At 43.9% G+C, this 507500-nt stretch overlaps 3 protein-coding genes across 12 annotated transcripts; 1 reads left to right on the top strand and 2 right to left on the bottom strand.

The window, feature by feature from the left end:
* Window positions 1-43181: 43181 nt before the first annotated feature.
* Window positions 43182-369557, bottom strand: LOC125448188 (sodium channel protein type 8 subunit alpha-like). 10 transcript variants are annotated; one of them, XM_059643399.1, is made up of 29 exons: window positions 369469-369557; window positions 365476-365571; window positions 264074-264261; window positions 262170-262503; window positions 223585-223704; window positions 212122-212210; window positions 207264-207392; window positions 194395-194486; window positions 174342-174569; window positions 163882-163945; window positions 158283-158424; window positions 151959-152165; window positions 139894-140175; window positions 130417-130800; window positions 115656-115788; window positions 111573-111811; window positions 108361-108534; window positions 106101-106457; window positions 104145-104615; window positions 100657-100777; window positions 95892-96046; window positions 93399-93572; window positions 83201-83323; window positions 67950-68234; window positions 63160-63213; window positions 54179-54316; window positions 52664-52768; window positions 51708-51978; window positions 43183-46607 (listed from the first exon to the last, which is right to left on the bottom strand). In XM_059643399.1, the coding sequence occupies exons 4-29, from the start codon at window positions 262443-262445 to the stop codon at window positions 45448-45450; spliced, it is 5973 nt and encodes a 1990-aa protein (XP_059499382.1). In that variant the 5' UTR covers window positions 262446-262503; window positions 264074-264261; window positions 365476-365571; window positions 369469-369557; the 3' UTR covers window positions 43183-45447. The 10 variants fall into 10 exon arrangements, with proteins under 10 accessions (XP_059499385.1, XP_059499382.1, XP_059499381.1 ...); XM_059643398.1 differs by lacking the exons at window positions 365476-365571; window positions 369469-369557 and adding an exon at window positions 278198-278540; XM_059643400.1 differs by lacking the exons at window positions 365476-365571; window positions 369469-369557 and adding an exon at window positions 277915-278037 and having other exon boundaries at window positions 130450-130800.
* On the top strand, window positions 368844-383966 carry LOC125448369 (N6-adenosine-methyltransferase TMT1A-like). The gene is made up of 2 exons (XM_048523653.2): window positions 368844-369618; window positions 382982-383966. Exons 1-2 carry the CDS (start codon window positions 369124-369126, stop codon window positions 383213-383215), a joined length of 729 nt encoding a protein of 242 aa, XP_048379610.1. The 5' UTR covers window positions 368844-369123; the 3' UTR covers window positions 383216-383966.
* A 37806-nt stretch (window positions 383967-421772) lies between these two features.
* LOC125448208 (fidgetin-like) lies at window positions 421773-423775 on the bottom strand. Its single transcript, XM_059643451.1, is given in 3 exon segments — window positions 421773-422300; window positions 422302-422486; window positions 422641-423775. Coding segments are annotated over 3 exon segments (1845 nt in total). The 5' UTR covers window positions 423773-423775.
* Between the last annotated feature and the right edge of the window lie 83725 nt (window positions 423776-507500).

Genomic DNA, 507500 nt, shown 5'->3' on the forward strand with positions numbered 1-507500 from the left:
TTCTATCTATCTCAATTCACTGCACTTTAATTTTACACATTAATCACTTCATGGGACTTTGTCAAATAAATCACATCCACTGATTCCCCTGATCAACTCTCCTCAATAAATCCTTAAAGAATTCCAGTAGATTTGTCAAGCCTTTTGTAAGTCTATGCTGACTATGTATGATTGTGCTAATGTTTGCTCAGCTATAAAATCCTGGAAAATGGCCTCTTGCATCTTCTATCATACTGACGTCAGACCCACTTGCCTATAATTCCTTGTTTCCTCCCTAGCTCTCTGTTTAAATAGTGAGATTGCATCGGCTGCTCTCCAAGCTGTAGGAAGCGTTCCAAGAATCTTGAAAGGTAGCCAACAATGTCTCCACTGCTCCGAGGGCCACTTGCTCAATTTAACAAGCTCATTGGTTCATTGCCTCTGGTGGGTGGGTAGCAACATAGTCTCCCCACCCTGATGAAGCGCCCCTCAGAGCAATCCATGGCAGCAAACCGGTATTGCAGCAGGCAATGGAAAATGGGCACTTCTGCCTCTATTGGAGGGGATGGTTTCTGACTCAGAAATGATCAGAGACTGACTCAAGTTGCTTTCAGAGGAAGGTTTGATCACTTGATCCAATGTTTGAGCCCAATTCTCACGGGACACTAAGATTGCAAAAGCTGTGTCAATGGAGTAGATGCCTCTTTGGGGGCAAAACCTAAATCAGACCAAATAAAGAAAAAGAAAGCAATGCAGCCCTTTAAGGGTGCTGTAACTCAAATCAGAATTCCAAAAGGAAATTTGGGAATGTAAAGTCAAATGACATTAATGGGGATAAAAATGCATTCCAGCCACTCTAGTGCCACTGGCCATGAAAGTGTGCCAGCAGATACCACGTGCCTGCTCTGCAACGATAGCTGGATGTGGGCAGAACCACAGAACACAGTTGGGTCGAAAGACCCCCTACAGGATCCACTGCCATTAGAGGGAACCCTACACACATGCTCAAATTGTGATTCAATCAGATGGTATTACATGGAGAAATATTAAGGCATGTAATGCAAGAAGTAGCTTCCACCCACTAGGTGCTGGTCTAATGAAAGGAAAAGCAGTCAATACCCTTGTTGGACTCCGCATTGTGAATTATTCAATGTAGAAGGCACACCGGCTCCTGATTGCTATCTGTCCTGTTTTGAATGCTGCCATCTCGTGGCATCTGCTACCTCTGCCAGTACGTGGCACAGGGTAAGCATGCTTAAGATAGCTCACCGATTTTTCTTTGTCTATACCTTGTCTACAGCCTTTATAATTATCAGTGGTAAAGGATAGACCACTGAACAGAAGAGGCACTTGTCTTATTGACAAGATCGTCTATTGCATGACAACAATGCATACAGATTACATTGCGAGTTAGGTAAGTTTACAAAGGACCCTCAGAGGCTGTACAGTGTACATCTGCTTCCCATGAAGACAAGTGTAGAACTGCCAACTCCACCCAAAGAGTGTGTGACATAATCAGATCGGCTGGAGCTCAAGATAGCTCAACACTAACTCTTTCAAACAAGGAGTAGAGCTGGATGAACACAGCAGGCCAAGCAGCGTCAGAGGAGCAGGAAGGCTGATGTTTCGGGCCTAGACCCTTCTTCAGCGATTTCTGAATTTTAGAGATCCCCATTATTTTACCAACTTTAATATTCACTAGAAGCCCCATTACATAAAGGATGTTAAAGCCTTGGAGAGCAATGTTGGCATCACTGGAAAGCCGTTTAATGCCTGTCCCTTGAGAAGGTGGTGGTGAGCTGCCCTGTGCTGTGGGTTGACCCACAATGCCATTAGGGAGGGAATTCCAGGATTGTGATCCAGCAACAGTGAAGGAACGGCGATATATTTCCAAGTCAGGACGGTGAGGGGCTTGGAGGGGAACTTGCAGGGGGTGGTGTTCCCATGTATCTGCTGTTTTAGTCCTCTTGGGTGCTAGAGTTCTCGGGTTTGAACACTGCTGTCAATGGAATCTTGATGCAGTGCATCTTGTAGATAGTACTCACTGTTGCTACTGAGTGGTGGTGTGGAGCCTGAGACAAATGAATGGTAAGGTGATGGAAGTGGTGCCAATTAAGCAGGGACTGCTTTATCCTGGATGCTGTTGAGCTTCTTGTGTGGTGTTAGAGCTGCCCCCATCCAGGCAAGTAGGGAGTATTCCATCACACTCCTGACTTTTGGCTTATGGATGATGGGGCAGGCTTTGGGGAGTCAGGAGGTGAGTTACTCACTGCAGGATTCCTAACCTCTGACCTGCTCTTATATGATGTTTATATGGTGAGTCCAGTTCAGTTTCTGGTTAATGGTAACCCCACGGATATCGGTAGTGGGGGATTCAACAATGTTAATGCCATTGAATATCAAACAGTTAGATTCTCTCTTACTGGAGATGATCGTTGCCTGGAACTTGTGTAGGACAAATGTTACTTGCCACTTGTCAGCAGCTGACCTCAATTGTGCTAAGGTTGCTTGATGTCCCAAGCTGCCTTGAGCCCAGGGATGGGGAAATGATGGTCATGAAGAGAGATTAATTGGTAGCTCTAGCAAATACGCGATCATACCCGTGCTACTTATTCAGCATTTGGAACAAGGCCAAATTTGTCACATGACCAGCAATCGCTTCCTTTTATGAAAGCCAAGCACTTGTGATATATCTGTACAGTTGGCTCTTTACTATGTTTTTAGAAAAGAAAGTGATGAGTTGCAAGAATATCGAACAATTCATTGAGGGGGGCAGATGGAAAAATGGCCCCACCTGTTCCCACACAATTAAGGCCCAACTAAGCTACATTCTTCTTTTCTCGCTATAACAACACTGCCAATAAATATTTGCTGTCGTTACAGCTCCTTATGAGCTAGATTTTGCAAACGAACACTGTCACCACAGATTTCAAAACTTCTGCATTCTCTTGGGATGATTTTTTTCTGACAGATCTCAGAATCCAACAGCACATATGAGGGTGTTTATGGTGTGGTAGTAGTGTCTGGGGAAAAGAGGGACAAATCATACCTCCTTTGGGACTGTATTACAGCATGTCTGAACAGGTTGATTAATATGACTATAAGGAGGCTATTAGACCCATCGTGTTCATACCAACTCTTTGAAAGAACGATCCAATTTGTTCTTTCCCCAAGCTCCTGTGTGAGTTTTCTCTTTGAGTACTTATTGAATTAGCTTTTCAATGTTCCTACTGACTCTGCTCCCACCAAATTTTCACATTTGGGACTACAAGGTGAAATGTCTCACTATCCTTTGTCCAGAGGTTTACTTTTGGAATACACTGACCACCAGTACTGTCCCTTCAACAGAAATTAACACTGCACAGGACGCCCAGGGGTTCTTTGAGATGCTTGAAAGTAGACATTTCCCTTTTGCTGAGGACTCCCAGAAGAGTAGGAGCGTTCTCCCTGGTGGCACAATCTTATTTATCCCTCAACCAACACCTAGATTACCCAGTCATTCTTACACTGCTGTGGTGTGGGAGATTCCTGTGCAGAAATTGGTACTGGCTCTATTACAACAGTGGCTATATTTGCTGGAAATCGTCAGGTTATCCAAGGTGCTATATAAACGCAAATTTTGTCATTTCCTAATTAAGGTCTTTCAGGGATGTGTAGATATCAAATCTTGTCTCGAAAACTAGACTGGATTGATGACAGATACAAAAAACTGGTTGATTTGAAATATAGAAAATATAGTGTGGACTGTATTTCAAGAGTCATGGTACCATTTTGCTTTATTCATGCATTGGGATATGGATGTTGTTGACGATACCAGCATTTATTACCCACCCCTCACTGCCACTTCAGAAGATGGTGGTGAGTTATTTTCTTGATCTGCTGCAGTCCACGAGCTGTAAGTAGACCCATGGCTAGGGATTCTGACCCAATGACACTGAAGAAATGGCAGAATTTTTCGAAGTCAGAATGGTGTGTAGCTTGGATGGGAACTTGCAACAGTACATTTCAGCATCTGGATCCAAAATAACAATTATACAAACAAAAAAAGACCTTCATGTGATCATGTTTCCAAACAGTAAACATGTCAGCGAAGGACATTTTTTATTTGATGAAAAAAGCATGGCTTCATAAACGTTCTGGGGAGGAGAACAATGAACTCCAATTAAAAATCAGGCACAGATTTTGAACTCAGAGCAAATCCCTGCAGCTGCTGGAATCTGGGCTTAAACAAAACATGCTGGAGACCACAGTGGGTTGGAGCTGACATGAAGTGTGAAGGGGGCAGCACATATGCAGTAGCTAAGGTGGGGGAGAGTTGGAGTGCTGGGGGAGAAAAGATGCTGATGGTTGATATGAAGTGATGGGAATGTGAGAATGGCAGGACAATGGTGTGTCTAACTGCCAGAGCAGGAAGGACAGACTGTCCCATTGGGGTGTGGGGAGGGGAGAGAAGGTGACAGAGAATAGAACAAAGTGATGCTAAAAGAAAGGGAAGGAATGGGTTCACAATGTGAAGGTGTTGCACTCAATATTGAGCCGAGAGGGTTGTAAGGTGCTGAGCCTGAAGATGAGATATTGTTCCTCCAGTTTGTGCTGTGATTCACTGGAGCCGATTCAGACAAATGGGTGCGTGAGCAGGACACTGTGTTAAAATGAATGGCAGTGGGAAGGTCAGGGGTCCTGCTCAAGCACGGACCAGAGGTGTTCTGCAAAGCGTTCACCCAGTCTGCGTTTGGTCTCTCTGATGTAGAGTAGGCCCCATTGGGTGCAGTGTGTACAGTACACAGGGTTGGAGGATGGACAGGCGAAATGCTGCTTCACCTGGAAAGACTGTTTAGGCGGTTGGATGGTCAGCGGGGGCGGAGGGGGGGTGAAGGGGCAGGTGTTGCACCTTCTGCTGTTACATAGGAAGGGGGGGTGGTGTTGGTGTTTGTGAAATGGGCGAGGATATCCCAGAAGCAACGATCCCTGTGAAATGCAGGCAGTGGGAGTGTGGGAGGTGGCGTTCTGCTGGAACTGTCTGAAATGGCAGAGAGTGATCCTTTGAATGTGGATGAAAGGTGAGGACGGGGGGGGCGGGGGCACTGATCATGCTGTTGTGAGTGATGGGAAAGGGGCAAGGACAGAAACACAGGTGAGACGTTGGATGTGGTTGAGGGCCTGGTCAATCACAGTGGGTGAGAAACCATGGATACAGGAGAAGGAAGGCATGTCAGCAACGCTGTTTTGAAACGTGGCATCATCCAAGCAGATACAATGTAGGCGAAGGAAGTGGGGGAATGGGATGGAGTTCTTACTGGATGTTGGGTGTGACAAGCCGCAGTGAAGGAAGCTGTGAGGTTCATAGAATCCCTACAGTGTGGAAATAGGCCATTTGGCCCAACAAGCCCAACCTGTCCTTCCAAATAGCATCGCACCCAGACTCACTGTAGTGGCTGTAGGGGTCAGTGTAAGACCATAAGACATAGGAGTGGAAGTAAGGCCATTCGGCCCATCGAGTTCACTCTGCCATTTAAATCATGGCTGGTGGGCATTTCAACTCCACTTCCCTGCACACTCCCCATAGCCTTTGATTCCTTGTGAGATCAAGAATTTGTCGATCTCTGCCTTGAAGGCATCCAACGTCCCGGCTTCCACTGCACTCCGTGGCAATGAATTCCACAAGCCTACCACTCTCTGGCTGAAGAAATGTCGTCTCATTTCTGTTTTAAATTTACCCCCTCTAATTCTAAGGCTGTGCCCACGGGTCCTAGTCTCCCCATCTAATGGAAACAACTTCCCAGCGTCCACCCCTTCTAAGCCATATATTATCTTGTAATTTCTATTAGATCTCCCCTCAGCCTTCTAAACTCTAATGAGTACAATCCCAGGATCCTTAGCCGTTCATCATACGTTAAACCTCCCATTCCAGGGATGATCCGTGTGAATCTCCGCTGGACACGCTCCAGGGCTAGTATGTCCTTCCTGAGGTGTGGGGCCCAAAATTGGACACAGTATTCTAAATGGGGCCTAACTAGAGCTTTATAAAGCCTCAGAAGCACTTCGCTGCTTTTATATTCCAACCCTCTTGAGATAAACGACAACATTACATTTGCTTTCTTAATTACGGACTCTACCTGCAAGTTAACTTTTAGAGAATCCTGGACCAACACTCCCAGATCCCTTTGTACTTCTGCTTTACAAATTTTCTCACTATTTAGAAAATAGTCCATGCCTGTATTCTTTTTTCTAAAGTGCAAAACCTCACATTTACTCACATTGAATTTCATCAGCCATTTCCTGGACCACTCTCCTAAACTGTCTAAATCTTTCTGCAGCTTCCCCACATCCTCAGTACTACCTGCCTGTCCACCTATCTTCATATCATCGGCAAACTTCGCCAGAATGCCCCCAATCCCTTCTCCAAATCATTAATGTATAAGGTGAACAGCTGCGGCCCCAACACTGATCCCTGCGGGACATCACTCGTCACTGGTTGCCATTCTGACAAAGAGCCTTTTATCCCAACTCTCTGCGTTCTGTTAGACAGCCAATCCTCAATCCAAGCCAGTAGCTCACCTCGAACCCCATGGGACCACACCTTGCTCAGCAGCCTCCCGTGAGGCACCGTATCAAAGGCCTTTTGGAAGTCTAGATAGATAACATCCACTGGGTTTCCCTGGTCTAACATACTTGTTACCTCTTCAAAGAATTCTAACAGGTTTGTCAGGCATGACCTCCCCTTCCTAAATCCATGCTGACTTGTTCTAATCTGACCCTGCACTTCCAGGAATTTAGAAATCTCATCCTTGACAATGGATTCTAGAATTTTACCAACTACTGAGGTTAGGCTAATCGGCCTATAATTTTCCATCTTTTGCCTTGATCCTTTCTTAAACAGGGGTTACAACAGCAATTTTCCAATCATCTGGGACATTCCCTGACTCCAGTGACTTTTGAAAGATCACGACCAAAGCTTCCGCTATTTCCTCAGCCACCTCCCTCAGAGCTCTAGGATGTAGCCCATCGGGGCCAGGAGATTTATCAATTTTTAGACCTTTTAGCTTTTCTAGCACTTTCTCTTTTGTAATGCCTACCATACTCAACTCTGCCCCCTGGCTCTCCCTAATTATTGACATACTGTTTCATGTCTTCCACTGTGAAGACTGACGCAAAGTACTTATTAATTTCTTCAGCTATTTCCTTATCTCCCATCACTAGCCTTCCAGCATCAATTTGGAGCGGCCCAATATCTACTTTTGCCTCTCATTTGTTTCTTATGTATTGAAAGAAGCTTTTACTATCATTTCTAATATTACTCGCTAGCCTACCTTCATATTTGATCCTCTCCTTCCTTATTGCTCTCCTTGTTATCCTCTGTTTGTTTTTGTAGCCTTCCCAATCTTCTGATTTCCCAGTGCTCTTGGCCACTTTATAGGCTGTCTCTTTTTCTTTGATATATTTCCTGACTTCCTTTGTCAGCCATGGCTGTCTAATCCCACCCCGGATAATCTTTCTTTTCTTTGGGATGAACCTCTGTACTGTGTCCTCAATTACACCCAGAAACTCCTGCCATTGTTGCTCTACCGTCTTCCCCGCTCGGCTCTACTTCCAGTTGATTTTCGTCAATTCCTCTCTCATGCCCCTACAATTACCTTTATTTAACTGTAACACCATTACATCCGATTTTGCCTTCTCTCTTTCAAACTGCAGACTGAACTCTACCATATTATGGTTGCTGCCTCCGAAGTGTTCCCTTACTTTAACATCTTTTGGAAAGATGTGGAAGGTAGCTGTGGGGGTGAGTGTAGGGACGGTGGCTGTGGGGGTGAGTGTAGGGACGGTGGCTGTGGGGGTAAGTGTAGGGACGGTGGCTGTGGGGGCGAGTGTAGGGACGGTGGCTGTGGGGGTGAGTGTATGGACAGTGGCTGTGGGGGTGAGTGTCGGGACGGTGGCTGTGGGGATGAGTGTAGGGACGGTGGCTGTGGGGGTGAGTGTCGGGACGGTGGCTGTGGGGGTGAGTGTAGGGACGGTGGCTGTGGGGGTGAGTGTATGGACGGTAGCTGTGGGGGTGAGTGTAGGGACGGTGGCTGTGGGGGTGAGTGTAGGGACGGTAGCTGTGGGGGTGAGTGTAGGGACGGTAGCTGTGGGGGTGAGTGTTGGGACGGTGGCTGTGGGGGTGAGTGTAGGGACGGTAGCTGTGGGGGTGAGTGTAGGGACGGTAGCTGTCGGGGTGAGTGTAGGGACGGTGGCTGTGGGGGTGAGTGTAGGGACGGTGGCTGTGGGGGTGAGTGTCGGGACGGTGGCTGTGGGGGTGAGTGTAGGGACGGTGGCTGTGGGGGTGAGTGTCGGGACGGTGGCTGTGGGGGTGAGTGTCGGGACGGTGGCTGTGAGGGTGAGTGTAGGGACGGTGGCTGTGGGGGTGAGTGTAGGGACGGTAGCTGTGGGGGTGAGTGTAGGGACGGTGGCTGTGGGGGTGAGTGTAGGGACGGTGGCTGTGTGGGTGAGTGTAGGGACGGTAGCTGTGGGGGTGAGTGTAGCGACGGTGGCTGTGGGGGTGAGTGTAGGGACGGTAGCTGTGGGGGTGAGTGTAGGGACGGTGGCTGTGGGGGTGAGTGTAGGGACGGTAGCTGTGGGGGTGAGTGTAGGGACGGTGGCTGTGGGGGTGAGTGTATGGACGGTGGCTGTGGGGGTGAGTGTAGGGACGGTGGCTGTGTGGGTGAGTGTAGGGACGGTAGCTGTGGGGGTGAGTGTAGGGACGGTGGCTGTGAGGGTGAGTGTAGGGACGGTGGCTGTGGGGGTGAGTGTCGGGACGGTGGCTGTCGGGGTGAGTGTAGGGACGGTGGCTGTGGGGGTGAGTGTAGGGACGGTAGCTGTGGGGGTGAGTTAAGGGACGGTAGCTGTGGGGGTGAGTGTAGGGACGGTGGCTGTGGGGGTGAGTGTAGGGACGGTGGCTGTGGGGGTGAGTGTATGGACGGTGGCTGTGGGGGTGAGTGTAGGGACGGTAGCTGTGGGGGTGAGTGTAGGGACGGTGGCTGTGGGGGTGAGTGTAGGGACGGTGGCTGTGGGGGTGAGTGTAGGGACGGTAGCTGTGGGGGTGAGTGTAGGGACGGTAGCTGTGGGGGTGAGTTAAGGGACGGTAGCTGTGGGGGTGAGTGTAGGGACGGTGGCTGTGGGGGTGAGTGTTGGGACGGTGGCTGTGGGGGTGAGTGTAGGGACGGTGGCTGTCGGGGTGAGTGTAGGGACGGTGGCTGTGGGGGTGAGTGTCGGGACGGTGGCTGTGGGGGTGAGTGTCGGGACGGTGGCTGTGGGGGCGAGTGTAGGGACGGTGGCTGTGGGGGTGAGGGTCGGGACGGTGGCTGTGGGGGTGAGTGTAGGGACGGTGGCTGTGGGGGTGAGTTAAGGGACGGTAGCTGTGGGGGTGAGTGTAGGGACGGTGGCTGTGGGGGTGAGTGTAGGGACGGTGGCTGTCGGGGTGAGTGTAGGGACGGTGGCTGTGGGGGTGAGTGTCGGGACGGTGGCTGTGGGGGCGAGTGTAGAAAGCGGGACATAACACGAGCGCTTCACCGGAGGCTCACTGATGATGTTGTGAATGGTGACGAAACGTCTGAAAACGAACCTTCCAGCTCAGCGAGCAAACTCACATCCAGAACCTCAACCTGAGCTACAAATCTTCTCAAAACGCGCTAGTGGAAATTGTTGTCAAACTGAACAAATTTTTCATGGCCCAGGCTTGAGCTGAGTCGTTGAATGCACAGAAATTGCAAATGTGCAGAAGATATTTGGCCTGTTCCATTCCTAACTTTGTATTTTGACACTAGCCACGTCACACTTTTTCTCCCAGGGATCAATCACTGTACTTCAGTGACAGCACCCATTTTCTGTCCCAAAATTCCTGGGGCCAATCCATATCAGACAATGTACAGTGCAGATTCAGAGCTTATAGGTTTCCTCTCTCTCCCGTGCTGCAAATCGGGAAGGATCTCAAAACAGTTTCGAGGAGGTTCACCCTACTGATACCTGCAATGGGGATAGGTCAGGCAGACTCACATGAGGAAAGGCTGGGCCTGTACCTATTGGAGTTCAGAAGAATGAGGTGTGATCTTATTGAGGCATACAAGATCCTTTGAGGACTTGACATGGTACATGACACTCTTTGGTCTGCCCACAACTTTCTGGTCTTCCAGCTGAAAGAACTGACCCTGACCGAGTGTTGCAGACTGGCGCACTCCAAGGCCCAGGGCTACATGCTAAGGGACGCGCTAAAGCTTGGGGCAGCCACTGCCAAGGCGCGGTGGGGAAAGACCACCGTATGAAACCCCTCGGCCGCAATGTAACAGGGGCCCTATTTGGTGACTGGGCCCAGCTGGTGCTTTCCCCACCTGGGGCTCAGGGAGCCAACGGGGACTGTGCTGGGAGACGACCGCCGGGATTTTTTCTTCTGATTTTGTTTTTTTTCCTTTTAGTTGGTGTACATACCCTGGCTAGCGTGACCGGGTAGGTATGTAAATATGTTTTTTTTGTATATTCTGCGAATAAAGTATAATTTTTAAAATAAAAAAAAGACGACAGGGTAGATGCTGAAAGAATTTTTCCTCCTCTGGAAGAGACTCGAACTAGGGAACACCATTTAAAAACAAGGGCGCTCCCATATAAGACAGATGAGGAGCACATTTTTTCTGAAACAAGTCTTTGGATTTCTCTTTCCCAGAGGACAGTGGAACTGGGTCATTGAATATTTTTAAGGCAGTGGAAGATGGATTCTTGACTAGGACAACTGTCATTATGTCAACGGTCCTTACTGCATGTGTTATTTTCTCATGGGGGCTTCTGTGTCCTTTTGCCAAATGAAAGGCAGCTGAATCAGATAGCCCTTTCAGGAATGCACTCCTGAGTGTCAGACCTGAACTGGGATCACTTGGAATTGTGACTGCACTGCAATACAGGCACCATTTCCTACTAGCCATGGCTCATAGCTACAGACACAGGCATTACCCTGTTTTACATGGAAACACAGGAGCCCTTTCAGCCTGCTGTCCGATTCAATTTGATCATACTTGATCATCCAACTCTGTAACTTGTTCCCACTTTCTCCCCAGATCCTTTTGATCCCTTTCACCCTAAGAATTGTATCAACATCTTTCTTGGGAGTCTATAATGTTTTGGCCTGAACTGCTTTCTGCAACAGAGAATGCCACAGGATCCCCACTCTCTGGGTGAAGACATTTCTCCTCATCTCAGTTCTAAACGGCCCACCCCAAATCCTTAGACTGTGACCCCTTGGTTATCGGGAACATCCTTCCTCCGTTTATCCTGTCCAGTCCTGTTAGAATTTTACAAGTTTCTATGAGATTCCCCCTCATTCTTCTAAACTCCAGTGAATACAGTCCTAACTGATTCAGTCTCTCTTCATACACCAGCCTTGCCATCCCAGGAATCAGTCTGATAAACCTTCGCTGCACTCCCTCCATCACCAGAACATCCTTCCTCAGGTAAGGAGACCCAAACTGCCCACAATACTCCAGGTGTGGTCTCGCTAAGACCCTGTACAATTGCAGCAAGACATCCCTGCTCCTGGACTCGAACCCGCTCGCTATGAAGGCCAACAGAGCATTTACCTTCTTCACTGCCTGCTGCACCTGTAATGCTGACTTTCAGTGACTGGTGTACAAGGACACCCAGGTCTCACTGCGCCTCCCCCCCTTCCCAATATTTCACTGTCAGACAATAAGCTGCTTTCCCAAAGTGGATAATCTCACATTTACCCACATTATACTGCATCTGCCATGCATGCGCCCACTCACTGAACTTGTCCAAGTCACACTGAAACATCTCCACCTCCTCACAGTTCCCCCTCCCACCCAGGTTTATACCGTCTGCAAACTTGGAGATATGACATTTAATTCCCTCATCTAAATCATGAGTCTATATTGTGAATAGCTGGGGTCCAAGCATTAACTCCTGTGGTGCCCAACTGGCCGCTGCCTGCTGCTTAGAAAATGACCTGATCATTCCTACTCTTTGCTACCCGTCTTCCAACCAGCTGTCAGTACACTAGCCCCTAACCCATACACTCTAATTTTACACACCAATCTCTTGGGAGACCATATCAAAAGCCTTCTGAAAATCCAAGTAAACCACATCCACTGGCTCCCCCTGTCAACTCCACTAGTTCCATCCCTGAAGAATTCCAGTCGAGCACAAATTCCCCTTTGTATATCCATGCTGATTAAGTCCAATCCTCTCACAATCTTCCAAGTGATCAGTTCTTACAGCTTTTATGATGGACTCTAGCATTTTCACACGACTGATGTGAGGCTAACTGGCCTGTAATTTGTGGTTTTCTCTCAACCTCCTTTTATAAATAGTGGGGTTACACTAGCTACTCTCCAACCAATAGAAATTGCTCCAGAGTTGAGATAATCTTGAAAGAAGACCGCTCATGCATCTGCTACTTCAAGGGCCACACCTTAAGTACTCCGGGATATAAATGATCGAAGTGCCTTCGATGACGTTTGATTGCATTTGAAGAAAATACACAGAGCCACAATCAGCCCGGCAATGACAGAATCTTTATCAGCAGCATCTTCATTTTATTCCAGAATCTTCTTCAGCTTGTTACCAATGATGGATAATAATCACTAAAAAGTACAGTACTTGGGTATTGCTAAAAAATGAGTGACATAATGTCACAGCCATGCATTCTCACATCTGTTGTGGTCGGCACAAGATGACAAGCTTTGATTCTTTTCAGCAATATTTGGATTTTTATTTAATTTAAAATTAGGATCTCTTCATACTGGCAACTTGAGATGTATACAAATGAATGGAAACACCATGTAAACTTTAAAGATCTGGATTTTACTTATCTATCTTCCCACAGCATGCAGAAGATTCATGGGGCTCCCACTGGCTTGTGCCCTGACATATTCTCCAGTGGGCAGGACCAGCAACAGATGAAGTACCCACCCTTCACCTTCACAGCGCTAGTCCTGACTGTCATTTCCTGTAGTTCTGAAATACAATCAGGGCACCACACACAAGAGAGCCAAACCATTTGAATTGGGCATCAAGAGCAGCAGTAGGTATCCCGGGAGTCACGGAAAGAACACAGAAGTATGATATTTAAACCATTTCTTAAACTTTCTTTGTCTCCCTGGCTGGGACTTGCAATTCTCCTGTCCCCTGGCACCACTGGCTTTTCCCCAATGGAGATGTCTTCTTTTGCCACATCCAAGGGAACTGGAGAATGGAACCAGGATGCCAGGCTAGTCAGGTCACCCAAATGATGCTCTGTGTCATCCTGCCATTACCTATACACACTTGTATCCTCAGATACCTTGTTGCAGAGGAAGTGGCAGCATTAACTAAAATAGCCCAGAACGCACTAGATTCTGGGATTGGAAAACTGCTAATGTGACCCCCTGTTCAAGAAGAGAAGGATGCAGAAAGTAGGAAACTATAGGCTAGTTAGTTTAGCATCTATCATTGGGAAAATGTTTGAGCCCCATTATAAAGGAAGAAAAAGCAGGACATTTAAAAAAAAAGCTTCACACAATCAGTCAACATGGTTTTGTGAAAGAAGAATCATTTTTGACAAATTTGTGAGAGATTTTGAGGATGTATTGAGTAGAATTGACAAAGGAAAACATGGTAGATGTAGTGCATTCGGATTTCCAAAAGGCTGTCAATAAGTTACCTTGTAAAGGGTTATTATACAAGAATGCCCTTGACATCAAGGCTGCATTCATTGGAGTGTGGCATCAAAGAGCCCTAACAAAATTGGAATCAATGTCTGTCTGGGGGAAAACTCTCCATTGGTTGGAGTCATATCTGACATACATGAAGATGGTCATGGTTGTTGGAGGTCAGCCAGCTCAGCTCCAGGACATCTCTGCAGCAGTTCCTCAGGGTAGTGTTCTCAGACAAACCATCTTCAGCTGCTTCATCAATGACCTTCCCTCCATCATCAGGTCAGAAGTCGGGATGTTTTCTGATGATTGCACAATGTTCAGCACCATTCACGACTCCTCAGATACTGAAGCAGTCCGTGTTCAAATGCAACAAGATCTGGGCAATATCCAGGGTTTGGTTGACAATTGGCAAGTAACATTTGTGCCACACAAATACCAGACAATGACCATCACCAGTAAGAGACAACTTAACCACTCCCACTTGACATTCAGTGGTGTTACTATCACTGAAACCCTCACTATCAACAACCTTGAAGTTACCATTGACCAGAAACTCAACTGGACTAGCCACATAAACACAGGGACTACAAGAGCAGGTCAGAGGCCAGGAATACTGTGGTGTCCCCCAAAGGCCTGCCCACCATCTACAAGGCACAGGTCAGGAGTGTGATGGAATACTCCCCACTTGCCTGGATGGGGGCAGCCCCAACAACACGCAAGAAATTTGACATCATCCAGGACAAAGCAGTCGCTTGACTGGTACCACATCCACAAGCATCCACTCCCTCCACCACCGACGCTCAGCAGCAGCAGTGTGTACCATCTACAAGATGCACTGCAGAAATTCACCAAAGATCCTCAGACAGCACCTTCCTAACCCCACGGCCACTTCTGTCGAGAAAAACAAGGGCAGCAGATACATGGGAACACCACCCCCTGCAAGTTCCCCTCCACTCACCAGCCTGACTTGGAAATATATCGCTGTTCCTTCACCATTACTGGATCAGAATCCTGGAATTCCCTCCCTAAGGGCATTGTGGGTCAACCCAGAGCAGGAGGACTGCAGCAGTTCAAGAAGGCAGTTCACCACCACCTTCTCAAGGGGGCAACTAGGAGCGGGCAAGAAATGCTGGCCGAGCCAGCGATGCCCACATCCCATAAATGAATAAAAATACAGATAGGAGTTCATTTACTAGGGGAAATGTATTACCGCAGATCGAGGAGCAGATCACACACAGAAGACAGAGAGCCGGGTCTCAGTCAGGCTGGATATATGTAACGAGTAGCATGCCACAAGGATCAGTCCTAGGGCCTCAAATATTCACAATCTACATTAGTGACTTGGAGCAGGGGGCAGAGTGTGATGTATTTGCTGATTATACAAAAATAGATGGGCGGCCGTGGTGTGATGATCTTATAAGAAGTCTGCAAGGGGATACAGGAAGGTTGAGTGAGGGGCAATAAACTTGGCAGATAGAGTTTAACAAAAACAAACTTTGCTGGAAAAGCCCAGCGGGTCTGGCAGTATCTATGGAGAGAAATCAGAGTTAGCGTTTTGTGGCTGGCGACCCTTTCTCAGAACTGATGTTAGCTAGGGAAATGTCAGTTTATATGCAGAAAGTAGGGTGAGGGGAGTGGGCAAGAAGTAAATGAGAGGTGGGGATGCAGCCCAAAGAGAGAGAGAAGAGTAGTTGGATAGGCAAAGGAGTTGACAACGATCTGGCTAGGAGGGTGAATAGCTGTAATGGGGGATGTTAGTGTCTAACAATAGGCAGTGTGCAAGGGCAGATTATGTGGTAACAAGGCCTGGTGTGTGGGGTGGGGGGCTGGGATATGGGAGAGTTCAGGCCCTAAAATTATTGAACTCGATATTTAGTTCGGAGGGCTGCAAGCTCCCTAAGCGGAAAGTGAGGTGTCGTTCTTCCAGCTTGTGCTGAGCTTCACTGGAACACTGTAGCAAGCCGGAGACAGAGAAGTTTGGCCAGAGAATAGGGTGGTGTGTTAAAGTGAAAGGCAACTAGAAGGTCAGGATCTTTTTTGCAGGCAGAATGTAGATGTTCTGCGAAGCAATCACTAAGTCTTCACTTTGTTCTCCCAATGTAGAGGAGACCACATTGTGAGCAGCGAATGCAGTAGACTGGATTGTGGGATGTGCAGGTGAAGTGTTGCTTCACCTGGGAGGTATGTTTGGGCTCTTGGATACTGGGGAGGGAGGAGATAAATGGGCAGGTGTTGCACCTTCGGTGGCTACAGGGGAAGGTGCCGCAGGGCTGTGGGGAGGTGTTGGGAGTGAAGGAATATGGACCAGGGTGTCCCAGAGGGAACGGTCCCTGTGGAAGGCGGACAAGGGAGGGGAGGAGAATATGTGTCTGGTGGTGGCATCTTGCTGGAGGTGGCAGAAATGGCATCTGATGATCTTCTGGATGTGGATGCTGGTGGGATGATAGGTGAGGATAAGGGGAACCCTATCGCTGTGGCGGGAGTGAAGAGAGGGGGTGTGGGAGATGGGTCGGACCTGGTTGACGGCCCTGTCGACAATGGAGCTGGGGAATCCTCAATTGAGGAAGAAGGCAGACAATTCAGAGGCTCCCTCGTCAAAGTTGGCCTCATCGGAATATGTGCGACTAAGATGGAGGTACTGGGAGAATGGGGTGGAGTCTTTACAGAAAGCAGGGTGTGAGATGTATGGTCCAGGTAGCTGTGGGAATTACATTTACTTAAAACTTTAGCAGCAGACAATATCACTTCTCTTTATTCTTTCATGACGGCTAGTGTCTGTTTCACATCTGTGATGTAAGCCATCTCTAACCATGTAAGTGTCAGTCACATCAATTATTTACAGGATGTGGGCATGACAGACTGGGCTAGCATTAGTTTCCCAGAGGTCAGTTAAGAGGCAACTACATTGCTGTTGATCTGGAGTCACATGTAGGCCAAAAGCGTTCCTTCCTTAAAGGACATTGGTGAACAAGGTGGCGTTGCTTGCACCAAATGGTGAGACTGGCTTTATGTTCCAGATTTCTAGATTGAATTTAAATCCCATCAGCTTCAGTGTGGAATCTGAGCCCACAGCCCGGGAGCATTAGGCCAGGTCTCTGGATTACCAGCCCAGTGACATTATCACTGTACCACTATCACTCATTTACTTGTTTACTCTAAACAGCAAATTGAAAAATCCACTGATCAATTGTAGTCTCCTAGTCCTACAGCTACAGATCATGGAAACAGACCCTTCAGTCCAACCAGTCCATGCTGAACATAATCCCAAACTAAACTAGTCCCACCTGCCTGCTTCTGGCCCATATCCCTCCAAACCTTTCCTATTCATGTACTTATCCAAATGTCTTTTAAACGTTGTAATTGTACCCACATCCACCACTTCCTCTGGAATTTCATTCCACACATGAACCACCCTCTGTGTGTAAAACATTTGCTCCTCGTGTCTTTTTTAAATCTCTCTCCTCCCACCTTAAAATATCCCTGTCATCTTGTATTCACCCACCCTAGGGAAAAGGTTACCATTAACTCTATCTATACCCCTCATGATTTTATTAATCTCTATAAGGTCGCCTCTCACCGTTCTCCAGAAGAGACTTCACCAACATCCTGTACAACCTCAGCATGACGTCCCAACTCCTGTACTCAAACGACTGAGCAATGAAGGCGTGTGCCAAATGTCTTTTTAACCACCCTGTCTATATGTGACGCAAACTTCACAGAATTATGTACCTGAACCCTAGGTCCTTCTGATCTACACTACCTACCATTAATTATACAAATCCTGCCCCTGTTTGTTGTACCAAAATGCAACACCTCGCATTTATCCAGATTGAACTGCATCTGCTATTTTTCAACCCATTGACATATTTGATCAAGATCCCTTTGCAATCGTAGAAAACCTCCTTCACTGTCCACTATGCCATCGATTTTGGTGTCGTCTGCAAACTTTCTAACCCTGCCTTCTATATTCTCATCCAAATCATTTATGTAAAATGGCTTTTAACAGAAACAGCAAGAGGAAAACTCATTGGGCATTGAATATTCTTTGTTTTGACCTGATATTAGGACAATAAATATATGTTATTATGTGCAAATAATATTAAAGATTTTTTGGCGGGTGAGTTATCTAGTACGATCAGTCTCAATGATCTGGCAAGTATTAGCATCCATTGTCAAGCAAGATTAGGATTGAGCACAGCTCTGACACCAACCAGCTGGCACTGCCCAGGAAAAAAGTACAATCCAATCAAACTGCATTTATCTAGCATCATTTATGTACTTAGAATAGAATCATAGAATGTCTACAGTGTGGGAGCAGGCTATGCAGCCCATTGAATCCATTGAGTCCATATTGACTTTCTGAAGAGAAGCCCACCACTCCACCCCCCACCCTATGCCTGTAATTCTGCATTTCCCATGGCTAATCCAATTAGCTGGCACATCCCTGAACACTATTTGCAATTTAGTGTGGCCAATCCACCCTCACCTACACGTCTTTGGTCTCTGGAATACCCAGAGAAAACCCACGCAGACACGGGGAGAATATGCAAACACCACACAGACAGTTGCCTGAGGGTGGAATCAAACCCAGGTCCCTGGTGCAGTGAAGCAGCAGTGTTAACCACTGAGCCACCGTGCCCATCAACCACACCTCCGCTAGGGGCATTCCAAATGCCTTCACAGGCAATGAGGTAGTTACATAGGGTTACACAGAACATTACAGCACAGTACAGGCCCTTCGGCCCTCGATGTTGTGCCGACCTGTCATACCAATCTGAAGCCCATCTAACCTACACTATTCCATGTACGTCCATATGCTTGTCCAATGACGACTTAAATGTACCTAAAGTTGGCGAATCTACTACCATTGCAGGCAAAGCGTTCCATTCCCTTACTACTCTCTGAGTAAAGAAACTACCTCTGACATCTGTCCTATATCTTTCACCGCTCGATTTAAAGCTATGCCGCCTCGTGCTCGCCGTCACCATCCTAGGAAAAAGGCTCTCCCTATCCACCCTATCTAACCCTCTGTTTATTTTATATGTCTCAATTAAGTCACCTCTCAACCTTCTTCTCTCTAATGAAAACAGCCTCAAGTCCCTCAGCCTTTCCTCGTAAGACCTTCCCTCCATACCAGGCAACATCCTAGTAAATCTCCTCTGCACCCTTTCCAAAACTTCCACATCCTTCTTATAATGCGGTGACCAGAACTGTACACAATACTCCAAGTGTGGCCGCACCAGAGTTTTGTACAGCTGCAGCATAACCTCTTGGTTCCGCAACTCGATCCCTCTATTAATAAAACTAAAACACTGTATGCCTTCTTAACAGCCCTGTCAACCTGGGTGGCAACTTTCAAGGATCTGTGTACATGGACACCGAGATCTCTCTGCTCATCTACACTACCAAGAATCTTACCATTAGCCCTGTACTTTGCCTTCTGGTTACTCCTACCAAAGTGCAGCACCTCACACTTGTCTGCATTAAACTCCATTTGCCACCTCTCAGCCCAGCTCTGCAGTTTATCTATGTCTCTCTGCAACCTACAGCATCCTTCGTCACTATCCACAACTCCACCGACCTTAGGTAGTCTAGTGGTAATGTTACCAAGCTAATCATGCAAAGGTCTGGACTAGTAACTTAGATCATAGCTGTTAAAGAATTTGAATTCAGATTTTTTATTGTACATACAAAGGACTGATTCCTGTAAAAATAATTGTTAGTTAGGACAGAGAATGGGGTTGGAGGAAAATAAATGCTGGCTAGGATACAGGAAAAGGTTTGAATGGTACAATAAAATTGTTGACATGCACCTGGAATCTTGATTGAACACCATATCTGAAAGATGGCCCACCCGGCAGTGCTGCACCATATCAACATTTCCCCTCATAGCAGAGTCTCAGACGAGCGGGTATAATTTCAGAATAAGGGGGCGCCCATTTAAGACAGATATGAGGAGAAATTTCTTCTTTTAGAGGGTAGTAAATATGTGGAATTCTTTACTGCAGAGGGCTTTTGAGGTTGGGTCATTAAGTATATTCAAAGTTGAGAGAGAGGGACAGATTTTTAATCAGGGAGGGAATCAAGGGTTATGGGGAAAAGGCAGGAAACTGGAGATGAGGGTAATCAGATCAGCTGTGATTTCATTGAACGGTGGAGCAGACTTGATGGGCTGAATGGCCTGCTTCTGTTGTTATGTCTTATGGTCTTAACACCTCATCTAAAAGATGGCACCTCCAGCAGCTCTACACCATATCAGCTGGAGGAGGAGATGCAATGAGTCAAACATTAAGATTGACAAGTCGCCAGGCCCGGACCAGATTTGTCCTCGGCTGCTTTGGGAAGCGAGAAATGCAATTGCTTCACCACTTGTGAAGATCTTTGCATCCTCACTCTCCACTGGAGTCGTACCTGAGGACTGGAGAGAGGCAAATGTAACTCCTCTCTTCAAGAAAGGAAATAGGGAAATCCCCGGCAATTATAGACCAGTAAGTCTCACGTCTGTCGTCTGCAAGGTGTTAGAAAGGATTCTGAGGGATAGGATTTATGACCATCTGGAAGAGCATGGCTTGATCAAATACAGTCAACACGGCTTTGTGAGGGGCAGGTCATGCCTCGCAAACCTTATCGAGTTCTTTGAGGATGTGACTAGAAAAGTTGATGAGGGTCGAGCTGTGGATGTGGTGTATATGGACTTCAGTAAGGCATTTGATAAGGTTCCCCATGGTAGGCTCATTCAGAAGGTCAGGAGGAATGGGATACAGGGGAACTTAGCTGCTTGGATACAGAATTGGCTGGCCAACAGAAGACAGCGAGTGGTAGTAGAAGGAAAATATTCTGCCTGGAAGTCAGTGGTGAGTGGGGTTCCACAGGGCTCTGTCCTTGGGCCTCTACTGTTTGTAATTTTTATTAGTGACTTGGATGAGGGGATTGAAGGATGGGTCAGCAAGTTTGCAGACGACACAAAGGTTGGAGGTGTCGTTGACAGTGTAGAGGGCTGTTGTAGGCTGCAGTGGGACATTGACAGGATGCAGAGATGGGCTGAGAGGTGGCAGATGGAGTTCAACCTGGATAAATGCGAGGTGATGCATTTTGGAAGGTCGAATTTGAAAGCTGAGTACAGGATTAAGGATAGGATTCTTGGCAGCGTGGAGGAACAGAGGGATCTTGGTGTGCAGATACATAGATCCCTTAAAATGGTCACCCAAGTGGACAGGGTTGTTAAGAAAGCATATGGTGTTTTTGGCTTTCATTAACAGGGGGATTGAGTTTAAGAGTCGTGAGATCTTGTTGCAGCTCTATAAAACTTTGGTTAGACCGCACTTGGAATACTGCATCCAGTTCTGGTCGCCCTATTATAGGAAAGATGTGGATGCTTTGGAGAGGGTTCAGAGGAGGTTTACCAGGATGCTGCCTGGACTTGAGGGCTTATCTTATGAAGAGAGGTTGACTGAGCTCGGACTCTTTTCATTGGAGAAAAGGGGACCTAATTGAGGTATACAAGATAATGAGAGGCATAGATAGAGTTGATAGCCAGAGACTATTTCCCAGGGCAGAAATGGCTAGCACGAGGGGTCATAGTTTTAAGCTGGTTGGTGGAAAGTATAGAGGGGATGTCAGAGGCAGGTTCTTTACGCAGAGAGTTGTGAGAGCATGGAATGCGTTGCCAGCAGCAGTTGTGGAAGCAAGGTCATTGGGGTCATTTAAGAGACTGCTGGACATGTATATGGTCACAGAAATTTGAGGGTGCATACATGAGGATCAATGGTCGGCACAACATTGTGGGCTGAAGGGCCTGTTCTGTGCTGTACTGTTCTATGCTCTCTGTTCTATGAGTCAGTACTGGAGTCGGGAGGCAGGCCACTGCAACGGACCATGAAGCAGGAGGATAAAACATGAATGTCCTAAACATCACAGAGTGCCAAAGCACTCCTCTCGGGGTTGGGCCTCTATGTTGACATCATCTCTGCACTGTAGTCACCTGAGCTCTTGTCTTCTGCTACTAAGTGCAACTTCTCCTCTCCAGACATGGCACTCGAGTTTGCAATGCAGTGCTTGCCTTCTCTCACACGTTTGATTCACAGCTGTAGCCCAGACTGCTGACTTAATTGTTCAGTTGCTCAGCTTTATACTGACTTTTGACCTGCTTTGATGACTGATTGCTTTCCTTGTGCAGTGAGCTGAATAAGCTTTTTGCATCATGCAGTTACACACACATCATTCTTAATTTTTCCCCGAATGCATGCCTTTTTTCAAAAAATTCTGTTCATTTCCCTTCCCTTTTTCAAAACTGCATTTCTTCCCTAATGCTCCCCCTTCCCAACTCTGAAAAAAATAAAAACAAACAATAAAACGGAGAATGTGCCTTCGAATGATCCTCCTGCCCTTATTGTGCTGAGTCAGCCACTTCCTCTGCATCAGTATATCTGCAGTGCAGTGTTTCCTCCGTAAGATTGTGAACCAACACCCAAGCTCCATCGGCTCAATCAGAGCCACGAAGCTAAGTAGGTACACACCTTGTGAGAAATTAGAGATCACGGCTGTGATTTTTTTATAAAAAGAAAGAATTACCGGAGACGTTTATCCCCCTTCTTGCTTTATGATATTGATTTTGGGCACAAGCTTCAGAATTGGAATTGCAGCGACTGTGATTTTGTATTACAGAGAATTCTCTCCGCAGAGAAATAACTGCATGCTGCTGTTGCTTTCTTAGCATCCCCCCAACGCCAGTTATTTACCTCTTGTCACTGCATTCTGTTGGCATCTTTGTACTTTTAAAATTCTTTCATGAGCTGTAGGCATCACCTGGATCAGCCAGCAATTTGTTGCCAATCCCTAATTACCCCGGGAGAAGATGTTGAACTGCCTTCATGAACTGTTGCAGTCTGTGTGGTGTAAGGTTACCCACAGTGCTGCCACGAAGTTGACCAGACACTGAAACAAGCCCAGAGAATTTTGGAGAAACTCAGCAGGTCTGGTAGCTTCTGTGGAGACGGAAACAGTGCTAATGTTTCTGAAGAAGAGTCATACTGGACTCGAAACATTTATTCTGTTTTTCTCTCTCCACAGATGCTGCCAGGCCTGCTGAGTTTCTCCAGCACTCTCTGCATTTGTTGCAGATTTCAAAGCAGAATTTTGCTTTTGACCAGAAACTGAACTGGACAAGCCTCAATACAGTGACCTCAAGACAGGACAGAGGCTAGGAATACTGATAGTAACTACAAGTAACTCACCTCCTGACTCCCCAAAGCCTGACCACCAAGGCACAAGTCAGGAGTGTGAGGGAATATTCCCCACTTGCCTAGATGGGTGCAGCCCCAATAATACTCAAGAAGTTCAACACTATCCAGGACAAAGCAGCCCATTTTATTGTTAACACATCCAACACCTTCAACATTCACTTCCCTCACCACTGATGCTCAGTAGCAGCAATGCGTACCGTCTACAAATTACACTGCAGAATTTCACCAAAGATCCTCAGGCAGCACCTGCTAAATCCATGACCTCCATCATTGAGAAGGACAAGGGCAGCAAATACATGGGAACACCACCCCCTGCAAGTTCCCCTCTAAGCTACCCATCATCCTGACTTGGAAATATATCCCCGTTCCTTCACTGTTGCTGGGTCAAAATCCTGGAATTCCCTCCCTAACAGCATTGTGGGTCAATGCACAGCACAGGGACTGCAGCGGTTGAAGAAAGCAGCTCACCACCACCTTCTGAAGGGGGCAACTAGGGACGGGGCAGTAAATACTGGGCCCAACCAGTCACATCTGCATCCTATGAATGAATACAAAATGAAGTTCCAGAAATTTGACCCAGCGACGCTGAAGGAACAGCAATATATTTCCAAGTCAGGACGGTGAGTGGAGGGGAACTCGCAGGGAGTGGTGTTCCCATGTATCTGCTGCCCTTGTCCTTCTAGATCGAAGTGGTCCTGGGTTTGGAAGGTGCTGTTTGAGGATCTTTGGTGAATTTCTGCAGAGCATCTTGTAGATAGTGCACATCCTGTAGAAAGTGAGACATGAACCAATTAAACATAAAACCATATAGTTCCTTCACTACATCTTCTAATGACAGTTAACTGTCAGCTTTAAGAAAGAAATCCGACTGTATTACTCTGGTGTTTATAGGTTTAATCAGCTCTGTTATTTCAACCCCATAAAGTCTGAATCAACAACAACTTACATTCACACAACACCTTTAACATACTAATGTGTCCCAAAAGGCACTTCTACACTGAGCCACATACTAATTCAGTAAAAATCTGGAAACCCTTTAGGGAGCAAATATGTGAACAGAGACCCACAGCAATGTGACTGACTGTAAACTGCTCTCAGTTTGAGGGCAATCAAACATAGGGAACAAATACTGGCCTTGACAGCAATGACTCTTAAATGCCTTCTGAAATTGCCCAGTAAGCCCCTCAGTTGAAGGGCAATTAGGGGTGAACAACAAATACTAGATCTTGACAGTAATGCCCACAATCCATGAAGGATTAAAGAAAATAATTGCAGTTTGTAGGATGTTGTTGTATAGAAAATTGGTTGCCACATTTTGTCCATTACCACAGTGACTTGGTTTTGACAGTGTCTCATGAGCTATAAATTGCTTCAAAAAATCTGATGGTTAGGAAAAGCATGAAGCAAATACAAGTCTTTCTTTCACAACGTTACTTGAGGAACGGTGTTTCGTACATCAATGTGCTGGAAATATCAGCCATGAATCAACACACAAATAGTTAATCATCAAATAGTTAAAATGCTCCACTCACTCACTCACTCACACACACACACACACACACACACACACACGGAGACACACGCACACACACAGACACACACACACACACACACAGACACACGCACACACACACACACACACACACAGAGACACACGCACACACACAGACACACACACACACAGAGACACACGCACACACAGACACAGACACACACACACACACACACACACACACACACACACACACACACACACACACACACCATAATGCAGGCCACACAAAGGTGATGAGTGCTAGAGTTTGAGCACAGGCTGCTTTATTTTGGGAAATTGTAGAGCTGGTTAGTGAAATACTGAAGTGATACAATAGTTCACAAAGCAATAAAAATAGCAAAGAAGTGATGGAATTAAAGCCCAGGATCAGAGGTTCGTAAAGCAAAGACTGCAAGAGAAATACTGATAATGAGGTAAACTTTGTATCTTATGTAAACCTCCTGTCTGTACATTCCATCCTCTATCTCAATCAAAATGGACTAATATGAGAAGCATTTCGGCTGTCTCACTGTGTTGTGTCCGGTTGCCATGGCAGCTTATTTTTAGCAACCATATGATGCAATGATGTCCAAAAAACAAATGGCACACGAGCAGCTTAATAAAAGTGGTGTTGATTGTACAGTGCTTTCCTATTTCATTGCTAAGATACTTCCACTTTCGAGGGGTGTGTTATCAAAGATAATGAATACAATATTAAGGCCTTAATCCAATCGAAGGGCTTCAAAATGTATCACAAGGTTTCAGTTTATGCGCGCCATTTGAATCTGAAAATCAGAATTTCTTTGATTTGGAATCACGGATTGCTACACAGCAGGAGGAAGCTACTCTGCCTATCATCCTCTCGAGCAACTCGGCCAGCTCTACCCCTCCTGGCCTTTCTCCATAACCTTGCGAATGCTTCTCCTGCAAGTACTTAACCCACTTGCTCTTGAAAGTTACAATGGAATTTGCATCCAATAACTATTTGTACTTATGTTTACCTGTTTTGTATTCTCACATGTGCCTTAGAATTAAAAGCTTCTAAAGTCACTTGAACGTAAGAAAATCAGAAGTACCACTGCATAAAGCAACTTCTTGTAGTCTCTGATTCTTCCACCTTAAGGAGGCCTCCTCCAGTGGTCCCCAGCATTACAGATACCAGGCTTCAGTCAACACGATTCACTCCATGTGATATCAAGAAACAGTTGGAGACACTGGCTACTGCAAAGGCTACGGGCCCTGACAATATTCCACAATAGTACTGAAGATTTGTGCTCCTGAACTTGCCGCTCCCCTAGCCAAGCTGTTCCAGTGCAGCTATAACAGTTTGGGTTCCACCAGGGCCACTCAGCTCCTGACCTCATTACAGCCTTGATTCAAACATGGACAAAAGAGCTGAATTCCAGAGGTGAGGTGAGAGTGACAGCCCTTGGCATCAAGGCAGCACTCGACCAAGTGTGGCATCAAGAAGCCCGAGTAAAACCGGAATCAGTGGGTATTGGGCACAAACTCTCTGTTGGTTGGAGTCATACCTGGCAATAGGAATATGGTCATGGTTGTTGGAGGTCAGTCATGTCTGTAGGAATTCCTCAGGGTAGTGTCCTTGGCCCAACCATCTTCAGCTGCTTCATCAATGACCTTCCCTCCATCGTAATGTCAGAAGTGGAGATGTTTGCTTTTGACTGCACAATGTTCGGCACTATTTGCAACTCCTCAGAAGTGGTCCACGTTCAAATGCAATAAGATATGGTCAAGGCGGACTGCAGCAGTTCAAGAAGGCAGCTCACTACCACCTTTTCAAGGACAAGTAGGGAAGGGCAATAAATGCCGGGCCCAGCCAGTGACGCCCACAACCCACAAATAATTAAAAAAGAAGAAAAATGTGTGTGTGTCCCTGGTTACCAATACCTCTGCCACTGGAAACAGTTTCTCCTTATTTACTTGCTCAAAACCCCTCAAGAAGCCCCTAGGACAATCCAAGCTTCTTCAGTCTCTCCACAGCTTGGATGCCATCCTAGTAAATCTCCTCGACATCCTGCCAAGGCTTTGCTACACGCCCAACAGCCTGGTGCCTAGTTCTCTACAACTGGAGCCGAGCCATTGGTTTATAAATGTTTAGCACGACTTCCCTAATTGCAGATGGAATGTATTGTGGGGAAATATGAGGTTATGCTCTTTGGCAGGAACAGAGGAGTTAAATATTATTTAAATGGAAAAAGACTGCAGAAAAGAACAGGGAAGCATCAGCAGTCCTTACTATCTCCCAGGGGATTTGAGAGGCCTTGTCCACAAATTACAAAAAGCTGGTTTCCAAGTTCAGCGAGTCATAGGGAAGGCAAATGGAATGTTGGTCTTTATTTCAAAGAGAATGAAATATAAAATTGGGGAGGTTTTGCTGAACCTAAACGAGGCCCTTGTCAGACCACAGCTGGAATATTGTGAACCGCTTTGGGCCCCTTATCTAAAGAAAGATATCCTGGTATTGGAGGCAGTCCAGAGAAAGTTCATGTGGCTGATTCCAGGTATGGAGGCACTGTCTTATGAGGAGAAGTGGAGTCAGTTGGACCTGCATTCATTGGAGTTTAGGAGAATGAGAGGCTGCTTTATTAAAACATATATTATTCTTAGGAATATAAAACGAAGAACTGCAGATAGACAATAGACAATAGGTGCAGGAGGAGGCCATTCGGCCTTTCGAACCAGCACCACCATTCATTGTGATCATGGCTGATCATCCACAATCAGATGCTGAAATTCTGAAACAAGAACAGAGAACATGAGAGAAACTCAGTAGGTCTGGCAGCATCTGTGGAAAGAGAGAGATACAAAATAAACATTTCAGGTCTAGTGACCCTTCTTCAGAAGAATAACTCTGCTTTCCCTCCAAAGATGATGCCAGGCATGCTGATTTTCTCCAGCAATTTCTGTTCGGAGTCATAGGGGACTTGACAGGCGAGATGGGGAGAGGTTGTTTCCCCTTCTGGAAGAGTCTAGGACCAGAGGGTGTCATCTCAGAATAAGGGGGTCGCCCATTTATGGCAGAGGTGAGGAATTACTTCTCTTCGAGGATTATAAATCTGTGGAATTCTTTACCGCAGAGGGCTGACAAGGCTGATTATGAAGTATATTCAAGGTTTAGACATAGATTTTTAGTCAGGAAGGGAAGCAAGGGTTATGGGCAAAAGGCAGGAAAGTGGAGCTGAGGATTATCTGACCAACTGTGATCTCATTAAATGGCAGAGCAGACTCAATGGGCTGAAAGACCTGCTTTTGCACCTATGTCTACGCTGTTTTTTGCACTTTGGCTGACCTGCTTTGAATTCTCACACGTGCCTGTGAATTAAAAGCTTACAGTGTCATTTTAATACAAGAAAATAAGCATGTGGATTTCAACTGAAAATTTGAGGTAAATGACCAGAATTATAGCATGGGGTATATCAAAGGTTGTAAAGAATGGAAGAAAAGACTAAATAAAAGAAAACTATTGGTTACTTCATATCAAGTTGGGGTTCCAAACAAGCAATTACTTTGTCATGACACTGAATTATGCCAATGCAAGATTAATCAAGAAATTGAGCACTTCCCACACGTGATGCTCAGGTTCCTTGTGGACAAGGGTCAGCATTGGAAGCCAAGGAGTAGAAAAGCTCTTCTTAAGGGTCTGCAAACAATGGGAGGAATGAAAGACAGGGCGACAAAATGAATGACACCATTGCAGTTCCATAAAAGATCCTATTACTATATATTCCAAATGGTGCAGTGAGATTTGATTTCAAACGAATGGAGGAACAAGTATTCTGGCGAAACAAGAAAACTTTCAAAGGAGTGGAGGACGATGGCAGAAATATATGGGGAATGCTATTGAATAGTTTTCAACAACTGGATTTGCGTTACAATGGGTAACACGGGTTAGAAAGCTAATCCAATCATGTGGTTTCACTCTGGGAGGTAAGAGGGAAGGGAATTTTGCAATATTGGATGGAGTTGGACTTGATTGGAGTTGACCCCAGAATCTCAGCAGAGGTAGTCACTGGGGCACTGAAATTCCTCGGCAGGTGATTAGAAGCCCCACCTTTATTCTCTGGGACATCTTCCCAGTTGTTTTAGAAACAGTTAGTTCCTCTCTCACCCACCACTCTGCCGCCTCCCCCCTCACCTCAGACTCCTCACACTCTCAGTGCAGTGGCGCCTCTCCCCATCTAGCCATGGCCTCTCAGCCTCCTTGCCAATTCAATACCAATTCCCAGCACCCCATCACACATCCTCAAAAGCGAACAGGAGTGGGAGCTGGGACTAATCTCCCCATGTTCTACACCAATTACAATAGCCATTCTCCCTGGTTATCCTGAGTGTCTGAGTTAAGAGCAAAACAGAATCAAACATGTGGTCCAGTGGTCTAAGGTGCTGGTTTAAGTCTCCAGTCTCAATGGCATCATGGACTCCACACATGCTGGTAGTGGATCAAGCCAAATTTTAGGGTGGCACGGTGGTTCAGTGGCTAATACTTGTTGCCTCAGAGCGCAAAGGACCCAAGTTTGATTCCACCCTCAGGCGACCATCTGTCTAGGTTTGCACATTTCCCCTGTGTCTGCGTGGGTTTCCTCTGGGTGCTCCACTTTCCTCCCACAGCCCAAAGACGTGGATTGGCCGTGGGAAATGCAGGGTTACAGGGATAAGGTAGGGGGTGAATCTGGGTGCAATGCTCTTTGGAGGATTGGTGTGTGCTGAATGGCCTACTAACACACTGCGGGGATTTTGTGTATTCTTTACCTGTGTGGCTTCAATGCCTAGCTCCTGATTCACTATTACCCTTTCTGCATTGCTGCCATTACCCAATTTCACCCTGAATGACTTGCCTGGACTAGTGTCAGACTGCAAGGATTCTTTCATGTCCTTTGACAGTTCCACTTTTTGATTCACACAATGTGGATGGTAAAACTTACAAAGATAATGAGTTTCTGGGCCTAATATCCCAATGAGAAACCGATGATAAAAAATGTTTGCACACCGATACCTGACAATTCTAGGATACTATTCCGAAATCATTTGCATCTGAAACATATTATTACACCTGACAGTAGTAACTATCAGGCTCCACCAACATTCTGGATTTATAGATCTCAGTAAAACAGTGACCAGGTATACTTCAGCTCCTCAATGATTGCGATTCCCCTTATCCCCATAAAAGCCTACTTAGCTTTGACTCCTTAAATCAGGAGCATTGTCATAAAACTACGCTTTAAGATGGCTGAACATTTCCATGACCATGTGTTACAAATTCCAAAGTTATTAAAACGGAGTCAACCTGCCATCAAAGATCATCTCCTGAGAGGAAAATGAATGAACCACATTCACACCTGGACAGCACTTGGGTGTGGGCTATGCAGTAAATGTAGTCATCGCAGGCAATGAACTCTGGTTGAGAAACAAATTCACCCAGCTTTAACCCAATTGGTTTAAAATCATTTTCCTTGAATCCGCTCACCATGACCATAGTTGGATCACTGGTCATTTGGAAAGAGTGGATCATGTGACAAGCTAGATAGGTCTCTTTTGTGTTTCTCCAGAACACAAGACAGAAGCAGAAGAGGTGATGAACAGGATCCCTGCTCCATAAGAACACATAAATCATCCCTTCACATACTTGAATTGTCTCAAACCCAAATCCAGAGAAACTACTGAGTTCAGCCTAAAATCCCTCCATGTTTTAAATCTGCAAGACCTTCATCCATGTATCTTTAACTGTTATTGGACTCTAACAAAATATTGTTTCATCTGTCCTCCCACTCTGCAACTTATGCGTGTGTGTGTGTGTGCATGCGTGTGCATATGTGTGTGTGTGTGTTGTGTGCATGCGTGCGCGTGTGTGTGTGTGTGTGTGTGTGTGTGTGTGTGTGTGTGTGTGTGTGTGTGTGTGTGCGTGCGCCTGTGTGTGTGTAAGTGAGTGGAGCATTTTAACAATTTTATTTAACTTGGCTAAGTACAATAAATATTACTCTCTTCTCAGAAAAACTTGCAAAGAAGACTTGCCTGTGTTTGTCCTTTAGGATCAGAGCACATGAACAGTTGAACACTTCCTGAATTATCCAGCATTTCTTTCTGAAAACCTTGTTGCGGGCAAACAAGGAGTGGGGAAAAACGAGGAACCAATAAATCAGTGAAATAACTGTGCAGAGACCAGTATCCTGTCACCAGGTCACCCTTTGCTCACAACTACAGAGTACATGGACTCTGACCAGCCAGCTCAGAGCCAGTTCCTTGTAAGGAGACTCTCTGAATCTCCTGTTTATGTCTGTCAGACAGGGCTCCCCAATTGACCCAGGTTATCAACCCCAGTCATGGAACTCATACTCGATGAGGTCCACCTGGCACTCGTGCCGATGACTGCATCCCTCCTCCCAGTTCCGGGGATATAGGCCTTTTCTTTATCTTGTAGCTCCTCCTGCAATGTTTTTGTCTCAGGTCTGGTTCCTCTGACGTGGACATGGGCAGCGTATACCAGCTTCTTGCACCGGGAACATCTGAGGAGAAATTCCTCCTCTTCAGTGGCAACAGTATCATGACCGCATCTATCCTGGACGCTTGAGGTTTCCTCTATGCTAGATGGAGGGGGAGAACCCTTGGTTTCTGACAGGCCTTCTGGCTGTTCTGTTTTGCTCCTGCCCTATTTGCAAGGTAACAGCTTTCACGCGATCCACATGTTTGTTCAGGACTGACTCACTTACCTAAACTTTGTATGTCACTGGACCTAACCTCATGTTGACCTCGCCTCATACCCCTGAAAGATCATTTCCGTGGTTTTAACACCAAGCTTTGTTCCCCTGAAGTAAATTAGAGGTGTCTTGTGCCCAGCAATGGTGTTCCTGTTATCGCTTCACCCTCTCCCACCACCAGTTCCACGAATATCAAGTTTAATCTGATGCAAGCCTTGTCCCCATCAGCAATTCTGCGGAAGCTATCCCTGTAATTGCATGACAGGTGGTCCCATAAACAAACAAGAACTGGACAATTCAGTATCAAGTGAAGCTGGAGGCTGTTTACTTAAGACTGTCTCCAACATTTGGACTGCTCTTTCTGCCAGACTATTGGACAATGGATGGATGTTATGGCACTGTCCCAACATGTCGATTGTCATTCGACTTTAGAAAATACTTGAAATTCCCTGCTGGTAAATGACGGCCCATTGCCCATGACCACAGCTTCTGGGAGTCCCTGTATCGTAAACGATGCTCGCTGCTTTTCAACCATCATCCCTGAGTCTGACAAATGAACTCTATGCATGTCCAACCACTTTGAGTGGCCGTCCGCAATGACCAAGAACATTGAGCCCATGAAAAATTGACATGTAACCGAATCCAGGGTTTACCTGGACATTCCCACAAATGTTGGGGAGCTGATAGCGGTAACTTTTGTCCTTGTTGGCACAATGGCAAGGACCCACCGGTGGAGTATCTGCCAGCGGGAGGTGGCTCAAGGCATCCGCACTAGCCACTTGTCCCCCGGATAATGTTCTAACTTATATTTGCACACGCTGAGAATAAAGGCGCTGTGCTGAATTCGACCTGAAGCTTTGGGCAGCACAGCCCTGTCTTCTTTAAGTAGACCCAGCAGGGCTTTGTGCTCCGTTACTATGGAACGAGCTGCCAGAGGAAGTGGTGGAGGCTGGCACAATTACAACATTTAAAAAGCATCTGGATGGGTATATGAATAGGAAGGGTTTAGAGGGATATGGGCCACATACTGGCAAATGGGGCTAGATTTATTTAGGATATCTGGTCGGAGTGGATGAGTTAGACCAAAGGTCTGTTTCCATGCTGTACATCTCTAAGACTATACTATTACAAATTTATGTCTGTAAAGGAACTTTCTCACACCAAAGATGACCGCCAAACCTTCCTTCTCTATTTGGGTGTATTTGCTTTTGGCATCGGCCAAAGTCTGAGAAGCATATGCTATTGGGCATTCCTCTCTGTTGGGGGCCACCAGTGAGCCAACACTATCCCATTACCATATGGGGAGCCATCGCATGTCAGCACCACCTCTGTTGTGAACAGATTTTCTTCAGCAGCGCACTGTTTTCTCTCTCACCATGGAAGTCAATGCACAGAGGCCGGTATTCCGTCACCAAGACACGCTTTATTTACACATGGAGAATCCTTGGCACTGATCCAGCTCCCTCAGAGCCCGCTCTCAGAGTGAAGAGAACTTCTGACCCTCCTATTTATATCTGTCAGCCAGGGCTCCCCGAGTGGACCAGGTTAACAGCCCCAATTAGGGAACTCATACTCAACATGATTCACCTGGCCAACCTTGTTCCAGTTGCTACAAGCAAAAAATATGTTTCTTTACAAGTCACGCTGATTTGAAGATTTTCTTCACAATTCTGTAAAGAAACTGCACTGAGTGAAACCACGTCCATTAATGGACAGGAATGGAGCTTCAACTGCTTTAGACCTTATTTGTGTAAAAGATAAAATTTTAGAAGCTGAACAGAACACCCAAGCATGGCACTGGAGGAACAGGGGAGAGAAGGAAGGAAATTAAAACAGAATAGCAAGCAGATTCAGATGGAGTAAAAAGCTGTGGCAAGAAATATGGTGAAACAAAACGTGAATACTGCTTAAGAGATAGACGTATGGTTGTGTTTTCATGATTGGGCAACACATGAAGAATAATACAGAGTGTGTTAATAGCTGCACCATCAATCAGTCAAGCTCATAATGTAGCTCAATTATGTTTGCTAGAAGTGACACACATTCAGACAAAGAAACCTGTTTTCTGCAAATAAAAGGGATACATTCAAACGTTGCATCATTTCCCAATCACCCGGGAGCTTGGACCATTGCTTGCCCATTGCTTTCTCCATGGCAACATCTCAGCCAATCACAGCTAATTTGCCAACTGATCCACATCCATTTTTTTCTGTGGCATAAACAGTTGTGACTGTTTGAAAATTGGCATTCTTGCATTGATCCTGACAGATGCAAGAAGCTTTCGCAGCATGCTACTCTTTCTAGCAAGGAGAAAAAGTCTTAGGGTGTTCAAGAAAAATGTGCAGCTGCTTAAAAGACAAATCAACCCAGACTGGAACCATCAACAGATAAAGAATTCTTCGCACTTAAAAACACAAATGGTATATTGGCCTTTGGTGCAAGAGGATTTGAGTTCAGAAGTTGGGATGTCTCACTGTGTCTACCCCAGGTCACTATTTATCTGAATGATGTCCTAATAACAGGGAAGACTAATAAGGAGCACTTAAAGAGCTTGCACACAGTTCTTAGACATTTCTCCCAGGTGGGTATATGCCTTAGAAGGGAAGGATGTGTGTTCCAGGCGCCCCAAGTGACCTACCTGGGCCAGAGAGTTGACAAGACTGGGTTAAACCCATTTGAAGATAGGCTGGGGGTGATCAAGTGTGCTCTGTCTCCCATGTCCGTACCGGAGTTTAGGTCTTTCCTTGGGCTGGTGAATTATTACCGAAAATTTATACGTAACCTAACCTCCGTCCTGGCACTTTTGCATCAACTCCTACAAAAGGGTCAGCCTTGGAAATAGTTGCTTGGCCATGCCATAGCTTTCAGTGAAGTGAAGAAACAGCTATCATCCTCTAAAGCATTAGTACACTATGGTCCCAAGCAAGATCTGATATCGGCATGCGATTCCTCCCTGTACAGCATCTGGGTAGTATTACCTCATAGGTGGCCTAATGGAGCCGAATGTCCAACAGCGCATGGATCTGGGACTTTGGCTAATGCAGAGCAGAAATACTCTCAGACAGAGAAGTAAGGTTTGGCAGTCATTTTTGGAGGTAGCAAGTTCCATCAATACCATGACGGCCGTAAACTTGTGAATTATTGGACCACAAACCTCTGCTGGTCAACTTAAACAGGACAAGCAGTACAGCCGAATTCAACGCCGGGCTCTAATACTAGGTGCGTAGAATTACAAGTTGGAACACCGACTGGGAGGCCAAGTAATGAGTGCAGATGCACTGACCTGCCTCCTGCTGGCAGATACACCACCAGTGGAAGAGTCAATAATGGCTTTAAATTTTCTGGGCACACTTCCAGTCACAGCTAATAATATCAGACTTTGAACGCAGTCCTGGCAAAACTGAAACAGTTGGTGATGATGGGGGAAACAAAAGGGCCATCACAACCAGAACCGAAACTTTTTTGGACCCAGAGAGGCCAAATCGTAGTAGAGGATGGCATATTATTATGGGGAGCAAGAGAGATTGTCCTGAGCAAAGATCACACCAAGATACTGGCTGAACTCCACCAGGGTCATCCAGGGGTTTCCTAAATGAAGATGGTGGCAAGAGCTGGACGCAGACATGGTCACGTTGGTGGGGCAGTGCCCAGAGTGCCAAGAAGGACAATAATTACCGGCAACAGCTCCCCAACATTCCTGGGAATGGCTGGGTAAACCTGGACTCGGCTACATGTCAACTATGCAGCTCCTTTCATGGGCTCAATGTTCTTAGTCATTGCGGATGGCCACTCAAAGTGGCTGAGCGTTCACAGAGTTCATTCATCAAAGACAGGGGTGATAATCAAGAAACTGCATGCATCTTTTGCCACACACGGACTCCCAGAAGTGTCGGTCACACTCAACAGGCTATCATCTACCAGCAGGGAATTTGAGTATTTCCTAAAGTCGAATAGCATTTGTCACATAAGGACAGCTCCACACCATCCAATGGTCTGGCAGAAAGAGCAGTCCAAAATTTGATGGCAGGCTTAAAGAAACAACCTACAGGGTCACTACATACCAAACTGTCCCAGTTCCTTTTTGATTGTCGGACCACCCCTCTTGAAACTATAGGGATCGTTCCAGCAGAGTTGCTACTGGGGAGACGACTCCGCACCAGGTTAAATCTGATGCTTCCAGACCTGATGGTGGTGGTGTGTTGGTGAAACAGCATCAGGAACAGCAAGGCCACACACAGAACACTGCTAAGTGCGAGAGATTTACTTCAGGGTATGAAATTTGGTATAGGAACCATGGGAATGGCCCTGCATGGGTTAGAGGCATGGTCAGCGCGCGGTCTGGTCCAGTGACATATAAAGTTTGAGTACGTGCGGCAGTCCTGCACAAACATGTGTGGACCTATGAAAGCTGCAAGCTTGCAAATGTGACAGGAGCAACATGTGCCCAGCTCCTCAGAACAATCAAAAAGGCTGGCAAAAACCAAGGGTTCTCCCCCTCCTTCAGGCGTTGAAGGTACCTCAGAATCTGAGATGGACATGGTGGATGTCTCCGTCTCGATGCCTTTGCTGCCTGAAGAACAGTGAATTTCTTCCGAGATGCTCCGGGCGCAAGAGGCGACCTACTGCACGTTGCACGCCGTGTCTACCACAGGCAGAGTCAGAGGAACCTGACCCGGTGCTTAAACGCTGTAGGAGGAGCTACAAGAAAAATAACTGGCCTATGTCCTCAGCCTCAGAGTGGGAGAGATGTAGTGATTGTAACAAGGTCAGCCAGGTAGACCTCATAGAATATGAGTTCCCTGATTGGGGCTGTTAGTCTGGTCCAATCAGGGAGCCCTGACTGACGGATATAAACAGGAGGGTCAGAGGGTATGTTCACTGAGAGCTGGCTCTGAGGAAGGTGGATCAGTGTCAGGGGCTCTCCATGTGTAAATGCTGAGTGCTTGGTGAAGGGATGCCAGCCTCTATGGAGTTATTTCAGTTCCATGTGGCCCTTTCAACTTGATCCTTGGAAACGGAGGTTTCTCAGTGAGAAGCCCTTCTTCTTTATCTTCCCTGCCCAAAGCAGCCCTTACTGGCAAACACTAAGGAAAACCGCAGAGGCTTGAACATAGTATAGACATAGCCACTCACAGCTTTAGGTGTAACTATTCCAAAGTCTTGAGTAAATGGAGAAGGAGGAAGTCAGGCCTTTTTGGGAGAACCCATATCTGGATTACCTCTTCAGTGCAACACTAGCTTGGCAACTTGTCCATCGGAGTCACCAAACCAAGTTTAACCTTGATTGGATCCTAGTGGAGACAGACATTGAGATAAGTGCAAGCCTTGTTGGTTATATCAGTTATCAAGATTCGCTTTCCTAAAAGTAACTAGCAATACCATGGCACTGATGTTATATTTCTGAAAGATTTGCACAGAGCAAGTGGGTGGAAAACACGGAAAGCTGCTTTTCTTGAAATTTGAAAAAATCTCAGGTTCAAATATAGATCGATATATTTGTTCAAAACGTATGGGGGGGGGGGTGCAGTGCTGCAGAAGAGAATGAGAGAGAGAGACAGACGCAGATGGAGAGACCCAGAGAAAGAGAGAAACACAGGAGATAGACAAAAGGAGAGGGAGGAACATAGAAAGAGACAGATCCAGGCAGGGAGAAAGACACACGCAAGGTGGGATTTACACAGGGAGTGAGATAGAGAGAGAGAGAGAAGGGGACACAGAGCAAGGCAGGCAGACAAACAGAGGGAGAAAGACAGATAGACACAAACAGGGAGATGGAGAGATGGTGCAAAGAAATTGAGAGAGAGAGAGGTATACAGACTCAGGGAAAGATAGAGAGAAACAAGCTCGAATAAAAGTTGATAAATCCACCAAGGGACCCCTTCTTTTTCTGATGACTGGCATTTGAGAATCAAAAACCAGTGGAAATAAGCCTATATCACTATAGGTTCAGCATATTTGAAAACGAGGAAGCAATTGGAGAAAATGTCTTTGCTTGCCTTTGACAGATCATTTCAACCTCATCCACTCAAGAGTATTGGAAGAGAGGTGCCCCTGATTCCTGAGCTGCAGCTAAATGGTACAACTCCAGAACATGATTCTTTCTCCAATTTCTGAACTATTTGAGATCATTGTAGCCCATACTTCCTTCCAAAAGGATCTAACTGTATCCTTTTCCTTTGGGGTAATCTGCTGTAACAATAAACAGGTTTCTGGGAGACATACAAGATCCCACTTACCTTGCAAAAAAGCTTCGTCAGACTATCAAAAATGTGCTGAAGTAATGTTGTCTCTCCACTGATGCCCAGAAGCACAAATCTGCCTCATTCTCTGGGTCTCTCATTGAACCTCCTTGAATTGGAAGGTACCATTTTGGCATACAATGAGGAAAGATGTTGCTGCCATTCAAAAGGAAATTTTCTCCAGATTACAAATGGAAAAAAATGATCTTGTCCATTTGGTCAAATTTAGCTGTGAACCACAGTTTGCTACCCGTTGCAAATACTTAGGTTAATCCTCTCCACTCCCATAACCCTGACAGTTACTTATAGTTTATTAATGTAATAGCACAGAGGAATGTTATCACAAAGCTCACCTGTTGTGTTGGTGGACAACAAAAACCAAAAAGGAGGTGGGTGTTCATCAAAAGATGCCCATGTGCCTTGGACAATGATCTTCATACCTAAGCAACTCGTTGTTGAATGCCAATCCTTTTTGTTAATTGAAGGAGACTGCATGTAACCAATTCAGAAAGACTTGTATTTACCGTGCACCTCATTGTGTTTCATGTACGGCTAAATACAGGGACTCTCCCAGACTGCTGCAAACGGATGTTTTCCAAATAGCAAATATGCGCACTGCCATTTCCACGCTCTGTCACTTTGAACACTTGGGAGATGACCTCAACTAACGAGACAGTGAGATTTTTGTAAGATAAGCATCCTTCTGTACATCTCTTTGGCACATCTTTTTATTTCCATTCGAGAGCTGCTGACACCTTACTATCTATCATGCAATACATTATCACACAAAGTCAAGATTAAATCTGTTCTGTCTGCTGCATTGTTCAGATTTAGGAGGCTGCTGTCTCCAGCTCCTTGACTTTCTCCTGCATTGGTGCTAACCAGCAACCTATGCTGAAAACCTCACTTTGTGGAAACGTATTTCTCCTGGAAGGCTTAGAAATATCAGGGAGGAGACTTTCAGCTCGCTGCCTGGACTGGATTCAGATTCAGAAAATTCAACAAGCATGTTTGAAACCTACTAAAACTCTTCTCCCACCCTCTTCCCAAATTAACTGGTTTCAAAACACCTCTGATCTCACATTGTGATTTATCCTGGCCTGACGCCAAATAGCTGTCAGAGGGGAAAATATTAGCTTGTCTTTTTCAAAAAAAGGATATGGAAAATGACGCATTTATAGTCTTACCATTTCTTGCCCCACACAGATTTAAAGTCATTGGTACTGAGCATCTATGAGAGGGAATAGTTCATTTGCTCTATACCAGTATTGTTTCTTTGCATTGATATCATCAGAGTGTTAAGACAAGGAGAGTACCATTTTTTTGCAACATTGCCCAAACGTCATCCTCTCCTGAGCAAGCGCGCACAAACTTCATTCCTCTCCAGTTGTTCCATTAAATTATTTTATGTTTCATGTCTTAAATTGGAATTGTGATTCACACTGCTTCCTATATTTGAGAGGCAGGCAAGCCAATTACCAGAAGGAAAATGCCACCTCCAAAAACTCAGACAGATGGTTAAGTGGTCCTGAAAATCGATGACGTGCCTATTGATCATCCTCAACGTGATCGGTCCAATCCCAAGATGGCTAGATCCATAGCTCAGAGAAGAAAGGCGATAGAACAGAAGAAACTTCATCTTTCCATCTCCTTCTATATCAAAGGTTTAAATTATCTCAGCTTATTGTTTAATGAATGACAAGTACCTTCTACTACTCACAGCAAATTGTCAAGCTTCAAGTTTCGGTTTAGTGAGTGCTACCGAGCTTTTTGACTGCAGCAGCATCACCGTAAACAAGTTCTATCTCGGTGTCACTCGGTTTCCACAGAAGTGCACTTTATGGAAGGAATTATTAGATGATAATTAGCAGTTGGAAGCAGAGGAGTCATTCCCTTCCCTTTCCTGAGTGTGCTGAAGCCAATGTTGGTGCAACTATGAATGGCCAGCTGAGATAAAGTGACTGAACACAAGCTGATTAAACCCAGACACCCTACCCAGTCTGTATGACACAGAGCCATTGCAGACAATGTGTTCACTAATGTAGGGGAAGATTATAAGACAGAATAATTAAAGAGAAATAAAAATTAAAAACAAAAGTGGAGTGATAACAGAGTAAATCATAATTAAAACCCAACATTCACTGATAGGTTATGACAATAGGCTTGCACTATAATTGATTGGCAAACTCAATCATCAGTACCATTAAATTTATCATCAAAGCATGAAAATGTATCATCAGCAAGTTCCTTTAAGAATTGCATGCCATGATACCAAGCACTAATCTTCCACGTCAAAGGATTTGCAATGCTGCAGAAAAGAGGGAATTTAAATGCACCTGTCACAACTCCCAGATGTCTCAAACCAGTTTCGGTGCAACAACCATTGGTCTGCAGGCAGGTGCAGCTGCCACTTTGCGCACAGCAGGATTCCACAAATAGCAAAGCAGTGACAGTTTAAGGGATCGAAAGAGACAGCCAAGCTCATTGCCTCCTCTGAAAGGTAGGATTAGGAGCACACCGTGTTCCCTCAATATTCCACAAGGAAGGCTGGCCTGAGATCTGGAGTGGGATTTGAAAAACCTCCTGTTTCATAGACAGGAGCATTGCCAAGTATCAAAATGACATTTTTCAAAAACAATATGGGCCACACTGCTAAGTTTAACACTTGGTGAGTTAATCATCGTCAAAATATCAGTTTAAATAGATGCTGACTGTTAGCCTTATAAGTGTGGATTCTGGCCATGTTTCAGAAACTGTAGCAAATGCAATGTCACATGAAGTATATATTTTGGGATAGGAAAAAGAAATTGCATTAATATTGAACCTTATCACACCTCTTGGAAATCTCTTAAAGTGCTTCAAAGGCAATGAGTTACTTGGAACCTAATGCTGCGTTTAGAACATAGAACATTACAGCACAGTACAGGCCCTTCGGCCCTCAATGTTGCACCAACCTGTGAAACCAATCTGAAGCCCATTGAACCTACACTATTCCATTATCATCCATATCTTTATCCCGTGACCATTTAAATGCCCTTGAAGTTGGCGAGTCTACTACTGTTGCAGGCAGGGCATTCCACGCCCTTACTACTCTCTGAGTAGTACTCTCTTTGCGCACAGTAGGATCCCACTGCTCGATAAGATAACTCGTTTATCTGTTTTTGGTGTTAATGGGTTGATGGAAGAAAAGCCCTTGAAGGAGAATTCTTTGCTTTTCTGCAAATAGTACCACAGGGGCCTTTAGCGCCCCCCCCCTCCCCCCAGCCATTCGAACAAGCAGAGGAGACCATGACGTACTATCTCATACACATAACAAGAGAAATTGGCCGAGTGTCAGAACATCAGTCTGGAAGGGATGGGGCAAAAGGGACGATGGAAAGCTTGCATTTATATAGCATCTGCTTGCACCTCAACAATGCCATGTGCTACAGGTCACTTTGAATTGCAGTGCCCCTGTTGCTATGCAGGAACACATACCAGCCATTTTTGCGCACAGCAAGATCCCACTAAGGCAGTGATACTCCAGTTGCCTTTCTTAGTCTGATTTGAGGCAGGAGTGTTGAATGGCTGTCTGGGAGAAAGGGAAAAAAAACTCCCTCCTCTTCTTCAAATATTATCACAGGGAATTCACTCCGGCTAAAACGGCAGAAGGGCCCTCAGTTTACAATGCCAGCAATAATTAACACCTCCAGTTACACAGCATTCCTTTCATGCTGGACTGCCAGCCTAGGTACTGAGTACAGGTCTTCGAACAGGGCACCATAGCCTTTTGATTCAAGAGGCAACAGCCCTATCAACTGAACTTCAAGTTTCAGCTTAACTATGTTATACCAATATTACTGTGATGTAGAGCTGAATGTGAGAAAATAAAATTGATCAATTTGAGTTCATTCGTGCCATTCCGTTAAGGGTAGACTTTGAAATCTCTCACACCCAGCTGGGATTCCTGCTTACTGTGTTGAGTTGCAGGCCAAACTCCATCCCATAAACCACAACAGCTTCCTGCTGGAACTGGGAGTTGCAAAGGCACATTTATGTCCAGGAGACAATAGGGATTGTGGATGCTGGAAGCTCGAGTCTACAGGTGTGAGGCTGGAAAAGCACAGCAAGTCAGACAGGATCTGAGGAGCAGGTAAGTCAACGGTTTGGGCCGAAACGCTCCATCAGGGTATTTTTGTCCATTTTCCTTTGCTTTTACTTTCTTTACCTTTGTTGAATTGAAATCCTTTTCTGCATTTTTGCCAACAATTTGAAGTGTGAAGACTTGCAAAACCCATCTTTAATGGAAGTGGGAAAATAGCCAGTTGTGAGCAGTGGAAATGAGTTTTGCCACTTTTGTCACTTGGTGTCAGCATCAAGCATTTTCATATCAAGTTATAGCATAGCCACGGAGCCAGAAGGTCTGGATTCAAGTCCCACCTGCCCCAAAGGTGTCAGAACTATCTAAATTGGTTGATTAAAGCTATCTATAAGCAAAGCAAGATGCCTGGCAAAGTTCCATCTCTTCTGCCTAAATAATGGACCCCATCCTTAGCTCCAAAGCACTTCCATTTGCACCTGCGATTTGCTTCCACTTCAATACCCATGCTCACCCTGATTGGCGACTGATGCCAGGCTTGTGCGATTGGATCAAGTCGATGACTATTTCCCAAACTCATTTCATACAGGACACTTCTAACAGCAGAGGTGAGAGGCTTTCATCTCATTGATCTAAATTGCATTTAAATCCATTCGCAACAATTAAATTAACCTATTGTGACATTAAAGAGTGTTTGTTTTAGCAATACTTTTGAGGTAGAATTCCTCTTTTAAGTTTAACTGTCATCATTTGTAAAGATGGGATCAATATAATGTGTAGGATAACAAAGTGTGGAGCTGGATGATGTTGTGTACTTTGTTTTCTTCACTTTAGATCATGTCAATTTCACAGTGGCACATTTTGTACATTTCTGCCCCCAAAACAGACAGGATAAACAGTAGCAGTCTGATGTGAGATTAAAATTGTTTCAGAGATAGCAGGAACTGCCGATGCTGGAGAATCTGAGATAACAAGGTGTAGAGCTGGATGAACACAGCAGGCCAGGCAGCATCGGAGGAGCAGGAAGGCTGTCATTTCAGGCCCTGAGGGTAAAACAGCACTGGTAGAAAGATATGGTCTGAGTGCTTCCCTATGCATTAGCTCAAGTAACATACACCATCAAGACTGGTTCTTGTTGAGACACAGCTCCAAGTTTATCAACGCTGCTGTGTACATTGATGTGATGTATCAGATTTGTATGTAGTCTGTTTCTGTTTATACTAATGTTACTGTTACATTATATTTATAATTGAGTGCTGCTTACTTAACGAACAGAATAAGATGGAGACCTTTGATACTAAAGCATCACATGTCAAGTCATCTAGCTGTTTTAAAGCAATAGTGCCTTTTGGAGACCTGTAAAATAATGCAAATCAGTTGACTGATGTTTTGAAAAGGGCATATCAAACCTGGGGTCTAACTGTAATCAGTGGTGCGGTATGGGGTTTGGAGGTGCAAAGGGGCACTGTCTTCATTGCAGGAAGGTGAGCAGGGTTAACAGGCACAACAGCACTGCAGCATTTTTGCGACAAGCAGCTCATATTTTCACAGTGCAATTTTGCTTTTCTTTGGGGGAATGAAGGAATTTGCGCTGAGGGAAAAACACGCTTCACTGAAGACAGTACCCCCTTGAAACAAGGCCCCCGAGAAAAAGAACTAAACACAAAAATCCACACCAAGACAGCCTCAACCTGGTAGAGTAAAAAGTGTAATATTTATTCTTTAGACTTGTATTAATAATGTAGCTTTAACCATCATTGTTTGGGTAATAGCATCATCCACCATGCATTTCACTAACACATTACTAGTCAAGTTTACTACTAAGATTTTAAAATTACAGTTCACATCTGTGTAGCAGAAAATGAAAACCAGGATGTGGCTTGGTTCTTTGCTCTTATGACCCCATTCTATTCATTCCATTCAGAGCAGAGTTAGGTAAGACAGGCAATTACTGTGAGCCTATGAGCCCTGGAATTGACGCTGGACAACATCAAGGATCTTGCTGCAAAACAAAAATGAGAACAAAATGCATCCACAATATGCTGCTGCTTTCTAATTGCACTATTTTCTTTTGCCGCCTACTCTTTTGTTTGCCAGTTTTCGGATCTCTGCAAATTAGCGCGAAAAATCTAATTCTGAACAGATTTGGTCTTAAATGGGTTTATTGCACAGAGAACCAGAGAACAGTGGGTTTTTTCAAATTTGTCATCTTTACAATTTGCCATTCTGCTTCTAGAATCGGGATGTTAACAAATGAAAAAGTATCCATGGATCCAAAATAACAATTGTGACAATGGCATCAGCCTGAAGCCATTCGGTTTAATTTTGTAATTTTTTTGTTGTATTTACAAAAAATGCATGCTGATAAAATAAAATGATATATTACAATATTTATAATATTCTCTTAAAAATTCCAACCACACCTTTCAGCATTCGTTTGTGCTGCTTACAATATAGCCTGTACATATATGTATGACTTCTTTTATACATCATATTCTAATTGGGGAGGTTAACGAGGGGAAAAACATGACTCCTCATTTGGTTGTCATCTGTCACCAGATGACAAGAAATGAAATGAAATGAAGCTGCACGGTCTACCACTTGCACTCAGCACTGTGGCCTGTCGTGCGATATAGATTTCTTTCTTTTTTTAATTTTTTTTAAACAAATGTGAGTATTAGAGAAAAAACATTATATGTGACTACAGAAGCAAGAAAACATGCATCAAAGTGCCAACTGCAAACCATCACTGATGAAGGTGTAAATGTTCTTTTTCTTTTTTTTTGAAAGGATATTAGAAATTCAAAAACAGTATCAACTCTGATTAATACACATCTTGGTGCTGCATATACCCTATTATCCAGTACCCAAAAATTGCACCACAGAGATAAATTGCCATGTACACAGCATTCCTTACCTCCGTATAAAATGTCTACTCTGCAATATGAAGGTGATTAATCAATACTGCAAGATACAAATGAACGATTTTTAAAGCCCTAGTTTTGGTTTACATTGAAATTTAAATACAACAAGCCATTCTTGTATTTTAATTTTCCCCTTTAAAGAGGATACAGAGCAGCAATTTATGTGCAACAATGGCTGTATGTTCAGAACATTAGCTATTAAACATACACACAACCCCCTTTTGTTTTACTTCTACTGAGGTTGAATGAATGATTCATTAAAGAGTTTGTAACTACTTGTGAAGGGCATGATATTAGGCTGTCCCCCAATACAGTGTATGTTTTACAGTGAATCGCCTCAGCCATCAGACGAAGCCACTGAGTGGACGAAGTACTTGTGTCTGTGGTCTATGACTCTACATGCATGATTTCTGATCACAGCATGCTATCATGCAAATCATTTCTATGCATTGAACAAGCACATTTTTTTTTGGATTCGGCCTGAGCAAGTCCCCCTCAGTCCGAAACCACCCCCCCAACCCACTTACCTCCCTTTATCCCCAAACAACATGAAGCCCATGTAGAAAAATATGCAGGATATAAGAAAGGAACTGTGACTAAAAATGACATGGGCTACATGTTACAGTTGCTGAACAGATAATGGAAGGAGGCAACCATAATTTTACATGGTCAAACAAACCTTTTTTTTGTCTGAAAGAGTGAAATAAAATGAGAAAATAAAATCTGTCTGTCTGACCCCCTTGGCAATGTACTGATACTAGCAGCCATTTTGTTTGTCCTTTGCCTCAGTGGCTGCTGAAGTACTGTAGATGCAGTTGGAGTCTATTGAATCCCCTTTGCTGTACAGGGTCCTAGTGTCATGACAGGGGAAGGTCACTGCCGTCTAGGCAACAACATTATATTGTAAGCAGATTATGTTTGGTATAGATCTCTAGATGAGAGTTCTTTTTGTTCTAGAAATTGTGTCACTGTTCTGCATTGATATATATATTTATATATATATATATATCTATATACTTTTATTTTAGTCTGTAAACAACATTTGCTTGCAAATGGAATTTGTTTTCACAACTTAGATTCCCTGATGTCTTTTTGGTTGTTTCTGCCTTTATCATTGCCTTTTCGATCCTTCTCTTGTTTTTCAGGCTTAGTTACACTGTCGTACGAAGGCAGTGATGCAGTGGAGGGAGAGCCTTCCTTTTTCTCTTGATTGGTGTTGCCATTCTCATTCGCATGCCCTCCTGACTTAGTACAGGGAACTCTTCCTTTGATGGTGATTTTTCGCCTTGCCAAGTGTGCCCTATACGCTTGCTGAATAATAATGGCACAAACCTCCTCGTGCTTGCGCCGAAGAGTGGTTGTGATTGGCTCGTAGGACACCTTGGAGGGGTTGGATGCCACGAATCGCTCCTCCATCTGCTGCCGGAGGACATCCATTTCACCACCCTCGCCAAGTACACGCTTGGTGAACGCAAACAAGATATCCAAGCAGTGAATCCTATCGCCACTCACCATGGGCAGGTCCATGGCAATGAGTTCAATGTGATTGGGTTTAGGAACTCGAAGAGGAGCTTCCAAGGTATCAGCAAAGTCAGACAACTTGTTGTACTCAATGAACTGCGTGGCATCAGGGTCAAACTTTTCCCAGATCTCATAGAAGGTCTCAAAATCATCCTCACTCAGTGGTTCTGCACTCTCTTCGGTTGCCACGCTGAAGTTCTCCAGAATAATGGCAATGTACATGTTGACTACAATCAAAAATGATATGATGATGTAACTGACAAAGAAAAATATTCCCACGCTGGGATTGCCGCAGTCTCCTTTAACAGCAGTGCCTGGGTTCTCCTTTTCGAGGTCACAATCTGGTGGTCTGTTTAAGATTGGCAAGAGTAAACCATCCCAACCAGCAGATGTAGTGACCTGGAACAAGCAGATCATGCTGTTGCCAAATGTTTCGAAGTTAAACATGTCATCGATACCAGCATCTTTCTTAACGTACGCAAAATTAGACATCCCAAATATGGAAAAGATGAACATGACCAGGAACAAGAGCAGCCCAATGTTGAACAAAGCAGGCAAAGACATCATTAAGGCAAACAATAGCGTTCTGATTCCTTTGGCTCCTTTGATCAGACGCAAGATACGGCCAATTCGGGCCAATCGAATTACTCTGAAAAGGGTCGGTGACACAAAGTATTTCTCAATGATTTCAGCCAGGAACATTCCTAAGGAAGCACAACAGATTTCATTGTTAATGTTTTTGATGTAAAACAATCGTGGAACTGTAACTGTCAAAGAAAACGAGAAGATTAGATTGCACAGAAGTATCTTACAAAAACAGTGTGTAATGTTACATTGTATGAACTGTACAGATAAAACTGTAAACCTCAAAAATGTTACCAGTTTTGAAGTGCCTTTGACACAGGGAGTATTGTATGACAGTTAGTCTTTAACATACAGTCAACATGTTATAATGTTCACTAATCTTTACACAGAGAGTTGTGAGAGCATGGAATGCGTTGCCAGCAGCAGTTGTGGAAGCAAGGTCATTGGGGTCATTTAAGAGACTGCTGGACATGCATATGGTCACAGAAATTTGAGGGTGCATACATGAGGATCAATGGTCGGCACAACATTGTGGGCTGAAGGGCCTGTTCTGTGCTGTACTGTTCTATGTTCTATGTTCTAAGTGTTTAGCCAAAGCAGCACCTATTTCTGGGGCTGAGGACATTTTTGCATGGAAATGAGGAGCATTTTCAGGTTGCATGGTGCTCTTTGTACTTAGACTTTCTTTTTGTATGCAGTCCGATACTTGAGAAAATCCTGAAATCTTTGCTAGACATTTTCTTACTGCCTTTTCAGTTGTCTATACTCTGTAACACATTCTAGTGAGATTAGGAATAAAAAGATAGGGGAAATACATCAATGGTGGAACAGATGGTGCAATGTGCAAGGATTCAGATTTTTGAATCATTGGGATCTCTTCTGGGGCAGAAAAAGGGAGTTTTCACCTGAAGTGGAAAGGTATTAAATATCCATGGTAGGGAGATGTGCTAATTCTATTTCGGGAGCCTTTAGACTTTTGTTGGGGGGGGCGGTCCTCAGTAACAGTGAAAATGGAAAAAATAGATAAGGATGGTTATGAATCAGAAAAGAGCAAGTTAATTAGAAAAGACAGACAAGAGCAAGTCAGAGAACATTGTAACTCTGAAGATTTAAACTGCATTTATTCCATTGCAAGAGGCTTCATTGGTAAAGCTGATGAACTCAGGGCACGTAGGGTAACATGGGACTGGGACTTCATAGCTATTACAGAGACTTGGCTGAGGGAAAGACAAGACTGGCAGCTCAATGTTCCGAGTTGTAGATGTTATAGGAAGGATAGAAAGGGGCGGGGGGGGGGGGGAAGTGGCATTTTTGAAACATTAAGGAAAACATTACTACTGTACTTAAGATATCTTTGAGGGACTGTCCAGTGAAGCTATGGTTCGGTAGAAGTTAGAAATAAGAAAGGGACGATCACCTTGATGGGACTGTGCTATAGCACTCCCAACAGTCAAAGGGAAATTGAGGAGCAAATATGTAGAGAAATCTCAAATATATGAGAATGATAGGGTTGTAATAGTAGGGGATTTTAATTTTCCAAACATTGACTGGGACTGCCATAATGTTAAAGGCTTGTTGGATGGTGATGAATTCGTTAAATATGTTCAAGATAATTTTCTTTATTAATATGTAAATGTCCGTCGTAGAGAAAGAGCAAAATCTGACCTTCTGTTAGGAAATAAGGCAGGGCAAGTGACTGAAGTGCTCGTCATTACAATTCTATTAGTTTTAAAAATTATGGAAAAGGATAGGCCTTCCATAAAAGTTAAAGGAGGTTAAGGCAAATTTTAATAGTATGAGACAGGAACTTTCAACAGGTGATTGGAGTAGATTATTTGTAGGTAAAGGGATGACTGACAAGTAACACTTCAGAAATGTGATAACTGGAGTTCAGAGGCATTACGTTCCGGTTAGAGTGAAAGATAACACTGGTGAGATTAGGGAACAAGAGATAAACAAAGATAGAGTTTCTGGTCACGAATGAGAAAGAGTGATAGATATAGACTACTTGGATCAAACAAATCTCTTGAAGAATATTAAGGGTGTAGGGACATTCTTAAGAGGTAAATCAGGAGGGCAAGAAAGGAAATGAGACAGCCTTGGCATATAAGGTTAAGGATAATCCAAAGAGATTCTACAAGTACATTAAGAGCAACAGAGCAACTAGAAAGAGAATAGGGCTCCTTAAAGATCAACGAGGTCATCTTTGTGTTGAACCTGAGGAGGTGGGAGAGATACCAAATGAATATTTCACATCAGTTTTTACCGTTGACAAATGGAGTTAGAGAACACAGGGAAATAAATACTGATGTTTTGAAAACCGTTCACATTACAGAAGAGGAAGTGCTTCAGGTTTTAGAAAACATGAAGGTAGATAGTCTCTGGGACCTGATCAATTGTATCCCAGGACATTATGGGAAGTTAGGGAAGAAATTGCTGGGCCCTGAACAAAAACATTGTATCATCTATAACCACGGGTGATGTGCCATAGGACTGGAGGGTGGCTACTGTTGTGCCTTCATTTAAGGAGGGATGTAAGGAGAATCCTGGGAACTACAGAACTGTGAGCCTGACATCGGTGGTGGGAAGTTGTTGGATGTGATTGTGAAAGATAGTATTTATATGCATTTGGAGGGGCAAGAACTGATTAAGGATAGTCAGCATGACTTTGTGCAAGGGAAATCATGTCTCAGAAACTTGATTGAGATTTTTTGAAGAAGTAACCAAAAACACTGATGAGGGCAGAGCAGTAGACGATGTTTAAATGGACTTTAGTAAAGCCTTTGACAAAGTTTTGCATCTAATCACAAAATCAGACAACATAGTATTCAGGGAGAACTTGTCAAGTGAATACAAAATTGGCTTGACAGTAGGAGATAGTCAGTGGTGGTGGGAGGTTGTTTTTTGTAATGGAGGCCTATGGCCAGCGGTGTTCCACAGGGATCAGTACTGGGTCCATTTTTGTTTGTCATTTATATGAACAATTTGGATGAGAATTTACAAAGCATGGTTAGTATGTTTGTGGATGACACCAAACTTAGTGGTACAGTGGACAGTGAAGAAGGTTATGTAAGATTACAAAGATATCTTGATCAATTAATTGAATAGGCTGAGGAGTGGCAGATGGGAGTTTAATTTGGATAAATGTGAGATATTGCATTTTGTTAATACAAACAAGGGCAGGACTATACAATTAATGGTAGGGCTCTGGGCAGTGTTGTAGAACAGAGAGACATAGGGATTCTGGTACAAAGTTCTTTGAAATTTGGGTCACATGTAGACAGGGTGGTTTAGAAGGCATTTCGCATGCTTCCCTTCATCGCTCAGACCTTTGAGTATAGAAATTTGGATGTCACGTCGAGGTTGTACTGGACATTAGTGAGGCCTCTTTTGGAGTACTGCATGTAGTTCTGTTCACCCTGTTACAAGAAGGAAGATATTAAACTGAGCGTTCAGAAAAGATTTACCAGGATGTTGCCAGGAATGGAGAGTTTGAGTTATAGAGATATGCTGGGATTTTCTTCGCTGGAGTGGAGGAAGTTGTGGGATGACATTACAAATGTTTATAAAACCATGAGGGGCATAGATAAGATGAATAGCAAGGGTCTTTTCCCTGAGGTGGGAAGTTCAAAACTAGGAGTCATATTTTTAAGGTAAGAGGAGAAAGGTTTAAAAAGGATGTGAGGGGCAACTTTTTTACACAAAGAGTGGTTCGTACGTGGAATGAACTGCCTGAGGAAGTGGCAGATACAGGTACAGTCATGACATTTAAAAGCCATTCGGATAAGTACTTGAATAGGAAAGGTTTGGAGGGAATATGGGCCAAACGCAAGCAAATGGGACAAGTTTGGTTTGGGAACTTGGTTACTGGTGTGGATTAGTTGGACCAAAGGGTATGCTGTATGCCTCTATGACTATAAATGCTGGAATGCACCTGTCTAATCTTCTGGGATCTCAATGATTTGGGTTATATCCTGGAACATAAACTCAAAAGGTCTGATCATATTCACAGTTTTTATTTGATAAGTGAGAAGCCTTGTTGAGAATCACAGACTAGGGTGGGTCCTAAGTTTCTGGTCTGCATTGACTGATATTAAGATCTTAATCCTCGGGTGAGGACAAAGTAAAGTTGGAGTTCCTGATTGTTATCCGATGATACATATGGAAAATGTACTGCATGGATCTCCAGTGAAGAGGGGGATCAGTTTTGCTTCACTGACAACTCTCACAACCAGCTCCTTCTCTATCCACCAACAATAATTGATGAAGGGTTTCAGCCCGAAACATTGACATTCCTGCTCCTCGGATGCTGTCTAACTGGCTGAGCTTTTCCATTTTCACATCTCTTGACTCTGGCTTCCAGCATCTTCAGTCCTTACTGTCTCCTTGTAACTGCTGTATTTGACTAGATTCTGTTGATTAGGGGTGCAGGGCACTGTACTTTTTTGGGGTTTTTTGATGCTATATTGCATGTCGAGTGTAAGTGTTTTAGTCTTTACACTATACAACGAGTGCACTGTTGGTCAAACATAAGCTCTTGTCAAACACAGGAAATAGGAGCGGGAGTCGAACATTTGGCCCACTGCGTGTGTTCCAACATTCGACTGGTTCATAGCTGGTCATCCACCTCAATTCCATTTTCCTGCACTATACTCATCCCTTTTGATATCTTTAATCCCAAGAAATTATTACTCTTTATCTTTAGTATTTTCAATGAGTGAGCCTCCATGGCCCTCTAGGGAAGAGAATCCCAAAGATTGACCCCCCCAAACTCTGAGTGAAAAATATTCTCTTCACCTCATTCTGAGACTGTGCCACCTGATTTGGGAATCCCACAACTATGGGTAAATATCATTTCTGCATCTACCCTGGTGAGTCTGTTAAGTTTTATTAAGGTAATCTCTTATTCTTCTGGCCCCATCTCCTCAATCTCTCTTGTCATCCTCGGCATCATTCTGATGAGCCTCCATTACACTGTCTCTATGGCATGTATATCTTTCCTTGAGTAACGAGGCCAAAACTGCACACAATACTCCAATTGCGGGTTCACTCAGGTTCTACACAATTGAACCTAGACACCTTTACTCCTGCACTCAAATCCTCTTGTGATCAAGACCATCATACCACTTGCCTTCTTCAATGTTTGCTGCACCTACTTGCTATCTCTCAGTGACTTACAAACTGCGACTTATGAAACTTATTTGAACATTATTACTCACCAACAATGGAAAGGATCACAACCACAAAGTCAAATATATTCCACCCAATTGTGAAATAATAATGCCTCAGCGCAAAGAGTTTGAGCAGACATTCACTTGTGAAGAAAATGATGAAGATAAAGTTGATCCAGTACAAAATGGCTTCACTCTCTTTGCTCTGATCGTCTGTTTCCACCATCATTGTGACCATGTTGAGGCAGATGAGAATCATGATGGTAATGTCAAAAACTTGCTGAGTGACAAAGTCATAGACTCCACCTTGGATTGCATTCTGTAATAACGAGAAAACAATAGTGTCTGGCACAAATAATATATTGCATCCCATGTGGTTGAAACACACTTTGCCACCCAAGAGAAACACCTATTGATTTCTTAAGAATGCAAAAATCTGCTTCACACCTTACTGAGGAAAAGGAATTTGCGCTCTTGGACTGCTCCAACATCACCTAAGAGCTGGGTATAGAGAAAAAGATGGGATTCTGTACACCTCAGAATAGAATGCACTTTTCCGGCTTTGCAACGAAGTGAACTTGTTGAAGTGAATTTTGATCTAGACCCCTGAAACAGTGCCATCTTGTGTACAGGCTAAACAATTGCTGTACAGTCTGTACAGAGTCACCCTATTGTAAGATGAAGGAGCGGTAGTGACTGAGCCATCTAGGATAGATATTGGAAATACAACTGAAAGATTACTTTCTCCATACTTATTCAAAGAACAGACAGCATATCATTGCTAAATTTACACACAACTTTCACTACTAAGGTTATAGACAATTCACCTGGAACTTTAGCAATGTTGGATAGTGAGCGTATCTGCAGCATGGTCAAGGCATGTGCTTCCATTACTCACTGTTATGGAAGCAACTTGGGAATTTCTAAGTGAGCTAAGAACAAAAGCTCCTGTGTGTTTTCATTGGTCTGGTGTCTCAGCATTTTTAGTTCTCGTCATTGCTTACCAATGGCCTTGGAATGGGCTTCTGAGGCTTTTTGGATCCCAGCTTCTTCATTGCATTATAATATTTCTTTTGTTCTTCAGTCATAAAGATATCCTGACCTCCAAAGTAAAGAGAACAGAAAGAAACTGGTTACAACCTTAGGAAATTCTATGTGTGCATGTTCATTTGTTTTCTTCTCTCCCCTCATTAAGTTGGTGATTTTTCACTACATCACACAAGTGATTAACGTCTTCTCCAAGTTCCATTGAAAGCTTCAATTTGAAATGGTAGCAGACATTTTGACTGTAGACACAACCATCATTCCCTTCCTGGCCCAGGGCAGCTGACCCAATAAGCGGTTCTTTCTCCTCAGATACTATCCTCTTCCCTTCAAAAACTGCTCTTACTAGCAACTTCCTCAGCAAATTAACCCTTGTTTCTCTAAAATCCTTCAATGTATCGCCACCTCTAAATCCATGCCCATCTTTCCTGCTCCAATTTGAATCTCTCCAGTCAGGATTCAATCCCTGCCGCACCACAGGCAGCTAAACATCATATTCTGTGATTGTGACCATAATACATTATCCTTCCTCATCAGTCTCTACAGCTTCAGACACTATCCACTTACATTCTCCGACTACCTTCCTCTTGCTCAGCTTCGTAGTTGTTCAACCTTAGTTTACTTGCACCACTGATTTCTCTCTCCATCCCCATACTGTGGACCTCTGGAGTTCCTATGAGGCTGTTGCCTTGGAGCAGAGAAGGCCAAGTGGCAACCTGATTGAGATCGACAAAATCATTGGGGGCCACAGATAGGGTCAATAGGAAGAACGTATTCTCATCAGTAGAGAAGTCAGTTAGCAGGGGCATACATTTAAGTTAAGGAGTAGGGGGGTTTAGAGGGGATTTAAAGGAGAAATATTTTTGCCCAGAGGATGGCAAGTATCTGGAACTCACTGCCTAATAAGGTGGGAGATACCTGAACCACCACAACGTTTAAGAAGTACTTAGATTAACAATTTAAACACTATAGCATTCAAGGCTAGGGGCCAAGTCTCAGGAACGGAATTAGAGGAAATGGACGCTTGATGAGCAGTGAGACATGATGGGCCAAAGGGCCTTGTTCTGTGTTGTAAGACCTGATGAGATCTAGCCCCCTCCTCTTCAACTATATGTGGCTCATTAGGAATTTCATTCAGGGATGGTGTAGCAGTCACTGGGAGCATGGGAAATTTATTCAGTGATAGCAGAGAAAGAAAAAGTGAAATCTGTCTTGCACTGATGTTATGTTATCTGATATCACTTGCGTGTATGTTTATAGTGTTCTAAGCATATCATAGTTATGAAGAGTTCTGAAAATATTAAACAAATGATATAATTAACTGATTTGTCTCCTCTCTTCATTTCAAAAATAGTTCTACATTTTGATTATTAAATCCAAAGGGTTCACAAGTCTCAAAACATTTGTTAAAACGGGTAGTGAGAAGCCATTGTCAGAACATTTTCTTTTCCCCATACAAAGAGAAGTAAACTTATCTTTTTCTTTTGCTGATTGAAGTTATCAATGATGACACCAATGAAAAGGTTTAATGTGAAGAAAGATCCAAAGATGATGAAGATTACAAAATAGATGTACATGTAGATGTTGTCCTCATAAAATGGTTGTTCTTCAGCCTAGAATGATAATTATTCATTATTAATACTCTACAGCATAAAACAAATGATAACAGCTTATCAGCTTGTGACTTGGATGAAACAGTTTGAACCCTTCAAACTTTATGGAGGTGCTTTAACAATTTGGGTGATGTGGGAGGTCAGAGGGGGCAATGAGGCTGTGACGGGGTTAGGTTGGCTTTTCACAGGTAACATTTAGGTCAAAGAACTCTGCTCATACACACATATAATTGACTCAATCCATTGAACAGAAAAGGCAAAACAGAGCTTTCCTGTGTTTAGAGGCCATACTATCATTGAGAGACACCAGCCTACCTGGCTTGCTGTAAACACACTATGCCCTCCAGACTAGTTTACTTTGGTAATTGAGAAGGCACATTTCTGAGGTCTGAATAATTTCAGTCTGTGCATAATTCATTTCAAAACTAACAGCATCAGAGAAGCAGAAGAGTTACCAACGTAGAGCAAGGAAGGTCCGCATTTTTGTTTACATTGAGTTGACTGTGATCTTTGGACAAATCAAAAGGAAATAGCTGTGTGAAGATATTCAACCTCCATTCTGGGGAGGAACTGATTTTAAGTCATGATATCCCTCTCCTGAACTTTCTTGCAAGTGTGCCTACAGCATATCGGAATCAAGGGATATCTGAGCCTGCAAGGAGCTCATTTGAAACAGGGGTTAAGGGTTAGCAAGAAGTCTTATCGCAGGTTATAGGTCACCAGCTAACATCGGTGGAGTTTACAACTTGCATGCCTGATTAGGCTAACCAGAAGTTCTTAAAGGAATTGAATTTGAACAACTTTTTAAAAAATAAGTGGTGGAGCCAGACGGAGCCTGTATGTTGTTCCTGGTTCCACCCTCTATTTTGATTTGTCCCTTGGCACCACATGAACAGCAGCATGCTAAGAAGCTATCATAGGGTCAGCCAGAATTATTCAGGCTCCAGCTTCTGACCAACACTGAGATATCCAGCCAACGGCTACAACTTGGCTGCTTAATTTAAATGAAGCCATCACCCAGTTGGGAGTGAGTAGCATAGGGGACTCGGGCAAGACAGTGATGTAGTGGCAATGCCACTGGACTAGTAACCCAGGTTAATAGGAACATGGGATCAAAATCCTAGCATAATATTTAAGGAAATTTCAATTCCATTAATTAATAAATTGAGGATAACAACGCTCATCTATGTATATACTGTTGTCTCACAGGGACAGGCTACAACTGCTATCATTAATAATGATTACAACACTGCCAAATTGTTTCACAAATGTCCTTCCCTAAATCTGCTATCCTTACCTAGTTGGTTGAAATCAAGAATAACAAACCAGATGGATTTTTATGACAATCAATTGTTGTTTCACGCTCACCATTACTGAGATTAGCTTTCGATTCCAGAGATTATGCTGGATCATGAGTGCAATGACATTACACTACACCACCAAATAGAATATACCATGGAAAGCAATCAGAGTTGAATCTCACCCCTGCATATGGGAGTTGGCAGGTTGTTATTCATAGTACAGAATTGTGCAGGGCTGTGAATAAATTAATATTGTGGATAAACTTTTGAGTTAATTACAGGCTCCAAATTCATTTATGTGGTATCTCTGCTTTTGAGAGATTCAAAGGGTGGAGTGAGAACGCAGGGTGCATAATTAGTCACATAGTTATGTGTCACTGCTAAGGGGGTCAGGTTATTGAAAATGCAGAGATCTGAAAGACTGTAACCTTTGGATCTCAGAGGATACAAGGCCAGCCCCCATCTTACGCAAAAGGATTTCCTATTATCCAGCCTGGGTATATGTGCAGCACCTACTTGCAGCACTTCCTGTCAGCAGAATACAACTGTATAAAGAGTAGTTTCAAAGTGGAAGGATAGTGTTATCGATAAACAAAATGCCACACTGTGGACCAAACACTTCTACTGGGAACTAGAGAAGAGGTTGTCAGGGTAGAAAGGATGTTGCGAGCTCCAGGAGGGATAATCAGCATGGTTTTGTGAAGGGAAGGTCGTGCCTCACAAACCTTATTGAGTTCTTTGAGAAGGTGACCAAACAGGTAGATGAGAGTAAACCGGTTGATGTGGTGTATATGGATTTCAACAAGGCGTTCGATAAGGTTCCCCACAATAGCCTATTGTACAAAATGCGGAGGAATGGAATTGTGGGAGATATAGCAGTTTGGATCAGAAATTGTATTAGTGATAATGGGAACTGCAGATGCTGGAGAATCCAAGATAATAAAATGTGAGGCTGGATGAACACAGCAGGCCCAGCAGCATCCCAGGAGCACAAAAGCTGACGTTTCGGGCCTAGACCCTTCATCAGTCTCTGATGAAGGGTCTAGGCCCGAAACGTCAGCTTTTGTGCTCCTGGGATGCTGCTGGGCCTGCTGTGTTCATCCAGCCTCACATTTTATTATCTTGGATCGGAAATTGGCTTGCTGAAAGAAGACAGAGGGTGGTAGTTGATGGGAAATGTTCATCCTGGAGACCAGTTACTAGTGGTGTACCGCAAGGGTCGGTGTTGGGTCCACTGCTGTTTGTCATTTTTATAAATGACCTGGATGAGGGCGTAGAAGGATGGGTTAGTAAATTTGTAGACGACACTAAGGTCGGTGCAGTTGTAGATAGTGACGAAGGATGCTGTAGGTTGCAGAGAGACATAGATAAGCTGCAGAGCTGGGCTGAGAGGTGGCAAATGGAGTTTAACGCAGACAAGTGTGAGGTGATGCACTTTGGTAGGAGTAACCGGAAGGCAAAGTACTGGGCTAATGGTAAGATTCTTGGTAGTGTAGATGAGCAGAGAGATCTCGGTGTCCATGTACACAGATCCTTGAAAGGTGCCACCCAGGTTGAAAGGGCTGTTAAGGAGGCATACAGTGTTTTAGTTTTTATTAATAGAGGGATCGAGTTCCGGAACCAAGAGGTTATGGTGAAGCTGGACAAAACTCTGGTGCGGCCGCACTTGGAGTATGGTGTACAGTTCTGGTCACCGCATTATAAGAAGGATGTGGAAGCTTTGGAAAGGGTGCAGAGGAGATTTACTAGGATGTTCCCTGGTATGGAGGGAAGGTCTTACGAGGAAAGGCTGAGGGACTTGAGGCTGTTTTCATTAGAGAGAAGAAGGTTGAGAGGTGACTTAATTGAGACATATAAGATAAACAGAGGGTTAGATAGGGTGGATAGGGAGAGCCTTTTTCCTAGGATGGTGGCAGCGAGCACAAGGGGGCATAGCTTTAAATTGAGGGGTGAAAGATATAGGACAGATGTCAGAGGTAGTTTCTTTACTCAGAGAGTAGTAAGGGAATGGAACACTTTGCCTGCAATGGTAGTAGATTCGCCAACTTTGGGTACATTTAAGTCGTCATTGGATAAGCATATGGACGTACATGGAATACTGTAGGTTAGGTGGGCTTGAGATTGGTATGACAGGTCGGCACAACATCGAGGGCCGAAGGGCCTGTACTGTGCTGTAATGTTCTATGTTCTATGGTAGGCCCAGAGAGTATGAATGTGGTGTTAAAAATTTGCCAGACTTGGAAGATAATCCACAAGATGTCAGACTTGAAGAAATCCACAAATTTAAGTGAAGCCATTAATATTAGTGTGCAATGATATGCGTCTGCTTCAATGGAATTGAAAGGGAGTGAATCTTGGCAGGTTCATCGACTCAAGCAGCTTACGCCTGAAAAAATATATTACCAGAAAGTTAACAAGTGTCATGAGATAAGCATCATTGATCTGAAGAGGACGAATTAGCAAAGGTGCAATCACGAAGATAACTGAAGCAAAACATGGTGCAATCAATGCTTGTAAGCGAATCAAACAAGGGTATTGTAGATTTCCTTTCAACATCAAATATTTCACACAGTTTACATTGCTATGTTACGTTTTCATTGCTCTCTGCATTTTCAATGCATGAATACTATTCCAGTTTCAGAACAAGACAGATCTTATAATGAATACAAACTTTCGTCATCAGAGAGTACAAGGGATTATTCACCAGTTTCACAAAAACATCAGAAATCGTTGGCAAGGTGGAAGACACCAACATTGGGGCATGCCTACATAACCCCGTAACCACAACACGCCAGCCCCGTAACCACAACACGCCAGCCCCGTAACCACAACACGCCAGCCCCGCAACCACAACACGCCAGCTCCGCAACCACAACACGCCAGTCCCGCAACCACAACACGCCAGCTCCGTAACCACAACACGCCAGCTCCGCAACCACAACCACGCCAGCCCCGTAACCACGACACGCCAGCCCCGTAACCACGACACGCCAGTCCCGTAACCACAACCACGCCAGCCCCGTAACCACAACACGCCAGCCCCGTAACCACAACACGCCAGCCCCGCAACCACAACACGCCAGCTCCGCAACCACAACACGCCAGTCCCGTAACCACAACACGCCAGCCGCGTAACCACAACACGCCAGCCCCGTAACCACGACACGCCAGCCCCGTAACCACGACACGCCAGCCCCGTAACCACGACACGCCAGTCCCGTAACCACAACCACGCCAGCCCCGTAACCACGACACGCCAGCCCCGTAACCACAACACGCCAGCCCCGCAACCACAACACGCCAGCTCCGCAACCACAACACGCCAGTCCCGTAACCACAACACGCCAGCCCCGTAACCACAACACGCCAGCCCCGTAACCACAACACGCCAGCCCCGTAACCACAACACGCCAGCCCCGCAACCACAACACGCCAGCCCCGTAACCACAACACGCCAGCCGCGTAACCACAACACGCCAGCCCCGTAACCACAACACGCCAGCCCCGTAACCACAACACGCCAGCTCCGCAACCACAACACGCCAGCCGCGTAACCACAACACGCCAGCCCCGTAACCACAACACGCCAGTCCCGTAACCACAACACGCCAGCCGTGTAACCACAACACGCCAGCCCCGTAACCACAACACGCCAGTCCCGTAACCACAACACGCCAGCCCCGTAACCACAACCACGCCAGCCCCGTAACCACAACACGCCAGCCGCGTAACCACAACACGCCAGCCCCGTAACCACAACACGCCAGCTCCGCAACCACAACACGCCAGCCCCGCAACCACAACACGCCAGTCCCGTAACCACAACACGCCAGCCCCGTAACCACAACACGCCAGCTCCGCAACCACAACACGCCAGCCCCGCAACCACAACACGCCAGTCCCGCAACCACAACACGCCAGCTCCGTAACCACAACACGCCAGCTCCGTAACCACAACACGCCAGCTCCGCAACCACAACACGCCAGCCCCGCAACCACAACACGCCAGCCCCGTAACCACAACACGCCAGCTCCGCAACCACAACACGCCAGTCCCGTAACCACAACACGCCAGCCGCGTAACCACAACACGCCAGCCCCGTAACCACAACACGCCAGCCCCGTAACCACAACACGCCAGCTCCGCAACCACAACACGCCAGTCCCGTAACCACAACACGCCAGCCGCGTAACCACAACACGCCAGCCCCGTAACCACAACACGCCAGCCGCGTAACCACAACACGCCAGCCCCGTAACCACAACACGCCAGTCCCGTAACCACAACACGCCAGCCGTGTAACCACAACACGCCAGCTCCGCAACCACAACACGCCAGCCCCGTAACCACAACACGCCAGCCCCGCAACCACAACACGCCAGCCCCGTAACCACAACACGCCAGCCCCGTAACCACAACATGTCAGCCCCGTAACCACAACACGCCAGCCCCGTAACCACAACATGTCAGGTGGCCTCTCTTAGCAAATTAGGTGGAGTATCTCCTATCTTCATAGTGTGTAATAAACTGTTCTTGTTACTCAAGAATGAGCCTCATCAGCCAAGACATCATATGGTAAGCCTTCACCACTTACTACTAGAAAGTATCCAAAATGAGTACTTACAAGCGGGGTTGGTGGGAGTGTATGTACCCAAAGAGGAACCGTTCGTAATCAGGTGCCACTGTGAGCATCTCTTACAACACCCACCAGCTGTGTCATGGCATGGGTCGTGCCTTCTCTAGGCCAGCAGGCTTGTGGACAATAATAGACCTCCAATTAATCATTTACACTCCACTTCCAACATCATCGCACAGCCCCATGGCACCTAGCGATGCAATCGCAGAAGGTTGCCGTTTACCTCTTCAGTATTCAGGGGCCCAAACACACCTTCCAGGTGAAGCAATGATTTACCGGCACTTCACTCAATCCACTCCACTGCATTCAGTACCCACATTTGGTGTCCTCTACACTGGGCAGACAAAGTGCAGACTGGGTAACCACTTCACTGAACAACTATGTTGTGTCCACAAAAATGATCCTGAGCTTCCAGTTACCTGCCACTTCAACACACCACAACACTTCAATCTTGTGCTTGCTGCAGCGTTCCAATGAAGCTCAGCACAAGGTGGTCGTACAGCATCTTCTTTTCCACTTGGGGACCCTGCAGGCTTCAGGACTCAATATTGAGTTCAATAATTTTAGAGTTTGAGCATCCCTTCCATGTCCTTTACTCACCTCCAACACCCCAGGCCGTGTCATCACATTGGCTGCTTTCAACATAGCCAACCCATTCTCACCCACTCATGGTTCCAATCACCACCGATTGAGCTTCTCTTCTTCCATAGCTTACTAGCAATAATCCTTTTGTCTGCCTGTCCTTTTTGGTTTTTGTCTGGTCTCTGTCTCTATCTATCTGCTCATTGCTTCTTCCTCCACCCCAACTCCTTGTCATTGAGATAAATATCACTTTTTCCCAGATATTACTTGTTCTGAAGAAGTCACATTGGGCTAGAAAAGTTTCTCTCTACACAGATGCTGCTGAGTTCTCCAGCAAGTTCTGTTTTTATTGCAGTTCCAGCACAGATTGTTCCAGAAAACTACCGCAAATCTATTCAACTTATCACTACTTGAGTGAAGGAGCTTCTCTCAGTCATCGCAATAATTAAAATTACCTGTTAAAACCACGCTGTCTTTGTGACGTGTTTTGTTAATCACTGTTTTTATACACCCTGCCTACTTCTTCATTGTTAGCAGGCTATCTGCAGTCTACCTCAGTCAGAGTGTTGCATCCCTTGTTGCTGCTTTACTCCACCGACTGTGATTTCATTGTCTTAACACTGTTACTGAAGCATCTCCTGTCAATGGCTGCTTTATCAATATTGCTACCAATTAGCCTGACCTTTCAATAGATTCCCAAATTTTTATTTATGCTTTCGTCCGGAGACCCTCCCATCCTGCCACCCACTGAGCCAGGTACAGCTGACTGGGCTGCAGGATAGAGAGAGATCAGGGCAGGGTTCAGAAAGACCTCCCAGTCAGTCACATGGCATATCTACTGACCTTACAACAACAACTGAAATTTCCACAGCACCCTCATTGTAATAAAATGTCAAAGCAGTTTCAACATGATACAACATTTGACATAAACTGCACGAGAACATGTTGGGGCAGATGATTAAAAGCTTGCCCAAAGTAGTAGCTTCGAAGAAACCTCTTAACAGGTGAGACAGAGATTTACTGCAGGAGTTCCAGAGCTCTGAACCATGGCAGTTTGAAGGCAAGATCACCAATGATGGAGCCATTCAAATCAGGGAAGCTCTAAAGGCCAGGACAAGAGGAGTGCAGAGATCTGAGAGTTGTGGGACTGGTGGAGAATGCAAAGATAGATCAAGGAGGACTTTGAAAACAGATGATATCAACAAACTTCTTGGATCCTCCAAGTGATTGGGCACTTGGGAATCCCCGACATCAAAGGCTGATAGCTCTTAGTAAGCGGGACCATCATAGTTGGGATTGTAATTCTAGGTGCAAGGTCACCAGAGAGTAAGGTGCGAGATGGACAGTATGGCAGGAGGGCATCAGGTGGTAGTGAGACTGGTTTGAGGTAGTCAGATTGGGACAGGAGGGGTTCTTGAGTTGGCTGATAATCCAGTCGGTTTGGCATTGTAGTCAGGGGGCTGGGGGCAGGGAAGGAGGAGGGAGGAAAGGAGGGATTAATGGGGCAATGCGAGTGTTTGGTTGGCAGGTTCGGGAGGAAGGGAGACAGATGTGTCATTGTCCAGGACTGAGCCAAATGTTTCTCTGTCACTATCCAGGTAAGTACATCAGAACTGTTGAAGGTTTTCCAGTCAAACTCAGGATTTTGAGACTTTTTCAGAAGGTCCCAGGAAACAGAGGAATTGCAACACCAGAAGTTCAAACTTCCAAGGTAATTCCCATGGAGATGAGGCTGCCAAGACTTCTGCAGGGTCCAGATGCACATCTCTGGTCATGCCTGAATTCCTACATTAGGAATTGCCACAATCATGTGAATAGAATGTGCTGTCACCTTTTGCTTCCACCCCAGAAGATGTTGACATGTTGGCAGGGCAGATTTACAAGCGAAGGTCCAACAACCTCTGCCATGGACAGCCAGCAGCATAACTGACCATTGAGCAGTTCCAAAGGTGGCTGTGTACTCTGGTTTTACCTCCTGGACAGCCAACTGCATTTTCCAGCAGGGTACCCAACAGTGAGCAGGATGAGAAATGTTAGCTGATTTTATGCACCTCCTGCCCAGGGCAACCAGGTGGTGTAATATGGCGCCCAGGCTGGCACCTTTCTAACTCAGCACAGACTTAGTATCAAACCTGCCTTGTATAGCCAAGTGACTTTAACCCAAATAACATTGCAAAGGTTCATTTCTGGTTTCCTTTGAGCATCGCAACACTTCTAGAATGGAGGAGAGATGTAAGCTGCTGCATGCCTTATACCGGTCACTTAGGATATCACTGATGCCTCAACACAGTGGAAAACGCACCATCCATTTTGTTGCACTTACCTTTCGCGAATCCACTGCGGCGTACATGATTTCCATCCAGCCTTTGAAGGTGGCCTGAAAATGATCAAATTAACACCCAGTGAATAATGTGCTGCATTCAACTCTTTTGCACGATGATGAATTCAGAATGTAATCTTTTGCCAAAATAGGACATGACTGAATGCTGAGCAGTCCCACAGTGAAACGATAGCTTTTGCAATATGTTCAATGAAATCTCACTTGTTTCATTCAAGAAATGTTATGAGAGATCAAATTGGATCAGTCTTGAACATGTTTTGGAGGAAAAGGTCACAATATTGCAACAATTCTAAAATTAATTTTATAGGACAAGTCACTGAGAGGAGATAATGGGAACTGCAGATGCTGGAGATTCCAAGATAATAAAATGTGAGGCTGGATGAACACAGCAGGCCAGGCAGCATCTCAGGAGCACAAAAGCTGACGTTTCGGGCCTAGACCCTTCATCAGAGAGGGGGCTGGGGGGAGGGAACTGGAATAAATAGGGAGAGAGGGGGAGGCGGACCGAAGATGGAGAGTAAAGAAGATAGGTGGAGAGAGTGTAGGTGGGGAGGTAGGGAGGGGATAGGTCAGTCCAGGGGAGACGGACAGGTCAAGGAGGTGGGATGAGGTTAGTAGGTAGTGGGGGGTGCGGCTAGGGGTGGGAGGAAGGGATGGGTGAGAGGAAGAACCGGTTAGGGAGGCAGAGACAGGTTGGACTGGTTTTGGGATGCAGTGGGTGGGGGGGAAGAGCTGGACTGGTTGTGTGGTGCAGTGGGGGGAGGGGACGAACTGGGCTGGTTGAGGGATGCAGTAGGGGAAGGGGAGATTTTGAAACTGGTGAAGTCCACATTGATACCATATGGCTGCAGGGTTCCCAGGCGGAATATGAGTTGCTGTTCCTGCAACCTTCGGGTGGCATCATTGTGGCAGTGCAGGAGGCCCATGATGGACATGTCATCAAGAGAATGGGAGGGGTTGTGGAAATGGTTTGCGACTGGGAGGTGCAGTTGTTTTTTGCGAACTGAGCGGAGGTGTTCTGCAAAGCGGTCCCGAAGCCTCCGCTTGGTTTCCCCAATGTAGAGGAAGCCGCACCGGGTACAGTGGATGCAGTATACCACATTGGCAGATGTGCAGGTGAACCTCTGCTTGATGTGGAATGTCATCTTGGGGCCTGGGATGGGGGTGAGGGAGGAGGTGTGGGGACAAGTGTAGCATTTCCTGCGGTTGCAGGGGAAGGTGCCGGGTGTGGTGGGGTTGGAGGGCAGTGTGGAGCGAACAAGGGAGTCACGGAGAGAGTGGTCTCTCCGGAAAGCAGACAGGGGAGGGGATGGAAAAATGTCTAGGGTGGTGGGGTCGGATTGTAAATGGCGGAAGTGTCGGAGGATAATGCGTTGTATCCGGAGGTTGGTAGGGTGGTGTGTGAGAACGAGGGGGATCCTCTTGGGGCGGTTGTGGCGGGGGCGGGGTGTGAGGGATGTGTCGCGGGAAATGCGGGAGACGCGGTCAAGGGCGTTCTCGATCACCGTGGGGGGAAAGTTGCGGTCGTTAAAGAACTTGGACATCTGGGATGTGCGGGAGTGGAATGTCTTGTCGTGGGAACAGATGCGGCGGAGGCGGAGGAATTGGGAATAGGGGATGGAATTTTTGCAGGAGGGTGGGTGGGAGGAGGTGTATTCTATTGGACATCTGGGATGTGCGGGAGTGGAATGTCTTGTCGTGGGAGCAGATGCGGCGGAGGCGGAGGAATTGGGAATAGGGGATGGAATTTTTGCAGGAGGGTGGGTGGGAGGAGGTGTATTCTAGGTATAGAATACACCTCCTCCCACCCACCCTCCTGCAAAAATTCCATCCCCTATTCCCAATTCCTCCGCCTCCGCCGCATCTGCTCCCACGACAAGACATTCCACTCCCGCACATCCCAGATGTCCAAGTTCTTTAAGGACCGCAACTTTCCCCCCACGGTGATCAAGAACGCCCTTGACCGCGTCTCCCGCATTTCCCGCGACACATCCCTCACACCCCGCCCCCGCCACAACCGCCCCAAGAGGATCCCCCTCGTTCTCACACACCACCCTACCAACCTCCGGATACAACGCATTATCCTCCGACACTTCCGCCATTTACAATCCGACCCCACCACCCTAGACATTTTTCCATCCCCTCCCCTGTCTGCTTTCCGGAGAGACCACTCTCTCCGTGACTCCCTTGTTCGCTCCACACTGCCCTCCAACCCCACCACACCTGGCACCTTCCCCTGCAACCGCAGGAAATGCTACACTTGTCCCCACACCTCCTCCCTCACCCCCATCCCAGGCCCCAAGATGACATTCCACATCAAGCAGAGGTTCACCTGCACATCTGCCAATGTGGTATACTGCATCCACTGTACCCGGTGCGGCTTCCTCTACATTGGGGAAACCAAGCGGAGGCTTGGGGACCGCTTTGCAGAACACCTCTGCTCAGTTCGCAAAAAACAACTGCACCTCCCAGTCGCAAACCATTTCCACTCCCCCTCCCATTCTCTTGATGACATGTCCATCATGGGCCTCCTGCACTGCCACAATGATGCCACCCGAAGGTTGCAGGAACAGCAACTCATATTCCGCCTGGGAACCCTGCAGCCATATGGTATCAATGTGGACTTCACCAGTTTCAAAATCTCCCCTTCCCCTACTGCATCCCTAAACCAGCCCAGCTCTTCCCCCCCACCCACTGCATCCCAAAACCAGTCCAACCTGTCTCTGCCTCCCTAACCGGTTCTTCCTCTCACCCATCCCTTCCTCCCACCCCTAGCCGCACCCCCCACTACCTACTAACCTCATCCCACCTCCTTGACCTGTCCGTCTCCCCTGGACTGACCTATCCCCTCCCTACCTCCCCACCTACACTCTCTCCACCTATCTTCTTTACTCTCCATCTTCGGTCCGCCTCCCCCTCTCTCCCTATTTATTCCAGTTCCCTCCCCCCATCCCCCTCTCTGATGAAGGGTCTAGGCCCGAAACGTCAGCTTTTGTGCTCCTGAGATGCTGCTTGGCCTGCTGTGTTCATCCAGCCTCACATTTTATTATCACTGAGAGGAGGATGCAGAGATGCTTCAGTGTCATTTGGATAAGCTGAGTGAGTGGGTAAGTGAAGTATAATGTGGATAAATGTGAGGCTATTCACTTTGGTAACAAAAACAGGAAGAGAGATTATTATCTGAATGGTGATAGATTGGGAAAGGGGGAGGCGCAGTGAGACCTGGGTGTCCTTGTACACAAATCACTGAAAGTCAGCATTACAGGTGCAGCAGGCAGTGAAGAAGGTAAATGCTCTGTTGGCCTTCATAGTGAGAGGGTTCGAGTCCAGGAGCAGGGATGTCTTGCTGCAATTGTACAGGGCCTTGGTGAGACCACACCTGGAGTATTGTGGGCAGTTTGAGTCTCCTTACCTGAGGAAGGATGTTCTGGTGATGGAGGGAGTACAGCAAAAGTTTATCAGACTGATTCCTGCGACCTGTGTTACCACACAGCCTGCCATTACACACCCCCTGTTGTTAGTCACTAACAGTCCCCATTAACAACTATTCACCCTCCCAGCCTGATCGTTAGCAACTCCTTTGTCTGGTCACCTGTCTTTCTCTCTCTTTGGGCCCTATCCTATCACTTACTCCCTCCCCTACCCACCTCCCTATTTTCTGCATATAAACTGACGTTTTCCCAGCCACCATCAGGTCTGAGGAAGGGTCACCGGACCCAAAACGTTAACTTTGTTTTTTCCTTCACAGATCCTGCTTGACCTGCTGAGCTTTTCCAGCAACTTTGTCTTTGTTCCTGACTCCTCGGATGGCAGGGCTGATATATGAAAAGGGAATGGATCAGTTAGGGCTGTATTCACTGGAGTTTAGAAGAAGTTGGGTTGGGTGGGGTGGGGCAGGGGGCAGAATCTCATAGAAAGTTACAAAATTGTAACAGGGCTAGACAGAATAGATGCAGGGAGGATGTTCCCGGTGACCGAGGAGTCCAGAAGTAGGGCTCATAGTCTAAGGATACAGGATAGGCCATTTAGGACTGAAATGAGGAGAAATGTCTTCACCCAGAGAGTGGTGAGCCTGTGGAATTCTCTGTCACAGAAAGTGACTGAGGCCAAAACGTTGAATGTTTTCAAGAAGGCTTAAACGGCCGAATGGCCTACTCCTGACTCGATTTTCTGTTTCTTGTGGGGAACAGCAGAACTAGAGGTCATTAACATTACACAGTCACTGAGAAATTCCCACTGGGGATTCAGAAGAAATGTCTTCACCCAGAGGGTGGTGAGAATGTGGAACTCCCTCCCACAGCAAATGGCTGCCGGAAGTAGGATAGATTCATTTCAGGACAAGCAAATGAGGGAGAGGGGAAAGAAAGCTACTCAGGATAATTTTAAGATGAGTAAAGGTAGGAGGGGCTCCATTGGTATGGACTAGTTCGTCTGAATGGCCTATTCCTGCACTGTGTATCCCATTCTCAGATTATAGAAGGAATATTATTGCCAATGCATCCAGAATTTGCAATTAGATTCACGTGAGCCTGAGATGAGTGGTCACAGTGGAAATAGAAACAAAACATACAGATATACAAATAGACACACACGCATGCAGATGTGTGTACCTGGACTGCCTGGGTGCCAGAGTTGGTAAATATTCCATTCCCAGGGCTACCTTCCTTTACCGAGATGGGATGTTAAAGGCACTCCACCAGTGTAATTTAGTGTTGAGCACCAACAAACACACAGAAGTCCATTAGCAGTGCCATAACAGGAACAAAACTTACCACTTGCAGCAAAGCCAGATATCCTGCTCCGACATTGTCAAAGTTAATCTTCACGTTCTTCCATCGAATTTCATCACTGGTCTGGTTTATAAAGGCCTCACAATCTGTCTTGTTGTTTATTTCCGAGGGGAGAAACCTATATTCGGAGGTTTCATTAAAACAGTAATAATACTTTCCAGCAAAAAGGTTCACTCCCATTATGCTGAAAATGAGCCAGAAGATGAGACAGACCAGCAGTACATTCATAATGGAAGGAATGGCACCCACCAAAGCGTTGACGACGACCTGCACCAGGACGCAGAAAGAAAGAAGATGAGTGTGACAAGAAAAGTCTTTGAGACCATACACCAGGAATTTTAGGTCAGGGTTTAAGCTGCTGTTGCTTTATGCATAGTCAAGTACTATACTGTAGGTTATTAGGTTTGACTTTATTAATATTACAAAACTGCTTGTATGATTGATCCAGGAATCCATACAGATATTTCTGATCCTGCTATTTTGATGTTTGAAACGAGTGGTACTATTTTCTTAAACAAGTTATCTCACATCCTCCTGCTGCTCAGCTTAAACCCTGTCATTCCGACTTTTATTTCTGAATAAGCGGGGCCAATGGTAAAGTTAATAGCTGAGCGTGCAGTCTTACAAGCTGTTTGGAAGCAGGCAGTGGTGATTTGAGGTACGCATGCAAGTTACAGAACAGCACCTTTATGTCATTTCCTGCATATACAATGGGTTTTACAAGCTCTTTGCAATGCATATCAAAAGATAGTAAGCAAAAGCACGGCTTGGAGTGGAATCAAGTTTTGAAACAAGTGACAGGAACAGATAGATACTTTCCCATTTATTAGACTGTGATTATTGGTAAATTGTTAAGGATAAAGAGTCAAATGATTGTTGGATAGATTATTTTTCCCGTGTGAATCTCCCAATTTTCTCTCCCTTTGACTCCCTGGGCCATACATCATACTCTGGCTGAGAGGCCTCCATTCCATTGCTGTACCATTACTGGCCACTTGAAGGTGCTCTCAGGCAGCTCGGCAGGGGGGGCGACTGCTTCCAGTTCTCCCCTTGTGCCTTCTCGAGGCTGGCCTGATTTTCTAACTGAACAGCTTTCCAGGAAGACAGGGAACACACAGAGTGGGGGGAAAAAATTCACAGGCATGAACACAAGGTTGACCACTCTCATGCTATGCCATTTTTCAAAATTCAAATTCAGAGAACTCATCATTCAAAAAATTAAAGGTTTTCATTATTTTACCATTTATTTCATTTATAAAATATCTTCCTAATTTTCCAGTACCATGGATCTCTTAGACAACCTTGTACGAGTCATTTTTGCCTTCTTGAGTCGAGTGTCTAATGATTACATCCATGTTCTTCATTTCCTTCTCTGCAAGGGAAGCAGCCTGGTCAAGATGGCAAACTTACAACTAACCCTGAATCTTGCCATTTTGGAATGCCACAACAGCAGTGCTTGAACCTACTATGTCGCCTGAAGTTCAAAACTTATCCAATGAACTTCATCAGATATGCAAAACAAAGATAATGCGCATTGAGAGAGACTGATAATCATTAAGCAGAAATGAAAGTAGTCAGTGCATTCTACTGATGGAGTTGATGTCATAGTTTTTTCAAAAAAAGCTTTTTTCTCCCCCTCTGAATTGATCAGATTATTAAATGCAAAACTGAACATTCTGAAGTGCCGTTCATAAATGTACCTCAAAGAATTTGTATGCTGTGTCATTTGGGAAAAGTGATTCCATTAAGAATCAGGACAGAAACTCGTTGACCATGGCGTGTTACAGAAATGTAAACAGCACTTTACTGTGTCATTACACACAGTGACCAGAGCTAAGCTTCCTCTTCTGTTACAGATGCGTTTGGAGAAGTGCTATTGATATACTGTAATAATGTCTAATCAGGCACACTGTTCAGGTCGGTTAATGTAATTGCTAAGATTAACAGAAACAGATGGTAGGTATGAGTTGTTTTTAAGTACTTATAAATAAGAAGGTCTTTCGTGGTGCAACAGTAGTGTCCCTACCTCTGAACCAGGAAGCCAGGTCTGAGGTCCCACCTGTTCCAGAGGTGTGTAATAACATCTCTGAATGGGTTGGTTAGAAAATATCCATACACACAACATTGTGGGCTGAAGGGCCTGTTCTGTGCTGTACTGTTCTATGTTCTATGTTCTATAAATAAGGAACAACTGCGACACTGCGGTTATTGGGTGAGAGCTATAAGATTGAGTAAGTTGATAAACTCTCTCCACAAAGTAAGGCTACAGGCGATGGTTTCCAACTCACCAACCGGCTTGGATCCTATTAAAACTTAAATCTCCAAATGAACTATCATCCTGTGGCTAGCTGGGGGTGACTGATTTTTTTTAAAAGATTGATCTGAATTGGAAAATTAAGGAATTGTTGTGCCTTTGCCAAGATATGCAAAACACATATGCTTATACACGCCCACAAACGTTTACAAGGCAAAACCATTAACTAATAATTCATCTTCCTGGCTTCCAAAAGCACCTCCACTCTCTTCTGCAACATACAAAAGGGTAACTTAAACAGGAACCTCATTCTGCAGATTCAGATTTGAGGATTCAAATGAACACAATGCAACGTGGAAACTGGTATACCTCTTCAGCTGCTAAATACATCCTAAGCTTGAGCTAGTAACAGTACAAAGCTGTGAAACAGTCCTGGCTCCACGAAAAACCTCTGATGTGTTACACATCCCCTGTGAGACACTCAGCATGGTACAAGGGCAAGTGCGATTGTAACAGAACCGCATATTGGTACCTTCACTTTAAAAAGAAGGCACACTTGGAAGTGTAGAGCAGAGAAAAAATGGGGTTGTAGTGTTCGCTGATCAACCATCTGAAGGAATGTTAGTTAACTATCTGCAGCTGTCAATCATAAAAACCCAGCCCCTCCCCCACCCCAGATCAGAGGGAAGAGTTTGAGCATGTGCTGCACTTGACTGTGGCACAATGATACAACAATATGCATCCAGATGAAAGCCGGTTCCTCATCTATAAAATCACTGGATTTTTTTTGCAAGACTCTATTGTTCATTCTCATTAAGGTTTAGCTGCAACTTCTCTTCTCTGGGAGATTAGTTGCTGTTCTAGCTCACTATTTTCTTGTGATTAGACACAGTCTTTTCTGTTGCTGTGACCTGTTAACTCTGAACTGCCTGAGTCACACCCTCTGTGCTATGGAGTATGTAGCCTGGTGAATCCACAGAGAATGGCTCCAATTCCTGAGTCTCTTCCATTCCTTTAAAAGCACTTTCTACCCTTGGGTCTGATGTTGGTTGACTGCAGTCCCATCTGATTTCATCCCTGTCCGGTTCCTTTATTTTTTTTACATCTCTGATGACTCTTTCTCAATCCTGAGTGAGGCCTTTGGTGTCTTTCCTGTAGAGCTGGACCTCCTTTACACTCCTGAAGTATAGCTTGCTTTTTATATCACTTACCTTTGTTAGTTTCATGAGAAAGGATCAAATAATCTTTGAGCTGGATATTGCGTCCAGTAAATTAACTGCCTGGTGTTTCACTTGCTGCATTGTATTATCCAAGAAGATTGAAGTAAGGAGCTGCATTAAATTTTCACAATTTAGAGAGCTCTCTATCTTTCTGTCTGGCTTGTGAACTGGTGGAGTGACTGCAAACTGTTGCAAGTTCCTCAAATCAAATGGGGGAACCATTTTCTGATAGAAATTCATTTGGAATATGCTGTCACCTTCAGAAGAACTTCTTCACATTTTTTTGAAACCTGTCTTATTCTAAAGGAATCTGAATAGCCAGAACATGAGACAATTCATTTCCTTCAAATAAATGAAAGCTTTAATTTCTCCCAGGGCTTTTCTGCTATTTGCAGTTTGTCTTTGAGCAGTTAGTGTACATTTTCCTTCTGTATCCTTATTCAGCAATGGTTAGTATATCACTTCTCTAAACGTGAAGAGCTCTGGATCCCATTTCGTTCTTGTTTAGAATGGGGATATGTCATTGATGTAGGCACTGTGATGGGGTGACCTATAAACATTTTCACTGTATTTTTCATAAAGAAGTACATATGACACTAAATTTCTATTCTTTTCTAACAGTGTTGGTTTCAAATTTTTGCTTCTGAATATCTGTCAATTGATATCATTCCGTTAATTCTTCCTAGCCAGTGCTGTAAACATGCTCTGCTTAATGCATTAACAATAAGCTCCTGGCTCCTCTTGCAGTCATCCATTTGTATCATTGTTCTATACCACATGCAGTTTAGCCAATGTTTTCTCAATTTCAAGGACCTCATGGAATGTTGTGGAAATTCCTCATCAGCTGCTTAGATTTCAAATGGCACATCCAGTCATTTGTACCCTTGAAACGGTGTGGAGAAAGTAGCAGCAGGTCCAGTTAATCAAAGACAGTATGCCCTGAAAACTCAATCTTCATCATGTCGACTGAATGACTTCAAGTGTCACTGATTAAGAGAATTCCCCACTTACAGAACCTTGGTTAAGTGGCTTTAGTGGTTACACAAACACACTTAATCACTTGATTTCACTATCATTGTTGAATTTTACTGTTCTGAGTATTAGGACAGTATATCTTGATTTGGGACTTTATCATAACTGTTTGCATGAATTGCTTGGTTGTGTCTACCAAATCTGCAAAATCTACCATATCCAGTTGGTAAGATTTGAAACTTGGTTCTGTATGTTTTAAAGAGTGTCTAACACAGCACATCTTTTTCCAACAGTTTAATTTTTAATTTTTTTAAATCAGGAGGAAGGACATTTCTAAAGTTCTCTTCCATTGGATCAATCTCAGGTATTGATTGTTAGGAAAGCAACAACAAGAAAAGCACAGGCAATCTGAAATCTGATTTGCTTGGTGCTTAACAGCAAGTTATCAGATAATTTATTGGGAATATTTAGTGGTTACAGGTTCAATAACTTTATGCAAGAGAATATGATCTTCAAATAAACTACAATTAGCTTGCATCTACTGAAGGTTGTCTTTGTTCTGACCTCTGGGTTTTCAAGACTTGTGCAAGAAATATGTCTTTACATTTCTTGCACATTCTTTATCTTATTGCATTGTAGCATTTAAAAATTTAGTTCAGAGCTATTCAACATTGTTTGGACTTTACATCTGGAATTATTTTCGCATTTTTCATTACAAGATATTGAACTGCTTTCTGGTTCCTCACTTTTTTCAGTGGTTTGGCTGTTGATCCTTGAGCTTTTTGTATTGTCCATATTAAGTTTAGTTCCTGCAAATCTTTGTTTGCAGTACCATTGTCTTGTGTCTCAATAAAGTCTCCACTCTACCTTTCTTCAACCTAAATTGGGGAAAGTAGCTAGAATAGAACCGCTGCTTCAAATGTGCCATTTTCTATCTCAAACCATCAAGTATTCTCAGTATTTCTCTGCACTTCTGGATAACTAGTGCAACAGTCTGACACGTTCTGCTATCAAATGAACTTCTTTTATACATTCTCTCAAGGCTTTTCTTGCTGTGGGCTAGATTAGCTACCATTTCACCATTTGCCTTCAATGGCACATTTGACAAAAGATTCAGAGATTTGTCTGATTGTTGAGCATTTCTGCACACAGTTTTCCACTTGAAGTAACTTGTTAAGTTAAACTTACAAGAAGATGCAATGTAACGAGAGGAAAATGGATCAATTTTGATGAAAAACCATACAGGCTGTAGAAAGTTGCTTTCTGGTCTCAACCTCTTTCTCTGACTTCGAAACAACCCTTTAAAACATTCAAGAATGTTTGTTATGTCTAGGAGGTAATGAGCTGGAAGAGTCCAAAAGGTTCAAAACATGCTAGGCATCATTACATGTTCAAAAAACAACTGGGTTAGAGGGGCCAATGAAGACCTTAGGCAACTGCAGTAAAGATGGAAACATGCATCAATACACATCCATCCATAAGTCTCGGGTTGGCCAGCTTGGTTGATTCAGGATCCTCTCAGATGGAGCACTGTCTTTGTGGTACAAAGCGATTTAACATGTTCCCATGATTATGAATCAAACCATCACTGTAACTGCTTCCATTTTAACTATTTTCTCTGCTCTTCTTTTTCTCAAAGCACCCAAATTCTTCGTGGAGTACAGGATCCAGATGCCCTCAGTACCTTCTCGAACGGCAACTCTTCATGTTTCTTCCATTGGCAGACTATATTGTCACGACATCCTCAATTTTGATCCTGTCCCCATAAATGCAGATTCAAATAGGATCATTATATGGCTAGCAGGGGACAGAACTGTAGCACAGCTACTGGACCACTTACTTGGAGGACTGGGCCAAACATTGAGAGACACAAGTTCAAATTCCACCATATCAGCTGTGAATTTTAAATTCAGGTAGTGGAATAAATCCAAAAGAGAAACCTAGCACTGTAAGTCACTCAGTTGCGTCAAAACCACTACAGAAAGCTGTATGGGCAACCAGCGCTGACCGAGGTTACAGATTCAGACGTACCAGAAGCACACTCAGCTCAGTTAACAATGAGATCTTCCTCAACAATATACAGGGACTTGTGCAAAAAGAAACTGGCACAGCTGGCCTAAAAACTAGCCAAGTGACAGCCTAACACAATCAAACTCGCTGAATCAAAACTGAGCAGTCAGTGAGTCTGACTCTCCTCTCACCCTGCCTGGGTATGTCCTACATCACCAGCAGGACAGGCCCAGCAGAGTTTTCATCTGATCCATTGACTGTGGGATGGTTTAGGTGCCCACAGCATACAGCTTCTAATGTTTACCAATCATGTAGCCCTATGCTGTAATTTGGCACCTTTTTAAAAAATATGCCTGGCACTGCTCCTGGCATGCCCTCATACACTCTTTATTGAACTAATACTGATTCCCTAGCCTGTTGGCAATGGTATAGTAGGGGATATGCCAGGCCATGAGATTACAGATTGTGAAAGAATGCCGTTCTACCTCTATGGGGCACTGCCCTGACACAATAATATAGAGTCGGTGTTTGGGCAGCTCAGAAAGAGGCCCTTCAGCCCCCTGTATCCATGTTGGTCATCAAAGCCCTGTCTACTTAATCCCATTTCCCAGCGCTTGGCCTGGAGTCTTCTATGCTATGGTGTTTCAAATGCCCATTTAAATACTTCTTATATGTCTTGATGGTTTTTGTCTCTACTACCCTTGCAGGGAGAGGGTTCTGGGTGAAAGAAATGTACCTCAAATCACCTCTAAACCTCCTGTTCTTTACCTTAAAATTGTGCCCCATGGTTACTGAGCCCTCTACTAAGGGGAAAGCTTCTCCCTATTTACTCTGTCTAAGCCCCTCAGAGCTTTGCACATCTCAGTCAAATACCCCTCTCAGCCTTTTCTGCTCGAAGGAAAATAAATCCAGCCCATCGAGTCTCTCTTCAGAGCTGAAACATTCCAGCCCAGGCAACACCTCAGTGAATCTCTTGTGCACCCTCTCTAGTGTGACCACATTGTTCATTTAGTGTGGCAACAAGAACTGCACACAGTACTCGCGCTGTGGCCTAACTAACATTATATACAGCTCTTATAATCTCGGCTAATAAAGACAAGTATCCCAGTGTATGTAGAATGTGCGATGATACCGCTGTGTTAAACGGCATAGATTTGGAACAGATTTAGCAGGTCATCAGCAGCAAGAGAACTGCATTCAACCACAATCTGTAACTTCATGGCACATCATACCTCACACTCTACCATTAACATCAAATCAGGAGATCAACCTGGTTCAATGGAGCACATCGGAAGGCTTTGTTCAAACATGAACAAAACAGGTGAGATGAACGTGGCTGCTCTTGACATCAACGCTGCTTTTGACCAAGTGTGGCATCAAGGAGCTCTGGCAAAACTGGAATCATTGGGTATCGCGCGGAGTGGGCGGCGGTGCAAACTCTCTGCTGCCTAGGACATAAGAAGATGGTTGTGGTTGTGGGAGGTCAGTTATCTCAGCTCCAGGATATCTCTGCAGGAGTTCCTCAGGGTAGTGTCCTAGGCCCAACCATCTTCAGCTGCTTCATCAATGCCTCCTGTCCATTATCAGGTCAAAGTGGGGATGTTTGCAAATGATTGCGTAATTTTCATCACCATTCACAACTCCTCAGATATTGAAGCTGTTTGCACCCACAAGCAGCAAGACCTAAGCATCATTCAGGCTTGTGGTAATCTATAATAACCAATATTCAAATCACACAAGTGCCAAGCAATAAAAATCTAACCACTTCCCTGTGATATTCCACAGTATTGCTATTATCAAGTCCCCTACCATCAATGCAGTGGAAATCACCAGTGACCAGAAACTTACCAGGACCAGCCACATAAACACTTCAGCTACATACAACAACAGTTTCACAAGTAACTCACGTTCTCACTCCCCAAAGCAAAGCCTGTCCACCATCTACAAGGCACAAGTCAGGAGTGTGATGGAATACTCCCCACTTGCCTGGATGGGGGCAGCTTCAACAACACTCAAGAAGCTTGACACCATCCAGGACAAAGCAGCCGCTTGACTGGCAGCATATCCATAAGTATCCACTCCTTCCACCACCAACGCTCAGTAGCAGCAGTGTGTACCATCTATGAGATGCACTGCAGAAATTCATCAAATCTCCTTATACTGTATCTTCCAAACCCACGACCACTATGATCTAGAAAGACAAGAGCAGCAGGATACTTGTCTTATCCCATGTATTCCAATGCATGGGAACATCACTAGTTCCTCTCCAAGCCACTCACCATCCTGACTTGGAAATATATCATCATTCTGTCAGTGTTGCTGGATCAGAATCCTGGAATTCCCTTCCTACCAACATTGTAGGGTGAAGCTACACCAAATGGATAGCAGAAGTTTTAGAAAGCATCTTCCCATCACATTTTCAAGGGAAGTTCGTGATTGACTAAAATTACCAGCCAAACCGTGATGCCCACACCCTGCGAATGAAGCTTAAAAATTCATGATTCATACCTCCCAAATTCAGCTGAGGTCAAATGCAACACCCAGCCTTTAATCATCTTGCTGCAGTCCAGATCAGGGATTAAATCTTGGCTGTGCTGATGTACAGCACTGGGGCCTTAATCACATACAAGGCTATTTCAAAGAGGGGGCCTTAATTAAATGGAAGGTTATTCCAAAGAGTGACTGCTTCTCATGTAAAGAACTTCCTGATATTGGGGGTGGCACAGTGGCTTAGTTAGCAATGCTACATTACAACACCAGGGACCTGGGTTCGATTCCATCCTCATGCAATTGTGTGGAGTTTGCGTGTCCTCTCTGTGTCAGCATGGGTTTTCACTGGGTGCTTTGGTTTCCTCCCTCAGTCCAGAGATGTGCAAGTTAGATGGATTGGCCACGCTAAATTGCTCCATAGGATTCAGGATGTGCAAGCTAGGTAAATGCAGCGTTACAGGGATGAGCAGGGAGGTAGAGTCTGGGTGGGATGCTCTTTGAAGGGTCAGTGTAGACACAATGGGCTGAATGGCTACTATCTGCACTATAGAGATTTTATGAGCTCAGTCCTGAAGTTGTCTTGAAGAGTTTGAGCCTGTGAAACCATGCTGTCCTCCTGTAATAGACCAGACCAGATAAGGATGGCAGATTTCCTTCCCTGAAGGACTTTAGTAATCCAGATGGGTTTCTACAGCAATCAATGATAGTTCCATGGTCACCATCACCGAGATTAGCTTTCAACTTCCTGATGTATTCATTGAATTTAAATTCCACCAGTGGCTGTAATGGGATGTGAACCCACATCCCCAGAGCCTTTTTTGGGCCTATGGATTACTAATCCATTAACATTACCATGACCATCTCCCATAAACTGAATACTCCTGGTGATCCTTTGAAAGATGCTTGTCATGAAGTACAGCCAGCGTGGTAGAGTCTTTCAAAGTGGGTTGGCGTTTCACTGAGGAATGGTCCTGAGGCATGGTGTTGTGTTGGGAGCAAGGGCAGAGAAGATGTCTCTCAGTGGGAAACCCTCTTCCCAATGCTGGTTCCCTTGACCATTTGCCTCCTTCCTGACCTCCGGCTCTTTCAGAGCCTCTCCAGGCACCATGGCGGGGTTTGCTATGATTCCTGAAGGGCAAGTTTTCAAGAAGGAATTAGATGACTGAGCTGGAGAAAAATGTCTTCACCCAGAAAGTGGGGGTTGGGTGGTGGTGCGGTGGTCAAGGCTGAAACATTGAAGGAGGAGTTAGATATAATTCTTAGGGTTACAGGGTATTGAGAAAAAGTTGAAACAGTGGACTAAGTTGGGATAAACAGCTATGATCATATTGAATGGCAGAGCAGATACTAAGGGCTGAATGGCCTACTCCTGTTCAATTTTTCTGTCTTTCAAACTCTCTTGTTCACTGTGAGGTAAATATCAGCATTGTTGGGAATTAGGGAAGGAAGGCCATCCACAAGCCTTCCCACCTTGGACTTAACTGGGGCAGAGGCAGGGTGAAAGTGGGATTCTCACTTGGTATTCTTCTACCCGATTAGGTGCCCTCACCCACCAGCAAACACACAAATCAGACAAGGTGACAACTCAGCACAGCCATTTGAAATCAATACTTTGATCAATCAAACCCCATTTCTACTGGTCCAACAACCTTAACCCACAGTATGAGAGTGTGATATGGTGTAGATGTAAATGCTTATGAAGGGCAGATGAGGCCTGTTTAAGTGTTGTGATTTGACTGTTTATCCAACCCAGTAATTTATGACAAATAAACAGGCTGAAGCTGTCAGTTAGTATAAAAAAAAGCCCTTTGCTGGACTGATGATTTGGATAAAAACAGTGTGCCAGGATATGGAGAAAAGGCAGGAGACTGCTACGAGGTAATAGAACAGCTCATGGAGTCATAGAGATGTACAGCACGGAAACAGACCCTTCGGTCCAACTCGCCCATGCTGACCAGATACCCTAAATAAATCTAGTCCCATTTACCAGCATTTGGCCCATATCCCTCTAAACCCTTCCTATTCATACATCCATCCAGATGCCTTTTGAATGTTGTAACTGTACCAGCCCCCACCACTTCCTCTGGCAGCTCATTCCATACATGCACCACCCTCTGTGTGAAAAAGTTGGCCCTCAGGTCCCTTTTAAGTCTTTACCTTCTCACCTTAAACTGATGCCCTCTAGTTTTTGACTGCTCTACCATGGGGTAAAGATTTTGTCTATTTACCCTATCCATGCCCCTCAGGATTTTATAAACCTCTATAAGGTCACCCCTCAGCCTCTGACATTCCAGGGAAAATAGCTCCAGCTTATTCAGCGTCTCCCTGTAGCTCAAACCCTCCCATCCCGGCAACATCCTTGTGAATCTTTTCTGAACCCCTTCAAGTTTCACAACATCTTTCCTACACCAGGGAGACTAGAACTGCATGCAGATTTCCAAAAGTGGCCTCACCAATGTCCTGTATAGCTGTAACATGACCCTCCCAACTCCTGTACTCAATGCACTGACCAATAAAGGCAAGTGTATCAAACACCTTCTTCACAGTCCTGTCTACCTGTGAGTCCACTTTCAAGGAACTATGAACAGGCACCCCAGCTCTCTTTGTTCGGTGACACTCCCCAAGACATTACCATTAAATGTACAAGTACTGCCCTGATTTGCCTTTCCAAAAAGCAGCACCTCACATTTATCTAAAATAAACTCCATCTGCCACTCCTCGGCCCATTGGCCCATCTGATCAAGATCCCGTTGTACTCTGGGGTAACCTTCTTCACTGCCCAGTAACCTCCAATTTCAGTGTAACTTGCAAACTCACTAACCGTACCTCTTATGCTCACATCCAAATCATTGATATAAATGACAAAAAGCAGTGGACCCAGCACTGATCCTTGTGGCACACCGGTGGTTACAGGCCTCCAGTCTGAAAAGCAAACCTCCACCACCACCCTCTTTCTTTTACCTTTGAGTCAGTTCTGCATCCAAATAGCTAGATCTCCCTGAATTCCATGTAATCTAAACTTGCTAACCAGTCTACCATGCTGAACCTTGTTGAACGCCTTACTGAAGTCCATATAGATCACGTCCACCACTCTGCCTTCATTAATCCCATTTATTACTTCTTCAAAAAACTCAATGGCGTTAGTGAGATTTCCCACACACAAAGCCACATTGACCATCCCTAATCAGTCCTTAACTTTCCAAATACATGTAAATCCTGTCCTTCAAGATTCCCTCCAACAACTTACCCACCACCAATGTTTGGCTTATCGGCCTATAGTTCCCTGGCTTTTCCTTACTCTAGCTTTTTCTTAAATAGTGGAACCACATTTGCCAACCTCCAGTCTTCTGGCACCTCACCTGTGGCTCTCAATGATACAAATGTCTCAGCCAGGAACCCAGTAATCACTTCCTTAGCTTCCCACAGAGTTCTAGGGTACACGTGATCAGGTCCTGGAGATTTATCAACTTTTATGCATTTTAAGACATCGAACGCCACTTCTTACGTCAACAACAAGTAAAACAAAGTTGCTGGAAAAACTCAGCAGGTCTGGCAACATCTGTGAAGGAGAAAACAGAGTTAACGTTTCAGGTCTGGTGACCATTCCTCAGAACTGATGGTGGCTGGGAAAACATCAGTTCCCCTGTAATACGGACATTTTTTCAAGCTATCACTTTTTATTTCCCCAAGTTCTATACCTTCCATATCCTTCTCCACAGTAAACACGGATACAAAAGACTCGCTTAGTTTCTCTCCCAGGTCTCGCAGTTCCACGCATAGGGTACCTTGCTGATAGTTAAGAGGACCTATTCTCTCTCTAGTTATCCTTTTGTTCTTAATGTATTTGCAGAATCCTTTTGAGTTCTCTTTAACCCGATTTGCCAAAGCTATCTCATGTCCCCTTTTCGCCCTCCTGATTTCCCTCTTAAGCGCACTCCTGCTGCCTTTCCAGTCTTCTAGGGATTCACTCAATCTCTGCTGTCTGTGCCTGACAAATGCTTCCACCTTTGCAGGGACAATGGACTGAATGGCCTCCTTCCGCACTGTAACAATTCTGAGATTCTGTGAGACTGCTTTGAAGGATAGGCAATCAGATGTCTATTAGCAAAGGGGAGGCACTGGCAGATGGTGAAATTTGAATTCATTAAAATCCTGGGTTAAAAGCTAACCTAATGTTGACCATGTAACTGTTGTGAAATGTAATTGTCTGATTCACTAATGCCCTTTATGGAAGGAAATCTGCCAACGTTCTCCAGTCTGGCCGAAACGTGACTCCAGAGCCACAGCAAAGTAGATGACTTTTAATGGTCCTCTGGAATGACTCTGGCAAACCACTCAGTTCAAGGGGCAATTCAGAATTAGCAATAAAAGCCAGCCCTTCCAGAGACACCCACATCCCAGATAGGAACACAGAGAGAAAAAAATCTATTACCATTTGTTCCTGCAGTATCAATCGAGTTGTTGCTTGGGATTTCCCAAGGGTTGTTCTTGTAGCTGATATGATTCTGAAATCTTGGCTGAGTTTGAAAAATTAAAAGAACATTTCTCTTGACTTGAACACTAGAGGTTGCATTTTGATTGACAGTTTAAAGGTGATATTACTGCGTTAACTGCTTTTGATCTGGTTACCAAATAGAACTTGGATTTTAATACAGATTGGACACTGAGGGGAATTAAAACCTTTGAAATCCTTTCACAAATGGGAGATTTTTGCATTAAAGAAGGTTTAAGTGAGATCTCCATTGAGTTGTTATAAGTTTGTTCGTTTTTTTCCATCTCCAGTTGATGACTGAGCTCTGCCCATTGTAGATGCTGGGTGAGTGGCATGCATTGGCATAGAGAGGGCATGGGGAGTAGGTGTGAGATTGGAGGTATGAGGTCAGGAGAGGCTAAGATCTTTTACAAGAAATGGAAAGTATTCCCAATGAACCCAGGCAGGCCTTTGAAGAAGCCTACCTCAGCACTCGCCTGTTTGTCATCTTGGTAATGAAAATCCGCCCTTTATTCTCTGCAACGTACTTACCTTGGCTTTGCAGCAGGCAATTTTCAAACAGGGTGAGTATAGAAGTGTGTTTAAAATGCACAGCACATACAAAGCATCAAATAAGTGATGGATTTTGAGTTTGTCAGTCTGTACCTTACTCTACAAGTGTGAGGTGATTAGAGATTAAATACATCTTTGGAACACATTCCTTATTTTTGCTGTTGTATTAGTCACCTTACACTGCAATCTTGCCTGTCCTAGGTATTTTTTGGGGGGGGAGGGCAGTGTTTAAACTGGTTTGATTGATCGCATAGTTCCTCTTGACCATACCATATATCTAAACTAGGGATGCTTGCAAGCCACTGAATGCAAGGCCTGGAAAAAAATTGAGTTTTTCCAAGTTTTGCCTGCTTAATGAGCATTGGATGGTCTGTACTGTGTATTTGCTCAGTCAAAATAAAGGTACAGGTACATTATAATTTACACACATCTTCAAAATGTCTTGGTCGATTACACAATATGGATTCCATGCAATCAACAGCAGTGAGTTTCATCCCACATTCTCTAATGTCAAATCTTTCAAACGTTATGATGGCATCAAACTCAGTCAGTGCAATGCTTGATTGTGTTCAGATTTGTTTAAAGTGACACAATAGGAGTACCATAGAGCATGGTATAAAGAAGGGAGGGAGTGGAAGGAAAAGCTGTCAGACAAGGCCACCAGTCTCCAGTGGACTGGATTGAGAACAACCAGGTACAACAAGATGAACACCACGGCTGTGCATATACTTAACAAGCTGAGAAGCACACTGTTACGATCACACATACATTCAGACGTCAAAAACAGTCGACTGCACCTCAGATTTGCACACAAATGATCACAGTTCCCAATCAATGAATTTAATCAAGTTTGGCACTTTGTGGATCAATTTCCAATCACTCGCATTGGCCTGATCCATATTTGTGCATATGCTCCATGCGTACATCTTTGCACCTGGTGATTCTCCATTTAGGTTACAGCAGAAAAACCCTTTTAAACACTAAAGGAAAGCCAGGCCAAATGAGAACGGCTGATGTATGTTCTACGATGGCATGTAGTTTGGGCCAGTCTAAATGTGATGAGGCAGCCTAATGTATCTCCCTTTCAGGAGAGGGTGCAGGTGGGGGAATAACAGGGAGAGGGGATAAGTTCAGCAGCTGTGTCATGGTTAATTTACCCCTTCCCAGAGTTTATTGATCAATTCTAGCATGCTTAAACTTGTTCTCATATGCATGCAGAAGGTCAGCTGCTATTCCATCTTACCCTCATCCCTTCAAATCGTGACAAGGCTCTTAGAGGTCTCAAAGCTCTTAGTGTCCTAAGAGACTTAATGGCACCTAGTTCGGAGTAGCCCAGGGCATTAGCTACGAGGCTGACTAAGGAAACCTATACAGAAACAGAAAAGCAAAGTTCCCAATACTGTTAGCAAAGGCCCTATTGCTGATGAAACAAAATGGACTAATTATAAGATTGCCTCAAGCTTGTTGCGATGAACTGAGGCCAGCTCCCTACTTCCCTTGCCTGAAGTAATTCCTAGTGACCTAGAAGGAAATGCGAAGTTGAGAAGAGGCATAAGACAGAACAAAAGGAAGAAAAGTGAAAAGAAGGGTCACAGACACACAGACAACTAAAGGGGACCTGTTGGAGGAAAACGCCCAATGGATGATAAGAACCTTACCCTTGCCCTTTACTGTGTGAAGATCCGATCGAAGTGAGGGGAGAAAAAGCCCAGAAAATTAAGCCACACAAATAAAAGGTACCTACAAAAAAGAATACAGGTAAATCTGTGCTGCACATCAAATTAACCTCTGATATATCCTTTATATACAGAGGCACTGCATTGGAAATGGGTCATGGGATTGGATGTGGGTGAGTGGCAGAGGGACACAGGGTTCCATCTGCAAACAAACTGATCCTAACAATAGTCAAACCGGCATTTCATGATGTTAAGCTCGAAAATGTTCAATTTAACATTTTGTACTCAAATTCAGATGCACAAAACCAAGTGGGATTCCCAGAAAATTTCAATTGGAAGCTGCACTCCAGCTCACTCTCTTCGGGAAGTTTCTGAAATCTTATTTGCTGTTAAATCAGGTTTGAAAAGATTCAAAGAATTTGAAGCTGGTACCCGGCAGAATACACTGCCTCCAAGCAAAACATGGTCGAAAGTTCGAGCCTTTGCTAATGTGAGAACTTTAAAAACTGGACACTGAAGATGGTCTTCTTCAGTTCTTGACTCAATGTTTGTATGAGGGCACTACGCAGCTGCAAGGCCTGGGGAGCAGAGAAATGCGGCAGTGGAAGAGGAAATTACAGAGTCTGAGGGGCTAGGTTTGACACACTTTAGTATTAATATGTTAAATAAGTGAAATCTGTACCCCTTAGTACCTCCTAGGGAAGACAGAATTTCCCACTCTATCTACAAACGGTTTAAAATTCAAATTCTAAGGGATGCCCATTCAGCATGGCTTGATATTGATGTTTAGGTTGGATCTTATTTTGAACAACTAAATTAATGGCATTTGTGATTGGGTTTACATTGCACTGGTACAGTAATGTAGCTCTTTCACTGTGGTCAAAAAGTCAGATATTATATATTAAGCAGGTTTGATGAATGTGTAGAGTAAATGTACTAGCATCTCCCCGATCCATGCTTTTTAATACCTCTGATTTATTTTAGAGATTATCATGAGTGTAGTTCTTCATATTCAAAAGATACTTGGCCAAGAAGAAACAAAGGAAGGAACAAAAACCCATTCTGTCAACATTTTAACTCGCTTTCTTTTTACACCTTCTGAGCACTGAAGACAATATAATAGAATTAAGCCATCAAATAAAGAACAAATGCAAACATTTGGTTTGTCTGTAATGAATTCTGACTCAGTATTATAGCTGAGCTTATGACTGACACAAATCACTAAACAAACAATAGTAATTTAACAGAGATAATTGGTACTGTATGTTACACTTGTCCCCAGAAATCACAGCAGGGATATGCTGAGTGAGTTAGCCACCGTAAACAAAACAGCAAACCCAAATTTGTCTTCAGTACTCAAACAGGTCAACTGCAGTTGTTCTGCACAACTGGGAAACATCTTAAAATCAATTCATTCTTTGAACTTTTAGAGAACACATACAAGTAGCCTGAAACAATTCATAATCTTCCAAAAGGCTATAAATTTAAAATGTTTACAATGTTGTCAGTATTCACTCTAAACATGACAAGAGGGAGCAATCCATTCTACAAGGAAGGGAGTGAGACAATAAGCTGGTCTACAGGTTATCAACTGCGTTAGTTCACCTTCAGACAAGACGGAATACTAAGCATGCTCACATCCACCTGTTTACAATGGTTATTGTACCCGAAGCCAAAAGGAAAAGTAAAGGTGCTGCTCGTCCAAGACTCTGAAAAGGAAGTTAATGAGATCTGTATGTAACATGCTAATTATTATGTGTTTATCTAATCAATTCAACCAACATGGAAATTTAAATCCATTGGCAAAATACTAACAGAGACCATGCACCACCATTTTGCCATCAGAATGTTTCACATTCATATCACACTAACAAGTTTGAAAACAATCACTGGAAGCATCTTTGGGCTAAAACACAAAGTAATTATAAACTTTCATTATGTACAGTTTTATGTGTTGCTTTAGAATCTCTCACACACACACACACACACACACACACACACACACACACACAAGTGAGTACATGGTGGGTATAAATGGTGACGCGTACAATATGATTCCTCCTGTATTCCTGCCCATGTTCAATTTTACGGTCTTAACCCTGCTACTTCAGCATAAGAAAGCAGACTCCAGCACCCAAATTTGTCAAGTGGGTTTAGCCTGACACTGGTGGTGTACATGAAGATATGTCAGATCCTGGGCTAGCCTACTGGGTGAAGGGGTTACAAATGGTGCTGAACAAAATGAGGGACAGAGGGCCTTGCAAGAACGAAATCGTAAACTTTCTTCGAAGATTAACACTCAGTGGTTCATTCTCTTGGGGAAGCAAAATAGACAATAAAATTGGTACTTTATGAGCTAACAATGACTAATAAGGCAGCAGATACATGGGAACACCATCCCCTGCAAGATCCCCTCTGAGCCACTCACCATCCTGACTTGGGAATATATCAGCCGTTTCTTCACTGTCAGCAAGTCAAAATTCTGGAATTCCCTCCCTCATGACATTGTGGACTAACTACAGCGTGTGGACTGTAGCGGTTCAAAGAGGCAACTCACCACCACCTTCTCAAGGGAACTTAGCCAACAACATCCATATTCCAAGAATGAATGAAAAGAAAATCAATAAACAGTTAAACTTCAAGAAATTATTCAAAGTATCAATGTGCTGCAAAACTTCTTCTAACTTTTCCTTCCTTCTCGTGAACAAGTGGAACAGCCTCTTTTGAAACTCATTCATTTTAGAATGAGGATAGTGTGTATTTAATCTCCAATTATATGTGCTGTCCAACATTTCACCATTTTTTACACTATGTGTGCTATTTTCCATCAGGTTGGAGTTCTATCAGATTTGGTTTTAAAATTTCTTGGTGAAACACCTTGAGGCATTTTATTATATTAAAGGGCTCAATGAATACGAATTGTTACTGGCATTTGTAATGCATTGATTAATGTGCTAACTTCCTTTGTTTTTTTAAAGTAAATGTTTTCGCCAAAAAAATGGCAGATGGATTACAATGTGGGAAAGTGAAAGGTTATGCATTTTGCTAGGAAGAATAGAGGCAGGGACTATTTTCTAAATGGGAAAAGGCTTCAGACACCTGAAGTATAAAGGGACCCGGAAGTCCTAGTTCAGGATTTTCTTAAGATTAACCAGCAGGTTCAGTTGTCAGTTGGAAAGACAAATGCAATGTTAACATTCATTTCAAGAGGGCTAGAACATACGAGCAAGAATGTAGGAGCAAGGCTGTACTGCTGAGACTGTATAAGGCTCTGGTCAGACTGGATTTGAAATACTGAGAGCAGTTTTGAGCCCCATATCTAAGGAAGGATGTGCTGGCCTTAGAGGTGGTCCAGAGGAGGTTCACAAGAATGATCCTGGGGATGAAGGACTTGTCACATGAGGGGTGGTTGAGGACTCTGGGTCTGAACGCAATAGAGTTTAGAAAGAAATGGGGGAAATCTAACTGAAACTGACAGAATACTGGGAGGCCTGGATAGAGTGGACTTGGAGAAGATATTTCCTTGAAGTAGGAGAGAATAGGATCCAAGGGCACAACCTCAAAGTGAAGTGACGACCCTTTGGAACTGAGATGAGGAGAAATTTCTTCAGCCAGAGCGTGGTGGATCTGTGGAACTCATTGCCATAGAGAGTTGTGGAGGCCAAGTCATCCAAAGCCTTTAGGACATAGATAGATGAGTTCTTAATTGGTAAGGGAATCAAGGGTTATGGGGAGAAGGTAGGAGGATGGGGTTCAGAAACACATCAGTCATGATAGAATGGCGGAGCAGACTCAATGGGCTGAATATCTCAACTCTGCTCCTATATCTGATGGTCTTATGGTCAAATGGAATTTCAACCTCTTAATACACAAGTGTATTGACAGATTGGCTAAAAATGACATGGATTAGGTTTTTGACTTGCTTGCCAAGCTGACTTGTTTTCGTTCAGACCTTGTGCCACCATGCTAGGTAACATCATCAGTATGGCCTCCATGAAGTGATGTTATTCTACTCTGCTTGGAATTTATACTGTCTGGTCTGTTATGGTGAGTAGTGTCATTTTCAGTTTTGATCAGTATGGGTTTGTAAATGGAGTTCAATTCTATATGTTCGTTGATTGAAGTACGGGTGGAGAACTATGCCTCTAGGAATTCCCATGTGTGTCTATGTTTGGCGTGGGCTATTATAGTTACCTTGTCCCAGTTAAACTGATGATCTTCATTGTCTGAGTAGATTGATATGACTGTTTGTGGTGCCGTTTTGCTGCTAGCTGATGTTCATGTATTCTGATGACTAGTTTCCTTCCTGTCTGTCCGATGTAATGTTTGTGGCAGTCGTTGCATGGTATTTTGCAAACCATGTTTATTCTGCATGTTAATAAAGTGTGAAGCTGGATGAGCACAGCAGGCCAAGCAGCATCTCAGGAGCACAAAAGCTGACGTTTCGGGCCTAGACCCTTCATTCTCTGATGAAGGGTCTAGGCCCAAAACGTCAGCTTTTGTGCTCCTGAGATGCTGCTTGGCCTGCTGTGTACATCCAGCTTCACACTTTATTATCTTGGATTCTCCAGCATCTGCAGTTCCCATTATCACTCATTCATTCTGCAAGTGGTCGGAATGGGGTCTTTAATCCTTGTAAGTGGATGTCATAGGGTGGCTGTGGGCACGTGGGCCGCCATGATTCCTAGTGGTCTTAGGAGTCTTGTTGACAGTTCTGATATGTTCTTGATGTAGGGCAGTGTGGCCAGTGTGTTAGGGCGTACTGTGTCCTCTTGTTGTTGTCTATTTAGTAGGCACCTGCGGATGACGTTGCGGGAATATCCGTGCATAGCGAATATTTTGTATAGGTACTCTTCCTCTTTCCTGTGTAGTTCTGGCATGTTGCAGTGAGTTGTGGCCCTTTTAAATAGTGTCCTAATGCAGCTATGTTTGTGGATGTTGGGGTGCTTTCTGTGGAAGTTGAGGATTTGATCAGGGTGGGTTGCTTTTCTGTATGCTGAGATTTGAAGCCCCCCCATTGGTCATATATTCAACTCTAACATCCAGAAACGGAAGTTGACTGTTGTTTTCTTCTTCCCTTGTGAATTTAATCCCTGAAAATACACTGCTGATGAGGTGGTGAGTCTCTTCTAATTTGTTGCAAATGTGTCATCTACATACTGGATCCACAGTTTAGGTTGAATGTGGGGGAGGATGGTGTGTCCTAGTCTTTGCATGACTGCTTCTGCAATGAGTCCTGAGATGGGTGACCCCATTAGTGTACCATTGCTCTGTTTATACACTTGACCATTGGAGACGAAGTGAGTGGTGAGGCACAGGTCTAGTAGTTCAAGTATGTTGTCATTGCTGATGGAGCTGTTGGTCTGCATTGCTACTTCCTCCAGTAATGTGGCTAGTGTTTCTTTGGCTAGTGGGATGTCAATTGACGTGGATAATATGGTAATGTCAAAGGATACCATAATCTTGTCATTGTTGATTTTTATGGTCTTGAGAGTATTGAGGAATTCTTGGGTTGAGTGGATGGAATGGGGTGATCCATCGACTAGGGGGTGGTGGGGGGGGGGGGGGTGGTGTTTGTGCGTTCTGGTTTCACTCTCATGTAGCCTGCCCTGCATCCTTTCGTCTCTTCAGTGTCCGGGCGATCCTATTACCTAGCTGTGATGTTGGGTCTATCGCCACCTGTTGATAAGTGGTTATATCTGCGAGCAATGCTTGTGCTTTCTTAATGTAGTCTGGTTTGTTCATAATGACGGTCTGCTGGTAGGATTATAATGTTCTTGTCTTTCTTAAGTTTATATAGTGCTTTTCTCTCTAATGTGTTCAGGTTGTTCCCTTTGTTCCTTCTGTGTAGTGTGGGGATTATAGCTTGTCGGATGGTTTGTTGTGTTTTGTCCGTGAGTCTGCTGTCTTTTAATGTAGTCTCCAGGGCAGCCATGAAGTCTGTTCTGTTCACATCTTTGTGGCTCTTGTTCAGACTTTGTAATAGGACAGCTTTCTCAGTTTCTGTGAGTTGTCTGTTGGATAGGTTTCTTATCCCTGTGTTCGGTTTGTAGTGTTCCTTGTCTTTGTGGTTGATTAGTTTGGTGAGTTTCTCCTGGAGCCTGCGGCTCTTCTTAGATTTGGTTTTGTGTTAATTAATGGTGATGGCCTGTTCCAGGGTTGTAGTCCACTGCTGGTCCACAGTGCTTAGATACTGTGATTTTTGGCGTGCAATTTCTTGTTTGTACCTGCGGAGTCAGTTATGGGCATCATGAATCATTGCTTAAAGTATTCTGCATACATTCCGTTCAGCTAATTTATAGCCTGTGGGTTGTTAACTGGAGGTTTGTATTTCACGCTGCGGTGCAGTACCTGGTTCCTGAGGCATTCGTGGGGAAAGTGAAGTTGTTCGCAGGTAGAGCTCAGTCAGCTGGTGAAGGTGTCCCACTGTCGGGCATTTCCTTAATATCAGCACACTCAGACAATGAAGGCTATCAGTTTAACTGGGACAAGGTAACCATAGTAGCCCAAACCAAACACAGACACACATGGGAATTCCTAGAGGCATAGCTCTCCACCTGTACTTCAATCAACGAACATATAGAATTGGACACCATATATAAACCCATACAGATCAAACCCAGAAATGACAGTACTCACCATAACGGACTGGACAGTGCAAATTCCAAGTGGGGTAGAATAACATCGCTTCATTGGCGGCCACACCGATGATGTTACCTAGCATGGTGATGAAATGTCTGAACGAAAACAAGCCAGCTCAGCGAGCAAGTCAACAACCTCACCCACAACCTGAACTACAAATCTTTGCTACAACTTTAAAATGACATGGGTTTTTAGACTCATTACAAATATGAACTCTGAAGGGTAGAAATTCGTCTGGGCCTGTTGACTGTGATTGAGTTCAATATCAGGAAGCTGCATATAACAGCAGCCAATTCAATATTGTACATTCTACACCACTGCCGGAGACAGCTTTCCACCCTAAAATTAAACATCTTTGTCCAGAGATTATACTGTGTGCATTAGTTTAGCTGCTATTTTAATGGAGGCACTAAACTATTCATTTTAAATAGACTATTAATTTATTACCAGAAATTATAGTTATTATTATTTTTAGTTCCCCTGGGTGGGGAGCTTAGAACCAGGGGTCACAGTCTCAGGGGGGTATGGAGTAGACCATTGAGGACTGAAATGAGGAAACATTTCTTCACTGAGAGGGTGGTCACCCTGAGGAATTCTCTACCACAGATGGCTATGGAGGCCAAGTCACTGAACATACTCAAGAAAGATACATTATTGATACATTTTTAGATTTTACAGGCATCAAGGGGTATGGTGAGAAAGCAGGCACCGAGATAAGATAAATGCACCATTGTCCCAGAAGACCACAGGACTATTCTCTCAGTAGAGAGATGACTGGTGGTGACACCTCAGCCGAGGGGCAAGATTGGGAAGGTGGAACCTTCATGGTGATCTCAGCCACTATGGAGAAACTGAATCTATGCTGATGGCATCACTCTGCATCACAAACCAGCCATCCAAACAACAGAGCTAACAATGCCCCCAAGGCATTGAGAAAGAGGGTCAGCCATGGAGCATGAGGAGGCTCAAAGGGTTGAATGGCTTACTGCTGCTCCTAGTTTATATTAAAATTTAAATCTATTTAACTAGTGAAAGAATTTGATACAAATCCAAAACCTTTGATGAATGGCAACACATTGGCATTCTGAGGCTTACAATGCATAAAAAAATGCCAAGAATACAGTTATTGAAATAATAACTTTTTTATCTACCAGGGAATCCAACATGATGTAACACAAAATGGGGAGGCTGGGGAGAAGGTGGTGCAATATGGGAAGAAGTGTACTTGGGTAGGGTTGCTAAACATGGGTGTTGTATGGGCTGTCTGTCATACATCTGACTTGATAGATTCAAATGAATGGAACTCAATTCTGGGGACGGTACAGAATGGCCAGCCAATTCAATATCAATGATCTATTTTGCCTGCTCACTCCAGGGTAATTTCTATCGCAGTCTATACTACAAGAGTATAACAGGCATTTTGGAGGGTTCTTGTGGCACAGTGGTGGTGTCCCTATTTCTGAGCCAGGAGGCCTGGGTTCAACTCCCATCTGCTCTAGAAGTGTGTCATAATGTCTCTGAGCAGGTTAATTAGAAAATAAAAATATGACATGTTTTGTGCATTATTCTTCAGAGAATGATTATGTATGCTTGGTTTGTAATTACACTGTAATGTCTAGCAGCAATTTCTATGGAGGCAATGGAAATTATTGCAACAGCATTAGGAATTTCAAAGCTCAAGTATAGTAGCATGACAAAAATGTACTTTTCAGTTACACCAAAAAAAAACTGTCAACACTTCAACGTTGCAGCTACTGAAGGAAAGCCTGTAGCAGATTAAAAGGAAACACAGTGGCTCAGTGGTTAGCACGGTCACCTCACAGCACCAGATTGCGTGACATTTACCTATTCTCCCCGTGTCTGCGTGGGCTTCCTCTGGGTGCTCCAGTTTCCTTCCACAGTCCAAAGATGTGCAGTTTAGGTGGATTGACTATGCTAAATTGCTCATATAGTGTCTAGAGTTGGAAATGTAAAGATAGGGTGGGGAGGGGGGTAGGTCTGGGTGGGATGCGCTTTGGAGGGTCAGTGTAGACTCGATGGGCCAAATGTATGGATTCTATGAGCACTGCATTGAGGATGCCCAGTGCAACATTAAGGACAGCATATTGTCCTGTTACATGCCAAACTAAAATCTGCCATTTGAATCACAGGAGAACATTGTTACACATACGCAACTTCATGAAGTCAATGCCTTCCTTGTTTAACAAAACACCCAAATTTGAAATGGCATTCTAATCATTTTGGAAAAGGTCTGCATATTAGTATCAGTGCTATAATAGAACAAACCAGCACAGTCAATAAGATTTGCACAGACAAATGCTTCAAACAGTGAAAGTAAATCACAAGTATATCTTTAGTGGCAGAACATAATATTCCAAGTTATGACAATATCACAGAACAGGCTTTACCATATGTTAACATTCAAAGGGATTAAATGATTGAAGGATGGAGAGGATACCTTTAAAATCTGGACTTCAATTTTTCTTTATACAGGAAATGCACAACAAACCCATACATATATGAATAAAGGACAACATTTGGCTCCAATTTCTGCACAATGAATTAAAAATAAAAGTACTGCATCCCCAACGTCTTACATTCACTATTAATATTTCCACTTCTAAATACACTGAGATTTTGTTTGTACAAATATTATATTTTGAGAAAAGATCAGTTGATGCATCTTTTAACCTCTGAAACAAAAATAAACAATATATTTGTCAGAAAAGAGAATGGTTCAAGCTTTCAAGCTTTGTTAGGTGAAGAGAATCTGAATGGAATGAAGATTGAAGTCTTCTTCAGATTTGCTACTAATCTATTGACAAAAACCCTCTATCACTTAAACCAATTTCTTTATCAGATTAAGTCAGCCAAAAAGCCATTATGGAGAGGTCTCATTGACATAACGTGCTGTTGAATTTTAGATTTATTTATGAGACTAAACCTTCTTGTTCAGCATACTCTGACAAGATTGGCACAACAGTTCATTGCACCTTAAATGCATTATATTGAATTAAACACATTTATACTGCTAGGTGAGAATATAACTAAACATAACTATATCATGCACACCCACTAGCACTTAAAGGTCTCAAAAAGTACACTAAAAGATTGGACACGTACGTCAACAATGAGGAAGTCCAGCCAACACCATGCATTCGTGAAGTACTTTTGGAATCCATAGGCCGTCCATTTCAACAACATCTCAAGGATGAAGATATATGTGAAGATCTTGTCAGCATATTCAAGGATGGTCCGGATTGTCTTCCGCTGTTCAATGTAAATATCTTCAAAAGCCTGAAAAGAAAAACTATTTTAAAAATGTATAGTAATTGATTTTCGAAACAAAAGAAGGTCTCTTCAAAACTGTACCCTCTTGACCAAAGCTTGGCATCTCTCAGCATCGGCTGGCCTGTTTACTTACTTTATGATTGTTAACATTGTATTAAATTGTGTGCATGTGGTGGTGTTATTTGAGACTGCCCCACCTTCTTCTTCCCATGCTGGACAATCTGCTGGAGTGAGCAGAGCTGGTATCCCCTCTCCCCAGCCCTGGAAGACAGTTGTAAGACTCTCACAAATTGCCCTTGCCCACTTCAGACAATGGATGCACAGCCTGGGGATTACACCTGAAACCTGTCTGGCTGTGTAACTCATTTTTACACAAGGTGATGCATGCACCTGAGCCATGGATGTTCAACAATTTATTTGGCAAAGAATCAATTGTCATACTGGTGTTGTAGCTAATACCATCATGCCATGCAATGGTATAATTTTATCTTTACAAATTTGGCTTGATCAACTGAGAGTTTTACTCAATTTCTACCAGGATCAAGGGGCTATACATAAGCATCAGGAAAATCTGAACAGACTTGAGCTCTTTTCTCCAGAAAAGAGACAACTTAAAGCTGATCGACAAAAGGTCTTAAAGATTTTCGATATGGTGAAGTTTCCATTTGTGGGCTAGACCGGAACTAGGGATCTTGAGGAGATAGTCACTGACAAATTCAACCACCAATTCAGGAGAAACCTCCCAATCCAGAAGATGCAAACCCTGTCTCCACATGGAGTAATTGAGGGGAATTCATTGATGTATTCAAGGGGAAGACAGATAAATACATGAGAAAGAAAAGAAATTCTCTCTTTCATGTGAAATTGGCATCACTGGCAAAGCCATTGTTTGTTGCCCTTGAATTTAGTGTCACGTCAGGTGACTTAAGAGGGCACTTCAGAGTCAACCACATTGCTGTGGGTCCAGAGTAACAACTGGGCAAGAATGGCCATTTCCTTCCCTAAATATATTACTGATCCAAATTTTGCCCTGGTTGTTGTATATGGGTCTGACAGGTATAATAACGAGAAACACCTTTGAAAATGATGTCATGTGAAATTATGAGCAGAATGGTCTGGGCTCTACAAAGGAGTGAGACCTAACATAGAAAATAGGAGCAGGCGTAGGCCATTTGGCCCTTTGAGCCTGCTGTACCATTCAATCTGATCATAGCTGATTATCCATCACAGTCCTCTCTTCCTGCTTTCTTCCCCTTCCCTTTAAGCTCTTTAGATCTAAGAATTAGATCTAATACCTTCTGGAAAACATTCAGTGTTTTGGCCTCAACCATTTTCTGTGGCAGAGAATTACACAGACACCCCACTCTCTGGGTGAAGACATTTCTCCTCAGTCCTAAACGGCCCAACTCGTAATCATTAGACTGTGACACCTGCTTCTGGAGACATCCTTCCTGCATTTGCCCTGAGCATCCTTTTAGAATTTTACAGTTCTATGCAATACCCTCTCATTTTTCTAAACTCCAGTGAACATAGTCCTAACCGATCCAGTCTCTCTTCATATGTCAGTCCTGCCATCCCAGGAATCAGTCTGGGTCCTCCTCGCAGTCTCTGTAACAATGTCTATCATATCAATGTAACCCTGTAACAAGTTGCTAACATGTAGTAAACTATGTCTTGTGAACTACATGAGCCTCTTCTAGTTGGACCTGGTTTTCCTCTCCCACTCTAGTCCGAATAGGCCCATAGTTTTCTACAATCAAAGAGGATGGTGGCATCAACCTTCATCTTGAGCAGCAGCTCAGACAGGATAGTGAGCTGAAATACCTGTCCAGCAATGTTCACTGTTGCTTAGATTACCTTTCAATTCCAGATCTATTCACTGAATTTGAATCCATGTCCCCAGAGCAATAGGCTGGTGCTTTGGATTACGAGCCTGGGTACGTTACCAGTGTGCCACCATTTCTCACTAAGAATATACTGATAGGGTCAGATAGAAAGGCAAGCTGCTGGAAAAAGTTTGGATTAGGACAGTGAGGGCTCAGTTACAATGGAAGCCACAGGCTGCTCACATGCACTCATGAAGAATGACCACTAAAAGAATTGAATGACGCCTGGCACTCGTCAGAACTGAATCCCAGAGAGAGTTTGCATTGACAGGAGGTTAAAAAAACTGAAAATACAGGCAGCATTAAACGAAAACAAAAGAAAATGGGCATTCGGCTCAGCTTCAGAATTCAAAGTTCTGGTTTTCTCGTGGCGAACTGACGGAAAATAAATGTGCAGTTGCACCCAAGGCAAATGCTGCCCAACTTCACAAGGACTTACCAGTGCTCCGCTGCTGAGCAGAATCATAAAAACGATGAAGGTTTCAAACCAGTTATGCTCCACAATTAAAAAGCAGGTCTTTCGCAAAGTCCACCATGGTTTGCCCCAGCCTTCTTCAATGCTCACTTGACAGCATTTAAAACGTTGCACACAACCTATGGAAAATACATACATCCAGTTCAAAAAATATCGGGCAGGATTATTTCCCATTTAATTATCTCAATGGCATTCAACAAAGATGGCCAATTTGGTCAAAGACAGAATGCAATTTCTGCATCCACACTTTTAGGCAATTATTATTTCATCCGACAATGAGAAAGGACATTTTGAACAACAGGGCCATTTCTTTTTGATGAATTTTGTTTTTTTCATGCACTGTAGGTGTCACTGGCTGGACTAACGGTTATTGCCCTGTCCCAAGGTGCCCCTTGAGAAGTTGGTGGTGAGCTGCCTTCTTGAACTGCTGCAGTCCATGTGCTGTGGGTTGATCCACAATGCCCTTAGGGAGGGAATTCCTGGATTCTGACCCAGTGGCAGTGAAGGAACAGCGATATATTTCCAAGTCAGGCTGGTGAGTGGAGGGAAACTTGCAGGGGGTGGTGTTCCCATGTATCTGCTGCCCTTCTCCTTCTAGATGGAAGTGGTCGTGGGGTTGGAAGGGGCTGCCTGAGGATCTTTGGTGAATTTCTGCAGTGCATCTTGTAGATAGTACACACTGCTGCTACTGAGTGTCGGTGGGGGAGGGAGTGGATGCTTGTGGATGTGGTGCCAATCAAGCGGCTGCTTTGTCCTGGATGGTGTCAAGCTTCTTGAGTGTTGTTGGGGCTGTCCCCATCCAGGCAAGTGGGGAGTATCCCATCGCACTCTTGACTTGTGCCTTGTAGATGGTGGACAGGCTTTGTGGAGTCAGGAGATGAGTTACTCAGCGCAGTATTCCCAGTTTCCGGCCTGCTTTTGTAGCCAGTGTTTATGTGGTGAGTCCAGTTGAATTTCTGGTCAATGGTAACCCCCAGGATGTTGGTAGTGGGGGATTCAATGATGGTACCACCACTGAATGTCAAGGGACGGTGGTTACCTTGTTTTTTATTGGGGGTAGGCATTGCCTGGCATTTGTGTGGCGCAAATGTCACTTGCCACTTGTCAGCCCAAGCCTGGATAATGCCCAGAACTTGTTGCATTTAAACATGGACTGCTTCAGTGCCTGAGGAGTCGTGAATGGTACTGAACATTGTGCAATTATCGGTGAACATCCCCACCTCTGACCTTATGGTGGGTGGAAGGTTATTGATGAAGCAGCTGAAGATGGTTGGGCTGAGGACACTACCCTGAGGAACTGCTGCAGAGATGTCCTGGAGCTGAGATAACTGACCTCCCACAACCACGACCATCTTCCTATGTGCCAGGTATGTCTCCAGCCACCAGAGAGTTTGCTCCTGATACCCACTGATTCCAGTTTTGCTCGGGCTCCTTGATTGCACACTCGGTCAAATGCAGCCTTGATATCGAGGGCTGTCACACTCACGTCACCTCTGGAATTCAGCTCTTTTGTCCATGTTTGAGACAAGGTTGTAATGAGATCAGGAGCTGAGTGGCCCTGGCAGGACCCAAACTGGGTGTCACTGAGCAGGTTATTGCTGAGCAGGTGCTGCTTGACAGCGCTGTTACTGACACCTTCCATCACTTTACTGATGATCGAGAGTAGAACAATGGGGCGGTAATTGGCCGGGTTGGATTTGTCCTGCTTTTTATGTACAGGACACACCTGGGCAATTTTCCACATTGTCGGGTAGATACCAGTGTTACAGCTGTACTGGAACAGCTTGGCTAGGGGAGCAGCAAGTTCTGGAGCACAAGTCTTCAGTACTATTGTGGAATATTGTCAGGGCCCGTAGCCTTTGCAGTAGCCAGTGTCTCCAACTGTTTCTTGATATCACATGGAGTGAATCGAGTTGACTGAAGCCTGGTATCTGTAATGCTGGGGACCACTGGAGGAGGCCGAGATGGATCATCCACTTGGGACTTCTGGCTGAAGATTGCTGCGAAAGCTTCAGCCTTATCTTTTGCACTGATGTGCTGGACTCTTCCATCAGTGAGGATGGGGTTATTTGTGGAGCCTCCTCCTCCAGTGAGTTGTTTAATTATCCACAACCATTCATGACTGGATATGACAGCACTGCAGAGCTTAGATCTGATCCATTGGTTGCGGGGTCACTTAGCTCTGTCTATCACTTGCTGCTTTTTGTGTTTGGCGTGGCAAATAGTCCTGTTTGGTGCCTTCACCAGGTTAATACCTCATCTTCAGGTATGCCTGGTGCTGCTCCTGGCAGGACCTCCTGCACTCTCCATTGAACCAGGGTTGATCCCCTGGCTTGACGGTAATGGGTGAGTGGTGGATATGCCGGGCCATAAGGTTATAGGCTGTGTTGGAGCACAATTCTGTTGCTGTTGGTGGCCCACAGCATCTCATGGATGCCCAGTCTCGACTTGCTAGATCTGTGTGAAATCTGTCCCATTTAGCACGGTGATAGTGCCACACATCATGATGCAGGTTGTTCTCAATGTAAAGGACATCTCCACAAGGACTGGTCACTCTTACTGATACTGTCATGGGCAAATGCAACTGCAGTTGACAGATTAGTGAGGATGAGGTCAAGTATGTTTTTCCCTCTTGTTGATTCCCTCACCATCTGCCGCAGATCCAGTTTGGCAGCTATGTCCTATTGGGCCCGACCAGCTCGATTGGTAGTACTGCTGCCAAGCCACTCTTGGTGGTGGACACTGAAATCTCCCACCAAGAGTACATTTTGTGCCCTTGTCATAGTCAGTGCTTCCTCTAGGTGTTGTTCAACATGGAGGAGTACTGATTCATCAGCTGAGGGAGGGCGGTATGTGGTAATCAGCAGGAGGTTTCCTTGTCCATGTTTAACCTGAAGTCATGAGACTTCATGGGGTCTGGACTCAATGTTGAGGACTCCCAGAGCAACTCCCTCCTGACTGTATCCCACTGTACTGCCCCCTCTGCTGGGTCTGTCCTGCCAGTGAGACAGGACATATCCAGGGATGGTGATGGTGGTGTCTGGGACATTGTCTGTTGGGTCTGAGTGTTTGAAGATGTGGTGCCAATCTACCTCCTCTCTCTCTCTCTTTCTGTCTCTCCTGTCCAAAACAAGTCATTGGTGACCATGAAACTGCACTGTATTTATGTTGGATTGTGGTAATGCTCAGTAAGACACTGAGGTGATTTGCCATTGCCTTCTACAGGATGGCCAACCAGGAGACACACTCACCCTTACCACGTACCATTAGGAATATCAGTGAGGTTTGTAGGTTATTGATCAATCTGTTATGAATATACCTCCCATGACCATCAAGTCCTAGAGGGGAACTTCAACCTGAAGTTCCTGGCTTAGAAGCAGGGACACTACTGTATATTACTTGCTCATGAAATAATTAAATTCTTGATACCTGGGAACATTTTTTTGTTCCTGAATCAAAGTGCAAGAAATAATGTTGCTCCTGTTATTTAGCAAATGTTACAAAACAATCTAAATATAGTGTACCCAGCACCTTATACAGCAAGGGCCTATCCTGCTTATATATTTAAGTGTAATTAAGCATAGCATTGACAGAGCTATTTTAACACATGCTTCCTTACAAATTAGTTTGCTTTTATCCTCATGAACCACACTTGCTGACTACTGGCCCAGAACATTCTAGAAGTTGTGGCTGAGTTGCCTCCTACTTTAACTCATTGAACTATTTCCTCTTTCAAGGAAATCTAGAGCTCGGCACACAGTTCTCAAATAAAACACATAATTATCCATAATTTTCATCATAACATAATTAATGAAGTCATTTTCCAAATATTGTTGTGAAGTGGGGACACAGGGAGGGGTGGTGTCAGAGGTGAAGACAAAGGGCTGTTTTAAAAGTTCCTTCATCTGTCCTTTCAAATGCCTCTGGATTGGACAGTCAGAGGTTCCCTCAAACTCTGGTTTCTCAACTGGGAATCCAGATACCAATCTCACCTTCTGGGGAAGGGAGGTAATTAGGGAAATGTTAGATACTTTCATATCGACCTGTTCAGAGATATTATGTCACATCCCAGGTGCGACTTGAACTCAGGATTTCTGGCTTAGAGGTGAGGACACTATCATTGTGCCACGGGAGCCCCTTGGGGATTCAGTGAGTTGAGGTCGTTAATTGATTGCTTAAAGCCCTTAATTGGTAGCAGGTCAGGAAAGTTGTCCATGGACATGCTCACCCAAACCTTTATTACAGTTGTACTGAGAAGGGGATGAGCATCTCACTGGGGTCAACTCATCCAAATGTTTTCCCTTCTCACCACCTCCAGGTAAGGGAAAAGTGAACCTAAGGAGCCTTGATTTCAAGGCAGAGATAAGTGGGTATTTATTCTCCCAGGAATGTTGTTATAGTGCTTGGAAATCTTTTGCTCAGTGAGCATTGGGGGCTGGTTCATTGAATTTAGTCAAGGCTAAATTTAGACAAATTTCTGGTTGACAAAGAAGACAAGGGTTATGGGGGACAAAGAGGATAATGGGGTCAAGGTTACAATCATATATTATTATCAAGGGACGAAATGACCTGAAACTGCTTGGATTTCTTAGGCTCTTATCTATTCTAGAAAAAGGGCATGAGGATTGCATCAGTTGTCCATGTCTTGCATCACAATAAGTCACTCTGACCCAATTCATCTCTTGAAATGCTAACTGCAATTTCACAACATAATTTAGTCAGGTACTACCATCAGTAAAACATGCTTCAGGGTCTAAGTACTCTTCAGGTTGCTCTACTGGTGGCCCCTCTTCTCCTTCTGGCTTTATATCTATTGTGCTTCCTTCTGATGAGCTGGTGTCATCCAGTTTCTGCAAATTCACAAGACAAACAAATGATTGGTAACTCCACAATGAAACAATGATGCTGAAAGAATAGATGTCATCATAACAAGAGCAGAAAGGTATACAGTAGGACATGCATTGCTATCTTGTCCTGGCCATCAGTTTTTAAGCACTTTTTTGAAACGTATTTTTGAAAAGACACATTCTGTTGAGATTTGCACTTTTCAGGACAATTGGCAAGAATACTAATTTAAAGGGACATAACCTTTAAAATGTATATGAGGTCAGTGCTGATTGGTAAAGGTTTTGCCATGAAGACTGCTCCAGAGAATGATGACTGGCAGTTAACTGCCACACTTTTGTACACATTTTAAAACAAGAAGGATGTCTCTGACTGCTCAAGGCCAAAGGATCGCCTTGAAGAATAAAAGAAAGAACAGCTGTCTCTTTTTATTTAAAATTGTGATACTTAAAGCAAAAATATATACAAAGAAGGACGTCTTACAGATCGTGGTGTTAAATTTACATAGTGGTTATTCCATACTGCAGAAAATCAAAGGGAAACTCTGGAAAAGATGGAGTCAAGATGGACAGTTCTGGTTGTCATAGGCTCAGTCCATAAGATATTTTGCACTGACAACCCCAATACTAGGCACAATCACCAAACCTCTAGACACTGAAAACTAAGTCCTCAAAGTTCAAAATATACCAAGGTGTCTGGATACATAGTGTACTTCCACTGTGCATATTTTGATTTTGACACAAGCTTTGTTTCGGCGAAACTGGAATAATAAATGCATCTAGACACTTTGGAAGTCCATACAGCTTCTGTTAGAATTGCAAGTCGATCTTTTGTGACAAACTATTTCACAGAGCTGAAAAGACCAGGGGTCCTGTCCTGCACATCTCTGTTGTATACCCATAACTTACTTTATCGCTAGTTTTAAGGAGGCTATTAGCCACTTATGCATTTGTTACTAAGTTTGCATAATGTAATTTTAACTCTCTTGACAGCATGCTAAAGGAAACATGAAAAAGGAAGGCGACATTAAAGATACCTTGTTCATATATTCATCTACTGAGGTTGGTGTAAGTGTGCAATCATAATAGTGCATGATCATTGTTGATGGGGATTCTGAATAGCATGCAGTGCCTAGAAGGTGCTACTCTACTTCATTGTCAGTGCTTACATTGTTCAGGGTATACCTCCCACCCTTACTCTCTTGTCTAAAGTAACACAGCCTGTAACATTTCATTTATGGTGTTGCATTTTTATTCTACATACTGGTTTGGTATTGCCCGGGTTAAAAGTCTTAATGCAATAATGCCACTTTGTTAATAGACAACACAGAGATAAAGGCTTAACCCTCGACAGGTGACCAGCAGAGCGAGTTGAAAACAGACTCACTACTCATGAAATAGAGCCTGGGTTATTTGAACACCGGGCATCATTTAAATCCAGCTGGAAAACTGGTACATAGCTGGTGGAAAACTGGACAAACTTGGGCATCTTCGGAAGGAGGGCAACGGGTGCTAACATTTGGCATTAGGCAGATAGTATAAAAATAGGAAGTCTTGCTAAAACTATACAAGGTACGAAAGAGACCAAAACTTAACATTTACAAGCCCTATTGAAGAAAAGATATACTGATATTGGAGACAATCCAGAGAAGGCTCACTAGGCTGATTCCAGGTATGGACAGGCTGTCTTACGAGGAGAGGTTGAGTAGGTTGCCCCTGAACTAGTTGGAATATAGAAGAATGGGCGGCAAATTTATTGAAATATACAAATTTATTAGAGGACTTGGCAGGGCAGATGCTGAAAGATCATTTCCTGTTGTAAGAGAATCTAGGGCCAGAGGGCATAATCTCAGACTAAGGTGTCACAGGTTGAAAACAGATATGAGAATGATTTCTTTTCTTTCAGGGGGTCATGAATCTATGGAATTCTTTACAGCAGAGGGCATCACTTCACCTGATGAAGGAACAGAGCTCCGAAAGCTTGTGATTTCAGATAAACCCATTGGACTATAACCTTGTGTTGTGACTTCTGACTTAGTCCACCCCAGTCCAACATCAGTACCTCCACATCATCTACAACAACTTATTTCCCTGCCGTGCGCAATTATTCAGGACGCACCGAGTATATAATCAATGAGCTCATTCAATAACAATGGTGAGTGTGACCGAAAAACCCATTCACAAATGTTTCTTGAAAAAAGCCTACTATTCCTACAATCCAATGAGCGTGTCAATCAGAAAGACCATTAATTATCAACAGAGGTTCAAACACTTTAGATCCCTTGACCTTGTCCAAATAAACAAGACACTGACAAAAGAGATCAAAGAATAAACAACATTTTATAACTGCACAGAGTTGTCAATCATACATAGTCAAGATCAACTTTAATTGCTAAAACAAGGCCCTTGCTGAACTCATGCTTATATTAGTCTGGGTTCTCTGCCAAACATGCATCATGAGAACACCCCCTTATATCTGGCTAGCTCAAGTAGGCTCTAGATGTTTCTCCATGCTGCAAACAAAGGCTCAACTAACCTCAACTTCCTCTCCTATGTCATGCCCCTAGCTAGGCATGTACTACCCTTATGTACCTTTTGTTGCACTGGCTGACATGTGCCACAGTGGTTATCCTGAAATTACTATCTATAAATTCCAGGTTCTCAACTTAATAAGTAAGTTCTGGAATCTTTTCAGGACTAGAATCTTATTCATCCCCAATATGATTGGTCTCAACAGTGAGCATGCCCAGAATATTTTGGAGCATTGATAATGGGAACTGCAGATGCTGTAGAATCCAAGATACAAAGTGTGAAGCTGGATGAACACAGCAGGCCAAGCAGCATCTCAGGAGCACAAAAGCTGACTTTTCGGGCCTAGACCCTTCATCAGAGAGGTGATGAAGGGTCTAGGCCGGAAACGTCAGCTTTTGTGCTCCTGAGATGCTGCTTGGCCTGCTGTGTTCATCCAGCTCCACACTTTGATATTTTGGAGCATGGTCACTGGAGCAAACAAAAACTTCAACCTTCAAAAGTCAAATGTAAACAGGGTTAGAAAAGGATCTTTAAAGCATTCATCTGAAATTAATTTCTCTGCTCCATCAGCAGTGAAATTGGCAGGTTTCTAATGGTTAAAGCTTACGCTACAAATCAGATGAAGTGATTTGGACCATCCTGTCAAATGTTTAAATGCTCAATGTAGACTTTTCAAACAGAAAGTGCTTGGGATGGGAAATTGATTGGTCAGCCTGAAAACATTTTGTCACTCTGAAGTCAGCCTGTGGCATATTCAGCTGAATTACTGAATGTTGACTGGTGGTATGACAGCAAAAAAAAGCAATGACCACAGACAAGAATTACAAATATGTCTTCCTACCTCCTTGCTCCCACCAACTTCAGATTCACTGCTGAAGTCTTCAGTATTTAGGTTTTCAAAGTCCGACTCCCCAACTGCTATTGGAACTCTGACAGTAAGATTAGGATTGTGGATAAAGGAATTGTGGTCATCATCAATTATGTATTTTTCCACACTGCTCCCTATGCCACTGGTGGTGCCATTGCCATTCTTTTGGTAGTCCATTTCTCGGTTGATATCAGCACCAGTATGGTTTCCGATGTAATTCACCTTTTTGTCTATGAGCTCGTCCAGTGGTTTGGCCTCATCTGCATCTTTGCTCTTGAAATGTTTTTGAACAAATGCACGCCCATAGGCCTTCACAAAGGCGATTCCCTTCTTGATCCTAATCACAGACAACTGAAGGTTGTTGATCTCACCGTCATCGTCAGTCGCTGCAAGATTATCAGCACTAAAAGAGCTCAGCAACAAGGCCAGGAACAGGTTCAGCACCTACAGTGAAACATAGGAGAATATAACAGAATCAAGGCGGCAGAAGGAAAGCTTTTCCTTCATTATGTAGTGAGAGGGCTCTGCTAATTTATTCAGGAAAAATTTTGGTCATTTGAGACACATCTTTGTTTAAGTATTCTCAGACTGTCTTTAAAATTATACACAACTGACCTGAATTTAACCACTGGAAGTAAACATTTGTCAAAGTGGTATTCAAGGAAATACTAATATTCGGAGACTCTGATTTCAGGGCACACCAGACCTGTTTTCTTTTTATATTCGTATATGGGATGTGGGCATTGTTTATTGCCCATTCCTAGTTTTCCCATGCGAAACTGTAGTGAGCTGCTGCAGGCATGTGATATAGGTAGACACGCAATGCCCTTAGGAAGAGATTTCCAGGATTTTGACCCAGTGACAGTGAAGAAATGGAGATATATTTCCAAGTCAGGATGGTGAGTGGCTTGGAGGGTAACTTGCGGGGGGGGGGTGAGGGTGTGTTCCCATATATCTGCTGCCCTTTTCCTTCTAGATGGAAGGGGCTGAGAGTTTGGAAGGTGTTGTCTGAGGATCTTGGGTGAGTTTCTGCAGTGCATCCTGTAGATAGTACACACCGCTGCTACTGAGCATCAGTAGAGTAGGGCGTGGTTGATGAAAGTGGTGAACAGGGTGCCAATCACTTCAATAATATTGTTAACCAGCAAAGTAATTTTTTTGTTTCTCAACATCTGATAATCCTGAAGACAATTTCAGTTTTAATCTGAATACATGTTGTGAATTCAGAACTGGAAATGGTTCGACACTGACTTTTGGTTGTACAATGGGTTGCTAACTACTCCCTGGCATTCACAATTTCCTGATACATGTCCTTGGCATATGCCAGTCTTGTCAAAGTGGAGATTAACCCCCAAATCACCAGGAACTTCTCAAAGGACCACCACATTCAGGAACTCCCAAATACTTCAAGAAGGGTAGCTCTGCCAATGAGCCAGAAATTTCAGACCAAGTAGTACACATTCACATAACCAGTCAAAATGAAACACAGTACCTTGCTATAAAACAAACACCTGAGACTGTTCTGGGATGTATTTGTACACCCCAATATACTCCTAGAAATTCACGCCTACTCGACTCTAAAATAAATAATTTCATGTTTCTGTTAAACTGATTAATTCCATATTAGAATTACATAGGCAGGTATTATATGCAATAAATGATGGCTGTGTTACAAATTGGGACTCAAGAAATGAAAACTTTTCTTTATAGCTGGCTACTAAAAATTACAATTATTTTTCAATTCTAGGCTTTTTCTTCTAGTTCAGCTGCAAAACACCACATATGCTTCATGCAGTTTTGAGTATTTGTGACAGGGTTACATAGTCTGCAATTGCAAGCAATTCCTTGGAATAAAATTATTCTTATGGTTCTAATATACCACATACTATTTGTGTTTGGTATGTATTCATGGTAAAATTCACTACTTACCACAAGATTGCCGATGACCATGACCATCATGAACACAATGAGGCACATGGTCTGGCCTGCCACTTCCATACAGTCCCACATTGTCTCAATCCATTCACCGCATAGCACACGGAACACGATCAGGAAAGAGTGGAAGAAGTCATTCATGTGCCAACGGGGCAGAATACAATTAGCATGGATCTTACAGACGCAGTCCTTGTAGCTTTTCCCAAAGAGCTGCATGCCTACCACAGCAAAGATGAAGACGATGATTGCCAATACCAGTGTCAAGTTTCCTAAGGCACCAACAGAGTTACCAATAATTTTTATCAACATGTTGAGTGTTGGCCAGGACTTTGCCAGTTTGAAAACTCTCAACTGTAAAACAGAAAGAAAGTTTGATCAACAGAACAGACAGTAATTTCAATCGCGAATCATCAAAGGACACATAATCGTAAGGATTCACACCCTCCTTTGTGTGATTTAACATTTTCTTCAAAAAACAGCTTGGATTTTAAGCTAGTGGCACATGGGTGTTGGTCTATATTTGTGAAGGGGTTTAAACTTAACGAGGGTAGTCTTTCTGGAAACATCACTTGAAACAGAATATGCCTCCTGGAGAGCTCATGGACGTTTGTTTATGTTGTACGACTGGAGAGAAAAGCATTACGTTAGTAGCTTATCAGAATCTGAGGTGAACAGGCTTTTAAAAAATCTTATTCAAAACCTTTTGGGCAGTTTGAAGGAAACCTGACTGAAGTCACTTAAAAGTATAATCTGTCTTATAAAAAGGAGGCTGTTCATAGTAGTTAAGGAAATAGGTTAACTCAGTGAAATAGTGTACGTCGTGAAACTTCCAATTGTTTGGTTAGAACTGTGCAGATTATTCAAAGACTGAGAAAGTCTAAGATTAGTTGCATAAGGATTGAAGGAAAAGGCTTCACAGTATATGGGACCAGAACTCAGAAGAAGTTAAGTCAAACCTACAGATTTTATAAGGAAGGAATTTCTCTGGTTTCTCAACAAAAGTGATGGTGTTAATGATAGTTGGGATTTTGTTTTGTTGTATGTTTGAAATCTTTCAGGTTATTATATTTAGCTGGGTTGGTCTGTTTAATTTTATTTTCATTTACTTTGTGCCATAAACTTCTGCTTTATTGTTAAAACCAAATCTGAAGCCTTGTTTGCTTAAATTTCACCGAAAGACTGCCACACTAAATTAACAAAAAGGCAGAAGATAATCTATCAAGCCAGATTTTATTTCGGAATCTGAGTTGTACAGTAGTAACATCAACTGGGGTCATAATTCTTATTTGCTTTTAGGATGCTCCAAGGTGCTTTTAACAATCAATGAGTTGCTTTTGTAGTCACTGTTAGTTTTACGCAAACACAGCAAATGAGATAAATTCCTCCTTCTGGTTGTGAGCCAGTTGCTTATACTTCTGATACGAGATTACATTAGGTTGATTTTATGCTCAGACTGTGCATGTAACAATCACCCAGTTGCAACAGTCTGCAATAGAAATAACAAATTTATAATATGTAACTACGCTTCATTTAATGAAACTTGCTGGTGAAATTACCTTAATAAATTAAAAGGCATTGCTACAGTTTTCGTCATAACAAGCCATTTGCTGTAGCTGGCACTCTATTTAAATGGACTCTGTAGACTGTGTGCTGTTTAAATAGACTCTGTAGACTGTGTGCTGTTTAAATAGACACTGTAGGCTGTGTGCTGTTTAAATAGGCTCTGTAGACTGTGTGCTGTTTAAATAGACACTGTAGGCTGTGTGCTGTTTAAATAGGCTCTGTAGACTGTGTGCTGTTTAAATAGAGACTGTAGACTACGCGCTGTTTAAATAATCTCTAGAGACTGTGGGTTGCAGTGTAATGTTTAAATACACTCTGCAGATTGTATACTGTTTAAATAGACACTGTAGACTATGCGCTGTTTAAATAATCTCTAGCGACTGTGGGCTGCAGTGTAATGTTTAAATACACTCTGCAGATTGTATACTGTTTAAATATAGTCTGTAGACTGCATGCTGCAGTGTGTCATTTAAATAGACTCTGTCTACTGCAGACATTGTTTGCTGTAAAATAGACAGGCTGTCACAAGTCCTATCACTTGCCCATTTCATTTACAACTTTCTAGTTAACACAATGGTGTCAAAAGATACAACACTCTGATGGAGAACCTGCAATGTTCTCAGGTATCATATCCCAAAAGATGACTATAAGCAACTGTAAACAGAATTATGACATATAACACAAAACGTACCAATCTGAAGGACCTCAGCACAGACAGTCCTTCAACATTTGCCAGACCAAGCTCCATTAAACTGAGGGACACTATAAAGCCATCAAAAATGTTCCACCCTTCCTGAAAATAGTAGTAAGGGTCCATCGCTATCAGCTTCATAAACATTTCTGCTGCGAAGATTGCAGTGAAAACCTAGAAGAGAAGGCAAAACAACATTTCTAGTCATCATTCACAAGTGATCTGATCAGATAACAAATGCCAACAATTACTGCAGTCACAAGGAGAATAGAGGGATTGTGAGACCTCATCTGTGAGTCACAGAAAGCTACTATCCAAGTTCAGCGGATAATAGGGAAGTCAAAAGGAATAGAATTTCAAAGTACGGAGGTTTTGCTAAAACTTGGTAAGGCACTAGTCAGACAACAGCTGGAACACTGAACAGTTTGGGCCCTTTACCTAATGAAAAAGGAACTGACATTGGAAACAGTTCAGAGACATTCAACACTCTGACGGAGGCCCTTGCAAGTCTAGGGCTAAGGTTAGGATTGATACCAAGTATGGAGGGACTGTCTGATGAGAAGCGGATGAGTAGGTTGGGCTTGCACTCATTGGAATTTAGAAAAATGACAGATGACCTTATTGAAACATATTGAAACATAAAATATTCTTAGGGAACTTGACAGGGTTGATATGGAGAGGTTGTTTCACTTTGTGGGAGAGTCTAGGATGACAGGGTATAATCTCAGAATAAGGGGTCATGTATTTAAAACAGAGATGAGGAGGAATTTCTTCTCTCTGATGGGAGTGAATCTGTGGAATTCTTTACCAGAGAGGGCTGTCGAGTCTGGGTCATTAAGTATTTTCGAGGCTGAGAGAGACAGATCTTTAATCAGGAAGGGAATCAAGGATTATGGGGAAAATACAGGAAAGTGGAATTGAGGATGATCAGATCAGCAATGATCTCGTTGAATGGCAGAGCAGACTCGATGGGCTGAATGGCCTGCGTCCTTTGGTCCAAGCGTTTTTCATTTCCCTACTGTAATAAGTCATGTGTGCGCTTGAAAATAATTAAGTAGCTCACTTTATATGTTGGCAGTCTGCTTTCCTTGATTTACCTAAAGTCATGCAGCCATGCATAAACAAAAAAACAGAATATAAACTTAAAACACCAAAAATTGTCAAATTCAAATACAGACACAGTATGCATTACTCTAGATGTCCAATTGAGTGTTAATGCGTGTGTGCCTGTGCTAAATGAGTGGGCTACGGAACTGTAACTCACTATTTCTGTCATGGCTCAGTATCTAACACCAGAAACAGCCATATCGTGCCAGCATTATATAAGAACATATTGTATTTATGACACTTCCCTGCATGAATCACTGTTGACAAACAATGGGAGGGCTCGAGAACAGGAAAAATACAGCTGTCTCCAAGCAGGATGCCTTTTGCATGTGACAAAATCCTCCAATCCTTTTAGGCACAAGGTAATGTTGTTTTTCAGTGTTACCTTCAACCTCAATATTTAGTCACACATCCACACATTTGTGCATCTTTCTCTCCCGATCACAACAGAAGCTGCAACAGTTTGCAACCAATTTTGTTTCCCATTTGTATGCACTTCCTGATTGTCACACATAGTTTTTGTAATATTTGGGTGTCACCAAAAAAAACCTGCACTTTAATAATGATGACATTCTCTTCTCAAAGAAACATGCTCACAGCCTGAAGGCTGAAATACAGTGTGACAAACATCAAAAAATTCCTCTGTAGTCTAACTATTTGAAACTTAAAAACAGACAAAACAATTATCAGGAAACAGGGTAATGGTTGACTGGTTATTAAAGGAAAGGAAATGTTGAATTAAAGTTATGAATCAATCTACGGTTCCTACATAATAGGCACTAAAATGTACGTAGGTTTAATCATTTCAGTCCTTTACTGAGTACCCAAAATAGATATGGAATAGGGCTGCATCTGCACCTTTCTGCCTGAGTCTTACATTTTTCAAACTGCATTCTTCCGTGGAACGTGAGTGTTGCTGGTAAGACCAGCATTTGTTGCCTGTCCTTAACTGCCCTTGAACTGAATGACTTGTTTGGCCATCTCGAGAGGACAGAGTGAACCACATTGCTGTGGGTCTGGAGTCACATGAAGGCCAATCCAGGTGAGGATGGTAGTTTCCTTCCCTAAAGGACATTAGTGAACCAGATGGATTTTTACATCAATTGATGATAGTTGACATTGTCACTGCCACTAAGAACTGCTTTCAAAAACTTTAATTAAAATTCCACAGCTCGCCAATGTGCAAGGAGAGAGGGTGAGATGGTGGAGAGAGAGAGCGATAGGGGGAGGGGGAGGTGACAGAGAGAGAGGGAGTTGGTGGAGATGGTAGAAGAAAGAGATTGAGTACAGTATAGTACAGAGACAGTGTAGAAAGAGATAGAGAACAGACAGTGAGAGGAAGGGGTGAGTGACAGAGAGAGCACTAGAGGGAGGCAGAGGTAGCTAGAGGAGAGAAAGTGTGAGCTGGGACAGTGCGAGTGAGCTAGGAGGGGAGAGAGAGAGAGAGTTAGGAGGCAAGTTAGAGAGCTAGGAGGCGAGAGTGAGCAAAGACAGAGATAACAGATACAATCGAGAGACTGAAACAATTGCTAAAGACAAAACACAGGAAGCTCAATATTTTATTTTAAGCCCAAATTAAAACTCACTTGAAAAGTTGAGAGAACACAGTTTTGCCAAAGCTTGCTAGTCAAGCGCTGACTAAGACCACTGAGAAGTCAGGTAGAAGAGATTGTTTCTGCAGGAAAACTAAAGCACCTCTCAACCAATGATTATAGTTATCAGAAAAACTCAGAAAGCCTGGGGGGCTCTTTCCTTCGGAATAGGAAGTAGAGACCTGATTAAGATCTTTAAGACTATGCAGATATTTTATCAAGTCGATGTAGATATAAAGTCTGTTTCCACATGTGGGTGACTCTAGAAGTAGGGACACAGAATGAGATAGAAATGAAGAATGCAGGAGAAATGGCTTTACTCAGAGTGTGGAACATGTTACCGGGGAAGTGGGTGAGGCGAATAATGTAGCTACAATTGAGGGGATTCGAGATAAGTTCCAGAGGGGAGCATTGTATGGACATAAAACAGCAGAACAGACTGCTGGGTCTGATAATCTGTCTTAACATTTTCCACTGCTGCACTGCAACCAGAAGTTAAACCATGTGCCTTACCAGGTTTCCCACAGCCAAAACATTTTCAAAGGACGGCGTCATTGGGTAGTGCTCCATTGCCATGAAGAGGGTATTCAGTGCAATACAAATGGTAATGGCTAGGTCCACGAATGGATCAAATACAAACAGATGCATGTACTCTTTCAGCTTCAACCAGAGGGGGCAGCATTCCCAGATGAGAAACATATTTGCAAATTTATACCAGCAGGGTGGGCACTTCCTCTGAGACTCTTCGAGCTCTGAAATCACAAAGTCAAAGAGTTTGAAATAAGTTAGCCACAATTACGAACAACAAAGTTGTGTGCAGCACAGTTCAGTGCTTCATGAATTCTGCCAATCCCTTTCTGAAGGTGGTGGGTGTTGCTGTGGCAATGTGCATTTTTAACTGCATGTTGTTATTTGCAGCTGTGGACTGTACTTTCTCCCCATCACATGACTGACCAGGAATCTCTCCAGCTCTTATCGCCTAACATTAGTGTGTGGGAAGGATCTTCCAAAGGGATGGGGTGAAACTGGACTCAGAACAAGGGCACTAAACAAATGGGGACACAGAGATAATGGGAACTGCAGATGCTGGAGAATCCAAGATACAAAGTGTGGAGCTGGATGAACACAGCAGGCCCAGCAGCATCTCAGGAGCACAAGAGCTGACGTTTCGGGCCTAGACCCTTCATCAGAGAGGGGCAGCAAGGGGTAAAATTGGACATGGCCATCAAGTAAGACAGGTCGAATCACACTGAATGCCAATCAAACACTCCACTGAGCATAGTTCCAATGACTGCTGTAGAACCCAAGGTTAAGTGTGGCATAACAGACAAAACAAAATGTGTCCCCATTTAATAAAGTGTGGAGCTGGATGAACACAGCAGGCCAAGCAGCATCTCAGGAGCACAAAAGCTAATGTTTCAGGCCTAGGCCCTTCATCAGAAAGGATGAAGGGTCTAGGCCCGAAACGTCAGCTTTTGTGCTCCTGAGATGCTGCTTGGCCTGCTGTGTTCATCCAGCCTCACATTTTATTATCTCGGATTCTCCAGCATCTGCAGTTCCCATTATCTCTGATCACAATTTTAACCTCACTGCGAAGCCTCTTCCAGGGATGCCAAACCTGAAGAAGTTACCCTCCCCCCTCCGGACCAACCTCAGGGGATCTCTTTCCCACTGCAACTCTCTTGTGGTCTCTTCAGCCTTGAAACTGCTCGACCATGTCCTGAAGCAAACCAGGTACCACAGCCACATCACCTTCCTCAGCACCTGCCTAGGGAACCAGATCATCCCCAATGGACTACAGTCTACATTCAAGCCTTCCCAATTTGGCCCCAACCGTGACCATATCTACATCCAGAACATCGAGACCCTTCAGAAGTGTTTCTTCCGGCGAGTAGCTTCCTGATGAAGGGTCTAGGCCCGAAACGTCAGCTTTTGTGCTCCTAAGATGCTGCTTGGCCTGCTGTGTTCATCCAGCTCCACAATTTGTTATCTCGGATTCTCCAGCATCTGCAGTTCCCATTATCTCTTACCCCTTGCTGTGGGCTGGTTTGAAAGGCACAAGTACCTCCCCCAGGTGGCAACTCTTCATATACCCACCACAGAGGGCCTTATCAGTAAGCTCAGTTCCCTGGATGTCCATCCACATGCATTTTCAGCAGGGATTTCCAGACTATTCAGCTCAGGTAAACACCAGTCACACTGTTTAACCCCAGGCCACTGTAGCACCAGAGCTACTACCCTTGCAAATGAAATCAGCAGGGAGCAAGGAGCCTGGACTGAGCAACATGGCAATGTGCTACACAAATGCCTTGAGTACAGACTGGGCAATATAATGACTGACATTTTTCCATCATTCTTTCATGAGATGTGGATGTTGCTGGCAAGGCCAGAATTCATTGCCCACCCCCTTGAATTGAGTGGCCTATGAGATTTCAGGGGGCAGTTAAGAGTCAACCACATTGCTGAGAGTCTGGTGTCACATGTAGGCCAGACCGGGTGAGGATGACAGATTTCCTTCCCTCAAGTGAACCTGATCGGTTTTTATAACAATTGATGGAAATATTGACCTGGATTTCTAGTATTACTAACCTTGTGACATTACCACTATGCTAACGCCTCTGCTGCTTCATGGGGAACCAAAGCCATGACCAGTGGATATCTCAAAGTGCTTTACAATCAATCAAGCACAACTGAAGTGCAGCCACTGTTGTGATATGTACACAATAAATGTCCACAAACAGCAATAAAGACCAGATAATTTTAAAAACCAGAAGAACTATAGGTGGTATAAATCTGAAACAAAAACATAAAATTGCTGGAAAAGCTCAGCTGGTCTGGCAGCATAGAATCATAGAGTGTGTGGAAACAAGCCCATTCACCCAACAAGTCCACACCGACCCTCAGGGCAGGGCATAACCCACCTAATCTACACATCCCTGGGCACCACAGGTAACTGAGCATGGCCAATCCACCTAGACTACATATCTTCTCTCACATTCGATTTCACTCTCAGTTGACTGTGTGGAGTTTGCACATTCTCCCCATTTCTGTGTGGGTTTCCTCTGGGTGCTCCAGTTTCCTCCCACAGTCCAAAGATGCACAGGTTAGGGTGGATTGGCCAAGCTAAATTTCCTGTAGGGTGATGTATAGATTAGGTGGGTTATAGGGAAACCCACACAGACACAAGGAGAATGTGCAAACTCAACACAGACAGTTGCCTGAGGGTGGAATTGTGAGGCAGCAGTGCTAACCACTGAGCCGCCACATCTGTGAAGAGAAATCAGAGCTAACATTGCGGGTCCGGTGACGCTTCCTCAGAACCAAATAATTTTGTTTTTTTTTCCCTTAAGTTAATCAACAGTTACATTTTGGCCAGGATACTGGGGATAATCGCCCCCTGCTCTGCTCTGGATAGTGCCTTGGCAGCTGTTACACCCCTGAGAGAACAGCCAGGTCCTTAGTTTAATGTCTCATCCAAAGTGGGTGGAACATACTCTGTATTGCATGGGAGAATTTACCTGGAGTGTTACACTCATGCCTTGGAATGGGACTTGAACCCAGAGCTTTGAGACAGATAAACACGCTACCAATTGAGTCATGGCTGACACACATGAGATATGGTTATTTGCATAAAGCCTATAAGCGTAATGATAAGAATGACATAAGCAACAGTGCCAACTGATGCAGAACACTTTGGCAGTACTGTATTTTCCCAGGCACACACAGATCAAAACTCCCATCGGCCCACCACATTAGTTCTCCAGATTCAGTGTTAACAGAGATAATGTGCACTGTATGTTGGTGAAACAGAAACACCACAGAGTGACGAGCAATTATTCATCAGCAGCTTTAATCAAAGATATCAACATGGTGATGGGTTTGCCAAGCTTATCACAACTGAATTAGGTCCCAAAATTCCTTGGGTCACAATTCCTAGTTTAGGATGTTTATCCCTGTTTCTGGCTTTAGCCAGTCCTGACATCTGACCCTCAAAGCATTGCAGGAGCCTTCCAAAGATGGTGCCAAAGGGCCTGTTTCCACACCGATGGCCTGTCATTTCACTGCAGGGTGCTTGAGGATTCTGCCAGTTATGGTGAGGGACCATGAGCAGATTCTCCTGCTGAATTTCCACTTGTCTCGCCTGTCCAACTCGTTTTCTGAATTCAAGAGGATGTCAGTGAATGGATTTCCAGTGATTTTGCCCCTTGAACAGTAAAAAAGCCAGTGAAAACCTTTCACCATGAAGGCATTCCACTGAATGCTAACATTCTACTATTTTATTCAGTTTGACATCGGTTTATTTTGCCTGGTTTTGGAGAAACGGTCATTGGGGAGGTGTAGACAAAGACCTGATCCCAAAACTTACCTGCAGCAGCTCCTGCACAGCAATCAAGTGTGGGAACTTTGGGAGGAGGCTTGTCCCTCCATAGCGTGCTGCATAGCCCTATATAGCGCTCACTACACACTTAAGGAGACCAGAGAACCAATTAATTTAGAGCTTTAAGTATTGTTGGAATCAAAAAATATTACTTGAGCAGCTCATCTGAAACAGAAGGTCACCCATCTTGAAATTTAAAAGGATAACGTTCTACGCACCTTCTAGAGTGTTTGTCAGAACACTTAAAACACTGTTCGCTCTGTCCTTCCTTCCAAAAGATGCATTCAACTGGTCCATCGACACCAGGAGGGAGCCCGAATGTTTCTTCTTGGTCTCGATTTCAGTAGTAGGCTGTAAATGGTTAGATTGTGTGATTAGTATAGTTCCAATCTTACCTTCTTAAGAAACATGGCAGTGTGCGGCTTGCATGCTTCATCCATAGATAAGCAGGTGAGGAAAGGGGAAGGGAGAGGGGATACAAGTGACAATTCAATACAGCAATCAAAACCCATCAAGGATAGCATCCTCCACTGCAACTAGTTTAGCTCAGTGCCTCACCAAGATGATGTCCAGTTTCCACTCTGTACAATCAAATTAAATAACCTGTACATTATATTGTATTTTGTCACATGTAATGCTGTTCGGAACAGTTGAGAGATTTACATTTGGCCAGTACACACTAACTTTGAAAAATGTAAAGGAAGGTAAGAAATTTTTAAGAAATGCAGCAAGTGCAGTTATTCCATCAGTATCTTTTCTGAAAGCTGAACATATTAGTTATGTGTACAATATTGTGACTTCGCAGTCAGATCATTATATAATCTTTAACCCTCTCTACTTAAAGCTCCAATCCCTTGCCCAAACAGTCCTGAATCTCAAATCTCAACATCAACAATACCTTGAGTACTGATTTTCTCAACAGTCTTCCTGGCCTTCACTTTTCATAAGGTCCAGAAATTCAGGATCCCTCAATTTCAGATTCAACCCTCAAGAAGTCCAATACATCCATCATTTCCATGGCTCCTTTGACCCTTGGAGATGGGCTTCAATATTCTTGTCCTCATCCTTAAACTCCTTATGGCTTTATTCCAATTTTTGACGAAAACATCCTTGAAACGTTCCCCTTATCTGCTCTTCACTAACTGTCCTTGCACTTAAATTCAGATTTTGAGTCACTGTGCTCAAGTTCATCAAGAAATTCCTCATTACCTCCTTCTCCATCTTCAAAAGTCTCAGAAATCTCATTAGTTAGTTCACAAAGGAACAGCAATTCTGACAGAACATATAACCTTTCTCTAGCAATTTCACAATCCCATTAGGAAGCAGCATTTATTGAGAATGCTGGTCAGAAATGATGTTACAAAAGCGACCACTTTAACTTCAAATAATTGTACTGTGCTTTCATCGAACATGGAATTGCTGAGCTTATTCCTCCCCGTTTTAAAAGTCTATTCCCAATTCCTGGCCTTCACCCAGCAAACCACTTCTTCTCATCAAATTCAATCATTCCCAAAGTTATGGAAGCATACAATCAAACTCTGCCAGTCATGATGTATGGGACCAATTTTGATGCTGTGAATGTTATTAGAAGCAAGTTAAAATCTCACCCACTATATGAGCAGAACAGTGCACCTTAACAATGCTACAATCCCCCACAATCCGTCTCCAAGGGAGTACTCAAAATCTTCAGAAGCGAAGACCCCTCTTTGTATATTATATCTTGCACTCTGTACTGAACAGCATGCCTTCCACTGGATTTAACACACTCTGCCACACCAATGCATTACAGATAGATTATACACTAAAGCAATTTACCAGACTGACTTTTACTGCAACCCCCTCCCCTGCACATTTTAACAAGGGTGGCCATGTCATTAGACCATCTCAGAGTTACCATCCATCAAAAATTGGACATATGCTGCTATTCCTTTATTATCTGAAGATCCTGGAAGTTCTCTATCAAACAACATTGTGGCTGCATTCACTCAAGAACTGCAGAAGCTCAAGACGAGGTCCACTATCACTATAAGATAACTCATCAGTCCTTTGTCACAGTTACTCAGAACAAATTTATGAACAAAACACTACAAATGCAATCTGTTTTAAGAATGAAGGCAGCATATTGACATTTTGGTTCTTCATGTGGAGACAAATTTTAAATGATCCTCTCAGATCCTTAATCTAAGGGCAGTGTATTGTGGCATCATTCAGTTTCCCATTTTTCTCAACTGTTTGAATTCATGAGGAAATACAAGATAAAAGACATTTTAGCTGATTGAAAGCATAAAGCAGAAAACATTTAAAACATACTGCATGTACGTCAGTATCTGAACTGAGAAAGAGCAAATTAATGCTTCACGTGTATGTGCTAAATGTAATCAAACTTCTCCAATCCTGGCCCTTTGTTGCAACTGCGTACATCACTTGGCCAGTCGTGGAAAATGGGGTGTGCAGGGGGCACTGGGGTCTGTTCTACTGCAGTCTCATCCACTTTATACATGCAGTTTTCAGGATCTGAGGGCATATAGTGAATGCTTCATTTAAATACATTTTTTCATTAGAGGTCTGTCTTACTGGCAGGGCCAGCATTTATGGCTCATCCTGCATTGCACCCTGACTGAATGGCTTGCTTGGCCGTGGTTAAAAGTCAATCCTGTAGTCCTGGAGTCACATGTAGGCCAACCAATAAGGACAGCAGATTTCCTTCCCTAAAGGACACTGGTGAACCTGATGGGTTTTAAATGACAATTGATGGTAGATTCACAGTGAGATTTCCATGAAGCCACCAGTCTAACTTGTGCTATTATAAGATTTCCAACAGGAGGAAACAGGATAGTACAGAACAGCAACTAAGGAAAGCTGATACTTGGAACTTAATGATGAATTGCTATTTTTTAAATCAGAGATTGGATTAGGTTTTGGTCAAATCATTTCTGTTCTATATTTTGATCGTTCTTCGCTTCATGTCCAAGTTTCCCTTGTGAATGGCTCTTCCTTTTCTAGAATGGAGTGAGTTGCTGCAAAATGGCTTCTCTAATTGCAATTCCTCTCTGTATAATTTATTTGCTGGAGCAGGAAACAGAGCAACAGGTGAGTGGAGAGAAGAGCCACATCAGTCAGCATCCTCATTCAGACACCCAGTCCAATCAACACCCAAGGGGTTGAGTCAGGAGATCTGTGTCAGACAGTGTTGCAGAGGGGAATCTGGGAACTGCCACCTTTTTCTGTTCTACAGTTTCAGAGACTTCGACAGTACTGTGCACCAAAAGATCTTCAGTTGAGGGCTGGCATCTCCTCATCCATCACTTATGATTATCCTTCCCTACTTTCAACACTCTCTTCACTGTCTTCCTTGGAAGTTGTGCAGCACTCTGGAGTAGGAACATGTCCTGTGCAGAGATAGTGGGAACTGCAGATGCTGGACAATCCAAGATAACAAAGTGTGGGGCTGGGTGAACACAGTAGGACAAGCAGCATCTCAGGAGCACAAAAGCTGACGTTTCGGGCCTAAACCCATGAAGGGTCTAGGCCTGAAACGTCAGCTTTTGTGCTCCTAAGATGCTGCTTGGCCTGCTGTGTTCATCCAGCCCCACACTTTGTTATCTCACATGTCCTGTGCAGTAGTGATAAACCAATAGCATCACACTGTCTGCCTGAAATATACTTCACAATGGAACTAACATGGAGCTGAGCAAATAACCGGAGATTGATTCAATGCCACTCACTCTACTCCTGGCCTGCATTAATTCTCTGGTCTCCATTTCATACCATTAACTTTTGAAGTGACGCCATTTCCACTGGGGACTGCAAACCTGAGGTTCATGATGGCATGAATGAATTCCTGCTGGGTAAGCTTTTGCTATCAGATGGGTTTTCCAATTCTGTGGAGGGAAATTAATGGGGAAATGTGATATGTTTCCTACAAGCTGCCATTTTTTTCTTGTTCCATTCACGTAAGGGTCTCCTCTAAGCACAGATAGTCTGAAAAGTGGTTTTTTGTGTTGGCTGGGAACAATGTTATTTGTGGTGCACTTTTCACTTGAGGATGCACATCTCCACCTCAGAAGAGTGGGACTTCAGTATAATGGGGGCGTCCTCTTCATACTGAGTTAGTGGATAAACAATTGCTGTTCTTCCTTTTGCAATGGAGCCTTCCTGCAAATTATTTCCTGCAAGGAAACAGAAATCCTGATTACTTTCAGGTTTAAAAATTACCAGAACATTTTCTTTATAGAATCTTGAAACTGAAAATGATCCTGCAAAGGCACATACCCAATGCAAGATTCTCTAGTGCAGCAACATAACTGTGAACGCATCCGTACAGTCCACAGGGTTATAACCTTACATTTTCCCTGAACATTTAAATGCAAAATAAAGATGATGAATGGCAGCTTACCTTTGCTGACCTTGTGCAGTCATGAAACTTGAGACTGGTGTTGGTGTCTTGAGGATAAGGGAGTTGCCACTCACTGGCTGTGCCATTCCTTTCCAAATGATTTTGGATGGCTGCAGACTTCTCATCACCTGCTGTCATTTTTGCATTCATTTCATGTCCAATTTCAATCAGGAGAATAATCAAGTCACTCTCAGAGACAGTTGCTGTTCTCACCTTCCTGCTTCTTGTGGGAGCCACTTTGTGGCACATTGGCCTGAATTAGGGATTGTTCCATTTCACATCCTGCTGCCGCACTCTCAAGAGTCAGTACAGACCAAACTAGTTAACTGCAGCTCATGAAAAAAAATAGAATGTGCTGGAAAAGCTCAGCGGGTCTGGCAGCATCTGTGGAGACAGAAGCAGAGTTAATGTTTCGAATCCAGTGATGCTTTGTCAGAACTGGATTTCATCAACTGCATTTCATGATGACTAGATATCTCAAGTCACTTCAAGCCAACTTATGCAAAGATAGGTCCTGCAGACAACACTGAAACTCAAAAGAGACAGATACTAACTAGTACATTCATAGCTTCCTGCTCTCCTTTTGAATAGTGTCAAGAAATGTGTTCTGAAGAGGAGTCATATCAGACTTGAAGCATCAACTCTGATTCCTTCTCTACAGATTCTGCTGGACCTGCTAAGTCTCTCCAGCATTTTCTATTTTTACTTCAGATCTCCAACATCCGCAGTACTGTGCTTTTATAAGCAAAATAATTTTTCAATGTCCACTTGAGAATTGTATCTGAAGAGAGTAGGACGTCCTCAGTACTGCTCTGAAGCATCAATCTACTGGGGCTCCAGCCCATAACAGCCCCGTGACTTGGTGCAGGTTAAAACAACAAACATCTGAACTTTGTGACCACTTCCATTCAGCTCAAAGCTTTAAGATATGGTTAAAGATGTCACTCTTAGTCTCTTCTTCATGTAATCTGCATGACTGCAATTCTAGGAATTAGAGTGAGGAGGGAATCACAAAGTGCCCACTTAGCAAACAGCATGCTTTATGAAGTTGTACAATTAATTGCCAATGTTGCCAAAAAAATTTTAAAAGGCCAAGTCTAGAATCAAGCTTGCTCTTCCCTCCTCCAAGTGGCATGAGTTTTTTTACCTTTCCTTTCCTGAAAAGACAAGGATGGAGGATCGAACATCCAGAAGGGAAATAGAGTAATTAGAGACCCAAAGAGAGAGTATCGAAAGAGGTTGACAGTACACTCAAAAAGGAATCCAAAAATCTTCTATAAGCATATAAATAGTAAAAGGAGGAGCAAGGTTGATTAGGGAGCAACAAAGCTATTTAAGCATAGAGTCAGAAGGCATAGCTGAGGTACCAAATGAATACTTTGAGCCTTTCACAAGGAAGATGCTGCCAAAACTGAAATTGCAGACAGTTGAGACACTGGAAGAGCTAAAAATTAATAAAAATTGCTAAGCTGCTTAGTCACCAGGGCTGGACAAGATACTGAGGGAAGTGAGATTGGAAATAGTGCAAGCACTGGCCATAATCTTCCAATTCTCCCTCCGGTGCAGAGCTGGTGCCAGTAGACTGGAGAACTGTAAACATGGCTCAAAACTATTTTTGTTCCAAAAAGGTAGAGGATAAATGCAGCAATTATAGAACAGTCACTTGTAGAAATCAGGACAAAATTAACAGTCACTTGGGCAAATGAGAATTAATGAAGGAAAGTCAACATAGATATGTTAACAGCAAATTGTGTTGAAGTGACTGATGCAGATTTTTTTTTAGATGAAGTTGATGAGGGCAATACTATTGATCAGATGTACAAGGCCATCCAAAAGACATTTGATGAAGTGCCACATAACAGGTCAAAAAGGTCAAAGCACACGGAATAAAAAGGGACAGTGACAGCATGAGTATGAAGTCGGCTCAGTGTCAGGAAAAATACAGCACTTTTATTTTACAGTACAGGAAAGTATACAGTCAGGCTCCCCAAGGACCACTGTGCTCCTTGATCTAGATTAATGATGTCAGCTTCAGTGGGCAGAGCACCATTTCAAAATGTGTGAATGACACCAAACTTGGAAGCCTTGTGAATTATGTCGTCAGTAGTGATGTGGCTTCAAGGGGACCACAGACATACTTGGGGAATGGGCAGATGAAATTGAATGTGATGTGCCCTGAAGTGGTATAATTTTACAGGAAGAACGTGGAGAGGCGATATAAAACATAAGGGTGCAATTTAAAAGGTGGCACAGGATCAGAGGGCCTGGGATACAGAATCACAGAAGTGTTAAGGCACATCTGGTCTATCACACCTGAGCTGGCTTGTTAATTGAGCACCATTACCTAGTGACAATCTCCTGCTTTTTTTCCCATCCCCTTGCATATTATTTTTATCCAAATAATCATCCAATGCCCTCCGGAATGCTTGAACTGAACCTGCCTCACCAGTAACTGCACTTCCATTCATTTCCACATACTCAATCCTTCTCTCTGTCTCACTGCAGGAGAAATGGACCCTGCTCTCTGGATTGGTATCTCAATAGCACCCTGATTGACATATTTATAACTGCAGGACTCACTGTGGCTTAAACCCCAGACTGCAAGGACACAGATTCCCAGGCTCTAGGAGGACCTAGCTGGATTGGAATCAGTTGGCCACCTGACTGACCGTAGGATAGCCCATACTGATGGTAGTCCCGCTTCACTTGAGTGATGACTGGTTCCACTGACTTTCAGACATGGTGAAGGCTTGAAGCACATGCAATGTGCTTGCTGTGTAAGCTGTTGGCACATGCTGCAGGTCTGATACTGGTGCAGCATAGTGCCATACAGTGACATGTCCATCCCTCAACTGTTCAGTGCCCTCCACCATCACAAACTGCCTACCTCTCCCTCTGTGCTAAAAAGCAATACACGCCGCATTGTTCTAAGCTAGAACACAGCACTGAAGGCCATGTGTTAAGAAAGCAACATGAGTCATACAGAAACTGGTAGCCCAAAATCAGTGCTGAAGTTTGCCAATGTGCTCTTAGAACGCAATGTGAAGTATATGGAGGCTGGCAGCCTCCAAGTAGATGCAAAGTGAGTGAATGCAAGCTAAGAGCCATAAGATGCTCAGATGCATGTGTCCTTTTTTCTCCTTCTCACAGCATTTTCTCACCTTTCTCACCATTGTTCAACAGAAGGGAAAATTCCACCCAAAATAGGACATAGTTAGTATCCCAGAGGATACATTAGCTCGGATAAGCTGTATGATTTTTAAAAATTGAACTTAGAACACAAACATTCATCTGCTATTCTATTTTTTCATCAAAAAAGGCTAATTCCTTCTCAGAAACTACATCATGTCAAAGTTGATACTATCTCATATAATACATGACAACACCACTTGATGCCATTTACACAGAAAATATACTGTCAGCTTAACATGGAACATTGAGAGCCAAGTCATGTATTTCACTTCTCCCACATGCCTTAGGACAAAATAAGCTAAATGTAGACAAAAGCCTTTGAAGGGAAGGGGGTGATATTAACATAAAAAAAACATGTAAATTTACAAGCCATCTCTCCATTCATAGAACAGATTTTAAGTCAAAGTTATAAATGAAAGCTACTGATTTAGTCTTGAAACAAAAATTGATCTATAATTGCAAAATGCGATTTCAAAATGGTTAAAAATCATGTGAGAGCTCAACGTGTTCAGTTACTGTGAAGACTGGCTCTGATCAGTCTTCCCAGTGCAGTTCCACAATCTCTGCAAATACTGATACTAGTCAAAAGTATCGGTAAAGGAAATCAGCATTGATTGTGGGATACACACAAAACCTTAAAAGACCTTATTCTAACTAGAAAACGGATGAAATATGCAGCATGGCAGCCCAGCTGCCAAACTATTTCAGATTATGCTTGTGTCCAAAGTCATTTTTGCTGCACCACCAACATACAAATCTCTACCATCCCAAATTTAGCCTTTTTGAATGTTCACACCAGTGGAATAATTATTCACTGACATATACTGAGCACAGATTTTTGCACCTGCATTTGAACAGTAAATACAAAATGGCAGGTGGAGAAGATGAAGAAACTCTGTTGTCTTGGAGCTGACACAAATTTGGCAGCCAAGTATACTTTTATGTTTTTCCCCAATTTTCTGTGTTCTTGCCCTGTTGTTTTAGATCTGAGAGTACTGGCTGCCCTTGAGTATTTCTCATTTGTCCCTTTCACCACTGGACCGCCGGGAGTCATTATGCCTTGGGAAGCATCAGGACTAATCTTACCTTTACACAAAACCACTGAACAAATTTGGCAGCAGAATCCAGTGAATAGCAGTTAACAACAGGTATCCTTGCAGATTTTCTTTCCTCTATCTCACTCATAAGGCCACAAAGCCCAGTTTAAAATACTCAGTACTGAGCAGGAATACGACCTTGGATCTTCTAGTTTTAGATAGCAGATGATGCTTCTATCCCTAGTAGGTGCACTTTTGTTAAAATAATATATACATTTTCCCATTATTTAACTTTCCCACCCTTAAGCCCCATTCAGCTCAAGTTAAGGGACTCACACCCAGGCCTCCATCTATATCACTTGAATCAGCCATTATGGAGAAGGCATGCATTTTGGTAGCATATCAAGTTTGTCAGAAACATTTCATAGCATTTCACATACAACTGATTCCTTCGAAGAGCAGCGGCTGTGATGCAGACAAATGTGACAGCCATTTTGCACACAGAAAGATCCCACAAATAGCAATGACATAAGCGATCAATTAATCTGTTTCTCATTACATTTGTCAATGGAAAAGTGGTGGTAAAGACACTTGGACAACTCCCTGACTTGCTTCAGACTGTGCTGGGGGATTTACTCACCTGAGCGGGTGGATGGAGCTTCAAGTTCACATTTTGACTAAAAGACAAACTCTGTGATAATGTAGCACTCCTTTGGTGCTGCACTAATGCTGCTGCCTGGATTGCATTCTTTAGTCTTTGGAGTGGGGTTTGAACAACTCTCTGACTTAGGGGGTCACCAAGTGAACTGAGCTGAAATACTGGGTGCTGAATCAAAAGGTGCTGGCTTATTCTCCTTCCCTCCAAGCCCATGAGGAATGGCAATGCCTCTCACCTGGTGTTTTGGAATTATAAAATTAAATGGATACATTTGATGAGCTTTGTGGGATATACCAATGTGCTGTGTCATTGAATGCAAAGTTTTGTTTACATAATACTCCACCCACTGTGAATTCCTGATCCAGGGCTGGGCCAAGTGTATGGGAAGGGCTTCCTCAGGGGGAAAGAGGAACTCAGATGGACAGTCCCCAAATTGCTGTCATGTGTGCTTTCTCAGAATCTGTTAGAAAGATAGGGCAGTCCTCCTTCCTAGCTGAGAAAATGATTTTTGGGACTAGAAGATTGCAAAGAAGAGAGAAAACGATTGAAATGAGAAATTCAAAACCAATAGAGACAGCCAAGAATTTTACACTGTGCATTCAACAGAACAGATTCATGCAAAGAAGGATTTACAAAATACCATGAATTAGATTACCTTTCTAATTAAAATTATCTAAATACCTTCACTGATACAAGTTAAAACCAAAAATGTTCATTACATTATGTACATGCATATATAATTTATATTCGTATGAGAATAGAAGAATGCAGTGAGCATAATAAAGGGACAGACATAGGGCAGTAACTTGCAACTTGGCAAAAACATTGCACCAATTAGGCCATGTTTGTGGGAATCAAAACCAGGCAGGGATATACTTCATCTCTCAGCCAAATACCCCGTACTCTCCTGGTTGCCTAAATTATTTTCAGCTTAATTGTCATTTCATATTCGTCCTCAAAAGAATTGAATTTCATATAGAATTTCCGTCAAAAGAATGATTCAAGAATTATATGTTGCAGGTTGGATTTTTTGGCCAGGGAATTCCTTGGAGCTGCTTCCACTCAGCTGGTATCCCTTTGCCTCAAGTTGAGTCAGAAATCCTGTTTAAATGCACAAACGGGGCTTCTGTCGCACTCATGGCGGAGCTGTGGCAGCTCCAAGGAATTTCCTGGCCCAGCCTCCATTTGAAGTGGAGTGATGTGGATTCTGCAGAATGAAACACTTTTGGTACTCTGTATCAGTATCAAGCACTCACACGTCAGCTAATAGCAAGGTTACATGGAAAGTAAAGCTCCCTCTGTGCTGTGCCAACAATGTGTTCCCTCACAACCTCGGACGAGCGCCCCCAAACCGCATTAAAGTCTTGCTACCATTCACCATCTCAGCCATCAGGTGGCTTTGGAGTGAACATACCTGTTTAACATGAATTGGGGGCAGCAGACTTGTTTCCAACAGGAACAGAATCTGTACTGCCCACGCTTAGTGGACACATAGATTGCAGGAGAAGGGGGGCAAAGGAAGGAGAAAGGAAGGGTGGAGGAGAAACTAAAAGAGAAAGGTCTTATTCCTGGATTCCACTCCAGGTCTCAGATGCAAAAAGATTTTTGGTTGCACAACCCTGCCTCCAAAGGAATATATTATGATTGCTTAAATTATATTTTGTCGAACATACAGTATGTTCCAATTTGGTGAGAATTGCACATTCAGTTCTGAAAAAAGATTCACCTACATGATGTAATCTGGGCAACAAAGCAATCCTTGATAGTTTGCAATAAGTCATAGTTGGAATCACATAGGCAGGCATTTTTACGTGTGCTGCATCTGCACTTCAAACCACTGGAGAGCAACATCTTTGCACCAGCTCCCTGCGTTAAGATCATTCAATGCAGGTCATGTTTTTCAGCTCAGAGCCATGTTTTTGTTGTTTAAGTGACAAGGGAGCTGGCTTAAGAAATGTAAACATGGGGAGCTGACACACTGATTCTGGTCTCCCATGACCAAACTGCAGAAGCATAGGAGAAGCATCTTCTCGTCTCTGGGACTAAGTTACACCTGCAACAGTGCGGTTTTCAACTGGTTACAGTCCAATTATGTGACACAACATATTCTATGATGACGGGAATCAGTTTCTGCTTTGCAGCAATTGAAACACTGCTCTAAATTCAGTGGGGAAGTTATCGAAAATGAGACCATCTTGAAAGGGAAGGTGAACACATCTCAGAGTTGCACCTTGACTGCAGTAAACTACAAGGTGCGTACAAATACTTGAAAAGGTTCCAGGTGGTCAACTGTATTCTTTTCTTCTAAACTTGAGAATTTTAATTTTGCTGTTTACACTAAAACGGAACAAGCACTTGGGTGCCAGTGGTTGCACACAATGCTTAACTTCCCGTGTACAGAACTGGCAATGTAACTTGGATCTGCAAGATCCTGCATCATTCTGAAGACCAAACCCTGGAGCACAAACATGTACTTCAAGTCGGCAAGAATTCAAAAGAGAATAATTTAGCAAAACTGCACAATGATTAACCATGGCGTCTTTGAGCTCTGGTCTTGAAATTGTGCTCAGAGTACAAATGGATAATACGCTGTTATTAAATTCCTATCTAATAAACATTTCAAATAGATAATTAACATTGTTGCTAATTCAAGAGAGATAGGAGTTTAAGACAAGTGTATTCAGCATTGTACTAGGTTATCCAACAGCACTAATTTCAAAGTCTTTCAAATCTACCAATCGAGGCTGGAATCAGCATAGAATCTTTGTAGCAAAATGAACAAATGTCTTATTTACAACAGTCCTCTTGTAACGGGGCTTTACAATCCTTGTTTGAGTGTGATCTGGTCCACATATAGTGAAAAACCAAAATCCATCAAAACAGTTTAGTCTCATGCATTTCCTAGACATAATTAAAGAGACAGTATCCTTTAACATTTTAATCAGATCAAAAGTTAAATCCTCCTTGTGTATCCAACTAGAGTATAGAATTTACTTGTTTCATGGCAAAACTTTACCATTATTTTGTATTTTCTCTGCCCTTTTCTCTTTTTTTGTTGATAAAATATATTTCTGTTCATACAGTGATCATTGATGACATTATTAGGGGATGGCTGTCTGAAAATAATGCCTGAGCCCAAATGTGAGAGACAGAGCCGCTATCATTAACAAATCACTCAATCTGCTCCAATGAATTAACGATTCTGTTAATTCACCTCTTGCTCAAACATTTGGTTCAGTGATCTCCCTGCACCAGTTCTGTCCTGCCACATACAGCAAACATTTTTGCTGTTTTTGGACTGAACTGTACTGCAAATCAACACAATGTCATCAGAGTGTGCTGATCAAACAAAAATATAATAAAAATGAGAAAGCACAGAGAAACAAGAATGTTAGCAGGAAACATTTTCACTGGACATCATTTTGATAAACCTTTCCCAATTTATTGATGGAAAATATAAAAACAATGCCAGAGTTTCATGAAATCTAGAATTCATCCCCGAACTTCCACCCAATAACACAAAGTTTTGCCGATGCTGTTGTGTCCCACTTTTGAAACATGTAACTCTGTGAGACAATTTGTTTTTATTAAATGTGCACTTGATAGCAAACAACTTTCTGACAAATGTACGACTGCAGCAGCTTCTCAATGCTGCTTAAAAAAGGCTCAGATTCAATTTCATGGAGCGTGATTAATTTCAAAGAGGTTCAAAGTTACCAGTTACATTGGTCAAGTTAAAGGCTGCCTACTAGCTGGGGAGATTGTGTAGCAATAATATCACCAGATGAATAGCTCAGAAACTCCAAACTAATGTTGCAGGGGCAGGGGTTCAAATCCCACTATGACAGGTGGTGAAATCGGACTCCAATTTTAAAGAAGTATTTGGAATAGTGATGATGTATAAACTGTCAATTGTTGTAAAAAACCCATCTGGTTCACCAATGTCCTTTAGGGAAGGAAAATGCCAAGCTTACCTGGTCCGGTTTACATGCAAGCCCAGACACACAGCAATGTCGTTGATTCTTAAAATGCCCTCTGGGTAATCAGCGATGGGCAACAAGTGCTGCCCTGGCCAGTGAAACCCATCTCCCATGAACAAAAATTAGGAACATATTTTAAAACAATTGTACAAAGTACTTAACTGGGGACAGATTAAATGATCAGTGTTAGCACAATCATTTGCTAGAAAAACAATAAAAATTGACACGGCACTCCATTTATAGAGCAAAGAGGTACTGTGAAGTAAATGAGATGTCACATAAATGGTGAGCAATTTCACCTCCCAAAGAATCTCATGGCAAGATTCTACTGTGCTGCAGTATTGCTTGCTATCAGTGCCAACAGTTTCACAGCCTCAGTCAGGATGAACCTTGTCCATCCACCATTCCCAACTTCCCACTTCTGCAACACATAGCAAGGTCTGTGCCAGAAACACAAAGTCACAAAGATGCATTTTAAGAAAAACCTCCTGCTCACAGCTCTCCAATGTAAATGAGGCATTAATCTGGAACATGCAATGGAATTAGTGAAGACCACAATGTTAAAAATTGGCATTTTGAGGCAGATCAGGTCTGTCCTTAAACAGCACAAATGAAAAGGATACTGTCTGTTTAGGACATTCTATTATAACGCAAAACTGTTAGCTTTATCTGGGTACAAGCAATTCTTCATGCTCCATGCATTTGGCATTAAGCTTCAATAAGGCTGTGTTAGCATGCTAGTTCTACAGATATAGACCTGAAGGTACATGAGCTCATTGGATAAGGGGAGGATAGGAAGAGACAGAGAAGTGGGGAGTTAAATGCTGGTTGCAGGATCTCAGAAAATGCCTTAGAATGTAATCAGTATTAAATCCAAACAGATATCCTTTTTCCACCCAAGCATTTGAAATATGATGCTTTAAGACTTGTAGTATCACAAGAAAAAAATGTGTAACAATTACTAATCTCAGTTGGAGTGAAATTGCAGTGTGCAATATTAATATATTTAATAAACTTGTATTCCGAGTGGGGAGCCACACTCAGTGAGAGTACAGAGTCGGGGCTACAACAATGGCATATTGATTTCCTTAACTGTGTTTCATTCGAGAATGGCTCTTCACTGGGAGTACAAAATCATCAGATGTTTCCTTTGGTGAATCCTTTAATGAATGCACTGTACATTAATGTGTTAGATGTCATGAAAATCTCATTTCATGCAAGCAGGCTTTTGTTTTGTCTTCATTTCCAATGTGTTCCTCTGAAGAATACAGCACAAAAACAACTTGGCCCATGTCTTGTTTAGACAATCTACAGAATTCACTAAGGAGAGGGTGGGAGAGTTGGTCCACACTGACAGTCCAAGTCATTTCTAAATTCAGATGGGCCTGTTATGTTGGTTAGTGTCTACAAATATAAAATCAAGCAGTGTATTAGAGATCAGTGAAGGCACTTCCTTTGGGTGGAAAAGGGTTCGGGTGTCTGGAGATCATTCATCCTAAGTCATTTTCAGAAGGGGTTTTGTTTTTGAAACAGGTTCCCAATTGAACACGCTTATTAATAGGTAATAATTTGGACTTGGGAGAAGCGCATGTAGGTTCTATTGCACAAACCAACTTCCATTCCTAAATGGCATCTTCTGTTGGGAAGGGCGGCATACATAAATGCAGAGAGGTTAGACCGCCATGCCTAAACTGATCTACTTATTGACTTCCTTACACTGTCATCAGTAGCTGCCTTATCTATTATCACCTCAGGCAGTAGGCGTCCACCAGGGAGGGTAGCTCCTGGGCCACCGATTAGTGAGACCACACCATTGCAGTCCACTGTGCTGTTCCTTTTCACATTGACTGGAAGGACAGGAAACATTTTTGATGACTTGCTGGGTTGACTGTAGCCGCTGTAGCTATTCCTCCTGTTGGGTTCCCTGTTCGGAACAAACAAAGAATTTTTCCGGTTGCCATCTGTCTCTTCCACTGTGCTGTGCTCATCGTCAGCAAATTCTGTTTCCGAACCCGGTTCTTTCCGATCTCTAATACTGAAAATGCTGCTTTTGCTGTCGAACCGCGTTAGGTTCGGGGACCCCAAGATGCTCAGTTGAGACTGCAACAAAAAGAACAATTACACAATTTAATATTGACTTAACAATTAGTTTTATCTCAAAAATATTGTGCATACTTATTAAGACCTCATAAAAACCTATAAAGTTCTGACAGGACTGGACAAGGTAAATGCGGGAAGGATGTTGATGACAAAACTTGAATATTTTCAAGGAGTTAGATTAAGTTCTAAGGTATAAAGGGATCAAAGGATATGGGGAGAACGTGTGAACGGGTGGAGTTGGATGATCAGCCAATATCAGATTGAATGGTGGAGCAGAGTGGGTTGAATAGCCCACTTCCGTTCTTGTGGCTTGTTCTGTCATGGGCAGATGACATCCCTTAATGATTCTGAGGGAAACATCTATAAAAGAGTATGAAGAAGCTCTGGGATAGCGCTCAGCAAATGTTTTATGTAAGATCTAATTAATACAAGGTTGTGCTAAAATATCAACTTCTATGTGCAGTCACTGTAATGAGGATAGCCTGGTGGACCTCATAGAAGATGAGTTCCCTGATTGGGGCTGTTAATCTGGTCCAGTCAGGGAGCCCTGGCTGACAGATATATACAGGAGGGTCAGAGGGTATGTTCACGCTGACAGCCAGCTCTGAGGGAGCTGGATCAGGGTCAAGGACTCGATACATGTAAATGAACGGTGCCTTGATGATGGGATTCTTGTCTCAGAGAAGTTATTTCAGTGGCAATGACAGTAAAGCACACTCCTGAAGTGATTCACTTGCAACTGTTGTCTTTGAATTAGGGTCAGCATTTCTAGCTGCATGCCAATATTTAGGCTGCTTGACCCATTCGATCCTACCATCGAAAACTGTGGAAAGAATGCAATACTTTTCAAGGCAAATGACATTGGGGCAGATGAAATCCAATGAGTAATTTACCTGACAGCTTGTGGACCTGAGATAACAAGGTGTAGAGCTGGATGAACACAGCAGGCCAAGCAGCATCAGAGGAGCAGGAAGGCTGACGTTTCGGGTCTAGACCCTTCTGTGGATCTGTAGCTGTTTAGGTTATTAGGAGCCTAATCCTGAGGCACCAAATACGAAAAAATTTCAAGAATTGATGGACTTAGATAAGGAATATTATGACCCCAAGCCTCCTCTAACTCTGAGACGCTATTGGTTTTATTTGGCAATTCGAGAACCAGGAAATCCATATCTAGACTTTTCACTATGTTAAGATAACAGGAAGAGGCATAAAACTTTAGTTTAGCCCTCAATGATATGCCAAGAGACCATTTGTTATGTGGGATAAATGATGTAGCCTTGCAAAAGGACCTACTAGATGAAGTCTAAGTGGACTTCAAACAGGCACTACAACTGGTTTATCATTGGAAAACATGGTAAGTGGAGCATGTGAGCTACAGGGTATTCTAATTGAAGTGAACACCCTCGCCATTCCAACTGAGTTTGGGGAATACCATTGAGTGAAAGCAATTACAGAGCCTCAGTCAGGACATATCCTGATTGGAAGGACTCTAGGCCAGCCCACAGCAAAACCCCAAAACAAGGCCAAGCCCTGGCCAAATGGTTAACTTTTGCTTCAGGATCAGAGCTGGCAAGCCATTCTAGTTGCTGCCAGTGTGTGGACTCAAGGCAGTATAAGAGTCCCACTAGGTCGAAACTGAGCAAGAGAACTCATAGACCGGAATTCAGGAGAGTGCACACCCTGGAAAGTCCACCTACATCTGGTTTGGAACAGTTAAATTTCTTGAAAAAGATTTACCTAGACTGGCTTGATATTTTTCGATTAGAGAATGTTTGACTGAGTGAGGTCCTAATTAAATACCTGGACATTTTTCAGGAAGGTCTAGGGAATATCACATGGACCAAGGCCACCTTGCATATTGACCAGGAAGCAATTCCATGATTCTGCAAGGCTCACCCAGTGCCATTTGCCTTATGTGCAAAAGTAAAGGCAGAAATCAGAAGGCTAGAAAGCAAAGGAATCATCAAACCAGTACAGTTTGCAGAATTCGTAGCACTGGTCAAAATGATTGTGAGCCTGATGGGTTGGGTCATCTTTGTGGGGTTTTAAATGAACAGTAAACAGCTTTTCACAGCTGGATAAACACTCAATCCCTCACATAGAGGATTTATATGCAAAGCTGGCAGGGGAGCTGCCCTTTACAAAGCTGGACATGAGCCATGCGTACCTGCAATTGCGATTAAATGAAGATTCCCATTAGTATGCTACAGTTAATAATCATAAGGGCACGTACTAATATATGAGACTGCTATTTGGGGTATCATCAGCTTGTGCCATTTTTCAGCCGATGATGGAGAACATTTCACAAGGTCTACCCCAGGTTGCCATTTATCTGAATGATGTCCTAATAACAGGGAAGACTAATAAGGAGCACTTAAAGAACTTGCACACAGTTCTCAGACATTTCTCCCAGGTGGGTATATGCCTTAGAAGGGAAGGATGTGTGTTCCAGGCGCCCCAAGTGACCTACTTGGGCCAGAGAGTTGACAAGACTGGGTTAAACCCATTTGAAGACAGACTGGGGGTGATCAAGTGTGCTCTGTCTCCCATGTCCGTACCGGAGAAGTAAGGTTTGGCAGTCATTTTTGGAGGTAGCAAGTTCCATCAATACCATGACGGCCGTAAACTTGTGAATTATTGGACCACAAACCTCTGCTGGTCAACTTAAACAGGACAAGCAGTACAGCCGAATTCAACACCGGGCTCTAATACTAGGTGCGTAGAATTACAAGTTGGAACACCGACTGGGAGGCCAAGTAATGAGTGCAGATGCACTGACCTGCCTCCTGCTGGCAGATACACCACCGGTGGTACCACCAGTGGAAGAGTCAATAATGGCTTTAAATTTTCTGGGCACACTTCCAGTCACAGCTAATAATATCAGACTTTGAACGCAGTCCTGGCAAAACTGAAACAGTTGGTGATGATGGGGGAAACAAAAGGGCCATCACAACCAGAACCGAAACTTTTTTGGACCCAGAGAGGCCAAATCGTAGTAGAGGATGGCATATTATTATGGGGAGCAAGAGAGATTGTCCTGAGCAAAGATCACACCAAGATACTGGCTGAACTCCACCAGGGTCATCCAGGGGTTTCCTAAATGAAGATGGTGGCAAGAGCTGGACGCAGACATGGTCACGTTGGTGGGGCAGTGCCCAGAGTGCCAAGAAGGACAATAATTACCGGCAACAGCTCCCCAACATTCCTGGGAATGGCTGGGTAAACCTGGACTCGGCTACATGTCAACTATGCAGCTCCTTTCATGGGCTCAATGTTCTTAGTCATTGCGGATGGCCACTCAAAGTGGCTGAGCGTTCACAGAGTTCATTCATCAAAGACAGGGGTGATAATCAAGAAACTGCATGCATCTTTTGCCACACACGGACTCCCAGAAGTGTCGGTCACACTCAACAGGCTATCATCTACCAGCAGGGAATTTGAGTATTTCCTAAAGTCGAATAGCATTCGTCACATAAGGACAGCTCCACACCATCCAATGGTCTGGCAGAAAGAGCAGTCCAAAATTTGACAGCAGGCTTAAAGAAACAACCTACAGGGTCACTACATACCAAACTGTCCCAGTTCCTTTTTGATTGTCGGACCACCCCTCGTGAAACTATAGGGATCGTTCCAGCAGAGTTGCTACTGGGGAGACGACTCCGCACCAGGTTAAATCTGATGCTTCCAGACCTGATGGTGGTGGTGTGTTGGTGAAACAGCATCAGGAACAGCAAGGCCACACACAGAACACTGCCAAGTGCGAGAGATTTACTTCAGGGTATGAAATTTGGTATAGGAACCATGGGAATGGCCCTGCATGGGTTAGAGGCATGGTCAGCGCGCGGTCTGGTCCAGTGACATATAAAGTTTGAGTACGTGCGGCAGTCCTGCACAAACATGTGTGGACCTATGAAAGCTGCAAGCTTGCAAATGTGACAGGAGCAACATGTGCCCAGCTCCTCAGAACAATCAAAAAGGCTGGCAAAAACCAAGGGTTCTCCCCCTCCTTCAGGCGTTGAAGGTACCTCAGAATCTGAGATGGACACGGTGGATGTCTCCGCCTCGATGCCTTTGCTGCCTGAAGAACAGTGAATATCTTCCGAGATGCTCCGGGCGCAAGAGGCGACCTACTGCACGTTGCACGCCGTGTCTACCACAGGCAGAGTCAGAGGAACCTGACCCGGTGCTTAAACGCTGTAGGAGGAGCTAAAAGAAAAATGACTGGCCTATGTCCTCAGCCTCAGAGTGGGAGAGATGTAGTGATTGTAACAAGGTCAGCCAGGTAGACCTCATAGAATATGAGTTCCCTGATAGGGGCTGTTAGTCTGGTCCAATCAGGGAGCCCTGACTGACGGATATAAACAGGAGGGTCAGAGGGTATGTTCACTGAGAGCTGGCTCTGAGGAAGGTGGATCAGTGTCAGGGGCTCTCCGTTGGTAAATAAAGGGTGATGGGATACCGACCTCTGTGGAGTTATTTCAGTATGGTGTTACTCACAGAGAAAGCAGCTGATGATAATAACATTTAGCAAAGCAATTACATATAGCTTAGAAAATTAAGCTGTGCAATATTTACAAGATGCATTTGCATGGAATTGCTTTCTCCACTGTTTGAAGTATGCTTAAAGCAAACCAATTAACTCCTCTTAAAATAGCTGAATTTCAAACAACAACTTTCAGGCTTTTTTTTGATGACACAAGTTCAATGGATCGAATGACTATCATCTGTGCTTTCTGAGATAATAAAATGTGAGGCTGGATGAACACAGCAGGCCAAGCAGCATCTCAGGAGCACAAAAGCTGACGTTTCGGGCCTAGACCCTTCATCAGAGAGGGGGATGGGGGGAGGGAACTGGAATAAATAGGGAGAGAGGGGGAGGCGGACTGAAGATGGAGAGTAAAGAAGATAGGTGGAGAGAGTGTAGGTGGGGAGGTAGGGAGGGGATAGGTCAGTCCAGGGGAGACGGACAGGTCAAGGAGGTGGGATGAGGTTAGTAGGTAGCTGGGGGTGCGGCTTGGGGTGGGAGGAAGGGATGGGTGAGAGGAAGAACCGGTTAGGGAGGCAGAGACAGGTTGGACTGGTTTTGGGATGCAGTGGGTGGGGGGGAAGAGCTGGGCTGGTTGTGTGGTGCAGTGGGGGGAGGGGATGAACTGGGCTGGTTTAGGGATGCAGTAGGGGAAGGGGAGATTTTGAAACTGGTGAAGTCCACATTGATACCATATGGCTGCAGGGTTCCCAGGCGGAATATGAGTTGCTGTTCCTGCAACCTTCGGGTGACATCATTGTGGCAGTGCAGGAGGCCCATGATGGACATGTCATCAAGAGAATGGGAGGGGGAGTGGAAATGGTTTGCGACTGGGAGGTGCAGTTGTTTGTTGCGAACTGAGCGGAGGTGTTCTGCAAAGCGGTCCCCAAGCCTCCGCTTGGTTTCCCCAATGTAGAGGAAGCCGCACCAGGTACAGTGGATGCAGTATACCACATTGGCAGATGTGCAGGTGAACCTCTGCTTAATGTGAAATGTCATCTTGGGGCCTGGGATGGGGGTGAGGGAGGAGGTGTGGGGACAACTGTGCTTTCTGATTTGGATTGCTTAATTTCAAGTCAATGTTGCCCATTATAATTTAAATTGAGAGCCCTGAAACAGCTTTTGCATTTTATAAAACTCAACATACAGCAGCAAAATAATTTCTCTCGATTTTTAAATGAGGACCTGGAACAACAGTCAGAGGTGTCTTGCCGCATCATGCAATATTTTCTGAACAGAGGTGAGCATGCAGCCTGTCCCCAAGTTTCAGTTAATACCAGTTGTTTCTAATTATGAATGAAGGAGTCGCTGTGTAAATGGCATAACTTGAGCTTCCTGCAACAGTTTAATTGAGATTGGGAAGTCACAGTACAGTGACTTGTTGACAGCAAGCTGAGCCGTCACACTACAAAAATGTACTGCAGCACCAATGTGCTTTGACACCAGCCCTTTCAAGTCTGTTTTTTTTGTTACAATTTGACACTCGTGTGAGGAGCTACCTTCCGCTGACCAATGGGAGAGTAGTACAGTGCTTAAGTTACTTCAAAATGCACTGACTTCTAATAATGCCACAGGTTCCAGCTCCCCAGTCCTAGCTTCCCCAAAGCCTATTTACCATCCACGAGGCACAAGTCAGGAGTGTGATAAATTTGGTGACTGATAACAGCAGATCAGGGGCAAGGAATTCTGCAGCGACTAATTCACCTGCTGACACCCCAAAGCCTGTCCACCATCTACAAGGCACAAGTCAGGAGTGTGATGGAATACTCCCCACTTGCCTGGATGGGGGCAGCTTCAACAACACTCAAGAAGCTTGACACCATCCAGGACAAAGCAGCCGCTTGATTGGCCCCACATCCACAAGTATCCACTCCCTCCACCACCAACACTCAGTAGCAGCAGTGTGTACTATCTACAAGATGCACTGCAGAAATTCACCAAAGATCCTCAGGCAAACCCACTACCACTTCTGTCTAGAAGCAGATACATGGGAACATCACCCCCTGCAAGTTCTCCTCTGAACCACTCACCATCCTGACTTGGAAACAGATCACCGTTACTTCACTGTCACTAGGTCAACATCCTGAAATTCCCTCCATACGGGCATTGTGGGTCAACCCTACAACACATGGGCAACAGAATTCAAAAGACACACTACCACCTTCTTCAAGCTAATTAGGGATCAGCAATAAATCCTGGCCCAGCCAGTGAAGCCCAGCTCCTGTGGATGAATCAAACAAACTGCTGAAGTAGGCTAAAATTGTGATCAGCGATAATAGGAACTGCAGATGCTGGAGAATCCAAGATAACAAAGTGTGGAGCTGGATGAACACAGCAGGCCAAGCAGCATCTCAGGAGATGAGTTGTGGATGTGGGGCCAATCAAGCGGCTGCTTTGTCCTGGATGGTGTCAAGCTTCTTGACACACTTTGTTATGCTGAAGTAGGCTGATGGGTATACGCCAGGAAATACTCATCACATTGGACAACTTGTGGAGCTGGGATGAGTCAAGCTTCAACTTGGCTCCAAGGTTCACACACAGCGTTCAGATCAAAGATAACAAGGTGTAGAGCTGGATGAACACAACAGGCCAAGAAGCATCAGAGGAGCAGGAAAGCTGACGTTTTAGGCCTAGAACCTTCTTCAGAAATGGGGGAGGGGAAGGAGGTTCTGAAATAAATAGGGAGAGAGGGGGAGGCGGATAGAAGATGGATAGAGTAGAAGGAGACAGACCGGTCAAAGAGGCAGGGTTGGAGCCAGTAAAGGTGAGTGTAGGTGGAGAGGTAGGGAAGTCAATCCAGGGAGGACAGACAGGTAAAGGGGGCAGGATGAGGTTAGGAGGTCGGAAATGAGGGTGGAGCTTGAGGTGGGAGGAGGGGATAGGTGGGAGGACAGGTTAGGGAGGTGGGGATAAGCTGGGCTGATTTTGGGATGCGGGAGGGGGCGTTAAAATGGTTCATGACTGGGAGGTGCAGTTGTTTGTTGCGAACCGAGCATAGGCATTCTGCAAAGCGGTCCCCAAGCCTCCAGGGAGGTGAACATCTGCTTGATGTGGCAAGTCTTCTTGGGGCCTGGGATGGGGGTGAGGGAGGAGGTGTGGGGGCAAGTCTAGCACTTCCTGCGATTGCAGGGGAAAGTGCCGGGTACGCTGGGGATGGAGGGGAGTGTGGAGCCGACAAGGGAGTCACGGAGAGAGTGGTCCCTCCGGAAGGCAGGTAAGGGTGGAGAGGGAAAAATGTCTTTGGTGGTGGGGTCAGATTGCAGATGGCAGAAGTGTCAGAGGATGATGCGTTGTATCTGGAGGTTGGTGGGGTGGTATGCGAGGATGAGGGGAATTCTGTTTTGGTTTATTTTATTGCAGGGAGGGGCTGTGAGGGATGAGCTGCGGCAAATGCGGGAGACACGGTCAAGGGCATTCTCAACTACTGAAGGGGTAAGTTGCAGTCCTTAAAAAACAAGGACATCTGAGATGTAAGGGAGTGGAATGCCTCATCCTGGGAGCAGATGCGGCGGAGGTGAAGGAATTGGGAATAGGGGATAGCATTTTTGCAGGAGGGTGGGTGTGAGGAGGTGTATTCTAGGTATTTGTGGGAGTCGGTGAGCTTGAAACGGATATCAGTTTCTAGGTGGTTGCCAGAGACAGAGACAGAGAGGTCCAGGCAGGAGAGAGAGGTATTAGAGATGGTCCAGGTGAACTTAAGATTGGGGTGGAAGGTGTTGGTGAAGTGGATGGACTGTTCAAGGTCCTCATGGGAGCACAAGGCGGCGCCGATACAGTCATCAATGTAACGGAGGAAGAGGTGGGGTTTAGGGCCAGTGTAGGTACGGAAGAGGGACTGTTCCACGTAACCTAATCTGTCCAACATGCAGCCAGTGGTCAGTTCCATTAACACTGCAGTGGTATCTGTGATGGAGCCTCTGCTGATATCTGCTTTCAGTAATTCCATTATTTACCCTTTCTACAGTGATACCCTCTGTTGAAATGGAGAGCAGAAGTGGTGCATCTTCTGTTGCAGGATACCATTTCAAGTTTGCAATTCCTGACAAAACAAGGTGTCAATCTCAAGCAGAACACTATGAGACCTTCCAAATTCAAGCCTAGCATCAGTGCATTTGGGAGAACATACGGCCAGTCACCTCAGGGCACTTATATTCCCCCTAGAGCTTAGCAACATTGGCAGAAATGCTGATTTCCGCACCGTGCTGCAAGGAAAAGTTTTAAGATGGAGATTGTACTTCAGATATTCCCCAATGACCACTGCAATCCGTAGTACACTAGAGCTTAAACATGCAGAAACTTCTGCTGCTGAGCAATGCTGTGATCGCACTCAGAGGTGATGACGAAAAATATATTTCTATAATTAGTTCGCCAAGCCCACTGCTAAATTCATTATTTCATATAAGATTCAACTTTGCTTTGGCAGCAGTGATTTTATGAAGACTGAACAATATATGCCTAATGGCCTATTGCTATGGAATAATAGCATTAGTCAGCTAAGCTGCTTACTCAATATGTCTCCCTTTGTATCACAGACCACAATGGCTAGAACAAATCATGAAACCACATACCTGGTTCATGGGGTACTTCATTCCGTGAGTTAAATGCCTGCCCCGTTTACTGATCCCATTATCAGATTCTGACTTTAAAATCTTTTCATGGTCGCCTTTCTCCTCCCCTTCCGAATGTCCCCTTGTCTGCTTCCGCTTCCTCCGCCTGTTCCTCCTTTCCTTGGCACTTTTTGAGCTGAGTTTCGACAACTCTGACGAACTTTGTGACATTCTTCCTTCCTCATCTTCGTCAAGCGCATCTTCTGAAACAGTACCCGCAGAGGTGGCTGTCGCAGCAGCCAGCTAGACACACAGATTAATAAACACAGAGTTACATCTCAACCGCAGCTTCACTGAAACAATTGCATAGATTGGATAACACAAAGGAATAAAAGTGATCTTGAAGAAATTTGGGTGAAACGATGAGTTGACAAGCTCCAGGGTGAGGATTTGAAACCATTTTGTCGATGACAGCTGAAGTTTTTGAAAATAAACAAATTTTTAGCATCCTCTGTCGAGCTCAAATCACAAAAATATGCACGGCATTACATAAATGACATCAGCTCAAAAGAAATGTGGATCATATTTTACAATACACGAGGTTGAGCACATCTGGGTTAGACTTGTACCAACCAGGGTAGACTTGTACTGAGCTGATTCATTGCACAAAATGATCATGCGCTCACAAATGCTGATTCACGATGAAAATTGGAGGAATGGATGATCCAAATGCAAGAGCAGGGAGGTTATGCTTTAATTATCCCGGGCATTGTTGAGACTGCATCTGCAGAACTGCGTACAGTACTGGTCACTGTACTAACAGAGAGGTGTTATTGCATTGGAAACAGTTCAGAGAAGGTTTACTAGATTAATACCTGGCATGACTAGATTCCCTTATGAGGAAAGGCTGGGCCTGTATCTTCTGAAGTTTGGAAGAGTCGGAGGTGACTTAACTGAAACATATAAAACTGTGAGAGGGCTTGACCTGGTGAATGTGGAAAGGACGTTTCCTCTTGTGGGACAACATAGAATGTGGGGTCATTGTTTAAAAATAAGGGGTGTCCATTTAAGACAGAAATGGGGAATTTTTTTTTCTCTGAGGGTTGCGAGTCTTTGGAATTCCCTTCTTCAAAAGGCAGTGGATGCAGAAACTTTTGATATTTTTAAGGCAGAAGGAGATATATTCTTCAGAGATAATGGGAACTGCAGATGCTGGAGAGTTCGAGATAACAAAGTGTGGATCTGGATGAACACAGCAGGCCAAGCAGCATCTTAGGAGCACAAAAGCTGACGTTTCAGGCCGAGACCCTTCATCAGAAAAGGGGGATGGGGAGAGGGTTCTGAAATAAATAGGGAGAGAGGGGGAGGCGGATCGAAGATGGATGGGGGAGGCGGATCGAAGATGGATAGGGGAGAAGATAGGTGGAGAGGAGACAGGCAAGTTAAAGGGGTGGGGATGGAGCCAGTAGAGGTGAGTACAGGTGGGGAGGTAGGGAGGGGATAGATCAGTCTGGGGAGGACGGACAGGTCAAGGGGGCGGGATGAGGTTAGGAGGTAGGGAATGGAGGTGGAGCTTGAGGTGGGAGGAGGGGATAGGTGAGAGGAAGAACAGGTTAGGGAGGTGGGGATGAGCTGGGCTGGTTTTGGGATGCAGTGGGGGAATGGAGGATTTTGAAGCTTGTGAAATCCACATTGATACCATTGGGCTGCAGGGTTCCCAAGCAGAATATGAGTTGCTGTTCCTGCAACCTTCGGGTGGCATCATTGTGGCACTGCAGGAGGCCCAGGATGGGCATGTCGTCTAAGGAATGGGAGGGGGAGTTGAAATGGTTCGTGACTGAGATGTTGGTTGCAAACTGAGTGTAGGTGTTCTGCAAAGCGGTCCCCAAGCCTCCGCTCAGTTTCCCCAATGTAGAGAAAGCCACACCAAGTACAGTGGATACAGTATACCACATTGGTGGATGTGCAGGTGAACATCTGCTTGATGTGGGAAGTCTTCTTGGGGCCTGGGATGCGGGTGAGGGTGGAGGTACGGGGGCAAGTGTAGCACTTCCTGCGGTTGCAGGGGAAGGTGCCGGCTGTGGTGGGGTTGGATGTGAGTGTGGAGCGGACAAGGGAGTCCCAGAGAGAGTGCTCTTTCCAGAAAGCAGACAAGGGTGGGGATGGGAAATGTCTTCGGTGGTGGGGTCGGATTGTAGATGACGGAAGTGTCAGAGGATGATGCATTGTATCTGGAGGTTGGTGGGGTGGTATGAGAGGATGAGGGGGATTCACGATGATGCCACCCGAAGGTTGCAGGAACAGCAACTCATATTCCACTTGGGAACCCTGCAGCCCAATCGTATCAATGTGGATTTCAAAATCTCCCCTTCCCCCACTGCATCCCAAAACCAGCCCTGCTCATTCCCGCCTCCCTAACCTGTCCTTCCACCTATCCCCTCCTCCCACCTCAAGCTCCACCTCCATTCCCTACCTCCTAACCTCATCACGCCCCCTTGACCTCTCTGTCCTGGCCGGACTGACCTATCCCCTCCCCACCTATAATCACCTCAACAGGCTCCATCCCCGCCCCTTTAACTTGTCTGTCTCCTCTCCACCTATCTTCTCCTCCATCCATCTTCGGTCCACCTCCCCCTCTCTCCCTATTTATTTCAGAACGCTGTTCCCCTCCCTCATTTCTGATGAAGGGTCTAGGCCCGAAACATCAGCTTTTGTTATCATAGGAGATATATTCTTGATTGCCTAGCGAATGGAAGACTATTAGGGGATATGCGGAATGTTGCAGTTAAAATCAGATTGGCCGTGATGTTATTGAACGGCAGAGCAAGCTTGAAGGGCCGAGTTGTCTACTCTTGTTCATATGCACTTTGTATGGTATAATCTGCCTGACAACAATAAATCAAAGAAACAAACAGAAATGAAGGTTGCAAGGTTCAGTGGAGTGATCAAATGCTTAGAAAACGAAATAGCTTTAAGACTATGTTGTACAAATATTTGTGGGGGGAACAGGAAATTAACGTTTGCTTTTTTAACAAAAGCATTAACTGGTTTATTGTTAACTGGTGGAGTTGCATCCAGTAAAGTAGCAAAGGGAATTCAAACATCCACTAATATCAAGGGCTATATTTCTAAGCTCAGTGCTTCCTGAGCTAGGTCCATGCAATCCATGTTCAGAAAAGCAAATGGCCAAATGGAAACTACAGTTTGTTCTGGAGTAATGTGCTGCACAGCCAGTTTGATGACTGCAAACTTTCCCCAGGAGAGGAATGTCAATCTGATCTGATCTGATCTGATGATCAGACAATATTGTCACAGGCTGTGGAGAGACTGGGAGTGATTTGTTTTTTTCCTTATTCCTTATTTTCCCTTGTTCTTTACAAGTTACCTCAGAGGTTGTAAGCATTACCTGCAACAAACCATTTTCACACTCCCTCAATTGAATGCAAATAACTGTGCCTGTTGAAATATGAAGCCTAGGCCCGAAACATCAGCTCTTGTGCTCCTGAGGTGCCGCTTGGCCTGCTGTGTTCATCCAGCTCCACAATTTATTATCTTGGATTCTCCAGCATCTGCAGTTCCCATTATCAGTGACCAAGTTACAGTCCAACAGGTTTATTTGAAATCACAAGCTTTTGGATTGCAGCAGTTCAAGAAGGCAGCTCACCACCACTTTCTCAAGAGCAACAAAACATCAGGCAATAAATGCTAACTAACCAAACGATGCCGACATCCCAAGAGTTTATTTTTTTAAAAAGTACCTGGAGTTATGGCAACATAGGAACAGGACCAAAATGTTGCTTTTGGAATTGGTGAAAGAAGTACCATGTAAAGTGCCAGACAGTGGCCATACAATACGGAGTTCAACTACTGTACTGAGTGCCGGAACAAAAACCTTCAATGCAGACTTTAATGAAGGCACGCAAACTGTAAAATGGGTCACAATCACCTCATATTTGTGTGGTTCCTTTTGGGAAAAGTAAGGCATTAAGGAAGATGGGTTTGGAAGGGTGCTGCTGGCCTGCTTGGCAATCCATCCCTCAACATGGACTTGTTGGGAATGATGCACGGTTCGGGGGGGGGGGGGGCAAGCCCTTCTCAACAGACAGGTTTTTCTTTGCCTTTGCCAGAAGTAGAAATCTTCCTCACCGTGTGTTAACTAGAAGCCAATCTTTACTTAATTCCTCTTCTGCTACATCTTTTTCCTGAGCCAGTGCTACAGAGGGTATCTTTAAGGACAGAATGGCAGAGGTTTGAAGCTAGCTTGAAACTACACCAGCCTTTTAGGCAGAGTTAAGAGTGTGACCTAACTGCAAATAGTCTGAAATTGGGAACAGTGCAAGTGAAGCCAGGTCACATTTCGTCATTTGGTGAGTTCAGTTCTAAGCAAAGGTACATAGGTAACGCTGCTGTAAAGGTGAGCTTATCAACTCAACACTCCAGAAGCTAACACCCAAAGTCAGGGAAAGAGGGAGATTTACTCAATTGTAAGGCTCATGAAACAAGCTCAGGACACGACTCCTTGTAACACACAGACTTGAGCTCTTTGATGGGCTAGTGAATCAAGACTGACAACCTGTCGTAAAAACAGAAAATCGCTGGAAAGGCTCAACAGGTCTGGCAGCATCTGTGGTGAGAAATCAGAGTTAATGTTTCCGGTCAAATGACCGTTCCTCGTAACAGGTAACCTTTCAGCTGTTTAAGAAGGTATTCTCAAAATAATCTTACTAATTATTCATCTCAGGCTCTAGTCACTACTTTGGTTACTTGGCATCCGTCAGTGCAGATTGAGAGATATACATGACTTGCCTGGGAAACCTTTGCTCACTTTGTTAAGTAACTTTCTCCATTCTTGATTTGCCACTCAACTGCTCAGAAATACTGATTGCAATTATGTAAGTATATTAAAAGGTTGTGTGCCAACCTTTAATTTGCAATTTTCACTCCAAGGTATCCCTGTCCCTCTCAAAACCGTCCCGTTCGTTGTGTATTGCTTCATTCTGTGTGTCCTCCTCAAAATGTATAACCTTGCACTTCTCTGGATTGAATTCCACTTACCACTTTTCCACCAACTCAATCCAGTGATCAATATCATCCTGCAGTTCAACAGGCATCTTCACACTCAATTACACAGCCAATTTTTGTGTGATTTGCAAATTTCCCAAACATACCTCCCGAGTTTAAGTCTTAATTATTAGTATACACTATAAACAGCACAGGACCCAACACTGAACCCTGTGGAACAGGGTAAACTGGAAACGGTTTACCACGCACAAAAGCATCATGCAACTGTAACCTCTGTTTCCCTGTCACTGAGCCAATTTGCCACATTCCCTGTATAGAACATAGAACAGTACAGCACAGTACAGGCCCTTCAGCCCATGATGTTGTGCCGAACTTTTACCCTAAACCTAAGGTCTACCTAACCTCCACTCCTACATTATACTATCATCCATATGCCTGTCTAATAGCCGCTTAAATGGCCCTAATGAGGCTGACTCCACTACCCTCTCTGGCAATGCAGTCCACACCCCGACCACTCTCTGAGTAAAAATCTACCTCTGACATCTCCCTGATATCTACCTCCGCTCACTTTAAAACTATGTCCCCTCGTAAAAGCTACCTCCAACCTAGGAATGTGTATCACACAGGCTTTAATTTATCTGACAAGTGTGTATTGTCAAATAAAGTCATAGGGTCAAACAGCACAAAAACAGGCCCTTCAGTCCAACTCATCTATGCTGACCAGATAACCTAAACTGATCTAGACTGTCAACATTTGGCCCATATCCCTCTAAGCCCTTCCTGTTCATGTACCCATTAAGATACCTTTTAAATGTTATAATTGTACCAGCCTCCACCACTTCCTCTGGCAGCCCATTCCATACACGCACCATCCTCTGTGTGAAAACCTTGCCCCTCAGGTCCCTTTTAAATCTTTCCCCTCTCACTTTAAACCTATGCCCCTCTAGTTTTGGACTCCTCTGCTCTGAGATAAAGACCTTGGCTACTCACCCTATCCTTACCATACCTTATTAAAATCCACATAGATAACATGTATTGCAGTACCCTCATCAATCCTCCATGTTACTTGCTCAAAAAATTCAATTAAGTTCATAAGACATGATCTTCTGTAGTGATTGGAACAAGGTCAGCAAGGTGGACCACATGAATTTCCTGATTGGGGCTGTTAATCTTGTCCAAACAAGGAGCCTTGGCTGACAGGTATAAACAGGAGTGTCATCCACGTCTGGGGCAGCTGGATTTGGTTTCTTTTGAACAGAGTAGGCTAAGGGATGACTTAATTGAGGTGTACAAAATATAAGAAGGGCTGAGATATAATGGACAAAAAAGACCTGCGTGCTCTAGTGGAGAGATCAATTAGCATAAAGTACAGATTTAAGCTGATTGGTAGGAGGATGAGAGGGGGTCTGAGGAAAACCCTGTTCATCCAGAGAGTGGTGGGTGCCTGGGATTCATTGCCCAGTTCAGCAGTTGATGTGGAAACCCTCAACTCATTGAAAATGAACTTGGGTCTTCCCTTGAGGCTGGAACCTGCAAGGCTGCAGACCAGGGGCTGGGCAGTGGGATTAGAACGGGCAGCTAGTTGATTCTGCCCTTGCAGAGACAATGGGCAGAGAACGGCCTCTTTCTCTGGTGAAACTTCACTATGGTTTGTAATGGTATGGTGGGCAATAAATAGCATTGAGTGCACAATTTTGTGGTATGGTTTTTGTTTCAATGATTTAACAAGAAAGCACTAATTCAATTTCTCAACAGCTTCAGGGTAAGTTAATTAATCAAGGGCCAGTAAATTAAATACATGACTTAAATAGTTTGATAAACAAAGTCATGCATTATTCATTCTGAGACCTAGCATAAAACCCCAGAAAGCTTCTTAGCAAGGAGTCAAAGAAAGTTATTAAGGATTTATCTGGACCTTTGATGGATATTAAGATATTGGAATTCAATATTTTACAGTAATCTGTTGCTCCATTTAATCTACAAATGTACATTTTGAAAGGACAAGATTTCAAAGTAGAGTTTTGTAAAATATAATGAAATGTAAGACAATATTTTTAGAAATATTATAACAAAATTATCCTTTCACTCCACTTCTTTGGCAGTTTTTTGCATGGAAGAATGATCACAAATATTAAAAGAAAAGACATCTACGATTTTTGACATTTGAAGTTCAAAAAGATTTGTGCTTTTATCCATTATGACATGCAGCTACTCAAAGGTTCTGGAAACTCCATTTTAGATTCTTCACCTATTTTTGAAGAACCTAAAGACAAAATGTCATCGAATTTAGAAGTCTGTAACTTTTACCTCATGACCCCTCTAATTCTTCATTTGTCATCAGAAAGAAGATTTACACACTGCTTTGAAGGCTCAATGCAAACTTTCTCAAGCTATGAGCTGGTTGAACCTCCCCATAGATTGGGGAGGATAGAAAGTGAGCTGAAGGAGATTCCTGTGCAAGCAACAGTCTACAACATGGAAGCATGCGCTCTTTGCATCTACAATTACAATCATTGACATTCACTAGGGCGACATTAATTTCAAATGCCACTATTTTAAAACTTTCTCTTTTTGTTTTATTCATTTATGGGATTTGGGTGCCACTGGTTAGACCAGCATTTGATGCCCAACCATAATTGCCCACAGTGCAATTAAGAGTTAACTACATCATTGTGGTCTGAGGTCACATGTAGGCCAGACCAGATGGTGGATTTCCTTCCCTAAAGAAGGCAGAAAATCAGGACACAAGTAAGCCATTTGTCTCTTTGAGCCTGCACTGCCTGATTCCCCTTCTGTAAACCCATGCTGACTGTGTCTGACCCAGCCACTGTTTTCCAAGAACTCTGTGACAGAATCTTCTTTAAGTATTATATTGTTTTCTCCACTACCGATTTCAGGCTAACCAGTCTATAACTCCTAGTTTTTTTTTTCTCTCTCCTTTTTTAAAAAATGGTAGGGTTATATTAACTACTGTCCAATCTATAGGAACTTATTCAGACCCCACAGAGTCTTGAAAGATGACCACCTATGCCTCCACTATTTCTAGGGCAGTTTCTGATTGGGCTCTGGAATGTAGATTACCAGTCCCTGGAGATTTATCTGCCTTTAGTCCCATCAATTTCTCTAACACCATTTCCCTACTAATGCAGGTTTCATTCTGTTCTTCCCTCTCACGAGACCCTGGTGTTCCCCAACGTTTCTGGCACATTATTTGTGTTCCCCTTTGTGAAGGAAGAACCAGAATATGTAGTTCATTGATCTGCCAGCTCCTGGTGCCCCATTATAACTTCCGCCCTTTCCGACTGCAACGGATCTACATTAACCTTCACGACTTGTTCCTCTTCACTTACCTACCGAAGCTTTTCCAATCAGTTTGTGTGTTCCCTGCAGGCTTTCCCTCATACTCTATTTTCCCATTCTCTTTGTTGGTCCCTTTGCCCTCCTTAGATGAAATCTAAACTGTTCCCATTCCCCAGGTCTGCTGTTCCTTTTTTGGGTCAATTTGAATGGCCCTTCCTTGGATCTAATCCTATCCCTAATTTCACTAATGCACAATCCAAATAAGGAAGATCATGAAATAGATTGATGCAAGACTGAAACTTCAGTAGAGAAAAATAAAGGCCTTTTATGCAATTAAAATTTCAATGGTTCAATTACCCATTCAAGAACAATAACATCTAATTCTCCGACTTGTACAGAATGTTCAAATGACAGTTGTTGTGTCCCAGAGTTATTCCTTGATCCTAAAAGACATTAAAATTCACTTCAGAGAAGATCAAATTATGGTGCAGGACTTTCATTAGTTGTTGCCACAGCAATATTCTGCCAAACTAACTCATTTATCTTGCCAACGCTTCCCTGACAGTACAGAAGCTTCTGAAAGGAAATCTGAATTCTTGCTTTTTCTTTCCACAGTTGCTACCCAAGGTGCTGAGTATTTTCAGTATCTGCAGTCACTTTCATATGACAGACAGGTCAAAGAGGCGGGGTTAGAGCCAGTGAAGCTGAATGTAGGTGGGAGCTAGGGAGGGGATAGGTCAGTCCAGGGAGGGCGGACAGGTCAAGGAGGCGGGATAAGGTTAGTGGGTTGAAGATGGGGGTGGGGCTTGAGGTGGGCGGAAAGGTTAGGGAGGTGGGGACTAGCTGTGTTGGTTTTGGGGTGTGGTCGGGGGAGGGGGCGATTTTGAAGCTTGTGAAGTCCACATTGATACCCTTGGGCTGCAGGGTTCCCAAGTGAAATATGAGAAGCTGTTTCTGCATCTTTCGGGCGGCATCATTGTGGCACTGCAGGAGGCCCAGAATGGACATGTCATCTGAGGAGTGAGGGGTAGTTGAAATGGTTCGCAATTGGGAGGTGCAGTTGTTTATTGCGAACTGAGCGTAGGTGTTCCGCAAAGTGGTCCCCAAGCCTCCGCTTGGTTTCCCCAATGTCAAGGAGGCCACAACAGGAACAACAGATGCAGTATATCGCATTAACAGGTGTGCAGGTGAACATCTGTTTGATGTGAAAAATCTTCTTAGGGCCTGGGATGGGGTGAGGGGGGAGGTATAGGGGCAGGTGTAGCATTTGTGTCGGTGGCAGGAAAAAGTGCCGGGGTTGGTGCGGCTGGAGTGGAGTGAAGAGCGGACAAGGGAGTCACGGAGAGAGTGGTCCCTCCGGAAAGCAGATAAGGGTGGGGAGGGAAAAATGTCTTTGTTGGTGGGGTCAGATTGCAGATGTTGGAGGATGATGCGTTGGATTTGGAGGTTGGTGAGGTGGTACGTGAGGATGAGGGGGATTCTGTTTTTCAACTACCCCCCCCCCCCCCCCCCCGCCCAACTCCTCGGATGACATGTCCATTCTGGGCCTCCTGCATTGCCACAATGACGCCACCTGAAAGATGCAGGAACAGCATCTCATATTTCGCTTGGGAACCCTGGGGCCCAAGGGTATCAATGTGGACTTCACAAGCTTCAAAATCTCCCCTCCCCCGACCACATGCCAAAACCAGCCCACCTAGTCCCCGTCTCCCTTACCATTTCTCCCACCTCAAGCCCCACCCCCATCTCCTACCCACTAACCTCATCCCGCCCACTTGACCTGTCCGCCCTCCCTGGACCGACCGATCCCCTCCCTACCTACATTCACCTTTACTGGCTCTAACCCCGCCCTCTTTGACCTGTCTATCTCCTCTCACCCTATCTTCTCCTTTATCCATCTTTTAACCGCCTCCCCCTTCCCCTCCCCCATTTCTGAAAAAGGGTCTCGACCCGTGACGTCAAACTGTCCTGCTCCTCTGATGCTGCTTGGCCTGCTGTGTTCATCCAGCTCCACACCGTGTTATCTCAGATTTTCCAGCATCGGCAGTTCCTACTATCTCGATAAAGAAGGTGTGTTGATTCAATCAATAAAACAAAAACACCGAAATGACTTGAAGTCCTCAACAGTTAACAGAATTGATCCTAGAAACTTGATTGTTGTTGCAAAATGCTCAAATACTAATACAAGGAGTTTAATACGCAAATAAAAATCATGGGAAATAGAAACACCTTCAGCAGATTCGTAATACCCTGACCTAACAGCTTGAAGCACTGATTTCCAAAACAGTTTGGCAATGTTGTGGAGAAATTGGGTCAATATTAAACTGTTCATATAAAATTTTGACCAGGCATAAGTTTTGGTAAACTTAGTTACAGCTTATTTGTGCCTTTTAACAATGTGATGATTCATTAGTTTTACAATTTCAAATGTTATGAACGGGAAATGAAGAGTGTGTTAGAATGTGAAATGTTAGAACCAACTGCATGCTAATTTGGGTTTTGAAGCAGATGGTCCACAGTCAGGCCTTTAAAGAGTTTTTTTGCCTACTTTCTTGCCATTAATGCACAGTAAGCCAGTCCGGTGATGATCAATTTGTCCAAAAAATTACATTCCCATTGGACTAACTCCAATCCCATTTACCTACCTTTTCTTCATGCAATCTCACACGAAACCTGTTATTATAATTTAACTTGTTAAACCCTGGTATCAGGCTGTTAAATCTGCACCGTCCACCATTCATATTCACCATTTCCTTCCTGAGGTACAATATCCAAAACTGAATGCAGTGCCTCCCATGGAGCATGACTGCAGCTCTGTGCTACTGAAGCCTCTCACTTGCTCCTTTGTATTTCAGCCCACATGAGACACAGCCCTTTTGATCTTTTGTACCTGTACACTAGCTTTCCGGGTTGCGTGCAGGGCCATTGAGATCCCATCCCCTCTCTAGTCCTGACCTGGAAACACTGAGATTTGTCTTTGACACTTCCCCACATTGCAGGCCAACTCCTGGAGTTTTGCTCATCCATTCAGACCATCTGTAGCCCTTTGTGAAAACTTGAGTATGAAGCTGCAAAATCAAGAAGGGCAGCCAGGTTCTTCAGTAAGATTACTGAAAAGGGGAAATTCAACCTTTCCAATAAATATCAGCAGAAGGTGCATTATTGTTTAACAAATGTTTACATAAAAATCTTTGATTCATTGTCTTGAGTTTATAAAAAAGACTTTGAAAAGCAACGTATACTCCCATTCCCTCTTTGTTTTTGCCTTTTTCAATAGACTGGGGCAGAAAACAAAAATCTTCACTGTCAATTGAGTAGTCCCACTGAAACAAAATGGCAGGAGTCAAACCAAAGTTCTTGCAATGTCCGCTATGGCACTAACTAAGCAGACACCTATGTGTCCCACTACGTTCACTATTTCTGATCAAAGATGTGCTCCAGTTCAGAGAGAGGCCATTTTACCCATCTTATACCAGTTATGGATGTTCTGTTGGTAGCAGGTGTGCTGGTTCCTGTCTAAAAATGAGTCAGTAGGAATCTCTCAGTGCAACACAGGCCCTCCATGAAGACAGGGGCAGGGGAGAGAGCATGAGAGTGAGTGAGAGAGAGCAAGGGTGTGCGCGCATGTGTAGAGAAAAAGAAGGCACTGATTAAGGCAAAATTGTAAAGCTAATACCAGCAGAGTGATTAATTCTTCTTTTAAAGTTTAGCCTCAAATACCTTAAGACCATCCCACCCCGATATAAAAGATATAAGATGCAAACCAGAGCATCCTCCTGCTGCTTCTTCAGTTGCTCCAGCATCTGTTTGAACTCCTGCTCTTTCTGCTCAGCTTCCTCCAGGGTAGCCTGGTTCTGCTCCTCATAGGCCATGGCGACAACAGCCAGAATCAAGTTGACCAGGTAAAAAGAACCCACGAAGATGACAAGAACAAAGAAGATCATGTACGTCTTCCCTGCTGCTCTTAATGTCTGCAAAAGACACAATTTATTTTTAAATTCATCATTATAGAACACACAGTTAGGGTCACTGTCAACAGACAAACATGGGTACTGTGATACCCATCTACCAGCTTTGCTCATATAGAATCATGTAATAGTTGGAGCACACAAGGCTAGTCATTCACTCCACAGTCCCTGGCCTTTTAAACTGGGCTTCTACAATTCTATTCTTATTAGATGTTTATTTGGTTCTTTTTTGACAGCTCTGATCAAATCTGCCTCCAAGGCAACCTCAGACAAGGCATTCCAGATCCCAACCACTTCCCCAAGTGAATGGGTTTTACCTCATGTTGGCATTTCCTCTTTTGCCAATCACCTTAAATCAGTGCCCTCTGTTTTTGCCCCTTCAGTCAGTGGGAATCAATTATCTCCATGTACTCTGCCTGGTTCCCTTGAGATTGTCAATCAAATCTCCTTTCTCTTCTCCTATTTCAAATATCAGTTATAAAACCTCTTGCTATTTGTGGTATTTTTATAGAGACCTTATTATATCTCAAAAACAGTTTGAAGCACTTCATAGTCAGTGAATATTTATTCAGGCAAATGTAGCTGCAGCTCTTACAGACGTTTTGACAGTGTTGGTTGAGGAAAGAACCTTGCTAAGATATTAGGAAAGGTTTCTCTACTTATTGCCAAGAGATTCTTCATACCTATGTGAACAGACAGGACATCGGAGCAAATTACTGCAAGTGCTGGAATCTGAACTGAAAACAAAAAAAATGCTATGAGTCACACAGGTTAGGCAGTATCCATGGAGAGAAAGCAAGCTAACATTTAGAGCCTAGATGAATGTAAGCTTGCTTTCTCTCCACGGATGTCGCCTGACCTGCTGTGATCTCCAGCAGTTTTGTTTTCTGAACAGTCAGGATCTTGGCCTAACAACTGATCTGATGGGCAACATCTTAGATGATTCCACCCTCCCTCAGTATTGCACTGCAAAGTCAGCTCAACTGAAGTTCTGGAATTGGTACAATGTGAGTGCGCAAAGCACGTCCCCAGATAGGTTGGAATCAGAGAAGCAGTTTTGCAAATTCATTTTGCTGGAGAGTGAGCAGATCAGAGTCCAGATAGCTCCTCAATGAGTTCCCATCATACGAAACCTGTAGGCTAAGCTGTGAACCCATGATCAATGTGACGTGGTTGTGCAAGTTTATCAAGTTGAATAGGCCACAGTTCTATTGCTGATACTAATTCTCTACCAGTTTCTTGAACGCTTTGGTAAGTGTTATTGAAAACTTGCACTCAATTCTTCAAATTAAATGGTTTACTCCTTCTTTAAAATTGGTACAGGAACTTTATGCTCATGTCTGGAATATTGTGAACAGTTTTGGGCCCATTATATATGGAAAAAATTATTGGCATTGGAGGCAGTCCAGAGAATGCTCACTCAGCTGATACCGGGTATGGAGTGATTGTCTTATGAGGAGAAGTTGGGCTTATATTCTTTGGAGTTTAGGAGAATGACAGGCAACCTTATTGAAACATACAAGATTCTTAGGAGACTTGACAGGCGAGATGGGGAGAGGTTGTTTCCCCTTGTGGAAGAGTCTAGGACAAGACAGCATAATCTCAGAATATGGGGTTTCACATTTATGACAGAAATGAAGATGAAATTCTTCTCTCAGAGAGTAGTGAATCTGTGGAATTCTTTACCATAGACAGCTGTCAAGTCAATAAGTATATTCAAGGCTGAGACAGACAGATTTTCAATCAGTAAGGGAAATCATGTGTTATGGGGAAAAGGCAGGAAAGTGGAGTTGAGGATTACTGATTCAGCCATGATGTCATTGAATGGTGAAGCACACTTGATGGGCTGTATGGCCTATTTCTGTTCTTATGTCTTTTGGTTTCACTTTCTTCAAAAGGGTAGTGGGGCAGATATTTGGGTGGCAACAAATCTGGAGGTTATAAGGGGCATGTAAAGATCAAGACTCTCAAATGCTCCATTCAACTGGAAATCTGTGCTTGGAGTCAGGGTAAGGGTGTCAACTATGAATAGTGGAAGTGTATTGGTAGATGAATATGCAGCATTTTTTCTGAAATATTTTTGGGAATCAGGAAATGGTTAAACAGAACTTTTTCCTCTGAAAATTAAACAGGCCCATGATAATGTACATGTACCTGAGGTAGGATAGGAACAGATTCTTTGGGATAAATGGCATTTTCTTAATCAATTTTGGGAAAAGCTCATGTGTGTCATGTTTCATATGCAACAAAACATCAAGGCTGAGTTGGGCAGATTTTTGATTTACAGTGGAGTTAATAATTCTGGAGAGCAGGAAAGTGGAGCTGAAGTTACAAACAGATCAGCCATAACTATACTGAATTCCAGAAGCGCAATTATATCAGCTATGACTGAATGGTGGAGTAGACTCAATGGGCCGAATGGCCTAATTCTGCTCCTACATCTTATGATCTAAGAGGCTTGAGGGGTCAAAAGGCCTCCTCCTGCTCTTATTTCTATGTTCTTACTTTAGATTTAGATTTATTTATTTGTCACATGTACTAAGTATAGGATTACGTAAGTACAGCAAAAAGTGCATTATGGAAACCCATCTGTCATACATTACACAGTTAATTTCCTTGCACTCTAAGAATCTGCTCTGATATTTGAATCAATATTGCCTTTCAGTTGCTAATTAACCCAGAAGCTCTGTGCCATTGTTGGTCAATCTGACCAATGAATAGGCCATTTACACAGTCTTGCAAATTACGGTTGATTTTTTCTAAGTCTCAATTTTCTCAAATGGATCTGGAAATTGTCTCGCATGCATTTTCATTTCTCTGTAGATCTTCTATGGCTGTTTCCAGTTTTCCAGGTCTGTTTGCGCACAGACTCTGCTGCTGGCCCTGGGCCAGGCAAGGAGAGGAACAGCAGGTTGATATTTTGCTGCAGGAGCAGATTGGAGTCAGGATAACTGCCAGGAACGGAACTGCTATTTTAGACACAGTTAGCCCATGAATGTTACTCATAAGCTGCTCATGCCAAAAAATGAACACTTTTGTTGCATTTTAGAAGGCCAAATCAAGTTAGTATGCAAGATTTATTCCCTCCCCCAACCAACCCTGAAAAGAAGCACCTTCCTTCTCAATTTTCTACCTTTTGCATAATGTCCTGAATGTCTTTTTGTCAGGGTTTCAGTTCCATGAGGGACAATTTAACTCAGTCAGTTATATCACAGAATTGTTATAGTGCAGGAGGAGGCCATTCTGCCCATTGTGCGTGCACCAGCTGGTCAAGTGAGCATCATTCCCAAGTGTCAATCTTCCACATTTCCCCTGTGCCCTTGCAAATCATTTCTATCCCAATAACCATCCAATGCCCCTCTTGAGTGTCCCAATGGAACCTGCCTCCCTGACATTTCTAGGCAGTGCATTCCACACCCTAACTACTCGCTGGGTGAGAATGTTTCTCCTCACATCCCCCTCGCTTCATCACTTTCAATCCACTCCCGTCTCATTCTTGTTCCTTTTACATGTGGGAACAGCTTCTCCCTGTTTACTCTGTCCAGCCCCCACTCATGATGTTGAAAACCTCTAACCTCTCAGCCTTCTTCTCTCCAAGGAGAATAGTCCCAACTTCTTCAATCCGTCCTTATCACTAAACATACTTGAAACCATTCCCGTAAATCGCTTCTGCACTCTCTCCAATGCACTTTCACATCTTTCCCATAATGTGAGGCCCACAGCTGTACACAATCCTCCAGATGAGCTCTAACAAGTGTCTTGTACAAGTTCAGCATCACTTCCCTGATCCTGTACTCTAAATGGCTATAGTGAGAAAAATAACTCCACGGAGGCTGACATCCCCTCATTAAGTCACTCCTGACACTGGTCCAGTATCCTCATGCCAAGTCTCAGAGTGAACAGAGTCTCTGACCATCCTGTTTATAACTGTCAGCCAGGGCTCCCTGATTAGACCAGGTTAACAGCCCCAATCAGGGAACTCAGATTCTATGGATCCATCTGACTGACTTTGTTACAATCACTACTGTGTGGTTCAGAATAATATCAATAACGGGGTCTTGATTTGAAAATTTAAGTTTTGCTGTAATTCTTTGCCTGGGTATATCTAAATCATGTGCCGAACGAGAAGACATGACAAATTCCAATACAGATCTTTGAGCAAAACTTGAACATATTCTACCAATTAGAAAAATAAAATTTACTCCCTGCTATCTACCCCCAGACATCACTCTATCCATGGAGCTATATCTTCTCCTTATAGCCATACACCTCATCTTTATACTGAGTCGCTTACTTGGCACTTGGTCAACTATTTCCTGGAATTTAATATATACACAACAATTGCATTTCTTTTACAAATACACTGTCCAAAATTCAATAAAATTAGCCAAACATGACTTACACCTCCAGCCCTGCCTCTCCAATTTATCTGGCATTTTTCAGCATTCATTGATTCTGTCCCATACCCCACCGGGGATCGAAAAGTTCACATTTGGGACAAGGCTATCTGTAAATCTCATGCATGAACCCTTTCACCTCTTTTGAACACAAGTGAACCATCTGCTCCCTTCCAATTTTTTGGCAGAATTCCTATTTTCAAAGATATTTGGAAAATCATAGATAGTATTTTGTTAATTCTGCAGTTTAAAACAAAAAGGCCCAAGAAAACCATCAAGGCCCAAAAATCCACCAGACCCCAGAAGTCTGATTTTTCACTCTTCATTCTACCATTATACGTTAATGCCATTTTCTTCTGAATATTTACCCTTGATGGGATCGCTTCCGGAATTTTTAAAATCTCTGTGGGAATTCCAATTGTTTCTATGTAACATTGCTGCACAACCTTTAGCTACCTCAGCATTGTGCTCTTGAAATTTCTCCCCTAAATTCCTCCATCACCATACATCTCCCAGTCCTTTTGAAAGATTCTCCTTAAAATGAAACCTCTGACCGCCACTGCTCCTAAAATCTCATTCTTTCTATTTTCTGATAATATCTTTATGAAGAACTTTGGACACTGTTCAAGATTAACAATACTATAAAAATTCAAATTGCTGTTGGATGGAGTAAGCAATTTCCCACATCTCCATAAGGTTTATAAAATGTACCAACATCTCAAACACGTGCTTGTAAAATGAACTCAGCAGCAGTGGCAAACGGCATGTCAGCCCTTACTGCAAGGTAACTAGAGTGCAAGAATAAAGAAGTCTTGCCTCAATTCTAGTGATACCACACCTGGAGTAGTGAAAGCAGTTTTGGTCTGTATTTAAAAGAAGAACACACATGAAATGGAGGTCATACAGTGAAGATTCACAAGACTTGTCCCTGGGATGACAGACTGAGTACATTGGGATGATATTCTTTGGAGTTTAGAAGAATGAAGGGTCTTGACATACTGAGAGATTGTTTCCACCGGACTGAGGAATCCAGAACACGGGGGAGTGCGGCACAATCTCAGGATAAGGGGCTGAAGCCCAGATTCAACTCTCAACTGCAACAAAGGTGTGTGTGTAATAGCAACTCTGAAAAGGTTGGTTCAAAAATATTGATAAAGGAGAGGGTAACATATGCTGACTGTTGGACTGGTACAGTCAATAACCTCTCTGCACCAAAAGGTGGCATGGTGGCTCAATGGTTAGTGCTGCTGCTTCGCAGTGCCAGGAACCCAGGTTTGATTCTAGTCATGGGTGACTGTTCATGTGGAGTTTGCACATTCTCTCTGCATCTGTGTGGGTTTTCTCCAACAGTCCAAAGATGTGCAGGTTGGGTGGATTGGCCATGCTAAATTGCCCGCAGTGTCCAGGGAGGTGTACATTAAGGGGATTAGGCATGGGAAATGCAGGGCTACAGGGATAGAGTTGGGGGGGGGGGGGGTGGGTCTGGGTGAGATGCTCTTTGGAAGGTCAGTATGGGTTCAATGGGCCAAATAGCCTTCTTCTGCGCTGTCAGGTTCTATAACACATGAAAAAGGTTTAGATTGCTTGATCAACCAAGTTAGAATCTGTTGAAAGTGAGTACAACTGTTCACACAACAAGCTTGTATACCGAATCTGCACTAAAATCAGCAAATTAAATATTTGAACATATGAACACATAAGGATAAAATGCCTTATCACTTACTAGCTGGTACAAATTCTCCCAGAAATCCTGTGTCATGAGTCGAAACAAGGCTAGAAAAGCCCAACCAAACGTGTCGAAGCTGGTGTACCCATAGTTAGGATTTCTTCCTGCCTTCATGCACATATACCCTTCAGGACATCGGCTAAAAGAAATGTAACAGATCATGTACAGCATTTAGTTTCCACAAGGGCACATTCTGAAAGTCCGCATTTTGCCTTTGTACCAATTTATTGATATATTTTTGCTAAGTGAGCATTTCTATAACAATTTTTTCAGAATATCAGTTGGATTCTGAGTTCAGATAAAATGGGGTGAATTTTGCTTCACTGCTTTGCACCTTCTTGCATGGCACACCATTTTTCATTTAAGCTGAGTCAGGGAGGGGAAATAACTTTTTCTGGGTTCTTAACCAACTGCAGATGACACAAACATCAGGAGAGCTGTGGATAGTGTAAAAGGTTGTCAAAGGATCCAGTGGGATATCCATCAGTTGCAGACATGGGCGGAGAAATGACAGATGGAGTTTAATCCAGGCAAGTGTGAGGTGTTGTACTTCAGGAGATCAAATGTTAAGGGAAATATACAGATAATGCCTGGATCCTCAATAGTGTTGATGTACAGAGGGATTTTGGGGTCCGAGTCCATAGCTCACTGAAAGTGGCCGCACAAATATATAGGATGGTAAAGAAGGCATATGGCATGCTCACCTTTATTGCTCAGGAAATTGAGTACATAAGTCAGGGTGTCAAGTTGCAACTTTATAGGTTGTTAGTTAGGCTGCACGTGCTCAATTCTGGTCGCCACATTACAGGAAAGGTCTTGTGGCTTTGGAGACGGTTAAGAAGAGGTAACAAAATGCTACAAGGATTTGAGGGTATGAGCTACAAGGGTGGCTGGACAAACTAGAGTTGTTTCCTCTGGAGTGGCTGAGGCTGAAGGGTAACCTGATAGAAGTCTATAAAATTATGACAGGCCTAGATGGGGTTGACAGTCAGAATTGTTTTCCCAGAGTTGAAATGTCTAATGCTAGGAGGCATGCATTTAAGGTAAGAGGGGGAAAGTTCAAAGGAGGAGATGTGTGGGGTAAATTTTTGACGCAGAGAGGGGTGGGAGTGTGGAACAGGCTGCCAGGGGTGGATGGTGGAGGCAGATACAATAGGGGCGTTTAAGAGACTTTTAGATAAGCACATGGATATGCAAGGAATGGAGCAATACGATCATGGGAGAAGGGATTAGTTTAATTTGGCATCATGTTCGACACAACATTGTGGGTTGTAGGGCCTATTTCTATGCTGTACTGTTCCATGTTCAATGCAGTCATCACGTCAAGCACCTGGATCAGTACAGAAGTCCAAGCCTGGGCAGGAAACCTGTTCAACGGTTCACTCCTCCTTCCATAGGGATCCATTGCATGAGTTGAACAATGAAAACTTCTTGTCCAACAAAATTGTGAACACATTCTTTATGAATGAGGATTTGGCTTGATTAAACAACAAATACAAGGGACATTTTCGTCTATCACGAGGGAGAAGGGTAGTTCTCAACTTTAGCCAGGCTCAATTGAGAGTCTCTCTCAGGAATGAGAAAAAGGGCAGATGGGAGATTTGTGTCTTCAGTCTCCTTGATGTATCGTGGTGGCAAGCTACAGGCTGGCATTTTAGATGCGGGATAACTAACCACCCCCTTGCATATGAGATTGTGAATGAGAAGAACCAAATATAGGAAATGAATAAAAATGCAATGTAAATAAAAGGGCAAAGGGTCATCAGCATGTTCTTGCCCCTGTGCTGCTGCAAAGTCAGTCAGAAAATTGAACAGTTGAAACACAAACTGTCAGCAACATTTTTCTTTGAATAGATGCTAAGCTGTCCATCTTCAATGTAACCTGTGGTAAAACAGTTCCCAAATATTTTATAGAGTAAAAGTATTTGCCGTGGATTTCTTGCTGCTTCCCATTCATTTGTTTCTTTCATTTCTCTTCTGACAGGAAGTTATTTAGCATAAAATAGGGAATACCACCAATGTGGTTTTCAAAAGTCAGTTTGGAGGAAAAATATAGATGTCACTTCCACCACGGTTACTGTTCAACATGTCTCACAGAATCTCACCCTGTAAGCACGTAACATGGGACATTCAGAAGGTTTTATTGTTGACAAATCTTCAAGTTACATCTAAATTTCTTGACGAATGTGCAACTTGGCAGGTTGGCTGCTACCAAGAAAATGAGCTCCTTTCTAGAAGATGAGGTGGTTCCCATGGTTCTCAAAGCTTTTCACAATCAGTGAATTAAGCAACAAAGACTGAAAGATTGCAGTGGGTGCAGGTGGAAGACAGTGGCTAAGATCTTGAGAGATTGTTGACCATTCCCTTACTGCATGCCAAAACTATTTATAAGCACAGATCTGCATGAATGGCTTTGGATGTCATGACCCTGGAGACCTATTCTTTCCCCCATGTCTAAAGAGCTAACTCAAGGTGCTCTTCATTGCAACACTGCCATCCAATGAAATCAGCAGACTGTTGGCACAAGGTTATCATTCAGCATGCCATCACTGTGAATCTTCTAAGCTAATGTATCTCAGGCATAAGCACCAGAACAGCCTGGGCTTGATTCCGAGAACTGAAAGCCACTTAAACCTGAGCACACTAGTAACAGTAAAACAATCACACCTGGGTCCTGCATGTCACCAAACCTCTGAGGAGGAACAATAATTAATTGACGAGAATTGCCAAAGAAACCATTCAAACTACTGACGGCGTTCAGCAGGTATAAGATGGTCTTCAATACTGCAGGGCCTTATGCAAATTTCTTTACAAAGCAAACAAAAATGGGACGTTTCACAATCTGACACCCTCTTACAGAAATAGCTTTCCTTCAATCACAGCACCAGGTAAGGATAGTGTGAAAGTACACTTCAAAGTGTCAGTGTACTGAGTAAAGGAAAATTCATCAGTGAATTAATTTGTTATATATAGGTCAGTAGCTGCAACTCTGTTGCACATTTGCCATACCTTGTCATACCATATTGTTGGAAAAGGCTTGGTTCAATAAGAGGCACAAATAAGATGTAATCAATACTCACTCAAATGATGCTCCAGAAAATGGCCACCTCCATGAAGAGACTCAATTTAACCATTGCCTCTTGACATTCAATAGCATTACCACTGAACCCCTCAGTGTCAACATCCTGGGGGCTACCAATGACCAGAAATTCAACTGGACTATCCATACAGACACAGTGGCTTCAAGAGGAGGCCAGAGGCTAGGAATACTATAGTAACTCACCTCCTGACTCCCTAAAGTCTGTCCCACCATCTACAAGGCACAAGTCAGGAGTGTCCAAGATAATAAAATGTGAGGCTGGATGAACACAGCAGGCCAAGCAGCATCTCAGGAGCACAAAAGCTGACGTTTCGAGCCTAGACCCTTCATCAGAGGGTCTGATGAAGGGTCTAGGCCCGAAACGTCAGCTTTTGTGCTCCTGAGATGCTGCTTGGCCTGCTGTGTTCATCCAGCCTCACATTTTATTATCTTGGAATCTCCAGCATCTGCAGTTCCCATTATCTCTGATACTAAGTCAGGAGTGTGATGGGATACTCCCCGCTTGCCTGGATGAGGGCAGCTTCAACAACACTCAAGAAGTTTGACACCACCGAGGACAAAATCAGCCCTCCTGATTGTTACCATTGCCATAAACATCCACTCCATCTGCCACCGATGCTCAGTAGCAGCAGCGTGTACCATCTACAAGATGTACTGCAGAAATTCACCAAGGTTCCTTAGTCAGCACATTCCAAAACCACGATCACTTACGTTTAGAAGGATAAGGGCAGCAGATGCATGGGAACACCACATCCTGCTATTTCCCCTCCAAGCCACTCACCATCCTGACATGGAAATGTATCACCATTTCTTCATTGTCACCAGGTCAAAATCCTGAAATTCCCTCCCTAACAGCAAAGTCTGCCAGGAGAATACACAGGAAGCACAAAGGTGCATGTGATGCTATCACGGGAGCCCATCAGTGAGAGCTACACCCAGCCAGTATTACAGAGGCTCAAGAGGGCTGAGAAAAGCAATTTCAGAAGAACAACATCAGCACAACAATGTAAAAAAAACTACAATAGTCTCAGAGGGCAGAATCTTATGAGCACACGTGGGCTATAGGTGAGATTTGTGGCAGAACTTTGTGACAAATCCAGCAAAATCCATTTCGAATTTGAGGTGATCTCGCAGTATCTTTTATGCTTTCCACAAATAGGTGAGATTCTCACTCGGTAGTGCCAAGTTACCAAATGATGGCGATTTGCACTTGCTAAACATTTAGTTAACAGCCCAACCCGCCTCTCTATTTTACCAAACTCCCCCAATAATCCAGACGTGGGGAATTCTCAATACGGAAGTCAGAGCGAACACCTGGTGGATTCCGCTTACTGCCTGCTCTGAACCATCTTTATGTTGGACACCGGGCACCAACATCACAGGGCACGGTCCATGGGGCACACACACCCCACAGATACTGACTTCCGGCATGTACCACCCTCCAAGAACCCTCATGGCACATTTCCAATCCACTTACAGGACACTTCTGTCCTTCAGTCCTGCCCCTCAGGCTGCCCTGGGAACTCTCACTGTAATGCTGCAGCAAAGGACACTGTATGCTCAGGGACACAGCCCCAGCTCATGGCCTGCACCAGGCTGGATCTCCAGCCTGTTCACTCACTCTCTCAGTGCTCCCTCACTCTGAGCCCACCTGGATACTCACAGCATACTGCCTTGCCTTGTCCCTCAGCGAGAGATAGCAGCTTCACTGGACTGCTGCCCTTCGTTGCCATTTAGTGCAGACACAAAGGCAGGAAGCTTGTCCTGGCTGTTAGAAGGTCTCAGTCACATCAAGGGATGCAGCCTGAGCTGGGGGGTTGGTGGGGGGAGGGGGGGGGTGCTTCCCAGCAGTAAGTCAGAGGCAGCCTCCGATCCCAGTCCAGGAGTTTGGACACGGTCAGTCAGCCACTTGGGACAGTCAGAGTCAGGGCCGTCCCTTTGTAAGGGCTGAGGAGCTGAATGTCAGGCAGCCCAACCCCCATCTTCAAACTTTCTGCCCTGTGGGGGGCCGTTTATGTTGGTGGAATGGGAAAGTTCATTGACCTTCTTCCATCATGTTGGGCTTTCCTCCAGACAGCTGAGACTGTATTGACACTGTTTCTTTTCTCCCCTTCCTGAAGTCATAGCTTCACAGATTTAAGTTGTCAACATTACTTGATCAAAGAGGCTACTCTTTAACCAGAAGACTGAGAGCGTGTGATAACAGGGTTCTGCACTCTCTGCCAAAGAAACTCTAAATAACAAGAAGAGAAAGGGGTCTTGGATGATTTATTCTCCCCGCAGTTTAACATCATTAAAGCAAAATGCAGATCCCCAACAGCTGCCTAGCTGAGATCAGCATAGACAACAGATGAAATTGTGGAACTTTCTGGTCTTTATGATTAAGTCCCACATCAGACAGCCAAATTCAATTGGAAGAATCTTTGACAATTATCATAATTAGAAAACAGGATGGAATTCAACAATTAGAAGACACACACAGAAGATAAAACTTACCCAGCATCTGTGCTATTACCACAAAGCAATGGATCAGTCATTCCTGCCACCCAGTAGAAATTTGCTACAAGGAAACATAATAATGTTTTCATTAAAGTCATTTCTTCACAAAATAGTTCACAATAATTAATCTTTCATTCCACCCCCCCAACACACACACACACACACACACAATATCTAATTAAAGCTCTGAAAACATTATCAGTATTATCTAGTCCCACAATCACAGTTGCTACAGGCAAGAAAATTCGAGATATTCCACAAAAAAGAGCAAACCATTAGCTCCAAGGTTAGGCTGCATTCTCGCAGTCTTCTGAAGTGCACTTTTTTAGTTCCCTCCATTGGTATGGTAATCCCTCCCTTCTTTAAGTCATCCTATTTGGCATGCCATTATCAAATGAAGTGTTGGTCTTTTGTTGCTCCAGAACAGTTCTGGTTGAGATTGCAAAGGGAGGTGCCCAACGGGGATTGGCAAATGTTTATAATCAGTGGGATTACAAAGACAAGTGCAGAGAAAGGTATAGAATACATTTCCAGTGATCACAATTGTGCCATACAGAACAAGGGGAATTAGTCTTGAATATCCAATGCAAGACATACAATCAGATAGGTCATGTGGAGCTGTCTTGAGTAACTTCGGAAGGTGGGATGGAGGTGTTATAGGACAAGAAAAGGTTTGCAAGACATTCCTTTAGAGATGAAATTTGTTGAGTAGAATGCATAATGAAGTAAATACACAACTGCAGAATAAATTAACTGACTTTGCGGGACACATGGCCTTTTCTCATTGCAGGAAATCACTGTTCCCACCAATTCAATTGGCCAGTATTAAAGCTGTATTAAAATCTAAGGCACACAGTCTCATTGAAATAGGGATCTAACTGCTAGCAGACTGCGGTTACCTGCCTAGGTCAGTCAAAACATAGAAGGAGGTGGGTCAAGTTTGGGTTTGAAATTTTAACTTCTTGGTGACCCAATACAATTTTGGGGGTTGAAATAATCCTGAATATGACAGAAGTATAATACACAGCTGAAGGGACTGAATTCAAGCTAATGCTGTTCAGTATTATCCATTTAGGCATAAATGGTTTCCAGTGCTATGTTATAATGTAGCTGGGTATTTTTATCTTGTTGCTTCTGTCTACATCTTTTGCCAAAGTGAAGGAGATGGAGACATTAATATGCAATTGACAGTGGGGCAGCCAAGTGTCCTTGCAAAGCATATGTGTCGAAAGGACTTCCATCAAACAATGATTTTTCTCCCTCTCCACTGTTCAGATGATCTTTGAAAGATATGTAGCACAAAACTGTCCAGAAATTGCTGAGTGTCAGTATGATGTGGAGGTGCTAGTGTTAGACTGGGGTGGACAAAGTCAAGGGCATTCAGCCTCCGATCTTCGGGTAAGCGTCCTTCAAGGCAGACTCCATGATACACAACAACGCAGAATCGCTGAGCAGAGACCGATAGCCAAGTTTCGTACCCATGAAGACGGCGTCAAAAGTGATCTTGCGCTCACGTCGTGCTACAGGTGATCCCACCACATTGTTCTGTATCTGTAAAATCTTCATTACTGTCCAGTTTTGATAGCATCACCTTGATAAATTGTTATGATCTCTGAACCTTAATTAGTTGGTACAGTTTTGAATTACTTATTACACTCTCTTACACACACACACACACACAGAAACACACACACACACAAACAGAAACACACACGCACACAGAAACACACACGCACACAGAAACACAGACACACACACACACACAGACAGAAACACACACACACAGACAGAAACACACACACACACACACACAAGACAGACAGACACACACACATACACTCACACACACACAACACACACACACACACACACACACACACACACACACACACACACACACACACACACACACACACACACACACACACACACAATAGTGGCTCAAGGTTCAACAGTTAGCACTGCTGCCAGGGACCCAGGTCCGATCCCACCCTCAAGCAACTGTCTGTGTGGAGTTTGCACATTCTCCCTGTGTCTGCGTGGGTTTCCTCCGGGTGGTTCGGTTTCCTTCCACAGTCCAAAGATGTGCAGGTTAGGGTGGATTGGCTATGCTAAATTGCCCATAGTGTTCAGGGATGTGTAGATTAAGTGGGTTATTGGGGATAAGTCTGAGTAGGATGCTCTGAGGGTCGGTGTGGACTTGTTGGGCCAAAGGGCCTATTTCCACACTGTAGGGATTCTATGATTCTTCTACACACACACCCCTAAATCTATGGGGCGAATCATTTCATTCCAAGATGTTTGTTTGCTTGCAGATGCATTCTATTTTGTTCAAAAGACATACAATTTGTAGTCACTGTCAGTCGGTGTGGCATCTTATAAATTCCAGCTTTCAGAATAAAACCAGCCCGATTCCAGGTTAAAACTCTGAGACGGATTCTGAACAAAGCCTCACACCTACAATTCAGTGTCTGGCCTGAGATGTCACCTTTTGTATACTCTTATGGCTCTGCCTGGTTGTCATGACAGCACAGCACTGACATTGACTTTATAAACATTTTACTCTCCATCTAACACTCTTGGTCACCTGCACAGACTTATCATCTGATACTCCACTCACACAAGTTGTATGGTCTTTTGATCTTTCTGCCCATAAACTTTGTGTGTGTGTGTCCTGCTCCCTCACTGTACCTGACGAAGGAGCTGCGCTCCAAATGATTGTGTGATTCCAAATAAACCTGTTGGTTGAAAACCTGGTTAACAAAGTGTGGAGCTGGATGAACACAGCAGGCCAAGCAACATCTCAGGAGAACAAAAGCTGACGTTTCGGGCCTAGACCCTTCTTCAGAGAGAAGAAGGGCCTCGGACCGAAACGTCAGCTTTTGTGCTCCTGAGATGCTGCTTGGCCTGCTGTGTTCATCCAGCTCCACACTTTGTTATCTTGGATTCTCCAGCATCTGCAATTCCCATTATCACTGATGAAAACCTGGTGTTGTGTGACGTCTGACTGAGAGTCAGTACCTAAGAAGCATTTTAGATAGGCTGCTTCTCACATAAAACAAATCCAACAGTCATAAGTTTGAGGTTGGCTCAGAATATAAAAAATTATACAAGTGACCACTGTTAAGTACTTATTCTTCGCTGCCCATATTTGAAGAAGGTGATCTGTAAAGGTCACTCTTGTTTTACTCTTTAATATGATGCCAGTTGATATGAGCTCTGCTGTGTAATGCTTGGAGCTTCTTGTTGTATAGAATAAAACCAGTGCCCTGAGCTTTGTTAGCAGGTTCTGCAACTTGTTGCTGATTTGTTTTGAAGATTACATTCTGCTGCAGGACAAAGTCAAACTCTGCCAATTATTAAAAACTGCAAGAATGTCAACATATCAAATTCCCTTGAATAAGAATGCCCATTTCACTCTTTCTTTTAAAATACACAAAATGTGAGCTAGCTTAAAAAAAGCACATGGTTGACAATCCTCTTTTACCCTCTATTCTTTCTCTTTTCCAGATATTATCTTCTACCTGGCAGAACCATGTGTGACCCTTACATTAACATCAACCTTGAGGGCTATATTGTCATAATCTTCAAGTGCCACTCTATAGCCAGTCAATTGGGCAGATGGGAGCAGGAGGAGTTACCACGCCGAATTTGTAAACTCTCTCTTCAGGTAGGTGTCTTGACTCCAGAGGTGCCAGACTTCAAGTTGGCCAAACCCAAGTTTTCCAAATGGTGTACATCTATAAATTACATGGTGCAAATACTGACACCTGTGTAGTGTTCCTTTGTTCACTGTTTTAAGAGAGCTGATAAAGCCATTTATTCACACATAGGACCTTGTTCTTTATAGGCAAAAGGAATTTGTCCATGCACTGTACCTATTTTAAAAAAACGGAGACTGCCAATCCCTCCTGCAATGGCCAACCAACCAAACGTGACCCACCTGGTCCAAGGTTTATCAGCTAAGACTGACAGTTAACAGTTCTGGCTGCATTTCCAAACCAACCATGGTCTATCCTCTTCTCACATAAATTGGTGTTCGCTTTCTAAGTCTTGATGAGGACAAGACAGAAAGTTTTGACTAGGTATATCTTTTTAACAATGTTGAATTTATTCACAGTGAATAGTCCTGTCACCAAAAACTACTAACTTAGATACAGAATTGCTTGGAAATTTTACAAAATCACAACAGTGCAGACAAGGGTCATTTGGCCCATCGAGTTGGCAATGACACTCTGAACAGCATCCCACCCAGAAGTAGCCCATACCCGTAATCCCACGTTTACCAGAGTTAACCCACCTAGCCTGCACATCCCTGAATACTACCAGGCAATTTAGCATGGCCAATGCACCGAGCCTGCACATCTTCGGACTGTGGGAGGAAACCTGCACAGACATGGGGAGAACATACAAACTCCACACAGACAGTCACCAAAATTGGAATCAAACCCAGGTCCCTGGCTGTGTGAGGTGACAGTGTTAACCATTGAGCCACCATGCCACCCATGTCTCAAAGAACAAAGAACAAAGAAAATTACAGCACAGGAACAGGCCCTTTGGCCCTCCAAGCCTGCGCCGATCAAGATCCTCTGTCTATCCTGTCATCTATTTTCTAAGGGTCTGTATCCCTTTGCTCCCTGCCCATCCATGTACCTGTCCAAATATATCTTAAAAGACGCTAACGTGTTTGCGTCTACCACCTCTGCTGGCAAAGCGTTCCAGGCACCCACCACCCTCTGTGTAAAGAACTTTCCACGCATATCTCCCTTAAACTTTCCTCCTCTCACTTTGAACTCATGACCCCGAGTAATTGAGTCCCCCACTCTGGGAAAAAGCTTCTTGCTATCCACCCTGTTTACACGCCTCATGATTTTGTAGACCTCAGTTACTTATCTTCTACACAAATATTCCTCCCAATTGGGTGTGCTTGACCTGTTCCAGTTTTCATTTGTTCCATTTATTCTATTGTGACCTCATCCATCTGAGGTTTTCCTTTTAATGCCTTGTGTAATAGAAACCCCAAATCTCTCCAGTCTTCCACAGCACCCAGTTTTGCCCAAGGCATCACATTCTTCAAAATTAAAATACACCTGTTAACATTTACTGTCATTGGATTCCATTGCCCACCACTGAACTATAGGTCTTGAATCCCAGGCTAAGGCTGTAGGGACACAGATTCAAATTTCACCACAATAGCTGATGGAATTTAGATTGTTAAATCTGGAATTAAGTTTAAGGAAAGCCAGTCTCAGTAATAACTGTATCACAAGGACTGCATTGCTACAAGATGACAATTCACCACCATCTTCAGACCTGGGCTGAAAAATGGCATGTGACATTTGCTACAGGTGAATGTCAGGCAATGACCATCTCTCACAGGAGAGAATTTAACCATCACTTCTTGCATTCAATAGCATGACCATCATTGAATCCTCCACTATCAACATCCTGAGGGCTACCAATCACCAGAAACTGACCTGGACTAGCCATATAAATACAAAAGCTACAAGGGCAGGTCAGAGGCTAGGAATCTTGTGGTGAGTAATCCACCTCCCCAAAGCCTGTCCACTATCTACAAGGCACAAGTCTGGAGTGTGATGGAATACCCCTCACTTACCTGAATGGGTGCAGCCCCAACAACACTCAAGAAGCTTGACACCGTCCAGGGCAAAGCAGCTCACTGGATTGGCACTGCATCAACTAACATCCTCTCCCTCCCATCACCAATGCACAGTAGCAGCAGTGTGTACTGTCTGCAAGATGCATTGCAGAAATTCACCAAAGATCCTTAGGCAGCACCTTCCAAACCCACGATCATTTCCATCATGAAAGACAAGAGCAGCTGATACATGGGAACACTATGACCTGCAAGTTCCCCTCCAAGCCACTCACCACCCTGACTTGCAAGTATATTGCCAATCCTTTAGTGCCACTGAGTCAAAGTCCTGGGATTCCCTCTCTAATGGCATTGTGGTGCAGTAGGTGAATTGCAGCTGTTCAAGAGGGCAGCTCACCACCACCCTCTCAAGGGAGCAACATGGGACAGGCCATAAGTGGTGGGCCCAGCCAGTGACACTCATGTCCCATGAGTGAATTGCAAAACATCTTTGAATGTAATTTGGAATAGGTAACAAATACTGACCTTGCCATTGGCACGTCCCATGAAAGAAACACAGAAACATGGAATAAAGGAGCAAGATTAGATCATTCAGTCCTCCAAACCTGTTCCACAACTTATTATAATCATGGAGGCTGGTACACTCATGCTACCAGGTCAGTGGGGAACCAAGTATGCATTAGTTTTAGAGCTTCATATAGTAGGTTCTCTTTCCATAACCTACTTTTAATTGTGTTGTTTTGGTTGACTTTTCTCTCTTAATATCAATCGGTACCTCCACTACAATGGATCATATTTTTCTGTCGAAGCCCATTGATGGATGACTGGCAGAATCAGGAGAACTAATTTTGCTTCCTCGAGCACAATATTTGGCTTGAAAAGATGCCTTGCACAGTTCAAGCAGCTCTTGAAGGTGGACTTTTTCACCTAGGTTCAACAACAGAAGTTAGATGTTTGACCCTAATTGGTGTGCTGGTTTCAGGGCTAAAATCAGCAAAATTATGCTTTGTTACTTATTGATGTAGAAAAAAAAAGCTCCCTCAGGTTCAGTGCAGCTTGCCAAAATGTACTTGAATGAAGAGTTATGTCCTCGAACCTTTTCTAGCATTCAATGGTATCATGGTTGATCTGTAGCTCAAGTCCATTTACTAATTTTTGATGATAATCCCATAATTCTGCTAAAAATCTATTAGTTTTAATGTTGAAAATTCCAAGCGACCCAACATTGGAGCTTTCTTGAGCAGGTGGAGAAAAAAGAGAAAGAGAGAGAGACAGGCAGAGAGAGAGAGTTGGGATGTTTCTACACCACTTGATATCAATAAATTTATCTTGACATGAGGCTTAGGCTCCAATGTTTAAAAGTTATACCTCATATTTCAAGGTCTAATGGCATAACAGGTCGCACTCTAGACTTTGAGCCAGGAGTTCAGTTTCAAGTCTCATTCCAGGACTTCTTACATTCTGTCTCCATCCTCCTCACCCCGACACCTGTCTTGTTTACATTGCTCTCAGTAGACAGGGCTCATTTCCTCCCTTTACACCAATCTACATCTCTTTGTTTTCCCCCTTTCTCCACCGTTAACAGCTCCTTTATCTTTTGCACTGGGCATCGGTCTCTGTCAAATGCATATAAAAAAATTCTAACAGCTTTCAATTCTGAAGAGTCATACTGGACTCAAAGCGCTAACTCTGTTGCCCTCTCCACATAAGTGGTGATCTGTAACACCACTGCTACCCATCATTCTGAACTTCCACCTCTCTCTTTCACTGTTCCCCACAAAGAGGAAATATGTTCTTGCCACTAACCAGATCACCTTAAACAACTAAAAATGATCACCCCTTAGTCCTCCTTAGTTCTCCACACTCACAGGAAGACAAGCTTAATCTGCGCAACCTGCTGTCAAAACTTAACTTTTTCAGTCCCAGATATCATTCTTATGAATCTTAGCTGCACCCCTTCTCAAACCCAATATATTCATCCTGAGGTCTGATACCCAGAACTGAGCACAGTATTCAAGGTAGGACCGAACAAGAACTCTACAACCGTAGAAAAATGTCTGCCTCTTTGTGTATCACGGTCAAGATAAAGGCTATAAGTCTACGAGCCATTTAAAAGCATGGGAACACCACCGCCTACAAGTTCCCCTCCAAACCACTCTCCATCCTGACTTGGAAATATATTGCCATTCCTTCAGTGTTGCTGGGTCAAAATCCTGAAATTCCCTCCCTAGTGGCATTATAAGTCTGTTTACAGCACACAGACTGCAGTGGTTCAGTCTAGTGATTCAGGAAGTGCTAGAACTTCCTCAGATCCAGAGCAGTGATAGGGAATATGATGAGACTTGAATATATGATCGAACAGACTGCAAACTTCCTCACATTAAATGTCATCTGCCACAGTTTCAACCACTCAGTCTCTCAATACCTCTCTGAAAATTCCCTTGTTCAATACATTGTTTACTTCTGTACCACGCAACTTCATATCATCCAGCAAACTCAAATATATAGCTCTCCATTACTTCAGTATTTTTAATATCCATTCGTGGGTTGGGATGCAACTGACAAGACTAGCATTTATTGTCCATTCTAATGGCCCTCGATAAGGTGGTGGTGAGCTACCTTCTTGAACCTCTGCAGTCCATTTGGTGCAGGTGCACCTACAATGTTGCTTACAGTTATTACCTACAGCAAAAGAAAAACCTAAGGCCCAAGGACATTTTCCTGAGGTCACATGCTGGCAACTACAGCATGTATCATTATCCCTACATTCTGTCTCCTATCATCAACTCAGTTCCAAACCTGTGCCAATTGGTTACTTCCAATTCCATTCACATCAATCTTTGAGAACAGTGTCTTATGTTTAAACTTGTATGAAGTTTTCTGAAACTTCAGATAAATAATATGAATCCACCATATTTGTGACCTCCTGAAAAAATTCAACCATACACAACTGTTTTCTCCCAAATACATGATCACCATTTCAAATTTCAGATTCCAGTATCTTTCAGATACTAGATATCAAACTAATGGGTTTATAACTTGCAGTGTACTCGTTCCTACCCCTACTGAAACCATGGAGTGACAATGACAATTTCCCACGTCAAGGAACAATTCCTGAATCAAGGGTCTTTTGGAAGATTATGACTAAGGCAACTACAATTTCCTTACTTATTTGTTTTATTAAGCTTTGGTCAAAACTCATCACATTCTGGAAATTTGCCAATCTTCAGTGTCATTACTTTCGTTATTACCGTTTTGCTGACTGATATTAAATGTTAAGTGCCTGCCTTCAATTTATTTTTTAGTTTTCCTTTCCTTTTCCTGATGTTAAAACAAAGCATGGCATAATCAAACTGTTTCATTCATTCCCCCAACCCTGAAAGGACTGAGGTATTGTCATCATGTAGATCAAATCAGGGCAACACAAGTCAATGCACGTTCCTCACAAAACAGTCTAATTTCTTGGGTCAGCTAGCTTACCCTGAACCCATGATCAGTGGCTCATTTCAGACACAAGGAGCTTTGCAGCTACACAAAGCATGCAGACCAGCAGTTGGCCACACTCCTACATTCTGGATACAGATAAAAGGAGTAGGAGGCAACCAATCGACCCTTCAGGCCTGCTCCGCCATTCAATATCATCATGGCTGATCATCCAACTCAGTATTCTGGTCACACTTTCTCCCCATACCTTTGATCCCATTAGTTTGATATCTAGTATCTGAAAGATACTGGAATCTGCAATTTGAAATGGTGATCATGTATTTGGGAGAAAACAGTTGTGCATGGTTGAATTTTTTCAGGAGGTCACAAATATGGTGGATTCATATTATTTATCTGAAGTTTCAGAAAACTTCATACAACTTCACAAGAACTATAATGAACTCCTTCTTGAAAACATTCATGGTTTTGGCTTCAACCACTTTCTGTGGCAGAGAATTCCACAGGATTCCCACGCTCTGGGTGAAGAAGTTTCTCCACATGGCAGTCCTAAATAGTCTACCATGTATCCTTAGACTGTGACCTCTAGTTCTGGACTCCCTGGTCATCAGGGAAAATATAAACTCATCCTGAACTCCTCCCAAATGATCTACAAATCACTAATGAATATTTTGAAACTTCATTTAGAGCCAAAAATGACAGGTTAGCTTCTTATATAAGTGAATTCCTTAATTTCAAGACATGATATGGTTACAAATGTCTTGCCTGCCTGCTAATTCAACTGCTTTTTTCTAGTTCTCTTTCTAGTGTCTGGATGAGTCCTTCAGGTTTGTGGCTTTTAGTGGATAAAAGAATTTCACACAAACACTTTATCATACTGTTATTGACATATCCATCTACTAAATCGTTCACTGTTGCGCATAGGATTCAAGCACCTGCTGATACAAATGAGGAAGGAGGAAATTTGCATATGACTTACCAAGCGAAAGAACAACAGAGCTGTAAAATATGGTAGCAAGAAGGGGCATCAAGGCAGAGGGTGAAAAACAAGAACAATGCTCAAAAGACAATCAAATGGTTTCCAGAGTTGAAGAATTCAATGAAAAGATGGGCAAATGAAGCTTATGACAGTCTTGTTGGGTCTAGTGTCTTCTCTGTTTTTAAAAAGGAGGAATACAGCACTATCTAAAATCAAGATTCTCAATGGGAGAAATCAAGACACAAAGGTCAACTCAATGGAACGTACTGCACATTGACATACCAAATGATCATGCCATTACTTTGCCAATAATTTCCTTCTTACATAAGAAGCAATAATTTATGACATCAAACCACTAAAGAACTGGAAAACATTGTTTTCCTTCACATAAGCCAGAAATATGGATTATTCAATGCTTACTGTTGTTCATAATGTAGTCATTAAAATCAAAAATCTTTGTTCCATTTTCATCCATGGCATTTAGATACACTGGATTGGGTGGCCAAATGACACACTTGTGCCTCAAATTGCCCATAAACAACTGGAGTCCAATAAGGGCAAAGACACTCAGGCAGAATACAGTCAAAATCATTACATCAGACAGCTTCTTCACAGACTGGATTAGAGCACCCACAATGGTCTTCAGGCCTGCAGAAATAAACACACACTGTTATAACCGTATTCTGGGTGAACACTCATCTCACAAAAAGAACAGAAACCACATTCCGAAAGAAGTTCATGCAGGAAAGCAAGCAATGTTGAATGCAAACCATGTTGATGGATTTAATAACAATGCTTGAGCTCAAAACCAAAAGGTCTGTTGAAAAAGTTTGTGGTGGAGACAATTTTTAATGGTCACTAACAACTGGTTATTGTTAGTTGACTTACCAGGCACAATTGCAACAATATTAATGGCTAACAGCAGAGAAAATAGTCAGCAATCCTGGGACTAGCTATCCTATGAGCAATAGATTTCACTGTAATTTGCTCAGAAAAGATATGCTGGCTAGTTTGGGACATGAGGAAATGCACATTACTGGAATATGAGTTTCAAAGTGTGAGGTGAAATAGACTGTTGAAGAAACAGCTTTGTTTTACACCAAATCGTGATGGACTGGGCCTGAAATGTTTGATACTAAAATAAGGTAACTGAAATCATAACATTTTCTATACCCATGCACTAACAGATCTCACTGAGAAACAAAATAAAAGTTAATCTAGAAAATGTGAACTTGCATATCTTATCAGGTAGCACTCATCCATTGGTATACATGGAATAAATTCTACTGTTTCCACTTTGAACTTCCATTGTACAGCTACAATATCCTTCCCATACTACAATCCAGTGGTTCCAAAATACCTGTTTGCCACATCAGATAACTGAAAACTCAAATGAACAATTCAAACAAGTTATGACACACCGAAGGTTAATGTACTTTCAAGATGGTTAATGCAATAATTCAAAATATGGAAGCTGAACTGAAATGATTAATTATGTAATTTCAGACTGACTTTAATTCACCCACATTGTTCAATCTTGTTGAGTGAGTTCCATGTTTCACACTAAATGGTGAACAGGGTTTGTATTTCAACTATTTACCGACTTTTCAGAATCTATGTGTTGATCAAGTTGTTCCAGTGCAATGTGGACAAGATACTTGGAGCAACATAACATGGGCTTTTGTCATCATCCCTTTGACTACAGGACTGGCACAGTAGTCCAGCATGAACCTGATGGGCCAAATAGCCTTCCTTCCTGTGCTGCATTGACTTTGTGATTTGAGTAGCCAGTTGCTAACAGTTTGATAGGCATTTACCCTCTCATCTCAAAACCCCCTTTATCCATTGCAAAGTTTTTATCATTATTGTCTTTCTCATTACCATCATAGTAATCACTCCTGCAAGCTTTCTTATTATCCCAAATCCAAATTCTGCTCAACTTTGAATTCACCCACAGTAACAACATAAAAACTGAACTTTACCTCTAGTTCAAAACAAAAAGTTCCTTCACGCTAATGAAGGCAGTTCTCCAGTACTTCACCAAAGCAGACATTCTTCACCTGAGTCTTGGCAGTGAGTGGCAGCAGGCCCTTCGACCACAGACATACCACAGAAAAGCCAAGTTCGATCCTCACCTGACGGCTCCTCACAGGCAATTTTCCTTTAGCAGCCACTGGGCAGTGAAAACTTTGCCTGGTAATTGTTCTCTTCCCTAGTACAGGGGCACTGATACTAAATAAAGTCAGATAACTCATCAGAAATGAGCAACTGAGTTAAGGTTAATGGAATTATTTACTGGCCCACTAAATCTTATTTACTGTGTGACCATTAATGCTTTCACCAGATAGATGCTCCAAACGCAGAGAGCTCAGAATCTGGTACATAAGCCTGACCTATTTGAGAAGTTAATTTTGAATTGCTGATAGTTTTGTAATTTTGCTTAAATTTCCATTCAGCTGCACGTGTTGAATCCAGAGAATGTGAAATGTGAGTGTGACACATTGAGCCTCAATAGCTTTGGGGATGAGTTAACCAGACACTGCTACTGCTTGCCATGATCTTTACAACCCCTTCCATATTTACACTCTTGAGTGACAATCTTCCATAGCAGAAACTGCTCAGTCCATTTCATTCAGAGTATTTTTAAAAAATCAGTCTTAAAGCCTAGTACTGATTAAATATTCTGTTAATGTCATCAGCGGCACTATTTGTTCAAATTACTATATAAGCCTGCTGCTGGTGAATGAGCTAAATTCAATAAGAGGTCCCTGAAAAATAAGTATGGAAAGCATACCAGCAAACAGTAATGAGCACTAAGGCATATATACCTTGTTTTTGCTCGGACTGAACTTATCTCCACTCTTTAGGAGGGATCAAATCAAATTATACTTGGTTATGCTATACGGTAGGAATGTGTATTAGCTCAGGCCCAGTAAACAGATTCGATACCTCCACTAGAACTGTTGACAGGATTATTTGGAACAAAGGTATGCAGTTTTTACAGACTCACAATTAAAACTGTTATCCTAAAAGTAGAAAGTCAGACCTCACTTTAAGTTTGGGAGCAACATAAGTGAAGATTCTCTGCAGCGTAATTATGTACATCCTATCGAAGTATGATTTTGCACTCATATGGAGGATCCAGTCACTTTAAACAGATACAACTATGTATTTTTTTAAATCATTCACAAGATGTTGACATCACTTCTCGCCCAACACCAATTGTCCAGACGGCAAATAAGAATCAACCGCATTGCTGTGGGTCTGGTATCATATGTAGGTCAGACCAGGTACGAGTAGGCAACAATAGATGAAAGTGATTTTGAGAGTCTGGTCAAGAATGAGGAGGAGGCATACGTCAGATATAGACAACTGGGATCAAGTAACTCTCCTGAAGATTGTTAGAGAAGGAGGGGCATTCTTAAGAGGGAAGTCAGGAGGGCAAAAAGGACATATGAAATAGCCCTGACAGATAAGGTTAAGGATAATCCAATGAAATTCTACAAGTACATTATGAGCAAAACAGCAACTAGGAAGAGAATAGTACCCCTCAAAGGGCAACAAAGTTGTCGACGTGTGGAACCACAGGAGATTGGAGAGATACTAAATTAATATTTTGCGTCAGTATTTATTGTGGAGAAAGACATGGATGCTAGGGAACTTAGGGAAGTAAATACTGATGCCTTGAAAACAGACCACATTACAGAAGAGGAGTGAACATATATAGATCATTTCAGCACAGTACAGGCCCTTCGGCCCTTGATGTTGTGCCGACCTGTCATACCGATCTCAAGCCCATCTAACCTACACTATTCCATGTACGTCCATATGCTTGTCCAATGACGACTTAAATGTACCTAAAGTTGGCGAATCTACTACCATTGCAGGCAAAGCATTCCATTCCCTTACTACTCTCTGAGTAAAGAAACTACCTCTGACATCTGTCCTATATCTTTCACCCCTCAATTTAAAGCTATGCCCCCTCGTGCTCGCCGTCAAGTGCTGGAGGTCTTAAAAAACCCAAAGGTAAATAAATCTCCAGGACCTGATCAGGTGTATCCCAGGACGGTATGGGAAGCAAGGGAAGAAACTGCAAGGCCCCTGGCAGAGATATTTGTATCATCAACAGCCATGGTGTGGTGCCAGAGTACCAGAGGGTGGCTAATGTTGTGCCTTTATTTAAGAAAGGTTGTAAGGAGAAACCTGGGAACTATAGGCTAGTGAGTCTGACATCAGTGATGGGTAAGTTTTAGAGGGGATTCTGAGAGACAGGATTTACATGCATTTGGAGAGGTGAGGCCTGATGAGGGATAGTCTGCATGGCTTTGTGCATGGGAAATTGTGTCTTACAAACTTGATTGAGTTTTTTGAGGACATGACCATGAAGATAGATGAGAGAAGAGTGGTAGATGTCGTTTACATGGACATTAGTGAAGCCTTTGACAAGATTTTTCATGGTAGACTGGTTAGCAAAGTTAGAGCATAAGCAATTGAGGGAGACCTTGCCAACTGGATACAAAATTGGCATAATGGTGGGAGTCAGAAGGTGGTGGTGGAGGGCTGTTTTTCGGACTGGAGGTCTGTGACCAGCGGTGTGCTGCAGGAATTGGTGCTGGGTCCACTGTTGTTTGATTTAGATAAGAATATAGGAGGTATAGTTGGTAAGTCTGCAGATGACACCAAAATTGATGGTGTAGTGGACAGTGAAGAAGGTTATCTAAGATTACAAGAGGATCTTTATCAATTGGGCCAATGGGCTGAGGGCTGGCAGATGGAGTCTAATTTGGATAAATGTGAAGTATTGTATTTTGGTAAGACAAACAAGGGCAGGACTTATACAGTTAATGGTAGGGCTCTGGGGAATGTTGTCGAACAGAAAGACCTAGGAGTTCAGGTACATAGTTCTTTGAAAGTTGCAGCACAGCTAAGAAAGGCATTTGGCACACTTGCCTTTATTACTCAGACCACTGAGTGTAGGAGTTGGGATATCTTATCACAGTTGTACAGGACGTTGGTGAGGCCACTTTTGTAGTACTGTGTGTAGTACAGTTCTGGTTGCCCTGCTATAGGAAAGATATTATTAAATTGGAGAGGGTTCAGAAAAGATTTACTGGGATGTTACCCAGGACTGGAGGGTTTGAGTTATAAGGAGAGGCCAGTTAGGCTGGGGCATTTTTGCAAATGGAATGTAAGAAGTTGAAGGTGGCCTTATAAAAGTTTACAAAATAATGAAGGGCATAGATAAGATGAATAACAAACGTCTTCTTGCGAGGGTAGGGGAGTTCAAAAGTAGAGGGCATATATTTAAGGTGAGAGGAAAAAGGTTTAAAGGGAATTTGAGGGGTAACTTTTACCACACAGAGGGTGGTTTGTATGTGAATTGAACTGCCAGAGGAAGTGGTAAATGCTGGCACAGTTAGAATACTTAAAAGACATTTGGATAGATATGTGGATAGGAAAGGTTTAGCAGGATATGGGCCAAATGTAGGCAACTGGGACTAGTTTAGTTTGGGAAACTTGATTGGCATGGATGAGTTCGAGTGAAGGGTCTGTTTCTATGCTGTATGACTCTGTGATGGCAGATTTCCTTCCCTGAAGGACATGAGTGAACCAGAAGACGATCAACACTGGTTTCACGGTCATCATTGGACTCTTAATTTCAGATTTTCAATTGAAATCAAATTCCACCATTTGTCAAGCCCAGGTCCCCAGAACATTACTGATCGAGATTAATTGTCAGAGAAAGCCACTGGGTCATTGCCTCCCCTTAGTGAGGACATGTGACCTAAACCTAACTGAAGGCATGTCTTTGAGAATTTGATATATGCAACAAAAATTCTCAAAATACTCCACTACTTTATATCAATCAACTCCATCACAACTTAAAGAAAGAAGTGGAAGCTAAAGCAACAGCAAAACATCCACAAATTGTAGGAATAGTTTTGACACAGCGTTAAAATCCATCTTCCTCTGCCACATAGCACTCCTGAATATTTAAAATTTGTACAGGTTACATGTAACAACACTGGTGTCACAATTAGAGAAATGCGAACACCATAAAACACTCCAGAAAAGTAGAAGCTTCTGGCCCTTTGAGCTTCCTCAAGGGGGAAATTGAGAATTAAAACAATTGAAACAGTTATAAATCAGCCATTTTTTACAATCTGGTTTGCAGAAGTTGAATTTGTCAATTTGCACCAAGTATGAATGAAGCCACATTTATTCATTTAACCTCAATTAACCATCTCATTGAAAGTATATTATTGTGGAAGCAATTGAACCAGCAACAGATGCTCACACCAGTCTGTGCCTATGATTCAGTGGTGCAAGGCACATGCTGCATTTACACCACAAGCTGACTTTGAGTTAAAGCTTCCAAACAAGGTAGCCCCTCCTTAATACTGTCACACAGCTACTTGTTGAATCTTCATGTCAACAGGCACAATCTGCACATTTGTTCCTTGCGCCATGTGAAGATCTCTGCTCCCAGCCATTAATTCATCAGGGTGCCCAAGGAGACTAGGTCCCTACAGCATGTTTTTCATAAAGTCAGGTTTGACAAACCACTTCATTTATGCTCCATGTCAAATCTAACCAAGACAGAGTTGCAAGTCTTCAAGGGGTTCACCCTCACAATCTGTTCAGGGCCAAAATTGGAAGTTATATTGTCTTTTCTGAATTGTTGTGAAGGAGCTATTAACTCCAGGCGTCAAACTGATGCCTGCCTTTGACAAAGCCTACATTAGGAGACTTCCTTCTGACTTGGAGGACAATTCTGCACCTTAAAAGGTTCCTCATTGCCTCTTCTGGTGTTATACTGTTGTACCAGTGCAACCTCATTCAGGTTCTGTTGCAAACTCTGGAAAGACCCTGCCTGACAGTAGGAATCCTGACATGAGCCAGTCACATATGTGCAATGAGGCCTGATCTTAGGAGCATAGGTCAGGGCTGGGATAGGGGTAGATGTGTAGGGAGAGTAGATTTCCCACCATCCCAAAGCTTAGCTCCAAACAGGAGAATTTTTTTTATCACCACTCCAACCTCTGCATCTCCTGCAGTGACACGAAGCTGTATCTGGCTTACACTGATGCAAAGTAATGGCATAATTTACTGACAGTGCCATGCTGCACATTTTAACAAATCACGCAAAGTTGTCTTAAGCAGTGCATCTCCTAATACTGTGATAATGGGAACTGTAGATGCTGGAGAATCCAAGATAACAAAGTGTGAAGCTGGATGAACACAGCAGGCCAAGCAGCATCTCAGGGGCACAAAAGCTGATGTTTCGGGCCTAGACCCTCCATCAGAGAGGTGATGAAGGGTCTAGGCCAGAAACGTCAGCTTTTGTGCTCCTGAGATGCTGCTTGGCCTGCTGTGTTCATCCAGCTCCACACTTTGTCATCTCCTAATACTTTCAGGTTACACCAGAAACAGCCTCTTTAAGACTGCCTCATAAATCTTTTGTACTTTACTAAATGGCACATTGGTGTAATGGATAACTCGATAAAGTATGAAAATGTAACAAACATTTGGACATTGGAGAAGAGAGTTCTGACTATATTCACTTCTACAGCTAGCACTTCCGATAGGGTTTGCTCGCTTTGCATCAGTCTATGCAAGTGCTGGTTTAAAGCCACTACCTACTGCTGAACCAGACTCTTTACAGGGTCACTGCATTTAATGTATATACTGGTTGCAATTTGCAGACGAATATCGATTATAGTCGAGATTGGGCAAAAGATCAAAAAGTCCAGTCATAGTGCAAATGGGGATTTGGCAAATTATAAATTGTCATTTGAGATGTGACTCTTTGTGGGTGGAAAATAAATTCATTTAAAGTCACCGACAAGGTCCAAAATTACATTCTGAAGATAGCTTGAGAAAACCTCTGCCCAAGCATGCACTGTTATTAAACAGCATCTCTCTTGTTATATCCCTCCAAGCCATCGCAAAGGGCTGTATTAAGAAAAAGCATTGCACATGGGTTGTGGGCACCATTTGTTTCCCATCCCTAAGCGCCCAGAGGGAATTTAAGATCACATTACCGTGGGTCTGGAGTCACATGTAGGCCAGACCAGTAAGGTTGATAGATTTCCTTCCCTAAAGGACATTAATGAATGAGATGGGTTTTTAATGACAATAGACAGTGGTTAAAATGGGCACAATTCAAGCAGCCAACCAGCCTTGTTTGTTAAATTCCAGAACACTAGCAAATTCAAATCCACATCTGACTGGGGTGGGGGGGCAGCGTGGAATTTGAACCTACATGCCCAGAAATTTAGCCTGGTGCTCTGGATTATGAGTCCAGTCCACTATGCCAGCTCTCCCCCCACAACTGGGTCTATGATCAGCAGTGTGCCACAGGGATTGGTGCTGGGTCCACTGTTATTCATCATTTAAATAAATGATTTGGATGAGAATTTAGGAGGTACGGTTAGTGAATCTGCGGATGACACCAAGATTGGTGGTATAGTGGACAGTGAAGGAGGTTATCAGGGAATGCAGCCAGATGTTAATCAACTGGCCCAGTGGACTGAGGAATGGCAGATGGAGTTTAATTTAGATAAATGCAAGGTGTTACACTTTGGCAAGGCAAACCAGTGCAGGACTAACACAGTCATTGGTAGGGCCCTGGAGAGATAAAGAGATCCAGGTTCATTGCTCCTTGAAAAGGGCGTCAAAGGTAGACAGGCTGATGAAGGCGGCTTTCATCATGCCAACTTTCATCAGTCAAAGCATTGAATATAGGAGTTGGGGCATCTTTTTTGTAGCTGTACAAGATTTTGGTGAGGCCACATTTGGAGTGCTGTGTGCTGTTCTGGTCATCCTACAATAGAAAGGATTTTATAAAACTAGAAAGAGTGCAGAAAAGGTTTACTAGGATGTTACCTCGAGTGGAAGGCTTAAGTTATAAAGGGAGTTTGGATCAGCTGGAACTTTTTTCATTGCAGCATAGGAGACTGAGGGGTCACCTTATAGAGGTATATAAAATCATGACAGGTATAGATAAGGTAGATAGCCAACAGCTTCTCCCCATGGTAAGACCGGGGAGATACAAGAGAGTCCAGAGGGGCAAATATTTCATACAGAGGGTAGTGGGTGCCTAGAACGGGCTGCCAGAGGTAGTGGTGGGAGTAAATACAATTTTGTGATTTAAGAAACATTTAGACAGATACATGGATGGGATAGGTATGGACATATATGGATCAAACACAGGCAAATGGGACTAGTTTAAATTGTAAAAACTGGGCAGCATGGACAGCTTGGGCCAAAGGGCCTGTTTCCATGCTGTCGACCACTATGACTCTATAACTTGGTATGTGGGGTGACTTACTGTGTACAAAATGGCTGCTGCATTTTCTAAATCTCACAAATGGCACAGAGGTGAAGAATCAACTAGTGTTTTCTAGTTGTGTTAGCTGAGGGAGGAATGTTGACCAAGACACCAAGGGAACTGCCTGTTTTTTAATACAGTGCAATGGGATCTTCTCAAAATCAACACAACTAATAAATTACTTAACATCTCAGCAAAAGACAGCACTTCCTACAAGACGTGCTCAAAGCCTGACGTCTAAATATTTTCTAATCAACTAATTTAGAGATGTTACAACACACCATTGGAGCAGGTGGGACTTGAAGCCAGATTGCTTGGTTCAAAGATAGAGACTATACCACTGCATCTCAAAAACCCTTGCCAAGCCTGAAGTGTTACAAACAAACACTTAAATTGTGGTCTCACTACACTAACTTTCAATGGGGAGAGTCCCCTAACACCTCTTGCATTTGTAAAGGCAGTGTATTTTATGTTTGTGCTTTTTGAAACCGTCGGCTGAAAGGAGATGTACCTTTTTTTAAACTACAGTTTTAAAGGATTGCTGCACGTTTTGAAAAGAAGTAACCTGATACTCATGGCAAGCACTGTTTACACAGCTGCTTGGATACAAAACAATCATAGTTTGGGTTGCAGTCAAACTGAACCTGAGGGGCTAGGTTAGATGCAACAGTGGTTGGCAACAAGGTGTTGATTCGTCCATGGAGTTGTAACCAGTTATTGATAACAAAGCCCTCTTGCCTGCCAACAACTGTATGATTGGTTCTCAGGTAATAGTTTTAAATTTTATTCATTCAAGGGATGAAGGCATCACTGGCTAGGCCAGCATTTATTGCCCATCCCTAATTTCCCAGAGGGCAGTTTAAGAGTCAACCAAATTGCTGTGTAGTCTGGAGTTACATGTAGGCCAGCCCAGCTGAGGAAGTTTCCTTCCCTAAAGGACATTATTGAACCAGAACGGTTTTTCTGGTAAGCGACATTACAATCTTAATTCTGAATTTTTAAAATTGAATTTAAATTCCATGCTGTACTGTGGTAGGATTCGAACCTAGGTCCCCAGAACATTAGCTGAGTATAGCCCAGCAATAATACCACTCAGCCAGTGCGTTCCCTTATGAAGGATTTGGAGCTGGAAACAAGATTCAGAGAAGTGATTTGAATCTCTACACTAGCTCAGGAGCTATCTTTCTGTTCTCTGCAGTCAAAATCCACTTTAAGCCTGAAGAAAACCAGTTCACCTTTCCTTCAGAGTTACTGCAAACTGTGACTTTTAAATGAAAATAAGAGACCTTTTACAAGTGAAACAGTCACTCTGTGCCTCTTGCAAACCATTGGAAGCAGTCAAAATAGAAAGGCTAAGAAGCAAACCTTCTGATCAGCAAGAAGCAACTCAGCAGATATAGTGAAGAATGTTGACCTGCTTTTCTAGTTTAGCAGACTTGTTTAATTATTTTAAAATCTCACTTTTGTGGTGACTCTGGGAATAGTCAGGGTTGACTTCCAGTGTGCCTCCCAGGGAGTTTTGACAAAATTGGGAGGTCTGACCAGAAATGAATAGAGGCAACAAATATTTGGTAAGGCATGAGAAAGAAACACAGGAGAAGGAAAACATCAGTTTCTGCACTGTATTTAAGACATGGCCCTGGAAACTTCACAGAACTTCCTGCAGGTGCCAGATTTGTCCTTAGCACTCTTAAGCGAACTTTCAAAACCTAATTGATTGACCAAGCAGTTAGACAGAAGGTAGCACTGCCTGGCACATTTCTGAACAGGATAGAAACAAAATGGCATGACAGCTGAAAAGTGACAGCTGCCTCGTGACTAACCTTCAAACTCTATGTCACTACTTTCCCTATCTTATCGGTGCTCCTCAAAATTTCTCTTGTTCTTTGTAAGTTCGTAGTGTACCATCCACAAGCTTTTGAAAAAAAGCAAATAAAAGGAACAGTACGAAGAGGAGCACATACCTCTGCCACATTATGTTATCAATCCATACCATGCTATATTAACTCAACATTATTACGATTATGCGGCTCTTTTTGGTGGCTTTTACATGCCTGATTGTGGCCTTGTAAATTCAAAGCAGAAAAACAAGTTTCTTTAGCAAGAGCTTCCTTCCCATTGCAGAAGCTTCAGGTTAACCTATATCCATCAACCTGCTCTGAAACCTCTGCTCACATTTTGACAAATTGCATTGCCTCAGCTGAGACAATCAACATTATCTAAAAACAAAATCAATTCATCCTATCACCCAATGTCAACAGGTTCTTTAAAAAAAAATCCAGGATCTGGATCTTGATTTGGATTTGTGTTTTCGTCAAAAACAATTTTACTTTGCCTTGGGCCATACCCAATCTGTGCACCAAGTTTCACTGACACCCAATCATTAGATTTTGAGATAGATTGCTTATAAATAAAGACTAACTAGTGTGTAAACACTACCTGTTTCTAATATCAGTGGCAAAGGTGATGACTGATGGTTCTTTTTGAAATCAATCACATCTAAAAAGTCTTTGTGGATGTGAGCATAAATGAAAAGGCTAGCATTTTATTGCTCATCTCTAATTTTCCTCAAGAAGGTGGTGATGAGCCACCTTCTTGAATCACTGTAGTCCGTGATACACAGGGATCCCCACAGTGTCACTAAGAAGGTCTTTCAGGATTTTGACCCAGTGACAGTGAAGGAATGGCAATATATTTCCAAGTCAGGATGGTGAATGGCTTGGAGGGGGACTTGAAGGTGGTGATAATTCCATGTATTTGCTGCCCTTGTCCTTCTAGATAGAAGGGTCATGGGTTTGGAAGGTGCTGTACAAGAAGCCTTGGTGAGTTGCTGCAGTGTATCTTGTAGATGGTGCACACTCCTGCTACTGAACATTGGTAGTGGAGGGAATAAATGTTGAAGGTGGTAAAATGTGGTGCCAATCAAGTGGCTGCTTTGTCCCGGATGCTGTCAAACAATATTATAGCTGCATCCAACTAAGCAAGTGGGGAAAATTCCATCACACTTCTGACTTATGTCTTGGCAATGGTGGTCAGGCTTTGGGGAGTCAGAAGGGATGTTACCCACTGCAGGATTCTTAGACTGTGACCTGCTCTTGTCGCCACTGCATTTATAAGGCTAGTCCAGTTGAGTTTCTGGTCAATGGTAACCCCATAATGTTGATAGTGGATGTTTCAGTGATGCTGTTGCTATTGAATATCAAGGAGCATTGGGTGTATTCTCTGTTTTTGTGATGGTCATTGCTTGGCATTTGTGTGACATGAGTGTTACTTGCGCCTTTTCATCCTCAAACCTTGACACATTTGTATATTGACTACTTCAGTATCTGAGTTGAGAATGGTACTAAACATTGTGTAATTATGTTGGAGGGAAGTCCACTCTGTAACTAGTCCAATATAGCAGCAACAATATGATAACCTTTATAAAATTGATAATAGACTAGCCCAAAGGTGGAACAGGTCATTGATTTCCACCCCCCAACCCCACTTTTGGCAATATATTCCTATGATTTTTGATCATTTCCCCTGTTATAGTCTTATGCCTTTCCCATCTGATAGCTTTTTAATAAGTTCTTTTTTTAAGTTCAAAAGACTCCATTTTATTTCACACTGTCATTTTATTTCAGAAACATTGATTTTTCTTTGATGGTTCAAGTGTGCACAGAATTTCTTGCAAGTTCTCAGCTGAACATTTGAACATGTTGTGTTCAAAGTCAATCCATCATCCTTTTCCAGCAATTATCCTTTGTCCTTCTTTGCCAGAGAGAAGTTTTATTCTAATGACCCTGCCTGCTGCTTGCTCCAACTTTTTGAGTTCCTATTATCTCACATTCTTTCATTTTTTCCCCAGTGCTCCAAACTGTTTACCATTTGTGGAGTTTTAGACAGACAGACCTAACATTAACTGGCAAATAAAAAATACACTACTATCCAACTTTCTGGTTGGGACAACATGGTGACACCAGAACTGTCAAGCATCCCTCTATAAACATTGCTATGCCTTAAAATGAATGCACAAAGTACCCCAGTTTACCCGACTTTTATGGTTCATGGAAAGCATAGACTAGGTTTCAGTACCGACCAAGAACAATTATTTATTACAAGTAATTAGACTCTAGTTACAGGTGAACAATTATTAACTGTTGGTATCTAATACTACAAAGTAAAACTCTAATTCTCTTATAAACTCCTCCTTACTGACACAGAAAGGGGAAATGGATTATGGACAGAGGTAAACTGGCAGGCGGTTCAGTGTTTCTATTCACGTATCATAAGTCATACAGCATGGAAACAGATCCTTTGGTCTCACCAGACCATGCTGACCATTTTCCCAAACTAAACTAGTCCCACCTGCCTGCACGTGACCAATACCCCTCAAAACATTTTTTATTCATGTATTATCTAAATGTCTTTTAATTGTTGTAACTGTACCTGCATCCACCACTTTCTCCGACAGTTCATTCCACACGCAAACCATTCTGCGTAAAAAACTTGTCTCACATCCTTTTTAAATCTCACCTTAAAAATAAGCCCCCTAATTTTGAACTACCCCACCCTAGGGAAAAGACCCTTGTTATTCACCTTATTTGTGCTCCTCATGATTTAATAAACCTCTATAAAGTCACTCCTCAACCTCCTACACTCCAGTAAAAAAAGTATGACCCTTTCTAGTCTATTTTTAGATCTCAAACCTATGCCTATCAATCCTTGCCTCTCCAAATGCATGTAAATCCTATCTTTCAGAATCATCTCCAACAACATACCCACCACTGATGTCAGACTGTCTGGCTATAGTTTCTAGGCTTTACCTTGCAGCCTTTCTTAAATGACACAAAATTAGCCACCCTCCAGTCCTCCAGTACTTCACCCATGCTTGTTGATGATACAACTATTCCGCTAGGGGCCCTGCAATTTCCTCCCTAAATTCCCACAACATCCTGGCATACACTTGATCAGGACCTCCAGCATTTCCTTTTCTGTATTGTGAACCGTTTTCAAAACATCAATATTTATTTTCTTGAGTTCTATAGCCTCCAATTCTTTTCAACAGTAAAAACAAACACAAAATATTCATTTAATCTCTCTCCCATCTCCTAATGTTCAACACAAAGATGACCCCGCTAATCTTTAAGGGGCCCTACTCTCTCTCTAGTTGCTCTCTTGCTTTTACTGTATTTGTAGAATCTTTCTGGACTATCCTTAACCTTGTCTGCCAAGGCTATCTCATATCCCCTCTTTGCCTTCCTAATTTCCTTCTTAAGAATGCCCCTACACCCTTTATACTCTTTATGAGATTCAGTTGATCCCCACTGTTGATGTCTAATATATGACTCTTTTTTATTCTTGTACGGAAACTCAATATTTTTATATATCCATTGTTCCTGATCTTACCAGCCTTGCCTTTCACTCCGACAGGAACATAATGCCTTTGAACTCTCATTATCACGCTTTTGAAAGCCTCCTGTTGTCAGTCATCCCTTTACCTGCAAACAGTCTACTCCAATCAGCGTTTGAAAGTTCTTGTTTTGTACCCTCAAAATTTGCCTTACTCCAACTAAGAACTTTAACTTTTATGGAAGACTTATCCTTTTCCATAATTACTTTAAAACTAATAAATTAGGATCACTCATCCTGAAGTGTTCCCCTACAAATACTTTAGTCACTTGGCCTGCCATATTTCCCACAGAGATTCAAGTTTTGCTCCTTCTCCAGTAGGAACATTTACATAATACAACATTATCGTAAACACCTCTAACAAATTCTTCACCATCCAAACCTTTAACACTATGGAAGTCCTAGTCAATGTTTGGAAAATTAAAATCCCCCACCGTTACAACCTTATTATTCTGACATGTATTTGAGATCTCTCTACGTATTTGCTTCTCAATTACCCTCTGACTATTGGGGGGCACAATCCTATCAAGGTGGTCATCCCTTTCTTGTTTTTAATTTCAACCTATACATTTTCACTAAATGATTCTCAAAAATATCCTCTTCAATTACAGTAGTAATGTTTTCCTTAATCAAAACTGCCACTCCCCTTCCTCTCTTTCTATCCTTCCTATAACATCTACAACTCGGAACATTGAGCTGCCAGTCTTATCTTTCCCTCAGCCAAGTCTCTGTAATAGCTATAAAGTCCCAGTCCCATGTTATCCTACGTGCCCTGAGTTCATCAGCTTTACCTATGAAGCCTCTTGCAATGGAATAAATGCATTTTAAATCTTCAGAGTTACAATGTTCTCTGACTTGCTCTTGTCTGTCTTTTCTAATTAACTTGTTCTTTTCTGTTTCATAACCATCCTCATCTTTTTTTTTTATTTTCACTGTTACTTAGGAAAGCCCCACCCCATCTCTAAAAGTTTACAGGCTCCTGAAATAGAATTAGTAAATCTCCCCGCCTGGATATTAGTGTCTTTCCAGTACTGGTGAAACCAAACTTCATGAAAAGGTCTTTTCTATCCCAGAACAGATCCCAGTGATGCAAGAAACTGAACCCTTACACATCGCACCACCTCTTTAGCCATTGATTTATCTCCCCTATCCTTTTATTCACTCCCTCTAATAGAATGCTACTTTTGATGCCTTTTTTTAACTTTCTATCTAATCTCTTAAATTCTCTCTGCAAAGCCTTAACCCTTCCCTAACTATGTCATTCCTAGTGATATGTACACTAACTTCTGTCTTCTCACTCCCCCCTGTGATAATAAGCTTCAAACATTTTGAGATATCCTTAACCCTGCCACCAGGAATGCAACATACTATCCAAGATTCTTGCTGACTGCTGCAGAATCTCCCCATCTGTGCCCCTGACAGGAGAGTATCCTATGGCGATTACTCTTTTAAACCTTAACAAACTCAGTTTAACGTAAGATTCAGTCTTAGTGACCAAAATCTGATTGCCACTTCTATTCATTTGAGAGTGGGATAGCCTCAGGAGACTTCTGCGTTACCTTATTACCTTTCTGAGTAGTCAACTACCTATCTGACTGATCCTGCTGTGTAATCACTTCTGTAATCACAAGTCATTACACTCAGTGTCTCTTGTATGGCCTCAGCAACCTGAAGCCTAAAAAGAAACTCGCAACAGCACCTTACATAAAAATAAATGACCTTTCCTTACTGACAGATTTATATTAAGCATCCAAAAAGTAGGAAAAGTATGTAAGCATATAAATATTAAAAAGAAATCAAACACTTAGCTGAACAAAACATAAAAACACCTTCTCAAATAATCTAATATTCAACTTTCAATCTCTGGACAAAAAACCTCTCTCCAAAGCCATCTACTTGTAGGCATCTCCATAAGCAACATCTATAAGCAATCTCTCTTTCTTCACTTTTTTTGCATAATCTTTTTTTGTCAAATTTTAAAAAAAGCAAATCACTCTGCGGATCAAAACTCAACAAATAAAAACTCTGCTAAAAGTTGCTCAGATTATGATTCTTACACTGGTCAAACATTGCTTTATAGTTATCTTCCTCTGGATGTTTCAACTAGTTTGCAAGAGACATCAGGTCACTGGTTCACTTATCAAGTAGGAGTCCATCTTACAAAAATTGCTGAAGGAAAGATGAACTGACTTTCTTATGGGCTTTGACTGCAGAGAACAGGGAGAAGCTCATGTGCTGGTGTAGCTCATCCCGGGGTATTTTAGCAGCGGGTCAGGTTCCTCCAACTCTGCATCTGATTGGGGGTGGGGGGGGGAGGTAATGCACAGTAGCTCGCCTCTTGCGCCTGGAATGTCTTGAAAGAAATTCAGTCTCTTCTTCAGGCAGAAAAGGCATCGAGGTGACAACATCCACCATGTCCATCTCGGATTCCGAATTATCTTCATGCTTGATGGAGAGGGTAAGCTCACGGGTTCCAAAACGGGCAGAAAGGCTGTCAAGGAGCTGGGCATGTGTTACTCCCTCACCATTTGCAAGTTTGCAGCTTTCATATGGTCCACAGGCTTGTTCAGGACTGTTGTACCCACCTGAACATTATACATCACTGGACCCAACCTCATATCAACCATGCCTGGTACCCATGCAGGGCTATTCATGTGGTTCCTACACCGAATTTTGTCTCCATACATAAACTGCCTCTCTCGCATAGTATAGTCTTTTGTTCAGCATCGAGGTTCCTGATGCCGTTTCACCATCTCCCCCAGGTCTGGGAAAATCAAATTTAACCTGGTGCGGAGTCCTTTCCCATTCACAACTCTGCTGGAGCTATCCCTGTAGTTGTACAAGGAGTGGTCCTATAAACAATTGGGAACCAGGACAGTCTGGTATCTAGTGAAGCTGTAGGCTGTTTCTCTAAGCCTGCCTTCAAAGTTTTGACTGCTCTTTCTACAAGGCCATTGATGATGGGTGGTATGGAGCTGCCCTAATATGTCGAATGCCGTTAAACTTTAGGAAATACTCAAATTCCCTGCTGGCAAACGATGGTCCAATATCTGTGACCATTTAGCCATTTATTCTAATTCATTCTGATTTGGATGTTGCTAAGCAATTCAACTGTTCCAAATCAGATGCAGGCGGACATTCCAGGGTGTGCACTCTCCTGGATGCATGAGAGTCCACTTACCCAATATAGGTCTCGTGGGATTGTTTTGTCCACATACCAGGCCCTGATCCTGAAGAAAGTTTGAACTGCTTGGCCAAAGGTTGGCTTTGTTTTGGGGTTTTGCTGTGGACTGACCTAAAGTCCCTCTACTCAGGATATGTCCTGAGTGAGGCTTTCAGTCCAGTGGTGTTCCCCAAGCTCATTTGGAATGGCAAGCGTACTCACTTCCATTGGAAACCCTGTAACTCATATGTTCCACTTGATGCATTTTCCAATGATAAAGCCAGTTAGAGTGCCTGTTTGAAGTCAAGTTGGATTTCAGTTAGTAGGTGCTTTTGCATGGCTACATCATTAACGCACTCTTGTCGCCACTGATATAACTCCACAGAGGCCAGTATCCCATCACCAGGTCATCCCTTTATTTACACATGGACAGACCTTGACACTGATCCAGCTCCCTTGGAGCCAGCTCACTGAGTGAACAGAACCTCTGACACGCCTATTCTTTTCTGTCAGCCAGGGCTCCCTGATTGGGGCAAATTAACAGCCCCAATCAGAGAACTCATATTCTATGAGGTCCACCTGGCTGACCTCATTACAATCACGACAGAGGGTGGCTATAGTCCCTTGATCAGGCACTAAATGTCTTTGATAAAGGCTGACCTGCCCAAAACCTACTTCTAATGAAGGCAGGAAGGTGATGTGATTTGGGGATGGTCAGCATCCACTGAACCAGGTATCCATCTCACTGCCTCTCCCCATCCAAGCTCAACATCTCCTGAAGAGGATTCCACCCATAGTTCCATGAATATAGGAGTTTGCTGGTTCAATTGTCAAATTTTCATTTAAAAAAAAGCTTTGCGTCCATAAAATTCCTAATAGCCATGACTGAGAGAGGGTTTGTCAATAATGCAATCACCAAAAGGTCAATACTTCTGTCACAAAAGCTCAGTGTTAAAAATAATATCAAATTGAGATCACTTTCTGTACGATTCGATCATTATTCCCATTGGCAAATTGCAGAAAAATATAACCCAAGTGTGGCAGAGGCAGAATAGAGTTGAGCAAAGTGCAAAGAATCCTTGAAATAAGGGAGCAAAAGTACAAATTGATGGGGAATGACACAAGCAGGTTAGATTAACATCACATGTGCATCTCTTAAATGCCAAGGCTGAATCAATAATATAATTACATGAAAATGTGAAATACTAATTCATATCAAAACGTTTTGGGTCAACAATAATCAAAAATGCAGGTAAAAGTCAAAGTAAGTTTGAGTTATCTTACCAGATTTAAAAATAGAAGCATTAATATTGAAAATCATTATCTGCCAGGCAGGTGAATGTAGTTTCATAAGAAAACAAGAACGGTATCACGTGCAGACTTGTTTAAGATATATTTGAGAATCCATCATCATTGGCAATACAGGAACTTATCAGTTAGTGATCATCAGGCTAATGTTGAGAAGGAACTATCAAGAAAGCACTCACAGTGCAAGGAAATCCTAGGAAAGGTTAGTCTTCACCAGCAACATTTTAATTTTCAGTGCTGATAGAAGGCTGCTTATTGCACTGCAAGCCTTAAATCAACTGTGCAAGTGCCACCTCTGATCATACATAGATGCAAGGTGTTTTAATTTATGTGGAGAGTGAGCAACAACATAATTATTATAGTCTCCTAAGCTCAAATTCTTAGTGCTATAACTAAGATATGGGCTAGAATCCCATCCTCAGATGACCGTGCAATTTCAATGTCCTGCAACGTTCTACCCTCTATTCAAAGGTGCAGCCTGGGTGAAGAAACAGGAGGGCTGTTTGACTGAAAGATAACAACCTCCTCAGCAGGTTTTCTACCTCAGAGCATACTTTCAGCAGATTGCCCAGCACACCGGTGAAAGTAGCTGTGAAGGAGATGCATAACAGTCAACTGTCAAAACTTTCACCAGAGTCCATGATCCAGGAAAACACACAAAGAAAGAAAATGAGAACACAGTGACATTCAAACAGCTGGCTCTTTACAGCAGCAAATCTTTATTTCAAGCAGCTGTGTTTTTCTTTATGTCCTCCCCTCCTCCCCCAAGGCACTGAATCAATGTTGGGATACATTTCCCTTGAGCACCACGTACCCCATGGCACCATGCTCAACTGACTATTTTTTCATATGTAAACCCATACTACAAACCTCAAATCAGCATGAAAAGGAGCTATGTTGGATGGAAGGAGCCAAATTCTAAACTTGCCTAAACAGCAAGGGTATGAGTCCACTGGATAGTGATCAGGATGCTTGAGGCCTAGTTGTTTTATTCTCCCCATTCTCAGCCCAAAGTATTCAAGCCAAATGTAACACTTACATTTTTGGGAATAGCTCAGATCTTTTCTAATGAGCCATTCATGCACATCTCCAGTGAAATCAAACAATGTCTACCAATTGACTGAATTCAAAGCATTGGTCAGAATGCAAACATCTTAACACAACGCAGTGCAAAGCAAGTGAGCTGATGAGTTTCTCATGCAATATCAATATGCTGAAAGATTTTTGTACTGCAAACAAGAAAAGTCAGCCTTCGTGTTTAAACGGGCTCTCACCTGGAATGACTGAGATAGTTTTCAAAGCTCGGAGAACTCTGAATGTTCTCAATGCTGACACATTGCCAAGGTCCACAAACTCTGTCACATATCTGCAATGAGGGAGGTCACACACAAACACAATGACAAGACACAAAACAACTAGAGGTACACAGGGCCTACTCAACACCTAACACCGATCACAGACTTCTTACCTGGGATAACAGAAATAGTTTTCAAAGCTCTCAATACTCTGAAAGTGCGAAGAGCTGAAACATTGCCTAGGTTTACAAATTCTGTTACATACCTGCAGAATTAAATCACAGTTATTTATGGTTATATTTTAACCCTTTGAGGACCATGGCTACATTTTGCACCAAAGCAATGTTCAGCAAATCATTTAAAAAACATTAAAAATTGCGTCTTTCATTGTGTGCATGCTTTGTTCATTCTGTTTTCATGAGTTCACAGGCCTGTGATGACTTATTTATAAGTTTTTTTTAATGATAATGTGCAAATGAATCACTTTGGAGGTGATATGCTTTCTCACCCCACTATGTATTTTAGGAGAACTTCAATCCTTTTTCCACAAAGAAAACAGTTTGGAACCTACACTTTCTTTTGAGGAAAATCCTGACTGCAGGCTAGTCTTTAACCAGAACTCCTAGATCCCTTTTGAGCAATATCCTTGCAGTCCGTAATATGAGTAACGCTTTGGACCCAGACAGGAGCAGTCATTTTCTTGCTGTCACAGTCTCAAAGCTTGCATATCAATAGTACTTCTGAGTTTTTCAGCTCAAAAAACTTGCCTAAACTTGGATAAAGATTACTAGTATCCATGATTCTAAGGAGTTAACTAATATCTTCCTTCTTTCCCCTGGATTGAGAATGAATCCAGGCTCAGGAACACAATGTAAGTCCTTGTATCATCTTTGTTCTTCATCCTTGTACCATTTCCAATTTCCGTGTGTATTTTTATCTGCACGGGGCAAGAAATTACCTGCAGCAATAACAGACATATGCTTTACATAGCAGACAAAGGAACATCATATCTGGCAATATAGTAAAAGAGACCAAAACTGAATGCAATATATTGAATGTGGTCTCAATGCCCTACACAGTGGGTATGTGCTTATCCACAGACTGTCCAAATTGCTAGCACACAACATGACAATGATGTCAGTGGTTGTTTCAAATATCAAGTACAAGTTTTCCTTCCGATTTTTAATACTATTCTCTTGATGATAAAAATAGCCTTATTACTTTTAAATACAAATGGGAATTATCAGTGAACTTCACCGTATTCAATGACATTTATTTCTATCCTCAATATCGCTGTAAATGTCTTTCTCATGAAGGGCTCATTGCCTTCCCACATTTTAGTCTGATCGACAAACATATATATTCTACTTACAATTAATTCATCAGATTGATAAAAGCTCAAGTTCCAACATCAGCCCTTGGAAGACTCCAGTGGACATTTCAACCACTGCTACCCATCTTGGGAACCATCATCAATTTCCATGAGCCATTGCAATGACAGATTTTCATTTTAGCCATCAAATGCCCATTATGTAGGACATTTAAAGTTCTTTCCCGCAATAAGACATATGAAATTGAGTACATTGTCCTTATTTGCAGTTTGTAGTTCCTTACCAAATGCAGTAAATTCATTCAGCCTGTCCCTATAGACTCAACTGTTCTATACAACAAACTCAATATCAGCCTCCTGTCTATACCACATTGGTTAATTGCTTTTAAGTCCAGCTAAGAGGATGACAGAAGATATCCTTGATCATACATTTTCGCATTTAGGATTCAACTACCAAAGGCCTAAAAGCCAACATTTGATTTCAACATTCAAGCCAGATTTTAACTCGGTCAATTAGGTGACAGTAAGGAATGCAGATGCTGGAAGCCAGAGTCAATAAATATGGAGCTGGAAAAGCACAGCAGGTCAGACAGCATCTAGGAAGCAGGAAAGTTAAACCCTATTCTCGTCAAGTTAAATCAGGTCTTTGCACACAGTGATCAAGTCGATTTTAGTTTCTGGCGTTGTTACATCTCGAGTTTGGGTAAATTAGATTTTCATTGGGATCTCTGACAGTTTCCAAGGCTTGTGTAATTATGCCAACTGCTGAAAATGCAGCCAGGAGCACAAGTAGGTCATTCAGCCCCTCGAGCCCATTCCACCATTTCATACAGTCGTGGTTGATCTCATCTCAGCCTCAATGCCACTTTCCTGCCCGCTCACCATAACCCTCGAACCCACCTATTAATTAAAAATCTGTTTATCTCCTCCTTAAGATTTACCTCACTGTCCCAGCATCCACTGCACTCTGGAGTAGGGAATTCCAAAAATTCACAACACTTTGAGAGAAGTAATTTCTCCTCATTTCTAGTTTAAATCTACTATACCTTATCCTAAAACTATTACCTCGCGTTCTAGACTGTCCTCCATGATGAAACATCCTCATTAAATCTACTTTGTCAATCCCCTTTAGCATCTTATATGCTTCCATTAGATCTCCTCTCAATCTTCTAAACTCCAGAAAGTATAGGTCTAAACTGTTCAACCTCTCTTTATAAAAGAAAACCTTAGCTCTGGAATCAACTTAACGAACCTTCTCTAAATTGTCTCCAATTCAATTACATCCTTCCTCAAGTGAGGTGACCAAAACTGTCCACAATACTCCAATGTCTTGACATTTCTCGTTGTTGATCACAAATGTTTTCTTTTTACAGCCAAAGCTCGTACCATTCGCCCAAAAGTGTTGCGTAAACATCAAGCAGCTCCTGTCAAGACACTCAATTTCAAAACACTGGCCGTTATCAATCTTCAATTCGTGAATGAGTTCAGAGACTTAGACTTTGTACTAATCCAAAACCTGGTCAACTTTCTGTACATGCTGCTCCTGTTCCAGCTTGAGCATACTACTAGCACATCACCACTATGCCAACTATCGATCTGGGGAATCATAACCATTGCTGTCCAAGGTGGATCAGCAGCTGCTGAGAACAAGAAAGCATTTTCACAATTTCCCTCGAACAGAATGCTGGCAAAACCAAACCCAATATCATGGTTCTGGGAGAAACTCGTGAAAATGGTGATCATACAAGAGCAAGCTTGACGAAAGAAGTATCTTCCACTGCTGCTACTGAGCAAGAAAATGCAATTATTGCCTTGTCCACTAATACATGTCTTGGATTTTACAGCCAAGCATTATTCCTCACTGGTCCAATGCTCATGAGACACGTTATATAAGTTACATTATTTTAAAGGCCTATGTTGCATGTCCTTTATCTTAAGCAATCCCCTTTCACAATCCTAAGAAATCGTAGCTCATATTTCATCATTCCAATCATGTGACTTGATGCAATTCACTAGCTGAACTTTTTTTTTCATTCACTCATGGGATGTGGGCATCACTGACTGGGCCAGCATTTATTGCCCATCCCTAGTTGGCCTTGAGAAGGTGGTGGTGAACTGCCTTCTTGGATCACTGTAATCCATGTGCTGTAGATGGACCCCTAATGCCATTAGGGAATTCCAGAATTTTGACTCAGCGACATTGAAGGAATAGCGGTATATTTCCAAGTCAGGATGGTGAGTGGCTTGGAGGGGAACTTGCAGGGGGTAGCATTCCCATGTATCTGCTGCCCTTATTCTTCTAGATGGAAGTGGCCGTGAGTTTGACAAGATGTTGCACAGGAGGCTGCTGAGTAAAGTAAGGGCCCATGGTGTTCGAGGCAAGGTACTAGCATGAATTGAAGATCGGCTGTCTGACAGAAAGCAGAGAGTGGGGATAAAAGGGTCCTTCTCGGGATGGCAGTTGGTGATTGGTGATGGTCCACAAGGGTCAGTGTTGGGACCACACCTTTTCATTTCATACATTAATGATTTGGATGAAGGAACTGAGGGCAGTTTGCAAATGATACAACGATAGATGGAGGGACAGGCAGTATCGAGGAGGTGGAGAGGCTGCAGAAGGACTTACACGGGTCAGGAGAGTGGGCAAAGAAGTGGCAGATAGAATACAACGTGGGAAAGTGTGAGGTCATGGACATTTTCTAAATGGGGAGAAAATTCAGAAATCTGAAGTGCAAAGGGACTTTAGGAGTCCTAGTCCAGGATTCTCTTAAGGTTAACTTGCAGGTTGAGGCAGTAGTTAGGAAGGCAAATACAATATTGACATTTATTTAGAGAGGACTCGAATATAAAAGCAGGGATGTACTTCAGATGTTTTATAAGGCTCTGGTCAGACCACATTTCGAGAAGTGTGAGCAATTTTGGGCTCCATACCTCATGAAGGATGTACTGGCCCTGCAGCAGGCCCAGAGGAGGTTCACGAGAATAATCCCACAAATGAAAAGTTTAAAATATAATGAACATTTGAAGACTCTGGGTCTATACTTGGAGGAAGTTAGAAGGATGAGGAGGGATCTAATTGAAACTTACAGGATAATGAATGGCCTGGACATGTGGATATTGGAAATCTGTTTCCATTAGCAGGAGAGACTAGGACCCAAGGACACATCTTTAGAGTCACATGAAGGCCCTTTAGAACAGATATGAGGAGAAACTTCTTCAGCAGAGAGTGGTGAATCTTTGGAATTCACTGCCACAGAAGGCTGTGGAGGCCAGGTCATTCAGTACATTTAAAGCGGAGGTAGACAGGTTCTGGATTGTGAAGAGGATCAACAGTCATGGGGAAAAAGCAGGAGAATGGGTTTGAGAAACTTATCAGCTATGATTGGAGGGCATTGCAGACTCAACGGGCTGAATGGCCGAATTTCTGCTCCTGTGTCTTATGGTTTGGAAGGTGCAAACTCTTTGCAGTGCATTACAACAAAACACCTCATCCAGTCTCAATGAGAAACACAAGTCGAGCTCATTTCACTCTCTGTCCTGCTGTTAGTCTCAGAAGGTGGGGTGCAGCAAACAGTTGTGATGTAGCTCAGTGTCTTGCAAGTAATAAAATGGTCTCGTGAAAACTACTGGTACAAATCAGCTGTTTGGACAGGACTCCCCTATATTTAGTCTAGGATGGTCACTGCGGGCAACAAATCATTCTCCAAATTCCTATACAAATAACTGAACAGGAATGTATATCCAACTCTTTCTATTATAAAGGAGCAGGAGATTTCCTCTGCTCTTGCAACTAACTCATAAAAATGTTGCTAAAGACATAAGTGCACTCTTACACACGATCTGTTTCTCTTCCTTATCAAAGGCTGCTGTTTCTTGCAAGTGACAAGTTACCGGTTGTGTATTCCAACATGACTGTGAAGTCCAACTGCAATCCTACATAGCTTTCCATTGTACAGACAAGAACGAATTGTCTAATTTTGCTGCGACTACACAGTCTTTCTTGCTTGCCTTTTGTGCTTTGCTTCCCTACGTCTTTGTTGTTCAAATGAAAACAATGTCATTACCAGACATCACTCCCCAGGTAGCTCTCTCTTGGGCACTTTTACTCTGAGTCTGTGGCGAACACCCAACATTTCCTGAGCATCAAGGAGTTTTCAAACCCCAATCTTGGCCTACCTCACAGCCTGTGTACAAGTTGAAGCTCTGAAAACATAACCACCTTATTCTTACATCAAACAGCATTTTGAAAGTGTCTTTAACTCATTCCTCATTTACTCTGTGGACAACTCCTCAGGACTGTGGCAGTATGTTGTAAAAGTTGCTCCTTGCTGTACTGATGATGTTATCTTCCAAAGTTTCAACAAGCATTTCCTAATCCACCAAATATCATGATGGGTACTAGATTTGCAACTGGGTAAAATCAGTGCCACACCAGAACCTGTCTGCAATTTTAAGCTGAGGTTTCCACAATCAAGTTTCCATGGCTTCTGTGATAACAAAGTGTGGAGCTGGATGACCACCTAGAAAAAGAAAAAAAACTGCTGTGTTCATCCAGCTCTACACCTTGTTATCTCGGATTCTCCAGCATCTGCAGTTCCCAGTATCTCTCTCCATGGCTTCCGTGCTGCTTTCCCAGATGACCATTCAAGGGCTGTTTGAAATAATTCATTGGCCTAATCCTCCTTTCTTTTTGCTTTATCTTGGGCCTATCTAGTAATTGATGGTAAAGGATACATCACTGTTCTGTATCTACGGAATAGGTATTTTCTTTATTCATTCATTAATGGGATGAGGGTATCACTGACCAGGCAGCATTTATTACCCATCCCTAATTGCTCAGGGGGCAGTTAGGAGTCAACCATATTGCTGTGGGTCTGGAGTCACTTGTAGGCTAGACCTGGTAAGGATGGCGGTTTCCTTCCCTCAAGGACATTAGTGAACCAGATGGGTTTTTCCTGACAACTGACAATGAATTCACGGTCATCACTAGATTCTTAATTCCAGATATTTATTGAATTCAAATTCCACCATCTGCCGATTCAAACCCAGGTCCCCAGAGCATTACCTAGGTCTCTGGATTTACAGTCCAGCAATAATACCACTAGGCCATTGCCTCCCTTTATATAACAAGAAGGTTTATTGCATAATAGCAGTAAGTGCAACTACATTTGTTCAGGCATAGATACTTGGATCTTATGGAGCTGGTGCAAATATATCTGATCTCTTCAAGAACTAAAATAGAACACTTCATCTCCACCCTCAGACTGTGTTACCAGTAGAATGAGAGAAGCTAATCTAACATGAACATTAACCCCTCAGAACTATTACCTGTACAACATTTCCCTATAAGTTGCTGTCCCTTATAATTAACCCATAACACTAATCATGTATATAAATATAGCTAACCTATAACATTAATCATATATACAACTCTACTACATTTACCACTGCGTCATCTTCACCCAAGGCCTCTGGCTTCACAATTGCAATAGATCAGGATGTCGCACATTTTTGTCCAAATGAATCTCTTCAGCCTTGAAAGAATGGTAGACCTGCTGCTTGAGGACTGTTGACACCAGTCATGATCTGTGGATCATTTATCTCTCGGATACTCTTCAGGGGGCATTGTTCTCTGCAGATGATCACCTTCTCAGGAGGGCATACCCTTAATCTCCAGAATTCCCTTGGCAGAGGAGCTCTTCCCTGTTATCTCATGTAGTTATCCCATATTATCATTTGGGGACCTTGAATTTCATGAACATCCATCATGGAAGTTGGCTGCTCTATTGAAACAAGTACTTTCATGTTGTATCCTGGATTGGTAGGCCAGGCAATTGTTTTCAAATTGGAAGAGGTAGTCTCTTTTTTGCAGTATCCTGGATGTTTAGACAAGACAGTTGCCTCTTCTTCACTAGTGCCTTAAATCTGTTGATGCCAGTCTGATTGTGATGAGGTAGGTTGCAGCTTATCTGCCTCAATTTGTAGATCACATTTTTATTGCCAGTATTTGCTTCTCTGCCCGTTTTGCTGAGTGTCTATTTTTGCTCGACCCTTGGCAATGGTGTAAGTGTTTTCCTGACTGCCAATCTTTTATAATTGCAGATTGCACAACAAGACACGAGAGCTTCAATCTTTTCTGAAATCTCTGGCCACCACACAACTTACTGTTGATACACTTGGGAATGCACAAGTGCTCCCCCCATTACCCTGACATTGTATATTCTTTTTGATGCACCTTCCCAAAGGGAAGCTGGAATGGCTAGTCTTTTGTCATACATTCATAGATCATACAAAATCTTGATGTGCTCTCACTTAAAGTATGTGCTTTCAGCTAATGTGCTGGATTTCTGGTCTGGTCATCCTTCAACACAACACTAACACGTGGTAGCAGAGACTGTTGGACACTCTTCACTCCTTGGCAAATTTGGTTGTACCTCTCAGCTTGATGGCCATCATTTCTTCTCAGCTACATGAAACATTCCTCCCATGCTGTTGTAAGTAATCTCAAGAGATTCTCTCGACTGTTTGGATGCTGTCACGAATCTAGGAATCGCAAAGAAATTTTCTACTGGTTGCCACTTGACGAGTTTTTTTAAAATTTATTCACACACAAGGTAAGGGCACATAGGCTAGGCAACATTTACTGCCCAGAGGGCAGTTAAGAGTCAACCACATTGCTGTGGGTCTGGAGTCACATGTCAGCCAGACCAGGTAAGGATGGCAGTTTCCTTCCCAAAAGGACATTAGTGAAGCAGATGGGTTTTTCCCAACAATCGACAATGGATTCACAGTCATCATTAGATTCTTAATTCCAGATTTTTATTGAATTCAAATTCCATCATCTGCCATGGTGGGATCTCAGGTCATTACCTAGCTCTGTGGATTAACATCCAGTGATGATGCCACTAGGTCATCAGCTCCCCTAGTTAGTCAACAAGAGCTTGTTTCTGGATCAATTCCTCTCCAGGAGGTCATCAAACTCCTCTGCTAAGTAAGTTGAAATTGTGCCATGTGCACATGTTCAGAAGTGAAGCTGAAGTCAGTTGACGGAGAACAATGCACATCTTTTCAATTCATGTATATTGTGTTGTACTGTAGCCTCTGGCACTCCTATACTCTTAACAGTTATTCCACCTGCTCTACATAGTTTCATTGCTGTAGTTGATGCTTTTGCTTCTTTAGCCATGCTGACTGGTCTGACAGGATAGTGACTTCAGGACTGGTATTAAATTTGAGTTGGATATCCACTGACATAAACAAGTTCTATGCAACCTGAATCATTGAGAGTACTAATTACCCCTATAAATGCCTTAAGTATTTTTACTTAAGGAGAGATAGCGGGAACTGCCGATGCTGGAGAATCTGAGATAACAAGGTGTAGAGCTGGATGAACACGGCAGACCAAGCAGCATCAGAGAAGCCGGAAAGCTGATGTTCCGGGTCTGGACCCTTCTTCAGAAATTTTCTTAAGGACCTTGCTTTATCACATTATAAGTATTTGCACGTGTATCCTCCACCCTTCCCATGACTTTGTAGCATTTCTTCTGTACAGAGTGTTTGATTTTGAGGCAATGCTGTATCAGAAAAATGGTCACCTCCATGAAATCCAATTTTATATTTTGTTTAGTCTTTCTCTGACTTTGAATCTGCTTGGAAGTATTTCATAATTGTTCCATTTCTTCTCAATGTGGTGATTAGCCTTAATACTATAAAGACATTTTCAACCTGTATGAAAGAAGACAGAGGGTGGTAGTTGATGGGAAATGTTCATCCTGGAGACCAGGTACTAGTGGTGTACCGCAAGGGTCGGTGTTGGGTCCACTGCTGTTTGTCATTTTTATAAATGACCTGGATGATAGCGTGGAAGGATGGTGCGGCCGCACTTGGAGTATTGCATACAGTTCTGGTCACCGCATTATAAGAAGGATGTGGAAGCTTTGGAAAGGGTGCACAGGAGATTTACTAGGATGTTGCCTGGTATGGAGGGAAGGTCTTAGAGGAAAGGCTGAGGGACTTGAGGCTGTTTTCATTAGAGAGAAGAAGGTTGAGAGGTGACTTAATTGAGACATATAAAATAATCAGAGGGTTAGATAGGGTGGATAGGGAGAGCCTTTTTCCTAGGATGGTGACGGCGAGCACGAGGGGGCATAGCTTTAAATTGAGGGGTGAAAGATATCGGACAGATGTCAAAGGTAGTTTCTTTACTCAGAGAGTAGAAAGGGAATGGAACGCTTTGCCTGCAACGGTAGTAGATTCGCCAACTTTAGGTACATTTAAGTCGTCATTGGATGAGCATATGGACGTACATGGAATAGTGTAGGTTAGATGGGCTTGAGATCGGTATGACAGGTCGGCACAACATCGAGGGCCAAAGGGCCTGTACTGTGCTGTAATGATCTATGTTCTGTATCATTTCAATTGCTTGAAATCTGTTGCTCTCTAAGCTTATATTCATAATGCTGTTTTGAATTGAACTGCAGAACCTGCTAGACTCTGTACCATAAAAATGTTGCAAAAGTTCCTTTATTTGCTAGTCTTTTTAACTCTGTACTTCTGTAAAACTGTATTAAATTCTTGAATAAAGCTGTAACTTGTATTACTGGTTGTTCAGTCACAATTTGCTTGCTTTAAAGCTTTTTAAAATCTGCTCTTTTGTAATACTGTATCCTGCTACTGCTTCTTGAGTTTTGCCATCTTTTTATTAATCAAAATGGTGGCTTCTCATTTCTTCTAGGGTTTTCCTGCATTCTGCAGCCAAACATCCCACTTCCTGCCTGTCAGAGTCTGAATCCAAGCTTCTACCTCTATGCAAACTTTTAAATGAAGTTCTCCAGCTGCAGCCTTTTAAAATCTTCATTCCAAAATTATGACTTAATTATTGCTTAGTACCAGTCATGTTAAATCTTTAATTTTTCTTAATTTTCTTCTTCTGCTGGACTCTTTCACAAGATTTCCTTCAATTTGCTCGATTTCAGCTTAAATCAATTCTGAGACCTTCCTGACTCTGTAGCCATAGTCTAAATTTAGTTTCTGGTCCTTTCACTGTTCCTTGAAACTGCACCTCACGAAGTTTAATGGCAAAGGCATCAATGCTTGATGCAAGTGATGAGAACTCTCTTTTACATTCCTTTGCCTTCTCTTTCCAGTCTGTGTACCATTTTTTATAAAATTGTTCCCCCTTCCCTTAGGAGTCTCTAACTTTACCTCTTAGAGCGTTCCTCGCTCCTTACAGAGTCATCTTTGTGAAGACCTCTGTATTTTGTAAGTGAGGTTGGATTTCCTTTCTTTTCTTTGTCTATACCTTGCCCCAGCACTTCTTACCAATCTCTGAATGGAATTTTGCTTTTCAAGTGGAGGATTGGCCTTTTTGTTGCTTCCCTACGTGTCTTTCTATGTAGGTAATTGTGTTTCAGTTGCTAACTTACTCTTAAGAGTGGCAATGCTCTTAATGTGATAAATTCGCATGCTTGAAATTTTAATCTTTTCTCTGGATTTTTAGAATTTCTTTGCATCGTGATGGGGTCAGATATGGTAGCTCCTGCACTGTGTGGTATCTGCCACCTCTGATTAGTATGTGCTTCTGAGTAAGGGTTGTTGTAAATAATTCACTACCACCGATCCTTTTAGTTTGTTTTGTCTTGAGCTAGTGATTAGTAGTAGAGGATACAAAAACATAGAATGCTTACAGAAGAGGCACAACTCTCAGATAACAAGAGTTGGCTCATGCAGGATAGCAATAGGCACAACAATATTTGGTTAGATATAATTACCTGGACCCAGGGGAGCTGATACAAATACATCTGCTCCTTCCAAGAGCTGGAATAGAATTCCTTGTCTCAACTCACAGCCACTGTGATATCAGTAGAGTGGGCACTGTCAATGTAACATTATATATACAACAACTTCCACGATTGCAATCAGGAGCCAGACTGTATTTATTTTTGGTCTCCTTGTGGACCAAGTGGAGCAGAGGTATCCCTCTAAGCTCCAGAAAAGCCGGGCTTTTCCCTGTTCCATACATCTGTCCTCCAATCATCTCTTCCAACCACTTAACTTGGCTACAATGTCAAATCATTTCTTGCAAACTAATTTGCTGTTGTCATATAGTATGCCAGTCTGTTGTAACATGCTACAACAAGATACGTTGCAGTTCCATTTTATGTTAAATTTGTTTTTTCTCAATACTATTTTAATATTCTCTAGCACAGAAAGGAGTTGAAAGTTTCAAAATATTCTTTACAAATAAGATTGAGTGACCCCAAAAAGCAGTGTTGATGTTTGCACTTCAAACCATCAGCCAAACTTTGTCACGTTTTTCCATTCAGTCTGCTGTTTTTGGCACCTCACCTGCATTTGCTAGTTGCTACATCTGTAAGACTGTGACGTGCTACCTGCGGGTTTACACCCACTGATAAGATTCTCCAGTGATGTATTTGCCTGTTCGTCAGCACAGTGCCCTTTCTGACAGCAGTATCAAGAGGCTGACAGATGAGTCAGGAGTCAGAAACTGGACAGTTCTTGAACTAAACAAAGCCTATGCAATGCAAGATGATGCAACAACTTGACATTGCCTCAAAAGAGATGTCACACTTTCAATTATTCTGCTACTTGCTCCCTGATAAACACTGGCTGTGTTCTAAGTGAGCTTTTCTTTGTGAACTAGAGTATCATCCTTGTGGAGAAAGGACATGTTAAAGATGCTGCATGGTGCAATATTCCAGATTAGCACTCAAAGGGTTAATAATTGTGGTCATTCTTTTCACTTAAGCACTGCTTAGACAATTATCTGTGCAATGTCAGATGCTTGAACAAGGCGTGTCAACAATTCATTTTCTGTTTTGAAAGGTATTTAGCAATCTGAATAAAAGTGATTCAAGTACATCAATTTGCTGAGCCAGACGAATACAACTAAAAAGGAACAGAAACATCAAGAGATAAATAACAACAAATTATATTACATGTTTCTTGTTGAAATCATGGATTGGCAAATGCCTGTATTAATGTCAGCATCACCACACCTTGTTGGTTAAACAGGTCAGGTTGCTAAACACCTTTCATTATTTGCATTAAACATTGTAACCTTTACATCTTCATGATCTCCTCTAGGCCTCCAAGTCGCAATCAATGCAATAGAAATCCTGCTGGGTAAAATTAGATCCATATAACATAGAGCTAGCATCAGTGCTAGTACAAGTCTGATCTGAAATCTTGCAGGCATCGGAACTGCCATTTCAGCAAACTTTGTATCAGTCAACTCATCATCAGCTCCAATCCTTAAACTGGAGGTACAGCAAACTTTGAAACTTACACTGACTTAAACATTTGGAGGTTTGGTAATGTTACTGAAAGCAATTGGTTTATTATAAATTTGAATAAATTATCTTTATTGAATGTTAAATGAAGATGACAACATTTCATGCAGGTTCAAACATCAAAATTTTACTTTTGTGTCTGTCATTCAATTATAAATATGCTCTGAATCATAAACTATATAATCTAGAGATGAAAAATTACTTACGCCATCATTATTACACTGAAATCCAACCAATTCCATGGATCACGTAGAAATGTAAAGCTATCTATGCAGAATCCTCTTGCAATCATTTTTACAAGAGATTCAAATGTATAAATGCCGGTAAATGTGTACCTGTGAATGAAGAAACAAAACCATGTTTATTCACAAAGGATAATGAATGCATGGATCAGACTGCCCAGTGAGATAGCAAACCCAGATAGTATCAGCAAATTGAAAAGAAAAGTGGATAGCACGTTTCCTTCAAGTAAAAGAACAATTAAGGAATAGTGTTTTTCAATATTGCTGTAAAAAGACATGTTTTGTTAAAGCACTCTGTACTCTTCAGGACAATTCACAAGAAATACTAATGTGAAGGGAAAACAACATTGATACTGGATGTGAGGAGAGTGCTAATTGGTTGGCAGATGGACTCTGATTGGTGGAGGCACTGCCATGGAGAAGTATTAGTTACATGAAGACTGATTGTTAACTGCCTGACTTGCCAAATATGTGTTTTTATTTAAGCTTTGAGGCTGGCCACATGCCCTCTTACAGTATAAATTCCTTTACTAACGGAAACACTGAGAATATCAGCCATACCAGTCATCAACCAGATCTTTGCTGTTTTAGGTTGGGTTCTATTAAAGAAGTACTTTGAAACGAATTTGAAAATAAAATGAACAGTACTACAATGAAGCATGAAAATATGCAACGGACATCTTCTAAAGCACTGTCCTTCATGTCTGGAGTTTTTCAGCAGATTTTAATCAAACTACAGCTGAGGCCAAGGGCAGGAAGAGGTCTGCTGACTACAATGTAGAAGTTAACACCATTTCCAAATGAATAGACAATTAAAACAAATTCAAAGTCTTGACACTGTCACTGGACATCATGATCTCTAATGGCAGTAACTACTCCCTGTCCTACTCCAGCAGGAACTGCAGCATCCTAAGAAGCTTAAGGCACATTATTTTGATATCCTTCTCTGCTTGCTCTCTACCAGTTCTGGGGTAGTCTCCAAAAATTCTGATTGCTCTCCAGTGTGAATGGCTATTCTTCATAAATAAACTAGATGAGATACATCTTCAGACTATTTTACCATAAGTTGGCATGACAAGGGACATGCCCATGTTAATACAAACGCATACATATTCCAGCAGAGATCGCCAAATATTGTTCAGGGATGGGAACATTGGTCAATTTTTTACCCCCTTCCAAGTCAAGGCATCCATAGTGCCCCATCAGTCTGGCTAAGATCAACTAATTCAGTGTGAGAATCTCGGGAGTAGTAAAGAAAATACCAGAGTTCCTTTTAGAAGGTTTATTAGCACAGCACCTGGAAAATAGTGACAAGATTGGACAAGAGTGAGCATGAATTTACAAAAGGGAAATCATGTTGACAAATCTACTGGAATTTTGTTTTGAGGATGTAACTGGTAGAGTTGATAAGGGGGAAATCAATTATGTGGTTTACTTGAATTTTCAGAAGGCATTTGGTAAGGTCCATCATAGAAAAACTGAAGCAAAATTAAAGCATATGGGATAGAGGGTAGTGTACTGACATGGATAGAGAATAGTTGGCAGACAGAAAACCAAGAAAGAACAAACAGATCATTTATCGAAAGGCAGTCGAGAGGAGTACAATGTTGATAAGTGTGAGTTCATCCATCTTGGTAGGAATAACGGCAAAATGGACTATGTTTTAAATGGTAAAAAATTGCAGCACGCTGCTGTGCAGAGGGACTTGGGTGTCCTTGTGCATGAATCGCTAAAAGTAGGATTGCAGGAGCAGCAGGTAATTAAAAAGGCAAATGGAATTTTGTCTGCCATTGCTAGAGGGATAGAGTTTAAAAACAGGGGGGCTATGCCGCAGTTGGTGAGGCCACACCTGGAGTACTGTGTGCAGTTTTGGTCTCCTTACTTGAGAAGAGATATACTAGCACTGGAGGGGGTGCAGAGAAGATTCACTCAGTTGATTTCAGAGCTGAGAGGGTTGGATTATGAGGAGAGATTGAGTAGACTGGGATTATACTCATTGGAATTCAGAAGAATGAGGGGAGATCTTATAGAAACATATAAGATTATGAAGGAAATAGATAAGGTGGAGGCAAGGAAACTAGAACTAGGGGGCATCACCTCAAAATAAAGGGAAGCAGATGTAGGACCGAGGTCAGGAGGAACTTCTTCACCCAAAGGGTTGTGAATCTGTGAAATTCCCTGTCCAGTGAAGCGGTTGAAGCTACCTCGCTGAATGTTTTTAAGGCAAGGCTAGATAAATTTTTGAACAGTAAAGGAATTAAAGGTTATGGTGTGTGGGCGGATAAGTGAAGCTGAGTCTCAAAAAGATCAGCCATGATCTTATTAAATGGCAGGGCAGGCTTGAGGGGCCAGATGGCCTACTCCTGCTCCTAGTTCTTCTGTTCAGTCAGAGACTAATAGGGTACTGCTGTGTGGGGGAGTGAACTAAGTAAGATGTAGAGATGCTTCAGTGTGATTTGGACAAATTAAGCAGTTGGGCAAATACATGGCAGATGCAGTATAATGTGGATGAATGTGAAGTTATCCACTTTGCGAGCAAGACCTGAAAGGCAGATTATTATCTGATTGGGCAAAGGACAGGTGTAGTTAGACCTGATGGCCCTTGTAGACCAGTAAGCATTGGAGATACAGCAGGGAAATGGTCTGTTGGCCTTCATAGTGAGAGGATTCGAGTTCAGGAGCAGGGATGTCTTGCTGCAATTGTACAGGGCCTTGGTGAGACCTCACTTGGAGTACTGTGGGAAGTTTTGGTCTCCTTATCTGAGAGAAGATGTTCTGGTGATGGAGGAAGTGCAGCGAAGGTTTACCAGACAGATTTCTGGGATGGCAGGGCTGATGTTTTAAGAGGAGACTGGATCAGTTAAGTCTATATTCACTGGAGTTTAGAAGAATGAGGGGGAATCTCATAGAAACCTGTAAAATTCTAACAGAATCAGACAGGGCAGATATAGGAAGGATGTTCTGAGGGCATGCAGCAAAGGTTTACCAGACTGATTTCAGGGATGGCAGGAGTAACGTATGAAGAGAGATTGAATCAGTTAGGACTATATTCACTAAAATTTGGAAAAATGAAGGGAAAGTCTATAACATTCTAACAGGAGTAGACAGGGTAAATACAGGAAGGATGTTCCTGATGACCATGGAGTCCACCACCACGGGTCACAGTGTAAGGAAATGGGGTCGGCCAATTAGGACTGAGATGAGGAGAAATGTCTTCACCCAGAGAGAATTCTCTGTCACAGAGCATAGTTGAAGCCAAACACTTAATGTTTTCAACAAGGAGTTAGATTTAGCTCTTAGAACTAAAGGGATCAAAGGACAATGGGAAGAAAGTGGGAACAGGGGACTCAGCTGGATGATCACAGCCACAATCCTACTGAATGGTAGAGCAGACTCAAATGGCTGAAAGGCCTATGCTCTTATTTTCTAATCTGCTACTGGTCTTATCTGCATGGTTCAGTTCAGAACCAGGTGGTACTTTCTGCTTTCAGGTCATGAGAGAAGTGGTCACTATATTTTGAAGATAAATACCAAATATTTCTCTAACAGTTTTAAACAAACTGAGTGTTAGGAGGAAAAGAAGCATGGTCACTCACACGGCTTCTCACACATGGGTAATGTGTTTCGTTTGTAATCTCCGAGAATGGTTCCATCAAAACTGATAGTCTATGTCCTCAAAAATTAATCCCTCGTTACTATAATGGCCAACAAAGCTGTCCAGGTTTCAAGAAACCCCGAATTTCTACTTAAAGGATTTGTGAAACTTTGCATTGCAAAAGTTACTGCAACTCCGTGTTGCCAGTGTGTGACTGTTGAGAAATGGTTACACACAGTAATTTAGAAAGCCCAGTTCATAAATCATGCTTCAGAATAGAGTTCGAAGAACTAGGCTGAGTGATAATTTGCTCAAATACATGAGTGCAAATGTCCACATTTTCAGGATTAATGGGATTTTAAGGCTTATTTTAAGTAATTCAATTCACTCTTTACCAGATTTTCTTAATAGTTTGTAATACTTTAGTCAGATTTGTTCTCCATGACAGGTCACTGTTAACTACTATATAAACAGTTCCTGCTCAACAACAGTGTCAGACTACAGGATTCAAACTGAGGAAAGCAGACATTATTTTTCTGCAACAAGGAATATGAACAAGAGGCGATTTGAACTCCAGTGTGATGCAGTATTTATTGCATGCCAGTTAGAACCACTTGTCCCTCCCACATAATTTAATTTGTAGTTGATCTTTTGCTTTAATAGAACCATGAATTACTCTGAGGGGACAAAAGCAGTTGGTGGTGGGGCAGGGGGAGCGTGATGAAAGATGTGATCATTTCTGCCTGGAGTCCATCATGCACCCTCCATTCTCTGACTCAGACACAGAAGCAGCAACATTTGACTCTGAAGTGATTCAATGACCAAGATGGAGAGAAATCATGTCCAGAATGGGTTGAACCCAGTTTGCATGATACAGATGGCACTGATTAAACTGAGCTGCTGCATTTCTAACTAGCCCCATTAGAAACATTTTTCTAAAAAAAAAGTGGACATATTATTCTCACATCTATTATATAAACTGGAAACACCAGGCAGAAGTGGTGAGCCATCCATTTTATTCCACAAGTGAGGTTCACTTACTTCACACTTTGCCAAATGTTGTTTCTTTCAACAATTCCTCACTCATAAAATAAACCGGAAGGCTCCGCTGCTTTCCCTGGGATCACCTCAACACAACATCAAACATCAGATCATGCACAGCACATTTGAAAAGTTAAATTAACCAAAAACAAACATTTAAAAGAGGAATAAAGAAGAGATACTTACTCCACCTGCTTAGACCAGTCTGGGGGTTTACTAAAAGTCATGAATACACAGTTGGTCAAAATAGTGGCCATAATAATCATGCTGAACACTGTAGATTGGAGTTAAGGAAATCATAATTATTCTAAGTGCTTCACAATTTTTAACCACAATGTTCATTCATAACACACAGAGTTTCATTTCCATGGTACCGTCATCATACCTTTCTCCAGTTTCTACCTAAGTTCTATATTTCAATCAATAGGGCTACTTAATAATGAACACACTGCCAACTTGATGGTATGAAACGTAGCCTTTACTTACATGACAGAGATCCTTTAAGATGTCCAGGATGCCAACCCCTGATACTTCTGATTAAGGGCCAGGGTTACCTCATCAGAAATTGGACTGAAAATTAGAACTTTTAATTTAATGCCCCCAGTGTCAGGACAAATGCAGGCAATTTTAATGAGCAGATTAAAAATACTTGCAACCCTAAACAAAAGCTTCTAGCTTCAGGTCAGCAAGACTCAATATGATTGATGGGCTGGCCGACGTCGGGTAAGTGTGCATTATCATGGCTTCATAGCTGATGCTAAAGAGGAGGGAGTTTATTGATTGATATTGACTTCAATGGGGTAATTGGCTAATTTCTGGACTAGAGTTCTGTTTCTAATTGAGCAGTTTGAAAAACTCCAAAAATGGTACCCACAAAGCAAAATCTAGTAATTTAAGAATAGACCAATGTTTCCACTCACTTCTGTGTTTCAGATGATGAGGGAATTATTTAGGCCACCTTTCAATAGCGAAGGAGCTGCCAGAATCGAAACTTGACCCCGTCCCAAACATTGCTCTAGCCTGCCTTTTGGTAGCAGGTGAGAACTCAAGGCCCCCAAGCCTTCTTAGAGGATCTCCGCTGCTCACACCACTTCTGCCTTAGTTGTCTGTAAGTCCCAAGGAATACTCCATGTGCATGACATGCTAGGAATGGATAGCACACAGAAATAAATAAGATCACTTTGCAAAATGGATGAAGCAACATAAAAATGCAAAGCGCAACGATAATCACTAGCAGAGTGCTGTAATCACAGATTTCACAGCAGCAGTGTGAGCTGGTGAAAGGAGTAATGGCAACTTAATAGAAGAGAACAGAACATGTGACTGGCTTGCAAGTGGCAAAGGATGTACATCATTCGGATGACTAATGCCGAGGTGACTACCTGATTTATAACAGCTCTCTATGAAACTCAAATCCTGTTATCCATTCAAATCAACTGCTGCCTATTTGACCATATGATGAAAGGAACATCCACGCACAGATTAAAGCATAAAATGCTGGAAGTTCATAGCAGGCCGATCAGCTTCTGAATGAAAAAGAAAATCTAACCTAATGTAACCCTTCATCAGAACTGGGTGCAAATCCACACCATGACATATCTTTAGTTACATGCATTATTGAAACCGAGACATCCAGCTATATCCTAAATGACAATTTTGTTTTGTAAGTGCCATTGCTGCCTCAGTTCCTGTTACCCAGCTTTCAGTGGTTGATACGTAGATGCAGATCATTGCTCAGCATATATACACTAGATGGTTTTGTTCCAAAAATCCACAATCTAAGCTGGCAGGTTAACCACTCATAAGCAAGTGCTTCCTCCAGAACCCATCCTGATGACGTGAAAGTCTGCCGTGTCTGCTGGCTGCAAGGATCCTATGTTGAGTGAACATCTGGGGCTAACTCCAGACACTTCCTTGTGGAAAGAGTTAAATTGCTCCAAATCCTGCATTAAATTGGCAGCCTCAGTGAAAGATTGGTTTGGTATAGTCAACGAAAATATGTCATACCTTGCACTCACTGAAAGTTCAGCATGAAGCTGACATACGTTTTCAGTGCAGAGTAGAAGAGGCTTTACTCTGCATCAAACTATGCTACACCTGCTGTTTTAGACAGGTGCAGGCTTGATGGACGACAGGGCGTTTTTTTCTGGTGCTGTAGACTGCTATGATTCTATGATATGCAATTTCTTGATATAAATGTTCAGAGAAATGCTCAGTTTCCTTACAATGGGGACTTGAATTCAATTCATTTCCTCAGAACAAGTGATTCATGTGAGCAACTCCATAGCAACTTGATAGTGACTTGATGGCAAGTATGAGAGGTAAAAAATGTCATTTCACTGCAAATCGGAGGTGTTTTTCAGAATCAGTAGCTGAAATATGCTGTTAAAGCAGAGCGTAGAAAGCTTGGCTTTCGAATGACCCTGTACTATACATGGCTACGGAGAGCTTGCCATGACACGAGGCACCCAAAATAGCAATAACAGCTCCCCAACAACCACCCTCAACTCCCAATATCATTCCCACCTCTTTTAAAAAGTACAAAATTCACTAAACAAAAACAAAAAAACCTGCTCTGGCAAAGAGTTACACTCAAAAGGTTAACCTTTCTCTTTCAGATGCCGATGGACCCAATGTGCATTTCCAGCATTTGTGGCTTGTCATTTTGCTTCTAACATTTCAGGCAGTAGCACGTGCTCAATCTTTCTGTCAACGTGAAGGTGTCGTACACAGAACTCACAGCTACAGTGATAGAAGGAAGCATAGCTGTCAGTTCACAAACTAAAAACGGAAACCATACTTTTCTATTTAAATTTGATTATATTAGAGGCATTGAGCTGATTAGATCTATCCAGTATCTAGTGCCTGGTGTTACAAAACACATTTGTATCAACTGAGTACGATGCAATTTGCGAGATAATGTAAAAGATTACTCCTTTATTTGCATGACAGTAATTAACCTTCTCTGGTGCAGTGCCCATAATCAGGGACTACAAGTCCGCCATTTTGTTAATGGCTACTGGAAGTGGAATGGCCACAAGCAGCTGCAAATAGCTAATCCTCTGGCAGCAGGTGATCCATTTGCTTGCTTGTTTGCTGACTGGTTGTGAGCTGCAGGCTGTAAGCTTGGCTGATTGGCTGCAAGCAGTGGTTTGCGAGCCATCTTGCTTAGTCCGAATTAGCTTAGCACGTTGGATGCACGCAGCTTGGTTGATTGCAAGGCCCTCAGGTTCCCTTTCCTGCTGCAGCTTCTTAGAATCAGTTCCTACGTTGCTTTCTGCATTAAGCGTGGAGTTCATCTCCTTCAATATGAACATGCATTTTTGCAGAAACAAAATCTATAAATTACTGCTATTCTGTTTCATAGCGTGCCACAGACCTTAGACTGACCTGCCATGAACTCAGCTGGAGACAGAATTTGACCTGAAATTGCCTAGACATTTTGGGAGCTCTGGTATGTCTCAGTTGCCTGTTTCAATTCAGGGCAGCTGTGTGAGTTCCAGTACCAGAATTGCCTCATTTAGCAGACCTGTATTCGTGAATACAGCATGTTCTCTTGCTCCCTCTGTTGGCAAGCCTTGCTGGCTATCAGGTAGGCTGCTCAGTATAGTAAAATACAGTATCAGCAGTCTAACAGCAAACAGAAATTCATTTTATCTCGAATTGACAGAGAAACCTGCACCAACTAAGAAGGCATACCAGATCATGAGTAAAATGAGAAACCCCAGTGGCAGCTGACAAAAATCCAACATTCATATTGAACCAAACTTCTCCTATCTCAAGTTGATTCTCTATTCACCATTTTGTGCACGCAGCACCAAAGACACAAAATCAGCTCAGTCAACAGAATAAAAGAAAATAGGTGCAAACAAGAATGGAACAAGCAGGCTGCGATGTTTGCGCAAATTTGCAGAATGGTCATGGTGACTAGGCTGACAAACAGCTTTTGCTGAGAGCACCCTGCTCTCAATTGTCCCTCTAAGAAGATAATGATGCAATCCGTGGCAAACAGTTAAAAGCATGCTGCAGTATCAGAGTTACTGGAAGAGAAATTATAAAGGGCTGGGAAGGTATAACTAGTGAGCAGAGTGGACAGAATTAATAAAATGCCAGCTGAATAAAGTAGTTGCAAAAATAGCTCTGTACCAAATGAACATGATAACTGCTGCCAATAGGGCATTACGCTGGATCACATTAGATCAACATATTGAACAGTCATGAGACTCAGGCTACGTAAAAATGAAAGGAAAGTGGATTTTGTTTTAAAATATCAGTTATGGACAAATTGGTAATAAAACCTCAAACATCCAGCATCCAAATGTGTATTGTAAGATGGCAACTTTCTTGGTAATAAAAAAGTATGAAAAGCATAAGCTGACATGTTCCTTCAAGGTCTCAACCAAACAATAAAGGTAAAATCTTGTGGATGCTGGAAATCGGAAATAAAAAGTGAATGCTAGAGAAATTCAGCAGTTCTGACGGTATGTGTGGGGAGAGAAACAGAATTGATGCTTTTAGTCATGACTCTTCTGCAAACTATACAACTCAAAACATTAACTTTGTTTTGCTCTCTGCAGAAGCTGCCTGACCTGCTTAGTTTCTTCAGTGGTCTCTGTGCTTAACCAAACAACTTGGAACTTCAATGGAGCAGTGTACACTCACTGCATGGAATGACTGAACTCTTAATGAAACCTAACACGTGTTAATGAACACAATTTTTTTGAAGCCTATTTTCTAATCAACCTGTCAATCAATCTTGTCTTGCTGCAATTGTACAAGGTCTTGGTGAGACCACACCTGGAGTATTGTGGGCAGTTTGGGTCTCCTTATCTGAGGAAGGATGTTCTGGTTTGGAAAGGAGTGCAGCGAAGGTTTATCAGACTGACTCCTGGGATGGCAGAGCTCATGCGTGAATAGAGACTGCATCAGTTAGGAGCAGTTTCACTGGAGTTTAGAAGAATAATGGGGATCTAGTAGAAATCTATAAAATTCTAACAGGTCTACACAGGGACAAGGCAGGTGGATGATATTCCTGATGACTGGGAAATCCTGAAACAGGGGTCACAGTCTAAGGATACAGGGTAGACCATTTAGAGCTGAGATGAGAAGAAATGTCTTCATCCAGACAGTGGTGAGTCTGTGGAATTCTCTGTCACAGTAAGTGGTTGATGTCAAAACACTGAATGTTTTCAAGGAGGATTTAGATACAGTTCTTATGGCTAAAGGAATCAAAGGATATGGGGAGAAAGCAGGAACAGGTGCTAAGTTCATTGATCAGCCATGATAATATTGAATGGTGCAGCGGAATTGAAGGGCCAAATGGCCCACTCCTGCTCTGATTTTCTACGTTTCTATGACAAGCCATCCAGTATGGGGCACAGACTCAAAGTATTGCACTGTACTCCCCACTCACCCCAAGTCAGGAGGAAGCTGGTCTCCCTCTCAAAGTGGATATTGGTACAGCAGCAGCTTCATATGCATGAGCCATTTGCATCACTGCATATCAAAGGTAGAATGGAATGTCCAGGAATTCTCACAGAACACAGCTCTTGCCATAAAAGACACTGCAGCATTTGAGGTATCTGCAGTGGATACATCATGTGAGCCAGCAATACAAACAACAAGGGCATCTTGCTGGTTGGCATTTCTGCTCTGGTTATTGCTTGCCAACATTCTCAACTCACTTGAAGAACAGAACAGGATGACTCTGGAACCTAAATGCCCACTGCTTGGTCAGTGAGCCAAGCTGGCATTTATGCCAGTGTATCACCACACAGGTCTGCACGAAGTGCAGTAAGTACCACCTCTGAAAGCACAGCCCACAGCAGCTGCAACAAGGACATGTTGCAATGGTGCAGGTCTTTCATGGCTGGTATACGACATTGGGCATTACAATCTTGCATCCTTTGCAGCTCACTAATTGGCATATAGCCATTCACCAGAGCTACTTGTTTTAACAAGGGAGGATTTAACAGTTGGTTGCAGCTAGAGTAACACAAATACATTTACAATGCACAAGTGGGAGCAAAACATGTGCAAAACATATATCCTGTGACAGTGAAAATTTAAAATAATTTCACTTTTACAATATATCTTACAAATCAGTCATTATTTCATTGGGAAGAAAATAGCACAGTCATGGAAAATCCAAACAAAACACACAAAAGCACACAAGAGGGGTAAGCACATGGTGGTTCTATGACTGTAAATATATGCACAAAGAAAGAAATAAAACAAGCAATCTGAAGCATCTTAGCATATCTTTTAGAAACCTCAGCAAACCTTTCAAATGGATTAAACTGCAGATGGGGCAAAAAAGTAAAAGGAAGGAACTGTGTTTAATTACAGGTTAGAAGAAATGGGCCTTGGGACATTTTGTGTTCCTATTGCTCTCCAACTGTATCTTGTTGAAGTTTAGGTAGCTAAGTACATAGTGTGATGCAGTACATAGGGGGAAAAAAAAACAACTTTTCTGGAGAAAATGCTAGAATTGCAAAGATCCTCATGGCACAAAAAGTTGAAGGCATCATGGTCCTTTTGGGGGACTGTCCCTCCAAGACTCTGTGGCTTCACCCAAGTGCGAGCACGAGCCAACTTAGTTTTGATTTCTTCACAAGGCCCAAGCAATAGACTTTGCTGTGGTATACCACTGCCTGGGAATAATTGTTGTCTATATTGTATGTTAAAGAACCACCATCAGCTCCTCTTTCATTACAGTTAACTGTCATTGCACTTCAGGACAAAGCCCTTCAAAGCTTTTCACTTGTCTCACTGTTAAACTGGTATCAGACCCTACATGCAACTCACCATATCTGCTTAGGTCTGGCTGGCCAATACAACTTTGCAACACAATGCTGAAGTTCATCATTGAATGACGATATGCACATCTAAATAAACACATCTGGGGAGGAGGAATGTGCAGGGATGTGGGAAGAGAGGGCAGTATATAAATCACTACTGAGGAGGGCCAGCATGGATCTAATGGATCAATGGCCTACTTCTGTGCTCTAATGATTCTAAGGGTTAAGTTGGTCTTTTTAATCTCAGAGGATTAATAATAAAGAGGAGACTTTCCTGGATCACCTGTTTGCAAGTATCAGAAACTGGGGCAATTCAGAACCCTGCTGTGCAAAGAAGCCCTCCTCATTTCATTCCACTAATTTAAATGGATGAAAATTCAAGAGGATTCCTGCACAGATGTGGCTCCAATCCACCTGAATTTCAAATATGCAGTGTGAGCAGATACTGGAAAACGACCAGGAAAATACCCTGTCATTTGCTGGTCTTCCAACATCTCGTTTGCTCAGGTGCATGAACACAAGAATATTAGATCCTCGACTAGTCCTAAGAGACAAAACATAAAATGGGGAAGCAGTCTAGAAAAGATTATGCACACTGGGTGAAAAATACAATCCCAAGACTTTCTTGACGGTAAACAATTGACTTGGCCTTACTAGGTTTGTGCAGAAACCCAATCTCTTACTGTTAGAATGAAAAGTTACTTTTTATTATCATCTATTTACTGTGGCACCACGAATGGTGAAGTTGGACAATTAGGAAGAATTTCATAGCATATCGCGGGGGTTAGTGAGCAGATTGTTCAATCTATTCCACCATATGCAGTTGAAAAAGTGGCCAATTTAGGAAATGGACCCAAGTTAGGCTGTACAATTATTTGATACTCAAATGAGTCAACTGTTTGCCAAATTTTGAGATAAGCAGTTACCACTGCTGTCTCAGAAAATACAAATTAATGTGCTATCTGATAACCAGAAGTACAAAATCATTTGATTAATACCTACACAGCTTTGATGGGGCTAAAGATACATCAAGCACAAGGAGATCAAAGGATGGATTACTCCATTGCTGGAATACTTGCTACAGCAAAGGATTTGTTACCAGTCTAAGCAAGACCAAGGCAAATGAGTACTGATTCTGTGTGTGCCCGTCCAACTGAATATAACAACAACAGAATTTTTAAGTCAAAAAGCCTATAAATGGATTCCAATTGTGTAAGCAAAAGGCAAAGTCAATGCTGAAAGAGTGGATCAACATAGAATCAAGTCTCCTATCAGTGGAATTATTTCTTGGCTCAGGTCTTGTCTCATTTCAAATGGAAAAAGCAATCTATTGGACAAATCCAACTAGCCAATGGAGTTGGAAAATTGAATGTAATATCAGGTACTATTTCTCCCCGCTGCCTTTCTGGGGATGGTAAAGGAATAGCATCAGCAAATTCAAGAAGAGACAGTGTCAGAGATTTCAATTAAAATTGATGTGAAAATGAAGAAATGCATGTTTTATTTCAAACTTTGAGCATGTTGAGATATAATTGAACATGTTTAAATCCTGTATAGTCCTACTGTTCCTAAAACCTGTTGACTTAGAATGTTTATACATTGAACATTCTCAGCACAAATTTTAGTCCGAATAAATAGTTCCAGGAAATTAAAAGTTAAATATGGAAATATTTTGCAAATACGTGCCATTCACACTGGCAAATAAAATTAACTACAACATGTGGAGAATGGATTACATTTTTACTGAAGTTCAAAACCAACTCCAACAATGCACAGGCAATGCTAGGTCCCCTTCTGGGCTATGGTGAATGTGACTGACTCATGAAAAAGCTAATGCACAATACAGTTTGAAGATGTCAGGCTGACTGATGTTTGCAAATTAAAACATAATGCATGAATTTATATCTTTTCTAAACATTAAAGAATCAATCATTTCTGTATGAACAGGGTTTTAGACACCAACTGAGAGGACAGATCACATTTGTTTATTATGGGTAACAGAGTGATAACTTTGTTTCTAATTAATGCATTTGGATTTGCATTTAAGGGCACAAGGTTATCATCTGTCCTTCCTCCATTAGTCTTAATGTTAGGCAAAGTATTATACGAGAATGCAGCAGATGTTCTCAACATGTTTTTAATTTAATGAGGGTGACTGCTTCTATCACCCATTCAAGTTGTTACAAATTTGGGTAGAGTATTCATGAATTGGAAGGCAGGAAGTTGGAATTTGTTGGTCAAAATGATCGTAGCGAAAAGACAGCTGCAGTCCCTTTCAGAGCTTGGAAGTTTATACATTCAGGTGCACAGAGAGTGCCCGAATGGAAATATTTTGTATAGAACAGCCAAGCAGCATTGTTTCAAAGCCAACATGTTTGAATTTGGTCAATTAATTTAAAGATTGCACCAAGATACAGAAAGCCAATTGAATTTAAATCTGATGATGTTGACAATCTGAAACCCATCATATTGTAAGAATTTGATTGTCATTACAGGTATATAAGATGAGGGCATTTGGAAAATCGGGGAGAGCCAACTGCCATCTGAAAGAGAGAGACAACTGCCACCTGCCACAGTCAGCACCATTCAGCTCTCAGAGAAAGCCCATCTAATTAATCAAAAGTACCACAGCATTTTAGCTCAAAGTCCTCATGGAAAAAATTACAGAGAATCAGTGGTACAAAGGCATTTGTGAAAAGACCAGAGGCGACAGAATATTCCAGAAGACGATCTGTACTAATTTGGAGAGATAAAGTTATAATTTATTGTTTCTTATTAATTGGGTTTATATTTGTGGGACTTGTCTTTATTTAAACAGTATTCAGTAGAATTTAGACCAGTTAGGGAGTAGTTAGTAGTCGAAGGGGGAATTGTCAGTTTGTTAGTAATTTTATTATTCATCCATTGTTGGATTAAATAAATAAATTGTTTCTTGTTACTTGTAAAGAGGAGATCTGGGATTTGCTTTGTTTTAACTACTCTTTTAATAGATTATGAGGGGAAAGGCAAGCATCTTTGCATGTCTTGGGGGTAATTATTAGAAGGGAACCTCTAATTCCATCATAACAGATCAGGGCTTGTGTTTTGATTTAACTATCACAGGGGTTTGGCCATTCGCTGATTGTAACACAGTTAATGAGTCCAAGAGGCCCACCACCCTTCAGGTGAAAAAAATTCACTTGAACTCCTTCTAATCTTTCTCCAATTACTGTAAATCTATGCCTCTGATTATTGACCTTTTCACTAAGGAAAATAGATTCTTCCTCTCTATTCTACCCAAACCTCAATTAGTCTCTCCTCAGCCTCCTCTGATCTGAACGCAACACCCCCATGTGATTTATCTCCAGCTTTTGGCATGGTTTGTTATTTTCAGAAGGGCAAAGTTTTTTTTGTCGATTTGATCACACGTTAGGCTTACATGTGTACTCATCCCTATATTGAACAAAGCGGGTGTGCCGCACAGCATGTGACAAGCAAGTTGCAATGCTGCCTGCCCACTCACTCTGCTGTTGTTAAATTGAAAGGGAATGTTTTTGTCCCTGCACTTGTCACACCACATCATGAAGTGATAGACTGGAGAGTGAAATGTGATACAAAACAGCCATCAGAACTTTCAGAGCTGAGTTAGTTTCAATAGGGGAGGGAGAGCAGTGACGTCCACCTGAGGCTTTATTAGCCTGCAGAACTTGGTCATAAAACTCAGCCCCATTTGTAATGTATGTTTGAGGTGGTTTGGTCCTGGTTGGATATTCAAATATTTGAACAGCTCAATTTGAAAGCACAAGAGCAAAGCAAACAGCAACAACCAGAATAAATCACGGAAAGCTTGAATGAAAAAGAAAGATGAGGAAAATGTGCATTGAAAGATGGACAAGATACTGCATACAATTGTTTATTGTATTTGATCTGGGATTGCTTCAGCATTCCAGACATATTGTCATTATTGTCCATGTTATGAAGGCACGTTAAGAATATTGTTCATTAATATTACTTGAATTATACGTATTTCATATTTAAGACAAGTGTCATAACAGGGATGAAGAGTTCGTTAGATTGCTATATGCAGGAAGCCATAAAGATTTTCTTTGAATACATTTACAACACCACTTCACAGAATGTCCAGAGTAACTATACCCCAATGCTCTGTCCCAATTCCTGAAACTATTTTTCTTCTGAGTATTTGTTTTTAAGAGAATGTTCAAAATATAACCATTCTAAATCCAAACTATGTGACATACTGATTAACTCTCACTGTTTTGAACTTCACTGATCCAAACCACAAAGCAATAATATACACCATTAAATATTTCATTCACCTTCACTATATTAACTTTGATAATGCAGTATAGGAAGAATACATTACAAAAGCCAAGTAATTTTGTCCACAGGCCACTCATGGTTAAACCACCCAAGTAATGTCAGTCTGTCATGAAATATAAAACCTATGCCTGCAAAGTTCTCTCAACTTCTGTCATCCTGCATGAGATACAATTGGATTTGCTGAAATTGGTCACTATATCAATATTAACACTGCTAAAACACATTACATGCTAAAACATCATAACACTATATAGTGGAAAATTGTTTGATATGTACTGCATAGCAGACATAGGGCAGGGGTGGTGGAATCTGCAAGTCACCTTACTTGAATAGATTAGATGGACCAATACTTACTGCATGATTATCACAAATTTGGGTTTGGCAACAAATTGCAAGCAACCTGACTTTGCATTTAATTTGCTGATATAAAGATACGATGATGGAAAGCCCAACACAGTATGTTCAAGACTGCTGGATTATCATCCACTAACATAAAAGAAAAGCACCATATAATACACTAAAAAGGATATGAATGTATCAAAATTTTAATAGCGTATCTCCTCAGTGGATTCAAAGGGCCTAAAATGTACATGGCAGGTGTGGCACTAAATCGGAAGATAGCTTTTCCTCTGTTTAGTACTATAAAGGTCTGTGAGGAGAAAAAGAGGAAAAATTGTTACACAGATTGCAAACATAAAATGTTCAACACATTTTCATGCAGTAGATAAGTCAGTAAATGTTACTTCAATGGACAGCTTGCAGAAATCTGAAGAAAGCATTTCTAATGGCTAATTCCATGATACTTCCAATGTGTTGCATCAACAAACATTTTCAAAGAGAAGTAAGAAGCACTTTATTGAATATGACATGGGACAATGTCAAACTTGCATTGAGAATCGTACTGTGAATTGGAAACAAGTTAATACTAAATTCACAAGGCTTAATGCACAGCAGAGGGGATCTTGGACATGAATAAAGATGGACATTAGTTCAATACAGAGAAAAGGCTAAGTGAATTATAGGCTCTCAATGTTGAAATGCTAAGTAAAGAAGTTATCGTACAAGCAGAGGGACACAAACATAACTCAGAAGTGCCAGCAAAGCAAACAGGTTGTGTAGGTGCCCTTCACATACAGAATCAGTTCAAACAGAGAAAAAATATTCTTTCATACCACAACTGTATGTTTAAATCTAGATTTAAAGCTCATTTTACCATCATCATGTTAACTGTGAGAAGTTTCATGGTCAGCAACTTTATGTATAAGAAGGATTACAAGACAATATCCAAAGATGAAAACTATAACATTAGCAGAATTACATCGCAATGAATTTTCAAAATTGCTTTGAATGAAAAAGATTTTTATTGCTTTTTGATCTCGTCCTTCCAGAATTCTAAACGTACTGTCTCTCCATTACAGTATCTCAGTGATTTTTTTAAGTTAAAACAAGTCTGATGTCTTAGCTTTAACAATCCTTCCTGCCAATCTGTTCCCTATGTTGAGCACCTCCTGTGTAAAGGCTTCACACACAATTGTGGTATCAAATATTACACCTAGGTTGATAAAGGTCTGCTGAATTCTTGTAAATTACATGCTTGTGAAACCTTATGAAGGGCGTAAATGAATATTTCCACATTAACACGGACCAATTAGTCCCAATTTAGTTCAAGTGATCTTTGTGGGATTGAGAAGGACTAATTTCCATATGGAAGTGGCAGGCAATGCTCCACAACTTTTTCTGTAAATAAACTTCAACTTTTATTTGGGAGGGAGCATTCATGCTTTTGTGCTCAACACAGCAAAGCATGTTCAAGGTGGTAAATGGAACACCTCACCTGAGGCATTCAGTGCCATATCAGTCATTTACCAGCCAGGTATGGACATCCAAACATAGACCACTGCTATCTTTATCCTGCAAAAAACTCAAGAAGGGTACCCATTACTGCAGCAGCTTGCATCAGTAGTTTCCCAGAACAGGAGAAACAATCACCATTAAATGCAGTGTTTCAATTACAGCAAAATCATGGGTTCTCTCATGCTGTGAGCAGACACCTTGGAGAAAACTGGGTTTCCCACCACATAGAAAATGGTTGCAATAATTAATTCTAATTGCAAGATGTTAAGATGCTCAAGCATTAACATGGCTGAAAACATGCAGCCATCAATTCCTTGCCATTTGAAAAATATAGCTGATGAAATCAATCAATATTTGCAATTTGAAACAGCTCATTATCTTTTGCACATTTTCATGTTATTAAAAATAATTCCAAAGTCATAAAATTATTTACAAAAGCCATCAGAAAGATTTTGAATTTGTTCAAATTGAAGCTATATTGTGATGTAGTTTGTTCAGCAACCTTTATCAATTTGGCACAGCATTTCATCAAAATAATACCATGGGTAATTAAAGTGGTTCAATATAATTACTTACGTCTTTATATGCATTGCTTTAGTTACCTTGAAATCCATCACTGTGCATCAGCATGACCATTCGTCAGGCTTTGAACTAGTCAGTTCATTTTTAAGGGGAGCTAGTAATTCAATAATTTTGTGAAACACCAAACTAAACAGTCACAGGCCATTTTTCTAATGCTGCACTTTGAAATTTGGCGACAGGTGCATCAGCGAACTATTTTTTGCATTTGCGCACAAGAAGCAGGCCACTCCATATTTGCATATTATCATAGCTGATTCACTTGTGCGCATTATTTTTAAAACAAAAAAAGGTCACCTCTCATCTAGCTTCAAATTGAGCAAAAGATGGCTAACCTACAATACAGAGTTCTAGAAGTAACATTGCTTGCCATCAGCATTGTTATCCCAGTCAACTGTGCGGTACTATTAAGCATAACATCTAACATAACTCCAGGGATGTCACCCATCCATTTTTAGCCAAACAGCTCAAATTTGTGAGTCGTATGCCTGATAAAGTAACATACAGACACCAAATCTCTTTTGTGCCCCATATTTTGGAAGTGTCCTAATTATGAAGGCTTTCACTGAAATTTCATTAGCGATAAAGCAAACCTTAATCTCAAGCCAAAAGCCCACCCTCTGCCCTTCTAACACTCCAGTGCTCACGTGGCACCATATTGTTTATGGTTGACGTATTCTGCCAGTGACAAAGTGCCGACACGGTAGGGGGTGCATTAGATATTGATCAACATCACATATGTTGGGACAGGGAGAAAAAAAATTGGTTTGGTAAACATCAATCCCAGTGCCATTTGCACCCATTTTGCACAGTAGCCTGAATGCAGTAACAATTTCCCTACATACTATTAGGACAGCCTCAAGGTGAACTTTTAAATATTACTGATCAATTATAAGTAATGTACAAAATGGCATGTCAAATCACCCTCTCCAATGTCAGAAACACAGGCTACTGTAATAAAATGTTATCCCAGGGGGGCAACATCTCTTGAAGAGTTGGCACTGGTGACTGGCAATTCTTATGTACACTGCTCTACAAAGGCTGCAGAAAAAGGGAGAGTGATTTCTAGAAACTGTATACCATACTGTATTTAAAGACCAAATTAACGACAAGATTGAAAAGGTGCGTTACTTGGTAAACAGTCCTTTCATAAAGCGTCTTTTTATTTCTTTGTTAATGTCCCTATAAAAGCCACTGTTCTGATTATAGAATTACTTTATTTCCTAAAATATAAATGTGCCACTACCTTAAACTGTCATTGTTACTCCTGAAATCCACATTATTATCTGCTCTACTTGTTCTCACTCTTCAGCAGCCCCTCAAAATTACAGAACCCCACCCTGGCCTCAGTCTTCGCTCCCTCCTACTAGCCAAAACCTTTCAAAACTCAAGCTAAATATAACTTAACAAGTACTTTTTAATTAAATTCAGGCTCTGGTTTCCCCTTTGTTTTGTCTTCCCACAACCTTGTTGCTACCTTAAAGCAGCGGACCCTTCAGCTTGATTTCTCCAAATAAAAACAGATCAGTGTACAGGAAGTTTCGTATAAATTCAGATTTTTGAAATGGAAAGGAAAAGGCAAGGTTGGCTTTATCATGAAAATGCACAACATAGCGCCGCACCGTGAATGCATCAGAGAATTTAATTTGAATTTAATGCAATAAATTTTCCACAAGGGGGTTTTGATTTCCAAAAATCTTTTGGCCAGAATTCCTTACATACAATGATTGCAGAGCATCAAAAGATATCAAATTTCAGAGCAAGAAAATGATTTTCATTTGTATCGCATCTCGGTACCTTGAAGTGTGTTATATAGGCGTATGCAGCAGCTATTTTGCGCACAGCAAGATCTTTTGAAGTGCGATCTGGTTTTGGTAGCATCAGGGACTGTTTACCCACAGACGGCCCACTGTTTTCAAATGGTGCCACATTCAGAGGGAAAGTGCTACCAAGTGAGCCAAGCTGAATGACTGATATTTTCCAAGATCACCTTTCACTTGAATGCAAAGGCAAAAAAGTCAGCGTACAGTGCTCTCGACTGGGAAAACTGGATTAGATTTGAACTTGTCAAATCCTTCTCCCAATGGCTCAATTGTTATGTACATTGCTCACTGTTACAATGAGCCAAACAAACCAAAAAGATTCCAGGTTTGATCTCCTCGCCTTGCTTGAATTTCTGGCAGTAGAACTGGAATGACTGGCCTTAGCGCTACTATGCAGCATTCATTTCCCCGAAAGCTGAGCATTGACTGCGGCTGGAAACGTGCATGTACTACATGAATGTTGGAGCGTAAAATCAGGCTTGGCTGTGATGATCCCATTTACCCATCTCAAAGCCTACCAACTCTCAGGACTGGCAATGTGGGCCAGCCACTGGTGGTCTGGCAACTCCTATGACTGTGCCCAGCACATGGCTGCACCTCTGATATAGGTGACGAGAGAGAGAGTGTGTGATGGAAGCTGGCAAACAGACAAAATAAATCATGCATGGAGTAATGGTCATTCTCACTTATTTAATGAGTGCGATCTCACCAGTTAATATGTAGGATTCAGTTTGTACAGTGAGAATTTTGGAATCAGAAATGTTTATTATATTTTCCTTTGAAGCTGACAGAAACATCTGTATCCCATCATATTACAGAGCTGCAGAAATGTCAGATTGACTTTTCTAGATCTCACCTACCTTATTCAGGATCAAAGATTTAAAGATGTTTGACACTGCGCAATACAAAAAAGGTTAATTTCCACAATTTCCCTTAAACAGTATGTTTTGCTTCATATTGTTTAAAACACAAGAAAAATTGCTAGATTGCCCATAAACTGTACCCACTGTAGGGTTCATTCAGCTGGATGAGCCTTGATGTTCAATTACCATGGAACGCAAGTAAATTTATATTTAGCCCCACGAACCAAAGCTTAAGACCTCTGTGTTACACTTTCCAGAACAACTGCAGAAAAAGCAAGATTCCCAAAGCATCTTGTGAGAGAGTACCCAACCACAAATTATACAAGTCAGATCTCACTAGGCTACAGGGCTGCTTCTTCTCATGACCCAATGATACCCTACCCACTTAAAACAACACAGGAGGTCTCTTGTAGTCTCAGGTTGGATTTTCAGCTTGTAGTGAATTATCTGCTCTTAGGCACAACACTAGTAATATTACAAATGGCAACATCTACCCAGAGACTGGGAGGAAGAAAACAATAAAAACGAAAATACACAGAGCATTCTTAAATCTAATAGTTGCTCAATAACCTTTGTTTTGAGCATGTGTTAATGTATGTGCCAGGTGAGGACATCATTTAAAAAATCCTGCATATCCTTACCATGAAGTTTCACACATAAACAGCCTTGATTGCAAGGTACCGCAAGTACAGAGAAGCCCATGGCATCATATTCCCAAATAATAAAACTTGGCAGGAAAGGCATCTAATTATCATTTCTTTGCCAATTATCCCTTTTCGTAAATGGTGTATTTTACAATAAGTATGGAAATATGCAAAAGGGATCAATAGGCATAGAAGACCACCTCAGCAGAATGAGCTTCTTCCTCTCTCTGGAAATACACATAAACAGTCCCAGGAAAAGTCAGTCTCTCTTGGTTCATCCATCTATGTTGGTGGATGGTGCCTTGTGTACTCTTTAATCTATGAGTGTCTGATAAGGACTAGCAAACCCCCAGCCTGGCAATAAATTAAAAATGAACTGACTTCAAGCTGGGACATGGCCAGTTGAGGGGGTGGGGGAAAACAGTCCTCATCAGCCTTTTTCAAGTGGAAGATGGAAGACGACTGAGTGAAGAATTCACTAAAACTTCAGCTGGAGAGCTGAATGCTGCCTTCATAAGAAACTTAGACCAACACAGACATCCTCTGGTATCAGTGAACTACACATTGCTGTCACAAGTCATATGCTTTTCCTAAATGCATCACATCCAAATTGCTCCTTCTGAATTAGCAATCTTAAAATGAATTCTGAAGAACCTTAGATACCTTTAGCTCCTGAACTCAAAAGTCTTACTCCCATTAACTTACAGGCTAGCACTGAGCTGCTGGTCTGCAAAATGATTTCCTGTCATCACTGAGAATATAGCACTGCTTTCACAACAAAGTTTAACCTAAGACAGTCACAGAGTTACATCCCAGGGAGAAATCTTCTACCTTCCAACGGTGACAAACAAAGCACAAGTCATACCTACCTGAGTCCAAAACTCAATATGAGAATAAATGCAATGTCAGAAAAAGAAGCCTCTTACACTTTTAATTTCTGAGATACAATAAGTAACATTTGGAGAACATGACAACACCACCATGATGTCGCAATAATCCAAAGGTGAGAATTGCATACTCAGCAAAGTCTGGGAGTTTCGTGCCACACATAAACATAAAATGCAATTACATCAATATTAACAGGGAGAGACAAGAAATCTGCTTATTCTTTATAATAAGACCATAAGAAACAGGAATTGGAGTGAGCCATTCTGCCCCTTGAGCCTGCTCCACCATTCAAAAGGTTCATTGCTGATCCAACTTTCCTCATGTCTACTTTCCTGTGCTTTTCCCCGTAACCCTTGATTCCCCGACTGATCAAGAATCTAACTTTCTCAGCCTTAAATATTCAGAAGGACTCTGCCCTGGGCACAGCTCTCTGTAGCAAGGAGCTCCAAAGACTCTCAACCCTCTGGGAGAAGAAATCCCCCCTCATCTCACTCTTACATTAAGTTCAAAAATATTTACAAATTCAAAAAGGAAATTAATTTCACTGTTAAACTTTTAATGTAGAAAAAAAAAGTCTCAATCCATTTCATAGATTTCAAAGAGGAGACATTAGGAAATGTGAGATCAAAGTCATGAGCTTGAAGGAGGTGATTGCCGGATATTTTACAGGCAGAGCTCAGGCAAGCAATAGTGTCGAGTGAGAGGCCAGGCAGCTTAAGGAAAAGTTGCCAATGATGCAGCAAATGGAGGGGTTTAAACACAAGAATCTACATTTTAAATTTGAGGCGTTGGAAGATTGGAAGCCAATGTCAATGGGCATAAACAGGAGCGAAAGGCAACTGGGACATAATATACAATCGGCAAAACTTCCTGGTAGTTATCAAATCTGAATCTTGTTTTAAACCGGCATGTTAGCAGTTACACATCCCCAGCTTACCCCTCCCCTTGGACCCTCCCCACCAGCACTCCCCACCTAATGCATTCACACTTTATTTGAAGAAAGAAAATACATTTGAAAGAGTGCAATTTTAAAGAGGGTTCATGAACAGAGAGATCTGGGAGTGTTTATGAACAGATCTTTGAAGGTGCCAAGATGGGGTAATAAAACATTGGGGATTCTGGGCTTTATAAATAGAAGCTGGGTGTCTGAATGAATAGTCCAGTAATAATGTCTCTAGGCCATTACCTTCCCAGAACAAAGGCAAGGGTTTACGTTGAACCTACCTGAAACATGAGTTTGCTACACAGTGGAGCACTATATGCCAGCACTTCTGGGCACTGCCCTTTAGGGAAGTTTGAAGGCTTTGGAAGGAGGTACAGAAAGATTCACTGGAATGATGGCTGAAGGAATGTGGGGTTGCAGTGATGTTGAAAGTTTAGAAAATCTGGCCAAGCAGATTTAATCAAGATATTTTAAAGGGTGACTAAAGAGAAACAGTTTTCATATGGCAAAGGGGTTTTTTTCGGCAGACAGCATCGATTTAAGATGATTGGCAAAAGAAGCAGAGGTTACATGAGAGGAAAAAAAAATCACAACGAATGGTTAAAATTTGAAATGTATTTGGAATGCACTGCCTGATGAGGAAACCCAATAAAGATTCAATAGTCATCTCCAAAAGGAATTCAGAGGAAGGATCACTGGACCCGAAATGTTAACTCTGTTTTCTCCTTCACAGATGCTGCCAGACCTGCTGCGCTTATCCAGCAACTTTGGTTTTTGTTCCTGATTTACAGCATCCACAGTTCTTTTGGTTTTTATCTGGGACTGACTGGATTGCTCATCAAAAGAATGCCATAGATTCCATGGGCCAAAAGGCCTCTTCTGTCTGTCCTATTTCATGATTCTCACAAGAGATATAGCTTGCAGAGGATCCAAAAGCGAATACACTAAATACCCAATGAGCAATTGATATTTCAGCAACATGCCAGGGAAGAGATCCAGGAGTAAAACGTTAGCTTGTGTGTCACACCTCAGGCTACACTGATTCCCTAGAAGCAGACAGCACCATGGGTCAAGAGCTACACAATGGCACTTGGCAATGATGTCAATGTGGAAAACCACATGGGACAAGCAGGTAACAACCTGTGACAATATTTCTCTGAGGGAATCGATGGAGTCTACACAGATTCATAGAGCTGTATGGTAAGGAAACAGACCCTTCAGCCCAACACATCCATGCCAACCAGATATCCTAAATTAATCTAGTCCCATTTGCCAGCATTTGACCCATATCCCCCTAAACCCTTCCTGTTCATGTACCCATCCAGATGCCTCTTAAATGTTGTAATTGTACCAGCCTCCACCACTTCCTCTGGCAGCTCATTCCTTACACACACCACCGTCTGTGTGAAAAAGTTGCCCCTCAGGTTCCTTTTAAATCTTTCCCCTCTCACCTTAAACCCAGGTCCTCTAGTTTTGGACTCCCCCTACCTTGGGAAAAAGACTTGGTTATTTACTCTGTCCAAGCCCCTCATGATTTCATAAACCTATATAAGGTCACCCCTCAGCCTCCGACATTACAGGGAAAATAGCTCCAGCCTCTTCAGCCACTCCCTAGAGCTTACAACCTCCAGCCTCAGCAACATCCTTGTAAATCTTTTCTGAACCCTTTCAAGTTTAACAACATCCTTCCTACAGCAGGGAGACCAGAATTGCACACAGTATTCCAAAAGTGGCCTCATCAATGTCCTGTACAGCTGCAATATGCCCTCCCAACTCCTGTACTCAACGCACTGACCAATAAAGGCAAGTGTACCAAACACCTTCTTCACTGTCCTGTCTACCTACGACTCCACTTTCAAGGAACTATGAACCTGAACCCCAAGGTGTCTCTGGTCGGCAACACTCTCCAGGACCCTTCCATTAAGTCTGTAAGTCCTGCCCTGATTTGCCTTTCCAAAATACATTTCACATTTACCTAAATTAAATACCATCTGCCACTCCTCGGCCCATTGGCCCATCTGGGATAACCTTTTTCATTGATCACTACACCATCAATTTTGGTGCCATCTGCAAACTTACTAACCATTCCTCCTTTTTCACATCCAAATCATTTATATAAATGACAAAAAGCAGTGGATCCAGCAACAATCCTTGTGGTACACAGCTGGTCACAGGCTTCCAGTCTGTAAAACAACTCTCCACCACCCTATTGTAACCAAATGGCTAGTTGTCCATGTATTCTATGTGATCTAAGCTTCCTAACCAGTCTGCCATGAGGAACCTTGTCAAATGCTTTGTTGAAGTCCATATAGACAATGTTCACCACTCTGCCTCCATCAATGCTCTTCGTCATTTCTTCAAAAAACTCAATCAAGTTAGTGAGACATGATTTCCCACATTCAAAGCCATGTTGACTATCCCTAACCAATCCTTGCCTTTCCAAATACATGTAGATCCTGTCCCTCAGAAAACCCTCCAACAATTTACCCACCACTATATAGCACCTCCCCACAAACAAATGTTCCCCTTTCCCCTGGTTTCTAAAGTGAATAGCTTCCCAATGTGCCAAGTAAATTGCTGTTATCGGACACTATGCCACAAGATGTCAGCAATGCATTATAAACATGCCACAGACTATCTCGTGCATAAAATAAACCAAAAACATTACATCCCCAAATTGCTCACCAGGGAGACCATGAGAAAGTCTTTCACATGCACTGCATCAGAGCACAATCCAAATTCATCAAAAGATAAACTCAACTCCAAGTTCTTAGTAATGCCCAATGTGTCATCTGCCCATGACAACATCATTGAACATCCACCAATCAGCAGCATTCAACCATTTTTTCATGTTGAAAATCAAATAATGGTGACAGTGTCACAAAATGTCATGCTTTCTATTCAGAATAAATTACTACTGAATGATGTAATAATGATTCAAGAATACTAGGTGTCAAAACAGAAATGTACACCGAGCCATGACTTTGGATCAAGATGTCAGTTGATAATGTGGTTTTAAATGATAAACCTAAAATTTCCTCATACTTTAAACTACACTTTTTAAGCAAATAATAGAGAAAAAATTGGTGCTTAATAAGCACTGCATCTAATGGTCCAACTCTAAATTCATCCATCATGGGTGGCTCAGTGATTAGCACTGCAGCCACACAGCACCAGGGACCCGGGTTCAATTCCACCCTCAGGTGACTGTCTGTGTGGAGTCTGCACATTCTCCCCGTGTCTGCGTGGGTTTCCTCCGGGTGCTCCGGTTTCCTCCCACAGTCCAAAGATGTGCAGGCTAGGTGGATCGGCCATGCTAAATTGCCCGTAGTGTTCAGGGGTGTGTAGGTTATAGGGGGACGGGTCTGGGTGGCATGCTCTGAGGTTTGGCGTGGACACTGCTCCAAGAAAGTGACTTCTCATCAGTGTTATTTAGCAAACCCTTATCCAGGGATTACATTACCATCCATTCTACACTGCCAATCAAACAGTAGAAAGAATGAGATGTGGGCATTAACATTTCTTGCCCATCCCTAACAATCCTTGAAATGAGTGGCTTACAAGGCTATTTTAGAAGTTTCACTAAGAGTCAACCACATTGCTATGGGCCTGGAATAACATGTAGGCCAGACTGGGTAAGGATGGCTGATAGTCCTAAAGAGCATCAGTGAATCAGTCAACCTTCCAGAGAATGGGCAGAGAATGCTGCCCAAATGTTAAGACCTACCAGTCCTTTAAGAAATTCTTTTAAGGGCAATATTTGTTTGGCACAATTGTAAAAGTAGTCTTGCTCAATGGTACCCTGAGAATAAACAAACATATTTTGGGCCAAACAGCTTGGGTAAAGTGTTGGAGAGGATTATAAGAGATAGGCTTTAAAGTCATCTAGAAAAGAATAAATTGATTAGAGATAGTCAATACAGTTTTGTGAAGGGTAGGTCATGCCTCACAAACCTTATTGAGTTCTTTGAGAAGATGACCAAACAGGTGGATGAGGGTAAAGTGGTTGATGTGGTGTATATGGATTTCAGTGAAGCGTTTGATAAGGTTCTCCATGGTAGGCTATTGCAGAAAATATGGAGGCATGGGATTGAAGGTGATTTAGCGGCTTGGATCAGAAATTGGCTAGCTGTAAGAGGACAGAGGGTGGTGGTTGATGGGAAATGTTCATCCTGGAGTTCAGTTACTAGTGGTGTACCGCAAGGATCTGTTTTGGGGCCACTGCTGTTTGTCATTTTTATAAATGACCTGGATGAGGGCGTAGAAGGATGGGTTAGTAAATTTGCAGATGACACTAAAGTTGGTGGAGTTGTGGATAGTGTGGAAGGATGTTGCAGGTTACAGAGGGACATAGATAAGCTGCAGAGTTGGGCTGAGAGGGAGCAAATGGAGTTTAATGCGGACAAGTGTGAGGTGCTTCAATTTGGAAGGAGTAACAGGAGTACAGAGGATTGGATGAATGGTAAGATTCTTGGTAGTGTGGATGAGCAGAGAGATCTCAGTGTCCATGTACATAGATCCCTAAAAGGGAGAGATGGAAAATGCATCAAAACCATTTATTGTGGCACTAAGGAGTTTCGGAGCCACAAGGTCATGTTGCAGCTGTACAAAACTCTGGTGCAGCCACACTTGGAGTATTGCGTACAGTTCTGATCACCCCATTATAGGAAGGATGTGGAAGCACTGGAAAGGGTGCAGAGGAGATTTACTAGGATGTTGCCTGGTCTGGAGGGAAGGTCTTACGAGGAAAGGCTGAGGGACTTGAGGCTGTTTTCGTTAGACAGAAGAAGGTTAAGAGGTGACTTAATACAGACATACAAGATAATCAGAGGGTTAGATAGGATGGACAGTGAGAGCCTTTTTCCTTAGATGGAGATGGCTAGCACGAGGAGACATAGCATTAAATTGAGGGGTGATAGATATAGGACAGATGTCAGAGGTAGGTTCATTACTCAGAGAGTAGTAAGGGCATGGAATGCCCTGCCTGCAACAGGAGTAGTTTAAGGGCATTTAAATGATCATGGGATAAAGATATGGATAATAATGGAATAGTGTAGGTTAGGTAGGGTTCTGATTGGTTTCACAGGTCGGCGCAACATCGAGGGCCGAAGGGCCTGTACTGCACTGTAATGTTCTATGTTCTGCACCATAACAATTTTATGACTCTGGTTGATGGCTCATCATCCAACTATGTAGATAACTGGAGATCAAAGCAATCTTCTCCAATTTAATGATAGGGAGAGATGGAAAATGCATCAAAACCATTTATTGTGGCACTAAGGGAGCATCACTCAACAAGTGGAAGATCATCACTCAACAAGTGGAAGATGTGTAACTCAGCCTTTGGATAGCAGGATCTAAAGGTGATGTACATATTCTTAGTCAGCACCTACTACTCACTTGTAGCTCATTATTTTAATATTTATCAAAAAAGACAAACGCCTTGGAAGTGTAGTATATTCATGCAATACAATCATAATCTAAGAAATAGGAGGAGTTGACAATTTGGCCCTTCAATGCTGTCCCATTTGGCAAGATTATGATTGGTCTTGTACGTCAACTCCTCCTACCCACGCTGTCCCATATCCATTACTACCTATTGAAATTGATCAACCTTGGTCTTGAATATATGCAATGGCTGAGTATCTAGGGATAGAAAACTCCACAGACTCACAACACTTTGAGTGAAGAAATAGCTCCTAGTCTCAGTCTTAAATAGTCAACTCTATGTTTTCGACTGTGACTCAAATGTTCCAGATTCTCTAACCAAGTATGACAATTTTACCCTCAAGAACTTTATGACCTGGATTTTTACAAAGTGTGAAAGGATGCAAATGGCCAAAAATCAAAAGTCACACTCCTACCTCAGCACCTACAATTTCTACAAGAGTAGGAAAGCGGGGTAGGTCAGGAATTGTGCAACTCATTTCCTGAAGTAGTTGCTTCCATTCATGTGATTTTGGGAACTTGGGTGTGTCTGAAACACTGACATTTTTCAGAGATGTCAGTTCCCCTTTTGGAGAAATAAAGTGCCTTTGGGATTGTTAAAAGTTGACATGAATGTGTATAAAAAGTACATATGTTATTTGGAACTGTTGAGAGAGACTGTCAAGAGGAACTGACAAAAGTGTCTAAGCGTTTAAAATTCCTGCCCTTTAAATCTTTGAAAGAACTGTCTGGAGTTTTCAAAAAAAGAATCACTGCCTACCATTTTGCTCTGCCTGCTGACATAAGCCTAAGGGCTTTCATTACTGAATTAATGTTGCAAGATATTTCATTTCCCACTGTGGCTTCCTCTACATCATGGAAACCAAGCGGAGGCTTGGGGACCGCTTTGCGGAACAACTATGCTCGGTTCGCACTAAACAACTGCACCTCCCAGTTGCAAACTGTTTCAACTCCCCCTCCCATTCCTCAGACGACATGTCCATCCTGGGCCTCCTGCAGTGCCACAACAATGCCACCCGAAGGTTGCAGGAACAGCAATTCATATTCCGCTTGGGAACCCTGCAGCCCAATGGTATCAATGTGGACTTCACAAGCTTCAAAATCTCCCCTTTCCCTCCCTCATCCCAAAGCCAGGCCAGCTTGTCCCCGCTTCCCTAACCTGCCCTTCCTCTCACCTATTCCCTCCTCCCACCTCAAGACCCACCCTCATCTTCTACCTACTGGTCTCATCCCGCTCCCTTGACCTGTCCATCCTCCCTGAACTGACCTATCCCCTCATCTCCCGACCTACATTCACCTTTACTGGCTCCATCCCCGCCTCTTTGATCTGTCTGTCTCCTCTCCATCTATCTTCTCCTCTATCTATCTTCGATCCGCCTCCCTCTTTCTCCCTATTTATTTCACAACCCCCTTCCCCTCCCACATTTCTGAAGAAGGGTCTAGGCCCAAAATGTCAGTGTTCTAGCTCCTCTGATGCTGCTTGGCCTGCTGTGTTCATCCAGCTCCACACCTTGTTATCCCAGATTCTCCAGCATCTGCAGTTCCTACTACCTATATATCAAACAGCTCCAGCAGAAAAAGAGAAGGAAAATAGATTTGTAAGCAAGAACTGGAAGACTCTCTCTGTCCTTACCTACAAGGTACCAACAATCTTCGCCACTGTTAAGGATACGAGTCAACAATTGAAAACCAGTGGTGTCAGGTTAACAATTTAACACCTCAAGGACTCTAAGGACCTTTAAACTACATAGGCTTTACTCTTCCTCTGCCTTTTATACATCTTATCCACGTCTGATTGCGTGTTTGATGTCACATGATTTCTCCCCATTCCTTGGGGTTAATACATAATTAAATTTCCCTTTCACTCAAACAAACTTTATAATTGGTTCCTTGATTCTGATCATGTTATCTACATCTTCACTTTATGTATAATATAAATAAATAAAAAATTAAAAAATATTTGTACAATTGACTGATAGGCAGTTGAAAAGAGGGTTCAATTCATCTTTCCTCACCTGGTTGCAATGTGAGACTTCTTTACTCTAGTATTCCAACCCCCTTGTAACAAATACTAACACATTACTTGCCTCACTAACTGCTTACTCGATATCTGTAATGTTAACTTTCTATGATTCATGATCACATGGTGTATTAAACATGAAGTTAGATATTTTCCAATCAACCGGATCGGAGATATTAGAAGATATTAGAACCTGGGCCTCCTGACTCAACTACTGCATCAAAAGAGCCCCAGAGTTATTCACTGATAAAATTCCTATTTCAGCAAAACTGCAATCCTCATTTAGACTGCAGCTGTACCACCACCTTCTCAAGGGGAATGACAGACAGTAAATAAATGATGGCATAGCCAGTGATGCCCACATTCCAGAAATGGGAAGAAAATGCCAGGTAATTTCCCTGCAAGGAAGGGGAGAAACTTAAAGATTACCACTGAAGGAAACTTAACAAATGGGCAACTTAAAAAGTCGCATTAGCAGGATGGTGCAACTCTCCATTCTCTGACAGTCAGTCTTTGTATTCTGAACAGTTTTGTGTATCTTATCCAAGGAAAGATGTACTGACATTGAAGGCAGTCTAGAGAACGTTCACTAGGCTGATATCAGGTATGGAGGGACTATCTGATGGGGAGAGGTTGAGTAGATTGGGCCTGTACTCATTGGAGTTTAGATGAATGAGCGGCAATCTTACCAAAACATACAATATTCTTGGGAGACTTGACAGGGTAAATGTAGAAAGGCTATTTTCCCTTGTGGGAGAGTCTAAAACCCAATGGCATTACTTCAGAATAGGGGATCACTCTTTTAAGACAGAGATGAGGAGAAATTTCTTCTCTCAGGAGGTAGTGAATCTATGGAATTCTTTGCTGCTGAGACCTGTCGAAGCTGGGTCATAAAGTAGATTTAAGGCTGAGATAGACAGATTTTTAATCCGTAAGGTATTCAAAGTGACTGCATAAATGAAAACTGTTGCTGATTGTGCAGAGACCAAGGAGTAAGGGAGAAGGAGGATAAAAAAAGTAGGGGCATCAACTCCTTACAGAACAGAATTACACCAAAACTGATGTAAGATCATTTTGCAGCACTTGTATCCATTGCCATTTTAATAAACCACTTTGTTCCATTACTAACGTTTCCATCCTACCTCTGCTACAGTATTCCAGCAAAGCTCTACACAAACTGGAGGAGTTGTACCTCATTTTTCACTAGGGCACTTTACAGCCTTCAGACTCAACAGTGAGTTCAACAAATTCAGAATATAAATCAAAATGGAGGACATTGTTTACAACACCTTTCCCGTTGCCAATGCATTGTTTGCATCGGTTTTCTCTCAGCAGAACTGACATTTTTTCTGCTATTAATGCCTACCACTAACACTTTTTCTGACAGCTAGCAAGAACTGCAGATGCTGGAGTCAGAGGTAACACAGTGTGAAACTGGAGGAACACACCAGGCCAGGCAGCATCAGAGGGGCAGGAAAATGTCAACTTTTCTGCACAGGTTTTCTATGTTTATACTGATACTCTACTACCATTAGCACTCCTTCTGTATTTTGTTCTGGGCACCCTCACCAGCTGTTCACTCACTCCTCCTCCCCACTTTTGTCGGCAACACAGAAAAACATAATTCTCCAGCCTCGTACAGTTCTGAAGAACAGCCTTACCAGACTTGAAACATTAACTCTGTTTTTCTCTCCAGAAATACTGCCTGACCTGCTGAGTTCCTCTTGCACGCTCTGATTTTATGTCAGATCTCCAGCATCAGCAGTATTTTGCTTTAATCCACATGTCCACTGGTTGACTATCTCAACAAGTCTCAGCTCCTGAAGATGTGAAGACAAGAATCTTGCTGGGGTATGACACCATAGATGGTCCTTTGCTACTTTCACTCATGTATCATGCAAGGAAGAGATGTCATCCATGGATTGAATAACTAATGTTACTATTCTTATTCCAGCAGCAGTACTGGAGCAGAAGTAGGCCATTTGGCCCATCAAGGCTGTTCACTCATTCAATGAGATCGTGGCTGATCTGATAATCCACCACTCCAACTTTCTTTTTCCTATACTCCTTGATTCCTTTACTGATTAAAAATCTGTCTATTTTAACTTTTAATATATTTAGTGACCCAGCTTCAACTGACTCCATTAATTTACTCTTCTCTGGCATAAAAACAAAATTCCTCCTCATCTCTGTCTTAAATGAGTGATCTCTCACTCTGAGATTATGCCCTCTTGTCTTAGACTCTCACAAAAGGGGAAACAACCTCTCTGCATCAACCATAAGTCTCCTAAGATTCTTGCACGTTCTAATCAGGTCACCTCACATTCACCAAAATTCCAATGAATAAAGGCCCAAACTGCTCAATCTCTCCTCCATACCCAGGATCAGCTAAATATACCTTCTCTGGACTGTCTCTAATACCAATATACTTTTCCTTAGATAGGCAAATATAGATAGACAGATATAGACAGACAGATATAGGCAGATAGATTAAAAAAATAAAAATACACCAAAGCTGTTCACAGCATTCCAGATGTGGCCTAACTGGTGCCTTGCGTAGTTTTAGCAAGACCTCCCCAGTTTATACTTCATTTCTTTTGAAATAAAGGTTAACACTCTGTTTGCCTTTCTTAGCTGCATGTAAGCTTTTTGTGATTTATGCACAAGGACCCCCCAAATCTCTTTTTGCAGTGTTTCACCTTTTAACTAATATTCAGGCCCTCTATTCTTACTGCTTAAGTGCATAACTTCACATTTTGACACATTATAGTCCATATGCCAAACTTTTGTTGACTTACTTAACTGTCTATATCTCTATCTTCCATTTCCTGGTTCCCCATTATTATTTTCCCAGCCTCATTCTCTAATGGACCCATGTTAACTCCTCCATATATTATGAAGAAGCTTTTCCTATCTATATTTACCCTCCATATTTATTTTCACCCTTTTGTTTGCTCATCTTTTGCTAGTTTATAAAACTTTCCCAATCTATGGCTTAGCACAAATCTTTGCCACACTGCATGTTTTTTCTTACAATTAGAATTTTTAACGTCTCTGGTTAACGATGGTTGGCTTATCTCTGTCCTAGAATCCTTCTTCCTCACTGGGATATGTCTTTGTTGTGAAACTTGAACTATTTTCTTAAATGTCAGCCATTGTTCCTCAACCACCTTTACTGCTAAGCCCCTTCCCCAGTCCACACCAGCAAGCTCTGCCCTCATTCCTATGTAATTACCTTAACTTAAATTTAGCAAAGCTGCTTTTCACTCTCAAACTAAATGCTAAGTTCTACCATATTATAGTCACACTTACCTAGGGAATCTTTTACTCTGAAATCATTGGTTATAAGTGTCATGTTACAGGTTACCAATCCAAAGTAGCCTTATCCTTCCCTAAATTCCTAAATTCCCTAAACAACATATTCAAGGGAACTGTCTTAAATACATTTTATAAATTCTTCCTCATGGATACCTCTGCCATTTTGGTCAAGTTGGCTGATACTCCCCTGCATACCTCAGTGATGGCACCTTGGAATTAGTGGAGAGGTGCAAAGGCACTTGGCAGAATTTAATCTAGGCCATGGAACCTTGTCTGCCAGTAGAGAACCAGCAGCAGCCCACCATATTATGTGGTCACCATCAGGCCCTACATGGGATTAAGGGCCCTGCAATGGAAATCTTACCCTTACACAGGCTCCATTGCTATTAGTGCTACAAAGGAAATGGCAAATGCCAGCAATGCATCTACTAGAGAATAAACAAGGAGGCTCAGGCCAAAGGTGAGCAAGAGTAGGATAGGGCAGGGGTCAGAGGTAAGTACAAGGGGGCAACTTTCAATGGTGAATCCCCCGACCTGCTACTTGTTGAAAATTAAGTGCATCAGTTGGCATCGAGGCACAAAGGCAAGCTTCAAGCCAGGATTTATTTGTTGGCATTTGTTGGCCCTAAGAAATACTCCTGCTCCCCTTGGCCCACAAGCAGTGATGGGAATACAACTGCTTTATAGTTTTGACCTTTCCTCAGAGGTCCAGACAAATAAAGAATGGAAACTGTTAAATGGAGACAGGTAGCCCATCTCAAGTGAGCAGATTCATGGCCCACTCCTGATCTCATCATCATCATTAAAACCAGATTCCTGGGTGGTTTGGGTTCAAATATGCAACTATTAACATCTTAACTTCCCACCCCAATGATGTGGGTGGAGGTGCAAGCACAATCAAGGCCAAATAGCCTCCTCGGAGTCAAAATAATTCTATGATTCTGAAGTATTAACGCCGCTGGACCTGTAATCCAGAACCTCGGGCTAATGCACTGAGGATCATGGGTTCAAATCCCACCATGGCAGATGGTGAAATTTGAATTTCATAAGAAATTTGAAACAAAAAGCTTGTCTAATGGTGACCATGTAATCACGGTCAATTTTCATAAAAACATGTCAGGTTTACTAACATCTTTCCAAGGAGGAAATCTGCCACCCTCACTGGATCTAGGCTACATGTGATTCCAGATCCACACCAATGGGGTTAACTCTTAACTGTCTTCTGCGCAATAAATGGTGGCCTAGGCAGTGACATGCACATCCCATGAACTTTCAGCAAAGGAGCAAATAAGCAGGAACGCACAAGCATGTACTTTTCCCAAATATCAATAGCTATTCATACAATTTAATGGAGAGGCAGAAACATGTAATGAGTAATGCATATGTAATGAGAAGCCCACTTTGGAGACTCTTTTCAGATTTCCTTTTAAAATCACAGTTGCCTTTAGGGTTATTCACCTGGATTTGTCAGATGCCTTTCTTTTGGTAACTGTTGTTGCTGTATGGAGTGAACTATTTGAAGTCAATGATTCCACACCAGGCTATATTAGTCAGGTACTAAATGATACTCAATACCAACATGCCACTATTAGCATGCTCAGCTTCTCTTTTCTGTAACAGTGACTCACTGTCAGTACCCTTCCACATCCACCTCAATAATTTTGGACTTTAACACAACACTGCACTCTTCTTCTATCACCTTTGCCTCTGCAGCCACTTGCTTTGACTAGGAGTTTCTCACAGCCCCATTATCCACATCACCTCCAACCGCACAATGGGCCCTTCTATCAGAATTCTCATTTAAACCTAGATCCCTCCCTATAGTCTCTTTCCCTCACTAAGGTTGAAGGACGACCTGATTGAGGTGTATGAGATTACGAGGGGCATGTACAAGGTGAATAGAAAGCAGCTGTTCCCCTTCGTCAAAGGATCAAGAATAAGGGGTCATAATTTCAAAATGAAAAGCAGGAGTTTACAGGGGATTTGAGGAAAAGCTTTTTCCCCAAACGGGTAGTAGGGGGTTGGAATGCACTGCCTGGCAGGGTAGTTGAGGTGGGAAACTTCACAACCTTTCAAAAATTACTTGGATGAACACTTGAAAAGTTACATCATTCAAGGCCATGGGCCTAGTATGGAAAAGTGGGACTCGGGTAGGGAGTATATTTTTGGTGGTAAAGACGTGATGGGCTGAAAGGCCTCTCCTGTACTATATGGCTCTATGGATAGCTCCACTCATGGGAACAGCCAGCATGGAAATGGTCACCTTACTGTTTCTACTCTACTCACATTAACCTACTTCCCTCTGAACTTACTGCAGTTCACTGTGTCAGGTTGAACCCAAATATTACCATCATATCTGGTGGCAAGGGTAGCACTGCTGTCATTTGGCAAACTAACCTCTACCTTGCAGTGATTGAATGCTAACTGACATATTCTCCCACATTTCCCTGGACCACGATGCCACCATTGAACGTCAAGCCAGGCTGCCACTGAACTTGTCTCCTCTGGAGATCTCTCCCACCCCCTCCTTACGGTCCAACAACCTCACACATCCCACTTCCACCCTCTTCTCAAGATCCACTAACAGAACAGCCTGATCAATACATTATTTCAACCTGCTTCTGCCCCACTGAATGGTTTTCTTATATCTTGGCCATATTTTCTTCTCGCCTTACCCAGGCCTTTCCACTGTTTATTGTCTCCATGGGAACCCATTTAACAGGTTTCTTTCAAGCCTGCTCAGTGCCCCACAGTGAAAAATGTCATGAGCTTTACTTTAAAACTTCCATCCCTCCTTCACTTTTACATGGTCCACCTCTGTGTCTTTCCTCCTCTCCCTCAACTTCTCTGTCTCCAGTTCTGTGGATAGGCTGGCAAACAATAGTTACTACAAGCCCACCATCTCTCAGTTAGCAAGACTACACCGTCTTCCAATGTGCTTCCTACAAAGCCTAGTTTCTCTGCCTGTATAGTCTCTGTTCTGATGATGCCGCCTTCTGTAATAGCTCTCCCGATAATGTCTGTTTTTGGCCCAGCGGAGGATTTCCCCCAACCATGTTTGACAGAGCCCTCAACCCAAATTCATCCTAATTGCCAAATTCCTTCTCTGACTCTGCTTCCCCTCCCTCCCAAAGCCACAAGGTGATTTCCCTTTGTCCTCATTTTCTACCCCACAAACCTCTACATTTGAGAGATCAGCCTCCATCATTTTTCAGAACTCCAACACCAAACTCATCTTCCCTTATTCTTTCTGCCTTTCGAGAGGGACCATTCTCTACTCCAGATCCTCAGTCGCCCTCTAGAGCAAGTGCCATGGGTGCAACACCTGTAATTTTAAGTCCTTTCTTCCAGGGTTCGAATGCTTTCCCCAAATGAACCAGCAACTTAGATACACTTGTTTCAATTTAACATATCTGCATTTGCTGTTGCCAATGCAGTCTTCTATGCTTTGTCGATTATGTCCACAAAGTTCACAAGCCTGATGCTGAGTCTCCTGTTGTCTATCATTAATCCTCCACCTGTTGCCACTGTGATCTCTTTGTCCTCAGCCTCCTGCACTGCTGCACTCTGGTTCAACACAAACCCAAGGAACAGCATCTCATCGTTCAGCTAGACACTGTGGTCTTCTGGATTCAATAAGCTGTTCAACAATTTTAAAATCAGAACCTCTATTCCCATTTTCTTTTTTAAAACTGGAACAGCAAGTTTTGTTAATTCTGTCCTACGTGTGGTGTCTTCTTGTAGTACCTAAGAACTGGGAGCAGATGTAGGCCATTCAGCCTCTCGAGCCTGCTCTGCCATTTAGTACAATCATCTCAGCCTCAACTCCACTTTCCTGTCCACTCTTCATAACCCTTTAACCCATTACTACTTAAAAATCTGTCTATCTCCTCCTTAAATTTACTCAGTGTCTGGTATCCACTACAATCTGGGTACATGAATCCCACAGATTCACAACCCTTTGAGAGAAATCATTTCTCCTCATCTCGGTTTTACATCTGCTACCTCTTATCCTGAAACAATCACCTTTTCTTCCAGACTGTCCCATGAAGAAACATCTTCCCTGCATCTACTTTGTCAATCTCTTTTAGAATCATATAGATCTCCACTCATTCTTCTAAACTCCAGAGAGTATAGGCCTAAACTGTTCAATCTCTCCTCATGAGAAGAACCTTTAATCTCTTTTTGCTTCTTGTCCCTTTACCATTTACAATCATTCCAAGTGATATTGGGCTTGAACTGTTTCTCTCCACAACTGCTGCCAGACTTGCTGAGTTTCTCCAGTGCTGTTTTTATATAATTCCATTTTGCCTTGCGCTATTATCCCATTTGTCATTTAATCTCTTCCGCCTTTCTCCCTTTTGAATACCTTTCATTTTGTTCTTTCCTCCCTTTCTCACCAGCCACGCCTCTGTACATGCTGAAAACTTAGTATATTGGTAGCTTTTATTTCCATCTCTCTTTCTCTGCTGCCTGGCCAGCTCAGTGTTTCCAGCATTTTGCTTTTATTTCAGACTTCCAATATTTGCAGAATTTTGCTTTTTGCATTAGTTTGATAGATGGAGGGGACAATTTTGATGTTAAACTATGTGCCTTTTTAATTGCATAATTTGTACAAGAAACATGGAAGTTGAATCCAACTGAACTTAATTTAATAAAATAGGGCATTTATAATGTACCCTTAGTGCTACTGGTCATTAGTTTCACTGTATCTCAGAGCCAGAATGAAACTAGAAATCCAAAGACTGGGTTTGCCCCAAAGGGAAAATTTCAAACATTTCAAACTCAACTTATTGACTTAAATACTTAAAAGTATTCTCTTATTAATGTTTTACTGGCTGGGATGGGAGCTCTGGGCAAGAGAACTAGAATGTTGAGTTAGGCAGTATGAAGAACCACCAGAAAATGCTGGACATGCCCAGCTGCATTTATGGAGAGAGGAACAGAGCTCATGTTTCAGGTCTGTAATCCTTCATCCAAGCTGGAGAAAGTCAGAGATAATATAGCTTTTCAGCAAGTGCACAGTTGGGGAAAGTGGGGCGAAAGAATAAAAGCCAAGTTCTAGGATGGAAGGCAAGATGACTGTGGTGTGGGTCCAAAGAGGGATGATAATGGTGCAAGGAACAAGAGGAGGATAGAGGAACTGGCCCACCAGCAGTGCTGCAAAGACACTTAGCACAGAGATCCAGTTTTCCTCACCTCTCTTTACTTGCCCGGTTTCCCAAAGCCTTGAGGAAAAAAAAGGATTATAGTGGCAAAGAGTAGAATCCATGTGAAAATGGAAGCCTGCCTCGAATCAACTGATTTGTCTCATGAATGTGGATTAGTCAGCCACGCACCCTCTTCCATTAAAACCAGAAAGTGAATGAATTAGGGTCAGCTCAGACTTCTTCTCACTCAACAGAACTTTGTCCAAATAAACTCAAGCAATGATGCTGCGTCTAGATCAACATCGCTACTGCACAGTTCTATTTCTTTTTGCTCACTTGTTTTTGGAGATCTTTCCCAACTCACTGTCAGGAGATGTTGCAATGAACCAGCTTTCTCCCACCACCCCCCCTCCCGCCATGATAGATATCTTACAGCCAAATGTGGCAGTGCAACAAGAAGAGAACAAGAACGTGCACTTCTATATCGCCTTACTGCATTTTCAAGAAATCCTCGATCCTTTGTGCCAATGAAATAATATTGAAATATCATTATGCAGGCAAGTGTGACAATGAATTTGCATACAGCAAGCTCCCACTAACCACAAATGAATAAATGACCAAATAATTCATTTCTGCCAGTGGTAGTTGAGGGAGAAACATTGTCTACAATCACTTATATCTAAGTGAACAACATCACAGCTGAAAAACAGCACCACTGACAGTGCAGCACTCCCTTGATATGGTACTGTATTCTCAACCCACACTAGGGCCTCAACTTCTGAAATAAAAGCTACAGCCCACAATGCACTGAGTCAGAGGAGAGAGTAACACAAACGAGAGGTCACCAGAGAATCAAATCAATTCTAATTCCCATGCCAATATATTAATTGTGGGGCCATCCTCACTTCAGTTAATATTTTCAGTCAAGCATGAGTTCATGAAGATAGATGATGTCTGGCTTAGGAGAAAAGATTACTGTTCTCTTTCGATTTAGCAACAATCATTTCCCTAAGGGCAATTAAATTCCCTGATCTTGAACAAGGTGATTGGGTTTACCCTCATAAAACCAGCCACTATTTCACCCTGTCCCAATTTCCAAAGCCAATCACCTTGAGCCATCTGGATGAGATTGCCTGTTTAGGACAATTTGGAGTCAAATTATGACCAGTTTTGGGCTACAGAGATTTGCATAGAAATACAAAGAAGTTACAACCTGATTGCAAGCCAAATGACTCAACCAATCTGTGTCAACCTTTACTTCCAGGTAAGCAGTTAGTCTTAATCGTTCTTGCCTGCCATTTCAGAATTGTTACAATGCAGGAGGAGACTACACGGTCCACCATGCCTGCACCAGGTCTTCAATTGGGGCATCATTTCAAAGTGCCAATCTCCTGCCTTTTCCCCATGCCCTTTTAGACTATTTCTATCCAAATAACCATCCAAAACCCTCCAGAATGCCTCAAATCAAACCTGCCTCTACCACTTCCAGCAAGTGCATTCTAGACCTTAACTATTTGCTGAGTGAATTTGCATTTTCTCACTTCACCCTTGGTTCATTTTCACATCACTTTAAACCTATGCCCCTCCTGTCCTTGTTCCTTTTACATGTGGGAACTGCTTCTCCCTGTTTATTCTGTCCAGCCCCTGCTCATGATGTTGAAAACCTCTAACAGATCTCCCTCTCAGCCTTCTTCTCTCCAAGGAGAACAGTCCCAACTTCTTCAATCCATCCTCATCGCTGAAGTTTCTCATTCCCGGAACAATTCTTACAAATCACTCCTGCACTCTCTTTCCAATGCATTCCCATCTTTCCTGTAATGTGCCACGTTCTCCTGTTTACTGCCTTGACCTAGCCACCACCTCAAACAAGTTTTGAATGTTGACAGCTTCCTCCTTACCCCTGATCTCAGCAAGTGCCTCACAGTCTCACAACCACCTATGCAAACATTTTTAAGCTCAATTCATCTTGTCTTTTGTTCTGTACTTCTCAACTACTGGAAACAGTCTATCCATTTAGATGCTGCTATATTGCCAACCATCTAATTAAATATCAATTCACCCCACAATGTGCAGTGTTGTAACAGAATCCCAATTTTTCCTAGTTTACCTTTGTCTTTCAGTATCCTCATACCTGCTGAGAAATTCTAGGATCTTGCATTCTTAATAAAGTAATTCTCTTTTTCAATTAAAAAAAAAGTACTTTGCATGCCTTTGTTTCTTTCTAAGAAATGCTCCATTACGTCTCTACAACTTAGGCACACCAGCTCATCTTTCAATTCACCTAGCTCACTAGACAGCCTTCTCAAATTTGCCCTCATTGAATTTGATATTCTGCACCTAAGAATATGGGGTGCAACTGCTCCAAACCTTCAGGAACTGTAAAAGAAAGAATTTTAACAAAACGTGAGAAGACACTTTGGAGCAACTTCTCAAATGGCTGGATGGACTATTAGTTGATGTGAGCAAACGAAGCACACATCTGTGCACATTTCAAGGGAAAAACAGATCATTGTTTAAAGCAGATGATCAAAACGGGATTTGGGAGGGAAAGCAGTGCATTGGGATCACTTCTAAGTTGTTCAAGAAAACAGCAACTACAGGAAAATGTTTTCCAAAGCAAACAACTGTGGATGCTGGAAATCCGAAATAAATGCTGCAGAGACTCAACAGATCAGGTCACAGTTGTGGAGACAGAAAAGGGATACTCTTTGAGCCAAAGATGACCTTTCAACATCAAATGAACGATAACTCGGCTTTGCTCTCTCCACAGATGCTGTCTGACTTGCTGAGATTTTCCAGCACGTTTCCATTTTGATTGCAGAAAAATGTTTCTTCGGTGTTACATAGAAATCAGGAGCAAGAGTTTCCCAAAGAGCTTCTCAACACTTTTTCACCAGTCAGTCTGGTCATGGCTGAGCTTTTACTTCAACTCCACATTCTCATAATTCCCTTGATTTCCTTAACATCCAACAACAATCTTTCAACCTCAGTCTCAAATATTCAGCTTTCTGAATCAGAATTCCGAAGATTCAAAAGTCTTCAAGTGAAAAAAAAATCACACTGCATCTTAGTCCTAAATGGCCTACTTGCATTCTTAGGCTGCAACCCTCTGGACTCCCTGATCACCAGGAACATCCTTCTTGCATACACCCTGTCCAGTCCTGTTAGAATTTTACAGGTTCTATGAGATTTCCTCCTCATTCTTCTAATCTTCAGCGAATACAACCCCAACCGATCCAGTCTCCTCTTCATATATCAGCCCTGCCATCCCAGGAATCAGTCTGGTAAACATAGGCTGCACTCCCTCCATCACCAGAACATCCTTCCTCAGGTAAGGAGACCAAAACTGTCCACAATACTCCAGGTGTCGTCTCACCAAGGCTCTACACAATTGCAGCAAGGCAGCCCTACTCCTGTACTCAAATCTTCTTGCTATGAAGGCCAACAGACCATTTACCTTTTTCACTGCTAACTGGTACACAAGGAATTCAATCTTATTGCACCACCCCTTTTCCAATTTGTTGCCATTCAGATAATAATCTGCCTTCCTATTTTTGCTCCCAAAGTGGATCATCTCACACTTATCCACATTAGACTTTATCTGCCATGCTTTTACCCATTCATGCAATTTGTCCAAATCACACTGAAGCATATCTGCATTGTCCTCACAGTTCACTCTCCCACTCAGCTTTGTGTTATCTGGAAACATGGAGATATTACATTTAGTTCCCTCATCCAAATCATCAATATATGTTGTGAATAGCCGGGGGTCCAAGCACTGATGCAAGGCTGCCACTGGGAAAAAGACCTGTTCATTCCCACTCTTTGTTCATTGTCTCCCAACCAGTTCTCTATCTATCTATGTCAGTACACTGCCCCTAATCTCTGACAGTGGGCCTTATCAAAAGTCTTATGAAAGTCCAAGCAAATTACATCCAATGGCTCCTCCTCATCAACTCCATGAGTTCCATCTTCAAAGAATTCCAGCAAATTTGTCAAGTACAACTTCTCCTTCATAAATCCATGCTGACGCTGTTTGAACCTGTCAAGATTGAGAACAGACAAGAGAAGAGGAACGAGAGAAAGAAAGATAGACTGAGGATGGGCAAGGGCATTATGAGGTAGAAATTACAGCATGCAGCAAGGGAAGACAAAGAAGTAGGTAGACATCCAATAGACATATGGGTGGCACAGAAGGGGATCGCAAGAGAAGAACTAAGGTGGAAGAAAGGAGGGCAATAGCAAAAAAGAAAGATGGATGAGAGAAAGGGGAACAACATGAAGGAGGAGAAACAAGGTTGAAAGCAAAGAATAAGAGAAAAAAGATTATAAATGAAGGGTAACTTTGGGCAGGCAGAGAAATCAAGCTGAGCTCAAACAATGACAGGCAAATTCTGCAAAATCAGCTGCCAGGCAGATGATATGCTATGAGTGGGCACGTTGTACACAGGTACAATTTCTAGTTTATTACACAGATTACCCTGTGTGTTTTCTTCCGTCATTTGTATTGGAGTAAAATAATTGTTCAGAAATATTACTAATGTCTTTGGTGCAAACAAAACAAAAAAAAAACATTTTGAGTACAAGACTGCCATGAATAATTTGGTATTTTTTAAGTATATTCTGGGCTTCAACCTCCTATAACTTTTTTAAAAATATCAATTTCTGTCAGAACACACTGGCCAGATTTGATCTCACACATACTAAAAGGAATTCTAAAAGTAGTAGACAAATGTAGATGTCTTTTGTCATTTCAGTTTCATAGAACATCTCATTAAATATGTCACAAATGCAATAAAACATTAATGGGAACAAACAGGATTACTTAACTGACAGATGTTGTCTATGCATTCAAATTATTGTCAAAAACAGCTGACCTTTGTCAGCTTAGATGATCTTAAAATGTACGGAAACTGGAATGATACTTTGATCCAGCAATTTTACATTTCCCACATGACACTGCACTAAATACACAGGTTGCGGCTTCGGGAAACAAACTTAAATGACCATCCTATTATTACAGCTAAATATGACCACTGACTGCCTAAAGATGGCTGTCAAAGATTACTGCAAATTTGCAGGGCTAAGTGGCAAATGTTGTTATGCCAGCAAACCTGCCAGTCAATTTTTTTTACATCTGTCCTGCGTCTGCTAGTAAAGGACTAGGATTTATATAGCGCTGTATCAAATCTCCCTCAAATTATAGTGCACAAGAAGCACTTCAGGATGAACTCCTCTGAAGTGCTGCCACTCGTTTTGTCATGTCACCTGGCAACTGCTCCACACGTAAGGTCACACCAGTAAAAACAAAACAAATGATCAAACACTTTTGATGATGTTGTTTGAGGGAGAATGTTGGTGAAAACTTTGACAAAACATCAACTTATACAGTCAGGCTGCACCTCAGTATATTGGGTCACTTTAGGAATCTGGTAGCCTGTGCCACGCTATGTAAAACAGCAGACTATTTAAAAGACTTCATTTCCCATCAATGACATTGTCGCAGGACTTGCCCTTCCTTTGTATACATTTCACCAACCAACTGCTTTCCACTGTATGTTTTTTCCATATCCAAAAGGTTAAAATAAATGCAACCACGTTGAATGAGATTACACTTGTCTACACCACAGTCAAGATTTGTGTATACAACCACTATTCACATTTTAAAACATCCACTTAGGGACATTTAAAAACAAGACAAATTTAGAAGTTCTGAAGAAGAGTCGCATTGGACTTGAAATGTCAACTCTGTTTCCCTCTCCACAGATCCAGTCAAACCTGCTTAGTTTCTCCGACATTTTTGGTTTTTATTACAAATTTGATACCTATGATTCCAACAAGTTTTCTCGACCAAAAAGTGTACATTCCAATTCCGCTACCCACCGCCCCCCCCAAACATGTGATAATGACAATCATCCAAAAGGCATTCTGTACTGCAACAAGACAAATGGCACTCTCCAGCTCTCTCTCCAGCTGGCACAAGTTCGTACAGCAAAGAGTTAAATCACACTGACCAGCCAGGTCCTGCACTCAGTCCTCAAGCTGAGCCAAATGAGCTTGACCAGGCCGTTTTAGGTCAGTTGTATGGGCCTGCACAATTTCTAGTTTAGAGAAGAAGAAAGTCACAATTCATGCTAGAAATAGATGTGTTTAAATATAATGTGTTCTCAAATTACAGCCTGCAAATACAATTCTTGAGTAACATATAAAACCAGGCATTCTCTTCGACATTCATTGTGAGACCAGGTTTGTCAAGTGAATAGAGATTCCTACATGCTTATTATATTTGTGTATATTTTTGTAATATTTTCCTCCAACATTCTTTTATATTAAAGATGAACTGGGCTCATCTAAGGAATTTCCTCATTTGTGAAAATAGGTTTATTTTAATTTGTTCATAGGATTGGGTGTCAGTGACCAGGCCCAGCATTTATTGCCCATCCCTAATTGCCCAGAGGGCAGTTAAGAGTCAACCACATTGCTGTGGATTTGAAGATACATGTAGGCCAAACCAGGTAAGGATGGCAGATTTCCTTCCCTAAAGAGCTAGAGTGAACCAGATGGGTTTTATAACAACTGATGTGGTCACCGTTAGACCAGTTTTCATGTTTACTGAATTCAAATTTCACCAACTGCTTTGGTAGGATTCAAAACTATATCTCCAGGACATTAGCCTAAGGTGTATTACAAGCCCAGTGACATTACCACTGCACCAACTCATACAGAGGTGATGGAGTCATGCAAAAGCAAGCACTGCATCACACAGAGATAATGGGAACTGCAGATGCTGGAGAATACAAGATAACAAAGTGTGAAGCTGGATGAACACAGCAGACCAAGCAGCATCTCAGGAGCACAAAAGCTGACACTTCGGGCCTAGACACTTCATCAGAGGCTGTCTGATGAAGGGTCTAGGCCCGAAATGTCACCTTTTGTGCTCCTGTGATGCTGCTTGGCCTGCTGTGTTCATCCAGCTTCACACTTTATTATACTGCATCACACAGATTTTATTTAAAGGCAGAAATTTTACCAAGACCTAACAGAATGACATTTTTTGGTTCAAAGGAAATCAGTTTTTATGTGATTTTTGTTGGTGACATGGGGACAGAAAGAGAACTTGGAGTAAAAGGGAGATCCAGAGAAGAAACATGATAAACTTAAAGCTGCTGTAATTAGGGCAAGTTCAGAGAAGGAAACAGATCATGTCAGGAAGGAATGCAACTGCCATGGAGAGAAATGGTTAGCTTTGGCAGCTAAAACAGTGAACAAGCCACCTAAAAAGGAAATTAATAACTTCAACGATGCAAGAAAACAAAGTTGAAACAACTCCACAGAGGCCAGTATCCCATCAACAAGTCACCCTTTATTTACACATGGAGAGACCCTGACACTGATCCAGCTTCCTCAGAGCCAGCTCTGAGTGAACAGAACCTCTGACACTCCTGTTTATATCTGTCAGTCAGGGCTCCCTGATTGGATCAAATTAACAGCCCCAATCAGGGAACTCATGTTCTATGAAATATACCTTGCTGACCTTTTTACAATCACTACATCTCTCCCCCTCTGAGTCACACCTCCTGCATCATTTAAGCACCGGGTCACGTTCTTCCAACTCTGCCTCTGGTGCAGGTGGTGTGTGATGGGCAGTAGCTCGCCTCTCACACCCGGTGACCGGGAGGGAAAACCCATGGGCTCCAGAATGGTCGGAAAGGCTGTTGAGGAGTTAGGCATGTTTTGCTCCTGCACCGTTGGCAAGTTTGCAGCTTTCTTGTGGTCCATGCGCTTGGCCAGGACTGTCACACCTACTCAAACTTTATACATCACTGGACCTGATCTCATGGTGACCATGCCTCTTACCCATGCAGGGCCATTCTTGTGGTTCCTACAATAAATTTTGTTCCCTGATGTAAACAGTCTCACTCGCTTAGCGAAGTCTTATGTCCACTATTGATGTTCCTGTTTCATTTTCCCAGCATCCAGGTCCAGGAAAATCTGATTAAACCTGGTGTAGAGTGTTTTCCCCATTAGAAACTCTGCTGGATTTATCCTTGTAGTTGCATGAGGGGTTCTGGGACAGTTTGTTATCTGGTGAAGCTGTCGGCTGTTTCTTTAAGCCTGCCTTCAAAGTTTGGACTTGCTCTTTCTGCCAGACCCTTGGATGATGGATGGTATGGTGCTGCCCTTATCTGGGGAATGCCATTTGACTTTAGGAAGTACTCAAATTCCCTGCTGATAAACGATGGCCCATTATCTGTGACCAACACTTCCAGGAGTCCATGTATTGCAAAAGATGTGTACAGATTTTCTATCACCATCCCCATGTTTGATGAATGAACTCTATTTATGTCTAGCCACTTTGAGTGGCCCTCTACAATGATTAAGAACATTGAGACCATGAAAGGACCTGCATAGACAATGTGCAAACAAGTCTAGGGTTTACCTGGCCAATCCCACAAATGTAGGGAAGCTGGTAACAGTAATTTCTGTCCTGTTGGCACTGCCTAGTCCTCTTTAAGTAGAAGTAGCAGGCATTTGTGGTCCGTTATTATGACAAAACCTTATCCATAAAAGGTATTGGTGGAACTTCCTGACTCCAAATATGACCGCCAAACCTTCCTTCTTGATCTGGGTGTATTTAGAAAATAGAACACAGAACAGAACAGCATAATGCAGGTCCTTCGGCCCATGATGTTGTGCCGACCTATTATCCTACTAAGATCAAACTACCCTGCATACCCTACATTTTACTATCCTCCATGTGCCTATCCAAGAGTCACTTAAAAGTCTCTAAAGTATCTGACTCCACTACCACTGCCGGCAGTACATTCCACATGCCCACCACTCTCTGACATCTCCTCTATACCTTCCTCCAATCACCTTAAAATTATGCTCCCTTGTAATAGTCATTTCTGCCCTCGGAAACAGTCTGTAACTATCCACTCTATCCCTCTCATTTATGCTCTGCATTAGCCAAAGTCCTGGATGAATATGCCATTGGGCATTCCTCTCCATTTGGCCACCTACGAGGTACTGTATGTCAATACCAGATCTCAGTTGGGATCATAGTGTGCCAACACCTTACAGGGTGATAGCTGCTTCTTCACTTCCCTGAAAGCTATGGCTTGTCTACATGACCATTTCCAAGGCTGATCCTTTTTTAGGAGTTGATGCAAAAGTGCCAGGATGGAGGCCTGGTTATATGTGAAATTTCCCTAATAATTCACCAGCCCAAGGAAAGACCTCAGCTCCAGTACAGACGTGGGAGCCAGGGCACATATGATTGCCTTCACTTTAACTTCCAACAGGTGCAACCTGGTCTTGTCGACTCTGTAGCCCACTAAGTAATCTGGGGTGTCTGGAAAAATATGTGTTCCAACCTAAGGCATATACCTGCCTGGGAGAAACATCTAAGAACTATGTCCAAGTTCTAGAAGTGCTCCTTATTGGGTTTCCCTATTATTAGCACATCATCGAAATAAATGGTTACCTTGTAAAATGTTCTCCATCATCCGCTGAAAAATGGCACAGGCTGACGATACCCCAGATTGCTGTCCTGTATATCGGTACAAACCCTTATGGATATTAATTGTAGCATACTTCTGGGAATCCTCATCTAATCACAATTGCAGGTACACATAGCTCATGTCCAGCTCTGTGAAGGGCAGCTCCCCTGCTGGCTTTGCATATAAATCCTTTACACCAGGGATTAGGTATTTATCCAGCTACAAAAAGCGATTTACTGTTTAAAGTCCCTACAAAGGCAATCCAACCCATCAGACTTCAGAATCAGTACAACCAGTGCTGCCCATTCAACAGATCTCTGTTTGATGATTCCTTCACTTTCCAGCTTTCTGATTTCTGCTTCTACATTTGCACATAAGGCAAGTGGCACTGGGTAGGCCTTGCAGAATCATGGAATTGCTTCCTGGTCAACATGTAAGGTGGCTTTGGTCCTCTGAGAGACCCTAGACCTTCCTGAAAAGCATCCGGGTATTTAATTAGGACTTCACTCAGGCAGCCACTTTCTAATCGATAAACATTGAGCCAATCTAACTGAATCTTTTTCAACCAATTTTGCTTCATTAAGCTTGGGCCCAAGCCTTTTACTGCAATCAGTGGTATCTGAACCAGCTGTTCCTCAAGTGAAGTTGTGCCCTTAATCTGCAAAGGTTCCCCAGTATAGGCTCTCAGTCTAGTCGGGGTCTTGAGCAAACTTAAAGGTTCGAGTCTAGAATGAATTTTGTTCAAGACTGGTTCTGTGATCATTGAAATGGCCAGGCCAGTATCGGTCGCCACTAGAACCAAGTGACTACCGAACCAGACATTTATTTTGATTGGCTCTGATTTGGATGTTGCTAAGCAATTCAGCAGTTCCAAACCAGCTGTAGGTGGACTTTCCAGGGTGTGCACTCTCCTGGATACTGGCCTATGAGTTCTCTTATTCAGTTTAGGTCTACTGGCACTCTTTTGCTGTCTAGAGTCCACATACCAGCAACAACTTACAATGCCAATAACAACTACAATTGTTTGCCAGCCAAGATCCTTGAGAAAATTTTAACCGTTTGGCCAAGGCTTGGCTTTATTTTGGGGTTTTGCTGTGGGCTGACCAGAGTCCCTCTGCACATGATATGCCTTGAGTGAGGCTGTACAACTGCCTTCACTCAAGTGGTGTTTCCCAAGCTCAGTCGGACTGGCAAGGAGGTCGGGCCTGGTATGAAGAGCAAGTCTCGTTCAAACTGGAATAGCCGGTCACCATCTCCTCCTTCATGAAAAATTTTGCATTTAAAAATGATCTGGAATGTCATTCAGGATGAGTCACTTACATAATGCCAAGAATTGTAACTAGCCTATCACAGCAATGACCTAATTAGGTTTGTGGAGTCACTCGGACCGTATTCACATTTAACCATTGATTCCTCAGCTCAAAGGCCAGTACTATGATGACAGATTGAGTACAGTATGGAAGAATGTGAGGTGATCTCATTGAAACATATAAAATTCTTCGAAAGATTGGACAGAGGTGGCATGGTGGCTCAGTAGTTAGCACTAATGCCTCACAGCGCCAGAGACCCAGGTTCAATACCATCCTCCGGCAACTGGTTGTGTGAAGTTTGCATGTTTTCCCTGTGTTCTCATGGGATTCCTCCAGGTGCTCCAGTTTCCTCCCACAGTCCAAAGATGTGCTGGTTAGGTAGATTGGCCAAGCTAAATTGTCCATACTGTCCAAGGATGTGCAGGCTACAAGGGTTAGCCATGGCATATGCAGGGTTACAGGGATAGGGTTGGGGGGTTTAGATCTGGGTGGGATGCTTTTCAGAGGGTCGGTGCGGACTCAATGGGCCAAATAGCCTGTTTTCACACTGTAGCAATTCTAGGATATGAATCTATTTAGACGTGGAGGGCCCTTGAAACTGATTCATCTCTCAGATTGAACAGAACCCCTGACATTTCTGTTTATGTCTGTCAGCCAGGGCTCCCTGATTGGGGCTGTTAACCTGGTCCAGTCAGGGAACTCATTCTGAGGTCCAGCTGGCTGACTTCTTTATAATCATGACAGATTGCAACTTCAGAAAGAGATTCTGCATCCTTAGAACTGAAAAAAAGGAACAAAAATAGAAACTGCTGGAGAAATTCGGAAGATCAGGCAACATCTGTGGAGAGAAAGCAGAGTTAGTGTTTCAGGTCAAGTTCTTCAAAAAAAAAGCTTGCTTTGAGGGTAGAAGCAACAGTCAGGCTGGCTAACATAAGCAAGCAAACAAATCAAAGTGGGGAAATAGGGTCCAGGCAGCACAAGAAGAGAACAGATAGTGCCAAGAAGTGGAAAGGGGGAAATCAGCATATAGGCCTGGCAGGAATAGACTGACAGATTTCTGTGCTAGTCATAAATTTGGCATTATAAGTTTATTCTACATTTGAAACATAAAATGTTGCTTGACTCAGAAGTCTCATCATTGTTTTCAAACCCATCAAGCCCCCCCAACCCAAGCACCCCCCCCCCCACCACACACACACACACACACTTATGCGATCCCTGCACTCTTCTAATTCTGGCCTCTTGAGCATCGAGGAATTTACTTGCTCCATCATTAGTGGTGATGCCTTTTGCTGGATCCCCAAAGTCTAAAATTCCATCCCTAACGCTCTCCTCCTCTCTACCTCCCTTTCCTCTTTTAAAACGCTGCTTAAAACCAACGTTTTTGGTCACCTGCTCTAACATCCCTTCACGGCACTTGGTTTGATCATTCCCACCAGTTTTCTGTACCCAAGAGCAGACTTCCCATTTCCCTTCCCCACTTTTGTCGTTTAAAAACGTCCCAGTGAAGCACCTCAGGATATTTTGTTTTGTTAAAGGTTCTACATAAAAATATATTTTGGGTGTTGTATTCCTGACAAAGTCTCAAGCCTCTATAGCTTCCACATCATTGATGAAATCCAAGCCAAATAAATCTAGATTGAAAATCTACAAAGAGCCTCAAGGCCATTTACAAACATATAGAAAACTTACCTAGCTGTTATTTTAGGATATATCCCTGGTCTATAAGCTACCTAACTTCTTCTTTGACACAACAAAATTCATATTAATAGAGAACCTGTTAGGAAAATGCTGAACCTTCCATCATATAGAGATTTATACTGAGTTCCATTAACAAGTTTATTCCAATCTATTAAGGCCTCCTGTTGACCGTTGGCAGACATCTGCAAGCTAACTGCATCATTCACTTCACTCCTCTTTGCAATAACTTTTAGAACTTGCAAAGCTTCATATGTAAGGCAGTCCAGGAAAGAACAGAGTAAGTGCTCATCAAGGTGAAGGATGCTGATGCAAGCAAATGGAATACGTGCCCATTCCAAGAGCTCAACATCAGAATCTGTCCCAAATCAGGTACTTCATCACATGATATCAACTAAATCCTCCTTTATACCAGTAAAATACTGCTTCACATCTCCTGCTGCATCGTTTGTGACATTTTCCAAACCTAAAAATCGTACATAACTTCACAATCTTGCACTTTGAGCCCATATTCGGTTAAAAACCAGACTGAGACGTTCACTTAAAGAGCAATTCTACGCCGAGAATAAGTTAATTTAAAACAGAGAGTACTGTATGCTTTCACAACAGATATCACATAGCTACTGTCTCACCTATTGAGGTCCCAGTCTAAGGATACAGAGTCGGTCATTTAGGCCTGAGGTGAGGAGAAATGTCTTCACCCAGAGAGTGGACAGCCTGTGTAATTCTCTGTCACAGAAAGTGGTTGAGGCCAAATCATTGTTTGAGTTCGAGAAGTAGTTATAATTCCTAAGGCTAAAGGGATTGTAAAATATGAGGAGAAAGCAGTATGAAGTTGGGTGATCAGCCATGATCATATCGCAGCAAGCTTGCAGGGCTGAATGGCCTACCCTTGCTCCTATTTTCTATGTTTCTATGAGTATTGTGAAATGTACAAAATTTCTAGGGAAAATCAGGGAACAGAGCATTTCCTGATGGCAACAGTAGTGAATGTTATTCTTTGTTTCATCTCTACCAACGTAGTATGCAGAAGAAAAAAAGAATTCAACTCTGCAGCTGGAGCATGATATACCTTCCCCCAATAAAAAGTTACCAGTATACCTGCTACTGGGTAAATAAGGCACGACAAATCCAGAAAATACAGGCATCTTCCCAGCCTCCACACCTCAGCAAACAATATTCCATTCCTACAAGCTCCATCTTGGGATTCTCACATCTATGGTTAATTTATGAACCTGGCCTTGTAATAAGAGTCTGTTGTCACTGGGAACCAAGCTGACAAATTGACAAGTCAGGAGCCATTTATGCTGCAGGCCCATGCTCACTTAGAACTGGGTTGAGACTGTCAGAATTCATTTTCATCCATACTCTTGCAGCCAGCAGAGACTTTCACCCCATCAGCCTGGAGTAGATTTGAACCCATGACTGCAGAATCTCTTGATGTCTCAAACAATTCTTGGTGGAAAATAAAGTTTGCCAACTGAGATTCGGTCCTGCTCTACTCAATCCACTGAAAACAAGATTGAAAATATTCCTTACCCAGTATTAATACGATTCCTTGCATCTCCATTTTCTATTCGCACTTACAATGCCACAGTATTAAAGTGAACAGACAATTTCACAAAAGCCTAGCTCCAATTTTATATCAACTAAATCTCAAATCTCAGTCCTGTTCCCACATCTGGTTTACTCTCAAGTCCTTGCCACTGACACAACACATGAACATCCTGACAGGAAAAATTTCAATCAAAAAAAAATGTGTTCAGTTGATGCTTTTTTAATTTGTAAAAAATTGAGCCATGTTTTTATCCAATCAATGTAACAGCACCTAATATAGGAAAACATCACCAGAAAACAAGGTTGTCTGGGCAGCAAGGTCTGATGAACCTGACATTATATGAAGAAGGAAACATTTCGTAAAAGAGCTGACAATCTGTCAACTATAATTTTCAAATCCTTTCAACTTAATAGGACAAACGTTGTGGTTGTCTAATAAGTCAAAAATGGATGGGGTTTTTGCATAGTAGCAGAGAATGTGCCATTCCAAAGACACCAAGCTGGGACGGAGGAGTTGGATTTAGGAGGGTGGGAGTGCTGGTGGTGGTGAAGCAACAATAATTGTTGCATATTTCTAACTTTCTACCTAATGTTATGGTCTAATTTAAAATGGGTTGCAGCATTTAAAAAATGAGCAGAACAATTATAAGCTAAGTTTTGTCCCTCACAGGTCCAATTCTTAAGGCTGTTGTTATTCAAGAAAATGCATCTAATTTTTTACTTTCATCCTGCAGTATATGTTTGAGGCCATCATCATTGCTGGGGTAAACTATGGTTTCAAGGACAAAATATTTTACTCCTACTGCCAATAAACATGATACACAAAAACATGGGACAGTGCAAAATGGCTTAATTGTGATAAAGCCTTGCATCCATCTTAGCAAGAATCTCCTATTTTAATTGGGGCATCTCTGTCTTGGTATAATGATGGCTGGCATATAATGGGCTGATATAATGGTAGGCTCATGTCTTGAGTCTCATTCATATTTCAGTCATGAAACTCTACAATGATCATGGATATGTTAACCCTTTCCTAATACATGCGAGCCTTATTGTGAACATTGTATGACTGCTGATATAAATCAGATAAACACTAATTTTAAAAAACAGGGAAAAATACATATGCTTGGAAAGTGTGACTTTGTAAGTATTACTCAATTGATAATTAAAAACAACAAGTTTGTCGCTGTTGCAAGACAGCTATGACAGCACTCGGGGCAATGAACAAAGCTCTTTCAAATGGAAGTCAGTCATAGGTCAAGGCTGAGACTGTAAAATTGCCACAAGGGAGGTATGATCCAATTTTACAAGATACCAGAAATATGAGACCAAAATGTAGACTTAAACTTGTAACTTGTGACCTATTTCCCCTAAGACAATTATTGGCATGTGACTGTTAACCTTTGCAAGTGAGAAATATCAAAACTATTTTTCCAACCACACCTCTGGTACTTCAACCTGATCTTACAGCTTTGCCCTGCAAAAAGAGCTAGTAACTGTTGTCCAAGGCACTCACTTTCTGATTTATATAAAAAGGGTCCAAGTCCTCCAATGGTTCAGCAATGCATTTAGGAGGGGGTTCACCATAGATAAATGGCAAACTTCTGCCTGCTTCAAGGTCGCTGTTTGGTTTAAGCTTATTTTGATCATCATCATCTCGGTGGCTGCTGTCTTGCTTGGGGGGCTTTTTTTTCTTCTCCTCAGCAATCCGCTGCTCAATGATAGCCAAAGACTCACGGGTGAAAAGGCGGAAACTATCAGGGCCTGGCGGTGCAAGCATGTGCGCTGCCATCTTTTCATCCTGCAACAATGTCTTCAATTATGTAGTCTCCAGGATGGGACAGTTCTGTCTAAATAAAAAAAAGAAACTTTAAATATAAAATTACAGGTCATCAACGAAAGAGAATCGATATTTATCACTGAGACTAACCATTACGTACATTCTTCAACTAACAGACACAAAAAAATTTATTTCGCATCTTATTAAGCTTTTCAGAAATGCCCCCAAGTTCTCACATACAGTGACACTGAAATGTGAGCAAAAGGTGAAGTGTTAAAATATTCAAAACTGCATTTTAAGCTTGACCAATGGCTTTTTCCTATAATTGAATAATGTGGCAATACAGGTACAGTGGACCAGGGAAAGATTCCAACGCAAAAGCAATATATGATGTGCAGGAATCCAGTAAGATCCTAATTACGATTATTGCCATGAAACTCTAAATTCAAACAGTCATCACTTTAATATATTAATATGCACTGAAAACACTGCAAAATAATTTTATTCATTACGAGTTCACACAAAATCATCTTACTCTTAAAGGTTTCCCCTTGCCATCTAAAAATCTACACATTAACTTTTCCTTACCTCTCCAGACATTGTGTTAAATATTCAGATTACAATCTTTGAGCACAGTTCATTTACAAACAAAATTCAGCCACAACTTAAATTTCAGAGTCCCACTTCAAAACAGCAAGTTCTTTCTTGAGCGGGTTACATGATCTCAATGGGTTTGTTTCAGGCTGGGTCCAGTTCAATGTGAGTATGCACACAGGACAGAATATTGCCAGAATAGTGGTGGTCTTGTTTTGAGAAAGGTGAATGATTGTTAAACTTTAAGTGTTCAAAGATCTTGTACAATCTTGTATACTTTCCAACTACTGCAGTATGGAAGGGAAGGGTTGTTTCCTACATAACATGACAGCTCAAACTGAAATATATGCACATCATCAATTTAAATCTTTCATACTTTCCCTTCCTAAATACGCTACTTTTATTGCAGTTTCAGTTGTGACATGACATATTGAAGAGAAAACGCAATTTAGATCTGGATTGTCAGTCTGAATCTGGCAAACTGTTACCCTACAATGGTGATACAAAACTCATTTATTGATTTGCTTATTTGCTGATTTGACTCCTCATGATGTTAAAACAAGACAGAATGTGTAATTTTACCAAAAAGACAAACCAATTAAACAACTACAGTATGTATGATCAGATTACATCCTGTCTCATGGTGAAACTGAAATTCAAAGTTTGAACTGCTGTTTGTGAAATCCATATTCCTTCTTAGACACGAGGCCAAGTTAAGTAACACTTGCTCAAAAAACTGGTACACACTTGAGACCACTATATTTTCACCCATCCTAATTCAGCTATTACGAAGTCAAGAGACTTGATGAATGAATGGTACCTTAACGCACACCATTAAACTGTACAAAAAGGCGTCAGATTTATCATTATTACGACACACGTCCACATCAAACGCTCTGGTCTCCTTGCTCCCCGAGAATATAATACGGCCGGCCTGCCTTCAAATCCGCTTGTTCGCCTCAATGCCAATAACTGGAGCCATTTCGGCTGAAAGCAGCCAGAATACAGTCGCAAGCTTTTTGACTGTTGTTAGCCATTGAACCTACCTTCTGGGTTTTGTTTTTTTTCGATCTCAATTCATGTTAAGACACTGGACATTTCTTTGCAAATCCTTTGCAGATCAGTGGAGTATTGATTCCGAGTTATTTCTTTATCCAATGCCTATTTCAGCTACATCAGCAGGAAGGCGATCAATAATGAATGGGAATCACGTGTCCAGCATAGAGGCTGCAAGCTGAAATTTAAAATGCAGTTTTTAATCGCTCAAATGATAAAATATTAACGTTGAAGAAAAACACAGCAGAGGGAGCTGATAAACCAACGCCAGGTATCATAAATATAACCGTGTTAATTGCGTTATGTGCAACTGCAAGGGTAAGAGGACGCAATTGTTCTCAGTCAAAGTAAAGAATGCTTGCTACAGAACACCTCATTAACAACCGTCAGTGGTTCTCGCTGTAACTAGCAACGCCGCTCCCTGTGCCACATCTGATTTTTTTATAGCTGTGCAGGTTGAATTTTAATGGCAAAATGTGGTTGCAGCGGGCTTGTTTATACAATCAGATGGGTCTAGGAGATGCACAATATAAATACAGTGCAAAAACCACACCCAAGTCAAAGCATGCAGGTAGCCCACTAATACAGGTGGACGGAGGAGTGCGGGACAATGTTGATGTCCCCAATTGCTCCGCAAGTGTCGACCCCTTCCTCTCGTTAAATGACTCGTTTGAAATAGCATCATGCAAAACATGTCAGAAATTTGCTTGAGCTACAAAGAGCTTATCGATCTGAGGGTCGGGGTGGCATTTACGGCATTGCCAACGAGCCCCATGTGAAATGGATACTGGAACCAGGCAAGGAAAAGGGGCTAGTAATTCTAAACCGTTGATTGGGAGTGGGCCTGCCAGATCAAGAAGCATGGAAGTGTTCTTGTCAGAAGTGTCGCCGTTGTACTTCTTTCGGGCGGGAGTGGGGAGTGGGTGCAAAAGAAAATGAGAGTCGGGCCAAAACTTAGCAGCTGGTGCTGTCAATTCAGCACCGCAACTTATGTCTGGAAGCTCAGAGGGGATTTCAGGGGCTAAGTGAAAAACACACACATTGGAAAATAATAAGCAAAAAAATTGCAATATGTGCATATACAATGCATTAATCAAAAACAAATTGGGGGGAGAAGCCATACACACAAATTACCCTCAAAACAGCGGAGGAAATGGGATAGCTCACTGTTCGGCACGAATGCAAGGCTTTGATTTAACTTTTTATTCACTGATCCAGGAATGCAGCTTTTTTTTCCAAAACATAAGTCAATAGCTCATCACCAATTCTTGAAAGCATTAAATATTTTTGTTATAAATTGGAAACTAAATTATGCAAAATCTGTGTGACGTTTTGTTTATGATCTGCAGCACGGACCCAAGATGATTACGTCCTGGGCCTTTTTGTTTTCAAAACGAAGAGATGCAATTCGAAAACATCTTAAGTTTAGCAACACATTCATTCAGAAAAAAAATACCTCTTCCCCCTCTCGAAAATAAATCAGGAACTCCCTCTGCCACATCACACATCCAGGCCTCTGCAACACACGTACCTAACACTATGACCACTTCATCCCCACAACTGGCACTCCACATCCTATTTTTAAAAATCCCAATTTCCACCCACTAACATATCATAGAGGTCTCGGAACAGCCTTCCTTTACACATCAATCGCTAGCGTGTACAGAGAATGCAATATGTGTAAATAATTAATATTAAAATATATTGGGTTATGTTCACTGGATTCAAGAGAAGGGGTGGGTGGGAAGAGGAGACACTGCAGTATTCAAGCATCCAGTACTTTTCACGCCAATCCTTAACAAAATCCCAACCTGACTCACCTCTGTCAAATAACGCCTGTTTATATAATTCAGAGGGAGGGTGGGGGGAGAGAGAAGGGGACAAGGAGCAGGAGGGGGGGGGGAGGAGGATGGGTGCGCAAAGAGGGGGGACAGACAGAGACAGGGAGGAGTGAAGAAAAGGAAGGAAGAGAGAAGGGAGATGTGGACAGAGAAGGGGGAGGGAAAGAGAGAGGGAAGATAGAAAGATTTGGGAGACATAGCAAGAGAGAGAAGTGGAGAAAGAAAGAGACAGAGGAGGGGGACACAGACAGAAGGAGGGGAAGACAAAGAAGGAGAGAGGAGGGGAGGAGAGGGAGTGGTGGACAGAGGAGTGGGATGGAATGAGACAGAGAGATGGGAGAGGGACAGAGGGAGGGAGAGGGAAATGGGAAAGGGAGGGGAAGAGTGATGGAGGTACGAAGGAATAGAGGAGAGACGGGTGGGGAGATCTGGGTAGAGGTTATAGGCAGAGAGAGAGATAAGGAGAAAGGAGGAAGAAGTGATGGGGACGGGAGGGAGAGGGAGGGGAAGAGAGAGGGAGGGAGGGGAAGAGAGAGAGGGAGGGAGGGGAAGAGAGAGAGGGAGGGAGGAAGAAAAAGAGGAGAGAGGGAGAGAGATATGGAGAGAGAGAAAACCAGTGGGGAGGGAGAGAGTGAGAGCGAAGGGGGGAGGAGAGGATAAGGGAACGGAGGGAAGGGCAGAGAGAAGGGAGAGGGAAGGGGAAAGAGAGGGAGGAAAGAGAGGAATAAGAGAAAGAATGAGGGGGGAGAGAGAGGTGGGGAGAGAGAATGGAAAGAGATTGGATGTGAGAGATGTAGGACCAGATAGAGACAGAAAGTGACTGAGGGGCGAGATGAGTGGATGGAAAGAAAGAGGGAGGAGGGATAGAGATGAAGGGAGAGACAGGGAGGGGGTGCAAGAGAGATATGGAGAGAGAGAAGAAAGTGGGGCGAAAAGGGAGGAGTTAGAGGGTCAGCGGGAGGAAGGGTGAAAGAGGGGAGGAAAGGGGAGAGTGGGGAAGGGGGAGAGTGGGGAAGAGAAAGGTGGAGGGGTTGTGGGAGATAGGGGAGAAGTGGGGAGAGATAATAGGGAAGATTATGTGGCAAGAAAGTGGGGGTAGGGGGTAGGAGGGAGACAGAGAAAGTGGGGTGGGGGTAGGAGGGAGGAAGAGAGTTGGGGGTGGGGTAGGAGGGAGAGTGTGTGGGGGGAGCGAGGGAGAGGGAGAGTGGGGATTGTGGGGAGGGGGAGGGAAGGGGAAAAAGTGGGAAGATGGGAAAGGGAGAGAGTTGGGGGGTGGGGGAGAGAGTGGGGGGAGACAGAGGAGGGAGGAGGGGGGAGAGAGAGTGGGGAGGAGAGAGAGTGGGGAGGAGAGAGAGTGGGGAGGAGAGGGGGAGAGAGAGTGGGGAGGAGGGGGGGAGAGAGAGTGGGGAGGAGGGGGGGAGAGAGAGTGGGGAGGAGGGGGGGAGAGAGAGTGGGGAGGAGGGGGGGAGAGAGAGTGGGGAGGAGGGGGGGAGAGAGAGTGGGGAGGAGGGGGGGAGAGAGAGTGGGGAGGAGGGGGGGAGAGAGAGTGGGGAGGAGGGGGGGAGAGAGAGTGGGGAGGAGGGGGGGAGAGAGAGTGGGGAGGGGGGGAGAGAGAGTGGGGAGGGGGGAGAGAGAGTGGGGAGGAGGGGGGGAGAGAGAGTGGGGAGGAGGGGGGAGAGAGAGTGGGGAGGGGGGGGAGAGAGAGTGGGGAGGGGGGGGAGAGAGAGTGGGGAGGGGGGGGAGAGAGAGTGGGGAGGAGGGGGGGAGAGAGAGTGGGGGGGGGAGAGAGAGTGGGGAGGGGGGGGAGAGAGAGTGGGGAGGAGGGGCGGAGAGAGTGTGGGGGGAGGGGGGAGAGAGTGTGGGGGGAGGGGGGAGAGAGTGTGGGGGGAGGGGGGAGAGAGTGTGGGGGGAGGGGGGAGAGAGTGTGGGGGGAGGGGGGAGAGAGTGTGGGGGGAGGGGGGGAGGTAGTGTGGGGGGAGGGAGTGTGGGGGGTGGGAGAAAGTGGGGGGAGGGTGTGGGAGGATGGGGAGAGAGAGTGGGGGGAATGTGGAGAGAGAACAGGGGGAATGAGTAGAGAGACTTGTGGGGGAGGGGGAGAGAGACAGGGGGATTAGAGTGTGAGAGTGGAAGGGGGACAGAGAGCCTGGGGGGGAAGGGGGGAGACTGTGTGTGGGGGGAAAGAGGGAGAGAGTGTCAGGGGGTAAAGGGGGAGAGATCGTGGGGGGGGGAAGGGTGAGAGTAGAGGGGAGAGAGAAGGGGAGGGAGAGAGTGGGGAGGGACAGAGAGGGGAGAGAAAATGGGGAGACAATGGGGACTGAGAGACTGGGGGAGGGACTGTGGAGCAGAGTGGAGGGAAAGTAGGGGGAGACTGGGGTGAGAATTGGGGAGCGAGACTGATAGGGGGGAAGAGAGAGTGTGGGGGAAGATGGGTGTGGGGGAAGATGGGTGTGGGGGAAGATGGGTGTGGGGGAAGATGGGTGTGGGGGAAGATGGGTGTGGGGGAAGATGGGTGTGGGGGAGGGGGACAGAGAGTGGGGAGTGAGGGAGACAGAGAGCGTGGGGGAGTGAGGGAGACAGAGAGCGTGGGGGAAGCGGGACAGAGAGTGTGGGGAGGGGAAGGAGGAGAGAGCGTGGGGAGGGAAAGGGGGGAGAGAGTTGGGTGGGAAGGGGGAGTGAGTGTGGGGAGGGAAGGGGGAGAGAGCGCGGGGAGGGGAAGGGGGAGAGAGCGCGGGGAGGGGAAGGGGGGAGAGAGTTGGGTGGGAAGGGGGAGAGAGTGTGGGGAGGGAAGGGGGAGAGAGTGTGGGGAGGGAAGGGGGAGAGAGCGCGGGGAGGGGAAGGGGGAGAGAGCATGGGGAGGGAAAGGGGGGAGAGAGTTGGGTGGGAAGGGGGAGTGAGTGTGCGGAGGGAAGGGGGAGAGAGCGCGGGGAGGGGAAGGGGGAGAGAGCGCGGGGAGGGGAAGGGGGAGAGAGCGTGGGGAGGGAAAGGGGGGAAAGAGTTGGGTGGGAAGGGGGAGTGAGTGTGGGGAGGGAAGGGGGAGAGAGCGCGGGGAGGGGAAGGGGGAGAGAGCGTGGGGAGGGAAAGGGGGGAGAGAGTTGGGTGGGAAGGGGGAGAGAGTGTGGGGAGGGGAAGGGGAGAGAGCGTGGGGAGGGGAAGGGGGAGAGAGCGTGGGGAGGGGAAGGGGGAGAGAGCGTGGGGAGGGAAAGGGGGGAGAGAGTTGGGTGGGAAGGGGGAGAGAGTGTGGGGAGGGAAGGGGGAGAGAGCGCGGGGAGGGGAAGGGGGAGAGAGCGTGGGGTGGGAAGGGGGAGAGAGCGTGGGGTGGGAAGGGGGAGAGAGCGTGGGGAGGGATGGGGGAGAGAGCGTGGGGAGGGATGGGGGAGAGAGCGTGGGGAGGGATGGGGGAGAGAGCGTGGGGGAACGGGAGGAGAGAGCGTGGGGGAACGGGAGGAGAGAGTGTGGGGGTGTGAAGGGGGAGAGAGTGTGGGGTGTGTGGTGGGGAGAAGGGGGAAAGGGGAAGAGCGCATGTTGGGGGAGACAGCATGCAGGGGAAGGGGGAGACAGCGTCGGGGGAGAGAGAGAGTGGTGGGGAGAGAAAAGTGGGGAGAGAAAAGTGGGGGAGAGAGAATTGGGGGGAGAGAGAATTGGGGGGGGAGAGAATTGGGGGAGAGAGGGGGAGGGAGAGAGTGGGGTGTGACACAGTCGGGGGAGAGAGAGTCGGGGGAGGGACAGTCGGGGGAGGGACAGTCGGGGGAGGGACAGTCGGGGGAGGGACAGTCGGGGGAGGGACAGTCGGGGGAGGGACAGTCGGAGGAGGGACAGTCGGGGGAGGGACAGTCGGGGGAGGGACAGTCGGGGGAGGGACAGTCGGGGGAGGGACAGTCGGGGGAGGGAGCATGGGGGCAGAGTGGACGGAAAGTAGGGGGAGACTGGGGTGAGAACTGGGGAGAGCGACTGGTCGGAGAAGGGGAGAGAGCGGGGGAAGATGGGGGGGAGAGAGTGGGGGAAGATGGAGGAGAGAGAGTGGGGGAAGATGGGGGAGAGAGAGTTGGGGAAGATGGGGGAGAGAGAGTGGGGGAAGATGGGGAGAGAGAGTGGAGGAAGATGGGGAGAGAGAGTGGAGGAAGATGGGGAGAGAGAGTGGGGGAAGATGGGGAGAGAGAGTGGGGGAAGATGGGGAGAGAGAGTGGGGGAAGATGGGGGAGAGAGAGTGGGGGAAGATGGGGGAGAGAGAGTGGGGGAAGATGGGGGAGAGAGAGTGGGGGAAGATGGGGGAGAGAGAGTGGGGGAAGATGGAGGAGAGAGAGTGGGGGAAGATGGGGGAGAGAGAGTTGGGGAAGATGGGGGAGAGAGAGTGGGGGAAGAGGGGGAGAGAGAGTGGGGGAAGATGGGGAGAGAGAGTGGAGGAAGATGGGGAGAGAGAGTGGGGGAAGATGGGGGAGAGAGAGTGGGGGAAGATGGGGGAGAGAGAGTGGGGGAAGATGGGGGAGAGAGAGTGGGGGAAGATGGGGGAGAGAGAGTGGGGGAAGATGGGGGAGAGAGAGTGGGGGAAGATGGGGGAGAGAGATGGGGAGGGGGGAAGAGAGATGGGGGAGGGGGGAAGAGAGATGGGGGAGGGGGGAAGAGAGATGGGGGAGGGGGGAAGAGAGATGGGGAGGGGGGAAGAGAGATGGGGGAGGGGGGAAGAGAGATGGGGGAGGGGGGAAGAGAGATGGGGGAGGGGGGAAGAGAGATGGGGGAGGGGGGAAGAGAGATGGGGGAGGGGGGAAGAGAGATGGGGGAGGGGGGAAGAGAGATGGGGGAGGGGAGAGAGAGTCGGGGAGAGAGAGTCGGGGAGGGGAGGGGAGAGATGGTGGAGAGAATGGAAGAATGGGTGAGAGAACGAGAGAGCAGGAGAGAGACAGAGGTTGAGAGAGGGGGTTGGAAAGAGGGAGGATGAGAGGAGGCGAAGAGGGTGGAAGAAGGGATAGAGAGGTGGGTACAGACAGGGAAAGACAGAGAGAGGAATATGGAGAGAGAGGGAGAGGGGTTACAGAGAGATCGGGAAAGGGAATAGAGAGAGGGGAGTAGAAGGATGAGAGGGAGCAGTGGAGGAGAGACAGAAGTTAGGGAGGGAGGGAGAAAGGGAGAGTAACAGAGGGTGTTAGAAAGAGAGGCAGGGAGCGGAAATGGTGACAGATGGGGCGGGAGGGGAAGGGAGAGATACAGAGATGAGGATAGAATGTAGGGATACAATGGGGGAGGGGTAGAGAATGGGGCAGGGGGAATGCATGCATGTGTGGGAAGGAGTGGAGAGAGAGAGAGTGGGGGAGAGAGAGAATGGGGTAGGAAGAGAGAATGTTGGGGGAGAGGGAGAGAGAATGTTGGGGAGAGGGAGAGAGAATGTTGGGGAGAGGGAGAGAGAATGTTGGGGGAGAGGGAGAGAGAATGTTGGGGAAGAGGGAGAGAGAATGTGGGGAAGAGGGAGACAGGATGTGAAAGGAGGGGGAGAGTTGCAATAAGGGGGAGGCAGAGAGATGTCTGTAAAGAGGGAGAGAGGAGGGGAGAGAGGAGAGGAGGGGAGAGAGAAGGGGTGGGGGAGAGATGGGGATGGGCTGCAGGCAGGGGAGGTGGGAGCGAGGGAGACAGGGAGTGGGTAAGAGGTAGGGAGAGTGTGAAAGGGAGAGCGTGATAGAAGGGAAGGGGAGGAGGAGGGTGAAGAGACAGAGGGAGAGAACAGAAGAAGAGGGAGAGGCAGTTGGTGAGACACAGAGAGGCATTGGGCAGAGGCAGAGAGAAGGAATGGGCAGAGGTAGAGAGTGGGTAAAAACAGAGATAGAGAGAGCGGGAAGGGAAAAGCAGAGATAAATGTGAAGGAGAGACAAAGAGAGAGAGCACACAGAGGAGGAAGAGAGAGAGGGAAAAGCAGGTGGGTTACACTCAAAGAGTCGGGGCAGAGGCACAGAGAGAGGGGGCAGAGACAATGAGAGAGGTGGAGAGATGCAGTAAGAATGGGGCAAGAGTAACAGAGACAGAGAATGAGAGGCACAAAGAGAGAGCTAGGAGGGGAACATGAAGAGAAGGGGCTGAGAGAGAAGAGAGACAGAGAGCAGGAGATACACAGAGAGAGGACAGGAAGGAGGCAGAGAGAGGAGAGACAGGGAACTGGGGAGAGACACAGAGAAGGGAGGAGCTGGGGAAGGTAAAGGTAGGGAGAGGGCGGGGAGGGGGAAGGGGAGGGGTAGGGAAGGTCGGGCGAAGACCGAGGATAGGGAGGGATGGGGAAGGGAGAGGAAGAGGCGGGAGAAGGAAGGGGAAGGAAAGGGAAGTGGGGAGGAGGGCAGAGGATCGGGAAGGGGGAACAGGAGGGGTATGGATGAGGAGGAAAGGAAGTGGAGGGAAGAAGGGAGAGGAGAGGGGAGGGGAGGGGAGATGATGGGGGAGGAGGGGGGGGAAGAAGGAGAGGACAGATTGAGGAGAGTAAGGGAGGTCGAAGGGGAAGAAAAGGGCAGAAGGGTGAGAAGGAACAAAGGAATTGGGGGGTGAAGAAGTGTGAGGGTGAAGAAGTGGGAGGGGGAAGAAGTGGGAGGGGGAAGAAGTGGGAGGGGGAAGAAGTGGAGGGGAACAAGGAAAAGGAAAGTGGGGAGAAGAGGGAGGGTGGAAGAAGAGGGGATGGGGAAGAAGGGGGGGGTAGAAGAAATGGGGAGTGAAAGGGGAGGAAGAAGGGAAAGAGAGAAAAGAAGGGTGAGGGATAAAAGGAAGGGAAGGGGGAGAAGAAGGGGAAAAAGGTCAGGGTTAAGGGGGAAGTTGTTGGGAGGAAGGGAAGTGTGAAAGAAGGGGGCTGGGGGGAGCTGGAAGAGGAAGACTGAGCTGGAGGAACAGAAGGTAGGCGAAGTAGGTGCAAGAATTGGAGGAGGAAAGGGGTATACGAATGGGAGGTGGAGGGGTGGAAGTATGGGGGGGAGGGTGGAAGTATCGGGGGTGTGAAGGGGTGAATGGGTGGAAGTACGGGGGAGGGGGGGAAGAACAGGAGGGAAGGGGTGAAGGTACAGGGGTAGGGTGGAAGTATGGGGGGGAAGGGGAGGAAATACGTGGGGTGGAGGGGTGGAAGAACAGGTGGGGTGAGGGATAGAACAACAGGAGGGGTGAGGTGTTCAAGAACAGGAGGGAGGAGGGGTGGAAGACAGGAACGGAGAGGGGGAAGGCAGTGGAAGAACAAGAATGGCAGGGAAGAGGGTGAAAGAACCCGAGGGGCACAGGGTGGAAGAACAAGAGGGGGACGTGGGAAAGGGGGTGGAAGAACAGGAGGAGGGAGTAGGTCGGAAAGGGGATGGATGAGCAGGAGGGTTAGGTGGGAAAAGGGGAGGAAGAACAGGAGGGGGAGGTGGGTAAGTGGGAGGAAGAACAGAAGGGAGTGGTGGGAAAGAGGGTGGAAGAACGGGAGGGGGAAGTGGGAAAGGGTGAGGAAGAACAGGAGGGGAAGGTGAGAAAGGTGATGAAAGAACGGGAGGGGGAGGTGGGAAAGGGGCTGGAAGAACAGGAGGGGGAGGTGGGAAAGGGGCTGGAAGAACAGGAGGGGGAGGTGGGAAAGGGGCTGGAAGAACAGGAGGGGGAGGTGGGAAAGGGGCTGGAAGAACAGGAGGGGGAAGTGGGAAAGGGGCTGGAAGAACAGGAGGGGGAAGTGGGAAAGGGTGAGGAAGAACAGGAGGGGGAGGTGAGAAAGGTGATGGAAGAACGGGAGGGGGAGGTGGGAAAGGGGTGGAAGAACAGGAGGAGGGGGTAGGTGGGAAAGGGGTGGAAGAACAGGAAGAGGGGGTAGGTGGGAAAAGAGACGGATGAACAGGTGGGAGAGGTGGGAAAGGGGTGAAAAAACAAGAGGAGGGGATGGAACAGGAGGAGAGGGAGGTGGGAAAGGGGATGGATGAACAGGAAGGGGAGGTGGAAGAACAGGAGGGGAAAGTGAAAAAAGGGGTAGAAGAACAGGAGGGGGAAAGGGGAGAGGACGGATGGATGAATGGGACGGGTGAAGGGTGGAAGGGGAAAGGGAGGAGGGGGAAAGGACATTGAAGGACAGAATGGGATGGAAGTGGGAGAGGGAAGGGGAGGATAGGAAGAGTGATGGGTGAGGAGAGAGAAATAATAGGAGAGGGAGTGAGAAAGGATCGAAGGGGAGGGGGGCAGAAAGAAAGAGGAGCGGGGAGAAAGATGGAAGCAGGTGGTAGAGAAAGGAAGAAATGGAGTTGGGGTGGACATGGGGGAGTGGAACTGAAGGTATTGGAGGTGAGGAGGGGTCCCGATAGCAGGGATTTAGAAAGGTATGGTGATCGAGGGAGATGGAGTAGGGGGAGGTGGTGGAGCATGCATTTGGGAGGTAGGGGGAGAGGGAGTGCAAGGGGGCAGTGTGCAGGCAAGTAGGAAGGAAGGAAGTAATGGGGAGATTGGGACACAGGAAGTGGAAGGGGGTTAGTAGTGGAAAGGTAGGGAGGAAGGAGCAGGGAGGTAAGGTGGAAGGAGTGAGGAGGTAGGGATATAGGGAGTGGGGGTGATAGGGAGTGGGTGGGTGGGAAGGAAGGTGGGGAGGTAGGGAGGAATGAGTGGGGAGATTGGGGTAGAGGGAGCAAGAGCGGATAGAGAGTGGGTGGGTGCGGGAAAGGAGTGGGGAGGGTGGGGGTGGGAGTGGGGAGGGTGGGAGTGGGGAGGGTGGGGGTGGGAGTGGGGAGGGTGGGGGTGGGAGTGGGGAGGGTGGGGGTGGGGCAAAGGAGTGGGGAGGCGAGGGGCAAAGGAGTGGGGAGGCAAGGTGGAAGGAGCGGGGAGGAAGGAGTGGGGAGGTGAGGGGCAAAGGAGTGGGGATGAAGGAGTGGGGAGGCGAGGGGCAAAGAGTGGGGAGGCGAGGGGCAAAGAGTGGGGATGAAGGAGTGGGGAGGTGAGGGGCAAAGGAGTGGGGAGGCGAGGGGCAAAGGAGTGGGGAGGCAAGGTGGAAGGAGCCGGGAGGCAAGGTGGAAGGAGCGGGGAGGCAAGGTGGAAGGAGCGGGGAGGCAAGGTGGAAGGAGCGGGGAGGAAGGAGTGGGGAGGCGAGGGAGGAAGGAGTGGGGAGGCGAGGGGCAAAGGAGTGGGGAGGCGAGGGGCAAAGGAGTGGGGAGGCGAGGGGCAAATGAGTGGGGAGGCGAGGTGGAAGGAGCGGGGAGGCAAGGTGGAAGGAGCGGGGAGGCAAGGTGGAAGGAGCGGGGAGGAAGGAGTGGGGAGACGAGGGGCAAAGGAGTGGGGAGGCAAGGTGGAAGGAGCGGGGAGGCAAGGTGGAAGGAGCGGGGAGGAAGGAGTGGGGAGGCAAGGTGGAAGGAGCGGGGATGAAGGAGCGGGGAGACGAGGGGCAAAGGAGTGGGGAGGCAAGGTGGAAGGAGCGGGGAGGAAGGAGTGGGGAGGCAAGGTGGAAGGAGCGGGGAGGAAGGAGTGGGGAGGCAAGGTGGAAGGAGCGGGGAGGAAGGAGCGGGGAGGAAGGAGCGGGGAGGAAGGAGCGGGGAGACGAGGGGCGAAGGAGCGGGGAGACGAGGGGCAAAGGAGTGGGGAGGCAAGGTGGAAGGAGGGGGGAGGAAAGAGTGGGGAGGCGAGGGGCAAAGGAGTGGGGAGGCAAGGTGGAAGGAGCGGGGAGGAAGGAGTGGGGAGGCACAAGGGGAAGGAGTGGGAAGGTATGGGGAAGGTGTGGGTGAAGAAGAAAGGTGGGGAATGGGGATGTGGGAGGGAGATGTGTGGGGGTGGAAATGTGGGGAGGTTGCTGGGGGTGGGGATGCGAGGGATGTGGGAGCGAGAATGGGAGTGGGAGGGTGGGGGGAGGATACTGGGGTGGGGATGTGGGGCGGGGGTCAGAATAGTGGGTGAGGATGCTGGGGTGGGGGTGTGTGGGAGGTGAGTGGGAGTGTGGGTGGTGGTTGCTGAGGGTGGGGCTGAATGAGGGAAAATGCTGGGGGTGAGGATGTGGGGCGGGCAGGGCAGTGGGAATGCTGGGGGAGGATGCTAGGGGTGAGGAGGTGGGGCAGATGGTGGGAGTGTGGGAACAGCATGTGGTGGGGTTAGGGATGTGGCAGAGGGAAGTGAGACTGGGGTTGGGAGACTGCTAGGGGAAGGAGTGTGGGGAGTAGGGTGCTGGAGTGAGTATGTGGGGTAGAAGGTGCTGAGCATAGGGATGTGGGGTTGGGAGTATGAAGGGAGGAGGCTGAAGGTAAGGATGTTGGGGAGGGTTCTGGGGGAAGGAGTGTTGGTGGGAAGGTGCTGGGGGATGGAGTGTGACGAAGAGGGTTCTGGGGTGGGGATGTGGGAAGAGGTCGCTGGGGTAGGGTGTGGGAGTGTGGTGGGGAGGAAGATGGCAGTATGGGGAGAAGGGTGTTGGGGATTGGGATATGGGGCAGGGTGGGAGTTTGGGAGAGGATGCTGGAGGTGGGGATGTGGGGCAGGGGATGGGAGTGTGGGGGAGAGGAAGGTGGCAGTGTGAGGAGGAGAGTGCTGGGGATTGGGATGTGGGGGTGTGAGAGTGTGGGGCAGAGGATGCTGGAGGTGGGCATGTGGGAAGGGTGGGAATGTGGAGGGCGGGAGTGTGGGGGAGAGGAAGGTGGCAGTGTGGGGAGGAGACTTTTGGGGATTGGGATGTGGGGTGTGAGAGTGTGGGGGAGGATGCTGGGGGTGGGGATGTGGAGGGTGGGAGTGTGGGAGAGAGGAAAGTGGCAGTGTGGGGAGGAGAGTGCTGGGGATTTGGATGTGGGGGTGTGAGAGTGTGGGGGGAGGATGCTGGGGGTGGGGATGTGGGGGTGTGACGATATGGGGTGTGAGAGTGTCGGGGAGGATGCTGGGGGTGGGGATGTGGAGGGTGGGAGTGTGGGAGAGAGGAAAGTGGCAGTGTGGGGAGGAGAGTGCTGGGGATTGGGATGTGGGAGGAGTGGGAATGTGGGGAGGATGCTGGGGTGGGGATGTGGGGCATGGGGTGTGGGATTTTTGGGGGAGAATGCTGGGGGCGGGGATGTGGGGCAGGTGGATTGGGAGTGTGGAGTGAGCATGCTGGGGGGATTGGGGATGGGGATGTGGCAGAGGGAGGTGGGAGTGTGGATGGGAGGGTGTTTGGGGGAGGATTGTGGGGAGTAGGGTGCTGGAGTGGGGATGTGAGGGGAGATGGAAGTGTATGGGGAGGATGCTGGGGGTGGAAGGGGTCTGTAAGTTTTCACATTAGCAAGCCTTTTTCAACAAACCGTTAGCATTACCTTTCCGATCATGCAGCCACTCTGTTCAATTTGACTTTCTGACTGCGGTGACAACCAGCACTTCCCTTTAACCGCATAACCACACATTCCAAACCCTTTCCAAGAACTTAACCCGGCCATAAATACCCCACTCCCACCCCCACTTTCCATTCCCACCACCCTTACCCCTCTCCCCGCACCCTCCACACCCCCCAGCCCTGCCCTCTTACTGTGCAAAGTGTTCCGGCTCTCACTAAAATGGTGCAATCTGATGCATTTACAATTCGGGGGGTTAAGGAGCGGGGAGGGGGGAGGAGGTGGTGGAGGTGTATACAAATAGAAAATTTTAGCGAAGGGGAAATGAAACGGTCTCCCAGCTCAGAGCTGGAGGAGGGAGATTAGGCGACGTTTGGGCGAGTGCCATGGAAGGAGACTGCATCTGACATTTCAATATTGTGCCATCTTCTCAGCAAATGAGCTGAGATTCCAGGCGAAATCCGCGGTAAAGAGGGGAGGTGGGGGCTGCAATTCTGGAGGTAACCTGCAGAGAGAAGGGGAATCTTTCTGGGTGGGGGGCTGAGGTATGAGAGAGCCCCCAGCAGACACCCTACTCAGAAATGCAGTCGATGTTCACGGCTGGAAAAAATTGTTCTGCGGCAAGGGCTTTTGCTGAGCTGAGAGGTGGCGAATAAAACGCCGCTTCTTTTCTGTGTTTTTTTTGGTTGGTGGGAGCGGGGTGGGGGGACAGGAGAGGGGAAAGCGCTGCCGCCCGAGGAAAAGAAGGGGTTGACTTACATTCGGTGCTCTAACAGGGACCGCGGAAGGTGATGCTGTACTGCAGATGTTGAAAGGATGCAGGAGAAACTGCGGTTGTCGCCATATTGCAGCGCTTCCTTCCCTTCCCAGTGCGTGCCGTTACCTTGCATAATTGATGACTCTCAGCAGCGTGTTAGGGATCATGTCCAAAAACAGTCTGTCTCTCTCTCTCTCTCTCCCTCCCAGCACCACCCCCAACCCCCACCATCTCCCGAAACGCCTGGGTTAGAATCCAGCTCCGACCACCACCTCATTCACTCACCCGCCTCGCCTTCACTTTGCCATTGCCTCCTTTTCCAGATTTGCCAGTCAGCTAGCTGTGCAGACAGCAGCACTCGCCCAACTTTTCTCGGGGCTTGCTGGGGCTTCCGTGAAACGCACGCACCCGCCGGGGAAATGTAGCCTGCATGTGATCCGATCATTCATCAATCCGCGCTTCTCAAGGGCTATATGAAAGTGCAATGACAGCCGGTGCCTGCATCTTACTGAGTCATGGCTCTTTGAGGACCACTGCGCCCCTGTCCTGGATGTTTGGTTTCATGTGTCACTCTCACACTGAACCAATTATGTTTTTTTCATCCTATGCACTTCGGTTTGTTTCCTGTTTGTTTTCGTTCCCTGCTCCTTTTGAACAGAAAACGGGTTGAAGGTCTGTGGACATCTGAGATGCAAGTGAATGCCATAGACTTTCCTATGGCGTTGCCCAGAGTAAGTCAGACAGCTTTAACATCCTGGGACAAACACAGAGAATGCTGGAGAAATTCAGCAGGTCTGGCGGCATGGGGTGGAGAGGAAAACAGTTAAGTTTTGAGTCTAGTATGACTTCTTCAGAACTGCAACATCCTGGGGGTTTACCATTGACGAGAAACTGGACTGTATTATACTGTGGCTACCAAAGGAGGTCAGAAGCTGGGTCTTGCACAAGTAACTCATTTCCTGACTCCTCATTGTCCACAAGGCAAAAGTATGGAATACTTCCCTCTTGCCTGGATGGACGCAGCTTTAACAATCCTCAGAAATGCTCAGCACCATCCAGGACAAAGCAGCCCACTTAATGAGTACCCCATCCACCACCTTCAACAATCACTCCTTCTTTCACCGATGATCAGTAGAAGCAGTGTGTTCCACCGACAAGATGCGCTGCAGAAATTCACCACGGCTCTGAAGACAGCACCTTCCAACCCCATGACAAGATGCACCGCAGAAATGCACCTTCCAAATTTACCATCTAGAAGGACAGGGGCAACAGATACATGGGTAACAAATACACTACCTCCTGCAAGTTCCCCTCCAAGCCACTCACCATCCTGACTTGCAAATATATCACTGTTCCTTCACTGTCACTGGGTCAAAAATCCTAGAACTGCCTTCCTAAAACTTTGTGGGTGTACCTTTAGCGGATGGACTGCATGGTTCAAGAAGGCAGTTCATCACCACCTTCTCAAGGGCAACTATGAATGGATAATAAATGCTGGCCCACCAAGGGTGCCCACTTCTCATGAACAAATTTTGTAATAGTTAATTTCTAATGAATGGAGTTGCACAGCACGTAATGCACAATATTATACTGCTTTTGAAATCTGCCCTGTCACTTTAAGGTGCTAAAGTTTGATTGCTGTAAGCAGCATTGTTCTGAGGTTAGCTGTGGGTGAGGGAAGTTTTCAAATCTGCAAATGCTTGTAAATTTCAGGCTCACCTTCAACTTAAAGAAATCAGTGTGAAATTTGCTGCTTGTTCTTCCTGTAATGTCTTCTAATAATTGAAATATAATAAGCTGAAAACTAAGATATATCTATTAACATCTCAATCATAAAACTTCTCTCTTCAGATGCTGACTAGCCTATTAGGTACATTTTGCTCTTGTTGCAATTTTCAGTGGTTAATAGCTTTCCCTTTTATCTGTTGCTGTTTCTCCATATATTCCAACATTGTAAACTCTTCTTTTCCTATTCTGACAAATTCTCTGCTTAGATCTCTGAAAGCATCCCTCCATTTATTTTTCTTTTTTTTGTTCTACATCTCAGTTCATCTTCATCAAGTTTCCTTTTTTATAAACGTTAGTCTTAACATGAAAGAGGTATATGGAACTGAGAGCCCAGTGAAATGCATCTGTAAATATTGGAATAAAAGACACTTGCATCAATTTAAGATCATAAGAATTCGGACCGGAAGTAGGCCATTCAGCCTATCGAGGCTGCTCTGCCATTCAGTGAGATCATGGCTGATCTGATCATTCTCAACTCCACACTCTTGTCTTTTTTGTATACATCTCAATCAGATACTCTGTTTTCCAGGGGATTTCCATTATTTTGGAGGTAATTCCTGATTCCATGGACCTTACTCACCTTGATCTGCACATTCTTGCTGTCAGCCTTCAGTGGGTGACACAAGCAGTTTCCATTGCCTCTCTTTAGACCTCTGATAAAGAACAAAGGGACCCTATCACCAACATCGATAAGAATAGCAGAAGCAAGGTCAACAGCGGGAGCAGCTACCTCCTCCTCAGTCACATGTCACTCAGCACAACAGAGGGAATTTACAGACTGCCCCAGGTCAAATGAGGCAATAGCCCTAACACAGCATATATACAGACAGAAGATCCCCTCTTTCAACATGACCGAGCATCAGTGCCTCAGGGAATTCAGATTTTCACAGCAAGTCATTTCTAATAACCTCAACGTCCTGGAACAAGACTTCCTTGTCAGCAGGACAACTGGGCATCCATTGCCAGTGGTCATAAAAGTCATCACAGCCCTGAGTTTCTTCACCTCTAGTTCTTTCCAGGAATGGGCTGGTGACACCTGCAAGACTTCACAAACTGCTGACCACAAAGTGCCTGTCTCAGGTGGACTGATGCCATGTTTGCCTCAGTTGCCATTAACATCCACTTTGTTATGTGTAGGGACATAGAACTTAGGAGCAGGTGTAGGCTCTTTAGTCCATCAAGGCCACACCATCATTCAATAAGATCATGGCTGATCTGGTTGTGGTCTCAGCTCTATTTTCCCATCAACACCCCATAATCCTTGATTCCCATGTCCACCAAAGCTCTAACTTACTCAGCCTTGAATTAATTCAACAATCCAGCTTTCAATGATCTCTAAGGAAGAGGATTCCACAGACTGACAACACTCTGATTGGGGAAAAATATCCTTCATATCTCTGCCTTAAAAGTGTGACTTCTTATTTTTAAACTGTGTCCCCTCATTCTAGTCTCTTCCACAAGGAGAGACAACCTTTCAGCATCCATCCTGTCAAGTCCTGATATGATTTTATATGTTTCAATAAAGTTACCACTTATTCTTCAAAACTCCAATGCATACAGGACCAATCTATTTAACCTCTCTTCATAAGATAAATCCTTCAGCCCAAGCTGAGTGAACCTTTTTTGAGCTGTTTCCAACACAAAAGTATCTTTTTTCAGCCTGAAAATGAAGTGGAGGCAGGTTAAAGTAAGACATTTAAGAGGGCATTGGATGATTATTTGTATGAAAATAATGCGCAAGGGCATTGAAGAAAAAAAAGCAGGAGATTGACGTTAGATAATGATGTTGATTTAGCAAGGCTATGTGGGCACAATGGACTGAATAGTCACCTTCTGCACTGTGATTACATGATAAGACCACACAGCACCAGCTTGCTCCCACTACATGCACTCCCAATCACCACCTTTTACCTTTTTCTCTCTGTGCCAAATCAACCATTATCCAGTTTGGGCATAACTTTATTTTTTGTCAAGATGCCTCCTCAGTTGTCAGACTATTTTGTGGCTTTTTCTTCCCCAAAATATTCAACAAGGTGACTGTTGTCACTTGTTTTTATTATATTTTCTAACTAACCTGGTTAGAAATGTTATTTTTCTCCTCTGGAGCAGGTGGGACTTGAACCAAAGCTTCCTAGTATCAGAGATGCGGACAAAATAAAGAGCCCTAGTTAGCAGTTTAAGTGTTTTATTTAACCTATTTTCATAAACAACCTGTTCAGAAAAGATATTACACACCTCTGAAGCAGGTGGGACTTGTACGTGGTCTCTATTGATGGTGCCCCCATTGAAAAACATCACTCTCTAATTGATACCAAATGTATTGTTAAATTGCTTCAACTGACCCCTTTATGAAAACAACCATTACACTTAAGTGTTTAACCCCTAAATGCTTAATCCTCTATGTCAACAAATATTTCCATTCAATCAGCAGTTGGCGTTGTCCATCAATCACCACCCCCCCCCGCCACCTTCCGACATTGTAAAAATGACAGATGGGAACTCATTCAGGCAGCACAAATCCTATAACACCTTATGTGGACAAGAAAGTTGAAATACCTGACCTCTTTTCTTTCAAATTCCACAAATTTCTTTGGGTAGCTCCTTGACAATCAAGTCCCATCCAAATTGGCACAAACATATCCTTTCACAACTTCAAAGGGTGCCTCACCTTTGGTAAAGGTCACCCAGGACTTCACCTCTCCAAAAGTGGAAAAATATAAAACTTTCATTTGGTCGTCACCTTCCTCATCACTACACTATTTATAAGTTTCATCCTTACAAATTAATGCCCTTTCTCCATCCCTCATGGCTCTTCATACACCAATGTCAATTTAGTGCCTACTTCTAAGCATCACTATTTCCCCTTCACCTATCATGTCATCTCATTGTGTCTACAAATACCTACATGCACAGGAGAAAAAATAGTTCTATAAATAAAGTTCTATCTTGCAGACTATACTTTATTGAGAAATGCACTCCAATTCATAGAAAACATAATTTGAGACCTGTTGTCACTTCTCAACGGATCGACACTGATTGACACTTCAACAGGTTGACACTTGTTGAGACTTTTTGACAGGCCAACACTTGTTACCACTTCTTGATCAGCATTCTCTCCCATTCTCTTTACAGCTATGCCAGCCTTCGAGGTCCATGTGCAGCAGCAACTTCTGGAACGGAAAATCATTTCCGTGATCAGTGTGCCAACGCCTATCACCATTGCATGTGCAGCTTAGAGGGAACTTTGTTCTTGACAGGTTGAGACTTGTTGACATTCTTGATAGGTTGACATTCCTTGGCACTTATTGATGGGGTGATATTTGTAACCACTTCTCAACAGCTTGTTACTTGTTCCAACATCTGGACAAGTTGGACAATTCCTGGTTGTTTTAAGCACATTTTACACACAATCTCCTCCACAGTTAACTGTCCAAAAAGATCCCTGACCATTACCTCCAAGGTTTTGTGCGAACATATCTGTAGGGATTCCCAAACGGGTGCACTTGCTATTAAAAAAAAATGTATTGAGAACAGGATGTGTTCTTTGTTTTTAATTTGTTCACAGGATCTGGGCATCACTAGTTGGTTCAGTATCTATTGCCTAGGGGACTGTTAAGAGTCAAATCACATCATAGTGATTCTGCAGTCACAAGTAGGCCAGAGCAGGTAAGGACAGCAGATTTAATTCCCTGAAGGGCATCAGTGAACCAAATGGGTTTTTCCAGCAATAGACACTTTTTTGTTACATGATCACCATTGGGGAGTTTTTTTTTTAAATTTAACTAAAATTTCACCAGCTTTCATAGGTCTCCATCACATTAGTGTGGAATCTTTGGATTATTAGTCCAATGACATTCCCAATACACTACCACCTCCCCTCTAATTACCATATGTCATGTACCAAACACTAGGGACTCTAAAATCTGATTTCAGTGGAGGCAAGTGTTCATTTAAAAGGCTAGCTTCTCTGGGAACTACCTATGCACAAACCCAGGATCACCCCCAATCCCACCCCTGTGAAAATGAGAGATGCTAAGTTAGGGCCGGAGCCTAGGATTTTTGATTTCTTCTGGCATTGTCACATCAGCAGAATCTGTTATGACACAAGCCAGGGCCAAAGGCTGCCTTCTATGTTTGTGGTTGATGACACCATTGAGGAACTTTACCACTGATAAAGAGCAAAGGTCAATCACAACCACATAAGTATAAAAACAGACATAGAGCAAGACACTTGATTGCTGAAGATTCAGAGAGCTGAGCCAGTATGTACCAACTAGCGTGTCCAGAATGGCAACAGTACCCTATCTGTTGCCTTTAATATCTTGAAGACTCTGACCAAATCACGCCTTAACCTTCTAAATTTCAAACAATAAAATGCTAGTTTCTCCTTATAAACTAACTCATGAAGTCCAGGTATCAGTGTAATGTAGAAAGTGGGAACAGCAGTAGGCTATTCAATCCTTTGCACCTGCTCTGCCATTCAATATGATCGTGACTGATCATCTAACTGAGTACCTTGTTTGCACTTTCTCTCTAATCCTTTGATCCCTTAAGCCCTAAGAACTATATCTCTCTTTCTTGAAAAACTTCAATGTTTTGGCCTCAACCACTTTCTGTGGCAGAGAATTCCACACACTCATCACTCTGGTGGTGGTTTTCTCATCTGACATCTATATGTGCATCTTCCCACACAGATTGCTTAGTAAAGAAGATTGGAAAAACTAGCTGATTTTCCTTTCTTTTACCAACGGACATTGAGGAAATCTAAAGCATCCTCATCATTGTCCCGGTTGCTATCAATGAGCTCAGAACAGACCACAGATCAAAATTGTGACATTGCTGGTAATATGTGGCAAAACCAACTTTTCAACATAAATAACCCCCATCCAAGGAAGTCTGGATATTTATTGCAAAAATTATAGGGAGTTTTGATTGTTAGAATTGAGATGTTACTGTAGAGCATTGTAAATTCTATTTTCCAACTTTTTGACAGTTTATTCTGAGGCAAATAGAAAAAAAGTTTTGGGAAGAAGATTGCTTCTTAAAGGGAGTCCAGATACGGTCAGAAACTTTCAAGGGAAAGCTTGTGGCTTGTAAACATCACCTGCAAAGAAGAACATGACTTTGGATTGCTGTCTTGGAGTTTTGTAATTATTTTATATAGAAATTGATGAAAATCTGAAACAAATGCAGCAAAATCCATGGGTCTGGCAGCAACTTTGGAGGGAGAAACAGAATTAACATATCCAGTCCAGTATGAGTCTTCAACTGAAGAGTGTTTGGAACTTTTTTTATATACAATTGACAAAGGAGGAGGGGCAAAGGGAATACATAGTGTGGAGGCCCTAAACAAAAGATAAAGGCAACTGGATGTGAGTTTGCTCGCTGAGCTGGAAGGTTCGTTTTCAGACGTTTCGTCACCATTCTAGGTAACATCATCAGTGAGCCTCCGACGAAGCGCTGGTGTTATGTCCCGCTTTCTATTTATCTGGTTAGGTTTCCTTGGGTTGGTGATGTCATTTCCTGTGTTGGTGATGTCATTTCCTGTTCTTTTTCTCAGGGGATGGTAGATGGGCTCCAAATCAATGTTTGTTGATGGAGTTCCGGTTGGAATGCCATGCTTCAAGGAATTCTCGTGTGTGTCTCTGTTTGGCTTGTCCTAGGATGGATGTGTTGTCCCAATCAAAGTGGTGTCCTTCCTCATCTGTACGTAAGGATACGAGTGATAGTGGGTCATGTCGTTTTGTGGCGAGTTGATGTTCATGTATCCTGGTGGCTAGCTTTCTGCCTGTTTGTCCAATGTAGTGTTTGTCACAGTTCTTGCAAGGTATTTTGTAGATGACGTTCGTTTTATTTGTTGTCTGTATAGGGTCTTTTAAGTTCATTAGCTGCTGTTTTAGTGTGTTGGTGGGTTTGTGGGCTTCCATGATGCCAAGAGGTCCGAGTAGTCTGGCAGTCATTTCAGAAAGGTCTTTGATGTAGGGGAGAGTGGTTATGGTTTCTGAGCCCGTTTTGTCTGTTTGTTTGGGTTTATTGCTGAGGAATCGGCGGACTGTGTTCATAGGGTACCCATTCTTTTTGAATACGCTGTATAGGTGATTTTTCTCTGCTCTGCGTAGTTCCTCTGTGCTGCAGTGTGTGGTGGCTCATTGAAATAATGTTCTAATGCAGCTTCGTTTGTTGGTGTTGGGATGGTTACTCCTGTAGTTCAGTATCTTCTCAAAACTCGCTAGATAAAGGCAATGTTAATGGTAAGAGAAAAGGAGATGTAAAATGGGTGCAAATTAAGATGTCATCCTTTGTTATGAGAGCAATTGAACACAAAAGTAAGGAGATCATGCTTCAGTTGTATAGGGCACTGTTGAAACCACATCTGAATACTTGGTGTAGTTTCAGTTTCCTTACTAAAGGAACGATATTAATGCATTGCAGATGGTTCAGAGGAAGTTTAATAGATTGAGACCTGGAATGAGTGGGTTATTTTACAAGGAAAGGTTGGACAGGCTGAGCTGTTCCGTTGGAGTTTAGAAGAATAAGGTGTGAATTGATTAAAGTATATAAGATCCCTGAATTGTCATGACAAGGTGAATGTGGGAAAGATGTTTCCTCTTGTGGGTGAGTCCAGGACTAGAGTCCAGAATTGTTTTACTAACTTTGTGAATGGCACAAATGAGTAGGAAAATGAGCTATGATGAAGACATAAAGAGCCGACAAACGGATCCAGATAGGTTAAGTGAGTGGGAAAAGATCTGGCACATTTGTACAAATCGGGAAAGTGTGAAACAGTCCACTTTGGCAGAAAGAATATAAAAGAAGTGTTTGTCTAAATGGTGAGAGGTTGCAGAGCTCTGAGGCACAGAGGGATCTGGGTGACCCAGTACGTGAATCACAGAAGGTTAGTTTGCAGGTATCGCAAGTAATTGAGAAAACTAATAGAACGTTATGTTGTATTATGAGGGGAAGTGAATGCAAGAGGAGGGAGGTGAGGCTTCAGTTGTACAGGACATTGGTGAGACCACATCTAGAGTACTATGTACAGTACAGATCACTGTACTCATGGAGGAATGTCAATGCATTGGAAGCAAAGCAATTTAGAGAAGATTTACTCGACTAATACCTGGAACGAGTGGATTTTCTTATGGGGAAAGACTGGGCCTGTATCCTCAGGAGTTTAGAAGAGTCAGAGGTGACCTAATTGAAATATGTGAGATCCTGAGGGGACTTGACCGGGTGAATGTGGAACAGATGTTTCCTCTTGTGGGACAAGCTAGAACATGGGGTCATCATTTAAAAATAAGGGGGTGCCCATTTAAGACAAATATGAGGAAACAGTTTTTCTCACTGAGGGTTGTCAGTTTTTGGAATTCCCTTCCTCAAAAGGCAGTGGATGCAGATTCTTTCAATATTTTTAAGGAAGAGGAAAATAGATTCTTAACAACCAAGGGGGATGAAAGATTATCAGGGGATACACAGGAATGTAGAGTTGAGGTTAAAATCAGATCAGCTGCCATCTTATTGAATGACAGTACAGCTCAAAGGGCCAGATGGCCTGCATTTATTCCTTGTCGGTATGTGTGTGATGTTTTGCATGTTGAACCAAAGCCCATTACCAAGACTTTTCAATGTATGTTTGAAAAATAGAATACAAACCAGTGAGTCTCTTTAAAATGGTTTTCTTATCTTCACCGTGGGTCCTGACTTCTGGATGTAAATGTTCTCCAGTGCCATTTATAAATCAAAGCCAGGTTATATGGGAACCACAATCATAGAATATTATGAGGTAGGTTGTTAAAGTGCATTTGATCCTGTGAAGAGACTTGAGAATTGTCAGATTAGCATTCATCAACAGATTAGTCAGGAAATCATGTTTAATATTACTGTCAATGACTTTCATCTCTGTATGATTATTGGGTCCCTCTTTGCTCTATGATTGATTGTTGGACCAATTTCAGAACTAGAGAGGAGGTGAGCATCTAGGATTGTTACTGGGCAATGTTTGGGGAGGGGAGTGGTATGTGAGCAATCAAACAAAATGATTGATAGCAGCACCGGGAAAGTGCCAGGCTCCCAAACTGATTAGCATCAGCAGTTGGTGTATTTTGGAAACATAGAAGCATAGAAAACAGGAGGATTAGGTCATTCAGCCCTTCAAACCTACTCTGACAGTAGACATGTTCATGGCTGAACATTCAACTCAGTCCCCTGTTCCTGTTTTCTGCCCAAACCCTTTGATCCTTTTAGCTCTAAGAACTACATCCAACTCCTTCTTGAAAACATTCAATGCTTTGGTCCCAACTGCTTTCTGTGACAGAGAATTCCACAGGCTCCCCACTCTTGGGGGGAAGACATTTCTCCTCATCTCAGGCCTAAATGGTCACCCTGTATCCTTAGACTTTGACCCTTGGCTCTGGACTCCCTGGTCATCAGGAACATCCCTCCTGTACCTACCCTGTAAGTTTCTATGGGATCCCCCTTCATTCTCCAGCAAAGGTTTACTAGGCTGATTCTAGAGATGGCAGGACTGATGTATGAGGAGAGATTAACTGGGTTAGGATAGTTTTTGCTGGAGTACAGACAATTGAGGGAGGATCTCATACAGACTTATAAAATTCTAACAGGACTGGGCAGAGTAGATGCAGGGAGGATGTTCCCGATGGTGGGTGTGTCCAGAACCAGGGATCACTGTATGAGGATTTGGGGTAGACCATTTAGGACAGAGATGAGGAGAAATTCTTCACCCAAACAGTGGGGAGCCTGTGGAATTCATTACCACAGGAAGTAGTTGATGCCAAAACATTGAACGTATTCAAGAGGCAGCTAGATATAGCACTTGGGGGCAAATAGGATCAAAGGCTATGGGGAGAAAGCAGAATTAGGCTATTGAGTTGGATGATAAGCCATGACCGTGATGAACAGTGGAGCAGTCTCAAAGGGCCGAATGGCCTCCTCCTGCTTCTATCTTCTATGTTTTTATGAATATGGTCCTAACCAATACAGTCTGTCTTCATGTGTCAGTCCTGCCATCCCAGGAATCAGTCTGGTAAACTTTCGCTGCACTCCCTCTATAACCAGAACATCCTTCCTCAGATAAGGAGACAAAACCTGCCCACAATACTCCAGGTTAAATAAATAGGAACCAAATCTGGCTGAGAGGTTGAGGCGAGCCCACCACTGCAGGGTCAAGAGTCGCAAACAGATTTACAGGCTGACTAGGAAATAAGGTTGTGGCTTCCGCACCTCCTCTGCTTCCCAGGCCTATCAACCAATCATATTGGTGGAAGCTCACCAGTCCCACTGCAAACTCCTTTATGTTTACCCAGTTAACCTGACTAGCTAATTTACAACATTACCATTTAAAATATATACCTTAGAAATCATCAGTTTACTGACAACAGCTTCTGAGATGGCAGGCAAACTTCCCGGTGGAGCAGTTTTGGCAGGTTTACCTTGAACTTTGGGAGTTGTATCTGACCCAGCCATGCCAGCATTTTCCTGCACCGATTAGGAAATGTGCAAAATTATAAACATTATAATTATTCTTATTGAAACAGAATACATTATGAAGACACACTACCCAAAATTTATACCCCATTGTGATATGATTATCACTCACTTTGAACTTTGCTGCTTGTGACTGATCAGCCCAGCCCACACATAGAATATAAATCACATGCCACAGATATTCATATCCAACTCTACACATTAACTGAATTCACAATCTCTAGCATAAATATTGTCTGATTTCAACAAGAAAATTATTTTGGTCTTCCAGTAAACTTTTAAAAAGTGGTATTAACCTTAGAATGGTAAGATCATTTGTTTTTAAACATTGACAATTAAATATAATTTCCTCGGTTCCAATAGAAAATGCAATAGATACATCCAATAGGAAGATGGAAAGGATAGAAAGATGGAAACTAAAAACCTAAGGCTGGATTCATTAGAGCAGAAAAGCTTTAAGTAGAATCTAATAGGAATGTGCCAAGTTATAAAAAGTTTCAATGACATGAATGATGACTGGATGGCGAATTAATAATGGGAGGGAGATTAATGTGGATTAACACATGAAAGCATAAAACAGAGAGAAGAAGAAACATTTTCAATTCTAAAGGTGAGTTTGGATGTGGACTGCATTACTGAAAATGGCTAATGAATCTGAGGCAATCGTGATATTGAGGAGGGGATGAGATAAATGCTTTAAGAAGAAAATTATTAAAGAGAAACAGGCATATGTCGGGACACGGTGCTTTATCTTGTGCTTTAAGCCAGTGCTGCTACTTGCATGTTGAGATACTTGTGTGGATTAATTAAGGCTATAGGTGTCTGCACATAAACTGTCCTGAAGCTGGTTCTCCCTTATCTATAAGTAAAAAGTCTTCAACTCCTTGCTGTCGTGCTCCTTCATTTCCTTCTGTATATAGTAGATTCTCAAATGTGGCTCTGTAGTGTATTTTCTGAAACTTCTCTCCTCCCATTCTCGTTCGAGAATGAAGTCTTCTCTCTCACTGATGTCAGAGTCATGCGATCAGTTACACCATTATAATTTACATGAATCTCATTAAACTACATCTCACTCCTTTCCCTCCTCCCCCAGTTTTTCTCTACTTAGTTTACATTATTCCAGTAGTTCAATTTTTCTTATTTGTATTGTCATGCATCATCTCACATTATTATTATCATTATCACTATTATCACCATTTCCCATCCATCTCAAAGTCCAAACATCATAGGTCAAGACGATCATCCACAAATATTCCCATCCCCAGTGATGGGGGAGCCGGGCGCATCAGTGTAAAAGATATGGTTCAAGCATTTGCAACAATGTTCAGCCAAAAGTGCTGGGTGGATGATCCATGTTGGCCTCCTCCAGTGGTCCCCAGCATCATGGATACTGGTCTTCAGCCAATTCAATTCAGTCCACATGAATCAAGAAACATTTAGACCGTAAGACCATAAGACATAGGAGTGGAAGTAAGGCCATTCGGCCCATCAAGACCACTCCACCATTTAAATCATGGCTGTTGGGCATTTCAACTCCACTTCCCTGCACTCTCCCCAAAGCTCTTGATTCCTTGTGAGATCAAGAATTTGTCGATCTCTGCCTTGAAGGCATCCAACATCCCAGCCTCCACTGTACTCCGTCGCAATGAATTCCACAAGGGAACCAAAATTGTAGTTCGAATATAGAAAAGGTTGAGAGTAGGGAGGTCCGAAATGAAGTTTCAGGGACGCAAGATGGCACCGGCAAGCAAGAAGTTGGCTTGAAGTGTGTCTACTTCAATGCCAGGAGCGTCAGGAATAAGGTGGGTGAACTTGCAGCATGGGTTAGTACCTGGGACTTCGACGTTGTGGCCGTTTCGGAGACATGGATAGAGCAGGGACAGGAATGGTTGTTGCAGGTTCCGGGATTTAGATGTTTCAGGAAGAACAGAGAAGATGGTAAAAGGGGGGGAGGTGTGGCATTGTTGGTCAAGTATTACAGTTTCAGAAAGGATGTTTGGGGACTCGTCAACTGAGGTAGTATGGGCTGAGGGTACAAACAGGAAAGGAGAGGTCACCCTGTTGGGAGTTTCCTACAGGCCTCTGAATAGTTCCAGAGATGTAGAGGAAAGGATAGCAAAGATGATTCTCGATAAGAGTGAGAGAGACAGGGTAGTTGTCATGGGAAACTTCAACTTTCCAGATATTGACAGGGAACACTATAGTTCAGTACTATAGATGGGTCAGTTTTTGTCCAGAGTGTGCAGGAGGGCTTCCTGACACAGTATGTAGATAGGCCAACAAGAGGCGAAGCCACATTAGATTTGGTACTGGGTAATGAGCCCGGCCAGGTGTTAGATTTGGAAGTAGGTGAGCACTTTGGTGATAGCGATCACAATTCTGTTATGTTTACTTTAGTGATGGAAAGGGATAGGTGTATACCACTGGGCAAGAGTTATAGCTGGGGGAAAGGCAATTATGATGAGATTAGGCAAGATTTAGGGAGCATAGGATGGGGAAGGAAACTGCAGGGGATGGGCACGTTAGAAATGTGGAGCTTATTCAAGGAAAAGCTCCTGCGTGTCCTAGATAAGTATGTACCTGACAGGCAGAGAGGAGCTGTAGAGTTCGGGAGCCGTGGTTTACGAAGGAGGTGGAATCTCTAGTCAAGAGGAAGAAGAAGGCTTATGTTAGGATGAGATGTGAAGGCTCAGTTAGGGTGCTTGAGGGCTATGAGGTAGCCAGGAAAGACCTAAAGAGAGAGCTCAGAAGAGCCAGGAGGAGACATGTGAAGTTGTTGGCGGATAGGATCAGGGGAAACCCTAAGGCTTTCTACAGGTATTTAAGGAATAAAAGAATGACAAAAGTAAGATTAGGCCAATCAAGGATAGTAGTGGTAAGTTGTGTGTGGAGTCAGATGAGATAGGGGAAGCGCTAAATGAATATTTTTCAACAGTATTCACTCTAGAAAACGACAATGTTGTCGAGGTGAATACTGAGATACAGGCTATGAGACTAGGTGGGATTGAGGTTCACACGCAAGAGGTAGTAGAAATCCTTCAGAAGGTGAAGATAGATAAGTCCCCTGGGCCGGATGGGATTTATCCTCGGATCCTCTGGGAAGCCAGGGAGGAGATTGCTGAGCTTTTGGCATTGATCTTTAACTCGTCATTGTCGACAGGAATAGTGCCAGACGACTGGAGGATAGCAAATGTGGTTCCCCTGTTCAAGAAGGGGAGTAGAGACAACCCTGGTAATTATAGACCAGTGAGCCTTACCTCAGTTGTTGGTAAAGTGTTGGAAAAGGTTATAAGGGATAGGATTTATAATCATCTAGAAAAGAATAATTTGATTAGGGATAGTCAGCACGGTTTTGTGAAGGGAAGGTCGTGCCTCACAAACCTTATTGAGTTCTTTGAAAAGGTGACCAAACAGGTAGATGGGAGTAAACCGGTTGATGTGGTGTATATGGATTTCAGCAAGGCGTTCGACAAGGTTTCCCACAGTAGGCCATTGTACAAATTGCGGAGGAATGGAATTGTGGGAGATATAACAGTTTGGATCGGAAATTGGCTTGCTGAAAGAAGACAGAGGGTGGTAGTTGATGGGAAATGTTCATCCTGGAGAGCAGTTACTCGTGGTGTACCGCAAGGGTCAGTGTTGGGTCCACTGCTGTTTGTCATTTTTATAAATTCCCTAGATGAGGGCGTAGAAGGATGGCTTAGTAAATTTGCAGACGACACTAAGGTCGGTGGAGTCGTGGATAGTGATGAAGGATGCTGTAGGTTGCAGAGAGACATAGATAAGCTGCAGAGCTGGGCTGAGAGGTAGCAAATGGAGTTTAATGCAGACAAGTGTGAGGTGATGCACTTTGGTAGGAGTAACCGGAAGGAAAAGTACAGGGCTAATGGTAAGACTCTTAGTAGTGTAGATGAGCAGAGAGATCTCGGTGTCCATGTGCACACATCCTTGAAAGTTGCCACCCAGGTTGACAGGGCTGTTAAGAAGGCATACAGTGTTTTAGTTTTTATTAATAGAGGGATCGAGTTCCAGAACCAAGAGGTTATGCTGCAGCTGTACAAAACTCTGGTGCGGCCGCACTTGGAGTATTGTGTCCAGTTCTGGTCACCGCATTATAAGAAGGATTTGGAAGCTTTGGAAAGGGTGCAGAGGAGATGTACTAGGATGTTGCCTCGTATGGAGGGAAGATCTTACGAGGAAAGGCTGAGGGACTTGAAGCTGTTTTCATTAGAGTGAAGAAGGTTGAGAGGTGACTTAATTGAAACATATAAAATAATCAGAGATAGGGTGGCTAGGGAGAGCCTTTTTCCCAGGATGGTGACGGCGAGCATGAGGGGGCATAGCTTTAAATTGAGGGGTGAAAGATATGGGAAAGATGTCAGAGGTAGTTTCTTTACTCAGAGAGTAGTAAGGGAATGGAACGCTTTGCCTGCAACGGTAGTAGATTCGCCAACTTTAGTCATTGGATAAGCATATGGACGTACATGGAATAGTGTAGGTTAGATGGGCTTCAGATTGGTATGACAGGTCGGCACAACATCGAGGGCTGAAGGGCCTGTACTGTGCTGTAATGTTCTATGTTCTATGTTCTATGTCCCGGCCTCCACTGTACTCCGTGGCAATGAATTCCACAAGCCCACCTCTCTCTGGCTGAAGAAATGTCATCTCATTTCAGTCTCATTTGGAGGCACTGGATACTGCAAAGGCTATGGGCCCTAACAACATTCTGGCAATAGTGCTGAAGACTTGTGCTCAAGAACCTGCCACTCCCCTAGCCAAGCTCTTCTGGTCCAATTATAACATTAGCATCCACCCAACAATGTGGAAAATTGCCCAGGTATGCCCTGTACAGAAAAGACAGGGTAAATCCAACACAGCCAATTCCTTCCCCATCAGTCTACTCTCGATCATCAGTAAAGTGATGGAAGGTTTCAGTGACAGAGCTATCAAGCAGCACCTGCTCAGCAATAACCTGCTCAGTGACACCCAGTTTAGGTTCTGCCAGGGCCACTCAGCTCCTGATCTCATTACAACCTTGTCTCAAACATGGACAAAAGAGCTGAATTCCAGAGGTGAGGTGAGAGTGACAGCCCTCGATATCAAGGCTGCAATCGACCGAGTGTGGCATCAAGGAGCCCTAACAAAACTGGAATCATGGGTATCACAGGGCAAACTATCTGTCGGCTGGGAGTCATACCTGATACGTAGAAAAGTGATTGTGGTTGTTGAAGGTCATCATCTCAGCCCCAGGGCATCTCTGCAGGAATTCCTCAGGGCAGCGTCCTGGGCCAAATCATCTTCAGCTGCTTCATCAATGACCTTTCCTCCATCATAAGGTCGGAATTGAGGATATTCGCTGATGATTGCACAATGTTCAGCACCATTCGCGCCTTCTCGGACACTGAAACTGTCCATGTTCAAATGCAACAAGATCTGGACAATATCTGTGCTTGGGCTGATAAGTGCCAAGTAACATTTGTGTCACACAAATGCCAGGCAATACCATCTTCAATAAAAGATAATCTAACCACTGCCCCTTGACATTCAATAATGTTACCATCACTGAATCTCCCACTATCAACATCCTAGGGGTTATCATTGACCAAAAACTCAAATGGACTTGCCACATAAATACAGTGACTACAAAAGCAGGTTAGGGGTTCAGAAAACGGCAGCGTAAACTCACCTGCTGACTCCCCAAAGCCAGTCCACTGTCTACAAGACGTACGTCAGGAGTGTGGTGCAATACTCCCCACTTACTTTGACGAGCGCAGCTCCAGCAACACTCAAGAAGCTTAGCACTGCAGAGGACAAAGCAGCTCACTTAATTGGCACCATCACTACATACATCCACTTTTTCTACTATCGGCTCTCAGTCGCAGCAGTGTGTACTACCTTTCAAACTCATTCCCACTATTGTCTAGAAGAACAAGGGCAGCAGATACATGGGTACACCCCCACCTGCAAGTTCACCTCCGAGGCACTCACCGTCCTGACTTCAAAACATATCACTTTTCATTCAGTGTTGCAGTGTGAAAGTCCTGAATTACCTCTCTAACAGTATATGGTCTGTAGCAGTTCATGAAGGCAGCTCACCACCACTTTTTTAAGGGGCAACTGGACACAGACAATAATTACTGGCCCAACCAGGGACACTCACGTCCCACAAGTGAATAAAAAACCTGTAACTCTGAACACCTCCATCTGCTTTGCTTGTGTTCAAACCTCGGATGATGGTGTTGTAGGATGCCTGGAATTATCACACCCCACTCTGTACACTGTGCAGTATCTGAATGGGTGTCCATATTCAGACTCATTTCTTGGCTCAGGAAAGATTAATAATTTCCTATTCCTCCTGAATTTCGCCTCAGGAATTCTGACAATATAAGATCTGGCAGACCTATCTCTCTGACAACCATGGCTCTGAATGTCTGTCCCTTAACTAGACTTTATGCCCTGCCTCTAAGGTCAGCAGAGTTACAAATTTGCTCGGACAGTACTTGAGTATTGCTGAAAAAGGTGGATTTTGGCAAAGCTTTCATCTTGTACTTTTCAGGACAATTCACAAGAATGCCAACGTAAAAGGTGAACAACATTTAGATTGTATTTTCAGAAAGAACTACGTATGTCAAAGGTACATATATCAGAAGCCATAAAAAATATTCCTGCAAAAATATTCATTCCCAGCAGCCTTCCTGCATAAATGGTTGCTATCACTGAAAGGAGTAGCGATTCCCTGTAAATAGCTGATGTAAAACTCTGTTTCAGTACAAATATCATGTCAACTGAATGCCCCTGCTGTTGAGCAGGCTGTCTATGAAAAAGGCTCAAATGGAACTGTACATGGTACACAAGACAACTATTTTTGGGAAGTCAGTAGACTTACAGTATACACAATCTAAATATTATTGTCTAAAAACCGAAAGAACTGCAGATGCTGTGAATCAGGAGCAGAAACAGAGGTTACTGCAGCCATATGGTATCAATGTGGACTTCACCAGTTTCAAAATCTCCCCTGCCCCTACTGCATCCCTAAACCAGCCCAGTTCATCCCCTCCCCCCACTGCACCACACAACCAGCCCAGCTCTTCCCCCCCACCCACTGCATCCCAAAACCAGTCCAACCTGTCTCTGCCTCCCTAACCGGTTCTTCCTCTCACCCATCCCTTCCTCCCACCCCAAGCCGCACCCCCAGCTACCTACTAACCTCATCCCACCTCCTTGACCTGTCCGTCTTCCCTGGACTGACCTATCCCCTCCCTACCTCCCCACCTACACTCTCTCCACCTATCTTCTTTACTCTCCATCTTCGGTCCGCCTCCCCCTCTCTCCCTATTTATTCCAGTTCCCTCCCCCCATCCCCCTCTCTGATGAAGGGTCTAGGCCCGAAACGTCAGCTTTTGTGCTCCTGAGATGCTGCTTGGCCTGCTGTGTTCATCCAGCCTCACATTTTATTATCTTGGAATCTCCAGCATCTGCAGTTCCCATTATCTCTGATACTGGAAAAGCTCAGCAGGTCTGGCAGCATCTGTGAAGAAAAAAGTCAGAGTTAATGTTTTGGGTCTGATGACCCTTCCTCAGAATATTCTAGACCTGCTGAGCTTTTCCAGCAACTTATTTCTGTTCCTGAACAGTACTGTGTTCCTTTAATAATATCCAAATTCTCTAATCAAAATATTACTCAGTTATTATTAGAATCAGGAGACAGATGTTTAAAGGTGAAAAAGGCTTAATAACTAAAACTATATTGGCTGTTTGCCCATCAACCTTTTCAAAGGTTAAAAATCCAACTGAGGGATGCAGGCATAAGGGATGAAGTGTACAGTAAATTTAAATAAGAGATCAGTGATAAATTATATATTAAAAATAGGAGGACAATGTCACACCTCATAGTGAATCTCCCATTAGCAGGAGACTTTAACAAAGTTGTAGCAATGGACTTGAAGGTATGTAATAAGGGGAAAAAAATCATTCATTAAGGCTGAGACCATCGTAAAAACATTTTAATCCAAGGGCCATAGTATATTAGAACACACAGGGCAGATAGAGTGAGAAGGTCCAGGTAAAGTGAGAAAAGCTTACCCATGGAATGTCATAAAGGTACTCAGCAACAGCCTGATCTCAAGCACTTTTCTGGTAGCAATGTTTTAATGAAGTTGGAAAGCCAGAATTAGCATCGAGATTTGGGAACAGGAACAATCTCAGCAAAAAGAGCTTTTCAATGATAGGACCGTTGCAAAAGCCATCCAACCGAGCCTTTCTGGGCTGAGAGAACTGACATGGTGAGTGTCTATGAAGCCACAAAAACACAACATAGATTTGAATTTCTTATTTTGAAGAGCAGCATACTTAACATTTTCTGCAAAAAATGTCTTTCTGGAGAGATATATATTCATGTTGCCTCACTTCATTAAAGAATATTGTTAATGTAAAAGTGCTCATTGACTTTTCCATCTTTACTTTCATTTTCATATGCAGTATTTTTAACCTGCATCTCTGCTCTTGCAACTCGGCTACAGCACCTGTGATAGGAGTCTTCAACCAAACTTCAGCAAGTGAAAGCCCACTGAAAAAAGCTTTGCAACTGGACTGGTCCATGTACTGAGTCCTGTACACCAGCTTCCAAGTTTCAGTTAAAATTTAGACGGCACAAACATCAGCTCTTTGCTAAAACATCAAATTTGTTCAAAAAGCTGTTGGTAGGCAACCTGGAATTATTTAAAATTCAGATTAACATTGCATTGCGACTATTTGACAGCTGAACTTGTACCAGCTTACCAAGACATACATGATCCACATTCGGGAGTCAGAGGAAAGCAATGAGCCTGGTACCTAGTGCTGGAAGGACAAGGTATAGCTCAGAAAATAGTTGACTCAGAGGGAACTTTATAAAGGTACATAAGGTACTGAAGATAGAGAAAGGAAAGCCAAAATATTTATTTCAGATAAGACACTGGTATAGAAGACGGCAAAGATTCACATTTATAAATGGTAAGTTTAGAACTGGTGGCAGAGGAACATTTCTTAGCCTGAAAGAATTATCAACAGCTGGAAGATTTCCAAAAGACTAGTTGAGACCAGGGCATTAAACTCATTCAAGAAAAAGTTAGAGATGATACGGTTAGAATTCTGGAAGGAAATCAAATGGAATTTCTTCATTTCATATTATTTTTGGTGTAGGAACAAAGAAACAGGAGTGGGCCATTCATCCCATTGAACTTGCCCCACCAATCAAATGCTTCAATGCATTTTACTCGACCCATCCCATAACCCTTTGTGCCACTAGTAATCAGAAATCTATCAATCTCTAATTTAAACATACTCAAAGACCGAACTCCACAACCCTCTTGTGTACACAATTCCAAAGATTCACAATCCTCTGTGTAAAATCATTTTTCCCTACCTTGGACTTAAGTGGCATCCCCCTTATTTTTAAATTGTGCCCCCAAGCAGGGGAAATTTCCTGAACCCACCCTATCTATTCCTTTCAGTATTTTGTAAGTTTCAGTGAGATCACCTCTCATTCTTCGAAACGCGAGAGAATTTTGGTCCATTTGCCCAATCCCTCATTGTCAGACAGTCCTGCCATCCCAGGAACAAATCAGGCTTGGGGACCGCTTTGCGGAACACCTACACCTCAGTTTGCAACAAACAACTACACATCCCAGTCGCGAACCATTTCAACTCCCCCTCCCACTCCTTGGACGACATGTCTGTCCTGGGCCTCCTGCATTGCTACAATGATGCCACCCAAAAGAAGCAGGAACAGCATCTCATATTTCGTTTGGGTACGCTGCAGCCCACAGGTATCAATGTGGACTTCACAAGCTTCAAAATCACGCCTCCCCCGACCGTATCCCAAAACCAGCCCAGCTCGTCCCCACCTTCTAACCATTCCTCCCACCTCAAGCCCCACCCCTATCTCCTACCCACTAACCTCATCCCACCTCCTTGACCTGTCCGTCCTCCCTGGACTGATCTATCCCCTCCCTAACTCCCCATCTACATTCACCTTTACTGGCTCCAACCCCGCCTCTTTGACCTGTCTGTCTCCTCTCCACCTATCTTCTCCTCTATCCATCTTCTATCCACCTCCCCGTCTCTCCCTATTTATATCAGAACCCCCTTCCCCTCCCCTATTTCTGAAGAAGGATCTCGACCCGAAACGTCAGCTTTCCTGCTCCTCTGATGCTGCTTGGCCTGCTCTGTTCATCCAGCTCTGCGCCTTGTTGTCTCAGATTCTCCAGCATTGGCAGTTCCTACTATCTCTCTCCCAACTCCTGATGTCAGGTTAACATGTCCGTTGTTTTCTCTATCATTTCCTTCTTAAATAGTGGGGTGACATTTGCCACCTTTCAATCCACAAGAATCATTTCAGAATCTGTAGAATTTTGAAAGATAATCACCAATACATTGACTGTGTCTACAGTCACCTCCTTCAACGGTCTGGGATGGAGACCATCTTGTCGTGGGGATTCATCAACTTTTAGCCCCATTACTTACTCCAGTTCAACATTCTTATGAAAGTCTAATCACCTTTAACTCCTCATTCTCCCTACTTTTCATCTATTGTCCTTGTTATGCTTTCATGTCTCTTGCCAATCTGACTCCCAAGTTACACCACTGGTTTAGCGTTGATGTACATTCAAAACTGCTTCAAGTCAATGAAAAAGCAATCACATAGCAGGTCAATGAGTAATGTCAGAAGGCTCATCAACCTGTGAATCACAAAGAGTGGTCCAATCTCCAACTGGTGACAATAACATGAAACCTTGGGACATTCTGCATAAAATTTATTTTAGGATGGGGGTGAAAATTTGAAATTGTGCAGTATGATAGCAGTAATGAATACATTAATGCATTCATGTGAAATTGCTCTCTATATTATTTTAATGAAAATGAGTTAATGTCTTAAAATAGTGGACAAAGGAATGCATGAATGCATTAATTACCAACATCTTGCATTGTCAGGCACTTAGTAATTTTAAAACAGCAGTCAAGGTTTCAGCAATAAGCTTGCTATTTGTCAGCAGATGTTTGATCTAATTGTTACATTTCTTGTACATCAGATTACAAGGTGCAGTGTGCACTAATCAGGCCTGAAAATTAAAGCAGTTTCTCAGCTCTGTGCTTTCTGATTACACCAGCAGCATTTCCTGTTCAAAAGTGATTGAAGTATTGACGATACATTGACTGCCTGATTATGATGAGTGCATAAACACAGACTGCAGATATCATACAACAGTTTCCAACTCTGATGTTACTCTTAAAAAAAAACTCTTGATTATCAGGCCATTATCTAATGACTGATTGTGGGATCTTGCCATGTGTGAATTTGGTAAAGAAGCAGAATCTGTTTAACCAGCATTTAGCCTTGAATATTTAACACCAGAGAAAGACAAAAGGGACAAGCGTTAGACAGAAGTATAGAAGGATTTACAGCACAGAAGCAGGCCATTCAGTCCAGTGTGTCAATGCCAACCTGATGGATTAGGATATGTCAAATCACTGTCAGCTCATGGTGACAGCAGAGGTGAGTGAAAGAGTCAATAACAACTTGCATTTATACAGTGTTAAAGTGTCTCAAGGTATTTCACAGGAGTGATAATCAAACAGAATTTGATATGTAGTCACAGAATGAGATATTAGAAGAGATGAAGAAAAGCTGGGCAAACAAGTAAGCTTTAAGAGAAGAAAGGTGGAAGAGTTTACAGACAGAAATTCAGAGCAGAGAATGAGGTGAATGAAGGCACGGGTGCAATATTTGAATAACCAAAATTAAGGATGCATAGGACACCAACTGTTGAAGGAGCACAGATATCTCAGAAGTTTAAGATGAGATGGGATGTTTTGATTTGATTTATTATTGTCACATGTACCTAGGTACAGTGAAAAGTTTTTTTTTTCCGTGCAGTCCAGGCAGATTATACCACACAAAATGCATGAGGGTAATAGAACAAAGCAAATAATGTCGGAGTTGGAGGAGGTGACAGAGATAAGGAGGAATGTAGGGGATTGGAGGGGGTTACAGAGATAGGGAGGTGGTGTGGGGACTTGAGGACATTATAGAGATAGGGAGGTGTGCATGGTTATAGGAGATGACAGATATAGGGAGAGGTGTGGGGGGCTGAAGAAGGTAACAGAGATAGGGAGGGGTGTAGGGGCTGGAGGAAGTGACAGAGATAGGGCAGGGTGTAGGGACTGGAGGAAATTACAGTGATAGGGAAGTGTGTAGGGCTGGAGGAGATTACAGAAATAAGGTGGGATGTAGGGATTGGAGGAGGTTACAGAGATAGGGATGGGTATTGGTGCTGAAGTAGGTGACATAGATAGGGAGTGGTGTTGGGGCTGGAGGAGGTTACAGAAATAGGGTGGGATGTAGGGATTGGAGGAGATTACAGAGATAGGGAGGCATGTAGGGGCTGGGGGAGGTCACAGAGATAGGGAGGGTTGCAGGTACTGAAGCAGATAGCTCAGTGAGCACAGTGGTGATGGGTGAATATCTCTTAGTGTGAGTCAACGTAGAACATCAAACATGGAACTGTACAGCACAGGAACAGGCCCTTTGGCCCACGATATTGTGCCGAATATGACTCCAAATGAAACAAATTCCTTCTGCCTGCCCTTGGTCCATATCCCTCCATTCCTTGCATATTTGTGTGTTTATCTAAAAGTCCCTTAAGTGTCCCTACTGTATCCGCCTCCACCACCACCCCTGGCAGTGCGTTCTACTCTCCTACCCCTCTCTGTGTAAAAAACTTGACCTCACGTCCCCTTTGAACTTTCCCTCTCTAGACTTATATGTATGCCCCCTCGTATTAGACATTTCAACGCTGGGAAAAAAATTCTGACTGTCAACCCTATCTATGTATCTCATAATTTTATAGACTTCTGTCAAGTCTCCCTTCTGCCTCCACTGCTCAAGAGAAAACAGGCTGAGTTTTTCTAGCCTCTCCTTATAATTCATACCCTCTCATCCAGACAGCATCCTGGTAAACTGCTTCTGCACCCTCTCCAAAGTCTCCACATCCTTCCTGTAATGTGGCAACAAGATTTGAACGCAATACTCTCCATGTGGCCTAACCAAAGTCTTACAGAGCTGCAACATGACATCCTGACTCATGTACTCAATTCACCGACCAATAAAGGAAAACATGCCTTAACATTTGATCTTCTAAAGTGCAGCACCTTACACTTACCTGGATTAAATTCCATCTGCCAATTCTCCACCCATTTCTGCAACTGCTCTATATCCCACTGTATCCTTTGAAAACCTGTGACAATATCCACAACTCCACTGATCTTTGTATCATCTGCAAACTTATTAACCCACCCATCTATATTTTCATCGAAGTCATTTATATATATATCACAAACAGCAAGAGGTCCCAGTATGGATCCCTGCAGAACACTACTAGTCACGGACCTCCAGCGTGCAAACCACCTTTCCACCAACACACTCTATCTTCTATGGGCATGCCAATTCTGAATCTACGCAGCCAAGTCACCATGGATCCCATGCATCTTAATCTTCTAGATGAGCCTACCATGAGGGACCTTGTCGAAAACCTTACGAAAGTCCATGTAATCGATCACCTTCATCACCTCCTCGAAAGCTCCAATCAAGTTAGTAAGATATGACCTGCCCTGTACAAAGCCATGCTGATTGTCTCTAAATAGGCCATGCTTTTCCAAATGTATATAAATACCTATCCCTGAGAATTCTTTCCAGTAACTTCCCAACCACTGATATGAGACTCTCTGGTCTATAGTTTTCTAGATTATCCCTATTTCTGTTCTTAAACAGAGGAACAACATTTGCTGCTTGCCAGTCCTATGGGACCTCTCCAGTGGCTAGCGAGGATACAAAGATCTTGGTCAAGGCACCAGCAATTTCCTCTCTTGACTCTCTCAATGAACTGGGGTAGATACCATCGGGCTCTGGGACTTGTCCACCTTAATGTTCTTCAAGAGATCCAACACCATTTCTTTCTTGATGCCAAAATGCCCTAACTTATTAGCATGTTCCACACAAATATCACTATCAACATCGTTTTCCTGTGCGGATACTGATACAAAGTACTCATTTAGGATCTCACCAACATTCTCTGTCACCAAGCACAAGTTCCCACCTCTTTCTTTGAGTGGTCTTACCTTCTCCCTAGTTATCCTGTTGTTTTTAATGTATCTATAGGATGGCTTTGGATTCTTTTTAATCCTACTTGCCAAGGTCATTTCATGGCCCTTTCTTGCTCACCTAATTCCCTGCTTGAGTACTTTCCAGCTTTCCTTATTTCCTCATGGGCCCGTCTGATTTTAGCTTCCTAAGCCTTACATATGCTTCTTTTTTCCTTTTGACTAAATTCTAAGTTTGACTAAGTTAGATTACAGGCGACAGAGTTTTGGGGAAGCAGTGATGTCACGACAGTGTCACTGGCCTAGTTATCAAGAGGCCCATAGTTGTACTCTGTGGAGAGGAGTTCAGATTTAGCTGGCAATAAATCTGGAATATAAAGACAATCTCAGGAATGGTGCCATAAATAACCATGGACTGTAGTAGAAAGCCATTGAAATTACTCTACAGAGAGTGGCATCCCATCACCTATCACCCTTTATTCACATTTGCATAGCCTTTAACAATAGCAGTAAGTCAGACATTCCGCAACTCAATATCCCTGAAATTCATCCTGTTTATATCTGTCAGCCGGTTCTCCCTGATTGGACCAAATTAACAACTCCAGTCAGAGAACTCATATTCTGTGAGGTCCAGCAGGCTGACCTCGTTACAATCACGACACCCATCTGACTCAATAATGCCCTTTAGGGAAGTAAACTGCCACCCTTACCCAATCTAGTCTACATGTGACTCGAGACCCACAGCAATGTGGTTGACTTTTATCTGCTCTCTGAAATGACATGAGCAAGCCACTCAGTTTGAAAGTAATTAGGGAAAGATGCTGCCCTTTCAGTGATGTCTGCAACAAAGGAAACAAGAAAGAAAACAACTGTTTACATTGACAGCAAACCGGTCATGAGAGTATTGGAATAATTAAATCTTGAGGTAACAAGTGGACAATCTTAGAAAAACAGGGAAAGTTAAGTCAGGAAAGATGCTTACAAACTTGGTTTAGTGCTGGAAAGATCAATGCTTGGCTCAGATATTTGTAAAATATATTGGTAACTTAGATGAGGGTCCAAGCATAAGATATCTAGGTTTGCTGGTAATACAAAACTAAATAGGCAAGTCGTTTGTGAGATGGGTGCAAAGAAGCAGCAAGAATATGGCTGGTGGAAAATAACATGGAGAAATGTGAAGTAATCCATTTCAGTAGGAAAAGTAGAGCAGCAGCAGAGATAGTAGGAACTGCCGATGCTGGAGAATCTGAGATAACACGGTATGAAGCTGGATGAACACAGCAGGCCAAGGAGCATCAGAGGTGCAGGAAAGCTTGACATTTCGGGTCAGGACCCTTCTTCAGAAATGGGGGAGGGAAAGGGGATTCTGAAATAAATAGGGAGATAGCAGGAGGTGGATGGAAGATGGATAAAGGAGAAGATAGGGTGATAGGAGACAGACAGGTCAAAGAGGTGGGGTTACAGCCAGTGAAGATGAGTGTAGGTAGGGAGTTTGGAGGGACAGGTCAGTCCAGGGAGGATGGACAGGTCATGGGGGGCAGGATGAGGTTACTGGGTAGGGGATAGGGGTGGGGCTTGAGGTGGGAGGAATGGTTAAGGAGGCGGGGACTACCTGGGCTGGTTTTGGCATGTGGTCGGGAGAGAGGAGATTTTGAAGCTTGTGAAGTCCACATTGATACTCTTGGGCTGCAGAGTTTCCAAGCGAAGTATGAGATGCTGTTCCTGCATCTTTCGGGTGGCGTCATTGTGACACTGCAGGAGGCCCAGGATGGACATGTCGTCCAAAGAGTCGGGTGGGGAATTGAAATGGTTCGCAACTGGGAGGTGTAGTTGTTTATTGTGAACACAGGTGTTCCGCAAAGCACGTGTTTTAAAATGGCAACTCATGAACGCATGTTGGTATTCAGAGGGACCTGGATGTCCCTGCACATTAGTCACAGAAAGTTAACATGCAGCTACAGTAAGCAATTCAGAAAGGATATCTTATGTTGGTTTTAATTACAACTGTTATGTTAGTTTTTAGAGTCACACAGCAATGGAAACAGATCCTTTGGACCAACTCGTCCATGCTGACCAGGTGTCCGAAATTGAACTAGTCCCGTTTGCTTGCGTTTGGCCTATAACCCTCTAAGCCATTACTGTTAATGTACCTGTCCAAATGTTGGTGTTATCTGAAAACTTACCTACCATACCTCCTATATTCTCAAACAAATCATTGATGTAAATGATGAAACAACCATGGACCAAAAATACTGGAGTATAATAGTAAGGAACTCTTACTACAAGTATACAGGTCTTTGGTGAGACATCATCTGGAATATTGTTTACAGTTTTTGTCTTGTTAATTACAGAAGAATATGTTTGATTTGAAGAGAGTTCGGCAAAGGTCCAAGAGGAAGGGTCACCAGACCCAAAACGTTAACTCTGATTTTTTCTTCACAGATGCTGCCAGGCCTGCTGAGCTTTTCCAGCAACTTCTGTTTTTGTTCATGAGACGGCTGTCTGGAATAAGGCAACTGTCCTTTGAGGAGAGATTGACAAGACTTGGCATATATTCTTTGAAGATTAGAGAATGAGGTGTGATCCCTTTCAAGTGTAGAACATTCTTAAGGGGTTTGGCAGGATAGATGTTGGGATATTAGGCAGCTCAGTGGCTAGCAATGCTGCCTCACAGTACCAGGGACATGGACTCAACTCCAGCCTCAGGAGACTGTCTGTGTGGAGTTTGCAAGTTCTCCCAAGTCTACTTGGGTTTCCACTGCGTGCTCCAGTTTCCTGTCAGAGTCCAAAGATGTACAGCTTAGGTGGATTGGCCATAGTGAATGTGGGGTTACAGGAATAAGGTAGGGTTCCGGGTGGGATGCTCTTCTGAGGGTTGGTGTAGACTCAATGGGTCAAATGGCCTCTTTCTGCATTGTTGAGATTTGATGAAAATATCACACCTGGTTTAAGAATCATGCATACAAGTCTTAGAATAGAAGGTTGTGAAATGGAAGTCGTACGATTTATATATATCCAAATATTATTTGTTTTAAAGTTTGGATTTTGAATGTAGTTTTGATCTATGTAAACAAAGGGATCATAGTTAACTTGCCAGTTTATCTGTATCACTGATTTTTAAACCACGTCATGGCAGTGAGCAGCTGACTGGATTCTCTTCCAGGAATGATAATGTGAGCTTGTTTGTGTTATGAGAGTTTTGCAAGTAGGGAAAGAAAACATTGAAGGACTTTTGATTTAGAAGAAGCAAGAACTGAATTTTTGTTTCTAAAAATTCATAGATTGGAAAGCTTTTGATTTTCAGTTTGACGAAGACATGGCTGGTGTCAGATATGACAATAATTTATTCTGGAGAAAGGAATGAGATCAGAACAGTTAGGAAATAGGTTATCTCAGTCTAAGAGTTTCAGGTTGAAAATTCCAGAGCAGAAGTGTTTAGTCTAAACCCTGAAGGGTTTGAAACTAACAAAGTCTGATATCAGTTGTGTGAATAATTGAGGGAAAGGCTATCAAATCTAAAGAAAGTAAATTGAATAAAACAGTTATGTCAAGTTTACAGGTGTGATAAAGAACATTTTCACAGGTACTTGAGAATTATATAGTAATGGTATTGTGAAAAATGGGATTTTCTTTTTGCAATGTGTTTTGAAAGCTTTCAAATGGTGTTGTATCCTGGAACTCCCTCCCTAATGGCATTGTGGGTCTACCTACAAGTCATGGACAGCAACGATTCAACAAGGCAGCTCACCACCACAAGGCAAATCAGGATGGGCAATAAATGTTGGCCAGCAGCAATGCCCACATCTTGCGACTGAATAAAAAAATGTGAAGAGATGGTTAGAGATAGTAGGAACTGCAGATGCTGGAGAATCTGAGATAACAAGGTGTAGAGCTGGATGAACACAGCAGGCCAAATCTTTTTTCTGAAGAAGGGTCTAGACCCGAAACGTCAGCTTTCCTGCTCCTCTGGTGTTGCTTAGCCTGCTGTGTTCATCCAGCTCTACACCTTGTTATCTTAAATAGATGGTCAGTTCTAGTTTATTCTTTCATTTAAGTAATAAACTTCTGTTTCATTGTTAAAACCAAATTGCGTCATTTTGTGCTTATGTTTCAGCAAAAGACCACCATGATAAATAAAAAAAGTTTATGATCAATCAAGCCAGATTCAGTTTAGGATCTGACTTGTCCAGCTTGGATCATAACAGATTGCCATTCAACTCCGAGATGAGAAGAAATTTCTTCAGTCACTGAGTTGAAAATCTTTGCAATTCTATACCCAGAGAGGTGCGGATGCTCAGTTGTTGACTGGACAAAGGTTGATAGATTTTTGAGGTATAGGGAATCAATGGGTGGCACGGTGGCTCAGTGGTTAGCACTGCTCCTTCACAGTGCTAGGGACCCAGGTTTGATTCCAGCCTTGAGTGACTGTCTGTCTGGAGTGTGCACATTCTCCCCATATCTGTGTGGTTTCCTCCAACAGTCCAAAGATTGCTGGTTAGGTGGATTGGTTGTGCTAAATTGTCCTGTAATATGCAGGTTAAGTAGGTTTGCCATGGTAAATGCTGGGTTACAGGGATTCTCAAAACTCGCTATCCCTGCCTTGCCTTGTCCCTCAGCGAGAGATAGCAGCTTCACTGGACTGCTGCCTTTTCTTGCCATTTAGTGCAGGCACAAAGGCAGGAAGCTTGTCCTGGCTGTCAGAAGGTCTTAGTCACATCAAGGGAGGCAGCCTGCGCTCGGCGGGGGGGTGGTGGTGGGGGGGTGGGGGGGGGGGGACCTTCCCAGCAGTAAGTCAGGGGCAGCCTCCAATCCCAGTCCAGGAGTTTGGACACGGTCAGTCAGCCACTTGGGACAGTCAGAGTCGGGGCCCTCCTTTTGTAAGGGATGAGGATGAGGCAGCCCACCCCCATCTTCAGCCTTTCTGCCCTTTTGGGGGTTGTTTTCCTCCTGGAGTGAGAGGGGGGCAGGGATTATAGGAGATGAAAGTAGGTGGTACAGCAGTTACTGTTGGTACAGGTGCCCTCAGTGAGTGAGTGGGCAGCTCAGAGGGCAGGGTTAGTGATATTGGGGGTTACGGTGGGCGAAAGTCAGTGAGGGGATGTCTATATGGCTGTACAGATGGCACTATGAATAGATGCCACCTCAAAACTCTTGAGAAGTACCAACAACATTGTTTGACTTGGGCTCTCCGCATCAGCTAACATCAGCATCCTTGAGCAAGCTAATAGCACCAACATCAAGGCCAAGGTCATCCAAAACCAACCGTGTTGCATGGGCAATGTGTTTAGGATGCTCAAAGCAAATAATCTTCACCCTGATCAAAGAAGGCCTCAAATGAGAGGAGGATAAAGGAAGTGCTTCAAAGACTTCCTGAAGACTTCCCTCAAGAAATACAACATTACAAAGCATGGGAGACCCTTATTTGGAACAAACCAACTTGGAGGAAGCTCCAGTGTGAACAGACACAATTCTTTGAAACAACCATCTGCAAGGGGATGTATGGAAAAGCACCTGGAGAAAGGAATGCCAGTGATCTCAAGGTCAAGGATCAATTTCACCTCCCAAAAATGTGGTCAGAGAAGTGGCTACAGGGCTGAGTTCTTCAGCCGTGCAAGGACCCACAGAATCCGTGACTAGTGACACAGAATTTTTAGGTGGTCAATGATACTCGCTAGGGAGAGTTTGCTGCTCATGATGACATTAGAAGCATAACACAACACTGCCTCCTAAAGCTAGAAGCAGGAACATACAACCACTAGAACCGAAGTATCTGTAGCCCTATCTCATCCAGTACACTATGATCAAATGATGGAAAGATAAGGCCCCATGATAATCTCCATCTTCAAGTATGATGAAACCCAGCATGAAAATTCAAACGGTAAGACTAAATTATTTGCGAGTAAATGTGCAAGCAGTGAATCCCATTTGACCTTCTCTTAAAGTCCTACAGATGCCAATGCCTAGCCAATTCAATTTCTCATTGTGACATAAAGTGGCTACGTGCACAAACAGAGTGAAGATGATTGTCTCAGATAGCATCCTACCTGTAATGCTTAATAAAATTAGTCAATTTCCTTGTCATGCTATTCCAGTCTACTTGTTAATATAATAAACTACTTGTGTATGTTTATGTTCCAGACCTTATTACAGCTTTGATTGAGATATGGATTCAAGAGCTGAATACCAGAGTCAAGGCAAGGGAAGCTGCCCTGACAAAAAGCAGCAGTGGACAAGATTTAGCATTAAGGAGTCTGAGTGAAAATTAGATCTAAGGGTACACTGATAAAATTGTCCAGTGTCTAGGCTTATAATATCCAAGCCTTGGTTATCAAAGACCAATCACTGCAAACACAGGGCAGAATTTTACAACATCATTTTCTTATTCTTATAAGATTAGAAGAAGGCTGATGATTCCACACTGTTCAACTCCATTCCCAATCTTCTCTGATAATGAGAAAGCTCACACCAATATTCAGATTTGGGCTGAGACATTCATGCCATGTAAGTGCCACATAATAACCATGCCACTCTTCTTCCTTTGGTTTCTCCAATTTTACATGGAGTTTCTGGTTGATCATTTCTTCTTCATTTCTTCCTAAAGACACTCATTCCTCTTCTGGTCCCACTGTATTTAAGTTACTCACCACTGCATCTTTCCATCTGGTCTAGATCTTCCTCTTCTTCCTCTTCCTGGCAGTTCCATCTCCATCAGTCACCCCACCACATTTCTTCTCTCTCTCTGCAATAGATGACCAGACCACGTCAATCTCTTCTCAGTTACTTTCTTCAATGCTCCCACAATCTTCACTGACATGCTGATGGGGTAGTTCCTCATTTTGTCCTTTCTTGTTACTCCTTGCATCCATTACTGCTACTGTATCTCATTATCCAATCATCATTCCTGTCTTCTTGATGTTGCCCAAGCTTCTGCACGATATATAACAAGGCCAGTCTCATAACTGTCTTGTAAATTATTCTTTTTTATTTGATATAAAGTATGTGATTTATATGCCTTATAATATTATTTTTAAATTTGGATTTTCGAACTTGAACTCGTGGCATATGCGTTTTCTGTTTGTCTGAAGGGTTTAATGTTTAACCTGTATTTCTGTAGCTGTGGTAATTTCTTTTAAAACACTGTGTGAGGGAAAGACTCTGTGGAGAACAATAGGATTTTGTTTACAATGTGAAAATTTTATGAGCGAACAAAGAAAATAGTTGTGCATTATGCTCCAGTTTAGAAGGTCAGAGGTTGATTATATTCCTTTGATTAAGGAAAATATTGACAGCTTAGGAAAAAGCTGAAGCTAAATATATAAAGTAGTTGCTCTTGAGAAGAGCAGAAGATAGTTTAGAATTATTAAAGATGGGTTTTCTTGGGATCCGACTTGTTAGTAATAACATCATTTGGGATCATAAGATCTGTTTCAGTGATGCTTTTCTACTTTTCTATGACATCATACTCCACTGCACTTCTTCCAATCATTTCCATCCTTCTATCTTCTGCCATCACTGATCCCAAGCACATAAAACTATTCACTTTCTCCAAGTCTTCACCTTGATCTCTATGCCTTCACTCTGATCCTCTACCCCAGGCCTAAACTCCAGAATCAGTGTCTGGTCTACTGATCTTCATACTGGTCTTCCATTGCTTTTCTTCGGATACTTGGCCGTGTTCTCATAATGCCCACTACACAGCACAATGTCAACTGCAAGCATCATTGACTATGGCGCTTCCTTTCACACTCGTCCAGTTAGAACATCAGGAAAAGGAAAGCGCTCAGTACCAATCACTGGAGTAATCCAACTTTGGCTTTGAAACACATTCTTATTCACATTGGTTATTCACCTTGTCCAGTACTTTGTACTCCTTGTACTTGTCTTTTAAGAGTTGTACATACTTCGCAGGTACTCGTCAAATTCCAGAACACTTCTAGACTTCCTCCCTTAGCACCTGTCATAAGCCTTCCCTATATTGATGAACACAATCTTCATATTGTATTGGCATTCCCACAATTTCACTATCACCTGTCTCAAAACAAAAAGACCAAACTGACCTTCATGGATTTTCTTTATTTTTCATAGTCTCTGGTCCATGACTCTCTCCCTAAGGGCACTGTGTGTCTACCTATAGAATGTGCACTTCAGTGGTTCAAAAGGCAGCTAACCACCAGCTGCTTGAGGGCAACTAGGGACAGGAAATAAACGTTGGTCCAGCAGTACAACCCATGTCCCAAGAGCGAAAAAAATAAGTCTTGAAGCTAACTGGTAGGAGTTTAAATCCTAGGCAATTTATGCAGTCTTGAATATCTCCCTTTTCTTTCAGAATTGGTATCAAAATGCTTCATTCCTTTGGGGGTTCCCTCTCTCTCAGTGTAACACAACTGAGTAATTTGTTCAGGATTTTATCAATACCAAGTATCTTAACTGGACCAGCCTTAGTGATTGAGATGGAATATTCATCTTTAGTCTGAATGGATGCAACTGCAAAAAGGTCTACTGGTAAAAGGAAAACAGTACAGCCTTCTTGATTGATCCTCCTGCTTCTAAACACATTATCATCTCCTCCAAAACTGCTGCACTGTGGCTACACTATGTATTAACTAAAGGATGCACTTCAACAACTCACCAAGGTTATTTCAACAGCATTTTCTTGGTTTCATGATCTCTACTCAGAAGGAGGGCAGCAGCAAATTTAATAGCAATAGAATCACATCCAAGTCACATTCCATTCCTGGCTTAGATATGTAGAACCATTCCTTTGCCATCACCTGGTCAATTCCTTCATATACCTGACCGAGCAATACTGCTATAAGAAATGCTTTGGTTTTGGGAGAAGGCTCATGTTAGATTTTCAGGCCATCAGCAAGCAATGTGGCTTTGTTCATTTCCCAAGAAGAAGTTAAAAGAAAAATGCTGAAAAGCTTCTGGGAAATGGAAAAATAAACACAAAATTCTTCAAATTGTTTACTAACAAAACCTCTTCTTATTTTCAAGAGTTTTTTTGCTCTATTCCTGGAGCTTCGTTCAGCTGAACCTCAGGTCCAAATAATTTTCTGTCCCTTGTCGCTGCTTTCTTCAGTTTTCTACTATCCTCCAGGAGTACACAATGTGCCGTACCTTCCTGTAGGTCCAGTACTGTAGTACCTTCAAGTGCAGCCAAAGTGCTCAGGATATGATCACCATATCATGGCACGTGGCCTAATGGTTTCAAGCTCTCAGTCTCCATCTTACTGAGTTCTGTCCTTTTGGAGCATGACATGCTGAGCAAAGTGTGCTACAGAATATCTGAATTGCTTAGCTCAAGCCCAAACACACAAGTGTCAGTGAGCGTAGTGAGGATGTGTTAATAAAGGCTGCGTTAAAAGTTACTGAATTCTTCAGTACTACGTGATATGTGTCTCATTTGTGCAACTGGAGTTAACACAAGTATCACAGCATGACAGCTGCAGATTATCAGATTGCCACCTCACGTCACAACTTTTTCTATTCCCTAAAACAAATCAAGTTAGAGATCAAAGAGAACTATCTTTTCATGATTTTATATGAGTATACTGTTTTGAATTTCACTAAGCTTGCAATTCTTTTGCACGATTGATCTGAAGTCAGAAACTATGGAGGTAAAGGCTAGCATTATTACTGTAAACTGAACTACAATGTGCTAGTCTGGAGAAGGCTCCATGATCTGATTGACTATTAAAGGTAAACGAGTGAACTGGGGGTGGAGGGGGGTGGTGGTGATTCTAATTTCTCATTGCATTGAAGGTCTAGCTGTATTGTTAGAAAGTATTCAGGTATCTAAGCGACCGCACAAGCACTTTATAAACCATGCTACTTGCCAGATTTGAATTCTACTCCATAAGTGCCAAATTAAAGTAGCACAAGACTGTCAGAGATGATGGGAACTGCAGATGCTGGAGAATTCCAAGATAATAAAATGTGAGGCTGGATGAACACAGCAGGCCAAGTGGATGAACTCTGCTCCCCAGAGGAGTTCGAACAGTTCATCCACTTCACCAACACCTTCCACCCCAACCTTCAGTTCACCTGGGCCATCTCCAGCACATCCCTCACCTTCCTGGACCTCTCAGTCTCCATCTCAGGCAACCAGCTTGTAACTGATGTCCATTTCAAGCCCACCGACTCCCACAGCTACCTAGAATACACCTCCTCCCACCCACCCTCCTGCAAAAATTCCATCCCCTATTCCCAATTCCTCCGCCTCCGCCGCGTCTGCTCCCACGATCAGACATTCCACTCCCGCACATCCCAGATGTCCAAGTTCTTTAAGGACCGCAACTTTCCCCCCACAGTGATCGAGAACGCCCTTGACCGCGTCTCCCGTATTTCCCGCAACACATCCCTCACACCCCGCCCCCGCCACAACCGCCCTAAGAGGATCCCCCTCGTTCTCACACACCACCCCACCAACCTCCGGATACAAAGCATCATCCTCCGACACTTCCGCCATTTACAATCCGACCCCACCACCCAAGACATTTTTCCATCCCCTCCCCTGTCTGCTTTCCGGAGAGACCACTCTCTCCGTGACTCCCTTGTTCGCTCCACACTGCCCTCCAACCCCACCACACCCGGCACCTTCCCCTGCAACCGCAGGAAATGCTACACTTGTCCCCACACCTCCTCCCTCACCCCTATCCCAGGCCCCAAGATGACATTCCACATTAAGCAGAGGTTCACCTGCACATCTGCCAATGTGGTGTACTGCATCCACTGTACCCGGTGCGGCTTCCTCTGCATTGGGGAAACCAAGCGGAGGCTTGGGGACCGCTTTGCAGAACACCTCCGCTCAGTTCGCAACAAACAACTGCACCTCCCAGTTGCAAACCATTTCCACTCCCCCTCCCATTCTCTAGATGACATGTCCATCATGGGCCTCCTGCACTGCCACAATGATGCCACCCGAAGGCTGCAGGAACAGCAACTCATATTCCGCCTGGGAACCCTGCAGCCATATGGTATCAATGTGGACTTCACCAGTTTCAAAATCTCCCCTTCCCCTAGTGCATCCCTAAACCAGCCTAGTTCGTCCCCTCCCCCCACTGCACCACACAACCAGCCCAGCTCTTCCCCCCCACCCACTGCATCCCAAAACCAGTCCAACCTGTCTCTGCCTCCCTAACCGGCTCTTCCTCTCACCCATCCCTTCCTCCCATCCCAAGCCGCACCCCCAGCTACCTACTAACCTCATCCCACCTCCTTGACCTGTCCGTCTTCCCTGGACTGACCTATCCCCTCCCTACCTCCCCACCTATACTTTCTCCACCTATCTTCTTTACTCTCCATCTTCGGTCTGCCTCCCCCTCTCTCCCTATTTATTCCAGTTCCCTCTCCCCATCCCCCTCTCTGATGAAGGGTCTAGGCCCGAAATGTCAGCTTTTGTGCTCCTGAGATGCTGCTTGGCCTGCTGTGTTCATCCAGCCTCACATTTTATTATCTTAGTACAAGACTGCCTCCTGGAGAGGGAATCACATTCCATGCCTTCAATAAAAGAACACAGATAAAGAAAGATCAGCTACAGTATCTCATCCTATTCACTATCCAGTGACTTCTGATTGTAAATCCAGGTGAGCTAATAGAATGGGCTCTGTACGGTTACAATGCCTGCCAACATAGGATTCTTCTGTCTCTTTAACAGTTCAGCAGCCATGCTGAGGCAGAGGACAGAATGATGTTTCACTTGAGCTAAGCTTATCTAATCTTTCATCCTAGCTAAAATGCTTGCCATTCGAGATTCTGCTGACTCCATTTCTTTTCATTCTCTCCTCTTCCTTCCAGTCCCTTTGTCCACTGCCAACATACCCGCCACCATATCTTACCAATTCTTCAGCACCATCACCCTTGCTCCGATGTCCTTCCTGCCATCATCCTAAACTCATCTCTCTTGAAGTTGGTATTTCTTGCCACGTGCACTGCAATATTTATCAATAGCTGCAACCCTACCATCTCACCCTCAATCCCCTCTAGAGTGGTCCCAGTCTTCTTCTGCGAGGGCCAATATTCTCTCCTCGTAGCAGGTGAGGAGTCTAATGTTAGGCACACCTCCACCCATTTGGGCTCTCTCTGCCCAACTGTGGGCTATCTTCTCCTGAAATGAGAGAAAGGGAGGGATTGAGCGAGGTGAAAGTGGGCAGCACAGCTGTTGGTACTGGTGTAGGTGGGGGAAAAGCAGAGAGGTGTCCTCAGTGAGTGAGTGGGCAGTGCACAGGATATGCAGGGTTAATGGTGTCGGGGGTTGGGGTGGGTGAGACCGACTGAGGGAAGATATTACTGGCAATGGTGAAAGTGGTGAACCATGATCTTGATGGAAAGAGGGCAAAGTAGCAGACATAGAGTGAGTTTGAGGTAGCAGGGAAAAGAATGTGGCACCTTCTTGTGGCACTGGTTGTCATTCCTCTGCATCATGGAGATCACACAGACCCGTGGTGATCTCGGACTGCCAGGGTCTGGCTGTGAGGCCTCCTCTGCCGGTCTCCTGAGAAGAGGATGTCCCTCGTCTCCCCCACCCACTCTACCAGGACCTCTTATCCCTGTTGGAGAATCATGGTGTCATCTTCCCCTTCTGCGGCATGCTCAATGGAAAGAGAGATGTTTGGTTTGAAATTCAATAATTGGCAAATGTCTTTCCTAGTCTGCCATAGTAATGTGTCCTCTATAAGAAGACACACTAGAGGCAGGCATCTTATAAGTGATCAATAAATACACAAGGTGAAATAAAACCAAAAGAACTGTGGATGCTGTAAATCAGGAACAAAAACATAGTTGCTGGCAAAGCTCAGCAGGTCTGGCAGCATCTGTGGAGGAGAAAACAGAGTTAACGTTTCGGGTCCAGTGGCCCTTCCTCAGTTCTGTGCTGGAGCAAGGCTGTTGTTGCACCTGATCTTCCTCGCACCTGCTGCTCCTGCTTGCCATCACTTTCAAAGGAAGATGATCCATATGCATCAAGAAGCATGATCATCATGCTCCAATCAGAGACCACACTCCACATTCTTCAGTCACAGCACTGCAGTGTGCCTGCACAGTAAGTATCTGTCACATGAACAGGGCACAGTTGTAGTATTTGTGCACACTTCCATTATTTATGGATAGTAAGAACTGCTGATGCTGGAGTCAGAGACAACACAGTGTCGGGAGGGTTTCAACCCAAAACATCCTGCTCTTCTGATGCTGCCTGACCTGCTGTGCTCCTCCAGCTCCACACTGTGTTATCTCCATCACTTACGGCTTTCTCTTTGCACATGTATACTCCTTGCACCACCTAGAGGTGGTCTTTATATAAATCATCGCAGTGATTACTCCTTTCTTTTCAGCTCTTCTGACTCAACCTTCAGACCAGTCTTACATTCTCATAAGCTTCAAGATGATATCCTGAAGGAAAAACAATCCTAAACCTGTAAACACATTGTTGTACTTCTCTGGGAACTATATCAAAGTCAACGTTTTAATGTGTTGTGACATGTTGTGAATCTCTCCTGGCAAGGTGGGGGTTACCTATCCAAGCTTTCGATTTGCTGTAGCTGAGATATGTGGCTTTTGCCCTTACTCAGCGTTTATTCCTCTAATCACCTCAGGACATCAGTTTAAACATACATGAATAGATGCTTTTATTCAGTACAAAACAAACTATACAGGCTCTGAAATATTTAAGGCAGGGAGGAATGGATTTTGAGTACAGAATCCATTTGTACCAGAACTCTGCCTAGTTTTGTGGCTGTCTGAATAGCTTCCAGTATTAAGTAATACGGTAACGTTTTTTTTTCATTTGCCAATGATCATATAGACAGCACAAAGAGGTATGGTTGTTGATTTGACATGATGCATCTAAATGTCTCCTGGTTGAACTTCAAGTTGCCCTTCTTCTCCCACTATGTAATATACAACTGCCTAAAGTGTGCAAATCTGTCTGGCAGCTTGCTCTTGACTGAAATGTGATCAATTGAAATTAAAAGGCCAGATTTCTTACTGCAAATTCAGAAACCAATGTCTTGGGCTGGCACAGCTGGGACAACATATGATGGAATAAAGTACCACAACAAAATATTTTGTTTCCCCACTATTATTCCACTTTCAGCCAAGAAATCATTAGACAACTTTAGATAGTTTAGAGTATCAAAGTACCAAAAAGGTGTCTTGATTCTTGCATTCTTGTGTTGTTTTCCTCAATGCAGAACTGCCACTCATAATGAATTGGTAAGTAACATAGGTTCAATTTACTTGAAAATCTCAAACAGGTTTACTTAACAAAATAAGTTGATAACTTGCAGTCATAAAGTAATTTATGCATACAGTCTAGTATGCTGCTTCATGTGGTGTCATCCTGGTCCTTGGCTTATCGGCATACTCAGCTCTTGGTGCATTGCCCCTCTATCCCCCAAGATAAAATTACATGCATTGAGTGAAAATGCAAATGAATTACGTAGTTGCAAAACTATGTACACAGAAACAAGAATCGTAAAAATTGCAGGTTTAGGAGTCTAACCGTCCATATATTGTATAGGTAATGTGACAATCTTTCCATATCTTGCGATGGCACAGCCACGACTTCACAATTGGTTGTTCTCAACATGTACTTGGGTTAGTCCCTTGCACATTGTTAGACTGTTTATTATTGTCATGTTGGTCTTTTACACCTTCATTACTGAAGCCTGTTTTTGTGTGTATTTTGTGCACAGTTACAATACTATACCTTACTCCGAGCTGGTTTCTTTTCTCTTCATTGTTACTCTATTTCATGTTGTGGCTTTGTAGAATCAAGGCTTACTTCACACTTTGGCTACCTCTGCGGGAAATCCGGCTCATTAGATAGGAAGCATGACTCTAGCCTTCTATCCTACACACAGATTAGACAATGCTGTTGGTCATTTACCAAGTTTATTTTCCCCTGTTTTTCCAGACGTTTTTCCTGAATTTCAGAGAACCTGGAAAGGTGATGCTGGGCAAGGTTGTCCTAACTTGCCTTACAAACATAATATCCGGTTATAGATCCAGAGAGGTGGTCCCCAGTTGTAACATTGTAATATTAAAATCTTGTTTCATTGCCATGTACTTCATGCAAGGTGCTTGAACCAAGCCAACCATTCACTTGACAAGACCATTGGATCTGGGAATAATGTGGAGAGGCCATCATGTGTTTTTTTTTTCCCCTTTTGAAACACATATCCCTGAAAGATCTGCCTATATATTGTGTCCCATTGTCAGGTATGATATCCAAGTGTAACAAAAAGACTGCTGCCATGGACATACTTTAAGTGTCCTTAACTGTCTGACAATTGAAAATTTGGAGAAGTAGTTGGTGACAAGGATAAAATCATTGGCCATGCTAAATAGCCAGTAGTACCCAGGAATAGACATAGGGAAATGCAGGGGTAGGGGAATGAGTAAGGGTGGGATGCTCTTCGGAGAGTCTGTGTGGACTTGTTGGGCCAAATGGCCTGTTTCTATACTGTAGGGATTCTATGATTCTATGATCACCATATATGTCAAATAAATCTGTTGTGATTTTGGATTAAAGGACTGACAGAATTTTGTGAGGGTATAGAGGTTCTTTGTGCTGCTGTGGTTAGTGACTCTGATGTGCCTCACTCATTGTCACTAATTTCTCCACGTGATTGTTGATCTCTGACCAGTGTACAGTTTGCTGCAGTAACCGCTACATTCACTCAATGCCATATGTCCCAGATATAGCTGTGACAATATGTCCTGGTGAAGACCTTCAGGTACAGATGCTTCTGCAGGCAACAGCAAGACATTGGAATGGTGCATTGTCTTCCTGGTGTCAGGATGTCAGAGACGGTGTAGAATATTCTCAAAGGGGAGAGGGACCAAAAGAAGGTCTTTGTACACATTGGAACTAATGACAGAGGAAGAGAAAAGGATGAGATTCTGGTGAGAGAATATAGGAAGTTAGACAGGAATTTAAATCAGTAATATCTGGATTACTCTCAGTGCCACAAACTAGTGAGGGTAGAAATAGGAGGATAGACTAGATGAATGCATAGCTGAGCAGCTGGTGCAGGGAGAAGGATTTGCATTTTTAGATCACTGGAATCCTTTCAGGGAAAGAAGTGACCTGAAGAAGAAGGACAGATTGCACCTGAATTGGAAGGTAACTAATATACTGGCCAGGAAATTTGATAGAGCTGCTCGGGAGGATTTAAACTAGTAAGGGAGGTGGTGGGGAGAATCCAGGCAGATAGTGAGGAAAGAGAGCAGTCTGAGATTGGTACTGTTGGGCAAAGGAGCAAGTCAAACAGTCAAGGCAGGCAGGAACAAAGCAGAGAACCAGGTAGGACCAGAAAAATTGAACTGCATTTATTTAATGCAAGAGGCCAAACAGGTAAGGCAGATGAACTCAGGGCATGGTTGGGAACATGAAACAGGGATATCACAGTGATTACAGAGATGTGGCTCAGGGGTGGACAGGTCTGGCAGCTCATTGTTCCACAGTATAGATGCTATTGGAAGAATCAAAAGGGGAGGCAAGAGAGGTGGGGGTGGCATTTTTGATTAGGGGTAACATTACGGCTGTACTTAGGGAGGATATTCCTGCAAATGCATCCAGGGAAGTTATTTGGGTGGAACTGAGAAATAGGAAAGGGATGATCACCTTATTGCGATTGTATAACAGACCCACCAATAGTCAGTGAGAAATTGAGAAACAAATTTGTAAGGAAATCTGAGTTATCTGTTAGAATAACAGGGTGGTTATAGTAGGGGATTTTAACTTTCCAAATATAGACTGGGACTGAAACATTGTTAAGGGCTTAGGTGGAGAGGAAGTTGTTAAGTGTGTACAAGAAAATGTTCTGATTCAGTATGTAGATGTACCTAATAGAGAAGGTACAAAACTTGACCTGTTCTTGGGAAATAAGGCAGGGCAGGTGACAGAGGTGTTAGTGGGGAGCACTTTGGAGGCAGTGACCACAATTCTATTAGTTTTAACATTGTGATGGAAAAGGACAGACTGGTTCTAAAAGTTGAAGCTCTAAATTGTAGGAAGGCCAATTTTGATAGTATTAGGCAAGAACATGGTTCCCCATGGTAGGCTCATTCAGAAGGTCAGGAGGAATGGGATACAGGGGAACTTAGCTGCTTGGATACAGAATTGGCTGGCCAACAGAAGACAGCGAGTGGTAGTAGAAGGAAAATATTCTGCCTGGAAGTCAGTGGTGAGTGGAGTTCCACAGGGCTCTGTCCTTGGGCCTCTACTGTTTGTAATTTTTATTAATGATTTGGACGAGGGAATTGAAGGATGGGTCAGCAAGTTTGCAGACGACACAAAGGTCGGAGGTGTCGTTGACAGTGTAGAGGGCTGTTGTAGGCTACAGCGGGACATTGACAGGATGCAGAGATGGGCTGAGAGGTGGCAGATGGAGTTCAACCTGGATAAATGCGAGGTGATGCATTTTGGAAGGTCGAATTTGAAAGCTGAGTACAGGATTAAGGATAGGATTCTTGGCAGTGTGGAGGAACAGAGGGATCTTGGTGTGCAGATACATAGATCCCTTAAAATGGCCACCCAAGTGGACAGGGTTGTTAAGAAAGCATGTGGTGTTTTGGCTTTCATTAACAGGGGGATTGAGTTTAAGAGTCGTGAGATCTTGTTGCAGCTCTATAAAACTTTGGTTAGACCGCACTTGGAATACTGCATCCAGTTCTGGTCGCCCTATTATAGGAAAGATGTGGATGCTTTGGAGAGGGTTCAGAGGAGGTTTACCAGGATGCTGCCTGGACTGGAGGGCTTATCTTATGAAGAGAGGTTGACTGAGCTCGGTCTCTTTTCATTGGAGAAAAGGAGGAGGAGGGGACCTAATTGAGGTATACAAGATAATGAGAGGCATAGATAGAGTTGATAGCCAGAGACTATTTCCCAGGGCAGAAATGGCTAGCACGAGGGGTCATAGTTTTAAGCTGGTTGGTGGAAAGTATAGAGGGGATGTCAGAGGCAGGTTCTTTACACAGAGAGTTGTGAGAGCATGGAATGCGTTGCCAGCAGCAGTTGTGGAAGCAAGGTCATTGGGGTCATTTAAGAGACTGCTGGACATGTATATGGTCACAGAAATTTGAGGGTGCATACATGAGGATCAATGGTCGGCACAACATTGTGGGCTGAAGGGCCTGTTCTGTGCTGTACTGTTCTATGTTCTATGTTCTAACTTTCAAAAAATGATTGGGGCCGGCTGTTCACAGGTAAAGGGATGGCTGGAAAATGGGAAGCCTTCAAAAATGAGGTAATGAGACTCCAGAGACAGTATGTTCCTGTTAGAGAGAAGGGCAAGGCTGGTAGGTGTAGGGAATGCTGGATGACTAGAGAAAATGAGGTTTTTTTTCGGTCAAGAATAAGAAGGAAGCTAATGTCAGGTATAAACAGCAGAGATCGAGAGAATCCCAAGAAGAGTATACAGGCAGTAGGCGTATAGTTAAGAGGAAAATCAGCAGGGCGAAAAGGGGACATGAAATAGCTTTGACAAATAGGGTTAAGGAGAATCTGAACAGTTTCTACAAATACATTAATGACAAAAAAGTAGCTAGGGAGCAAATAGGGCCCTTTAAAGATCAGCAAGGCCATTTTGCGCGGATGTGCAGGAGATGAGGGAGATACCAAATGAGTGTTTTGCATCAGTGTTTACTGTGGAGAAGAATAGGGAAGATATAGAACATGGGAAAATAAATAGCGACATCTTGAAAAATATCCATATGACACAGGAGAAGATGCTAAATGGATTAAAATGCAAAAGATGGATACATCCCTGGAACCTGTTCAGATGTGCCCTAGGACTCTGTAGGAAGCTAGGGATGTAATTGCTGGGTCCCTTGCTGAGATATTTGTATCATCAATAGCCACAGTGAGGTGCCAAAAGACTGGGGGGTGGTTAACATGGTGCCACTATTTAAGAAAGGTGGGAAGGAAAAGCCATGGAACTATAGACCAGTGAGCCTGACATTGGTAGTGGGTGAGTTATTGGAGGGAATCCTGAGGGATAGGACTGGAGGCCTGTGACCAGTGGTGTGTCACAAGGATAAGTGCTGAGACAACTGCTTTTTGTTATTTATATAAATTATGTGGATGTGAACACAGGAGGTACGGTTAGTAGGTTTACAGATGATGCCAAAATTGGAGGTGCAGTAGTCAGCGAAGAAAGTTACCTCAGAGTACAACAGGACCTTGATCATATAGGCCAATGGGCCGAGGAGTGGCAGACGGAGTTTAGATAAATGTGAGGCGCTATATTTGAAATGGCAAATCATGGCAGGACTTATACACTTAGTGGTAAGGTCCTGGGGAACGTGTGCTGAACAAAGAGACCTTGGAGAACAGGTTCATAGTTCCTTGAAAGTGGAATTGCCGGTCGATCGGATAGTGAAGAGGGCGTTTGGTATGCTTTCCTTTATTAGTCACTGCATTGAGTATAGGAGTTGAGAGGGTCATGTTGTGGCTGTACAGGACATTGGTTAAGCCATTTTTGGAATACTGCATGCAATACCGGTACCCCTGTTATAGGAAGGATGGTGTGAAACTTGAAATGGTTCAGAAAAGATACACAAGGATGGTGCCAGGGTTTGAGAGTTTGAGTTATAGGGAGACACTGAATAGACTGGGGCTATTTTCCCTGGAGCATTGGAGGCGGAGGGGTGACTTATAGAGGTTTATAAAATCATGAGGGGCACGGAGAGGGTAAATAGACAAGGTCTTTTCCCCAGGGTGGGGGAGTCCAAAACTAGAGGGACATAGGTTTAAGGTGAGAGGGGAAAGATTTAAAAGGGACCTTTTCGGCAAATTTTTCACACAGAGGTTGGTGTGTGTATGGAATGAGCTGCCGGGGACGTGGTAGAAGCTGGTACAATGATAACATTTAAAAGGCATCTGGATGGATATGTGAAGAGGAAGGGTCTAGAGGGATATGGGCCAAATGCTGGCAAACGGGACTACATTGATTTTGGATATTTGGTTGGCATGGACGAGATGGACCAAAAGGTCTGTTTCCATGCTGTACGGCTCTATGACTCGAATGACAAGCACTCATTTCTGTTTAAAATTTACATTTCTTGAAATACCTCGTTCATCTCTGTAAGGCCAACATTGTCTAAGTGTCTGGCACCTCTTGTGTTGTGTTAAGGCATCCTTCCCTGACGACTTTTTAAAGCGTCTTCAGTTCTGGATTATTCACTGTTTCTTCCTAAAGTTAGTTATATTTGAGCTCACCAAAATTCATCAGACTAACCTTAAACATATCTTTCACCTCGTTGTCCATACCACTTACTTGTAAATCTAGTTCAATTTCTGCATTCTTATTCAGATTTAGTAGTTTGTTCAGCATGTCTGAGGTAACCGCTCTGGTACAAGGCTTGCAGTCAATGTTGAAGTCAGATCTCTATGCTTTTATTAGAAGTTGTTGTAGTCTAAGTGATGTACTTGTCAGTAGTTTGTGTCAAATCACTTCCAATGGATTATAATTGGTTTCCACTGTGAATTGCTCACTGAACAGGTATGTATGAAATCTTGTAATACCAAATAATGTAGCAAGAATTCTGCACTCTAATTAAGTGGTGTTTGTAACAGACTTTTAGATCCAAATGAAACTGGTGTGCCATCTTGCATAATGCACGCTCCTAGCCCTTTCTGAATTGACTTATAGGATTGTCTTCTTCTGCGGACCATGCTAATGATGGATAATGCTTTGATTGCTCATGTATTGATAGTCCTCCTGCCATACCTGTGGCTCGTCTTACTTTAACAGCGCCCTTAATGGTAATGTTTTGTTGAAAACATTTGGCATGTACAGTACTCAGAAGTTAAAATATCCGCATAGGTTTGCATGCCTTCTTTGTCTTAGGGAGTAGGCATGAGTCATAAATCGTCAATATTTCCTGGGTCTCAATGAATCCCATCACTTGAATAAACTAAGCCAAAACAGTTGATCTGACCTACATTCACCTAACACCTTGTAACGCTGAAGATGAGTCCTTCAAAATAAGGTCATGCTGTTCTTGGGCTTTGCCCATAACCACTATATCATCAGCATTGCATGCGTACCCTGGGATGATTTCTATAATTCTACCCATATGCTACTAGAACAGACACTGACTGGTGCGATAGAATGAAGGACAGTTTCTGGTAGCAATATCTTCCAAAAAATGTTCTGAAAGCAATGATTTTTTTTGGATTTCTTTTCCAAGTGAATCATCCAATAGCCATGGTTGGAATTGGCCTAGAGAAGAATTTAGCTCATGTGAATGAGGGATTGAATTTCCGTAATGTTGGAATTCTGTCTGGGCATCTCTCAACAGAAGTATTTAAATGTGTTATGTTTTAGTCCAAATATGTCTTGATTGTGCCAACTTTCTTCAGCACACGTGATAGAACTGCACCAGTCTGCGTTATGCTATACACAATGGAAATCATCAATGGAGGCGATGGCCTTGTGGTATTTGAAATAACTCCCAAAGGCTGGTATCACCAAGTCACCCTTTATTTACACGTCCGTAATATAAGACACTGACAATTTTTGAGAAGATTTGGAGCTCAGGTTGAGGTTCTATCTGTGAGTTTGCTCGCTGAGCTGGCAGGTTCGTTTTCAGACGTTTTGTCACCATGCTAGGTAACATCATCAGTGAGCCTCCGACGAAGCGCTGGTGTTATGTCCCGCTTTCTATTTATCTGGTTAGGTTTCCTTGGGTTGGTGATGGCATTTCCTGTGTTGGTGATGTTATTTCCTGTTCTTTTTCTCAGGGGATGGTAGATGGGCTCCAATTCAATGTGTTTGTTGATGGAGTTCCGGTTGGAATGCCATGCTTCTAGGAATTCTCGTGCGGGTCTCTGTTTGGCTTGTCCTAGGATGGACGTGTTGTCCCAATCAAAGTGGTGTCCTTCCTTATCTGTATGTAAGGATACGAGTGATAGTGGGTCATGTCGTTTTGTGGCTAGTTGATGTTCATGTATCCTGGTGGCTAGCTTTCTGCCAGTTTGTCCAATGTAGTGTTTGTCACAGTTCTTGCAAGGTATTTTGTAGATGACGTTTGTTTTATTTGTTGTCTGTATAGGGTCTTTTAAGTTCATTAGCTGCAGTTTTAATGTGTTGGTGGGCTTGTGGGCTACCCTGATGCCAAGAGGTCCGAGTAGTCTGGCAGTCATTTTGGAAATGTCTTTGATGTAGGGGAGAGTGGTTATGGTTTCTGAGCCCGTTTTGTCTGTTTGTTTGGGTTTATTGCTGAGGAATCGGCGGACTGTGTTCATATCGTTCCCATTCTTTTTGAATACGCTGTATAGGTGATTTTCCTCTGCTCTGCGTAGTTCCTCTGTGCTGCAGTGTGTGGTGGCTCGTTGGAATAATGTTCTAATGCAGCTTCGTTTGTTGGTGTTGGGATGGTTGCTCCTGTAGTTCAGTATTTGGTCCGTATGTGCTGTTTTCCTGTAGATGCTGGTTTGAAGTTCCCCATTGACTGTTCGCTCTATTGTGACATCTAGGAATGGCAGTTTGTTGCTGTTTTCCTCCTCTTTTGTGAATGTTATGCCAGTAAGGCATAGACCCACTATCACTCGTATCCTTACATACAGATGAGGAAGGACACCACTTTGATTGGGACAACACATCCATCCTAGGACAAGCCAAACAGAGACATGCACGAGAATTCCTAGAAGCATGGCATTCCAACCGGAATTCCATCAACAAACACATTGATTTGGAGCCCATCTACCATCCCCTGAGAAAAAGAACAGGAAATGACATCACCAACGCAGGAAATGACATCACCAACCCAAGGAAACCTAACCAGATAAATAGAAAGCGGGACATAACACCAGCGCTTCATCGGAGGCTCACTGATGATATTACCTAGAATGGTGACGAAACATCTTAAAACTAACCTTCCAGCTCAGCGAGCAAACCCATATCCATAAGACACTGACCCAGCTAGCTCAGAGCCAGTTCCCAGAGTGACCAAAACATCTGACACTCCTGTTTATATCTGTTAGCCAGGGCTCCCTGATTGAGCCAGATTAACATCCCCAATCAGAGAGCTCAGATTCCATGGATCCACTTGGCTGACCTCATTACAATCACTATACATTCCCCCTCTACATCCTGGGACAAGAGCCTGTTCTTTCTCCTGTAGTTTCTCCTGGGGCATTTTTGCACCAAGTCCAGTTCTTCCAACTCTGCCTCGGATACTGGCAGCAAATACCAGATCGTAGCCTGCCTCTTGCGCCCAGAACATCTCCAAAGAAATTCATCTCCTTCTTCAGGCGGTAACGGTATCAAGGCTGTGACATCTGTGACCTCATTCTCAGAGGTTATTTCAACGCTCGGCAGAGAAGGACAACCCACACGTTCTGATAGCCTCGCCAGATGTTCTGAAGGGCCAGGTATTTTTTGCTTCTGCACTGTTTACGAGATACAAGGTTGCAGCTTTCATGTGGTCCACGTGTTTGTTCAAGATCACCCCTCCCACCCAAATTGGCATCGCATCGACCATGCCTCTTACCCATGCAAGGCCATTCCTGTGGTTTTGACACCAAACTTTGTCACCTGAAGTAAAGTGTATCTTTTAGTCAGAGGAGTCTTGTATCTGGTATTGGAATTCCTGATGCTTTTTCACTCTCCCTTCCAGGTGTGGGAAGATCAGGTTTAGCCTGGTGCAGAGTCTTCACCCCATCAGCAACTTTGTTGGAGCTATCCCTGTTTCAGTTTTGCCAGGACAGGATCTTTTTATGACCACAGTCAAATATTGTCCATGGTGACTGGAAAGTCTCCAGAAGGTTTAAAACCAGAATAGACTTTTCCAGTGGCAGCACCACAGGTGGTGTACCTGCCAGTCAAAGGTGGCTCAAGTCATCCGCATTAGCCATTTGACCTCCTGGACAGTGTTCTAATGTGTAATTGTACACATTTAGAATAAAGGCCCACTACTGAATCTGACCAGAAACTATGGGTGGCACTGCCTTGTCTTCTTTAAGTAGGCCTAGCAAGGGTTTGTGGTCAGTTTCTATGACAAACTTTCTCACACCAAACCTTCCGTTTTTATCTAGGTATATTTGGGGTCGGCATCAGCCAAAGTCTGGGAAGCATATGCTATTATTGGGCATTCCTCTCCATTGGGCCAGCAGTGAGCCAACACTACTCCAATACTGTATGGGGAGGCATTAGACATCAGCACCACCTCTCACTTGGGATCATAGCAGGTCAACACGTTAGATGAAGTTAGCAGCTTTTTCACTTCCCTAAAGCCTACTTCATGGCTATGTGACCAATTCTAAGGCTAACCCTTCTTCAATAACATGTGTAAGGGTCCCAAGATGGAGGCCAGGTTACATATGAATTTCCCGTAATAGTTCACCAACCCAAAGACCTAAGCTCCAGTACCGATGTGGGAGCCGGGGCACCTTTGATCGCCGTCAACTTATCTTTCAACAACTGTAACCTGGTTTTGTCAAACTCTGTAAGCCAAGTAGGCCACGTGGAGTGCCTGGAACATACATTTTTCCCTTCGAAGGAGTACACACGCCTGAAAGAAATGTTTACGTATCATGTCCAAGTTCTCCAAGTGCTCTTTATTGGTCTTCCTGATTATTAACACATCATCCAGATAAATGACAGCCTGAAGTTGCCCCTGTGAAATTTTCTCCATGGCCTGCCAGAAAAGGGCACAAGCTCATGATACTCCAAATGGCAGTTTTGCATATTGGTACAAACCCCATATTAATTGTAGCATACTTTTGGGAATCCTCATCTAGTCACAATTGTAAGTAAGCATGGCTCATGTCCAGTTTGATGAAGGACAAGGACCCTGCCAACTTTGAGTACAAGTCCGCTAAGCAAGTGATTTGGTATTTATCCAGCTGTGAGAAGCTCTTACTATTTGCTTATTATCCACACAAAGATGAAGTGTGCCATCTTCACAATCGGAACTGTCCATTCCACGAACTGTACCAGTTTGATGATTCCTTTGCTTTTCAGACTCCTGATTTCCATGGGTAGACCTTGCAAAACTGTAGAATCATCTTCTGATCAATATGTAAAGTGGTCTTGGCCCCTCTGATAGTCCTTAGCCATTCCTGAAAAATATCTGGGTAACTAATTAGGTCTTCACTCAGGCTGCCATTTTCCAATTGAAAAATGTTGAGCCAATCCAGGTGAATCTTTCTCAACCAATTTCACCCCAATGGGAATTGCTGTTCCTGCAACCTTCAGGTGGCATCATTGTGGCACTGCAGGAGGCCCATGATGGACATGTTGTCTGAGAAATGGGAGGGGGAGTTGAAATGGCTCGTGACTGGGAGGTGCAGTTGTTTGTTGCGAACCGAGCGGAGGTGTTCTGCAAAGCGGTCCCCAAGCCTCCGCTTGGTTTCCCCAATGTAGAGAAAGCCACACCGGGTGCAATGGATACAATATACCACACTGGCAGATGTGCAGGTGAACATCTGCTTGGTGTGGAAGGTCATCTTGGGGCCTGGGATGGGGGTGAGGGAGGAGGTACGGGGGCAAGTGTTGCACTTCCTGCGGTTGCAGGGGAAGGTGCCGGGTGTGGTGGGGTTGGAGGGGAGTGTGGAGCAGACAAGGGAGTCGCGGAGAGAGTGGTCTCTCCGGAAGGCAGACAAGGGTGGGGATGGAAAAATAGCTTGGGTGGTGGGGTCGGATTGTAGATGGCAGAAGTATGGGAGGATGATACGTTTTATCCGGAGGTTGGTGGGGTGGTATGTGAGAATGAGGGGGATCCTCTGGGGGCGGTTGTGGCAGGGGCGGGGTGAGAGGGATGAGTGGGATGTGTTGCGGGAAACGCGGTCAAGGGCGTTCTCGACCACTGCGGGGGGAAAGTTGCGGTCCTTGAAGAACGTGGACATCTGGGATGTGCGGGAGAGGAATGCCTCATCCTGGGAGCAAATGCGGCGGTGGTGGAGGAATTGGGAATAGGGGATGGAATTTTTGCAGGAGGGTGGGTGGGAGGAGGTGTATTCTAGGTAGCTGTGGGAGTCAGTGGGCTTGAAATGGACATCAGTTTCTAGCTGGTTACCTGAGATGGAGACTGAGAGGTCCAGGAAGGTGAGGGATGTGTTGGAGATGGCCCAGGTGAACTTGAGGTTGGGGTGGAAGGTGTTGGTAAAGTGGATGAACTGTTCGAGCTCCTCGGGGGAACACGAGGCGGCGTCGATGCAGTCATCAATGTAACGGAGGAAGAGGCGGGGTTTGGGGCCTGTGTAGGGACTGTTCCACGTAACCTACAAAGAGGCAGGCATAGCTTGGGCACATGCGGGTGCCCATGGCCATGTCTGTAGGAAGTGGGAGGAATCAAAAGAGAAGTTGTTGAGGGTGAGGACGAGTTCGGCTAGGCGGATGAGGGTGTCAGTGGAGGGGGATTGGTCGGGCCTGCGGGACAAGAAGCAGCGGAGGGCCTTCAGGCCATCTGCATGAGGAATACAGGTGTATAGGGACTGGACATCCATGGTGAAAATTAGGTGCTGGGGGCCAGGGAATTGGAAGTCCTGGAGGAGGTGGAGGGCATGGGTGGTGTCACGGACGTAGGTGGGGAGTTCCTGGACCAAAGGGGAGAAAATGGAGTCCAGATTAGTAGAGATGAGTTCGGTGGGGCAGGAACAGGCTGAGACAATGGGTCGACCAGGGCAGGCAGGTTTGTGGATTTTGGGAAGGAGATAGAAACGGGCCGTGCGGGGTTGGGGAACAATGAGGTTGGAGGCTGTGGGTGGGAGGTCTCCTGAGGTGATGAGGTCATGGATGGTGTTGGAGATGATGGTTTGGTGCTCGGGGGTGGGGTCATGATCGAGGGGGCGGTGGGAGGTGGTGTCGGAGAGTTGGCATTTGGCAGAGGGAGCGGAGGGCTGACTGTTCTGCGGGGGAGAGGATGGAGTGGGTGAGAGGGGTGGAGAGGTTGAGGCGGTTGATGTCTCAACGGCAGTTGGAGATGAAGAGGTCAAGGGAGGGTAGGAGGCCTGGGGGCGGTGTCCAGGAGGAGGACTTGGGTTGGTTGAGGGTGAAGGGGTCAGTGGAGGGAGGGTTAGGCTCCCGGTTGAAGAAGTAGGCATGGAGGCGAAGGCAGCGGAAAAACTGCTCTCTGCCCAAACGTGACTGGTATTTGTTGATGTGTGGGTGGAGGGGGACAAAGGTGAGCCCCTTGCTAAGGACTGACCGTTCGTCCTCAGTCAGTGGGAGGTCTGGGGGGTTGGTGAAAATGCAGCAGGGCTCAGTGTGGCTGTCTACTCTGGGGTTGCTGGCTGTGGAGGCTGTGGGCGGGGTTCCGTCAGCGGCATCGGCTGTGGGCGGGGTTGCGTCGGCCGTGGGCGGGGTTCCGTCGGCCGTGGGCGGCAGCAGCAGCGGTGAGGGTGATTTGTTTGGTGTTGGTTCTGGAAGTGGAGGCGGTGACTGCAGCAGCGGTCGCGTCCGCGGTCCCGGAAGTGGTGTGCCCGGCGGTGACGGATGTGACGTCATCGGCGGGGTCACCGGCCGTGTCCTCATGGTCAATGGCTGCGGATACATGGTGGGGGAGGGGCAGGGACAGGCTCGGGATTTGGGATGTGCAGGAATCCTCTTGTGGGTGGCAGGGGCCAGTGAGTTTGTTGCACTTAGGATTTTTGGGGTCCAGTAAAGCTGAGTAGAACTGGGGGTTCTGGAGAGAAAAGAAGATAGGTGGAGAGGAGAGTATAGGTGGGGAGGTAGGGAGGGGATAGGTCAGTCCAGGGAAGGTGGGCAGGCCAAGGAGGTGGGATGAGGTTAGTAGGTAGGAGATGGAGGTGCGGCTTGGGGTGGGAGGAAGGGATGGGTGAGAGGAAGAACAGGTTAGGGAGGCAGAGACAGGCTGGGCTGGTTTTGGGATGCAATGGGTGGAGGAGAAGAGCTGGGCTGGTCGTGTGATGCAGTGGGGGGGAGGGGATGAACTGGGCTGGGTTTGGGTTGCGCTGGGGGAAGGGGAGATTTTGAAGCTGGTGAAGTCCACATTGATGCCATTGGCCTCCTACCCTCCCTTGACCTCTTCATCTCCAACTGCCGTCGAGACATCAACCGCCTCAACCTCTCCACCCCTCTCACCCACTCCATCCTCTCCCCCGCAGAACGGGCAGCCCTCCGCTCCCTCCGCCAAACGCCAACTCTCCGACACCTCCTCCTACCGCTCCCTTGATCATGACCCCACCCCTGAGCACCAAACCATCATCTCCAACACCATCCATGACCTCATCACCTCAGGGGACCTCTCACCCACAGCCTCCAACCTCATTGTTCCCCAACCCCGCAGGGCCCGTTTCTATCTCCTTCCCAAAATCCACAAACCTGCCTGCCATGGTCGACCCATTGTCTCAGCCTGTTCCTGCCCCACCGAACTCATCTCTACTAATCTGGACTCCATTTTCTCCCCTTTGGTCCAAGAACTCCCTACCTACGTCCGTGACACCACCCACGCCCTCCACCTCCTCCAGGACTTCCAATTCCCTGGCCCCCAACACCTAATTTTCACTATGGACGTCCAGTCCCTATACACCTGTATTCCTCATGCAGATGGCCTGAAGGCCCTCCGCTTCTTCTTGTCCCGCAGGCCCGACCAATCCCCCTCCACTGACACCCTCATCCGCCTAGCCGAACTCATCCCCACCCTCAACAACTTCTCTTTCGATTTCTCCCACTTCCTACAGGCAAAGGGGGTGGCCATGGGTACCTGCATGGGCCCAAGCTATGCCTGCCTCTTTGTAGGTTACGTGGAACAGTCCCTCTTCCGCACCTACACAGGCCCCAAACCCCACCTCTTCCTCCGTTACATTGATGACTGCATCGGCGCCGCCTCGTGCTCCCCAGAGGAGCTCGAACAGTTCATCCACTTTACCAACAACTTCCACCCCAACCTCAAGTTCACCTGGGCCATCTCCAACTCATCCCTCACCTTCCTGGACCTCTCAGTCTCCATCTCAGGTAACCAGCTAGAAACTGATGTCCATTTCAAGCCCACTGACTCCCACAGCTACCTAGAATACACCTCCTCCCACTCACCCTCCTGCAAAAATTCCATCCCCTATTCCCAATTCCTCCACCTCCGCCGCATTTGCTCCCAGGATGAGGCATTCCACTCTGCACATCCCAGATGTCCACGTTCTTCAAGGACCGCAACTTTCCCCCCGCAGTGGTTGAGAACGCCCTTGGCTGCGTCTCCCGCCTTTCCCGCAACACATCCCTCACAACCTGCCCCTCTATTGGGGACACCAAGCGGAGGCTTGGGGACCGCTTTGCAGAACACCTCCGCTCGGTTCGCAATAAACAACTGCACCTCCCAGTCGGGAACCATTTCAACTCCCCCTCCCATTCCTCAGACGACATGTCCATCATGGGCCTCCTGCAGTGCCACAATGATGCCACCAGAAGGTTGCAGGAACAGCAACTCATATTCCGCTTGGGAACCCTGCAGCCCAATGGCATCAATGTGGACTTCACAAGCTTCAAAATCTCCCCATACCCCACTGCATCCCAAAACCAGCCCAGTTCTTCCCCTCCTCCCCCCACTGCATCACAAAATCAGCCCAGCTCGTCCTCCCCCCCCCACTGCATCCTAAAACCAGCCCAGCCTGTCTCTGCTTTCCTAACTTGTTCTTCCTCTCACCCATCCCTTCCTCCCACCTCAAGCCGCACCTCCATTTCCTACCTACCACCTCATCCCGCCTCCTTGACCTGTCCATCTTCCCTGGACTGACCTATCCCATCCCTACCTCCCCACCTATACTCTCCTCTCTACCTATCTTGTTTTCTCTCCATCTTCGGTCCGTCTCCCCCTCTCTCCCTATTTATTCCAGTTCACTCTCCCCATCCCCCTCTCTGATGAAGGGTCTAGGCCCGAAACGTCAGCTTTTGTGCTCCTGAGATGCTGCTTGGCCTGCTGTGTACATCCAGCTCCACAATTTGTTATCTTGGATTCTCCAGCATTTGCAGTTCCCATTATCACTGATACAATTTTCACCCCAATGGGCTTGGGCCCGAGCCTGTTACTACAACCAGTGGTAACTGCACCAACTGCTTCTCATAGGAAAGCAGATGGTTGTCCGGTGCATGTTCTCAGTCTGGTTGAGATCTTGCACGAATTAAGGGTTGGAGTCCAAACTGAATTTTGTTAAAGACAGGTTCTGCAACCTCTGATACAGCTGCATTTCCATGAGAACCGGGTGATCATTTAAGCAAACATTAATTTTAGTTAGATCTGACTTGAATGTTGCTTAGCAATTTAACTGTTTGAACCCACCTGTGGGTGGACCTTCCAGAGTGTGCATTCTCCCGGATACTGGCCTCTGTGCTCTATTACTCAGGTCAGCCCTTGTGGGACTCCTTTGCTGTCTCACATCCACATACCGGCAGCAACAACAATGGCTTGCTGGCCCAGATCCTGAAGAACCGTTTAGCCATTTAGCCAAGGCCTGGCTTTCTTGTGGGGTTATGCTGTGGGCTGGCCTAGGGACCCTCTGTTCAGGATATGCCCTGTGTGAGGCTCTGCGATCGCCTACACTCAAGTGGTTTTCCCCATGCTCAATTGGACAGGCGAGGGTGTCCACTTCCATTGGGAAGCCCTGTAGTTCCCATCCTCCACTTGCCACATTTTATAATGACAAAGCCAGTTGTAGTGCCTGTTTGAACTCTAGTTGGGTTTCATCTAGTAGGCACTTTTGCATGGGGTGTTGCGTTATTAATCCCACATACTAGATGGTCCCTCAGCATCTCATTCAGGGTTAACCCAAAATCACTTGCCTCAGCTCGTCATCTTAACCTCATTAAAAATCTTGATATGGATTCCTTGGTTCTCAAACTGCTAAATAAAAACAACAGCATCTCAGAATTAGAGGAGGTTTGGGGTGGTAATATTCCTTAACCAAATCCATCAACTTTTAGGAGATTTTACTGTCTGGTGCCTCTGGGAAAGTCATGCCCCTAATAACTGATAAAACTGCGGTTCCACACACAGTCAGAAGGATTACTTGTTGCTTTTCATCTGCCCCAATATCATGTGCCAAGAAAAAATATCACATTCTTTCCACATACTGGACCCAGTCTTCAACGGCAGGATCAAACGAGAAAAAGCTTCCTAAATAAAGGCATGATGACAGAAATGCTGACCCCAACTCAAAGATTATTGCTGCGAGTGAATCCCTTCAGGGGCGTATCCCAATCTTGTCGCCACTGAAATAACTCCACAAAGGCTGATACCCCGTCATCAAATCACCCTTTATTTATACATGCATAATACATGTCACTGACCCAGCTAGCTTGCAGCCAGTTCCTAGCGAGACCCTGATACTCCTGTTTATATCTGTCAGCCCAGCTGGAGTAACAGTCCCAATCAGGGAACTCATATTCTATGAGGTCCACCTGACTGACGTCATTCCAATCAGTACAGTACTATTGTGGTCTAGCAATCTAGAGAGATGTAGGTAATGTTCTGGGATGTGTGCTTGACTCCCACCAGAACAGATGGCAGAATTTGAATTCAATAAAAATCTGGAACTAAAAGTCTGAAGATGAAACAATTGTTGTCAAAAGCTGCAGTCCTCGCCTGCCTGCCTGTGACTTCAGACCCACAGTAATGTGATTGACTTTTAACTGCCTCTGAAATGACTACCAAGACATTCAGCTGTGTCCAAGGACAACTGCCTGATATTCCCTATTTTATGCAAATGTCATAAAAGTGAATGGGATTTCATGCTACTCTTTATGGAGATTTAGCATTACTGCTTCCTTGTTTCTTCCCTGTGCTGTTTTCAGTTGTGGCTCAAGCTATACTGTTTTGCACACTTCTGTTTTGCATGAATATGACATTCAGGGTTGTCTTGCTGCACCTGCAGCTTCTACGGCTATCACAGATCACTGATCGCACAAGTGAAATGCTCACTGTTTAACCAAAGTGTTTCCTGGAGTCCCAGAGCAAATGTAACTTAGGTGCAGGTTGAAATCTTGCCTGAAGCTTTTTTCTATAGTTTTTAAGTTTGCATTGCCACCTTCAATTTTTAGGAAAAATCACCACTGATTACCATGTCATATCTCATTGGCTTGATAAGTTGCATAGGTTCAACTTATTTGAAAATCTCAACTGAGGTTACTGAACAGATAAACTGATCCCTTGCAGTTATAGAGCAAATTACGTGCACATCTTCTGTCCAGCTTTCTGCTGTTTGTAATCCTCACAGCTGCTGCTCATGTGGTGCCATTCTGGTTCTTGTCTCATTAGCTTATTTAACTCTGAATCAGTTTTTGAATGGTATAGACCCCTATTTGAACCTTGAAGGAAAAATGATATTGCTTTCTAGTTTATTAGCATGCAACCTCAGGAAGAGCACAGGCTCAATGGAAAGCTTTTGTGACAGGCATCCTTTGCCACTTAGTAAGCCTAGGGAAATACCTGCAAGTTTCATTCTGCCAGATATCCTCAGATTATTAAACTTCCTATCTCCCTTGCTGAGTGTTGAATACTGCATTAACTCATGGCGCATCTCTTCCCAGCGTTATCCTGCAGGGTGAGTGCTCAAGCAGGACAGCCCTCTCCTTCCTTTCCTACAGAAGAAAGGAAGGTTTGCACTTATATAAGACCTTACATCACCACTGGATGTCTCAAAGCACTTTACAGCCAATACAAACTTTTCTTGCAGTGTAATCACTGTTGAACTGTGGCTAATACAGCATGCAATTTTTGCACAGCAAGCTTCCATTAACAGCAATCTGATAAAGACAACATGATCGGCTGTTACGATGTTACTTGAGGGATTAATATTGGCCAGGATGCTGGTGACAATTCTTTGACTGTTCTTCAAAAACAGTCCTATGAGATCTTTTGCACACACCTGAGAGGACAGTGCCTCTGTTTAATAGCTAAGGTAAAAGGCAGCTCCTCCTCAATACTACACTGGACTGTCGGCCTTGACATATTTGCTTACCACCTCTCCACTACGCACAGGCCACCATCTCAGAGGCAAGAGTACTGTCAACCAAGCCTCAGCTGACACTGTACTCACAGTATAGCATCTGTATTGGAAGATGCTCTGCAATATTCTCCAATTTTCTGTGTTCAGTTCTGCTGGAAAGCTTCTTGCTAGAGAGCATAAACACAGGCATTTCTATAAATAGCAATCACTTTCTTTTCAGAGCTGCACTGCAAACAATTTCCTCAGTTAGGTTGCTAGTGAGCTTTCTCTCTGGCAGACTGACACCAGGTAGGGAGCTCCCTGCTAATCTTCGTTCAGATTGACCTTGAGAATTGGAGAGGTCAACCACATGATTTCTTGCCACAGTTAGGTCAGTATCAAGACCGAGATATATCCACGACAGGCATTGACATTAACATAACAGCCAAGAATGCAGCTGTAGATTGACATTACTGTTGCACACTAATTTTGTACTGTTACCGATTCAATTCTGAGTGCAAATGTGGCAACAGGAGCATGAAAAACCTCTCCACTAACACCTCCACTGCAACCTCAGCCTCCATAGTTTCAGCTGCAAATCACACAGCAAGTGCACAGCTTCATCAAACTTTTTCATAATGATGTGTTGAGCCAAATCACATCCCTCAGATCTGGGATGGTGAAGTTAAACAGGGAAATTGTAATGTAGTAATTGAATTGATTGGCTCTGAAGACTTTATTAACTTCATTTTTAGATATTTGTTCTTGTCTATATTTTTAAGTGTTAGAGCTATTGTGCTTCTTTTGTTGCATTATGCAGGGCTGTACTCTGGCAGTGCTGTTGTCTGAATGAAAAGCCAATGAAAATGCAAACAAGCCGATCAAATAATGTCTGAACTGTGTCAGAATATGAAGGTAATTAAAGAATCTCTCTACATTTTCTCTTCAAAAGTGAAACTGCTGCACAGTTCTTTGATCCAATCTAAGAACGATTGTGAATTGTTAATCACAGCACAAGAGCATTTAAAGCTACGCCCAAGCATGAATTCCATATTATGAATAATGCATACTGGAAGGCCTTCATTTGAAAGAAAAAACATCAATGTTTCCCCAAAGCTTACTCACATTCATTATGACACATCTGTGCAACACAACAAATGCCATGACCATCTCCAAGAGACAACTTATTTATCTCCTCTTAACATACAACTACATTATCATTATGGAATCCCCCACTATCAATAGCCTTTGTGTTGTAATTGACCAGAAACTGAATTGGACCAACCACATAAAGTGTGTCTATAAGTGCCTGGGAATGCTGAGACAAGTACCTCATATCCCAACTCCTCACAGTCTGTCCACTATCTATAAGGCATCTGCCATACTCTCCACTTGCCTGGATGGGTGCAGCTCCATCAACACTGAAGAAGCTTGACACTGTCCAGGAAAAAGTGGCTTGTCTACCACCTTCAACATTCATTCCCTCCACCTCTAATGCACACCAACAGCAGAGTGTACTATTCACAAGACACACTGCAGCAACTCACCAAATCTCCTTTGACAGCACTTTCCAAACCCATGACCACTTCCACCTAGAAGGACAAGGGCGGCAGATACATCAGATGATCACCACCTGCAAGTTCCCCTCCAATCATGATTTGGAAATATATCACCATTCCTACAGTGTCGCTGGGTCAAAATCCTGGAATTCTCTCCCTAAGGGTATCATGGGTCTAACTGCAACACATGGACTGCAGTAGTTCAGGAAGGCAGCTCACCACCACCTTCAAGGGTAACTAGAGATTGATAATAAATTCTGGCTTAGCCAGTGATACCTACATTGCATGAACAAATAATAAGGAACAACAAAAAGTGAATTTGAAACATTCAGATATTTTCCAAAATTAAATATGATACATACAGCAAGTGTCTGTTTTAAGTTGCCTAATTTTAAGCCTTTTTGCATTAATAGAGATCAGTTGTGTTTAGCATTGTGAGTTACATTTTAGTCATTTTGACCAGTTTTGACCTTGGGTACATGTGACCTGATCACCAACATAGAGCAGCAGCCTCTGTCGCTCCTTGAGCCTCCCTCCTGCAGCCTTGCCTCCAGTTCATGACCATTCCCTGACCCTCCTGGTTTGCTGCCATCTCTTCATCTCATCATCTCTCCAGCTCACTGCTTGTCCTTTCTAAAGCCCTAATTTATAGCAAGGGTTTATCAAGGGAAGTGACGAGCAGGAGGAGCAGCAAAGGCCATAAACCAGAGAGTTGGCGAAAAGAATGATCTACAGTGATTGCGAGAGCCAACAAGCAGGAGAAGCCATGAGCTGTAGGATCAGCAAGGTGCAGGGTCAGGTAGTGGCAGAGGCCGCAAGCCAGAAGGTTGGCAGTGAGAGGATCAGGAAGCATGGCAAGCAGGTAGTTTGGTGAACAGGACTGGCAGTTAGCAGGAAAGCCAGCAAGTGAGAAGGAAGTAGAAAGTTACCATATTTCTCTTTTTTCAATCTATTTTGTAAGTTATTTCATTCACCATTATAGGAACTTAGCAACGCAAATTATTTCAATTTGCAGAATATATTGTTTCAATATTTTTTCTCTGATGAGAAAGGTCATACTGAGCCTAACTATAGCTTTTACATTGGATTTAATTTAGATGTGGCCATTCAGACCTTCGAACAAGCTATGCCATTCATCACGATCATGGCTGATCATCCAACTCAATAGCCTAATCCTGCTTTCTCCCCATAACCTTTGATCCCATTTGCCCAAGTGCGATATCTAGCTACCTCTTGAATGCATTCAATGTTTTGACATCAAATACTTTCTGTGGTAATGAATCCCACAGGCTCACCACTCTTTGGGTGAAGAAATGTCTCCTTATCTCTGTCCTAAATGGTCTACCCCAAATCCTCAGACTGTGACCCTTGGTTCTGGGCACACCCACCATCAGGGACATCCTCCCTGTGTCTACTCTGCCCAGTCCTGTTAGAATTTTATAAGTGTCTTTAAGATCCCCCTCTCATTTGTCTGAACTTTAGCGAAAACAATCCTAACCTAGTCACTCTCTCCCCATACGTCAGATCCGCCAATCCTAGAATAAGCCTGGTAAACCTTCACTGCACTCCCTCCAGAGCAAGAGCATCCTTCCTCAGAAAAGGAGACCAAAACTGCACACAGTATTCTAGGTCCATTCTAGTCGTTTCCACAATGGCATATAATGAACACGAAATCAATTATTTCAGTAAAAATAAGAACTTATGACTTAGTGGAAAACAGTGTGCCTTGCATGGCATGATGATTGTTCTCTACCAATGAAGTGACATTCACAGAGAGTTAGAAAATTATTCTTTCATTTTTTTCTTTGATTGAAAACACTATTCTATTTACAAATCTATAGAATTAGATAAGTTTACTATTATCTAGCTCTGAAGAAAAGTCATACCAGACTCAAAACATTAACTCTGTTTTCTCTCGACAGATGTTTCTAGACCACCTGAGTTTCTCCGGCAATTTCTGATTTTGTTTCAGACTTCCAGCATCCACAGTTCTTTGTTTTATATTACCATGATCTATCTGGTCAGGCCAGACAAAAAAATGAACCTTCATTTATCCAGGCATCTCAGTCAACTAATTGCATTTGAAGGATCATCACTATTGTTTTGCTGGTAAATGCCGCAACCAATTTGCACATATCAATCTCCCACATACACCCAAAAGGTGAATGATTCATTCATTTATTTTTGGTTGAGAAATGAAGTTTAGCTGGATCATTAGAAGAATCCCCTCCTCCATTTCAGTAAGGATATGGGTGTTATCTTATCTCTACCTGAACAGACGTGACCTTAATTTAACATCTCACCTGAAATAAAGCACCGCAGAATTTCCTTGGCACTGCCTTACAATATGAATCTAGATTAACAGCTTTTGTTGGGCTCCTGGCTCAGGCAGAAGAGTGCTATCATTGAACAAAGGCTGATACTTTGTGTAGCAGTATTATAAATATTTTTGCTAAGATTACATGGGTTTGAGACATTCACACCACGTACTGAGTAACATTAAATTAATCAAAGAGAATGTTACATTCAGGAAAACATCTGGTTGTAATGGATTGAACTTTACAGGGTTAAATACTGACATAAAAGACGCAAGACATCAGAGACAGTGATTATTCTGTCATTAGACCTGTTCTAACCTTGGAAGTGTGAACTGTGAACAACTGTCTAGGCTCAATAATGTAGGCTGTGATTTCAGATCAATCTCTTAGACGTTGGCCTCCATTACTTTCAGAGGTCAAGGAGATATTTTAGAGGTCCTTCTCACTGGAATTTTTCACCTGCAGTGACTGAATTCCCTCATAAGATTAATCAAGTCAGGAAGAGGCCATAATAGTAAAATTAAACCACAGACCAGAGTTTTCTTGATCTCCATTTTCTTACATATTACATTACTTCCACAGAGCACATCAACATTTTCTAATATGTCCCAAGATCAGCAGGATTAAAGGCAATGAGATATGTCTACAAAAGGAGAACATCTGATAAATTAGACCAGTCTAGCCATCACGACTGGGCAGTTCTGATATTGCGGATTTTGAAGAAACAAAACTGTTAAAAGAACACTTCTGCTTTAAGATCTGTAATTTAAATTTTAAAAGCCGGTTACCTTGAGCTTGTTTAAAATCTATTGAATTGTGCTATCCAAGCATCACTCACAAATGAAGACACTTGGAATTTAATTACCCCTGCACAGCATAGTGGGACTATAGTGATTGGAACCAGGTGGATCTTGTTGACTACGAGGTTCTTGATTGGGGTTCTTAACCAATCAGGAAAACCCTGGCTGACTAATATAAACAGGGGATTTGCCCTGTAAAGACTGCTGCTGCACACTGTCTACCCCTTCACCCAGACACCCCTTGCCGTGCCCATTTGTCACGGGGTAGTGGGGATTCCCCAGTGGAGGTCCCTCTACACAGGAGTCCTCTGTCTTTCCCTCAGTGATCTGGAGGGGGGAGGGTGTTGCACACAGCGGTTCCCTGTAACCATGGATTGCTGTGGTTCATGGACTTCCAGCCCAACTGTCTGTTTTGTGGCGCTGTAGAGTCTGTGGACCATGTATATATTGGAGGTGGGCATTTGCACTCCCTTTTCAGTTATCTTCAGAACCTCCTTTTGTGTTTTTGGTTGCACTTCAGCCCCACGTTCCTGATCTTTGGGCACCTGGCGCAGAGGGGAGAGGCCAGGCCAGAGGATCTCCTGGTGGGTCTGCTCCTGGGCCTGGCCAAGCTGGTCATTAATAGGTCCAGGCAGTGGGCCTGAAGGGGGTCATCCTGGCTGACCACCTGCCCCTCTTCCATGGCTACGTTCATGCCCAGGTGTCCCTGGAGAAGGAGCATGCAGTGTGCATCGGTGCTCTCGATGCCCTTCAGGAAAGGTGGGCACCATAGAGTGGGGAGTGCTTTATTTACCCCTCCAATTCCATTATGATTTGACCCCTACCCTCCTCCTCACATGGGCATTGCCCCAAGGGGGCTCTACTTGCTACTTGCTACTCTGCTTTCGTCACATGGATGTTTGTCCTGGTGGTGGACTATTAATAAAGTTATTTACATTTCTGGTGGTTTTTACTGTCTCTCGCACACACAAAATAGAAAATATAACCAGGCAATGAGCATCTCCTCAGTCCTAGAGACTGACTCTGAGCTGGCTGGCCACAGCCAGTGTATTGTGCTCAAGTAACTAAAGGGTAACCCGGCGATGGAAGACCTGCCTCTGGGAGGTTATTTCAGGGACCATTCAAAGGTGTGAGAGGGCAAGATGTGTTATCAGAGGAACAATTTGCTTTGCTTGTGATAAAGACAGGTTGCAATAATCATTCTGTACAGTACTCTCAGGAAGAATTTACAGACATCAGAGATGGTTTTTAGCCGGAAGGGGTAAAAGAAGGAAGGCATACATTAATAACTGAAAGTACGCAGAACTAGTGATGAGCAAGAAACCTCTCTCACCCGCAAATCCTGCTGAAACGCCGAGTCCACCAGTACAGGCAAACACTGACAATTCCAATACATAATCCATCACAGATGCTGAATCTGACTTCAAGTTTCTACCACTTCCCATTAGAAAAATAAACTAGAGGAACTAACAGGTCTGCAACAACTTTAGAAACTTATCGGATGTTCGTCTTTTTAAGTGTCTTGTGTCCTTACCTACTTTTTACTTTTTGCATATGTATTTTAACATAATTACCACTTTTACTTGAATAATTACAGCAGTATTTTTGGAATAAACTAACCTTTATCTTGTTAAGACCAAACTTTGCTGGTTATGTTAAAATTAATAGCCAAAAAGTTAAAAATATCTTCTATGGGCTTTTAAAAATTCGTAGTTCGCTCTGAGACCACACTTGACCTAGGGGGTAACACTAGCTAAACTAGTTAGATAACTGGGCAAGTTTAACACAGTTTTGTCTGTAGTGTTGCAAAGATATATCTCCAACCTCACAAACAGAACAATCAATTATATTCTACTGAATACTACCAAGAATATGGCATTTGTTAGTCTTTGCAAGTTTATTTGTTTTATTCTTCAAAAAAGCTGATGGTAGATAGCTTTGCATTTACTCTCTGTCAATAGCTTTGCTGGGGGCTGTTGATAAGTTCATATATCTAGGCTCCACGATCACCACTAATCTGTCACTTGATACTGAAATCGAATTACACATTGCAAAGCTGCAGCTGTGATGCCCGAGTATGCTGAGTAAGAGAATGTGGTACATCAGCAATCTGGCTGAGAACACCAAACTGCGAATCTACCGCCCCTGCATCCTCAACACACTCCTCTACAGCAATGAGGCCTGAACAACATGTGCTGGGCTTGAGAAAAGGCTGAACAGTTTTCAGTTGCACTATCTCAGGTGTATCCTCAATTTTTCAGCAGGTCCAAGTCCCTGGAGTATGCGAGTTCCATCAGTATACACCCATTGATAAGTCAATGACTTCTGCACTGACTCAGCAATGTTTATTGGATGTGTCACAGCCAAAAATTCAAAGAGTTTTTGTACAGTGAACTGACTACTCAGTCATGACCTCCTAAACATTCATGTTTCTGCTGCAAAAACAACAGCAAGGAAGATGTGATGATAACAGACACTGACAACTGGGACAGAGTTCCTGCCAGCTGTGACATCTGGAGGTTGACTGGAAGACAACTGGAAGATGTAAGGAGAAATGGAAAACTCAAATGGACATGGAGACAACCTGGAGAAAACAGAGGCCAGCAAATTCTGCAACTTCTTAAGCCAGCATCTTCCTTTGTGACATATGCTTCCATGCCGGATTCGTGCTTCTGAGCCACATCAAATTTTGCCTGAGTGCAAACCACTGTCTCTCAACATTGGAAGGCTGGCAATCAGCATTCCTCCCTATATGCTGATGACTACCAACATTGTGAATAGAAGTAGTGAGCTTAGCTCCTTCAAGTACACAGAGTAGGCGATAGTTCAGGTCCAAGATAACAAAGTGTGAAGCTGGATGAACACAGCAGGCCAAGCAGCATCTCAGGAGCACAAAAGCTGACGTTTTGGGCCTAGACCCTTCATCAGAGAGGGGAATGGGGAGAGGGTTCTGGAATAAATAGGGAGAGAGGGGGAGGCGGACTGAAGATGGAGAGAAATGAAGATAGGTGGAGAGGAGAGTATAGGTCGGGAGGTAGGGAGGGGATAGGTCAGTCCAGGGAAGACGGGCAGATCAAGGAGGTGGGATGAGGTTAGTAGGTAGGAAATGGAGGTGCGGCTTGAGGTGGGAGGAAGGGATGGGTGGGAGGAAGAACAGGTTAGGGAGGCAGAGACAGGCTGGGCTGGTTTTGGGATGCAGTGGGGGGAGGGGGGATTTTGAAGCTTGTGAAGTCCGCATTGATACCATTGGACTGCAGGGTTCCCAAGCGGAATATGAGTTGCTGTTCCTGCAACCTTCAGGTGGCATCATTGTGGCACTGGAGGAGGCCCATGATGGACGTGTCGTCTGAGGAATGGGAGGGGGAGTTAAAATGGTTCACGACTGCACCTCCCAGTCGTGAACCATTTTAACTCCCCCTCCCATTCCTCAGACAACATGTCCATCATGGGCCTCCTCCATGCTGCAGGAACAGCAACTCATATTCCGCTTGGGAACCCTGCAGCCCAATGGTATCAATGTGGACTTCACAAGGTTCAAAATCTCCCCTTCCCCCACTGCATCCCAAAACCAGCCCAGTTCTTCCCCTCCCCCCACTGCATCCCAAAACCAGCCCAGCCTGTCCCCGCCTCCCTAACCTGTTCTTCCTCTCACCTATCCCTTTCTCCCACCTCAAGCTGCACCTCCATTTCCTACCTACTAACCTCATCCCACCTCCTTGACCTGTCTGCCTTCCCTGGACTGACCTATCCCCTCCCTACCTCCTCACCTATACTCTCCTCTCTACCTATCTTGTTTTCTCTCCATCTTCGGTCCGCCTCCCCCTCTCTCCCTATTTATTCCAGAACCCTCTCCCCATCCTCCTCTCTGATGAAGGGTCTAGGCCCGAAACGTCAGCTTTTGTGCTCCTGAGATGCTGCTTGGCCTGCTGTGTTCATCCAGCTTCACACTTTGTTATCTTGGATTCTCCAGCATCTGCAGTTCCCATTATCTCTGATAGTTCAGGTCCAGCTTGTTTCTGTACTCCCTCATCTCTTTGGTGATCTGAACTGTCCAGGTGCTTGGAGTTCAACCTAGTAATGAACTAAGTTGAGATCAGGCTCAATGCAGAGTCTTTTGTATTTGAGTGCACTAGATAATACGATTAAAATTAGTCATTGATTGACAGAAAATTGCCAAACTCCAGGAGAAGAAATGCAGATGTGAGAACAGAAATTTTCACACTGTATGCGTACTTCATATTAGGTTTAAATTACTGCAAGCATTTATTTAAATACAGTAAGTATTTATTTAAACCAATAAAAAAATGCTTGTTATGAAACCTAAAGCAAAATTAATGAGAGCAAAGGATACTGAAGAAAATAATGCTAATAAAGAGTGAGAGCTACTCATGACCAGATAGCTTCCATCCCCAGATTGTAAAGGTAATAGGTAAAAAGAGAACAGTGCAGATGTACAAAGTATAATCTTCCAAAGTTCTCCTGATTCAGAAAATTGTGCATATCAATCTATTATTTAAGAAAATTAGCTTAACACCTGTTGTAGATAGAGTACAAGATTCTATCACTAAGGATAGGGGTGACTGAATGTCTTGATATGTTTCAGCTGATCAGAGAACCAGCATAATTTGTAAAGGTTAGATTCTGCCTGATGAACTTGATTAAATGAGGTGTGAGTTTCAGGCCTTGGCATCAAGGCCACATTCGTCCATGTGTGGCATCAAAGAGCTCTAGCAAAACTGGAATCAATGGGTATCGGGTGCAAACGCTCCACCAGTTGGAGTCATGCCTGGCAATAGGAGAATGGGTATAGCTATTGGAGGTCAGTTATTTCAGCTCCAGGGCACCTCCCCAGGACTTCCTCGGGGTAGTGTCCTAGACTCAACTATCTTCAGCTGCTTCAATGACGTTCTCCCTCCATAAGGTCAAAAGTGGGGATGTTTGCTGATGATTACACAATGTCCAGCACAATTAGTGACTCCTCAGATACCGAAGCAGTCCATGTTCAAATGCAACAAGATCTGGACACTGTCCAGGCTTGGGCTGATAAGTGGCAAGTAACCTTCTCGCTACACAAATGCCAGACAATGATCATCACCAATAAGAAACAATCTAACCACCACCCTTTGACATTCAATGGAATTACCATCACTGAATCCCTCACTATCAACGTCCTTGGGATTATCATTGACCAGAAACTCATCTGGACTCACCACATATACACAGTGGCTGCAAGAGTGGGTCAAAGGCTAGGAATACTGCAGCGAGTAATCACCTCCTGACTCCCCAAAACCTGTCAACCGTCTACAAGGCAAAAGTCAGGAATATGATGGAATACTCCCCACTTGCCTGGAATGGGATCAGCTCCAGCAACACGCCAAAAGTTGGACACCATTTAGGACAAAGCAGCCTCCTTGATTTGCACACATCCACAAGCATCCACTCTCTTCACCACTGACACTCAGTAGCAGCAGTGTGTACCATCTACAAGATGGACTACAGAAATTCACCAAACATCCTTAGACAGCTCCTTCCAAACCCACAACCACTTCCATCTAGAAGGACAAGAGTAGCAGTAAATGGGGCCACCACTGCTTGCAAGTTACCCTCCAAGCCACTCAGCATCCTGACTTGGAAATATATCACTGCTCCTTCACCATTGCTGCATCAAAATCTTGCAACTCCCTACCTAGGGAATCTACAGCATGTGGACTGCACCTCACCACCAACTTCTCAAGGACAGCTGTTGACATTCAACAAATGCTGGCCAGTCGGCCAGTGACACCAATGTCCCACGAGTGAATGATGTTTAAAAAAATGTTGGCAGAGGTGACTGAAGTAGTGAACAGAAGGATGTCTACCTTTGTTAATTTTATGGATGTCTGGAAGGCATTTCAAAAAATTCTTCAAAGGATGCCATCAGTTAACATTGAATCTCATGGAATCAAAGAATTGACATGGTTAAGAGACTGGGTGAGTGACAGGAAGCAGACAGCAGGGACACCAAGTAGGTTCTCTAATTGGCAGGAATGTATGGACCCCAAGGATCTGTTTTGGACCCTCAACTAATGACTTAGGGTTTACTGATGACACAAAGATAAACAGCATTATAGGCACTCTATGTGGATGGAATTATAAAAATACAGAGAGATAGCGATAGGTTAAATGAAAGTGCAAATGGACTTAATGTAAGAATACGTTGAGGTTTTGACCCCAAAAGGTATGCAATGTGGGATGGGCAACAAATGCTGGCCTTACCAGCAATGCCAATAACCCATGAATAAAAAAACACAGGATACTTTCTAATTGGTGAAAAAGGGAGGACGAAAAAAACTTGAATGCCATGAAGATAAATAAGGTATAGAAAATAAACAATAAAGATAACAGAAAGCTAGTTTTATATCTAGAGGATTGGAATACAAGTGAGACACAGTCATGCTTCTATAATATGAGATTTGAACACTCAGACAGCCCAAAGATCATGAAGCAGAGATTATTTAGTCTGCTGGCATCAAGTCATTACAAACATGAAAAGAAATTAAGGTTAATCAAGGAACTATTTACAGTATTTACATGGAATGAAGTTTTTTTCACATTGGGTTGTCTGATCTTTTTTCCCCGAGCTCACCTTCCCTCAAAGATGCTCTTCCTTTTCTGGAGAGGGTCCATTCCACTGCTCCAGCGCCCACCTTCATTGTTGCCACTTGCTGCTGAATGTCCTGGCACAACCGCGTAAACTTTCCTGCTCAGAGTCTTCCCTCATTGTTGCCATCTGTTGCTGCTTTAGTTCGACAAAGCCCTTTAAATTACATGTGATTTTCTGTGAACAGTTCTAGGCACCACACATTACAAATGAAAGATTGGCCTTGGAAGAAATGCAACATATATTTATCAGGTGATACCTGGAGTGAAATATTTGGCCACTGAAGTGAGCAGCTCAGGTTGGGAAATTTCCTGACTCACCGGACCCGACTTGGTAAAAGATGCTCCAGATTTTAGGGCCTCAAGCTCTCACTCCTCACAAACCCAAAATCCCACACCCCCATGGCTTCTTCTACTTTCCATGGCAACTCATTGCAAATCATGCCCCCTGACGACTTTGGATGGTCACATATTCGTCATGTCAACTTCATACTAGCTCATATTTCAACTCATAACCCAATCACTTCGTAAGCAGTGTATACACAAACAAAACGTCGTATGACAACAATGCAAGTGTGGAACAGCTGACAGGAAAAAAAATCTATTTGCATACTGTTCCCAGACCTCAAACAGACCATTACAGTGTCAATAATGGAGACTTTTAAATACTTCATACTTCTTAATCTTGTCCAAATAATCATTGAGAGATTGATAAAGGAGATCACAGAAAAGGCAATTTATTATAAACACTTAAAGATGTCAATCAAAGTCAACATTTCACTTCTGTGAGGGTGCAAAGTGTGGAGCTGGATGAACACAGCAGGCCAAACAGCATACTTTGTGCTCCTAAGATGCTGCTTGGCCTGCTGTGTTCATCCAGCTCCACACTTTGTTATCTCGGATTCTCCAGCATCTGCAGCTCCCATTATCTCTATTACTCCTGTGAGGGATAACTTTATCCAAGTCTTCAAGAACTAGTGGGAACATGTAGGATGGATAGGGAGATACTCTTTTCATTGGTTAAGGAATATAGAACTAGGGGTACTGACAAAATATTACAGCCAGACCATTTAGGAGTAAAATTAGGATATATTTCTACATACAAGGGGTAGTAGTAGTTTGGAACCATCTTTTGCAAATAGTAATTTATGCAACAGCAACTGGTTTTATATCAATTGTGCATTTTAACTCAAGAGTTTGATGGACTATTATTTAAGGGTAGTATGGGGATTGGAGCAAAGGCATTGAAATGAAGTCACATCACAGATCAGCCAGTATCTTATGGAATGATGGAATATGCGCAAGACACTAAATGACCTCCTAGCATTCCAAGTTCCATTCAATCTTGGGCTTCAGTTGGTGAATACAAATGCTAAGCCTGGAAATTACACTTTAAATAGACTCTATTAAATGAACAAGCAAAATTATTTAATATGCACATAGGAACAATCTGCATTTGCACACATAATTTCAAGGTTCTATTTTCAATTTAATAACTTAATATTCTTTCCTTCTCCCAATTTCAACAACTTCATAAAACTTGCTCTGAAGCATTCGTAAGTTTGATCAAGTGAAAGCTACATCACCACAAGATGTACTCAATTGTTGTGACCTTGTCATTTGCATTGGGCACGAAATCAGTTCATTGCACTTTGTGTTAGTGTGAGTCTTCTGTTGAATTTCTGGCAGCATGAAAACCATAATATGAGGCAGCTGAAAAGCTCCTCTATTTATGTAAAGAGCTTGGTACTAGAATCATTGTATGTTGGCTGTGAATAATGGCAAAGTATTTCTGAGAAACAAGGTAGGTCATGAGTTTGTGGCATATATGAAAATTTCCCAACTACCTAACAGCACAATTCCATCTGCCTATGCCCCAGGTCAGTGGCCCAGACTGCAGTCTCTCAGTGGCTCTGCGTAGCAGTCTTTTGGCGGTACATGGTGATCTCTCAGTGGCTCTGCGTAGTGGTCTTTCGGTGGTACATGGCAGTCTCTCAGTGGCCCAGACTGCAGTCTCTCAGTGGCTCTGCGTAGCAGTCTTTTGGCGGTACATGGCGGCCTCTCAGTGGCTCTGCGTAGTGGTCTTTTGGCGGAACATGGCGGTCTCTCAGTGGCCCAGCGTAGTGGTCTTTCAGTGGTACATGGCAGTCTCTCAGTGGCCCAGACTGCGGTCTCTCAGTGGCTCTGCGTAGCAGTCTTTTGGCGGGACATGGCGGCCTCTCAGTGGCCCAGCGTAGTGGTCTTTCAGTGGTACATGGCGGTCTGTCAGCTCAGTGTGGGCTTCTGGTCTTGAGGTGATTCCTCCAAGTGTGGTCCCACCATGGCTACGCACTTAAGAAAGACTGTAACATTCGAACTTCCAGGTTTATTTCCTTATTTTCTACTAAAACCTAAGATGGTTTATAATTGTGGCACTGCCACAATGATGCCACCCGAAGGTTGCAGGAACAGCAACTCATATTCCGCCTGGGAACCCTGCAGCCATATGGTATCAATGTGGACTTCACCAGTTTCAAAATCTCCCCTTCCCCCACTGCATCCCTCAACCAGCCCAGTTCATCCCCTCCCCCCACTGCACCACACAACCAGCCCAGCTCTTCCCCCCCACCCACTGCATCCCAAAACCAGTCCAACCTGTCTCTGCCTCCCTAACCGGTTCTTCCTCTCACCCATCCCTTCCTCCCACCCCAAGCCGCACCCCCAGCTACCTACTAACCTCATCCCACCTCCTTGACCTGTCCGTCTTCCCTGGACTGACCTATCCCCTCCCTACCTCCCCACCTACACCCTCTCCACCTATCTTCTTTACTCTCCATCTTCGGTCCGCCTCCCCCTCTCTCCCTATTTATTCCAGTTCCCTCCCCCCATCCCCCTCTCTGATGAAGGGTCTAGGCCCGAAACGTCAGCTTTTGTGCTCCTGAGATGCTGCTTGGCCTGCTGTGTTCATCCAGCCTCACATTTTATTATCTTGGAATCTCCAGCATCTGCAGTTCCCATTATCTATGGTTTATAATGTGTAACCTTTAACTTTATTTTGCATGTTTTACATTGGACTATAATTACTGAAATGTTTAATTTTTAACTTTGTTCTTTCTTTGTACCTGGTTGTTAAGATTCTGTACCTAGGCACTTGTACATAAGATGTCATCTTGTATGGCAACATTATACATTTTTCACCGTACTCCTGTACTTGAGTATGTGTGATAGTAAAACCAAAGCCAAATCAAATCAAATCAAGCATCCACTACAAATAAACTTGATAACAACCGTACCCTGCAAAACAATATTGGCTTATCATTCAATATTCATTGTCAGATGTAATTCAAAGTTTGCACCATGTTACAAATTGTTCTTCATTAAAAACAACAATTCACACATTAACCCCTGTGTTTTAGGTACTTGTTTGTGCTGTGTTATTAGCTATATTTTAATCACAGAGTCAGAAGGTTGTGGGTTCAAGCCCCATTCTAAGACTTGAATAAGCATTCCAAGCTGACACAATTGGAGCAATTGCAGTGTGTCAACGTAGGAAACGCTGTCCTACAGCGAACATTAAATTCTGACATTATCCATTAGTCAGGTGGCTATCAAACATCCTGGTATTTTATTTGCAGAACAGCAGATGCTCTCTCAATGACCTGGCTGAGATTACTTCCTCAATCATTACACTCAACAACAGACAAACTAATTGTTGGATTACTCAGCAATATCAACAAAGTCTGCAGTGAACATTTGAGAGAACAAAAGATGACAAAGAGTATGTTAGCAAGGTTGTTACCAAGCTGTAAAGCCTAAATGATATAATGACACTACAAACTATGAGAGTGAAATTCCAGTGGGAGACAAATGTTATTTCAAAATTGAGAATAGTGTTGCAGTTCTGTACTCTGAAAGCCACCTTTTATATTTTGGTGAGGTTTCTGGTGGGAAGGGATGTAAGCATTAGGAGGTAAAAAGTTTCTCAATCATCCAGGTTCAATGTCAAATATGTTCAAATCAGATTTTTCACTGTGAGATGCCACTATTCAGTTGTAACTTTGGGGGGAGATTTTCTTGGTATCAATGAACAACAAAGAGGAACACAGATGGAATTAAGGCCAATGGAAAGCAGAGAGATCACTGGAATGCATCACAGGTACTAGGATATATCTTCATCCTGGATGATGATATGTTAATTTGATTTTGATAAGTTTTGTTCTGGTTCTCTAAGTTTCCAAAAAAAGCAGATTAGCTGAAATAGTGAGTACTTTTTATTCTCTGGCCTCTGGAAAGGAAATAAACTGCGGAATTGTTTCTTGAAAACTGTTCATGTTTCTTGTTGAAGCCTTGATAAGGTCAGTGATCTTCTCTGGCAGTGTATCTATTAAACACACATGCTGAGACAATTGTTACAATCACCCCATGGATGGTAATAGGTTACTGGAGATCTGGCGCTCAACTTACTGACTGCCATCAACCTCCAGTTGTGTTGGTAGCTTTAAACTGATTGAAGGATCCAATGCACTGCTTAGATCTAGGTTTCGTTTTCCCTCATGGGAAACAGGCAATCTTGAGGTTTAGATGCATTTGCTGAAGTAGGATTAAGTCAGAAAGAGCAATTACTGCTGGCATTCCATAACTGCCACTCAGCCCTAGTAATTCACAACAATGTCAAACTGTGAGATAATGGTATTTGTCCACTAATATTTCCAGCTGTTATACCATGATGGCAATTTGATTGTAAAATGATTTCATAGGCACTGAGTCTGGTGACTGAAATACAAACCAAAACTTGGAGAGAGGAAGATGAAAAGGGGAGACAGAGGCAAGGGGTAATTTTCATTTTACTTATGCTTACTTCTGTCCAATCCTCAAAAGGACATATCAATTGAATTTTGAAGCCTCTTAATTATCTCAATCACTAAGCATTTTGCTGCTACTATCTGTAAAACAAGAAAATTGGATGACTTGTATTGATATAGCATCTTTCGCTACCTTCAAACATCCCACCATGCCTTAGTCAATTCATTATTTTCTGAATATAAACACTGTTCACAGAATAATAGAAGTGTACAGGACAGAAGGTGGCCATTTCGCCCATCATATTTGTGCTGATTAGAAAAGAGCTATGCAGCATAATCCCATTTTTCAGCTTTTACTGCACAGCAATGTGGATTATGGCACTTCAAGTATGAACCCAAGTGCACATTAAAGATCATGTGGATTTTTGTATCTGCCATTCTCTTCAGCAGTGAATTCCAGACCCTCACTAAGCTCTGGAGAAAGCATATCTCCCTAACGCTTTAGTTACCATATGGAAAACAGATTTCAACTTTTACCATAGGGGAGGGAAGAGGAGGTGTGTGTGTGTGTGTGTGAGAGAGAGAGAGACAGTGTGAGAGAGAGAAGACACAAGATTTCTTGCCTTATTCTAACTTGATTTTTCTCAAAGGTGAAAAAAGAAGCCTGTATAAGGTGAACTAGATATGAGCAGCATCTGAAAACAAGAAGTTCATGGGGAGGAGGTGATGACCTAGTAGTATTATCACTGGACTGTTAAACCAAGATCTAGATAACAATCTGGGGACCTAGGTTTGAATCCTGCCGTGGCAGATGGTGGAATTTGAATTCAATAAATATCTAGAATTAAGAATCTAGGAGTAACAGGAATACAGAGTACTCAGCTAATGGTGAGATTCTTGGTAGTGTGGATGAGCAGAGAGATCTCAGTGTCCATGTACATAGATCCCTGAAAGTTGCCACCCAGGTTGACAGGGTTGTTAAGAAGGCATATGGTGTGTTAGGTTTTATTGGTAGAGGGATTGAGTTTTGGAGTCATGAGATCATGTTGCAGCTGTACAAAACTCTGGTACGGCCACACTAGGAGTATTGCATATAGTTCTGGTCGCCACATTATCGGAAGGATGTGGAAGCATTGGAAAGGGTGCAGAGGAGATTTACCAGAATGTTGCCTGATATGGAGGGAAGGTCTTATGCGGAAAGTCTGAGGGGCTTGAGGCTGTTTTTGTTAGAGAGAAGAAGGTTAAGAGGCGACTTAATAGAGACATACAAGATGATCAGAGGATTAGATAGGGTGGACAGTGAGAGCCTTTTTCCTAGGATGGTGACGGTGAGCACGAGGGGACATAGCTTTAAATTGAGGGGTTACAGATATAGGACAGATGTCAGAGGTAGGTTCTTTACTCAGAGTAGTATGGGCGTGGAATACCCTGCCTGCAACAGTAGTAGACTCGCCAACTTTAAGGGCATTTAAATGGTCATGGGATAAAGATATGGATAATAATGGAATAGTGTAGGTTAGATACGGTTCTGATTAGTTTCACAGGTCGGCGCAACATCGAGGACCAAAGGGCCTATTCTGCACTGTAATGTTCTATTTTCTATGTTCTAGTTGTCAGGAAAACCCTGTCTGGTTCACTAATGCCCCTTAGGGAAGGAAACTGCCATCCTTACCTGGCCTGGACTACATGTGACTCCAGACCCACAGCAATGTGGCTGACTCTTAACAGCCCCCTGGGCAATTAGAGATAGGCAATGACTGCTGCCTAGCAGTGACATTCTCATATCATGAATGAATAAAAGGAGCTGTAGAGAAAGCAAAAGAAAGAGAAATAGAGCAAGATAGTGACTGAGAGTTAAGGTTCAAGAGAGATTAGGAAGTATAGCATTTACATTTGTATAATATCTTCCATGGCCTTAGTCAAATAGTAATTACTTTTGAAGTTCTATGAAATGCTTTGAAATTTTACCCAAGCCTTAATTGAGGAATAAACTCTAAGCTAGAAGCTCAAGGTTCAAGTCCTACTTCAAGACTTGATGGTCAAGAAAGGTGTGTGTTTGTAATGTGGGCAAACAGTTGGATTAAAAACCTGCAAATCCTTCCAACAAGACCAACGGCAGGCAGTAAGGGTGGGAGAGACACCTGGTCAGTTACGCTTCATGCAGAGTGATGTCTCTCAAACTACAGCCTCATCTGACAGGCTAGTGACATACTACAGGAAAAGCAAGCAATGGATGCTGACACAATCACATGCTTTGCCTGCCTCATATGCCAGTAGGTGTGAGAGCAGAATGAAGACCTTGTTTCCATATGAGGTCAGAAATTGCATCTGTGTGACATTGTAAACATTCAATATGCATTGGCAGATCACTGGCGCCAGACTAGGGTATTAAAGAAATTGTGAAACATCCAGATCCTCCAATCTGCCAGCATCACCCATCTATTCTCTTCTGTCCATCTCTTCTCTCCCTTTTTCCAGTTGTCTCTTCAATCCTTCGCTATTCGCCTTTGTTTTCTCCTCCCACCCCAAAAATCATTCTCTGGATTTCATCTGCAATCCAATCCTCTCCAAACACCTCTCCATCCATATCTTCTCTCACTTTTCTCCATCTTCCCATTTCCAACTTCTTCTCTCTCCTCCCATATCTCAGCATAGTTCAGCCTCCTCTAATGATCCATTCCACCATCCCTTTTTTCTCCTATTATACTGCCCCATTTTTCTACTTTTCCTTTCACCCCACCCTCTTTTCCTCTATCCCTTTCATCTTTGACCACGCTCAATAGTAACTTGCATTTGTCATATCAAAGAAAACCGTAAGTGGTTTGCAAAACTGTAGATTTTCTTTCAAGCACAGGGCCAAAGATGTTGGGTGATGTTAGGAAAGGTGAACAAAAGTGAAGCTGAGACAACTGAAGGTGTGGCCCAGTGGATAGGAGAGCAGTGAGGCGGGGTAAGAATGCAAAGAAAGCCAGGGTCAGAGGAATTGAGTATTCTGGAAGAAAGAACAATTTTGGGCTGCTAGAGATTATTGAGAGAGTGAAAAGTGGGGCAATGAAGAGATTTAAAACAAAGATGAGAATTATTAATGTGTGGTATTTGGGACAACGGGTGCAGATGCAAGGACAATGATAACAAGTGAATGGGACGAGTTAGAACAATCTTTGATCCACCTTTCTTTCTATTCTGCCGCCTTCCTCCCTAACTCTATTTTTCCTTTTCTACCTTCTTATCCAGGATGAGATGGCTCAGTATTTGTACCACTTGAAGCAGAAAGTCAGAGCCCATTCTGGAGTTGCAAGCACATTATCCAGGCTCACAGTCTAGTGTTTACAGAGGGATTACTGCACAGTCTGAGGCAAATAAGATATTAAAACAGCTACCTTCTCAGTTGGTTGTAAATAAAATTCACGGCAAGTTATGAAATAGGACACAATGCTTTCCAGCCTCTAGCTCAGAAACAGGACAGTGCTATGAGATCCCCCTATAATATGGGAAAAGTACCTGTTTAAATTTGCTTATGCGTTCTTTTCAATATCAACAGTGCACGAGCTACACATTTTCAGCCTTTGACACCTTATATTTTCGGAAAATTCATCATTTCTACCCTATCCTAAATTACATCTTGTCTGCTACAAAACTGTTTCAGCTTCAAATGCCAGACTGGGGTTTTCAACATGACCTGCAGTTTATCCTAAACATTGCAATAAAATAGAAATTAAACTTTAAAATGATTGTCAATTTCTACATTACCACCAGTGTAGGAAATAAAAATGACAGTTTCCTCTAGAAGAAAGTGATTGTTAAAAGACCTGGAAAAATGCCACTGAATATATGTCAATTGCGTCTGTCTGTACATATATATTTATATAGTTTAAGTTGTCAACTAGAAATGAAACTTTAACTAACAGACTTTTTTTCTTTATTTTGGCAAAAAGATGCATTAAAACTGGGTTGTTGGCATTTTAGATTTTATTCAGTGTCAAGAAGGAGAAACCAATGGGGAGGTCTATGACAATAGCATTCATGCTTTAAATTGATATACTGATGCTAATTCTGCCAAGTATTTATCAAAAGGACATAATCTGGGCTAAATATTTATTGGTTATTTCATGTTAAAGAAGCCTATCAAAATATTGGATATTTGTAACTTAATAACACACTCCATTTGGATACGAAGAAGAAAAATATTGTTTTCTCTGAGCGAAATTAATGCAAGATGACACTTTATTGTAAATACACAGTGACAAACTTTCACCTGGAAGCAGTACATTAAGGAAAATATGTAATTTCTTTACAATGTCTGTGAAATCTGTAATTTTTTAAAAGAATGTTTGAAAGTTAATGATTAATGTAAACTATTAAAAGTAAGAGAGCAATTGCAATAATAAGAACACTGGTCCATCTGACATGTAACCCTGGAAGCACAAGTATTTAGAGGAAACTAAGATGTGTGCTTGGCAGTTAGAAAAAAATGAATGCTCCAAGCAGAAAGGTGGAGGATAAAGGCAATCGGTGATTGGATACAGACAGAGGCTAAAAGAGGATCACTGGGAATTCTTGCAAGTAGAAGAAGCAAATCACTCTCAGGAAGAGGTAATTTTTTTCTGTTTGGCAGCAAAGGAGACAGGAGCTCTACGCCGTACCACGTGAGCTGACAAAAAAGATCTAAAACCCGGAAAGCTATGTGGATAGCTTAGGTGATGCTCAAAACCTGGGTGTTTTTCGAGAACCAGGGTGTTTGAAATAACTGTGCAGAGACCAGTATCCTGTCACCAGGTCACCCTTTGCTCACAAGTACAGAGTACATGGACTCTGAACAGCCAGCTCAGAGCCAGTTCCTTGTGAGGAGACTCTCTGAATCTCCTGTTTATGTCTGTCAGACAGGGCTCCCCAATTGACCCAGGTTATCAACCCCAGTCATGGAACTCATACTCAATGAGGTCCATCTGGCACTCGTGCCAATGACTGCATCCCTCCTCCCAATTCCGGGGATATAGGCCTTTTCTTTATCTTGTAGCTCCTCCTGCAATGTTTTTGTCTCAGGTCTGGTTCCTCTGACGTGGACATGGGCAGCGTATACCAGATTGTAGCCTGCTTCTTGCACCAGGAACATCTGAGGAGAAATTCCTCCTCTTCAGTGGCAACAGTATCATGACCGCATCTATCCTGGACGCTTGAGGTTTCCTCCATGCTAGATGGAGGGGGAGAACCCTTGGTTTCTGACAGGTCTTCTGGCTGTTCTGTTTCGCTCCTGCCCTATTTGCAAGGTAACAGCTTTCAAGCGATCCACATGTTTGTTCAGGACTGACTCACTTACCTAAACTTTGTATGTCACTGGACCTAACCTCATGTTGACCTCGCCTCATACCCCTGAAAGATCATTTCCGTGGTTTTAACACCAAGCTTTGTTCCCCTGAAGTAAATTAGAGGTGTCTTGTGCCCAGCAATAGTGTTCCTGTTATCGCTTCACCCTCTCCCACCACCAGTTCCACGAATATCAAGTTTAATCTGATGCAAGCCTTGTCCCCATCAGCAATTCTGCGGAAGCTATCCCTGTAATTGCATGACAGGTGGTCCCATAAACAAACAAGAACTGGACAATTCAGTATCAAGTGAAGCTGGAGGCTGTTCAAAACGTTCGTACTGCTCTTTCTACCAGACCATTGGATGATGGATGATATGGAGCTATCCTTACATGTCAAATACCATTCAACTTTAGGAAATACTCAAAGTCCTTGCTGGTAAATGGTAACCCATTACCTGTGGCCAACACTTCCATGTATGCCAAAAGATGCATGCAATTTTTCTATTGTTGTCCCCATGTTTGCCAAATGAACTCTATGCATATCCAACCACTTTGAATGGACATTCACAATGACCAAGAACATTCAGCCCATGAAAAGACCAGCTTAAATCGACATGTAACCAGGGTTTACCTGGACATTCCCACAAATGTGGGAGAGCTGCTGGTGGTAGGTTTTGTCCTTGTTTGCACTCTGGGCACTACCCTACCACTGGAGTCATGTTGGCATCCAATCCTGGCCACCAGACATAACTTCTTCATTTTGGAAACCCCTGGATGATGCTAGTTGAATTCAGCTAGTATCTGGCACTGACCTTTGCTCGGGAAAATCACCCTTGCTCCCCATAATAGTATGCCATTCTCTATTATGATCTAGGCTCACCGGGGCGAGAAAGGTTTCAATCCTGTTTGTGATGACTCTTCGGTTTCCTCCATTACCACCAGTTATTTCAGTTTTGCTAGGATAGGATCTTTTTGCGTCTATAGTCAGATATTACCCGTGGTGACTGGAAGGTGTCCAGAAAGTTTAAAACCAGAACAGACTTTTCTAGTGGCGGTACAACCGGTGGTGCATCTGCCAGATGAAGGTAGTTCAAGGCATCTGCATTTGCCACCTGGCCCCCTGGATGGTGTTTCAAATTGTAATTGTATACAATGAGAATAAGCACCCACCACTGAATTTGACCTGAAGCTATGGGCAGCATGGCCTTGTCCTCTTTAAGTAGCCCTAACAGGGGTTTGAAGTCCATTACTATTACAAATTTACATCCATAATGGTACCGGTGGAACTTCCTCACATCCAAAGATGACCACCAAACCTTCCTCCTCTATCTGGAGATATTTGGGTTCGGCTTCAGCCAAAGTCCAGGAAGCATATGCTATTGGGTGTTCCTCTCCATTAGGCCAACTGATGAGCCAAAACTACCCCAAAACCATACACAGGATGTCACATGTCAGCACCACTTCTCACTTGGGATCATAGATAATAAAGTGTGAAGCTGGAGGAACACAGCAGGCCAAGCAGCATCTCAGGAGAGCAGAAGCTGACATTTTGGGCCTAGACCCTTCATGAGATGATGAAGGGTCTAGGCCCGAAACGTCAGCTTTTGCGATCCTGAGATGCTGCTTGGCTTGCTGTGTTTATCCAGCTCCACACTTTGTTATCTTGGGTTCTCCAGCATCTGCAGTTCCCATTATCTCTGATACAATTTTAACCTCACTGCGAAGCCTCTTCCAGGGATGCCTAACCTGAAGAAGTTACCCTCCTCCCTCCGGACCAACCTCAGGGAATCTCTCTCCCACTGCAACTCTCTTGCAATCTCTTAAGCCTTGAAACTGCTCAACCATGTCCTGAAGCAAACCAGGTAATAGCTCTCTGATGAAGGGTCTAGGCCTGAAATGTCAGCTTTTGCGTTCCTGAGATGCTGCTTGGCCTGCTGTGTTCATTCAGCTTCACACTTTATTATCTTGGATTCTCCAGCATCTGCAGTTCCCATTATCACTTGGGATCCTAGTGGGCCAGCACCTTAGATGACAATAACAGCCTTTTCACTTCCCTCAAGGCTACTTCTTGGCTATGTGGCCATTTCCAAGGCTGACCCTTTTTCAATAGCATGTGTAAGGGTCCCAAGCTGGAGGCCAGGTTATGTATGAATTTCCCGTATTAATTCACCAACCCAAGGAAAGACCTAAGCCCCAGTACAGATGTCAGAGCCAGGGCACTTTTGATCGCCCTCACTTTATCTTCCAACAGGTGTAACCTGGTTTTGTTGACTCTGTAGCCCAGATAGGTCACTTCGACTGCCTGGAACATACATTTTTCCTTTCTAAGGAGTAGACATGCCTGGGAGAAACGTTTAAAGGACTATGTCTAAATTCTCCAAGTGCTCTTTATTGGTCTTCCCAGTTATTAGCATGTCATCTAGACAAACGGCAACCTGGGGTAAACATCTGCTCCATCATCCGCTAAAAACCTGTACAGACTGATGATACCCCAAATAGAAGTCTCATATCGATAGAGATCCTTATGGATATTAATTGTAGCATACTTCTGAGAATCCTCATCTAACCACAATTTCAAGTACACGTGGCTCATGTCCAGCTTCATGAAGGATAGTGGTCCCCACCTCCCACTGCCAATTTTGCATAGAAGTCCTCTATGTGAGGGATTGGGTACTCATCCAGCTGTGAGAATAGGTTTACAATTTGCTTAAAATCCCCACAAAGATGAACCAAGCCATCAGGCTTCACAATCGGTACAACCAGTGGCTGCCCATTCTGCAAATTGCACTGGTTTGATGATTCCTTCGTTTTCCAGCCTCCTGATTTCTGCCTCTATTTTTGCACTTCAGGCAAATGATACTGGGTGGGCCTTGCAGAATTGTGGAATTGCTTCCTGGTCAACATGTAAGGTGGCCGTGGCTCTTTTGATAGTCCCTGCCATTCCTGAAAAGTCTCCGGGTATCTAATTCGGACTTCACTCAGGCAGGCATTTTCTAATTGAAAAGTTTGAGCCAATCAAAGTGAATTTTTCTCAACCAATTCCACCCCAATGGGCTTGGGCCCGAGACTCTTACTACCATCAGTGCAACTGCACCAACTGCTTCTCATAGGATACCAGGACCTAGGTCGTGCCCTTAATCAGCAAATACAGCAGTTCCAAAAATGCAGTGGGTCCGCAAGCGGTCAGAAGGATTACCCATTGGGGCAGATAAAAGCACTGTCATTTACCCAGAAAAAAATACCGCATTCTTTCCACATCCTGGGCACAGTCTTCGAAGGCAAAATCGAATGAGTCAAGCTTCCCAAATAAAGGCATAATGCCTGAAATGCTTACCACAATTCAAAGACAACTGTTGCAAGTGAATTTCCTTCAGCAACAAATTGTTTTCTCCCGACACCACTAAAATAACTGCACAGAGGGCGGTATGGCATCACTGAGTCATCCTTTATTTACGTGTGGACAATACATGGGCAATGACCAGATTGCTCAGAACCAGTCCCTAGAGAGAGGAGGCTCTCCTGTTTATATCTGCCAGCCAGTACTCCCTGATTGGCCCAGATTAACACTAATCAGGGATCTCATACTTGATGAAATCTACCTGGCCCTCATCCCAATGAGTACAGTGTTATTGGTTACTTGGTTGAAAAGGAACTCCGGAAAGTTTCACCATTAGGAGTGTTATGATCTGAGAGACACAGGGAGAGAGAGAGAGGGGGCGTTTGTATAGGTTTGTCTTATTATAATAATTAAAGCTATGAAACTCAAAAGGTGAAAGTTACAGACGTATAGGATTCCTGACATAACCTGCGTGAATAAAGAACAGCATTATGCAGAACTGTGTAGCTATGTAGAGCCTTACTTATGTGGAGAGGCACAAATGCTTATGCTTCTATTAAATGTATTTTTGTTGTAGCAACCATTTAGAGTGAGAGAGCTAATTTTTTTCATTTGAAGCATCATTTGCCTGTTACTTCATCTTTTAATTTACATTGATTCAGATTAATGTTAAAGTAAATGCAACAATAAAAAAAGTGAAAACTTTCAGTAATTTTGTCTTCGGAGGTCATTTGGTAAATTTCGCTTGCAGTTCCCCCAAAGGGATTGTAACAATAATTATAACCAAAATAAATCACATCTGTGTTCAACATCTGTTTCGCAATACTTTATTCATTATTGCTTTTGCCATGGATCCACATAATTCGGTACTAGTGTTTTTGGAATGTAAATTTAATGCATTTCGCAAAGAAGTTATTCCAGTTATTAAAATGAGTAGCACTAGGAAGAATTGGAGACTTTCCAGTCTGTTACACGAGACCAGGCAATGAGAGCTTGTCACATTTCACTGTGCATTACAGCCAACCTAAGGCCACAAATGTTTGCTCAAAGTAAAACTATGCAGTTGTAACACAAAAGTGGTATTCTCCACTAACATGATGCTGGCATTAAATCAAAAAGACCTTTTGCCTACACATAGATGAATAATATGGTACATGAATTTCAGTGGTAGTGCAATTGCAGGTATATAGGTAATTCGTCCCAATAAATGGTGGATCGTATCAAACAACACATCCCTTTGGATAAATAAAAACTGAAAGAATTGTGGATGCTGTAAATCAGGAACAAAAATAAAGTTGCTGGAAAAGCTCAGCAGGTCTGGTAGCATCTGTGAAGGTAAAAACAGAGTTAACGTTTCAGGTCTGGTGACTCTTCCTCAGAACATCCCTTTGGCTGTTCACAATGTGTAGAATATTGAGCATACTCATGCTTCCAAAACTTAGAACACTGGGGTGATGACAGTTTTGTCAAGTTTCACAGAGGTTTCTCTCTGCGAAGCCTAGTGAGATCTCCAGCCTTATCTTAACAAGCCTCTGCCTAACTTGTCCCTATGATGTCCCTCACACCTGACCTGATTCTAGCCCCACCTTATTACTCGGCATTCCCCAAACAACTTGTCACTCAGCAGGTATCCACCAAAAGCCTGGCATCCCTGGGGCACACACCATCTTTAAAAAGGCCACAATGCACACGGACAAGCATTGGCAATCACATATTTCCCATCGTCGGCAGCTTAATGGCACAGTAGCTACAACACAATGCTACCCATGCACATAGCTGGCATGGCTGACACTCCATTGCACATACAACTCCATTCTCTCACCCTTTTCACGAATTAACCAACATACTACACAGTTTACTTGTCCTTAGCTACATCCTATTTAAACACCCTAACACCGCCACCCTATCCTCAGTGTCCACTGCAGATCCACAGCTTGTCATTGTCCAAAGAGGGAAACATCATACAACCAACCAAATACAAACATAAGATTTTATGTATATCTAGTAGAAGGGAACACAAGGCCAAAGTTCATCCAAAATGCAAACTAAATACTAGTATAATGATTAACAAATATTCTACAGTCCACCATGAACTGCTGCACCCAATTCACATCTACTGGAACCAAGTGTCAATCAGGTCCCATCATGACTTGCAGTTGAGCTCTGTTAATTACAAGGGGAGATTCCTCTTCCTCAATGTCCCCATCCTTCTCTGAAGAGTACTACAGTTCCTCTAGCTCCTCCGTATCTATTACAACACCACATGCAATTATGCAGATGGAAATACACCAGGATGATGTGGCAATCTCTGTCATGACTACACCTAAGGACATGTTTAGAGGTAGCACGGAAAGGGAACATTGGCCCCTTCAATCAGGACTGGATTCAAGCCCAGAGCTCAGATTTCAGGCTCATGTTTAACACTCTATACCATCCTTGTACATTTTTATGCAAACATTCATTCAAACTCTTATTTGCAATCCTTTGTCATATTAGGTTTGGTTATTGCAGTCAAAAGGAAATTTAATACACTGAAGATAATTAAATGAAAAGTAATTCTATTTCACCAATAATGGCTTTGGTTGGTGCTCTACTGAAATTTTCAATTTTTTTTATCTTTCTAAAGGCCAAATCCTACATCAGTATCACTTACTTACAGCTGTCCCAGTTACTTTATTCTTGCTGGTGTCCGACAACATGAGTGTTGGCCTTTCACCTTGGTACTGAGTTCCAATGTTACATCTATAATCTTAAAAATCAACAGGACTTTCCAAATGCATCCACTGCCTCAAAAGACAAGGTGGAAGGGAACATGGAATTGTGCTCACCTCAAGATTCCCTTCTCCATCATACACCATCCTGGCTTGGAAATATATGGCCAATCCTTCACTGTCACTGGGTCAAAACCCTGAAACACAGGGTTTGGTGTTGGGTCCTTTGCCGTTTGTTACTTAGATTAATGATTGAGACATAAATGTAGGAGGTATGATCAGTAATTTCATAGATGCAACGAAAATTGGTGGTGTGGTCATAAAGTGCTTAATATACAATGAATTACTGTACTTGAAATACAGTGACTTGTCACATAGGCAAACATGCACATTTTGCGTAACAACAATTCAAGAGGCAATGAGAGAAACTACCAAGTCATTGTTTTGGTGGTTTTGGAAGTACAGAGGAACGCAAACAAAACAGAAATTGCTGAAGAAACTCAGCAGGTCTGGCAGCATCTGTAGAGAGAAAAATAGGGTTAATGTTTTGAGTCCAGTGACCCTTCTTCAGAACTGGATCAGAGGAACCTTGGTGTCATGGTGATACTAGTTTTCAATTTCAGATTTATTCCATCGAATTTAAGGTCCACAAGCTTCTGTGGTGGGATTTGATCTTGGTCCCCAAAACAAGAACCTGGGCTTCAGGATTGCCCCTCCAGTTACATTAGCACTGCATCAACTACCCAAAAGGTTTAAAAATCATGCACCAGTAAGTTATTGTTGTGTTGCAATTGTGGCAAAATATAATTCTCTGGCCATTATCAGTTGGGTCAGTTGATGCTAATTGAGTCAGTAGTTTGTAACTTGTAGCTCGTGGTTCCATTCCATGGCTTAAGCAGATGCTCTAGGCTGACACTGCAGAACTGAGGAAGTGTGCATTGTTAGGGTTGTTAGAGGTGTCATTGACAAATAGATCATATCGGAAGGAGGAATAAATATTTTGAGTGTATATACACACACACACACACACACACACACACACACACACACACTAAATTGCCCACAGTGTCCAGGGATATATTAGGTTGGTGGATTGGCCATGAGAGATGCAGGGTTATAGGATGGGATGCTCTTCAGAGGGTTGGTGTAGACTCAAATGGCCAATTCCTCACTGTGGGGATTCTATGATTTCCTCAAGCCCTTCATTATACATGTTTGTCTACTTGACAATCACTGTAATTCACATAATCCGTTGCACATGAAACTGTTTCATGACATTTCTGAAAGATGTGAAAGGAGGCTTTATAAATGGTTTGCTTTACTTTGTTTACATTTTTCAAACTGTTATTAGGGTTGATAAAAGTTGGTATGTTATTATAGCAAGAAATATATTTTGCTCAGGGAATGTTAACATATCTGTCACCAGGTGGTGAAGACTAAATTGCACAGTGACATTACAAGTCAAGAAGGTGAAACTCAAATAGTTGACATTGTGATCTGAACTCGATCAAGTTTCTTTTATCAACATCAGCAAAAGTATATTATCTGCTCATGTATCTCTTTGCTACATGTGGACATTACCAGCAACACGGCTTCCACATCTACCTAACAGTCCAAGACAAAACAGGGTTGTCCTCAAAATATGCCGTGATTTGTGACCAACCAAAATACAGAAAGCTGATTCAAGAAATCACCGAAAACATCAAGCAATTTCGTCAGGAATGTACAGAGGGGAAGTTGAGGTGTCAGAGAGAATGCACAAAACTCCAAACAAACTATATACATGACCCTTCCAGCCCACCTGTCCTGCATGTGACAGACTCTGCAGATCACGGACTGGACTCATCAACCATCTCAGAACCTATCGAATCGGAGTAGAAACAAGTCATCCTCGATCCTGAGGTAGAATGAAGAAGGCACAAGTCATTACACTTGACAGTAATTCATCACGTAAAACAATTTGAAACATTTCACCATGACAAGGCTTTATCTAAATGCAATAGTTTCTTACAGAAATCAGCTTGATAGAATTTCATTTATTGTGTGATGGATTTAATGTCTGCCAAAATAGTACAAAGGGAAAACTAAATAAAAAACAAAGAAACATGACGCAAGTTTTAGAAAGTCTGAGAGAATTTCTAACCAAAGTATTGGAGTATTGCTTATACTTTTTCAATGTTGGAGGTACACATCCCTTAAGATGATGTTCTTAATTATACAATGAATAGTGCTGATTCAAAGATGATGCATGATACTTTTCAAGCAAGTTGATACATTTCACAGAAACACAGAATTTTGCAAGATTAAGCTAGAATGCATGACTGCCAAATGACTAAATTCAATAAATGGAGGTTGCTGTCTGCTTGTCTTCAGTAAACAGAAAAAAATCTCTGCAATGTCGTAAAACTACAAGTCATTAGCAAACAAAAGGATTTTTTTTAAAAAAACAGGTTTGAATTGCAATGTTATATTCATGTCTATTTAGCTGCAGAATAGATTTTGATAAACAAAGCTAATTCAGAGAAAGCACACTCTTAAGTTCCTAATCAAGAATATTTGAACAATGCAGAATCCAGTAGCAAAAGATTGCTTCACTTTGTATCCTACATTGCTATAGCCTTTTGCACTGTTGCAGTTGGCAATTATCACAGCGTTATGAATTCACTATCTTCTACTGTTGAGATATAAACCTATATCAATCAAGAAAGACTCAAGGTTCATCTTGAACTTGTGCTGATTTCAACTGTTACATTGTTACAATTGGTCTCAACAGAATCCCTACACTATGGTAGCAGGCCATTGAGTCCACACTGATCCTCTGAAGAGCATTCCACCCAGATCCACACCTACATCTTATCCTCGTAACCCTGTATTTCCCATGGCTAATCTGCACATTTCTCGACATTACAGGCAATTCAGCATAGCTTGTCCATCTTTGTACTGTGGGAGGAAACTGGAGCACCCCATACAGACACAGGTAGAACGTGCAAACTCCATACAGACAGTTGCCTGAGGTGGAATTGAATCTGGGTCCCCGGCACTGTGAGACAACAGTGCTAGCCACTGAGCCACTATGCCGCTCCCTGAACTGTGGAGGCCATTAAAAAATACTTGAAGATTTTCTTAGGGTGCGTCACAGTTGAAGGGAAGGGAATCTGGGGGTCTAGTAGCATTGAAGGGAATAGCTACCTGCAATGGCACTACAGGAAAAGATGACTCTTGAATGCACTAAATAGGGGAGGTGTGAGCAAGAAAGAGATCTTATAGGATAACAACACTGAGTAGCATCCTACTTCAGCAACACCGAGAAGCCACCAAAGTAAAGGATATCCAAAAATAAAGATCCTTGAGAAACTCTGGACACAACAGTTCAGGAAGTTGGAGATGTTCTGGCTATGACTGAATAGGTAAAGGGCAGTCACACACAGCTGAATAACAGAGGTGAAGCATTAAAGACATGTCTCACCATATCAAAGGCTGCAGAGAGGTCAGTAAATTATAATGGACCACACTTTCACTTGTAGCTTTGATTGAGACTGTTTTAGTGCTCTGGAATTCCTTGCCTAATGCACTATACCTATCTTGCTTCCTTTAAAACACTCCTTAAATCTTGCCTCCTTGACCAAGCTTTCTGGTCATATAAAATGATTTAGCATATGAGGTGGTTATCTGGGTCAATATATTGAATTTGACTGTTAGTCTGGATCTCTGATTAATGTCAGGTCACCTTACGATTAATTCACATATGTTACAGATCTTCACACAGCGGGTGGTGGGCGCCTGGAACGCGTTGCCAGCGGAGGTGGTAGACTCAGACACGTTAGCGTCTTTAAAAGATATATTTGGACAGGTACATGGATGGGCAGGGAGCAAATGGACACAGACCGTTAGAAAATAGATGACAGGTTAGACAGAGGATCTTGATCAGCGCAGGCTTGGAGGGCCGAAGGGCCTGTTCCTGTGCTGTAATTTTCTTTGTTTCTTTGTTAGTAGATCAAGGATTTGGACTTCTGTTCTCCTTTCACCAGCAAGGGAAATAAAGTAAGGAAGAGAATGTGCAGCGAGGAAAGGCCATTGTCTAGGGTCTTTCTGTCATGGTACAAGGAGGATCTGTTCAATTGTTTCGGCACCTCCAAATGAACGTAAACAGTTACCTGCATAAGTAGAAAATGACTTTTTTTGCAACTGTCGAAAAGCTCAGAGAAATGTCAAAATTCCAACGTTTTGTTTTTTTTTCCTCTCTGCAAAGATTGTACATAACTGATTAATAATATTTTTATGTACTTTAGATGATTTTTATGAATAAGGTATATTTTGGAAATGAAAAAAAAGTGCTTTAAAAACACGCACAAGCTGCAAAACATAATGCACATTTCCCACATTAAAGTTCGAGCATCTGGTTTCTTTTTGAGGCAAATGCAAGTGTTTTCTCTGGGATGTATTGCTTTTGCTTGCTCAAGAAATTCTTTCACAGGTAGATCCTATCCCAGGGTCACAGGGGGATCATTCTTCCATAGCAAAATTGCAAAGAAACCACATTTAGCATTGTTATCATGTATTATATACATATAAAGATTTTGTGATCCCAGGAAAATAGTAATAATTCACTCATACCCTTCAGCGAAGAGAACAGCCATCCTTACCTGGTCTGGCCTACATGTAACTCCAGGCCCACAGCAATGTGGTTGAGACTGAACTGCCCTCTGGCCAATTAGGGATGGGCAACAAATGCCAGGCCTAGCCAGTAATGCGCTACTTGCATGAATTAATTAATAAAAAAGTTCAGCCTCTTTTTCTCCAAACTACAGTAACTCTTTTTCTCCAAACTACAGTACAAAACTAATGTAAAAATAAACTGACATATAAATTCTGAGGAAGGGTCACTGTACCCGAAAAGTTGACTGATTTTTTTTCTTCACAGATGTTGCCAGACCTGCTCAGTTTTTCCAGCTTATAGTAGGAACTGCAGATGCTGGAGAATCTGAGATAACAAGGTGTAGAGCTGGATGAACACAGCAGGCCAAGCAGCATCAGAGCAGTAGGAAGGCCGACGTTTCGGGCCTAGACCCTTCATCAGAAACGATTCTGCTTGGCCTGCTGTGTTCATCCAGCTCTACACCGTGTTAGCTGAGCTTTTCCAGCTACATTGTTTTTGTTCCTGTGTATATTAGCTCTGCTTAGTTTGAGTTTTTTTAAAAACATATAAACAAAATCCGTAGTCTTTTTGAGAGACAAATTCAACGCTATCGATACAGGATCTCTCGGCAGGGCAATTGCTAACCACCTCCCCCCCCACCCCACCCCACTTTTCAGGTTTGGCACTGGAAATGGGTGGGCAGTGGGCATGTCCCTCTGACCAATTCGTCGCGGCTGAGAGATTTGCTCTCCGCCCAGTATAAAGCTGAACAGAAAGCGAGCGAGAGAGAGAGAGACCTGTGCCTCCTTAAAGATGGCATTTGTTTGTTTTGTGCTGCGCTCCCTTATGGAGATCCTGGTTCTTCCAGTCACCATTTTGCAATACATCGGTTTCTGGGACCCTTTGTACAAGAGGATGTTTCCGTACCTCATGCGCAGAATGACAACTGTTATTAACGAGAAAATGGATAAAGTGAAGAAGGAGCTCTTCGGCCGGCTGCCGGACTTCGCCAGCTCCTCGGGGCTGACAATCTTGGAAGTGGGCTGTGGCACTGGTGCCAACTTTCAGTATTACCCCTGGAATTGCAAGGTCATCTGCACGGACCCGAACCCGAATTTCGAGCACCTGCTGAAGAGCAGTGGCGCCAAGAACACGCACCTGAAGCTCGAGCGGTTCGTGGTAGCGAGCGGCGAAGATCTGAGCCAAGTGGAGAGCAGCTCGGTAGATGCCGTGGTCTGCACTTTCGTGCTCTGCAACGCCCGGAATGTGGACGCGATGCTGAAAGAGACTAAACGGGTGCTGAAACCGGTAAGAGAAACGGGATCAACTCCCCTTCAGAAGCGTTTCCAAAATCAAACGGTCAAAGAACTGTTGAGACTTTATTACTTCCGTTGCTTGTTTACTTATTGACCTTTAGGCCTCTTGGATCACTAAGTGTGAGATATTGCGTAGAGTTTTGTTTCCTCTTTAATCAAGGGAAAAATATAATGGTATCAGAGGCATAGCCCCACAAGACTTCACGGGGAAAGAGGTTGTTTCCCCTTGCGGGAGGGTCTAGGATCAGAGGGCAGAATCTCAACGGGGTGGTGGGGGGGGAAACATTTTAAGGCAGACCTGGAGGAATCCCCTCCGAGGGGAGTGAATCTGTGGAATTATTTACTCAGCAAGATTCTTGAGGCATATTCAAGACTGAGACAGATTTTTGAACAGACCAGGAATCAAGAGGTTGGGGGTTGGGGGCGAATGGATGCTCTGCCAACTCCACTTTCCTCCGATCAGCCATGACTGCATTGAGTGGCAGAGCAGTGTCAGTGGGCTGAAAGGTCTACTTCTGCTCTGACATTTTATGGTAGAAATGGTGAGCGTGGCAAGATGTCCAGGAGTGTTCACCCCATCAGCAATTAAGTTCTTGTCAAGAATTAAGGATTTTCACAACCCACCATTAAGTGATCAAGTAACAGCCACTTAAGAGCCTCAATTCACCACCATGCCAATTACCTGCATTCTTGACTGATTAAGAATTTATCTGAACCTGTTTAGCCAATTGGGGGTGCAAGGAGGAGTCATCTCTGCCAACTGCCTGCCCCTCTTCCATGGTTAAATTCAAGCCAAAGTGTCATTGGCAATGGACCACAGTGTCCACCAATGCTCTTGCTTCACATTTTGAAGTGAGCATTGCCCTTATCAGACTTTGCTTGTTTCATGTTCCACTCAATTATACAAATGTTTTCCTGGTGTTGGAGAACATAGAATACAGTTTTCACACTTCTTTTTACTGTGATATCACACTCACTCAATTTGAGAATAAGCACTACCGCTGGACCCCTGTAGGTGCTGTGGGAGGGAGAAAAAGGAAGAAGAGATAAGTGGCTGTTTCCCTGATCTGAAAACAAGGGCAACCTACCTACTGGTCTGTTGGGGGGGAGGGGAGTGGTTGGAGATGTGGGTAGGTTTGGGAGAAGATGAGAGGGATGAAAGACAAGGAGATGGCTGTGCAAAGTCCTATCCCACCATGACCAAGGTAAAAGACTTACCTTCTCACTGCTGTATCCTGTAAAGAACAGGCCTCCAGGGATCATCTCCAGGACAAGGAATGTATGTGGATTATTGGGATGTCTTCCAGGGCAGGTGGGACCTGTATAAGGAGGATGGGTTCCTCCTAAAGTGGAGGGGCATCGATATCCTGGCAGTGAGGTTTGTTAGTGTCACTGCTGGGAGGAGAAAGGGTGCTAGAGCCAAAGCAGAGCAAATAAAAATGACTGAGGAGGAGTCAGAGATCATACCACTAAAGTCTAAGAGGAGGAACAGATAGGGAGTGGTTACTAAACACAGCAGAACTGAGTTTGTTAATATGGTGTGGAGCTGGAGGAGCAGGTGAGTCACTGTTTTAGGCCTAGACCTTTCAGGATTGGCAGTTTGAAAGTGCTTTTGTTTTAATATGAGGAATATGACAGGTAAGGCAGATGAACTTGGATTACTATGATGCTGTAGCTATTACACAGACTTCCTTGAGGGAAGGATAATACTGGGATTTAGATCTTTCAGGCAAGATAAGAGAGGAATTTGAGTTGCATTATTGATAAGCAGGAATATCACAGCTGTACTGAGGGAGGACACCTTTTGGAGGGCTCATTCAGCAAGCCCACATGGCTAGAGCTCAGGTATTTTAAAAAATATATAATCACTTGGGGATTGTACTACAACCAGTGGGAGACAGGAACACCTGGACATGTTATGGAAAAATGTCCAAACAATAGTGGTTGTGGTGGATGACTTTAATTTCCCCTAAATTGACTGAGACCACCCTAGTGCCCGGGGCCTAGATTGGTGGGGTTGGGGGAGATGTTAGGCTTGTCTAGGTATTTTTCCTTTTTTGAAAAGAGGTGTATAAACAGTCCAATGAAGGAAGGGGCCAAATTACTCTTGGTATGAGGGAATGAGTCAGCCAGGTGATTGCAGTTTTAGTAGGGGGATGTTTTGGGATTAGTAACCATAATTCTGTAATTAAAGATCCTTATCCACAAGTAAAAGAATAGTCCTCGAGTGAAAGTACTAAATTGAGGGAAGGCTAACTACCAGAATATTAGGCAAGAACTAGGGAATGTAGATTTTGGGGGTGGCTGTTTTGAGGGTAAAGCCACATCTGGCATGTGGGAATTTTTTTAAAGGCCAGTTGATTAGGATTCAGCACCAGCATGTTCCTGTGAAAATGAAGGATAAGGATGACAAAGATTGAAAGCTTTTTCAAAAAAGGAAAAAGAGGCATCTGCATGATTTTGGAAAGTTGAAGACAGGTAGGGCCCTCAAAAGAATATAAAGGTAGTAGGAAAGAACTCTAGGGATTAGGAGGGCTGAAAGGGGCCATGAAATGTCTTTAGCAAACAAGATTAAAGAAAATCCCAATGCATTTTATCCCTCTTTTTAAAGGAGCGGGTAGCTAGGAAAGGACAAAGGTGGGAATTTAGACATGGAGCCACAGGAAGTGGGTGAAGACACTTTTTTTTTGAGAATACTGATGCAAAATATTCATTAAGGAGTGGAACATGATGGATGGGAAGTCTTAGGAGTATGTTGATATTCTGGGACATGTCAAGCTTAAAGTATTGGGTGTCTTTTTTAAAAAGCATTAAAGGTAGTTATGTCCCCAGGAATCTATCCCAGAATGGTGAAGAAATTGCTGGGGTCTTGTATGAAATATTTGTATCCACTTTAGTCAAAGGTCCCAGAGGACTGGAAAAACAACCAACTTTCCTCGTTTTAAGGAGGACAACAGGAATAATCGGAAATTACAAGCTGGTCAGCCTTGAATCTGTAGTAATTCTTGGATAGGATTTGTTCACATTTTGGACAAATACGGTCTTATTAGCAATAGGCAGCATAGCTTTTTGCTTAGGTTGTGTCTCAAGCCTGTGGCGTTGATCTTTAAAGATTGCCGAGCCTTTGGCATTGATCTTTAACTCGTCATTGTCGACAGGAATAGTGCCAGATGACTGGAGGATCGCAAATGTGGCTCCCCTGTTCTAGAAGGGGAGTAGAGACAACCCTGGTAATTATAGACCAGTGAGCCTTACCTCAGTTGTTGGCAAAGGTTATAAGGGATAGGATTTATAATCATCTAGAAAAGAATATATTGATTAGGGATAGTCAGCACAGTTTTGTGAAGGGAAAGTCGTGCCTCACAAACCTTATTGAGTTCTTTGAGAACGTGACCAAACAGGTAGATGAGAGTAAACCAGTTGATGTGGTGTATATGGATTTCAGCAAGGCGTTTGATAAGGTTCCCCACAACAGCCTATTGTACAAAATGCAGAGGAATGGAATTGTGGGAGATACAGCAGCTTGGATCGGAAATTGGCTTGCTGAAAGAAGACAGAGGGTGGTCGTTGATGGGAAGTGTTCATCCTGGAGACCAGTTACTAGTGGTGTACCGCAAGGGTCGGTGTTGGGTCCACTGCTGTTTGTCATTTTTTATAAATGACCTGGATGAGGGCGTAGAAGGATGGGTTAGTAAATTTGCAGACGACACTAAGGTCGGTGGAGTTGTGGATAGTGACAAAGGATGCTGTAGGTTGCAGAGAGACATAGATAAGCTGCAGAGCTGGGCTGAGAGGTGGCAAATGGAGTTTAATGCAGACAAGTGTGAGGTGATGCACTTTGGTAGGAGTAACCGGAAGGCAAAGTACAGGGCTAATGGTAAGATTCTTAATAGTGTAGATGAACAGAGAGATCTGTGTCCATGTACACAGATCCTTGAAAGTTGCCACCCAGGTTGACAGGGCTGTTAAGGAGGCATACAGTGTTTTAGTTTTTATTAATAGAGGGATCGAGTTCCGGAACCAAGAGGTTATGCTGCAGCTGTACAAAACTCTGGTGCGGCCGCACTTGGAGTATTGTGTACAGTTCTGGTCACCGCATTATAAGAAGGATGTGGAAGCTTTGGAAAGGGTGCAGAGGAGATTTACTAGGATGTTGCCTGGTATGGAGGGAAGGTCTTACGAGGAAAGGCTGAGGGACTTGAGGCTGTTTTCATTAGAGAGAAGAAGGTTGAGAGGTGACTTAATTGAAACATATAAAATAATCAGAGGGTTAGATAGGGTGGATAGGGAGAGCCTTTTTCCTCGGATGGTGACGGCGAGCATGAGGGGGAATAGCTTTAAATTGAGGGGTGAAAGATATAGGACAGATGTCAGAGGTAGTTTCTTTACTCAGTAGTAAGGGAAGGGAAAGCTTTGCCTGCAACGGTAGTAGATTCGCCAACTTTAGGTATGTTTTAAGTCATCATTGGACAAGCATATGGACGTACATGGAATGGTGTAGGTTAGATGGGCTTCAGATCACTATGACAGGTTGACTCAACATTGAGGGCCCAAGGGCCTGTGCTGTGCTGTTATGTTCTAAACAGTTGTTTTTTTTTGAGGACGAAGTGACAAATTTGATTCAAGGTAGGGCAGTTGATGTTGTCTATATGAACTTGAGCAAGGCCTTTGACAAGATCACCAACAGCAGGCTGATACCAAAAGATGAAGTCATGTGAGCTGGTAAGATGGATACAAAACTGAATCAGTCATAGTGTGGCACTTGAAAGCTATTTTTCCTGACTGAGAACTGTGACCAACAGTGTTCTGCAGGGATCAGCACTGGGACCCCTGTTTGTCATGTCTGGAGGAGAATGTAGGTGGCCTGATCAGTAAGTTTGCAGATGACAATGACTGGGGAAGCAGTGGATAGTGAGGGGGATTGCCAGGGGATACAGAAACTGGAGTAGGCAGAGAAATAGCAGATGGCATTGAATCCCAACAAATGCAAGGTGATGCATTTTGTAAGATCTAATGCAGAGGGGAAGTAGTTTTTTAAAAAAAAACCAAACACAGCATTAAACAGAGGGCTGGATCTAGCTGTAGAGATCCACAGTTCCCTGAAAGTGGCAACCCAAGTGGATAAGTTGGTCAAGAAGGCATAGTATGCTGGCCTTCAATTGATTGGGCTATTGAGTATAAAAATTGGCAAGTGATGTTGCAACTATGTAGAACTTCAGGCCATGTTTGGAATATTGTGTACAGTTCTGGTCACCATCCTACCAGAAGGATGTTGAGGCTTTGGAGAGGGAACAGGAATAGCTTACCAGGATATCACATGGCTTGGACAATATTAGCTGTGAGGAGAGATTGGACAAACTTTGTTTTCACTTCCTCATCAGGAGGATGAGGGAAACCTTAAGTTTACAATTGTGAGGCATGGGTAGAATGGATTGTTGGAGCCTCTTCCCAGGGTAGAAATTACCCCAGGATGTAAGTTTGTTTTTTCCTAAAGTAGATAGGAGAGGCAGTTTTTGTTTTCAGAGGGTGGCAAGTGCCTGGTATGTGCTGACAGAGTTGGTGGAGGCAGATGCAATAGCAGCATTTAAGAGGCATCTTGATAGATATAAGAATAGGCAGAGAATAGAGGGACATGGACTGCATAGAGGCAAAAAAGATTTGAGTTTAGACAGGAATCATGTTGGTGTAGTCTTGGGCTGAAGAGCCTGGTCCTGTACTGTACTAGTTCTCAATCTGACAACCCCTCACATTTAGGGCAGAGAATCTGTTGCTACTGAAACCATGCATATCCACTCTGAGTTAGAGTTAAATCTTGGCCTTTTTTTAATACTTGTAAAAATATTCATATGGGGGAACTGAGGCTTAATCTCAAACTTTATCCTGTAATTGTTTTGCATTGTAATAATTAGGCTATAATATTAAAGGATTGCAGCATTTCCTTGGCAGATTATAGTACATTAAATGGTCTAATACCATGTCTTTTGAAATCCATATGTTTGATTGTATGAGTTATAGCACAAGAGATCCACTAACACTTAATGCTAGATCCAGTAGGTGTACTTCACATCCAACTTAAATTGCTTTTAATTTTATAAAGTAACAGATTACATACTTGATGAAGGAAGTTTCAGATTGAAAGTGTTTCAAACACTAAATTAATGCATTCTTCTTTTGTCATTAAATAAACAAACATTGACTTATTTCAAATTTGTTGTTTTTTGCTGGGAACTTGAACCTGACCCTTTCAAGCAGCTGTTTAACAACTTAAAATTTTAATGAACTTGCATCACCACAAAGCCTTGTCTGCATTCACTGACTCATGCGATTTGTGTTCCCAACATACTGGTTCTGGTAAGTTACTTTCAACTTCAAGATGAACAGTAAATCAAAGACTGTTTTGTGACATACAAAGTTTCTAAACTAACATAAGAAAACAAGGGAAGGTATTTGGAATGTATAAATTCCCTGCAGATATTGAAAATTTTTAAACTACCATCAGATTTGGACTAAGTGACTTTGAACAGACTGTACTCATTATCATTGTTAAAAAGGAAACCTGAGTTCTCACCTAAAACTAATTTCTGATCTTTGTTTTTAAATTTTAGGAGCAATTAACTTGTGGCTATGAAGGCAAAGGAATCATTATTTTATCTCGCTTTGTCCATAGCACCACCTAAGGGCAATGGAGATCGTCAATCCTTCACACAGATTATTGTGCATTTCATCTATTACACTTGAGTGCTCCTTTTGAACACAGTAAATCCGCAAAGGCATTTTGCAAGAATGTTATCACTGCTTGACAACTGGACGTGATAGGAGATATCCGGACAAATGGCTGAAAGCTTGGTCTAAGAGATTTACCAGGATGTTGCTGGGAGTAGAGGATTTGAGTTATAAGGGGAGGCTAGGTGGGCTGGGATTTTTTTCCCCTCACTGGCATGTAAGAGATTGAGGGAATGACCTTGGTTTAAAATCATTGGGGGTACTGATAAGGTAAAAGGCAGATGCCATTTATCTAGGGTGGGGGATTTTGACCCTGGGAGTATATTTTTAAAGTGAGGGCAAGATGAAGACAGGAGTAACTTATTTAAAAAGTCAGTTGTGTGGAATGAATTTCTGGGGGAGCTGATGGATGTGGGTACATTAATGTTGAAAAGACACTTGGCTAAGTACATTGAATACTAAATTGAGGGATATTTTGAAGGACTAGTCTGGGATTACACTCAGCAGACTGATTGGACCAAAGGGTCTGTTCCCATGCTGGCTGGCTCTCGCTCTCGCACACTCTTGCTCGGAGAAACTGAGGGAGGAAATGCCATAACTGTCAGTGGTGGAGTGACAAGTTGCATATCTGTGCAAAGACTTCAATATTTGCTACATTTTGTATGGGATGTTGGTCAGACTAGGTCGGAAGTACTATGCAGTTTTGGTCTCTTTATTTAAGGAAGGATACACCAGAAGCAATGACTCAATTTCTGGGATGAAGGGTTATCTTATGACTTGAGGATCTAGAGTTTTTAAGAAGGTTAAGTTGATGTTTTTGAGACCCAAGATTCTGGGGATTGTAAGTAGATTATTGAGGTGATGTCTCTGCTTTTGGGAGAGACTAGAACTAAAGAGCCACCACTTTAAAAATGGAGGGATCAAATTTTAAGACTGATGAAAAGTTAGTGTTAGTCTATACAGTTCTCTTCCCCAAAGAGAAATGGAGTCTGGACAAATGACTTTTTTTAAAGGCGGAGTTAAATTTGATTGACAATGGAGTCTGAGATTGTGGATAGTCATGTTATTAAATGGCAGAGAAGGCTTAAGGATCCACATGGCCTTCTGCTTCTAATTTTGGATGTATATTTTTCTGAATTCCTAAACTGTAGTGTGATCTTGCACCAGCTATAGTGTAGCTTTGACATTCTTACGGTTGTAGAGGGTAGCCAGATACTGATGGAACTTGCTCTTTGTAATCATGCCTCTCCCACAGAAATTGACACCAAGTGGAACTTTTTATTTTTAAAAAGTGACACTAAAGTGCAACTGTTGTTGCCAATAGGTTTCAAAGATAAAGTTAGAACAACTTCAGCTTCTGATTTATCCTTTCAAAAAAGTTGACTATATTTTGCAGCTTGTTTACTTTGTTTAACAATTTAAAGTAAAATTTCATTAGTGAAGATGTAAAATTCATAGTGAATCTAACATAGCAAAAAATTGCTTTCCATATACAATAAACTCTTTCAACTGGCAGTCTTGATAAACCAAGACAAACCTCCACGCCGGTGTGTGTGCGTGCGTGCATACGTGCTCTCCATTACTTTTCTATTGCTTGCTTTGCATTTTTATGTAGATAGTTGAAGGATCCTCTAAGCTCTGCAGTCCTACCACAGCTGGTCGTGAATGCTTATGGACAATTAAACAACTCATCATGAGGAGGAGGAGAAGGAGGAAGCTCCACAAATATCTCTGTTCACAATGATAGAGCCTAGCACATTAGTGTAAAAAGATGAGGGTGAAGCTTTTGCAGAAATTTTCAGGTAGAAGTGCTAGGTGGATGATCCACCTCAGCCTCCTTCCAGTGGTCCCTTGGATTACAGATACCAGTACTTCTATCCAATTTGATTCATTCCATGTGATAATAAATGGCTGGAGACAGTAGATATTGCAAAAGCTACAAGTGCTGACAACAGTCCAACAATACTGCTTGAAGAATTGTGCTCCAGAACTTGCTGTTCCAGTATCGTTACAATACTGGCATCTACCTGACAATGTGAAATTGCCTAGATGTCCTGTACATAAAAGCAGGACAAATCCAACCCAGCCAATTATCACCCTTTCAGTCTACTCAGTAAAGTGGTGGAAGGTGTTATCAATAGTACTACCAAGCAGCACCTGCTCAATGACACCAGTTTGGGTTCCACCCAGGGCCACTCAGCTCCTGACCTCATTGCAGCCTGGGTTCAGACATGGACAAAGAGCTGGATTCCAGAGGGAGGGGAGTGTGACAGCCCTTGACATCAAGGCTGTGTTTGACCAAGTGTGGCATCAAGGATTCCTAAGAATCAGTGGGTATCAGGGAGCAAACTCTGGTGGTTAGTCATACCTGACACATAGGAAGATGGTTGTGGTTGTTGGATGTCAACCATCTTAGCTCCTGGTCTTCTGCAGGAATCCCTCAGGATAGTGTCCTAGGCCCAACTATCTTTAGCTGCCTCAATGGCCTTCCTGCTGTCATAAGGTCAGAAGTGGGGATGTTCAATGATTGCACCAGCTTCACAGATACTGGAGCAGTCCATGGTCAAATGCAACTGTATCTAGATAACATTCAGGCTCGGGTTGACAAGTGGCAAATAACACTTATGCCACACATGCCAGGTTATGACCATCACTAAGTGTGAATCTAACTACTGCCCCTTGACATTCAGTGGTGTTACCATCACTGAATTCCCCTACTATCAACATCTTGGGTTATCATTGACTGGAAACTCAACTGGACCTATCACAACAGCCACAAGAGCTGATCAGAGGCTACAAATATTGCATCCAGTGATTCGCCTCCTGACTTCCCAAAGCCTGTCCACCATCTACAAGGCACAAGTCAGGAGTGTGATGGAATACTTTCTAGTTGTGTGGATGGGTGCAGCTCCAAAACCCCTGAATCAGCTTGCTTTATTGGGACCACATCCATACCCTCCAATGCTCAGCAGCAGCGTACTAGCAACCTGATGTGCTGCAGAAAAGGCAGCACCTGTGACCACTTCCATCTAGAAGGAAGACGGTAGCAGATATGAGAACACCACCCTTTGCAAGTTCCCCTCCAAGCTCCTCACCAGTCTGACTTGGAAATCTATTGCTGTTCCTTCACTGTCACTGGGTTAAAAATCCTGGCACTGTGGGTCAACCTACAACACGTAGACTGCAGCAGTTCAAGAAAGCAACTCACCACCACCTTCAAGGGACAAGTAGGCTGGGGCAACAAATGCTGTCCAGCCAGTGACACCCACAATCTCAAGCAACTAGAAGAAATGTTGATTATCTTGAAGCTTAACTGCAATAAACACTGACCAAATGTGGACCTCTTGATTATCCAGAAAATTTCAACCAGCACTTTGGTACCATAGGTGCTGGCTGGTTAATAAAACATTTGCTGTATTCATTGCAAACCATGATGTAACTCTGGTATTTCTTTCTTAATCCACATCAGGTAGACAAGTGAAATTATGTAACTTCAGAATTGCTAAGTATTTATTTGATTATAGTGAGGATGTCATTTGACAACCTTTGTAAATCCTTCAGTGGCTGTTTAGACCCCAAGAATATTTCCACGAGTGTTCCCTGCCTGATTGAGGCAAAGATTTATCCCCTTCATTCACTATAAGGAATGTCAAAGGAGCTCTATCACCATATAACAAAGGTTGTACATTTTGCCTATCACACTAAATGTGCCTACTTGCATCTGAATTGATCTAATGTCATGTTTACAGAATAGTAACAAAGCTTTTTAAAGTAGGAGTTGGTTAGAAGCTTAACCATGAGGTGCAGGGGAAGGAAAGCATTATGTTTATGAAACAATCAGAACTTAGACTACTTAATGCCTATTGATCCATCAGGGTGCTAGCTTACAAAAATGGAAATGGAGTAGAGTGGGGAAAAGGAAATCCAGCCACTTGACAGGTTTATATGGGGGATCAGTGGTGTATTGGTAATTTTGCTAGACTGGTGTGAGAAGCAGTCCCCCAATTTTTATGTCCTGAGGTGAAGAGGAAGGATATAGTTATTTTTCTAATAGAACTGCTCCCTCAGTTGAGGGAAGGAAGGTTAATTTAAAGAGGATTCTTTTTCCTCACATACACTTTTTCTCAAAATGTCATGTTTTCAAAAGGAGCCAATTTAACCAGACTTGAGTCAAAGGAAGAGTGGGTTTATTAGCTACTAAAATGCACCATGACACATGCATACAGATTATAAATGACAGAATCCAGAAAAGTTAAAGAATTTATCAATCGTTTGGTCAAGGCTTGACTTTGTTTTTGGGTTTTGCTGCAGGCTGACCTAAAGCTCCTCTGTTCAAGGTATCTTCTGAGTGAGTATGCAATTGCCTTCACTCATGTGGTGCCCCTCAAGCTCATTTGGGCTGGTAAGGGTATCCACTTCTGTCAGAACTCCCTGCAACACAAGCTGCACTTACCACCTTTTCCAGTGACTGAAACCAGTTGTAGGACCTTTATGAAGTCTCGTTCACCTTCAGCTAGTAGACACTTTTGCATGTTTACATCATCAATCATTGGTTTAACTTTTAATGAGATGCTGAGAGACTAAAGTCACATACCTCTACCCATCATCTTAACCTAGTCAAAAATCCTGATCATTGATTTTTTTTTTTCCCCTGGTTCTCTGGTAGCATCTTTAATATTAGAGGCAGCTTGGAGTTATTATATTCTTTCACTTAAACAATCACCTCTTGAAAGGTTTTAGTATCCAGTGCTTCAGGGAAATTTAGGCTCCTAGTAACCAAAGAAAGTGCAGATCCAGGAGCTGTAATTCTCCTGACTCATTGCTTTTCAGCTGCTACAATGTCACTTACCCAGAAAAAGAAAACACATCTTTCCACATGCTCAGCCCAGTTTTAAACAACAGGATCAAACAAGTCAAGCTCCCCAAATAATGGCATAATGCCAGAAATACCCCAACTCAAAGACAACAATTGAATACCTCCAAGACCATGGTTATCTCTCATTGCCATTGTAATCACTCCAAAGAGGCTGCTATCCTGTCACTAGGGATGGGTATGGTCCTTGACACCAATCCATTTACTGCTCTTAGAGCAAGCAAGATGGCTGATACTCCTGTTCTTGTATGTCAACCAGAGTTCCCTGATTGGGGCTGTTAATCTGGTCCAATCAGGGAATGTCTGTTTTAAAAAGTCCACTTGGCCAACCTTGTTACAATCACTACAGACATGGGATCTTTATATTCACCTGATGAGTGATCAAGCAGACAGGGTTTTCTTTTTAAAATATCATCTGAAGGCATCACCTTAACCTAAAAGGTGTCAGCCTAAAGGAGGCTTGCATCCACAAGAGTAAGAGGACTACCTATTGAACATTGATTAAGCATATTGTTATTTAAATATGCATTTGTTTAATTCCACTTGTCAGCTTCTGTAAAGTGCTAGATCTGTTACTTTCATAATTGTCACTGTGACCAGTCAGCAAAACATCACCATTTTCAAGGCATCCATAATTTTAGAGAGGGCAAAAAAAGACAACCAGATACTTTTGCAGAAAATTCCAAACTGTTTGGTGAGATCAATATCTCAAACAAGATTCCAGTCATAAAAATCTCATGCAAACATAACAGAGGCCTGTGAAGGGAGATTGGAGGAGGCAGTACATTTAGATGAACCAGCAGCTTCTCAGCAAACATAGCTGCTTCTCAATTATCCTTTGCCAATTTATTGAACTCAGTTTACTTTTGACAAACCTGAGCACTGGTTCCAAGAATGGTATGTGCATCTAAAGATACAAGCCAATGCTAAAACGGCAATAATAACACATTGAGTATTTCATAGCATAATGCTGTTTTCCTTGCAAAATAACACATCCTCTGGCTTACTGTGATCAGCATCAAGAAAGATTCTGTCATAATGAACATCGCACTGCAGCCGTTACTCCATCGCTGTGCAGAAAACATTCCAGATCGTGGGTGCTTTATCAGCTGTAGCCTGAAACATTACATAACTTGCAAATTGCTTCACTAAATAATCAAATTGAATATTTGTTCCCTTAACACTTTACTTTTGTAGCTTTTTAAAAGGTGCACAGCTCCAATGTAGCAGAAGGGCAAATTGTACATTTGTTAATGAAACACTTATAATCTTACAGAACAGGATAATACCCAAATTAATGAGCAAGGCCATGAGGAATCCACAAATTAAAATCAGAGTCCATCTTTTACTTAAGCCTTATTTTGTGGAAGTGTTTAAAAATGTATTTATTTGTCAGGTGTGGGCTAGGTCAGTATATATTTCCCATCTCTAATTGACCCTTCAGAAGGTGATGGTGAGTTGCCATCTTGAACTGTTGCAGTCTATGTGCTGTAAACAGAGCCACAATGCCCTTTGTGGGGGATTCCAGGATTTTGACCCAGTGACACTGAAAGAAAAGTGGTATATTTCCAAGTCAGGATGGTGAGTAATTTTTGAGGGGAATTTGCAAGTGTTGGTCTTCCCATATATCTGCTTCCCTTGTCATTTTGAGTGGGGTTGGTCCATGGCAGTAGTCCCTATATTTGGCCAATTTGATTGACTCTGCTTCCTGTTCAACTCACTTTCTTCAGATACTTGACAAGAAGTTTTGTTTCTGCAGGGCGGGGCATTTTTCTTCATTGAGCATGTGGCTGCTGACAAAGGAACATGGCTGCACTTCATTCAACATGTGATCCAGCCAGCATGGCGTTACTTTGGGGATGGATGCTGTCTGACCAGGGACACTTGGGCAAACCTCGAGAAAGCCAACTTCTCAGAATTGAATCTGAAGCACATCGTGGCACCTTTGATGAGTTTGATCAAATACCAAATTGTTGGATATGCAGTCAAATGAGAAGCTGGACCATGGGAACACCAGACCTTATATCTACTTGTCTACTGTGAACTGTTCATTCTAATTACAAGTATCGTTGCTATAATCCTTTGTCAATTAATTTTAATCACCAGTCACTATGATGAGTGCTTCTAAATGTGCCTTTTTAATCCACTGTATCACATGTAGTACTTTTATCCACAATGATAATCAAGCAAAATTCCAGATTATACATCCATCTCCAGGATCAGTTTTTATATTTCATATTTCAATCAATACTTTTCTCTGTACCCTCCCAACCCACTCTGAGTCAGAATGTACAAACTTTTTTTTAAAAAAAGTCAATTCTCTAATCTCAAATGAGGTGCTGCTTACCCAATGTTACATTGTGAGTTGAATATATTAAGCAAGACCTATTTGAGCGATGATATTTTTAATGTAAAGTATTTCCAATCCTTTTACTTTCACCATGAATTGCTATTCTGATTTTACAAATACAAATATTAACATTTAACTCGACAGTAAAGAATTTCACAGACTCACTCCCCTCTGAGAGAAGGAATTCCTCTTCATCTGTCTTAAATGTTCTTTCATGAATCACTGGAGTCAGGGAGCGTCACAGGGAGGACTGGAAAATGGCTAATGCAATACCCCAGCCTAAGAACGGAGGGAAGCAGAAGACAGGAAACTATTGTATCAGAGATAATGGGAACTGCAGATGCTGGAGAATCCACGATAACAAAGTGTGGAGCTGGATGAACACAGCAGGCCAAGCAGCATCTCAGGAGCACCAAAGCTCCTGCTCCTGAGATGCTGCTTGGCGTGCTGTGTTCATCCAGCTCCACACTTTGTTATCTTAGACAGGAAACTATTGGCTGGTTATCCTGACCTCAGTTGTTGGTAAAATTTAAAGCCAATTATTAAGGATGAGATTGTGGCATACTTGGAAGTGCATGGTAAAATCAGGCAGGGTTAGCATGGCTTTGCCAAAGGGACGTCTTGTTTGGCAAATCTGTTAGAATTCGTTGTGGAGACAAGGAACCAGTGGACATGATCTATTTGGATTTCCAGAAGGTCCTTGACAAGATGATGCACGGAGGCTGCTAAGTAAGAGCCCATGGTGATAGCGGAAAGTTACTAGCATAGATAGAAGACTGAGAAGGTAAAGAGTAGGGATAAAAGGGTCTTTTTCAGGATGGCAGCCAGTGCCTGGTGGAGTTTGGCAGGAGTCAGTGTTGGTACCACAACAATTACGTTTTACAGTAACAATCTGGACGAAAGAACTGAGGGCATTCTTGCTAAGTTTGCAGATGACACAAGGATAGGTGGAGGGACAGGTAGTTTTGAGGAAGTGGGGAGGCTGCAGAAGGACTTGGATATGTTGGGAAAGTGGGCAAAGAAGTGGCAGATGGATTACAATATGGCAAAGTGTGAAACTATACATTTTGGTGGGAAGAATAGAAGCGTAGACTATTTTCTAAACTGGAAAAGGTTTTGGAAATCTGAAGCACAGAGGTACTTGGGAGTCCTAGCTGAGGAGTCTCTTAAGGTTAACATACAGGTTCAGGTGGCAGTTTGGAAAGCAAATGCAATGTTATCATTCATTTCAAGAGGGTAGAATACAAGAGCAGATGCCCTATAAAGCCCTGGTCAGACCATATTTGGAATATTGTGCGTTTTGGGCCCCATATCTAAGGAAGGATGAGGTGGCATTGGAGGGAGTCCAGAGAATGTTTACAAGAATAATCCTGGATGAAGGATGAAGGACTCATCACATGAGAAACAGTTGAAGACTCTGGGTCAGTACTCAATGGTGTTTAACAGGATGATGGGAGGGGAGATTTGATTGAAACTTTGAGAATACTAAGAGACCTACATAGAGTGGACGTGGAAAAGATGTTTCCACTAGTAAGAGAGACTAAGACCTGAGGGCACAGCCTCAGAGTGAAGGGGCGATCCTTTGGAACTGAAATGAGGAGGAATTTCTTCAGCCAGAGGGTGATGGATCTGTGAAATGCATTTCTGCAGAGCATTTATGGAGTCCAAGTCTTTGAATGTAATTAAGACAGAGATAGATAGGTTTCTGATTAGTAAGGAGATTAAAGGTTATGGGGAGACAGCAGGAGAATGGGGTTGAGAAACATATCAGCCATGATTGAATAGCAGAGCAGACTCAATGAGCTGAATGGCCTAATTATTTTCCTCTATTTTGTGGTCTTATGACCCCCTTATTCTGAGATTATGCCTTCTGGTCATAGACTCTCCCATAAAATGAAACAACTTTTCCATCTCTTCCCTGTTAAGTCCTCTAAGAATCTTGTATGTTTCAACAAGATTGTTTATCATTCTTCTGAACTCCAATGACGACAAGCCCAATCTATTCAGCCTCCCATTGTAAAACAGTCCCTCCATACCTGGTATCAACCCAGTGAACCTTCTCTGGACTGTCCTTAGTGCCAGTACATTTTTCCTTAGATAAGACTCCATTCCCTTTGAAATAAAGGGCAACATTTCATTTGCCTTCTCTAATACCTGCTGAACTTGAATGTTTGTTTTTGGTGATTCATGTGAGGACTCCCATTTCTCTCTTATGTAGATTTCTGCAATGTTTCTTCATTTCAATAATATTCAGCTCCTCTATTCTTCCTGCCAAAGAAATGAGGAAAGAGATGACAGTGGTGTAATGACAAAATCATTGGATTAGTAAACCAGGAGTCAGGGCAAATGTCCTGGGCATGTGAATTCAAACCCTCACTGTGATAGTTAACAAATCTGGATTGAAACTACATTCATGGTCACTATTACCAAGACTATGGTAATCCATCTGGTTCACTATTACCCTGCAGGGATGGAAATCTGCCAACCTCACTTCATCTGGCCCACGTGTGATTCCAGACCCATAGCAATATGGTTGACATTGAACTGCCCCTGAAATAGCCCAGCAGGCCACATTAGGGGATTTAAGGATGAGCAATATATGCCAAACTTGCCTGTGTTGCCCACATTCCACGAAAGAATAATAAAAGGCTTTTTAGATTTGCACAAAACCTTACTGAATGGATCAGCCCCACCTTTACAACATAGGAAAGATCTGCTTAGGCACAATTTAGTCTGCTTTGTCCTAATCAGAGCCACAAATGACATCCTATAACAAACTGCCATTCCTAGATGTCATAGTAGAGCGAACAGTCAATGGGGAACTTCAAACCAGCGTCTACAGGAAAACAACACATACGGACCAAATACTGAACTACAGGAGCAACCATCCCAACACCCACAAACAAAGCTGCATTAGAACATTATTTCAGTGACCCACCAAACACTGCAGCACAGAGGAACTACGAAGAGCAGAAGAAAATCACCTATACAGCGTATTCAAATAGAACTGGTACCCAATGAACACAGTCCGCTGATTTCTCAGCAATAAACCCAAACAAACAGACAAAACGGGCTCAGAAACCATAACCACACTCCCCTACATCAAAGACATTTCCGAAATGACTGCCAGACTACTCGGACCTCTTGGCATCAGGGTAGCCCACAAACCCAACAACACACTAAAACAGCAGCTAATGAACTTAAAAGACCCTATACAGACAACAAGCAAAACGAACGTCATCTACAAAATACCTTGCAAGAACTGTGACAAACACTACATTGGACAAACTGGCAGAAAGCTAGCCACCAGGATACATGAACATCAACTAGCCACAAAACGACATGACCCACTATCACTCGTATCCTTACATACAGATAAGGAAGGACACCACTTTGATTGGGACAACACATCCATCCTAGGACAAGCCAAACAGAGACACGCACGAGAATTCCTAGAAGCATGGCATTCCAACCGGAACTCCATCAACAAACACATTGATTTGGAGCCCATCTACCATCCCCTGAGAAACAAACAGGAAATGCCATCACCAACCCAAGGAAACCTAACCAGATAAATAGAAAGCGGGACATAACACCAGCGCTTTGTTGGAGGCTCACTGTTGATGTTACCTAGAATGGTGACTGATTGTCTGGGAACAAACCTTACAGCTCAGTGAACCAGCTTACATCTCAAACACAATAAAGACCCACTCTCTTGTGGACTGAGAGGACGAGAGTGCTGTCTTGGAGGTGAAAGGAGGACGTCGGGTTGGCTGTGCACCCTTGCGACCAGTGGATCTTAATGCTGGCTTCGGCCTAACGCTGGTTCAGGGGAGCAGCCAACCTGCAACGATGGCTGCGGCGAGTGCTCGTGCCCCAGGTCAGGGGGTCCGGAACACCATCCGTGTTTCCGTGAAGAAGGTGGATGAAGGTGCACCTGTGGACCGCACCTTCTTCGTGAAGAGGGTCCTGTTGGACTGTTGTGGGTTCGCTGCTGCGGACATTTACTGCCTGCAGGATTTCCCCGGAGGGGGTTTTTACGATGTGACCTTCCGGAGAGCCAAGCTTTGCGAGCGCTTCCTGGAGGTTTTCAAGGAGAAAGGAGGTGAGGGCCCCCTCTCTGTATTGACTGCTGTCCCACTGTTTGTGATGCCAGCACAGAGGAGCCGTATGGTGACTGTACATATGTACAACCCACATGTGCCAGCAGTTGATGTCCTGACCTTCCTCGGAAGGTATGTGAAGGTGGAAGGGGACCTAACTGACATCGTGGACCCCTTTGGCATCTGGACGAGTAAGAGGCAGGTCAAGGTGACGCTGAGGATGGGCGCAGACAGGAATGTCGCACACCCACCGTCCAGCTTCACGATCGGCGGGAGCAGGGGCTACCTGACCTATGCAGGGCAACCTAAAGTCTGCCATGCCTGTGGTAGGTCAGGTCACATGGCGGCCGACTGCAAAGCCACCATCTGCAGGAACTGCAGGGAGGAGGGACACCTTGCAAAGGATTGCCCACGAGAGAGAAGCTGCAACCTTTGCGGGGAAGCGGGCCACTTCTATAGGGCATGCCCGCAGCGGGGTGCCACCTACGCCCAGGTCGCCGGCAGGGGAAATGCGGGGCCAGCCCCCCCGGAGGAGAGGAAGGCACCAGGGCCCAGCAAGGACCCCACTAATGTGCAGGAGGGCCAGGCCGTGCAGGATGGGCCCGAGGCCAGCAAAGCACCCCTGCAGGCTCCGATCCGCCCCGACAACCCGGAGCCAATGGAGGCGGCGACAGGCGACCCAGCGGAGTGGACAACAGTCCGGAAAGCGAGGAGGAAGGTGCGTCGACGGGCCCAGGAACCGCAACAATCAGGCGGGAAGAGGCAGCTACAGGGGGGCTATAAGAGTTCCTCTGACAAGGAGGATTCGGAGAGGGCCCACCCGAAGCAGAAGTTAAAGGTCTCGAGGGGGAAGGAAAGCAGCACCCTGCTTCCAGGTGATGGGAGGCGTCCTGAGGCTCACTCCGACACCCAGTCAAGTGCCGCTGGAGCACTGGAGGGCCCCCCGGAACTTCCAGGCGGGAAGGAGGAAACAGCGCGTCCCCAGCCTGACCCGGAGCCGGACCCTCCTGCCTCCGCACCCCTGATGGGGGGATGCCACCCGGAAGGCAGCACGGACGGTTTCCTGAGCCCGGAGAGCGTCCAGCAGTTAGCCCGGGCAATGGGCATGAAGGGACAGATGGAGGGGCTGGACCTTGGACTTGGGAAGGGTACTGCGGTCACTGCCCACAATGGGGGTACGAATTGCGAGCATTAATGTGCGCAGCGTCAAGTCAACCGCGAGATGTGTGTCCACGTTGGTCTACCTGACCACCATCGAGGCGGACCTCCTGTTTCTGCAGGAGTGCGGGATACCGCACCTCGGCAGGTACGGGAAATGGTCCGGTGCCTGGACCTGTGGGCCTTCGATCTGGTTGGGGGGTAATGACTGTGGCTCCTCGGGCCTGGCTATTCTGCTGCGGGGGCGCAACTTCACCATCTCTCAAGTTCAGGAGGTGGTAGGGGGGCGCCTCCTAGTGGCTGACATCACCTACAGGAACGCTCCCCTGAGGCTGATCAACGTGTACGCCCCAGTGGTACGGAGTGAGCGGTTGGCCGTCCTGCAGCGGCTTCCACCCCTGCTGGCTACGTCCAGGCCGGTCATCCTAGGCGGAGACTTCAACTGCATCATTGATGCAGATGGAAGATCCGGCGTGGGGACAGCGGGTGGGGGGATTCAACTGGACGTCACGTCCAGATTCCTGATGGGCACGGTGAAGGACGCCAAGCTGCTCGACGTCTTCAGCACCCCTGCAGACGGAGCGCAGCAGAGGTACACCTGGTCGCGGCCAGACGGGTCTATCCGCTCAAGGATAGACTTCCTGTTTGTGTCACGGACGTTCTCGGTCAGGTCCACCGGTGTCGAGCCGGTGTTCTTCTCTGACCACTGCCTCCTGTTGGCCGACTGTCACTTACAGGACGACCAGCCGGCCGGCAAGGGGACGTGGAAGCTCAACACGACTCTGTTGACCCCAGAGAACGTCGAGGAGCTTAAGAGGGAGTACGCCGGTTGGAGAACCGTGAAACCCCTCTTTGAGTCTCCGGGCAACTGGTGGGAGACGGTGAAGGAGAACATCAAGAGGTTCTTTGTCCTCAAGGGTGTTCAGAAGGCAAGAGAGAGGCTGGGAAAGCTGTCACGACTCCAGAAAAGGGTGCAGAACCTGCTCCTTCTGCAGTTGATGGGGGTCGATGTCACGGAGGACCTCCGCGAGGTGAGGGGCCAGCAAGCCTCGCTCTTCGCCGCGGAGGCCTCCAGGATAATCTTCCGGTCCAGGGTCCGCTCCGTGGAGCAGGACGAGACATGCTCGCGTTTCTTCTTTCAGAAGGTGCACAAAGAGAGCTCTGTGCTTAGCCGGCTGAAGGAGGACAACGGCTCGGTGACATCATCTCGGCCCGACGTTTTGAGGATCAGCAGATCGTTCTATGCCAGACTGTACGACACGAAGCCCACGGACAGCACGGCCTTCGAGTCGTTCCTGTCGTCTATCACGGAGGTCTTAGACGACGGCACGAGCGAGTGGCTGGACCGGCCGATACCCCTGGACGAGCTGGCCAGAGCCCTCAAGTCCTTGCAGAGGAATAGGACTCCCGGAAGTGACGGCTTACCGGTCGAGCTGTATTCTGCTCTGTGGGGCCTGGTCGGCCAGGACCTGCTGGAGGTGTATGATAGTGCGCTTCGGGCAGGGGAAATGTGCAAGTCCATGAGGAAGGGCATCATCACCCTCATTTACAAGAGGAAGGGGGAGAGGGAAGAAATTAAGAATTGGCGTCCCATTTCACTTTTGAACGTGGACTACCAAATCCTGGCCAAGGTCATTGCCAACCGGGTCAGGTCTGTCCTGGAGTCAGTGATTCACCCTGACCAAACCTGTGCTGTGCCGGGCAGGAAGATCGCTGAGAGCCTCGCGCTCATCAGGGATACAATCGCCTATGTACAGGACAGGCGGGTGGACACCTGCCTCATCAGCCTGGACCAGGAGAAGGCCTTCGCCAGGGTCTCTCATGCTTACATGAGGGACGTCCTCTCCAAATTGGGGTTCGGGGAGGGCATCCGCAATTGGATCCGGCTGCTCTACGCCAACATTGTTAGCGCAGTCTCGATCAACGGGTGGGAATCAGACAGTTTTCCTGTTAGATCTGGAGTCAGGCAGGGCTGCCCGCTCTCTCCTGCCTTGTTCGTGTGCTGTGTGGAGCCCTTCACCGCCTCCATCAGGAAGGACGTGAGCCTGAAGGGCGTGACTATCCCAGGCAGCGGAGGCCTTCAGGTCAAGACCTCCCTGTACGTGGACGATGTCGCCGTCTTCTGCACCGATCGTCGGTCGGTGAGTAGGCTGTTGGACATCTGCGGCCAGTTTGAACTGGCCTCGGGTGCCAAAGTCAATAGGGGTAAGAGCGAGGTCATGTTCTTCGGGAACTGGGACGACCGCTCCTTCATCCCCTTCACCGTCAGGACAGACTACCTGAAGGTGCTGGGTGTTTGGTTTGGTGGAGCTGGGGCATGCACTAAGACTTGGGAGGAGCGTATCGCCAAATTTAAACAGAAGCTGGGCAGGTGGACGCTCCGGTCCCTCTCCATCGCGGGTAAGAACCTGGTTGCCAGGTGCAAGGGGCTTTCGGTACTGTTGTATGTGGCCAGGCCTGGCCTATTACCTGGACCTGCGCCGCTGCGGTCACCCGGGCCATCTTCCACTTCATTTGGGGGTCGAGGATGGACCAGGTCCGCAGAGACACCATGTACAAAGACCTGGGAAATGGGGGAAAGGGCGTACCGAACGCCACCCTCGCCCTGACGGCTACCTTTGTGTGTGGCTGCATCAAGCTGTGCATAGATCCTCAGTACGCAAACACCAAGTGTCACTACTTACTGAGGTTCTACCTGTCCCCGGTGTTGCGAAGGATGGGCCTGGCCTCGTTGCCGCGGAACGCTCCGAGTAGTTGGACCGTTCCGTACCACCTGTCCTTCGTGGAGAAATTTTTGAAAGGAAACACCTTTGACCACAAGGCCATCAGGCAGTGGTCAGCACGTAGCATCCTCAGGACCCTTCGGGAAAAGGAGAGGGTGGATCCCGTGGTGTGGCTCCCCACGCAGACTGCCAAAGTCGTTTGGCAGAATGCCTCATCGCCAGAACTTTCAAACAAGCACAAAGACATTGCTTGGCTGGCGGTGAGAGGGGCTCTGCCAGTGAGATCATTTATGCATGCCCGGAATCTCTGCACCACCGCACGCTGCCCTCGAGGTGGCTGCGGGGGGGATCAAGACTGTCGATCACCTCCTTCTGGAGTGTGCCTATGCGCAGGAGGTCTGGAGGGAGATGCAGTGGTATTTGTCGAGGTTCGCCCCGAGCAGCTCCGTGACGCGGGACTCCGTGCTCTACGGGCTGTTTCCCGGGACGCACACCAAGACCAACATCAGCTGCGCCTGGAGGACCATCAATGCGGTGAAAGACGCTCTTTGGTCTGCTCGCGACTTGCTGGTCTGCCAGCTGAAAGAACTGACCCCGACCGAGTGTTGCAGACTGGCGCACTCCAAGGTCCAGGACTACGTGCTGAGGGACGCGCTAAAGCTTGGGGCAGCCGCCGCCGAGGCGCGGTGGGGAAAGACCACGGTATGAAACCCCTCGTCCAGAATAGGAAAAAGAACCCTATCTGGTAACTGGGCCCAGCTGGTGCCTTCCCCAACTGATCAGGGGGCCAACTGGGACTGTGCGGGGTGACGACTGCCAGGGTATTTTCTTTGCTTTGTTTTTTTGTTTCTCTGTTTTTTTTTTCCTTTAGTTGGTGTATGTACCCCCTGGGTAACCCGGAGCGGCTTGCATGACGACTGGGTAGGTGTATAAATATGTTTTTTTTGTACATCTTACGAATAAAGTATATTTTTTCAAATAAAAAACAAGGTGACGAAACGTCTGAAAACTAATCTTCCAGCTCAGCGAGCAAACTCCCATCCAGAACCTCAACCTGAGCTACAAATCTTCTCAAAACTCGCTGACACCCTATTTAACTACAATTGTGGGGCAATTCCATCCCCATTCTCATTTACCTGCCTCCAGCCTTTGACAAAAGCCCTCCATGACCTCTCAATCAGCTCAGCAGGACTGTCTTTTACTGGTTTTGCTTTTGCCAAGCCGGTCATAGTCAGACCACCTTGAGCAAAGGCTTTGCTTCCTCTCCCTACAGTTACTTTTGGAGTCCCCTAAAGATTTCTATGTGACTTCATTTCTCATGTGCATGCTGCCACATGGTGCCATCATCTGAAGACATGGCACTGGAGTCTGTGTGTACATTGAAGCCACGCAGTTTAACCATACCCTTACAGAGAGGTTAAATTCTTCATATTGTGTTTTAATTGAGTTACTGTTACAAGGGTGGAAATGTCAGTTTAACTTCCCGTGACATGTCAAATATAAAAGTCAGTTTCATTCACCATTTGGAGGCTAACAAACCTTCTGTGTTCCTGGTTTATGAGATTAACGCCCCCAAAGAAATTAGATAAAATGTAAGCAGTAACTTCTGTTAAAGTTGCAGTTTTGGAGTAAATTAGATGGGTTAGTGTAGAAATAGGCAGTTTTTCAAGTTTCCAGAGTGAAAGAAAGTAAGTTTAAGAGTAGATAGTAAGAACTGCTGATGCTGGAGTCAGAGATAACACGGTGTGGAGCTGGTGGAACACAGCAGGCCAGGCAGCATCAGAGGAGCAGGAAAGCTGATGTTTCGGGTCAGGACCCTCCTTCAGAAATGGGGAGTTTAAGAATAGTGGGGTTATAAAAGATACTTTAGAATTTAGAAAGGCTGTAACCTCAAGCTTGAGAACTTGAACCTCTGAGTTCTGTAGTGTATGGTGCTGTTAGTGTGACCCTGGGTGTCTGTTTGAATGTCAACCGTTGTTATCATTTGGTGTGCAATTTTCAATAATAGTTAGATCGCGTAGCTACTTCATTCCTATGAGAGACAATAAAAGCATTTGAAATCTATTATCTTGTGAAGTAATTTATAAATTAGTTAATAACATCTATTTCCTAACATCCCCCCTTGACTTTACAGCCTTGGCTTCGTCAGACTGCTTGTCTAACTTCTAAGACCTAGGGTGAGCTGCAGTTTCCTCTGGTTGAAATTGGAAAGACCAAAGCCATCAGCTTTGGACCCCAACCTCCATCCACTCAACGATGAAATCTGTATCCTCATCATGGATTCCATTCCTCTTCCAGGCCATGGTCTAGAACAGAGAACATAGAACAGTACAGCACAGAACAGGCCCTTCAGCCCACAATGTTGTGCCGACCATTGATCCTCATGTATGCACCCTCAAATTTCTGTGACCATATGCATGTCCAGCAGTCTCTTAAATGACCCCAATGACCTTGCTTCCACAACTGCTGCTGGCAATGCATTCCATGCTCTCACAACTTTCTGTGTAAAGAACCTGCCTCTGACATCCCCTCGATACTTTCCACCAACCAGCTTAAAACTATGACCCCTCGTGCTAGCCATTTCTGCCCTGGGAAATAGTCTCTGGCTATCAACTCTATCTATGCCTCTCAGGCAGAACCAGACCATTCACAGCCTCAGTGTCTTATCTGACCCTGTGCTGAACCTCCAAACACATATCCTCACAATCACAAGCATCGACTACCTCAACCTCCATCACATTGTGAGCCTCTCCCCATTTATTCCACTTACAAATCTGCTGAAAAAACTTGTTAAAAGATATTATGTGAATGTAAAGTGTTAATTCAATGTCCTTTTGGAACTTGCTGTATAATAATCTGGTAGGAGATAGCCAACTTTAGACTTCTTTATTACATCGAAAACATTCTAACTTCCTACCCCCATGTAATAGTGTTCCAATTCAGCACATCAGCTAATTTGCATGATGTGCAAAACAGGATATCAATATAACAAAGCTAAAACATTTTGAATTTAATGTCCTGCATTTAGAGAGGTGATGGCCTAGTGGTATCATTGCTAGATCATGAATCCAGAAGCTCAACTAATGTTCTGTTTAAAAAAAAGTCGGAAGTAAGAATCTACTGATAACCATGAATCCATTGCCAATTATTTGGGGAAACCACACGCCCCCCCCCCCCCCCCCCCCAACCTGGTTCACTAGCATCCGTCAGGGAAGGAAATCTACTATCTTCACCTGGTCTGGCCTATATGTGACTCCAGACCCACAGGAATGTGGTTGACTCTCAGATGCCACCTGAAATGGCCTAGGAAGTCACTCAGTTCAAAGGTAGCTAGGGACGGGTAATAAATGCTAGCCAGCCAGCGACACCCAAAACCCATGAGTGAATTAAAAATAAAAACTTTCTCATGCTCAATGACTGACCCTCACCAGTACACTGTTCTGTGCACATCAGTAGCTTTCCATCAGGATCTCCCTCAAATACTAAACATAAATGAAAAGCCTAGACACTAAGGTTGTGAAATTGGGTTCGAGAGAGCTGTTGGAGCTATGGAGCCCACGCCTGCTCACTGAGGATCTAAATTGATATGTGATCCTGAGCCAGTGGAGGGATGTGTGTGCACTAGCAGTGGTCAGATTTTAACACCAGTCAGCCATTCCAGTTAATACAATGCACATTCCAAAAGTTGTACCATTTGGGGAGGGATCATGTAGCACAGTGGTAATGCCCCTACCTCTGAACCAGGATGCCTGGGTTCAAATCCCACCCTGCTCCAGAGATTTGTAATAACCTCTCTGAAGGGTTGATGCATCACCATCCTGGGGGTTACCATTGACCAGAAACTTAACTGGACTCGCCATATCAATACACTGGCTACAAGAGCAGGTCAAAGCCTTAGAATACTGAGCAAGGAACTCACCCCCTGACTCCCCAAAGCCTGCCCACCATCTACAAGGCACAGGTCAGGAGTGGGATGGGATACTCCCCACTTGCCTGGATGGGGGCAGCCCCAACAACACTCAAGAAGCTCGACACCATCCAGGACAAAGCAGCCACTTGATTCGCCCCACATCCACAAGCATCCAGTCCCTCCACCACCGACACTCAGTCGCAGCAGTGTGTGCAATCTTAAATTGAATTGAATGATTTATTATCTCATCTATTTTACAGTGAGAAAAACAGTAAAATACAGTAAAAAGCTTTTTCAATGTTTCCAAGATGCTCTACCACTTTGAATAATTTAAGAATAAAGGGAAAAAAAGGGAGATATAGCTTAAAGAGAGTCCATCAGTCCTGAGCAAGTTCATCAATGATGCCCTCACCACCATGCCACCTCCACCACTTTGTTGCCATCTACACTGGACCCACCGAATGCTGAAGTCACCACACTCAAGGCACCATCTTTCGCTACCGGGCCGATTCTGTTCCACCCTGCTGCCTTCACGGACCCACCAATGTTGGAGTCATGTCTCTTGCCTCAGTGTCTACCTTGATATCAACGTTATGCCCTTCCGTCACCACTTCACTGCTGCTAGTACCGGATCCAACCAACAACGATGTCGCCCGACCTCAGGTGCCATCTTATGCCGCTGGGCCTACTTCACCAATGTAGACTTCGCCAATTTGGTTCCCAGGTCCCATGCTTGCCCTAGAAAACAAACAAGGGTCCACTTGAGGTCCATGCTAGGCCTACTGAAGGTTGATGCTGGGCCTACATGCGGTCTACCCTAGGACCATGTGAAGTCTGCACTGGGCCCATATGAGGTCCACCCTAGACCTAATCTTCATCACACTGGGCCCACGTTAGATCCACCATGGTCCTACGTGATGTCTGCACTAGATCCATGTGATGTCCAACCTTGGCCTACTCTCCACTGTATTGGGCCCACGTGAAGTCCAACCTAGGCCTACTCTCTACCGCACTGGGCCCACTTGAGGTCTGTGCTAGGCCCATGTGAGGTCTGCACTGGGCCCATGTGTGGTCCACCCTGGGCCTACTCTCCACCGTGCTGGGGTCACAGAAGGTCTGTGCTGGGCCCACGTGAGGTCCATCCTGGGCCTACTCTTCAACACACTTGGCCCACATGAGGTCCACCCTGGGCCTATGTGAGGTCTGCACTAGGCCCATGTGAGGTCCACCCTAGGGTGTCCTCTCCACCACGCTGGGCCCACGTGAGGTCTGTGCTGGGCCAATGTGAAGTCCATGCTGGGCCCACATAAGGTCTACCCTGGGCCTACTCTCCACCTCTTTGGGTCCATGTGAGGTCCACCCTATGCCTATTCTCCACCACGCTGGGCCCACATGAGGTCCACCTGGGACCCACATGAGATCCGAGCTTGGCCCATGTCAGCTCCAAAGAACATTGACATATTGAAGGAGTGGGCAGACAAGTGGCAGGGGAAGTTCAATGCGGAGAAGCATGAAGTGATTCATGTTGTTCAGAAGAACACAGAGAGACAATTTCAAACAAAGGGTACAATTCTGAAAGGGGAGCAAGAACAAAAGGTCCTGAGTGTTTATGTGCAGAAGTTATGAAAGGTTGCAGGACAGCTTGAGAGCACAGTTAACAAAGCATACAGTATCCTGAACTTTATCAATAGGGTGTAGAATACAAAAGCAGGAAGTTATGTAAACTTGCATAAAATACAGGTTTGGCATTAAGTGGAGTATTGTGTTCAGTTCTGGGTTTCCCAATAAAGGAAGGATGTGGAAGTATTAGAAAAGGATGCAGAAAAGGTTCATGAGAATGGGCCCAGGGATAGGAACTTCAGTAACATGGATAGATTGAAGAAGTTAGGACTGTTCACCTTGGAGAAGAGAAGGCCTCAGAGGAGATTTGACCAAGGTGTTCAAAATTATGAGGAATCTGGACAGAGATGATGAAAATAAATTGTTCCCATTGATGGAAGGATTGAGAACAAGAAGGTAATGATTTGTGGCGATTGACAGAAGAAGGAATGGCTGCATGAGGGAAAACATTTTCATGCAGTAAATGGTTGGGACCCGGAGCGCACAGCCTGAAGCTGTGGTGGAGGCTGGTTCAACTGAAGCAATCAACAAGCAAATTATTTGGAAAAGAAAAGTCCACAGGCCACACGCAGAAGCACACTACCATCAGGCAATTGTTAACCCAAGCCTCAGCAGGGCACTTTGCCTGGTGGCATTGTAACGGAGTACAGATGTTTACCATCCTAGACATCCAAGCAGGTGGCTTGGTCCCTACTAGAAAATCTATAAATTGATCAGGAATAGAATTCTTGCTTATTGCATGCTTCCTTGCCCACCTCCCCTTGCCCAGAACCATTGAGGGTCGCCCTCCTACAGTACGAGGCATCCAAAATGTTGTTTCTCTGCAAGATTTAGATTATCTGATGATAACTGCTGGAATGAAAACAACCAATTTACAGAATCACTATTAGATCGCCTTGATTCCTGGAATAAATATTTAATTCAATTGTTCATGATTAAATCAGGGAACAATTTGATATTAAATTAACCATTCCGCTGCCTGCATAAAGTAATAACATATCTAAACAAAAATTCTGCCTTCTTCCAAAGGATCCTACCACAGTTCAGGAAGAAATCACAGCAGTTCAACAAATGTCATTGGTTCCAGTAGTATTAATTGAAACACAAGGGGTCTCGCTACTCGTAGGAGATATGTTTTAGAGACAGACTGACGAATAGTGAAGAAAAAAGGGGATTTATTTCCTGAAAGGTTGAATGATAGAATTTTCAGCAACACGCCAAAATAATGACGTAAGAAACCGCTGAGCAAGTACTGAATGTTATTCCCTGATAAAATAGGGTCATGTATATGAAATAATGAACATTGGGATAATGAATAGTGTGGAGTCCTGTATTAGAAAAAAGTAAAATATACAATAAAAATATTTAAATATACAAAGTACAAATGCTTTTTGTAAATATATGATATAAAATATGACAAAAGAACTAAACTAGAAAATGTATATGATAAAATATAATGACGACACCCAAAAGGCATTAATCCTAAATATTAAACATCTTTAAAATTATTACATCAGATATAGACACCAATTGCCCAATATGTTGTTCATATAATCGGTGCTCTTAACCATGCAGGCATCTCCCACTTTCATTGTGAAAAAATTGAGTGAAGATATTTCAACTATTTACTCCTATCCTGGATGTAGTTACAGAAGTAGACAGATTTTTAATCAGTAGGGGAATCAAGGTAATGGGGAAAAGGCAGGAAAGTGGATGATCAGATCAGCTATGATCTTATTTAATGGTGGAACAGAGTTGATGGCCAATGACTTATTTCTGCCTTTATGATAAAAGACTTCACTTTATTCTGAAAACCAAAGCTGCAACATTGTTTGTGTGTATTTCAGTGAAGAACCACATCATTAAATAGAAGAATCAAAATGTGATCTATGAAGCCATATTTGAGTCAGGGATCTGATTTGCCCAGTAGTAACATGAGCTGGGATTGTAACAATTACTCCAATTTTAAATGCAAATTTCTCAGTAGAGTGGAAGTTTGTATGAAAAATAGCAAGAGAAAAGGATTAAGAACTGAACAGAAAAGTATGAGATCAAGTGAAAAGACAGAAACTAAGGTGCAATTTGCAATATTTGCCAGTCTTTATTGAGACACATCTCCCATGCACCAGTTTGAAGTAGATGTGGTGGTTGCAAGAAAGGTTGCCCACATTGGTACACCAGGGAACCCTCAGCAATGGAATTGAGTGCACATTGTCTATGTCAGCGCAATTCAACTGTTTGCATGTGACATGCATGTCATCTATAATGCAACTCTGTGAAGCTCTGTAACCAGTCTAGCTGATCACTGCATTTCACAGAGGATGCAATGAACACAATAACTCTGCTTGTTGTATTATTGAACCGATTTGATGTTCATCACGAGCAGTGATTTAGAAGAATCCAATGGTATTGAAAGGACAAGTGCAAGTGTAACCTTATCTCCTACAGAAATAGCCATCCCTATGCTGTCAGTTGTCTACACCTATGCCTGAAGGAGATGGCACAGCTTGCTAGAAACTCCTTTGGGAAATGCATCTAAAAATGACAAGGAATGTAGAAACTACACTTGTCCTTAAAATGAGGTGATAGCACCATCTAGTGACACAAAACGGTACATTCTCGGATTATGACAGAAAATGCTGGAAATAGAGCAGCAGAGAGAGGTGACATTTCAGGTCACTGTCTTTTCATGTCATAGAATCCCTACAGTGTGGAAGCAGGCCATTTGGCCCATCAGCCCACACTGACCCTCTGAAGACCATCTCACCCAGACTCATCCCATTCCAGTAACCTGGTATTTCCCATGGCTACCCCACCTAGCCTGCACACCCCTGAACACTACAGGCAATTTAGCATGGGCAATCCACCCTAACCTGCACATCTTTGGACTGTGGGAGGAAACCGGAGCACCCGGAGGAAACCCACGCAGACATGGGGAGAATGTGCAAACTCTGCACGGACAGTTGCCTGAGGGTGGAATCGAACCCTGGTCCCTGGTTCTGTGACTGGATTCACATCCATTCCCTCTAGTATTTTTACTGAGGCGATTTTCAACATTATCACAAGCATCTCTCACATTATTATTGTGTTTCCACACCATTGTTGCATCCTTTAAGGTGGTTATTCTTTAAATTGTTAAAGGTTAGATCCTATTACAGTCTTTTTCACATTGGAATTTCTCCAGAGTTACTGAAGGGTATTTCAGTGATGTGTTGAAAAGGTAATTGATATGGTACACCTGCTGTTCTTCCATTGAAGGACAAACACCTTGAGTGTTGTGATCAACAGATTCCCAAATGTGGAGAACCGCAGCAGGTGGTGAACTGAATGTTAGCAACAATTTTTTACACATCAGGTAAATGCCCACAGACCTCACACAACGGAAAGGAGATAGGTTCACAAGCCGTGTGTGAAAGTACACAAATCACTGGAGAAAATAAGAATTCACCTCAAAAGTATATAACCATAGAACACCATTAGATGTAGAAGCAACCTTTCCACATCTCCCCTGTCAAGTTCCCTAAGAATATTACATGTGTCAATAAGGTCGCTTCTCATTTGTTGCAACTCCAATGAGTACAGGCCCAAACTATTCAGCCTCTCCTCATTAGACAGTCCTTCTGACCTGGTTTCTTAAACCTTCTCTAGACTGCCCCCAATGCCATTATATCTTTCCTTAGATAAGGGACCCAAAACCGGTCACTGTATTCCAGCTGTGACTAGTTCCTTGTATAGTTTTAGAAAAACCTCCGTACTTTTGCACCCTTGGAATTAAAGGTGTGGAGGGACTGTCTTATGAGGAGAGGTCGTGTAGGGCCAGTACTCACTGGGTTAAAAAATGAAAGGCTACCTTATTGAAACACAGAAGATTCTTAGGGAGTCATGACAGGGGAGAGGTTGTTTCCCCTTGGGGGAAAATCTAGGACCAACAGCTATAATCTCAGAATAAGGGGCTGCACATTTAAGATGAGGAACAATTTGTTCTCTCAGAGGGTAATACATCTGTGGAATTCTTCACCACAGAGGGCTGTTGAGGCTGGGTCATTAGGTATATTCAAGACAGAGCTAAATATTGTTTTAATCAGTAAGGGAATCAAGGGTTAAGGGGAAAAACAGGAAGGTGGAATTGAGGATGATCAGATCAGCCACAATCTCATTGGGTGGCAGAACAGACACATTGGACTGAATGGCCTTCTATGTCTGATGGCCGAGTGGCTTTTGTTCGGGTATGCAATTGCTGAGCTCAGTACTAGAGCTGACTCCATTTCAACTGAGGTCCTTTGCTTGCACTGCACTTTGCAGAAACTATGCTCCCTTTTCCTGAATTCACAATAACTAGAGATCTCAGAACCATATCAAATTTCCATTTATAGCGTAGGCTGAGAGCTGGGTATTTGCAAAGTGATTAAGAATACTTTCTTTTGGGGAATTGTGCAAAAGCATTATGAAGCAAGAACTGGAAAGACTGGCTCATGAACTGAAAACAAAAACACACTTGTTTGCTGACTTTCCTTCCTATCCACCTCATGATTCCACACGACACTCAGATGATGGGCTAACTTAGGACACTTAAGTTTGCAATTGTGCCATAGTCTCACCAGACCAGAAACTGCAAAGTTCATCACACCTCAAGCAAGGGGAGAGATTGCGAAGCAGAGTCCTTCACGGTAACTGTAACCAGTGTGGAATTGAACGCATCTTGTTGGTATCACTGTACAATGCAAACCAGCCAGCCAACCAACTGAGCTAACCAACCCCAATGGCAATTCATTTGAATAAAACTGCTTGGATATTATGGGAGTGAAGAAAATAAACTGGGCAATGCTCTTCTTAAATTATTAACTAAATGACTTTCATGCTTGCTCTTACTACACGGCATAATTTCAGTTCTTTAATGTGTCATGTTTTGAAAAAGAAATTGCACCCACAAACTTAATGCGTAACAAAGTTGTCATTGCACAGAAACTCCATTAGGTGGTGACAAAACATGCAAACTGTTCAGTATTGGACACCTGAACAGAATTGAAGGCCAGCATGGCCCCTGATCTGCTGGGTGGTTACGTTCAGCTGCCATGGAGCCGAAATTGGATTGCAGATTGGTTCCAGCACTGTGAACACATAAACTAAACTGAGAAAAAGACCACATGTAATCGATACCCAGGATGGAAAACTTATATGGACTAGTGTGAATCCAGTTCACCTTCTTTACACCGATACTGGCGCAGCTGGCAACAGTAGTTTTAATTAGTGATTCAGATTAAACCTCACTGAATGCCAGAATGTTTCTTCTAAAAATGTGCATGCCTGTACATAAAACCTGGTGGTAATTTCATTCTCCCATCTGTGATTCCTTTTTAGACAGCGCCTGTGACGTCCTCCTACCATCCCGCCAACAACTCCTCACCCTCACAGATCCTGTACTCCCCACCCTCACAGCTCCTGTACTCCCCACCGTCAAAGCTCCTGTACTCCCCACCCTCACAGCTCCTGTACTCCCCACCGTCAAAGCTCCTGTACTCCCCACCCTCACAGCTCCTGTACTCCCCACCGTCAAAGCTCCTGTACTCCTCACCCTCACAGCTCCTGTACTCCCCACCCTCACAGCTCCTGTACTCCCCACCCTCACAGCTCCTGTACTCCCCACCCTCACAACTCCTGTACTCCTCACCCTCACAGCTCCTGTACTCCCCACCCTCACAGCTCCTGTACTCCGACTCTCACAGCTCCTGTAACCCCACACTCACAGCTCCTGTCCTCCCCACACTCACAGCTCCTGTAACCCCACTCACACAGCTCCTGACTTCAGCCCCCTGCACCACACACACATGCAGACACATGTACATGCATGCATATACACAGCTGCTCTCACATACACACAAGTGCACACACACTTGACACAAACAACCCATGAGTTTTGAAATCATAGAAACACAGAAAATAGGAGCAGGATCAGGCCATTCAGCCCTTTGAGTCTGCTCCACCATTCAATATGACCATGGCTGATCATCCAACTTATCCCCTGTTCCCACTTTCTCCCCATAAGCTTTAACCCCTTTAGCCCCAAGAACCAGAGCTAACTGTTTCTTGATAACATTCAATGATTTGTCCTTGACTGCTTTCTGTGACAGAGATTTCCACGAGTTCCCTGATCTCTGGGTGAAGGAATTTCTCCTCACCTCAGGCCTAAATGGCCGACCCCCCTCTTGTCTTATTAATGGCCCATCGAGTCTGTTCTGCCATTCAATCATAGAATCCCTGGAGTGTGGAAACAGGTCCTTTGGCCCAACAAGTCCACACTGGCCTTCAGAGCACGCAACCAAACCCAGCTCCCTGTAACCCACCTAATCTACACATGCCTGAGCACTATGGGCAACTTAGCATGACCAATCCACCTCACCTAATCTTTGAACTGTGGGAGGAAACCGGAGTACCTGGACAAAACCCACGCAGATCTATGCAAACTCCACACACAGTTGCCTGAGGTTGGAATTGAACCTGGGCCCCTGGTGCTGTGAGGCTGCAGTGCTAACCGCAGAGCCACTGTACTGCCTCAAGGAATGGGGCACAAAATTTCTCACAATACTCCAAATGTGGTTTGCCCGAAGCTTTATAAAGCCTGAGAGGTACATCCCTGCTTTTATATTCTAGTCCTCTCGAAATAAATGCCAACATTGTTTTTACCTTCCTAACTACCACCTCAACCAGCAAGTTAACCTTAAGAGAGTCCTGGACTAGGACTCCTAAAGTCCCTTTGCATTTCAGATTTCTGAATTTTCTCCCCATTTAGAAAATAGCCTATGCCTCTATTCCTCTTACCAAAGTGCATGACCTCACACTTTCCCACGTTGTATTCTATCTGCCTCTTCTTTGCCCATTCTCCTGACCTGTGTAAATCCTTCTGCAGCCTCTCCGCCTCCTCAATCCTATCTGTCCGTCCACCAATATTTGTATTGTCTGAAAACTTAGCCAGAATGCCCTCAGCTCCTTCATCCAAATCATTAATGTATGAAATGAAAAGGTGTGGTCCCAACACTGACCCTTGTGGAACACCACTAGTCACCAACTGCCATCCCGAGAAGGACCCTTTTATCCCCACTCTCTGCTTTCTGCCAGACAGCCGATCTTCTATTCATGCTAGTACCTTGCCTTGAACACCATGGGCCCTTACCTTACTCAGCAGCCTCCTGTGCAACACCTTGTCTGAAGCCTTTGAGAAGTCCAGGTAGATAACATCCACTAACCTGCCAGTTACCTCCTCAAAGAATTCTAGCAGATCTGTCAGGCTTGGCCTCCCCTTGATGAAACCATGCTGATTATGCTCTATTTTACCATACACTTCCAAATATTCAGAGATCTCATCCTTCACAATGGACTCTAAAATCTTACCACGACTGAGGGTAGGCTAATCGGCCTGTAATTTCCCATATTTTGCCTTACTCCCTTCTTAAAGAGGAGGTTTACATTAGCAATTTTCCAGTCCTATGGGACTCTCCCTGACTCCAGTGATTCGTGAAAGATCACCAGTAACACCTCCACTATCTCCTTAAGAACTCTGGCGTGTAGTCCATCTGTCCCAGGTGATTTATCTACCTTCAGACCTTTCAGTTTTTCTCGCATCTTCTTCTTGGTGATGGCCACCATACTCACCTCTGCCCCCTGACCCCCTTGAATTTTTGGGATATTACTTGTGTCTTCCACCGTGAAGACCAACACAAAGTACTTATTTAATTCCTGTTATTTCTTTGTTCCCCATTGCTACTTCTCCAGTGTCATTTTCTAGCAGTCCATCTTTTGCCTCTCTTTTTCCCTTTACATATCTAAAGAAACTCTTGCAATCTTCTTTTATATTACTGAACAGCTTACCCGCATATCTAATCTTTTCCTTCCATATTTCTTTTTTCATTGTCCTCTGTTGGTCTTTGTAGGCTTCCTAATCCTTTGGTTTTCCACTGCCTTTTGCCACATTATATGCTTTCTCTTTTGCTTTTATACTGCCCCGACTCCCCTAATCAGCCATGGTTGCCTCATCCTCCCCTTAGTATGCTTCCTTTCTCCTACGGATGAATTTTTGCTGTGTCTCCCGAACTACTCCCTGAAACTCCTGCCATTGCTGTTCCACTATATTTCCTGCTGGGTCCTCTCCCAGTCAATTCTAGTCAGTTCCTCCCTCATGCCTCTGTAGTTGCCTTTGTTCAGCTGTGACACCATCACATCTGCTTCCAAATTCTCCCTTTCAAATTAGAATAAATTCTATCAAATTATGGTCACAGCCTTCAAAGTGTTCCTTTACCTTGAACTCCCTTACCAATCTGTCTCATTGCACAAAACTAAATTCAATATTGCCTGTTCCCTAGTGGGATCTACCATGAGCTGCTCCAAAAAACCATCTCATAGACGTTCCGCAAATTCCTTTTCTTGTGATCCACTATCAACCTGATGTCCCCAGTCCACCTGCTTATTGAAATCCCCCACGATCACTGTAACCTTGCCTTTCTTGTACACCTTTTCTATCTCCTGGTGTATATTGTGTATCTTTAATCCTGACTACTGTTAGGAGGCCTGTACATAACTCCCATTACGTTTTTTTTACCTTTGTGGTTCCTGAACTCTACCCACACAGATTCTACATCATCTGACCCTACTTCGTTTCTTGCTATCGATTTAAATTCATTTTCTACTCATAAGACAACCCTACCCCCTCTGCCCAACTGCCTGTCTTTTCAGTAGGATGTATATCCTTGGATATTTAGCTCCCAGTCCTGATCCTCTTGTAGCCACATCTCCATGATGCCTACCACTCATACCAGCATTATGTATTCTAACATGTGGCACCATGTCAAATGCTGATTGAAACTCAAATATATTACTTCCATTTTATCTATTCTGTTTGTTACCCTTTCAAAGCATTCTAGTAAATTTATCAGTCTTTCATGCTCTTTCTTGCTCTGAAACCATGCCCTTTCTGCTTGATCGTAGCATGTATTTCTATATTCTCTGCTCTTCTATCGTTTCTAATTGACTGTTATATTTCAGAATAGATTTTTGGACAAACAGGTCACATATAATGAGCCTCATCAAATGGATTGGGAGCAAACTCCACAGAAGATAGGGACATTTAGTCGACTTTAGAGTAGGTCTAGGTATTTTAGTCACGGAGGGAATAGAGACTCCCAGTGAGGGGGAGAAGGAGTGTGGTGATTCAAGTTGTGGAGGGGACAATGGAGGGGTTGAGGGTGTGGCTGCCATCTTGGGGGAAGTGGAGTAGAGAGTTTGGGGAATAAGCCAAAGGAACTAACCACTAGACCACATGACACCTTCCTGCCTGCCTTTAGCCCATGCAGTGAGACCCACAAAGCTGAACCCCTTCTTTCCAGCTTCCTGAGCCTCTCATTACATGGTGATGGGTTGGATTGAGGCCCTTAAGTAGCCACTAATTGGCCATTACAGGCCTCAGTGGGCCGAAGGCGGAGGGGGGGAATGGTGTGATCTGATGCTTTATCCCCGTCTCGATAATGTGGAAGGCACACTGAACTGTGTAGACTGGCCACCCAATTTATTTCATATCTTCAAGCATTCCTGTGGTGGCATAGGGGGCATTTAATTTGCCCCTCCATTCCCACGGCACAGAAATATTAAGTCCTAGGATGTTACTACACAGCAACAAGAACTCCGGAGTGTAATTGTACAAAAGAGAATCGTACACAAGCTGTAAATCTTTTCATTGGAAAACTGAGAAAAAGCAAAAGTGCCTTCATTAATCTGAGGCATATGAGGGCTTCACATCTGGCATTAATTGACAGTACCGAACCAATTTTCAGGCTATTATTTCACTCTAACCTCAGAGGATTCACATGTTCCCACTTTAAATTATCCCCAGTTAGTTGAGGGTTCCATGCTGTAATTTGTAGGATGCCCTTGTCTTCACATTCCCAGATTTATGTCATTCTTTGAAAATGGTTGTTTTTACAGCCCTGGGTCCCACTTGGGGCCATATTTCACTTTCGTACAGCTGAGATGTTCAGCAGCAGTCGCCTTCACATTTGAAGACTTCATTTAGTCGTCCTTTCTACTGCCTGTCAATGCTATATGAAACTTGTCTGCACCCTATCCTGCATCATATTGCGCTCATTCAGCCTGATCTTCATTGCCGTTACATCAATTTCCATCCTTTAAAATCTCAAATTTACAATGCTCAAACACAACCTACTTACTCTCGCGTTCACAGCCCTCCCCATCTGTTGCCAGTCTTACAAGCGTCCTCAAGTAGCTTCTTGTAATTCCATCATTCCAAGCTCTGCCTCCATCTAGAAGGACAAGGGCAGCAGATACATGGGAACATCATCATCTGCAAGTTCCCCTCCAAGCCAATCTTCATCCTTACTTGGAAACATATCACCGTTCCTTCACTGTCACCGGGTCAAAATCCTGGAATTTCCTCCCTCAAGGACATTGCAGGCCAACCCCACAGCTGGTGGACTGCAGCGGTTCAAGAAAGCAGTTTGTTACCACCTTCTCAATGGGCAACTATAGATGATCAATAAATGCTGGCCAGCCAGTCATGCTCACATCCCAGGAGCAAAGAAATAAAACTGCTTAGAACACACAATGTGTCATTCGCTCATTAAACTCCCTGCTTCCTCACAGACCTCCTGAAACTCCGCCTGCCTGCATGATCTCATTATTTGATAGTCTCCAAAATTTTTATTTGATTAATCTAACGTGAACTGCCTTCGGTATTCTTTGATAATAAACCTGTAAAACAAATGCATAGTGCTTTTAACAGAATGAAACATCCCAGAGTGCACATGGAAAATCGGAGCAGGAGTAGGCCATTCAGCCCTTCAAGCCTGCTTACTTCGCAGAAATCTAATGAAGCAAATTATGACACCAAGCTAATTAAGTAGATATTTACACAGATGAAGAGGTCTGTTTTAAGGACTGTCTCAAAGGAGGAAGGTAAGGTAGACAGACGTGTGTAGGGAGGGAACTCTAGAGTTTAAGGTATTGGTAACTGAAGGCCTGGTGACTGTGCAGTGATTCGGATTCGGGGCAGTGAAGAGACCAGAGTCACACACTAATCCTTGCTGAACTCGTTAGGAATGAAATGGCCTTTTCTTTTTGTAGAACAGGCTGAAAGAAAGCAATGTGGCATTCTGTTGGTTCTTTGACCCTGTGTTTGGTTCCTACTGTTTGGGCATTCATTAAATGGCATAACCACAGCCAAGTTAAGTGGCTATTTTAATGCTGTAGATGTGACCACTTAATATTCTATGCAAGACATTGATGCCTCCACGAGACATTATTCACTCTACTGTAGAAAATCGTTCTGAGTGCTGAAAAGATTAAACCCTATTATCATCTCAGACTAAATCGCAATGGCAGATCAATCACAATGGGGAAGAATAGTTTGAAGATTTACATCAGAAGATCCTTTCCTGAAAGAATGATCACCATGCAAAATAGATTTCCACATACAGTGAGAGAAGCAAAAAGCCGAGAGTCAATAATCATTGAATCATTTAAGAAGCATTTAAGAAAGGGCCTAGAAATCACGTTGGACACCTCTCAGCCACTCAATGCCGCAAAATGCCAAGCGGAAAGCATGCACATATGCCAGCCAGAAGAGCACCAAGAGTGAGGCATATGGGGCATGAGGAGTCCCAAGTTTCCTGCCTATCTAAAACCCTTTGTCGTGACATCACAACAGCCTTGCCTGGTTAAAGGATTCTGTGAATAGGTCCATGCCACATGCTGTACTGTGTAGTAAGCACCTTCCTCAGTCTGAGGGATGATCAGAAGAAGAAAAAAGGACAATCAAAAGGCATTGCTAGCTGCTGCTAAGAGTTATGCAGATGCCAGTAAGGACTCTAACAAACCTTTAAGGTTCCTGCTACAAAATATTAGTTTCCCTGAGGCATCCAAAGCCATTGGCTCCTAACCAGATGTGAATTAAGACAAAACCTCCCAAACCAATCTCCCCAACTCCCTCTGCCAGCTCTTTCACTCCTAGTTAACTCCACAGGCTCGCCACCCACTTTCCCCCACTCTGTTAGCCCCACTTTGGATTCATGGCTCTGTAATCCCAACCCTCCAAGACCACGCACCCCTACACCCCAACCAAATGTTAGCGTCCAGACCAAGTGCAGTCAGGATCCCAGCATTTTCCAGCGATCCCCCCTTTGGCATCCAGATGGCTCAGAGACCACAATAATCTTCCCAGTGTTAAGGGTCATTTGCAGAGCAGGGTAAAGTGTTGCTTTCAAACAACTCTGACACAACATGAATCTCTCCCAGATCACAACTCTTTCTTCCTGTCTCAGTCAAATGAATGCATTATTTCCCCCAGTTATTTGACAAAACAGTACCCAGCCACAGTGACTGGTTGCATTTTCCTTGACAATACTTACCCGTTATGCACTGTGGAGATATTTTCCAGTTCAGTTTCAGTCATATTCAATGGGCTGAATAGCCTCTTTCTGCACTGGACTACTTCTGTGAAGTTGACCGTCAACTATTTTATCCCTTTCATTGTACTTCTACCTTAAAACATATCCAGAATTTGGTTTTCACTTTGCACCAGTTTTTTTAAATATCTTATGACAAGTACTTAGGGCCCTTTAGAATGACGTTCAAGAAACAGTAACACCTGGGCTGCTTCCTGTACTTGACTTTAAAGCTACCAGGGTAAATTTTGACTGTTGAGTGTCCTGATCGCTGGTCATTCCAGCAGCAAAGGAACCACTATGCCTTTAAGGCCAGCATGGACCTCATTTGAATCCAATCAGGGCCTTCTAACTCTTTTTAAAATCATGGAATGTGGGCATCATTTGCTAAGCCAATGCATTTATTGCCCATCCCTAATTGCCCAGAGGGCAGTTATGAGTCAACCACTTTGCTGTGGGTCTGGAGTCACATGTAGGCCAGGCCAGGGTAAGGATGACAGTTTCCTTCTCTAATGGAAATCAGTGAACTAGATGGGTTTTTCTAACAATGATTTTGTGGTTATCATTAGAGTCTTAATTCCAAATTTTTAGCAAATTCAAACTTCAACATGGTGGGATTCAAACCCAGGACTATAGTGATTGTAATGAGGTCAGCCAGGTAGATCTCATAGAATATCAGCTCCCTGATTAGGACTGTTAATCTGGTCCAATCAGGGAGCCCTGGATGAATGTCAAGGATATTGGGCCCTGAATGCCTGACTCAGTGAGAGGCAGTGCTATTGTCAAAGGCAACACATTTGTAAATAAAGGGTGATTGGTGATGGGATGCCAGCTTCTGGAGAGTTATTTCGAGGACCAAGAACATTACTTGGGTTTTGGAATTAATAGTCTAATAGTAATACCACTAGGCTAACACCTCCCCACTAAACAATAAATGAATGTCTTGAGGTAGTTTGCAGGTTTGAAGGTGTAGGACTGTCAGCTGGCTAACAACTAGTGGCATCTTGTCCATGGATCACACAAAAAGATGCCGACTGTTATATATTGTTTTGTTGGTAAAGAGCAAGGAGCTAATTAACCAGGAACCAACTGCATGTGTAAGTGGTCCAGTAGGCCACGTTTCCTGCTGCACTGGAGAATCAGTGTGATCCGAGGCAGTCTTCTGACCAGGAAGCATAGCTATTGTATTAAAGATAGAGTTCTCATCTTTCCAAGATTAAAGTGATTATTTTAAACATCTGGGTGCTAAAAGACACCCAAAAATCATAACACCAGCTTATCTGTAAGCCTCTTTGGCTAGACTGCTGATATGTGACAATGAATTTAAAGAAAAGACAAATGCATTTTCAATTCACCATCTTTTTTAATACTGAGTAATACTGCTTTGAAATATAGCCATTGCTTCGAGGTAGACTATTACAGATCAAAACTGACATTTAAAAGGCGTGAAATAAATACTTTGTCTACAATATATACCAATGAGGTAGAAATGGTTATAGTACAGTATAATGTAAAGCATATACAAGGATAATGTTTCTGAAAGAAGTAGTTTAGGAACCAATGCTTTGAATACATGAGAATGTTTTATCCTCATACCTACGGTTATTGCATTCTTTAGAAAAGTGACAGTTAATCAAACTATAGTTAGAGTCGAGAGATGAAAAGCTTGTTGACATGTTTTCGCCACTGCACACTTATAGGTCCTAACTGCTCGCTGCATAAAAAATGATTTGCATATCATCATTGCACCGCTGCCCTCTGGTTCACAGTGCTTCCAGCAATAGGAACAGTTTCTCCCTGTCCACTCCATCCAGTCCACTCATGATTTTGAACACCTCGATCAAATTTCCCTCTCAGAGAGAACAGCCCCAGCTTCCCCTAAAGTTCCTCATCCCTGCAACCATTCTTTTCTACACCCACAACAGGATCTTCTCGTTGTACAAGGTTTACTTTGGCTTTGGGTTTAGTGAGCAATTCTACCCATGAGTCTTTCTTCCTGGTTACCTCAAAGTTCATTCTAGCCAGTTAATGACATGCACATATCAAGACATGGATAAGCCAACCTAAGCTTCTGTCAGGCTAGATGGGAGGGGGGGTGGCATCCATTAGCTCCTGTCCCACCCCAGAATCTGATCCCTGGCAGCAGAAGCACTGCCTGCTGAAAACTGCCAGCCAATCAGAGGTCTGCTGCTCATCTTCAATACCAGCGCCCAGGGGAGAGGTGGCTGCTGGGAGGACCACACCCACTGAAGCCCAAGATTGTGGAGGGTGGAGGGGATTTGGAGGCACAGGGGGATGATAATCTCCCTTCCTGATCATGGGATCCACCACCTCCACTCTAATTGAATGCAGAGTGCTTGTTAACAAAGGGCCCCCTTTACACAAACCATCCCCCATACCCTTCCCCATCCACCAGAGGGAAATGCGACAGCTCTCACTGTTCACCCTTCCGAGGGCACAGAGAATGACTGTGCTATCCTGGAATAGTGGTGCCGTCAGGGATGACAGGTGTGAAATGGTTCATCAAGAAGTCAAATTATTGGCTCCCTAGGGAAGGGTGTGCCTAACTGAATCACAGAATCCCTACCATGCAGGTAGGGGCCATTCAGCCTGCACTGACCCTCCAAAGAGCACTCCACCCAGACCCTCCCATGGCTAATCCATCCTAACCTGCACACCTTTGTATTGTGGGAGGAAACACACATAGACACAGGGAGAATGTGTAAACTCCACACAGACAGTCACCCAAGGGTGGAATTGAACCCAGGACCCTGGCCCTACAAAGCAGCAGTGCTAGCCACTAGGCCACCATGTCACATTTGTTTTATTTGGTTATGAACCATAGTTATAATCTTTCACAAAGCTATGAATGTCAGAATGCCACACTTTCCCAATTATTTTACCATTTGTCTTTTTCAGTCAATATTCATTCAAGGAGCACAAAAGCCTTTACGTTTGAAAACCTCATAATTAAAGATTAGATATGCATGAAACAAAAATGTTAATTCTAATGTGTATACTCGTAAGGAGGAATTATTGAGGAGAAGGTCACTTGGTCCCTAATTTTGTTCTGCCATTTAGGAAGATTATTGATCTGTTCTGCTTGGGGCCTCAAATCTAAATTCTTGCCTAGCCTTGATAATCTTCAACTTCCCTGCTCATCTATCTCAGCTTTAAAAGTATTCAACAGCATTGTGTGAAACTTTCAGCTCCGGCTACTCAAACAGGGTACAACTGTGTATCCCCAACACAGAATTGAAAAAATAAACCCCCTTTTAGGAGTGTTCCTCATTTTCCAGTTAGACACACAGAGGGCACAGTGAAGGAGCATTCCGGGATTGTTATAACACAGCAACACTCTATATACAACCACAGAGAATACTGGAGAAACTCAGAAGGTCTGACACCATCTGTGGACAGAGAAAGGAGTTAACGTTTCAAGTCCAGCAGCCCTCTATTTTAACACTCCTTCTAATTCAGTAATGCAAGTAATCTGCTAGGAGAAAGATTACTACACTTCTGGGACAGGCTACATGACAAGAACTTAAAGCATAAAAAAGGACCAAAATTAGGCCATTTTGCCCTTCAAGTTTGCTCCACCATTCAATTCTGATTGATATGTTTCTTAACCCCAGTCCCTTTACTCATCAAGAAGTTTCGCATCTGAGTCGTAAACACAGTCAATAACTCCACAGCCCTCTGCAGCAACAAATTCCACTGATTCGCCATTCTCTAGCTAAAGAAATTCCTCCTCATCTCAGTTCTACATGGTCATCCCTTCACCCTGAGGCTATGCTTCTGCGTCCCAGTTTCTCCTACTCGTGGAAATATCTTCTCCACGTCCACTCTATCCAGGCCTCTCAGTATTCTGTAAGTTTCAATCAGATCTCCTCCCTCGCCCTCATTCTGCTAAACTCCAAGTACAGATCCAAACTCCTCAACTGCCCTTTATATAACAGGCCATTCATCCTGAGATCATTCTTGTGAGCCTCCTCTGAATCCCCTCAAAGGCAAGCCCACCCTTCCTTAGATACTGAGCCCAAAGCTGCTCACAATATTCCAAATGTGGTCTGATCAGATGTTTGGAACTATGATCTCCGCAGCCATGGTGACAGTAGTCTGGGTCAGCATGGCAACCAAAACCATTCACATAGCTGCAGTCTGACCTACCATTACAAGACCAAGAGGTAACTTCTGCCTTTGCTGCAGTGGGAACCACAATAGTGACCATGAGACATTGCCTGACAGCGGGGCATGTCACCACTTCCATGACAGACTAAGAGAGGAAGATGTTATGGAGCACTTTCTCTGCTATAGAGTCCAGGAGACAAAGATGTGTCTTGTATATCAAACTCTCTGGCTGTGTGCCACCTTGCCCTGCAAGGGAGTGGAAGCAATGTCAGTCATCTTGTTGCACCATATTTTTGTGATGCATCTGCCAGGGCTGAATAGCTGGCATATATGGGCATAGTGAGATGTGGATGGCGTTAATAGAAAGTGGTGTGAAAGCAGAGTGGAGTATCTGAAAATTAACCCAGTGGGTGCTGCAGCATGAGTGACAGGGTGTGGGAGTGTGCTATGCTCCATGGAGAAGTGTCAGAGACTGTTGGTGTGTTGAGGAGATGCATTCACTGACCTTCACTAGCCGTGGGAAGTCATTGAGCTTGTTTCAGCCCGCTTCCAGGTCCTACAGGAGGGACACCAGGAGTTCACTCCTCTGGCCACTTGTTCCCATTCACTTCACAGGATGGCCCAAGAGGGAGACTCCTCGCTCCTGTGGAAACACAGTTCCTCACCTCCTCTACCTCCAGGGCCTCAACCAAGAACGTGGGGACTCTTCTCGAATGGATGATCCATTTGTCTTAATCCCACTTACAGATGAGTGCATTACTGGCAATCAGCAGCTGTTTATTTTCAGTTTCTGCAGCTTCCTTTTAGAAGGCTCAGACAAGCTGGAGGCTTGTTGGAGCACTAATGAGTCTTGTATGCTGCTCAACACACTTTGCTTAAAGGCTGCAGTCAACGATGTGAAGAGACAATGTGGAGCTTGAAAGAACATAGAAGTAATCATTGAAGAGTATATCCAAAGTATTTCCGGGATCAACAGTGTTTTGCTGCCAATGTTTAGAAATTACCAGGACCTGGTTGATGTTATGAGCTCCTACCACCATTTAATATTGTGAATTCTATCTGCGGTGCCAACGATATGACTACATCTACACAAATGAAAAAAACACGTCCTGGTTTGCAGATTATTTTTTCTTATCTGTTTCGAAAACTGATTCAAAGCACTAAAGATGACCATTTGGCTCATTGTGGCTGTTCCATTGCCCTCTCCAACTTAGTTTTTATAACTTACTCATGGGACATGGGCATCGCTGGCTGGGTCCAGCCTGTCCCTAGTTGCCCCCTTGAGAAGATGGGGATGATCTATCTTCTAGAACCACTGTAGTGCATGTGCTGTAGATAGACCCACAATGCCCTTAGGGGGAGAATTCCAGGATTTTGACCTAGCTGGTGTCAACACTGCCAACTAATCTCACCTGACTGCTTTTCCATATCTGTCTATCTTTCAGTTTTGGCAAGTACACAAGTATGGAGCCCCTTTTCAAATGAAAGCATAGTCGCCACGGTAATATAGTGCTTAAATGTAGAAGGTCATCAGCCCTTACTTTGCCATGGGTGATCTGGTTGTGGTCTGAACCTCACTTTCTTGTCTCTCCCCCACATAGCCCTTGCCTTCCTTGTTCTTCAATTCTGGTAAAGAATTAATTACATATCCTAATGACTCACTGTACAAAAAAAAGTCCCTTTCTTTGTTCAGATGAGAATTTCTCATCAATTCCTGTTGCAACAAAAGACACTCATGCCTGGGAACAGAGAAAATACGAGTCATTTTGAGACTCCTGATAGTCCAATTCTTACTCCACCAACTCAAAATTGTCATAAGGTCATTTCTGGAACAAAGAATGCTTCAAGTAATTTGGATTTGTCTACTGCTTCAAGCAGTTTAAACAAGAAGCAAAGAGGTGTAACAGTGTGGATTATTTTTGGATGAGGGTATCAAATGGCATTCCTCATCTGTATCCAATTTGTAAAAGGTAAGCTTTACCATGATGGAGTTTAATAAAGAGTTCAAATAGTAAAATAGTAATTCAACTGCAAACTCAACTCTAAAAAGCAAGCAATAAGAATCAATTTCAAATGTGCATCTGGTACATCATTAAACCACCTATTTAATCTGTATCTCTTACTGAATTACCTATTTTCTGGAAAACTAATTGATGTGCTCCTACATTTTCCAAATCTTGCCCTCTGTTTGGCTGTACTGAATGCTTAAGTACGTGAATGTGCCTCAGAATAACATCAGAACTAGAAGCAGGAGTAGGCCGTTCAGCCCATCGAGTCTGCTCTGCCATTTAAAACAATCATCCTCATCTCATCCTGGCCTTAACTCCACTCTCCTGCCCGCTCTGCATAACCATTCAGCCTGTTGCTAACTAAAAACTCCACTTTACATTTGCTCAGTGTCCCACCTTCCACTGCACTCCAGGGGAGTGAATTCTACAGGTTCACATCCTTTGAGAGAAGTAATTTCTTCTAATCTCTGTTTTAAATCTGCAACCCCTTATTCTAAAATGTACTAGATTGCCGCATAAGGGGAAACATCCTCTCTGCGTCTACTTTGTCAATTCTCTTTAGCATCTTCTAAACCTCAATTAGATCTCATTCTTCTAAACTCTAGTGAGGAGAGGCCTGAACTGCTCAATCTCTCTTCTTGAGACAGGCCTTTCATCTCTGGAATTAATCAAGTGAATTATCTCTGATGCCAGTGATTCTGCATCCCTCTTAAAGGAACTACAGCTATGTGTGTTAATTTATATAGACTGTGTTGATTTGTGTGGTGTAAGGGGGGAAGGTGATACAGACTTTGTGATTGGTCTTGATCATTTTTGAGATGAAAAAGGGACGAATGTCCTGGAATATTCCAAAACAACCTGAGCTGGTGTAAGAACTTAAATGAAGGCTAGATTTAGTTGCTTGTTTGCTTGCCACAGAGGGCTGTGGAGGTTAAGTCACTGAGTGTCTTTAAGACAGAGATATATAAGGTCTTGATTAGTCAGGAGATTAAGAGCTATGGGGAGGAGGCGGGAGAATGGGATTCAGAAACATATCAGCCATGATCAAATGATCATCAGACCTAATGGGCTGAATGGCCTAATTTCATTCTTAAAGCTTAAGGCTTATAACGCAGTAAATAGTTGGAAACCCAATCTTTACTTCATGTTCTACAATAATGGGTTTTATATCTGTGCAAATATCTTTTGAAATTTATTTTTGAAGCTTATATTTCAGAGAAGCAGCAAAAGACAGTGGTATTCTATTTTAGCGAACCAGTGACAACGCACAACAAGGCCAATGACAGGACTAAGATAAAAGCAAAATCCTGCAGATGTTGGAAACCCGAAGCATAAACAGCAAGTGTTGGAGAAACTCAGCAGGCCTGGCAGCATCTGTGGAGAAAAAAACAAGAGGTAACATTTCCGAAAAAAGGTCCTGAAGCTGAAATATTGACGCTGTTTCACTCTCCGTAGATGCTAATGACAGAATTACTGTTTACAGAGGCTTTAGAAGCTTACCAGGAACTTGCCAAAATATGGCCTTCAATGTAACTGAACTGGACATTTAAAAACGGTGCTTACCTAACAATGTTTCCAGCAGTGATTTGAAATATCACAGCTTGTACTTATTATTTTACTTATTACAGGCTTGTTTCGCTATATATTGCTCTGCAATGCAATCTTGCAGCTTTAAAAAATGTAGAACTCTGAAACAAAAATAATATAATAGCATTTTATTAATAAGAAAAGAAATGCAGTTTTTATGCATCCTGTACTTTGTAAAACTTCAATCATTACAAGAAGGAAATGTACAAGTGACACTGAGGTACTATAACAGTAGGATAATCATTGCTGAAAAAAACAGACTTGCTGTCAAAGCTTTTCATTTTGCATTCATCAGGACAAAATCACAAGAATACCACATCGCAAAGGAAATAATTTATACTGGAGGAGAAGAGGTTACTGATTGGTTGGCATGGCCATGATGCATCCACCAGGGAAAAGCAGACTCCCTTATTTTGTTTAATAGGGCAAGGATCAATGCGGCTTTCTGTTTGCAAAGCACAGAGCCTTACCTTGTGAATACATGTACCTTTGAGCACTCGTAAAGTGTGTCTCACCCCAACTAATAATCTTAAACTAGTTGTTAGTCGAATTCTTAGCAACATTCAGGATTGGCAAGCAAGTATTGTCCAAACTCGGAATCGCATCTAAAGTTGGACACTACGTTCTAATTTTCTCAAGTGCTGGCTTTTAAGTACGGTTATGTCTTCCTGTTGCAAACAGCCAAAGGGTTTGATATTTGATAAAATTAGCAATTGGAGAATCTCAGTGGAACAATATGGGGCAGGTTCTGACTGACAAAAAGCAAATTTGGAGCTGATATCAATCTTTATACAAACATTTAGAATATATGTCTGTGTAAGTCAGAGAAGGGTACTCTTGCAATCACTTAAGGATGTAGTTGGATAAGGGGCGGAGGAAGGAGAGAGTAAAGATTGAGGCTAAAAAGGTTGAGTTCCGAAGAAGGGTCACTAGACATGAAACGTTAACTCTGTTTTTTTCTCCACAGATGCTGCCAGACCTGCTGAGTTTTTCCAGCAATTTGTTTGTCTGCAGGATTTTGCTTTTATTGGAAAGAGACACTTCCTGGTCTAATAACCTGCCATTCTGGGTAAAATGAAACTGCCAGCTTGGGAGTGCCATCCTTCAATCACACTTTGCCTCCAGCCCTCCTGTGATATTGGTGACTCTGTTGGGAATGGGTGGAGTTCTGTTCCAAACTTGCAAACCAGAAACTCTGGTCAGGAAGGCCAGAATCCAACTTAATTGGACTTATGACCATTGTGCTTTTTACTGATGATTTCCAGCCAAAGGAATAGGATGAAAGTGAAATTTTGACATTATCTTTCAAATTTAACCCAGACTCGCACAACGAAACAAATAATAAATTTTATTCTGATGCTCTTTTTCAGTATCCACGTACGCCCTCCTATTTGACGTCCCTTTACTCCCAGGTCACAGTGGAGATATTGTGGACAGGGGAACTGACTGTATCATTCTTGTGGCTTTCCCAAATGAGAATTGATTGTAAAATGATTTTGTGCAGTTTGCAAGCCAGAACCCACCTCCCCTTTATGTGCTTCAGACTGGAGTTAAAGGCTAGCTTGAACACATGCTAGTCTCTCATATTTTTCAACTGCTGTTCAGTGTGTGGAACCATTCAATGCTGCACCCACTTAAAGATATGAGCCACATGAAGCATATGGAGCAATGAATGTAGTTCCCATGTTGTCATTTGCTGGTTATCAAATTTCACAGCCAAAATTTACTTGGCTATACAAATATTGACTGGGAGAAATTTGATATTATTTGTACTGTCTGATATTGTACAAAGGCTAAATGCATTCTTATTAAATTTATTTCACTCACTTTTTTTATTCATTTCCAGGATGTGGGTGTCACTGGCTGGGCCCAGCATTTATTGCCCCATCCCTAGTTGCCTCTGGAGAAGGTGGGGGTGAGCTGCTTTCTTGAACTGCTGCAGTCCATGTGCTGTGGGTTGACCCACAATGCCCATAGGGAAGGAGTTCCAGGATTCTGACCCAGTGACAATGAAGGAACGGCGACATATTTCCAAGTCTGGATGTTGGGTAGCTTGGAAGGGAATTTGAAGGTGATGGTGTTCCCATTTATCTGCCGCTCATTTTAACATTAACCATTTAAAATAAACAGGCTAATTCCTTTAAAATGCCCTTTGAGAAGGTGGTGGAGAGCTGCCTTCTTGAACCACTGCAGACCATGTGCTGTAGGTTGACCCACAATACTGCTAGGGATTTTGACCCAGAGATGCGGAAGGAATGGCAATATATTTCCAGGATGATGAATGGCTTGGAGGGGAACCTGCAAGTGGTATGGTGTTCCTGTTGAACCAGGGGTGATCCCCTGGCTTGATGATAAAGGTAGACTGGAGAATTCACCAGGGCATAAGGTTACAGATTGCTATTGAATCAAATTCTGCTGCTGCTGATGGCCCATAGCAGCTCATGATGGCCCAATTAATAGTTGCCAGATATGTTGAAAATCTATCCCATTTATCATGGTGTAGTACCACACAAAATGCTGAAGGGCATCCTCAGCTGTGAAGACAGGACTTTGTTGTAACAAGGGCTGTACAGTAATGACTCCTACTTATACTGTCGTGGGCAGATGCATCTGCAACTGGTAGATTGGTGAGGACAATGTCCAGTTGGTTTTCCCTTCTGCCACTGACATTTTATTGCCTGTCTCCAGTACTGAGTTATCAGTCAAGGGAGCAATGGCATGGTGAACAGGAATCAGTTGGAGATTTCCTTTTCTATATTTGACCCGACACTTCATGAGGTTCCGAGTCAATGTTGAGGACTCCCAGAGCAATTCTCTCCCAACTGTATCCCACTGTGCCACCACCTCTGCTGGGTCTGTCCTGCCGATGGGACAAGACACATCCAGGGATGGTGATGGTGGTGTCTGGGACATAGTTGTACTCACTGAATCATACTGTTATTTGACTTGTCTGTGGGACCCTTGACGATGTGCAATTTCAGGGGTGACCCATGGTTCCTCATCCAAAACAGACTTGTTTCATTCGCAAGTCCACTGAATGAATACTGACTCTCATGTTTTTTATTCATAGCAGCTATTATAGTTGCTGGACCCTATTCTATCCTTGCCAATTATTCACACATAGCACCATCCACTGTCCTGGTTAGCCATCCAGAGCAGAAAGTCTGCTTGATTTCCTATTTCCCAGCCTGGCGAGACTGTCAGCTCAGTCAGGACCATAAGCTCTTGCCTTTCATAATGTAACAACTGTTTCATTACTAGCTAACCTAAAACTGCTTGATGGAATCTGGCACAAAAGAATTCATCACATACCCTGAAGCTAAATAATCATAGCTGTCTTCAGTAGCTGAAGCAATACTCTTAATAAAACAGCGCAAATTTAAGGATGATAAAACAGACTGCTTTTTACACCCAGTGGAACAAAAACAGCCACAGGGTGTGCTGTTATCTTCGCAATGAGGACAAATGCCATGACATCTGGAGTGAAATGACCTACCTTTGGACTGAGCCAGCAGCAACAGTTTTTTTTAAAAACTATCTAGTTTTGATTCATTTGAGCCACAATTAAACCAGAATATGCAAAGGTTTGAACAGTAACCAGCATCCCAACATTACTGTCGCCTACAGAAGTACCATCAGCGCATTTCTCCACTTGATTGTGGAGATGTCATTGAGGTTAATGTGAGGAGTTCGGAAATAAGCATGCCCCTTCACAGACATCTCACAAGAATCGCTCTCGAATGGAGACGCTCGAGGACCTCCAATTTCGGGCCTGGGACTTCATCATAACATCAACAGGGCTGAGGTAACAGCCTGAACACAGGTTAATGCCCCAGATTCCAGGCAGTTAAACAGAGGGAATCACAGGGGTCTCAGGGAGGTAGGAGTCAGTGACTGCTGTTGGGTGGAGAGCCAGCAGGCCAGGTCAGGAAGAGATGAGGGTTGGAAGGGTTTGGAGGTTGAAGTTCGGAGTGAACTCTGAGATCTCAGCGATGGAGATTTGCTTGTTTTCACACATGCGATGTTTAGCACTGGTTTCCCTAGAGGTCATCAGCTCAGACACACTACCTCACGGAAAAACAAAATGATAGCAGGGACCAGAAGCAGGCAGAAGACGCCTCATTTGTTTATGCAAATTGACTAACATCTGCTTCAGATTTGGGTAAAGGATGCCCCTGGTTTGTCCTTTATCAAGATGGCATCTGAACAGCTCAGGTCATTGGGGTGCCCAAGCAGCATCCTGGGCATCTAAACTGGTGCCGCCGATCCCAATCATGCTGTTGTTCACTTGATGCTGCAGACCAGCTTCTTCCTTTGCTTCTCCTTCCCAGCTTTCCTCCACCCCCACCCCCTGCCATTCCACCTGGGCCTCACAAACGTCACGGTCAGGCGCGAGTTCCGAATAACCTGCTCCACTCTGAGTACAACTTCAGCTCCTTTTGCAAGACACTGGGCTGAACTTTGCAAAGAGCGTTTTCAAAGCCCCCATAGGGGGTAGCCTGTTGACAGAGCTGTATCAGGTCACTCCCAGAATACCCCTCTGTATGGTGCAAATTTCCCCATCGCTCAGGCTGTGGTCTTGTTGAGACAAGCCATAGATTAAAATCTGACATCTTGCAATGCTGTCGGATGGAGAGACGTCAAGTCGCTTTACAAAATACCTGTGTATAGTCTCCTCTATGTCATCCAGATGCCTGGTACCTTTGTTGACTATGATATGGTCACTGCTCAAGTTCACCATGCCTTCTACATGAGACAATAGTTTGGCTTTAATATAGCTTAGATGGTTACTCTCTTCACTGCTAGTATTAGAGAGCATAGCATTGAGTTCATTTATGAAGATAACAGACAGTTGAAGGGATTGGGCCGTGAGAAACATAGCCTGCAAGATCATCTCTCCATCTCCCTTCCATTTGGAGATGAAAGATGACCCACTGACCTTTAGGAAGGTTGCCCCGAGGCAGGAGGCGATACACCTTGTGAGCATTGTTTTACACCCACGGCAGGGTCCGAACACCAAAATGCTTTTGGGTGGTTCGCTTCCCACCACAGTAAGCCACAGGCCTCAGCAGGGGCCACAACACGTGCTCCTCAATCAGTGCTTTCACACTATCCTGTCTAGCAATATCGCCCCGTTGTACTGGAGGACCACAGTCAACTACTTCATTTGTCACAAGGTTTAAAAGCTGAGAATCCAGGTTCTTCAACTGCTCCTCTCTGCAGCTGGTGACTAAATGTGAGGCCATGGTCATCAACCATTTCCCGATTTAATAACGTAGGGCTGAACTGCACAAGCGCTTCCGTCGGTCTTGATTGCAGCAGATGTTCGTCATGGCTGTAGAGCGGAGGCATCACTCCTTTCCCTTCCTGGCCACTGTATTTGCCAATAAGATCATCCACAAGACCTTGTTTCCTCTTCGACTCGACAGACAACACCTCATTGTTTCTGCCGAAGCCATCACCTTTGCAATCATCAGGACCAACATCTGCTGGCAACTGGTAAGCCGCCGAAATAGTCCTTTGTGGTCCATAATTGTACCTTCTGTATCTACCAGTACTCTCCAGCTCCTTTGCTGCTGAGGCTTTTCTCTTCAAAGATCTGCCCGAGCCATTGTTGACAGGCGACACTGAGCCAGGAGCCACGTTGTGCCTTTGGTTATCATAGCCAGAGACAGTGGAAGGTCGGGCCGTAGGGGTTAGAAGAATAGGAGCTGGAATGCCCGAGGGGACGTACGAAGATGGGAGATGGGCCCCCGTGTAACCAGGGCCCATGCTTGATTCGCTCGGGTCTCTATTTGAAGGGTACGTGTGCAGTGGGCTTCCTCCAGCTAAAGCTGAACTGTAAGATGGGACTATAGTGGGTGTGGGATGCACTGGCTGTAGAAGGCTCGAGCTACTTAAAGGTAAAGAATAAGAGGAAGGGGCTGCCAGTGATGTTTGGCTGCAGTAAGCTGAGGGTAAGTAAGTACCATTGTAACCTGATGAGAATTCCAGAGATGTTCCAACTGGGACAAGGCTAGACTGAAGACTCGGGAGAGCGGTGGGACCACATACATGATTTGGATAGCGAGATTCAGAGTGACTATTGGCTGTGACAGAGGAACTGCCTATCCCTACACTGCTGTCACCTGCTGGGACAGTGGGATGAGTTTCTGTTTTACTGCCAGAAAGGCCCTCATGGACTGAGTTTATAGAATATGTATCATTTACACTCAGTGACATTTGCCAGGTATCATTTTCACTCTTTTGCTCATGAACTGACCCAAAAGACCCATCTGCATAAGGATTTAGCTCAGGTCTCTCATATGAAGAGTTCACAAGCCCAGAGTATTTCTCTGCAAACTTCTTCAGCAGATTGGAAGCAGACAGTGCAGAAATGTTGTCGTTCGCCCATACGTACTGGTGACGTTGCTGGGTGAGATTGCTATCGTCTGGTTTGGGTGCTGGAGAGGAGGTTGTAAATGAGATGTCGGGGTAATGCTCTGGCTTCTGGGCATGCTCCGGTGTCCAATGCATTTTCCACAGGCCTGAAAAGCAACAAAATACATAGTGACTGAGAGCTTCAAAGAGCAGTGCATTCAATTGGAGCTGCTAGGTTATCTAGTTGTCGGATTGTCAGAGTTGAATGTTACCAGGTATTTGCTTTATCCTGAATGTAAAACTCTTTGGGTACCATCAGTCAGGCACAAGAACATATGCTTTCAGATCTGAGTGCTATTTCGAGATGGAGGTGTCTTGTTCTCAAAATTTTCAGTGGCCAACCAACCACCCCACAGGGAACTGAACAATCAAGGCAAGGAGGGGCCCAAATTGAGCCCAGCCAAGGGCAGAGCAAGTCATGACATTCAATCTACTTACTCTACCTATATTTCCCTATATTTCCTACAGATATCCTTCTTAGGACAAAAGGGATCAAAGAATAGGGGGAGAAAGACGGAATAGGAAACCGAGTTAGATGATCATATTGAATGGAGGAGTAGCTTCGAAGGGCCAAATGGCCTACTCCTGTTCCTATTATTTTTACTATAAGACCATGAGATATAGGAATAGATTTAAGCCATTCAGCCCATTGAGTCTGCTCCTCCATTTGATGGCCAATCTGTTTCTCAATCCCATTCTCCTACCTTCTCCCTGTAACTCTTGATCCCCTTTTGAATCAGCAATCCATCGACCTTTGTCTTATGACTGTGTTTTCTGCTTTACCTCAGTGTTGTAATGTAGCAAGACAGGGCTCACTGATTGCAAAAATATTCCACTCAAAGGCCTAAACTGATTGATTTTCTAAGTAACTGGCTCAGGGTCTCAGTCCCTCGTAGTAAGTGTATGCATGGACAGAAGTGGGTGAACACAGACATAGGCTTGGCTGAGATTCCCTCCCTTCCCTGACTTGAACATATATTCTTCCAAAGTTTGTTGCTACTTTTTATAGCAATGCACAATCTTTTGTGATCATTGTCTGGTACCAGGGGTAAAAGCTATTTAAAGGCTAATTTGGATCGAGGACCTGAAGTTATTCCAAATCAAATTATTTTTACAATGAAAGAAGGATCAATGCACCATGACATTTTTTATCCTGGCTTAGTTTACAGTTGACATCAGTGCCTCCCTGATAAAATTTTATTTTGACATTTAGGGGCTTGCATTCTTTTGATTGGAGTAATGTCACCGGACGGGTGATCCAGAGGACCAGGTGAATTCTCTGGGGAGCATGATTTCAAACCTTACCACAGCCCCTGGTGGAATTTAAATTCAATTAATATTTAAAAAACAAGTCTCTGTCATAGTTACTGTGACAATTATCATTGATGATTGTAAAAAGCCATCTGGTTCACTTCAGTGAAGGAAATCTGCCAGCCTGACCTGGCCTGGCCTACATGTGACTCCAGGCCCGCAGCCATGTGATTGACACTTAAGCTTTGAAACTGGCAAGCCACTCAGTTCAAGGGGCAACTGGGGATGGGCAAAATGTGTTGGCCTTGCAAAGGACACCCATGCTCCATGAAAGAGCTATTATTTTCTAATTTCACACTATGGAAAACTAATAAATATTTAGTTGCACTAACTGACAACTGTGTTCTGCAGACCATTTTTAGAAGCATTGCAGTATGGATTTTTTACCCCCCCTCAGACATACTTCTGGTGGAGTTGGGGTTTTGAACTTGTGGTTCAGTTATTCAGGGATAAATGACATTACTACCATGCCACAACAACCCAGGTATGTCAGAGAGTGCATGTGAAGAAAGGAATTGCATTAGGCCATTAATCACTGATAATTGGCAAGACACACAGCAGCAACATTTCAGGGACTGACTGAGCAACAGGCTACAATTCGGAAATCCTCAGACCATACTTATCCTCCCCGTGATAGTTAGCAAAAAAGTGCCCATTGGCAAAATAAAGGAAAGACTTGCATTTGCATAGCGACTTGCGCCCCTTTGGGATGTGCCAAAGCCCCTTGAAGCCAGTGGAGTACCTTTGAAGTGTTTCCACTGTTGTAACCTTGGAAGCTGATTTGCGCACAGCAAGATCCCATAAGCAGCAATTAAATAAAAGAAACGACAATTCACCCATAGTTATTGTTGCTCTCGGGACTCCTCCCGATCCAAAATGTCTTCACAGATGGCCTGAAAAACACTTAGTAAGGTTTTTATGAAAAATACATGCATAATTATGCAGTAGTGGAGGTTAATTGGAAAACCAATAATTTTACATCAAGTTAAACCCGGCATTTGGGTCAAGTTAACAAGAGGTTAATTTTGATCGCTCTCCTCACGCCCTGTCAGATCACAGCTTGGGCATGAGACTCAGCTCCCTGCTCCCTTGACCCTATTCTCTCCGGAATGATCACCCAACATCCTGCCCTGGTGCCCATGCTAGCTGACATTGTAAATGGCTGCCCTTATTTTATATGCCCCTTGCCAACTCTCCCCCTATACAACACTCCTTTCATATGTTCTCTCTATACCTCTATCTACTAAATAATCTTTGATGTCTCTCTGCAAGCGACCACTCCCATCTCCAATCTCCCTTTCTCTGTCGGGTCCTTGAATGTTTTTGACCTTCTTGTGCAGCTTTAGGGAATTAGCTGTATTCAGAGTCACACGAGCAGCTACTACCTTGGTGAACAGTCAGTCCTATCTACATTTGACTACACCACCGTTCACCAACTTGGTCAGATCACAGAGATGTTGAGGGTGATGGGTGGGAGCCACAACATTTATCCTCAGCTTGCAAGGTGCAGGCCGAACATCACACATTTAGACGGAAGCCTCCCCATGGACTGGAATGAGAAGCAGCATCTCAACATGAAAAACTGTGGTCTGTACAGATGAGATACTGCAGGACCTTCCCTCAGATTATTTCCATTCCCAGCTAAGACGGCAATGAGTAGGAATTTCCTCTCCTTGAGGGTCATTAGTTTTGGAATTCTCTTCCCTGGAGGCCAGAGGAGGCCGGATTATTGAGTTTTTTAAAAATAATTGGCGGGGCAGGCAGGAAAGTGTGGCCTAGACCACAGCGTCATCTTATTGAAGGGCTGATGTGGGCCAAATAGTGTCCTACTCCTGTTCCTTTTTTTTAATGTTGTTATCATCCCTCCATCATAAGGTCAGAGGTGGGGATGTTTGCCAGTGATTGCACAATGTTCAGTACCATTCACAACTCCTCGGATCCTGAAGCAGTCCATGTTCAAATGCAACAAGGTCTGGACAACATCCAGGCTTGGGCTGACAAATGGCAAGTAACATTTGTGCCACACAAATGCCAGGCTATGACCATCTCCAATAAGAAACAGTCTAACCATTGCCCCTTGACATTCATGGTATTACCATCACTGAATCCCCCACTATCGACATCCTGGGGGTTACCATTGACCAGAAACTCCACCGACACACCACATAAACACAATGACTACAAGAGCAGGTCAGAGGATGGGAATCCTGCAGCGAGTAACTCACCTCCTGACTCCCCAAAGCCTGTCCACCATCTACAAGGCACAAGTCAGGAGTGGGATGGGATACTCCCCACTTGCCTGGATGGGGGCAGCCCCAACAACGCCGAAGCAGCTCAACACTGTCCAGGATAAAGCAGCCGCTTGATTGGCCCCACATCCACAAGTATCCACTCTGTCCACCACCGACGCTCCGTATTAGCAATTTGTACTATCTACAAGATGCATTGCAGAAATTCACTGGAGATCCTCAGACAGCACCTTCCAAATCCACGACCACTTCCATTGAGAAGGACAAGAGTAGCAGATACATGGGATCACCACCCCCTGCAAGTCCCCCTCCACTCACCAGCCTGACTTGGAAATATATCGCTGCTCCTTTACTGTCTCTGGGTCAGAATCTTGGAATTCCCTCCCTACCTACAACACATGGACTGCAGCAGTTCAAGAAGGCAGCTCACCACCACCTTCTCAAGGGGGCAACTAGGGACGGGGCAATAAATGCTGAGCCAAGCCAGTGACATGCATATCCCAGGAATGAATTAAAAATGATCATATGAACAGGTCAGCAAACAGGAAGGTCAGGCAATGGGCTACGGAAAAGCCCAGTGCTGGCATTACTTTGGGAACTGACACAGTTCATGCGAACTGATTAATCTTGTGGGGCTCCACTCTTGTTGCTAATTGCCTGTCGTGGGAGTGTTTGTGAGCTCTTTCCTCATGGGCTGCAGTAGCAGTAAGATTCATTTAAATATCAGCGTGTGGGTGGCTGGACTAACACAGTAGCAGTCACACAGTGCATATCTTCGAATGTCTTCAAGAAAACAGACTTGTAATGGAATTTTTATGCAATTCATGAATTTTGCATATTTGCCGTTGCGGAGCTGATTCCTTTTTTTGTGAAGTCCTGAAGTCTTTCAGCTGGATTCTGTCTTCTTCCCTGAAAGAAGGTTGCAGCTTTATGGTTGCAGCTCATCTTCCTGAGGAGTACCAAGTGTCGCAGTGTAGGCTTCCAGTCACTAGGAGGCACCCTGCCATTGACAGCCCTGACAGACACCAGCCAGGAAATGTTCATGATGAATGCTGTAATGAACCGCAGTATCCAGCCCTCTCTGTCTGTACAGCAACACAGGAGATCTACTGCCATGAGCCGAAAGATAGCTGCCATCTTTAACCTCATCTCAATGAAGAAGAACCGCAGGAGAGTCACATCAGATTCGAACCACTAACACTAGTTTTCGCTCCACAGCCCCTGCGAGACCTGCTGAGTTTCTCCAGCATTCTCTGTGCCTGTTTCAGATGTCCAGCATCTGCAGGATTTTGCTTTGAGTAGAGACAGAAAACAGCCCCCAAAAGGGCAGAAAGGCTGAAGATGGGGGGTGGGCTGCCTGACATTCAGCTCCTCATCCCTTACAAAGGGAGGGCCATGACTCTGACTGTCCCAAGTGGCTGACTTACCGTGTCCAAACTCCTGGACTGGGATCAGAGGCTGCCCCTGACTTACTGCTGGGAAGCCCACCCCCCAGCGCAGGCTGCATCCCTTGATGTGACTGAGACCTTCTAACAGCCAGGACAAGCTTCCTGCCTTTGTGTCTGCACTAAATGGCAAGAAAAGGCAGCAGTCCAGTGAAGCTGCTATCTCTCGCTGAGGGACAAGGCAAGGCAGTATGCTGTGAGTATCCAGGTGGGCTCAGAGTGAGGGAGCACTGAGAGAGTGAGTGAACAGGCTGAAGATCCAGCCTGGTGCAGGCCATGAGCTGGGGCTGTGTCCCTGAGCACACAGTGTCCTTTGCTGCAGCATTACAGTGAGAGTTCCCAGGGCAGCCTGAGGGGCAGGACTGAAGGACAGAAGTGTCCTGTAAGTGGATTGGAAATGTGCCATGAGGGTTCTTGGAGGGTGGTACATGTCGGATGTCAGTGTGTGTGGGGTGTGTGTGGCCCATGGACAGGGCCCCGTGATGTCGGTGCCCGGTGTCCAACATGGAGATGGTTCAGAGCAGGCAGTAAGCGGAATCCACCAGGTGCTCGCTCTGACTTCCGTATTGAGAATTCCCCACGTCTGGATTATTGGAGGAGTTTGGTAACAGAGAGAGCTGAATATTAATGAGGCAAGTTGGGCTGTTAATAAGATGTTTAACAAGCAATGAACCCCCTTAAATGGCACAATAATCTGTGAGAAATGTATTCATACTCTGGCTTGCACAAAGGGCTGCTACAATTCAGCTCAACTCCAAGATAATCCCAGGTCAAAAGTGCTGCAATTCCCAGAGAAGGAAAGGTGCAGGATAAAAGCCCCTTGTTGGCGTGAATTTAGTAGTTCTGCCCTCCCAGCATTGTCTTCTAAAATGGCAGATGCAGGAAATCCAATTATCCTGACAGCACTTCTGAGATGAAACTAATTTTGCAGGTTCCAGCCGAAAGAGTGATACATTCATTTTTGTCTATTTTATGTTTACTCAGCAGAGGCCACAGTGAAGTGTTCACCAACTCCGCACTTTTTCATTTCTGACCTCACAACACAAGTTTGGTCAGAAATCAGCTGTATCGAGACAGTAGCCATCATGTTGTAACATTGCCTCTTGGAATCTCCATCAAGGACCTTCTGAGTGAGAAAGCGGTCCCCAGTCTCGAACTGAGCTATTCAGATCAGCAAATTCGAGAGTGGTTTCTGTGTATCAATTTGGCTGATCTCAAATGGGACATGAACTACCTGTTGCGTTTACATGTTCTTTAACACACCAAAGTGCCCTGCGGTGCTCCAGCAGAAGCATAGTTGGAGAATATAAGAACTGGGAGCAGGAGGAGGCCATTCAGCCCTTCGAGCCTGCTCCTCCATTCAATATGATCGTGCCCAATCATCCAACTGAGTTCCTGTTCCTGCTTCCACCCTTTGATCCCTTTAGCCCTAAGAACTATATCTCACTCCTTTTTCAAAACACTCAGTGTTTTGGCCTCAACTGCTTTCTGTGCCAGGGAATTCCACAGTCTCATCACTCTCTGGATCTCTTCTCATCACTCTCTTCTCATCTCAGTCTTAAGTTTAAACTGTGCCCCCCAACCCCAACCCCTGTCCCCACTCACAGCAGCTTCTGTCTGGTTCTGTCACACACAGTCTTGTTGTTTCTATCCCAACTGTAATGTACGAACTGTTCTGCAATGACACTGAATAACCGATTGAAAACCTCACAACAAACCCCATGCTAGTTTCCGAGCAAAATTGTAATCAATATTAAAACACCAAGTACAATTCTAAAGGGGCTGCAGGAGCAGAGGGAGCTGGGTGTATCTGTGCACAGATCATTGAAGGGGCCAGGAGAGGTGGAGAGAGCAGTGAATAAAGCACACAGTGCCTGCAGCTTCATTAATAGGGACACAGAGTACAGGAGCAGGGAGGTGATGCTGAACTTGTACAAGACACTTGTTAGAGCTCAGCTGGAGAATTATATACGGATAGTGCTGGAGAAACTCAGCAGGTCTGGCAGCATCTATGGAGAGAAAAACAGAGTTAACATTTCATGTACATATTGACTCTCCCTCAGAACCTCAAGAATTCTGAAGAAGATTCTCACCAGATTCGGAATGTTAACTCTGTTTCTCTCTCCACAGCTGCTACCAGGCCTACTGAGTTTCTGCAGCATTTTCTGTTTGTGTTTCAGGTTTCTGATGTCTGCAGTATTTTGCTTTTAATTGAAGGTGCTGATGGGACATCCTGCAGTCATCAGGACAGAATTTCAAGAATACCAAACCTCAAAGGGGGCAGCAATTTATCTGGTAATCTTGCAATTCTGATGGAAAGCTTGGGCAGCAGGTCTCATCTTTTGACAATGTCGAGGGAAATGGTGACCCCGTGCAAATATTTTATTCTCTTTCTGCCCTCAATGAACACGACGACACAGAATACTCCATGCATCCAAATACCTATCTCTTTCGCGACTGACTTTCCCCTGTGCAGTAAGAGATGGTCATGCATGCCAATTGTGAAATGCTAGAACATACACAAATTAACACTACCAAATCTCTAAGGGTCACTTTCACTTTCCATGCCTGCTATTGTACTTGGTTAGCAAAGTCAACTCCATCGAACAATTAGCTATCAGCACATCTCCTCAAACCAGAAATATAAACCATCCTTTTGTGCACCACGTAATCACCTGTTAAAAGAGCAGATATTCACTGTTGGTCCAACATTTTGAAAGCGAGCAGTCTTTCTTCCAGTCTTCATGGCCCCTTGGGTCACTGACAACTGAAAAACACAAATGACAAATTCGAGTGGTCCCAAATTGTTTGGGACCCTCAGGTGTGTTTATAGAACTTACCGACAATTCCTGTTGGATGTGGGATCGTTGTGATTTTTGATCTTAAATCAGCTGAATGGTTTCAGATGAACTGAAAGCATCAATTTTCGGGGGTGAATTCTCCATTTGTGTCAGTTTCAATCGGGGATGTGATGGACTGCCTTTGTTGCACGAGTAGAATTATCTGTTTGGAAATAGGCCTTGTCTGAGATCTATTGCCTATATTTTCCCAAAATATGTTTTGGAGAGCCGCCAGTGTTTTCTGTTCAAGCCAGCTGTAGCTTGGTTAACAATGTCTTTAACATGCAGAGGATAGGCTTAACCTCCTTTCCTGTTACCACCAAAAATTGCCGAGGGACCCTCTACAGATACTGATACACAGCAGCAGGGACCTGGGATTGATTCCACCCTCGGGCAACTGTCTGTGTGGAGTTTGCATGTTCTCCCTGTGTCTGCGTGAGTTTCCTCCCATTGTCCAAAGATGTGCAGATTGGGGTGGATTGGCCATGGGAAATTGCCCATAGTGTCCAGGGACGTGCAGGCTAGGTAGGTTAGCCTTGGGAAATGTGGGTTTATGGGACTATGGTCTGGGTGAGATGCACTTTAGAGGATCGGTGCAGGCTTGATGGACCAAATGTCCCCTTTCTGCACTGTAGGGATTCTATGAACAAAGAGAAAGAACAAAGAAAATTACAGCACAGGAACAGGCACTTCGGCCCTCCAAGCCTCTGCCAATCCAGATCCTCTATCTAAACCTGTCACCTAGTTTCCAATGATCTGTATCACTCTGCTCCCTGCCCATCCATGTACCTGTCCAGATACATCTTAAATGATCTTATTGTGCCCATCTCTACCACCTCTGCTGGCAATGCGTTCCAGGCACCCACCGCCCTCTGCGTAAAGAACTTTCCATGCATATCTCCCTTAAACTTTTCCACTCTCACTTTGAAATCGTGACTCCTAGTAATTGAGACCCCTACTCTGGGAAAAAGCTTCTTAGTCTCCATCCTGTCTATACCTCTCATGATTTTGTAGAGCTCAATCAGGTCCCCCCCAACCTCTGTCTTTCAAATGCAAGTAATCCTAATCTACCCAACCTCTCTTCATCGCTAGCGTCCTCCATACCAGGCAATATCTTGGTGAACCTCCTCTGTACCCTCTCCAAAGCATCCACATCCTTTTGGTAATGTGGCAACCTGAAAACAGTATCAAAGCCAACATCAGACTTGTGTACCAGTAAGCACCAGTCTCCTGCTGTTTTCTTGTAGCCCTGCAAATTAATCCTCTCTCAGTGCTCGTCTAACTGCTTTTTGAAAATCTCTGCATGCTCTAACACTTTCGGGTAGTTGTTCCAGATCATAAAAACCCTCTGTGAAAAACGTTTTCCCCTCTTCAATTTTTGCCAATGATTTGAAATCGTTAGTTTCTGCGATTGACTCCCATTGGCAAGCTGTGCCCTGGAGTTCCTGATTTCAGGAGAATTTTCATGCCTGCAGAGAGCAGCTGTGTTCAACAGCAGCAGGAGTGATGAGGAGATGTTTGTAAAATCAACGCTTAAGGAGCTTTTAGCAATACAGTACACATTTCAGGCATTGAGCTAATGAAGAAACACCAGCCACAGAAGTTGCACAAGAATCAGGAGAAAACATCAAATGCGAAACCGCAAGTGATCTTTTTTAAGGCATTAACCCCCGATACTTGTATCATTTGCAGAGCACAGAGCAAAGTCTTGCTTTTTGTAATGCTTTTGCACTTGTTACATGCTCAGTTTGTAGTTCCTTTCAGCTTGGAGTGTGATAGCCATCGCTGCATCATGTGGCACTGTCCTTTGGATTTCAGCTCAAGTGGTTGTTAGAACGTGGCCAGGCCAACATGAATATGTCAGAAAACCTGAAAATATTTTTTCAGTACTTTATTGAGAGAAGGAAGTGGTGAGGAAGAAAGTAAGGCACACACTTTAAATGAGCAGAATTTCAAATCGAGCTTTGCTGTCAATATTAGAGCACAGGAAACATAGCAGCCAATTGTACACAGCAAGCTCCCACATGTAGCAAATGTATAATGACCAGGAAATGTTCTTCTGATGTCATTTGATGGATCAATGTTTATCAGGAGGTTGAAGAAAGCCTGCTTTCTCTTCTTTGAGAAGTGCCACAGGGTTTTTTACATCTGCTGAAGAGAGCATTTGGTTTAACGTGCCAGCGGAAAGCTGGCATCTCCTACAGTTCAGCACTGCCTCAGCTCCACAATGGAGTGTTGGCCCCATGTTTTGTTCCACAAGAGGGAAAGGTGCAGGAGTCCTGCCTCGGGAGGACAAAAGGAAGGTAGGTCCGGAGGACTTTGAAGAGGTGGCCTGGGACAAAGCGTAAAGGGGGATTTGTAACTGAGGACCAATTGGACGAATGGGGATGGGGTGATGGTTGCCAATGGGAAGGACCTACTTTCTCACATGCCTGGTGCACCAGGCACTTTGTCAAATGTTTCTGAACACAGGGCACCTTCTCTTCCTGAGTTCTTGCAGAAAGACTCACAGCTCCTGTCTTGCCACACTGATGTCCTTTATTCAGTAATGCCTAGATATATGGCCACTTAGCTTTGCGCTCCCAGTACTGTTTCAGGCACTTAATGGGATCCTTATTGCAGTCCATAGCTGATTGTGAATATTTATAGTTGTGCCCTTTTCATTTTGCAAGGCAGATGATCCCTCATTTTAGCGCACAAACTGCAAACAACAAAACATGCATATAAATCGAATGCAGATATATCTTCCAAAAGTCTTTATTAATCTACAGTTATCCCAAAAAGCTTAACCCTCCTCCCCCACGAACCTTGTATTTACTGCCATCTTTTGATTTGCCCTCTTGAGCTGTGATGTGTATGGTACTTTAGAACTTTTGTGTTACGTTCCCGGGTGTATCTTAAGATAACAGTCAGTTTCACCATTTAAGTAGGGCCCACAAGGTATGGAGTGTGCAATTCATTTTCAGAAAAAAACCTTGCACAGAAATCGGAAATCTTTTGCAAACTTTTTCTGCTGCCCTGGGCAAGCATTTGTGAGGCTCAGGCCCTGAGTTATCAGCAGCGAAATGCAATTCGTTGGCTAGGTTGTTTTAATCATAGAGTCATCGAGGTCGACAGCACTGAAAAATACCTTTCAGCCCATTGAGACTGGGCCAGCCAAAAACAAGTTCCTAACTATTCCAATCCCATTTTCCATCAACCTTTCATCGCTCTTTTCCTACAAAGTGATCAGCCAGTGAGGCTGAAAGAATAAATTGCAGTAATACCTTCAAATGACAAAGCCCAGCCGGCAGATCCTTATACTCACATGGAAAATGGTGAGGAGTAATTGTGAAGTCCATTGAAAGACCTGACATTGCTTCTGCTTATTTCCAAAGACAGATGGTGTCGACTGTCCAAGGGTCAAAAATGAATATTGTGTGTTCCCAAGGATTTTCTCGTTAAAAAAAAATGAAGTTGCCTCTGGGATAAGTGAGTCTTGAACCTGGGCCTTCTAACCAAGAGATAGAGACTTTACCGTGGCACCACATGACCCCTTTCAAGGTAGCTGTTAGGAGGGGAATTTGAGCCCATGCCCCCTTGAAAGGGAGGAGAGTTCACCAGGTTTACAGCCTGGCATCTTAGACCACTTGGCCATCCTCACACAGACCCCTCTGAGTGACAGACTCCTCAGATAATTGGCAGTGGTGTGAACTACTAATATCTGTTTTGACTGTAAATTGAAGAACCCCACTCAAAGAGCATTTTTTTAATACGATGATGATTACAAATGGATTGCGTTTCAGATTACAAATCAGCAAACCGCTGAACACAGTTGAAGGCAATGAGTTTGAATAACCCAGTAAGCAGGACCTACATGTGCAGAATAAAACCCTTCATGAACCAAATATTTTGCAGTATTTTTTCTCAGGTTACTATGCATCAGTCAAGCTCTCATGCAGAAGATATGATCAGAAATCTTCACTGAAGTATGCCTGTACCTGAATAGACAACGTTCCAGTGCCAACTGCTTCAAATTTCAGCTCTCAGCTCTGAGGTTGGCTGTGCTTATACACACATCTGTGTGAGCTCTTCACCAAATACAGTACAGACTGCTGGAGACGCACATTTGGTCCACCGAAGATCAAAAGCTCATCAAGACATTCTGTTCTTGCTATAGCTGTGTTATAGCTGAAAGACAGGAAAGAGTTAGACAAAAAGATTCAAGTCATGTCTTTCCCCACAAACATTTCTCAATGCCACCTTCCTTCCCACATTCTCAGATGCCCTGTTTAACCCGGTTAGACAACATGGTGAGGTGGTAAGAAGGGGCAATAATGGAAAGAATCACCCTGCCCCGAGAGAAAACTGAATGCCTTTCTTTCCTCCCCTGCAGTTAAGAAAGTTCAAGAGTCACTTTTGACTCCCTCCATGATTCAGCCTTGAAGTGGTCCATTAATGACTGTCAAACAGCCCCAACTCACCACTTCCCCAGCTATCTGCCTCCACAATGGGCAAAACTGATGGCTAGTTGCCCAATTGGGAAACCATGGTAACCTGCCTGAGTTAGGGGGCGTGGAGGTGGGAATGTCCTTCAATTGCCCCAATCTGGAGGCTGTCAGACGCACAGATTGAAGGAGCAGGGGTGTGGCTACCCCACTAACCTTGCCTCTGACCCTTCTGTCCCTGATTTCCTGCAACCCCCATCCCACGGGATAGGACAAAAAGGCAAGCTGTCTGAAACTCTGTGGAATTGGCTGCCCCGGAAATGAGACGGATGCTGGGACATTGAGTAAGTGGGAGGAGGCGATCGACAGAGTTTTAATTCGTTACGGGTTGAAGAGTGATGGAGAGCGAGCAGGATGGTGGAGTTGAACCGAGATGAGTCATATTAAATGGCGGAGCAGGCTCGAGGGGCTGAATGGCCTATTCCTGCTCCCAGGTCTTATATTCTTTCATCCGTCACACACCAATAAAAACTGCATCACAGAGCCTTGACAATTAAGTTTAAAAAGTTGTAATTGGAGGATCGTGATGAGTTATATGTGATCATTTACATTGTAGTCACCAAACTAACAACCGCAATTATTCAGTAAATAATTTTTAAACTGGGCAGCCTGGAAAAAAACACACTGCAGGTAGTGATTTATCATCCTTCAGCTTCTACATTCACAATGTGAGGGAGGTGTTCAATGCAACCTTACTAGAAATAGCTCAATTTGTACATGTTTCAGTGTAATGCATTTGGTTAAGTGCGTGGGGGACACAGGGAGAGGAGTAGCAGATAAGGGGGCAGTCGAACAGCACAGATTCCCAAGACATGATAGGGATCTGAGATCGATTTAAGATTAAACATCAAAAAGTGACCACATGTTTTCAGTAACAGGAGTCAAGCACTGCCTTGCATTTTCCTTAACAACACTAGCTCAGTCAAAAGTGCACTTGAATCACATCCAAGACTGTCAGCTCCTGATAAGCGAGCAAGGAAAATGAGGAGCATTTGCCAGAGATAATGGGAACTGCAGATACTGGAGAATCCAAGATAACAAAGTGGGGAGCTGGAGGAACACAGCAGGCTAAGCAGCATCTCCTAGGATGCTCCTAAGATGCTGCTTGGCTTGCTGTGTTCCTCCAGCTCCTCAATTTGTTATCTAGCATTTGCCAGAGACCCTTCTCACAGCAGCTCTGCCACACATTTATGGAAGTAACTGTGCACATTTCTCCAGCTTCAACCCTGATTTGACAAATCACACTCAGCAGCTGAACAAAGTGGCGAAGGAAGACATTTTCACCAGCACCTCCTGATCAGTGGGCAATGTTAAAGGCATCCATGTATATGTCCAAAGGTCTCATTGCAGCTGAATATTGTCTTTCTGGAGCAGACAGACTGTTCCGTCACTGCGTGTACTCCTCACCTGTACAACATCAGCAGAAAATGATTCCCAGACTGATCTCTAGGATGGCAGGGCTGATGTATGAAGACAAACTGGGTCAGTTAGGACTATATTCACTGGAGTTTAGAAAAATGAGGGGATGGATCTCATAGAAACCTGTAAAATTCTAACAGGATTAGGCAGGGTAAATGTAGGAAGGATGTTCCCGATGACTGGGGAAAACAAAACCGGGGGTCACAGTCTAAGGATAGGAGGTCAGCCATTTAGGACTGAGGTGAGGAGAAAGGTCTTCACCCAGAGAGTGATGAGCCTGTGAAATTCTCTGTCACAGAAAGCAGTTGAAGCCAAAACATTGAATGTTTTCAAGAAAGATAGATACAGTTCTAAGCTCTAAAGGGATCAAGGGTTTGGGGGAGAAAGTGGGCACAGGTGACTGACTTGGATGATCAGCCATGGTCTTATTGAATGGGGGAGCAGGCTCGAAGGGCCAGATGGCCCACTCCAGGTCCTATTTTCTCTGTTCCTTTGAAATCCCCTTGATTTTCTGCATTGGCTGAAACCTGTAGTTTTGTCTCAAGCACTGGCCTTTAATTCTGCTCTATCAACACCCAGCGAGCACGGAGGTGAAGCGGGTAGAAAGAGCCTCTACATTGACTGGTCCCATCATTGAGACGGTATCTTGTAGTGCAGTGGCATTCCTCTGGGCCAGAAGCTCCCAGTTTGAGTCCCACACCAGGATTTCTTGGGCCTGGAAAGTGTGCATTTGTATTGTGGCTGGGCAGGTCAATTGTTAGTCCATCCGTCTTTCCACTGATGGCAGGCAGTAAGGGCCAGAGAGTCTCCTGCTCAGCCACCTTGCAGGAGACGATGGTGAACTTTTGCAGGACTTTGCCCACTGGCATGGACCAATCCAACGGATATTTCTGGGGCAACACTCAGACATGATCCAATGTTGCAGCCAATGCAACCACAGTTCACAGTTTTGCGATGGAGAAATTTCAGTGAGGTTCAAGGATTGGTGAAGCTAGGATGGTTCTCCCTTCAGAGAAGATTGGGAAGAAATTTGATGCGATTTTCAAAAGCCTGGGAAGTTTAAGCAGGGTCGATAGGGAGCATCTGTACCTAGTGGTGGATGCACAGAGATTGGCAAAAAAATCAGAGTCAAACTGAGCGAAAGAAAAACACCTTTGCAGCATGCAAAAATAAGAATTGTTCTACTTTCCAATCATGATATAGCTTACCTGAAGAATAAGGTTCACCAAAAAGTAAAGGAAAAACAGATTCTAATCGTCAATCGGTCAATTAAAGGAAACCAAAAAGACAAATTCCCTGCCTCCCAAAAGCAACATGAACAGATCAATACCCCGTGTGTTTTCTCGTCACAATGTCCTGGCTAACCAGCAGTGGTCAATGTTATTCCATACAAGGGTGCTACCAAACCTATCCAGGTTATGCTATCAACACTGGAATTTTGATTTTGCTCAGAAACCATCTGCTTACTTTTTCTGCAGCTGTATTGCACAAAGAAACAAGGATCTGTCTTATTGTTTTGCTATGGAAGTAATCAGCCATCTGATATGGCTTAGAAAGGTCAGACAACTAAATCGAAAAAAAAGTGGGGTCTTCAGCAGTTGATGCCTCATTGCTATCTCACTCAATCTGGAGCATGGACGCTGTCTCATTTGGTCCCCACTTTTCCTCAAGGCACTGAGCTTGTGTTTGGTAGCACACACAAGCAGTCTGTTACACAGGCACTGTCTCTCATGGATAATCTGTCTCTCTCTCACAGTCAGTCTCTCTCTCACACACACAGTCTCACTCCCTCTCACACAGTCAGTTTCTCTCTCACACACAGTCTCTCTCACTCTCTCACACCCTCTCACAGTCTGTCTCTCTCTCACAGTCAGTCTCTCTCACACACACAGTCTCTCTTGCTCTCTCACAAATCGCCTACCTCTCACATACACACTCGCACACAGTCTCTCTCTCTCTGACAGAAACTCTCTTACACATACGCTTTCTGTGTCACAGTGTCTCTCAGACACAGTCTCCCACTCTCACATACTCTCCACACACACTCTCCCACACACACTCACTCTCTCACACACACTCTCTCGGACAAACACACTCACACACACACACACACACACACACACACACACACACACAAACACATGCTCACACACACACTCTTTCTTACATACACTTTCTCACTCACATACGCACACACTCACTCACAAACTCACACACATACACACACTCATTCACACACACACACTTGCTCACACAAACACACACACACACTCACTAACACACTCCCACACACTCACTCGCAAACACAGTCACACACACACACACACACACACTCATTCACACACACACTTGCTCACACAAACACACACACTCACACACTCCCACACACTCACTCAGAAACTCACACACACACATACATTCACACACACTCAGTCACTCACACACATTCGCTCACACTCACATATACTCACTCACACACACACATGCGTGCACTGGCACACGCACTCACTCACACACTTTCATGCTCACACACACACGCACACACTCACTCACTCACACACTCCCACGCACACTCACACACATACACTCACTCACACACACACACACTTGCACACACAGACACACACACACACACACACACTCCCACACATATTCACATACACACTCACTCACACACACACATACACTCACTCACAAACTCACTCACACACTCCCACACACTCACTCACAAACACAGTCACACACACACACACACACACACACACACACACACACTCATTCACACACACTCACTCAGAAACTCACACACACACATACACTCACTCACACCAACTCACTCACACACATACACTCACTCACTCACACAAACTTACTCTCACACACACACACACTCACACACTCTCTCACTCGCTCACACACACTCACTCACACTCACACACACACACTCCCCCCACACACACACACACACACTCACTCACTCACACACACACTCACACGCTCTCTCACTCACACGCATACACTCACTCACACACAAACATACACACACACGCGCACACACACTTTCACGCAAGCACACACACACACACACACACACCCACGCACACACATTCACTCACACACACACATTCACTCACACACGTGCGCACACACACACACACACACACATTCCTAACCATAACCCTAACCCACACACACACACACACACACACACACACACAGAGCTCGCCACTCCTTCATCCATCCATCATGTCACAGATCATACAACGTGTTGTCCTGGGGGAGACAGTGGTTCAATTTTAAAAGCACTGGACTCCGAATTAAGAGGCTAATGGCCTGGGCTGTGGATTCAAATCTGATCACCACTGTCCCTGGTGAATTTGGAATGCAATTGAATCCATTTGGAATTGCAAACTAGCGTCTGTGACGGTGACTATAGCAACTGTTGTCACTGTTTAAACGTGTCTTGTTCACTGATTCCTCTTTAAGAAGGAATATCTGCCGCTCTTATCCAGTCTGGCCTACATGTGACTTCAGAATTACAGTGATATGGTTGACTCTGAAGTGATCGAGTATGCCACTCAGTTCAAGGGGCAATGAGAGATGAATGAGAAATATTGGTCTTGCAAGTGGTGCCCACCTCCTATAGAAGACTGAAGAGAAAGGTTTGGCTGTGTTTCAACTGTGTTGTCCCTGTCCAGTCCAACTGACATACCATCCTGAGCTTCATTTGCTGTCTCCCGGATGAGCAACATCCCCTTTGGAAGAAGATCAATTTGCGGCACTTCTTCAACTTTGAAGACATCACACATCTGGACAGTCAAAGCACACACTTGTTTCTCACTCCTGGGCAATATTTTTCCCCCTGGAACTGATCACCAGCCTATGGTCAGAGGTTACCAGTTGAGGGTTGGCACTCCACGTGCAGTGTGGCTAACTGGGAGACTACCTGGCTCTTATCCCTGCTGTGGGAGGACTTACACATCGACATTCAGCTTGTCATGAACCTACTCTCCTTGGTCATCGAGTCACGGAGTGAGGCTGGAACCTGGGCCTTCCTGAGCCAGAAGCAGGGACACCCAGTACTATGCCAGAAGGGGAAATTGAACCTTGGTGACTTGGTTCGAAGCAATGACAAAAGCCTTGATTCGAGAGATGCATTGTGAGAAAGTGGGGTGACAGTGCACAGAATATGGAAACTGAAAAGTAGGCCTGAGGCAGCTTCGAGGCACGCCAGTGGTGTTGAGAGAGGAGGAGCACAGGAGACCAGTGGCTACAGGGTGAAAGACTGGCACCTACAAGGTTCACATGTGATTTTTTTTTTGCGAGAGCTACATTTTGCATTTGACTGCAGCTTAGGCTGGAGTTCAATATCGCTCTTTTACAGCAACATCTTAATGTATTCAAGATTCATTCGCTCAGTTTGACCTGATGAAAACCTGAGATTGCACGCCCGCCTTGTAATTTAGAGTAAACTTTGCTCTCTCGTAACGCACTGATTTATACACTGCATGCTCATTAAAACAAACAAGTTAGCATTAGAATGTGGGGGGAAGGCACAACTGGCTCAGTAACATAACCAAATCCAATGTGAAATAAAGGCACCCATGGAAAACCCATTTTGTTAAGTGCTTTGGAATGAACTCGCGAAAGGAATAATTGAAATGGGCTCCAGTTTACACATTTGGGCGTTGATGGCTTTTTATGAACTTGCATCTGATCAAAATTTAGACCGAAGCGGCATGGCGTTATGGGAATACAGACTGGAGTAAGTGGGCCCCGAAGCTCGTGTTGTAGGGTTTGAGGACGTGCGTTCAAATCCCACCATAGCCCCTCATGGCTTTTAAACTCAATTCATTCATCTGGAATTGAAATGCTCCTGCCAGGGAAATGTGAAAGTTGCCAGGGAACTATAGGGCTGCTCTCTCATTACAGAGTGATGAATGGTGGTGAGATTAGCCTGAGGCCAAGTTAAGAAGGTGGGAACTTCGAGGTCAGTTCACCTGGTCTGGGAATGGAACTAGTGGTGTCACTCTGCATTGCCATAGGGCCAACTCGCCTCAGTGATGGTGGCCTTGACAACGATCATTGATTATCATAAATGTTGATTTGGCTTGCTGATATCCTTTAAGGGAAGGGAAGCTGCCATCCTTTCTTGGACTGGCCTAGATGTGACCCCAGACCCACAGCAACATCTTTGAATCTTTGTTTCCCTCCGAAATGGCCAAGCAAGCAACTCAGTTCAAGGGCGGTTAAGGACAGACAATAAATGTTGACGCAGCCCCTGGCACCCACCTCCCATGAAAAGGTTGAGAGGCACACAGTAAATGATGAGGTAATGAAAAAAAAACTTTGCTACTCAAAGTATCACTTCACTGTAACAGGCTGCTACTCACTTCAATGCAATATTCAGCAGCTGCAGCCATTTTAAGCCATATATCCTAGGACTCAAGTGGGCGAGGCTGGAGGCAGGGGCTGGGTGCACTTTCACCCTGCCAGCTTCACCCTATCCAGCCACTCTTCTGGAGGTGGGATCAAGGGTATAGCCCATGAGCTGCTCACGCATGCAACCAATTAATGACATTTAACAGCCTACGAAAGTGTACTGTAAGAGGCAGGGAAGTGCGGTGTCTTGTGGTAGTGCCACTACCTCTGAGCCAGGAGGTCAGGGTTCAAATCCCATCTGCTCGCTAATTTTGAAAACATCTCTTGCCGGAGAGTGAGCAGAACTGTACAGCCGTTTTCCGACCCGGCCCCCCCACCTCAACCTGGGGACTCTCAAGTGCCACTCACAATTGATCAATAATCACCAAATCTGTGAAAACCAGAGGGCTTGTTCGTGTGGGCTTCAGACTCCAATCTGACCTTGACATCAAAGCCCTGGAGGAACACAGCAGGCCAGGTAGCGTCAGAGGAGCAGGAAAGTTGACATTTCAGAAATGAAGAAGGGTCCAGACCTGAAACGTCAGCTTTCCCGCTCCTCTGATGCTGCTTGGCCTGCTGTGTTCATCCAGCTCTATGCCTTGTCATCTCCAATTCTCCAGCATCTGCAGTTCCTACTATCTCTGAAATGAATTCCAACCTGACCCCACTTTCCAATAGAGGTCAGCAGAAAGCAAAGTAGGAGCAAGAAATGTGACTAACTTCCCTCATCATGAAGCTAAGAGACACTGAGACATTCTGCAGCAATGTATCTCAATTCATTGAACAGACCAGGGTAAAAGGGTGGATGGAGGGGGAGCTAAAGGTGGAGATACACCCCATGCATTAGCCATTGTTCCCTCTCTTCCCTGAGTCCCCCAGCATGGCCAACTGAAAATTCCAGTCTTCATGGGAACCCTGTATAACTCAGCTGTCTGAAGAGGGTGCCCACTGCTTCCTGCTGGGAGATCCATCTGTGCCCTGAGTCACCGTCTTTGAAGAGGGGGCTCAGTGCCAGGATCGTGCCAGTGGACTGGCACAGAGGTGCCAAACTTCACCCCCTCCAACTTCAACCCATTTCAAAATCCCAACCGCAGAGCGGAGCCGAGGAAGCCTTGCCAGAGGAGACGTGCTGCCGATGTGAAACATTGAAGATAGGAGCAGGAGGAGGCCATTCAGCCCTTTGAGCCTGTTCTGCCATTCAATATGGTCGTGGCTGATCATCCAACTCAATCTCCTGTTCCTGCTTTGTTCCCATACCCTTTGATACCTTTAGCCTTAAGAATGATATCTAACTCTTTCTTGAAAGACCGCTTTCTGGTGCAGAAAATTCCACAGGCTCTGTGGCATGAAACCAAGTTTCCAATCACTTATTCTGGTGAACAAATTTCCCCGAGGGATTGTTTCGAGAAAAGCAGAGGGGTGTCAAAACAAACCTCACCACAGTGCAATGAACTATCCTGGATCTGTCTGTTGTTACGGTTCGCTGTGAGTTGTTTAATGTAGATTGTCACTACTGCCTAAAGGCATTCATTTCCGCAGCTGTTTAGATGTTCTGACACATTGATAAGGAGCTGCTTGAATGAAAGCACTTTAAAAAATTGTGATTACACTTCATTCATTAGAACCTTGTCCAGTTTAGTTTGGAATTTTCAGCTGCCCATGTTGGGGGGGTCTTAGCATATTACTCCCCCATCCCATGTGCTTTAAATTTGTCACCTGCCCTCTCATGCAGGACCTTCTCAAAATCCCTCTTGAAATCTGAATACAGCACATCCACTTGCTCTGTCTTCTATATTCTACTAGTTAAATCCTTAAAACACTCCAGAAGACTAGTAAAGGGTGATTTCTTTTCATAAACCCATGCTGGCATTGTCTAATTCTATTGACACTTGCCAAATGTTCTGTTGTTGTGTCTTTTATAATAGACTCTAGCATTTTCCCCACTGCTGCATGATGCTGACTGGCCCATAATTTTCTTTCTCCTCTCCCCCTCATTTGAAGTCATGCGGTTACATTTGCCGCCCTCCAATCTGTAGGAACTGCTCCAGAGTCTTTAGGATGAGGGAAGATGACCTCCAATGTTTCCAGCTCCATTTTATTTTCCTCTGAGATGTAGATTATCAGCTCCTGATGATTTGTCAGCCTTTAACCCCGTGAATTTCCCCAGCAACACTTTCATGCTAATACTGATTTCCTTCATTTCCTCCCTCTCACTATACCCTTGGTTCCCCCCGAATTTTTCTAGGAAATTACTTATGTTCTCTTTGTGAAGACAGAGCCAAACTATGTGTTCAATTCATCTGCCACTTCTTTGCTCCCCATTATAATTTCTCCCATTTCTGACTGCAAGGAAAACACCATTTGTTTTCAATAAACTATTTTCTCTTCATATTTACAGAAGCTTTTACAGTCAGTTTTTATGTTCCTTGTAAGTTTATTCTCATACTGTATTCCCCCCTCTTGATCAATCCTTTTTGCCCTTTTTGCTGAATTCTAAAATGCACCCTGTCCTCAGGCTAACTGCTTTTCCTGGTATGACTGTTCGTTGGATCTAATACTTTGTCAAATTTCTTTTGCAAGCTATGGTTAAGCCTCCTTTCCTGTTTTACTTTTGTACCAGATAGATCTGAATAATGTTTGTAATTCATACACACATGCCTTAAATATTGGCCGTTGCCGATCCATTGCCAACCCTTCTAGTAAAGTTTTCCCAATCCAGATCGATTCAGTATGGTGAACTGAATCGGCGCAAATCTTATACTGGATGGTTTGACTTGAAGTAGTTTTCACCCTTAATAAAAAAAAAGGCTCTTTAAACATAAGTTTCCATTTTTTTTAAAGAAGCCGATGAATCCAACTTTAACAAGAAATCCTTTCCTGGGCCCTTGTCCATAGACAAAGTGATTGAAATACAGACGTAAGGAAGTGTTGCTACAGTTATACAGGGCTTTGGGGAGACTACATCTGGAATGTTTTGCGATGTTTTGGGCTCCATATTTATAGAAAGGGACAGTTGCATTGGAGGCTGCACAGCAAAGGTTTGCTGTACTGGTCCCCGGGATGACTGGGTTGTCCTATGGTGACAGAGTAAATTAGGTCTCTATTAACAGGCGTTTAGAACAATGAGACGAGATCTTGGGACCCTGAAGGTTCTCAATAGTGTTGTTACTGAGACATTGTTTCCCCCTGGCTGAGGAATCTAGAACATGGAGGATATGGGGGTTGTCACTTAGGACTGAGATGAGGAGAAATGTCTTCTCTGAGGGTGGTGAATCTTTGGAATTCCCACAGAGCTGTGAAGCTGTTTCACTGAATAGATTTACAGAATTTTGGCTTCGCTGAGAATCATGGCATATGAGTGGGAAAGTGGAGTGGAAGCCCCAGATGAGGCTGGATTGCACAGAGTAGTGGAACAGACTCGAGGGGCCGAATGGCCTTCTCGTGCTCTCATTTTCTTGTCTTTGGATGTTGTTGAAATGCGACTTTTTACAGAACAAGTGCTCCCAGCAAGGAAACGGGGCACATAGCATGAGTTCACAGGCCTAGGGACTGTCATTTTCCACTAATGCCCACGACTGACTAGAATAGTGTGCAGAACAGCTGCGCTTGTGCACTCCATCTAATCACCAGTGCGAGCATGACGGCTCCTGACACGTACTTAATTCCTGCAAATATTAATGCCTGCACAGCCTGGCTCACTCATTTGGAGCTCTTGGTCCCTCAGTTATTGATGTGAACCCACACTGATTTCTTGTTACTGCATACATTTCACTGAGTTTTCAATCAAAGCCCTGAACAATTGTCGTGAATATAGGCCCTTGTCTCAGGTACAAGGATTAAAAACACAGGAGTGAACAGGAGCTCCCTGAAGACAGAACCTAGTTACTCAAGAATTCAATCATTTGCAAACACTGGTCAACGTTTACTAAGTGACTCAAGATGAAATAAGCCAATTTATTTGGACGCTTCTCAGAGTCTTTCTGATCACATTTACGAAAAGTCTTATTAAAAAAGGCCCGATGTATTTCTGATTAAAATGTTAATAATGACTGACAAATGATCAGAACATTTCAAGGAACAGTTAATCCAACATAATTCTGTTTTAATTCTTTCATTGCCTAATACCAGATTTTAGCTTGCATCTCAAAACTTAATGTCGGCTCTCTGTTGAGTTGCAAATTTTAAAACACCCGCTGCAGTTAAAGCATCTCTCACTTCCTCTGTGTGACACTGCTTCTGAGCATGTGCAAGAGGTGCTCCCCCTAGTGTTTCTGCACAAAACAGCCTTTTCTTTTCACCAAAGCAATTGCCAGAGCTGGATCCATTGTAGTTCAACATATCGGTTCATGAGGATGTTCCCTGGGTATGGTAGGATTGTCTATATGAGCAAGGGCTAAGCAGGTTGGGTCTCTACTCACTGGAGTTTAGAAGAATGAGAGGTGATCTCATTGAAACATAAAGGATTGAAGAAGGGGCTTGACAGGGTAAATGCTGAGAGGATGTTTTGCTTCATGGGAAAGTCTAGGACCAGAGGTCATACTCCCAGAGTAAAGGGGCACCAATTTAAGACTGGGATGAGGAATAACTTCCTGTCTCTGAGCATTGTGAGTCTTTGAAATTCCTTGCCACATAGAGCTGTAGGAGTAGAGTCCTTAAGAATATTTAAGGTTGAGACAGGTAGATTCTTCATAGCAGAGGAATCAAGGATCATGGAGAAAAGGCAGAAAAGTGGATATGAGGAATGTCAGATCAGCCATGATCCTTTGGAATGGTGGAGGAGGCTCAAAGGGCTAAACAGCCTCCTCTTGTTCCTATACCTTGTAGTTTTATGGTCTAACAAGTATTGGGAATGGAGCTGGGATTTGGTGAGACTTAGGATACTGTAGTAATATGAATACATGAAGTAGGATCAGAAGTAGACCAGTCAGTTCCTGAAACATTTCAGTTGAGCCATTCATTAAGATCATGGCTGGATCTGTTTATGTTTCAAATTCCACATTCCCATCTATTACCAATAACCATTGATTCCCCTGCTTAGGAAGAATCTGTCCACTTCTGTCTTAAAGTATCAATGATCCCCATCTTCACTGCCTTTTGAGAAATACAAAAGTCAGGAGAAAACAACATTTATGCTGCATGAGAGAAGAGTGTTAATTGTATACCTAATTGCTCGAGGCTTTTCCCCATAGAGAGTACATGAGTTAAACAGACTGACAGTTAACTGTCAGGCTTTGTTTAAATTTTAAACAAGGCAGGTTGACTTCCCAGGACAATGCCTTGACCAGAGAATGGCTTCCATCTATTTTGTTGCAGTGAAAATGATACAGCAAGTGTACACTCTCTCTGTTTGCAAAGGACAGGGCCCTGTGTATTAGTATATGTGCTGCAAGCCCTACTAACAATTCTAAATTGCTTGTCAGCATCATACTTTACACACTCAGCATTATGTAGCAAGTGATTTCCAATTAAGGAATCAAATCCAATATTAGACACTCTGAGAAAATCTGCCTTGGTTAAAGTTTAAACTAGGCCTGGTAGTTAACTGTCAGTTATGATTAGCTGGTGCATTCACCATGGCAAAGCCTCTAACAATCAGACACCACTTGCTAAAGAATCAGCAGTCTCCTCACATACAGTATGAATCTCGTTGTCCTTTTACTTTGGCATTTCTTGTATGTGGAGCTTGTGCTGACAGAACTGAAGCCATTCATGGGAATGTGAGCAATGCAACTGAAGTCCATATTTATTGCCCATCCCTGACTGTCGTCAAGAAGGGCATGGAGACCTTTTTAAACTGCTGCAGTCCATATAGTGCAATACACACATTGTGCTGTTGACCATTGACCCAGCGACACTGAAGGAACTGCAAAATATTTCCAAGTCAGGACGGTGAGTCGCTTGGAGGACAACTTGCAAGGGGCTAGTGTTCCCACATATCTGCTGCCCTTATCCTTTTGGGTGTTAGAGGTCATGAGTTTAGAAAGTGCTGTTTAAGGAGCCTTGGCAATTTTCTGCAGTGCATCTTGCAGATGGCACACACTGCTGCGACTGAGTGTCGGTGGTGGACAGAGTGAATGTTCAAGGTGGTGGACAGGGTGCTATTGAAGTGGGCTGCTTCATCTTGGATGGTGTCAAGTTTCCTGAGTGTTGTTGGAGCTGCCCCCATCCAGGCAAGTGGGGAGTATTCCTTCACACTCCTGACTTGTGTCTTATAGATGGTGGGACAGGCTTTGGGGAGTCAGGAGTTGAGTTAATCAGTTCAGAACTCCTAACTTCTAATGTGTACTTCAAACCACCCTATTTATACAACTAGCCCAGTTCAGCTTCTGGTCAGTGGTAACCCCCAGGATATTGATGTTAACGGCAGTGGATGCCAAGGGCAGGTGGTTTGATCCTTTCCTGCTGTAGATGAATTGCCTACCAAATAATTCACTGGATTAGTCCATTCAATGGCATGATAAAAGCAGAAATTAATTTTGGACTGCAGTTTGAATTCAGTTAAAGTAGAAACAGCAAAAGCTACATGTGGTTCCAACATTACACAGTTTAACAAAGTGTGGATGTTCTGCCAAGCATTCGCATTTTGTTCTTTACAAAATATATATGTGTCCTAAGTATCAACACACACTGGACTGAACCCAAGTTTTTTTTTCAATGATCAGGACAAGAGATTCCAACTGAGACTTCAGTGAAATTCGTTTTAATTCAAAAATCGTATGTTCATTCTGATTACATTCCTGTGATTTCATTTTACCTAGATCAGAACAAAACAGTGCATTAATAAAGAAATATACAATTTTGCTTGACTTGTAAGTGTACCCGCTGCAAGACTGGGAGAACTTCTGGTTTTTTTTTGGTTCACCCAACTCTTGTGCTGAGAAACAAATTTTTAGACTTTTCAAGCTAATTCCTTTTTTCATCTCAATACTAACTTTTATGCAACCCCCCCCCCCAACACACACATTATGTCAAGAAATCCTTTCTTTATTTCTGTTCTGCAGTGGTGTCACAGGACTTGAAAGTTTAACGCTGCTTTCTTGCGACAGATGCTGCCAGACCTGCTGAGTTTCAGCAGCAATTTCTGTTCTTGATCCACACCCACCCTCTGTGCAATTTCCTTCATCAGCAGCTCCACACCTCAGTCACAGCATTCCAGTTTAAAGTGAGACTTTCCCATGTCTGCATTAGCGTCAATACCGTGAGGAATAGGACTTCCTGATCTTCCAACGTAGTCCAAGCATCTTGTTAGGAGACAGAATCTTGTGGGAAGGTTTCTATCAATCCCCTTCCTGTTTTTGCTAAACCGAAGAGGTCAGGCAAAACTGAGTATAGTGTGAGATGGTAGGAGCTGCAGATGCTAGAGAATCTGAGACAACATGGTGCAGAGCTGGACGAACACAGCAGGCCAAGCAGCATCAGAGGAGCAGGAAGGCTGACGTTTCGGGCCTAGACCCTTCTTCAGAAATTTCTCAAGAAGGCTGTAGGCCTGAAACGTCAGCCATCCTGCTCCTCTGATGCTGCTTGGCCTGCTGTGTTCATCCAGTTCTGCACCTTGTTATTTTCAGGTCTGGACCCTTCTTCAGAAGAGTATCGTGTAAGCCAACCCTGACCTTAACCGTAACGCGCTCCATCGTTCGCATCTGAATCACCTTCATTCCTTATTCACTGACAGAAATAATCACCGCACAAACACGTTCCAGAGTTCAATTCCTTTAAAGGAAATTACCATCATTCCCAAACCATCTGCGACATTGAGGCTTTGAAAAGTTTTTATGTTTTGATATTATTGAATATTGCCTAAAAACGAAAAAAAAAAAGGGTCTAGGCCCGAAACGTCAGCCTTCCTGCCCCTCCGATGCTGCTTGGCCTGCTGTGTTCATCCAGCTCTACACCTTGTTATCTCAGCTTCAACTGCTTCACTGGGCAGAGAATTCCACAGATTCACAACCCTTTGGGTGAAGAAGTTCCTCCTCAAATCAGTCCTAAATCTGTTCCCCCTTATTTTGAGGCTATGCCCCCTTGTTCTAGTTCACCCACCAGTGGAAACAGCCTCCCTGATTCTATCTTATCTGTTTCCTTCATCATTTTATATGTTTCTATAAGATGCCCCCTCATTCTTCTAAATTCCAATCAGTCTACTCAATCTCTCCGCATAAGTCAACCGTCTGAACACCAGAATCAACCCAGTGAACCTCCTCTGCACCCCCTCCAGTGCCAGTACATCCTTTCTCAGGTAAGGAGACGAAAATAGTTCCGTACTCCAGGTGTGGCCTCACCAGCAGCTGTTTAGCTGCAGTATAACCTCCCTGTTTTTAAGCTCTGTCCCTCTAAAAATGAAGGATAATATTCCATTTGCCTTCTCAATTACCTGCTACACCTTCAAAGTAACGTTTTGTGATTCATGCACAAGGACACCCAGGTCCCTCTGCATAGCAGCATGCTGCAAATTTTCACCATTTAAACAATTGTCCATTTTTATATTATGCCAATCAAAATGAATGAGCTCACATTGACCAGCATTGTACTCCATCAGCCAGACCCTTGCCCACTCATTTAACCTATCTATGTCCCTCTGCAGATTTTTAGTGTCCTCTGCACAATTTGCTCTACCACACTTTGACATTTTGTCCCCAACTCCAAGCCATTTATCACACCTGGCAGTGAGGTCATTGCAATATATACAGATAGTAGGAGCTGTAGAAAATAATACTAAACCTTTCCAGACTACGTTACCTACGCCTACCTCTTATGTTACAGGTATTAACATAAATGTTGCCTCATCAGGTAAGGATGCTGTACTGTGGATACTAAATATCACTGAATCAATGGTAATTCTTGGGGGAAGATCAGATTATTCCTGATTTAGCCTTCCTTAAAGCCAAGCACACAGTGCTACTATACCTCTAGAGAAAGGCGTATCCAGTTCAAGCCCATCATTGAGCATGTTAGAAACATGGACATATCTCTAAGGTTCAAACAGATGAAGATTAAACCCCAAAACAAAAGTAGATGACTCAGGATTAGACCTTTGTTCCCACTCCCTGCCTCCTTAACCCCCAAATAAAGCGGTAGGTTAAAGAATATAAGGTATGAAGAGAAATCCCTGAAGACCTGAAGTCATAGATATCAACCAGGAACTGGAAACCAGGAATGAGCAGCATATGTGAACATACTGGGTTAGATTTTGACTTTGCAACCTCTCTAAAGACTTCACATCCTTCCTAAAGTGCATTTCACTTTGTCCACTCTGTGAGTAGTTTGCCATTTCCTGTTTCTGCGGAGACTCAAGAATGGTTACAGCACAGAAGGAGGCCATTCAGCCTGCCATATCTGTGCTGGCTCGCCGCAGGAGCAACTCAGCTGGCCCCACTGTCCTACGGTTTCCCCATTGCTTTGCGAATGTCCTCTTGACAGTTTTGACAAGGCGGACATGGGAAGGATGCTTCCTCTTGTGGAGAGTCCAGAACTAGGGGCACTGTTTTAAAATGAGGGGATGCCCTTTTAGGACAGAGAGGAGGAGAAATTCTCCCCCTCAGAGGGTTGTGCAGTTTTGGAACTCTCTGCCTCAGAAAGCAGTGAAGAGTTACTGAATATTTTCAAGGTGGAGGCAGATAGGTTCTTGGCAGACAGGGGAATCTAAGGAACTAGATGGGATTATGGAATTCAAAACAAAAGCAGATCAGCCATGATCTTATTGAATGATGGAGCAGGCTCGAGGGGCCGAAAGGCCTACTCCTGCTCCGAATTGAAATGTTCTGTTCAGCAATTATCCAATTCCTTTTTGAAAACCATGTTGGACCCTGCCACCTCTCAACCATCAGGCAATACCATCCAAATCTGAGCCACATGCTGTGTGAAAAGCGAATTCATCTTTTCACATGACCTCGGATTACATCGGTTCCATAGCACAGAAACAGGCCATTCAGCCCAATCCATGCTGGCACTGGAGCCTCCTCCTTGGCTGGTGTTGCTCATCAGTTGAAGGCACTTACAGAATTCATTTGCTTCCAGTGAGTTGGCTGATATCAATTGTTCAAGAGGGAGCAAAGGAAAGCATTTGGAAAAATAAAATCAAAAACAGGTTGTTTAAGCACTAGCTCATAGAAATCACTGAAGCTGCAAAGACAGAGGCAGTCTTTCTGCCAGTCTGAGGAAAACAATATCAGTCAGCTGGAGTGCAAAGCACGATAAGTATCAACATATCTTAACAATTTCTTAACTAATAAAAATGCACTCTCTATTTCATCCGCAATGAGGTGAAAGATTTGCATTGCTCATTAAACGCAGTGAAATTTGAAATGCCTTTACAAGGAGCACACTAGCAATTTCACTACTATCAGCACACGGAGGGAGTATTCCCATATTTTATCGATCAAACAAGTTGTAATATTTTTACAAAGCCAACAACCTTCTCCATACAAAAGCAGTAAGTCACACACCTATTCTAAAAGTCGACAATAAAAATATGGTTTTTTTAAAAATTGACTGAAAGCAGCATTAATGTTGACCTTTTTCTTTAAAAACAGCATTTTGAGTTGTTATTTAAGACATTTCTGAAAAGGGGCCAAAGCACTTGAGAAATTTTGTAAAGTTAGGGTTATAATGTGCAGACGTCCCTATTCATTATTTGGAAATCTGGGCTCCCTTGTTAGTAGTCTGCAGACAGTCACTACAATTAATGCAATAAGTCTTCTATTTGTAGACAGGCAAGTACAAGACTGCCTTACTTTAGATGTTCCACATATTAGATCCACCCTGTTTTTTTTTGCAGTACCTGGCTGTCTTTAAAAGCTCTTTATCACTCCAGCCTGACACAGCACTGGGAATCAAACTCCTGGAAGGATAGAGAGGATTATTCTCCAGAACTCAGTCCAAGGTTTTGAGGCTTTCTTGGATCTCTGCCCATCATCGAAGCAAGATCCAAACTAACTCCGTCAGGAAAAAGCAAAGGAGCATCAATCAGTAGAGTGCCCCTCCGACAGTCTGAGCACGAGGGCTGAAACTCAGAGCAGGCACTCTTAAAGGGGCAGCATCCCGCAGGGGGTACATAGCCCGTCTTGTGGTGTGGAAGGAGGAGCAGGAGGCGAATCATCGGAAGGAACTGTGCAATGTTTACAGGTGCCAGAATGTTAGAAATCGGAGAGATTGAGTACGATGGCTGGATACAGATCTTGCTTCAAAGTGTCTGATGCCTTGTAATTAATGCTGTCAAATACATGGATAATGTCATAGTGTGCTGGAAGCCATAAAGGAAATTGCTAAATGCTATGAGCATTATTAAGAGTGTTCAATGCTGGTGTCTTGTTTAAAGTGAAGTCTTTTGTCCCTCCTTTTACTGACTGTCAGTTCTAGTAATTCACTCCAATAACTAAGTGTAAGGACTCTCAAGCTTCAGACTCACAGTTTGATACTTGTAATCGTGCTCATAAATAAGGGACAGCACCATTAACTGTAGGATATCCCACAGGAGGCTGTGGAATTTCAGAAAATATTCAACCAGTGATGTTGACCTCATTATCCAGGAGCACCAAATTCACAAAGTGAGTGATGTAGGTCAGGTCACAAATGGAGCTTTTCTGGACCTGATTAAGAGGTTTCTACTTTGGCCGTGCTTCCCAATTGTAAACCCTTTCACTTTTACAGTCATTTGGCATCTTGTTTCCTGTGAATGGTTTACAATGGGCCAGAGAACATCTATCAACCTTTGGCAACATCAGTGAGTTGAATCAAGTTGAATCATGTGGATTTCTGAAAAATCCCAGAATCAGAAAGGGAGACTAAGCCAAATATTTTCCACCCGTTAGGTTAATAGAATGTGAAGTTACCACAGGAGGTCATTTGAGCTGATGGTCAAACTGGATTTAAGAGGGAATCAGTAATGTTTCTGGAGAAAGAAAGGATATGATCAGATGCTCTGAAAAAGGACTTAATTGATCAAAAGGGGATGCGCTGTTTGATCTTTTCTTCTCCCGCAAATTATCTGATGCTTTTATGATTAGCGCCTGGACGGACATTTTTGACCCGGGCCCACTTGTGCTGTCTGTTACGGTGCTGAAGAGAATTGAGTGTCAAATCCATGTCGAGCCAACAGTCGCGATGAAAACATTGCTGGAAGTGGAAAAATTCATCAGGTTCCCTCTGGAACAGCTGCAGTGCTGAATTTCCTTAGTAATAGGACAGTCAAGGATTTCTCTCTTACACAGGAACCAAGAGCATGATAAGAGAGTTAGCTATAGTTACCAAGGTGACCCAACAAACAGTTCAACATGTTTCCTTTCACAAATGAACTCAGTCAGAAATTTGGCTCAATTGTTTTCGTTATTCATGTCAGAATGGCTAATTTTCCTGTCTTATCTGTAACATTGTCCGCTTTGATGCAGTTGTTCTTTTCCAAACAGCCCACAATACTGAGAGAACACTCAATCAAGCGGCAAACTACACTCCAGTTTAGTTTAAAGATTGGGTTTTGTCAGAATTGGGGGCGCTTTATGGGAAAAGGAGGCTCAGACCTGATTTCAGGATTCTCGATCTCATTCCAGTTTTCACCAGGGGCTTACTAAGGGTGCAGACTGGTTCTGATCCTCCACAATTTTCACAGAGTTAAGCCAGCTTTGCAAAGAGTTATGGGGCACAGCAGCTCAGAGTTGCTGTAAAGGTGAGGGAGCCTTACAAAGATGAGCCCTTCACTCCCATGCCAAGCCATGCCCGTCCGAGTACCAATCCTAGATTATACCACCCTTTCCCATCACCCCTCAAACTCTCTAGTGCCAAAACTATTTAAGTAATAGGCCACTGTCTTGTCACGTGTGTTCGCGGGTGTGTGTGGATACTAGGCAAGTTGGCATGGTAGGTGAAAGAGGAAAGGGTGGTGGGTGGAAGTTGGCATGAGGTGCCATGAGGAATGGCGTTATGAGGGGTGGGAGAGTTGGGGGTGTTTCGGTTTTGGACTAAATGCTGGAGCCCTGTTCTGAAGTTAGTTCTGCAAAAGGGTCACTGGACCTGAAACATTAACCCTGGTTTCCCAGATGCTGCCCGACCTGCAGGATTTTTCCAGCAGTTTCTGTTTTTGTTTCTGATTTCCAGCAGTTTCTGTTTTTGTTTCTGATTACCAGCAGTTTCTGTTTTTGTTTCTGATTTCCAGTAGTTTCTGTTTTTGTTTCTCATTTCCAGCAGTTTCTGTTTTTGTTTCTGATTACCAGCATCTGTGTTTTTTAGCTGCTGCAGCTCCGATGCTGATTTTCTGCCCAGCTACCTTCGACAACAGGAAGCCTCCTCCTGCTGTTCCCAGGTTATCTGACCAGACTTCCAACCCAGCACCTGCCCCATCCCGTCTTCCATCCCAGACCAGAAAAAGCAAATGCGGAAGGCCATCTTTAAAAGGTGGGTTTGTGGAGATGGGAATTCTCATATCTCTGTGTGTGGGAACAGAAAACATCATTATTATCCCAAACCCAATAACCTCAACCACCAGGTTTCAATCTCTCCCAGATCATGGAGGCAGCCCTCGACTGACTGGATTTGGCTGACTTAGCCACCTTAAAATTGTGCCGACAGCTTCTGATCCTCAAGCCATTCCAAAGAGCAAGTCCTTGTTATTTCATTCAGTCCGTTTCACAAGCATTAGGACTATCATTAGAAGATTAGTGCTTCACAGCTGCTTTCACAACGTATTGTCATCACACTGGGGTGCCTGCCAGTTCAATATTGATTGACAGCTCCAAGTCCCTATAAAAGTGAGTTTTGAGAAGTCCCTATAAAAGTCTTTGAAGTGGTACTATGATTACAAATGCTTGCTTTTCTTTATAGGGAGCTAATGCCATTTTTTAAAATAAATAAGAGTTGTTTTAAAATATTAATTTCACCAATAGACATTGAATAGCTTCATTTAATCTCAGCGTGGGTTCTGAGATCTGCTCATGGTGGATCCTGGGTGATTTGACATGGAGAGTGGAAGAGCAAAGGATGATGGGGCAAAGTTTGGCAAGAGTTGGTACTATGTTGGCATAAGGAAATTAAAAGGCCTGGGGTGGGAAGTGGGGAATAGGTTGGCATCAAGGTACATAGAGCACAGGTTGACAGGGAGGGCACTGGGGGCAATGGGGCTGGGTGATGGAGTATAGGTTGGCATAGAGGGTGTGAGAGGCCATGGGGGATGGTTTGGGGAGCGCGTGGGGAATGAGAGGTTGTAAGCGTCAAGGGCTGCTTTTTAAAATGCTATTTTCCCTTCGCCATGCCAGATCACTGAGGCAGGCCTTTTCTCCAGCTCACCTCTGAAACCCTGCTTCCCATTTTGCACTGTCCATTGACCAAAACTCCAACCTTCAGGTATTTCGTCCTGGGTCAGGTTTGCAAAGCTGGTAACTGTCCCAACATTGTGCTCTTGATCTGGGGCTGAAGTTTCAGGATTTATTATCGAACTAAACACATTTAGTGCAATCAATCCATTGTCAAATCACACTTTACAAAGAATGGAATACATTAAACCTCCATGTATGCTTAATAAAACATGTATTATCTGCAGTAATGGACAGCAAAAAACACATAAGTTAGTTTGAATACTATACTTCGTTTCTGTAACATATCATTTCCCCAACTTGGGCCAAAGTGCTTTATAACCGAGGCAATACAATTGCAGTCACTGTAGAGAAAGAAGGCAGACAATTTACACACAGCAAGTTCCTGAAAACAGCAAGTAACCAAACCAAATCACTGGACTGTCTGCCTTAGGTTTTCATTAAAAGATAGATATTAGGGACAATTATTTGGTCAACTTGCCTGATTTTCTTAGCACCGTGCTATTGGAAGGGTAATAATGGCCTAGTGGCTTTGTTGCTGGAAATCCAGAGACCCAGGTAATGTTCTGAGGTCCTGGGTTCAAGTCCCCACGTTATAAAATTGAAATTAATGTCAGCTGGCCTTTTAAATTGTGCTGAGGGCCGTAGCTTTTTATTTGGGACTATTCATTTAAACCTCAGCTATTATCATTGCTCAAAAGGCCAGAGGATTAAAATAAAAACTATTCAGTAAACCGAATGAGGGATTAGATTCTCTGTTAAAAGGAGCCCTTTTCCAAAATTATGTTCCCTCTATAACCACACCACAGGATAAATGACCTGCGCCTTCAGTGTTGGTTGATAGATGAAAAGCTAATGCAAAGTGAAGCTCAGGTTTAAATGAAGTAAATTTGCATTCAAAGAGCATCTTATTCAACAAAAATCTCATCCATTTCCACATGATTAAATAACACAGATCTCATAACTAATAAAAGACAGACAGCTGGGGTAATAGGAGTAATTTCAGTACGGTATCCTATAACTAGTGGAGTGCCACAGGGATCGGTCCTAGGGCCACAGTTATTTACAATATATTCAGGAATTGGGCAAGGTTGGAAGACACACGACACCAGGTTATACAATATATACTTGAGCAAAAGTCGATCTCATGTAAAAATCAACCCCTTATTTTTGGCCAAAAATCTGGAATTTGCCCTCTATCTCATGTAAAAATTAACCCTAGTTCTTCACAGATAACAGATCAGCATTCGTGAGTCAAGGTGTTAATCTGTAGCATAAATGTTACGATGAGGAAATGAAGTTTTTTTAATGCTATTATGTGTTTTGAAATTTCTTCATCATTTTGTGCAAAAATGTCCTCCAGCAAAAGCAAAAAAATACACAGCAGCATTTAAACTGAAAGTCATTGAAAGTGCAGAGAAGATAGATAAATGTAGCAGCAAGAGAATTTTGTGTTTCAGGGAAACGTGCGCGACCACAATTGGGAACAAAGTTGCTGAGTGGATGCTTGAAAATCGTCAAAATGGAAAATGTGTTGGTCGTGAATCCATCCACAAAACAAATCAAAGAAGGATAGAATTTCGGATTTTAAGACATGTGCTGGATGGTGCACAAGGTTCATGAGAAGGAGGGGCTTATACTTACTAAGATTGGACAAAAGTTGCCAGCTGAGTTAGAAGATAAAATATTACAATAATTACTGTGATTTGTTGAGTTTTTTTATTTGTTTCGAGATCAACTAGGCTTCTGCTAACGATAATGCATTTTGGACTGTAGCATGAATTTCAGCCTCTCAGAAGTAGTATCCATGTAATAGTCGTTTCCTTAAATTTTACCTTTGAAAAGCAGTCTAAAAAATTTGACTTTTACACGGGTACTGCAACAGGTTTATTTAAAATCACAAGCTTTCGGAGCACTGCTACTTCGTCAGGTGTCATGTGACTGCTGACTTTGCCCGCCCCAGTCCAACACCAGCATCTCCACATCGTGGCTTGGATGAGGAAAGTGAATGCCATATTGCTAAGTTCATGGATGACACAGAAATAGGTAAGGCAAACAACGAGAATGATCCAAAGAGGCTACAAGGGATATAATCAGGTTACGTGAGTGGGCAAAAGCTTAGCAGATGGAACTCAATGTGACAAAATGTGAGGTTATGCACTGTGGCAGGAGGAATAGAGGAGCTGCATGTTATTTAAATGGAGGAAGACCGCAGAACGCTACAGAACAGAGGGATTTGGGACTCCTCGTGCATGCATCACAAAGAAGCTTGTATCCAAGTTCAGCGGGTGATAGGGAAAGCAAATGGAATGCTGGCCTTTATTTCAAAGGGAATGGCGTATAACTATAAGGAGATTTTACAAGAACTATACAAGACACTAGTCAGGCCACAGCTGGAAAACTGTGAACGGTCTTGGGCCCCTTATCGAAGGAAAGATAGACTGGCATTGGAGACAGTCCAGAGAAGGTTCATGGGGCTGATCCTGGGTATGGAGGGACTGTCTCATGAAGAGACGTTGACTAGGTTGGGCCTGCGCTCATTGGCGTTTAGAAGAATGAGCGGTGGCCTTTTTGAAACATACAGGATTCTTACATGACGTGCCAGGGTAGATGTGGGGAGGTTATTTCTCCTTGTGAGAGAGTCTAGGACCAGAGGGCATCATCTCAGAATAAGTCACCCATTTAAGACAGAGATGAGGAGGAATTTCTTCTCTCACAGGATAGCAAATCTGTGGAATTCTTTACCACAGAGGGCTATTAAGGTTGGGTCATTAAGTGTATTTGAGGCTGAGATAGACAGAATTTTAGTGAGTAAGGAAATTGAGGGCTATGGAGGAAAAGGCAGGAGAGTGGAGTTGAGGATGATCGATCAACCATGATCTCATTGAATGGTGGGGCAGGCTCGATGGGCTGAATGGCCTGCTATGGATTGTGATCTTATAAAAACACATCATTACACTCCTTGTGAGAAGCACCATGGTAACAAAAGTGATGAACACAGAACATAGAACATAGAACATTACAGCACAGTACAGGCCCTTCGGCCCTTGATGTTGTGCCGACCTGTCATACCAATCTCAAGCCCATCTAACCTACACTATTCCATGTACGTCCATATGCTTGTCCAATGACGACTTAAATGTACCTAAAGTTGGCGAATCTACTACCGTTGCAGGCAAAGCGTTCCATTCCCTTACTACTCTCTGAGTAAAGAAACCACCTCTGACATCTGTCCTATATCTTTCACCCCTCAATTTAAAGCTATGCCTCCTCGTGCTTGCCGTCACCATCCTAGGAAAAAGGCTCTCCCTATCCACCCTATCTAACCCTTTGATTATTTTATATGTTTCAATTAAGTCACCTCTCAACCTTCTTCTCTCTAATGAAAACAGCCTCAAGTCCCTCAGCCTTTCCTCGTAAGACCTTCCCTCCATACCAGGCAACATCCTAGTAAATCTCCTCTGCACCCTTTCCAAAGCTTCCACATCCTTCTTATAATGTGATGACCAGAACTGTACACAATACTCCAAGTGCGGCCGCACCAGTGTTTTGTACAGCTTCACCATAACCTCTTGGTTCCGGAACTCGATCCCTCTATTAATAAAAGCTAAAACACTGTATGCCTCCTTAACAGCCCTGTCAACCTGGGTGGCAACTTTCAAGGATCTGTGTACATGGACACCGAGATCTCTCTGCTCATCTACACTACTAAGAATTTCACCATTAGCCCTGTACTTTGCCTTCTGGTTACTCCTACCAAAGTGCATCACCTCACACTTGTCCGCATTAAACTCCATTTGCCACCTCTCAGCCCAGCTCTGCAGCTTATCTATGTCTCTCTGCAACCTACAGCATCCTTCGTCACTATCCACAACTCCACCGACCTTAGTGTCGTCTGCAAATTTACTAACCCATCCTTCTACGCCCTCATCCAGGTCATTTATAAAAATGACAAACAGCAGTGGACCCAACACCGACCCTTGCGGTACACCGCTAGTAACTGGTCTCCAGGATGAACACTTCCCATCAACGACCACCCTCTGTCTTCTTTCAGCAAGCCAATTTCCGATCCAAACTGCTATATCTCCCACAATTCCATTCCTCCGCATTTTGTACAATAGCCTATTGTGGGGAACCTTATCGAACGCCTTGCTGAAATCCATATACACCACATCAACCGGTTTACTCTCATCTACCTGTTTGGTCACGTTCTCAAAGAACTCAATAAGGTTTGTGAGGCACGAACTACCCTTCACAAAACTGTGCTGACGATCCTGAATCAATTTATGACTGGCTGAACAAAAAATTGGGTTCGCCCATACATTTTCACAAAGACAGCCCCATAGAAGATTGGCAGGTTTGGGTTGGATTCCCACACCAGCTGAGGTTACCGTCACGGACTCTGCTTCTCGATCTCTCTCCTCGCCCGAGGCACGGTGACTCTCAGGGTGACCACCAGTTGTCTCAATCTAATGAGAGAGCGAGTAGCTGCTAACCTGTAGCTTACATCTTTAGTAATCCTCCAGGGCATATCATATATTTGATGAAGAATTTTGAAATTTAAAGCTGAGAACTGAATCAGTGTTAAAGGCAAGTTCCAACTTCCACCTTGGACCTAAATATTTCATGAGCCATGTATCTTTAAGAGTTTTAAAATGGGGTGTAAATTGAGGATAATATACTACTCTTGAGATAATTTTGCAAGAGTGCTTTCCCCTCAAAGTGCCCTCTAACATCGTTTTTCAAGTATTGATTTCACTATAGAGCTCTTTGACTAATGATACACTCCCTATTACTGGTTACCTAATGGACTTCCTCCTCTTCAATTTGTGTCTAGCATTTGCTTACAATCCATCCTTAAGCCAATGACCACTTCACTAAAAGACACACAACAATAGCAACATGCACAAATTCAGGGGACAAGTGGGGAGTTGATTTCTCAGGATTTGGGCAGTGCTAATGAATTTTGATCAGAAAAGCTTCATTACTAAATGGCATATGTTAAGTGAGGAAAAAGGATTGTGACTTTAAAAGCAAGATTTTGGGATGTTTAACACCATCTGGACACTGGTTAATGGGTTTGTATCAAGTTCACTTCAATACTGCTTTCATGAAGTTAATTGGTTTGTTCGAAACAGTTTTAGTAAGCGTGCTCAAATGGTGCCACAGAAGGAACTTCATAGAAAGACATTAACCAGTGCACTACAAGACAGAGCTAACCCCTTGGTGTCTGGCTTCTTTATATTTTCAGACAGCCCACTCAAAGTTTGTGACAATGCATTGGAGTTTCATGGGCTAGAAAGTCTTGGGCATGACACTTTCTGAGTTTGAGAACTGTGGGCTAAGTGCTGGAATTGACGTTAGTGCCCCAGATCAGTGAGAAGGGTTTCAGTTCCAATGGCATGATAGTTTGGCTGCTGTTTTGGTTTTTTAATTTGTTTATTAAAACTTTGGTGAGAGGGCCCTGCTGTGTTGAAGCCCCCTCTCTCTCTTATTTACCCTGTACAGTGGACTGCTGTTCATCTCCAACCAGGAGGTCTTAAATTGGTGCTCCTGATCCAAGAGGTTGCCTGTTGACTTTAAGGGAACCTGTCTCTGTGCTAATTAAAGGGACAACTCTGTAAATTAAAGGGATAATCTAACCACTGCCCCCTGACATTCAATTGCGTTACCATCATTGAACCCTCCACTATCAACATTCTTATCATTGACTAGAAGCTCAAATGGACTAGCCACATAAATACAGAGGCTGACAAGAGCAGGTCAGAAGCTTGGAATCCTGCAGTGAGTAACTCACCGCTGGACACCCTGAAGCCTGGCCACAAAGCATAAATCACGAGTGTGATGGAATACTCCCCACTTGCCTGGATGGATGCCACTCCAACAACACTCAAGAAGCCTGACACCATCCAGGACAAAGCAGTTGCTTGCTTGGTACCACATCCACAAGCATCCACTCCCTCCGCCACCGACACTCAGTCACAGCAGTGTGTACTATCTACAAGATGCACTGCAGAAATTCACCAAAGATCCTCAGACAGCACCTTCCAAACCCATGACCACTTCCATCTAGAAGGACAAGGGCAGCAGATACATGGGAACATCACCCCCTGCAAGTTCTCCTCCAAGCTACTCACTTTCTTGAAATATATCGCCGTTCCTTCACTGTCACTGGACCAAAATTCAGGAATTCCCTCCCTAATGGCATTGGGAGTCTGCCCACAGCACATGGACTGCAGCGGTTTAAAAAGGCAGCTCACCCCCACCTTCTCCAGGGGGCAACTAGGGACGGGACAATAAATGCTGGGCCCAGCCAGTGACTCCCATATTCCATGAGTAAATTTTTAAAATTCCCTTTGGTGTCAGACTTGGAAGCCAGAAACAGAGCTTCTCAGCTCTGGGGTCGACTTGGGGGGGGGGGGCGGGGGGGGGGGGGGGGGGGGGAGGAGGTGCGGTTCAGATAAAATCTAACATTTGCACGTAAAACCTTTTCATCTTACTAGCCAAACAAAGGAAGAGTGGCTTCACTGCCTTTTGAAGTGATCCTTCTTTCTTCCACAAACCTTATGCATCTTTGTGTTTGTTCCAAGAGGATAATTCCACTGAAGATAATGATACAAGTCGCTCCGCAAAAGCCAGACTAGTGCCAGCACCTTCCTCATGCATGCAGTATTAGTCAGCTTTAATGGCTACACCCTGACAGGCCAGGATGGGAGGTGAACCCTGGGACACCCATTTATTTACACGTGCCGACTTAGAGCAGTGTTATAATATGTTTTGACCTGGACTAAAACTGACCTACAAGAGTTCTAGTGACAAAACTAGCCAATTCATCACTTTACAAGCAAGTGTATGTTTCACATTTTGACAATGTACGTATTACACATGGAGCTGGTGACAAGCTGGGAGTGCCAGCCCAGTTATATTTTCCGGCCATTATACTTGAAAAATTGTGAAAATAATTGGGGACTGATGCTTTACTGTAGGACTTCTCATACTGTCCATCTAAAGTGATAGTCCCTTCAAGCGGATTTTGTTTCCAATTGGTTTTAATCTCAGAAAGTGCTTCAATCTTGTTATTGTCTCTCTACCTGCAGTGGGCAAGTTTGCATTCATGATTTTCTCATTGATGCAGCTACCAAGAGTGACTTCCTGCCAGTGGCCTGTTCTTGATAATAAAACGTGAGGCTGGATGAACGCAGCAGGCCCAGCAGCATCTCAGGAGCACAAAAGCTGACGTTTCGGGCCTAGACCCTTCATCAGAGAGTGGGATGGGGAGAGGGAACTGGAATAAATAGGGAGAGAGGGGGAGGCGGACCGAAGATGGAGAGTAAAGAAGATAGGTGGAGAGAGTGTAGGTGGGGAGGTAGGGAGGGGATAGGTCAGTCCAGGGAAGACGGACAGGTCAAGGAGGTGGGATGAGGTTAGTAGGTAGTGGGGGGTGCGGCTTGGGATGGGAGGAAGGGATGGGTGAGAGGAAGAACAGGTTAGGGAGGCAGAGACAAGTTGGACTGGTTTTGGGATGCAGTGGGTGGAGGGGAGGAGCTGGGCTGGTTGTGTGGTGCAGTGGGGGGAGGGGATGAACTGGGCTGGTTTTGGGATGCAGTGGGGGAAGGGGAGATTTTGAAGCTGGTGAAGTCCACATTGATACCATTGGGCTGCAGGGTTCCCAAGCGGAATATGAGTTGCTGTTCCTGCAACCTTCAGGTGGCATCATTGTGGCACTGCAGGAGGCTGATTCCTCTTATTTGAGATGCAACACAGCTAAGAATCCTCACTTACCAGCCTGAAATCCCAGATGAAATTGACAATTGCTGGACAAGCCCTGAGTGGCCAGGGTTTTGTTGTTGCAACTCTTGTTCCAGTTTTATTTGCAGGTTGAAACACAAGCGGCATTTCTTACAGAGCCTCCTGTTCGCGCAACAGGCCACAGGGCCACTAACCTGTGCAAACTTTTTCTCCATTACTCAATACGATCATGCAATCTGCACCCACTGAAATGTGCTATGGTCGGAGCAGTGGTCACCTGAGATTGTCTGGAATCCTTTTTGGGATTCTGTGCTTGGAACTGGATTACCTGGAATTTTACAAACATTGGCATCTTTGGAGTTGTTAATTTGTTCTCTTTTTATTCTCCAACAAAATTTAAAATTCCTAACAAGCATCAATGGAACTTACACCCTATTTGTACTTTAGAAATGTGCTTTTGCAGTTTACATGAAACCTGATCGATTGCCAAGAACTTAAGAGTGTGGCGAAGATTCAAACTTTAACTGCGTTGACCAGAAAATCTAAAATGTGTACTCGATGTGTTTATGATTTTGCAATTGATTATGCACAGTGACTTCCCTTTCACTCAATGAATGTCTCAGTTTATGGGGGAAATAATTCATGTGAAAATGAAAAAAAAGGATATGATATGGGTGATAATAGGGATACACTAGCTACCAAGAGACATGACCAAGTCTCACTGGTCTCAATACGCACAGATAAAGAAGGACACAAATTCGACTGGGACAACACTTCCATAAGAGTTTCAGAGATAGTAGGAGCTGCAGCTGCTGGAGAATCCGAGATAACAAGGTGTGGAGCTGGATGAACACAGCAGGCCAAGCAGCATCTCAGGAGCAGGAAGGCTGACGTTTCGGGCCGAGACTTTCTGTAAAAGGATCTAGGCCAGAAATGTCAGCTTTCCTGCTCCTCTGATGCTGCTTGGCCTGCTGTGTTCATCCAGCTCCACACCTTGTTATCTCTTACTTCCATAATAGCATGAGCCAAACAGAGGCACTCAAGGGAATTTCTGGAGGACGGGATATCCAACCAGAATGCCATCAATAAACACACTGAACTGGACCTGACATACAAACTACTGAAAAATGGAACTGTAAGTAAACACCCCAGCAAACTGAGGCATATTAATACCAAGCGGGACAGAACACTGATGTTTCACTGGACACGCACTGATGGTGTTACCTAGCACGATGACAAAACATCTGCAATCAAACACACTGGCTCAGCGAGTGAGTCTACAACCTCATCCACAACCCGAGCTACACATCTTCTCAAAAGCTTTAAACAGATGTTGGTCTTGCCAGTGATGCTGGTCAGGCAGTGTGTCAGATCAGAGGCAATGAAGGGGTTTAGAGAGGCCATGGTGAGACAGAGCCGAGGGTTGTCAACATATTGATGAAAACGGACATGTTTCCAGAAGAGCCCAAGTGGCAGCATGCAGCTGAGAAACTGGAGAGGACCCAAAAATAGATCCTTGGAGATGGGGAGTCGGGGGGTGGGATGTGGTGGGCTGGGTTCTGTAGAATCTGGTGCTAATCATCCACTGGTAACACTTTCAGCTGCGAATGAATCCTCCATGTATACAGCAGTTGCTGAGAAGCAGCTGAATACGTTTGAGCGGACAATGTAAGCCCATATGTCCTAATACCTATGATGACAGACTTTGCCCCATCTTGTCAATGGGAAGCTCTGACAAGCACGTATTCCAGATCAATTACTTTGGTCAGAAAGAGGACCCTCCTGGGTGTCAGGTTTCTGAACTACATAAAGTAGTAAATACTGCAGAGCATCAAAGAGCCAGCTGATTGATATGGCAAGCTGTCAGCTTGGAAGATATTGTGGATCTGGCTATTTCAGTCAGCATTTTGATGTCTTGTCCCAGCCCTTTGTGTTCATTAGGGTGATGTGTCGAACACAAGGAAGCCATTTCCCCACGATCTTCGCCTGAGGGATTCTTGCAATGAGGATGTGCTTTTTCCTTTTATCAAAAGTAAATATAACCCAGTGTAGCCCTCCTCAGAGCTGATCAATAATTAAGGTTACAGATAAATGAGCGGCGTGTTGCATTTTGGCAAGCCAAACCAGATCAGGACTTACACAGTTAATGGTAAGGCCCCGAGGAGTGTTGTTGAAGAGAGATACCTAGGGGGCCAGGTACACAGTTCCTTGAAAGTGGAGTTGCAGGTAGACAGGGCGCTGAAGAAGCTGTTTGGTACATTTGCCGTCATTGGTCAGTGCATTGAGTACAGGAGTTGAGGTGTCATGTTACTGCTGTTGAAGACATTGGTGAGGCCTCATTTGGAGCACAGCATATAATTCTGCTACAAGAAGAATGTTATTAAACTGGAAAGGGTGCAAAAAGATTTACAAGATGTTATTGAGGTTGGAAGGTTTGAGTTACGTCGCGAGGCTGTATAGGCTGGGATTTGTTTCACTGGAGCATCAGAGGCTGAAGCATGATGTTACTGGGGAGCATAGATCTGATGAATAGCTAAGGTCTTTTTCCCAGAGTCCAAAACGAGAGGGTACAGATTTGAGGTGAACATAGAACATAGAACATTACAGCACAGTACAGGCCCTTCGGCCCTCGATGTTGTGCCGACCTGTCATACCGATCTCAAGCCCATCTAACCTACACTATTCCATGTACGTCCATATGCTTGTCCAATGACGACTTAAATGTACCTAAAGTTGGCGAATCTACTACCGTTGCAGGCAAAGTGTTCCATTCCCTTACTACTCTCTGAGTAAAGAAACTACCTCTGACATCTGTCCTATATCTTTCACCCCTCAATCTAAAGCTGTGCCCCCTCGTGCTCGCCGTCACCATCCTAGGAAAAAGGCTCTCCCTATCCACCCTATCTAACCCTCTGATTATTTTATATGTCTCAATTAAGTCACCTCTCAACCTTCTTCTCTCTAACGAAAACAGCCTCAAGTCCCTCAGCCTTTCCTTGTAAGACCTTCCCTCCATACCAGGCAACCTCCTAGTAAATCTCCTCTGCACCCTTTCCAAAGCTTCCACATCCTTCTTATAATGCGGTGACCAGAACTGTACACAATACTCCAAGTGCGGCCGCACCAGAGTTTTGTACAGCTTCACCATAACCTCTTGGTTCCGGAACTCGATCCCTCTATTAATAAAAGCTAAAACACTGTATGCCTCCTTAACTGCCCTGTCAACCTGGGTGGCAACTTTCAAGGATCCGTGTACATGGACACCGAGATCTCTCTGCTCATCTACACTACCAAGAATCTTACCATTAGCCCCGTACTTTGCCTTCCGGTTACTCCTACCAAAGTGCATCACCTCACACTTGTCCGCATTAAATAGGTGAGAGGGGAAAGATTTAAAAGGGACCTGAGGGGTAATATTTTCACACAGAGGGTGTAACATTTATGTAATGAGCAGCCAGTAGTGGTAGAGATGTGTGGAATTACAGCATATAACAGACATTTGGACAGATACATGGATGGGAAGGGTTTAGAGGGATAGCGATCAAAAGCAGGCAAATGGGACTAGATTAATTTAGGAAACCTGGTCAGCATGGACAGCTTGGGCTGAAGGGTCTGTTTCTGTGCTGTACATCTCTATGACTGTATGTTTAGAAGTTGAGGATATGATACAAAGTTACTGGTGTGCGAGTCGGGCACTCATGATGTGACTGTTAAATGAGGGATGGCCAATTGGTAAAGATTAGTGGCAGTGCTAGAAGGCTTGTCTAGTACAGTGGTAACATCCCCACCTCCAGACTAGGAGCTCTCAGGTTCCAATCCCACCTGCTGACATCACACATCATGACATCCCTGAACAGGTTGGTTCGGGGAAAATATCTGCCATTGGTGCCTGTCAAATCCCAATACAGCTTGAATCTGGGCCTTCGTAAGAGAAAGGAGGAGAATCTCAGCAAAACAAAGAAAGTATAAGCCTATTTGCACAACACCACAAGGCTGAGAGCTCCAACATTTCTGAAATGGGCAGCTTCTGCATTTTGTTGGCGCACATCCTTCCGAAAGTTGAGGGGCTTCTTTTTTTCAGCGAATTGTATCATGAGGCAAGACAAAGTTTATTTACAGAAGCAGGGTGCTCCTGGGGAATGTTCTGAATGTGTATTTTTTTTAAAGAAAGGTCAGCCTTGGAATACAGCAGGATGTCTGCATATCCCACATTATCACCAAGCTTGTTATCTCAGACAGGAAAGCAGGTGTAACACATGGGGTCAAAGGGTGTCCTGTAACTACGGTGATCAGGGATGCAGAGCCATCAGATCCAATTTCGCAGCAAATTTGTTCGATTTCTTCAACTGAGGTGTTCAAAGCTGAGGTGATTGGCCAGAGTAAGATGGGGAGAAACTGTTCCCGTTGGTGGAAGGATTGAGAATGAGAGAGACACAGGTGACTGGTGAAAGAAATGATGGCAACAGGAGGAGCAACTTCATACAGGGAGTATTTAGGGTATGGAATACACTGCCTGAGGGGGAAGCAGTCTCACTCAAGACATTCCAAAAGGAACCAGATTGCTATCTGTAAAGGGTAAATTGTGCATGGTTATCTAGGAGAGTTACACTACCTGAATGGCCCATTTGGGCAGCCTGCACTGACACAATGGCCTATTACAATTCTGACATTCCCTCAGCAATAACATCTTCGGATATGAATCACTTGAGACAAGACGTTGCATGTGCTTGAGAGGAACAGGCAACTTGGGCTTGTGGTTCCCGAAGCCCTTCCCCAACAGAGGATTTTACTCACTGGGGTCTGTCCTGGCTGGTTGATAGAGAGCTGAAAAGGGTCTGGAACTCACTGCCTAAAAAGGTGAGTTTATTCAAAACTCTTGCAGCATTGAAGCAGTATTTAGATGATCACTGTGTTGCCATAGCCTCCGGACTGAGAGCTGAAAAGTGAAAAATTAGCGCAGTCAGATCTTTGTTGATCACCGCAGACGCAGTGAGTCAAACGGCCATTTTCTGTTCTGAGGAAGTCTCACCGACCCGAAACGCTAACTCTGATTTCTCTTCACAGATGCTGCCAGACCTGCTGAGCTTTTCCAGCAACTTCTGTTTTTGTGGCCATTTGCTGTGTTGTAAATGCATGTTTTTTTTATTCATTAATGGGATGAGGGCATCGCTGGCCAGGCAGCATTTACTGCCCATCCCTAATTGCTCAGAGGGCAGTTAAGGGTCAACCACATTGCTGTGGATCCAGGTAAGGATGGCAGTTTCCTTCCCTGAAGGACATTAGCGAACCAGATGGGTTTTTCCAACAATCAACAATGGATTCACGGTCATCATTAGACTCTTAATTCCAGGTATTTATTGAATTCAAATTCCACCGTCTGCCATGGCAGGATTCGAACCTGGGTCCTCAGAACATTACCTGGGTCTCTGGGTTAACAATCCAGCAATAATAACACTAGGCCTTAACCTCTCCATATATGAGGCAATGGGCTTGATATTTGTTGCAAGCATTGCACAGGCTAATGTGGAGCTAACAAGAACTGCAGATTCTGGAGTCAGAGAGAACAAGATGTAGAGCTGGAGGAACACAGTAGGCCAGGCAGCATCAGAGGAGCAGGAAAGCTGACGTTTCGGGTCGGGACCCTTCAAGAAACGTCAGCTTTCCTGCTCCTCGGATATTACCTGGCCTGCAGCGTTCCTCCAGCTCCACACTGTGTTATATCCAGCATGCTAATGTGGCCTTTCATCTCATTGCTCATATTTGGCTAATAGAGCATTTCTCTTCCCTTCCTCAGGCTCGATTCAATTCCCTGATGGCTTCAGCATCTTGTTTCCCATCTCCATAGGGTTAAAGACTTTTGTACAAGATGCCATCTCAGCCTCTCACATCATCACTGTAGACCCAATAACGAGGAGTATGTGTTGGCCTTTCCTTTATCATTTGATTGTGCAGCCATTGAGGTGATAGAAGGAAACTTGACAGACCATGACCTTTTCCAGGCTTACACTGATGTTTGTAAACGCAGAGGCTCCTGCAGTGACTAGGGTACATAGACTATGGCATTTCGGGACTAAGACAGGCCTCCATCTACCTCATCCCAATCCACACCTCATTAGGATCCAGATGCTGCTCAGATTTAATATTAAAAGGAAGCTGAGATGACAAAAATAAGTTCATTTTTGAACTTTCTGCTGTATTGGTTAAATCCCTCACATAAATTATCCACCGATGTAAAATTGAAAATGCTTTGCTCCAAAATCAAGTGGAAGGCATAAATCACCTGTTAATATTAACACTTCTCAGATGGGATAACCTTCATATAGAGCCATATGATTTATTTTTAGGACAGCTCAGTGTGCTTTACAATCAATAACTTACTTCTTGCTATTTTAGAAGGGACACTACACAGTGTTATGTAGCTAAAGGTAGGAGCTGGTTTACATGTCACAAAAGTTCCACTCAAATCAATGATTAAATATTCTATTTTCAGTGACTTTGCTGAAGTGACAGATTTTGATCAGGAGACTAGGTAAACCCTCATGTGCAATCAGAGAAAGTGTAACACTTGCCCTTTCATTCCCTTCCTCCTCACTGTCCAAAACCCCAAATACATCTTCTGGGTGAAGCAGCTTGCTGCATTCGCTGCTGACAGTGTGGTCTCCTCTACATTGGCGAACACCAAGCACAGACTGGGTGACCAGTTTGCAGAACACCTCTCCTCTGTCCATAGGAATGAGCCCAACATTCCAGTCGCTAGCCATTCCAATAAACCGCCTTGCTTTCACACTAACATTCCTGACCTGAGCCGACATCAAGGTCCCAATGAAGTGCAATGCAAGCTTAAGGGACAACACATCATTTTCTACTTAGGCATTTTGCAGCCTTGAAGCCTCAATATTGAATTCCATCACTTCAGAAACTGTTTGCATCTGTTTTCCATTTTTGTACCATTCTCTCCCCCGGCACCTTTTGTCATATTTGTTTCTTGTTCACTTTGGTGTCAGTAGACGGGACCCAGTCTCTCCCTTTCACACCTTAATTCATACCCAGTTCAAGCCTGTTTTCCACTTTCTCCTTCATTAATAACTTTTGTCTTCTGGAACAAAAACAGAAGTTGCTAGAAAAGCTCAGCAGGTCTGGCAGCATCTGTGAGGAAAGAATCAGAGTTAGCGTTTCAGGTTTGGTGACCCTTTAGTCTTCTGCACCATCTTCCTGCTTGACTCCCCATTGCCTCCGACAAAAAATATTCAGAAACCATTTTCCAACAACTTTCAGTTCTAAAGGAGAGTCAGACCAGGCTTGAAACATTAACTCTGCTCGTCTTCCTCCACAGAAGCTGCTGAGTTTCTCCAGCATTCTCTATGTTGGTTTCAGATTTCCGACATCTGCAGGATTTTGCTTTTAACCAGGAAACCTGCCTGCTTTTTTGTTTGAAATAATGACGCTGGATTTGTTTCTGTATGGGTGCCTCCCTCCAGAATATGGTGCTGAGCCCTCAGTTTCAAGCGTTTTGATCACAGTTTAAAGCTGAAATGCCAATACAAAACAGAAAGTGTAAATGAATTGGCTCACTTCATCACACCAGATGTGCAGCAGGTGTTCACAAGATACTGAAAAGGAAAAAATCACACTCAACCTGATTCCATTTTCATACAATAAGCGGCTAGGATCTGGAATGCAGAGACAGTAGGAACTGCTGATGCTGGAGAATCTGAGATAACAAGGTGTAGAGCTGGACGAACACAACAGGCCAAGCAGCATCAGAGGAGCAGGAAACTTGACGCTTCGGATCTGGGCCCTTCTTCAGAAATGGGGATGCACTGCCTAAGAGTCTGGTGGAGGCAGAGTCTATCGAGGCATTTAAAATTTATTTACAGGATGTGGGCATCACTGGCTGGGACCAGCATTTATTGCCCTGTCCCTAGGTATCCCCTTGAGACGATGGGGGGTGAGCTGCCTCTTTGAACTGCTGCAGTCCATGTGCTATGGTTGACCCACAATTCCCTTGGGGAGGGAATTCCAGGATTGAGACCCAGCAACACTGAAGGAATGGTGATATGTTTCCAAGTCAGGATGGTGAGTGGTTCAGAGGGAAACCTGCAGGGGGTGGTGTTCCCATGTATCTGCTGCCCTTGTCCCTCTAGATGGAAGTGGTTGTGGGTTTGGAAGGTGCTGCCTGAGGATCTTTGGTGAATTTCTGCGGTGCATCTTGTAGAGGGTACAGACTGTTGCTACTGAGTGTCGGTGGGGGAGGGAATGAAATAGTTATTTGCAAAGAAACAGAAGCAGCGTGATGGAGAGAAGCTAGGAAAGTGGCCATACGTCCTTAAGACAAGCAGAATTAGGCAATTCAGGCCATTGTGTCTGCTTTGCCATTCGTTCATGGCTGATACAGTTCTTAATCCAATTCTCCTGCCTTCTCTCTTCAATCCCCTTATGAATCAAGAACCTATCCAGAGAGGAAGTGAGATGTTCATTTGGAAAGCTGGTACAGACATAATGGGTTGAATGATTTTTTTTCCACATCAGAATGATTCTGCAATTCTGTCAATGTCAGTCTCGCATAATCGTGTTCTTTTTAAACTACAAATTATTTGATTGAGACACGACTTAGACCGCAAGCAATTTAAAGAGGCGTGTTTGTTTTCTTTGTCTAAGAGCAGCTTTCCAAACTCACAAAGCTCTGGATGTACAAATCCCAGCTGACAAGGGCCTTAAATTGTTATAATTGCATTTGGTAAGATTTACCAGCTGTGCCTTAGCGATCAACCAACACCAGGATTAAATGACTCATAAAACTTTTACAATACAATGAAACATTCAATCGATTTTTTTTCCCCTTCCGCTTGCAAAATAAAGAACTTACAAAGGGGCACGAAAAATTTGTACACAGACTATCGAGATAATGTAGTGATCAAGCTGTCAAAAGCAAGTCTATGGGACAGGGAAGTGGACTGAGTTTAAACAGAGATCTCTTTGCATTCTCCAGAATTTACACAAAATGAACCTGTTAGTGGTCTATAACTGCCTCACAATCCAGTCAGGTCCATGGCGAGCACGTTTTGCATTAATTCTCTTTGAAGCTTCAATAGGTATCTGTTTTTTTGAGGCCCAAGGATTCATGGCGTTGATAGCTGGGCCGTGAGAAAGGAATTATTACTTTTTGGTGTTGATAGAAATAAGTAATTTTGTCTTGTAGTCACAACAGAAAATCGGTAATCAAACATAAAAATTCCCAAGATAACGCTATCATTTCCTTGGCACATTAAAATTGCAAGCATCCTTGAAGATGGCTAAGAACAGGAAACAAACCCTGTTAGATTCATTTAACTCACCAGACAAGACATTAGCCCATGACTCCAGCAGATTTCTCAACGGGATGTAAAGGATCCTGCAGCAATAATTTTTTGAAAAATTGCAGGAGAGTTATCCCAAATGTCCCTGTTACCATTCATCCCTCTACCAATATCACAAGGATGGATCATATGGTCATTATCATGCCTGCTTTTTGTGGGAGCTTGCTGTGCGCAAAATGGCTGCCAAGATTGCGCTAATTGTGAATGCTACCACTAGGTGGTGCAGTAAAAATGGAGGCTGACGTGGACCATATCTGATACCTCCCTCCCCTTCCTGGACCTCTCCGTTTCCATCTCCGGTAACTGTCTCAGCACTGGCATCCATTTCAAACCCACTGACTCCCACAGCTACCTGGACCACACCTCCTCTCACCCACCCTCTGACGAGAATGTGACCCCCTAGTCCCAATTCTTCCGCTTCCAACACATCTGCTCCCAAATGGAGAGTTCCACTCCTGAACATCCCAGATGTCCTCCTACTTCAAGGGCCACAGCTACCGACCCCACCCCCCGCCCAGGTGATCAAAAATGCCCTTAACCGCATCTCTTGCATTTCCTGCACTTCTGCCCTCAAACATCCTCTTCCCAACAAAAATAAAGACAGAATCCGCCAGGTCCTCACATATCACCTCACCAACCACCGCAACCCAGTATATCATCCTCTGTCATTTCCGCCACCTATAATCCGACCCCACAGCCAAAGAGATATTGCCCTCCCCACCGCTATCTGCCTTTCGTAGGGACTGCTCTCTCCGCAACCCCCTCAACTGCTCCACACTCCCCACGAACCCCACCACCCCCAGCACCTTTCCTTGCAACTGCTACACCTGCCCCTACACCACCCCTCTCGCCTCCATCCAAGGCCCAAAGCAAACTTTCCACTTCCACAGGGGTTCACCTGTACATCCTCCAATCTGTATCCATTGCTCCCGATGTGGCCTCTTCTACATCGGTGAGACCAAACGCGGACTCAGGGACCATTTTATACAGCATCTGCGCTCTGTACGCCATAATCGACGACACCTTCGGTCGCCAACCATTTTAACTCCCCCTCCAACTCCCTGAGCGACATGTCCATCCTGGGCCTCCTCCAGTGTCACAGTGGCACCGCCTGCAAACTGGAGGAGCAACACCTCATATCCTGCCTCAGGGAGCTTACAGCCCGATGGCCTGAACATGGAATTCACCAGTTTCAAAATCTCCCCCCATCTGGGCTCCAACCCTTCCTCTCATCCCCACCTCCTTGACCTGTCCATTTTCTCTCCCACCTATCCACTGCTCCCACCTCACTAACCAATCCCCACCACTGCCCACTTGCAATCACCTATCACCATCCCACCTACCCGTCCCTAGCCCCACACCCTCCCTCTATTTATTCCCTCCCCCTTCCCAGTCCTGATGAGGAGTGTAAACCCAAAACATTGACCTTCCTGCTCCTCTGCTGGGTTCCTCCAGCTCCAGGAGCCTCCATATGAGTTTTCTGTTTAAAGTTATTTTCTGGCAGATGAGGCCTACACAAGGCTTTTCTGGAGTTGCCCACTCCAGCCGTTTCCCTCCACCCAGCCAGAAACTCAAAGGTTGTGCATCCAACAAGCAAGCAACTGCCCACTGCCAGCATTCACGCAGTGGCAAGCTCCAAACACTGCTGGGCACAGCTGCCCTCCATGGTGATGAGTGATTGGCCAGTTGGCAAGGTCAGAGAGGGGAGGGTCCACTTGATTACCAAGTGTCAAGGTGGGCTGATTAAGAGACCAGTGCTCTGGAACTTCAACCCAGTCATGATGAAACCATTAAAAACATATAAATGAAACAAAAAGGTACAAGAGCAGGCCACTCGGCCCTTCAAGCCTGTTCCGCCATTCAATAAGATTGCAATTGATCAAATTTAACCTCAACTCTGCCTTCGTTCCTGCACATCCCCGGATAATCTTGCATTCCCCCTTGGTTGTTAAGAATCGATCTCCCTCTGCCTTAAAAATACTGAAAGATTCTGCATCCACTGCCTTTTCAGGAAGGGAACTCCAAAGATTCACCATCCTCAGAGAGAAAAAAAAGTTTCCTCATTTCTGTCTTAAATGGGCACCCCCTTATTTTTAAACGATGACCCCCAGCTCTAGATTGTCCCACAGGAGGAACCATCCTTTTCCACATCCACCTGGCCATGTCCCCTCAGGGTTTTATATGTTTCAGTTAAGTTCCCTCTGACTCGTCTAAACTCCAGAGGCTACAGGCCCAGCCTTTTCTCATAAGGCAATCTGCTTGTTCCAGGTATTATTCTAATAAATCTTCTCTGAACTGTTTCAAACATATTAACATCTCTCCATCAGTGTGGTGATCAGTGCTGTACACAGTATTGTCAATGTCATCTCACCAATACCCTGTGAAAACAAAATAAACAGCCCTCTTTGCCTCATACCCACATACTTTCCATTCCCTATTCATGCCACCTCATGCCCTTCACCCTTCCTGACTGCACTGAAACCCTCTATTTCATCTCATGTCCCTCTACCTGGAGTGCATTTGGAATAGTTGAACCTAGAGGTCATGAGGGCATCGATGAGTGTGTCAGTAGTGGATGAGCTAAGACCAGGGTGAAGTCAGGCCATGTTACAGAGGTGGAAATGGATAGTCTTAGTGATGGGTTGCTTCTGATTTATAAGCATCTTAAATGACTTCAGTTACAATATCATAATCAATATTGTTATGGTGAATGTAAGGTGCCCAGTTAGCTGTCCCTCTGTTGGCCAACAATTCCGAACCTTACTTCATTACAAAACCTGGACAATACATCTGTGATTTGACAATCTAAAAACAAAAAATAGAGTCGTTTAACTTGTTCAGGAATCAGTTAAAGATCAATCTCAGTGTTGCTTGAATATACTTTACTTCTGAATTTTACTTTTGTGGTGATTTGTTATGAGTTGGGGTATATTATATTCAATTAATACTTGCAATCTCTGGATGACTTTGATAGCATCTATCAGTGTGCGTGGTTGAACAATCTCAGTTCATGACATCCTCTATCATTCCCTAAAGCACAATGCTGTCTCACACACAAATCAAATAGCTGTTTCACCAAACTCCTGATGAACTCAGAAAGTTACCACGGTGTGAGGTCTCTTCAAAGTCTGCAGCACACAAACAAGGCTATTTGTCAGATGCTCCAGGTCCGTCCCAAGAAAAGTTGCGTTTTCCCAATTTCAAAGTGCTTCCCATCAACAGCTTCCTCCCAGCTTCTCCTGGGATCAGGTGTTCTCTCCTTGCTTCTCAGTTCCAATCCTGCTTCCAACCACACAAGGCCTTTGCCAATCCTTTCCTCCAAGCTACCTTCACCCTTTCTTCCCTCAGCCTCTGCTCACTTACTGCATTACTCTTCAGCCTCAACTCACTTTCATTTCTCAAACCACTTGAGGCCACTCCCATAATAAACTCTCCTCCACATCACTTATAAATGCACTCTCCAAATCCTACCTTTGGCCCATCAATCACCACAACCGTTCGCAGTTAGCAACCTGCCCAACTACACCAACGCCTCCAAATTGATTTCCTAGCCTCCCCGATAAAATTATTACTCTCTTGCTGGCCGTTCCTCAGTACAGCCTTCAGCTCCACTGCCTGACCGAACTGGTCCAGTTAAAGCACAACTGGATCCCGCTCTCATTTGCTCAGACAGTCCACTGCTGCAGGATTGACCTGCAATGTAAAGCTAGCTCTCAGTTCCCTTTCCCCACTGTAATCCACAGTCCTCTCCATCCCCATAGTCAACAAATGCAAAAAAAACTTGCCGATTTGAATTAAACTTGAGGATGTAATGGCCAGTGAGGAATATGCTTTCCCCTTGTGATCTTCACGGAGTTACACACTTGTTACAGTGCAGAAGGAGGCCATTCAGTCCATTGTGTCCACACTGGTGCTATCCCCTAGTGCCAATCTCTTGCCTTTTCCCCATATCCCTGCACCCCATTTCTATCCAAATAACTATCCATTGAATGCCTCAATGGAACCTGCCTCCCCTACATTTCCAGGCAGTGCATTCCACACCCTCACTACTCGCTGGGTGAGAATGTTTCTCCTCACATCCCTCTCGCTTCATCACTTTCAATTCACTCCCCTCTCGTTCTTGTTCCTTTTACATGTGGGAACTGCTTCTCCCTGTTTATTCTGTCCAGCCCCCGCTCATGATGTTGAAAACCTCCAACAGATCTCCCTCTCAGCTTCTTCTCTCCAGGGAGAACATTCCCAACTTCTTCAATCCATCCTCAGGGCTGGATTTTCGATGTGTGAGAAGACCCCCTCCTATTCTGTCACTTAGCTGATCAAAAGCTAAATTGACAAAACAGATGAGAGGCAGTTTGGAATCACAAGTGAACTCAGAAAAATAAGTCCTTGCGAGTTCGCCAGTTCAGTTCTGTGTGGGTCACCTGTCTTCAATGACTAAAATATACACCCTGTTCTTCAAGTGATCGAAATCATCAGCCTGGGGGCAAATAGATTGAAACGTTTTGGTTCCTGCAATGAAGGTATCTATTGGCTGAAAGCATTCTATTGAAATGCTCATGGGAAAAGTCTCAGTTATTGTTGCAATGGGAAAGGTGCCATGCAATTTATCAGAGTTGTCAGGCTTCTTGGTTTAATAAGGGGAGTTGTATATAAATGTTTTTTTTCATAAATAACAAAGTTTCAGCTTCCTAGAGCAAGGTTGGGTCTCTTGTAACCTGAAACACAGTTGAGTTAACACCTAACTCTTATTAATTTTGTATATGAAATACTGCAGCCTCTTATATAATAACCTGGAGTTTTTTTATCATGGCTTTATCAAAACCTTTCATGGATTCTGGATTCTTCGTGACTCCTTCATTATAAAGGGAATATTATGACCTTTGCTGCCAATGTTTAAACATATTTGTCATATGGCTCCAAAACAGCTTTATAACTTACAATGAGAGTTAGTAAGAACTGCTGATACTAGAGTCTGAGATAACACAGTGTGGTGCTGGAGGCACACAGCAGACCACGCAGCATATTAGGAGCAGGAAAGCTGATGTTTCAGGTCAGGACCCTTCGTCAGGAAATCTGAAGCGAAACATCAGTTTTCCTGCTCCTCTGATGCTGCCTGGCCTGCTGTGTTCCTCCAGCTCCACACTGCGTTATTTATGCATAACTGACAATGTTGTGTCTCCTTCTTTAAAGAGAGTGCAATGAAGGTTTAATATATACTAATATTGTTTATGAACTTGGGTTCTAAATTGAAGAAATGATGTATCGCTTTAAATTTGATTTGTGTCTCTTTTTATGTGCGTTTAGAAGGGGAAAGGTGTTTTAGTGTCCTTTAAGATTTTTGTTCTGAGAGTAGTTGTGGAGTATCTGTGGCCGGTTTTGTTCACAAGCATCGAAGTTGGGTATTTAAAATCTTGAGGCGGGATGCTTCAGTGCTTTAGAAAAATAGTTGAAATGGGACAAAAGAATAGCCTGTCGCCTAGCATCAAGGTGTCTAATCGCATGGGACAATGCATGTATAAATGATTTCATTTAAAGAGACGGAATCCAGGTTCAGTTAGAAGAGGTCCGTAACAACACAACAGCTGTTATTTTCAGTCTCAAAACAGTTCAGGACTGAGGAAAACATTCTGAGTGGCTTAGAAGTAAACTCCAGAAACAGAAGGCCATGAAGACATGGTTTTAAGGAATCCATGTTCAGAAATAAATGAACTGACTTATAGCTTGTTTAGAGGTTTCAGGAAGAGATATCAACTGAAGAAAATACATCAAGAGAATGCAGAGATTTGCTGAAGAGAAATCAATTATAGACATTACAGAGCAACCCAGGAAGTCTATTCTGCCATACAATGTGATCGTGGCTGATCTGATCATCCTTATCTCTACTGTCCTGCCTTTTCCCCCCCAGTAACCCTCGATTCCCTTCCTGATTAACAATCTGTCTGTCTAAGCCTTGAATACACATAATGACCCAGCCTCTGTGGTAAAGAATTCCACAGATTCACCACCCTCTTGGAGGATAAATTCCTCCTCATCTCTGTCTTAAATGGGTCACCCCTTATTTTGAGATGACACCCTCTGGTCCTAGACTCTCCCACAAGGGGAAACAGCCTCTCCCCATTCACCCTGTCAAGTCCCCTCAAAATATCTCAATAAGGTCACCTTTCATCCTTCTAAACTCCAATAAGTACAGGCCCAGCTTTCCTCATTAGACAGTCCCTCCATATCCGGTATCAGCTGAATGAACCTTCTCTGGGCTGCCTCCAATGCCAGTCTATCTTCCCTTAGATAAGGGGCTCAAAACTGCTCACAGCATTCCAGCTGGGCTCTGAATAGTACCTTATACAGTTTTAGCAAGGCTTCCCTACTTTTATATTCCATTCTGTTTGAAATAAAGGCCAACATTCCAGTTACCTGCTGGACGTGGATGGGATTAATGATTTTGGGATTCACGGATAAGGCAGGGCAGTAGAGATAAGGATGATCAGATCAGCCACGATCACATTGTATGGCAGAATAGACTTCCTGGGTTGCTCTGTAATGTCATGATTTTGATAAGGCTCCCCCCCCCCCAAATCCTGCTATGCTGTAGCTTTCTGCATTCCTTTTTGTTCAAATAATATTCAGCTCCTCTATTCTTCCTGCCAAAAGCCGTGATTGTCATTGGCATCACTTTGCATTGACTCAGCGTTGTACTAATAATATAATTGTGGGGCTCTGTACGTAACAGGGCTGATTCTGATGGTGCTGTTGCTAATGGAGACACCTTCCTGCACAGCCATCCTATTGTTGCATTGCCTAGGCGAGCTAAGATGAAGTCCACTATTCTGTCTTTCAACCCGATGTTATTTATTTTTTCATGAAGCCTAATTAGTGAACCTTAAACTTGAAGTGTAACGGAATTCCCTCAAGGTTTCACTTTCAAAAGCAGTGAAGTCCAAGCCATTCAGTCCAAACAAAAGAAATACTGTCTCCTTGATGGCTCTTTACTTGATAGATCATTCATCTAAGCTTTAATCTAGTTATTAATGCAATAAAGCTTTCATTTGCCCAGTTTTAAAAGGCTTGTAAATCACAAGCCAATCTTTCCCGCTTGCCAATTTTTTTTCCACTGAAAAAAAACATTCTGTACGGCCTCAAATAATTAAATGTCTCATAATGGTCCAGCTTCAAAATAAAACAGGACACAGCAGCTCAAGGTCACAGAAACTTAGGTCTACTCAAGTGAAGGAGTTTGTTGAATACATCATAGGGAAAGGATTTATTTTGACTGGGGTCTGAGGGGAGTGGAGGGGGAAGGAGTGTGTAGGAAGGTATTTTAATCATTTGAAGTTTTGTGTAGTGTGTTCTGTTTGGCCAAAAGAAGGTCACATATATACAATGCACAATTGCATTTCTTATAATGACTTACAGATAACTGGAAGATGTTTTAAGAGCAGTACATTCAGTTTTTTTTAAATTTTTAAACAATATCACCCAACTTCCATTGACACTCGCACGCATCCAAATGCTAGGCAACTCTCACAGTACCTGACCAAGGTGGTGAAAAATAAAAGTTACATTTTAAGTTGGTTTCTTTCCAGTTTCAAAGGCTTCATACAAACCGAATGTTTGCCAACTTGCAAAAGCATAAGGGAAACCACTCAGCCTGCAGTTATCATAGTTCACTGGCTGTTGGTTGTCCTTTTATAACGAACAAGGTATACAAATTAACTTTTCATAAAATGAAAGGGACTTCCTTTCTGCAGCAATCAAGTGCTGTCTGGATAAATGCATTAGACAGAGAGAAAAAAAAATCATTTGAACTATGAAAACATCAGTCTTCCTCACATTCCCTTGCTGTCAGTCCCATGATAATTATAACATCAGACATTTGTCAGTGTATGAAGTGGCTATTAGCAATGGAAACTTAATGTTCTTTGTCCTGCATGACTCAAACATTCATTCATACTTTTGCATAAAGACCTATTACAGCTTTTTAAAATGTTTTGTATAATCTATGCATGTAGTTCATGTTGTGAGAGAGCCTAGGTCAAAGTACCTACTTAATCAACGACATTGATCATTCTCTGTTTGTGCCATTGTTGTCAACTAAGCTACACCAGAGCAGCATTAACTTGAGAGTTCTTGTGATACAGCAGTATTGTTTCTACCACTGACTTAAGTAGAATGGGGGTTTAGTCCTACCCACTGCAGTGGTGTGTCTTGGCAGGCTGATTAGAAAGCAGCTTGAAGGACAAGCTTTTGTTTATACTGTCTCCCACAAACCTAGAGCATCCGAAAGTGCTTTACCATTAATTCAATACCAAAGAATTGACTGTGCTGTTATTTAACAAAGGCAGCAGTTGTTTTGTGCACTGCAAGATCCCACAAAATGCTGAAAGGCCTGGCTCATTTCTGAAATAGTGTCGTGGGATCACCAGAGAGAGAGAGTGAGAGGGTCACAGCTGAAAGACAGCGCCTCCTCCTGGGCTGCACCAGAGGGTCTCAAGAGGCAACCAACTAAGATAGAGCTAATGCACAACTCGAATTTAGAAAAGACCAGATGGGGTAGTTAATTGATGCCCCTCCTTTAGTCGTGGCCGAGTGGTTAAGGCGATGGATTAGAAAGCCATTAGGGTTTCCCTGCGCAGGTCCGAATCCTGCCAATTGCATTTCTTTGGGGTGGCACAGTAGCTCAGTGGTTAGCACTGCTGCTGAATAGCACCAGGGATCTGGGTTCAATTCCAGCCTCAGGCAACTGTCTGAGTGGAGTTTGCACACTCTCCCTGTGTCTATGTGGGTTTCGTCCCACAGCTCAAAGATGTGCAAGCTAAGGTGGATTGGCCATGGGAAATTGTCCCATAATGTTCAGGGATGTGTAGATTAGGTGAGTTATGGGGGATGGGTGCTCTGTGGTCAGTGTGGACTTGTTGGGCTGAAGGGCCTGTTTCCACACTGTAGGATTCTATGATTTAGATGCTGGGTCAATATATGCATTCACATGCTAATCTTTTCTGTGCCCATGGTACCTATATGTATGATCTTGCATGCCTTGACACAGAGCATGCAATATTATGACTTGTTTGCCTTTGAAGATTACATTCTAGGAGAGTCCTAGTTCATTGTTGAATGACCAGAAAGTACGTACTAACTCAGGGCCTTGCTCAATGTATTCAGCCTAGCACTGATGATGATCTTCTTGAGCTGTTTCAGCTGGTCATGATCCAGCTAGTTGCTCTACACAGCTGTCACTAAAATATATGAGATCGTTGTGAAGAAGAGCTTACAGTTCAGAATAACAATATCTGCTTGTAGGTCTAAAGGAATAGAACTTAGCAGTAGTTGGAAGCCAGCTAAGGGTATTAGAGGTGGTCATTTGGCTTTTGGCCACACAACAGCATTGCGATGAAAGTATAGATCTTGTAATAAAAGTCCTTGTGTATGTTTAAGACTGAGCTGGATAGTTTCCTGACCAGTCAGGGAATCAAAGGTTACAGGGAAAGGGCAGAAAAGTGATTATAAGGAGTGTCAGATCCCCCAGGGTCCCATTGAATGGCAGAACAGACTCAAGGGGCTGAGTGGCCTACCCCATTCCTGTTTCTCCTGGTCTTATGGTGAAAGGGTCAGCAGCAACAGAGATACAAAATTCACAGAATACCCCAGAATGTGTAAAGCAGGCCATTCAACCCATTAAGTCCATATTGACCCTTTGAAGGGCATCCCACCTCACTGTGTGACTCTGCATTTCCTCATGGCTAACCCACCTTGGCTGTATATCCTTGAACACGATGTGCAATTTCCCATGGTTAATCCACCCTAACCTGCACATCTTTGGATTGTGGGAGGAAACCCACGCAGACACGGGGAGAATGTGCAAGCTCCACACGGACAGTTTCCCAAGGGTGGAATTGAACCCAGGCCTCTGGGGCTGTTCAGCAGCAGTGCCAACCACTGAGCTACCATGCCACCCAAATTGAGAAAGCGATAGGAAACAGAGTGTAATGATCAAAGGTTTTTTTTAGGCTGGAGGAAGGTTTGTAATGGAATTCCCCAAGAGTGAGTATTGGGACTCTTGTTTCTCCTGAGGGATATTAATGATTGAGATCAAGGTATGTGGGGGACAATTATTCAGTCAATTAGTTAGTTGAGCCTGTTCTGCCATTCAATGTGTCAGAGGTTTGCGACAGAGCATTTCAAATGGTTAGTGGTCCCAATAAACAGTGAAATGTTTGCTGAGTAGATGTGGATGAAACCAATGTATCCTGAAAACTTCAGCTAGTGTCTTTTCTTCAGTGTTGGAGTCATTAGCCTGAGTTGTCAATAAAGACCTTAGAATCAAATACGCTAAGCTTATCATTCGGCAGTCAACTCACTCTGAGGCCTCTCTGAGAGACATCATCAGCTTCCAATGCTGTCAGCCTAGTGGGATCACAGCATCGAAGTAAGCATTTACTGGAGGATGCAGTGTTTTTGAGAGATTGGAAGGTTTGCTGGCAATCGTATGGTGTGTTTTTTGCAGAAACAATTCAAGAGAGATGCTTTGGTCACACAATCTGGAGTATACAGAATCTACAAGCTGCAATATTGTGGTTACCACTTGGATTTTGTTGGCAGGTTTTTGTGGCCCAAGGACACAATTTTGGAAGCATCTTTGGCATTGCTGCTTCCTTGCCCTTCTTCACCCACTGCTGTGAAGCCTCTTGTTGTGCTTTGGGTTCCTGAGGATGATTGGACTTCCTTTATGTTTGATAACAATGTCCTCTTATGGCTAGTTGAATATGTCACAAAATAATGGACACTCTGTTTTGAGGTAAGACAAGCCACTCCTCATACAAGATTTGGACATCCTACTGAAGCTGTTCACAGTTGCTCCAGAAAAGAAAACACACTTGCAGATTGTACTGGCTTGCGAAAATTGCTTTGAATTTGTGGCCTTCTTATAGTAAAAATGCCAATGATGTATTCTTCAGATATCGTTGAGAACCTTCAAAACAAAATGGCAGCTGAGTAGTGGGGCAGCACGCAAGCTCTTGGACCCAGGGCTCACTTGCTCCGGCCTGCTTGTTTTTGCCTTTTTAATTCTTTTTGGTTCTACTCTTTCTCTATCACTTTTTCCAGTCAGGTTATTTTCCCCTTCAAAGCCTTTTACAGTGGGTAAAGTGGCGAGGAAAGTGTTGTTACTTGTATTTTACAGTGAATAAGACAGTAAAATACAGTGAAAAGCTTCAATCTGCGCTATTTTGAAGAAGAAAAAAAAATAACTAAAAGAGACCCTATCGTTGTTCTGTCACCTCTGCCATGAGTCCTCTGCCCCTCTTCCACTGCGTCGCTGCTGCCCGCGCAGGACCCATCAGCCACGTTAGTGGGCTTTGCACAGATTGGCAGCAGCCTCCCGGCGGTCAGACACGGTTCCTCCCGGCAATTGGAGGTGGCAGCAGCAGCGAGGACCTCCTCCTGGCATTTGGGACTAGCAACATCTCGGAGTGGTGGGGGCAGCCAGAGCGGGACTCTTGGCAAAATGGCGGTGTCAGGCCTGGCCTGGCAGCCGAGCCAGGGATTCCTGGTGTGGGATCAGCACAGAACCCAGCAGCAGAGGTGGTGTCAGTGAATTGGGGGCCCCAGCAACAAAGAGATGGAGCCGAACAAATAGCAGCTCCTACATCAGTGGGTCCTGCACGGGCAGCAGCTTTGCAGTGGAAGAGGGGTGGAGGCAGCAGGATAGACTCTCTTTTAGTCATATAATTTTTTTCTTAAGCCACTCAAAATGGCACCGGGTTAAAGCTCTTTGCTGTACCTGACTGTCTTACTGTAAAATACAAGTGACAATAAAACCTTCATTCGAAAAATGCTTTGCTGAAGGATTTGATGCGTATAGTGGAAATAGAATCCCTGCAGTGTGGAATCTGGCTATTCAGCCTATCAAGTCCTCACAGACCTTCCGAAAAGTATCCCACTCCCCTTACGATATCTTTACCTTCCCCACCAGCTAACCCACCTGGCCTGCACATCCCCTGGCACTATGGGGTAATTTAGCGCGGCCAACCCACCCTAACCTGCACATCCCCTGGCACTATGGGGTAATTTAGCGTGGCCAATCCACCCTAACCTGCACATCCCTGGACTGTGGGAGGAAAGCCACACAGACATGGGGAGAATGTGCAAACTGCACACACACAGTCACTCGGGGGTGGAATCAAACCTGGGTCCCTGGCACTGTGAGGAAGCAGTGCCAACCACTGAGCCACCGTGCCACCCAAATAAGCAGGGCCATAGCCCTTTCACCTTAGGAAACTTTGTACAACGTCCACCTATGAATTGGCGAATTGCTTCACCTAGCTATTCACAGAATACCTGGGCCTCAAAGCTGTGTATCTGATAATTAAGCTGTTCTTATAGGAATACTGAAAATAGGAGCAGGAGCAGGCCATTCAGCCCTTCAAGCCTGCTCCACCATTCAATCTGATCATGGCTGATCATCCAACTCAGTCCCCTGTTCCCACATTCTCCCCCACATTCTTTAATCCCTTTAGCCCTAGGAACTGTATCTAACTCCTTCTTGAAAATGTTCAATGTTTTGGCCTCAGTCACTTTCTGTGACAGAGAATTCCACAGGCTCCCCACTCTCTGGGTGAAGACATTTCTCCTCATCTCAGTCCTCAATGGCTGACCCTGTATCCTTCTGTGCATCAATCCTCTAAAATCTGAAAAGGTTTGCCTGCATCTTTGCCATCATCATCAGAAATACTGAAGGATTTTATTCTTCTTAACCTTCAGTCCTCAAAGTGAAGTAAAGTCTAATTGAGTGTTGTCCTTTGCCAGTTATCTGCTGATCCATGAAGTAAGCGTTCATTCTTTATTTAAATAACTGAAGTTCTGACAGTATGTCAATAGTTTGCCATTCCAAGCTCGGGCGTTTGATTTTGATTTTGATTTTATTGTCATGTGTACCAAAATACAGTGAAGTTTCTTGCTCTCTAAAAATTGCAGGCATATATTACAATGCAACGCTTGCCTGTGTTTTTTATTGGTTTCTCTCCTCTGCCATTATCATAGCTTTAAGAGTTGCTGTTATTTTATCATTACTGTCCCTTTAAAAGTTGCAGGCTTGTTGTAGCAGGTTTTTGCCTGTAGGTGTCACTCATACCAAAAAGTAACAGCGTCATGTGGGCTATTTTAATTATTGTGCACTTTTGGAAAATAAATTGTTGAAACTGACCAAAGTCTGGAACTAGGTAAAGCCTCTTCAGTATAGAAACCATTCATTCAGTTTTTATAAGCTTTAGTTTCTTCTAGGAGCACTTTGAATCTCTCCTTCCAGGACTGTTTAAAATTGTTTTTCTGTTACATTCAGGTCAGCAGCCTCTCTTTCTGAGAAAACAAGAGGGCGATGCAGAGATAGTAGGAACTGCAGATGCTGGAACATCTCCGATAACAAGTTGTAGAGCTGGATGAACGCAGCAGGCCAAGCAGCATCAGAGGAGCAGGAAGGCTGATGCTTTGGGCCTAGATCCTCCTCCTCCCCCATTTCTGAAGAAGAATCTAGGCCCTAAACATCAGCTTTCCTGCTCCTCTGATGCTGCTGGGCCTGCTGTGTTCATCCAGCTCCACACCTTGTTATCGGAGATGCAGAGTATTCACTTGGTTTCAGTACAGGTTTTTAGCCTTTAGTTTTGGTTGTGGTTGTAACATCAGCTCAAAACTCAGACAGATTGATGGATGACTGTTGGGTAAAAATCTTTTCAGAACTGCCACAGTGCAGTGAACTTTTCTATTATTACTGCCCCACTTACTGTAAGCATGGTGCAGTTTGCTATATATTAGGCCACATATCATATAACACAAATTGTTTGATTCTTGTGAGACAGATGTCTTGCAGTTTATTTACGACACTCATTATTTACAAGGCTTTGATATCACAGATGTACACACTGTCTGGAGCGTTATGATTATTGATAGAATCCCTATAGTGTAGAAACAGGCCCTTCACCCCAACAAGTCCACACCATCCCTCAGAGCATCCCACCCACACTCATCCCTCTAATCTACACACCTCTGAACACTATGGGCAATTTAGCATAGCCAATCCACCTAGCCTGCACATCTTTGGACTGTGGGAGGAAACTGGAGCACCCGGAGGAAACCCACGCAGACATGGGGAGAATGTGCAAACTCCACAGACAGTTGCCCGAGGCTGGAATCGAACCCGGGCCCCTGGTGCTGTGAGGCTGCAGTGCTAACCACTGAGCCACCGTGTTACTGTACATTTTACAACCCTGCAGTTGACCACAAGAGTGTGTTATACAGAGGTGACTGAAGGTGAGACAGACACCTTTAGACTGGAGCACCACATGCTGTGATATCATGTAACTGACTTAAAGCTACAGGCCAGTGTAGTACAGAGCTGATGCTGTAATACCATCACTGAAATATGGTGAACAGTTTTCAGGCCCTGAAATAAAAAAGGACACTGACGAAGGGTCTAGGCCCGAAATGTCACCTTTTGTGCTCCTGAGATGCTGCTTGGCCTGCTGTGTTCATCCAGCTCCACACTGTGTTATCCTGACATTGAAGCAGGTCCACACAAGGGATGGGTTTGGACCCAGAGGAAAAGTCAAGAATGAGAAACGCACAAGATACTTAGCAGACATGACTGGGTGGATGCAGAAAGGTTGCTTGGAATTAGGTTTTATTCTCATGTGTACCCAAGCACAGGGATACAAAAGTACAGTATTTCTGGCACCAAAGGTACAGAGGTACAAAATCTGAGGCAGAAAGTGGAAAAATAATTTAAAATATCGACATTACAGCCCTCCTATAGCCACGGGCTTGCAGTCGCTCTATGCTGCGCATTCCCCATGAGGGCTCGCACTTACCCCACACTCCCCATGAGGGCACATTCCTCCCTCACACTGGGCCCACACTCCCCGTGGGAGTACATTCTCCCGCACACTAGGCCCACACTCCCCATGACGGCACATTCCTCCCTCACACTGGGCCCACACTCCCCGTGGGAGCACATTCTCCCTCACACTGGGCCCACACTCCCCATGAGGGCACATTCCTCCCTCACACTGGGCCCACACTCCCCATGAGGGCACATTCTCCCGCACACTAGGCCCACACTCCCCATGACGGCACATTTTCCCTCACACTGGGCCCACACTCCCCATGAGGGCACATTCACCCTCACACGGGGCCCACACTCCCCATGAGGGCACATTCTCCCTCACACCGGGCCCACACTCCCCATGAGGGCACCTTCCTCCCTCACACTGGACCCACACTCCCCATGAGGGCACATTCTCCCTCACAACGAAAGCCTGTAGGGAACTAGATAATGGAGTCAGTGTGACTAAAGGGAATAGTAGTCGGGGAGCAGATGATGAACACAAAGGGACAGGTAGTCTGAGGTGCATTCGTTTTAATGCAAAAAGTGTAGTAGATAAGGCAGATGAGCTTAGGGCTTGGATTGGTACCTGGAAGTATGATGTTATTGCTATTACTGAGAGTTGGTTGAGGGAAGGGCATGATTGGCGACTAGTTGTCCCAGGATATTGATGCTTCAGACGGGATAGAGAAGGAGGTTAAAAGGGGTGGAGGAGTTGCAATACTGGTCAAAGATATCACAGCCGTACTGAAGGAGGGCCCCATGAAGGACTCATGCAGTGAGGCAATATGGGTAGAACTCAGAAATAGGAAGGATGTAGTAACAATGTTGGGGCTGTACTACAGGCGTCCCAACAGCAAGCGTGAGAAAGAGGTACAAATATGTAAACAGATAATGGAAAGGTGTAGGAGAAACAGGGGGGTGGTGATGGGAGATTTTAATTTTCCCAACATTGACTGGGATTCACTCAGTGTTAGGGGTCAAGATGGAGCAGAATTTGTAAGGTGTGTCCAGGAGGGTTTTCTAGAGCAGTGTGTATGTAGTCCAACTCAGGAAGGGGCCATACTGGACCTGGTGTTGGGGAATGAACCCAGCCAGGTGGTTGATATTACAGTAGGGGACTACTTTGGAAATAGCGACCACAATTCTGTAAGTTTTACAATACTCATGGACAAGGATGGGAGTGGTCCTAAAGGAAGAATACTAAACTGGGGGAAGGCTGACTATACCAAGATCGGCAGGATCTGAGGAATGTAGATTGGGAGAAACCGTTTGAAGGTAAATCCACATTTGATATGTGGGAGGCTTTTAAGGAGAGGTTGATTAGCTCGCAGGAGAGACATGTTCCTGTGAAAATGAGGAATAGAAATGGCAAGATTACAGAGCCATGGATGACAGGTGAAATTGTGAGACTAGCCAAGAGAAAAAAGGAAGCATACATAAGGTCTTGGCGACTGAAGACGGATGAAGCTTTGCAAGAATATTGGGAATGTAGGGCGAATCTGAAAAAAGGGATGAAGAGGGCTAAGAGAGGACATGAGATATTGCTGGCAAACATGGTTATGAAAAATCCCAAAGCCTTTATTCATATATAAAAAGCAAGAGGGTAACTAGAGAAAAGATTGGCCCACTTAAGGACAAAGAAGGAAAGTTATGCGCTGAGCCAGAGAAAATGTTTGACATTCTTAACGAGTACTTTGCATCGGCATTCACCAAGGAGAGGGACATGACAGATGCTGAGGTTAGGGATAGATGTTTGCTTAGTCTAGGTCAAGTTGACATAAAGAAGGAGGAAGTGTTGGGTATCCTAAAAGACATTAAGGTGGACAAGTCCCCAGGTCTGGATGGGATCTATCCCAGGTTACTGAGGGAAGCGAGAGAGGAAATAGCCAGGGCCTTAACAGATATCTTTGCAGCATCCTTAAACATGGGTGAGGTCCTGGAGGACTGGAGACTTGCTAATGTTGTCCCCTTGTTAAAGAAGGGCAGCAAGGATAATCCAGGTAATTATCGACCAGTGAGCCTGATGTCAGTGCTAGGGAAGCTACTGGAGAAGAAACTGAGGGATAGGATCTATTCCCATTTGGAAGGAAATGGGCTTATCAGTGATAGGCAACATGGTTTTGTGCAGGGAAGGTCATGTCTTACCAACTTAATAGAATTCTTTGAGGATGTGACAAAGTTGATTGATGAGGGAAAGGCTGTAGATGTCATATACATGGACTTCAGTAAAGCATTTGATAAGGTTCCCCATGGCAGGCTGATGGAGAAAGTGAAGTCACATGGGGTCCAGGGTGTGCTAGCTAGATGGATAAAAAACTGGCTGGGCAACAGGAGACAGAGGGTAGTAGTAGAAGGGAGTTTCTCAAATTGGAGACCTGTGACCAGTGGTGTTCCACAGGGATCTGTACTGGGGCCACTGTTGTTTGTGATACATGTAAATGATTTGGAGGAAGGTGTAGGTGGTCTGATCAGCAAGTTTGCTGATGACACTAAGATTGGTGGAGTAGCAGATAGTGAAGGGGACTGTCAGAGATTACAGCAGAATATAGATAGACTGGAGAGTTGGGCAGATAAATGGCAGATGGAGCTCAATCCGGGCAAACGTGAGGTGATGCATTTTGGAAGATCAAATTCAAGGGCGAACTATACAACAAATGGAAAAGTCATAGGGAAAATTGATGAACAGAGAGATCTGGGTGTTCAGGTCCATTGTTCCCTGAAGGTGACAACGCAGGCCAATAGGGTGGTCAAAAAGGCATATGGCACGTTTTCCTTCATTGGGCGGGTAATTGAGTACAAGAGTTGGCAGGTCATGTTGCAGTTGTGTAGGACTTTGGTTTGGCCACATTTGGAATACTGTGTACAGTTCTGGTCGCCACATTACCAAAAGGATGTGGATGCTTTGGAGAGGGTCCAGAGGAGGTTCACCAGGATGTTGCCTGGGATGGAGGGTGCTAGCTATGAAGAAAGGTTGAATAGATTAGGATTATTTTCATTAGAAAGACGGAGATTGAGGGGGGACCTGATTGAGGTCTACAAAATCATGAGGGTGGATAGCAAGAAGCTTTTTCCCAGAGTCGGGGACTCAATTACTCGGGGTCATGAGTTCAAAGTGAGAGGAGGAAAGTTTAAGGGATATATGCGTGGAAAGTTCTTTACACAGAGGGTGGTGGGTGCCTGGAACGCATTGCCAGCAGAGGTGGTAGAGGCAGACACGTTAGCGTCTTTTAAGATATATCTGGACAGGTACATGGATGGGCAGGGAGCAATGGACACAGACCGTTAGAAAATAGATGACAGGTTAGACAGAGGACCTTGATCGGCACAGGCTTGGAGGGCCGAAGGGCCTGTTCCTGTGCTGCAGGTTTTTTTGTTTCTTTGTACAACGGACCCACTCTCCCCATGTAGGCACATTCTCCCTCACACCAGGCCCACGCTCCACATGGGGGCACATTCTCCCTCACACCAGGCCCACGCTCCACATGGGGGCACATTCTCCCTCACACCGGGCCCACACTCCCCATGTAGGCACATTCTCCCTCACAACGGGCCCACACTCCCCATGGGGGCACATTCTCCCTCACACTAGGCCCACACTCCCCATGAGGGCACATTCTCCCTCAAACTGGGCCCACACTCCCCATGAGGGCTCATTCTCCCTCACACTGGGCCCACACTCCCCGCGAGGGCACATTCTGCCTCACACTAGGCCCACACTCTCCATGAGGGCACATTCTCCCTTACATTAGGCCCACATTCCCCATGAGGGAACATTCTCCCTCACAACGGACCCACACTCCCCGTGAGGGCACCTTCCTCCCTCACACTGGGCCCACACTCCCCATGAGGGCACATTCTCCCTCACACTAGACCCACACTCCCCGTGGGAGCACATTCTCCCTCACACTGGGCCCACACTCCCCATGAGGGCACATTTTCGCTCACAACGGACCCACACTCCCCATGAAGGCACGTTCTCCCTCATACCGGGCTCACACTCCCCAAGAGGGCACATTCTACTTCACAATGCGCACACACTTCCCATGAGGGCACATTCTCCCTCACACTGGGCCCACACTCCCCATGAGGGCACATTCTCCCTCACATGGGGCCCACACTCCCCATGAGGCCACATTCTGGCACACAATGGTCTCACACTCCCCATGAAGGCACATTCTCCCTCACACTAGGCCCACACTCCCCATGAGGGCACATTCTCCCTCACACGGGGCCCACACTCCCCATGAGGCCACATTCTCCTTCACACTAGGCGCACACTCCCCATGTGGGCACATTCTCCCTCACACTGGGCCCACACTCCCCATGAGGGCACATTCTCCCTCACTCGGGGCCCACACTCCCCATGCCTTCTCCCAGCGCTGGACTGAGTCCCTCCCTGCCAACTGCCATCTGGTTTCATCAGCCACTTCCTTGCTGACCGTGAATGTCCCATTGTCCCCAGCCACTGCCACACTCAGGCTTCCAGTGACATTGCTGGCACTACCGCCACCTCTATCCAGAAGGTAAATTGACCAAAAACACACTTACAAATGAAAAAAAAGACAGAAAAATAGTTGAGAAAAGAATGGAAAGAAAGGAAAAGTAAATGGAATGGCCAAGCCCTGGGCTCAAGAGCCCAGATGCTGCCCACTCCACCGCTGCCATCTTTCCCTTGTGGTAGAGTCCATGCCCAGAGAGTATCATCTCAGAGTAAGTCATCCACTTATAGCCAAGATGAGGAGGAGAGTGAATGTGTGAAATTCTTTACCACACAGGGCTGTCCAGGCTGGGCCATTCGGTCTATTTCAGGCTGAGAGAGGCAGATTTTTATTGAGGAAGGGAATCAAGGGTTATGGGGAAAAATGCAGCCAAGTGGAACTGGGGAATGATCAGATCATAAATGATCTCATTGAATGGTACAGCAGTCTCAATGGGCTGAACTTCTGTTCTTGTGTCTTATGGCCTTAATACAGCAGACACTGTCAGAAATCACAGGACACCAGGTATAGTCCGACAGGTTTATTTGAAACCACAAGCTTTTGAAGTCTTACTCCTTCTTCAGGTGCTGGTGTTGTGTGATTTCTGACCTCGTCCCCGCCCGACTAACACCTACGCCTCCACATCATTACAATGGACAGTAGTAGAGAAGTGGAGAGCTGCAGTATATTACCTTCAAACACTTATCATCATTGCACATTGGATATAAAAGATCAGGCACTATCCCAAGACTGCTTCGTTGTCTTTATTTGTAATGCTATATATTGCTTGCTTTAAAAGATAAGCTTATACCATAAAGCAGACTCAGAAATAAAGATTCCCTTCAATTCCCTCACCCAGACCCCAGTCGGTTTTCTCTTTAGAATAAGTGCCATGGTGCCTAATGAACATACAATTAGTCAAATCAAGCACTTCACAATAAAATCGGCCCAGTTTAGTAACACCAAAACTCAATCTTCAAAGCAGATGTGTGACACCAGCTGATCTTAAGGTAAATCACTGTCGCGAAACCCTGAAATAAAATCTCACTTTGCTCACTCAGGCTGAGCTCCTAATGGTGTTAGGTGAGAATAAAAGATTAAGTCAGTTAATCCAATTAACCTGAAGGCAGAGTTCAGATTAGATAAAAGGTAGTTTGATGGGACGTAAATGATCAACACATGTTAAGTGTAACTTGATGTGCTCCAAAGCTATAACCTTCCCCTTGCTCTAGCTCTGTGGAATTTGATTCAAATCTTCAGTGTTCTGCAATTGTTGCAAGGTTCTCTCCCCAAGTGTATTAAGAGATTGAAAACAGTTACTATTAAATGTGTTCTTCCTAAACAGATCTCATTGAAAGCTCTTGATGGTTTAGCCAAGGAGGTCACTTTTATGGACTCAAATTGCAAACTTCACTGTCTCAAACTGAATTTATAGCCTGGAATGATTTTTTTCAAAAATTCATTCATAAGAAGAGGGCTAGGCCAACATTTATTGCCCATCCCTAATTGCCCACATTCAACGGTCACGATGTAACAGGTAGCCAAGCAATGCTTACATTTCGCTGGTATTAAAAGTTCTATGAGAAGATAAACTGCATTAAATTCAGAGCACTGAAAGTTCAAACAAAAACACAAATTGCTAGCGAAACTCAATGGGTCTGACAGCACCTGTGGGAAGAAAGTAGAGTTAATGTTTCAAGTCTGGTGATACTACAGCAGAACAAGCCCAAACGTCTGATCCAATCCACAAATGCTCTTCCAAACCCGTGACCGCGAGGAAATGGGAACACCACCACCTCCAAGTGTCCCCTCCAAGCCACTCACTGACTTGGAAATGTATCGCCGTTCCTTCAGTGTCAAAATCTGTGGAGGTGCCTAAGATTGAAGGGGTGGCACGGTGGCTCAGCGGTTAGCACTGCAGCCCCACAGCGCCAGGGACCCGGGTTCGATTCCAGCCTCAGGCGACTGTCTGTGTGGAGTCTGCACATTCTCCCCATGTCTGCGTGGGCTTCCTCCGGGTGCTCCGGTTTCCTCCCACAGTCCAAAGATGTGCAGGCTAGGTGGATTGGCCATGCTAAATTGCCTGTAGTGTTCAGGGGTGTGTGGATTATAGGGGGATGGGTCAGGGTGGGATGCTCCAAGGGGCAGTGTGGACTTGTTGGGCCGAAGGGCCTGTTTCCACACTGTAGGGAATCTAATTGAAGGCATGCTGTTTTAGGGCAGTTGGGTACAAATAGGAAGTTAGATCCTTCTGGAATTGATCTCGGATCTCAGATGGGGGTGGCATTAACAATTGTCCTCCACACCTTCAGCAAAAAGCAATTCCCTCGAGTCCCCATCATGATCACAATGTGGAAAGTCTGAGCTTTTGGCCAACAATTGGCCCTCCCAAGGTTTGGGTCACCACGAGCTCACTGACATGAGGTTTGAATGCCATGCATGTCATAAGCATATATCAACAATCCAGCAAGAAAATCCATTCGTTCTGAGGAAGGGTCACCGGACCCGAAACGTTAACTCTGTTTTCACCTCCACAGATGCTGCCAGACTTGCTGAGCTTTTCCAGCAACTTTGTTTTTGTTCCTGATTTACAGCAACCGCAGTTCTTTTGGTTTTTATTTAATTTCATTAGTTAATGGGCAAACAGCTTCTTAAATTCGGGCTTTGTGCTATCTCAGGCTATAGAATGTTCTGACAAATTTTGGCTGTTTAAAAACTGCACCATCAGACAGTACAAATGTGTATCTCCATGCCATTGTATCAAGTTTCAATCTGACGTCAAAAATAATTTCACCACCATACCCCCGTGTGTCACTAATTTACTTCAGTCCTACTTCTGCTGGCTTTAGCTGTTTTTCCTCACTCCCCCATCTTTAAATGGTTGCCACATATTAGTTTCAATTGTATTTGTGTTTTATTTGTTTCTGTCAGAGACTGGAGACTGAGTACCAATGCTCTTTCTCCAGGCAAGGAAGCAGATGAGAGAGGAGAAATTTTCTCAGGCTTTTTTATGTGTATGAAACAGTCGTTCTGCACAAATTGTATTTCAGAAGCCAGATATTGGTCCTCCTGGCAATAACCTATAATAGTACTGAAGAGCCAGGAGCAGTAGGTCGGACATAATTTGGACATACAGTTACGTGGAAGATTCAATTTTCTTTCAAGGTCCTGCTTACCAAATACAAAACAAAAACAATTTCAAAATGTGAGCTACGATTTCTGTTTTTTTTTAAATCAAACTTTATGGTGCAATTCAAGAGAAAGAAAAGCTGCTTTTCAAAATAAAATTAAATAGTTTTCACAGTGAACAGCTCAGAATCAGGTTCTTGAGCTGATGTCAAATACCATCAGTTCTGAGGAAGGGTTGCTGGACCCGAAACGTTAACTCTTTTTCCCTTCACAGATGCCAGACCTGCTGAGCTTTTCCAGCAAATTTGTTTTTCTCTGGCCTCTCTTCCATTTTCACTCTGCTGGGAGTCTCCGTACCTCTGGGCCAGGAGTCCAAGGTTCAAGTCCAACCTGCTCCAGCAGTATTTAATACTGTACAGGCCCACTGGGAAAATGTTTGTAAGTTCTAATGTTTAACATGCAGCTGATGCGCACTCTTTGAATGAGTGATATCAGTAGGTTGTGCAAATGATGAGAGAATGTGATTTTTTTTAAAAGGAGTTCGAACATGCAGTTTGGGTGTTGTCAAATGCTACACAGAGTTGTTGTATAGGGGAGAAATAGTCTTGTGGTTTTGTTGTTACCTTTTTAAGCCAGACACCTGGGTAATGTAATCAAATGTGAGGCTGGATGAACACAGCAGGCCAAGCAGCATCTCAGGAGCACAAAAGCTGACGTTTCGGGCCTAGACCCTTCATCAGAGAGGGGGATGGGGAGAGGGTTCTGAAATAAACAGGGAGGGGGTGGAGGCAGACTGAAGATGGCTAGAGGAGAAGAGAGTATGGGTGGGGAGGTAGGGAGGGGATAGGTCAGTCTGGGTAATGTTCTGGTTTCAAATTCTGCCACGGCAAATGGTGGTGTGTGAATCCAATAAAAATCTGAAATTAAGAGTCTAACGATGCCCATGAAACTATTGCTTTAAAGCCACACCTGGTTCACAAATGTCCTTTAGAGAAGCAGGTCTGGCCTACATGTGATTCCAGACCCTCAGTGGCTGGCTCTTTACTGCCCTCTGAGGCAATTAGGGATGAGCAATGAATGCTGGTCTTGCCAGTGATGCCAACGAATATTTAAAAATAATCAAAATTGGAGAGGTGACGGTGACCATTGTCTATTCTTGAATTACAAAGTTAACAAACAAGCTGCAGGTACCCAGTGGTAGTAGGAACTGCAGATGCTGGAGCGTCTGAGATAACACGGTGTGGAGCTGGATGAACACAGCAGGCCAAGCAGCATCAGAGCAGCAGGAAGGCTGACGTTTTGGGTCTATTTGGAAATTTCTGAAGAAGGGTCTAGACCCGAAACGTCAGCTTTCCTGCTCCTCTGATGCAGCTTGGCCTGCTGTGTTTTTCCAGCTCCAAGCCGTGTTATCCGCAGGTATTTAGATGAGTTTTATACTGAAGGCATGTTTTTACTCAACCTTGCTCGCTGTTCACCTCATCAACACCCTGGGCCACATTCCACAGTTCCATACCGTGTTGGAAAGACCTTCCTACTCGATGCACTTATCAAAAAAAGTGGAGTGGGAATGGCTGCACTTTTCAGAAAGCATGTGATGAGACCTGTTGAACCACATCATCGGTTCGTAATAAAAACCGAAAGAACTGCAGAAGCTGTAAATCAGGAGCAAAAACAGAAGTTGCTGGAAAATCTCACCATTTCTGAGGAAAGGGTGACCGGACCCAAAACGTTAACTCTGTTTTCTCCTTCACAGAAGCTGCCAGATCCGCTGAGCTTTTCCAGCAACTTCTGTTTTTGTTCCTGATTTACAGCAACCGCAGTTCTTTCGGTTTTTAATTTGAAACAAAACCAGATAATGCCGGAGAAAATCAGCATGTCTGGCAACATCTGTAGAGAGAGAAACAGAGTTAGCATTTTGAGTCTGGTATGACTCTTTTTCAGAACTGAAAGCGGCTGGAAGTGGTATATTTGATGCTGTGGGGAGGTTGAGTCATTGGAATAGATAGTGAGGGTGGCCAGAGGCTCGAGAAAGGGGTTGCTAAGGAGAAATAGAGGGTGTAAAGTAAGTGTAAACGGAGATGTGAAAATGGGTCTGCTCTACTGACAGCAGTCACGACTGTGTGCGCGGATGGAGCACAGAAGGAAAATTGAGAATACAGAGATCATGCTGTGAAGTGGTGAAATTCAATACTGAGACCTAGAGAGTGTAAGGTGGCTCAGTGTTCCTCCAGCTTGCATTGTGCTTCATGGGAATACCATATCAGGCCCAGGATGGGAGTATGAGCATGGGAGCAAGGTGTTTAACTAAAATGGCAAGTGACCAAGGGTCAGGGCTATTCCTACGCACGGAGCAGAGCGGTCACCCAGCCTAAATGCAGGCACACCCGAGGTTGTGAATAGGCTCAGGTCTGCAGCCCATTCACAAGTCAATCTGCGTACAAGTCAGATCCCAATATCGGACCGTAGAAAGGAGACACTTTGTAACTGCAGTGAATGTACACATATGCCTTGAAGAGAGTGCTGGGCCAGTCCACCAGAATTATCCCATACAGTAAAAGGTTAACACCAAACTACATAAATAGAAAGACTATGTCAGTGGTTTCTTTTTTATTACAAAAAGGTGCTTTATTTGTAATTATCTATGAGTAAAGAGAACAAGTACAAAACAAGGCATTTTCTAAACATGAAAGGAAATAATTTACATTCCTATTATGGCTATGAGGGTATATCTCAAAACGTAACAGACACTTTGCTGTCCTTCCCCTATAACCCTCGATTCCCCTACTGATCCAGAATCTATCTCAGCCATAAGTGTACACAAATAGTAACACAGTGTACCTAATCTCCTCAAAGCCAGTCCACACAGCAGCAGAGATACTGAACTCAAAAGGATTACGCTATAGGAACTGGCCACATAGACAAGAGAATGTATTCAGATGACATTGTGATGTTGCATCTCACCCTGTGATGCAGTACACTGTGTCTCATTAGTTTAATACAGAGTTCAAATTCACACCTTGTGGTCTCCGAGTCTGAGGAAGGACATTCTTACTGTTGAGGGAGCCCAGCGAAGGTTCACCCAGACTGATTCCTTGGATGGCAGGACTGACATGGGAGGAAAGACTGGTTCGACTGGGCTTGTACTCGCTGGAAGTTAGAAGAATGAGGTGGAGGGGGGGAATCTCATAGAAACATATAAAACCCTGATGGTACTGGACAGGCTAGATGCAGGAAGAATGTTCCCGCTATCACAATCAAAAATAAGGTGCGCATCATGACCATACTGAATGGTGGATTAGCCAAATGGCCAGCTCCTGCTCCTATTTTCAATGTTCCTATGTTTCGTTTCCCTCATGCCATTATTCCTGCGGTGTTTTCCTTCTCATCAGGGGCAGAGAGACAAGCGCAATCCCAACTATTCTCTGAAACGCAAAAGCAGTCCTGTCGCTGCTGCTGGCTAATCGCTCGCCCTCTCCCATAGATTGTGGTAAGGGATGAAAGCGCTGAAAGCGCAAAAACTGTTTTCTCGCTGCAAAGAAGTGTAAGGTGTGTACGAGCGAGCCACGTAGGAAAGTGCCATAGGATTCCTACAGTGCAGATCAAGGCCATTCGGCCCATCGAGTCTGCACTAACCCTCTGAAGAGCATCCCATCCTATCCTTGTAACCCTGCATTTACAGTGGGTAACCCCCCTAGCCTGCAAAACCCTGGGCATTATGGGACCACTTAGCTTGGCCTTGGGGGCAGTTCTGTCTGAGAAAGGTCTTGGGTGAGTTGCTGGGGCCTTTTAGAAATGTCATTTCCTTCTTTTTATACATAACAATGCTACGGAGCATCTTGGGATATGTTAGTGCACCGAAGGCACTTGTATAAACAAAAGAGATAGTAGGAACTGCAGATGCTGGAGAATCTGAGATAGCAAGATGTGGAGCTGGATGAACACAGCAGGCCAAGCAGCATCAGGGGAACAGGAAAGCTGATGTTTTGGGGCTAGGCCCTTCTTCAGAAAAGGAAGACCCCTTCTGAAGAAGGGTCCAGACCTGAAACGTCAGCTTTCCTGCTTCCCTGATGCTGCTTGGCCTGCTGTGTTCATCCAGCTCCACACCTTGTTATCTCTGTATAAACTAACGAGTTTTGAGAAGATTTGTAGCTCAGGTTGAGGTTCTGGATGTGAGTTTGCTCGCTGAGCTGGAAGGTTAGTTTTCAGATGTTTCGTCACAATTCTAGGTAACATCGTCAGTGAGCCTCCGATGAAGCGCTGTTGTTATGTCCCGCTTTCTATTTATCTGGTTAGGTTTCCTTGGGTTGGTGATGTCATTTCCTGGGTTGGTGATGTCATTTCCTGTTCTTTTCCTCAGGGGATGGTAGATGGGCTCCAAATCAATGTGTTTGTTGATGGAGTTCCGGTTGGAATGCCATGCTTCTAGGAATTCTCGTGCGTGTCTCTGTTTGGCTTGTCCTAGGATGGGTGTGTTGTCCCAATCAAAGTGGTGTCCTTCCTCATCTGTATGTAAGGATACGAGTGATAGTGGGTCATGTCGTTTTGTGGCTAGTTGATGTTCATGTATCCTGGTGGCTAGCTTTCTGCCTGTTTGTCCAATGTAGTGTTTGTCACAGTTCTTGCAAGGTATTTTGTAGATGACATTCGTTTTATTTGTTGTCTGTATTTGATTGGGACAACACATCCATCCTAGGACAAGCCAAACAGAGACACACACGAGAATTCCTAGAAGCATGGCATTCCAACCGGAACTCCATCAACAAACACATTGATTTGGAGCCAATCTACCATCCTCTGAGAAAAAAAACAGGAAATGACATCACCAACACAGGAAATAACATCACCAACCCAAGGAAATCTAACCAGATAGATAGAAAGCGGGACATAACACCAGCGCTTTGTCAGAGGCTCACTGATGATGTTACCTAGAATGGTGACGAAACGTCTGAAAACGAACCTTCCAGCTCAGCGAGCAAACTCACATCCAGTATAAGCTAAAGCTGATGCTTAGAGGACTTACAGAGAGGGCCATATTTGTGTTTGTGACTGTCTTTGGCAAACGGTTTTATTCAACAAGACTGCCATGGAAACTGGCAGCATAACTTCAGTATTCCAGCTGCATTTGAGATACAATGCAGATTCTGGACTGGTTCCTGTGCCCAAACCCACTCTGGGCCAGCTGCTGCCAAACTGGCCGAATAACGTTCTCATTTTTATTTCGCCACCTTGGGCCTGTGTTGGTTTCGCAAGTGGGAAGCAATGACAGGTTAAATTTGTGTAGTGCCTTTGGCCAAATGCAATGCCCCAAGCTGCATCACAGGAGCATCAGAGAGCGAACCGTGACAGAAAAATACACATGGCGGGGGGGTGGGGGGGAGGATAGTGACCAAAACCCCAGTGAAAGGGGTTGGTTTTAAGGAGCGTCTTCAAGGGTGAAAGTGAGAAACAGAGAGGTTTAGGGAGGGAATGCATCAGCTTAGAGTCCAAGTCAGCTGAAGGCACAGCCACTGATGATGCAGCGATAAAAATTGCAAATGCTCAGGAGACCACAATTAGAAACATACAGATAGCCCGGACCATTATATTTCATTCCCCTACACTGACTTTGCATGAAGTACTAAATGTAAATAAAAACACACAAAATCTTCTTTCAAAAAATTTCCTGCCAGAGTACGAGAAAGCAACAGCATTTATCAGGGAACTATTTCAAGGCTGTGATCTCATCTGAAGGTTCTGAATACAGCTATAAAATCAATTTATGGCTGGGTCTGATCAATGTCAGTCCAGGCATGTAACTCATTCTGGGTGAGCCATCATTCAACATCCCTCCCACACCATCGCTCTACGGCCTCCAGCTGGAGGAGGTTCAGCAGTGAGCTGCAGCCCCTGCACTGTGTGCATCTTGAGCCTTTCCAGTCCATGCCCCAAACACCAAATGGTGGCAGCTTATAGAAGCTTGAAAGAAATCACTGCAAAGTGCATTGATGGAAATACACATGGGCACAGATACACACAAACATACACACTCACACACACACACGCTCTCAAACATATACTCGCGCACACACACACACACTCACATGCACACACTCATGCACACACTCACACGCACACACACGCGCGCACACACGCCCAGATACACACAGACATGTACACACACACACGCGCACGCACACACACAAACAGAAATACACACACACAGGCAGAGACACAGAAGGACACCCACTCACAAACACAATGCTGTGTTCCTGTGCTATACGGAACCCAATTACAGTTATCTGGGCTGACTGCATTTTTTAAGAAGTGCAAATTTTTGATGAGGTCTGAAATCAAGTTGTTGGCTGAAACTGTAAACACACGTAGGTGTTCAGGTTTCTGATAGATTTCAATTAGAGTGGTCAAGAAAAGCAGTTTGTATTATCCAATGGTGCGATAAATGTAGGGGATAATGACGCAGGGGTGGGGTGGGGAAGAACGTGGCAAAGAGCATTTTTATACAGTAAGTTGACGGGAACATACTGCACTCGAGGGCAGAGGAAGCAGAGAGACCACTGGATATGGGTCGTGGGTTTGGAAGGCGCTGTCTGAGGATCTTTGGTGAATTTCTGCAGTGCATCTTGTAGATGGTACACACTGCTGCTACTGAGTGTCGGTGGTGGAGGGAGTGGATGCTTGTGGGTGTGGGACCAATCAAGCGGCTGCTTTGTCCTGGATGGTGTCGAGCTTTTTGAGTTTTGTTGGGGCTGCCCCCATCCAACAAAGATTGAGGCACAGGGAGAGGCAGGTAGAAAACATGAGAATGAAAGCTGTTTGAGAGAGGTAAAGAAAGAGACAGGCAGAGAAAGAAAGACACAGAGAGAAAAAGAATGAGCGAGAAAAAGATATGGACAGAGATAGAAGGAGGTGACAGGGACAGAAAGGCAGAATGTGCTGAGCTAGATTTTATCGTCTCATTGGGTATCTTGCTCAACAGTTGGAGGGTTTGGGCAGTGACCCCTGTCAGTACCATGGGGGAGAAGTGCCAATCTCCATTGCTCATCAGCGCCACCAGGAGTAGTGGCAGTTGCTGGCACTGCACTCACCGGGGGCCCTGGATCGCTGGGGAATCCTGGGTCATAGGTGAGTGAGGGTGGGATGGAAGCAGGGTTCAGGGTGGCACAAAGGTTGCCTGAGACAACAGCTTTGAGATTCCTCTCGAAGCCAGATCCCTCACAGGCACTGTCTCCAGCCCCAGCCCACCCAGCCGTCCTCAGGAGGCAGGAGAAAGGCATGCAGCCCTATGTAGCATCTCAGAATTGGAGTGAGCTCAGGGCTAAGGTGTTTGAGCAGACAGATAAATTCACCTCATCCATATCCCGTTAGCAGAGGCAGAGATCCCACATCAGTCCTCCGGGAAGGCTTTCCCAACAGTGGGAGACTCACACGGGGAGCTCTCTCTCGCTATTAATTGGGCCTGGTTGCCATGGCTTCCATGAATTAAATCCTGCCCTTGAAGAGGGACAAGCACAGAGAGGGAGAGAGAGTGACACAGGTGGGCAGTGAGAGGAATGGAGTGAGACACATGCATAAATGCAACAAGAAAGAGACAAAGATAGAAAGAGAGAGATAGAAAGAGAGAGAGAGTGAGACTAATCCCTAGAACGAGTGGACTGCATTATCAGGAAAGACAACAGAAGTTTAGAAGAGCCAGAGGTGATTTAATGGAAATATGTAAGATCCTGAGGGGACTTGACCGGGCGAATGTGGAAAAAATGTTTCCTCTTGTGGGAGAATCTAGAACGTGGGGTCATCATTTAAAAATAAGGGAGATAGATTCTTAATGACCAAGGGGGGCTGGAAGATTATCGGGGGATATACAGGAACGTGGAGTTGAGGTAAAATTGGATCAGCCATGGTCTTATAGAAGGGCCATTAGGCCTTCTCTTGTTAGAAATAAAAATGGTGCGATGGGGACAAAGTAGTGTCCCTCTATATCAAAGAGAAAGGAAGTGAAAATAAGATTGCTGGAAAGTGAGATTTGAGGATTTGTTTTTGATTGGCGCAGACTTGATGGGCCAAAGAACTTTTCTTTCTGTGCTGGAAGCCCCTCTGATTCTATGACTGTATTTGGGAATCTATTACATGAAAGCAGAATCGAGGAGGCGGACTCGAATTTGCACAAGATCTAAGTAAGACTGTGGTTCATGTGCATTCCCTGGGTTGTATTAGAAAAACAAGCGAGGAGGAGAAGCATAAATCCACCAGGACATTAAAAGGGGTGAAAGGTTACAGGTCTAACTAGTGATTTGAGAATCAAGGGCTTGTTTGATTGGAATTGGGAAGGTTAAAGGGTGACCTGATAGAGATCTTCGAGATTATGAAGAGTTATAAAGAAAAGGCCCAGAGTGATAGATTGTCTCACAAACCAGAGGGAGCAAACATGGGAGATCCCAATCTCAGCTGCATCATGCTTCCCACACAATACGAATATTGGTGTTTGTGCTCACTCTACCTTTGGCTCCTACTGATGGCTGCCAAGGCCATAAGACATAGGAACAGGCGAAGGCCGTTCAGCCCCTCCAGCCAGCTCTGGCATTTCATAGGATCATCAACAGCCCTCATGTCTGCTTCCCCACCCTTTCCCTGTGACCCTTGATTCCCCGACTGAACAAGAATCTATCTGTCTCAGCCTTAAATCTATACGAGCACTCTGCCTCCACAGCTCTCTGTGGCGAAGAGTTCCAAAGACTCACAACCCTCTGAGAGAAGAAGTTCCTCCTCATCTCAATCTTAAATTGGTGCCCTTTATTCTGAGACTGTGCCCTCTGGTCCTAGACTCTCCCATGAGGGGGCAACATCCTCTCGGCATTTGCTCTGTCAAACCCTTTTCAGTTTCAAGGAGATCACCTCTCATTCTTCGAAACTCCAGTGAGTAGAGTCCCAACTTGTATAACCTTTGCTCATAAGACAGTCCCTCCATACTGGGGGCATCCTAGTGAACCTTCTCTGAGCTGCCTCCAATGAAATGATATCTTTCCTGAAACATGGGGGTCAGAACTGTTTACATTACTCCAGATGTGGTCTCACCAGCACCTTGTACAGTTACAGGAAGACTTCCTCACTCTTATTTTCCAACCCCCTTGAAATAAAGGCCAGCATTCCATGAGCCTCCCTGATTCCCTGCTGCCCCCGGGTGCTAGCTTTGTGTGTTTCATGCAAAGATCCCCCCAAGTTGCTTTGTATTGCAGCTTTCTGAGGTTTTTCTCCTTTTAAATAAAACTCTGTTCTTTCACTCTGTTTTGGTCATTGTGAAGATTAATCCAATCGGGGAAAGAAAGATAATAGACTTCAGAGAGCTGAGGATGGCGAAGGCCAGAAATAAAAACATAAGGTGCTGGAGAAATTCAGCAGGTCAGGCATCATCTGTGGAAGAGGAACTGAGTTCTGAGTCTGCTACGACTCTCCTTCAGCATTGTAGCGGACTGAGAAATGAGATAACACTGTGGAGCTGGAGGAACACAGCAGGCCAGGCAGCATCAGAGGAGCACGTCAAGTTCCCGACCTGAAACATCAGCTTTCCTGCCCCTCTGAGGCTGCCCGGCCTGTTGAGTTCCTCCAGCTCCACACAGTGTTATCTCAGACTTTAGCATCAGCAGTTCTTACTCTCTCTGCCTAAGAAATGGTGCTGTTTATGCTGTTGAAGAAAGGGGGGAGGGGTGAGGAAGGAGTGGAGCAGATGGTAAGAGTGCCAGAAGCAAAAGACAGAGCAGATGCTAATAGTAGAGGAGTGATATAGGTATTAACAGTAGGTGTTAATTGCAGAAAATACAGCAGCTTTACTGAGAGCAAGTCCATGCAAACAAGACATTGGGGTGGGAGTGTTGGGAAGTCAGGTGTGATCAAATTGGAGGACAATGTTCATACTCTGAAGTGGTTGAACTCAGTGTTGAGTCCTGAAGGCTGAGTGGCTGAGTGGAAAATGAGGCGCCGTTCCTCCAGTTTGTGCTGGGCTTCACTAGAAGTTCGTACAGGCAGAGGATAGACATGTGTATTTCTGCAGTCTGCCTGGAGGATAGGCCAATGTGGATGGTATAAGGCTGGAGCAGTTTTAGGGTGGGACAAACGTCATCAGGTCTCCATGAATGATTCCAACTGGAGTCGGCAACCCTACAAGCATGGTACATCGTCACTGGCCCACAGTGGGCCCCTCAGGCTGGTGGCTGGGGGCGAGACAGTAACACAGTCCACAACATATGAATAACACAGGAACTGTCCAGAACCTCACACAGTGAGACACACAACACACACAGTCACAAGGTGTCAGACACACACAAAAATCACATACATAGAACACAGAACATAGAACAAGCGCAGAGCAGGCCCTTCGGCCCTCGATGTTGCGCCGACCTGTGAACTAATCTAAGCCCCTCCCCCTACACTATCCCATCATTATCCATGTGCTTATCCAAGGACTGTTTAAATGTCCCTAATGTGGCTGAGGTAACTACATTGGCAGGCAGGACGTTCCACGCCCTTACCACTCTCTGAGTAAAGAACTTGCCTCTGACATCTGTCTTAAATCTATCACCCCTCAATTTGTAGCTATGCCCCCTTTGTACAAGCTGAACAGTCTCTCTCTTGCACACACACACACACTTGCACACACACGCACACACATGCACACACACACGCACACACACACAGTCTCACACATACACACACACACACACACATTCACTCGCACACATTCACACACACTCACACACATTCACACACACACACACTCTCACACACACCC

This window comes from Stegostoma tigrinum, chromosome X (genome assembly GCF_030684315.1).
Source record: "Stegostoma tigrinum isolate sSteTig4 chromosome X, sSteTig4.hap1, whole genome shotgun sequence".
Lineage (NCBI taxonomy): Eukaryota > Metazoa > Chordata > Chondrichthyes > Orectolobiformes > Stegostomatidae > Stegostoma > Stegostoma tigrinum.

Bases quoted from the DNA above. Each gene is read 5' to 3' on its own strand.
- LOC125448369 (XM_048523653.2), top strand. From the start codon at position 369,124: ATGGCATTTGTTTGTTTTGTGCTGCGCTCCCTTATGGAGATCCTGGTT. The intron at 369,619-382,981 runs GTAAGAGAAACG...TTGTTTCTGCAG, and splicing joins CTAAACGGGTGCTGAAACCG to GGCGGGGCATTTTTCTTCAT.
- LOC125448188 (XM_059643399.1), bottom strand. From the start codon at position 262,445: ATGGCAGCGCACATGCTTGCACCGCCAGGCCCTGATAGTTTCCGCCTT. The intron at 54,317-63,159 runs GTAAGTGCAACA...TTATCATTCTAG, and splicing joins CCGCAGTGGATTCGCGAAAG to GCTGAAGAACAACCATTTTA. The intron at 51,979-52,663 runs GTAAGCAATGAC...TCGTTATTACAG, and splicing joins AGCCCATTCCAAGGCCATTG to AATGCAATCCAAGGTGGAGT.